At 47.3% G+C, this 523,478-nt stretch overlaps 1 protein-coding gene across 1 annotated transcript; it reads right to left on the reverse strand.

Annotated features, from left to right (window-relative positions):
• Positions 1 to 42,340: 42,340 nt before the first annotated feature.
• On the reverse strand, positions 42,341 to 437,957 carry ZDHHC6 (zinc finger DHHC-type palmitoyltransferase 6). Its single transcript, XM_069611791.1, has 11 exons — positions 437,520 to 437,957; positions 434,213 to 434,694; positions 393,164 to 393,255; positions 390,845 to 391,004; positions 364,101 to 364,262; positions 341,629 to 341,682; positions 184,354 to 184,521; positions 120,278 to 120,319; positions 69,074 to 69,219; positions 68,944 to 68,990; positions 42,341 to 42,983 (listed from the first exon to the last, which is right to left on the reverse strand). Exons 2-11 carry the CDS (start codon positions 434,555 to 434,557, stop codon positions 42,880 to 42,882), a joined length of 1,320 nt encoding a protein of 439 aa, XP_069467892.1. The 5' UTR covers positions 434,558 to 434,694; positions 437,520 to 437,957; the 3' UTR covers positions 42,341 to 42,879.
• Positions 437,958 to 523,478: the final 85,521 nt, after the last annotated feature.

The following is a 523,478-nucleotide window of genomic DNA, read 5'->3' on the forward strand; positions in this document are numbered from 1 at the left end:
TTTTTCATAGCGTGACAGTTTACCGTCTCCCTCTATCCCCAACAATAGTTGTTTCGGGTCTCTATGAAGCACCTTGCCAATTACTCATGACAGTTCCTTGCAGCACTGCTGCCAGTATTGCTGAATAACAGTACATTCCCACAAAATGTGAAAGAAGGAGCCTTCCTCTCTCTTGCATCTTAAGCAGGATGGGTTGGTGATCTTCCCCCATCTGAATAACGCTACCCTTGGATAGTATATTTTGTGTAGTATCTTCAGTTGGATTAGCCTGAGCCTAGATGAAATAGCCGATTCTCTGGGACACATCAGTGCGGTTACCCATTCTCCCGGGAGTATGGCACCCACATCCCTTTCCCATTTAGCCTTCAGGCCTAACAGTTCAGTGGTGGCGAAAGAGGTTATGTCGCTGTATAGCGTTGACGTATCTTTATGTTTGATTATTTCTGGAAAGAGGTTGCGTTCTAGTGGGGTGTAGTCGGGCATGTCAATCATGTCGGGGAGGTGGACCGGTAGTGCGTGTTTAAGTTGAGTGTAGTGAAACTGTTCATTCGGGGGAAAGTTAAAATTGGTGACTAGATCTGTGAACAGTATTATTGTGTTCTCTCTCACCACATCACCGATTTTGGATATGCCAAGTTGTGACCAAGAAGGCCATTTAGGTAGTTTGTTCACTTCCGGGAGGTGTTTATTATTCCATAGTGGTTGCACTGGAGATAGCTTTTTATCCTACCCTAAATGTTTATGTGTATCTGTCCAAATTTGCGTTGTGTGTTAGCATGGATGGGGCATCCAGCCGGTCTTTTTTATTATAGAGGTACTTCATGATGGGTCTTTCATGTATAACTGGGACTTGTGTTCTGTTATGCGGTAATGTAGTATCTCCGTGAAGTTTATCATTCACTATTGCCATTTGGCTGGCCCAATAGTAGGTTTGTATACGTGGGAGTCCAGTTCCGCCTTCCCATATGGATCTTTGTAGGGTAGTAAGTGCTAAGCGTGGGAGACCTTCGTTCCACAGCAGTTTCCTAAGTGTTTGGTCTATTTTATGAAATTCACTAGGCGTTATGGATAACGGAGCGTTTTGCAGTATGTAGATAAAGCGAGGGAGGGCTATCATCTTGAAGAGTGCTGCACGACATAGTAGTGTCAATGGTAGGGACGTCCAGTGACAGATGTCTTCTTTGAGCCTTACCACCAGTGGTTGTAAATTTCTAGTCACGTAGTCCGTTAGTTTACCCGTGATCTGAAGCCTAGGTACCTGAATTGCTCTTTTTCCAGCCTGTAAGGGCAGTTGTCTGGCATTATGTTGTCTGCTTGTCCCAGTGGAAATAATATGGACTTGGACCAGTTGACACGGAGACCGCTAAACATGCCATATTTATTTAATAAATGTGTCACAATAGGGCAGGATTTCTGCAGGTCTTTCAAATATATCAACAGATCATCCGCATACAAGGACACCTTGTCCTCCCACCCATTTGACCAGTCGAAGCCACTCCATGTTTGTGTGGCTCTTAGTAGGATTGCCAGAGGTTCAATTGCCAACGCAAAGATTAAGGCCGATAGGGGACAGCCCTGTCTTGTTCCTTTACCTAACTTAAAGGGGTTTGAAACGTGCCGGTTCACCTTAGTCACTACCTCCGGGGAGTTATATAGCAGTTTAACCCAGCTTATGAAGTACGGTCCTATGCCCATGCATCGCATCATTTCCCAGATTGCTTCCCAATAGACCGAGTCGAAAGCTTTTTCGAAGTCTATAGCGAGTAGGGCCAAGGGGCCTCGAAGCTCAGATAGCTTTTCTAGTGCTGTGTGTAATCTATATATGTTCTGTCTAGTGCACCTCTGAGGCATAAAACCACATTGGTCTGGGTGTACCAATGAGTGTATAACTTGTTGTAGTCGGTTGGCCAGCACTTTTGCTAGTAGTTTGGCCTTACTATTTATAAGAGATAGGGGCCTATAAGAGCTGCATCTATCAGGTGGTTTATCTGCTTTTGGCAGTACTATTATCGTGGCTCTATTTAGGTCTGGGGGTAGACAACCTGGCGAGTGCGAGTACTGAAAGAGGCACAACAAGTGTGGGGAGATCACACTTGTCCCTATCTTCTTCCACATTTCGATTGGGAAACCGTTTGGACCTGGCGTTTTGCCCGATTGGAGGTCCGACATAGCTAGGGTTATTTCCTCTTCTGTAATTTCTCGTTCTGATAAGTCAAACTGTTGTGTGGTTAGGGTGGGAAGGGTAATTTCTTCCAGGATGTCAGCAGTAAACGGTAAGAATGGAATTCTATACAGTTCCGCGTAGTAAACTGCGAAGCCTTCTATCATCTCACGGTCTGCCACTAGTAGCGCCGATTCTGCTATTGTCAGCTTCCCAACTTGAGTATGGCCCATATCTCTGTGCTCCAGCCATGCCAGTAATTATCCTGCCTGGTCTCCCGTTTCGTACAGTGTTAGGGAGAATTCTCTGTTTAGGCTGAATTTCCTAACCTAGTGAGTCCACCAGCAGCTTTGCTGGATTTTTGGGGTTTATTTTCTTTCTCCTGCCAAGAGTGAGACTCTTTTACCCTCACTCTTGGGCATGATTTGAGTGTGTTTCTTTGAATCTAGATGTGTTTAATGGGCTATGGGGTGTTTTACTCCATAGGGCTTCATGTGTTTTTGTGATGTGTGTTACACAGCACCCTCAGTGCAGTGACACAGGGGTGTCATAGTGACCCCCCAGTATAGACTCCATACCCTGGGACTGACTACTGTCTCCCAGGGCATGTAAAGTCACCATTGACTTTACTAGTCTTAAATTCTGAACAGAACCAGTACAAACCATCATATTGTGGACGTACTGGCTGGGGCAATGGTCTGTTAGTCGAGGGGTCACGTCTCCGTCCCCCCGATCGAGTTTTGGCTGGTGGCAGTGGATACTACTTTTTATATTCAACCGCAAATATTTTCCTATGGGATTTCCCATTGTTTTAGGCTACTGTCTTTATTTAATTATTTACGGTAGCCTCGAACATACTGCCGGTTTATTTAATTAATATTAATTCTCCGGTTGGTATTTTTTGCCAAAACTTGATTCTAAAATGGCGTTGTGTTCTCTTCTGTGACGCCAACCCAAGTCGAGCCCTTTGTTCCACTTTTTGGCAGGCTTCTCCACAAAAGCCCTCCAAAGTGGTGCCACTCTGTCTGGGGTACTTAGGAGGGGTGGAGGGAAATTTAGCCACCCTGGACTGAGTTGTCTAGGCAACTCAATTCGCACTCCATCCTGATTGGCCCAAGTGGTGAGCCGGCCGGCTCACCACTTAGCATGTTTGAGTGACAGCTAGGCTGAGTGAATGGGGGTTTGCTGCATAAAAGCAGGGCTTTGGGGACTGGAACTTCAGAAGCCGCCACAGGACCTAAGAATCCGACGAGGGAGAAGCTGAGCTGACCTGCCACAACACCACCACCGGTGGAGCCCTGCTGGACTGCCTCACCCCTTTTCCCAACGACAGAGGAGATCTCCCGCTGGAGAGTCTTCTTCCTTTGACTGGTGCGGATAACCAGTTTCACCGTCTTTTCTCTTTCCTGACGTATCTCGTGGCCGCCTTGCCCGTGCCAAGCACCCCGGCAACCGGGATACCACGTTTTACCACGACCGCAAAACAAAGGTACCACCTTTAACCGGAAGACTCTGCGGCTGGTTTCTTCCCTGGTAGTGCAACGACCTTCATCTTTCCTCCAAGTCGAGATCTTCTCTTCCCCTGGATGACGACGTGACTTGCACCCACTACCAGGAACAACTGCCCCCCGCTGGAGGATCCTTCCCACTTAAGGTACTGTGTCCCGCCTGGCTTCCCTTGCTACCGACTGTACGGGGTAGATTTAGCCCCCGGCTTTCGAACATGGGTTAGTCTGGGACACCCTGGCTAAACTTTCTTAAAGCCTCTCTAAACCCTTTTTTAACCCTCTGCAAGACTTTCTAAGCATAGTGTAACTGTGTGATCTTGGGCGCATTTGTGCTCTGCTGTCTCTAAGAGTGGGCCCAGCCTTTGGACTTTGGCTCACCAGTGACTTTTTGCTCTTTGCCTTGCTAACCGTGTTCCTGAATCTTAGAGGGGTGTACCATTTCATATTCTGTCTTTTTCCCTCCCTTTCTCACAAACTATTGGAGTGCGATCTAGTTAAGCGCTCACCTCTGTATGAAAATAAGTGGTGTTTTACAGTGACTTATCTGATAAGGAAAAAGGGGTGTATATATTACAATAGTAACTGTGTTTAGAATATTTTACAATAAGAGTGCTGGAGTGTTTCAACTGTGTGTTTTTAAATAAATAATTATATACTTTGATACCAAAGCTCTGGTCAGCGTTTGCTTGTATTATTGTACCTGAGTCCCTATTGTGTATACTCTGCATACTGCCTAACTCTTCTTGAGGGAAGTCTGACTGCTCAGCCACAGCTACCAGGTAAATCTGGGTGGTGCGGACTGCTACCAAGTGGGTTTACTGCCAACCTGTAGTCTTAAATCTTTTGCAGTGGTCCCTAAGGGAACTGCACAGGTTTCTGCCTAACATACAGCCTTGCCCGCATCGCTATGTGCACCTGTTTTGCATTATCTAAGGCTATGTGTTGCAATTGTTTTTGTGCCAGTTTTAGTGCCCGGTGTGTTTCTGGTTGGTCAAGAGACCGGTGAGTACTCTCAGCTTTCTGTACTTGTGCTTCGGGTGCGTGTATTGTTTGTGGGTGTTTTTTCTTATGTGCTGTGATCCAGGATATAATTTCGCCTCCGAGCACTGCCTTGAGTGCTTCCCATAGTGTCCCTGGCTGTCTACAGAGCCAGTGTTCATCTCAAAATATGATTCAGTGACCTTTTGGATATGTTTTACCAATTCAGGGAATCCCAAATAGTAGCTGTTAAGTAGCCAGTTGGGTTGGGGGGCTGATCTATTGGTTTTGATTGTTATTATGAGGGGGGAGTGGTCCGATATTCCTCTGGGAAGGAAGTGCGCTTTGCATGCTTTGTGTATGTTTACTGGTGGCATGAAAAAGTAATCGAGTCTTGATAATGAGGCGTGTGCTCCGGAATGGTATGAATATTCCTTCGTGTTGGGATATAATGTCCTCCATACATCTTGCAACCCTAAAGCGTTAGTGAAAGTAGCAAGTTTGGTGCCTATGTCTGGGTTCCTGGATCGCTCATGTGTACGATCAAGGTCTACCCCCATCACTTCATTTAAGTCACCTCCAATTAGTGTGAGATCTGTAGTGTTGTTGGCAATTAAGGGCGTAATGTCATTGGTCAGGGGGGGTCAATAGATTAGGTGGAGCATATACTGCATCCATGGTTATGGTGCATTACCAGAGAGTCCCTGTTGTGTACACATATCTACCACCCGTGTCCCGTGCGACAGTGGTAGGGGTGAAGGGGAGCCTTTTGTGTATTAGAATTAGTACCCCTCGTGATCCCATGGTGAGCCCAGTGTGTAACGCAGCCGGTAATTAGAGCGCCTAAATAGGGTGCAGTTTGTGCCGGCTAGGTATGTTTCTGTAAGGAACACTACATCCGGCGAGAGACGGTTCAATAGTTGTAGGACCAAATGCCTTTTGACGCTGTTACCAAGCCCATTCATGTTCCAGGTCATTACTCGGATAGTTCTATTTCTATTCCCAATGGGAGTCCCTGCCATCTGAAACAGACATAACTGGTGTCAGAGCGTGTTGAAAATCTGGGGGTACGTTGTGTTCTGACATCATGACAAGGGTTTGTCGCGATCATATGTGGGGGTATTTTTGAAGGGACGTGTTTACTCTTTGGTATGACGTATCTTGTTAATGGAGAGAGCTGTATACAATACGTGTATAGGCTGGTGTGGTTTTTAACGCTATAACTTTGAACCCCTCCTCCCCATACTCCACCCAAATTGAAGCATGTCGCCCAATATAACAAAACTAAACTCGCTGACAGAATTAGACGGCCAACTCAATAACCATTAACCACTTCTTTTCGCCTTTCTCACTCTTGTTCCCCTCATGCACAGGTACCGGATATGCATGTCCGGAACAGGTAAGCAGGTGCTTTCCCCCGCTTGGGGGGGGGGGGGGGGGGAGGAAGAGGGAAGCAGGGGGGAGGCAGAGGTGCAACTCTGAGAGGGGGTGGGGGGAACTGGGACACCTCTTCGCCATCCATGGCTGTCCAGTGTTCAGAACTCTTCATTGCACTGGAACGTCGTTCTGGTCATAGTGGTCGTTACATATGAGGAAACTTTTAAATCATGCGATTGTGTCTATGCTGGTCCTGTATGCACTATACTTGCTCCTCTCCTGGGCATTCCGGATCTGGTGGTTGTGGTCATGGTGGGGGCATTCTCCTGTCCAATCGAGCCCGATGTTCTCTGTTGTTGCGCAGAGTTGACCATCGCCATGCTTCTTTGGGGTCGCTGAAGTGGACCGTAGTGCCCTTATGATATATTTGTAACTGAGCCGGGAAGAGTAGCCCATATTTGACATCCATTGCTTGCAGTTGTTTTTTTAATTGGTCAAATGACTGTCTGGCTTTCTGCACTTCTCTTGTGTAGTCAGGGAAGAAGGCTATTCTGGAACCATTGTGCTTTATTGTGCCTTTGGCTCGTGCTCGTTGGGGTAGAGCGTCCCGATCTCTGTAATTCAGGAGCTTAGCTATAATCGTGCAAGGAGGGGCATCTGGCACTGGTCTGCCTGTTGGCACTCAGTGAGCCCTTTCAATAGAAAAGAATTTCAAGAGGGTGTATTGTTCAAATAAGTCTGTAAGCCATTGGTCCAAAAAGAGTTCCATGTTGGGGCCTTCTGCCTTTTCCAGTTAGCCGATTATGCAGACATTGTTTCTTCTCGATCTCCCCTCCCCTTCATCAACCCTCTCCTCCATTAGTTTCAATCTTTCACCAACACCAGATAATTGCTGTTACATATTGAGCATTGTGCCCTCTGCATCAGAGATCTGCTGTTCTGATTCTCCCGTATGTGAGGTTAGTTTTCGCAGGTCCTGTCTAAGCAGGGACACATCTGTGCTTATGCTGTCCTTGTGTTTGTATTGTTGGTGCCGTGTACTGGTCGATCCTGTTTTGCACCGGTTGTTTCTTCAGCTTGTCCTTGCGCATCCTTGTTCTTGGTTGGGGTAGCTGACGTATTGTTGGGTCTCGAGCAGTGTAACTTTATGGTCACCGCGCTGGAGTGGGTCAGGACAGGTGTGACCAATGGCGATTGTTGTCTGACACTGTTGTGGTCGTGCTCTGTTCTGCCTTATTGGATTACCACAGTGCAGTGACCTTTCCTTTGAGTTGTGGTAGGTGGGGCAGTATGTTAAGTCTGTGCACCCTCACTTGCCCGGTCTCTTGTGCCTGTTATTCACATTGACCAGAGTCCAGCGAAGTTGTGGCTCAGTGACATTCCTCTATCGGTCGTAGTGCTCCTTTGTAAGCAGTGGGGGTGGGGGCTCCCGAACGCCCAGCAGGTGTTATGTGCTCACCCACAGCATTCATGGGATGCTGTGCGAGTGGGTGTCCTATTGTTTCTTGGGTTCCGGAGGGGTATTTCGGACACCGGTAACAGGAATTGGCCTCCGGATCACACCTGTCCCCCTGGTATAAGAATCCTGTCCTGCACACAGCACTCGGGGGGATGGGGGCAGTCCGATCTCCCCGCTCCCTAGAGGGGTCGGCCTGGGGCTTGTGTGTCCCTATACGCTGCACACTACCCACTGCTTCACCACCAGGCCACGACACCAATCACTGCAGTATTACTCGAGGCACCTGGGCCTCCAGGGGGCTGTATGTGGGCTTTCCCTGGTGTTCGTTCGATGTAGCAGTTCAGGGGGGGCCCAAGGTGGCAGCTCCACGTCCAGGGCCCGTCCAGAGCAGGGTGGGGGGGGGTCTGTGCTGGTGTTGGTCCTCCTCCTCCCACGTTCCGATTGGCTCCCGCTGCGCAGCTGGAATGGCAGGGGGCCTGCCAGGTGCCTCACCGGGGGTGCGTGTGGTATGACTGCAGCAGTCCCCCCTCCAACACTCGTATCACCTGCTGCACTCCACGGCCCGTCAACGGCGCATGGGGGCGAGCAGTATCCAAACTCCGGGGGGGGGGGTGTGATCCGGTCGGTTGTTCACTGCTCCAGGTGGAGTCTTCCGCCCACGCGCTCCGGTCTGCCCCAGCTGTGTTCACAGGATACTATAAGCCCCGGGCGTGCAGGGCACGGGCACCACAGACGTGCCTTTGCTCTGTTGTGCCAGGGAGCGGAGTTGACAGGCCTTGCCCCCCGTGTGCCCCGGCCCCTCTCACCCCCGCGGACACTACTGTAATGTGCCTCTCTCGCCGTTTCTCGGCCTCACCGTGCTGTGGGCTGGCACGCTGTCTCCGTACCTTAGGGTTCCGTGGGGGTGAGGTTGTATTCCAGCAGGCTGCGATCACAGCACTTTCCCGGCAGCCATTTTGACACTCGCAGCTCGATCTCTCCTGCAAGCTTCGGTGTACGTTTCCTCTCGTTATACGCCAGCCCAGGTTTTATATGGCACGGCTGCTGGTGCTATGGGGTGTACAGTGCCTCCGACGCTCTTTTAAAGCAGATTAGTGACTTTATCCAGGCTAAATTCAGGATGTTTGCTGGCAGCCACGGGAGCAACAAAGGCTCACGTCCACATCGCCTCGCTGCTGGCCACGCCCCCCCCCCGTAGTAGCATTTCTGATGATTGTATCTGCTTAGAATCACATGCTGTGCATATAGTCCGACATCTAGTGGTAAACACAGAGTATTGCATCTTGTCTTTCGAGGATCGAAAGGGGGACGTCGATATGCTTGTAACACTATCCCCAACGTGATGTGCAGTGTACCCACAATCCCTCAAGCATCTAGATCCCACCTAGTTGCGTTTTTTCTCTCATGAGTGAGTACAGAGATAAAGGAGTAAGAGGTCTATGTTCCTTCTACTCCAGCGCGGAGGAAGGGTGGGCGCACGTGAATCTAAGCAAATAGAATCATCAGAAATGCTATTACAGTAAGTAATGCATGTCTTCTGATGCTTGTGAATCTGCTTAGAATATCATGCTGTGCATAGACTAGCGAGCGGTACCCAGGGATGGTGGTGGGATGTGTGAAGGAACAGTAGTAAAGATGTTTTAGTACAGCTTGTCCCACATGAGAATCAGACCTAGAGTGTGTATCCAGGCAGAAGTGTTTTGTAAAGGTGTGTACAGAACTCTAGGTTGTTGCTTTACAAATAGACTCGAGAGGAACATTTGCAATAAATGCTATGGAAGCCCCAGTGCCCCGAGTACAGGCTTGAAGGGCAGATCTCTCTTGACAAGAGAGAAACAGTGTGATGCAGTTTATGATCCACCTTGAAATCGCCGATTTAGACACATGATCCCCTTCTCTAACAGCTGCCACTGAAACGAAATACTGGTTTGTCTTTCTAAGTGGTTTTGTCTTTTCCAGATGGTAGATGACAGCTCTCCTCACATCAAGCATGTGGCGACTTCTTTCCGCCACGTTAAGGGGGGTGGGGTTCTGGAAAAAAGTGGGTAGTTCTATTGATTGGTTGACATGGACCTTTGAAATAAAGTTAGGCGCAAATCGTGGGTGAGTGCGCAGGACCACTTTTTCTTTGTGAATCGTGACAAATGGGTTTAGGACTGAAAGAGCCTGCAGTTCACCAACTCTTATTGAAGTGACTGCCAGCAGGAAGGTGGTTTTGTAAGTGAGAGCCTTAAGGCTCGCCTTATGCATAGGTTCAAATAGAGATCCCGTTAGTCTAGTTAATACCACATTTAGGTCCCATCCGCGAGCTGGGTTGGAGATTGGGGGATGAAGTATTTTAACCCCCTCAATGAAATCGATGACAGGAATGTTCTACCACGAAACCCTTTTATGAGACGTGGTGAAAGCCGAAAATGCAGCTAAGTGGACTCTTAAGGAATTGAAAACCAAACGTGAATCTAGCAAGTGAGTTCGGTACAGGATCATATGTGTTGGTGAGCATTCAATAAGATTGATGCTTTTAGTACTGCACCAGACCACAAATCATTTCCATTTGCTGGAGTAGCAGTGTCTGGTGTTTGGTTTTCGTGCTTCTTTAAGTATGTACATGCATCTTTGAGGAAGGTGGATGTGTCCGAACTCTACGACTTCAGGATCCAGGCTGCTACTTTGAGAGTTTGCGGGCATGGATGTAGAGTCTCCCTGCTGTCTTGTGACAGCATGTTGTACGGGCATGGCAGCTTCCTCGCAGGGGAGACTGACATTGCTGACATTGCCATCAGATGAGAAAACCAGGGCTGGTGGGCCACATCGGGGCCACCAGAATAAGTGACTGGTTCCTGGTGCATCTTGTGCACTATCTCGTTCAGTAGGGTAGTCGGGTGTGCGGGGGGCAGGGTAGACACATTTCCCTGACCATGTTATCCAGAGCGGTTCTGCAGGTAACTGAAGGCGTAATTTGGGCATTGAGCGTTCTCTAGAGTTGCGAACAGGTCGATCTCTGGGAAGCCCCATTCTATGAAGACCGTGGAGACTGTCTCTGTGTAATCGCCATTCGTACTCTGTAGGTAGAGGGAAGTCTCTGCTGAGCACGTCTGCCAGCAGATTGAGTTCCCCTGTAACGTGTTGAGACAGGAGGAACATCTTGTGTCGAGAGCCCACTTCCATATTTTTTTTAGACTGTTTGGATAGCAATGGAGTGTGCGTTATTCAGGTAATACATGTCTGTAGTGCTGTCCGTGAGGACCAGTACTGTCTTTCCCTGTAGTTGTGTCTGAAAAGCCTTCAGGGCTTTGAACACTGCTAACAATTCCTACAGGTTTATGTGGTTGGATGCTACTGCTGGGGACCAAACGCTGTGCGCCGTGTGATGGAGGCGAGCCCCCGCCGACCCCGTAAGAGATGCGTCCATGGTGAGAGTGGCTTCTACTGTGGGTGTGGTGAAGGTCTTGCCCTGCAAGAGGTTTTCCCTCGACCACCACTACAGAGAGAGACCGAGGGCTGCCAAGACAACCACTAGATCGTCCCATTGTCCGCTGGCCTGACACCATTGGATGGAAAGCCACTCTTGCATGGGGCACATGCACAAACGTGAGTGTGGAACTAGATAAATTCAGGTGGCCATCATCCCTAACAGTCGCATGGCTTTACGTATGGTCCGCTCGCGGCCGGCTACATAGTGAGGGATTTGGAACAGCATGTTTTGAACCCTCTCGTTGGAGGGAAATTGATCCGAATTAGAGCCCCCAGAAACTGCTCGACCCGATTGGAGTCTTGTCTGGAATTTTCCTCACTGATCGAGAATCCCAGACTGAAGAGGAGATCTACCGTCTTCTGGGTGTTTGATAGGCATGTTCCGTATGAATCTAGCCAGTCGTTGCAGTAAGGATAGACTGGGAAGGACTGTCTACACAGGTGAGTCGCTACTGCCACCAGTACCTTTGTAAACACCCTTGGGGCTGAGGAAATGCCAAAGGGGAGGACCTTGAACTGATAGTGCTTGTCCTCCATCATGAACCTTAGGTACTTTCTGTGCGCTGGCACCATTGAAGTATGTATCTTTCATGTCCAATGTTGCCATGTAACCCCCATGGGGAGATCCTTTTTGGGTACAAGGAAGTACACTGAATAAATACCCTTGTTTACCTGTTGAAAGGGGACGACTTCTATGGCACCCTTTTCTTGAGGTATCTCCACCTCTTGTAGCAGAATTTTCCGGTGTTCTGGAAATAGGCGTCTGGATGTTAGTGGACGGTATCAAGGTGGCTGCTGGAACTTGATACAATAACCGTGGGCAAAGGTCTTGAGCACCCACTGGTCTGAAGTGACCCCCTCTCATGCGTGAAGGAAAGATGTTAAACATCTAGACTGCCCCTTTCGGGGTAGGACCAAGCCCGATTTGCACGTGGTTTTTCCCCTTCTGTAGTGGCTTGGCAGGCTGAAAAACGATGGTCTGGAGGTTTGCCCAGAGCTTTGCCCGTGGTTATGATTAATTCAAAACTTTCCAGCCATCACCTTTTCTGTTTTGCCAAGATGTTAAACGTCCCCTGATCGGGAAGCATGGGAGGGGAACCCGGACTGGAAAGTCATTTTTGATCATAGGCCAGGGAGCCTCTTGGGGTGGAGTTCCTACACCTGCCATTGCCTCTTCTCTGACCCCTTTGTTGGTATTGACCTGTGGCAGATGCACCCTGTCGGGAGGACCATGGTGCACTCCCTGTCCCATACTTGTTGTGGGGGGAACCTGAGAAGGATTGCCCCCGAAAGGAACGCAGAGAGTTCCCTCCTCGCTGTTGATAGGGTCTTGCTGTGATTTGGTTCAGCGACCTAAGAGTCTCATGCTCCTTCTTTGCTGTTTCTAAGGCATCATCTATCGCCTTCCCAAACAAATGAGTCCCCTCCATTGGTTTGTTTATAAGGGAGGTCTGTGTCTCAGGCATAAAGCCTGAATTCATGAGCCAAGCGTGCCGTTTGAGCAGTGTACACTGTGCCAGGACCCGCCCCAGTATTTCAGCTGCATCCAAGGTGTTCTTCAGGATATTTTGGATTGACCTGTCTCCCTTCCGAGACAACCACCAGCAGGCGTGATCGTACCGGTTCCGGGACTTCTTGTAGGCCCTCTTGAAGTAAGTTCCATTGTACATCACTATACCTTGCCAGCAATGTAGTGTTAATGGCAATTGTAGTGGAATATGCTGCAGTCGTAGTGATGCGCTATTCGAGTGCATACAACTTTTTACAGTCCTTGTTTGGTGGTGCCTCTACCGTAGACAACCGCACTCCTGTCCTCTTTCTGGTAGTAGTGACTACCACAGAGTCTGGAGTAGCATGTCCCTTGATATAAAGCACGTCGGAAGGGGAGGGACGAAAAAGTTTCTACTTGAGGGTTGACCGCTCTTGTAAGAGCTGGGGACAACAATGAGTGTGCAAGGCGCTTCTTGATAAGAGTTAAGCAGTGGGATCGCCTGACTTGTGAGGGGTTTCTCTTTTAGGATGTCTTCCACAAAGTCCTCTACTGTCTCTTGTGTGACAATTTGAAAATGATCTGCAGCCCGCTTTAGGATTGCGTTGAAGGCCATTTGGTCATCAATGGGTGAGGCTTGCATCTGAGGAGGCGAGGAAGGAGAGCCTAGACAAAGGGCATCTAGATCTGGAGTTGTAGCGGGCAAATGCCATGGTGTTTCCTCTACCGGCTGTTCTTGCCCCCAGTCTGGGCACTGATCTGGCGTCTCCTCAAAAGGATTTTATTCCTGATCATACAGGTCCTCAGACTTCTTCAGGGTCTGAGAATTCTAAAACTTCTTCCTGGGGAAAAAAACTGCAGGTTTTTGTACTTTAGGAAGAGTAGGGCAGGAATCCTCCTCCCTAGGTCTTTTTGGGGGTAATACATTTCTCAGAGAAGTCCACAAACCTTGAAAGTTTGTCCATGTAACCTTCAAACCGAACTCTGGTCCATAGGAGGAAAAGAGTCTTTGGGTGGTTGAGATTCATCTACCATAGCCTTTGAGAGGGGCAGTGACCCTTCTGAACACTCCACTCGATGTTTGGACGTGTTTTACAACTTATGGCCGCAAGACTCTTGGGTAGCTCTGGTCGGCCAGGGAGTGTTTGCGACATGCCGATAGGCTTGGTCAGGGTTTGCGGCACCGCCAAAACCCTTGGAGCGGACACGCTTAAAAGAGGCACATCAGCGCTCGTGTTGTTTGGTAGAGGCACCCTTATCGGTATGCCCGGATGCATGCCATGACGACTGTTGCAGAGAGGGCAGCCGATCATGAGGATCGGTGGGCATTGTCGAAACATTCGACTGGCCTGTTGGAGTCTAGCTTCCTTGACATATCCATCGAGGGAGCTTGTGGAGTTGTGTGCTTTACCTTTTGTGGTGCTGGTGTGCCCCGACACCGGGATGATGTCTCCTCATAGCAGCACCGGTGGCCTGCCTGTCGGGCCGGGCACTTCCTTAACCTGATGGTTCCATACAAAGGTCAATGGGCTCCACATCGGAGCCATGGCTGTCACTTGAATCCTCGTCATTCGAGGCACCTGTGCTGACGGGGGAACCACTCTCGGCCTGCATGGCATAGGCCACCCACTGCTTTGTCCGCCAATCTTTTAGCATCTTTGGACAAGAAAGTTGGCAAGACTTGCAGGATCGCTCGTGATCACGAGGAAAACACTTGTTACACTTTCGGTGAGTGCCCTTTCACAAGGTATTTGCTGTTGCAGGACAGGCAAAACTTAAAAGGAGTCCTCTCCATAGCTGAGGTAAAGGGCGACAGCAACACCAAAAGGGAAAAAGAGGGGTTGGGGGGGGGGGGGGGTTGGGGTAAGAAATGCATTCTAAAAAGAATCAAAGCCCAGGGCCCTACTCTCCCTAGTGTATAGGCCTGGCCGGAGGGGCGGGGCCACACAGTCGACAGCAGCGGCTGAAGCACCAATCGCCACAATCCGTAGTCTTCAGCATAGGTCCAGAAGTAGTCGTCGACAATGAAAGGACGAAGACTAAACGACCAACGGTCGTGGATAATGAAGTCATAACTTTGCAATGTACGAGCTCTGCAAAGGGCAACCAACTAGCTGGGCGTAAAAAAAGAGGTACATAGGCGCGTGAGGGATTTTGTGTACACTACACATCACGTTAGGGATGGTGTTACAAGCACGCACATGTCGCCGTCCCCCTTTCGATCCTCGAAAGACAAGATGCAATACTCCGCGATTACCACTAGATGTTGGACTATATGCACAGCATGCGATTCTAAGCACATTCACAAGCATCAGAAATCAAAGATTCTGCGAGGGGGTAGAAGAGAGATACCAAGTCGGGCTGACCACACCTATAGGGTACCTGGGAATGAGAAACGGAGAACCCTGCAAGGGGATAGAAAGCAGATCCTGAATACTCCCACAAAATAAAAATAGGGAGGAAACTGACACATATGACTTTGTGCTCCATGGATATGTTTGGATCAGCAGTGCAACATACTACCACAGGAAGTAATTGGTGGTATTATCTGTTTGGAAGACGTAAACATGTATCTTTTAATGTATATGAATAACTAGGTGGCAAAGAAATCATTAGAAAAATATTTCCGTTTCCCAGTTAGAACCTATTTTACTCACTTATAAAAATACTCCCCATTGGGAATTGGATTTACATTTTGAACCTAAAAAATTATTTTACTCCCAACTTTAAAAAACGGAGTAAAATACTCCCACTTCAAAATCTTATCTGGAGCACTGCCGGAGTCACAAGAATACAACCCTGAAGGATGGATAATTGCCACCCTTTTCGGAGTGCCTGACCAAGACATTGTGTTGTCCGAAGTCAAGAGGCTTGGCTTTCTTTTTTACTGGACGTTTGCTGTGAAACATCTATGAGGACAAGAACTCTAAGAGACCCTAAGAACATTGTGGGTGGAGGGGTCATAAAACTAGCCACCATGCCACCATGAATCTTCCCAAGGGGCAGTAACCCTTAGACTAAACTGAGCCTCGTACATTCTTCCATAGTGGTAGGGCAGATAGGTTAGCATAGCCTTTGACAGAGGAGTTTTATTTTTCCTGATAACCAACCGTTTATCATCTAGAGTAGGTTTTTTTAAAAAAATTTGTGAATAAAGTAACTTGTCCAACAATTTATGCTAGTCGGTCTCCTAATTCTGGCTTACCTCACAGTGTAATAAAATGAGACTTAACTGCGAATGTCAATCTTGACGGAAATATGAAACTGGGGGCATATTGGGAATGTTAATACTATGCCTAATTATACAGCACTTATACCCGATTCCGACCCCTTTGCAGAGCTTCTATAATGACTGTTATTCAATTTAATGCAACTCAATTCATACACATTAGAGGGATGCAGTTCTGTCGTCCCCCTGCCGAGATGCTAACATGCACTGTAGAGGCTGGCCAATTGTCAGAGGCAAGCACTTAATGCATGGGTTATCCACCCAGATTATTCAGAATGTCAAGCTTACTGGGAATGTTCAGTTTGCATGTCAAGCTGCGGGTAAACTGGGAATGTCATCCCATGCCACCAAAGATCACGATATGAGATATATCATACATGGACAAGTCATATCCTGACATTACATGAGATATGACAATTGCATTTTTTAACTAGGGACAAGAGCTTCAACAAGAAGCTCTGTGCATAACAACACATGAAAAATCAAAATGTTGGGTGCCTTACATTAGTGAGAAGCAAGGAATGTAGCCATCATTCCAGCTTTGAGGGGGCGTGCCAGGACGATTAACATCCCGCCAGCCTGAGCCCAGGCAGGCCCAATGGAAGCAAGGGCCTCGACAAGGGATCAGGGATGTTAACCGACACGGCACGCACCCCAGAAGTGGGGGGTGATTAGACCACGATAGACTCCTTCTGGGGCACAAATAAGTTTTCCTTTTTTTTTCTCAGGAGAGAATGGCTGCGTGCATATGGTGAAAGCACGGTCTCCCGTGGAAAAAAAAACAAGCTGGCTGTCGCAACAGTAAATAGCAAAGGGACAGCCTTTTTCCATTTCTTCGGTGGGTACCGAGGACAGCAATGGAGCGCTGTGACCAGAGCAGAAAGCTCTGGTTCAGCAGGTAAGTTGGTAGGGAGGGGTACTGATGTTTTGGGGGCCAGGGGGGAAGGGTGGGAGGAGAAGGCAACAGGGAGGGCTAGGGCGTCATCAAGGAAAACAAGATGGCGGCAACTGGGGAAGGAGGCTCAGATTGCTGCTGGAAGACAGGCGGGACACAGATCTCACCCACATTTCTAGCCACCTGGTGGGCCCCGAGTGCTCTTCCCTAGGTCTGAATGATACATTAAACCTGTCTAGTAGGGGAACGTTGAGACAGCATGAGCGGATGGCACGGACAATGGTTACAGACTAACATATTGCATGATTAATGATTAGGTAAGTTTACACATGCTATAAATCTATTGTTTGGACTATTTAAATCTAGATAAATGATAAGGCAGGAAACGAGGTGAGGGCACTCAGTCACTGTGTTTATAAGGAGGAGGTGATGTGGTTCAAGGACTTCAAACAGAATTGGTCAGTAGAAAAAGAGATAGCTAGTAAGCAGGGCCTATTTTTCCCCCTTCTATAGAGTCGCAGGACTTTATAGGAGCCAGGTAAGGGAAAGGTTGAAGAGAGGGAAGAAGTACATGCAGATAACTAGTGGCAGGTTGTATTGGTCCGCAGTGTAAAGAGGTTGGCGGTAGTGCAAGAGTTATTGGCAGACCAGAAAATGGGTGCCACTTCAGTCATAGTAGCGAGGGGAATAAATGAGAGAAAGGAAGCTCTGATAGCTGGGGGGTAGTGGAGAGAGGAAGAGGGTGGTATTGAGGGTGCCATGAATGTTCAGAAATGTTATTAAATTATAAATCATGACAATCATATATGTCATGTTACCCAACAAGGGATCAGTCTGGTGCAAACTGTCTATACACTGGTTTGCCCTAAGTTTGCATTGGGGACTACTTGTATAGCAGGTGCCAATCTTTGGTTGAACAGCAAGTCTTCTTCATAATGCTTTAGTCGACAGAAATGTCCTTAGCAGACACAAAAGTATGCAACACAATACAATTAAAACACAAGCATTTAAAATCTCACAAGTGATTCAATTTGAGTGCTATATAAAAATAAATCTTGAAGTACAAAAATAACTGTATGAAGATACATTAGAATTAAAAATAAATAGGATGGTGGCGCTGTGGAGCAGCCCAAGATGGCTGCCTAGCCTTCAAGCTCCGTGCGGCCTCGGCACCTATCTGCTCACATCTGCATGGTCATCGCCTGGCTGAGTTGCGTCCACCATTGAACGGCGCACATTGTGCAGATTTGGGCTTGATCCGTCCTCCCGGGACCCTGTTGTGGCACCCTCGGCGGTGTCGGGGTTGGGCCTTGTGCGCTCCTCAGCCCCGCCGATCGCCTGACTTCTGGCTTCCCCCCGCCTGGCTCCCCTGACTCCTCGATCCCGTCTCCGTGGCTGTTGAGGCGGCGGCCTCCGAATCCCACCCTCCAGAGGCATCGCTGCATTTAAAGGGGGGCCATTAGGCGGCCATGGTGTTAACATTTTGTTATCCGTCCCCTGGGTCCACTCTATGCTGTACTTAATTTCTCCCTATGGGGTGGCAGTGTGGTGCATATGTGTTGTAGTGGGGTAGTGAGGGTGTTCCCCCACCCCCCCCGACCCTGTCCCGTATGACATAGTGGTGCTCCACTTGTTACCCTTACCTTCACTAGCAGTTTACAATATGCAACCTTATGTTTTTTACCTGGCCCCGTAAGTGTGGGGACTTACGACAATCCTTTGACAAATTATGCAATTAAAAAAAAAACAAATATATATATGTATGATTTTATATTATATATTCCTTCCCCTACGGCCCCCTGCGGCCGAAGCGCACGCAGCCCCCTGCGGCTGCGTACCCCTTACGACGATCTTATACAGTCGCCCTGTTTCCCCGTTCTCCTCCCCCTTTTACACTTGCCGTGGCCGGCGTTCTCCGTGCGCAGCCACGCCCCTCTCCCCTTCTCCTCTTCCGATCCACTCGTCTATCGTTTATCTCTGTATCCGCTCCCTTATCATGTTTCTCTTCCCCACCACTCTCAAACCCAAAGTTCCTTGTGCTCGCGATATCCTATTAAATCCCTACTGGTGACGTCACCGATCTCTTCGAGCTACTGGTACATTCTTATTATGTTTTTTAAGTTCAAAATACACTTGCAATCTACCCCCGCTAACCCTACAGCTGTCTTCCTGTCTCTCCTGGAACAAGGTAATCAAATCAATAATATAATCGGACTGCGCACGCTGCGTCGCCTCGCGTGTGATACGCCCCTCAACAGGAGGGCTTAACCAGCCAATTATCTTCCGTATTGGGCAACTAGGCAACTAGCTACCGCCTACAGTGAAACGTCATCTACCTATCGAGTTTCTTGCTCGAACAATAGGGAACCTCGTCTACTCATTGATCAATAAATGCCAAATCGTAGGAAACCACACACCCACCCTTACACGTAGTCGCGACTTAGGCCAATCAGTTTCTACGAGCGGCCACACGTGATGTTTTCGTGCTCCGGCCCCCTCCTTCGCGTGACGTAGCCGACTGCTCTCGTACTCGTTTCGCTACCATTCATTCCATTAGCAACACTAAGTTGTTAGACCTTCGCCGCGCATCTGTACAACACCTCCCTCCTCCCTTATTTACTTCCTCCCCCTCCCTCACAATTTCGCATTGCTCGTTGTGCGTGTCATGCTCACCAAGTTCTCTCGATGCAGGGCCGCTCGACTGCGTGCACCCCTCCAAGCGGCTCGCCACCTCCCCTCGTCTGGACCACGTCTGGACACTCGCCAACCGCGGGCGGGATACTTCTCAACCGGCTCCCGAGGGCCAATATCCGGATTGCGCTGTCCGGTCTTCTCGCAGCTCCGCGATGGTCCTGTAGTCCTCAGAAGGGGGCAACGGCAGAGGGGGCCGCGCCGCCGGGCCTCCTCGCAACGGGAGTGCCTGGAAAAAAGTAAAAATAAAAAGGTGGATCTTAAACAGATCTCAGCAGTGCCTCCAACTTGTCGGGGGGAAATTCTGCCGGGGTCGGCCGGGCCGTCCGCAGACCTCCAGGCAGGGAGGCCCCAACTCCTCCCGTGTATATCCCAGATGAGATAGAGTATGAGACACACACAAGGAGCAAGGCGACTCTGCTGTTTATTAGACAAAACGGCAGGGATGGGTCAAGGAGCGTACGCATCCGTCCTGACGCACACACACAATCGTGGGGCTCGCAGGCCCTTTTTACTGTATTATGACACGCTACTTGCGTCACTTCAGAAAGTTAACAAAAAACCTATCGCCACTCTTAATTGGGTGTTCGAGTGGTAGGGTTAGTATAGCACACATATAGAGAACGATGTTAGTGGACAAAGGGTAGTCAGGTGGTATATCTGGGTAGTCCCTACAATTAGATACATGAGAATTGTTACATGAAGACTCCTGAGGATTGGCTAATATTACTGGCGTCAGTGATAAGAGCCCCATGTTCTAATTGGTGCGCCCGTGAGCTTCCCAGCCTGGGACCACCGCTGTTCCCAGCTCTCGGTGTACCTGCAAGGTGCAACAATGTTTCACTATGGGTACGTGCAGACAATGTGAGGACTTATTCATAGCTGGAAGGCAGACCGCTCCCACTGTCGCAGATGTCCATTGAGCCTTTTAAGTGTATCTGCCGGTGTTTCGTAGCGAGGGATCCAGACGCCTCTGTTCTCCTGGGTTTGGCATCTCGTCAGGTTCGGCTTGGTCACGTGGGGAGGGACCGTGAAAGAGGCAGAATTCTGCACAATTAATATTGTTTTTCTACTGCGCGTCTGGTTTAATTTGCCGGTGTGACTTTAACGCTGGTGCGCCGAGTACGAGGTTGCAACATCGTGCCTTTGATGATTTGTTCTTGGACGGTGGGTTTGCAACATTGCGACCTTGGCTGGTTGTTTTGCCGAGCTCATTCTGCAGGATCAGCAACCTGACTCTTGCTTTGTTAATGTCCACGGGAGCTCTTGTTTGAGGCCTACTTGGCCTGGTGCATAAGTGGTCCGTTTGGTGCACAGGTGCTTTAGGTTATAGGAGCATATAGTTTCATGACCAGTATCGTGTCTTCATTATACTTCTCATGGTGGTAACTGGTTTCAAGAGAAGCGTGAGCAAGCTAGTAGATGAGTTCATGACGCGTCTTGCGTTTCTGCATTCTGAAAGCCTATGTAAAAATAATAAAGATGCACGTCCGTGAATATGCCTGTCGCCTACGTCATAGCACTGAGTATATTCTTCATGTAGGTTGGTGTGGGAATGTCCAGCGTGTATATTTGTATAGATGTGCTTCCCGTTGTCTAGGTCGTCATGGCATCTCTATCGACGTGTAGATTTTAGTCTAGTTGGTCCGTGCCGCAGGTGTCGGCATGGCCAGTGCGGGCTGCTGGGCAGGCAGATGGACACATCCGTATGTTCCTGTACCAGGGTATCTGGTCGTCTGGTAAATGGACAAACTCTTCTCGTGGCGGGTGTCTGGGTCGTGACCCTCTAGGCCAAGCGCGAGAGGTGAAGGACGGGAGCCTGGTCTTCCATTCTCCCACTTCAGTGGTATCTATATGTTGTTTTATTTCTCAAATAAACCTTTTAAACTTGCAAAACAGAACTACTTCTTGGCTCAGTCGGGTCAGGGGGATTCTAAGAGAGGGGTGTTATATAGGGTTAGTCATCCAGAACTCATGAACTGGACATAAAGATATATCAATAAGGGTTTCCATTCAGTATCCCAGACTAGGCATTGACTTAGCTGTAGTGTTGAATTGAATCCTCTTACAAGAGAGCTTGTAGCTCGCTCACCCTCCTAGCAGATGTTAGTGCTACCAATAGGACAGTTTTAAGCGTGAGAAATCTCAGCGAACAAGAGTGAAGTGGTTCGAATGGAGTGCCCATTAGGAAGTTTAAGACTAGATTTAAGTCCCATAGGGGAACTTGAAATGGTTTTGAGGATAAACATTAGTTAATCCCTTGAGAAATTGTTTCACTAGAGGTAGTTTGAAATACAATGGTTCCTCCGCAGTGCGCTTGAAGATTGAAAGCGCTGCGAGATAGCCCTTTACAGTGCCAACTTGAAGGCCTGAGTTTCCCAAGTAGAGTAGAAACGATAACACAGTTGGTGTACCACATGAAAAAGGGTCGATATTCCCTTCTCTACACCAGCTGCAAAATTTGTTCCAACGGCAGCGGTATAAAGATTTTGTTGCTGGCCTAATGGCCGAAAGCAACACCTCCATGATGTCATCAGGGAGATCCCAATCCTTGTACCTCACCCTTTCAGAAGCCAAGCGTGAAGGTTGAGGGTTCCGATGTCTGGATGGAGAACCTGACCTCCCTTCTGCGAGAGAAGATTCTCTTTGAGTGGAAGACGGATTGGAGGGCAGATGGACATATCTAGAAGGTCCGGGTACCACGTTCTCCTGGCCCAGTCCTGGGCAATTAGGATCATGGTTTTCCGGAATCTTCTCAACCTCCTGATCATTTGAGGAATAACAGGGACTGGTGGAAACGCGTAAAGGAGTGGAAACTCCCAGTCCACTATGAACGCATCTCCTAGAGCTCCTCTCGGGAGAAATTCCCTTGAACAGAACAGATCGCACTTCCTGTTGGTGCTTGTGGCGAACAGATCCACCTGAGGGGTTCCCCAAAGGGCGAAGATCTCTTGAAGGACTTCCTGAGCTAGCTCCCACTCGTGGGAGACTGCTCTGCTTGCTCAGAGCGTCCGCTGTTAAGTTCTTCTCTGCGGCTGGGTGGACTGCCGATAGAGAGATTCCTTCCTGAATTGCCTAAAACCAGAGCTGCATTGCCTCTCTGCACAGTGGCAGTGACCCTATGCCTCCTCTTTTGTTGAGGTAGTGCATGGCCACCGTGTTGTCCGTCATTATCAGGACATTTCTCCCCTGAACTGATGGCAGGAAAGCTTTCAGCGCTAGTCTGATTGCTCTCAGCTCCAATAGGTTGATGTGTTGTCTGGACTCCGATGGAGACCAACGACCGCTGATGGTCAAGTCGTTGGCATGGGCTCCCCACCCCGTGAGTGAGGCGTCCGACTACTGTTATCTCCGGCCATGGTTGCCAAAACAGTTCTCCTTTCAAGATGTTCTCTGGATAGGCCCACCATAGGTCGCGGGCTACCTTATTCGGAATCCGGAGGAGATCTGTCATTCTCCCTGAGAATTACGACCACTGAGTAGTCAGTGCCCACTGAAGAGATCTCATTCTCAGGCGAGCCTCTGGCACAAGGAAGATGCAGGATGCCATGAGGCCTAGCAACCTCAAAAAGTCGAAGGCTGGGAGACGTTGGGCATTTTGAAACTTGTTGACCATCTGCAGAATATCTTGAGCCCTCACCTTTGGTGGCGAGGCTTTTCCCAGGGAAGTGTCCAGGACCGCTCCAATGAACTGGAGTCTCTGTGATGGTATCATCTGTGACTTCTTTAAATTGAGGGAGAAGCCCAGTTTGTGAAGGAAGTGGCAGACATAATCTAGCTGGATCTGAGCTTGTTCCGAAGATACAGCCCTGATCAGCCAATCGCCCAGGTAGGGGTAGACGTGGATCCCTTCCCTCCTTAGACTCGCAGCCACTACCGACATTAGCTTGGTGAAGACCCTCGGGGCAGAGGTCAGCCCAAATGGCAGAACTCGAAATTGATAATGAGTCGTCAATTGCGAACCTCAGGTACTTCCTGTGTTTGAGATGGATTGGCACATGGAAATAAGCATCCTGAAGGTCCAGAGATACCAGCCAGTCCTGGAGCTGGAGGGCCTGAAGGATCTGAGAGAGAGTTACCATCTTGAACTTGTCCTTCCTGAGGAACTTGTTCAATTCTCGTAAGTACAGGATGGGTCTTAGTCCTCCGTCCTTCTTTGGTATGAGAAAGTAGGGAGAGGGGGGGGGAGAGGCGGGGGGGGGGTACCAGCCCTTGTTCCTGTCCGCTACAGGTACCAGTTCTATAGCACCTTTCTCTAGCAGGTCTATAATTTCCTGCAAGAGGAGCGGATCTGGAACTTTTAGAGAGCTGTGCCCCGGTGGATGACTGAGGGATGTGTAGAAAGGGTAGGCAGTAACCCTGGGCAACTGTCTCCAATGCCCAAGCATCTGACGTAAAAGCCTGCCATTCCGTCAGATGGTGAGTTAACCTGCCCCTTACAGGTGTTTTGTGTGGAAAGATCTCAGAGTGGTTTGGGGGCCGCTGATGCAGATGCCGAGGGTAAAGAGGCACCTGCTGCGGCCTTAGCACTTTTGACCCGTCCACCTCGGGTGGGTCTCCTTTGGCTTCTTTGAGCCGGCTGTCCTCTGCCTTTCCCGAATGCGGAATAATAGCGAAAGGCCTTTCCTCTCCCAGAGGTTCCTGAGGGGCGAAAAAGAGTTTGGCGGATAGCAGCTCCTAAAGATTTTGCTGCTGCTTTAGCTGTCTGCAACTTTTCCAGACTGTCATCAGCCTTTTTTCCGAATAATGAATAGCCGTCAAAGGGCATATTCAAAAGTCTGGCCTGTACATCTGGAGCAAAGCCAGACTTTCGCAACCACGCATGCCTGCGGATTGTTGTACTTGCCGCCATGGCCCTGCTGATACTGTCAGCGGAATCGATGCCATTTTGAAGTGACACGCACATGGCATCTTTGCCATCTTTAATGATGTTAAGGAAGGCTTCCTTTTCCTCTCCTTCGGGTATGCAGTCAGCCGCTGATGAAGCACACTCACACAGTGTGGGACTAAACCTGGCGAGCGTACAGGTGGCGTTGATGGACTTCAACGCCATACTACAGGCAGAGAAGACTTTCTTTGCCATAGAATCGTACCTCTTGTCATCTCTATCCTGTGAGACAGTAGGGTAAGCGGTCCAGCTGCTTGATGAAGTTGCCGCTTGGACCACCAAGCTCTCTGGAGTCGGGTGTTTCGATAAGTATTCAGGGTCAGCTGCAACTACCCTATACTTGGCTGATAATCTTTTATTGACAGCAGGGATAACTTCAGGAGTTTCCCAATTGGATGCAATCTTTCTTTGTAAGGCTGCATGGAAGGGGACCACAGGATCCTCCTGTGGACCTTTGTCTAATATGTCTGTCAGGTCATCCTGTTGAAAAACAGGCGAAGGCGCAGACCAACCCATAAACTCAATCCTTGTCATCAGGGTTCTATAGGGTGTTTCGGCATTTTCCCCTGGGTCTGGTTTAACAAATTCCACTTCTGGGGAAGTGTACAGCCCACTTGCCTCATGTAATGACTCCTGTAGGTCTTTCAACCTTCTTTCCTCAGAGGTGAAATCCTCTGAAACAGGTAGTGTGGTCCTCTGCAACCCGAAGGTTTCCTGGTCAGAATCTTCCCCTTCATAAATTGAAGATCATCCAGGGTACTCTGACCTCTGAAATGGTATAAAACCCATTTCTAAGGCAGAAGGAGCCAAACTCGTCATTATTGGGCGAGAAAACGTCGATGTGACAGGCTTCGAAGGCGCCTAGAACGGCGTCGAGAAAACTGGAAGAGGCCTCGAAGAACTCGAGAGGATCGGGATCCTACTCTAGGATGTCGACGACGGTTTTGGCGTCAAGCCGGAGGCTCTTGGAATCACCGTTGGCTGTGGAGTTGCTGTGGTCTTCTCTTTCATCGGCATCGATGTCGAGTCGATCGACCGATGCGAAGAACCCTTCGACAACGGCGTCGATGGCGCCGATCCATGCGTCGAAGGGATCTTCCACGACGGCGTCGAAGACGGTGCTTTCTTACCCGATGGCCCATGGCGCTCTCGGGTGGAATGTTCCGCTGGGTGCAGCGACTCGCGTTTTGATTTTTGGGGTTTTTCACCTGGGGTATCACCCTCAGCTGTCTTCGAGGGGGTCAAGGCCGCTTTCTCGAAGACGCTTAACATTTTCTTCCTGAATTCCTCCCACTCAACCTGAGAGCTGTGTTTTGTGGGGCAGGAGACCCCTTCTGGGGAAACAGAAGACGAGGAAGGGGATCTTGGACGTCTCTTCTTTCAGTGTCTTGATATCGACGAATGGTGGGAGCTACTTCGAGATCTAGAATGGGAATGTTTTCGACGGCGAGGAGACTAATGCCTCGACTTAGCCAAAGAAACTTTCGAGGAGGTTTTGACTGACTTACCTCTCTCGAGCTTCCCCTTGCGCTCCTTCAAGGATTTCACCGTCATGGACATGCAGTCCTCACACTCCGAACAATGGTGCTCAGCTCCCAAGCACCACAAGCAGATCCTGTGTGGATCCGTTATCGAATTATTTTTACCGCAGTCTCGACATTTTTTTAAGCCGGATCGCGGCGCTGTCAGTTCCAATGAAGATGCCATTGAGAACGAGTTGGTACATTCGAGTAGATGTAGAAGGTTTATCTGACTGAACTGAGCAACGATGTTCCGAGGCCCCACGATGTGCGGAAAAACGGAACTGAGCAACGGACGCCGCGCGTGGCTATTTATGGGCATGGTGACGTCAGCGCCGATACGGTGGCCGTCGAGGGACATCAACTCGGCGGACGTCGACGCGCAGCGCCCTCTACAGAAAAAAATTCCGAGGCCAGCAAGCTGGAAATGTATTATCAAAGATAAGGAATACGTCGGAGGACACAATCCCTTCGAACAACAGTTACAGGTAAGTAACTTGTTCCTTCTCCAGCATGGGGTCTGGCATGGATTCACATGCTCAGGAATATAAGAATACATAGCAGTACACATGCACAACCACGGGAGGTGACAAAGCTCAACATTAAGCATTACATAGACTCAACATTAAGCAACTCTTACCTCCTCACCAGGCCCACCTTCAGGCGAACAGGTTGCGCAGAACTACCTGGCCGACTCTGGACTCCTCCCTGGAATCGCGGTCGACGCAGTAGAATCTCGTGAAGGTGTGCGTCGACCTCCACGTAGCAGCCCTGCAGATGTCCAGACAAGACAAGAACGCTGTGGTAGCAGCGATCGCTCTGGTCGAATGGGCTCTCGGACGGCCGGGCAACGGTCGGTTTGCCAACCTGTGACAGTGCATGATGCAGCCGGAGAGCCATCTGGAAATGGAAGCCTTAGAGAGAGCGTTCCTTTGGTTCCTTTGGTTCACAGGTCCAAAGTTCACAAACAGCTATGATGTCTTCCGAAAACTCTTCGTTCGGTCCACGTAGAAATTCAGCGCTCTAGCTACATCCAGCGAGTGCAAAGTCCTCTTGGCCGGCGACAAAGGCGACGGGAAGAAAACTGGCAACACGTAACACCAAGGGCTCGTTGAAATGGAAGTCCGACGGCAGCTTGGGCATGAAGGAGGGGTGCGTCCTCAGCACCACACTCGTTTCGTGAAAAGTCAAGTATGGAGACTTGCAGGATAGGGCCTGAATCTCTCCCATGTGTCGTGCGGAGGGGATGGCCACAAGGAACGCCGTCTTCCATGACGGGAACTTCAACAGAGCCGAATGCAAAGGCTCGAATGGCGGGCCCATGAGCCTGGTCAGCACCATGTTGCGCCTTCACCGGCGGGAACGACCGGAACAGTCCTTTCATAAACTCTGTCACCAGGCGATGAGACCACAGGGATGACCGTCCTACAGTTCTGGTGTATCTGGAAATCGCTGCCAGATGTATTTTGATGGAAGCATGAGCTAGTCCAACTTTGGCCAGCAACAGTAAGTACGGTAGCACTTGAGGGGCCGTAATCCGTAGAGGGTTAATCTTCTGTGCACGGCACCAGACAGAGAACCTCTTCCACTTGTGTCCGTAGCACTTGAGAGTTGAGGACGCCCTGGCCTTTGCAAGAACCTCTGCAGTCCGCCGCAATATCGTACCCTCCAAACTCTAGTGCTGCAGGAGCCAGGCCAGCAAGCTCAGCGACTCCGTCTCTGCAGAGAAGATCTGCGCCCGTCGACAGTTTGACTGGTGGGGACGCTGACAAGTCCAGAAGGTCCGGGAACCAGATCTGCCTCGGCCATGCTGGTGCAACGAGGATCATCCTGCACCAGGAGCTCTTGAGCTGGTTGACGAGTCGCAATGGCACTAGAGGGAACCATACAGGAACAGGCCATCCCAGGGGAACGAGAAAGCATCGCCCATGCTCCTCAGCTGGGGAAACCTGCTGGCGAACCTCTGGCACTTGGAGTTCGTCGCCGTCGCGAACAGGTCGATCTGGGGTTTGCCCCATCATTCAAAGTCGATCCACTTGATCCTGACGTAGCTCCCACTCGTGGCACGAGTGCAGATCCCTGCTGAGCAAGTCAGCGATTGTGTCGTTTGTCCCTGCCAGGTGAAAGGGTACCAGAAACATCCCCTGGGCCACGGCCCAGTGCCACAGATCTTGGGCTTCCTTGGACAGGGCTGGGGATCTTGTTCCTCCCTGCTTCCGGATGTAGAACATCGTGGAGGTGTTGTCGGTGAAGATCCTCACCACCTTGCCCTTGAGGGACGTGAGAAACGACCTGAGGGCCCAGAACACTGCTCGGAGCTCCAGTATGTTGATGTGGAGCGTCCTCTCCTCCGGGAGCCAGAGGACTCTCGTGTGAAGATCTCCGGTGTGCGCTCCCCACCCCTCCAGGGAGGCATCCGTCGTCAGTCACCTGGTGTGCTGGGTCTGAAAGTCCGTGCCCGGAACTACTGTGCCTTGATGTATCCGTTTAGTCGACGCAGGTCCAGGATGGGACGCCATCCTCCTGTCTTCTTTCTGACGAGGAAGTATCTGGAGTAAACTCCGGAGCCTCTTTGGGACGAGCTTGATGGCTCCTTTCTTGAGCATCGCCCTTACCTCCAACAGCAGTTGAGGGACGTGGTTTTCCTTCCTGGCCACGGGAGGAATTCGGGGGCACTTGAGAAATTCCAGCGTGTGCCCGTGGGCCAGGGCATCCAGCACCTAACAGTCGGTGGAGATGGACTCCCACACGCTGACAAACTGTCAGCCGGCCTCCCACCGGGGTGCTTCGGTGGGGGCCCGACACAATGGCCGGTTCAGTCTTGCTTGGAAGTGGCCTTGCCGCCTTGGCCTCCCTGGCGACGATGGCGAGATCCACCTGACTTGCCTCATCCCCTGTAAGCCTCTTGCGACAAGGAGCGGGCCGCCTGACGGTACGTCGAGGAGCCACCGCCGAATCCTTTGGAGGCACCTTGCTTGCCTCCGGAATTCCAAAAGGGCGGCCGCCGTTGCTGCAGAACTCCCAAGGCCAGAGCCGTCTCTGTGTTGGTCTTGATGGCCTGCAGTGACTCATCCACTGTTTTTCCAAACAGATTGATCCCGTCGAAGGGCATTTCCAAAACCTTGGCCTGTACGTCTTGGCGGAAATCCGTCGCCTTGAGCCACCCCCGCCGTCTAAGTCAAACGCCGTTGCCCAACTGGCGGAAACCGGTGTCAGCAATGTCCGTGGCTACGGTTATGTCGTGGTCCGACGCCACCTCACCTTTCTGTAGGATCGCCAGGGCCTCTGCCCTCTTGTCGTCCGATAGGAAATCCAACAGGGGGGCGATCTTGTACCACAATTCCCAGTCGTAGCGGGCCACAATCGCTAGGGCGTTGGCCGCCTTGATCGTAGTCGCCACTGACAAGATGACTCGTTGTCCCATGGAGTCCAGTGTCTTTCCCTCGCCGTCCGGTGGGGAAGTTGAAGATGAAGCCGATGCCCCCCCACCGCTTTCTTCTTGGCCACTGCCGAGACGACCGAATCCGGGGTCGGCTGTGCCCTAAGGCACAACGGGGCGGCGTCGGGGACCCGGTACTTCTCGTCCCAGATGTCATCCAGCAACGGCACGGCGAGGACCGTCTTCCTCTTTGCCTCGCGCCGTTGGTAGAGGAAGCCTTCTTTCTCTTCGGGGCAGAGCTGAAAAAGCTTAGACGCCCTGGCAATCACAGGACCGGGGAAGGCGACAAAGGCTGAGAAGGCCGTGAGGGCTGTACGGCGCTGGATGAATTCTCCTCCTCTTGTTTGGAGGGCTTCATGATGGATACGGTTCAGCTGGGTTGTCCGTCGGGGGTGGGGGCAGTCTCGTCCTCATCTCCGTGCATAAGGCTTGGATTGCCATCAAAATGGCCGCCGAGTTGTCCTGCGGTTCGGGCTGCGACAGGTGTGGCGGGTGCGACAGTTGCTCCTCCACGGGAACCTTGTCGTCGCCACCTCGCTCTCGTCGTCCCCCTCGTCGGGATTTCTCCCGTGGGACCGGGCCTCTTCCAAATTCTCTGTCAGTTCTTCCTCGGAGGTTGTGTCCGTAACAGCCACCGGCTCCCCCCCTCTTTTTCCACCGGGGTCTTCACGGGGGTCTTCTCGATGGGCTTAAAAGAGGATTCCCTCTGCGGAGGCAGGGAAACTCTGGGCCCCGAGGTCGCCTCCACTGGGGTAGCCTCTACAGGCTTCGCCAGGGCCGCAGCGACTCCCTCAATCGAGGCCTTGGCCGGGATCATGGCCTTCACCGACTTGGGCGTGCTTGAGGCTTTCACCTTAGAGGGAGGGTCATCGCCTCGCTCCCCTTCGGCCGGATTCTTCGAGATCGACCAGGGCCTCTCCAGAAGCTTATCCGGGTTCTCGGATTTTCTCTTCCCCGAGCCAGAGCGTTGGCTCGTGGTTGATGGCGTTGGTGAAGGTGCGCCCTGCCTGGCAGCCGAGGAGCCCGACCGTTTGGCGCTCCCGGTGCCCGCGGACTCGCGTTGCTCTGCCTTCTGTTGGGACCCCGTCACCGGGGCGCTCTCACAGGACTTAGTAGACCGCTCAGACTTCTCACCTGCTGGGCTCTTCCCTTCCAGCCAGTTGGAGAGACCGTTCCGACGATCCCTCATAGTCCGATCCAACATGTTCATGCAAAAAGCACAGTCCTTCTCCACGTGCGTTTTGTCCTCGTGGAGGCAGTATAGGCATTTCGAATGCTCGTCCTCCTTGAACACATTCTGTAGGTTGCATCCAGGGCAGATCCTGAACAGTTTGCTGGGAGTCGAGCTTCCCTTCTCCTGGGCCATGATCCTCTCGTCCGCGAGGTAGGCCTCAAACTTCTGGAATCCTCCAAGAAGCGTAACTCGACGAAAACTTCACCCTTGAGGGGCGTAGAAAAATCCAAAATGCGTCCCCGTTGATCGGTAGTAGAAACGGTGGAGCTTGAGGCTCGATTAAACCGAAAAAATGAGAAATCTCTTTGAAAAAGCGCAAAACGCAGTAAAAGCTCGAGAGCTATAGCATGAGGACTCCCAACACTTGAACGTGCGGTAAAAATCTGAGGATGGCTGCCAGGGGCGGGGCTTAGGCAGAGGGCAGTCATTGGCTGGGGGCAGTATGACCCAGAGAACAGTGATTGGTTACTACCAAGAAAGATCAGAAACCAAACTGATACTGATTTTTTCTTTACCGAGGATTCCCAGCCGGACGACGGGGAATATTCATGAGCATGTGAATCCATGCCAGACCCCATGCTGGGGAACCGCATATTTCTATGCTCAAAATTGAGAATTGGGCTCCAATCCAGGCCAAGATGGAGGGTTGGCTCAACAGTGATCTAATTTGGAATGTTGAGGGCAGGTTAGATGTTCCGACGGTTTCCAATTGCCTTTCATCATTTTCCCTGGGAGAGTCAAGACCTGTATTTGAGAATCTCTCCCTTTGAGGCCTAGTTTTAGGCTGTACTTTGAAACCTGGAAGCAGGAAAAACGTTTGGTAAGAAGAAATGCTGATGAACAGAAAGGATTGGTGGGAGCGCACCGTTTAGATGAGCCCTCTGCTCTTTATATTTTAAGTTTTCATTTGCTATGTGAAGCACGTAGCAGTTCAACAGTTGATCAGGAACTGCGGCATTTAGTTGATGAATTTATGTTGAACTGTTAGAATCTGTAAATATTTAATTTGAAGGCATTCCGAAATGTGCGATCAGAAAACTACATCTCCTTGAGTTGTAACTCTGCCTCTTTCATGCCGTGACTATCAGAGGTTTTAGGGAAGCCCCCGAAATTCAGTTCGATTCCCTGCAGCGTTAGTAAATACTGTCCAAAGGCATAGCTCTCAACCATTTATGTGGCAATGGCGGGTGAAAACACCCGATTTTATTTTTGGCGGGTGAGAGGCCCATTGAAACGAATGGGCGTGCAGGAGGCTTGGCGGGTGAGGCAGCTGTTTACAAGGCGGGTGACACCCGCCAAAAGCGTGTGAGTTGAGAGCTATGCCAAAGGCTGTGGACGGAACTGCAGTCTGTTCGCAGTTCCAAGCAAGTGAAGCAGCGAAAAATAAAAAAGCCTGTCACAACTTTCGCTGCGCAGCGTTTGGGGTTGAAGATATAAGACTTTAAGGTCAGCGAGATACCTGCAGTTGTTTGAAACTCTCCGACAAGGATCGGAAACCTTCCTGCCTTCCACATAGGTTATCTCCATAGGCGTTCATGCGCAGTGAAGCGCGTCAGCCATTTTGTTTTTCTCGGAACGCTGGGAATTGAAGTTCAGTTTGTGCCCATCAGTAGAGTAATAGTTAGGTTTGAGAAAAAACGTTATTGTACAATGTATTACCAAGGACTTCCATCCACAGAAAAGAAAGCATTTTTTCTGCAAATGTTTCTAAAGGCAAAATAAAATAGACATTTTGAACAAGGTGTATGCAAATATGAGAGTCCAGAGCAGAGACATAGCAGTACAGTGTTAGAAAATTAAGACAAGAGCAGCAAACAAACATACTTAGGAGTCAGTTCGAGTAAACTCATTTTTTGCTCCTTGCAAGGGCAGAGCTAGGGAGTGAAATCTCGAAGAGGAACACACAGGTAAAACTCCGAGTGGGCACAGTAATTTTTATTTAAATTGTCTTTGAATCTAATGTAATGGCACACGTTTAATTCCTGTGCTGGGTGCAAGGCAATAAGTCAGAAGAGCTGCTGGTTGGTTAATTATTTTCTCCACTTATCCTTTCCCCTCAGGCTGACCTGTAACACACAATGTTTAGAGTCTGTGGGTGCAGAGCAGTGGGAGAGGGACTATAGGGTTCAGCAACTCCCACGGAAGGCGAGAAATTCAGACCCCGATACCACTTTACAAAGTCAGGTAATTCAGCCCCAATTTTAAACGTGAGCAGGAGTTTATAAGCTGTTCCCTACATAGCCCACTGGGCTGCCGTTTTCACCTAATTTTTACAGTTTTTAGTTAATCTCATCGGGTTCAACCACAAACAGCTCAGGTCCAGAGCAACTGCTGTTGAACATGAACAAAACAAAATTGGGTGTGTAGTTACACCGCGCAAACAGACTTAATGTTCAAGTATTCAATACTCTAGAGTTAGTTCGAGTCCCAAAACTAGTCAAAAGAATCCAAACAAATGCAGCCATCCAACTATGTGTATGGTGGTTTATTCTCGGCACAGCCGATCGTGTTTCGACCAATCGTCATCCTCAAGGCTTTTATGAATATTTGTGATTGTAACAATTGAATAGTCAAACAATATATACAATTGTTGATTGTGATGTTTACAATTTATCACCAAATAGTGTGAAATAACCCAAAGTGCAATTGTGCAAGTAGCAAGAGTATTCGATTCAGAATTCATACAGTGCAAACAACAACAAGAAGGGTATACATACCCATAGTCAATCAGACAGTCAGGGAGGGCGGGAGCAGATATGAGGGAAGATGTGAATCTTTTAGCATCAAAACCGGATTCATTTAACATCAAGATAATAAAGTTGAGGTTTTGGCTACACATTGATCACAAGGAAATAAAACATCTAATTATGACCTCAAGCAATTCATGTGCAGTGGGCCCGGATGGGATATCGAACTCTAATGAAAAAACACCCTGAAGTTTGGAGCTCAATTCTCTACAAAATATTTTCTGCAATAAACAAACATCAAAGATTACCTAAAACATGGACGGAAGCTATTACAGTTCCAATTTACAAAAAGGGTGATCGCCAATCGCCAACGAGCTATCGCCCAATCTCTTTATTGGATGCTCCTGCGAAAATATTTTGTAGAATAATATTAAAGGAGCTCAATGAGTGGGTAGACCAAAAGAGTCTAAGAGACCGATTCCAGTCAGGATTTGTAAAGGGCATGGGCACAATACCAAACATCTTAGCACTATCTTAGCACTATCAATGATACAATCAGATACAATCAGAGCAGGTTGATGGTGGACTCCCCTTATACTTGGGGTTCATTGATTTTAAATCTGCTTTTGATTACATTGATAGACATATGCTGATAACTAAGCTTAGATTACATCAGTGCCCAGTCTCCTTGTAAATCTAGTGACACTGCTACACTCCACTACTACGATGCGTGTAAAACTAAATATGAATGGCAAATTATCACCAGCCATTCACACATAGAGGAGTGAAGCAGGGTTGTGCTCTAGCCTCATTTTTATTTAACTTCTTTATTTTCGATCTGGGCCCTACACTAATGAACTGCGTAGCAGATGCGCCTCGCATAGGATCGCAAAAGGTTGATTATTTATTATACGCAGATGATTTGGTACTATTGTCCCGTACTCCCATAGGTTTACAGAACATGTTAATTCAATTAGGGTCATATGCAACATCAAATAACCTTGTGATCAATACGACCAAATCTCAAATTTTGGTTTGCCACAATAAGTTCACCAAAAAATATCATTTGGAATGGTCGTTGCAAAACTGCATACTAAACATAGTTCCTAGATATAAATATCTTGGAGTTTATATTGAACATAAGAAAACCTTGAGTACTCTGACATCTGAAATTCGGGTGAAACTAAGCTCCCTGATATCTCAATCCAAAATTATGTTAAGAAGGTATGGGAAGTTTACAGTTAAACATATAGTGCTATTCTATAAGATCAAAGTAATCCCAATTTTGCTCTATGGAGTTGAGGCCTTGGCACCACAAAATCGCAAATTCTGGGATAGCATAGAAGCTAGGTTTTGGAAAAAAGTTCTATCACTTTCCCCAGGAACTCCGCTTGCGATGCTGAGATTTGAACTAGGTTTGGTTTCCCTATATGCCCATGTAGTATGGAAGCAGTGTGCCCTTCTACGGAAAATGCTAGATGGCTTAGGGAAACCGACCTTTATAAACGCATTAGCTCAAAACCTATTAACTGCTAAAACGGGTATGTCAAGGTTGTGGAAAAATCATACGTTGAATGCAGCTGCTGATGCTTCTGTGTCAATAGAGCTTCTGTTGAATAACCCTGATCATGCTAAAAATAAAATTCATCAGGCAGATTGGATCTCAAATCTGGAACTTTGTAACAATCTCAAAGACTTCAATCCTGAGGCTTTTGGCCACAAAAGGTATTGGGTAATAGCAGAATATTTACTTAAATTCCCGTCGCATGCATGCAGACAGAAATATTTAAAATTTAGATTTAACCAATATGAAACAAACGAGATCTTGTTTAGAAGAAAGTTAATATCAAAGGAGCAGAATTATTGCCGTTACTGCAAGGTTGATGGACAATGTGAATCACTACAACATCTTATAATTGAATGCCCAATTTTAAATATTAGAGTGAAATGCTTCGGGGATAATTTGTTGGTACAAAATGGTACCAGTACTGCACAAATATGGAATTGCTTGTTTTCTAATCCAAGATTGACTATACAGCTTGCAATTGTGCAATTTCTAAAAATAATCTTCCCCGATCCGAATTCAAGCTCAAACACTGCTCACCCTAATTTAAAGTGAACGGTGAACGTTGACCCAAATGAGAATATGGAGGATCTTATCTGTTGACAATTTAATTACTCTGTGGTATTTTGTTTTGTTTAGTCATAGTGCTCAAAAATGTGTTAATTAACTTCATCTTTCTTTTTTCCTTTTTATGTGTTTCACATTTGTCCCGACTGTGATGGGCTGTAAATACTGTTTTAACTATTTTTCTTTTTTCTTCTTCTTCTTTTCTTCTTAAGATGAGGAATAATGTATGTATAACAGTGTATATAAAACATTTGAAAAGTTGGTTTTCCAGCTATGACAAATAAAAAAAAAAAATAAATAATAAAGTTCTATCATTATTTAGAAGACATTTTCTTTATAGTGATATTCATGTTCAGTGCTCCAATTACACCCAATGGAGTTATTAATGCATCGATGTTTAGATAGGAGTTGGGTAAGAAATACTGGTTTAACTGTGCATTGATAAAATCCATTGCCTATTGTGCATGTTGAAAATCATGCAGTTTGGGATAGCTAAAAAACTCAACAAATAAACCAAGGGATGAATCCTACAAAAGTCGAAATAAAAATGAATACATTTTTTAGAATCATATGGACTAAAGACCAATGTATATTAGAGAATTAGGCTACTAATAAGTAGATGGATCAATATAAATTGAGAACCTTACTCTAGCAAGTTGTCCGCAACATTCGTCTAATAGTGGAAATAGTCGATTTGTTGTATGAGGTATCATTTTCATTTTCTATTATTAGAGAGCATCATAGTTCTTGGCATTTTTTCTAAATAATGATAGAACTTTATTATCTTGATGTTAAATTAATCATGTTTTGATGCTAAAAGATTCACATCTTGTTCACTCATATCTGCTCCTGCCCTCCCTGACTGTCTCTGACTATGGGTATGTATACCCTTCTTGTTATTTGCACAGTATGAATTCTGAAGCGAATACTCTTGCTACTTGCACAATTGCACTTTGAGTTGTTTCACACTACTTATGTGATTTTTGTTTACAATTTATCACCAATCAACAATTGTATATATTGTTTATGACTATTCAATTGTTACAATCAAATATTCATAACAGCCTTGAGGACGACCGATTGGTCGAAACACGTGTCGGCTGTGACAAGAATAAACCACCATACACATATTTGAATGGCTGCATTTGTTTGGGTTTTTTTTTTACTATGTTTTGGGACTCAAATTAACTGTAGAGTATTGAATACTTAAGTCTGTTTGCACGGTATAACTACACACCCTATTATGTTTTGTTAATTTCTCTATGCGGGACCAAGGGGAACCTCGTGTAGTTTCTGCTGCATCTTGACAACCATTAATTTGAGGAAGTTAAAGGCAGCACAATTTGTTACTCCCCTATTCTCATGGTATATGCTGTTGAACATGTTTAACCCACGGGAGGGAACACCCTCCTGCAGTGCCAAGTATACAACTAAAAGTATCTCGATAATTTGAGCTCAGGGGATTACACCCAGAGCTTAATCCAATAAATAGCCTTGAAGCCAGCTATCTGGCCAGGATTGTTTCCAATCCACACAACATATGCAAGGGGCCCGTCGGGGAAGCTCCTTGGGAGCCTAAGGAGCCGTTTCAAAAATGGATTTTCCATAAGTGCCAATATTTGACAATCACTATACTCCCAAAAACCTGCTCCATAAAGGGCAGCTGAGGCAGTCTGTACTTTATACATCTTAATTGATAGAGCCCCTTCACCATGGATCACAAAGAATTTCCTAAGGCCACCGTTGTTTTGTTCCAAGGTGTTCGATGAATTATCGAATTAAGCACACCAGGAACCAGTATTAATAAATCTTACTCCAAGATAGTAAAATTTAACCTGCTCAAGTTTGGGTCCATCCACCACTAGGGAACAGTCACGTAACTTGGATCTCATAGGCCTGAATACCAAATTCTTTGTCTTTGTTTTATTTAAGGTCAGTCCTAATTGATATTTATTGACTAACCAATCCAGACAACGCTTAATCCCCATTGGTGATGTCACTAACACAGCGTCATCTGAGAAGAACAGTGCTGGCAGTATATCGGCACCCAACCTCAGGGAATCAAGACTCTCCACAGAACATTTTGCAACTATATCTAGGATGACTTCATTAATATACATACAAAACAGCTGTGGGGCAAGGACACAACTTTCCTGTATGCCTCGGTCAACCCTGGACAGATCAGAAGTTTATCCTGCAAGTTCCCACCTCACTACAGCTGTATTAACTGTGTAGAGGTGGCGGATGACAGATAGCAGGGCATAGAGTACCCCCTGCTCACCAAAACCCACCAAAGCTGATCGCATGGGCCGCAATCAAACACGGTCTGGAAATCTACAAAGACTGCATACACCCTCATTTTGTTACTTACATTTTTGTAACATGAGTGAAACGAAAATATTGATCTAAAGTACTAGTCCCTTGCTGGAAACCAGTCTGAAGATGGGAGGATGAGTTTATTTGTGATTACCCAGTTCTGTAGTAGTTTGAGGACCACTTTATCAAATACTTTCCCGGAGGCATCAAGTAACGAAGTTGGCCTATAATTACCGGGGTTATCCCTTCCACCCTTTTTGTAAATTGGCACAATTTCGGCTCTTCGCTAGGAGTCTGGCACCTTATTGAGCCTTATTACTGCTGTAAATGGTCTCCATAAAAGTTGTGCCCATATATGGGGCTCATCATTCAACAAATCTGCAGGTACCCTTTCCTGACCTGGAGCTTTCTGTCCCTTCAAGCTGATGGTTGCATTATTTACCTCTTCTGTATTAATTATCATCATTGGTCTATTACTGTCTACGATCCCCGTAGCCCCCACATTGGCTCCCCTTAGCACTGACATATGGTCAATATGCTTGATTACTTCATATAGACCGCTGAAAATATTGAGCCAGTTTTATGAGGAAATAGTACAATGTAACGTGTTCTCAAATACTCCCTGCCAACAACCAGAAGGCCTTTGTTTTTCTGCAGGCTGTCCCCAGCAAATCTTCCCATTTAGTCTTGCGAAAGGCCTCCTTTTTTTACCTTCATTTTTACTTGTAGTTGGCTCTACACAATCATAACTCGCTCTTATCCACCCGTCGTTCAGCAGTTTAGCAGCCAAACACTGCAGTAGATTCCTCTTTGCCAGCCTGCAATCACTATCAAACCAATCTTCCCTTCTTAGCGTCAATTTCTCAATCTCATGTCCCAGTATAGTGAACAAAGGCAAAAGACGAGCGATCAGGCAGTCAACTTCTAACAGCACTTCCTTCTCACCAAGTTCATTGTTACAAATATTCCCCATGTTTACCACTACAGTTGATTAATAATTCGCTTGGCCCCAGCTAACACTATTTTGTGCCACTTAATAGTGCGACGGGCCTTGCCAGTTAAACCGATTAATGATTGGGCTTGGATTTTAAGAGACTTGTCAATCAGTCTTCTTGTTACACTAAGGGGTTTGTGATCATGGTCCCTACTCTGAATTATTGCAAAATCATCCACATGCTCCCAATCACTAACCGAAGCTAGAATGTAATAAATCATCTAAGGGCATTCAAACCCCAAAAAGGTGTTCCCTGCTGGGCGATCGTTGCTGCATCGGCCATTGCAGGTCCTTAAGCTAAACCCTTGCAATATCCGTGCTGAATCTAGGGCATATTTATGAGCAGAGAGAGTTATCTGCCTCCAAAGCTGTGATCTCCCAGACCGAATCCTGCTCATCCCATAGCCCCTATAATTCTCAGGGGGGGCTCAAACTGCAGATTAAACACTCCTAAAACCACAATATGGAGTGTCTCAGGCCCCCAATTATGCTATCTTGAGATTAAATTTTGTAGATGCAGCAAAGTCTGCAATGGGTTTGTCCCATATGGACGATTATATACATTAAATAGAAATAGAATATGCCCATTCTTGTTCTTTTGTTACAAGTTGTAAATGCGGGGAACTCAATTAGCTAAAGTCAGTTTCCCAATGAAACCCTGTCGCAACATGAGTGAGTAGCGCCCCCCCCCCTCCAACCACCCCCATTGTCTTCCTCTGGCGCCTTCAGCTGCTAGGGTATTGAATGCTCTGAACCCTTGTAATTCAATGGGTATCAAGGCTAATGTTTCCTGGATACATAAAACTTCACAATTCTGTATCGATGCTGTCCAATCCAAATCCACCATATGCCACTCAATACTGGCTGCATTCCAAGACGCCACCCTATAGCCCTCGGGTGCTGTACCACCATCTATGGATGGGGGAACAAGTCAATCTATCTCGTCATTTATCTAATCATGAACTGGTGATACAATTTTCTGCCCACCCCCAGTGGACAATTGCCTAGGGGTTCTCTGTATCCATCCATTTGGAGAAAAAGGCCTTAATGAAATCAACATCCCAGCAAGTGGATAAGATCTTACTTCTATCGCCAATAACCCTTCGGCTAATAATTTATCTTACATAGTCATTTTCATATAATCACTGGAACCGTTAGCCCTACTCCCTCAAGCAATTTCGTCCTCTCTAATAACAGATGCATCCTCCAATGTGGCAGACCCAGTGCATGCTCTGGTTAGTCAGCATCTCCTGATTTTCATAGGTCCCTGGGCTCAATTCGGGGACATTGCACACAGACCAAAGCTTGCCTTCTATCCCCAACCCTCTCTCTCCTTAGGTGGAATGATTCCTACTCGCCCTTTGTTAATTGAGGAATCCCCCTGGGGCTACCTTTCCTACTCAAGCAACTCAATGGGTGGGTGATCACATGCTTGTTAATGGTTTCCGAGATTGCTTTAGCCCAATGAGGGTTGTTCTGGTCCCCATTATCCCCGACTGGGACAATGGGCCACACTTTTGTCCCCTATAACAACGGTACAGGTACACATCTAGCCTAGATTCCCAATGGAGGATTGGGAACAGTAACAACACACGCCTTATGTACACCAATACGTTCACTCCAGAATCCTACAACTTTATCAGCTAGATTTGCTACCATTTCTCTCAGTTTCCCAAGCTCATCCAGGATCTCCTTAAGGTTATTGCCCTGTTTGTACTTACAATCACAGCTGTGCAACCCTTGAGGTAGTGCAGCTGAGGTATTGGCAGTGGTTATAGTCCAAATACCTTAGGTTTTTAAAGTTACATTTCTTGGAGCTTCCCGGTCGATAACCTAGTCTGTCCTAGTTAGGTGTTTCTTTATCAGGCCCCAGAAGAGTGACCACTTCTTCGAAAGAAGTATTTATTGGTTCTTTCCTTAGGGTCATTTCCCTTAAATCCCCCCCCCAATGCAGAGCACCTATTATAGAGGGGAATACCAGAGGCCACTTTAATAATTTCATGCGTCTCTGGCTGTGGGGTAATATCAAGTGGCTGCACCATCTAACACCCCCATATGAATGGGGGTGGTTACAGTCAAACCTATCTGAAGGGGTTCAATTAATTGTTCTACCCCTGGTTGTACATTTACCTCCATTACATTACTAGTAGGGGAACCCAATGATGTATAACTAGGCAATGGAATAAAGTAATTATTTCCCCCCTCCTGTCCCCTGCTGTTTACCACTCTTAACTTGCAAAGAGGATCCCCATCAGCGTCCAATTTCCTTACACATCGCGGAACTGTGTTCCTAAAATTTCCCAATGAGACACAATCCTCACCCACTTTCTCTATCATACTTTGCGCATTGATGTCCTCATCAGCAACAGCGCAATTAGTTCAGGTCGCCTTCGGAACCCCTCACCCCCCAATCTATATCGTACAACAAACCCTTGGTTTCTGAAATGAGCACATATACCTCCTTAACAAGCTCAAAAAGCTTGTACACCCTTTTAGGCTTAACCCTGGTGAAATGTAGAGAAAGTGCAAAAAGCACTAGCTCAATGAATGTCTTGTCACAAGCGTTAAGGCTAAAAATGTGCGCTGATCTCCATTGCAATGCGGGGGCAAGGCCATTTCACAAGGGCTATGGGCAGTCGTATTTGGTTATTGTGCTGGGCCTATAATTGTCAATGCCGGGACAATCACCACATTTTGAGCATCTAATAGACATGACATGAATTGTGTTTGTTCTTTCAATGGTGTAAATCAGGACATTGTGCCAGCTAGAAACCTATCCCTAGTCATTAAATCTGGGACTACAACCATCAAACCTGGTAACTGCTCCAGTAAGGGGACCAGTGCATTGTGGATAATTGCCCCCATGATGTGATTGGTAACGGAAGTATGCCATAAAGAAACTTAATGGGCTGAGCTGTCAAAGGCAAATATTCCCGAATGGCATCTTAGTTCAGTTCAACCCAGCCAGCAAGTCAGTAGACACTGTTTGAGAAGTAGTCTGTGTTACTGGTTGAAGAACGTCCTTCAGAGCAGCAGCCTACCCAAAGGAGCAGTGGCCACCTTTCCAGCAGAAATGAGAGAGCAGGTAAAGTTGGGAAATTAATTAACTGACCATAATGGAAAACAACCATGTGAGGCCTAAAAAAAGAAAAAAGAAACAAAATGTATTGCGAGAAGGTTGCATAATGTAAATGAACAGTAATCTGCTTACTGGAAACCTGCCATAATGTGCCAAATGGGCATAATGGAAACTGGCAATGAATTTAATATAAACAGATATTAATATGCAGGGTTGGGTCAAAGACATGGTGTAACCTATGTCCATTAATCAGGATCATGATGTGGTCCGTTTTAGGGTCTGTGAGTCCTTCCATCTGGCTCATGGCCTCCAGCTCGTGTGCAGAAGTCGCTTGGTGGGGGCGTATAACAGCAGTGCTGCAACCTGTGTCTGTGCTGCCATCCCACCCCTTTCCTTGCACCTACCTTTTTCTGTGCCGCACTCTGGGTTCCCTCCTTTTCTTCTCCCCTCTGCACCCCACGATGTGTGCTGCCAGCCTACTCCCCCCTCCATTCCATCTACCTATATCTGTGCCTTGTTCTGGATTATCCCGGTTTCTCCTCCTCCGCCGTCCACATTTCTCCTCTGCAATACTAGCAATGAGCAAGCATTTTTCTGTGGCCAAAATTAGCCCCCTTTACATGTCTCTCCCTCTCTGTGCCCAGTGCTTTTCGCACGGTGTGCAGTATGTACAGGCAGTCATACTGGAGTAATTGTACAATTGTTCAGCTACAAAGAACATGCCTTATTGTGTTCTTTGCCACCTCTGTTAAAACAATCTACATACAACAAAAAGCTCACAAAGAAAAGTGTACAGAAGACTTTTTATTATCTATTGACAAAATGTACAGTTCTTTAAAAGTTCTTCATAAGAAATTCACTCAGGAGACCAAACATTTGCCTCATTACTGACGAAGACCAGCAGCAAAGCCGGTCAGGAAACGCCCTAAAGTAAACCAAAAGCAAAACCTGAAGATTGAGACCGATTTAAATCAGACAGCAGCAAGCACCATTGCAAATGCCATATTGTTACAGAGATTTAAATTCCCTCAATTCAAATAAACCTTAAATAGATACAAAACTAAAACACATTTGAACATTGAAAATGGAGATCAGTAATAAAAGAAATGATAAATCTTGTGATAATAGTCCTGGGCTTTTTGAGGTTTTTCATAAAAATGTGTTTAAAGCATTGGAGATGGCACTGGAAACCGTCCTACCAGTAGAGAAGAAAAATGACAGGGATGGCACTGGTGAGATGGAAAACGCCTACTGATAAATGTCTTCAGTGAAAATATTCTTGGAATGGTTCATGGCCATTGTCCGGAAGAAATACTACCCAAACTAAGGGCTATCTTGTCTTCTTCTCTTCTTTGTGGGGGTTTTCAGAATCTGTGTCGTGCAAGCATTTTTCCACACACCTCCTGGGAAACCAACCTCGAACTCTGGTGCCAACTTTGTGAAGAAAAGAAAAAGAAAAAAAGCTTAAAATCAACTTAGACAAACAGCTGTAGCCCCTTCAAATAAATATTGCATGCAGGTCGATGGATGTAATATTCTCACAATTCACACTACACTTATGTAGGTTTGAAAACCTGATTAGCATAGGTTATATTCTCTTGCATTTGGATAGCGCCTAATGCCACAGGTTATGGCGTCTAACATTTTCAATAAAGTGAACTTTGTGAAACAGGAGCAGTGCAAGGGCTATTCGAGCTCAACTGCAAATTAGGACAGTTCCCGAACAACTATGCCCCTCCCTTTATTTATTTCTTTACACTTGTATAGCGCACAGTAGCCCTTAGGCATCGAGGCACTGTTACTTGAAAGGATCTTAGTTACAGGGTGGGAGCAGCAGAGATGGCTTTACACTTATACAGTGGGATGCCGTAAAAGCATTTCTGATGGTTGTATCTGCTTAGATTCACATGCTGTGCATAGGTCCGACATCCAGTGGTCACTGCGGAGTATTGCATTTTGTTTTTCGTAGTCGAAAAGGGGACGTCGACAAGGCGTGTCTGTAACACTATCCTTATAGTGACGTGCGTTGTACCCACAATCCCTCACGCATCGAGGTCCCTCTGTTTGTATTTTTTCTGCCCTTTGGGAGCCTTCTATACGTGAGTGAGTACAGAAAAGAGAGAGATGTAGAAAGATGTCTATGTTCCTTCCATCCGAGCGGGGAGGAAGGGTGGGCACATGTTAATCTAAGCAGATACAACCATCAGAAATGCTTTTACGGTAAGTAATGCATTGTCTTCTGATGTTTGTTAATCTGCTTAGAATCACATGCTGTGTATAGACTAGCGAGCAGTACCCGGAGTTGGCGGTGGGTTATGAGAAGGAACAGTAGAGAAAAGATGTCTTAATACTGCCTGTCCCACCTGGGAGTCAGATCTAGAGTGTGCATCTAGACCGTGGTGTTTTGTAAAGGTGTGCACAGAACTCCAGGTAGCCGCTTTGCAGATGGACTCAAAGGGAACATTTGCAATGAATGCTATGGATGCCCCAGTGCCTCGAGTAGAATGTGCTCTTGGCTTGAAGGGTAGTTCTCTCTTAGCAAGAGAGAAACAGAGAGTGATGCATTGAACAATCCATCTAGATATAGTGGACTTTGAGACTGCATCTCCTTCTCTTCCTGCTGCCACCGAGACAAAGAACTGATTAGTCTTTCTCAGTGGCCTGGTTATTTCCATGTAGAACATACCAGCTCTGCGTACATCCAGTGTATGCAGACTTTTTTCTCCCAAGTTGGGAGGGTTTTGAAAGAACGTTGGTAGTTCTATTGACTGCTTTACATGGAATTTCGAGATGAATTTCAGTGCAAACCTTGGGTGTGTGCGTAGAACCACCTTATCCTTGTGAACTGTTACGAAGGGGTCTAGAACAGAAAGAGCCTGTAGTTCACTTACTCTCCTAATGGAGGTGATAGCTATTAGAAAAGCAGTCTTAAGAGAGGTCCTTAAGAGTTGCCTTGTGCATGGGTTCAAATGGCGAGCCCATGAGTTTGGTAAGTACCACATTTAGGTCCCAACCGGGAGCTGGGTTAGCTATCGGAGGGTGTATTCTCTTTACCCCCTCCATGAAGGCCTTGATAACTGTGATCTTCCACCACGACACTAAGTTGGGAAGTGGTGTATGCAGAAAGTGCCGCCAGGTGGACTTTAATGGAATTGAACACTAAACCTGAATCCAATAAATGGGTCAGGTACAGAACAATTTGTGTGGGAGAGCAGTCAACCGGGTTGATGCTCTTTCCTCTACACCAGATGACAAACCTTCTCCACTTGCTAGAATAGCAGTGGCGAGTATTAGGTTTTCTGGCTTCCCTGAGGATGTCCATACATCTCTGCGGGAGTTGTAAGTGTCCAAATTCTATAGTCTCAGGAGCCAGGCTGCTAAGTTCATGGTCTGAGGGCATGGATGCAGTGTCCTGCGACAGCATGTTGTACGGGCAGGGAAGTTTCGCTGGGGGAGATAGAGACATCGCCATCAAGTGGGTGAACCATGGCTGCCGGGCCCACATAGGGGCCACTAGTATCATGGTGACTTGTTCCTGGTGCATCTTGTGCACAACTTTGTTGAGAAGGGGAGTCGGGGGGGAAAAGCGTAAACAAATTTCCCTGACCATTGAATCGACAGACCGTTCCCCCTTGGACTGGTTCTGGGGGTACCTGGAGGTGTAACTTTGGCATTGTGAGTTCTCCAGAGTTGCGAACAGGTCTATTTCGGGGAATCCCCATTGCGTGAAGACGTCTAAGACGATGTCCTCGTGCAATCGCCATTTGTACTCTTCGGGCAGGGGGAAGTCTCGGCTGAGTTCGTCTGCTAGCAGATTGAGTTCCCCTGGTACGTGTTGTGACAGTAGGAACATGTTGTGTCTGAGAGCCCACTTCCATATATTCTGGGACAGCTTGGACAGTCCTGGAGAGTGGGTGCCCCCCTGCTTGTTGATGTAGTACATGGCTGTGGTGCTGTCCAAGGACCATCACTGTCTCCCCTTGTAGGTGTTCTTGGAAGTCTTTTAGTGCTTTGAACACCGCCAGTAGCTCCAGTAGGTTTATGTGCTTGGATGCTACGCTCGGAGTCCACACTCCGTGAGCAGTCTGATGGGATGGGTGAGCCCCCCCATCCTGTGAGGGATGCGTCCGTGGTTAGAGTGGCCTCCACCGCGGGTGTGGCAAAAGGTATCCCTATTATCAGGTTTTCCTTTGTCCACCACCGTAGCGAGAGAACCAAGGCTTGCGAGACCACCACTAGATCATCCCATTGTCCGCTGGCCTGACACCACTGGCTGTTGAGCCACTCTTGCATTGGCCGCAGGCGCGCGTGAGGTACCAGATAAATACACAACGCCATCATTCCTACCAAGCGCATCGATTTGCGCACCGTCACCTCTCGACCTGCCACATATTGGGGGATCTGAAACAGCATGTTTTGGACCCTCTCGTTGGCGGGGAAGACGAGGCCGTCCTTTGTTCGAATTAGAGCCCCTAGGAATTGTTCGACTTGGATGGGGTCTAAGCTGGACTTCTTCTCGTTGATGGAGAATCCCAGCTGGAACAAAAGGTCTACAGTCTTTTGGGTGTTTGAGAAGCATGTCTCGTAAGAGTCCCCTGTTATGAGCCAGTCGTCGAGGTAAGGGTATACTGGGATGGATAACCTGCGCAGGTGGGCCACTGCCAGTACCTACGTGAATACCCTTGGAGCAGATGCTATGCCGAAGGATAGCACTCTGAACTGGTAGTGTTTGCCCTCTATCATGAACCTGAGGTATTTTCTGTGCGCTGGCAACATTAAAATATGAAAGTATGCATCTTTCATGTCCAATGTTGTCATGTAATCTCCCTGTGATAGCAGTGGGATCACCTCCTGTAAGGTCACCATACGAAACTTTTGGGGTTTGACAAACTTGTTCACTGGGCGCAGATCTATTACAGGGCGCATGGTTAGATCCTTTTTGGGTACAAGGAGGTACACTGAATAAATACCTTCCGTTACCTGAGATAGAGGCACGACCTCTATGGCTCCTTTTTCCAGCAGTTGGTCCACTTCTTGGAGAAGGACGGCGAGGTGTTCTGGTGTCATGCAGCGTCCCCTCGGGGGTCTGTATGTTGGGGAACTGTTGAACTCTATACAGTAGCCACGGGCTACGGTGGAAAGTACCCAGCGGTCTGATGTTATTCCCTCCCATGCTGGAAGAAAGGATGTTAACCGGCCCCCGACAGGCGTTGCATGGGAGGGGACGCGAATCTTCGCGTCACTTGGTGGTGTTGGTGGCTTGGGAGCCTCTGGGGGTGGACCCCCCGCCTCTCCCTTTGCCACGGCGTTGACCCCTCTGATTGTACTGGCCACTATTTCCTTGGTAGTTGCTGGCAGAATACTGTTGTCGGTTTTGTTGCTGGCGTTGGCCACGAAAAAAGCACTCATTACCAAATCCCCGCCTGTTAGGGGGTTTAGAAATTTGGTCTAAGGTCTTTATTGTGTCAAATTCTTTCTTCGCATTCTCCAGCGCGTCATTAACTGCTTTCCCAAAGAGGTTGGACTCCTCTATGGGCTTATTAATAAGGGACGCTTGTGTTTCTGCCTTAAACCCGGAATTGCGAAGCCAGACGTGACGCTTCAGCAAAATTCCTTGTACCAAAGTGCGGCCAGCCGTCTCTGCTGCATCGAGGGTATTCTTGACGATGCTTTGATTGACCAGAGAGCCCTCGTTCACTGTAGCCAGCAAACGAGTTCTTAGGAGTTCGGGAGCTTCTTCAATGTCCTGTTTAAGCTTTTCCCATTGAGCATCAGCGTAGCTTGCCAATACTGTATTATTGGCAATTCTGGTAGAGAATGCTGCCGAGGTGGTGATTCTCTTGGCTAGGGCATAAAGTTTCTTCCCCTCTTTATCTGGGGGTGCCTCACTGGTAGATAGTGGGACTCTGGCCCTTTTCCTGGTGTTGGTCACGACCAGGGAGTCCGGGATTGAGTGACCCTTAATATACAATGGGTCTGATTGAGATGGAGAGAACAGTTTCTCAATCCTCGGATTGACCCCTCTCACCAGTGCAGGAGTGGACAGAGAAGGGGTAATACGTCTCTTAACTGAGGCGAGGATGGGGATAGTTTGGCTAGTGGGGGGGTTTTCTTTGATAATCCTCTCCACAAAATCGGTGTCTGGGGAGACATCCCCAGTTTCAATTTCAAAATGTGCTGCTGCCTTCTTCAGCAGTGCATTGAAGGTGGGTTGATCATCAACAGGCGAAGGGTTCCTGACTGGTGTAGTTTCAGTAGACCTGATGACTATACTGCTACTGCCTGTGTCTGTAGACCTAGCTGGTGACTGCCGGAGATATGGGTCGCCCTCGCCTGTGTCCTCCTGGAATCCCTCCTCACCTAGGTTAGTGCCCTCGTGAAACCCTCCCTCTTCTTGTTGGTCTTCAACATCGGTGAACTCATCTTCCTCCTGGAAGAGGGTGTCTTCCTCAGTGAGGTCGTAAGAGTATATGTCCTCCTGTATGGGGTTATAAAACTTCTGGTATTTAGCCCTTGGATTCTCCAGGGGTGCCTCCCTTGGTCTCTTGGGTGCCCGGTCTTCTGGGATGGACATGAACCGGTCTAGTTTATCCATACAGGTCTGGAACCTTTCAAAGGTCCACTGAGGTCGGCCAGGATGGTCTGGGAATGAAAAAGGAGTTTCTTCCTTCTGTAGTCGTCTGGTTCTGTCCCATAACGTCGAAGAAAGTGAGCCTTCGCCTTCTGAGTAGCCTTCTCGCTGGCTAGGGCCTTCCGTCAGCGTCGGGAACTGGCCTGATCTGTTTTCCGGCACTTTCGGCGTATCTTTGGCCTTGTGCGCGGTTTTCGGCGTCTCACTCGCCGTACGTCTCTGGCCGTCTTTAGATGCTATGTGCGCGAGGCTTTCGGCGATCATTCTCTCTTCCCAGGTCGCGCTATGTAACGTTGAGTCCTTGCTCGTCGAGTCCTTGCTCGTCGAGTCCTTGCTGGCAACGTGAGCGCTCTCACGATGCACGTCGCCTGAGGTTTTGGTGTTAGCGCCCTTATTTTTAGAATGCCCAGTCGCCTGTCGCGGAGGCGGTGGCGGGGAGTGCTGACGACCCTTACGGTCGGTGGAAGACGCCGGTGGGCCTGGCGCCCCCGTTGGCGCTATGGCTGCCTTAGTCTTCGACCAATGCGTGCCGGGGGGTATGTGCTTTGGTGTTTTTCCGTGTGCGTCCTTGTCGCCGGGGTGTTCATCCCCATAAGCTGGGCGTGAGCTGGGCTTGTCGGGGCCGGGGACGGACGAGGAGCGTGAACGCTTCTTTGAGAGGTCTACAACCTCCGTTACGGGGGCCGTGTAGTCACTGTCCTCGTCACATTCGGCGGCGGCGGGCGAGGAGTCAGGCCTAGACATGGCGTAGGCCGCCCACCTTTTGACCCTCCGGTCTTAGAGTTTTGGGCTTTAGTAATTTACAGGCCGCACAGCCGTCCTCCTGGTGATCGAAGGGTAAGCAACGGTTGCACCGTTTGTGCTTATCCTTCCAGGTATATTTACCCTTGCAAAGCGGGCAAAACCTAAATGGCGTCCTCTCCATAGCTGAGGGCAAGAAGTGTGACTACGACCTCGAAAGAGAGGGAGGGGAAAGAGAAAGGCATTCTTAAAGTGAAAGAAAGACGACACAATCCCACTCTCCCTACTGTGTAGGGCTGGCGAGGCCAGGCCACGTGTTCGGCAGCCCGAAGGATCCCCTCCGCTCGTCCTTCCGTCGAAGATCTTGCTCGGCGGAGAAACAGCTCTGCGTCGAGGGAGGGATCTACGTTATTGATATTAATAACAAACGACCAAAGGTCGAATAAACTATTTAGCTGGTGATCTTGGCATAAGTCGAGTGAAAAGCACTGTTTTCAAGGCTTTCCGGAAAGCATTGAGGGATGTCTCGCCTCGAAGGGTAGGGGGTAGGGCATTCCAGTGCGAGGTAAGGGAAGCTGGTGCCACCTGCCTTGGATCTCCTTACCAAGGGTACACAAAGCATGTTAGCATAGGGTGTTCTGGTTGGTCTTGCAGAAGTATGCATGAATCCTTTGCGCAAGCTAATCCGGTGCGGAGAGGTGGATGCACTTGTGAGTCAGTGTCAGGGCTTTGAATATGATTCTCTCTTTTATTGAGAGCCAGTGGGCTGTTTTCCTGGCGCCTGAAATGTGCTCTCTTTTAGATATGCTTTGGGCTGCGCGGAGCGTGTTGTTCTGGATGACTTGTAGTCTATGCAGGTTTTTTGAGGAGGTCCCAAGGAAGAGTACATTGCAGTAGTCTAGCCTAGAGCCAGTGATGGCTCTGGTTATGTTGGTGCAGTGTTCTTTGGAGAGAAATGGCCTGGCTGCGTTAGTTTGGCGTGGTAAGCTGCAGAAGCAGCGATGGCACAGACTTGTCTATTCATGGACAGATTAGAGTCAAGATAGACTCCGAGGGTTTTGACCGAGTCTGAGACAGGGATTTTTATGGAATCAATGGTGAAGTAGCTAAACTGTATGTCAAGGTTATCGAGTGTGCTGGGGGAGCCTACCAGTAGAAGTTCAGTCTTGTCCGAGTTAAGGCATAGTCCGTTGGCTGCCATCCAAGTCTCGGATGGTGGTGTAAATGTAGTTGAGAGTAGTGGAGTCTTTGTCATAGTTAGCAGTGAGGAGGATTTGTGTATCATCTGCGTAGTTTGTGTAGGAGATACCCATTGCGACAAGGATGAGATAGAGTGGGTGAGTAAAGATGTTGTAGAGGGTAGGTGAGAGGCAGGAGCCTTGGGGAACTCCACAAAGCATGATGGTGGGTGATGCGGAGGCCAGGTCGGAGAACACTTGCGTAGTTCTGTCTTGTAGGAAGGAGGTGATCCAGGTAGTGGCGTCAGGTGACAATCTAGCTGTGGAAGAGAGGTGGTGGCATAGGACCTTATGGTCTATGAGGTCAAATGCCGCAGAGAGATCAAGGAGTAAGAGTAGGGTGGGTTTGCCTGGGTCTCTGGCATCGTCCATCTAATTTTTTAAGTCAAGTAAGGCGGTTTCAGTGTTATGCTTAGGTCGAAAGCCAGATTTGCGTAGTCCTAGTAGCTTGTTTTCCTCGAAGTGTTGCACCTGCAGGTAGGCTGCTTTGTCCAGTATCTTGAGTAAGGGACAGTGGCGATAGGCCTGTAGTTGTTGGGAGATGGTAGAGTCAAGTGTGGGTTTTTTCAGAAAGGGGCAGACCCAGGTTTCCTTGAGGCAGGAGGGGACTTTTCCTGAGGCAAATGAGGCGTTGACAAAGGCAGTCAGGAAAAGTCCCTCAACCCGATGCTAGACTCCCACCAGACTAACAACGAACACCCTGGCAAGCAATCCAGATTTGAATAGTTATTGCAACCTCTGTACAACAAAACCCTTCTACCACATGATCTCTTTGGAGGAAGGAGAAACACAAGATGATTAATGCTTACCAACTCCGCTCTAATCCCACAGGGGGCCCATGTTAACTTTTGGTAGGCTCCACAGGGTTCAGGGCAGTATCCCAGTTGGGGGTGCATCTTCAGGAGAGCCCCCAACTCAGAAAAAAGCAATCCAATGGAAAACCAAATTCATCTAAAACGGAGCAGGAACCCGTTGGGAGACCTCCAGAAAGCAGAATCTCGAACCAATGTTCCAATAACTGGTTGGTAAATCCCACCCAACAAGGCTACCCTTTGCTGAAGGCAAAAAACTAATCTTTGAAATAATATGCCATTGTGGTGCGTAATGGTTAATTTCAGTACGTCTCAACAGATTACAGCTGTTGGGAGTCACCAAGGAGATGGAAAACACCAATGTAGCCCTAGAGTATCCTCACTTGACGTAGATCCCCGGAATCCACCCCCACCTTGTTCATTTGTAGTTGCTCCTCTTGCCCTGCACTCCCCTTCCCACCCTAGCACTTCGCATTTTGCACAAACCAGCACTCCGCCTCCCATGTCTTTGCACTTCTTTTTTCTGCACTTAGACGATCGGAATGTCACAAGGCCTACAAGGACCGTCATTGTTTTCTTTCGCCCTTGTACAACCGTGCCCCCGCTATTTTTGTTTGTGGCGCTTTAAAACTATTAGTTGTATAGGCGCCTTACAAATATCCATTAAATAAATTAAAATGGCCCGGTCGTAACACCCCAACCTAAACCCCAGATGGCCAGGGACACAGCCCTTGAAAACCCTCTAGTGGTACAAACGTGATACCTATTCATCCGAAAGGCTGCAGAAAAAGGTCTCCAGTGTTCCCTCTAAGCTGTGCGCATGTGCGAATGCCCAGCTTCCTTCTGGGTGCTGCTCAGAAGATTTTTAGCAGCGCACACAGACAATTCTCACCTATTCAAAAATATTTAATAAAGCACAAGCCACAGCATTTAATTGAAATTTTCCTTCTCTTAAAATAAGCAACTAGTTTTGATGTTCTGCTAATTTGCACTACACTACTATGCAAGGGTGACCGTAAACACCTAAAATCCCTAACAGCAAAATACACAACATAAGAGGTTTAAAACTAATATGAAGAACTGGTTCCATGAACAGAAGAATCTAACCAAGATATGCCTGCACACATTACCCAAATAATGTACCCTCCCCACCTACGACTCCTAAGCTAGATTCCACCACACTTTGACCGTATGACTAACTTCTGCCCCAGAGCACATTAAGACAGCACCGGACAACCTGGACTACTCCCTCTCTTGGCTCTGCGAAAGGTTAGCAGACGTGTACCAACATCCACTTTTATGTTTGTTGTAATATGAATGATATGAATAACATTCATGTGCTAGAATTTCCATTACTTATTGTGCCTTACTAAAAGCGTCACCCACACGATACAATCAAACTACCAGCTAAAATATCAGATACTGACTAAGTAAGCAGGATACCTGGATTTGTAACCTTATCCCATACTTCCTCCTCTTTGTACATATGTCACACAAGTGCTTTGAAGCGGCCCCCTTGCAAGTTAACACATAAAACTCAAATATTAATTTGCCCTGCAAGAATTTTGAGAAGACAAATGTGATGCTCAGCGTCTCCTACTTCAGCATTACTCTAAGTAGAGAGCAACATTGCAATATCATTTACTTTGCCTACAAGGGATAACGGGTATGGACTATGCATGGCATTACTCGTCCATAGTATCAGGACACCGGATATTCAGACATGAGAATGCTTTTTACATAATCTGCCTCGTTTCCAAGTTTTCAGAGTTCCTTTGGGCACAGACAGTCACATTGTATGGTAACTCGCTGCTATGTAAAAACAGTTTCACCGAGCAATGTGTAATCCTACACAATGATATAAGGGTGGGGTACGTTGCAAATAATCTTATATGCGCTGCAAAAGAATTGCATACATGCAGAGTCATGACATTCTTCAAATACACATAATATGTTGAGGCATTAAGTTTGCCTTGCTTGCAAAGTATTGTGGGTCTGCAAATATTCCAATGCTCTATCAACTAGCATTGGAGGCAAGCACAGGGGCCGGGGAAGGGTATGGGCAGAAGAACACATGTCATCACGCCTTGTGGGTGGTGAACAAAGCAGCACATTTCAAAAACCATGTCAGCAGTTTCGGCAGTACACCAAAGAAAATGTGTTGCTTGTTTGCTAAAGTATAGGGAATTCTAGTACCCGTCTAGACAACAGCACCTTCGTTTTCTTTCCATGCTCAGCTTCTGAGGTCTTTTCAATATAACCATGTGCTCTGTATAGTCTCTAGAATCTCCCTGCATCCTATTTAACTCATAACAAAGAATTACAGAAGAGGGATCCATAGTTACACACAAAGGGACTCATTCTGTTCTATCTCTTGAGATTTAATGCTATTAACTTAAAAGGCATATATATGTGATTTTCTTAAATAGTGATCCATAATAAACCTCAATAAAGCTCTTGTTTAATTTATCTAGGCTCTGGTGCGGAAGGGTGGGCAACACTATAGACTACATTATGTACCCTGTCATATCACTTTCTATGTCAGGGTTACAAGCAAGGCTCTAATCACATTTTGCTCCCTACTTGCAGGCACATGATTTTTCAGGGTGTAAAAAAGCAATTAGCTTTGCCAATAGGGATACTTTCTGCTTATTAAAAGTGTTTCCTCCCCTTAAAATTCCTGTTGAGTTCAGGCATTAATATTATTAGAGTTCCTTCCCATTCCACTGCTCTAATGGACATTAATTCAAAAAAATATCAGTGGAGCTTTGTGGGTTGAAGAAACAAAACGTTAATTGTTTCTTGTTTTTGTTGGGCACATTTCCATATTTAGGGAGTACACATGGATGGTGTTTGTGTCTCCTAGCTGTAAGGCTGGTGTTATCACTACCCAAAGGACAACCTAATGTGGATAGAAAGCAGAGGCACAGGAATATTTGATCATCATATTCTGAGGTGCAGTTATTCTGATGCAATTCTCATCCTTACACACATTATTAGAAGCATGTTCTCCTGGCCCTTGAATTACTTCATTAAAGTAGCACTTCAACTCCTATCAGCATGATTTTGACACATTGCTTTTAATTGACATTAATCCACCGGCAAATGTATCCTGTCTGAATTTCTTGACAGCGACATCAATTTATGACGAGAGATGTGTGTTTTGTATTACGCATGAGGGATTTTCCAGTGGCATAAAACGTTTGCAAGGTACAGTGGCAGATGTTGAAGTCTTGGACTGGTTGATGCGTTTTCTGTTTAATCACATATGACATATTCCATTTTAGCCTATGTGTTTGTAAAAAAGTATTGTAAGATTTGTCAAGAATTGGAATGACAGGGAAGAGGAAATTCCTTTCCAAACTCTCTTCTGCGAAGGTAGTTCACTAAATACGCATGCTCAGAAAGTGGCATACCTCATTCGTCAGTTGCGCACATGGAAAATAATGTGCGCACAACAGCAAACCAGTTCCGCACATAGAGAAAAATAATTAGAGGGAACATTGGTCTCCACCCCTTGACAGGAGTATGTCTGATTGCAAGACTCAGACTAAATGTGGAGTCAACCACCAGAGCAACTGGATCAACATTTCTTCATAACAAACCCGCTACATAGTACAAGGAACGTGCCAATGACACCCAGAATCATGTGAACGAACTACCTTGCGGTTCCCAAACGCTACAGAGCATTACATCATTGCAGATTATAGCATTTGCCAAGTTGGCTACTATCCCTGCTTAACAAACCTTCAGTGCCTTACTGCCACAAGACTACATATGTAATCATCAGGCCATCATTACCACTTGTAAACTACAGAGCAAAATGTGCCCCTTTAGAACATTGGCCTACACAAAAGACACAGTATATACAAATGAGGGGTTACTGGGATAAACTGTTAACCAGGAGACTACAAGGCTTTACTGGGAGGACACCCATGATAATACATGGTCTGTTGTAGTGAACAGCTTGGATGATGCAGGGCCTTCTAGACACAGATCAGGAGGCCCGGATAGAGAGCATCATAGAATTCAGCCTGAATCTATGAATATGTAAGAGAAGGCGCCGGGGTGAAATACAAAAGCCGTCTGATGATACAGAACATCTTCACTGTTTGGAAAAAGGGGGGTGGGTCACATGCAGCAAAACTAAGAATCCAAAATGATGTACGACATGAAGGCCACCACAATCATTTGGCATTCCAGACTGAAGTTTGTCAAACAACTTTGAAATAAGGAATACTGAAGGAAAAAATGTGCACCATTTGTGAGGGGACAAGTCCTCCAAATATGACCCTTCTCTGCTGCCCAGGAGGCTAAGTGGTTGCAGTTTGTGCTCTTCATGGCAAACCGACCCCTCTTTAGTTACTCACACTTACAAAAGTGGAATGCCATTATTTCATTGGGCAATGAACTGCATACATCCATCCAATGCCAACCTCTATAGCCACCCAACATTGGGGTAAGGGTACCTATTGCTTGCTGACCTAAAATAATATTGTAGAATTGTCAGTGTAGATCAAGAGCATTGGCTGGAACAAAATTACTAGCCATAATTTAGGCATGTTGATCGTAACACAATTAGGTCCCCAGCCATCTGCAGAAGGATCTCAATCCACAAGTGAAGTTAAGCAAATGGCGGTTCTGTGACGTGTACCACCATTCTAAATCTACACCCGTATAAGATTGGCACACGCAGCGATTTGAAGTTCAGGACAAAAGCACCCATGTATTCTGTATTCAAAGTAGAGTATGTGAATCTCCTTAAAATAGGAAGCCATCAAGCCAAGTGTAAAGATACCGGTGGGGGGTGCCTGTACTTCTGCTCTCTATATGGTAGAGGAGAGGCACAGAGGACCCCAGCCAAGATTCTCTATTCGGTAGCAATGGACGAGCAATCGAGGCCTAGCTTCGCAGGAGGTGATGCAGACTGGTTCTTAAGTACATTGTAGTCCCCCGAGCCCCCACAAAGGAATGTCCACACACTATTACTGAAAACACAGTCTTTATATAATTTTTAAAGGTATGTACACGATCACAATAACGCACTTTGTATCAAATCTCATTAAAGTGCATCAACTATACGGTTAAAATGTCACACAGATCAATAACGAGGAAACCAGCAATAGAGATAGGAAGGAAAGCAAGATGGTTGACACAATTGGCAGACTACTGGCCCAGCTACCTAGACACAGTTCTGTGTGGAGATCCCCCAACCTGGGCAACCAGTAAAATAAAGATAAAAGCACAAGCCCAGTCCATATATTGATCAATAGTCTTATTTCCTCCTATAATGTTTTCACCCCCCCCAATGTATCGGGTGGAGTAGAGTTCTTCGAAGACGAATCGAGGGATCCTTCTCGAGTGACCCCCTTTCAAGCAGGAGTCACGGATCGTCGAGAGGCGACGAAGGAGAACTTGGCGTCGACGATGTCGATAGTTCGAGGGTGCCGAGACCACGGCGTCGATCCAGGCGGTGCTCGTCGGCGACGTCCTGCGAGGATGAGGTGTGCAGGGCACCTCGCGATTGATTGTTCAGGACCGCAAAGAGTTTCATAAGGACTGTGGCCCAGCAAGGGCGCCGAGTCGTCGAAATCTTTGTGGCCTTCAGGTGGCAGGAAACCCATCGGCGGATTCTCGTCGGCGGCCTTGACTCTCTCCGGCAGGATAAAGCGGTCGTCGGTGCAGATAAGGGAGTCCTTCGATTTAAATGTTCTTAGGCAAAGGAGCGGGCGGCTCCCGTCGGCGGCGGCACGGCGTCAATCGGTCCCCGCGTCTGGGCAACACAACTTCGACGGCCTCCAGCGGTTACACAAACCTGCGAACCCTGGTCGACGGCAATGGACTTCATCAGCGGCGAAGTCCGGGTGCTTCACTTTGTTCTCCTCAGCGGTCTCAGGTCAGCAGCCTTTCGAGGCTCTGACTTTCAGGGAGCTTCGGCGAAGGTTAGCGGTGCTCGATGGTCCCTCGGAGCACAGAAAGAGGGCGCCTTACCAGGTCCTCTCTCGGATCAGTCTTCGACGAATTCGGCAGCTTTCAGATCAGGTCAAAGCAAATGCAACAGCAAGTCGTCTTCTTCCAGCTGGGCATCGAGGATCAGCAGTTCCAGTTACTCTTCAAGTGTAGACACAGCTTCTGAACAATTTCCAGTGGTGAGAGGTCCCCAGATATACTATCCTGTCTCTCATCCACACTGCTGGCTCACACTCCGCAGCCAATCATACAGAAGGGCATTCATGCAGTCAATCAGCCAATCAGGCACACAGTGCATTCAGGCCACCCTCCTCCCTCTCAGACACTCACAACAAGGAATGTGGATTGGGACAAGTACCCAGCCATTCAACAAAACACACTACATTCAGGCCAGTTTCGGGCAGGGCTGCCTCAGTCTTTGTCTCTCATACCAGAAACCAGACAACCACAACAAGAAGTGCATATTGGTCACACACCCCATTCACCCAGGTCCCACCCACAACACACATTCACTGGGAAGGCTCCAGCCAGTCTGGACTGGACTTCACAACACCACCATATTTGGAATTTCCACCCAACAGCCAGTCAGGGGGAAGGGACAGTCGGGGCTTCCCAGGACTTTGGGAAAACAAGGTAACAGGCAATAGAAAGCAAGAGGCCACAGGGGCCATCTTGTTTTCCATCAGGAATCAACTGATTCCAATGGCAGGGCCTGGGTATCCCAAAATGGCGGATACTCCGAGCACCCGTCACATTCAGCATGGAGCTGCCACCAGCCCATACCCTGCTCTGTGGGCCACCCACAGGTGCCCAAAAACACTAGGGGCACAGGGTTGTACCCCCACCCGTGGGTGCCGTAAGAGTATCCCATGGGTCTGTTCACCAAACCAAAAGAGCTGCACCGCCAGGAGTCCCACATGAACTCCTGTGTGGAAAACACGACAGAACACACGATAAAAAGGCAGTAAAGGACAAGGATACGGAGGCCCTGTCCCTCCGATGCATTTCCAGCATCACAGCAAGGGCCCTGCGAGACCACAAGGGAATACCGAGAGAGAACCTACCAAGGGATCCTACTTTCTATTCGGAAAGGTGGATAATAGTGGAAGCCAACCTCCACACCCATAGCCAGCGAGCTCTCAATGCATGATATTCACTGGCAAGAGACCATCCGAAGCAACAGCAAGGCTATCAATTGGTGTATGGGGATGCCAGGCTCTATAAGGGGAAGCACTCACCAAGTGTCACAGAAGACATGAAAGTGCCTTTACCCTTAATTGTTGCACCGCTACTACCAAAGTTGGGAAAGATCAAATAAAAGGGTTTGTATGAACAGGCTACTGCGCCAGTCACAAACCAGAAATACTTTCCATTTGGCTTGCAGGTTAGAATATTGAAACATGCACCTTCCGATTCAGAGAGCATAGGCAGCCCTTATACTAAGGAGAACATTGAATCTCTGCTAGAGTGAGCATTTTGTACAAATCATTTGAGTGTAATAGACAATTGTGAAATGGACAAATACTACAATTGTGTATTACGCATGCCAGAAAGTAAGGCAGTTACATGTCTTTATACCAAAATATTTTATAAAGAATTAACATATCAAATACTTTATAACGAATATTCTTTTGAGAGAATGCACTTTTGTTTTTGGGCAGTTCCCCTCCCAATCCCGTTTCCCACCCCTAAAAACCGCCCCAACCGTTTTACCAAAAATATTTAACCCTTTACCCCATCCCTAAATGGATTCTCTATAAAAAATGTTTGTTATAAAATATTCAATATAAAGACTGCATACCAAATAAAATTTATGCTAGGTTACAACTGTATTACTAGGCATCAGCTAGGCTACCATGACTATTGCTAGCTAGGAAGAATAACTTCTGTGATTTTACGTGATAGTGTCGAAAAAGAAGTGCCTTACTTTTCACTTTAGCAGACATGTTTCTTTATTTCTTAAGCTCTAAAATAGTAGAAGAGGCTTGCGATTCCTGGCGATATGCTGAGTTTAGCAACCTTATATCAGAAAAGAGTAAATGGGTTGTTTTCCATTTCTTTAGATACGGACAGGTGCATAATTACTCTTACTATAAAGGTGGCGGCCCACTTGGAGCAAGTGCAAGACGACATCACTCAAGTAAACATTGCCAATCTTCTTATAGATGCTTTCATTGTTAGAGCATACCATGCAATGGATAAAATGGCCATTTAAAGAAAGTGCATGATACATTCTCTTCCAAGTCCAAGTGGGGATCGTTTTCAGGAATTCTGCACACTAGTAACAGGCCAGTAAGAAAGTTCAGAGTTAAGCACTTGCCTCAGTTACTTCTGCAAACGGTGGTCAAAGGTTTCAATCTCATGGGACCAACCCACCTCTTCACCCTTCAGAGCTTAATATATAGAGTAGTAAATTGGGTCATACTAACCCCCTATTACAGTCCTAGAAGGCTGAAAACAAAAAACGTGATGCATAAAATTGTTAACATATGTAAGGAAAGTGTGTCAATTTGCAACTTTCTTTCGTGAACATCAATGGTATCTCCAGATTATATAATTTAGCAAAGCAGAATTAACCATTCTTAAGAATTTGGGCACCAATAAGAAACTCATTCAACAGGTGGACAAAGGGGGTGTCATAGTGTTCATGAATCGAGAAGACCATTATTGGCTGATGAAAACAGCTACATTAAAATCACAAGATACCAGCAATAGACTGTCTAAAATCATTAGTGCGAAAGTGGAGAAAGCAGTGGCAATGCCGCTTATCAGTAAACAGGAAGGGGAGTATTTAGTTGAGGAAAATTGAAGGGTACCCATCTTCTATACCTTGCCTAAAATACATAAGAGTCTAGAAAACCCGCCTGTTATACCCATCGTCTCTGGGATCAACTCTGTGTTGAAGACTGTCTAAATTGGTGGACTTTTTTTTAGACCATTTTTTTTATTCCCAACATGAAGAGTTTTGTGCAGGACACGAGAATGCCATAAATAAAATAGAAGGATTGGAATTTGAGCCTACCAAGAACCTCCTCATTTGCCTAGACATTCAGGCCATTTACACCAATATTCCACAGCACGCTACGTTGGAAGTAGTGGAGGAAATCCTTTTGAAACGCAGTGAAAACCATTAATTTTGTGGTGTACAGAAATGGCCCTTAATAATTTGTTTCAATTTATGGGCCAGTTCCTTATGCAGATAGTGTTACGTTCACCTGATATCCCCGGAGGCGTCTTGAAGGCTCCGAGATCTGGAACCCTGGATGCGTAGTTGCCCAGTGCTAAATAATGAATATTAGTTATTTGTAGGGTGAGTTATCCGTCCTGCGTTTCTTGTGCAGCGGCTCTTGACGTTTGTTGGCGAACTGCCCGAGTTGCTTCACTGGTGCAATACGCCTTCCTTGGGCCCAGGCCTGCTGTGACCCCAGATCTGCTGGTAGGCAGGTAGGTTTGTTAATTCCAAGTCTTAGTTCTGTTTATGATGGGAATTCGTTAAGGTCTTCATCTCCTTTTCAGGTGCAAAGGTCTTGATGCTGGCGTGCCGGATGGAGAGGCACGTTTCTAGGTATGAGAAAGCGTGAAGCGCAGCACATTTATTGTCTTTTAAAGCTAACCTGTGTTTTCTTCTCCTCAGAGGCCACTGTGGTGCTACGAGTGGATGAGAGCGCGATGAAAAACATGCCCCCAGAATCCGTTAAGGTAAGTACAGCGCTGTGCGGTTGTTTAATATGGAAAGCGAACCTGAATATGTCGCTTTTCCTTTGCGGATGTTGCTGTGGTGCTCCAGATGGAAGCATGGCATAGCGCGATGGAATTCAGGTAAAACTGTTGGAATTCGATGTTTTGGAAGTGCGGGTTCTAATATTGTTTTTCCCTTTATCATTATTGCAGGACGCAATGTTCGAACAGCAGCTGTGGTAGCAGTTCGCTGGAAGTCCTTAAGCTAGTACTCACAGGTGAGTGATGTTTCTTCTTCTCTCGGTTTCCACAGATTGCAGCCCAGTTGAGATGCTGAGTGCTGGCTGGTGTTTTCTCAGGTAAGACAGAATCAGCTTGTTCTTGCAGGATTACAGGAAGATGCTGGAGACCAGGAGCTGGACACGTTGAGCGTCACGCTGCTGGTTGCAGAATAACACGAAGCGTGTTCTGCAGTCAGGGTGTGGTTTATATAGCCCAGGGAAAGTAGTTCCAGGCCTGCCACACTCAAAACACTAGACTGCATGGCTTGGTTCTTAGAACTAGACTGTGTGGGTACTTTCTTGTTGGATTTAAAGGCCCATGTACATAAATGGGACCTAGTTTGAACAGCACTTCCTTCCTACATATGAGCCTGGTGCCAAAGGCGCCCGGACTGGCTCCAGGAGCCCTTTTGCAGTGGTTTTAAGGCCCTCAGGGTTCTGGTGGGAGCCTGCTTGTGGCACAACTTGTGCCCCCTCACAGTGGTCATGACAGCAGAAAGCACTGCCATGGGTTCAGCAATGGCCCCTAATATGGCCAATCTATACATACACTTTTGAACAAATTATATATTCAGATCTTAATCCCTTCAAAGAAAAACTAATCAAGTGGCTACGGTATATAGACGAAATCTTTGTAATATGGACGGGAGACCTGAGGGAGGCCAATGAGTTTGTGACCTGGCTCAATGGCCAGAATAGAGATCTGAAAATCATGGCACAAATGAGCAATTCAGAGGTTAACTACCTAGACATCACAATATATAAGGACAGTGGTTACTTATTAGTGAAGCCTTACCCTAAGAACACGGATAAGAATGCGCTACTGCACTACTCATATGTGCCATTTTAGGAATAACTTGCCATTTGGACAGTTCTTGCTCTTGAAAGAGATAGCAGTACAAGAGATTTGTATGCAGAAGGGGCAAAGATGTTGACAAATTGATAAATCGAGGCTATCCGAGAAAACTGGTCAAGCAAACGGCTAAAAAAGCATTCAACAACAGGGAGGGCTTGTTGGAACAGTTCTTTGACTGGGAAGACCAAGGAAAATATACTCCTTTGGGTGCTTGTCAGTACATTTAGCAATTTATCTTACAAAATTAAAGGGATAATTAATAAGAACTGGACGAAAGTTATGAGCAAAACCATACCGCCACCTTTGATAGCTTTTAAGAAAAGTACTAATTCGCAATATGGTGATGAGAAATGACATCTAGAGGGATATTGCAAACATGGACTCCCTACAGGGCGCACTTTGGGGCACACCACATGTGGTGGGACACCACCCCTGTGATAATTGCATAACGTGAAGACAGAATAAAAAAACAATGTCTGTGAACCTGGAGCTCTCGAGGGACTGGGTGCTCAAGGAACACACTAATTGTAATACATAAAATGTGATCTATATGATTACTTATCCATGTGCACTTATCTATATTGGAAAAACGAACCGAAAATGTAAAACCAGAATGAACATAAGTGTTGTGTGAAGCATAAGATCGAATTGGCCACATTGGTGAAACATTCTATAGAGAAAAGCCATAGTCCGACAGATTGAGTGGGTTATTCTGAAGCAAGTCAAAAGTATTTCCAAAGACCGGGTAAACAAGAAGCTGCTCAATTTAGAGCAATAATTATATTTTTGACTAAAAGTCAACCTAATGGCCTAAATGAGAATATTGAATGGCATAAGGTGGCATAGCGCACAACCCTTGTAGGGAATTTTTCTGGTTATGGTTCTGAGGATGTCCAAGTAAAGAATAGTTGACAATGAGTTTGTACAAACTCTCCATCTGAATAATTTGTATATGTCAAATAGGAACATCAGCTGACACAGGAAAGGTGTTGTGGGAGACATTGGTTGAAAGCAGTTGAAATGACTATAAGATACTGTACAAGCAAAGGGCAGTGTAAGACAGGACAGATGTACAAGGACGACCATTTATGTCCATGAGGTGCAGCAGTTGAGGTTGTAATATTCTGGGCACATTTCCTTGGAATTGTCCTGTAATTTTCTAGGAATCTTGGAGTTTTGAAGTAGAAAATTTCATGTAGAATAAAGGGCTCCTTCTATTGTTAGTTGGTGAGTTCAGAAAATCAGAAAAGGGAAAAAAAAGATTTTTTCAATTAAAGTTTTTCATGACCACTAGGGGTCGCACCAGTATGGACCATTTACAAAATTCAACACACCAGCAAAATACAGTTCATGACATTGCGTGCTATAGCACGATGACTTCATCACGTGCCGTAATCCCGCATTAGCGTCCCGGAAGTTTCATGATTTATGCAGGTTAAGTGTGGGAATGGGGCAGAAAATATTAGGACAGGGGGCTCGCTTAACAGATCTATTGATTTATGGTCTGCTATTGGCAGGAATCCACAAAGGCAACTAGGATCCCTCCTAATGTATCCCTCCTAATGTAAGCCAAGTACAAGGAAGCATAGGAGCCTCACTCAGGGACAGACACCTTGGGAAGAACACTGAATAAAAAGCTTAATTTTCACGTATGCTGTTAAAGCAGGGTGCTCTCACATGTGGTATTAAGCATTGGGATATCCGTTGTGTATTTCAGCATTATCGAGCATTAGCAAGGAAAGAAAGTTCCAGAAAAAGATCCAGAAACAAGGACAGAGATCGAGTCTACAGAGGTAAGGCTCTGATGCAGGACAAGAAGAGTAGGAGGGAATATAAACGCAACTTGAGTAAAGTTCTTTTTGTGTATATTACAAGCTAATTAAGAGGGTAGTGGACTGTTACCTCAGTATCTAAGAGTGAAGTGCAATGTTAAGCACGATTGTATGCAGTACCCTTAGGGTGCACTACAACAACCCTGACCTCCTGGCAGTAGTAACCCCACCTTTGGTATAAGTCTGTACTACACAGGTTGGTAGTGTGGACGAGCAGCCAGGCTCATCTCAAGAGGAGTCAATGTGAGCTGTAGGGGAGTTACAGAGAGGTTCACAGTGACAAGTCAATGGGCAAGAGTCTACATGGGCTGAAGCACTTCCTTGAAGGCAAGTAGAAAAGTCTTTGCACCATGTTTCAGAAGTCTTTGAAGAAAAAGATGAAGAATGTATGGCCACAAGCTGTTAGACTTGTGAGTAGTAGAAGATGCAAGCAACTCCACAGCAAGAGGTAATGTCTCTTAGACTTTGAACAGTACCTTTAAAATGAAGAACAAATGCAGCAGCTGACTCGTGTTCCTGTGCAGCTCTGCAGATCTCACTGATCCTAGGTCTCAGTCGTGGGGACAAGAGGGAGGACATCGGGGGACTCGTGCACTGGGACAGTCAAAACTTGCAACCGGCAAACTTCACTTTCAGTGGCTGTTCAGTGTTTCAGCTACTCACGTCTACCGCAAATAGCAACACCGCGGTTCCTGGCTGTCGAGATGGACTTTCCTTGCTTTTGGGGTCCCGCACTCTGTTGAAGGGGCTCAGGCTCAGTCTGTCATGCTTACTGGGAGCGGAGGATCTTCCTGGAGCTCTTGGACAACTCAAAAGAAACGCACACAAACTGGTGTTCCTCTCCCTGGCTCTACGGTTTCCAACAGCAACTCTGTGGAAATTCAACAAGCTCCAAGATGGATGTCCAGGAGGCTTACTTTGGAGTCGATTGGTCCCACCAGCTCAAGGAGAGAAGTAATCCTTGCAGGGGATTCTCCGTCGATGCGAACTTGGCATTTGGGCACTGCAGCAGGGCTTCACCTGGCAAACCAACGGTCCAGGAGTTGCAGCAGGCGTCCTCCTCAAGTTCTTCTTCAGTTCCTTTGTCCAGTGGTCGACTGCCTTCCAAGCCAAAAGACTTGCCTTTTGTACAGTTCTCTCCCTTTCATTCCAGCCCAGCCGTGCTGATGTTGCTGGACCTCTCTGCAGCCTACGACCTGGTAGACCACTCAGTGTTGGTCTCCAGGTTGGGGGAGGTGGCAGGCGTTTCACATGGGTTGCCTCTTTTCTGAAAGATTGCCAATGAAGAGTGAGCAGCAACTTGGCAGAAAATAACCCCATGGATCTGATACAGGGAGTCCCACAGGGAGCCTGTCTTTCACCAATTATTTACAACATCTTTACGGTGCCCTTCCTTGGCTTTCTGGACAGTAATGACAGTTCACCAACTATGCTGACGACACCCAGTGTATCATTCCCATCACGGGTGTCTTCTCGGATGAGGAAACTAAAATCAATTGGATTTATTCTCTCATCCAAAGCTGGATGTGTGCCAATGGATTCGCCCTCAACACCAACAAGACAGAACTCATGCTTGCGGGCACTGATCCTAAAATTCGCAAACTGGAAGATTTATACTCCCAGTTTGTGATTGATAACTGTTCCATAAAGATCATGAAAAAAGTCAAGACACTGGGGATTTCTCGATTGTAATTTGAACATGAAAGCGCAGGCCAGTAGTCTGGTGGCCTCGTCCTCCTATTATATCAAACTGCTTTCTCACGCACGCCCCTTTCTCTCACAAACTAGTAGAGAAACGCTAGCTTGAGCATGGATTAGCTCTAGGATAGACTACTGTGGAAGTCTCCTGATCGGCTCCTAAACTGAAGTGAATAGAATGCAGGTTTGTGCAGAATAACGCTGTCAGGGTCGTTATGAATAAGAAGAGATCAGACCATATCTCCTTATTGAGAAGGGAGCTTCATTGACTTCCTATCAAGGAACGTATTCTTTTTCACCTCTTGTCTATCTCCTTCAATTGTTTGAAAAACTCTGGTCCTATCTACCTCAATGAGGAATTTAGGCCTAAAATTAGCAACTATAGTCTCAGATCTAATCTCTCCCAGCTAACCGTCCCAACTTGCAGATTATCTAAAACCAAGGTTGGAGCCTTCTATTCTGCAGCCCCCATTGCCTGGAATAACCTCCCTCTGAAATTGAGAACTGAAAACTCCAACAGAGTTCAGAAAAGGACTAAAAACCCATCTGTTTAACTAATGCCATCTCGGTTTGAGCTTATGTCTTCTGGCACTTTCCTCATCTCATGTGATTTTTTTTTGGCTGCTTTGTTTCTGTATTTATCAGCGCCATTAAGCCTTAGGGTCAGTGGATCTGCGTTATATAAATCTTAAGCAAATAAATCACCCAGCAGGGTGGCTGTCCTTGCCGGTCAGCCAGCCAATCATCACAGAGTGCATTGGCGCCTCCCTCACTTCCTGCCCAACCCAGACACCACCCTGGAGCCAGAGGCGGGCTTCACTCGTGAATCCTGCCAAAGGCAAAACAAACAAAGGGACCAAACCCGGTTTGGCACGTAGAGTAAATCTCAAGAAGGACCTTTCCCCAAAGAAATGGCAAAAAAAGACTGGGGCCATTTTGACAAAAATTGGAACCCTTGGGTGCTTTACTGCAGCTGCGAACGCAGCTTGCGGTAAATGCACACCACAGTTGTGAAAACGAAAACACTGCCACCAGCCATTCAGTGAGGAAAGGCTAACATAAAAATGTTACATGAGAAGTTAGACAAAGGGGATACTAGGTAACCCCTCCAGCACCCTATTGTAAGATAGCGTGTGCTGGGTCTAGAAAGTTAAAAGTGTAAGTAAAGTCAATTTCACTTTACTACTCTGGGAAACAGTAGTTTATTCCAGAGAAGTGGAAATCTAAGACTTCCCCGTGTTACTGCACTAAAGGTGCAGTGTGCCACAAAGTAAAAGATGATGCCTATAGCGTTTGTCAGACTCCACAAACACAGAGTACAAAAATTACATTAAAATACACCAGAGAGTGGGAAAAAGGGTCTCGGTCTCTCCAGGTTAAAAAAAATCAAGTCCTCAAAATCCAGCAAAGTTGCTGGGGGTCTGTCATTAAGGTATTGGCACATTTCTGAGAATTCTCCCTAAGACGCAACATTTCTAGTCGTTGGGACATTAACAAGGAAACATTTGAGTCCAACCAAGGTACATTCAGCTTAGATGTAACAAGGAACCCGTGGGGAAAGGGTTCTACACAAGAAGTCCAATTATAAGATGATTTGAAGATAGATATCGAATTACAGATATGCGTGTTCCTTTTCTGTATCCCGGTATAGGGGTTGTCTTCAAGATACCAGGGAATTAAGTCACCAGGGAGAAAGCATATTCCATGTTTTACACCTGTGATGTTTCAATTGCCCCTTATGAATGTCTAGCATTGAGGCTGAAAAGGACAGAAACGTGTACAAGTTGGGCTAGTATTAGAAGCGTATTTGATGAAGTTTAAATGATTACAGCATACGCTGATTTACGATATCCATTGGTGTTGATTTTAGGGATATCATTGTATGCAAACATTTTTGTTTGTATGTTTTATTGAATGTTTTGTGTATGGACATTTGAGGTGTACGATTATTTTTCGATCCCGTTTCATTATGTACTGTTAAGTGCCTCAAGGGTCTTATTTTTTTAGGACTCTAGAGCTCCCCTGAGGTCCCAAAGGGGATGCATTGGGGACACACATTGTGATACCTTCCTTTCCAGTTATAGACATGGTCCCCAAGGCAACCACTGCAAGGAATGCGTCTGCTTTTACTTTTTAACTTTTATTGTTTCACTGTAGAAGAAGCAGTATCAGTGCACTGACAAAAATACTGAATGCCAAAATGCCTCGGTTGTTTTTTTTCTCCAGCTTTTGGGCCAATTATATGCGGGGTGGGTAAGGGTAATTATGTATGCATATAACTGCGTGAATAGAAAAAACTAATTCAGCATTCAGGTTTTTTTTACTTGCAGTGATCCCACGGATACTAAGAAGCAAGCTGCAGTTCAGTGCTGCAACGGCCCTTTTGATTTCTTTTCTCCAAGTAACACCCAAGCTGATATGTTCACTGGATTTAAAGTCCTGGAATTATTAATTTTATTTGTAGAAACAATGTGTTTGTAATTGTCAATGATGTGTAAGGTTTGAACTAACACAATAAAAAAATCCAATAAGAAGAACAGTAAGAGTTTGGTTTTTAGCATAAAGTATACCAAGCTTACAGAAATACAAGACTTAGTAGGTGAAGATTTGCATACCACTAAGTGAAGACAAAAAAGACAGAGTATAGAGGAGGGCAAAACAACTGGGCAGGATACATGATCATATAGCGAACATGACCTTATCTTCATTCAGGTAACAATCCCTGCATTTCTTTTCTGAATGCAAAAAGTGCATCCTAAAATTAGCATTTTTATCACCTGCCAAACACATTTCTGGAGAAAGGCAGTAAGATGAATAGACACCTATGCTTGCATCCCTTCACCGTCTAATACATGCCTTCACCCTCTTTGCATTCGGCTGTGTTAAATAAGAGACAACATAACCCCAGAGAAACTTAGCATTTTGTAAAGTTGCACTAATCTGATTGTTCTGGTTCTCCTAAAACCAAGTCTCTTACAACTTGTTTTACCATGAATGAAAAAATAAACAAATTTTTTCTGCCTGTGTTCCCATTTTGGTGTCAAATTTGTTTTGACTCATCAAATTGGCACAGCAAAAGGTCCATATGAGAATTAGAGGCCCACATATTGGAAGTGAAAAACAAACACGCTAAAAGATTAGTTAGAATTCAGGTCAGAGATTCCGAAAAAACAAACCATAAGGGTATTTACTACTAATATGGTACTCGTGAGGTACCTAGAAATTGACTAGTACAAAGCTTCAAACAATCTTGACCACACATCAGCACATTGGGGCGCTAACAAAGTGCATCTTAAGGTGATAATTGCTGTGTCTTCCAACTCTACAAGCCTATGGTTCTATCCACTGAAACGGGTACAATGGTTCACTATTATGACCCAATGAAATAAGCTTATGGTCAATGGTGACAGAGTATCAAGTGTGTAAAACCTGAGGCAAAAAGAGAAAAGTAGTTTGTATATGAAAAAATTAAAAAAGTGTCACCAATTAGACGAAACAGAGTTCCTTAGGTTCGGGTCGGCAAAGAACAAACTGATCCTAACAAAGGCAATTGCAATGTGCCTGGTTGAAAACTGGGAGTATAGTAGTGAAATCCAGGATTAGTGAAGCATATGCATCAAGGACGGGTATACATTGTAGGTTCAGGATCAATCTTACCCTTGGGACTGCCATCTTCTGAAATCCTGTCACCATACATCCAGTATCTGCAATGGTACAGCAGCAGTTCATTAGATCATGTAAATCATATCCGATATCAATTTACTTTTAAAAACAAATGTCCACGCACCTCAACCCTCTGGTAGCCAGAATAAGCTCTCCTTTCTGCAGATCTATTCTGGGTTCCTCAGTGCATGGCGTGGTGAAGAACGTCTTGATACCTTTGGTCAATGGACAGCAGGCCCCACTGTAATCTTCTGTAGCTCGGTAGCGTACCTGCAATCACACATACATGTTTAACATTTGCAAGAGACTAAAGTCATGTTCCTGCTTCGAGCTAGGAATAACACTGATCCAATGAATGTTTCTCAAAATGAATTCAAGAAACTACACCAATGCTGCTCATACAAAAAGGGAATGGGTAAGAAACCCAATGTGAACTTGTGTGAACAATGAATTAATCTGAGCAACGTGATATTTAATGAATTACAGGTTTCTACTCACCTCAACATGCAAGTGTTACAACAAATGAATGAGGTGCGGGGGGGGGTCTAGAACATTAAAGGGGGAAGAAGAGATGGCAAACTACGTGCTTTAATTTGTTCTGCACTATGTACTTTAAATCAATATAATTATTGGTAGCTGAAATGCCATTACAGTGCACTATAAATAAAAAATACTGAGCAGTTTAGTAAATATCACCTGAGTAGAACAGTTGGATGCCCTCTACTGTACATGTGTCGCATGCCGCATTTAAACCTTCCTGTTTAGACAGGTTACATAAAAGAACCCATGTAAAAAGATAGCATTCTGCCCATTAGCATTCCCATTACAGGGTGCATAATTTCTTTAAACTTCCAACCACTTTGTTACAAAAGGTTTCTTTTTGGGTATAAAAAAATAATTGTTGGTATTTTGTGAGTGCAAAGGATTGAATCATCCCTAGGCACAAGTGTGAATTTTGTTATGAATGCGGGGGTGTGAATCATAAAAGGAAAGCTAAAGCACTGCAGGGTGAATTATATTGAAACCATCACTAGCACTGCCTTTAAGCAGGTATCAAGTTAGTTCAGACAGGTCATCAGGAAATTCAGGCTCAATTCCCAGTCAGTCATCTCTATCCTTCGACTACGTACAAAGTCGATAAATGGACTGCTGTGTTCTCAAGTTCGACGTCAAAACATCAGCTCATCCTATCCTGTTTTACCATTCTGTGAATGCTTTTTTTTTTATTACTACAAATGCAGCAGAAAAAGCAACAAACAGAAAATAAGAAAGGCTGAACAAGCAATTTAGGCCAGACTTGGGAATACTTGTGATGGTCAATCACAAAGCAGCATGATTATGGCTGGGCAATATATCGATATATTTTCAAAATCGATATAGGATGAGAAAATATACATATATGGCATACATTACTTACTGTAATCGTATTTGATACTTGCACTTGGTTAGAGTCACATGCTTTGCATAGGCCAACATCTAGTGGTAGCTGTGGAGTATTGCAGATGAAGTTTTGGAAGTTTGAAAAGGGACGTTGACAGGGCGTGTTTGTAATTGTATCCCTAGTTTGATGTCGACCGTACCCATGATAGCTCACGCATCAGTGTCCTCCGATTATTTGTTTGACATGAGGGAGTGTAAGGTTTAAGCGTGCAGTGTAGGTAGACATCATGAGGTGTAAAAGATCTTGTTTTCCAAAAAACCTTGAACTCCAAGAGGGGAGGAAGAGTGGGTGCATGTGAATCTAAGCAGATACAAGCATCAGAAATCTGATTACGGTAAGTAATGCATGTCATCTGAGGCTTGTGGATCTGCTTAGTATCACATGCATTGCATAGATTAGCAAGCAGTATTTGGAGCAGGAGGTGGGTTGTTTGAAGGTAGCACCGCACTGCAAATTGATGTTTTAACCATTTGTGTTCCACCCGTGTATCCCCCTTGGAATGTGAGTCTAGACAGTAATGTTGGGTGAAAGTGTGAACTGAACTCCAAGTGGCAGCTTTGCAAATGGCATCTAAGAGCATGTTTGCGATGAAAGCTAGAGTTGCCCCTGTGCCTCGAGTTGGATCTGTTCTAGACTTGGATGGCAACATTCTCTTAGCAAGGGAATGAGAAAGTTGCATGCAGTTGACAATCCATTTTGACATTGCTGATTTAGAGATGGGGTCACCACCTCTTCCTGTGGCTATGGATACACAAAGGCAGTCTATTTTCCTAATCGCTTTAGTCTTTTGTAGGTAGTACATGACAGACCTTTGTACATCCAGTTTATGAAGGCTTTTTACTGCTGCGTTTGTGGGATGTTGGAAAAACGAAGAAAGCTCTATGGACTGGATTACATGAAATTTAGATATAACATTTGGTGAAAACTGTGGGCGAGTTTGCAGTACTACCCTGTCTTTGTGGATAACAAAGGGGTCTTGTACTGTTGTTCACTGACCCTTCTGATCGATTAAACCGCTGCAAGAAAAGCTGTCTTAGTGAGATGTTTAAGACTGGCTTTGTGCATAGGCTCGAAAAGGGCAACCATGAGCTTTGAGAGTAAAATGTTTAGATCCCAGTAGGATTAGATACCTTCAGTGAGTCAAAGACTAAGGCCGAGTCTAATAGGTATAGTAAATCGTGAACTATATCCAACGGTGAGAATTCAATTGGATGAAGTGAACGTGTCTAGCACCATAACACGCTTCCATTTGTTAAAATACAATGACGTGTGTTAGGTTTAGGTACCTCTAAGGATTTGCGTCTCCTTATCCATCCCTTAGGCTGAGAGGATAGCTCAGGGGCAATGCATTTGTCTTGGAAGCAAGAGAATGCATAGCAGCAAGTTTTAATCCCAGGCTTGCGCTTAATAAATGGTCCCCAATATTAAGCATGTTATAAAAGAACAATTATAAAATTATGCATCTTTGGTCCAGGTTTAAGTGACCAAATTCTATGACCTCAGGAGGCAGGCTGCTAAGTTCAATGTCTAAGGGCACAGGTGGAGTATAATCCTTTGATTCCGTTTTAATATGTTGTGTGGAGACTCGTTTTATTGGAGGACACAAGGACATCATCTGCAGGTGTGAGAACCATGTTTGTCGTGTCCACATACGAGCTATCAAGATAAGTGTTACTTGTTCCCGGTGTAGCTTGTGGACTATCTTGTTGATAAGAGGTAGACTTCATAAAACTATCCCAATGGTTTGTAGATCCCCAACTCTTAGTATAAGTATTTACTACTCATGGAACCTTGGTAGAGTGGCAGAGCAGTCAAGCTTATCATGAAAGGAAGATGTGAGCTGTAGATAAGTACACTGAACCTAGTTAGTAATGCAATTCAAAGAAGCACTTACTCAAAAAATGGATATTAAAGAACAAGTTACTTCCCCCTGGTAACAGTCTTTCGACTGGATGTTCCTCCGGCGTATTCCTCATCTTTTGATATCTCCAATATCCAGCTTCAGCATTTTTTTTTCAGCAGAGGGCGCTGTGCAACAATAAGGTTGACTCTGTATCCCTCAAGTGCCTGCGTCTTGAGGATGATGTAATCGAAGGTGTATATATAGCACGCGCAGCGCCCGTTGGCTTCAGTTCCGGTTTTTCGTGTCATTCTTATGCAGAACTACCCGCATTAAAGCAGATTTGACCATACTAGACTCGGAAGGAGAGTAAGCTGCAATAACATGGACATTCAACTGTGGGGTAGGCTGGGAAGGCCAATGATGAATACGTGGGAGGAATATCCAGTCGAAAGAACGTTACTAGGGCTAAGTAATTTGTTCTTCGAATGGATTTTGTCCTCCCACGTATTCCTCATCTTTTGATAGACTCCCAAAGCAGTGTTTGTTGTGGAGGCGGGAATAATTATTTTGCAATCAATGGTCGTCATTAATGGAATGAAGAACTGCTTTCCCAAAGCTTCCACCCTGACTTAAGGTGGAATCAAGACAGTAATGCTTTGTAAAAGTGTGAATTGTAAACCAAGCGGCTGCCTCATGATTGTTCTTTATAGGAACACCTCTATGCAGAGCAGAAGAAGTGGCTATGCCCCTAGTGGAATGGGCTCTTAAGCCTTCTGGGGGGGGATCTTTCTCAGCCAGCCTATAGCATTCGTTAATAGCTAAAATAATCCGCCTGGATAAGGTCTGTTTGGATACAGCTTGTCCCAACCTATGAGCAGTGTATCCTATAAAAAGTTAGTCATCCAGACGAAACCTTGACATCCTTGACATGTAGAAACTCAGAGCCCTTCTTGGGTCAAAGCTGTGCAGCCTCTCCTCTTCCTTACCAGGATGAGGTGGAGGGTAGAAAGTAGGTAACACCATCTTTTGACCCAAAAGAAATTCTGATATGACCTTATTTAGGAATGAAAATTTGACCCCAAGGACGACCATGTCCTTATGAAAGACCGTAAAAGGTGGTTTCGAAGATGGTGCCTGCAACTCACTCACCCTACAGGCTGATGTTAGCGTTACCAACAAGATGGTTTTGAATGTTAGTAGTCTAAAGGGACATGAATGGAGCGGTTCAAATGGTGCACACATGAGAAACTTTAGAACAAGATAAAGGTCCCAAACCAGAACATGAAAAGGAGATGGAGTGAACACATTAGGGAGTCCCTTTAGAAATTGCATCACCAATTATATTTTCTAAAAAGATGCATGCTCAGACGAACGCTTGAAGATGGAAAGCACCGCAGAATAACCTTCAATGGTCCCAACCTGGAGCCCCAGATTCGCCAAATACAGCAGAAAAGAGAACACCTCTGGTGTTTTGCATAGCAAAGGGTCCACATTCCTGTCCCTGCACTAGCTGCAGAATTTGTTCCAATGGCAGCGGTACAAAGACTTAGTTGCTTGCCTTCTGGCCAAAAGCAAAATCTCAATTAAGTCATCAGGGAGGTCCCAATCCTTGTACCTCAGCCTCTCAGAAACCATGCGTGAAGGCCGAGTGTCTTGACCTCCGAATGAAGAACCCGACCCTCCTCTTGCGAGAGAAGGTCCTCTCTTTGTGGAAGATGTATTGGAAGGCAGATGGACATGTCCAGAATGCCCGGGTACCATGTCCTCCTGGCCCAATCCAGGGCAATTAGGATAATGGATTTCCCGAACTTTCTCAACCTCCCGATGACTTGAGGAATGACAGGGACTGGAGGAAACTAGTACATGAGTGGAAACTCCCAGTCCACTACGAACGAGCCTCCTAGAGCTCTTCTTGGGTGAACTTCCCTTGAACAGTACAGTTTGCACTTCTGATTGACACTTGTCGCGAACAGATCCACTTGAGGGGTTCCCCAAAGGGTGAAGAGGTCTTGAAGGACTTCCTGAGCTAGTTGCCACTCATGGGAGACTGCTCTGCCTGCTCAGAGCGTCCGCCGCCGTGTTCTCTCCGGCTAGGTGAACTGATGACAGGGAGATTCCTTCTTGAATTGCCCAGTACCAGAGCTTCATTGCCTCTCTGCACAGTGTTAGTGACCCTACATTATCATTATCATCAAATGGCTCATTGGCCTCATAAATGGAAGTGAGTGACAAAGAAATCCTTTCTAGGTAAAGGAGTGGACTTTTGAATTTCTGGCCAAGGTGTCGATGGTTTAGAGCCAGATGCTCATGGAGTCCATGTCTTCGATGAAGACGTCAATGGCGTTGCTGGCACCGACGACTTTGACATGGGCTTGTCCTTGGACTTGGTCAGTGATGGACTTCGATGGCTAAAAAGGATTCCTCAATGAATTCATTGTGTTGAGTCCTCGACAGCTCAATGGGAATCTGGCCTTCGTCCCGGGCTCGAGGGCGTGCAGTATTCGGCTCGAGTGCTTTCCTTACTGGCTTCAGAAGGCGCGGTAGGAGCTTGGCCTACTTGCTTCGAGGGTTTCTGGCACTCGAAAAGGTTGAGCATTTCCTGCCTCCGTGATTCCCATTCAGCCAGAGTAGAGGCCTTAATGGGACAAGATATAGTCCTCTCTGGGAAGAGTCAGACGAGGATGTGGAAGCAGGTGATTTGTGGTGCCTTTTGTTCGATTTCCTCGACTAGGACTGGTGGGAGCCACTCCGTGACCTGGACATTTTAGTCTTCTTCCATCAAGGAGTCTCGCCTCTCGCTTTGTTGGAAAAATCGTTTTTTCGATGGGCTAGTCGAAGGGGATTTTTTTGGAGAGTCTGCCTACCGCCTATTTCCCGTTATGCTCCTTCAGAGCTTTTCTGCTCATCGACTGATACTTGACAGGCCGAGCTCTTGTGCTCCACACAGAGACACCACAAGCATGCTCGATGCGGGTCCATCAGCAACATCTTGGCGTTGCAGTCTTGGCATTTTTTAAACCCGGTCTACGGGGTTGTCGGAGCCAAAGACGAAGATATTTTTAGATAATTTTTCGAAGAAACTTCTGAAGCGCGCCATAGTTCACAAAGCAAAAGCTTACTCAGAAAAATGGAACTGAAGCCAACGGGCGCTGAGTGTGCTATGTAGCCCTTCGATGACATCACCCTCGAGATGGAGGCCCTTGAGGGACATCGAGTCAACTGTATCGATGCACAGCACCCTCTACCGAAAAAAATTATTGCAAAGCAGATGAAGCTGGATATTGGAGATATCAAAAGAGGAGGAATACGTGGGAGGACACAATCCATTTGAAATATAGATTATGCATACACAAGAATCACTTAAATACTTAGCACATTAAACCAAAACACTTTAAAATACTTTTCAAAGGCCACTGATTAGTTTGCAGTTGCTTGCGGTTACAATTGTTACAGCATTTAACACTAATGTATTATCAGTAATAACGCACACTCGCAAATACAGTAATTCTATTTAGTTAGCATAATCACATAAGATAATGGCTTTTAAGAAGGAAAAGAGTTGGTTAGTGTTTAGTGTAACACTAGAAGGGCTTAAGGTTATGGAGGCAGTTTCATTGGACAGCAAGGCTTTTAAAGTCCAGAACGCAATCCTAGCTTAAAAGGCAGTTCGGAGAGGGTCTCAAAGTCTTGACAAGCAGCAGAACAACAAAAACTCCTGTGATTATTTTCTAGTCTCTAAGATGCAAGAAGATAAATAAAACATACATTGGAGACCCGTTTAAAGGACTCGCTAAAGGGGCACAAGCATTAGCTTGGGTCGGAGCTAAGAGGGGGTGGCCCCCAACACCTCTACGTGCACTCCAATGCTCAGGAGTGACTTTTTTCAGATTAAGGTAAGTAATACCTTTCCCCTCACAGTACCTTTGGGTTGAAGAAATGTTTGTGGCTAGATTCTCCTCCTTGCTCCAGCGCTGGACCCAACCACCGGATTCCTTGGTCTGATGACGAAAGGCGGGACAATGGACAGGATCTCTCAGCAGCAGTCTCGAGGGAGGACCTCTGGCATGGATTTCAGCAACTTCTCTGGTCACTACGGTTTTGGCACCTTTTCTGTAGCACCAACAAAGGACACGATTCGCCCAGTCAACCTCCTTCGATTTCTGGAGTCCAGCACTGTGCTGAGGGGACTGAGTCGGATTGCGTCTCTGGAGGTTTACCTGGAGATCAGCAAAGACTTGGACGGATTTAGCCTTTCCACGACGATGCACTTCAATTGGGCCGGCGGTTTCCTGGTATTTGGGTTCTGCAGCTCTGGAAAGTCACAGGACCTCAGGAGATGGCACTGATTAAAGTTAGTCTAGGGATTGGTTGTTCCCACCAGTCGAAGGGAAGGAGATGTACTCTTCTGTGCGGCAGATTAACGCAGAAGACAGGGTCATGCCAGCAGTGGGCACTTCAAGGTGTTGCAAAGGGTCTGAAGGTACCTCTCTGGACATAGTCTTCTTCGATTACTTCAGCTTTCAGTGGTCAACTTCACTTTCACCTCAGGAAACTCACCTTTTATTCAGTTTCAGCACACACTCCTCTGCAATCCCTCTCAGCAGTTTACAGAAATCAGGACAGTCAGAGCTGGTTCCATTCAGGCACTCGGGCAGACAAAGCAGGGGAGGAAAAAAGAAAAAAAAAAAAAAAACCACACACTTCCTGCCTGCCCAAACACACTGGAGACTAGGCAGGGACACCCAAGGGGCCCGCCAGTGCTCCAGATTATATTTTGAGGTGGGAGTATTTTACGCACGATTTTTCAAATTAGAGAGTAAGGGCAATTTCAAGAGAGTAAAAATCAGTTCTCCTCTGCAAGAGAGTAAAACTTATCCAACACATACACCCAATGCATACGTAAAATCAGACCCATAGGCCAAAAGCGTTGTAGATCAAAGTTGTCTGCATGTGGAATGAAGGAATCTGCACAAGCCAAACGGCACATCCCGTCTGGGTACATAGTAACAGCACATCACTCCACTTGATAAAGGCATATATCCTCCCTGAACATGCTAGCTACGCATCTCCTCTTGACACATACTAACGAGTACGCCAAGTACTCTGTGCACATGGTAAAGGCAAATCTACTTTCAGCATTTTCAGAGATGTGCCGTTGGCATTTGAAGAGCAGATGTGTCATTTGCATGTGTAAATTGCACCTTTACACTGTGCGCATGGTAACAGCACATCTCTATGCATATGCTAATGGCAGACATTGTTTTCACGTATTGATAGAACATGTTTTAGCAAGCTTGATATTTGTTCACGTTAACCGGGCATATCTTTACCCATAGTGACCTCCAATCTCTTCTCTGCGCATGCTATTGGCACATCTCTTCTCGTCTGATAATGGTGCATCTTCTCTGCGCACATACTAATGGGACAACTCTGTACATGTGTGATAACTGCGCCCATGTGCACAGAGGAGATGTGCATGGTAACGACATGCCTTCTACGCACATGCTAATGGGACATATCCTCTCTGCACATGCTAACTGCACATCTCATGCCTGCATGTACGAACTGCACATCCTGTGCAGCAACGGGATGTGCAGTTAGCATGTGCAAACTCCACATCCTGTCTATGCAGAGGCTAACAGCACATCTCAGCTCTGCATGCTAATTGCCCTTCTGTTCCATGGCACGTGCAAATGACATCTTTACTAAGTACGTACTATGGGGACATTTCTTCTCTGAGTGCTAACGTAGCATCTCCTCTGCCCATGCTATAACAGCACATCTCCTCTCTGCCAGTCATAACGGCAGGGCTCCCTTCTGCACAGGCTAAAACGTTGCATCCAAAGAAAGGGTGGAAAGCTACTTCTCCCCTTTCCAGCGATACCCATTATGTGGCATTTCTGCTCACGGATCGGGCGCGGGGCGCCCGATCCGTGAGCAGCAATGTCACAGGATCAATAGAGATCCGTTTGTGATGCAGGGGGTAGGGGGGCTGCTTACTAGGTAAGCAACCCCCTTGCCTCCCGTGGCCCCTAAGCATGGGGCCACAGCGCTGGAGACCCCTGGGGGCAGATCACTGCCCCCAGAGGTGAAAAAGAAAAAAAAAAAGTTGTGGGGAGGGAGTTTGGGGCCCTGGGGCCTACTAGACCACCAGGGATATAGGAAAAAGTGGTGTCCTTGGAAAGGGGAGTTTCTCCCCTTTCCAAGGACACCATCTACTTGAGGCATTGCTGGTCACGGATTGGCGCAGAGCACTCGATCCGTAGCCAGCAACATGGTGGGACAGGCCCCCCAGTGGGTGGGGCAGTAAGGTTTGGGCACCCCGGGGCCAGATTGGCACATCAATGTGCCTCTCTGCACCAAGGGGAGTTGGGTTACCAAAGGAAAAAAGTGAAAATGGTGGAACGCTTTTTAGGGGGGGCTGTGGGGCACCCCAAACAGTCTGGGAATTTTCAAATGGGATGGGGTGTTGACCCCCTCACCCCCAGCCGCAATGGAGTGGGTGCCATGTCATGAGGCCCTCCCTGCGACCAGTTATCTGCTCCTAGGAAGGAACGCCTGAGCCCAGGGAGGAGTGCAGGACAGCCCCCCCCTCATCTGCCCCTGGGGAGGGCTACATGAGATGGGCCGCCCCTCCAATTTGGCCATGTGTGGATTCCCACGGGTATCCTCTTTTGGGAAATGCATGGGGTTCCCGGTTTCCCTTGCTGACTTCGACACCCTAGGCCCAAATCTGTAGGTTGTCCACATGAACAAAATGGTCAGTGGCGAAAGGCTTGGGGTTACAAGTGGGTTACCCTTTTCCTTTTGCATTCCCGATAGGTGCACCCACACATGTGATGTACCGTTTTCATCAGGACACGTGTGGGGACGCAGGAAGGTAGGCCATGTGTTGTTGGCGGTGTGTTTCGGTGGGTTGCCAGAGCGAAATGTCTGAGAATTGTCTTCAATTCCAGCCAATTTCAGAGACATTTCCCTGTGTCCACTCACCGAAACACGTCGCCAATAACAGATGTCATACCTTCTCGCGTTCCCACAGGTGTCCAGACGAAAAAGGTACCTCACATGTGTGGGTGCACCCACTGGGGGCGCAAATAGAGAAGGGTAACCCGCTGGTAAACCCAAACCTTTCGCCACAGCACAATTTGCTCATGTGGGCAACCTACAGATTTGGGCATAGGGTGTCAAAGCCAGCAAGGAAAACAGGGAACCCCATGCATTTCCCAAAAGAGGACACCTGTGGGAATGCACAGAGGTCTGACTTGCGCGAAGCAGCCCAGAATCTACTACCCAGAACCCACAGCAAATTACAAATTTGGGGGTAAAAAACACAATTTCTAGACATTTCACTTTGCTCAACCACCGAAACACGCTGCCAACAGATGTCATACCTTCCCGCGTTCCCACAGGTGTCCCAACTAAAACGGTACCTCACATGTGTGGGTTCACCAATCTAGTTGCAAAGGGAAAAGGCTAACCCACTGATAACCACAAAAGGGTTTGGGGAGATAATCTACAGATTTGGGCATAGGGTGTCCAAGCCACCAAGGAAAACTGGGAAGCCAATTCATTTCTGAAAAGACAGCACCAGTAGGAATCCACAGAGGTCCAACTTGCGCAAAGCGGACCAGAATGTTCTACCCAGAACCCCTGACAAAGTGAAAAATGTAGGGTTTTTTCGGCACATTTCAGACTTTGCCGGGGCTTCTTGGTAATAAATTCTGGGCCGATTTGCGCAAATCGTACCTTTGCGGATTCCCACGGTTGTCCTCTTTTCAGAAATGTATGGGGTTCCTGTTTTCCTTGGTGGCTTGGACACCCAAGGCCCATATTTGTATGTTGTGCTTGTCTGGAGAAAATGTCAAATTCGGGTGTCGAAACAGACTTGGGGTTACTTGTGTTTTAGGCTTTCCCCTTGGCGCCCAGGTAGGTGCACCCACACATGTGAGGTACTGTTTTCATCGAGACACCTGTCGGAACGCAGGAAAGTATAACATTTGTTGTGTTTGTGTGGTTTTCATAACGTTTTGACCCCTGTGCTGGTGCCTTTTGTGTCACAACCCTTTCATTTCCGTGCTCTTTCAAAATATGGTTGCTTGCTGTTCCTCACCACATTGGTTTTCCCAATTTACACATGCTAAGTGTGTCTGTTCAGGCAGTGAGCATAAAACTCCTGTGTACCATGGCTCAGTGTTTGGCTTGTGGTATTGCTCGTTTTGTAAAACACTACAAAAAATGTGTGCTTTCCTAACTGCAAGAGTCGGGGGAAGGTAGCAGAGCATTGCTTTTCTCAAAATTCATAGAAGCCATTGCCGTACCAAGCCAACCATGTCCAACACCTTTTTTTTCCAGTCATTTTCCCGCTTTTCACCCAATCTATAGCATTTTCCCCTACCTAGTTGTTGCCTGACCTACACAAATCACCCCTTCCTAAACTTGAAATTTTGTCTACTTTTCAGAAATATATGCCTTTCTGTCCTCCAATCCTGTTTTCCTATCCTTTTCTTCCATTCCGTCCATGCATGTCCAAATAGCAATGGCCAAAATCGCCTACATCTCACAAAACAGTTGATAACCACATCAAAATAATTGTTTTTCGTTTCCACTCAACCGGTTCTTGAAAGCCAGGAAATTGGGGAATTCAGCACAGCAAACCATTTGTACCTAGCTCTCACAAGGAAAAAAACACAGGCTTCTTTGTACATCATTTTATTGGCATTTTTTGAAAAAACCCAACATTTTCGCCCTTTTTGTTTATTCTCTCACCCCCCTACAGCAACCTAGGATTCCTGGGTGGCGTTACGACCGCCTACATGTGGGGGAAAAAAAGCAGCCAAATTTGGCTGATATATATCATGTAACAAAAAAGTTACAAGGATTTGAATGGCCACATACCGAAATCACCAAAAAAGGCCTTGGCAAAAACGCTCCAAAAAATAAGTTTTGCCATTAACTCACTTAGGTTTCGAGATTCGTCACAAACTTCCAGCGTGTTATGTATGGTTATTAAAGAATATTCAACTTCGAACATGAACGCAAACTTTACTTTTTAGCATATCAAGCTATTAGATGTTATGGGTATGAACACATTTTAAAAGGGTGCATGCTTTATTATGTTGCTCTCTTAGCTGTCACAGATTTGGTCTTTCAGTTAGAAATTCACCATCATGTGTAAGAAAGGCTCTGCTGCTGACAAAAGAAATGCTACAGTGCCATCTAGTGGTGGAAATTATTTTTCAATGAATAAATCAAAGCGCACACGGTATGCAGTAGAAAATGAATTAATGTGTATTTGTCATAATTGCATGCGTAAAAAGGCTCAATACGCACGTTATATTCAGGGCTGGTTCCCGCCAAAGGCAAAACGCACACATACAGACCTCCCTGTCCCAGAATGGAAGAAGGTATAACAAAACAACCACGCTTGAAATGGCAAAAAAGAAAGAAGCCCCTAAATTAGTACTTAGGTGCCCCCATTGTGCATAACCAGGGCTGTGAAAAATGTCTGCAGTAGAAAATAGCACTACGGTCGGTAGAAAACGTCCACTGCCACCAGCCATAACTAGAAGGTTGTCCATGAGACTAAAAAGGTCACAGGAGAAGAGATAAGGGGGATTCTAGGTATCCCCTTGGCACTCCACTTAAGGTTGTGTGTCAATCTCTAAGAATATTAAGTTTTAGGAGAGATAAAAAGTATCTCTATCCTTAAGAACTGTCGTTACTGTACGCTAAAGAAAATAATCTCAAAGGATAACACAAAGGGTTCCCAGCAACACTGCCCATAAGGAGCTGTGTGCTGCAATAGTAAAATACAGATGCCTTAAAGATAAGGAGGAAAGTAGACTCCATAGGACAGGTAAAACACAGTGTTCCAAAAGCCAGAGCCCATAATAAATGAGTGGACAAAAGGCTCCACTCATTTAGGATTAAAGAAAAAGGTCCAGAAGTCCAGCAATAAGTGCTCGGGGTCTCACTAGGAGAGGGGGTGAAGCATAAACATGATAAATCTCCCCAGCAGCGTACACAAAGCTCCCTGACCAATTCATAAGTAGTGTGTTCCCTTTGGAACTTTTCTGGGGAAATCCTGACGCGTAATCCAGGCATTGAGAGTTTGTTTGCGTAGCGAAGAGGTCTATTTCTGAGAACCCCCAGATTGAGAAGACGCGAGTAGCATGTCTGTCTTTAGTTGCCACTCGTGTTCTGATGGCAGCACTGCACTTTTGCTTAGTACGTCTGCAAGTGCATTGAGCTCCCCTGGAACATGTGCTAGGAGAAACATGTTGCGACTTAGTGTTCACAGCCAAATGTTCTGGGCTAGTTAGGACAGTCCTGGAGAATGTGTCCTCCCTCACCCCCTTGTTTGTTTGTGTAAAACATGGCTATGGTACTGTCTGCGAGGATGAGGACTGTCTTGTGTACAGAGTCCTTAATGCCTGAAGTGCCTTGAGGACTGCTAGTAATTCTAGAAGGTCGACATGCTTTTTGTTCAACGTTTGTGTCCACATCCCTTGTGCGGTATGATGGAGGAAGTGAGCTCCCGACCCTGTGATGGATGCTTTTGTTGCAAGTGTAAGAGTGGCTTTGATTGCTGGTGTGTTGAAAGGCTTTCCTTTTTACAGGTTGTCCTTGGACCACCACTGCACCGATTGAAATAGCGGTTGGGAAACTACCACTAGATCGTCCCACATCCCGCTTGCTTGCGACCATTGTTTCGCTAACCACTCTTGCATTGGAGGCATTTGCAGTCAGGCATGTGGCATTAGATAAATGCAGGAACCGTGCATTACCTTTCGCACTGTTACTTGACGACCGGCTATATACTGAGGTGTTTGGAACAGCATGCTGCTTTGGACCCACTTGGATGGGAAGACTGGTCCGTCGTTTGTCTTTATTAGTTTCCCTAGGAATTGTTTTACTTGGCTGGGCACTTGACTTTATCTGGTTTATGCAAAAGACTAGTTGGAACAGCAGATTGACTGTTTGTTGGGTGTATGGAAAGCCCTCTGAGGTGTCTCCTGTTATTAGCCAGTTGTCCAAGTAAGGGTACAATGGAATGGACTCACTTCATAAGTGGGCGGCCACTACTGCTACGGCCGTTGTAAACAGCATGGGGCTCAGGCTATGCCGAATGGTAGCACTTTGAATTGATAATGTTTATCAACCACTTATGAAAGTAGGCATCTTTCATGTCCAATGTTGCCATGTAATCCCCTTTTTTAGAAGGAACAAGTTACTTACCTGCAACTGTTGTTCGCCAGCATGGGTCTGGCATGGATTCACATGCTCATGAATATTCCCCGTCGTCAGGCTGGGAATCCTCGGTAAAGAAAAATCAGTATCAGTTTCGTTTCTGATCTGTCTTTCGTAGTAGTAACCAATCACTGATCTCTGTGTCATACTGACCACAGTCAATGACTGCCATCTCCCTAAGCCCCGCCTCTGGCAGCCATCTTCAGATTTGGTAGCACGAGAAGTGGCAGTATGACCAAGTGAAGAGCCGCAGAGGGGAAGGCGGGAGGGTTCGCATGTGAATCCATGCCAGACCCATGCTGGAGAACACCAGTTACAGGTAACTAACTTGTTCCTTCTCCAGCATGGGGTCTGGCATGGATTCACATACTCATGAATATAAGAATACATAGCAGTACACACATGCACAACCACGGGGGGTGGCAAAAGGCTCAACATTAAGCAATATAAAAACTCAATATTAAGCATCTCTTACATCCTCACCAGGCTCACCTTAAGCGAACAGGTTGCGCAGCACTGCTTGGCCGACCCTGGACTCCTCCCTGGAATCCCGATCGACACAGTAGAATCTCGTGAAGGTGTGCGTCGACCTCCACGTAGCAGCCCTGCAGATGTCCAGCAGGGGCACACCAGATAGGAACGCCGTAGTAGCAGCGATCGCTCTGGTCGAATGGGCTCTCGGACGGCCTGGCAGCGGTCGGTTAGCCAACCGGTGGCAGTGCACAATGCAGCCGGAGAGCCATCTGGAAATAGAAGACTTCGAGAGAGCCTTCCCTTGATTCACAGGTCCAAAGTTCACGAATAGCTGTGATGTCCTCCGAAAACTCTTTGTGCGGTCCACATAGAACTTCAGCGCTCTAGCCACATCCAGCGAGTGCAAAGTCCTCTCGGCCGGCGACGAAGGAGACGGGAAAAAAACAGGTAACACCAGGGGCTCGTTAAGATGGAAGTCCGACGGCACCTTTGGCATAAAGGAGGGGTGCGTCCTAAGCACCACCCTCGAGGCATGGAAAGGCAAGTACGGTGCTTTGCAAGATAGGGCATGGATCTCTCCCACTCGTCGTGCGGAGGTAATGGCCACCAGGAATGCAGTCTTCCACGACACAAACTTCATCGGTGCAGAGTGCATCGGCTCGAATGGGGGCCCCCATGAGCCTGGTCAGCACCACGTTAAGTTCCCACGCCGGGGCTTTCACCTGCTGGGACGACCGTAACAGTCCTTTCATAAACTCTTTTACCAGTCGATGGGACCACAGGGACGTCTGTCCTGTGGTTCTGGTATATCTGGAGATCGCCGCCAGATGAATCTTAATGGAGGCATGGGCTAGCCCAGCCTTTGCCAGCGATAGCAGGTACGGCAGCACTTGAGGGGCCGTAATCCGTAGGGGGTTGATCTTCTGTGCTCGGCACCAGATAGAGAACCTCTTCCACTTGTGACCGTAGCATTTGAGAGTCGAGGACGCCCTGGCCTTTGCAAGAACCTCTGCAGTCGGCCGGCATATCGTACCCTCCAAACTCTAGCGCTGCAGGAGCCAAGCCTGCAGGTTCAGCGACGCCGGGTCGTGGAAGATGGCGCCTCCTTCTCTGGAGAGAAGATCCGCGTCTGCCGACAGCTTGATGGGAGGGGACGTTGACAAGTCCAGAAGGTCCGGGAACCAGATCTGCCTCGGCCACGCTGGTGCGACGAGGATCATCCTGCACCGGGACCTCTTGAGCTGGTTGATGAGTCGAAGCAGCAACGGCAACGGAGGGAACGCATACAGGTATAGGCCGTCCCAGGGGAATGAGAACGCATCGCCCATGCTTCTCGGCTGGGGAAACCTGCTGGCGAACCTCTGGCACTTCGAGTTCGTCGCTGTTGCGAACAGGTCGATTTGGGGTTTGCCCCATCGTCGGAAGAGTTGATCCACCTGATTCTGGCGCAGTTCCCACTCGTGACACGCGCGTAGCTCCCTGCTGAGCGAGTCGGCGATGGTGTTTCTTTCTCCTGCCAGGTGGAAGGGAACCAGGAACATCCCCTGGGCGACCGCCCAGTGCCACAGATCCTGTGCCTCCCTGGATAGGGCTGGGGATCTGGTGCCTCCCTGCTTCCGTATGTAAAACATTGTCGTGGTGTTGTCCGTGAAGATCCGCACCACCTTGCCCTTGAGCGACGGGAGGAACGATTTGAGAGCCCAGAACACGGCTCGGAGTTCCAGGATGTTGATGTGCAGCAGCCTCTCCTTCGGGAGCCAGAGGCCTCTTGCGTGGAGATCTCCGGTGTGGGCGCCCCAACCTTCCAGGGAGGCGTCCGTCGTCACCGTCCTCTGGTACGCCGGCATCTGAAAGTCCTTGCCCGCCGTGAGGTACTCTCGAACGCCCCACCACTGAATCGCCCGCCAGAACACCTCGTTGAGGGGGACCCTGTCTTCGAAGGTGCCCGTCGCCTGCATCCAATGGGCGTCGAGAAATTCTTGAAGAGGGCGCATCAGTAGTCTGCCGAGGGCCACCAGGTAGATGCAAGAGGACATCATCCCCAGGAGGGACTTGATGGACCTCACCCTGGTCACGTCCGTGGCTAGCAGGCGCTGCACTTTGCCCAGAATGGTCTTAGTCCGTTCTTCCGACGGTGCCACCAGGCGCCTCACTGCATCGAGCTTCGCTCCCAGAAACAGGGCCACCTGCGAAGGCACCAGGTGGGACTTTGGGTAATTTATGGCGAATCCCAGGTCTGAGTAGCTGGACGGTCCTCGCAGTGTGTTCGACGGCGAGTTCCCTCGTCCTTGAGCGGATGAGCCAGTCTTCCAGGTAGGGGTAGACGTGAATCCCCTGCAGGCGCAGCCGCGCCGCCACAGGTGGTAGGCACTTGGTAAAGACCCTGGGGGCCGACTTCAATCCGAACTCAGTGCTCTGAATTGGTAGTGGCGTCCCTGGACGACGAACCTGAGGAACTTTCGGTGACTTTTGAGGATGGGAACGTGGAAGTATGCATCCTCCAGGTCCAACAACGATAGAAAGTCGCCTTCCTCCAGCTGTCCCAGTACGTGCTGGAGGGTGACCATCCTGAACTTTTGTGATCTGATGCATTTGTTCAAACGACAAAGGTCCAGGATGGGGCGCCAGCCGCCCGTCTTCTTCCTGACGAGGAAGCACCTTGAGTACACCCCGGAGCCTCTTCGGGATGAGCTCGATGGAGCCTTTCCTGAGCATCGCCCGTACTTCCAACAGCAGTTGCGGGACGTGATTTTTCCTTCCTGGCCACAGGTGGAACTTCTTCAGGAATTCGATAGAGTGTCCTCTTGCCAGGGTATCCAGCACCCAACGGTCGGTGGAGATGGATTTCCACACGCCGATGAAATTTGTCAGCCGGCCTCCCACCGGGGTGCTTCGGTGGGGGCCGGAGGCCACGGCCGGTTCAGTCCTGCTTGGAGGTGGTGGCCTTGCCGCCCTGGCCACCTTGCCGACGGCGGCGAGGCGCTCTCTGCTTGCCGCGACCCCTGTAGGCCTCCTGAGACGAGGAGCGTGCCGCCTGGCGGTAGGACGACGAGCCACCGCTGGATCCCTTGGAGGCCCCCGGTCTGCCTCCAGAGCTCCGAAAGGGCCGTCGTTGCTGAAGGGCTCCTAGGGCGCGGGCTGTCTCCGTCTTTATGGCTTGGAGGGATTCGTCCATCGCCTTCCCGAACAAGTTGCTGCCGTCGAACGGCATGTCCAACACCCTGGTCTGGACGTCCTGACGGAAGTCGGTCGCCCGGAGCCAACCCCGTCGTCGTAGGCAAACTCTGTTGCCCAGCTGGCAGAACCCGGTATCGGCAATATCGGTTGCCGCCGTTATGGCGTGATCCGACGCCATATCGGTTGCCACCGTTATGGCGTGGTCCGACACCACCTTGCCTTCTTGAAGTATTTCCAGGGCCTCGGACCTCTTGTTGTCCGGTAGGAAGTCCAATATGGGGGCCAGCTTAAACCAGAGCTCCCTGTCGTAACGGGCCACGATCGCCAGGGCGTTGGTCGCTTTGATAGTCGTCGCCGCCGAAATGACCCGCTGCCCCATGGCGTCCAACTTCTTTCCCTCGCCGTCCGGCGGGGAATTCGACGTCGAGGCTCCTGACCCCGCCGCTTTCTTCTTCGCCACCGCTGAGACGACCGAGTCTGGCGTTGGCTGGGCCCTGAGGCACAGGGGAGCGGTTTCGGGGACCCGGTACTTCTTCTCGTACCGGTCCCGTTTGGCTGGTGCTGTGGAGGGGTTTTTGAGAACCGACAGGCCCTCCTCCCAGAGGTCATCGATTAGAGGCACCGCGATGACTGTCTTCCTCTTGGCCTCCCACCGCTGATAGAGGAAACCTTCCTTTTTCTGCTCCTCCGGGCAGAGCTGGAACAATTCGGACGCCCTTGCGATCATGGCATGGAATGAGCCAATCTCGTCGGGCGGAGAGGCCCATGCGACGGGAGACCCGTTCTGTCGTCGTCGTCGCCCTCAGAACCCGTCGTCGAGCCCACCGCACAGTCATCTCCCGACTCGTGGGAGGATGAGGAGGGAACTGTAGGCCTTACGGGGGCGAGTGGAGGAGAGGGTTGGGTCCTCCGTCATTTGTTCTGAGTGCTTCCCGACGGGCCAGGTTGCGGGTCCTCCGACCTGGGCCGTGGTAATCTCGTCCTTATCTCGGAGCATAAGGACTGGATCGCAGACAAAATGGCCGCCGAGCTATCCTGAGGCCTAGGTTCCGGATGCGCCGGAAGGGGAGGCTGCTCTTCCTCGCCATCGTAGTCTTCCTCGGTTATCTCCCGAGGATCTTCCTTACGGGATCGAACTTTCTCGAATTGGACTTCGAGATTCCTCACGGCCTCGGTCAGTTCCTCCTCCGAGGCTGACTCCGAGCTCGAGGAGGCTACCGTGCCCCCCCTCGCTTCTTCCATCATGGTGGCCATGACGATGGGCTGAAAAGAGGATTCCCTCCTTGGCGGCAGGGAAACTAGTCCCGGAGGCAGTCTCCGCTGGCGGGGTCTCTGCCGGCTTGGCCAGAGTCGCCGCGATCGCCTCAATAGAGGCCTTTGCCTGCTAGGTAGGGGCCTTCACCACCTTAGGTGCGTCCCGGGCCTTCTCCTTAGGGGGAGGGGCGACGCCTCGTTCCCCCCTCTCCCAAGATCGGACGGGGCTTCTCCCGAAGCTTACCCGGGGTCTCGGACTTCCTCTTCCCCGAACCGGAGCGCTGGCTCGTGGTTGACGGTGCCGGGGAAGGTGTGCCCTGCCTGGCGACCGAAGAGCCCGACCTTTCGGCGCTCCCGGAGCCAGCGGACTCGCAGCACTTGGCCTGGTGTTGGGCCCCAGTCGCCGGGGCGCCCGCACAGGACTTAGAAGCCCACTCAGACCCTTTCTTCTTCTTCTCACCCGTTGAGCCCTTCTCCAACCAGCTGGCGAGACGGGATCGACGGTCCCTCATGGTCCGCTCCGACAAGTTCTTGCAGAACTGGCAGCCCTTCTCTACATGAGTCTTGTCCCCATGAAGACAGTAGAGGCATCGCGAATGTTTGTCCTCCTTAAACACATTCTGCAGCCCGCATCCAGGGCAGCTGCGAAACAGCTTGGGTCCGGGTGACGAACTTGCGTCCTGGGCCATCTCGAAGTAGGCCGCAAATCTTCTGGAATCCTCCAAAAGGAGGATTCGATGAAATCTTCACCCTTGAGGGGCGTAGGAAAATCCCGCAACGGGTACCAGAGATCAGTGATTGGTTACTACTACGAAAGACAGATCAGAAACGAAACTGATACTGATACTGATACTGATTTTTCTTTACCGAGGATTCCCAGCCTGACGACGGGGAATATTCATGAGCATGTGAATCCATGCCAGACCCCATGCTGGAGAAGGGGGATTACCTCCTGTAACGTAGTAATCCTGAATTTCTGAGGCTTGACATACGTGTTTGCAGGGCGCAGGTCTAGCACTGGCTGTATTGTTCGATCTTTCATTGGAACAAAGTAGTACATGAAAAAATACCTTCATCTTCCTCTATAGATGGCACCAGCTCTATTGCTCCTTTTTCTAGTAGCGTCTGGATTTCTTCTTGTAGGATTTTAAAACGTTCTGTAGACATCCTTCTTGCACAAGGCGGGTAGTAGCATAGTGATTCGAGGAACTCTGTGGCGTATCCTTTCGCCACTGTTGTGATCACCCTGCGATCTGTGGTTATTCCTTCCCATTGCTGGGTGAAGTGTCTCATGCGACCCATGACTGGGAGGGAAAGTGAACCAGCCCGTCACTTGTTCGCAGATGTTGCTACGATTCTAGAGGTTGCAACCCTGCCTCGCCCTTTCCTTCGGCGAAACACCCCTTTGCTGATAGGCTTGATAGGTGGTAGATTGAGTCTGGACACTGTAAAAATGATGAGACAGATGCTCCAGATCCTGGTTGATTGGACCCATTGAAGGCTTGGGTACAAAACATACACCATCTGCTAAAGAGTGCCCTTTGTACAAATGGATTCAAAGTAATTTGCCCCAGAGATTTAACGGTTTATTTTTTTTGGCGGTTTTGAGTTGCGCATCAATGGCATTCCCGAACAGAAATGCCTCCTCAATAGGCATATTGATTAGTGCTGCCTGAGTCTCAGGCTTAAACACAGTCATAAGAGTCTTGTGAGCAGCATACCGTCTGCGATTTTAAGCAGAACCGACTTTGAAGGTTCTGGCACAGTCTCTAGGGTCTTGAGTACTTCATCCCATTGGGTGTTATTGTAGCTTGTGAGCATAGTTGTGTTGTTCACAATCCTGGTCATGTATGCGCCTGAGGTCGTAATGCTCTTGCCTAAAGTGTATAGGCGTTTTCACTCCTTGTTAGGGGGTGCTTCCGAGGTAGAGGGTGGAACATCAGCTCTGTTTCAGGGGAGGGGCTAGAGAGCCTGACCAAGATGGCTGCAAGCCCATAAGCTCTCCATACCACAAGACACATCAGTTCGAAATCCGGCCGTTAAATTGTCCCAAAGCTGGAATTGGTACATAGATCCTCAGCACATGTTGTAAAACATTGATGCCCTCTGGGGCCCGCACAAGTTAGAAACTAGCGAGCAAGCTGTGGCACACAGACTACAAGAAGCGTAATGTGGAGTGAAGAGGGTGGAGATACCAGACCCGCGCCTGAGAGCGGTACGAACAGCCATCCTTACCAACTCAAGGACCGTTGCTCAAGTGAAAGGAACTGAGTACCAGGGCCCGCAGGAGCCCCCAACTGCATACAAGGAGCCAAGGAGGTAGAGGGCTGCACTACAGACCTGACCCGTATGTAGGGCGGGCGGAGGTGATGCAGCAGTGCCGTCGTGCTGCAAGGAAGGCAGGAACACACTGACCTGATAACCAGAAGGCAAGTCGGGCGGCACACTACTGGGTCGCCACTGCCAATCTCCCGGCGGGCTTTCCGCTCTGCTGAGTGGGAGTGTGCAGAGTCCCCACACACATCAGGGGCAGGTGGGGAGACTCGGCCCAGCGCAACGCGACCAGCCAAATCATCATGTATCAGCACTGGAGCCTCATCATGCAGGCAGCCGAGGAGACTCGTTATATCACTGATCAGCCCATAATAAGGCAGGTGAAGGGACACAGGGATCCCGCTCCACCGCCCAGTTACCTGAAGAGACGGGCACTGTCAGGAGAGACACACACCACATCTACGGAGGTGGAATAACCGGGAAATGGCCCCCAGCACTACAAAATCTGCTTGTACTTGCAGCACACTGTGCCAGACGTCTGGCTAACATCACACGAGGAACGGTGATACTGCAGGGGGAGGAGGTAGATCATTAAAACTCCCCCCCCGCACACGCGCACGCCCGCGACCATCCAGCATCCCAGTCAGGCCCAGGAAGCACTACAGCGGCATACATCACAGACCCCGAGGGGTGGCTGGGGGCACGAGCGGGTCACTTAAACAGGACCAGAACGTTACCAGAGTGCCAGCGTACACCATTGGCCCGGCTTCCCCGTCCAGTATCACCGTAGATTCCCACCAGGGGCTAACCTCTGGGTGCTTGCATCTGGACAAGTGCCAATCTTCCGTTAACTGCCCAAGCATTGGAGTGCCAGACACTGGACGTCACTGGCAACTGAATTACAGAACACAGTCAGCTCCAAAGTGCTCATCACACACACACAGCCCCCTTCCCTGCGCTGCTGCGTCCCGCAAATAACATCCACACTAAGTGCAGAAGAACGCAACTGCTGGTAATAACGAGACGGAGGCCAGGTGGAACTACGGCAATGCTCTCCATGCACCACTAGATGCCCCGGCTGCGCTGCTCCTGGCGGGCGCCGCTCAACCCTGCTAGATGAACACACGCAATTAACCAGACAGTGCAGATACTAAGGGCAAAACAGCCCAGATACATGACTGAGCACAGACTTGAAACGTACACGTGGCTGGTAGTGCGCCCTCCAAGTAAAACGCTAGAGTTCGGTGCGGCATGCATCACGAGTCTAGGCAATACTCTCTTCGGTCCTGAATCACCCGAGGTCCTCACAACCACCAGCAAAACCAGCAGTCAATCCACGTACAACGCTCTCTACCCCGAATAGACTGAACATAATCCCACCTAAAGAGGCGGCGGCGCAGGCTCGGAGCATGACTGTCAGAGCGATATCCGCACTGGGTGCAAAACCTCATACTTGGAAGCCCAGTAAACAGTGCTCAAGCCCACAAGACACGGAATACCACTCACGCTGAGGACTTGCCGGTGGGAAGAGGCCCTGGTGCACAGTGACAACCCAGAAGATGGCAAAACCAAAGAAGGATGGCAAACAACAGGCCAAGCTCCACTTCGAGGCTGCTTCGACACACGTTGAAATAACAGACATGCCTGAGAGCAGCAATCCACAGGTCGCCCACGACACCTCAACCGCATTCCACGATATCAAAGAAATGTTCACCCAGCTGCAAAGCAGTATACAATCCCTGGATGGGAAGATTGACATGCTGACCTGCAAAGTGGACCAGATGCAGGTCCATCTGGTCAAGCAAGGGGAGAAACTGGATGATGCGGATGGCAGTATCTCAGTGGTGGAGGACAGGGGGACCACGACATCTAGAGACCTGCTACAAATAAAGACGACTCTAAAGGAGCAGGCGGACAAGCAGGAAGACCTACAATCAAGATCTAGAAGAAACAACTTGTGCATTATTGGCGTCCCGAAGCAGCCGACCAGTGGAATATGGAAACCATGGTGGAGGAGATCCTGGGATGCTTATCACGGGAAGGCTTCTCAGACATCTTTGTAGTGGGAAGGGCGCACAGGATTCCCAGCAGCAGGAAGCCAGTCCCTGGAACACCACCACGACCAATTATCGCAAGAATGCCCAATTATCAGGTCTCGGCACTGTGGAAAGCTAGGGAGAAGGGTCACCTCACATACAAAGGGGACACAATTAAAAAAAATCTTCCGAAACTTTTTCAATAACGTTCAGGCATTGCAACGCACATATATCGAAATGAAGAAAAGACTGCGGGACAAAGGCATTCGCTTTGCCTTGATGCTTCCAGGCAAGCTCCGTGTGGAGCACGAGGGGTGCACCTTGTTCTTCATCACCCCAACAGAGGACGACTAATTCCTTGAGCAGCTGCCTCAGAATCCAAGACCCAGGGGGAACAATGAGAGACCACACTGAGTCAGTCATAAGCCATGGGACTCTAGAGGGAACAAGACAGACCTTATCGTGAAGTGTGGAGAGATGGTCGGGCCACTAGCTGCCACCCAAGTGGAAGCAAGTTGACTGTCTACATGCTAGCAAGTTGGGGATGCCAGCCAAGGGAGGGGGTGGGAATGTTTGAAACTGACAGATTGGGGTCGTAGGTGGGGGGTGGTAAAGGGGTAGGGACCAGTCAGGAGGAAGCATCACAACACACGAGACCAAGGAGTGAAAGCCGAGGGAGGAGGGGAACATTGGTTTAGGGCACATCAGAGGTCGGATAAAAAGGCTTGGAAAATGGTGGTGTATGGACACTTGAAGTATGGCTGGGTCGATTAGATACCCAACAAGGAATGTACGTGGACTGAACTGCCCATTAAAATGTTGCATGGTCCTCCTATATCTGCAACGTCACCAAGTGGGAGTGGCTTTTCTACAGGAGACGCACCTCACGACCGCCATTGAGGCAATCTTTGGCAAATCCTGGGGGAGCCACAGATACTTCTCTTCCTTTTCCTCTCTTAAGGGGAGTGTGCACGCTCATCCAGAACAGCAGGGTTCAATCAGATCTCCATAGTCAGGGATGGGGAGGGGGCTAATAGTGCGGGGCATGATGCAAGGCCGCTTATGCAGTCTGGTGAATTACTACAGACCTAACCAAGACACAATCTCAATCTTAGAATAGCTTAATCGACAACTGGGAGAGGTCCCACCTGGGGATATAATCTGGGCAGGCGACTTGAACGAGGTCATGAACCCAGTACTACATCGCACAACAGGCCTGACTCGGCTCCAGACGAAAGGCCAGAATGAGACGGGTGGAATGGTTCAAACCTGGGAGTTAGAAGATGTGTGGATATTAAAGAATCAGGGTGAGCAACAGTACACCTTTCACTCCTCGGTCCATGGCACAGCGTCACGCCTGGACCTCTTTTTGATTTCCCATGCTCTAATGGGGTCAATCAGGGAAGTCACCATATTGGCTTGTACCCTTTCAGACCCTGCCCCAGTAGTACAAAAAGGTAGCAGGCGCCCCTCTCTAGAAAGAACACTGCATGATAACCTGTTCAGTGGTTTGTACCCACTTTTAGAGTTCACAGCCATCTGCTTTTTGCTCACTGTACCTTTCACAGATAGGAAATATCTATTTGCATATCAGTCTTTGTCCCCGCCCACATGGCCAGTACACGCCCCAGTACTGTTGGACGCAGAGCTGTCTGGGAGAGGAAACCATGGCGATTCAAGGGAGAAGCCCTGGCGGACGCAGTGTTCCTTAAAGATATTGGGAAAGCTATTGATAAATTAGGCCAGATCTGGACTCTGTCGAGTCTCGCTTGAGCATACTGCAGATGGCCGGGATGCTAGAGACCCCTGGACAACAAGCCGAAACCAAACAACTCATAGAACAGTTCAAGACGCTGGCACAGAGGCGAGGGTATGGGGTTGGGGAGCGGGCGTGAGGCAATACAGAGGGGCAAAAACAAGGGTGGTTCCTGGTGAGGGGTGCGAGGCTGGATGCCCACAAGCAGCGGGTCACTGCGATGATAGATGAGCAGGAAACAGATTTGACGATGCTGGGATAACACAATTATGTTTCTTTACAGATATATATTAATCCCATTCATCTATCATATCATACCCATCCATTGATAGGACTCTCTCAAGGTGTCATACACCACAGCAGACTCGCGATAATGATCACAAGACACTGTTAAGACCACACCTGGAACAGGATACTTCCTATTGTTATTGTACGCATCTCCTCCAACAACCTCGAACACTGTCTTGTTTGTGTGCTGATGCTAAGTTCTTGTTTACGAAATGCTAATAAAAAGGAGTTTAAAAATATCCTCAACAAAGTCAGTACTATGCGGGACTGCCTCTTCCGTGTGGATATTAAAATGATGAGCAGCTTTTATAAGTAGGTAATTGTATAGTAATTGGACATCAATAGGTGATGTACGACCACCATCTGCTACAGTAATATCTGGGGTGTCAATGATGGTGGCATCTGGGTCATCCCGATCATCTAACTAAGTCAGCAGGGTCTTTGACTGGTGTCATCCTGGTCGACATATCAGATGTCTTGATTTGGTCAAGCTCAATGTCTTTATGCTGAGAGCCCTGGTAAGCACTGGCGGACATAAGGAGGTGATTGAAAACCCTTAGTAACCGGACCGTGCCCTGCTGAGACATAAGGGCCAACAGAAGAAAGAGGTCTGGAACAATAATAAATCGCCACCAGGCAAACCACTGTTGAAAACCCCGAGATATACATCCCACACCCTAGAACAACCAAACCAGGAGTCCGACAACATCTACTCCTCAGCCCTATAGTCACTCCAACCAATCTACAAGAGCAACCCTCAAGAGCATCTTCACCACCGAATTATCAACAACCTACAAAGACACAAGCCAACAGAGTACACCCCATCAACACAATAGAGAGCCACGTCCTCATAGCCCGGAACTGCCCATAGACGCTCATATCAACACCCGAGCACTCCTGGGCAAGGCGGCACAAACGGGAAGTTCTGTGGGTCCCCAAGAACAGTGAAATAGTTTTCATAAACCGACCACTAGTACGCCGGGCAGTGAGCTGTCGAGGTGAAAGCCACAACAAAGCTGCAAATTAACACAAGCTGGCGAAACAGAGAAACACAGCAACTTAGACCTAAAGGAATCGGCCCAGTCCTCCCCGTGTAACCCTGCCATCGGCATACCGCCCAAGAAGAGCCCTACCCCAGCAGAGGCTCCAATATAGCACCCAGGAGACAACCAACAGGCACAACTCCAAGGTCGCCCTGCACCAATAACAGTTTGGTGAGTGCAAGCACCTTGCTGATCCAGTTATAACGCGACATTGATCACGGGATAACCACAGCCATCCAGCTGAGGCTCCTCAGCCTGAACCACCCCGTTCCCTACGCTCAGCGGCATCCACACCTACACCGATCATGGGGAAAACCGACAAGGCTCAGAGAAAGTTGAACTTTGAAAGCTGTAACTCTGCCAAAATTCCTCCTAACAGCAGATCACAATCACCCAATCAAGCACCAGCCCAGGAGGATGACGAAACGCACGACTTCGACATCAGGGAAATTCTTCTTGACCTCAAAGCGGGCATAGGGGGCCTGGGGTGCAAACTCGACTCACTCTCCTCTAAAGTAGACCAGCTCCAACACCGGTTGGACAAACACACAGACAGGCTGGATACAGTCGAGCAGAGAGTTTCAGATCTTGACGACGGCACAACAGCCCTGACTTCAAGAATGTCTGCACTAGAAGTACAGATGAAAGTCAGTGCTAAGAACGAGGACTTGGAAGGTCGTTCCCGACGTAACATAAGGAAAGTCAGAGTTAGATAACAACTTGCAACTAAAATGGATGAACATGTGGAGAAGCTATGCATAGAATTGTTCGGGACAGAAATCCTCTCCAAACTGTTTGTCATCCAAAGAGCCCACAGAGTTCCAACACAAGACCGATCCCAGGAGCCAACCCCTGCCCAATCAGCGAAATTGCTAAACTACAAAGATCGAGATGCAATCCTGAGAGCCGCCAGGGATAAAGGTGATCTCCAATACGAAGGTGGCAAAGTCCAATTCTTTCCTGACTTCTCACAAGCAGTCCAGGCACAAAGGAGATCGTTCACAGCCGTAAAAGGTAGACAAGAAAATCAAATTCAGTACTCAATGCTCTTCCCGGCGAAACTGCGCATTCAACATGAAGGCAAAACCCAGTTCTTTAATACTCTAGAAGAAACCAGTGACTTCCTCGACCGCTCCGGCTGTAGACCCGCCACACACAACAGCAGACCACAAAGGGGCGATCGGCCAAGGAGGAACCAACCGTAAAACTTATCGCAAGAGAATCGCAAAACAACGTACCAAAATCATTATGCCATCGCGACCAATGCCACAGACTCAACCAGTATTAGTAGTAGGGAGCTAGCCTCCTCTTGGAGGGCCACTAGCGCCCCAAGAACAGCAAAGTTGTCTGTCATGTTGACATGGGACCTTTTTGTGACCCAGTTGGGGGTTGCCCACCGTAGGGAGGGAAGCCGTACAGGCCAGTTTGGGGTTGCCCGTGATCAGAATTCACCGGGGAACTAGGATGGAATCGCGTCACCCATTCGCTGCCGCCCGCCGACCCACCACGCCTCATCTCACCTTCAACGCTGCTGCTCCACCCAGCAAATGTACTTCCACACAACGACTATAGCACCAGGTCAAATCTAGCCACAATATCACCGAACACTGAGAACGAAATGCGAACCAGCGTATGTTCTAACCCTTCCAATTCAATGACTTAACCTGGAACATAAGAGGAGACAACATCCCATCTAAAACCAGGAAAGTCCAGCAGTATCTGAGAAGACATGCAGTGGACGTAGCCATGCTCCAAGAAACACATTTACTCCCAGGGAAAGATCACTAGTGGGCTAAGAGCTGGGGTTGCCATAGATATTTCTCCTCATACTCATTTTACTCCAGAGGAGTCGCAATCCTTATCCACAAAAGAACCAACTTCCGGCTAGTTCATACAGCAAAGGACACTGAATGGAGGGCCATCCTAGTAAGTGGCATCATAGCGGGCCAAAAAATGACCCTCGTTAACGCCTACGCACCGAACGTCGAAGGCCCTGACAACTTTGGTTGGGTACTAACCCATCTCTCCGGGGGGGTGATATGAATACAGTGCTGGATCCGGCAAAGGACAGATCACAAACCACACCACACCCCTTATCCAAAGCCTGCCTTCAAATAAAAGAAATCTGCAGGGCATTCGACCTGAAAGATGCATGGAGGCATCCAACGGGGAGCTACGAGACTACACCTTCCACTCGGCGGTACACAACACAAGCTCCATGATCGATTATTTACCTCGGCAAACGGCCCGTGCCATATCCAGCCAAGAACTCTCTCCGATCATTCCCCAATAATCCTCAGCCTCAACCCATCCATCCTTAAGTCCCCGTTACAGCGCTGGCGCTTCAAAACAGGCTCCATGCGAGATGAGGTGTTCGCATCCGAACTGAGAGAGGAAATCCCTACGTTCATGGAAGCCAACATAGGCTCACTTCCCTCGGTCAGCACAGTCTGGGAAACGCTAAAGTGCTTTACAAGAGGAGTCTGCCTCACCAAGGAAAACGGCATCCTCAAACTCATCAGGCGGGAACTGGCAACCAGCGAAGAGCGTCTAAAGGACCTTGAACTTCAAAACACAAGCACAGTCGACCCAAGAATAAAAGCCGCTCTGAAAGAGGAGCTGCTGAAGTTCAGCGCCGCCGCAGATCACAAAATTAAATTTCTAAATCGCAACAGTCGGGTACGACAGTATGGTGAGGGCCAAAAAGCCGGCGCCCTCTGGGCTAACTTGATAAGAGCCGACAACAAACTGTCTTCGATAGAAGGTATCCCAACAAACAAGGTGATATAATTCACACCAACGAAGGAATGGCAGAGGAATTTAGGCTCTTCTACCAAGATCTTTGCAGCACTAAACACAACCGGGATTCAAACGCCCCACTGGAGTACCTGGAAGACAGCTGTACTGGATCGAAAGTCATCTGCATGAATCATTGAATGATATGATCACACAAGAAGAGATCATCGAGGCCATTAAGACCCTCCCTAACTCCCGGATGGCCTAACCTGAGAGTTTTATAAGGCATTTGCAGATACCCTAGCCCCCCTCCTGGCGGCAGTATACAAAGAAGCACTGTAAAAAGGTAACCTCCCCCAATCCACCTGTGAGGCCAACATTATCCTCTTACACAAACCCAGCAGGCCACCACAAGAATGCGCATCCTATCGACCCATCTCCCTACTCAACCTTGACAACAAAATACTAGCAAAGGTAGTCACAAACAGGCTGATGCCACTGATGCCCGCCCAGGTGCTCGCAGACCAAGCAGGGTTCATGCCCGGCTGCAACACGACCTTCGGAATCAGAAGACTATTCGGCGTCATCGAAGCACTAGATCCCTCACAACAGGCAATCGCGGTCCTAGATACTGAGAAGGCATTTGATTCGGTGGAATGGCCATTCCTATTCGCTGTACTCACCGGGATGGGAGTAGGTGCCCGATTCATCAAACTAGTATCCCTACTATTTACAAAGCCACAAGCCAATATAGTTGGAACAGCAAAATCGGCCCCCGTGAAGCTGCAACGAGGAACCAGACAAGGATGCCCGCTATCAGCACTGATCTTTTCCCTGATAATGGAGCTGTTCGCTTCCAACATACGAGAACAAAGACAACAAAGGGGACTCATAGGACCACACAAACTCATCATATCCCTGTATGCAGACGATGTTGCATTGTTCATACGCGACCCCGAAGACAACCTGAACCCAGTCATGCGGGAAGTCATCAAATTCGGAGCAGCCTCCGGACTAAAAATCAATCAAAATCCATCATGTTCCCACTAACCCCGACAACCAAGCCATTTGCAGACATTCAGCTCACATGGAATTCATCCAAGGTCTGGTACCTGGGGATACAGATGTCTGAGCTATCAAGGTTTTTCGAGACAACTATGAAGGCGTGGCCAAATCCCTAAAAGAAAAAGTGACACGATGGAAGACCCTGCCACTAACTCTCTGGGGACGATGGAAGACCCTGCCACTAACTCTCTGGGGAAGAGCCTCCTTGGTTAAGATGGTGATCCTACCAAAACTCCTATACCTATTCACCAACATTCCTATTTTACTGCCTCAATCCTTCTTGAACAGATTGAAAAGCATGGTCCTCGAGCTACTGGGGGCAGGCAAACCGGCCAGAGTGGCACACGCAACTCTATCACTCCCAGTAACAAGAGGAGGTCTGGCGCTACCAGATCTGGAGAAATACTTCTGGGCGGCGCAAACTCAGTTCCTCAGTCACTGGTATGCCACTCAAGCAGTCAGACCTCACGTACAAGTGGAGCGGGCCTTGCCAACACCCAATCTGTTAGTTGCCGTCATCTTCAGCCAGACCCCTGTCCCCAACACCACCATGAACGTGGTGCTCTCGACGTACCAATGGGCTGATAAGCTACATATAAATATCCTAGATCTCTTCACCGACGACGACTTCCTAACTCCACAACAAGCAAAATTGAGAGGCGGCAAATCCGCACTTGACATTCATCTACTTCAGGACCCGATACACCCTGCAAGCACTCCTGCCCGACTTCCCACGTCAGCCTCCGACATGGCAACGTCTCCACAGCGTAATTGAGGCACAAGGCGAGGGCAGGCTGGTGTCGCAAATTTACAAGTCTATCATCACCGATACCACCCCCAACAACACCCGGGCAAAAGTCAGATAGGAAGAGTCCCTATGCATAACTATTCCAGAAGGTGACTGGACCTACATCCTAAAACAAACAAAAAATAGCTCTCAACTCGCGCTTCAAGCTAATCCACTTCAATTTCCTTCACCAAACCTATTACACACCAGCAAAAGCAAAAAAAACATCATCCTGAAGCATCTGCAAAATGCGAAAGATGCGGGTCACATTCAGCCGACTTTGCCCATCTTGCATGGGACTGCCCCAAACTATCACCATTCTGGAACCAAGTTCTAGAGATGACAGCTACCATTGTGGGGGAAACGATACAACCCATCCAGACGGCAGCCCTACTCTGAATGACAAAACTGCTATCAGCACCAATAAGGAAACTAGCAGGACTACTGCTGACACTTCGTCGTCGAAGAGTTGCCATGACCTGGAGCCGAGGCCTCCTCCCTACAGTCGCTGCTTGACGCAAGGACATCCTCTACTGCCAAAATGTTGAAACAGACTTTGTTAAACAGCTGCCCCTTCATGCCCGTCCACCAGACATCTGAGGCCCTCTGATTTACCAGATTACTCACCGTAGTGACCACCTTACTCCTAGTCCATAGTCCACTTTCCTCCATACTTGTAGGGGACATCTCTCCGTCCTGTGGGACGGGACCGGAGCACTTTGTAAAAAGCATCAACATTTTTTTCAAAAATGTGTCCCTCCTCTCTTTCCTGCGCGGGCCCGGCACGCGGCCGTAACCCCGTCCACCTTGGCTCCGCCCCGCACATCGCCCATCAGTCCTTTTCCATCGCCAGGTCAAAGACCCATTAGCAATAACAGAGGAACCTTATTAGAGGGGACGACGGGCGGGCGTATGGAGGAAAGGGGACTATGGACTAGGAGTAAGGTGGTCACTACGGTGAGTAACCTGGTAATACTCCTACTTCCTGTCCCCTTTCCTCCATACTTGTGGGAGATTCCCAAGCACTCCTTACAGGAACTACGGGTGGATGGAAATACCCCTTACTGAAACAAGTTCTTCAGCACAGCCTGACCAAACTGGGCGTCAGCTCTTGAGCTCATGTCGAGACAGTAATGCTTACAGAAAGCAGATGGGGAGGCCCAAGTAGCTGCCCTAGCGATGGACTACCAGGGGACATATTTCTGAAAAGCAACCGCGGCAGCCTTGCCCCGCATCAGATGTGCATGGATACCCTTAGGAGGTTTCAGCCCTCGGACGGTGAAAGACTCTGATGCAGGCGGCGATCCACCTAGGAATAGCTGCCTTAGACGCCGGCTTGCACGGAGGGTTACCGAAGGTCACAAAAAGTTAACTAAGCTCGGAGGTCCTGTCCAGGTAGAACTTAAGAGCTCTTTGGACATCAAGACAGTGTAGAACCCTTTCAGCCTCTGAGGCAGGGTTCGGAAAAAAGACCAGAAGGGAGATCGACTGATTCAGATGGAATTTGGTCACCACCTTCGGTAGAAAAGCCGGGTTTGTCCGAAGGACTACCTTGTCCTTGTGAAAGACCAAGAAAGAATGCTCCACCGACAATGCCTGGAGCTCACTCACTCTCCTTGCCGACGTAACGGCGACCAGAAAGGACACTTTCCAAGACAAGTACTTGAGGTCCACCGTAGCCATTGGTTCAAAGGGTTTATGGCACAACGCCATCAAGACTGCATTTATGTCCCATGGCGGGTGCGGATTACGAAACGGAGGGTAGAGGCGTGTCAAGCCAGCAAAATGCCTCTTCACCACTGGGTTAGTTAGAGAATAAGAACACAGGTCTGTAGAAAGGTAAGCGGAAACCGCTGAGAGATAAGTCCTGCATGACCGGACATGAACCCCTGACTCTGCTAGGGAGGACACGAAGAAGAACACCGTGTCAATCGTGGCCATCCTCGGATCCAACTTCTTCTCCAAACACCAATGACAGAACCTGAGCCATTTACTCTTGTATTGAGATCTGGTCGAGGGTTTGCTGGCTGCCTGGATAATGCGCATGTTATCCGCAGACAAACTCAGATGCTCTAAAGAATTGTACTCGGGCACCATGCCGCCAAGCTGAGCGATTATGGGGAAGGGTGCCACATCTGTTCCCCTTGGTGAAGAAGATCGGGAGTTACTGGTAACCTGATCGGCGAATACACCGACAGGTGTTGAAGTTCTGAGAAACAAAACCTGGCCGGCCACCACGGGGCTATGAGTAGAAGGAAACAGTTCGCAGACTTCTTCAACTTCCAAATTGCACTGTGAACTAGAGGCAGAGGCGGAAATGCGTAAGCTCTCATGTTGTGCCATGGAATCTCGAGAGCATCCCCCAGAGAGGAGGCTCCCAGCCCCCCTCTGGAGGCATACTGAGGAAGCTTCTTGTTCACCGCCGTAGCGAAGAGGTCCACCTCTGGTGTGCCCCAACGTGAGAAAATCCATGAGATGACCTCCGCCTTCAATTCCCACTCGTAGCTGACCACTGTCCGCCGGCTGAGGGCATCCGCTGTGACATTCAGCTTGCCCTGGATGTGCACTGCAAGCAGCCAGACACCATGAAGCACGGCCCACTCCCAAATCTGGATGGACAGGTCCACAAGGGGGGGTGACTTTGTTCCCCCTTGCTTGTTTATGTAATACATTGACACCACATTGTCCGTTCTTATGCGGACCACCTTGTTGACAATGAGCGGTCTGAACGCCCTGAGCGTTAGGGAGATCGCCAGAAGCTCCAAATGATTTATGTGCAGGAGCTTGTCCTGAGGCGACCAGAGGTCCGAAACCTGAAGATCTAACGTTGCACCCCACCCAGAAGGGAGGAGTCCGTCGTGATCGTCACCATGGGGACCGGGTCCTGAAACCCCCGTGCCCCCAGACAGATTGCTGAGAGATGACCACCAATCCAGGTCCACTCTCATGGAATCCGGAATCATTATCCGAATGGAATCCGGATCCACTGCCTGACACCATGAACTCCAGAGAGCCATCTGGGTCCGTCTCATTTTGAGTCGAGGAAGAGCCAGTACACACGAGGCCATGAGACCCAGAAGCCTCTGGAACCACCAGGCCGACATGCTCTCCGACTGCGCAAACATCTGACACGTGGCTAATAGATCCGCCATTCTGTCCTCGGTCAGATACACTCTGCAGTCGATCGTGTTCCAACGAAAACCCAGGAAGATCAGGTCCTGTGAGACCGTCAAGTAGGATTTTCGCCAGTTCACTGACAGCCCAAGATAAAACAGGAGCTGAGGGAGAGACTGGAGGTTGCCTGCTGCTGCCAGCGGACAAGGGCTGCGTAAGAGCCAGTCGTCCAAATAAGGATACACATGGATACCCTGGAGACGAAGATAGGCCGTAATCACCGACATCTTTGTGAAGACACGCGGCGCCGAGCTGAGGCCAAAAGGAAGCCCCCGAAACTGGAAGTGCTCCTCTCCCAAAGAGAAGCGGAGATATCGCCTGTGTGGATTCCAAATCAGGATATGCATATACGCATCCTGAAGATCCACAACGCTGAGCCAATCGCCCAACTGTAAGAAGGAGCATATCTGGCTGGGCGTGATCATCTTGAATTTCTCTTGGGGTAGGAAAAGTTTGAAATGGGAAAGGTCTAGGATGGTGCGCACGCCATCCTGGTTGGGTTTGGGCACCGTAAACAGCCTGGAGTAGAAGCCCTCCCCTCGCTCCCCAAGGGGAACGGGTTCCACAGCTCTGAGGTCCAGAAGTTTCTGAACTTCGGCCTTGAGGGAGGGTGAGCCCAACAGCTGAAAAGGAGGGTTGAGGGGTGGGGTAGGGGTAGGGGGTAAAGGTAAGCAGAAGCCCGCTCGAGCGACTGAAAAGACCCATCTGTCTTCTGTGATGGTCTGCCACGCCTCCCAATGAGACGTAATGCTTCCTCCCACCGGGGTCTCGTGCAAGCGCGGAAAACCTTAATTTGGCAGGTTTATCAGTGGCAGTGCCACCTGAACCTGATGAGGCTGAGAAGCGGGAGAAAAACCGCATGCGTTGTTGTCTACGGCGGTTATTCCCCGCAGGAGTATCCACTCTGCGAGATGTGCGGTCAAGGAAGCCCCTAAAACCAGAGGAGGGTCGACTTTGCGACAACGGTCTCTGGGATTTGAAAGGAGCTTTGACCAGAACAGACAATGATTTAGCCGTCTGAGTGCTATCCTTGGTCTTGGTGTGCTCTACATCAGTAGTAGAATGAAAAAGCTCCTTACCATCGAATGGAAGGTCCAACTTCTTGTCTTGCACTTCCTTAGAAAATTTAGTGGCATGCAGCCACGCCTGCTGTGAGGTATCAACCCCAAGCATCAGGCCCCGAGCCAAGGTGTCTACGTGGTGAGCTGCAGCTTCCAGGAGATCCTGGGCCAAGATCCTGGCATCGGAAAGGCCTCCTTTGAAGTCTTCCAACTTCTCGACCGGGATGTGCTCCTCAAACTCACAGACCTTTCCACATCCACATGTTAGCTCCCGCCAATATCAACTCAGCGTTGGCCTGCCTGAGCTGCAAGACTGAGTTGGCAAAGATTGTCCTCCCTAGGGAGTCCAGGAGCTTGTACTCCCTTCCCAAGACCTGAGTAGCCGTCGTGGAAGAGGATGCTGCAGGTCTGGATTGCAACGTAGCCGCAGCCACAACTGTGGAGGAGGGAGGCGGACAAGACGGGGCCACCTCTTCCGAAGAATGCAGACTGTACCTCGCGTCAATCTTCTTATTGATAAAAAGTCCCGAGTGTGGCTTTTCCCCAGACTCTTCGGACCTCGGCCAGAACGTCCTTCTACAGGAACAGGCCGGTACGCTCCAAGGGAGACGAGGTGAACGCCCCAGAAAGCACACCCTTCTACTGCGGAGCGAGTGCCTCGGGCACCGGAACATCTAAGAAACCCATGTCCAGTACCCGGTCATGAAAGGCTCTGATAGAGCGGGGAAGGTCCTTGTCCTGATCGCCTTGAGGGTCATCTGACAGGTCAGGATCCTGCTGAGCCGTGTCAGGCACTGCCTTGTCCACTGGGGACAATGGCGGCACAGGCAGAAGAGCCAGGAGGCACCACGGGCAAGGGAGGTGCCGACGCAACCACCGGAGGAACTGGTGGAGCCGGAGGCGCAGATGGACATATCTACTTGAAAAGCCCTTTGAAATATTCCCTCATGGGGTCGTTGCGCATAAGCGCTTGAAATGTACCGAAAAAAGCGTCCTCAGGAGATTGCTTCGGAACCTGAGGAGGCCTCTCATGAGGTGGACAAATCCAGGGACGTAACGGGGAAGGGTGCCACACCGGCCCCTCCACCAACATATCCACATAAATCAAAGGAGCTGCCCCCGCGGGCAACAAAACATTGTGCGGAAGAGGCATCCGGGCGTTCCAATCAAACCGGCCGGTAAGGATGCGCACAAGGGACCTTAGGTTCACCCAAGTGACCGCGCCCTACACCAGAGGCCGATGGCGTAGTTGTAAGGGTAGCACCTAAAATGGCCACCGTGGTCGTGGCGGGAACAGGCACCATTTTGTCCTCATCTGAGGGGAACTGCGGCATGTGAGGAAGTGAGGCAGGGGTCCCCGTCGATGGATCAGGGGTCTTGATCTTAGCCTTAACATAAGGAACCTCGGCCGACCCGGTACTATGAGGCCTGGAATGTTTTTGTGACATACCAACCGCCAAATTAGCCTTCGAAGGAAGGACCTCGGCACTGCCGGTAAAAAAAGAACTTTGCTTCTTTGCCCCCTCAACAGATCTGGTATCACCACAAGAGCGGGAACGGTGAGCAACCGCTGTCACTGACAAAGCCTTGTCCAGCCTCTCAGAACTGTTGGTAGCTTTAGCGTCTGAACGAGGGACCTCGGACCCAGGCCCGGTAACAGCCTTATTGTTAGGAAAGATTTCGTAATTGTAGGTAATTTTCCTTCCATGTGGCAACCCCTAAACTTTTTGCTGTTTTTCACCTTGTTCTTGACTTTGCCAGAGAAGTGCAGCCTTCTGCCGCACTCCTCTGGGCTTTTGCTCCTTTCTTACGGGGAAACTGACATGCCCTTAAGACAGTCAGTACCGGGGAACGCTGTTTCCCGTAGTTTCTTTTATCATGTTGCGGCTTTTGTGCAACATGACACAAGAGGGCACTGTAAGCTAAGTTACAGCTCTCTTGGGTCTCTAGCCTTCTACAGGCCCTAGATACTCGTTTAGGATTGTATTTGATCGGTGCAAGTCATTCAGAGACTGGAATGGTGGCAGCGATCGTTTTGTGTATTTTGAGCTCCTTTTGGCGTTCTAAGCACGTTTTCGCGCTGAACCCAAAATGGTGGCCTGGCTCCCAAAATGGCCAGACCACGAGGCTCCTTTGTCCTGTCCACTGACCGTCTTGCTCCCTTCACCTTCCCCAGGTCGAGCGACCCGGGGCCTTCCTTATTTGGGCATGTACTTTCCCGCGAAACACGGATGCTTTCGCGGGCTTCTACATGTCTTTTGTGTGCCTCCAGGGTGTGGGCTGGGATGTCTGGTCCCAATACACATCCTGGGTGCCAGAGAGTCTAGGGTGGTGTGAATGCCTGGGACCACCGTGGTCCGTGATTGGTCCACGAATGGTGTGTGTGTTGATGAGCGGATCTCCCATTGGCTCCCCTCCGTTTTGGCGCGAAGGGAACCGTGGATAAGAGGGGGCTGGAAACACCACTACCATGTCGATCTCCTGAGTTCTCACGAACGAAGGAATACAGGAGCCAAGTATCCTGCAAACAAGAGGCTGGACCGAGGAATCGCTGGTGACCCGCTGAAGGACTTCTCCTCTGCACTGCTGTCGCCTTGTGAAACCCTTTTCACCTTTGATCGAACCAGAAGGCCTGTACTGGTACTTCGACCTTTGTAATAGCGGGAACAGCTATTCTCAGCATCTTCATCATTTCCTGCCAGTAAGCCTTCGGAAGCGTCTCTGGGCCATCCAGTTGACTGACCAGCTTACAAGGGAGTCTTGCTCTGTAACCGCCGCCAGGTTGTGTTGTATTTCGAGTCCTTGTCACTCTCACACGCTTAGTACACTTGGCGTTCCCAAGTCTGAAGTGAGTAGTGTACATTTTGCTCAGATACACACGGCCGCTCCGTTGCCCTGCTGTGGTGACAAAACTGCAGGTTTCTTCGATTGGGACGTCTTTTTACTCAACACGACGACGAGGCGTTCCCTGCTCTTCTGAACCTGCCAGCTGCTGAAACTGACGCGGAGAAGCCTGGGTCTGCTTGCATCGGGGACCGGTGAGTAGTTTAGCTAGGATCTGGTCGCCCTCCTGCAGGAGCCCATTGCTTTTCCCCGCTGTGTAAAACAGCACCCGTTTGCCGTACTCGCGCTCTGCTTCTGCCCACTGTGGAGGCTGCGCTTGAGTCGCGGAACTTGTTCTCCTTCATTTGTGCACTGAACTGAACTGCCCGATTTCCTTAGAAGAGACTCTCCTTTTGCCCGTTGGCACCAGCGCATGCAGGTACTTTGAGCACAAGGCTCCACTCTTCGCAGGGCTCGGACTTCCATCTAGTTAGGTGCCTCTGAAGGCGAACTGAGTCTAAAGCATTGTATCGCACTGCCTGTTTTCCTTCCCTTGCAGGTGGACTACACATTTCGTGCATATAACGCTTGCGACTGTCGTATTTGTATATATATTGTATTGGTATAGTATGTGTTGGTTTACTATCGTTATATTGTGATTTTCTCGCTACGGTCATTGTTTTAAAGGCCTTGTAATAAATGTGTATATATTTTTGATATAACAACTGTTTGGAGTAGTTTGTAAGTGATCTTGCTTTGTGTGCTCATTGCAGGCTTTCAGTCACCCTCACCCCTCTTGAGACCTAGTCTTGACCGCCGCGATCGCTACCTTGATTGGTCTGGCTCGTCCAGAGGTGACCCTGTTCCAAGTAATTAGGTTGGCCTTCTGAACTTCTGCGCCACCAGGACAGAGTTCAGAAATCCGTCTTAACACTTATCTGCACGGGCATCGAACATCCGTTCGTTAACAACCAGCCCAACCAAGGCCTCGGGGCGCTCGGGGCGCACCGCGGTCTTGTTTTTGAGGGAAGCCGACAGGCCTCAGAGCGAGCTCCGGTACCCCACAATTCAGTAGAACTGGGTCTACAAACAGTCCCCACAGGAGGGGCCTCAGAGCGTACTCCGGTGTTCACAGGCCCCTTATGGAGACCCTCGGAGAAAACTCCAGTAGAATTATTAGGCCCAACAGGCACCTCAGGGCGAACCCCGGTGACAGAGCGATCAACGCCCCTCCCGGACAGAGAGGAACCCGGAAAGGTACCCCCCGGCTGGGGAGCTCTGAAAAGTAAAGAACTCACCGGGCGTTTCTTCTTCTCGATGAACGCCTGAAAATGCGAAGGAGGAGTTTGTTGGAACACCTCCTTCCACCGCTCCAACTGACGTTGAAGTGCCCGGACCGAAAGGGATTCACAGTAAAAACAGGAGTCCCAACGGTGTTCCGGAGCCAAACACTCTAAACAAAGAGGATGGGGATCCGCCCTCGCAAAGCGACGGTGACACGAACAATCTGGAAAGTCTAATTTGAAAGACAGACTAGTAAACGAACGCTAGCGAGAGCTAGAGAGGAAAAAAGGGAAGAAAATCTTCCGAGGATGCAAGGGCGTCCGGCCCCGATCAAGCGAAGAAAAGGACTGATGGGCGATGCGTGGGGTGGAGCCAAGGTGGGCGGGGTTACGGCCGCGTGCTGGGCCCAGCGCAGGAGAGAGGGACACATTTTTGAATTTTTTTTTTTATGCTTTGTACAAAGTGCTCCGGTCCCGTCCCACAGGACGGAGAGATGTCCCCTACAAGTATGGAGGAAAGGGGACGGGACGTAGGAGTAACTATTTTTGATGAATGAAGCGGAGTATGCCCCTTCCTCCCCAGCAGACATTTAATAAGCAGAGGATACGCTCCGGTAAAGACTCCGCCTCCATCTCCATGATGCACGAGACCTGGAGCAGCGCAATATGTACAATTGAAGATACTGAACTATAAGGTGGGGGAGGGGAAGGGAGGAGAAGGGAGGGCGGTGAATGGGGTTTGGCACAAAGTTCAAGTTCACCCTAATGTGGGTGTGAAGTTGTATTACATTAAAAAAAACAAAAATAAAGGTTTAAAAAAAAAAAAAACGCACAAGTCCTACAGGTGGGCTACAGCCCCTGTAAATCCGAGCCATCGCACCACCAAAGATGCTGAAGATACCCCATCAAAGAACAGGTCGCTGCCAAAGAAAAACAGAAAATAGAACAAACCAACCGAATACATGCTCGACTCCAGCAGAAACTGCTACAAATACTTAACACACCAAAAAACACTGCAGCCAACCAAACAAATATCACAAGAAGAGAAAAATCCCTATATCTGATACTGCATCTCGCATCCACCTCACCGACTAGACAACTGAACAGCACCAATATGTCCAGGCACGACGAGAACCGACCGGATCCCCGCAGGAAGAGATGACCCAGTACATCACAAAAAACACAAGGGCACAGCACGCAACCATAGCAAAACAAAGTATGAAGAAGCAGAAGATGAATTTATCATCAACCCGATAATCAACCTAACAGATCGCTTCTACAAAGAAACAGAATACGTGGAGCACCAACCAAATTGTCTCGTAAACAAAGATTGGCCCACTGTGTGGGGCAATTTCAAGTTTTAGGGGCAGGCTGAAGGCCCTTCTATTCGAATAAACACAGCCTTCCCGCTTATTCACTCCCCCTGGAATGTCTGGCTTTGTTGACTGAAATGTTTTTTATTTGTTGGACTGTGTTGTTCGTCTTGTCTTCGCGCTTCTATGCCTTTGGCCGTTGTCCCAGCGCGTTACAAATAAATTAACGCAAGACGCCCAACAGAACAACCACAAGACCAAGCAAGGACTACAAAACAATTCAAACCGCATCAAAAAGATCCACTTCAACCTCATCAACGCCAGATCAATGGCCAAACATGCCACAGAGATTTTCGACTTCCTATGTGAAGGTGTTATCGACATCCTATTCATAACCGAAACATGGCTAGACGACAACTACAAAACCACCTTGCATAACTGCATCCCTGACAACTTCAAATGCTCACAATTAAACATTAAAAACAAAAAGGAGGAGGACTGGTGCTAGCATACAAGGAACACCTGAAAATTAAAACTGATGAACCACTAAACTTCAAAACCTCAAATTCATCCTGGTATACAGACTACCAACATACGATGCAAGCTTCACCAACGTATACTCTGAAGCCATTCCCAACCTAGCCATCGAGCAGGAACACCTGGTAATCCTTGGAGACTTTAACATCTGGTTTGACAAAGAATCCACTAACTCACAGAAATCCCTAGCCAAACAACTGAAGACAATGAAACTACATCAGCTAAAAAGAGCAACCCACACTGCGAAACATACGCTAGATGCAATATTCACCAACAAAAAGCTCATCACCACAACTCCACCACTACAGATCCTCTGGAGCTACCACCTCATCATTCCATTTGTGATCACACTTCCCCAAGCAAACAAAAAAAAAGACAAACTGCCAACTATCATGAAAAGAAACTGGAGAGCCACCTGAGCTAGCAACCTAGCAGAACAATTATAAATCAACAAACCATCGACAACACTCCTGGACAAGGCAGACATAGAATTAATAACAGAACTACTTCATAAATGGATTGCTGGAACGATCAACGGCATCTCGAAGGAAAAACCTTTCACACCATCACGCAAAAAAGCAACAGCAAAATGGTTAATCCTGCGAGACTGCGCCATGAAAAGGAAAAACAGGAAACTTGAATTAGAATGGAGGAAGAAAAAATGATCAGGTGAAGAAACTACAACTCTAGCGACAAATCCACTCAAACAAGAAGGAAATATTTAAGGCAAAAAAGGGGCGCTGCTTGGCAGCCATGCGATAGAGACGCAATGCTCATGAGCTCCTGCATGATCCGACAAACGGATACGAATAGCTGGTAAAATAAAGATCAGCAGATTGGGAAACTCAAAGGTGAGGTCCCTGAAGGTCTGAGGCACGGCTGGGAAAACGCTGAAGCAGAACCGGAGGACGGGGAGACCCGAGAAGACCCCGAAGCGAGACCCCGCACCGCCACGCAAAATGGCAGACGCAACAACGAACCAGTGACCTCTAGCAGATAAATAATGTCAGGGGTATGTGTGGGTGAAAGCCAAGGCCCCTGATCTGCTGACTGATCCTGCTCCCAGTCCTGGTCAGCTGTGTACTGATCAAAAGGATGGTCCTCGTATGCATCCTCCTGTTCTGAGTAATCGAAGACCTCCTCTTGGTGTACCTTTGTAGGAATGGGAAGCTTTTGCAGCTTTTGTGGAATGGGGCAGGAGTCTTCCTCTCTAGGTCTCTTGGGAGTAATGTATGTATCAGAGAAATCCATAAATTGGGCCATCTTGTCCATATAATTCTCAAATCTCTGCCTGATCCACAGGGAAGAGGCAGAGGGGTCTGGAGGTGGAAAAGGCTGATCAGATGGGGGAGATTTTCCTGACAAAGCCTTTGAGAGAGGCTGGTGGGCTTCTAAACACTCCTCTCGATGAGGGGTTGCCCCTTTTTTCTCCTGCTGCCGAAATAATTGTTGCAAGACTCTTGCATATTTTCGGCGGTTGAATACTAGATTTCGATGAGCTTTGCTGGCCGTCGTGGTTGACGACTATGGAAGCCTTGGGTACTGGCGCATGTTGGACAGAGTGTCTGCGACTTTTTTTGGGGGGGGGGCCCCTTGTGAGAAGAAAGCCCAGTCGCATGTCATACCTTCCTGGAGAGCGCCGAACCGCAAGGCTCGGAAGACACCATCGGGCCTGTTGGCGTTACGCTTCTTTGATGTGTCCGTCACGGAGGCCTTATAGGCTGGGTGTTTGGCTTTAGGTGGTACATGTGTGTGCCCCTGTCACCGGGGTGCAAACTCCCCGTAACAGAGCCGGTGGCCTGTCTGTCGGGGACGGGCATCTGGGAACCGGAGGGTTCAGCCGAAAGGTCTACAGCTTCCAGGTCGGAGCCATGGCTGCCACTGGAGTCCTTGTCATCCAAAGCAACGTGCCAACATTGGCCTGCATTGCATAGGCCACCCACCGTTTTGTCTGCCTGTCCTTTAACTTCTTGGGACGAAAGAGCTTGCAGGACTTCCAAGAATGCTCGTTGTGGTCACAAGGTAAACACCAATTGCAACAACGATGGGCGTCCTTCCAGGGGAATTTGCTGTTACACGACAGACGAAATTTAAAGGGCGTCCTCTCCATAGCAGAGGAAGACGGCAACCAGACCAAATAGGGAAAGAGAAGGTAAAAGCAAATGCATTCTGGAAAAAGAAGAAACTCTCCCTACTGTTAAGGGCCTGGCTGGAAGGCTGCAGCCACGCGGACGACAGATGTCGATCAGTACACCAGTCGCCAAGCAGTAGTGAATGTCTTCTGCGGCAGGAAGGCCACAAAGCAGTTGTCAAAAATGAAGCAGTCGGGAGACAGGACGACGGTAGGTCATGGGACAAAATAACAATATTGAGCAATATAAACTCTTGCGAGCTAGGCATAAGGCAACCAACTAGTTGGGCGGAAAAAAACAATCTGAGGGACCTCGACGCGTGAGGGAATTTGGGTACACTACACGTCACATTAGGGATAGTGTTATAGTCACGTCCATGTCGATGTCCCCCTTTCAATCTTCGAAAGATTGAATACTCTGTTTACCACTCGATGTCGGACTATATGCACAACATGCGATTCTAAACAGATTAACAAGCATCAGAAATATTTTATATCAGCATTCAGTCCAAAAATATCAAGATATGTGTTTTGGTCCATATCGCCCATCCCTAAGCATGATAATACATTTAAATCTCTGCTGACCTGGGTGGGCTTCAACTACGGAACCAGAGGTGAATGATTTCAGAATTTAGTGCCCAACCTTGGAACCTTCTACTCCTCTTCGAGCCAGTCAGTACTAAATTTGGCACTGGATCAATTATTTAACAGATTTGTGAAAGATAAAAAGTGAAATCTTTATGATTCAAGTGTCGGAACTGCATGGAAATGTACAAAGATTTCCACTCCATAAGCCAAGGCAAACAGCCTGCAAACATCACATAAATAACGAAAAACCTGATGCTATACGGTTACATTAAAGACCTGACAGGTGAGGAGGATATGCATTTTTTAAGGACGTAGAAGTGGGAGACTGACACAAAGATGGCATGTTGCTGGTTATAAACTTGTTTTAAGCCAAAAGTAAAGGAAACCCCTAACTATCCCTATTTCTAAGAGATTTCCCTGCCTGAAATAAAATAACGATTCTGTCAGGTCTTCTCAAAAGTAATGGTCCACAGTTGTGTCAGAAACCCATTTCCTTCCCTCACACTCAAATCAACTAAGGACAAAAAAGGATCTTCTTGTCTCTTCCCCTGGGCGATTCTCCTACTTTCAGTTATGGGGAAAATTAAATGTTCTTCATCAAGGGCAGTGCATCAAAACTAAATCTCAAAAGGTTCATTGGACTGACTCTCCACCAAGACACAAAGAAAAAGTCTCTTATCTTCACAATGCTCACAACTGCTGGGGGAATGTTACTTTCCCCAGGTCTTTCTCAGGTTTCTTAGGGTGCCAAGAGAATGACTTCCTTCTCTTGGCTGTCGAAGAATGCTCACAAAAACACCAAAGGAGTACAAGTCCCTTCCCCTGGTTTCAGACTGTTTCACCACCAACCTAGTTCTTCACTTGGCCAGATATTACTATTACAATGCTCCGAAAACTCTGTAAAGGGTAATGCTTCCTCATGTAGGAATGTGAATGCAAAATCCAAAGTGGAAAATACAGCTACCACTGAGAATAAATGCACTTAGTCAGAAAAGAAAGTTAATTGCATGCAAACAGCCAGAAGGATTTCGTCTCGTCAAACTGGAAACTAACAATTCCTTGCAGTGCACCTTTTATACACAAAAAAACAATTTACATAATTACACACATTTTGTTACAAAAGCAGCCCACAAAATCCCATTGGCTAAACATAATACAATGAAATCTAATCGCTTTACATTCTCTAACCCCATTGGACACGAACAAAACATAATACCCTTCAACACGTGGTTTCTTTCCATAGTCGGTCATACCAACCAAAAATATAATTGGTTTATTAACTCAAAACAATTCAACAGTTCACGTGAGCCATTTGTCAGAGAAATTTTAACCCAGTACGTGATGTGCAAGGCTTTTCATAAATACTTCAAAAACAAAAACGGAGAAACAAAAAAAAATCATTCTTTTGAACTAGCAGTAAAATTAGTATGTCAACCCAGATGCGCTGGTGACTCATTTCTTCCTGCATTTCTATACGTCACCTTATTTGCAACTACCAGCTCAAATCATACTGCCCCCAGCACATATCCTGCATATTTTCCTGAGTCCATAAAACACCCGACAAGCTTTGCCCTTCAGCACCCCTAATGTGTTTTATTAACTAACCCCCCAATTCATCCCAACATGTAACCGGACTTCCCTGGTTATCAAAAAACAAACCTACGTGCTCTCAGGAAGATTCCCTCTTGTAGCTACAAACCCCATCTTGCCATAAAACCCAACCATATGGCCTTTCATTCCGTTCTTGCCTTCAGCCCTTTGTGATACTATCACCAGCTGCCCAAATGCAGTTCGCTACCTACCCTCTTCGATGACCTCGGTCACCAAGCCAGGCAAAAAGCCATTCCTGCAAAACCATAAGACTCTCCGGGTAACACAGCCCCCAACTAAGCAAAAATCACACTCTGCGATGTCTCCATTTACCCATATCACATCTTTCCCAGTGTCCTAAAATGTATTTGCAATTTAAACCATTGTCGAATCCCCCCATGTACACTGCTCAAGATTACTGCATCCCCTCAGCGAGCGTCTCTCGTGTGTGCGAAGCTCCCCGTTACATGCTTCCAAGCGCTGCAAGTTGAATATTGCACATAGCATTGTAACCATGCTACTGCCAATTATTTTGCTACCTACTGCAAATCTAAAATGTATCCACAACTATACACTAAGCGACACTTAATCCGATTCATTTAACTATACAAAAACACATTTAGTGGCAGCACTGCATCTAATCCAGCTGTATCATGGCCTAGTACAACTTGAGAAACGTAAATCTCTTGCAGGCATTGGGACATCAAATGTTCACCCCAACACTGCCTTGCTCTTGGACTCCCAGTCAACCAGACTCCCTCCACTGTCAGGTACTGTGACTATTAAGATTTATGAAGATACTTCAATGGGTGCAGGTCCCACAATTGCATGTACAATCCACCTGGTATACTCTCCTGCCAGGTACTATTATGAGGCACAATAAAGATGCTTTTATGAGTGCAGGTCCCAGAGTCACACTTTCTTCTTTACACGTTCAGTTCACCTGGATTATTAGCCTGCCAGGTACTGAGACTATGATGATTAACTTGGATGCATTCACAACAAATCAGGACTGGGGTCCCAGACCTGTGACTCTGGATTCCCTCCAGGTTCCCAGCTTCAACACTTTTGCTTTAAGCCCCCTTCACACTTGCATACCCGTCTCTACGGTCCGCAGTGATCTTAAGGCTTGCGTGATGTTTCTGGCCTGCCGCAGTGCTTTCTTTCCGGTCAGCGTTTCCCAGTTACTTGTGGCAGGTCCACACCGGAAATTTCCATTCAATGATTGTGCTTCCAGCTGCGCAGCGGTTTTTCCACACTGGACCCTCCTTGTGGTGGTGTGCTCTCTTCGTGACATCCCAGTCTACCTTCTCTCTGGTGCTTTCTTCTCTGGACACCTTAAAAATCCCACTAAAATCACCCCAAGAGAAATGCACTTCCCATGGTGACAGGTGACAAAATATTTCCCAGTGCTTTCTGTAAAATGGTGCCCGTCACCATAAGCACACATTTGGTGGAATGCTGCCACCCAAAGCGCAATGTCAAATAACCGTTTCCAAAATCCCCATACTCATCAGCAAGGTTGAGTAACATGCAAATGTAACGAAATGGGAGAAATGTCATGATCCTTCAAATCTGCATACATCAAACCTCTCCTCAAAAACAGGGCAAGAAACGTAGAAGACCTTGCTAACTAAAGACCTATAAACATTCCCTACGCTGAAAAACTGCTAGAACCCTACGTCTACAAACTAAAACCAGAACACACTGAAAAATACCAGCAGCTGGACCAGGCTCAAATCAGATTTAGACCCATGAGAACAGGGACGGCACTTTTATCTATATGCGATGACCTAAAAAACAATGCAGACTGACAAACTCTGCCCTGATACAACTCAACCTCTCAGCAGCGGTCGACACACTCAGCCATGACCTCATCAAGAGACTGGAATAGGAATAACCGATTTAGCCCTGCTCTGGATTAAATCATTCCTAACTGTTGATTGATTGTTTATTTGTAGCTGATAGAATGGAACCAGTCTGGATGAAACCATGCAAATCTACCCCACAAGACACCAACTGTGGAGTACAACAAGGATCGTCCCTATACCCACTGCTCTCCAATATCCGACTCCATTAATCAAGCTCATCAAAAGACACAGCCTTACCAGCTCCAAATATGCTGACACCACACAAATCTATAAAATTAAAGACACAAGAAAAGAACATAACGCTGGAAGACTGTCTAAAAGATCTCTATGAATAGATGAACACAAACAGCCTCAAACTCAACCCAGGCAAGACAAATTATAATTATCTCCAAAATCCAGGCGAATAACCAGGATATCCCCATGGCCCAGAGAAGTAGGAAAAGCCTTGGAGTCCTAATGGAGAACGTGCTTACACTAGAACCACAAGTAAATGCAATAATAAGAAATGCTTCTTCCTCCTACACACGACAGAAAGAATCCTACCATTGCTCGCCTTCACTCATAAAACACTGACCATCATCGCACTTATGTCCAGAATAGACTATGCCAGCAGCCATTTCCTCAGAATGCCAGAACACCTGCTGAAGAAACTGCAACGTATCCAAAATGCAGCAGCTAGACTTCTCCTCAAACTATCACAGCACATGGGAGTCTACGGATCCATAAAGCGCACCCATGCTCAGCGAACGGTGCTAACCGAATTGAAGCTGCCAACAGTACATCATAATCTTCTCTCGCTCTACCTTTGTCCCGCTATGCTCCACTAACACGTCCTACCCCTCAGAGCCACCAGAGCGCCAGAGGACCACTGCGGTGGTGATGGAGCATGGCATAAATATCCTTTAACATTAACAGAACAGTTACTATATTAAGGAAACTCAGCAAAGTGCTTACTCTTACCGACAGGAGTGATCATAGTATAGGAATTTGGTGAATAAACAAATGTGGCTTTACTAATTTTAATCCTTCATTCCCCTGCAGGCAAGCATGGAAACAGATTTTTCGAAACGCTGCTGGGAATATAAGATGTCAGTCCCTGTGCACATATCCTTCCTCTGCATAGCCTGTTTAACAAGTTATTCAGAAATATCAGAGGTTTACATATACCAGTAACAACAGCTAGGCAAGTGTAATGAAGGAGGGGGGAGTATAATCACAAAGGGCACTGCAGTTACCATGTAGATTGCCAGGACAGACGAACGATGAGGTGTGGACACGTCCACTGCTTATTAAATTATAATGCCCATCTTTCCCTACGGAGGGTATTCCCCGGCCTATATAAATAACTAAGGCATTAGTCAGTCCTCAGAACATCTCTAAGCAAATATAGTCTGATGTCCAAAAACGAGTTCTACCTGACCCTACCACTACTCTACTCAACTAAATGAAGTCAGGAGAATGACTATCTTCTCCTGACTGTCTCTTCTCAAGTAGTTTCTTCTTTTCTCCAAAGTTCTTTTAGTAGGCTATTTTTAAATAGTCTCTCGTCACTCTCTGTACCAGTTCTCGTAACTCCTTCGGTAGACTTTTGTGATTACTTTCGTTTCTCTGGACAAGGTTCAATGTAATCCCTTTTGCCCTCCGTCTTATCCTTTGATCCAGGCCGTTATACCTTTTGGATTACTCTGACTTATTTAAGCTGGGATAGGGTTTCTTGGTGATTAACGTTCTCCTTCTTCTGAGATTACTTAGAGTTTCTCCTTTACTGGCTCTACTGGCCTTCACTTTGAACTCCTAGAATTCTTTGATATTCTCTGCACTTATTGCTTCATGGGATTTTTTCCCCACTTCCCAGGGTATTTGTATCCAAGACTTAATGGTCTCATCTAGGTTTATTCGCAATTCTCTTTCTTGCATTGTTACAATTCCAGTTTATCACGTTTCTAGTCCATATGTCGTCAATTTCACTGGGATGAGTTTTTCCAGATATAAAACGATTCCCCGGTGGCCTCCCGGTTCTCAATTCCTCTGGTTTGGCAGAAAAAGCTTTGAGGGTTCTTTGACCAAAAACAGGGTGAAAAACAGATATTCTTGGAAAATCAAACTGCAGCGAGCTAGTCGGGGGTCACATGTAGCCATTGGCTTGAAAATGATGGAAACCAAGCCCAGACTTGGAGGCTCCCTACCAAAGGCATACAGGTGCAGTAGCCCGTCAATCTGGCAAGTGACTCCTTGATTTTCTAAGGGACAGGTCTTCAGATATATTCAGGTAGGCCGCAGTATCAGATTGGTAATGTATGCTGGAATCTACAATTACTCTTTCTAGGTAAAGTCTTAAAAGGGCAGGATGACAACAAGTGGGCAAAATAATTTATTTTCATACCAAGGGCCAGAAGCAGAATTTCATCAACATACTCCTGTACTGCTTGGTTCTGGAATTCTTCCTTACAGCACACTACTTCTAGGTTATTTCAGATATACCACCCCCGCTCCCCCAAAAAAAGAATATATAGTGTAGGATACTAAGCAACAAAGTTTTCCAGATTATGGAAGAACCTGGGAAACTACATCCTTTTGCTGGGAAGAGATTATTGAAAAGATATTTGCAGGATTCTGTTTGGAAGCACCCAAACATACCAAGTTGGTGCATTATAAATCTAAATAGACTTAAGAATAAGGCAGGATAGGACCATGTCACAAACGCTTGGAGGAGTCCGTCTCCCTTTTTAGAACACTATTACTTCTAAGAATCTGGCCATATATTACCAGTGCCTTCTCTGTACTGCTCCTCCTTCCACTAGATGCTAAATGTCATTCCTCAATTGAACCCGAAGGACGTGGGAGACTATTTGTTAACTTTATCCCCAAACTTTGGGATTAACTACTCCTTGTACTTCGGATGGAAACCAAAAATCGACAAATTTGGAAAGTTGTTAAAAATCCATTTATCCAAAAGCTAGTCGGAGGTTGCACTGGTTCTTATCTGCACTCAAACTTCGAATTAGAGACAGTTTACTGTAAGTAATGTACAGACACACACACACACACAGGGAACGTTCTCCTGTTACCAATGTAAATCAGATACTACAGGCATAGAGCGTCAAAAAAACCTTGCATGCACACCTCATCCAACTTTTAAAACGGCAAAAGGTTGGTTGTCGGGAACTCTTATCCAACATGCTGCATTAACCAAAACCTGTCACAGCCATTAATAGCATTCCAGATCATAAAATACCAGAAAGCTTAAAAATCAGAAAAAAGCTTTCCAGATGCTAGTGCACTAGTAAATGGAGCAGAAGTCCACAAAGCTGGGTAATCCAGCCTTCACTCCATTTTCCTGCCGTTCATAACACATTCTATTACCCAGAATATTTTGTTTCCCTGCATCCTTGATTTCGCAAGGGTGCAGGATAACAAGGTTTTTGCTGTACGAATTTGGGATGTTAGTGTGTACATCTGATTTTTGTTACTCCCTTAAGACAAAGTACATTTGCCTTTACAAAAATAAAGTGATTCACCTAAACACTACTTACACTTCGCACTCGCTTATCTGCTTTCTGTTTCAGTTGTTCAATCTGTAAAAAAAATGCACTTGTTTAACCAAAATACCACATTAGAAGCATCCGAAACTTGTACATGAACATTATTCATAAGCATGGAAAGTGAAGTCTTACACAAGAAGCCTGCGTTTTAAATCCACTTTATATACTGGATCAGAACACAATTTCCCAGTGCCTCCCACCCTCCTTTTCAGTTAATTACACAATTTGGAGAACATTTGGGGGAAAAGGCTAAACCCCAGGCCCAAGGTATAGTGCGTTAATGAAGGACATCGGTTTGGGATTGTTGAATTAACCGTGTCCTCTTCATTGTGCCACACCCGACTGGTCCATCTACTTTTTTGTTTCAGTGGTCCCTAGTGGCAGATGATAGTGGCTAATGTTGCATGCGTAACGAGCAAGGGGACCTACATGTTATGTTCCTGGCACTAATGTAGCATAGGTCTCACGGTTTTAATGACATATCTTGAAGATTGTATACATTTCCCAAACCAAGGCATACAATAAGCGGTGTCGCATAGCAATTTACCATGCAATTCTGTAGGTTTGCCAATCAAATTGACACTTGTATCAAAGCTAGCTATGCAGGTTACACTAGTCATCGCCCTGCAATCCTCTCTTGCCCCGGGGCTGTCTTCATCCTCTTTTCTCTGCTCACTGCCAGTTCAAAGGGGCTAAGCGCGAGAGAGCGCGAGAGAGCGCGAGAGAGCGCGAGAGAGCGCGAGAGAGCGCGAGAGAGAAGCAGTAATCATCTCATCCACTCCTAAGTTCTGTGTGGGAGTACTAGGCAAGAATTTTTGGCAAATAATTGCAAACCAGAAGTAATCAGGTGATACTTTCATTAAATTAACTATATCCTGTCAGACCTGTATGAGAGATTATATGGGATACATTACTCACCGTAATCGTATTTCTCATGCTTGTATCTGCTTAGATCACATGCTGTGCATAGGCCGACATCTAGTGGAAGCTGCGGAGTATTACAGTTTGTTTTTCGAAACTCGAAAATGGGCGTCGACACAGTCGTGCCAGTAATACTATCCCTAGTGTGACGTCCACTGTACCCAAGATCCCTCACGCGTCTAGGATCCTCAGATTGTATTTTTTCTGACATGAGGAAGCATGAGGAGTAGCGCGAGTACAGATAATCCAAGCAGATAGACAGAAAGGTAAGACTACCAGCAATCATGCGCCTTCTCTCGGAGGGGAGGAAGGGTGGGTCGCATGTGAATCTAAGCAGATACAAGCATCAGAAATACGATTACGGTGAGTAATGTATCCCTTCTGAGGCTTGTGGAATCTGCTTAGATCACATGCTGTGCATAGATTAGCGAGCAGTACCAGAAGAAGGAGGTGGGATGTGAGAAGAGTCATGAGCAAACAGGTGTCTCAGAACCGCTTGTCCCACTTGTGTATCTGTCTTGGAATGAGTGTCAATGCAGTAATGCTGAGTAAAAGTGTGAATAGAGCTCCAAGTAGCTGCTTTGCAAATGGTGTCGAGGGGAACATTTGCAATGAAAGCCAGAGTGGCCCCAATGCCTCTAGTAGAGTGGGCTCTTGGCGTAAAAGGCAAGTTGATAATCCACTTCGAGATAGCGCCTTTAGAGACGCGATCTCCCTCTCTGCCTGTAGCTACGGAGACAAACAGTTGATCTGTTTTCCTTAGCGGTCTGGTTTTGTTTACATAGTAGAGGACCGCCCTACGCACATCTAGGGTGTGTAGTTTCACCTCAGCCGAGCTTTGCGGGTTCTGGAAGAAAGCCGGAAGCTCGATGGACTGGTTTACATGGAATTTAGATATAAATTTAGGTGAGAACCTAGGGTGTGTGCGTAAAACCAGTTTGTCTTTGTGGATAGTAAAGAAAGGATCCTGCACTGACAGAGCCTGAATTTCACTGACCCTTCTTATAGAGGTAATGGCTACTAAGAAGGCAGTTTTATAAGTCAGGTGTTTGAGACTACTTTTATGCATGGGTTCGAAAGGGGAGCCCATGAGCTTAGCTAGCACCACATTAAGGTCCCATCCTGGCGGTGGGTTAGAAATAGGAGGGTGAAGTCTCTTTACTCCTTCCATGAAGGCTTTAACTACTGGTACTTTCCACCACGACACCTTGTTATGGGATGTGGTGTAAGCCGAGAGGGCAGCCAGGTGTACTTTCAGAGAGTTAAAAACCAATCCTGCATCCAGCAGGTGGAGCATGTATGTCACAATGTTGGACGGAGTGCAATCAACCGGGTTGATTTGTTTATTCTGGCACCAAATAACAAATCTCTTCCACTTGTCAAAGTAACAGTGCCTTGTGTTTGGTTTCCTGGATTCTTTTAGGATGTCCATACACCTCTGTGGTAAATTGAGATGTCCAAACTCTATGACCTCAGGAGCCATGCTGCCAGGTTCATTGAATTGGGTTGCTGGTGCACTGTTTGACCTTGTTGCTGGGACAGTAGGTTGTACCAGGCTGGGAGTTTGATGGGCTCGCACACCGCCATCCTGGGTAGGTGTGGAAACCATGGTTGTCTCGCCCACATGGGAGCAACTAGGATGAGCGTCATCGATTCCTTGTTCATCTTGTACACTACCTTCCTGATGAGGGGAGTTGGTGGAAAAGCGTACGCAAACATCCCTGACCAGTTCATCCACAGGGCGTTCCCTTGGGAGTCTGGCTGGGGGAACCTGGATGCAAATCCTGGGCATTGTTTGTTTTCGCTTGTGGCGAATAAGTCTATAGTGGGGAAACCCCACTGAGAGAAGAGATCTTCTACGATCTCTCTGTGAAGGACCCATTCGTGTTCTTTTGGGAGGGAGTCTCTGCTTAGAGCATCCGCTAGGGAATTGAGCTCCCTTGGAACATGTTGCGATGACAGGAAGATGTTCTGTCTGAGTGCCCATATCCAGATTTTCTGGGCAAGCTTGGACAGATTTGGCGAACGAGTCCCTCCTTGCTTGTTCAGATAGAACATGGCTGTCGTGCTGTCCGTCCGGATCTGCACCGACAAGTTTATTAGATGGGGCTCGAACGCCCGAAGCGCTCTGAATACTGCCAGAAGCTCTAGCAGGTTGATGTGGTTCTTGGCTACTGAGTGAGACCAGAGACCCTGAGCTGTGTGGTGGAGATGGTGAGCTCCCCACCCAGTCAGGCATGCATCTGTAGTCACCACTGCCTGTACTTCGGGATCGTAAAAGGGTTTTCCCCTTGCGAGATTCTCTCTTGCCCACCAGTGTAGGCTCTGTACAAGTGTTGGCGAAACGACCACTAGATCGTCCCACTGACCACTTGCCTGAGACCACTGTTTCGCCAACCATTCCTGCATAGGACGCATGCGCAGTCGCGCGTGGGGGACCAGGTAAATGCATGACGCCATCATGCCCAGTAACCGCATTGCTTTGCGTACCGTTATTTGTTGACCGGACTGATAATGTGGAATTTGCAGTAGTATATTCCGAATTCTCTCTTCCGAAGGGAAGGTCAACCCTTTCTGAGTATCTAGGATTGCTCCTAGGAACTGTTTTGAGGTGCTTGCCACTAAGCTTGACTTCTTCTCGTTGATTGAGAAGCCTAATTCGTGGAGGAGGTCGATAGTCCTTTGAATGTTTGTCCTGCAAATTCCTGGGGTTTCCCCCGTTATGAGCCAGTCGTCCAGATAAGGGTACACTGGGATTGCCTCCCTGCGTAGGTGTGCAGCTGCCACCGCCAGTACCTTGGTGAATACCCTGGGTGCTGAAGCTATCCCGAAGGGCAGTACCTTGAATTGGTAGTGGCGACTGTCCACCTTGAAGCGCAAGTACTTTCTGTGCGCCGGGAGCATGGAAATATGAAAATAAGCATCTTTCATATCCAAGGTTGCCATGTAATCCCCCTTTTTTAGGAGGGGGATTACCTCTTGTAGCGTGGTCATACGGAATTTTTGGGGCTTGACATACTTGTTGGCAGGCCGTAAGTCCAGTACTGGGCGCATTGTCAAATCTTTCTTTGGCACAAGGAAGTAAGTTGAATAGATACCCTTGTTTACCTGGTGTCTTGGGACGAGTTCTATCGCGTCCTTTTCTAGCAGAATGGCAATCTCCTCGAGAAGGATCTTCTGATGTTCTAAGGAGTGTACTCTTTGTCGTGGAGGATGGTTCCGGGGACGCTGCAGTAAATCTATACAATATCCTGTGGACACTGTTGACAGCACCCATCTGTCTGAGGTGATCCCTTCCCAAGCCTGGGTGAAGTTGGAAATGCGTCCCCCTACTGGGGTTGCGTGAGAAGGGACCCTGAACTGAGCGTCACTGCTTTGGTGGAGGCGTGCCACCTCCCTTGTTGGGGCTGCCTCTGCCTCTTCCACGCCCTCTCTTGTTACCCCTGCCGTAACTTTGGGTAGACTGCTGGTTGTTCCACTGTGTACCCTGTACCTGGGCATAGTTGCCTCTTTGTGAATTTTGGCGGCGTGGGCGACGAAAATTACTATTCCCCCTCTGGTTAGGGGGTTTGTTGGTTAGTTGGCCAAGGGATTTCAGTGTCTCGTATTCGTCCTTGGCGTTTTTAAGTGCGTCTTCGACCGCTTTCCCAAACAATAGATCGGGTTCCACCGGCTTGTCTATTAATGAAGCCTGAGTTTCTGTCTTGAACCCCGACTGCCGTAACCACGCATGTCTTTTGATAACAGTACCTTCTGCTATCAGTCTTCCTGCGTTGTGCGCGGCGTCGAAAGTTGCTTTTAATATGCAACCAGACACGGCTCTCCCTTCTGCCGAGATCCGTGCCAATTGGCCCTTTAACGGATCAGGAGAGGAGGCTATGAGCGCCGCGACCTCTTCCCATTGATGGCAGTTGTAGCTGGCCAACAGGGTGGTGGAGTTAGCAATCCTTGCTTGGTAGGCGGACGTTGAGGCTATTTTCCTGCCAAACCCGTAAAGTTTCTTGCTCTCCTTGTCGGGAGGAGCTTCTGATGAAGATAAGGGTGTTCCAGCCCTCTTCAGAGTGTTGGTAACAACTAGGGAGTCTGGTTTAAGATGTCCTCTTATATAGAGAGGGTCAGACTGGGCTGCCCGGAAAAGCTTTTCGACCCTGGGGTTGACTGCTCTGGTGAGGTTTGGGTTCACCAGGGACGGATCTATTCTTCGTTGGATGGATTTAAGGATAGGGATGGTCTGAGCGACCGGCCTCCTCTCTCCCACCAACTCTTCTGCGAAGTCCCTTTCCTCCTGTACACTGTGGGTGTCGATGTGAAAATGTTCTGCCGCGCGAGCGAGAACCTCATTAAGGAGGGGCTGGTTATCGACTGGCGAGTCGGTAACTGGGGCTTCGTTCTCTACCGGCGAATCTACTCTGTAAATTTCCTGCTCATCTTCTCCCTCCTCCTGATCCTCATCATCCGCATAGTATTCCGTCCCGGCTTGTTCCTCCATAATTTCAAACTCCTGGTCCCCCTCAGGGAATGGAGTAGAGTAAGGCTGCACCTCGAAGGGTTCAGGTCTTTCGAACCGGGCCTTTTTACTTAGGGGGATAGGATCAGTGGAACCTGAGGGTGTGGCCCCGTGAGGGTCATACGAGAGGAAATGTTCTGGATTCTTGTCGTAGAAAATCAGCCAAGGAAGACATCCTTGACATGACCCTCTCTATGTCTTCACTGGACCATTCTTTGGAACAGGGTATGACTTTAGTAGGCAATTTAGGGGACTTATCAAGGGTACCCTTGCTGGATGTTGATCTCTCAGTAGACTTGTATTTATCTGTTTGCTTAGGGGGGGGAAGGATGGTCGAACAGGAGTGGAAGAATGTGCTTTCCGCTGTTTCCCCCCCTCCCCGTGCGTGGAAAAATGTTTTCCCTGTCCCTTGGAGGCCCCGGAGACTTTTGACGCCTGGCGTCGAGGATCGGGAGAGGTATCTGTTTTTCGAGCGTGGGGCCTCGCTGGTGTTAACTACGGGCTCCGTCTCTTGGAGCGCGGCCTGGGAGTGGAAGTCGTCTTCGTCCTCCGACGATCGAACTTCCGTTAATCTAGGGAGCGAGGCACTCTTAGCAAGAGTGGATGATTGCCTTGCGTCATGAGGCGATCTCGATCGAGAGCGCCCAGAGGACACCGAGTCGGACCGTTCTATCTGTGCCTCTTTCCGAGAAGTCGACGTCGTCGAGGTTCGGTTGGACTTAGTGTGCTTAGTGTGTGTAGGGTGTGTAGCGCTTGCGTCGCCGGGGTTCTTCCCCATAGCCGCCCTGCCGGACGACCTTCCGAGGTCGGGGACCTGCGCTCGGCTGTCTTTCGACGCCGTAATGCCCTCGCCGTCCGAAAGTACGGCGTCGCTGCCATCGCTGAAGGCGCCCTCCGCTGCCATGGCCGCCTGCCTGGCGTGGTGGGCCCAACGCTTAGTCGAACGGTCCTTAAGTGTCTTAGGTTTAAACCTACTACACGCTCTGCAGTTCGCTTCGGGGTGGTCCCTCGGCAAGCAGAGATTGCACGTGGCGTGCCTGTCGACCCAAGGGTATTTGCGGTTGCACTTGGGGCAGTATTGGAAAGGGGTACCCTCCATACGCACCTAAAGGCAGCGGGCTGGTAAGTGTATGAAATATATAAGATAAGGTGTACTTATATACCAAGAGTGAAGAGTATGTACCACCCCCCACTCTCCCTACTTGCAGGGCCGAGGCCAGCGGCCTACCAGGCCCGGGCCGAGGCCAGCGGCCTTCCGAGGCCCAGATCCGTCGTGCGGCAGCCGACGGTCGATGTCTTCTCCAGCCGTCGTCGAGGGTCGACGTTGGGGTGGGGAAGGATGTCAATAAAGAATTATATTTTTCAATTATTAGCAAAAGTATGGCTAAGGCCAGGGGACTCCGCAAGATGCTTCCGACCAGTATGGCGGAAAAAAACAATCTGAGGATCCTAGACGCGTGAGGGATCTTGGGTACAGTGGACGTCACACTAGGGATAGTATTACTGGCACGCCTGTGTCGACGCCCATTTTCGAGTTTCGAAAAACAAACTGTAATACTCCGTAGCTTCCACTAGATGTCGGCCTATGCACAGCATGTGATCTAAGCAGATTCCACAAGCATCAGAAGAACAAGTTACTTTCTTACCTGGTAACGTTCTTTCGATGGGATGGTCCGACGACGTATTCCATATCTATGACATGTAATCACCACAGCTGTGCTGCTTCGGAAACTTTTTTCGACGTCTGCGTCCTGCGTCGATGACGTCGATGCGCCGTCGTCGAGGGCCTCCTCCGACGTCCGATGTGATAAGTAGGACGCACGACGCCCGTAGCCTCAGTTGTAGTTTTTTCCCCCAGAACGTGTGACACTAGTCAACTGCCAGTCAGACACAAAGCCTTGCGGAACGTAAGCTGCAATCGCAAAAGAAATTCTGCCGCGGGGAAGGCAGGGCGGGAGCGATATGGAATACGTCGTCGGACCATCCCATCGAAAGAACGTTACCAGGTAAGAAAGTAACTTGTTCTTCGAGGGGATTGGGTCCTCCGACGTATTCCATATCTATGACAGACTCCCAAAGCAGTACCAGAGCAAGGAGGAGGGAAAGAATTTAGAATCAAGATTAAGAATAGCCAATCAAATAGCAGAGCAAAGGACCGCCTTGCCAAAGGCCAGATCCTGTGCTTGGATGGCATCGAGGGAATAGTGACGTACAAATGTATGTACCGAAGCCCAGGTGGCTGCATCACAGATGTTGCGAATAGGAACACCCCTCTGCAGGGCAGTAGACGCAGCCATACCCCTGGTAGAATGGGCCCGCAAGCCAGCCGGTGGGTCCTTACCCGCCAAGCGGTAGCACTCCGAGATGGCCAAAATAATCCAGCGAGACAAAGTCTGTTTCGTCACAGCTTGCCCCAAACGCTTACCAGCGTAACCAATAAAGAGTTGATCGTCCACTCTGACCCGGGACATGCGTGAAACATAAAAGCTTAAAGCTCTCCTAGGATCAAGCCTATGGAGCCTCTCCTCTTCCTTACCAGGATGCGGAGGAGGATAGAATGCCGGAAGAACAACCTTCTGGGCCAAATGAAATTCCGTCACTACCTTCGGAAGAAAAGAAGGACGAACTCCAAGGACAACCCTGTCCTTGTGAAATACAGTGAAGGGAGGCTTAACTGAAAGTGCCTGTAACTCACTCACTCTGCGAGCGGAAGTAACCGCAACTGAAAACACAGTTTTCAGAGTTAACAGCCTCAAAGGGCAAGAATGTAAAGGCTCAAACGGAGCACCCATAAGAAACTTAAGAACAAGGTTTAAATCCCAACCGGGCACCAGGAAAGGTGACGGAGGGAACACATTAGTGAGCCCTTTCAGAAACTGTGAAATCAAAGGGATTTTAAAGTAAGAACACTCTTCAGACGAGCGCTTAAAGATGGCAGCGCCGCCAGGTAACCTTTAACGGTACCCACTTGCAAGCCCCTGTGGGCCAAAGAAAGTAAAAAGGACAGAACCATGGGAATGTCACATGCAAAAGGATCCACATTCTGAACACTGCACCAGTCGCAGAACTTACGGCAACGGTACAGAGACTTCGTTGCTGGCCTTCGGGCCGAAAGCAACACCTCCATCCGGTCCTCAGGGAGGTCCCAATCCTTATACCTCAACCTTTCAGAAGCCAAGCGTGAAGGTGGAGGGATCTGACCTCTGGATGGAGAACCTGACCCCCCTCCCGTGAGAGCAGATCGTCTCGGTAGGGAAGACGAAGTGGAGGGCAGATGGATAAGTCGAGAAGGTCCGGGTACCACGTCCTCCGAGCCCACGCCGGGGCAATGAGGATCATCCGGGAACCGAACTTCCGTAACCTCCGCAGCACTTGCGGGATGACGGGGACTGGAGGAAACGCGTACAGCAGCGTGAATGACCACTCCACCACGAACGCGTCTCCTAAGGCTCCTTTTGGAGGAAATTCCCGCGAGCAAAACCTTTTGCACTTCCGGTTGACACTGGAGGCGAAGAGATCCACTTGAGGGGTCCCAAGATCTCCAGGAGAATCTCCTGAGCCACCTCCCACTCGTGAGAGATTGCGCTCTGCCTGCTCAGAGCGTCCGCCGTCACGTTCTCGTCTCCGGCCAGATGAACTGCTGAGATCGAAACTTCCTGCTGGATGGCCCAGAACTCGAGCTGCATCGCCTCCCTGCACAGAGGAAGGGACCCTGCCCCCCCCTTTTTGTTGAGGTAGTGCATGGCCACTGTATTGTCCGTCAGGATCAGGACACTCTTTCCTCGCACAGTCGGCAGAAAAGCCTTCAGGGCTAGCCTGATGGCCCTCAGCTCCAAAAGATTGATATGGAGTCTGGACTCCGACGGAGACCAACGACCGCTGACTGTCAGCCCGTTGGCATGAGCTCCCCATCCCGTGAGGGATGCATCCGTCACGACCGTCACCTCCGGCCAGGGAAGCCAAAATGGAGCCCCCTTCATCAAGTTGCCTTCGACGGCCCACCACAGAAGATCCCGGGCGACCGAGGGCGGCACCTGAACCGGGTCCGACATCCTGCCGGAGGACTGCGACCATTGCGTCTTGAGTGCCCACTGCAAAGATCTCATCCGCAGGCGAGCCTCTGGCACCAGAAGAATGCAGGATGCCACGAGGCCGAGCAACCTCAAGAACTCGAACGCAGGGAGCGTCTGGGCATGCTGAAACTTGTGCACCATCTGCTGAATGTGAAGAGCCCTCACCTGGGGAGGAAAACACTGCCCCAGGGAAGTGTCGAGCACCGCTCCGATGTACTGGAGCCGCTGTGTTGGCGTCAAATGGGACTTCTTTAAATTGAGGGAGAAGCCCAGCCTGTGAAGGGAGCGGTAGGTGACGGACAGATGATCCAGGACTTGCTCGGGAGAGCCCCCCCTGATCAACCAATCGTCCAGGTAGGGGTAGACGTGAATCCCCCCTTGCCTGAGATGCGCTGCCACCACCACCATGAGCTTGGTGAAAACCCTCGGGGCGGAGGTCAATCCGAACGGCAGGACCCGAAACTGAAAGTGCGAGTCGCCAACCGCGAACCTCAGGTACTTACTGTGCTTGGGATGGATCGGCACATGGAAGTAAGCATCCTTGAGGTCGAGTGACACCAACCAGTCCTGAAGCTGAAGGGCCTGGAGGACTTGAGAGAGAGTAACCATCTTGAACTTGTCCTTCCTGAGGAGTTTGTTCAAACCGCGCAAGTCCATGATGGGTCTCAATCCCCCGTCTTTCTTCGAAATCAAAAAATAAGGGGAATACCATCCCTTGTTCCTCTCCGCTACAGGCACCAGTTCTATGGCGCCTTTCTCCAGCAGGGCTTGAATTTCCTGCGCAAGGAGCGGATCCGGACTCTGCAAAGAGAGGTTCCCCGGTGGATTGTCGCGAGGCCTGTGCCGAAAGGGAAGACAGTAGCCGTGGGTTATGATCTCCAGAACCCACACATCTGAAGTAATGGCTTGCCACTCTACAAGATGCTGCGCCAGCCTTCCCCCAACCGGCGAACCATGGGACATGGCCTCACGACTGAGTGGGAGCGGCTGCGGCGTTACCTGAGGGCAAAGAGGCAACTGCCCGAGTGGCCTTGGCACCACGGGTACCCTGTCGTCCACCTCTGGTACCCCTGCGATGGCCTCTTTGACTGCCAGCTCCTCTCGCTTTACTGAAGGATGAGTAATAGCGAAAGGAACCACCCCTCCATTGCTGTCCCCTAGGACGAAAAGGCGGAGGTTGGCGAACTGCAGCGCCCAACGACTTTGCTGCAGCTTTTGAGGTCTGCAACCTCTCAAGGCTCTCGTCAGCCTTGCTGCCAAAAAGGTGTTCACCGTCAAAGGGCATGTTGAGGAGCCGGGACTGCACATCAGGAGCAAACCCCGACTTCCGCAACCACGCAAACCTGCGTATCAAGGTGCTCGCCGCCATGGACCTACTGACGCATTCAGCTGAATCCAAACCCGACTGAACGGACTCACACATGGCATCCTTACCATCCTGGACCATAGCAAGGAAACCATCCCGTTCGTCCCCTTCGGGAATATGTTCAGCCGCCAACGCAACACAGTTCCACAGAGTGTGTGTGAAACGAGACAAGGCACAAATGGAGTTGGCCGCCTGAAGCGCCATACCACCAGAAGAAAACACTTTCTTCGCCCAGCCATCAAAACGTTTGTCGTCCCTATCAGGAGGGATGGTAGGGTACGACGCCTGCTTTGCCGGGGCCGTGGCCGTGGCCGCCTGCACCACCAGACTCTCCGGAGTGGGGTGCCTGGTCAAGTAGCAGGGGTCGCTACTGGCTGGACGGTATTTTCGCGACAAGGATCTGCCCACCGCCGGGAGACTCTCCGGAGCAGTCCAAGCCGCCGCCACCCTTCTCTGTAAAGCCATATGGAACGGCAGTACCGGGTCAGTTGGGGGACCAACATCAAGGATGTCCGTCAGATCATCCTGCACAAACTCCCCTGGGGGAGCAGACCATCCCAAGTACTCAGCAACCCTAGCCATAAGGCGCCGGTACGAAGAGTCGGCATGAGAGCCAGGCTCAGGCCTACAAAACTCCACCTCCGGAGAGGTGTCCAGTCCACTGGCATCATGCAGGGACTGTCTCAAATCGTCAAACTGACTATGGCCCGAGACAATTTCATCTGGAACCAGAATAGGAACCAGGCCATCAGAATCCTCATCCGCCTCTGAAATATAGTCCAGGTGGCGAAAAGAAGGCACCCGAGAGTGCTTGCTCTTAACCAGAGCCTTCCTAGGGGGTTCTCCCGTGCCACGGGGTACCTCCGACACGAAAGGCGTCGATGGCGTCGAGCGAATCGGCGCCGGCGTCGAGAGAACCGGCATCGGCGCCGAGAGGATCGGCGCCGGCGTCGATGGCGTCGAGCGAATCGGCGCCGGCGTCGAGAGAACCGGCATCGGCGCCGAGAGGATCGGCGCCGAGGAAATCGGCGTCGACGTCAGACGCAGCGCCTCCAGCATCGGCGGCGTCGACACAGCCCTCGAGGCCGGAGCCCCGAGCGTGTCCCTCGACGACCCGAGCGTCGACGGCCTCGACGACTTCCTCGAGGCCGGAGCCTCGAGAAAGCCTGTCGACGCCCTCGACGCCTCAGACGTCGATGTCTTCCTCGAAGACTTCACAGGTGCACACGGTCTCGAACGTGTCGAGGACCGGGACCTGGAACGGGTACGGCGAGAACGAGTCTCCTTGTCCGGACGGGACCTCTCCCGTGACTCGTGCCGACCACTCATGGGAGCGGTGTCTCTCGACCTCACACGACCGACCCCACTCGGGGGCGCGGACGGCGTAGTACCCTGCGACTCAAGAATCGCCAGCATTTTCTTCCCGAAGGAAGCCCATTCCTCCGGCGTCGCACGGCTGGTGGGGTAAGCGACGTGCCGGGCAGAGTCCTCCGAGGAGGACCTGGAAGACGACCGGTGTCGGCGCTTCCGAGAACGCCTCGAAGAGGCTGAGGAGTGGCGAGACCTACTCCTAGATGGAGACCCACGAGACTTCCGACGATGACGCGGAGATGCACCCCTCGAATCATCCGTCGAAAGCCCCGCAGACTTCGACTTCCTGGGCTTGGACACCCGACCTACCGACAATTTCTTCTTACGTTCTCGTAAGGCTTTGGACGTGAGCGACTGGCAGTCGATACGGTCATCCGTGTCGTGGGCCTCCCCGAGGCACCAGAGGCAGGCGTCGTGCGAGTCCGTCACCGACATCTTGGACCCACACTCCCCGCACTTCTTGAAACCCGGACGCGGGGTCGAAGACGAAGTAGAAGACATCGTCAAAGGATTTACACAAAACTAACAGGTTCGAAGAACCGAGAAGAACAGAACTCCAAAGAGTCGAGGCGTGAACCGAGAATCACGAAGCAACACGTTCGCGGAAAAAACGGAACTGAGGCTACGGGCGTCGTGCGTCCTACTTATCACATCGGATGACGTCGGACGTCGGAGGAGGCACTCGACGACGGCGCATCGACGCAGGACGCAGAAAAAAGTTTCCGAAGCAGCACAGCTGTGGTGATTACATGTCAGATATGGAATACGTCGGAGGACCCAATCCCCTCGAAATATATTTATTTAAAGACAGTCCTGCAATTCCATTCCTTAAAATTTAAGTTGTTGCATAATTATAGTATTGATACTATAAAACACTGCACCTCCATGCTTTACAGTAAAAGTTTAGGTTCGTGCATCTCAAGCTGAACTATATTTCCTTTTGTAGGGTAAGTTGCATCATATTGACAAGTGAACACTTGAAAACGTACATGATCACACAGCCAAATGCTTTTGATGGCAAATCTAGTTCTGTAACTTTCTGGTTGCATTCATATGTGCAACTGGTGCTCAACCCATGAGCTGATCACATACTCCTTGACATTCTATCTCATCACCCTGTTGCTTTATACCAGCTACCCTGAAAGTGAGCTGGCTGCAAACTACAAAATTCCCCCAAGGTCATCCAGTTCTCTGCCTGCGAAGCCATCCACTCTGCTTAGTGTCTTACTTCGTTTCCTCTTACATAATGAATGCACAAAGCTAATTAGATGTTTAAGTAGTGATAAATATTCCTAGTCTGTACATCGACTTCTACTGCACTACCATACACTGTAGTTAGCGTCCCGAGCTCACTTTGCTTTATGATTTCATTATATCTTAGCACCTGGAGGAGAGAGCAGGCCAAAGTGGTTCGAGAGCCTTTTTATTCTATTTGTGTCCATTCATGCAGCTAACATTTGCAATTTACAGACACTCACTCAGGGCTTGTTTAGTCTTTTCGCCCACTTGCACAGTAGAGTAGATTTTATGATTGGCGAGTACCATTTGCAGGGGTGGTTTGAAACTTTTATTTAACATTTATTTGTTTGCAATAAAAGTCAAATACAAGTTATACTGTGCATGGCTGACTTCTGGGTGGCAGCAGTGTGCCAAACATAGCGGGTTTTTGGTGACATGCACCATTTTACCAAAAATCACATTTAAATTTATTGTCATACGTTGCCATGGGTCGAGTGCATTTCTCTTCGGTCATGTAGGTAAGCTAAGTTACTCGACCTGCAGGTCTACCAGAATTTTCAAGTCCTGACTCCTCTCACTTACATCAGCAGTACACAAGACGGCTGCATTGTTGCTAATTGTGTCTTTGGTAACTTCTAGTGACACTAAAAATATTTGTACAATAGGGTTCGAAATTGAGGGGAGCTATGGAGCTCCTGCTTGAGGCTTAGAAGAGCCTATTAAGCTGGACACCAATGGCTCCCAGGAGCTATTTTGGGCTCCCCAGGGCAACTGATGCCAAACAAACACACCTATGTGAATTTAAATGTGTGCGTTTGGGACAATCTATAAATAAAAATTAAAATACATCTATAAAATATTTAAGGCATAACTGGTCATAAATAATGGACACACTGATATGTTTGCATCTTATGTGGAAGTTAGATTTGCGAAACGCTATGTACTGGCTCCTGGTCACTGGTTAATGCTTGATACCGAGTAGCTGCTTTTAGCTCCTGCTTATCAATTCTTAATTTCGATCCCTGGTACAACAATGCTAATCAAATGGGTTTGTTTGCTAATCAAGACAATTTTAATTAGCAAACTGATACATTTTCTAAAATTAATCTATGCCTTACAAACAGTATTATTCATACACAAATGGCACCTTTGTTAGATGCAATATTTTATAGAGTTTACAATGTTCGTTTGAACAATCTTATATGAATAATTAGATTTAATGGCAGAACATAGTCAGATCTTTAAATAAGGACGGCTAAAATACTGCTAGCAATGTGTCCGCCCAAATTAGACCAGGAATTAAAAATACATCTAGTTAATATACACATGTCAGGATGAGACAGTAACTTAGCAGAGCGAGTTAATCACTCACATGTGTGTGTAACCTGCAATCACAGGTTTGAATTTGAGCAGGCTGTTAATCCTTTCATGGTCAATAAAACATATTACAAACCGACAGATGCATTTATGGAAAAAAAACACTGTAGTTGGGGATGGGGGGGCAATTCAAGGCAGGCTCACAAGCAGTCGTGCCTGCTGTAAGCTCCATCTCTGGACATCAGTTTACCCCTAAAATATGCTTTATCTATCTACTATTATCCCTCCGATTGCGAGGCACTTACTCCTAAACTGAATGAGCTTCTAAATTCCAGCGCTTGGGGATACGGAGGAGCCGATGCCGAGGGAGTGTGCAGCTCTCCCCTGCGACCTCTGGCAATATGGAGTGTCACGCGCCTTTGGCACTGAAGATGGGCAGTGAGGATCGGCTACCCACTGCGTGGGGCCGGGTGTTGGAGAGCGGAGGGGCTGGCTTGGAAGCAGAGAGCCTCCCTGCTGCAGCGGCCCTGGCGAACTGGCATCAGCTCGGAGGCCTTGTGTGTGGAGCGGGATCCGGATGATGGCCCTGGGTGAGTGCTCCCTCTCCTGGCCCCCCAGGTCAACGTATTGCTGAGACCTATGGTCGTGGAGGGAGCGCTTTGCCCACGCTGTACCGCTAGCCCCCTGGAGCGGCTCTCTGGGTGATGGGGGAAAGTTGGCGCTGCGGTTCGGGGGTAGATCCTTCCCCCGGAGGAGGTGCACCCGTCCAGCTTCTGTGAAGGGGCGTGTTCTCATCTTTTGCATTTAAACGGTATTATCTGACAGTGCGCCTTACTATATCTCCTTTGACCCTGCCTGTCTCCTGGAGCCCAACAGGAAGTCTCTTCGACCCACTTCTACCTATGCTGGAACGCTGATTGGCACCCCCTCTATGCAGGGGTGCCTGGGGGGCCATCTGAGGCATAACAGCTCATGTGCTTCTCCAGACCGGGGTCCTGTCAACACAAAAGGCTTTTCCCTGGATTGCATGACCTCTTTGGCATGCTTCCCTGGGGCACATCCCCCTGTGCACATTTCTTCTGGCCCCCTCTGAGGTTGGCTCCTACCACCTTCGCAGGGCTCCCATGCTGACAAGCAGCTGAAGATCTGAGACTACCGTCATTTTGCTGACGGTGCGGCTGAATCTTTCCTGCAATGCCCTAATCTGGTGGAAAGTCAGAATCATCATATATTAAAGCGATGCTAACTTCACAGAAGGCAAAAAGCAAGCAGACGCAATCGATCCGGGCAAAGAATCACTCGCCCCTGCGCCTGCCCACACTGGATCATTCACAAAGACTTCGAGGACATGCTAAAGGCTTTCAAGCAAGACATCACTCAGGAAATCACTCTGGAAATCAAGGTTTCAAAAGGATAGTCTGGCTAAATCAATCTCCCACAAATTCCCACTTCCTGGGTCGTGAATCCTGTGTGAATGATCCAGAGGGGACAGTTTGCGAACAGCCCCACGATCATGCAGAACTAGCAGACCGAGCGGGGGACATTGAGGAACAGCTGGAACTAATCTGCACTAAACAGGTGAATTTAGAAAACCGATTGTGGCAGAATAACATCCGCCCGCGCGGGATCCCGCGTGAGGTTCAAGGCCATGACTTGGCGGACTAGGTTTGTGACCTTAAGGTCACTGCCGGAGTCGGAGGAGCCGATCTTGGACAGGAACCACCAGGTCTTTTCTTCTGTACAACAGCGGTGCAACTGGCTCCCAGATGTCCTCTTGCAGATCCACTTTTTTCATGAAAAGGAAACAAACATGGTAGCGACTCGGAGAAAGGAGCCTCTCTAATTCCATGGCTCCACCATCACCTTCTTCCATGACCTCTCGCAGCACACCTTGGCTAGCCGATGGTGACTACAAAGGGTCTCATCCTGGCTGTAGTCACAGAAAATCCACTATCGCTGGGGATTCCACTGCAAATTTATCTTTGACTATCATAATTATCACTATGTGGTTGCTTCAGAACATGAGGTGAGGGAGCTGATGGTGGAAGACAGTGACACCCCAACTGGCAGCTGAGGGAGCCAACAAGGAGCCCCGAATGGAAAGAGGAGACCTAGAGGAAGGCGTGACTTGGCAAAAGGAACAAGTTACTTACCTGTAACTGTTCTTCAGTATGGGTCTGGCATGGATTCACATGCTCATGAATATTCCCCGTCAGGCTGGGAAGCCCCGGTAAAGAAAAAAATCAATTTCAGTTTTGTTTCTGAACGGTCTTTCTCCTAATAACCAATCACTAGTCTCTGGGTCATACTGCCCCCAGCCAATGACTGCCCTCTACCTAAGCCCCTTCTCTGGCAGCCATCTTCAGATTTGGTAGCACGTAAAGTGGCAGTAGGACGAAGAGAAGAGCCACAGAGGGGTAGGAGGGAGGGTTTGCATGTGAATCCATGCCAGACCCATGCTGGAGAACACTTACAGGTAAGTAACTTGTTCCTTCTCCAGCATGGGGTCTGGCATGGATTCACATGCTCATGAATACAAGAATACATAGCAGTACACACATGCACAACCACAGAATGTGGTAAGCCTCAACATTAAGCAATTATATCAACTTAACATTAAGCATCTCTTACCCCTTCACCAGGCCCACCTTCAGGTGAACAGGTTGCGCAGCACTGCCTGGCCGACTCTTGACTTCTCCCTGGAATCCCGGTTGATGCAGTACAATCTCGTGAAGGTGTGCGTCGACCTCCACGTAGCAGCCCTGCAGATGTCTAGCAGGGGCACACCAGATAGGAACGCTGTGGTAGCAGCGCTCGCTCTGGACGAACGGGCTCTCGGACGGCCGGGCAACAGTCAGTTTGCCAACCGGTGACAGTGCATGATGCAGCCGGAGAGCCATCTGGAAATGGAACCCTTCAAGAGGGGCTTCCCTTGGTTCACATGTCCAAAGTTCACAAACAGCTGTGATGTCTTCCGAAAACTCTTTGTGCGGTCCACGTATAACTTCAGCGCTCTAGCGACATCCAGCGAGTGCAAAGTCCTCTCGGCCAGCCACAGGAAGAAAACGGGTAACACCAAGGGCTCGTTGAGATGGAAGTCTGACAGCACCTTGGGCATGAAAGAGTGGTGTGTCCTCAGCACCACCCTCGTCTTGTGGAAAGTCAGGTATGGAGGCTTGCAGTAGAGGGCCTGGATCTCTCCCACTCGTCGTGCGGAGGTGATGGCCACAAGAAACGCCGTTTTCCACGACAGGAACTTCAGCGGTGCCGAATGCAGAGGCTCAAATGGCGGCCCCGGAGCCTTCACCAGCGGGAACGATCGGAACAGTCCCTTCATGAACTCCTTCACTAGATGTTGGGACCACAGGGATGAGCGCCCCGGAGTTCTGGTGTAGCAGGAGATAGCCGCCAGATGGATCTTGGAGGCATGGGCCAGCCCAGCCTTGGCCAGCGATAGCAAGTACGGCAGCACTTGAGGGGCCGTAATCTGCAGAGGGTTAATCTTCTCTGCCTAGCACCAGACAGAAAACCTCTTCCATTTGTGTCCATAGCACTTGAGAGTTGAGGACGTCCTAGCCTTTAGAAGCACCTCCTTGCAGTCTGCCGGGATATCGTACCCTCCAAACTCTAGTGCTGCAGGAGCCAGTCCTGGAAGTTCAGCGACCCCGGGTCGTGGTGGAGGAAGGCCCTCCTTCTCTGGCAAGGAGATCCGCGTCCGTCGGCAGTTTGACTTGGGGGGGGGGGGGGGTGGGGACGCTGTCCAGAAGGTCCAGGAACCAGATCTGTCTAGGCCCACGCCGGTGCGTCAAGGATCATCCTGCACCGTGACTGTCTGAGTTGGTTGATGAGGAGTCGCAGCAGCAACGGCGGGAACGCATACAGGAACAGGCCGTCCCAGGGGAATGAGAAGGCGTCGCCCATGCTCCCCGGCTGTGGAAACCTGCTGGCGAACCTCCGGCACTTGGTGTTCGTCGCCGTCACAAATATGTCGACCTGGGGGATTGCCCCATCGTTGGAATAGCAGATCCACTTGATTCTGACGCAGTTCCCACTCGTGGCACGGGCACAGCTTCCTGCTGAGTGAATCGGCAATGGTGTTCTTTACTGCTGCCAGATGGAAGGGTACCAGAAACATCCCTTGGGCGACGGCCCAGTGCCACAGATCCTGGGCTTCCTAGGATAGGGCTGGGGATCTGGTGCCTCCCTGCTTCCGGATATAGAACATCGTGGTGGTGTTGTCAGTGAAAATCCTTACCACCTTGCCCTTGAGGGATGGGAGGAAAGAACTGAGGGCTCAGAACACGGCTCAGAGCACCAGGACAATTGATGTGTAGTGACCTCTCCTCCGGGAGCCAACGGCCTCTTGCGTGGAGATCTCCGTGTGCACTCCCCATCCCTCCAGGGAGGCGTCTGTCATCACCGTCTCCTGATGTGCCGGGGTCTGGAAGTACATACCCGCCACCAGATCTGGTGGTGGGGCACCCGCGCGCATCTCTTGGCGTAAGTTTTCATTGAGCGGGATCCTGTCTTCGAAGCTGCCCGCATCCAACGAGCATCGAGGAACTTCTGCAGTGGACGCATCCGCAGCCTGCACAGGCGCACAAGGACATCATGCCGAGAAGGGACTTGATGGACCTTACCCTGGCCACGTCCATGGTCAACAGCCGTTGTACCTTGCCCAGGATGGCTTTCATCCGACGGAGAAGCCAATCGTGCCACTGTCTTGAGCCTGGCTCCCAGGAACAGGGCGACTTGCGATGGTACCAAGTAGGATTTCGTGAAGTTGATCGAAAATCCTAGATCCGTGAGCAGCTGGAAGGTCTTCGCTGTGTGCCCGATGGCGAGTTCTCTTGTCTTTGTTCGGATGAGCCAGTCGTCCAGGTATGGGTAGTCGTGGATCCCCTGCAGGCGCAGCTGCGCCACCACTGGTGCTAGGCACTTGGTGAATACCCTGGGCGCCGACTTCAATCCGAAGGGAAGGGCCTTGAACTGTTAGTGTCGCCCTTGGACTACAAATCTGAGGAACTTTCGATGTCCTTTTAGAATGGGGATGTGAAAGTAGGCATCCTCCAAGTCCAGCGACGATAGGAAGTCACCTTGCTCCAGCTGTCCCAGCACATGCTGGAGGGTGACCATCCGGAACTTCTGAGACTTCATATACTTGTTTAAACGACTAAGGTCCAGGATGGGTCGCCAGCTGCCGGTCTTCTTTCTTACGAGGAAGTATCGCGAGTACACTCCAGAGCCCCGGAGCCTCTTTGGGACAAGCTCGATGGCTCTTTTCTTCAGCATCGCCCTTCCTTCCGGCAGCAGTTGAGGGATGTGGTTTTCCTTCCTGGCCACGGGTGGAATGCGGGGGCACTTCTTTAGAAGTGAGTGTGCCCGCGGGCCAGGGCATCCAGCACCCATCGGTCGGTGGAGATGGACTCCCACAAACTGACGAACTTCGCCAGCCGGCCTCTGACCGGGGTGCTCAGGTGGGGGCCCGACGCTTCGGCCGGTTCAGTCCTGCTTGGCAGCAGCCTTGCCGACGAGATCCTTCTGACTTGCCACGTCCTCTGTAGGCCTCCTGCGACAAGGAGCGGGCCGCCTGGCGGTACGTCGATGAGCCGCCGTCGAATCCTTTCGAGGCACCTTGCTTGCCTCCGGAGTTCCGAAAGGGCAGCCGTCGTTCCTGCAACACTCCCAAGGCCCGAGCCATCTCCATGTCGGCCTTGATGGCCTGCAGTGACTTGTCTACTGCCTTGCCAAACAGGTTGTTCCCGTCGAGAGGCATGTCCAGAACTCTGGTCTGCATGTCTTGGCGAAAATCAGTTGCCTTGAGCCAACCACGCCGGCGAAGGCAAACACTGTTGCCCATCTGGCGAAAACCGGTGTCAGCAATGTCCGTGGCTACCGTTATGGGGTGGTCTGACGCCAACTCGCCTTCCTGTAGGGTCTCCAGGGCCTCAGCCCTCTTGTAATCCGGGAGGTAGTCCAGCAGGGGAGCGATCTTAAACCACAGCTCCCTGTCGTAGCGGGCCACAATCGCGAGGGCGTTGGCCGCTTTAATCGTCGTCGCCGCCGAGATGACCCGCTGACCCAGGGAGGTCCAAGTTGAAGCCGTCGCCCCCGCCGCTTTCTTCTTGGCCGCTGCGGAGATGACCGAATCCGGGGTCGGCTGCGCCCTAAAGGCACATGGGGGCGGAATCCAGGACCCTGTACTACTTGTACCGGTCTCTCTTGGCAGGAGTCGTGGACGGGTTCTTCAGGAGCGACAGCCCCTCGTCCCAGATGTCGAGTAATGGTACCGAGAGGACTGTCTTCCTCTTGGCCTCACGCCGTTGATAGAGGAAGCCTTCCTTCTTCTGTTCCTCGGGGCAGAGCTGGAAGAGCTTGGATGCCCTGGCGATCATGGCGTGGAAGGAGCCAATTTCGTCGGGCGGGGAGGCCTGAGGAGGTGGTGATGGAAGGCCCATCCCATCAACACCGTCGTCATCCATCCCCGTCGTGGCCATCTCTGTTTACTTGTCATCCCTCGGATCAGGGGAAGGAGAGGAGGGCTGCGGAGGCCGTGAAGGCTGGAAGGGCAGGGGGTGAATTCTCCTCCACTTGCTTGGATGGTTTCCCGACAGTCCAGGCTCTGCTGGATCGCCCGTTGGGGTTAAGGGCAACAATGTTCTTATCTCCATATACAAGGCCTGGAACGCCATCAGGATTGCTCCCGAGTTGTCCTGTGGCCCAGATACCCGCTGCGACGGGCGCGACGGTTGGGGAGTGGAATCCTCTGCCTCCATGGGCTATTCGTCAGCACCACCGTCGCTTTCTTTGTCCACTTCATCGGGATCCCTCCCGTGGGACCATACCTCCTCTAACTTCTTTTTCAGGATCTTCGCGACTCCAGCCAGCTCCTCCTCAGAGGCGGTCTCTGTCTGTGATGGCCCCCGCCCCCCCCCCTCTTTTTCCACCGGGGTTTTCACGGGGGTCTTATCAATGGGTTGAAAAGAGGATTCCCTCCACGGTGGCAGGGAAACTCTAGGCCCCGAGGTCGCCTCCACAGGCTTCGCCAAGACTCCCCCGATAGAGGCCTTAGCCGGGTGAATCAGGGCCTTCACGACTTTGGACGTGCTTGAAGCCTTCACCTTGGGGGGGGGGAGGGGTCACCACCTCGCTCCCCCTCGGCTGTCTCCGTCGGGATCGACCGGGACTTCTCCCGAAGTTTACCCGGGTTCTCCGATTTCATCTTCCCCGAGCCAGAGCGTAGTTGATGGCGTCGGCAACCGAGGAGCCCGACCGATCGGCGCGTCTGGTGCCCGCAGACTCGCAGTGCTTTGCCTTTTGTTGGGCCCCCGTCGCTGGAGCGCCCTCAAAGGTCTTAGAAGACCGCTTGGACTACTCACCTACCGCTGGGCTCTTCCCTTCCAGCCAGTTGGTGAGGTGGATACGCTGATCCTTCATAGTCCGTTGCGACATGTTCTTGCACAACGCACAGTCCTTCTCCACGTGCGTTTTGTCTTCGTGAAGGCAGTAGAGGCATCTGGAATGCTCATTCTCCTTGAAGACATTCTGCAATCCACATCCAGGGCAGCTCCTGAACAGCTTGGATCCGGGCGTCATGTTTCCTTTGTCCTGGGCCATGTCCACACAGGGTAGGCCTTCCGGAATCCTCCAAGAAGTGAAACTCAACGAAAACTTCTCCCTTGAGGGGCGTAGAAAATTCCGAAACGGGTCCGCGTTGATCGGAAGTAGTAACTGTGGAGCTTGAGGCTCGATTTACTGAAAATAAGGGGGTTAAACTCTGAAAAATCGCAAAACGCAGTAAAAGCTCGAGAGCTATAGCACAAGGACTCCCAACACTTCAACGTGCAGTAAAAATCTGAAGATGGCTGCCACAGGAGGGGCTTAGGTAGAGGGCAGTCATTGGCTGCGGGCAGTATGACCCAGATACCAGTGATTGTTTTGTTTCTGAACTGTCTTTCTCCTAATAACCAAACTGATTTCTTCTATACGGAGGATTCCCCGCCTGACGGGGAATATTCATGAGCATGTGAATCCATGCCAGACCCCATGCTGGAGAAACAGCCCAACCGCCCAAAATGGAGACATGCACAAGAGCTCCAGATTGACAACTAGGGGCTACTGTCTGATTGGGCCATTGTTTTCTTGTTTACTGGGCCTCCTGGTCTTAATCGTCAGCAGGTCGAATGCGACTTCGTTCTTTTTGTTCACCCATTGAGGTACTGTTAACTTCGTATTGGGGCTTTGCCACAATCTCAGGAAATAAGTGGGGGGTGACAGGTGGCCTGAGCGGGAAGCGCCCAATTACCCTATTTAGATGGTTTTTGATGACAAAAAATGTACTTTGTTCTCGTTTTTTTCTCACTGTTCCGTTTGTTTTGGAGATTATCATTTCAATTACCACACAACTTCTTTCTCCTATTGCACTTGAACTCCTTCCCCCCCACTGACCTCTAATGTAGGTGTAAGGTGCATCTCCAGTGTTTTAGTAGACCCTGAAGGGACTCATGATGGCAGTGTCTGACGTATCCTGGGTGACCCTGAATGTGCAGGTCTAAATGCCCCTTTGAAGCGTAAGGCACTGCTTCATAGACTATCCACTCTGGATGCAGCCCTCCTATTCTCCAAGAGACTCATCTATTACCTGAGGATGAAGTGTGACCCAACAATAAAATGTACCAACGGCCTATTTTACATCTAGTGGGTCCAAAAACACAAAGTTGCCATCATGGCTTGCACGGGCATGAATTTGAATGTACTTAAAGTGTTGCAAGTTGGGGAGGCGAGATACATAATGCTTAGAGCACTTTTATACAGCCGCAAACTAACTCGTATCAATCTATGGCCAAAACGAAAAATAAGAAGTGTTTCTGGCTTCCCTCTCCAAAGCTCTAGCAGACACTTTGCTGAAGAGGAAATCATTGAGGGAGGGGATTTTAATTGTGTAATTGACCCAACAATTGACAAATCACCTCACCCCAACGACGATAAGAATTTCCTTTCCATCACTGCATTATTACGGGATCACTCCTTAACTTATGGCAGAGGTGGTGTGCGTTGCGTCAGCGTAGTGTATGGTAGCGGATGGGTGCGTGTGGGTGGCCGTGCCTGCAGCTCGAATCCATCAACATGGAGTGTGATACGTACCCTTGAGCCCCAGCTTGTTCCTTGTTCTCCGAGCTGTGCAGGCTTATGTCCTGGGTCTGCTGGGGTTTCTTCTCTACCTCACTCTGGAGAAATCCTGAGGAGAAACACTACTGCCTTGGCCTAAATGGGGCCATGGTTCATCAGGTTGTAGGTGGGAAGAGCTAGGTCTTGAGGTCCTTCCGGATGGCAAGGTGATCCTCTAAGTGGCTGATGTTAAGTGGAATGGAGTTCCAGAGTATGGGAGATAGGACGGAGGAGGAGGATCCCCCATTCTAGTGGATTTTAAAGGTGGGATCACAAGGAAAACTGATTTCTATTGGGTTGGTAGTGATTAAGTACGTGTTGAAGGAATACAGGGCCTGTCATGTGGACGGCAGAGCGGTTGATGCACATGGCTTTGTAAGTGGCCAGTCAGCTGATAGGTAACCAGTGGAGCACCTGGAGGGAAGGTGTGATGTGCTCTCTGGGGGCGAGGCCAAAGAGGAGATTCACTGCAGAGTTTTGGACCTGTTGGAGCTTGTTAGGCAGAAACCTGTGCAGTTCCCTCTGGGACCACTGCAAAAGATTTAAGACTACAGATGTTTGGCAGTAAACCCACTTGGTAGCAGTCTGTACCACACAGATTCACTTGGTAGCTGTGGCTGAGCAGTCAGACTTCCCTCAAGAAGAGTTAGGCAGTATACAGAGTATTCACAATAGGTCAAAAAGAACACAGTGGAACAAGTAAACACGGACCAGAGCTTGGTGTAAAAGATATATCATTATTTATTTAAAACCACATCTAGAAAAACACACAGGCACTAATGTTAAGCAGTTAAAAACACGGTCACTAAAAGATATACACTCCCTTAGAAGAATATTAGACAAGTCTTAAGTAAAGCCCCACTTATTTTCAGACAGCAGTGAGCGCTTAACGCAGATGGCACTCTAATAATTCGTTTTAAAAGGGAGAGAAAAGCAGAGTATAATTTGAAACAGATCCCAACACTTTCACAAGAACACAACAAGAGAAGAAGGCAAGTAAAACTGAAGTTAGAGTTCAGAAGGCCGGATCCACTTTAAGAGGATCAGAACGAAATGTGTCCAAGGTCACATGGTTGAAGTGCACAAAAAGTCTTGCAAAGGTTCAGAAAGAGTTGGACCAAAAGAAAGGGACCAGTTAGAGGGTCAAGGCGGCCAGCCCAGTCCAGAAGGTTAAGGGATTATTGTTACCTTGTAGCAATCTTTAGAAAGGGAGGCCTGGCGGACACGGTACCTTAAAGTGGTGAGAATACTCCAGCGGGGGCAGTTCTTCCTGGCAGCGGATGCAAGTTGGTGCTTCGTCCGGGGGAAGAGAGGATCTCGTCGGGGAGGAAGACAGGAGTCTGTTGCACTGCCAGGGAAGAAACCAGCCGCGGAGTTCTCAGGTAAAAGGAGCGGTCCTTTTAACCGCGGTCCAGTGGTAAGTGGCTATCCGGTTGCCGGGGTGCTTGGCACAGGCAATTCGACCACAAGACGTCCTGGGATGCGATTCTCAGGTCCTCTGGCGACTTCTGAAGTTCCAGTCCCCAAAGCCCTGCTTTTATGCAGCACACCCCCATTCACTCAGCCTAGCTGTCAATCAAACATGCTAAGTGGTGAGCCGGCCGGCTCACCACTTGGGCCAATCACACGAGAGTGCGACTTGAGTTACCAAGGTAACTCAGTCCAGGGTGCCTACACCCCCTCCCACACCCTCTGTGGTACCCAGACAGAGTGGCACCACTTTTGGAGGCTTCTGTGGAGAAGCCCGCCAAAACGTGGAACAAAGGGCTCGACTTGGGTTGGAGTCACAGAAGAGAACACAAACGCCATTTTAGAATCGAGTCCTGGCAAAAAATACGGGGAATTAATATTAAATAAACCGGCGGTATGTTCGAGGCTATGAGAATTAAAGTTGGTAGCCTCGAACAATGGGAAAATCCCATAGGGATATATTCGCGGTCGAATATAAAAAGTAGTATCCACTGCCACCAGCCAAAACTCGATCGGGGGGACGGAGACGTGCCCCCTCGACTAACGGATCCCGGGGCAATCGAATTGCCCCGACCAGCCCGTCCACAATATGATGGTTTGTACTGGTTTCTGTTCATAATTTGGGAATAGTAAAGCCAATGGTGACTGTACATGCCCTGGGAGACAGTAGTCAGTCCTAGGGTATGGAGTCTATGGTGGGGTGTCACTATGACGCCCGTGTCACTGCACGGAGGGTGCTGTGTAACACACATAGTAAAAAACACGAGAGACCCTATGGAGTAAAGGACCCCATAGCCCATAAAACACATTAACAGTCAAAGGAACACCATAAATCATGTCCAAGAGTGGGAGAAAGAGAGTATCACTCTTTGGCAGGAGAAAAAAAACAAACTCCAGAAATCCAGCAAAGCTGCTGGGGGACTCACTTGGTTAGGAAATTCAGCCTAAAGAGAGAATTCTCCCTAACAGAGCTTTCAGTTGATATGCAGGTGTACCGAGCCACCAAGCCGTGGCGCAGTCTAGGTGGGAGAGAATGATAGCCATGATTTCTGTGACTCAGAGGGTAGGAGAGGTAGGGGAAGATGCGTCTGAGGATGCATAGGCGTAGATGGCATGACGGCTATGCGGTGGGTTGGGGCAAAGAGGGTCATCTTGCCGCAGATCATGATTTCTGGTTTACCAGGGTTGAGGAAGCTGTTAGCTGTCATCCAGTGGTCAATCTCAGAGGCACGGTCAGGAGTGGGCGGGGACGAGGTCTTGGGGATCTTGATGATCTGGGAGTCATCAGCATAGTTGTAGCAGGTAAAGCCATGTGAGCAAATAAGAGCAAGAAGGCAGTTAGAAAGAAGGGTGGTGCATGTAGTCTACTATCTAGTAACCAGGAGTATAAATACTCCACCCCGGGGCCGCGTGATTAGTCTACAGTAAGAGTGGCTGAAACGGGCCCTGTGGGCTTAGTGGCCTCTTCTCCCTCGCCCATTAGAGACCGTGTTTCAGAGGTCTTGGTTCTCAGTTCTCGTAGGAGAACGAGACTGCAAGGTAACCACTGACTCGGAAATGCATAAAGTAGGCGACTGTCGCTCTACATGTAAAAGCCTAAACCAAGAACTTGACAATTTACCATCAATGCCCGACTCTATAGGACTTGTATCTTTACAGAGTATACCTAGAACCGATAAAAGTGACACCATAGAGCCAGCCGTCATCCCTGTTGTGTCCTCATTCCTTGATGGATTTGAGAAACACAGGTAAGAATATGGATCACTTTACATCACCTACCGTTGATCCACCATGGGGGGCCAGGTCCATCCCTTCTCAATCTGATCTTAAGGCTCTCTCTCAATCGCCATGTCTCATGACCAGTATTGCGAAAGTTAATCCTATGTAGTAATCCCTTCGACCATGGCTTACTGGTGAACGCATTGAATGACTGGATGTTGGATTTTCGTCCACCTAGAGTTAATACTGCTACACAAACAGATGGGCCCGACAGTTTAGCTGGCAGGTCCCAGTCACCTAAATTGGACAACGCCTGCCAAGTCAACATACCAAGTGAGCTGAAAGATCAAGCGTCACAAGCTGATCTCTTCAGTAATCGGCCACTGGCCCCCTTTAGACCAACAATGGCTTTTAATTAAAGGGTAGAATCCTCCAATAAAGACATTATATGCTCTGAACAGGATTTACATCCTCTCCCTCCGGGCACCAGTTTTGAAATTGGGTCAAAAAGTACTTAAACCATCTACAGCGACAAATGCCAAATTTAAGATGGAATCCTCACAGAATCTGCGTTTCAGAAAGCTACAAATGCCTAAAATTGATGATACGAGTATACATGTTTTTATCATGGACCAGAGAAACTTTGGCATCACCAACATATGTAAAGTTGAGGGTCAGGAAGCCTTGCGTAATAAGGTTTTAGCTTGGCTTAGGCAGAGAACTGGGCCGGGCGTGGTCAGATTATCTGACTTGAAGATTTTCGCAGACTGGTGCTTGCAACCAAATACTGACTTGTTTTAGTGGGTTGTGGGGCCAGCTCTTTACCTGCTTTTCCAAGATTGTGTTAGATGACCCTTCTTAGAGGGTCATCTAACTGCAATTTGATTCTCTGATGTATCTTATTTTAAAGGAGTTACTTCATATGTGCTTTTCCTTATTATGCTTTACTGACTCTTAGCTTTTTGTTTTTCTTGCTTATGATGCTGCTTTGTATCCTTTTCTGGTTGCTGATACATCCCTGCCGATTGCTTTTTTTGTGTGTTATTTGTAAAACTGTCTGCATTTATGGTGTTTGTGCTGTATGCGCCCTCACGCCTTTGGGTTCATTGGTGCACAATACAAGTGAAATAAAGTAAATAGTAAAGTGAAAAGGGGTCTTCGATAGAGGTTAAAGAGTAAGGGGGATAGGGATGAACCCTATGGGACCTCGTTGGTGACAGGGTAGGGAGGGGGGGGGGCAGAGATGTAGGGAGGAAGGTGATTTGTGAATTGTTGGAAGGAGGAGATCCATCTTAGTATGGAGTCCCTGATACCGAAAGAGGCTTCCGGTTGTGAGGATGCTGTGATCAAAAGTGCCGAACAGTCAATAAGGGTAAGCGCAACACAGCCTTCGAGTCTGCGGTTCTTTTCCGGTCATCCCAAACGTAGCTAAGGGATGATTCAGTACCTTGGAAGTGTCAGAATCCTGATTGAGCAGGGTCAAACAGGGAGCTGGATTTGGTGAAGAGGCAGAGATTGGAGTATGCCATGCGATCAAAGTTTGGCTGAAGCGTTTGTTGGAGATGGACCAGTAGTTGGCCGGAAGGAGGGGGGCAATGGATGGCTTTTTGAGGAGCAGTTTGACATGTAATGTGTTGAACACTGCTGAGAAAGTGCCTGAAGTCAAGGAATGGTTATGGTGGATCTCGCAATGTGACCTGCATCGGTTGAGGAGTTATGTGCTTATGGAGGGAGTGGGGCATGGATCTCCTGACGATCCAGAAGGGCAGCTGCTCGCGAGTAGCTTAATGAATTCAGGATGGAAGAGGGCAGAGAAGTAAGAGGATAAGTCCGCCTGGGGGAGGGAGTGGAGTTTCAGGCGAGGGAGCAGTCAGGATGTGGTGGAGCGTTGTTAGCATAGTGCTGATAGCGTGGTTTCTTTCTATAGCAATGTTGTAAAGGTGATCGAAGAGGCCATCAGAGTGCTTGGGGGGTTGAGGAGGGAATAATAGAGGGTGGGGGGCATTGATCTCTTATCTGGTGTAGTTCCTTGCGGGTGTTATCAATTTGGTTCCGGTAAAAGGATTTTTTTGGCTTTCCTGATTTCTGCCCTGTAGGCCTTATCTGCTTGGCCTAAGTGGGCAGTTCTGAGAAGGGTTGGCCTGCCATTTACGCTGCAGGGAGTGGTTATGTATTTTGAGTGATTTGAGGGAAGGGATGAACCACATGGGGGTAGGGCCACGTCTGGGGGAAGCAGATCTGGTGGGGGGGTGAGTGGTTTGAGGGCATTGGCGAGCCATAGGTCGAAATGGTTGATATAGGGCAGACCTCTGCAGAGAGGGAGATTGGGATGGGAGGTAAGCAAGGAGTTAGCCAGGTCAGATGTTACTATGACCTTGTTCCACAGTGGGACACAGGACGACCGTCTGGTTCTGGTGAGGTTGGGGGCGGGGGCAAGGGGTATGTCAGTCAAAAGTCAGAAGAGGATGCCTCAGTAGTCGGCCCAGATTAGTGGTCATGGGGAGGGTGGGGGTAAAGGGGAACGGAGGCAATAAGTTTGGAGGAGCTGAATATTATATCTAGGGTGTGTTCAGAGGTGTGTGGCACCCGAGATCAGTTGAGTCATGTTGAGTGCTTCCATGTTGACAATGAGTGGACAAGTCATGGGGTTTAGTGGTGCAGTGAACCAAATATTGAAATCTCCTAGCATTGTGAGAGAAGAGCGGGAGATCATGATGGCCGTTACGGAATCACTAAGTCTATCTGCAAAATTTCTGTTATAGTCTGGAGGTCTGTAAAGGAGTAAGAAGCTGTGGGAGGAAGCAATGAGGAATTTCAATTTCACTAGGGGAGATTTTCAGTCTGCGTTGCATGCTCGTTTCTCGGAGTGAGAGACAGGGAGGTGTAGTTTGTGGAGGAAGGCTAACCCTCCTGGTCTGCTAGTTTTGTTGTGAGCGATCAATGTGTAGCCAGGTGGGAATGACTCGTATGCAACGGGTTGGAGGTCAGAAGAGAACCAGGTTTCTGTGATAAAGAGGATGTCTGGGCTTTCAGAGGAAATAAAGTCAAAAATGTTGTTTCCGTTTCTGGCGACTGATCTGGCGTCAATAAGGATACATGAGATTGGGATGGGCGAGTGTGGATGGGTGAGTGGGAATGGTTGGTGCCCACGGGGAAGGGTGTGGGGAGGAAGCAGCGGCAGACCAGGAGCGGCAGCGAGTGCATGCAGGTTTGGGTAACTCCTGGGTGGAATCCTACGGGGGCAGGGTCAGAGTGGAATTGGGAGGGTGGAGATGGAGGGTGTTGGGAGAGGGTGGTGATGGTTCTCCGTTGAGGGATGGACATTGATGCTGGGAGTGTGAGTAGAGTGCTAGGTTGGAGGAGTACAGTTTCTTTGCAGGGGTCTTGTGTGGGGGAGGGTGTTGGTGGAAGGTGTGCGTGTGTGAAGGAGGAGAGAGGGCAGCCCTTTGTATGTTGCGAGGTGCCTGGGGTGAGAGGTGGGGCTGATGAGGGGGCAAGGTGGTTGCCTAGGTAGCTGGGCGAGAGAGGATGAGATGTGGAGGTGGCAGGCGGGTGGAGCTGGGTGCTGATGTTCAAGGGTGTTGGTAGGCGAAGTAGAGAATGAATGAGTACTGGGTTGGGTGAGATAGGGGAGGTCATAAAGGTGTAGGCGAGGGGTGCAGGGCGGGATCCTGAGGGGCAGATCAGGGGAGAGCATCTGGGAGTTGCATATTATGAGTTTTAATGGGTTTTTGGATGCGGCTGGCGTGTGAGTGAGGGTTTGGTGGGGCCGTCGAGAGAAGGGTATTGGCGAGGGAAGCCCGAGCAGCGCTTAGGGATGGGAAGGATTTAGAGATAAGGTGGTTTGCGTGTGGGGGCGGAGAGGCACAAGGGTGGAAGCGGTAGTGCTGGGAAGGTTAGGGGAGAGGTCAGTGAGAAGCGGGTGCGGACTGAGGAGTCCTAAAGGGTGGAGGGGGAAGGTGCCTGGTGGGGGGGGGGTGGTTCCCCCATGTTCTGGCTGAGTCAGGGGCGCGAGGAAAATGTTGGCGAGGAGTTGGTCAGGTTTCTGGTGCACCCTAGTGCCCCTCTAGGCCTGTAGCTGCTTGGCATGTTGGAGAGGTTGCTGCCTCTGCTCTGGTAAGTAGAATCATGCTTGGGGGTTGAGGTCCCGTTTGCCTACTCATGTCTGCTACAATGCAGAGGGGCAAGGTTTAAGGTAAGGGGAGATTTGAATATAGGCAAGGGATAGCTTCTATGCAGTGTCTAGAATTGGAGTCCAAGTGAGTACAGTAGCTATCCTCGTGCAACTAGTTGCAATACAGAATCTACAAAAGGATGTGTAACTAGGTTCAAAACAGTTGCTAAACTCAAAAAGCAACTAGATTCAAGACGAGTGCTACACTCAGATTGCAACTAGATTTAATAAAGCATCTTGTAAGGGCGCAGAAGGAGGACACTGACATGTGGCATGGGTGTTGGCATAAACTTTCATTCAACTAGAAAATAAAGAGAAAACCTAACTCGAAGAAGGGTTGCCCCACTTAACTTAAAATGGCAAAGGTCCTACCAGAATGTCCATGTAAAATTAATAGCCCACCATCTTGAGTCAAAACCCTGCTTCTGTCCTTCACACTAAATACTAAGCTAAAAAGGTAATGGGTCTTCTTGGTCCAGATGAATGGCTCCCTTCAGGTCGATATCCAATATCCAGCTTCAGAATTTACTTTTCGGCAGAGGGCACTGTGCGTCGATGCAGTCGCCTCAATACACTCTGATGGAGCGTAAACTGCAATAACATGAAAATTCTACTGTGGGGTAGGCTGGGAAGGGCAATATGTGGGAGGAACATCCAGTCGAAAGAACTTTACCAGGGGTAAGTAACTTGTTCTTCAAATGGATTGTGACCTCCCACATATTCCTCATCTTAGACTCCCAAAGCAGTGTTTGTTTTGGAAGAGGGAGTAGAAAAGTTGTCATAAATGGTTGCCTATGACCCGTGTATCCTATGAGTAGTTCATCCAGATGAAGTTTTGACAACCTTGAAATGTAGAAACTAAGAGCCCTTTGCGGGTCGAGCCTATGTAACCTCTGCTCTTCCTTGCCAGGATGAGGTGGAGGGTAGAAAGTGAGAAACTATCTTTTGTCCTAAATGAAAGTCTGATAGGACTTAGGGAGGAATGACAGTTTGACTTTTAAGACAACTTTGTCCTTATGAAATACTGTAAATGATGGTTGAGGACGGTGCCTGCAACGCCCTCCCTATATGAGCCGTTAGTAGTCGTAAGGGCCATGAATGGAGCGGTTCAAATGGTGCACACAAACTTTAAAACAAGAATAAGGTCCCAAAGGAGAAACTGAATAGGAGATGGAGGGAACCCATTAGGGAGTACCTTCACAAACTGTATTACCAAAGGAATCTTAAAATATGAAGTTTCCTCAGACGAGCACTTGAAGATAGAAAGCACTACCAAATAACTTTTAACGTCCCAACCTGGATCCCCAGATTGGCCAAGTACAGCAGAAAAGATAATTTCCCTCTACGCTCCTTGAGAGCTTTTTCCGGTCACCGGCTGACACTTTGAACAGGCAGAGGTATTGTGCTCCACACTGAGACACCACAAGCATACTCGATGTGGATCAGTCAGCGACATCTTGGCATCGCAGTCCTGGCACTTTTTAAACACGGTCTTCGGAGATGTCGGTGCCGAAGACGAAGAAATGTTCTTATATTTCTCAAAGACATTTCTGAAGCACGCTGTAGTTCACGAAGCAAAAGCTGACTCGGAAATACTTAACTGAAGTCAACCGGTGCTGCGCGTGCTCTAGATCCCCCTCGATGACATGATCCTCAAGACAGAGGCCCTCCAGGGATATCGAGTCTACTACATCGACGCAGAGCCCACTCTGCCGAAAATACATTCCGAAGCAGCAGAAGCTGGATATTGGAGAGATCAAAGATGAGGAATACGTGGTAGGACACAATGCATTCCATTGCCTCCTTCTCCAGGTGTCCTGTTCTTACAGATTTCACAATGCCATGGTCTCCATTCCCCTGGGCAAAACACACACAAAAGGCAAAGTTCAAAACAGTTCTCCTCGTCAGATAGGGGGAATGGTTTCCTTTCCTAGGTTACAACACAAAGGTTAACGTTCATACAACCAGGGGAAGGACTCTTCTCCTGGTATCTTTCCATTGTCAGTACAGCTCCAAGATCACCAGGGGGAATGACTCCCTTCCCCTGATCACACTCATTCTAGTTTCAAATACACAGTTCTTAACTTCTCTTCTTTGATTTGACTCGCTGGGTATTTTCCCTTTGCCAAGTACTGTGGCAAGGAAGATGAATCGTGCTGTATGTGGATTTCATGTACCCGACCCTGGCTTCTTTTGCTGTGCAGTCCACTTGTTTCAATCTCCTGGCAAGTGGGACCATTAGGATGAGCCCTCCCTTTGTTTTGGGTCCCAGGCCCTGGCTTCTCTCCCTCCCTCCCTCCCTCGTTCAGTACTGTTGGCTCGCTCTCCCACCAACTACTGATGCAGGGGAGATGCCTTGCTTCTCAGTGTGGGTCCCAGACCCCGGTTTCTCTCCATTTCATGCTCTGGTCCCCTGGCTCACTCTCCCGCAAGGTACTAATGCGAGGGAGATGCCTCACTTTTCGGAGGGGGTCCTGGCTCTCCTCCTTGCGCTCAGCTCTCTTAGCTCGCTCTCCCACAAAGTACTGATACACGGGAGATTGCTTGTTTGTCGCTGTGAGTCCTAGACCCCATCTGGTGGTCAGTGGTTTTTTAGACGCCACTAGGCTTAGGAAGCGCTCCTCTGCTGCAGAGCCTTGTCACTTGCCCCGTATCCCTACCAGGCCTCTTGGTCACCCCCGTTACTGGGGTCAGGTAGCTCTTGCTCCTTCCTGGGATTGTGGCAGCTTCACGGCAGCACCAGCGTTCCGTCTCGTTGGCTGCTTGGGTCTGGGGTTCTCTTCTCCGCTTCCTCTGGCTGTGCCACCACACGATTCCTCAGAACTAGTAAGGAGGTTGCCTCTTGCGTGACCTCCTCCATACCTTGGCGGCTACTCGAGTCCGTCCCCAGTTTCACCTGGTTCTTTCTTGCACGCAATTTGAAATGCCTGGGTTAATCGCAGGCTAAAAGAGAAGACACGTCCCTTCTGTCTTATTACGAAAGCCTAACCCTGGAACAACTTCCACACCTGCAGTGAGAGCAGTCGAGCCAATCCCTACTCCTCCTAGGGGCCACCTCGTTCCAGGACTATGGTCAGGCAAATCCCTACGGCTCTTCTTTGTTCCAGTACCTTCAACTTCGCAGATATTCCAAAAGGACATGCACATATATTGATCATGGGAGTGCGTTACCAGACTGGTCTAATGGCTGGAGGGTGTATAGACTGCATTCTCCCGAGATGTCCTCACTTGTCCCCAGAGGGGAGGTCTCCTTCCATGAGATCCTCCCACTGAGTACCAGCCTCAAGGGGACTATTGGGTAGCAGCCTCACCACCCTGGCCTCATGGGAAGGGGCATCTAGATATTCGTCACAGTCTACAGAATGAAGCGTGACTAGGTTCAAAACATTTGCTACCCTCAGAATGCAACTACCTTCAGGATGATTGATCCCCTCAGAATGCAACTAGATTTCATATAGCGTCTACAAAAATGATATGCAATTACACCTTGCTACACTCAAATTCTAACTAGATGCAAAACATTTGGTAGATGCAAAATGCAACTAGATACAAAACATTTGCTACACCCAAAATGCAACTAGAGGTTAAGAGCGATTGCTATACTCAAGTTTGTAAATAGATTCAGAACATAATCAAAAAGTGCTGAACTTAAAACAGAGGATGTACTGAAGATGTATCTGAATTCTATACAGAGTCTGCAATAAAGATGCGGTAGAGTCATTGCAATGGCCATTTTCAGAATGCACCCAAGTATATAAAATGGCTGTGCTTAAAGTGATGCCAATTTGGTACCATGGCTATACTTGGAGCGCCTAAAGTCAGTGTGGTGGCTATAATCAGTTGAATAAAACAACAGTGGCTGTCCTCAGATATTCAACTAAATTTGATAAAGTTGATATGCTCAAATGTAGCTGAGAACAGTGCAGTGGTTGTATTCTAGGACAACTAAATTTAACAGTGGCAGAGTATAAGCACTGAAAATCTACACAGTGGGATACACAAAAGTGCAGCCGACTACAAATCAGTAGATGAACTCCGAAATGCGGCTCAGTTTAAACAGGAGTCTATACTTACTAGAGTACACAGTTCGAAATTGAGGGGAGCTGGAAGCTATTTAGCTCCAGCTTCTAGCCTAACAGCCTGGCTAGCTTGAGGCCAACAGCTACCAGGAGCTACTTTTGGCTCCCCAAGCAACTGGTGCAGGGACGTCTGGTCTCCCTTGCAACCTTTTTTTTGTAATGCAAGCTCCTGGGCTGTGGCCAGCACCATGTGGCTCTTCACTTCTGGAGTGGCTGGCGTTCTTGTTCAGGCCCCTTACAAAAAACAAGAAAAGTAAGAACAGGAGTGCAACAAGTCTAACACTTTCAGCACTGACCCTAAATAAGAAAGAATAGGAATACCAAATAATGTGTCTTTCTGGAATTCTATACAATAATTGCTAGACTCAAAGGTTTATTTCAGGCACACTTCAGGGGGTGAGTCACTGATTTAGATTGTTCTTAAACACCTCAACTCAGCCTTTCATCCTTCCGAGGTCGATAAATGAGTACCAACACAATTGGGTGATATTTGATGTATATTCTTTTCTATATAAAGCGCTTAAGAGTAAGTGTTATATAATAACACATCATTATCATTTGGTCATGGACTTCTGCTTGCATTCACAGTAATTTGGTAATATGGGCCTATACACACTGATCTTAATGATACATATGGCGATCCATTCTTGAAATGTACATCACAGTGACATCTTAACCATATTTTTCGTAGTGTACAATTCTATGTGATGCCACTTCCTGTTTTGTCAATGGGTGAAAGGTTGTATTCCATTGCTTCCCGCGATATCACTTTGGGGTGGGGTCAAATGACACTTCCTGTGATGTCATCAGGGGGTCAACAGTCATGTGATGTCACTTCCGCTATAGAATAGAATCAAATCAAAGGACTAATGTAACATAGGTTATATCCAATGGTTGGCCCTTACCTTTATGTTGCTGCAGACAGCTTAAAAGGGCCTGGCCAGGGCACACATGGCACACAGGCAAGGGAGGTGTCCTTTGCCTTAAGCCCTTCGCCTGCTGCCTGGGCAGGGGTACCCTGGGAGGACCTCTGAAGAGAAGCTCTCCAAGGCCTTCCAGACACAGTGCCGTGCATTAGGTTTTATCTCCTCATTGCCTCTTGCACCTAAATTGGACTTAGCAGATTGATTTGGTTTTGCTGGCTTGAAGAGTGTGTATGTATGTATTTGGACGCCAGGTTCTGCAAGCAATTTCCCTACCTTGTACAATTGGCCTCCAGACTATCTAAAGCACATAGGATTGAAGCTATATTAATTGTTTCACTGGCAACCACAATAGATTTGAAGGCACTGAGACGTGGTCAGGCATGTCCAAGATTTTCAAGTTTACTCAAAAGCACCATGCTTCCCACTTCTGAACACTCAAACGTTCATGGTTGCTTTTTATGGGACATCCAGTTAGACCATCTCAGTAGACAAACCATGAAAATGTCAGTATCTAGTGAACTGAGCCCGATGGTTAGCATACTAATGAGCAGTAGAATTCGGTTACTTGCCCATAGATGTATGGTTTTCCAGTATGGGTATCCTTATACACTTGCATGCTTAGCAAGTATCCCAATTTCTGGCAAAGGAGCCCACAGTCCCTACACGCTACAGGTAGTGGGAGCAGCGGGAGACCCGGAAGAGGCATGCAGCAGCCTAAGAGTCATGAGATCCGCAGGAGTAATGCCTCTCGTCACAGTAGTGATACCGAAAGCTCCCTCGTCGCAGTAGTAACACCCAGGGAATCAAGAACCTCTGGTTAATTGCCATCGTCACACTAGTGATATTCAAAGATTTAAGAGTCAAAAGTGCATTAGAAGGAATTTTCCACACCACAGTGGTAATCCAACTAAGATTAAAGAAGATACTAGACAACAAGAGCGGTCTGGAGGTAATCTCCATAAAGTCATAAGTCTGAAAAGAATTGCTGGAACTGTAAAGCAAGCTTTCAGAAGCCTTTGGGAAGAAGTGGAGACTTGAGGATTATTGTAAAAAAAAGAAAACATCCTAAAACAGCCTTCAAGGCTGTGCAAGGTGGGTCAGGAGTAGGGAGTCATTGTCCTGACCATACCCACTTTGTTAAATCAGAAACCAGTGCAAAGGATTGTTGGGGAAGAGAAAGATTGAGCCAGTTTACCAGGAGAAGGGAGTCATTCTCCTGGTACTATTTTCATTTGGATGCTGAACCCTTTTGTAGACTAGTGGTAGGGTTAGAGTAGGTTACGGGACAGAGAAAGGATAGTTTTATTTGAACAAACATCCTGATGACGAGCAACCGTGTTGATATTGGTTTCGGTACGGATAACCCTTTAGAGATAGGGAGAGGTAGTTCCTTTTCATTTCTTTAAAAAAAAAACCACCACCCCTTTTTCCGACTCCTTACACCACCCCCCCACAGGCCTCAAATGAAGTCTCTTCACCAAGTTATGTCCAACCCTCATCTATTTCTTGGCACCCCCGTGTAAAGGGATTTCAATCAGGCACACACCCAAGTCTCGCCCAGCATGTAGTGCGCAAATGAAACCCTTATTTGTTTTTGTCTATAAGTTCAATATTCTGAATGATATACCACTCATATCACACCCTTCTCAAAATACCCCCCCTGCCCCCCGGTCACACTGAACCAGGAATCAGGCTAGTTTGGCACGGTAAATATTTATTTATTTAGAATTTAAATCACAATAAATTTTAATAGGTAACAATCACCAAAGGGGTGACAGAACACTGAATAATATCTTTAATGCACTGGGAATCAGGTTCAGAAAAGGATACTTTTGGGTTGGTGTGGAACAGATGGCACTGTGGTTAGAAGTTCCCCCTGCAACACCCCACAACCCACCAATAGGCAATTTAAATAGATGTGAGGAGAGAGCAGGTACTCAGGAATAATACAGAACAGAATATCACTCCCACCTTCCCCCCCCCTTAAACAGAAGAGAAAAACGGTTTTGACCTTTCAACCGTCAGAATGGCTTTGAAACTGGCTGAGCAAAAACACTAAATGTGGTCAAAAATGCTTACATTTTTATACATTTCTATGGGAGCCGCTTTGAACAAATGCAAGCAAATCAAAAGAAAACAATTGGAATCTCAAAGGCAATGTGGAAAATAATTTAAAGACAATTTATACGTGTAAAACTTTTTCAAAATGTAAATTCGCGGTTTTGATAAAATTTTGTTTCTATCTTTAAAACTGAGGGAGATAGAGGTTTTAGTGAGAGGAGTTTTTCGGAAATCAAGACACAAATTTGGACAAAAACCTCAGTTTAAAAATCAGAAAATATAGGTTATGCTTTTACTCAAGACTAGAGCATGCAGGCTAGACAATCAGGTTGGGACGAAGTAAGCTCAGAGACTGATTCATGACTTCAGTAACAGATCCCCAGCACCTTCCCTGGCGGAACCAGTCCAAACACCAAGTGGGATTTTTAGATAAGAGTAACACAAATAAAAAGGACTATGAAAATGACGCTTTAGCAAATAGACAGGGTAGATAGCACTAAAGATTTTGACACCGTTACTGGTTATGAAATTAAGGATAGTTCAGGGATTTGGGTGGAAAGAAAAATAAGTCAAGGTATACAATAGTTCTCTAGCGTCCTGTTAATACTCACATTCCACTGGGATTTAAGATTTTAGGCCAGTCAAGATTCTGGTCAATGGATCGGGTCTATCAAGGAAGGACAGCACATCAGCTAGAATCAGCTATGCCGGTCACCGGAACTGCACGGGATCTGCCCTTCTTGTTTCTGGATATTTCAGATCAGCGGGATTGCGAGTTCTTCAGGCAAGCATTTATGGTAGCAAGCCAGATAGTTTCAGGATGCTACCCTACACCCCAGCGCTTCACTGGGCTGTAAGGATTAGTTATGGATGAGGCCTAGCTGAAAATGGTTCAGCTACTGGCTGGCCTGCTCCTTGGCATCTGGGTCTAGAGGGATGTTGAAGGCTGGATGTTGAATGCTGGAACAAAGTGCTTCGCTGGAATCAGAAGAGAGTGTGTGTGTGTGTGTGTGTATGTGTTGTCAGCTGTGTCTATTTATCCTTTCAAATGACATCACAAAAATGGGTGTATGGGTTGGCTTAACTAAACTAGCCCCTGTGAACTGGGATTGGATCAGAGCCTCATCTCCGCCTTGCATCCGAGTGATTGGATTAAAGCCAGATGTCAAGTTTAGGGTTTAGTTTTTACAATCCTTAGAAACCTCCCCTAGCCACTAGTATCAAAATCGAACTTTGTCCTAAATACATATTTATACATTTGTAACCTCTACGAAAATCACATACAAGGATTACATATTTTATGGAGTATCGGTTAATCAAAATCCCATAGCTGTGAGACCTTGTTTCGCCTTTTTGCAGCATTTTGTCCATTTCGCCATGAACACATTTTCCAAAACATTCTCGAAATTTCCACAAATATGCATGTTTACCATAGGAATGTGTGTGCAAAGTTTAAGAATTCTATTCTAGCATAAATACAGTTCCCATAAAACCACATAGATTGCCATTCTTGTTCAGAATATGCTATACAGTTCCACCACGTTTTGAAATGTAGGGCTGAAAATTTGAACAAATCTGCCCGTTTCATATTTTTTACCACTTCTGATAGCGAGTTATAAGTCTCTAAAAAATGTTCATTACATATTCTTGCCAGCAAATGGTCCGCCGTGTGTGTCTGGAGGCAAGGAGTAGCCCCCACCTTTGAGATTTCCTTCTGCAAGCCTAGTTTACAACCTCACACGTCCATTTCCTGGCCTGGAGAATCTGCCATTGTTCAGTCCTTGGTAGCAGACAAAAGTCTGGCCTACCCCACAATTATGTGTCAGTGAGCATCTGCCGAGAGGAATGCCCTCCCCTTTTGTGGAAACCTGTTTATCAACCTCTTGCAGGCCCAACCAGCCTAAAACAAACTTGTTCCATCAGATGACATGGATACATTACTCTTATATTTAAACCTGTGGGATCAAAAACAACTGAGATCCGTGTTCCTTTGAGTAACAGTCCTTTTATATTTGCTAATCCGGCAGATTTTTAAGTTTTAGACAACTTTACAGTTTAATCAGGAGAGCCCATTTGACAAGGGCTGTCACTCACAGGTGGCCCAGTGTGGCTGCACACAGATGTTTGACAGGGGCTGTCATTCACAGGCAATCCAGTTTTGCTGAGAAAATTGTCTTCACATTTCAGGACCTTGTACATTCACAGTGCTTCATAAGATTAACTGAATTTCAGCGCCAAGCAATATTTCGAGTGTTGGAAAGTGTTATGTAGAGGCATTTTGAAGTTTCAGCAGCAAAGAACAAGTTACTTTCTTACCTGGTAACGTTCTTTCAATAGGATGTTCCGACGACGTATTCCACATCTATGACTGACTCCCAAAGCAGTACCAACGTACGGAGGTGGGAAGAGAATTTTGAATTTTAGAATGCCCAATCAAATTGCAGAAAAGAGGACTGCCTTACCAAAGGCCAAATCTTGCCCATCGACAGTATCCAGGGAGTAGTGTTTGACAAAAGTATGGACAGAGGCCCATGTGGCTGCTTCACAAATGTTACGAATGGGAACACCCCTCTATAGAGCAGTGGAGGCAGCCACACCTAGTAGAATGGGCCCTCAAGCCTATCGGAGGCTCCTTACCCGCCAGACGGTAGCATTCCGAGATGGTCAAGGTAATCCATCTGGAAAAGTTCTGCTTAGTAACAGCTTGACCCAAACGGCTTCCCGCGTATCCTACAAAGAGCTGATCATCCACTCTGACCCGCAACATGCTTGAGATGTAGAAGCTTAACGCTCTCCTAGGATCCAACCTATGGAGCCTCTCCTCTTCCTTACCAGGATGCGGAGGACGATAGAACGCCGGAAGAATGACCTTCTGGCTTAAATGAAATTCCGACACAACCTTCGGAAGAAAAGAAGGATGAACCCGAAGAACAACCCTGTCATTTGAAACACCGTGAAGGGTGGCTTAGTGGACAGCGCACTCACTTACTCTGCGAGCGGAAGTAATCGCAACTAAAAATACAGTTTTAAAGGTCAACAGTCTCAAAGGGCAAGAATGTAAAGGCTCAAGCGGAGCTCCCATGAGGAATTTGAGAACCAGGTTCAAATCCCAACAGGGCACCTGGAAAGGTGACGGTGGGAACATATTAGTGAGCCCTTTGAGAAACTGGGAAATCCAAGTAATCTTAAAATAATAACACTCCTCTGACGAGCGCTTAAATATGGACATCGCCGCCAGGTAACCTTTAATGGTACCCACTTGCCGGCCCTTGTGGGCTAATGAAAGCAAAAAAGATAGAACCACAGGAATGGCACATAAAAAAGGATCCACATTCTTAACTCTGAACCAGTCGCAGAACTTTCTCCAACGGCAATGGTACAGGGACTTTGTTGCAGGCTTTCTGGCCGAAAGCAACACCTCCATCACGTCTTCAGGGAGGTCCCAAACCTTTTACCTCAAACTTTCAGAAGCAAAGCATGAAGGTTGAGGGACTTGACCTCTGAATGGAGAACCTGACGCCCCTCCAGTGAGAGAAGATTGTCTCGGTAGGGAAGACGGCATGGAGGGCAGATGGACATGTGGAGGAGGTCCAGGTACCACGTTCTTCTGGCCCATGCCGGAGTAATGAGGATCATTCAGGAACTGAACCTCCGTAACCTTCGCAGCACTTGCGGAATGACGGGGACTGAGGAAACGCATACAGCAGTGGGAAGGACTACTCCACTACGAACGCGTCCCCTAAGGCTCCTCTTGGAGGAAATTCCCACAAGCAGAATCTTTCACACTTCCGGTTGACACTGGTGGTGAAGAGATCCACTTGTGGGGTCCCCCAAAGGGCAAAGATCTCCAGGAGAATCTCCTGAGCCAGCTCCCACTCGTGAGACCATGCTCTGCCTGCTCAGAGCGTCCGGCGCCACGTTTTTGTCTCCGGTCAGATGAACTGCCGAGATCGAAATTTCCTGCTGCACGGCCCAGAACCAGATCTGCATCGCCTCTCTGCACAGCGAGAGACACCCCTGCCCCCCCCTTTTTTGTTGAGGTAGTGCATGGCCACTGTATTGTCCGTCAGAATCAGGACATTCTTCCCTCGCACAGGCGGCAGAAAAGCCTTTAGGGCTAGCCTGACGGCCCTCAGCTCCAACAGATTGAGATGGAGTCTGGACTCCGGAGACCAACGACCGCCGACGGTCAACTCGTTGGAATGAGCTCCCAATCCCATGAGGGATGCGTCCGTCACGATCGTCACCTCCGGCCAGGGTAGCCAAAACTGAGCCCCCTTCATCAGATTGCCTTCAACAGCCCACCACAGAAGATCCTGGGCGACCGAGGGCGGCACCTGAATGAGGTCGGGCATCCTGCTGGAGGACTGCGACCACTGCAGCTTGAGAGCCCATTGCAGAGATCTCATCCACAACCTGGCCTCTGGCACCAGAAGAATGCAGGATGCCATGAGGCCGAGCAACCTCAAGAACTCGAACGCCGGGACACTCTGGGCAAGTCGAAACTTGTGCACCATCTGCAGAATGTGATGAGCCCTCACCTAGGGAGGCGAACACTGCCCCAAGGATGTGTCGAGCTGGGTAGGTGTCAAGTGGAACTTCTTTAAGTTGAGGGAGGAACCCAGCTTGTGAAGGGAGTGGCAGGTGACTAAAAGATGATCCAGGACTTGCTCGGGAGAGTGCGCCCTGATCAACTAATCGTCCAGGTAGGGGTAGACTTGAATCCCCCCTTTCCTGGGATACGCTGCCACCACCACCATGAGCTTGGTGAAGACCCTCGGGCGGAGGTCAATCCGAACGGCAGGACCCGAAACAGAAAATGTGAGTCGCCAACTGCGAAACTCAGGTACTTCTTGTGCTTGGGATGAATCGGCACATGAAAGTAAGCGTCTTTGAGGTCTAGAGACACTAACCATTCCTGAAGTTGAAGGGCCTGGAGGACTTGAGAGTAACCATCTTGAACTTGTCCTTCCTGAGGAGCTTGTTCAAACCACGCAAGTCCATGATGGGTCTCAATCCCCAGTCATTTTTCAATATCAAAAAATATGGGGAATACCATCCCTTGTTCCTCTCTGCTACAGGCACCAGTTCTATGGCGCCTTTCTCCTGCAGGGATTCGATTTCCTGCGCAAGGAGCGGATCCGGACTCTTCAAAGAGATTCCCTGGTGGATTGTCGTGAGGCCTCTGCCGGAAAGGAAAAACAGTAGCCGTGGTCTATGATCCCCAGAACCCACACATCTGAAGTAATGGCATGCCATTCTACAAGATGCTGCACCAGCCTTCCCCCAACCGGCGAACCATGAGACATGGCCTCATGACTGAGCTGACGCAGCTGCGGCAGTACCGGAGGGCAAAGAGGCAACTGCCCGAGCGGCCTTGGCACCCCGAGTACCCCGTTTTCCACCTCTGGTACTCCTACGGTGGCCCCTGTGACTTGCAGCTCCCCTCGATCTACCAAAAGAAGAGTAGTATCGAAAGGAACCTCCCCCTCCATTGCTGTCTCCTAGGACGAAAAGGTGGAAGTTGGAGAACTGCAGCACTCAACGACTTTGCTGCAGCTTTGGAGTTCTGCAACCTCCCAAGACACTCGTCAGCCTTGCTGCCAAAAAGATGTTCACCATCAAAGGGCATGTTGAGAAGCCGGGCTTGCACGTCAGGAGCACGGATTCACACATGGCATCCTTGCCAACCTGAACGACGAATATGTTCAGCCGCCAAAGAGACAATTCCACAGAGTATGAGTGAAATGTGCTAAGGCACACACGGAGTTGGCTGCCTGTAAAGCCATACCCCCTGAAGAAAACACTTGCTTCGCCCAGCTTCAAAAGATTTGTCGTCCCCATCAGGAGGGATGGTTGGGTACAGCACCTGCTTTCCACGGGCCATAACCGCCTGCACCACCAAACTCTCCGGAGTGGGGTGCGGAGTCAAGTAGCAGGGGTCGCTACTTGTTGGACAGTATTTTTTCAGCAACAACTTGCTCACAGCCGGGAGAGTCTCCGGAGCAGTCCAAGCCGCCGCCGCCACCCTTCTCTGTAAAGCTATATGAAATGGCAGCACCGGTCAGTGGGCGGACCTTGGTCAAGGATATGTCAGGTCATCCTGCAGAAAATCCACTGGTGGCGCAGACCACCCCAAGTGCTCCGTCACCCTCGACATGAGTCACCTGTATGAATATTCAGCATGTGCACCAGGCTCAGGCCTGTCAAACTCAACCTCCGGGGAGGTATCAAGACCACTGGCGTTGTGCAAAGACTAACGCAGGTCTTCCAACTGGCTATGACCAGATAACAGGTCATCAGGAACCAAACCTTCCTCAGACCCTTCATCCACCTCCGATGTAATCCAGAGGCTGGAATAAATCCCTGGATGAGGGCACAGAAAAAGGCTCAAATACAGGCCATACTGACTTCTTCAGGGCCTTCCTCGGATTTTCCACCGATGCACGGGGTACCTCCGGTAAAGCCTCCATAAAAGGCATCAACAAAATCAGCATCGATGTCGAGCGTGGCGTTGATGGCTTCGACAGGCCTCGAGGGTGGTGCCCCGAGCGTGTCCTCCGACAGCCTCGGCGCCGATGACTTCCTTGGAGGCGGAGCCTCGAGAGAGTCCCTCGACGGACATGGCGCCGATGGCGTTGACTTGGAAGACCTCACAGGCTCTACCGGTCTTGAGGGTGTCAAGGACCGGGAGCGGGCATGGCTAGAGCGATCCACCTTGTCCGACCAGGACCTCGAAGGTTCCCAGTGATCGCGCCGACCGCCCGAGCCCAAAGGCGTGCGAACGGTGGCCCTAGCGCATTCCTTGATGGCTTCTCTCGAAGGCGCGACGGAACGGAGCCTTGCGACTCGAACATCGCCATCATTTCCTTACAAAATGCATCCTATGCCGCAGGAGAGGAATGCTTGGGTAGGACAAGCTACCCGCCATCTGGCGGAGTCCTCGGACGAGGAAGGCGACCGGTGACGGCGCTTGCGCGAGTGCCTGGAAGAGGCAGAGGAATGGCGGGAATTACTCCGGGACTGAGACCCCCTGGACTTAAGCTGACGATGCGGAGAGTCGCCCCTCGAATCGTCGGTCGAAAGCCCAGCGGATTTCAACTTTCGGGGCTTGGAAACCCTACCTACCGACAGCTTCTTCTTTCGCTCCCGCAAGGCCTTTGACATCAAAGACTGGCATTCGTCACAGTCATCGTTCGTGAGGTCCTCGCCGAGGCAGACGTCGTGCGGGTCCGTAAGTGACATCTTGGAACCGCAGTCCCGACAATTCTTGAATCCCGACCGCGGGGTAGAAGACATGATAATTTCACAAACCAAGTTCGAAGAACCAATAGATTCAGAAGAACCAAGGCGTGCCGAGAGCTCCGAAGCGAACACGTTCGCGGAAAAACCAGAACTGAGGCTACGGGTGTCGTGCGTCCTACTTATAACATCCGGTGACGTCGGCTCGACGGAGGCCCTCGAGGACGGCGTATCGGCGAAGAAAATTTTCCGAAGCAGCACAGCTGTGGTGATTACCTGTCATAGATGTGGAATACATCGGAGGAACCAATCCCTTCGAAGCAAATGTCATTTACATGCAACCTTTTGGAGTTGCATTTGCAAAGCACTGCTTCTCCCTCTGTACTCCATGTTTACTTGTCATGGAGCCCACTGGCACTTTTTCTGCATTGTGTGCTCTGTTCCACCACACATGCACCATGGGTGGCAGGTTGTCAGCCATCTTTTTGTGTTGAAAAACGCGGTTTTGGCGCGCACAAGGGTTTTGAGGCCATTTTGCTGTTTCTCGCACCATAGATAGAGCGAGGCCGCATAGTATAGCAGAGTGTGTCAATACATTCCACACCCGTCATGGCCGTAGTGATGGGCGAATACACAAACTGATCTCCATGAGGTAGCTCAGCAGATTTCCTGCAGTTGCATATCAACTAATCAAGCCATGGTGGTCACCTTTCCCCTCAGAGGGAGCTTATAATCCTGGAGGGAGGATTCATTTTACTCTGAATGTAGCAACGCCTTGCTTTGAAATGTCTGTTCTCTTTCTTGTACCACGGAAAGCTACAAATTGCTTCCAGGAAAAAACAGAGGGAGCATCAACCTGGGTAAGGCTACATTTAGTTCCCATGAAATTGCAAGTCTTCTCACCAGAAGGAATTTCCTTAACATAGGCCTCATGAAAAGTAGGAAAACGTTTGCCTCAAATTAAGTTTATGGGTATCATCGAACCTATAGCCAAACAGGCCCTAATCAAGGAATGTTGTAGGCCACTATTTGCAAGAGAAAGGCAGTATGGTCAAATATTTTTGCTTTCAGAGTGAAAAGAATCCAAGCCTGTACTCCTGCACCAAAATGAAAATCGTATCGAATTACTCTAATATGCTAGCCTGCTGGAGGAGGTGATCGCAGTGATCAAGAGGTCTCTGTATCCTTCCGAAAGCCTTCAATGCTTGCATTTTAACTTCTCATGAACCAGCCTGACAGGCTGGATGGTAGTAACAAACCTGTCACCGATTCAGCTGGAGCAAGACGTGCTCTTAAATTTCAACAGCAGCCTTTTTTGGAGAGGTGTGAAGAGCCGATTCAAAGAGGCCAACCTGTTCTTGTGAACAGTGAAAGGCACTGTGTAGCAAAACTACCTTGGCAGTGTAACTTAACAGCAAGGCTTAGAGTTAGGAAGTGTGCGAATAGTGTAGGGTTATGTTAAGCACAAGTTAGGTGGAACGTATGCAAAAAATGGTTGTTTAGGCCATAGACATTCATTAGCAATTAAAAACCACAGGTAAATCACACGCAAACATTTACTACTACATACAAATTTAGTTTGGTGTGCTGTGCTAAGAGCACCAGCACTTCAATGTTTACAACAGTTAAAGCAGTATCAGAATACGGTACAGTCATGAAGCAGCGAATAAAAAGAACAAGAACAATCAATTTGATAACGAATAGGTTGAAAATAAAAAAGGTGTTAGAAATACTATACAAAGACATACAAAATAAATAGGGCACTACACCTTAAACATACCTTCCCTAGCTATAAAAGATAGGGCCTAGAGTCTCAGGTCCTAATGCAATTCTCTTCAGAAGGCTAGGAGTCTTTTTAAGAGTCTCAATAAGAGATGACAAAGCCAACAGGCAGTTTGTAAGTGTCTTAAAGTGAGATAACTACTGAAGAGAAATTCTTAACAGACTCTCCCACCAGTGCGAAACCTGAAGGTGTCTCCCTGACTTGTCCCCGGGGGTTTGTCATCCATGCGGCCAGGACACAGCCATCGCTACTGGATCCAGTTCCTGGGTGTGAACCAGTGAGGGAGTATCACCTGGATGGGGGATCCTCGGGGCGTGGAAGTGGGACACACGACGGGTGAGACTATCCCCCTTCTTATAACACCTTTTTCCAAACCTACCACGTAAGATGCTCAAACACTCTACCCCCCACTTTCCGACGCAAACACTTTAGCATATCACAAAAGACTAACACCTGAGCCATTTACCGGACATGTCCCAACACAAGGGTCAGGCAAGGACAGGCAATTGACCAGAAACGCACACACCAGACGGCCCTTTCCCTTCCCCAACGGGATAAAAGGTGAAGCACGAGAGCGCAATATGAGCAAGGCAGACCACACGACAAGGGCTAACTCAGCACAGCAGTTCAAGAAGATGAGAAAGACAGCGCAAACCAAGATTGTGATAAGGAGAAAAGCGACCTTGCCCTTCCCAACCAAGGCCCATAAAACCTCTGCAAAAACTATCATAAGGCAGCAAATAGCCAGCGTGTATTGCAGCAGATGTCAACAGTGCACAGGGCCCTCCTCCGCTGATAACTACGCTGGGGAGAGACGCTGGTCTCCCTGGTACCAACCTTGACTCCAGAGAGAAGAAAATCCAAAGGGCTCATCACAGCCGGTGAGTCTAGGGGAAAGCCAATAAGAAACCGAACTGTGTTCAACGAAAGAAGTAAACGGCTAATTGAACTGTGAAAGTACAAAGAACTGTTGATACCAGACAGGGGAAAACCAGCAACAGAGGAGTCGGGCACCATGTGGGTGCTCACTCAGGAAACTCTGGGCGATTACCCTATTGTTGCAACCATTGTTACCAGAAGGCCTTAGGAAAGGCGAGAAAGGGGGTCAAAGTGGTCATACTCCCCTGCACTTGTGCAATCTCAATGTCACGTGCCCTAGTACGATTGTTCTGTCCTCCATCTGTTCCTGCTTCTTTGCCTCGCAGCGCCTTGAAACACTTCGGTATAGGCGCGATACAAATGTCATCATACAGGGGTCCAGTAAAAACCTCTGTACAGTCGAAAGTCTTTCACTGACAGACGATTGTGAAGCTAGGGGAAATTAATACCACATCGTAAGAACTGATTGAGAAAATGTGCGATTGGCAAAGTTGGCAAGAGTGAACCTGAACGAGGTATGTCGATAAACAAGGGGCAAAGTCTAAAGTCCCGATGTACAGTGTGTTCCTATGAATGAACCCGGCAGAGGGATGTCCACAGTGAACTGTTTAAAAAGACATTAAGATTCGTGAAGATCACAGATGAAATTGAGTTGAAAGCAGTAGTGAACTAGACGCAGGGAAGCGAACATTCAAGAAGGGTCTGACTCCGGAAGAAGGGGACCCAGGCGTGAAAAGGCATCACCCATCGTACAAGCAGAAAGGAACATTTGTTTATTATTTTGTAACACAGAGACAAGAGACTTAACCACCGAAGGCCTCAACTGCTGAGAGCGTAACTGTTGGCTCGTGCTGGGATAGCTCGAGCGTGTGCTGTGCTCCAGAATCTTACCTTGTCCCATGCTGAAAATGTGGGGCAGGGAGATCCTGACCACCGCATCCTGAATTATTTGTTAACACTTCCTTCTTTCTAATGAACATTATCCCACACTTTTTTGAATTTAGCTTAAGTATTGGAAATAGTTTTAGTATAGTCCCTTTTATTTGACAAGACGCCACTCTGACTTAATGTTTGATGGTCGAAGCTTGCTCCCATCTTAGATATAGGTTTAGATTAGGTGTTTTTCCAAACTACCTATACAGTTACACCCTTGAACTGTGCTCACTTGTGTGTCTTTACTGTTGCCACCATGAGTCCCTTGCACACCTTCAGGGTAGCACAGGGGAGTATATCTGACCAGAATACCAATGTTCAGGTAGGGTATGGACTTTACAGTAGTGAACCTGATGGCGAAGGTGTGGGGGCTGAGGAGTGGAGATTGGGGGTTGGTGAAGTTGGGCCAGAATAAGTAGGTTTTACTTCTCCCTCAAAAACTGGTTAAAAAACAAAGGAAAACGATTGGGTGTCCCCAGAAACTATGGAGGGAAAGTTGCCAAAAGAGAAATTGTTCCTAAAAATGACCAGACAAGGGAGAGGTAGGGAGCAGACTTTGTGCCCGTACAACCATATGAGAGGGTACTGCTGACAGGAATTCAACCTTTCCCCCTTTCTCAGATTTCCCTAGAAACCTCACTTAGGGTTTCTAGATTTGCTGGGCCTGCTTACTTCGATTGTTGGTTCCTTTGCAGGAGGTCAGAGCTGCAGGTGCAGTGGTCGTTTTCAGGATTAGGTATGGCTAGGCAGAGGTTATGATCTCTGAAAAGTAAATTCCTAATGGTTTACACCTGGATGACTCAGGCACCCCGAGATGCAGACCCAAAGAGGTCCCACAATGACACGAGACTTGCAGGACACAAGAGGGTGAGCAGTGAAAAAAAACACTGTCGGGCAGTGGCAGGCGACTCATGTGGCGAATACGAACACTGCTCCAAGAAGGCCCCTTTTCATTATGTAGAACAGCGACAAGACTATTCTTGGGCCACAGGCTGGTAACCTGCGGAGTTCCTAGCCAAAACAAAGAATGGGGTACTGATCCACAACAGATGTCGCCGGATGGAGGTCAACCCACAGGATGATTCCAGGACCATTGACCAGGACCATTACACGTATCTCTGCTCTACATTTGGGCATTCTTGGGTCAGTTCCACTGTTCTCATCATGTTTGTCTGTTGTACACTCCATTTTGCCTACGGATCCATCTGGATCTACTTGGTCAGGTTCCTCAGACTTCCTGGTGTCTTCCTCGCAGTTTTCACTCCTGGCTTGTGGGTCACGCTAGTGGGAAAGACGATACTTCTTTTGAGTCACCTGGGTCATCATTGATGTTAAGATGGATTTCTACAACCTGGCCTGGTGGACAGATTTGTAGGAGGCCACTCTAGTTACATGGAACTCTGAGAAGCTTTCCAAAAACCAATCGGGGTACGTGGACGAACAGTCAAGGCTTAATATTAGGAGATTAAGAGTGGGACTAGGGGCGCTCAATGAGTCCGCATAGTATAGACCACAATATACTGCGTTTACTTACCAATCCGGACTCAGATTTTCCTAGATCTGGGGGTTGCTCGGGATCCATCTTTCGTCATTGATACCGGTGAGATGTGCCTAGGAGTTGCAGGATCAAGGATTCTACTTGTCGGGTGCAGCTGCAAGATGCAACCTCCATCAATGAAGAAATGCAAGAACCACCAAACAGGCCTCTTCAGGACACGTCACACATCAGAGAAAGGAGACTTACAGCAATGGTCTCCACACGCAGGCAACGACAGGCGTCCTTCCAGTCGTGATCACAGCAACTGCTCCAGAACAGGTTCCTGTGAAAATGGAAAGCTGTAATTCGTGACAAGTCTTCTAGGGGAACAAGCTGGCAACCACCAACTTTCCGGATGCAAATGCAGAACGGTGATGCTTCTGGTGAGGTAGCCCACGAGAGAGATGGTCAGTCCACCGGGTGGTTCAAGGACACTTTTGAAGGCTCAGAAGGGCAGGATCCTCAAGAAGGCGTTGAGACTAGTTGGTCCCAATAGTCGAAGGGCTGAAGCACTGCTCAAGGTCTCCGGAGATAAGGCATATTGGCAGGGCTTCACCGAGATGGCTATTGGAAGGGATGCTGGGCTACTTCATGAGTCGTCTTCGGATCTTCAGCAGGTAGCTCTTGGCTCCAATGATGTGAAGAAATGGCTGCAGAGGTCCTCCTCTTATGTTAATGTTAAAGGATTATTATACCGTGCACTATCACCACCAGAGTGGTTCCCTGCTGCTCTGGCGGCTCTGAAAAGGGAAGGGGGGGGGCGGAGGGAGAGGTAGTGGGAGTAAGCGGGAAAAGTGCAAGAGAGCAGTGATGTGCCATTGGCCTCAACCCAGTTAGCACTGTTTGCTGGGCTTGGGGTGTTTTCCGCTCGGCAGCCATCGTGTGGTGTTGTGCGAGTCTATGGGTTTGTTATGTTGTTGCAGTGTAGTGAAGTTTGTGTGGATTGTTGTGTTATAGGGTTGTGGTTGTGTTTGTTAGAGTTTGAGAGGTGTATGCAGAGGGGTGAAATTGTTAGTGGATTGGTTATTTGGAATTGCTGCCTGGAAGCGAAGTGCCAAACAACCATAATTCCTCCAGGTGGGGCGCGCACGTTTTTCCGCGCCTGCATCCAGATTCGGCCTCCATCCAGATCTGGCACCGGTCGACACCCCCAATCCCTTCCACATAGGACGCCCACCCTTATTCATAACAGTGTCCGAGTTCGGCCCCTGCCCACCTCCGTCAAATCTGTCTGTATGCGGGGCAAGCAAGAGTTTGTGAGTCCATCTAAATCTGGCCCTGAATAGCATTCTCAATCCAGTTCATACGCGGCATTGGTCAACCAACACTGGTTCATCCAGATGTGGCAGTGGTAGGTACTCACAGTCTTATCCAGCTGCTCACACAGGCTATCGCTCACAGCCCCTTTGAAGTGTGGCGCATGCTAACACTCACAGCTAGCACTGCACCTGTCATTCACAACTCCGTCCGGGCCCGGCGCATGCCTATGTCTACAGTTCAGTTTAAGTGTGGCAACTGCCTCACATTCACACAACTCTATCCAAGTATGGTACCTGATAGCGTTCATGGGGTGGATGAGGTTGTTGGATGGAGTTGGGCATGGATGCTAATTTCTGTCCTTATGGGGTGTGGCTTGTGTCCTATTCGACCTAGCGCCATCTCTTGTTATTGTCGGAGTTTCCCTTAGTCTGTTCTGAGTGTGGTCAGTATCGCTCTGGGTGTTGTCAGTATCATCCTGAGTTCTGACATCCTATTCATTGTGTAATTGTTTCAATTTGAATCTGCGGTGTTGAGGAGCCAGGTTTTTAGTAGTTTTCTGAATTGTAGGTGGTCTTTGGTGTTTCTTATTTCTTTCGGGATGTTGTTCCAGGTTTTTGCCGGTAGGTGGGAGAAGGAGGATCCCCCAGTTTTTTCTTGAGGTATGGTTTTGGTTCCAGGTGGATTTCATTGCTTGATCTGAGGGGTCTGGTTGGCTTGTAGTTTATTTTCTTTTGCAGGGATTCAGCACCCTGTCCACTGATTGCCCTGTGTGTTATGGACATTGTTTTGAAGGTGATGCAATGTTTGACTGGGAGCCAGTGTAGTATTTTTAGCGCTGGAGTGATGTGGTCTCTTCTGGATAGTTTGAGGAGGAGGCTGGCTGCTGCATTTTGGATGCGTTGTAGCTTCTTCAGGATGCATTCTGGCATCCCGAGGTAGAGGCCGTTTGCGTAGTCGATTCTTGACATGATTAGGACGACAATTGAGTGTTTTGTGGGTGAAGGAGAGGAAAGGTAGGATTCTTCTTGTGTGAAGGAGGAAGAAGCATTTCTTGATTATTGCATTTATTTGTGGTTCTAAGGTTAGGGAGTTGTCCATCAGGACTCCCAGATTGTTTACTACCTTAGATGTTGAAACGGCCAGGGAATGTAGGTGCTGTTCTCTTGGTTTGTGGATATCATCATGATTTCGGTCTTTCCTGGGTTGATTTTCAAGTTGTTGCCATTCATCCAATTAAAGACTTTTTAGACACTCAATTAGGGTTGAGTGATCGGTTTCAGAGTCTTCGATTTTGTAGATTTGAGTGTCGTCTGCGTAGTTGTAGCACGTCATTTTATATTTTTGAACATTCTGATTACTGGAGTCTGGTAGATGTTGAAGTATAGTGGTAATCGAGCGGAGCCTTGTGGTACTCCACAGTCGTTCACTCGTGGGGTAGATTTGAAGGGTTTTATCCATACGGTTTCTGTCCTGTCTGCTACGAATGATTTAATCCAGAGTAGTGCCATGTCCGTTATCCCTATGTCTTCCAATCTTTTGGTTAGGGTGTCATGGCTAACTGTGTCGAAGGCTGCGGAGAGATCGAGCAGAATCAGACCTGGGGTTGTGTTGGAGTCTGCGTTTGTTTTTAGTTCGTCCCAGATGGATAGTAGTGCCGATTCTGTTCCTCTTGCGGGTCTGAAACAGACTTGTGCTTGGTCTAGCAGTAGGTGTTTTTCTGCAGGTTTTTGGGTTCATTAGTATACGCACGTTTCTAGGAGTTTTGCCGGTAGGGAATATTTGAAACCGGTCTGTAATTGAAGAAGTTTTCCATGTCACCACTTGTGTTTATTAAAAGTGGTTTGATATATGCCGATTTGAAGGATCTTGGTACAGTTCCTGTTGTGAGTGAGATTTAGGGGGCTTCTGTAGTATTCTAATGGCGTTCCTTGTACGAGGATTGATTTGTAGATGTCAGGGGGGCAGGGATCCATGGGTGATCCTACTTTCTTGCAGTGTTTTACCAGCTTAGCAAATTCCTCTGCTGATATTTCAGGAGTGTTTAAGTTTGTGCTGAGGCTCTTCGTTAGGTCCGGTTGGTTGAGTGTTATGGTTGGTTGGTCTGTTATGTATAATTTGTCAGATGTCATTGACTTTTTTCTTGAAATGGTCTGCCAAGTTGTTGCAAAGTTTCTCTGAGGGGGTTGGAGTGTTGTCGCAACAAGGTGGGTTTCTCATTTCTTTTATGATGTTGAACTTTTCTTTTTGTGTGTTGTTGGCATTGGGGATTCTGTCATCACAATGCCTTCTCTTCGCATTTTTTTATTTCTTCTTGTATGCACAGATTTGTTTCTGGAACAGTATTTTATTGTCTTGGTTGTATTCTTTCCTCCATTCCAATTCCATCTTGTTGTCCTTTTTCATGGTGCTTAGTAGCGGAGTGGAAGCTGAAGCTGGAAGCAAGTCCAATCCCATTAATGGTAAGAATCTGAACCATTCAAACAGCCAGTAGTTGTCCAATCAGGGACAACTACTGGTTTCACATATACCAAACACCTAGACTATCTGGCACCAGGCAGAAAGACAGGCAAAACAGTTGAACCTGTGGTTTAAGTCACTTGGGTGACTGAATCCAGCAACGTGACCTGCATGAGAAGATGTGTACCCTCTGTTTCTGAGCCAGATTCTCAGAAACAGGCACAGTTAGTACTTACCTTTATGGCCCAGGCTGGTGGGTTACTCTTCAGATATACCCTCAGGGGTCTTCTGGGCCTATGGCAGCCGGTTTTTGCAAGTCCTCTCCTACTACGTTTCGCATTTGGTTAATTTTAGCCTGAACCCATGACCTGCTGCCTTTCTTGCTGGAGCTTCGGTGTCTTGAACCTGCAATGGAAATATTCATGAGGATCTCCCCTGGCTTCCCCTGGGATTGGTTGTAGTCTTCTCCGCACCTGTAAGTAAGCACTCCAAACTACCTGAGCGTTCGCAATAACCACAGCTGCACTTACAAGACTCATTTATTCCTATGGGGAATTCTTCCATCTCTATAAACTCCTAAAAAGTGACTATTGAAGGTACTTACCTGAACAGCAACATTTCCTGGGTCCCCTTTGATCCCTGAAGTTTTACATCGAAGTAAACTGACATTTAAGTTTGCATCAGTGATTATAAATGCATTCTAAAAGTTCTGAATTACACTCCCTTCTGTGGAAATGTGTTGGTTCAGTGTCTTAGCTCTTCTGCCATACCCTTTACTTGAAGGGGGAGGTGGAGAGATCACACAGTGTTGTGTCCGCCAATTTCAAACCCCATCACTTTGCTCCCATTATACATCTTTCCTCCTAGCCCCTCCTCACCCAAGACTCATCCAGGAGGCCACACTGCCATCAGCAGCGAGGTCAATACCTGCAGTGCTAATGAATGCATGGTTAGGACAGTAATCGTCTGTAATCGGACTAATGGTTACTTTTGTATCACTTCATTTTTATGAGTGCAAGGCAAGATCATGGGTCTCGTGCCATAAGTCTAATAGTGTCCCAAATTTAGGTAGGCATTACTGCTCAAAATGTTGATCCCTTTTCCTCCCACAAGGTGCGATATGCAACGTGTAGAGTACATGTGTACCTCTAGGTACTAGAGGAGGGGAATTATCGCAAATGTGTGGCATTTTGGGGTTGTAAAAAACAAAAAAGTTCCCAATTTGGGAACTCACGTCCCCTGCACACTTTCAATGTCTGGAAAGCCAGACCAACAGTTAGATTATATTGTTTACAAAATTTCCAATAAATTCTAGAGAAAGGAGTAAACTTTTAGCATGAAGCAATATTTGAGGAGGTCAATTGAAGAAAATCAGATTCAGTCAAATTAGGTCACAAGAACCGAAATTCATGTTTATTCTTGATGTTGAAATTGTAGCAGGCCCAACGCGTTTCGAGTGATAGTGCACTCTTCATCAGGGGCAAATCAAAGAGGTTCTAAGAAAAAATATGTACAGAATTCTACATTAGAAAAGTGTTTTTCATAGACAACAATTTTTCACAAATTTTACCAAACATGTTACAACCACTTATGTCATGTATACAAAGGCTAATGGAATGAGTCATGAATAAAGACTACTCAAAAATCAAAATACAGGGTACATTGCCACTAAAGGGTCAATATCTTCACACTGAACATTTACCATCATGTTTCTGTTTGTAGAACAGGCTTGGATCAATATCATGAGTTTACTTGGTCCACTGTGCTAAAAAAAACAGCTATACCACAGAAGCATTTGAAAATAAAAAATAAAGAATAAACAATAAGTGAATAATTCTAACCTAGTGATTGTAATAGGGTATCTTAAGCGAAGAAGGGGGGATCCAGAAAGGGGACCCCAAATGGTCGATGGGACAGTAGTACAAGGGTAATGTCGTCCCAATCATATCTGTAAAAAAAGAAGTGGAAGGCAAAGACTAGTAAGGACATGTAAGGAGAAGGAGCTCCGGAAACCTATTTTGTAAAAAAATCACTTACAACTGCTAGCGGTCCGTTTAGGATAACGGAGTTTCATTTTATAGCCATGGTGTGGAGCCCAAAGACAACGGTGATCCCACACTCTAGTTTGATAAATCTTGGCTAGTAGTGAGAGGTAAGGCATCCAATACTAGACTAGTGTTCACTGTCACTAAAAAAAGAAGAAAGGGAATAGAAGAGGTTAAAGGTCTTCTCCAGAATGGATAGAGATGAACGGCAAGGTGAGAAATGAATTCTTAACCAGCAAGTACTCATGCTTGTCAGGAGTAATTATAGGGAGAGCTTACCCATGTAATCGCAGAGCTTGCAAATGAAGACCAGAACCCCAACGGAAGGCCGACGCCATTGTCAGAGCCATCTACGTATATATTACGTTTTCATGAGTGACGTCATCACACGGGAGCGTGTGACGTTAACTGTTCAGATTTTAGATAGTCGGCACGTGTACTGTTGAATAGGAAGTGGAAAGCCGGGCAGCACAGTAGTGACCCTGCTGTTGCTCCTGCCAAGGTAGTGCTATTTAATTAAAAGGAGCGAGATCAAGACATTCGGGGCCCGGAGAGCTCAACACATGTCATCACGCAATCGCATGCATGACGATATATGTAAACAAACACAGGCCAGCAACCTTACGATCCTAAGTGTAAATAGGGGCATCATGAATGGAGTATAATTAAAAAGGGGATATATGCTCGTTGCTAAAGCACACCGCGCCCACATGTTGGCCGCTGTTTAAGATTTTATTCAAATACGAGGTGCGTTGTACCATTATTTGAGCAGCCTCAACATGGCTACCAGAACCTTGGAATGGTGATTGTATCTTAGAGTGGGAGATAGCCAAAGCTACCTATTCCAAAAATAACTACAAACTAAGCTGAAGACAAGATCTCGCTAAGGGAGACTGTTTTGGAGGCCACCAGATACCATTTAAGGCGGAGGGTGTGATTTGGAAGGATGATGGGGGACTAAGAGTAAAGGACCGAAGTCAATGGTCAATCGGGGACACTATGTGAGTATTGTGCAGTGATTGGCACTGGAAAGATGAATGTATTGGATTAAAATCAGATATGTATAACATTGAATAAAAACAGCCCCAAAGGCGGAGGAACAAAGGAATTATCTAGTTGGCATGGCAACACCTCAGTGTGATTTGAAATCATGATCTAGATATAATCATTTACATAGTATTAGTATCAAAGACAAACAGCTACACTGCCCATAAATGATTCACAATATAGTTGTAAATGCGGATGTCATTCAACTCATGGTCAAACCGACTGATATACTTATTCAACTCAGTTTTTAGAAGAGCTGCTCTGCCCAACGGTGTGGTGTACAATCTACCGGGGATCATGCAGTCGTTTCATCAGTTACAGGATTTAACCCAAATAGTTCTGATTTCACTAAAGATAATCATCAAGAGAGTTGAAATAGGAAGTATGTTGTTCAGACAGTTTAAATAAATGGACCCAAATAGTATTTTTCGTTGAGCCCCAAGGGGGACATTGCATCAAGTCTGTGAATCCAGTATAGTTCCTTTCGTGCTAATATTTTAGGTAGATCACCTCCCCTTTGCAGGGGGTTCCCATGATGGACTGTATTTTGTACTGTGTCTTTTTTTCTTCCTACTGCATGGCCTTATTTTTATTGATCCTACCACCACGTAGTGGCCATACATTTAGTTCAAGAGTGCCAACCAAGGGCCTTTACTGTTATTATAGATACACAGTTCGGGCATAATTCCAACTGCATGGAACCCCTACTCCTTTTCCGACCCACTTTGTTTTTGAGATATTCCTATTTATTTTGCCAGTAAGAGTCTGCTGCTGAAGCCCCCATGCCACTACATTCCTTTTTCTATCATATGGTTCAACTGTAGCCCTTCTAGTTCCTAGGATGGGGTTGCTTTTTAAGCCCCCATTTTGGCAGCAGGGTGTTTGTGTCACCCTACATTGGTTTTATGGAGTAGGCTGTGGCAGCTAAAATTCAGTTTTGGCTTCACCCGGGGTTGGATTTACCAAATCAGAGGGCCCAAGTACCTTGAAGGTAGCTATTGGGGTACAAATGGCTTTTCTAAGTCCTGCTGTCAGCCATTTTGCTTCTAGGGTCTTTGCTTAGAGCAACCATGTGGCAGGCCTAAAATGGCTGTTGGGCACACATGGTTCTTTGTGACGGCTAGGCTATGCACCCTTTACAGTGGATTGGATTAATCTAGACCAGTCATCGTCCTAAATTAGTCATTACACATCCTGTGGGAGTGTGCCTGAGGTTTTAGCCTTTTTTGGGGCGATCCCGACTGGCTGCCCGCCAAAACCGATGTCTAGGTCCCTGGTGCACGATTGGACAGTCAGAGAGTAAGGGTATGCTTGTAAGGGTATGCTAGGAACTCCCAACTCTGCCACAGTTATGCTGGATTTTTTTCAAAGTCCTGTTGGGCGCTACAGGTTTACTCACCTGCTAGAGGATTCCCACAGATTGAGCCACTGCTACATTTTTAGGACCAGGCCCTGTCCATTCAGGCTGGTCCTGTGTCCTGGGCTAATCTCAGTTTGGGGTTTTTAGCTGCGAAGGACCTTCCTGGGCTCTCCTTGTACTCCCCTGGTCCTCTAAGTCGGATGAGCTGGGAACTCCATGCTGGAACAGTCTTTTGGCCTGGTTTTGGACATTGGGGTAGAAACATGCCACAGTCCAAAAGGGTATTGGGGCGCCCATTCCCTGACTCTACTTTTACTCTAGGCCATCCAAGGTAGCCTCCACTGTGTGTTGTGGGACCGTGTTACATTGGCTGGCTGCTCAGTCTTGCCCTATGAGCCGCCAGAATCTGCTTCAATTAGAGTTTACACCTTCAAGCTATCCTCACTGCTGGATTCACTCCTGTCTGGTGGAACCTACTCCTGGGAAGACAGTTTGCTTTTTTTCGGCACTCTTTGGGTTGTCGTTGCTCAGACATTCAAGTCCCTGTAAACTACACTGGAAGAGAAGGCTTGAACTCACCGGCTTGTATTGGGTCCACTGAACCGGATTTTTGGCAACTTTCCCCGGGAGTACCTACCTATGTGTCCTGGGTTGGTGATTATTTACCACAGATACCCTGAGGGGTCCACATGGTCCATGACAGACCGTTTGGCAGGTAGGGCCTCAACTACATTTGCCCATTACATAATTACACATGGAACTGGGAAACTTGGCAACCCCTTGAGCCATTGCTGATTTTTTTAATTGTAGGTTAAAACTTGTAGTTTAATTTTTCTCATTTTAAATACTGGCCTAAAAATCCCAGCATGCAATGGATAATCAGGACTGGCTCGAGGTATCACGCATGAAACTGGGAAACTTGGCAGCTGTGCTTAGACATCTATATGGTGTGGATCCTGCTGGGCTGCATCTCGTCTTGGGCCTGCTGATTCTCGAACCAGCCTCCGAGGATTTTCTTTAAGGTTTCCACTGTATCTGCACTGGTAAGGGAGAGCTGGGACTTATATTTACAGGTCTGCCTATGGACATTGTACTGTCTATTCCTACAACCGTCACTCTACGGTACTTACCTGAACAGTGAGGTCTCTGGGGTTTTCCACTATCTTTGGGATATTTAGCAACTACCACTAATCTATTAGACATTTTTAAAATCACCATTAACCCCTTAAGTGCCAAGGACGAGTTATCTCGTCCTTGACATTACCTCCGTAGTGCCAAGGACGAGATAGCTCGTCCTTTTTGAGCGATCCCTGCAAAGCAGAGATTGCTCAAAACTGTAATCCAACCCCCGGGCTATGTGAGGGGGAGGTCCCCCCATCACAGCCAGGGGTCTGGATTACCTTCAGTTTCACGTCAGTGCGTAAAGTGAAAGCATTTTCACCACGGCAGCCATTTACGGCTGCCGCGTTGAAAACACAAGGCGAGTCTCCACCTTGCTCAGCCTTGATCTCCAGCTGTATTTCAAGCCGGGGATCAAGGCAGGTGTCGTTGGAAAGGGGAAGATTCTCCCCTTTCCAACGATATCTTGTGTGACAGCATTGCTGCTGACGGAACGGGCGCAGAACGCTCGATCCGTGGGCAGCAATGCCACTAGATACCAGGGATGTCTTTACAGTAAGGGGGGAGGAGGGGCTGGGGGCAGATGGAGTGTGGGGGGGCACCTCATGCAGCCCTCCCTGGGGGCAGATACCTGCCCTTAGGAAGGGGCAAATGAGTTGTCACTGGGGGGTGAGGTTCAGTAGACCACCAGGGATGGCTTGCAAGGGGGGGGACATTCTTGGAAAGTATTGATTTGTTTTTGCTGGTGTAACCGTAGGTAACATGTTTTTTGTTTTGATTACAGCTTTTGCTACGCGAGCAGATGCAACGTTATAGGAGTACTGTTTTTTTATTATTCTATGGTTAGGGCCCACTGTCAGTGGGGTGGGTGAGACTGGGGCTGGATTGTTGGTGCTGTGGGTGGGAATGGGCCGTCTGGGCAGATATTTTGGTCGGCTGGGAAACAATTGCAGGGGCAGGCCACAAATTGCCCCCAATACCAGCAGAACATTGGTGTTTCCCTGGGAGTGAATGCCTCCCATGTGGGTTGTCTGTCTGCAAGCCGAGGCTGCAGCTCTGGCTGTGCTACGCTATAGGTGTCGTTATAGGGAGGAATGGGGATCCTGCTGGGGGTCCCTGGAGCTGCTGCTGTGCTTAGGGGACGGTACACCCACATGGTGCATGGATGTCCAAGGCCTGGGACATCACCTCCAACCGTCCTCGAGTTGCGGCTGGGATGCATTACAGCTTTTCCCTTCAGGGAGGTATTGGCACACTGCCGGGAATCCCTGGTGGGGAGAAGTTGTAACGCAGGCCAGCCAGAGCACCAGCAAAGTCAGCGGTAATATCCCTGGCCTTGGGCACCCTTCTCCCATGTGGGTCTTTGGCAGGGCTTGTGGGTAATGCATTCTGGGGAGATTTGGCAAGTCGGACATCTTTGGATTCCCATGGGTGTCTTTTCAGAAATGCATGGTGTTCCCAGTTTTCCGTGCTGGCTTCGACACCCTAGGCCCAAATCTGTAGGTTGCCCACACAAACGAAATGTGCCATGCCGAAAGGCTTGGGGTTACCCTTTTCCTTTTGTGCCCCAGTAGGTGCACCCACACATGTGACGTACCGTTTTCGTCGGGACACCTGTGGGAACGCGGGAAGGTATGACATCTGTTGTTGGCGACGTGTTTCGATGAGTGGACAGAGGGAAATGTCTCTGAAATTGGCTGGAAATAAAGACAATTCTCAGACATTTCGCTCTGGCCACCCACCGAAACACACCGCCAACACCACGTGCCCCGATGAAAACGGTACCGCACATGTGTGGGTGCACCTACCTGTGACACAAATGGAAAAGGGTAACCCACTGATAACCCCCAAAGGGTTTGGGGAAGACAACCTACAGATTTGGGCCTACGGTGTCCAAGCCACCAAGGGAAAAAAGGTAACTGCATTTCCGAAAAGACATCTGTGGAAATCCGCAGATTTCTGACTTGCGCAAATCGGCCCAGAATGTATTACCCAGAATCCCTGTCAAACCCGAAATGTGGCGAAAAAAACAATTTTCCGCACATTTCACTCGGCTCACCCACCGAAACACTGGCAACACCACACGGCCTACCGTCATGCATTTCCACACGTGTCCCGATGAAAACGGTACCTCACATGTGTGGGTGCACCTACCTGGGTGCCAAGGGGAAAGCCTAAAAGACCCCTAACCCCAAGTCTTTTCCGACAGCTGAATTTCACGATTTTTTCAGATGGGCACACCATACAGATATGGGCTTAGGGGGTCCAAGCCACCAGGGAAAACATGGAACCCCATGCATTTCTGAAAAGGGGATACCCGCGGGAATACACAGAGGTCTGACTTGCACGAAGCGGACCAGAATTTATTACCCAGAACCCCCGACAAAGTGGGGTCTCCTGGACATTCTAAATTATCATCCAGTTGCTTTATACAGGTACCCTGAAATTGAGATGACCACAAACTACAATATTCCCTCTAGTTTTCTCCATTTTCTGCCTGCTACACAATCCACTCTTAGTCCCCTTCTTTCCTCTTACATAATGAATACACAAAGTGAACTAGATGCTTACAAAGTAGTGATCAATAGTTCCATTCAAACTTTACATCTACAGATCTATTGCAATACCAAACACTGTAGTTAGCCTCCAGAGCTCGCTTTGCTTTAGGATTGCATTATACATTACCACCTGCAGCTGGCCAAACCGTTTTCAGAGCCTTCATCATATCTGTTTATTTGTGTCCATTCATGCAACTAACCTTTTACATTTTACAGACTCCGCTGTGGCTCGCAAAGTCTTTTCGCCCCCACTCGCATAGTCGAGTACATTTTAAGAAGGCCAAGTAGCATTTGCAAGAGATGTTTGAAACCTTTATGTAACATTTACTTTTCAGTAAATGTCAAACAAAAGTTTCACTGTGCATGGCTGGCCTCTGGGTGGCAGAAGTGTGCCAAACAAAGCGGGTTTGTAGTGACATGCACCATTGCACACAAATCGCATTTTAAATGTGTTGTCGTCCATTGCTATGGGTCGAGTGCATTTCTCTTAGGTTGAATAGGGAAACTAAGTTACTCGACCTCCAGGTCTAGCTGAATTTGAAAGAATTTGCAAAGCCAGACTCCTTTATTGTCTTATTTCAGTGGTACCCAAAACTGCTGTATTGTTGCTCATTTCATGTCTTGGGTACAAATAAACTTCTGGTGACATTAACACTATTAGTCCAAAATTGCTTATCAAATGAGTCTGTTTGCTAATAAAAAAAAATGTAATTAGCAAACTCTAATCAATTTTTGAAAACTAATTCATGCCTTGGTATAGCATAGCAGTATGGTGTATTCTCTAGGTTTAACTACAGGGAATAAACTATACTTCACTACCAGCCTACCTCCTTGATGAGTTAAGCCAGACTACTCTGCCATAGCTACATACTTTAGAGAGTTAGGTCTTTCTTTTGGTTGTAAACTCCATCTTGCCATGAGATAGATGGTTTTGTATCCCCAACGAGAGAGCTGTGGAAAATTCTTCAGCAGTCTCATGCATGGAAGCAGCACACACCTTTATTCAGAGTATCGGAAAAGAATGAAGATAGTGGAAATTAATTAACTGTACCCAGATTTGTTTCACCTGGTCACATACCTGTGTGCCAAACCCCAACATTCCCCAATGGGTCCAACTCTGGGGGCAGTTCGAGTTCATGTTAGCTTGATGCTGTTCTCACAGTTACTGGCAATTTATAGGGAGGCAGGTTCTCTAGTCCAAACTCTTGGTGAAGCCCATTTAGGTAATTCAAGTATTCCTTGGTGGCAATGAGTAGGTACTTCCAGATAAGAGGTAAGGGGATCAATGATGGAAAGTGCAAGGTAAAGTTTTATACTTTGGTCTTGATTAAATCGGGCTCTTAAAGAGATTTGTACAATGTATTAAATGTGTATTTTTACTTTACTATAAACTGCCTAATCAGGAGTTCAGTAATGAAATAAAAAGAAAGAAAGGGGAAAAAAAAAAGATACTTACTGTTAAAGTGTAAGGGTGACAGCCCTCTCGCACTGGCCAGTCCATCCCATTTCCTTCGGGGCTTCCGGACCACGTGAACACTTGCTTGAAGTTCTTCCATTTACTTCCCACGTCATAAGGAAAAATAAAAGTTTCTGCCGTCTGGTAATACTGAATCCGGTCCTTGGCCTGTAAAGTAAGTACAAATCCACAGATTATTGGATGGGAAAATATGAGACATCACCAAACAATGCTTGGAAACGAGAAAAGATTGTGTAGTGCAATCATGCAAGTATTCTGAATGTCCAGTTAAGAGGGTGATATGGAAATCTCCTCCTCCAAAGAAATCAGATGCACAAACCAAGGATAACCGTAAAAAAAGAAAAATAAAAAAAATACCTGTGGCTCATGCTAGGGCAAAGCATGCTTCACAGAAAGCTCGTCAGCTAGGGTTTGGGCCTGAGCAATACATTGACAAAAAACAAAAACATGCTACTATTAGTTATTCAAGAAAATGGATTGAAAACTAGAGAATGAAAAACAGAAAACTGCTTGAATCGGCAACATATTGGAGTCCTGTTACTCAAGTGTATAGCAAGGAAGAGACAGCGAGGTGGGTTGAACCTGAGAAGCTCCAACGAATATAAAAGATGACAGCCTACAGCCACTAAGGCCACAAATCAGGAGAAAACAGAAACCGGTCTGTTCAATCCCAGAGAAGGTGTCAAGACTGGATGATCAGGTGTTGCAGTATGCATGGGAGAGGGGACACAAAGGGGAGGCAAAATTAAAACAGGGATGCAAATGGGCATGGCTTTACCCATTATTGGACTTTAAAAAAAAAGTGAAGAATGATATAAATAAACAGCAATGTATATTGAATCCCTGAAGATTGCTAAGGCATGAAAGGGCACACTAGGCCAGAGTTGCGCCCCTACCACCCCTCTGGTCTACACATTTAACAGGATCCTGGCGCTCCCGAGGGGCTGTACCCAAGTTACCTATGGCGGTCTCTGGAGTGCCACACTGTTGGTAACACCATCCGCCTAAGCCCCCTCCCTCCCCCCAAACCTCCACTGAGGACAAATACTGAATAATGATGGATAGTTGGTTTCTGACAAGCTCTTCACAGGGACCAGAATTCCTTGCTGCAGCATCCTGGTACTAACCAGTAGGATTCAACCTTGCACACCTGAATCAAATCGGTCTTCCTGCAGATTGTTGAGGCATGAAAGCACGTTCTACAAAGAGAATGCCACTTGACTGAGCTGACTGCAGCTGGTACCCAAGCTGTGCCCTTACAACCCCTCTTGATATATAATAACCCAATTAAACGTATTAGCAACATCATGAAAAGAAGGAAATTTAAGTGTTTGATATTTTGCGTTTGACATTAAAATAAAGAAGCATATTTCCGGGGTCAAAGGTAAATATTGTGACAAATCAAAGTATGTCGTCCCTGCTTCCCTAGGGGGAGCCCCTTCCCATGAGGCCAGTGAGGCGAGGCTGCCACCCAATAGTCCCTGTGGGGATGGTAATCGGCAGATGGCTCTCACGGAAGGGCCCCCACTCCACCAACCCTGTGGGATGGGGGACACCTATTCTGGGAGAAGGTGGTACCCTCAAAATACATTCATTCCTCACTCACACACTACGCTGAACCCTATTGTCCCCATATACTCCTGTAGGGTAGAATACTTGGCCACCACAGACCGCACTGGGATGAGCAAGAGTAGTGACTACCTATGTGAAGGTATAAAAACTGGGACAAAGAAGATCACAAGAAACCTACTTGGAAGTAAAACCACTAAATAGAGAATAAACAAGGAAGAAGGACTTGGTAAGCAGTCAGTCCCTCCCCGGATGTACCACAAGACAGGACGTTCGGCTTGGAGTAGGGAGAGAACACTAGCCGGGGCACAAGAGGCGCTGCTGAGACGTGCCTCGTCGGTCCGCAGTTCGACGAGAGAACCAGAGAAGCAGGAGTGAGATGAGAGCAAGCCACCTGACCTCCCGGGCATGGAGAAAGTCTCCAGATGCTCTGCAACCTTGGCTGCAGAGCCACCGCAGCGTATGCAGATCCTGCGAGGGACGGCAACCGCAGGGGACCAAACAAAACAGCAGAGGTGCCCTGTGCTCATACCCGAGACCCAACGAGAAGTCGGAAGGAACGAGGGGCATTGGGGAAGGCACAGGAAGCATGAGAAACGGTCTGCCACCCATATGAGAACCCAGGAAGAACACATTATTCAGAAAAGGACACCACCACTGACCTTCTCCATCACTGTCTGGTAGGTTAGAGAACCAGACCAGTTACACTAAGGCAGCCAATGGAAGAACCATACCTGTAGCATTTGGAATTGCAAAAGCTTAAGAAGGCCAAGGGAAGACCCATACCCCTTGGCATTGTGAAAGCCTCAGCAGTCCAAGGGAAGAAGCATGTCTTCTGGCATTGTGAAAGCCTAAGGCAGCCAAGGAAAGAGCCATAGCCCCTGGCATTGTGAAATCCTAAGAAGGCCAAGGAAAGAGCCATACTCCCTGGATTGTGACTTCTAAACACCCAAGAAAGGTTAGGGGAAAATGCATACCCCCCGACATTGCGATTTGTACACAGGAAGGAGAAACCATGGGAAGGGAGTCAATCCCCCCCTGGGGCGTGTGAACCCTGTGACAGAAAACCAAGAGGAGAGGCATTCTCTTGTGACCAGAATTAAAGTTGGAACTTTTGCTTTATTTGGAAATAGGGACTATCTTTTCTAATATGGAACTTTGTGTGCTACACTTGAAAAGAACTATAAGCGGGGGAGAGGAGTCTATCCCTCAAGAAATAGTCCTGAGAAACTGATGGCATGGTATCCTGCTACACAGAAGACAGGGACCAATATTAGGAGTTAAGAAGACTCAGCAGACCCTTTTGCTGTTTAGTTTGAAGTGTAAGGGATGGAAATAGTTTTGACACAGGAGATTCAACTTTTGATTTTGGACATATTGTTACTTTAGGTTGAGGCAAGGAAACTCCCCTCTTAGTAATAGGCAAGATAGGGGTTTTCTTTGCTTTAATTGAAAATAAAGTCTATAGCCAAGAATATATCTCTCCTGTGTCCGTTTCCTACCTCCAAACCCTTACAATATGAAAAGTCCAAAGTAGTTAATTGATAATGTGGCATCACTCTAGAACACCAGGCTTCCTATTAAATGTTAGGAGGGGTTTTCAAAGTCATTCAGGGCTCGAAATTGAGGGGAAATGGGGGCTATTTAGCTGCTGCTCCTATCCCACTCCAGAAGAGCCTGGTTAGCTTTACACCAACTACCAGGAACTACTTTCGGCTCCTGGGACAAACTAGTTCCACGCAAACTTAAATATGAGGCATTCACTTTCTGTATCTTGGAATGTGTATACAAACCATTAGAGACATCTATAATACATTTGTAGCATAATTAATTGTATACTATGGACGAAAAGTTAAAGTTTGCATTTCACGTGATATTTAGATTTGTACTAGCTCCTGGTTTTCTAAGAGTTGCTCCTGCTTACTGTAAGGAACTCAAGGTGACAACAGTAAAGACAGACAAGTGATCACAGTTCAAGGCTGTTTACAGTTTAATAAACTGTAAATGCAGGGTGGAAAAACACCCAATCTAAACGTAAATCTAAAATGGGAGCATGCATCCACCATCAAATGACAAAATAAAGCAGTCCTTGGGGCGTCTTGTCAAAGTAAAAAGCTGATCCTAAAAAAAAAAAAAAGAAATGTTGCCAATTCCTTACAACTAATTACAGAAAGTGTGGGATAGGGTATTCAAATAAAGGGAAAAGGGTTCACAAATAATAAGTCAGCATGCGATTGCCTGGAGGTCTCCCCCACGTTTTTAGCAAGGAACAAGGTGCGACGGAGCACAGCACACGCTCAAGCCTTCCCAGCACGAGCTAACAGTTCAGTATTAGCCATCAGGGTCTTCGATGGTTAAGTCTCTTTTCAATTAAAGTCCCTCTCCTTCAAGGCCTGATGCTCTCGACAAACAAACAAAAAGCTTCTGTTCTATGAACACTTTGGGTGATGGCTTTACCTCTGGGCCTCCCTCTTCTGGGTGCAGACCCCTCAGAAGTTGCGTCCAACCATTTTTCAATACAGTTCCTTTCTCAGTGAACTTTGGGTGATAACTTTCCACCCCTGAATCTCCTTCGGGCGGGCTCAGACCCCAGATGCCAAGGAATCCAATTGATTTGCCTGCAGCTGAAACTACCGCGAGCGAAACATTCGCATGAGAAAGGTGCAAACTACCAAAAGTTTGCACCTTTCTCGTGCGAACACACACACACACACACACAACACACCCATAACACACCCCAGCACACCGCAACCACAACATAAACAAACCCCACTTACCTTCATCTTCACGCTGGGTTCCTGCAGCGCCAGTTCCCTTTCACTTCTGTGATCGGGAACCAGAGCCACAAGGTTTTTTTTTCTTTTTTTTTTCTTTTTTAAACAGAAGGCTGCGGGAGTGTCCCCTGCAATCCCCGCTCACGATACCATGTAGTGTAGTGAGCGGGGCAATGCGGAGGAGACCCCCGCAGCCCCCCTTTTTTTTTTACAATGCTACCTCCAAAAGTTCGAACTTTTGGTGTTCGAACCTTTGGTGGTAGCATTTTTAGAACTTTTGGTCGTTGCGACCATTTTTTTTTGGTAACATCGTCCTATACCGATGACAAGGGGGACACTTCGCTTCCCCTTGTCTTGCAATCCTTCTCGCATTCACAAATCTTAATGTCTTTTTAAAATAGATTTATGGCCTTTGCCCCCAGGTTGTCAGCTTCCTTCTGCCGGGCTCACTGCCCTTAGCTTTCACAATTCTCTGCCAGGCAAAGACTTTCGACGGTACAGAGGATTTTACAAGACCCCTGTATGACCACTTAAACTGTTCTTCGCCTCTTCCCAAAGCCTTCTGGTTATGGTAGTCTTTGTTATTGGGTAATAGCCCAGAGTTTCCTGCGTGAGCACTGACATGGTGCCAAACTCCTCTATCTGGTTTTCCAACTTCTTCGTTAATAGTATCCTTTTGCTTTTCAAAGTTCAACTTAGCCTTCGGCTACTTTTCATTCAACACATTTCGGTTTGTTATCGACACTCCCCTCGACTCACCGGCTGTGATTAACTACTTGGCTTTCTTCCACCTCGAAGTCCAGATTGGTGCCACAGAGACAAGCGTCTCTCACAGTTTTAGTAATCATCGGAGAAGGGTCTGACTCTTGTGTATCGTTGACATCTGCTGCAATACACGCTGGCAATTGTTTGCAGACTTATTCCCTCGGCAGAGGATCCACGAACCTTGCTCAGACAGTGCAAGGTAGACTCTCCCATTGTCACGCCCTCAGTCTGCGGCGTCCTCCTCCTTCGCTTGAACTGCTATGCTGAGTTCTTGCGTCGTGCGGTCTGCTTTGTTTGTCCTGTGCTCCACCTTTTATCCCTGTGGGGAAGGCAAAGGGCAGTCAGGTTGGTGCGATTCTGGTCAGTTGCTCGACTTTGCCTGGTATTGGGACACGTCAGGTTCTGTTAGTCTGTTGTCATTCGTGTTGTGCGAAAGTGTTCGTGTGGAAAAGGGGGGGAGCAGCGTTTTGGAATATCCTATGTGATAGGATGGGGAAAAGGTGTTGAAGGAAGGGGGATACCGCATCTCGCCCGTCGGTGTCCCACTCCCCAAGGACTCCCCATCTAGGTGATCCTGCTTCAATGGTCCACCCACAGGAACTGGATCCAACAGCGATGGCCATGTCCTGGCCACCTGGATGACACACATACATCAGCGCATAGGCCTTATACTTACCTCTCGGACACAGAAAACATTCAGCCCTATGTACTGTGACAATTTGCCAGGTCTCATCACGTCTACCCAGGGGGCAGCCCTTTCCTATGAGGTTAGGAAAGTGAGGCCACTACCAGATAGTCCCACTAGGGGGTGGTAATATGCGGGAAGACCTCATAGGGAGGGACTCTCCTCCTGGGGCTAAGGACATTCACTAGGGAAAAGCCGTCCTACAACCCTCATGGTCCATTGATAGTGGAACCATGCATTATCGTAAAGCTATGACTGACAAACTTAGAACACACTGTGTCGAAGAAGAACATGAGAAGACAAATACAAAACCAGCCAAGTACTGGAAAGAGCTGGCTCACTGGAGGCTTGAAGAGTGCCAAAAAGACTTTCCAAGATGGTGTTGACGTTACGAGAGGGCAGAGTCAACAATATAAAGGAGAACGCAAGAACTGATTAGAGCGCTCTCATCGCAGAAGCCAGGAGCACGCAAGTGCTGCCTTAGAGATTCAAATCCGGGAGGACCAGAGGCAGAGAAAGTGTTTCTCCAGGCAGAGGCTTCAAAGCATGGGATGATGCTACAACGTCCCAGGAGCTGGATGGGAGATAACTCGTAAGAAGGAAGAAGCAATTGAAGTGGTGGGGCAACCACAGAATGGTGGACCGTGAGGTCTGGAAACAGTGCTGAGGCCACCAGCTGGAGGCTGCCGCGGAGCTGCACAGGTGTCGGAAATTGCAGACGATGGAACCTGCGAAGCTGGGGAGAACTGGAGCCATGTCCCAACAGAGAACAAGGTAACAGGAACGGGGGAAGCCATGAAGGGGTCCAGGATGCACCAAGAACCCAGAGTGCATCAGGAGTCATCTACCTCGTCACAGTGGTCAGCCAAAACACCACTGCCCAAGCAGTGTATCGGGACTCGTATACAACGTGGCAGTGGTCAACCCAATACCACCGAGCAAGCACACTGTTGGGAGTCATATCCTTCATTGCAGTGGTCTACCAAATACTGTTGCCCAAGTAGAGTGGAACGGGAGCCATCTCCCTCATCAGAGTGGTAAATGGAAACCAAATTAGTTTAGCTCTTAAATTGCCATCCTAACCATTGAGTTTGCATTGTGCGCAAAGTCCTGCTTGCTGTAGAACTATATGGAGACGGCCAGGGTTATTGCTGTCCTGGCTTCTGTGGGTTATCCTTTTGGATCTCGGGGGTAATAGCTGCTACCTTGATCGCTACAAACTGAAGACTTTGCAGTCTACATTTTGCCTATTGCTTCTGCTCTTCACTAACTGCCTGCAGTGTTTAACCTCTGGCCGAGTGGGCTCTCCTAAACTACTCACCTTGACTCTCTGGAACCTTTGTGGGACACGTAAAACCTTGGAGACTGTGTAGACTAGTGCAGGACTTCGGAAGACTAGGTATTGTGACGGTGTACAATGACACTGACTTGTGGGCTACAAACATTTATTAAAATCAATAAGGAAACCTTTCCGTTCCTACCTTTAAGGGACTTGCCCTGCCTCAACCTAGGAAAACGTTAGTGAGTTCTCAGAATGTCAGCCAAAATGAAATGTGTCAGAAACCAACTAAGCTATCCCTATAAAACTAAGTATTTAACTAAAGTGGAGTTTGTGTTACCTTCACCAGAAGAACGACTCCTTCCCCTTGTTTCTTGCTTCAGTCTTATAGTGGCAATAACTCCTTCAGTGTTTCATCACAATGGACCAGGGGAATGACTCCCTTCTCCTGGCCCTTCTATGAAAATTCTCCACAGTGGCCTTTAAGCACTCTTGCAAAAAACCTGGATTAGTCTCAAACTCCTTCCAGGAAGAAGAAATGCGATCTCACGCCTCTAAACCCTTAGAAAGTTAAAAAGTGTCCCAGGTGACAAATCACAGAGGAAGATGTACCTCACTGTTGCGGTCATCATGCAGGGTAGTAGGGTCGTGGGTTCAAGGGAGATCATCGCTGGTTGTCCACTGGAGCCCAAAGATGGTTGGGGGAATTCAGTCCTACAGCAAAGAAAAGACCCTCATGGATAACTTGACATATGCGCAGCTTGCACTGAATACGGGCAGGGTCAGGCAGTATTCAGTAGCAGGACAGGAGGCTTCCAGCATGCTCATCTCCTGGTGGAGGGCAGCACAGCAGATTTCCAGCATCCCAGCAGAGCCTGGAGGATGCCCAGCTGTTCGGCCACAAGGAAGTGGTTGCAAAGAAGCACAGCTGGATCCAGGCCTTGCAGAGAAAATGTAAAGATGCAGTCTGGCAAACAAAAAAACAAATAATAGACCTCAAGCAGGAAAGCGCCTGGTTGGTCCCACCAGTCAAAGGGAGGAAAATCACTTTTATGAGGTCTTCCCAGTCAAACAAAAAAAGTTGTGGTTCGCGATGCAATGGTATTGAATGATCCAATTCTGGTTTCTGTTGCAGTCCAGCGTCCCTCCGTCTTCTTCGGGTCTGCTCATCTCTAGTGGTCAACTGTTATCTGGGTCCAGCTCATGTACAGAATTTGGATTGGTAGCATCCCCAATCAGGACACTTGCAATATTAATACCTGGAGGTGGCTGTCCATTAGTGGACAGCCAGCATCTCAAAATCTGGTCCGCAACAACCAATAAGCCTGTGGAAGAAGGTGGATTGGGGCAGGCAGTCCCCCATCCCACTGCCTGCCAACTCTCACGGGAAAACCTTTGCGGGCTATCTGCAAGAAGCCTGTGAACATGCATGAAGAAGGCAGCGTGTCATAGTGCACTCACAAACAAATAAAACAAATAACATATATTGCCAGCCTTTTCAGAGGATGCCTGGAAAACGAACAAAATACTTAGGATAAAATAAAGGGGACACAAGGTAAAAAAAACAGAGGCCATTAAAAGGAGAGGGCTACTCTAGTACGAGTATTTGGGTCATCCGCGTAGTTGGTGTAGGCGACACCCAAGGTCGTCAAGAAGGTCAAATAAAGGTTTTGTAAAAATATTGAATAGGGTCAGTGATACTCAAGAACCTTGCGGTACGCCACAGGTGACAGGGACTGGCAGCGCTGCTGCTGTTGTTGAGAAGACTCATAGTTCTATTAGAGAGGAAGGACTGTATCCAATGAATGGCATTAGTAGAGAATTGGGCTGGCAAGGCAATAAGATGTTGTGGTTAGCTAAATCAAAGTCAGCTGAGAGGTCGAGCAGGAGGAGGAGGAGTGCTAGTTTGCCACTGACCTTTATCTCGTCCATTTGTATTTTGAGGTCAAGTAGGCTGTCTCGGTACCATGTGTCAGTCGGAGGCCTGATTGACAGAGGCCAAGTAGGTTATTGGTTTCAAGATTAGGATTTTGCAAATAGGCTGCATGGTCAAGTATTTTAAGAAGGAAAGACACTGTTATAGGGCGGTAGCTTGTGGGTATGTTGGGGTCCAGGGTGGGCTTCTTGAGTAGTGGGAGGACCCAGGCGTCTTAGGTTAGTCGGGACAGTGTTTGTTTCAAAGGAAGCGTTGAATAAAGTTGCGATAAAGGAGGTGAAATCAGCCGCACATTTTTTGATGAGGGAGGCAGGGCATGTGTCTTATTGGCAACAAGAAGGCTTGAAGCTAGTAATGATTTTCCATACTTCCTCTGTAGAGACAGGGGAGGAGTCTAATTGGGTGAGAGGGTTCTGCGTGGAGTATATGTGGATCTGCAAGAGTTGATTCAGAGCGAGGTTTAGCCTTTTGTTACATTTTTGACTGAAGTAGGGACATTTTGTCTGGCATAGCTTTTTGAATATCTGTGCACCAGGCGGTATCTTTCGTGTACGAGTCTTGTGAAGGCACTGGTGACTCAAGCTCGCGTAAAATAGTAAATAGTTCTTTGGTGCCAGAATTGGCTTTGGTGATTCTATCATTACAGATAGAGCTTTTGGTTAGTGGGATAGCTTTTTTGTAGTTTCTGGATGCAGAGGTGAAAATATCTTTGGCCAGATCAGTGGAAGATGTGTTGCAATTGGTCTCAGCAGATCTTTTGGTGCTGTGTAGGGTTTTGAGGTTGGGGGTGTACCAAGAGGATGTGTGCATAGGGTTTGGGTTTACACTGGCTTAGAGGTGCTACTTTGTCTATGGCCACTAGGCAGGTTTGATTGTATAGCTCCACCACGGCGGATGGATTGTTGTCAGTGGAATTGAGGTGTTCTGTGATGGGAAGCATCTGAGGTAGTAATTTCTCTGGCGTTATGTTGCAAGAGTTTCTGGATAGGGCAGCTGAGGCGGTAGTGGGTGAGGCATCAATGGTTTTGGTCTTGGGTATTGTGAATAGAATGAGGTGGTGGTCCGACCGAGGGCATTGTGTGTTGGATAGGATGTTAATGTTGCAGTTGTGATTTGCCAGCCAATGGGTGGGGACGTGGGGGGGGGGGGAGAAAAAGAGTGTGTGCGCTTCCATACTGTCAACGAATGTGGAGGGATTGTCATCCTTTGGGTCATAGAGGCTGAGGTTAAGGTCACCCAGTAAGATTATTTCGGACAAAAGCTTGGTGTTCGTAGTAATAAGTTAGGTTGCATCTTCGGAGGAGCCGACCGCACCAGGTGGTCCATATATATATGGTGGATGGTCACGGTGCTGTGAGAAAGCCAGTTTGACGGATAGCAATTCCCCTGAGTGGAGTGATTGGTTAGTGACTTCACTTATCAGGAATAGTTTTTTATTTTGCCATGATTGCTACTCCTCCTTTAGCGCCTAGTCTATCGGTTCTGAAGACGAGTAGCTCTCAGGGATCGCTAGGGATAGTAGGGGCCAGCTGCTGCATGTAGCCAAGTTTGCATAATGGCCAACAGGTCCAAGTTATTAATGGTGATTAGGCCCGCAATATCTAGAGAGCACCTTTAATATGGTGGGTTTCTGTGTTTAAGGTCTCTTGGGCGGAGGTTTTACATTCATTGTTTGGCAATTACTTTGATGTGTGTGAGTGTGGGATGCTCTTTTGGTGTCGCAGTAGCACATGTGGTGGTAGCGTTCTGGGAGTTAGGAATGGAAACTATCTGGTTCCGCTTGGGGGTGCTAGAGAGTGCGCCGGATGGGTGGGTGTGATGGCTAGTGGATTCTCGTGGAGGTGTGGTGAGTGGTTCTAGAGTTGATGTGAATTTTTCTCAATGTTAGTGAGGGGTGGTTCTTCGTGGTGATGGGCAGGCTGTAGCTATTCGTGATAGGAGCCTGTAGTTGCGAGAAGGGAGTGGGCAGGGTAGGCTGTGTCCGTTGATCCGACAGATGGTTGTAAGTGGTGCATGTGATGTCATCAGGCTTGGGAAGCTTGAGCTGGGAATTAAGCTTTTATGCAAGATACTGTGTGTACGGTCTAGAAGATGGTCAGTGGTAGAAAGCGCATAGGTAGGATAAGGTCCGCGCTAGGTGGTGAAGTGGCCATTCTGTAAATGGTGCATCTGAAGTCAGACCTTGGATAAGAGGCTGGATTTTTTGAGCAATTGGTGCTGTGGGTGCTGCCTGGATGTTAGTTGGAGGCAGGAAACGCATGGAGGGGGGAGATAATGTCTGCGTTGGGTAGTATGATGGCCATTCAAAGAGTAATAGTTTTCAAAGGCTTGAGCCCGTCATGCTGGTGCAAGGTGGCTGAATTGGGTGTAGGCTTCAGGTTGCCTTGTTTGGGACTTGGTTTGAATATGCAGTGCAGGTAAGGAGAGATGGCTGGAGTGCCATGTTGAGCGAGGCTATGGCGTGACTAAGCAGTGAGCTAGGTGACTGATGCGGGTCTATGTAGGCGGACTCTTCGTGTAGCACTGAGATGACTGCTGAACTAGGTGGTTAGGGGTGTAAACTGTTGGGCAAGGTTCTGTGTACAATTGAGTTGCAGGCAGGTATGCGGATGGTTAGCAGAGTGTGCGACTATGAATACTAGTCGCGGTTGGCAGGGCGTCATGCACCTGTGCATCGTCAAATATCCTTGGCAGGCAAGGCATAAAAAGGTGGTGAAGATGGAGTACATTCCACAAAGCAGTATACAGTGCAATTAGTTAACATGTATTCAACAGCGGTAGTCCAAGTCCATACGGTCAGCATACAGTCACAGATATAGAGCAAAAGCGGATGACATGCAAAGGCTGGGCATTTGTAAAGACCGCTGCACGTTAGGCAGTGTGGGTACTTCTGGCACACTTATGGATCAGGGTTAATGATGAGATAACATAAGCAAACTATCAGTCGGGGCTACAGGCAATGAAGAATATTGTTGTAGGTATAATGCGGCCAAGTATCGTCAAGTTCCTGTGAGCAGCAGGCAGGTCAGGAGGTAAATGCAATTCGGAGGAACAGTGCCACCAAAAGGGCAAGTTTGTAGAGGCTGGTTGATTACAGGACTGTAGGTTTACAGACCCGAAGCGGACGGGTTAGGTGGTGTGGTCTTTCAGTCATGTAGAAGTTAAACGGCCGAATGTCTGGTAGGGGCGCTTACCGCAAGTGATGGAACTCGTGGCGCTGAGCTTGGATATTCATGTAGTCATGGACAGGCACAGACAGGGGCCTTCGATACAAGGCCTTGGATTGCAGGGGACGGCCGGCAATACTATTGGCTCTAGATAGAGCTTGCAATCAGGTTGCTAGGCAACGAGGAAGCAGCGGTAAGAGACCTGGCGAACCGCAATGAAAATGCCCATTTTGTAGTGATGCAGGCACCAGTGATTGCCCATGGTGAAACAGATAGTTGGAGTCTGGCTGCACGATGTCTGTTTGCAGTAACAGAAGCAGCAGTGAGTTGCTTCAGATGTAATTATTTAGCGATGCTGTGTCGTCGAGATTTCACAGGATTCACTATAGTAAAAATATTCTGCGTTTGTGAGAGTAGGGGGAGTTTGCCCACACGAAGCAGGTGAGGCAAGTGGAATACAAAATTCTTGATGTATTGGCGCCTTACAAATGCACAATAAAACAAAATTCCGAAGGATTAAGTGCTCATAAATTGAGGGCGGAAGAAAACCTGGTTTTATTGCACTCATTGTGGGTTTATAACTCCAAATTAAGCCATTAACTCCACAACGGCAGGCACTTTAAAAACAAAATTTGATGGTAAGGTTGGTTTAAAGCAAGCTCAAAGACTTCCCATGAGTGAGGCTGTGAGTAATGAATAGAGATGGGCGATGGCGGGAGTGCAAGAGAGAGTGAAAGGGAGGTATAGTGAGTGTGAGTGAACAAGGTTATGGAAAGGCAGGGCGTATAGTACTAATAGCAGAGTAAGACCAGCCAGGGGGGGGAGGGGGTTGGGAGCTAGACTCCCCCACCCGCAAAAAGGGATGGTGCTGCACTCATTCAAACTGAACTTGCAAAAATTGCAAGAACCCCTGTGTCACGGCCATAGCCCCTGGCATTGGGACTCAGGGTCTCTGGGCCTCTCCACAGTGTTCCTGCAAGGCCCCAAGGGTCCAATCATTCCCCTCTCGGCTGTCCTGGAGCCAGTCCTGGCGCCTTTGGTGCCAGGCTCATATGGCAGATGGAGCTCCCATTGGAGAATGGACCAACATGGCTGCCCCCACAAGGTTCAGTTCGTAACTGAACCATGCAGTCTAGCATCTAGGGCGTGGTCTGCCCTGGAGGCACCTGGGATACCTGTAGGCTATTTAAGCAATGCCCGAGCTGAAGCACGCGCTTCGCGTTGCTCTGCACTCACAGCGTGACGTTCACCGTGACCTGTTCGCAGCATCCCAGGCCTGCATCTATAGGAGAGAAGAACACCATTAGCCCTCCTTACCTGTTCAGCAATCCAGCTCCTCGATCACTCCGGTGTCTTCTCGGGAGCCCGTCCTCGCCTGCCAGCAACATCCTAGGGAGAAGAGAGAAGAGGACAAATTTATTAAGCGTTAGTCTTCCGATTCCAACGCCTTTCAGACGCGCACTTACCTAGCGAAGCTCTCCTAGTATTCGACGGCGGTCCGGACATCTTCCACTCTACGTCCACTTCCATCTTCCTCCAGGAACTTCTCGGCGACCTGCAATGAAAGACCACCACAGGTTAGCCAAATTACAAAGACGCTCATAGCGCCGCGCTCCGCTCATTCACTTACCTTCTCGAGCACCGCCCTCTCCATCAGCTCGACGTCTTCATCATCACTTCTGCACCTACGAGAGAAGGAGGAGATTAACAGGGCAAATACTATAACGGACATACACTCTTCAAGAACTATATGGAATTACCTAAAGAGCGGAGTCGCAGCAGGACTGGACTCCAGGGCCCATGCCAGTGAAATAACTTGGCAGTAAGGTGCCCATCCCCGACGTGCCCCTGCACAGAATAGCAGGACGGAGAGCGCACCTTATCGAACCACAAGGTGAGGAAGACTCTAAGGGGGTCGCTGGGGAGCACTTGGGAGGTGTGACCCGAGAGAAGGAGATTGTGGCTAAAACAGAACTCCTGTCTTCCAGAATAGATCCACGGCAGAACGATTACCCGGGGGAGGTGAATCCAAGTCAGAAGCAATCCAGCCAAGGCGGGTGGCGTCCCCGTGGATACAAGGTGAGCGTTACAGAACGCGAAGCCCAAACATTATAATCCACCCGGGCACCCAGCAAGGTACATTCAGCGCGACAAGAAACCAATGCCTTGAGGAGAGAACTAATTGTGGCAAAAGAACTAACTGATGATATCGGCAGACAACTCCTTCAATCACAGGCCGGACAAGCCCCTTTGCCTGGAACTAGCCCATCTATGCCAACCCCTATGGGCAATCTGGTGCAGATTACACTTCCTGGGGCAGTTCCACTAGCTCCACCGCAGCGTTTCTCGGGGGCTCCCCAAAGATACACGACCTTTATGAATCAGTGTCGCCTCCACTTTGTGCAGAACTGGGGCGTTCCCCAATGGCCAGTCGCGAGTGGCCTTTGTGTTGTCCTACTTGAGCGGCAGTGCTGCAGACTGGTCGGTACCGTTCATTAGCCGGGATGATCCGCTGTTACACGATTTTGGGGGCTTTCAACAGGAGTTGGAAAAGCTCTTCGCCCGTCGTTCTCATGGACAGGCCTTGGACAACAAACTCTTGTCCCTCCGTCAAGGAAACCAACATCTGTTGACATACATAGCTACCTTTAATAGGCTTGTAGTCAAAGCAGAATGGCCAGAGGACAAAAGAACCACCTTGTTCCACCGGGGATTGCAAAGGGAGTTAAAGGATGTACTTGCCCAAGTAGTGGATCCACCAAAGGACTGTGCCGACTTCATTAATCTGGTAGTTCAACTTGACCATAGGTTGCAAGATCGGATCGAAGTAAACCGGATGGACGCCCCATGTTCGTGCGCCCCAAAGATCATGCCCAGCGGGGAACTGAAAGCTCCGTGGAACCAATGCAACTAGGAGGGGTTAGACCCCCTCTAACCAAAGCAGAAAGGCACAAGAGGGGGGTGGGGGGGGGGGGGGAACAGCAGTTATGCCTGTACTGCGTAAAGGCAGGCCATTTCCTCAAAGAGTGCCCGGTAAAACCACCAAGAAGAACCGTAGGAGCCACAGACAAGGAGAAACCAAGCAAGGAGTCGGAAAACTACCAAGCCCGGCAATTGTAGGGGTCCAATTGTCGAGCGAAGAAATCCTATTACAGACATCCCATTTTGCTTTACCTGTGATCCTGATCACCCATCAGCAGCCATCAAAGATGCATTCGTTAGAAGCTTACATTGATAGCAGAGCCGTGGGGAATTACATGGACCAGGATTTTGCAGCAAATATGGGGCTCCCACTCTGCTCTAAGCAAACCACAGAAACTGTAACCACTGTAGATGGCAACGAAATCGCCTACAGTCCCATGTCCGAATGTACCACTGATCTCACACTCTTATGTCAGGACAGTCAGCGAGAATCAATCACTTGACCTCATCAAAGCACTGCAGTTCCGATTAATCCTGGGGATGGCGTGGCTGGTCGCACATAATCCGCGGATCAACTGGTGTGCCCGAGAGTTGTTTTTTCCCCAGGAATGTACACACCTGCTATCCCAAAGGAAAGAAGAGTAAGAACCGGCTCATCCGTTCAGGAAGGGGCGACAAGTGTCCTTGGTGTGGTTGCCACCCTACCAGTTCAATATCAGGACTTTCAAGACGGGTTTCAAAAAGAACAGGCTAATACTATGCCGCCCCACAGACCCTATGATTGCCAGATTGATCTGATACCTGGTGCCCAAAATCCTTGTGGGCATATCTACGCACTCACTGAACCCGAGAACCAACATTTGAAGTCATATCTGAAACAATATCTGGTCAACAATTTCATCCGCCCCTCAAAGTCACCAGCAGCGTCTCCCTTATTATTCGTGCCGAAGAAGGGAGAATTAAGGACCTGAATCGACTACTGCACATTGAACCAAGTCACCATCAAGAATCGCTACAAGCTACCCCTGATCCCGGAATTGTTAAACCAAGTCAAAGATGCCCAAATCTACACGAATTAACATCTACCATCTTGAACGCATTAAAAAAGGGGACGAATGGAAAAGAGCGTTGCGTATCAAATGTGGCTTATATGAATATCAAGTAATGCCATTTGACCTGTGCAATGCCCCTGCCGCATTCCAATATTTCATGAACGATGTTCTGAGAGAGCTGATTGACGTCTGCGCCTTAGTCTATATAGACTACATCCTAGTATATTCGGCCTCAGCGCAAGATCATGTTAAGCATGTACAGTCCATCCTTACCAAGCTCTGTCAACATCATCTCTACGCCAAACTTGAGAAATGTTCATTCCACGTTACAGAAGTAGAGTTCCTCGGGTTTAGTCTCACTCCAAAAGGAATACGAATGGATATGCACAAGGTCGATGCTGTCCTCAATTGGCCAGCCCCAAGTCCATTCAAAGGAGTCCAGAGCATGCTAGGTTTCATAAACTTTTACCACCGATTCATCACAGGATTCTCGCAAATAGTACACCCGATCACCTCGTTGTTAAAGAAGTGCAACAAGACATTCCAATGGACTGCAAGAGGATGAAAAGGCCTTTCAAGAACTCAAGGCGAAATTCACTACATCTCCAATCTTACGACATCCTCGCCCAGACCTTCCATATGTGGTGGAGACAGCCGCTTCCAGCATGGCTATGGGTGCCGTGCTATCGCAACGGGACCCACACCGGCCAACTACATCCTGTGGCCTTCTGGTCATGTAAATTCTCACTACCTGAGCTCAATTATGCAATCACTGATAAAGAGCTCCTGGCCATAAAAGCGGCCTTCAAGGCCTGGCGACATTATCTGATGGGAGCCAGACACTATCACTGTGATAACCGACCACCGAAATCTGCAATACTTGAAGAGTGCGAAGGCTCAATCCTCTCGACAACTATGCTGGGCCCTTTTCTTCGCGGAGTACGACTATGTGATCACGTTCCGGCCTGGAGTCAGAAATGGCAAAGCCGATGCCCTTTCATGCATGGGCACCGACAAGCTGTTGTATACACCTCCTGATCCCGTGGCCATCATTCCGGGTGACAGGCTCTTAGGCATTACAACCACCATGACTCAAGACGAGTTGCTGCAAGAAATCCGACCAGTAATGACTCAGGAACTACATGAATGGAGGTCAAGAGGAGAACACTATAGGGTTAAGGACCAATTACCTTACTACAGGGATCGGCTATTCATGCCTGAAAAAGAGCTTCAAGAACAAGTAATCTCAGAGTATCATGACTCCCTCACGGAAGGCCACCCGGGAATAGCTAAAACCCTGGCCAACATGAAACGAAGTTACTGGTGGCCAAAGTGGCGCAGAGACATTATTCAGTTCATCACCTCCTGTGGTATTTGTGCTCAAAATAAATCATCAAAACAAAGACCAGCTGGGCTTCTACAACCACTGGATACAAGGTGAGCGTTACACTCTGCTAAAGGGAGCCCATTCCACAGCAGGATGGTTTACACCGTGAACATGTTTTCCTATGTCCATCAGTCGTAGTTAGCCTCTCTTGAGAGCTATGGTTTTGTGGTTCGGCCGAACATCTGCTCCACTCCCCAGGGGACACATTTAAGCATCATTTGAGGAAAATCCACAGTTACAAATGAAATAAAAATAAGCTATTTCCAAGGAGATGTTTCCTTCCTCTTCCTCCATAGGGCGCGTGTGACCAGGACTCGAGGACCCATCCATGTTCCAATTGTGTCTCCACTGAGAAGGCTCCCTGTAGCACTCGTGAGGTAGCTAGCAAGTGGCACTGTAGAGATGCACCCCCATCTCCCGCAGGCCTATTTATTGAAAAACAAAACATCTCCAGTTGGTCGAGCCGCTCTGCAGCACTCAAAACTCCTCTCTAATTAATTTGACTGCCAGACTGAGCCTAATCTAATTCAGTGCTTTCCGATTTTTCAATGATTGAGCCAAAGGTGCATCAGCATGTACTCGATGGAGTGGCCACTGCTTTATCCTGTGGTGAACGAGCCGTCTATCTTTGCTTTCCGCCCCCTCTGCAACAAGACCTGATGGCAAAGGCTTGTTACGGCGCTGTGCAGTGCAGGCTAAGGTGCTCCCTCAGATCCTTCACTTATGCACCAAGCAATCACGCGATTTCACGTGTACATGGACTTGTGCATTGCTATTATGGTAAACAAATGCGGTCACTCTTCTGTCAAGTGAAACAGTGCCCACATTGCTTGCATTAACTATGCACCCAGGTTAGGGCTTTGATAAAAACAATATCCTGGGCATCCAAAAACCTTGGCCAATATTCACAAGTTTGTGACTTTTCATAATAACATTGAGTAGTACTAGTCATATTTTTTTAAGAAAATGTGGGTGGCCGTAATGCATATTAAATCACACATGGCTACAACTAGCATGTGCACAATATAGCAAGTCAGAATAATTGCCCTTATTACTCTGCTGGGACATTTTTTGGGCATTGGCCTATCGCCCTATCGGCCTATCGGCCAGTCCCATCCTACTCATGTTCTCTTTTGTATTTGCATCTCCTCTGAAGGTGCAGGTTTCACTCGCTCACTTTCATCTGGGAGCCTTGAAGGGAGCCTTGAAGGGGGTACTGGCCCTGGACCTCACAGTGCTGCTTTATTTGCTGCCCGGCTTTGGAAAGGGATGTTGCAAGTTTGCAGCGACAAGGAGACTCCTGGGGTCACATGACAGACACTTTGCATGGGTGCAAGGACAAACATTGCCATACTATTGAAAGATTATGCTTTTATAAAGTGGGTCATGCTTTGCCCTAGTTCTATTTACACAGGTGCACAGTTTCTGTAATATCAGCTTGAGCCCAAGTTAGAAAGGGACATTAGCTAAACTGACCAGTTGCACATCTTCTATCCAGCCCTCACTCCACCAAATGTCGCACAAAACACTCACTCTCATCATCACTGTCGACTTTCCACCAGTATCAATCCTGACATGTCACATCTCCAATGCAGCACGCTATCAGTCAAAGAAGACCGCTCACAACAGGAGGCCTTTTATGTTTCAATCTCGTGGCATCCCAGTGCTGAAAGGTGTATTCTAGGCAGCACAATGGCACAGTGCAACACTCAAATAACCCATTAATAAATTAGCCATTCATGAAACAGACGAACAAGTTCCTCTTACCTGGTAACGTTCTTTCGATGGGGTGGTGAGACGACGTATTCCATATCTATGACAGTAATCACCACAGCTGTGCTAATTCGGAAATTCTTTCGGCGTCTGTGTCCTGCGTCGATGTCGATACACCGTCCTCAAGGACCTCCTCCAACGGCCTACGTCACCAGATGTTATAAGTAGGACGCACGACGCCCGTAGCCTCAGTTGTAGATTTTTCCCCAGAACGTGTGGCACCAATCGTCTGCTAGTATGACCACAGAAATCCTTGCGGAAACGTAAGCTGCAATCGCATAAGAAGTTCTGTAGCGGGGAAGGCAGGGAGGGAGCGATATGGAATATGTCATCGGACCATCCCATCGAAAGAACGTTACCAGGTAAGAGAGTAACTTGTTCTTCGAAGGGATTGGGTCCTCCGACGTATTCCATATCTATGACAGACTCCCAAAGCAGTACCAACGTAAGGAGGTGGGAAAAACATTTAGAATATATAAATTTAGAATGCCCAATCAAATTGCAGAGTAAAGGACTGCCTTGCCAAATGCCAGATCCTGCCCCGGGATAGAATCGAGGGAGTAGTGACGTACAAAAGTATGGACCGAAGCCCAGGTAGCTGCATCACAGATGTTACGGATAGGAACACCCCTCTGCAGGGCAGAAGAAGCAGCCATACCCATAGTGGAATGGGCCCGTAAGCCAACCTGAGGGTCCTTACCCCGCCAAGCGGTAACTCAGAAATTGCCAAGATGATCCATCGAGACAAAGTCTGCTTCGTGGCGGCTTCACCCAAACGCCTTCCGGTGTAACCAATAATGAGTTGATCGTCCACTCTGACCCGGGACATGCGTGAAATATAGAAGCTTAAAGCTCTCCTAGGATCCAGCCTATGGAGCCTCTCCTCTTCCTTACCATGATGTGGAGGAGGATAAAATGCTGGAAGAATAACTTTCTAGCTTAAATGGAATTCTGACACCACCTTCGGAAGAAAGGAAGGACGAACCCCAAGGACAACCCTGTCCTTATGAAACACAGTGAAGGGTGGCTTAACAGAAAATGCCTGTAACTCATTCACTCTGCGATTGGAAGTGACCGCAACTAAAAATACAATTTTAAGGGTGAACAGCCTCAAAGGACAAGAATGCAAAGGCTCAAATGGAGCACCCATTAGAAACTTGAGAACAAGGTTCAGATCCCAACTCGGCACCTGGAAAGGTGACGGAGGGAAAACATGAGTGAGCCCCTTCAAAAACTGAGAAATTAAAGGGATTTTAAAATAAGAACACTCCTCAGACGAGTGCTTAAATATAGACAGCGCCGCCAGGTAACCTTTGATGGTACCCACTTGCAGGCCCTTGTGGGCTAATGAAAGCAAAAAAGACAATCACAGGAATGTCACATGAAAAAAGGATCCACATTCTTAACACTGCACCAGTCGCAGAACTTTCTCAACCGGCAACGGGACAGGGACTTTGTTGCCGGCCTTCTGGCCAAAAGCAACACCACCATCACGTCTTCAGGGATGTCTCAATCCTTACACCTCAACCTTTCAGAAGCCAAGCGTGAAGGTAGAGGGATCTGACCTCTGGATGGAGAACCTGCCCCCCCCCCACCTCCGTAAGAGCAGATCGTCTCGGTAAGGAAGACGACGTGGAGGGCAGATGGACAAGTCGAGAAGGTCTGGGTACCACGTCCTCCGGGCCCATGCCGGAGCAATGAGGATCATCCGGGAACCGAACCTCCGTAACCTATGCAGCACTTGCGGGGTGACGGGGACTGGAGGAAACACATACAGCAGTGGGAAGGACCACTCCACCACAAACGCGTCTCCTAAGGCTCCTCTTGGAGGAAATTCCCACGAGCAGAAGCTTTCGCACTTCTGGTTGACACTGGAGGCGAAGAGATCCACTTGAGGGGGGCCCCCCATAGGGCGAAGATCTCCAGGAGAATCTCCTGCGCCAACTCCCACTCGTGAGAGATCGCGCTCTGCCTGCTCACAGCGCTTCCGCCGTCTCATTTTCGTCTCCGGCCAGATGAACTGCCGAGATCGAAATCTCCTGCTAGATGGCCCAGAACCAGAGCTGCATCGCCTCCCTGCACAGAGGAAGTGACCCTGCCCCCCTCTTTTTGTTGAGGTAGTGCATGGCCACTGTGTTGTCCGTCAGATCAGGACATTCTTTCCTCGCACAGTCGTCAGAAAAGCCTTCAGGGCAAGCCTGATGGCCCTCAGCTCCAACAGATTGATATGGAGTCTTGACTCTGACAGACCAACGGCCGCTGACTCAACTCGTTGTCATGAGCTCCCCATCCCGCGAGGGATGCGTCAGACACGATAGTCACCTCCGGCCAGGGTAGCCAAAATGGAGCCCCCATCAGATTGCCTTTGTCGGCCCACCACAGAAGGTCCTGGGCGACCGAGGGCGGCACCTGAATGGGGTCCGACATCCTGCCGGAGGACTGTGACCACTGCATCTTGAAGGCCCACGGCAAAGATCTCATCCGCAGTCGAGCCTCTGGCACCAGAAGAATGCAGGATGCCATGAGACCGAGCAGCCTCAAGAACTCCAACGCTGGGAGACTCTGGGCATGTCGAAACTTGTGCACCATCTGCTGAATGTGTTGAGCCCTCACCTGGGTAGGAAAACACTGCCCCAGGGACATGTCGAGTACTGCTCCGATGTACTGGAGCCGCTGGGTAGGCATCAAGTGTGACTTCTGTAAGTTCAGGGAGAAGCCCAGCCTGTGGAGGGAGTGGCAGGTGATGAGATGATCCAGGACTTGCTGGGGAGAGCTCGCCCTGATCAACCAATCGTCCAGGTAGGGGTAGACGCGAATCCCCCCCCTAGCCTGAGATGCGCTGCCACCACCACCATGAGCTTGGTGAAAACCCTCGGGCGGAGGTCAATCCAAACAGCAGGACCTTGAGGTCGAGAGACACCAACCAGTCCTGAAGTTGAAGGGCCTGGAGGACTTGAGAGAGTAACCATCTTGAACTTGTCCTTCCTGAGGAGTTTGTTCAAACCGTGCAGGTCCATGATGGGTCTCAATCCCCCGTCTTTCTTCGAAATCAAAAAATAAGGGGAATACCATCCCTTGTTCCTCTTCGCTACAGGCACCAGTTCTATGGCGCCTTTCTCCAGCAGGGATTGAATTTCCTGCGCAAAGAGCAGATCCGAACTCTTCAAAGAGAGAATCCCTGGTGGATTGTCGTGAGGCCTCTGCCGAAAAGGAAGACCGTAGCCGTGGGTTATGATCTCCAGAACCCACACATCTGAAGTAATGGCACGCCATTCTACAAGATGCTGCGCCAGCCTTCCCCCCAACCGGTGAAGCATGGGCCTCATGATTGAGCGGTAGTGGCATTGCCTGAGGGCAAAGAGGCAACTGCTCGCGCAGCCTTGGCACCTCGAGTACCTTGTTTACCACCTCTGGCACTCCTACGGTTGCCCCTTTGACTCGCAGCTCCTCTCGCTTTACTAAAGGATGAGTAATAACGAAAAGGAACCTCCCCTCCATTGCTGTCCCCTAGGACGAAAAGGCGGAGGTTGTCGGACTGCAGCGCCCAACGATTTCGCTGCAGCTTTGGAGGTCTGCAACCTCTCAAGGCTCTCGTCAGCCTTGCTGCCAAAAAGATGTTCACCATCAAAGGGCATGTTGAGGAGCCTGGCTTGCACATCAGGAGCAAACCCCGACTTCCTCAACCACGCAAACCTGCGTATCACGGTGCTTGCTGCCATGGACCAGCTGACACAGTCCGCCATGTCCAAACCCAACTGAACCGACTCACATGGCATCCTTGCCATCCTGAATAATAGCAAGAAAACCATCCCGTTCGTCCCCTTCAGGAATATCAGCCGCTAAGGAGATACAGTTCCACAGAGTGTGGGTGAAACGAGACAAGGCACATACAGAGTTGGCTGCCTGAAGCGCCATACTCCCTGAAGAAAACACTTTTTTCGCCCAACCATCAAAACGCTGGTCGTCCCTATCAGGAGGGATGGTAGGATACGACGCCCGCTTTGCTGGGGCGGTAGCCGCCTGCACTACCAAACTCTCCGGAGGGGCGTGAGTAGTTAAGTAGCAGGGGTCGCCACTGGCTGGATGGTATTTTTGCGGCAAAGACTTGCTCACTGCCGGGAGACTCTCCGGGGCAGTCCAAGCCGCAGCCACCCTTCTTTGCAGAGCCATGTGGAAAGGCAGAACCGGGTCAGTGGGCAGACCTTGATCGAGGATATCCATAAGGTCATCTTGCAAAAAATCAACTGTGGGGGCGCCGACAACCCCCCCCCCCCCCCCCAAGTAGTCCGTGACCCTCGACATAAGGCGCCGGTGTAAAGCAATAGACTGGGCACAACAAGTTGAACAAATGGTTTATTGCTTGTAGGGATAAGATGAGTAGTAGAGACCCCCAACCATCTGCACAAGTAGACTGACTCCTCAAAGAATAACATTCTAACACAAAGCTCAGGATTGCTCTGAGGTCATCAATAGCTAGGATTCCATCAGTAGAACAGGGAATGGGAATCAGAAAACACGTTAACATATAATAGAAAAGACATCAACATAACACACCCCCTCCCTTATCTGAACACCAAAATTCTATTTACACAAAACAATTTATAATACATGTAATTCGAACAATGACATTATATAGACAAAAAGGCGTCTGTTTGCTCAGCAATTTTACCTCCTCACCTTCGCAACCCTTGACAGGCTCCAGACCTGTCCACTCTCCAATTTCACAGAACGGTCAAAAACTTGTACAACCTTAACCGGATCCGAATACAACGGATCACCCTTTTTCTTTATAAAAGCTTTCCTTATTCTAACTAGATCGCCCACTTCAACTATAGTCTTCTTTCTTGGAAATTTCTCATTAACTTTCTCAGCACACTTCCTTTCGTTCATCCATATTCCTTTTCACTTCATCCACCACCTCATCCGTTTCTCTGGCCCGACCTAACCAAGCTGGGGATAACATCGTGTTACTCCTCCGTCCTCTCATTAATTCAAATGGACTCACTCGCGTTTCGGCATTAGATGCCATCCGCAACGCATACATTTGTTCCTTTACCGTAACTTTCCTGTCCAACCCACACGCATTGGCATTCCTAATACCTTCCATTATACAGCGGTTGACCCGGTCGATCATACCATTGGCTTGAGGGTAATACAATGCAGTCTTTTTATGCTTGATTCCACATCTGTACATGTACTCTTGAAGGAAACCTCCAGTAAACTGTGGCCCGTTGTCCGTCAACACACTCCTTGGCAAGCCCTCTCTCTCAAATATCTCTTCCAGAAATGCTACAATAGATTGACCCGTGACTTCACTCAATATTTTGAACTCCGTCCACCTTGAAAACATATCTACTATGGCCAACACAAACCTACCACGACCTCTGCCCATATCCACTGGGCCTAAGATATCCATGGCAAGGTCTTGCCACACACCCTTCGGACCTTCAACTCCTTTCACAGGTTGCACTACAGCAGATATGCTCTTCTCTGACTTTATGCAGTCTACACATCCTCCCACTGTTTTCTCAATCTCGCGATCCATACCCGGCCACCAATAATCAGCCTTAATTACTCCCTTGGTTTTATACGTACAAATATGGCCTTGATGCGCAATAGCAATTAGGTTTTTTTCTAATAACACACTGGAACAAGCAGCTTATCCCATCGATATATTAGACCATTCTTCACAGATAATTCCTCTCTCACCTCCCACAAAGCCTGCTCTTCTCCAGATAACAATCTTTTCTCTAGCCAACCATCCTTGATAAAATTGGTTATCCACCTCCAATTTTCATCAGACAATAATGCTTCAACCCATTCTTCTTTGTGAAGTACACCTTGCACCGTAGCAAATACCATACTTTCAACTTCAACAGACTCCTTCTCATCTTCCTCATCACTAATCCTTACTCTAGATGCATGATCGGCCTGCACATTGTCCTTACCGGCTACCACTTCAATGTTAAACTTGTGATATTGCAATCTTGTCACCCAACAGGCAACTCTCCTTGAAACTTTGTCCAACCCTTTGCTTTCAAATATAGCCTTCAGTGGCTTGTGGTCTGTTCTTAACAAATTCCTGACCCCACACAAAGTTTTTCAGTTTTTCTATACCCCAATGGCATGCCAATGCCTCTTTTTCCAAAACCGAGTAGTTCAATTCAGGACCTCTCAACATGCGCGAGGCATGTAACACCACGGATTCTGCACCATCCATTCCCAACAGCAACATAACCACTCCAATACCAGTTTCACTCGCATCAACAGACAAGATTGTCCTTTTTTTAGTATCATACATGGCTAAGGGTTTTGCCATATCAATCTCAGACTTAATCTCAACAAATTCCTTTTCACACTCTGCATTCCAAATAAATTCCACTCCTTTTCTCAACAATGCTCTCAGCAAGGTAACCTTATCCGCATATTTTTCAATGAAACGATGGTAAAACTCTATTGTCCTAAAAAAAGAACGTAACTCTGCCTTATTCTTTGGAGACTCCATTCTTTTAATTCCATCTACCAACACTTTTTTGGACCTTAAACCTTCCTCCGATATTTCATGTCCTAAATACTCTACTACTTGAGTAGAAAAGACACATTTCTCACTTCGTAGGGTAATACCTCGTGTTCTGAACATTTCTAAAACCTCGAGTTTCCTTTTTAAATCTTCTTCAGTACTGCCACAAACCAACACATCATCCTGTAAGCACCAAACATTGTTAATACCTTTGAATAATCCATCCATGACTTTTTAGAAAACTGATGAAGCTGATATTAATCCGAAAGGCATGCACCGAAACTGCTAAATGCCTTCGTATGTGATAAAAGCTGTCAGTTTTCGTGACTCGGCATCAAGGTTAATCTGATGATAGGCGCTCGCCATATCCAATTTGGCAAAGTATTTGGCATTTCCTATCCTAGACAGAAGTTCTCCCATATTTGGAAGGGGATGGCGGTCAGCAACCACACATCGATTCAATTCTCTTAGATCTATGCATACTCTCAAATCCTCACCAGACTTTCACAACAACCACGGGGGAAATCCATTCAACCGCCCTAGCTGGTTCAATAATGCCAGCTTTCTCCAGTTTCTCCAACTCCACTCTCACAGCATCACGCAATGACATCAGTCTAAGTTTTGCCACCACGGGCCTGGAACCCTCCTTCAGCACAATTTTGTGAATCATCCCTTTCAAACACCCAACGCTATTAAACACATCTGGATACTTGGCAATTAAACTTTTAGAACTATCATCCAAACTACAGTCCATGGATAGTTTTTCTACATTTAACACTTGTTCTTTACTATTGCGATCTAATTTAATACATAGTCCCCTTTGTTCTCTCCGTCCCAACAGCGCCTCACCCTTCTTGGTGATATACATTTTTCCGCGCGTAACCCTGTCTTTAAATTTAAATGTTGCAGGACAACATCCTACCACATCGATCATACTGCCACTATAGCCCCCAGGTGTCTTGTCTGACGGGCTTAAATCGCCCATCCTACCTCCCAGCACATTTTCATACACCGCCTTTGACATCAAAGTGATTTTGGAACATGAGTCCGCTAGCATTTTAACTTGGCAACCATTCACTTCCACCCAAGCTGAAGGATGCTCGCATTCATCCATTCCGGAACATTGAACCAGATTCACAGTAACAATTTTTTTTTCTGAACCTTCATATTCATCTAGGATGGCCCATCTGGCTCCTCAACCAACATAACGCTCCTCCCAGCACTGACACTGTAATTGGCACAACAATTTGCAAAATGTCCCCATCTTTTACAGATGTTACATATAGCTCTTCTTCCAGGGCAGATCGGAGAATTAGATAGGTGGCGGGCACTCCCACACCTAAAACACAGGCGCTCTGGTCTCCTTTTTCCCACTTGTACATTTTCTTTTTGCACAGATTTATTTGCTATTTGGTTACCATTACCACCCTTGCTTTGATACATGTCAGTCGATTTGGCCGTTTTGTCCTTTTTTCTTTTGCGGTTTCTTTCCTCTTGTCACCTACTTTCAAGACCTCAACCTGTTGGACAGCTTTGGATTCTTTCACAGCAAGTTTTGCCACACATTTCAAAGCATGCTCAATTCTTTTTGCAATCCCAATTACTTCATCTAAGCAAGGGTCATCTTTCAGCCACACTTCCTCTCTGATCCTGTCATTGGCACAATGTAACATGAACTGATCTCTAATATGTTCATCCAGACTTACACCAAATTTGCAGTTCAGCGATAAATGCCTAAGCACAGTGATGTATTCCTCTACAGTTTCACCCTCATGCTGAGATCTCATACCAAAGTGATAGCGTTCCAACACAGTACTTATCTTTAGTTCAAAAGGTTTATCCAGTTTTGCCAATGCTGCATCAAAGTCATTCATACCTTCCTCAACATCCAGTTCGCTCAATTCAGGTAAAGTTTCAAAAATGTGCTGCCCCTCATACCCCAGAAGATGCATAAGCATAGCCAACTTTCTTTCTACTGACATGCCATTGCCACATGTGGCTTTCACATAATGGAGAAAACCTTTTTTCCAGGGCCCCCCATTTAATTCCCGGGGGGCCCGTGGTCGGTAAAAACATCTGGGGACCCGGGATTCCGGATAAAGCCATGGTGCCAATCCAAGTCTGTAGTGCTCTCCGAAATCAGCTACCAATCCACCAAAAGCGAAAAACAGAACGTCACTCACTTGCCACCTGCAGCCAATGTTTCAAAATATAAGCGCTCACCTCCTGTAGAAACACTGCTCTCCTCTTAACAATTCCACCATGTGATATCAAAACCAAACATGCGCAATATTGCTTGCAGGTCTCCAGAAGGTAAGCTCAGAGAAGGTTCAGCGCACTTTCCCTTCAGTCCAACGTCGTAGGCCAGGTCGGGGGGGGGCGCAGCTCCTCACCCATAGGCCTGGTGGTTGGAGGTCTCAGTCCGGCTCCAGCTCCAGCTCCTCAGCTCCGGATAACTACTCCCACTCCCAGCTGCTGCTGCTTTCCTCTTGCAGCACATACCATCCTCGTTGCCAATGTAAAGCAATAGACTGGGCACAACAAGTTGAACAAATGGTTTATTGCTTGCAGGGATAAGCTGGGTAGTAAAGACCCCCAACCATCTGCACAAGTAGACTGACTCCAAAAAAAATAACATTCTAACACAAAGCTCAAGGTTTTCTCTGATGTCATCAATAGCTAGGATTCCATCAGTAGAACAGGGAATGGGAATCAGATAATACATTAACATATAACAGAAAAGACATCAACATAACAGCCGGTATGACTCGGCATGGGTGCCAGGCTCAGGCCTACAGAACTCCACCTCCGGAGAGGTGTCCAGACCACTAGCGTCATGCAGTGTCTGGCGCAGGTCCTCAAATTGGCTATGACCAGAAAGAATCTCATCTGGTACCGTGCGAGGAACCAACCCATCTTCAGAACCCTCTTCCACCTCTGAAATATAATCCATAGGCTGGAATGTGGGCATTGAATAAGGGGGATGGAACAAGTTACTTACCTGTAACTGTTGTTCTCCAGCATGGGTCTGGCATGGATTCACATGCTCATGAATATTCCCCGTCGTCAGGCTGGGAATCCTCGGTAAAGAAAAATCAGTATCAGTTTCATTTCTGATCTGTCTTTCGTAGTAGTAACCAATCACTGATCTCTGCGTCATACTGACCACAGCCAATGACTGCCATCTCCCTAAGCCCGCCTCTGGCAGCCATCTTCAGATTTGGTAGCACGAGAAGTGGCAGTATGACCAAGTGAAGAGCCGCAGAGGGGTAGGCGGGAGGGTTCGGATGTGAATCCATGCCAGACCCATGCTGGAGAACAACAGTTACAGGTAAGTAACTTGTTCCTTCTCCAGCATGGGGTCTGGCATGGATTCACATGCTCATGAATATAAGAATACATAGCAGTACACACATGCACAACCACGGGGGGTGGCAAAAGGCTCAACATTAAGCATCTCTTACCTCCTCACCAGGCTCACCTTAAGCGAACAGGTTGCGCAGCACTGCTTGACCGACCCTGGAATTCCGATCGACGCAGTAAAATCTCGTGAAGGTGTGCGTCGACCTCCACGTAGCAGCCCTGCAGATGTCCAGCAGGGGCACACCAGATAGGAACACCGTAGTAGCAGCGATCGCTCTGGTCGAATGGGCTCTCGGACGGCCTGGCAGCGGTCGGTTAGCCAACCGGTGGCAGTGCATGATGCAGCCGGAGAGCCATCTGGAAATAGAAGACTTCGAGAGAGCCTTCCCTTGATTCACATGTCCAAAGTTCACGAATAGCTGTGATGTCCTCCTAAAACTCTTCGTGCGGTCCACGTAGAACTTAAGCGCTCTAGCCACATCCAGCGAGTGCAAAGTCCTCTCGGCCGGCGACGAAGGAGACAGGAAAAAAACAGGTAACACCAGGGGCTCGTTAAGATGGAAGTCCGACGGCACCTTGGGCATAAAAGAGGGGTGCGTCCTAAGCACCACCCTCGAGGCATGGAAAGTCAAGTACGGTGCTTTGCAGGATAGGGCCTGGATCTCTCCCACTCGTCGTGCGGAGGTAATGGCCACCAGGAATGCAGTCTTCCACGACACAAACTTCATCGGTGCAGAGTGCATCGGCTCGAATGGGGGCCCCCATGAGCCTGGTCAGCACCACGTTAAGTTCCCACGGGAACGACCGGACCAGTCCTTTCATAAACTCTTTTACCAGTTGATGGGACCACAGGGACGTCCGTCCTGTGGTTCTGGTATATCTGGAGATCGCCGCCAGATGAATCTTAATGGAGGCATGGGCTAGCCCAGCCTTTGCCAGCGATAGCAGGTACGGCAGCACTTGAGGGGCCGTAATCCATAGGGGGTTGATCTTCTGTGCTCTGCACCAGATAGAGAACCTCTTCCACTTGTGACCGTAGCATTTGAGAGTCAAGGACGCCCTGGCCTTTGCAAGAACCGCTCTGCAGTCGGCCGGTATATCGTACCCTCCAAACTCTAGCGCTGCAAGAGCCAAGCCTGCAGGTTCAGCGACGCCGGGTCGTGGTGGAAGATGGCGCCTCCTTCTCTGGAGAGAAGATCCGCGTCTGCCGACAGCTTGATGGGAGGGGACGTTGACAAGTCCAGAAGGTCCGGGAACCAGATCTGCCTCGGCCACACCGGTGCGACGAGGATCATCCTGCACCGGGACCTCTTGAGCTGGTTGATGAGTCGAAGCAGCAACGGCAACGGAGGGAACGCATACAGGTATAGGCCGTCCCAGGGGAACGAGAACACATCGGCCATGCTTCTCAGCTGGGGAAACCTGCTGGCGAACCTCTGGCACTTTGAGTTCGTCGCTGTTGCGAACAGGTCGATTTGGGGTTTGCCCCATCGTCGGAAGAGTTGATCCACCTGATCCTGGCGCAGTTCCCACTCGTGACACGCACGCAGCTCCCTGCTGAGCGAGTCGGCGATGGTGTTTCTTTCTCCTACCAGGTGGAAGGGAACCAGGAACATCCCCTGGGCGACCGCCCAGTGCCACAGATCCTGTGCCTCCCTGGATAGGGCTGGGGATCTGGTGCCTCCCTGCTTCCGTATGTAAAACATTGTTGTGGTGTTGTCCGTGAAGATCCACACCACCTTGTCCTTAAGTGACGGGAGGAACGATTTGAGAGCCCAGAACATGGCTCGGAGTTCCAGGATGTTGATGTGCAGGAGCCTCTCCTCCGGGAGCCAGAGGCCTCTTGCGTGGAGATCTCCAGTGTGGGCGGCCCAACCTTCCAGGGAGGCGTCCGTCGTCACCGTCTCCTGGTACGCCGGCGTCTGAAAGTCCTTGCCCGCCGTGAGGTGCGCGCGAACGCCCCACCACTGAATCACCCGCCGGAACACCTCGTTGAGGGGGACCCTGTCTTCGAAGGTGCCCGTCGCCTGCATCCAACGGGCGTCGAGAAATTCTTGAAGAGGGCGCATCCGTAGTCTGCAGAGGCGCACCAGGTAGATGCAAGAGGACATCCCCAGGAGGGACTTGATAGACCTCACCCTGGCCACGTCCGTGGCTAGCAAGCGCTGCACTTTGCCCAGAATGGTCTTCGTCCGTTCTTCCGACGGTGCCACAAGGCGCCTCACTGCATCGAGCTTCGCTCCCAGAAAAGGGCCACCTGCGACGGCACCAGGTGGGACTTTGGGTAATTTATGGCAAATCCCAGGTCTGTGTAGCTGGACGGTCCTCGCAGTGTGTTTCGACGGCGAGTTCCCTCGTCCTTGAGCGGATGAACCAGTCATCTAGGTAGGGGTAGACGTGAATCCCCTGCAGGCGCAGCCGCGCCGCCACAGGTGCTAGGCACTTGGTAAAGACCCTGGGGGCCGACTTCAATCCGAACGGCAGTGCTCTGAATTGGTAGTGGCGTCCCTGGACGACGAACCTGAGGAACTTTCGGTGACTTTTGAGGATGGGAACGTGGAAGTATGCATCCTCCAGGTCCAACGACGATAGAAAGTCGCATTCCTCCAGCTGTCCCAGTACGTGCTGGGTGACCATCCTGAACTTTTGTGACCTGATGTATTTGTTCAAACGACGAAGGTCCAGGATGGGGCGCCAGCTGCTCATCTTCTTCCTGACGAGGAAGTACCTTGAGTACACCCCGGAGCCCTGGAGCCTCTTCGGGACGAGCTCGATGGCACCTTACCTGAGCATCGCCCGTACTTCCAACAGCAGTTGCGGGACGTGATTTTCCTTCCTGGCCACAGGAAGAACGTGAGGGCACTTCTTCAGGAATTCGATAGAGTGTCCTCTTGCCAGGGTATCCAGCACCCAACGGTCGGTGGAGATGGACTTCCACACGCCGACGAAATTCGTCAGCTGGCCTCCCACTGGGGTGCTTCGGTGTGGGCCCAAGGCCACGGCCGGTTCAGTCCTGCTTGGAGGTGGTGGCGTTGCCGCCCTGACCACCTTGCCGACAGCGGCGAGGCGCTCTCTGCTTGCCGCGACCCCTGTAGGCCTCCTGAGACGAGGAGCGTGCCGCCTGGCAGTAGGACGACGAGCCACCGCTGGATCTCTTGGAGGCCCCCGGTCTGCCTCCGGAGCTCCATAAGGGCCGTCGTTGCTGAAGGGCTCCTAGGGCGCGGGCTGTCTCCGTCTTTATGGCTTGGAGGGATTCGTCCACCGCCTTCCCGAACAAGTTGCTGCCGTCGAACGGCATGTCCAACACCCTGGTCTGGACGTTCTGACGGAAGTCGGTCGCCCGGAGCCAACCCCGTCGTCGTAGGCAAACTCTGTTGCCCAGCTGGCCGAACCCGGTATCGGCAATATCGGTTGCCACCGTTATGGCGTGGTCCGACGCCACCTCGCCTTCTTGAAGTATTTCCAGGGCCTCGGACCTCTTGTCGTCCTGTAGGAAGTCCAATATGGGGGCCAGCTTAAACCAGAGCTCCCTGTCGTAACGGGCCATGATCGCCAGGGCGTTGGCCGCTTTGATCGTCGTTGCCGCCGACGAAATGACCCGTCGCCCCATGGCGTCCAACTTCCTACCCTCTCCGTCCGGAGGGGAATTTGACGTTGAGGCTCCTGACCCCGCCGCTTTCTTCTTCGCCGCCGCCGAGACGACCGAGTCTGGCGTTGGCTGGGCCCTGAGGCACAGGGGAGCGGTCTCAGGGACCCGGTACTTCTTCTTGTACCGGTCCCGTTTGGCTGGTGCCGTGGAGGGGTTCTTGAGTACGACAGGCCCTCCTCCCAGATGTCATTGATTAGAGGCACCGCGATGACAGTCTTCCTCTTGGCCTCCCGGGGCTGATAGAGGAAACCTTCCTTTTTCTGCTCCTCCGGGCAGAGCTGGAACAATTCGGACGCCCTGGCGATCATGGCGTGGAATGAGCCAATCTTGTCGGGAGGAGAGGCCCGTGCGACGGGAGACCCGTTCCGTCGTCGTCGCCCTCAGAACCCGTCGTCGAGCCCAACGCACCGTCATCTCCCGACTCGTGGGAGGATGAGGAGGGAACTGTAGGCCTTACGGGGGCGAGCGGAGGAGAGGGTTGGGTCCTCCCTCGTTTGTTCTGAGGACTTCCCGACGGGCCAGGTTGCGGGTCCTCCGGCCTGGGCCGTGGGAATCTCGTCCTTATCTCAGAGCATAAGGACTGGATGGCAGACAAAATGGCCGCCGAGCCATCCTGAGGCCTAGGATCCGGCTGCGCCGGAAGGGAAGGCCGCTCTTCCTCACCATCGTCGTCTTCCTCGGTTATCTCCCGAGGATCTTCCTGACGGGATCAAACCTTCTCGAATTGGACTTCGAGGTTCCTCACGGCCTCGGTCAGTTCCTCCTCCGAGGCCGACTCCGAGCTCGAGGAGGCTACCGTGCCCCCCCTCGCTTCTTCCATCATGGTGGCCATGACGATGGGCTGAAAAGAGGATTCCCTCCTTGGCGGCAGGGAAACTCTAGTCCCGGAGGCAGTCTCCGCTGGCGGGGTCTCTGCCGGCTTGGCCAGAGTCGCCGCGATCGCCTCAATAGAGGCCTTTGCCTGCTGGGTAGGGGCCTTCACCACCTTAGGTGCGTCCCGGGCCTTCTCCTTAGGGGGAGGGGCGACGCCTCGATCCCCATCTCCCGAGATCGGACGGGGCTTCTCCCGAAGCTTACCCGGGGTCTCGGACTTCCTCTTCCCCGAACCGGAGCGCTGGCTCATCGTTGACTGTGCCGGGGAAGGTGCGCCCTGCCTGGCAACCGAAGAGCCTGACCTTTTGGCGCTCCCGGAGCCAGCAGACTCGCGGCGCTTGGCCTGGTGTTGGGCCCCCGTTGCCGGGGCGCCCGCACAGGACTTCGAAGCCCGCTCGGACCCTTTCTTCTTCTCACCCGTTGAGCCCTTCTCCAACCAGCTGGCGAGACGGGATCGACGGTCCCTCATGGTCCACTCCGACAAGTTCTTGCAGAACTGGCAGTCCTTCTCTACATGAGTCTTGTCCCCATGAAGACAGTAGAGGCATCGCGAATGTTCGTCCTCAAACACATTCTGCAGCCCGCATCCAGGGCAGCTGCGAAACAGCTTGGGTCCGGGTGACGAACCCGCGTCCTGGGCCATCTCGAAGTAGGCCGCAAATCTTCTGGAATCCTCCAAAAGGTTGATTCGACGAAATCTTCACCCTTGAGGGGCGTAGGAAAATCCCGCAACGGGTACCCGTTAACGGGAGTAGAAACGGTGGAGCTCGAGGCTCGATTAACCGAAAAATGTGAAAATACACCTGAAAAAGCGCGAAAACGCAGCAAAAGCTCAAGAGCTAAGCACGAGGGCTCCCAACACTTCAACGTGCGGTAAAAATCTGAAGATGGCTGCCAGAGGCGGGGCTTAGGGAGATGGCAGTCATTGGCTGTGGTCAGTATGATGCAGAGATCAGTGATTGGTTACTACTACGAAAGACAGATCAGAAACGAAACTGATACGGATACTGATTTTTCTTTACCGAGGATTCCCAGCCGGACGACGGGGAATATTCATGAGCATGTGAATCCATGCCAGACCCCATGCTGGAGAAAGACATGTTTTGCCTTGGCCAGAGCCTTCCTCGGGGGATCCACTGTGCCACGGGGAACCTCTGACACAACCGCCTCGAAAGCAACGACGGACTCGGCGTCTAGCGTGGCGCCGATAGAATAGATGGCTTCGACACAGGCCTCGAAGCCAGAGCCCCGGGCTTGTCTCGACAACCTAGGCGTCAATGACGCCGACGACTTCCTTGGAGGCAGGGCCTCGAGAGAGTCTGACGATGACCTCGGCGCCACAGGCGTTGATGTCTTCTTCGAAGACTTCACAGGTGCACGCGGTCGAGGGCGTTGAGGACCGGGACCTGGACCGGTTGCAACTAGAACGATTCCCCTTGTCCGAGCGGGACCTCTCCCGCGAATCGTGCCGACCACCCGAGCCCGAAGGCGTACGAGCAGTGTCTCCAGTGCGTTCACGGCTGACCCCTCTCGGAGGCGCGGACGGACCGGAGCCCTGCGACTCAAGAATCGCCAACATCTTCCCGAAGGAAGCCCATTCCTCCGGAGAGGACCGCTTGGAGGGATAAGAAACCCGCCGACGGGCAGAGTCCTCGGACGAGGACGGGGAAGGCGATCAATGACAGCGCTTCCGGGAATGCCTCAAAGAGGCAGAGGAGTGGCGGGACCCACTCCGGGACCGAGACCCCCTGGACTTACGACTACGAGTCACCCCTCAAATAGTCCGTCGAAAGCCCCGTGGACCTCGCCTTCCGGGGCTTGGACACCTTACCGACCGACAGCTTCTTCTTACGTTCCCGCAAGGCCTGGGACGTAAGCGACTGGCAGTCGACACAATCAACCGTGTCGTGGGCCTCCACAAGGCACCAGAGGCAGGCGCCATGCGAGTCCGGCACCGACATCTTGGACCTGCATTCTCCACACTTCTTGAAGCCGGGACGTGGGGTGGAAGAGGAAGACATCCCGTAGAATAATTCACAAAACAGGTTCGAAGAACCTAAAGAACAGAAACTCCAAAAAGTCGAGGTGTACCGAGATCTCGAAGCAAACACGTTCGTGGAAAAACGGAACTGAGGCTACGGGCGTCGTGCCTCCTACTTATAACATCTGGTGACGTCGGCCGTCGGAGGAGGTCCTCGAGGACGGCGTATCGACGTCATCGACGCAGGACGCAGCCGCCGAAAGATGTTCCGAAGCAGCACAGCTGTGGTGATTACTGTCATAGATATGGAATAAGTCAGAGGACCCCAATCCCCTCGAAACAGTGCTATATACCTATATGACCCACACTTCACACCCTGATGATGTGCACAATGGGGTCAGATCAATACCAATGGGCCATTTCTGGCGAAGGCAGTTTTCACCCAACCCAGGACCATCTGCACAGCCGTCAACCTCACCACTCAGTTCGGTCCAGATTTAGGCCATGGAATGGAGCGAATAGTCTCTCCTGGTTTTACGGGACAATATGCACAACTCCTTAGCTAATCATTCCTGACACCAAATTACAGGGAATTGGCTAAATGATTCATCGCCTAGCACAGAATGGGTCGGAACGTTTACACTGCAGAGCCATTCTCCAGTACTGATGGGCATTCCCTTAGGTCAGAGTTTTCACATCTTGTCGATGCTCTCGACGTGACTGTTACACCGCCACAGGGAGTGTACAGGCACTGCCGCGTCCACGGCCCACAGTCTCCTGCGAGGTGCAGCACCTCCCGGACCGCTAACTCCCTGCTAGGACCAAGCATGAGGAGCTCCCCCCGTGCAGGTCGCAAGATGGTTCTCCGTCCTAGGGGTACGTCTCTGTCAATAGCACAACGCGCTGATGCAAGTCACCCCGTTGCCAGAGACAACCCACTGGTAGTGCTTTCACTGCGAGCGTGTAATGGTAGCAAAGGAGGTTTTTTTAGCGAAAGGACGAGGGAAGCTGTAAGTAAACTGATGAACATGGCAACCTAGAGTAACAGGCGTGCAGGGTGCTTTGTGTTCTCATGTTTTTAAGAAATTGGGTGAATGGATTTCTGCTTCTACATGAAATGCATGAGGCAGCTGGCCAAAATAAAACAGTTAAAAAAAAAAAAAACATTCTTTAACTAGTACATTATGATTGGAAAATGGGTTCCAGAGCACTATACTTCTAAGCTCCCAAAATGCAAATTACCTAAGCTATTTTAAACAATGTATCATTTTATTTGGAAGATGCATTGTATATTTACAGTTCAAAGATGGACAGCTTGTTCCCAGAGAGCCTCCTGGGATTACATTGGTTTAGGGCAAGGAATGAGTGGGAATACAACTGGGTATCCCTCCTCAAATATCTCCATTGGAAAAGCATTACAGACCCTCATTAAAAGCCCATACTTGAAGCTTTTATGTAAATGGAAATAGTTTCGGCTTTTAAGATAGCGCTGATAGCCCAAATTAAAAAGGGAGCTCCCTTCCTAACCAAACTAAACTAAGGTGCTCGTCTATTGTGCAAAATAGACTAGTCCTCAGTCCAAACCTATGGGCACTAACGTAAAAGAAATAGGTTGCGTGCCCTGAACTCTTGGTTCTTCACAAAGGTATCTCCTGATGTCACAGGAATCCCTCATGGATCTGGATCCAATGGTTAGAAATAAGCAAATGTCCTTCTCAAAGAAAATTGTTTTTGTCAGTTTATCAAAAGTTCACCAAAATTCGAAAAAAGTCTACATTTTTGGAAAAACCAAAATGCTCAAACTTCAGATGGAGGGCTTTTTCCCCCCCCTACTCCCTTTCCGCCAGACTTGGTCTTTCTCTACACGCTTCAACCAGCTTTCAAGTGCATCATTGCTCTCAGGATATCTGCTTTCACTCTGCTTGTGTACCTGTGGCTCCATTGGGGTCCCTAACCCAATATCTCACTTCATTCTTTAGGGTTACTATGACCCCTCTCTGCTTCTGGTTGTCTTGGGTCTCTGTGACCCTCCAGGGTTTATGCTGCTTTCTTGGGCTCCCGTAACCCTGTTCCTTGTCTAGTACCCTCTGCTCTCAGGTCCTTGTGACACTTGGATGGGGCTAGGGTAATCCTTCCCTCTTCCCTGCCCTCTGCTTCTCTCTGCAATCTGGGAAATCTGCTTACCTGCTGTGTTGCAGTGCTTGCTCCAGTGAGGGCTCTGGGCTCACCACGTCCTGTACATGGCCACACCATGGTTTGCTCTGTGCAGGCTCTGCTCTGCTCTCCACCCTTGCATGCTGTATCATCTGGCTTATGAGGTCTCCCTCTGGAGTTCGCCTCCTTCTGCGCTGCAGCTGGCTCTGCTGGTCTACGTGCTCCTCCCCTTGCCGACGTTCCCAGGTCTGAAACTCGCCAAGGCATTGGGTTACTCCTCAATTTAACGCGTTCAGAAGGGCAGTATTGTTCACTGCAGGTTGTCAAGCATGTGGAAACTTCAGCATTACCTTGAGCCAAACACACAGTAGCATTGTCAGTATTTCTTAGTCCCACGTAGGTAGATAAAACCTTAGGTCCAGGGAGCTTCCCATGGAAACTTAAGTCCTTGTCCCCTAAAGGAGATTCACTCCCAGTGAGGTCCTGCTTTCCCAAACCCCCAGGGAGGGTTCTGCTGAGCAGGCTCACCTCCCTAGCCTCAAAGGGTGTGGCTCCCCTATGCAAGAAGGCACAGTCTCCAGATTCGCGTCAGTCCCCTAAACCTTTTGATGCCTTCTAAAGTTTTCAACCCTTTCAGCTGTCTGAGAAACTTCTACTGAACTCCTTGGCAGCAGTAACATGTTTTGGTTGGTTGTTTATTTATAATGCGCACCAGACCCAAGGGTATTAGGGCGCAGAAGGAAAATAGGATTGTTCAGTTTAGGTTACATTGCTGTGCGTTTCAGTACAAAATAATAAACAGTGTTGGCCTATATCATACAAAGGAGCAAAAGGTAGCAAAGAGCATCAAGCAACAGTTATATACAATATATACAATTATACAGATAGATATACACACAGTTATACGCAGTAGTGGACAGTGGTGTGGCAGTGTAGTAGGTCAAATGTCATGCTCCTTAATCCATTGGATGAGGTTAGATCTGAAGCGTAGGTAGGGCATGTCTTCTCTTAAAGAGGGTGGGAGTGAGTTCCAGTTTTGGGCAGCTTTGAACGGGAAGCTAGTACCACCAATCTTCATACGTTTGAATCTAGGCACTTGAATTAGGTTAGTATTAGCTGTTCTAGACGGGCGATTTGTGGATTTTCTCCGGAATCTAGAAGTAAAGTACTAGGAGGCGGCCATATGTAAGCATTTATGAGTTAGGGAGCCTGATTTGAGGAGGATTTTATCTTGGGTGGAGAGCCAGTTGTTGGATCTTCTAAAGTCAGATATGTGAACTTTCTTGGGAATGTTGAGGGCTGTTCTAGCATCATTTTGTAAAATCTGGATCTTGTTGGTAATGTATTTGTTGCAGCCTATGTATAGGGTGTTGCAATAATCCAGTTTAGATAATACCAAGGCTCTTGCTAGAGTAATGCAGTTGTTAGGTGTAAGGAATGGCTTAGCTGCTCTAATTAGTGTATACGTGTAGGCGGTGGCACAGGCCATGGAGTTTACTTGTTTTTTGAAGGTGAGAGTGGAGTCAAGGTAAAAGCCAAGAGTTTTCACTTCCTTGGCTACTGGGATATGGTCTATGGTGAAGTTAGAATATAGATGGCCCAATTTATTGAGATTAGCCGTGGTGCCCAGAATGAGGAGTTCCGTTTTATCATCATTCAGGCATAGTCCATGAGAGGCCATCCATGCCTGGATGATAATATACTCTGTTCACAAAGGCCAAATCCTTGTCGTAATCTCCCGTCAACAGGATGAGGATCTGTGTATCACCTGCATAGTTCGTGTAGGTGATACCCAGGCCATCTAGATCAACAAAAGGGGGTTTTGTGAAGAAGTTGTACAGAGTGGGCGAAACACATGAGCCCTGAGCCACACCACAAGTGATAGGAATAGGGTCTGCGGCTGCTGAAGGTGCGAAGACCCGCATGGTTCTATTATCTAATAAGGATTGAATCCAGCCTATGGCTTCTTGTGAGAATTGAGTGGCCGTGCCTAAGTGGTGGCAGAGAGTCTTATGATAAACCAAGTCAAACGCCGCTGAGAGGGCAAGCAGTAGAAGTAGTGCTGTGTTACAATTGTCGCTCAGGGTGTATTTGTGCTTTAAGGTCAATCAGTGCAATTTCCATTCCGTGTTGCGGTCTAAAACCTGACTTACGTACTCCTAGGTGGTGGTTGCATTCCAAATATTGTTGAATTTGGAGGTACGCTACCTTGTCCAGAATTTTAGAAGTGGGAGGACCCACGATTGTTTCAAATTGTTGGGAATGGTGCTGGAAGAGAATGAGGCATTTATGAGTTTGGTTATGAATGTGGAAAGGTCCTTTGCGGCATCCTTTATGATTTGTGCAGGGCAAGGGAGGCCGTGGCAGTTGGAAGGTTTGAGAGTTAAGATAATCATTTCAACTTTTGCTGTCATTCCATATGACTTAAGGCAGGCGTGCGGTTTAAACACTCAATTACGCCCAGGGTGAGTTCTCGTGCCCTGTGGTGGGAGTAGCGCTGAGGCAGCATGAGATTTGTAGCCCTTTTTACAACAGTATCAGCCAAATGTCAAACTGTGTTCACAAGGGCAGTTGGGCATTTTTCTTTCAAGTCCTACTCACCCCTGATGTTTTGATTTGTGAGCTTTGCTTTTGAGGAATGGCCAAAATTACAGTTTTGATGCCAACAAGGTACCCTTGGTTTGTGTTTAATGTGTTTTGAACTGTGTTAGACCTCCCAATCGGCAAAGGTGTGTGGAGTGCCAGAGTGTTTAGAAATTTAGCTGGGCAGCGCAGATTGGCTGGCTGCTAAATATTGAATGCTGTATGCCTGTGGGTTGTCGGGCTGTCTAAGCCAACCCTTGAGGCAACATGCATTTCTGCGGGAATACCTGGGACATTATCATATCTAGTTTGTGGAAGCTCTGCTGGATGACTCCTAAAGTTACTATAAGCTACTAGGTCCAGTCTATGGGGGTCTGTTGCCTCTGCTGTGCTGAAGAAATCCTGTTGGGCTCTTCGGGTGCTTTCCCCAGACCTTCATTGATAGAACCTCAAGCTATCATTGCTGTAATCACGGTACCTGCAGTCCTGATGCTCCCTGCAAATCCTCCTCTTCTTTCATGCTCAAGCACTGAGTAACTTGCTTTTACTCATGGTGATCTCTGCTTGTTGTGAATCACCTCCTAGTGTTGCTCTCCATCATGCGGCCATTTCCTGCTGCCTAGCACATTCTCCTGAGCCACATGTGAGCCTTGCAGTGCCCACTTCACTGCTCTATTGGTACCATTGCAGCAGCAGTGCCCACTTCGTTGTGGAACATCCTGTGAGTGTTGCGACTCCATCTGCAACCGAGACCGCAATCACTTACTACCCAAACCCAATCCACACTCCCATAATGTATCTATGCAGCTTGCCTCCTGCACAGTTTCTGCCAAAACCAACATGGTTGAGTAGGTGTGCCCATGTTTTTGGATCCCGATCCAGTAGTAGAATCCAGCCTCCAAGTTCCCTGCCTGCAGGTGCAGAGAGGTGCCTATGCCCCCCTGAATTACGCTTTTAATACATGTGCGACTAGCCTATCACAAACTGTAGCCATATTTCTCTGGGCCTCTGGTTCTGGAACCTAGGCCAGAAACTCTTCTGCTGGGGTTCCAAGACACATTGAGTCACTGCTTCTACCACACCTAAAGCTGTAAGTAAGCTTCACTAACATTTTTCCTAGAACTGTGTAAGATCTATTGAGATTACCAGGGTTTTTTTCTGGTGGGAGAACTCTTCAGATTTAGGCAACTCCTCAGTGACTGATTAAGTGGTTAACTGGTTAAGTGAACTGGCATTTTTCCCCCTAGGCATTGAGGGTGAACTGGGTCCTTTATTGATCTGTACTTCCTTTAATTACTTACCCGATTTGCGGCTATTTTAGTGTGCCCCATTAGTCTTTAGCCTCTTTCCTCACTCCTGTTGGCAAACTGTAAGGTGCTTAGTTAGCAGCACTGTTGGTGACTGCCCTGCTGGAGGATTCATCAACTGATTTGGGTACCCCATCTATAGTACTTAATTCACAGTGGTTTTAACTTTATGTAATATGCAATAACTAGAACACATTTTACAGTTTAGAATGTGCAGTGTTTTTTGTTTTTCAAGGGTGTGAATGCACTTTGATATTGGGTCACTTGCTTATTATGGGGAAAGCTAGACTGCTCTGCTATGTTATCGTTGGGAGAGCTTTAGACAAACTCAGATGACACACCATTTATTCAGCGAGAATAAGACCTCTTACGTTTCCCACCAGCATCATTTAGACAAAGCTCCCCAACCGTGGCATGCTTTACTTAAATGCCAATAGGGAAATTGCTTTCTTCATCCCTTGAATTAAAATGCAATACAATGTTCTTACTGGAGTGCTCCACTGGCTAAACCATAACATTAGTCTTCCTCACAGTTCTAGCTCAGGCTTTTCTACCGAATTTGTGCATCCACATCTGTCAGGACGGAGCAGTCTTTGTCCTACCCTTTAGCACAAATGCATTTCGTTATGGTACAATTTCACTTTTGGGGGCTCTGCTGTTATATTTTACAGGGACCCCTAAACTTTTGCTCCCGCCGACCCTTTTGGTTTCTAGGATCTGACTGACTTATTTTTTGTGTTGAGAAGGACTCCTCCTGAAGCCCCCTGCCACTGACCCTTTTGTGAGTATATGGTATTATGGTAGCCCCCATGGCTTTAAGCACCCCATTTTGGCCGTGTGGTGAATGTACTGCTTACATTGGATTCACAGGGTAGGTTGGGTGGCATCCTCAATTTAGGTTTGCCTTCACCAGGCGTGCAGCAGATTTAACCACAGTAGGTGTATAGAGTACATTTGTGGGTAGTGTAAGGAAGGAATGGTATCAAGTTAAGACAGACAAGTGATCACAGTTCAAGGGTGTTTATTGAACTTCAAATAGGTTGGTTGAAGGCCTACCTAAACCTAAATCTAGGATGGGAGCAAGCTAGGACCATCAAATAATAAATAACGTATTGCCAATCCTTACTTCTAAACGCAAATGGTGTGGGATAACAATGTATGCAAAAAAAAGGTGTTCAAGAAAGAATACGTCAGTATGGTTGAGAAGTTGGCTTCCCTTCCCCACGTTTGCAGCATGGGCCAAGGCGGCATGTGCGAGCTTCGCACACACACACTGGCTTCTTGGCCACAAGGGAATAGTTAAAAACATAGGCTTCAGGGCCTTCTGCCAAAGTCTCTCTCCCAATGGCAGTCTCTTATTGCAGAAGGCCTGAGGGAACAAAGAAAACACAAAAAGTACCTTTTCTTCTGCAGGTTTTTCTAATTTACAAGCTCACAACTGGTCTTCCTCATTCAGCCTTGGACCCCAGATCCCCTTCGTTTTCTAGAATGTTTCACAATTGGTCTCCCTCGTTCGGGCTCAGACCACGGATCACCCTTGTTCGGGTTCAGATCCTCTTGATATCAGAATCAAAGACTTTCGAATGTGCAATGGGTTTTGCTTAAACCGTCGCAGGACCACTTCAATTCACTTCACACAACTGTTCTCAATCTTCTATTTTCATTTCTCTTGGCGGGATACCTTACAGATACTTTCGATTGAGGACATTCACAGTGCGGGACCACTCAACGGAAGCACATCTTTCCTTCTCAAGGTCAAACATTCATCAGCAGTTTAGCTTTACTCGCGTCTTTCATCATATGTATTTAGCAATGTTCGTTCAAGCGCTCACAATACAATGTTGCTGCTTGCAACCTTGACTTCAAGGGTCTTGTATCGGACTCAACAGCTGTAGTGATCTGTCCGCCGCTTCTTTGTTCGTGGAGCCAAGGACTATAACTCAGTGTCTGCTCTCCTCCCAGCCTTGTATCTCTGACCCACAATGCAGGATTCTTCCATCTGGTTTCCAGGCCTTACGCTTTCTGCCTTGAAGGATTCTTGAGAGTAACACCGTCTTGCCGAAAAGGGTGGTTCCCTTCTTACAAACCCTCCTTGATTTGCAGTCTTTCGCTCTTCATTCAGCTGCCAACTCAAAAATGCTGTACCTTAGTGTGCTTTGCCTCACTCAGAGTGTGCTCTCATGCTCTTTTTATCTGTGTGGAGAAGTTTAATGGCAGTCAGGTGTGAGTGATTGTTAGTAATTGCCTGACCATAGTAGTGGAATATGTCAGATACACAGCTCGGGTGTGAGTGTTTTCTCCCAGAGTGGGCTGTCCGTGTGAAACTGCAGGAAAAAGGGGGGAAGGAATAGAGTTTACATATATCCTACCCCGTAGGATGGGGTACAGATGTTAACGGAAGGAGAGGGATACCGCATCTCACCATCAGGCATCCCACTCCCACAAGAACCCTCATTCAGGTGATCCTCCCACACTGGTCCACCCACAGGAACAGGATCCAAAAGTGATGGCAGTGTCCTGGCAACCTGGATGACAGATCCCTGGGGCTTAGCAGATGAAACACCTTCTGGTTTCTCACAGTAGCCACAGGGATACCAATGCATTATTTCAAGTCCTACCTTTGTTTTGGTTCATTACTCCATTTAGGGAACCTATGAGGCAGGCCTAAAATGGACACTGTAAACATGGAACCACTTGGAGTCCAGCCCTGCAGCCTCTATTGCGTTTTAGGTTAGTTTAGGCTGGTCCGTGGCTATAGACAGTCAATTGCTTTCCTGCCTGCAGGGCTGCACTTTTAGGGCCAGATCCTGTCTCTGTCCTTCCCTTAGCTCCAGATTTCCTTTTTGGTTGCTGGATGTTCTTCCTGGGCTATCCTCGTCCTTCCCTAGATGGGTTAGGAGTCCTGTGTAGGAACAGTTTGTTGGTTGTTTTATCGGTCTTCCAGATTTATCTTCCTGGTGGTGCACCTCAGGATAGGAAGCAGCATCCTAAACCAAGGTGGTGCGACACCACCCCTGTGTTCATCCGTGCTGAGGGTCGCCTCCACTGTGGTTTCCTTCATGGGACCATCTGTTGCTGGCTAGCTGCCCTCTTTGCATGTCAAGCTGTTGGAATTTGCTTAACCAACCTCCTCCATCTCCCTGGATACATCATCGCTATTGTTTTCACTCCTGAGAAGGCAGAGTGTTGTTTTTTTGCATGGTCTTGGTTGTCATTGGACCAGGGTTCAAGTCCAAGGGTGACCGGATCCTGGAACTTTACCTGCAAAGGAAGACCTTTAATCGTCAGGCTATTTGGCTTTTCTTCAGACGTACTCTCAGGAACAAGCACCCTGAGTCTACTTCAGAGTCGTGGATGGTGGGTTATTTTTGATACTTTCCCTGGGGGATGTCTTGGTCCATAGTCATGGTTTTCTACAGCTTCCCTAGTACTATGGTTTGTGCGACGATTTGCCAGGTATCGTCACTTCTCCAAAGGGGGGGAGCCTTCTCCCATTAGGCTATGGAGGTGCAGCCGCTACCCAACACTCCGCCTAAGGGTGGTTTAATGCGGGAAGACCTCATGGGATGGGCACGGTGGGAGGCGGGACACTCCTGGGTATAAGGACGATCACCTAGGGTACTGTGCTCTAGCACTGAAGCATCTCATGCGCTAGGTGGAATTACCGATAATGATCACTGAACCAAATAACTGCACAGACTCAGAATATGGCAAATTCTACTTTATTATTAGCATAACAAAGTAGGGCAATCTGGCGAACAGGTAGTAATCCACACACTCGCAACCAATTGTGATTATACAAAGGTTTTATACCTCCATGTGCAGCATTTATGATGTCAACCTATGTGGCAAACTAAAAACCTATCAAGGGAAAGGATTGGATAGGGGAACATATGTACCTATAGTATACATAGGTGTAAATGACTTAATTGGCTGCCACCTATTTTGTGGCCACGCCTCCAACTACCTCTACATACGTAAATACTGATTATAGCGGAACAAATGGCACCGGGTTGGTCTCTAGAACATTGTATAGCATGTTGCTACATTGACCCACAGATTGGTTGGCATACTTTCCCCAACTTCTGACTTTCTGCCCATTCGCAAAAGCAAAAACGAAACTCTAGTGCCGCAAGCAGACTACTCCCCACTTTCCCAATTAGTCCATCGTCTCTCATCAATCAGGTCCCAAGCCAAGGCTTCTCCAGTTTAGTTGACCTGGAAGCCTGCGCTCTGTTCTGGGACATTCAAGGCAGTGTAGGCACACCATTCTCTTCATTTTGGGCTTAATAGCCATTGTTCTCAGCTTCTGAATCACGTGTGAAGAGACCACAAATTTGTCCATTTCAGTGTTTTTTTTACTGCTATTTGATTCAAGTGTGCTGGCTGTCATTACCCTTCTTGGCCTATGGAGACTTGCTCACTACATCTACCATGGGTTTTCCGCATCTTTGATTGTCTAATGCTTGGCTCTTGGAGAAGTTTTCTCCTTGGCTTAATCGAAGAGAAATAGGTCTTGCGTACATGGCCAATCCGTTTCACCCATCCTTGTGCCTTACAATTATGCCTTAAAATAGCATTCTTGATCTAACACAATAGACTCCTCTTTATTCCTCACACAAAGCTGTTTTTCCAGCATCTTCCAACTCTGCAGGCCTGGTCTGTTCCCGAGATATCTTGAATGGTTTTTATACGAGCCAGACGTCCATCTTTCCATCATGGCCGCTCTAGCCACGTTAGGCTTTTCTCTGCATCAAGCTTCTATAGGTCTCATCTACCTTACATTTCAGCATATATACATTTATCAGCATGTTATTTTTTATTCTTTGCATATACAATTTCTTCATATTCGATTACCGTTTCTCTTGTTACGTCAGTTACATCTGAGTATTTGGATATTGTTTCAGTGAGTCTCAGTATCGTTCCTCTATGACATCACTCTGCTCTCATCAGATTTCACTTATAGCTCTATGATGTCCAATGATGTGTGCGGACATCCTTCCATATTCAGAGCGAGGATACATTCGATACGGTGGTCTAAGTGCATATTGTGTGTCTCATATACTCTATGCGGTATTAGGATGATACTTGGTGTTCTGCATAGAGCTCTTCTCGTACTGTTCCAAAATGATTGAGGTGAGGGGGTGGGAGCAAGGGATAACATGTCCACCTGCTCCTCTACATTTCCCACCTCTGGTCGAGCACTCAACCACCTCCTCTTCTTAAATCTTCTTCATCCTCTTCACATCTAGGTTTCTTAGGTATCCATATTTTCATCACCCCCCTGAGGTCACGTGAGAAACCTGAAGGTGTCTCCCTAACTAGTCCCCAGGTCTCTGCCATTCAGGTGGCCAGTACACGGCCATCGCTATTGGATCCTCGTGGAGTGGGAACACTAATGGGTGAGACACAGTATTCCCCTTCTCCTAACACCTCTTCCCTATCCTACTACATAGGAACTCTCCAATCTCTAATCCCTCTGCCCCCGTTTTCTAACATGAACACTGTAGCACACCACGAGAAACAGACTAACATTAGGGCCCTTTACCTGGCATGTCCCAACACAAGGGTCAGGCAAAGTCAGGCAATTGACCATAATCACTCGCCCCAGACAGCACTTTCTCTACCCCACAGGGATAAAAGGAGGAGCATGAGAGCACAATACAAGCAAGGTGGACAGCAAAGCGAGAGAGCTATCCCATGGAATCAGTTTAAGAAGAGGAAAAAGGCAGAGAGAATCGAAGGGGTGACGAGAGAAGCGACCTTGCCCTTTCCGACCCAGACCAGCGAATCCTAAGTGGAAGAAATCATAAGACCGCGAACAAAAGCAAACGTGTGCTGCAGCAGATGTCAATGGTACACAGAGTGCACCTACGCTGATAAGCAATAGAACAGAAGGTGCTTGCTTCCGTGGTTACATCCTGCACTCCAGATACAAGGAAAGCCAGCGGATCATCACAGCCGGTGAGTCGAGGAGAGAACCAATAAGAAACCAAACTGTGTTGAATGAAAATTACAAGAGAATTCCAAGTTGTGGAAAGTTCAAAGAACTGTGAAGGTCACAGGAGTAAGCAAGCTGAAAGGGTCCAGCACCATGTGGTTGTACGACGAGAGACTTGTTGGTCCCCCATTTTTTGTTGCAACTACCAATACCAGAAGGCCTTATGAGAGCCGCAAGAACAGTGTCAAAGTGGTCATACAGAGGTCTAGCAAAATCCGCTGTACAGTCAAAAGTCTTTGACCAGCCAGTAATGGAAAGCGAAGGAAAACTACTCCTGCATTGTGAGAGAAAAGATTAGCAAGAGTGAACCCTAAAGAGGAAGGCCGATAAAAAGGGGCGAAGCCTGATGCCTCGGTGAATATTCGTGCTGAAGAGCGAACCTGATAAAGGAAGTTTCACTGTGAACTGTTTACAGAGACATTAAGAATCGTGAACGTAACAGATTGTTCTTATCCAAATGCATTAAATCCTTTGCTACATTGATCATTTGCAGCAGCTCCCATCTAGTAATCTGCAGCCATTTGGCATTCACTACAGTTTGAAGTCCTGGCATAAATATAGATGTCATCAATGTCTTGCTGAATAATTTATGCTGATTTGGAATATCGTTATAGGCCTCTATTGACTGATGAAAAATAGTCCTCCCTCGTCAATCAGCAAAGGTTGTCCGACCTCTTCCTTCTCTGGTTTACATTCATTATCAAAAATTCATCATTATAGCGATCACTTTGAGGAATCACTAATGCAGGGACATATACGATCACAAGGGCATACGCCTCCCCAATTTTCAGGCAGCTGCATATAAGCTCTGGATCCACAGGCCCAATATCAATCCATCCCAACGGAGTTCCTCCGTTCATTCCAGGCACTTCGAGCATTGTTGGCCTCCTTTATTTTCTCCAACCAGGACCAGGCCTTTTTCCTTGAAGCATGTTGCTGCATTTGTTAGTGGTATTATAGATAGGGGTCCCGCTTCGTGGTCTACCCAGGTTAGTAGCTTAGAGTACTTGGCCCATGACTAAACACGTTTGTCTTCTTCAACGAGAGTGCAGAGCAAGCAAACATTACTTCTTCCCATTCTCCACTGGTAGCCACTCGTCCATACACGAATAGCTGAGGTCTCTCCCAGCATCCTGGTACTCCTAAGCTTTCCACTATGTCTGAACAGTCCATCCTCATTTCGACAACCTTTATTTGTTCTCCATTCTGGGATGGATACATACATGTTTTGGTTGTCCAAAGCATTCAGTTGTCCATTTTATTTTCACACAAGTATCTTCATATGGAAATGTCCTTGATCGCCAAGGTAGGGTTGCCGAATTTCTTTCGAAATGTCCTCTGGTTGTGCATGCTGCCAGATGACAGGCATGTCGCTTTATGTATAAGCATCTCCTTTGCAATACATGTTCTGGCTGTGATCATGACATAAGGGATGAGGAAATAAACATAGCTTTCATCCGACGTTCTCTCTCCCATTTCCTTCATATGCTGGTACCATAGGTTATTCTTTAAGTGAGCTACATTTTCAAGATATGTATTTGGGCATTTAGGATCTTCTCCAAAATCTCTTAAGTTGAGCAAATAGTTTGAATTAGGAGAAATGCTGCTTGTGCTTTTGTTAGGGATTATAAAATGATGTTTCATTGTCCCCCCCACAGTATCTGTATTTTTGATAATTATATGCCTGAATGCCTTCTTGATTAGAATACTAAATCACACTGTATTTGCATTTTTTCCCTAAGATAGCCACAAACATAAGCACATTAAACATGAATGGAACATAACACTGAACACTTGTAAACTCCTGAATCAGAGAAGCACATACTTAATTAGTAATGCCACTCAAAGGTGTGCTTCAGCGCTCCTCTCAGGATTCCTGAACTCACTGATCACATATTGTCATGTGCATACTTGTCTTCTGATACAAAATGGAATGCAGCCACGAACATAGCGTTACTTCATGATATGACTTGCCCCTTGCTTTCACCCTACAAATTATCTTAGTGCTGAAAACACCCATGTTGTATTCACACTGGTATATGTACTCCTATACCCAATAATCATGTGCATTTCCCAACCGCAAAGCACTGTTGTGAATAATTCATAGCAAAAGTTCACAACACGTTCCCAAACTATCTTCATTGGAAACTCTGATTCACCAACACAAGCACATTCAATTAAACGCTTATCGGAGGCCTGGGGGCAGGGCGGATCGCCGGCACCACCCCAGGCAGAGAAAAATCCCACTTTGAAACAGCATTCTGCCGTGCACAGCTCCGCTGTTCAGAACGAGCTGTAAGTTTCACAGCCGGCCCCGCCCTGCATACCAGCGTGTTAGGCAGAGTCTGTATGCAGTACCCTTTGGGACCACTACACACAAGGACGACTACAGGTGTAAGCAAACTAACCTTCAAATAATCTTACACTCAAGGTTTCTTGGTAAATCAATTTATTTCGCAGGTCAGTTATAAACATTCACTAGAAGGAGGCAATCTATATTACACACAAATATACTTCAGTACTTTACACTGCAAGTTTGAGGCATTTAAACTACTTTGAAGGAGGAGCAAAATGGCAGAGTACTTTGAAGTAGGAGCAAAAAGGCACAGGTTAATAAAAAGATTAGTCACTCTTAGACAGTGCAAATAAATTGAGTTCACCAGAGGAGCTAATTCAATGCAATAGGTCAGGCCAAAGTCAATGGGCTAAAGTATTGTATAGGATAAACCAGTTCTGGTAGTTAAACGGAAAAGTATTTTCCAAAGTTCTCAGAAGTAGTTTGTAAAAGAAAGAATCATATGTTGGGTCACAATCTGATTAGGCCTGCAAGTTGGGAAAGTTTCAAGCACTTTCACTGCGAGAGGCAAGTACTCTCAGACTCGTTTCACAGTACCTTACAAATGAAGAAAAAGGTGCAGCTGAAGACTTCTGTTCCTGGCAGTTCCTGCATATCTCGCTGTTCCTGGGCCTCAGTCGTGGGGACAAGAGGGAGAACATTGGTGGGGGACTCCTGCACTGCACTGGGACTGGTCGCAATGCTGGCAACTGGCAAATCTTCGATTCCGGTAGCTGTAGTAAAGCACACAAACTGGTGTTCCTCTCCCTGGTTATTCGGTTTCCTGCAGCACTCTGAGGAAAATACAACCAGCTCTTACGATGTTATCCAGGTGGCTTAGTGTCGAGCTGATTGTTCTCACCAACTCAAAGGGAGAAGTCGTCCTTGCAGGGCTTCTCGGTCGAGGAGAATTTAGCAATTCGTACCTGCAGCAGGGCTTCACTGGGCAAACCAACAGTCCAGGAGTTGCAGCATCCATCCTCTTCAAGCTCGTCTTTGGTTCTTTTGTTCCAGTGGTCGACTGCCAAGCCAAGAGACTCGCCTTTTATTCATTCTCTCCCATTCATTCCAGACTAGCTGTCACTCACCCAGCAGGGTGGCCGTCCTTGCCGGACAGTCAGCCAATCACGACAGAGTGCATTCGGGTTTCCTAGGATACTAAGCACAGGGAGTTCCAGGCACCTCCCTCACTTCCTGCCCACCCCAGACACTCGGGCGCCAGATGGGGTCTTCAGTCCTAGGCCAAAGGCGAATGAACAAAGGGACCAAACCTAGTTTAGTGTGCAGAGACAAACTCTAGAAGGACCTTTCCAAAAAGAAATGGCTTAAAAAGAAGACCGGGACCCGTTTAAACAAAGGGGGCTCAGACGTCAACTTGAAAAACAAGGCTCCCGCGATTTAACGCTACCGGTGTTCGCAGTCAGGAAAAATCATGGTAGTTTGTTGTAAAATCACTGCCACCAGCAATTGAGAGGAAAGGTTAGCATTTGACTGCTACACGAGCATCTAGACACAGGGGATACCAGGTAACCCCTCCAGCACTCTATTGTAAGATAGGGTGTGCTGGGTCTAAGAATTGGAAAAGACAGTCAATTTCACTTTACTTTCTCTGGGAATCAGTAGTTTATCCCAGAGAAGGTATTTAAACCTTGGGAAAGCCTAAAAAAGGGTTCCCTGTGCCACTGCACTGAGGGTGATGTGTGACACATGGAAAGATGATGCCTATGGAGTCTAAAACTCCATTACCAAAGAAATAAACACAGAAAACAAACAGAATTAAAAAGTTCAAAGTCTCAAAGTTTAACAAAAGAGCTGGAGGGCTCTAAGGTGGGAGAAATAGGGAGAATTCTCATAAATGTGCCAAACACAGCGTCTCCACCTGCTCTGACTGAGCACTCTGTGTCCTCCGGCCCGTATCACGCCATCAATCACCAGCAGGTAGCACGGACCGGGGAAGACCTTAAATAGCAGTTGGCTGCACCTGCTTACCCAGCCAACTACCAATCAAAGAATCATAGGAGCAAGGATCCTGGGAATTTTAGTCTTTCAACCCCCTTAAACACGAAATCCTTAGAAACAATGTTTCTTCACAGGCAACAGCCTTTTTTCCTTACAATGGTAGCAAGTCTCTCATATTCTGGAACCGTACCATTTTATTTAATTCAATATGTAATTGTGTTATCTTCTGTAACTCACACTTATATCAAAAACTGCAAAATGATTGCCACTGCAATTCTGAAAATAAATTGTTTTTAGGATTGCCACAAAATGTCAATGTCCACATGTCGCCTTCATAGAGCTGGGTAAGACTAATAATTAGGTAAAAACAGCATACAATAATTTGTGTAATGTTCTTATGATGGGTGGCAAAAAAGATGCAATGTATTTCTTGTCCTTTGGCTTTGGTGCACTAACGCATTGTTCCTTTAATTTATCTAAAAATGTTCCAGGATAGCTGCAAGTCTATTGATTCCTTATCAGATTTAAGAAATGTCAAATATTTATTTCAAGGGTGTTTTATTATTCCATAAGCTTCTTTTCTTTGAGCTTGGTTGCTGATCTTGTCTGCATGTGCGGAACTTCTCCTCTTGCTTTACTGTCAGTAGATGCAGGAGGGATCGAATGTTCTTCCTTGTACGGTTTGATGTCATGCAGATGCAGCCAGGCTAGTCTTCCTTGTAGATTAACAGCCGTGGGGGTAACTACTTCCACCTCATAGCGTCCCTCAAAGCCGGGCTTATTCCTGGTGCCAACAAATTTATGCACCAGCACCTGGTCCCCTGGATAGAAGATTGGCCATTTCAATAAATGGCCTGGAACAGTTGTCTGGCTTTCTTCTTCAATCCTCTTGGACCCCTCCTTTTACTCCTTTATCTGTTGAGACATGAAAGCAACACGTGCAGTCATTAATGCTAGGTAAACCTGCATCTCATCACCTAATGTCTTTGCTAGACTGTGGGCATCAGTTTCTACCCTAGTTGGAGGACCAAGGGGCGTTCTCATGCGTCACTCAGTCAAAAACTAATGAGGAGTTAAATGGTGATCCGAGATGGGTAGACTCCGCATTGCATATACCGCAGGGGGGCAAACAATGTAACCACCCGTTCTTCAAAGTTATCTTAATCTTCACTATCCTTTCTTTAAAGAGTCCATTTAACCGCTCACAAATCCCATTTGCCTGCAGGCGATAGGCAGAAGAGAACTTATGTTTTATATCTAATAAAAGTTACTTGTTCAAATAATTAATCTACAAAATGCGGTCCATTGTAAAACCGCAGCACTTTGCACACACACCCCCATCTTGGGAACACCTCACGCACAAGGAACTTTGCAGCGCACATGGCATCAGGGTGTGTACATGAACCTGCCTTGATCCATCTAGAAAAATGACCTACCATATTGCATATCTGCGCATATCCATACAATGTATATGTAGATGCCGAATTGGACCACTGAGTCTAGGAATTGCTCCTCTCACTGTTTGCAAAGTGTGCCCTGCAGTAAATTTCTGGCACACAATGAGATTCACAATAAACTGTGCCAAATGTTCTAACAAATTTGGTGAAAACCAATCTTCATAAATGGTAGCAGCAAGACTCTCTTGAGTTGTATGTGCGGGGTAGTGAAGGGGGGTGGGGGAAAAGACACCTTGCTTTATCCAAAAAACTTGCTCCTCCTGCTAATCCCAACCTTGGATTTCAATTAACTGAACAATAGACAGCATGTTAAAGCCAACCTTCACCAACATGCATTGTCCGGTTATTTGCTTAACACTTATTAGTTTGAAATCAAATATTTGGGAAATATGCTGCTTTTTTGGCTTCTATCTCTGCAGCTTCATTTTTGGGAGAAATTATGTCTGCTCTTTCAATATACACTGTGCATTTTACAACTGCTATAGTCAATGGAAGTTTCAATGCCTCAATATGCTTATTCAATAGGGCCGCCTGTTGCACTGGAGTGCCGTCTGCGTGGAGGAAGCCCCTCCTTTTCCATCATGATAAACCTGCATGTACAGTTCACGTCACCTAAGGGGAGCCAGAGTACATTGTCACTTCCTCATCCTCACATCTTTCAAGTGCAGCGATCAGTACCACCAATTCTGCAGCCAGCATGTGCTGAGGAATGCAAAGGCAATTTCGCGTTTTTGGCCACTTTAAATTCACCCTCTTGGTTCAGCTTTACTACTCCCGACCCAGTATGCCTATTGCCAGTAGTTTAATCTGAAGATCAATAAAAAAAAACCTATTAGGGTAGACCCCCCCCTCCCCCCAGGCAGGCTGAGCAGTGCAAGGAGTCGGCGGATGCCGAACTCACAAAAGGTCCAACTTCTTCCTTCACCCAAAAGAACGTAAGGTCCAAACAAGTAGCAAGGTGCAAGTGAGGTTTATTACAGCCAGCAAAACCACAGGGATCACATGCAAGTCCATGCACTTCTCAGCAAACTCTGGCTTACAGGCCAGTTTTGATGACGTGTGACGTTATAATCTGTGTCACTCTCTAGGCCCTTCCCCAAAACCTATCTCCACTTGGGATAGGTTGCTGAGTGGTAGTTCCCATATAGTAGCCTATAGAGATGTGGTGTTGTTGGACAAGGCTGTGTCAGGTATTAGGCTTGGCCATCCCCAAAAACTGTTACTCCGGATTTGTTAGAGTGAGCAGGCCCCGTGATTGGTCAGTGACCCCCACTATGCACCCCTAGGGTCCTGTATTTTGGTTAACTCAGCCGTGAGCCCCCAAGCCTGGGACAAACTCTTGCCAGCCAGCAGGTCACCTGTGAACGGTGCATGTGCAATTATGTTTGTGCAAGGTGCAACTATGGGTCGGCATCATAATCGTGTGTAACCCATAGCTGCCATGAGAGCGCTTGGTTTCCCAATGCAGAACTGTAGCGTGAATGTAACAACTCTGTTGCGACTGTTGTCTGGTCGGTGAAACAGGTTGTTCTTCCCAGCCACCAAATCTTGGCAGCTCCTCAGCTCAGCCAGATCACATGCTTGGAGACCACGTTTGTGAGCACAGGAGCTCCGAATTATTCTGCATTTGTCAGAGCGCACCTCTCCTGCAGCCAGTGTTACTTTGGTTCGAGGGGGAGGAATGTCGTTTGATGTGCAACCAGAACCACTGCCCCGGGAGCGAAGCCATGGGAAGTTGCCAATGTTGCATTTTGTGAGGCTTTGGGTCTCACTAAGCTGATCGTGGCCTACTAGATTTCCTAAGCCATGGTCTGGCTTCTACTATATGAGTCTTCCTTAGTGTTCATAGGTTAGTGCGTCATGGCTGTTAGGCCCCTTGAGTGCTCTTGCCATACCATGGGGTTATTCGCATGCAAGCATTTGCACGAGCCCTTCTTGCTTCTTGCTTTCCAGCGCTGGTGTAGCAGGCCTAATGGCAAAATAATAAACGTGGAGACAGTATGAATATGTTCCTGTCCTCCAACTCAGAACTATGTAGTTGGGTGTGTGAATGTCCAGAGAGTGCGGATGGCACATGTGCTTCATGTCTAATGTAGCTATGTTGTGATGTCTCTAATGACTTGAGGCATGGCTTCTTGGTGCTTTAGTCGATTCTGTCCATTTAACTGTTTCCAGCTCCTTCTTGTGTTCTTGTGCATCTTTGTCCACTCTGGGTAGGGTTCGTACTGCTGCAGGGTTGTAGGGCCTGCTGAGAGGGTACCTTTTGTGATAGTTGTCCATTGTAGGAGCAATGGGAATCAACGTGAGCTCATGTGAATGGCGGCCATATCGTCTCTCGGGACGGAAGGCATATTCTGACCTTCCCTCTTCACCCATTGCCCCCCCACCAGCCTCCTCCGAGAGCATTTTCTCCAACACAGGGAATGTCATCCTAAAATTCAGTATACGTTGTGCAATCATGTACATAATCCTCCCATATTGGTTCTGCTATGAATGTTGCTGGATTTACTATTCTGCATCCAACAATTTTGATCACAGGGTTCGAGATAATTACCTCGCACCCTGACGTTTTTTGGTGTGGTCAATGTACTTTTGGGTTTCTCTAGAACGGCAAACAATGCATGCTCAACGAAAAATGTTACTGAACATCCCATTGTAATACTTTAAGCTTTTTCAAATGCAAAAGCAGCAACAGCTAAAGCTTGTTTGCAAGGGTAATGCCTTGTCATAACTGGATTGAAAATCCCACTGTAATAAACCAATGGTTTATGCCCATGTCCTAATGTCATTTTTTGTGCGAGAACATCTGTCATGACTTCTCCATTTGAAGGAGAAAATAAGTAAAAATCTGCATGATAATCTAGAATTCCTAGCACAGGGGCTGTAATTCTATTTTAATTCCTTACATTCTTCAGCCATTTCACCTGTCCATGTTACCTTACTTTGGTCAACTTGTGCTTTTTGAAGTCCTTTTAAAAGTGGTCGAATATAGGTGCTATAATTGAAAACCCCAGGCCCTACAATAGTTATAGGCCTAGAAACTGTTGCATTTCCTGACTGTCTTAGGTTCTGAAGTCTTCATAATTGCTTCCGCTATTTCATGTATCACTTTCCTCCTCTCGAGAGATCAGCTGTCCTATTGCAGAGGAGCAGCCTCTTCTCTCGGTCTTTGATAGACAGGTAGCTACGCCATTCAGGACTGTGTCCTGTCACCTGGTCCAAAAGTATAAATATGAGAATAATTGTGCATTCAGACAACTGCATTATACATACCCTAAGCAGAAACTGTGAGGATAAATATGGCGTGGATCAAGGATGACAGAAGTGGTGTCATTTCACCAATGACATCATATAGTTACATAATAGTGTACATATGTATTTATTATAGAATAACAGACATTAGGCCACACTATGTTTAGATATGGAGTATGTTACTCTCATTCCATAAGACATTAGGCATAACAAAACTGATAATGCTCCAATACATTCAGGAAAATAGTTCCCTGCCCAAAGAATTTTGACCATAGCAGGTGTCCATCATTTTAAAAAGGATTCCACAGTTGTATTGCAAATAAAGGATTTAAGGCTGATGGAAGTTAAAAAGTATTGAGCAGATAGAGGAAGTTCTGTGCGCAGAGAGCCAAAGTTGACTAAGAGCAGCTGAAAAATGGTTGCAGACAATCCAGTAATAAATAGCATTGTGTTTTTCAATGGTGTGATTCATGAAACAAAAATGGCATATAGTCAGGAAAGAGAAGATAGGGAAGCTGACCTTGGACCAACTGTACTAGAACTCTAAAGCAAATGTGTCCCACTCAGTTGTTTTTCTGGTTTAAAATTGCAACTTATCTATCACATGGTCAGTCAAATTTGGTTAACTACCTAGTGTTTCTAATTGGTAAAAGGAATCTTGTAATCCAGGAAATGTGAAAAATATCAAGTCACCCTGACCAGGAAGTGTTTATAACCAATAGAAAGTGAATGGTGTTTTTATCTTTAGTAAATGACCAATAAGAATGTGTTCAAAAGTAAGATCCAGGTTAACAAAAAACGGTTATACAATATTCTGTTGTCATAAAAGTATGCTCCACATATCAATATTTGGAGTCTCTTGTTTCAGCTGTAACCATGGTTGATTGAATAAATGCTCCCCAGTCGACCGTGTTGGGGAGGAAAATTAATGATGTCTTTTTCCTTGCGCAGTGTGTGTCTTTAGGTTGAGACGGCGGCGTTGGCTGTAATGGACTATGGCTGGAGATTTACTGCATATCTTCACAATGTATAGAACTTCTTCCTGGCAATATTGTAACTTTTCTTTGTCCACTTTGTTATCATTTTTCTGCTAATATGGTGATATGGTGATGAGTTTTACCGAGTCTTCCCTGCACCTTTCCTCTGTCTCACTGCATAGCAATATGTCACCTATGTACTGAATTATTGCGCTCTCAAGCTGTACATTGACAAGTCCATCTGAAGGACCTGTTAAAGATCGATGGGGACTCACAGTACCCTTGGAGCAAACAAGTATGTTTCAGACTCATTTCTATACGAAAGGAAGTCAAATCTTGCGAGTCCTCAGAGGGGAATTGAGATTTGGAACTAAGAGGAAACTCTGCTTCAACAATATTGTTAAGGGGGTGAAGATCTCCATGACCCCCCCTGTTGATTTCTTCACTGGGTACACAGCGTGTTGCATGCGGACTCAGATGGTACCAATTTTCCTTGCTTCAATAAAGCGGAAATGGTCTTGAATATACCTTCATTCGCTTCACTGGACATGAGATTGTTTTGCTCTTGGCAAAATTGCTCCTGGTTTAAGCTTAATTTTAACTGCTCCTTCTCCTTTCAATGGGCCCACGTCATATGGACTACTGGTCCATAAAATATTTGGCAATTTCTCTAACATTTCCTGGAAAAATGACCTACTTTTTATCATTGCCATCCTCTGTGGTATCTCCATATTCTCCACTGTAATCCAATAAATGAGACTTCCAATAAATGCAAATTCATCATCAGAATAATCATCCCATAAAAGCTCTTTGTGAGTCTGTCAAGTCTGTCAATCTATATCCTTCACTGAGAGCGATCACTGCTCTCCATCCTCTACCCTCATCTGTTCCATGGACAACCACTTTTTCCTCTCTGACCACTGCTGCTTCTAACTCTAAAGGGATAAGCTGTCCATCATCCAGGGTATTTATGGTCTAAACAAATCTTTTCACGTATTCACAATATTTTACCAACCAATTTAGGTGACCACGATAATAAAACAGTCACTCCATACAAAAATTCTTCTGGATCTAAAGGGACTCCTCGTAATGCGTTCTGCCCTGTGAAGACCAATATAAATGAATTCACATTTATATAATGTATCCCTGGAGTGGAACACACTATTCCCTCATCAGTAAAGGATAGTCAGATTAAGTGTTGTCATAAGTCACGTCCTAGTATATTAACTGGCGTCTGCCAAAAATATAAGGACACAGAAACATCATGTTCTCTTATAGAGATTGGTAATTCCTCTCATCGCCCCAGACAATCCCTGCACATTCATGGCAATGTCTGACATTGGGTATTTTTGCTCATGTACACAGAAATGAGTTGCTCTGGTGTCAACAAGGAATGAAAATGTCTTGCCCCCTATCGTTACTTTGACTCTTGGTTCCGCTTGTGTGTCTGGTGTCACTGACCGTACTGAAAACATCAGGTCACTCTGTGGGCTGTCCTGTTGTGGATATAAATTCATCCCTATACCTGTGAAAGGATTTCCTCCTACCACGATCACACTGCCTAGTTTAGGTGTGGGTGTTTGCAGTATTCCTACATTTGTGTTCCATTGTGGTACCATGGCCTGTTGTGTCTATACTTTCTGGGTTTCTGTTGGGTTTGCATAGGCACTTGCTGTTGCCCTTGTGGGGATTGCATCTGTAGTGAAGCTTGCTGTAGTTGCAGCGCCCATGCCCGATTCCGTGTGTGATCTTGGGTGTAATATTCCTTTGGTTCTGTATTATATTGTGGAATATAGTCCATATCCCCTCTTTGAGCATGCCAATTGTGTTGCATGCCCGCTCTACTTCTACATGTGCTGGCTATATAAGCCATCCACCCACAATTCCAGTATTGTTGTCACTGTCTACCATTAAATCTTCCTGCTGAGGGTTTGGAAATCCACCTAGTCGTCATCCTCTGGGTCCATTCCCTCTTCCCCTTAGGCAAAGATTGCACCCACTCTAATCCATGGGTAAACTACATTACTATGCTGCAATGGTCGCATCTCTTGTGTCGCCATACCCTCATTACTTCTCAATACCACTCCTATGACTAATTTTGAAAATATTTTCTGAACCAACTTTGCTTCCTCCTGCTTTCTACTTTCGGCATGTTTCTTATTCTTTTCTTGTAACAATCAGCAATGGTGCACGATAGTCAATTGTATTTCTGCCCAGGGCTTCGCTTTCATCCATACTGGTTTCTCCATCTGCCTTTTCACTGGCCTGGGAAGTCCTAGGCAAATAATATGGCTAAATAATGCAACTGTTTTGTCCCATGGTTCTCATCTCGAGACGCCATCTCTTGAATAAAGGCAACGGGATCCTCATTCTCACCCATCTTGCTAGTCATGATCGCACCGGGACATTGTGCTCTGTTCACTCGCTATACATCTATTCTGCTATTATTAAATGGTGCTCCATTCAGTGTCATTTTTGTGCAGTTACACCTATATATCCTGCTCGCTTCCAAATATCAGCCCCTCCCCCCAGGCCTTTATGTCACATATAGCTTATGTCATTCTTTCTAACTCATAAATCCATTTTCCCGTACATGAAGTCAAACTAGGTAATTTACATTTCAAATTATCCTTGTCCATTTGTGGCCATGGAATATATTGTGGTCGTCCTCCCCCTTTCTCTAATAAGGGAATTGCGAAAACCCCGATCCATAATCATACCCACCTATGTTTTGTGTATTCCAGGTGGGGCTAGTCTCGCCCATTTGTCTCCCTCTTGGTAGTGACCTTAATCTGTTTACAAAAGGGCATGGATACATCCCCTGTACTGCAAAACCGTAATTGTGGTTGCTCAATGAATGGTGTTGGTTCTGGTATTTTTTCTTTAGGGTCCTCCAAGTCTGACCATTTTACCCCTTTCTCTACACTCGGTTCTTTCGAGAAACTGCCTGCACCCTCTCTTCGTGCTCTCGTTTTCTTCCCTTTCTTCGTCTGACATTATGCCCCAGCATGTGTGACATTCATCACTTTCCAAATCATCAAGATGTACTCTGCTTAACGACACCGCTCTATGCTCATCTGGCAATGCGTCACCTGACCCCCTCCCGTTTCCCTCGATAAAGATCTGTCAACATCCTCTTGGGTGTTAGTCCCATCTTTATCTCTTATTTGCCTATATAAATACCCAATCGTCTTGCCTAGGTTTTCTGCTTCATGATCAGTCCATCTCCGAACTCTAGATATAAGTGGGGCTGTAACGACCGTCTCCTTCTCAAATCTTTCTCATGCTTCGATCGGCACTATACTTCTATGAAATAGATAAGCTCTCATATCATCCATTAGTCCCCTACTTCTGTCCGTCTCAACTTCCATTCTTCTCATCTCTTCTTCCATGCCTTTTTTTCAAACCTGCATTCTTGCATTCTCTGTATTTCTATCCCTTCTCTTCGTCTCTCCTTTTCTTTCCTCGACTCATACTGTCTTTGTTCTTCCTTCGCTTCCTCTTTTTCCTTCTCTTTGTATGCTCTTGTGTTCTTTCTTTCCCCGTTCTGCTTTCTTCCCTTTCTCGAACCCCATCTATGCCCTTATCTATCTTAATAGCTGTCCTCCCATCCGTTCATTCTGGACTATCTTCACTTGCTTAGCCTTATCTTTCACTTCTCTTTGTTGCCTCGACTCTTCCTCCATCTCCATCTGTCTGTCCTTTCTCTCATCACGCTGTATACTTTCATCACATGTTGACATAGTTGCCTTCTCTGCTTTAGCTTTCTTTCACATTATCCTCACGGTTTTAAACAAGGGGGCTTGTATGTCGGATTAACATAACCGGTATTCCTTTCCATTCCTTTAAAGGATACAAATCCCCGCACCTCAGTATATGCGCTCTTGTTTTCAGAAGGGGAAATGGAAGTTTTTTCAGGAGTGCAAAGGAGGAGCCGAAGGCGTTATATCCTCTTCCTTATGCTAATTAAGCACCCACTCCTTCTCAGGCACATCTTTCTCACTGTAATACATTTTCCACAAATCTAAAACGGCCAATCTTTTCTGTAACTTTGTCCCCTTATACATAGCATGTCATATGTTGCAATACTTGTTTTGACAACAAACTCTCCTGAGGCCAATGCATGAGTGTTTTATTAGTCGTGCCTTTAACCCAATCCGTGTGATATTATCTAATCTTGGGTGTGTATCTCAGCAGTATCCTGCATACGTGTAAAAGAGGAGGGTCCCTATGATGACAAGTCGATCGACTGTCAATACTAACCAGATCTTTTATTCTCTTATTTAATCAAGTATACTACACTGATTAATTTGAGAAGGCACCATCAATTGCCGATTACCCCACAACATTTTTATAACATTTTAAAAATTATTGTTGTTTTAAGAGTCTCCTTTATTATTCTCCTTTGAGGTTTACCCTCCTGATTGACGTCAATCTCTTGATATAAAAATCTATCTCCTGAATTTTTTACTATCGTTTTTATATCTCCTAATCTAGAGACAACATTTTATACCGATTTATTTATAACCCAATAAACGTGCAGTTTTAAATGTTCTGCATACACCTTCCTTTACTATCTTGAGTAAATGTAGCTCATCTCACTTTTTACTCCATCTTGGATTTTGATACGCACTCTTCTTCTTGGCCTTGCCTCAGGAATCCTTAAATAATACCCCTATTTGGAGTTTTAGTGGTACCCTTCTGCCCCTCTTGGAAACTGGAATCGAGGTATCTATTTCTCCTCTTTCTTATCCCCAAAAATCCTGTTACTTTTATAAATATATTTGTAATGTAGTCCCTCCCCAATTTTTTCCACCTTGTTTATTCCTCACACAAAGCTGTTTTTCCAGCGTGTGACTCTACAGCCCTAGTCTGTCTCTGAGGTATCTTGAATGGCTTTAATACGAGTCCGACGTCCATCTTTCTATCATGGCCACTCTAGCCATGTAATGCTTTCCTCTGCATCAATCTTCTAAATCTCTAATCTACCTTGCATTTCTGCGTATGTACATTTATTAAATCAGCAGGTTACTTTATCTTCTTTGCATAAACGATTCCTTCATATTAGATTACATGTTACTTCAGTTACATCTTTACTCTGAGTATTTGTATATCGTTTCAGTCAGTCTCAGTATCTTTCATCTAGGACGTCACTGTTCTCGTCAGATTTCACTCATAGCTCTATGATGTCCAATGGTGTGTGCCAACATCCTTCCACCCTCTCAGTGCAAGGGTACATATGATACGGTTGTCAATGTGCGTATTGTGTCTCTCATACACTCAATGTGGTGTAGGGACGATACCTTGTGTTTCACATAGGGCTCTTCTCCTACTGTTCAAATATGACGGATGTGAGGGGCGGGAGCTAGGGATAACATGTCCACCTGCTCCTCTACAGTACAGACCGTTGAACAGTGCAACACTGCATCTTTCATCTTTCTCTAATCCCTGGCCTCCGTTCCAAGCCACTTCCTGGAGGGTAGACCAATGCATAACTGTAGGACTTGAAATACAACCAAAATAGAAAATACCAGGACGAAGAACACCACAAGACATGAAGAGAATCGACTGCTCGTACTGGTACGAGGTGGGCCAGAGAAGGCATAGAGATCAAGGTGCCAAAAGAAACAAAGGAATTTGACAATCAGTCAGGGCGGGCCTGGCAACAATGTAGAAGAGACGATGGACTAAAGAACTTGTGAAGCCCAGCCGCGAGAAGCAGCAGAGGCGGAGACTGTCCCGCGCAGGAGTTTAGAACATGGACAGCAGACCCAAGGAAGCAAAGAATTGAGGACGCTGGCGAGCAGCTGAGAGACCCCATCTGGGGTCTCGCTGGAACATAACACGGTACAAGACCAAGGAGAAGCAGAGCCAAGCTGAGCAGAGCTGCATGTCGGGACGCTGCAGTGCAATGAGAGCAGAGGAGAGAGACAAACCTCAGTCCCAAAAAACCCCGGTGACGTACCAAAGCAGTAGTGAAGTTAATTGGTGGTACGGGAGAGCCGGAGGGGACAAGAGGGTGCAAAGCAGGGGGGCTCATGTGATTCTCCCTTGGCTCATGTGCAGCGATATGGCTCTTGGGGCCCAAGAAGCGTCAGCTGTATGTCCAGTCTAAACTTAGTTATACCTAAGGAAATCCTCCTTGTCGCAGTGGCAGAGAAGTCCACTGAAAGCCAACAAAAGATTTGGAACTTTGCTAATACCGGGAGAGAGTGGCATAAAAAACACCATGTTTTAAAGATACAGAAAATAACTCTCAAACACCAGGAGAAGCGAGTCATTCACCCTGGCAACCAGAGAACATTTTTGGGACCACCACCCTAATACCAGGAGAACGGAGTCATTCTCCTGGAGAAGGAACTTCGTTGGATTAGATTATTCATTAGTTGTAATGTGAGGGATAAAAGTAGGTTGTGACACAGGATGGTTGAGTTCGATTTTGACAGACATTCAGACAGATCCTTTAGTATTAGTCTGAGGCAGGAAACCCATCTTAAAAGATGGGGATAGTTAGGGTTTCTTTTTACTATAAGTAAATGTTTATAGCAACTATCATGCCACCCTTGTATCTGCTTCGTTCTTCAACACTGTCATGATCTCTGCTTCCAAAAGGTCAGGGGTTTTCCCAACTCCCTTGGAAGCAGATCCATAACCCAGGTTCCGAGTGCCAACCAGTCCCAATTGGGACCTTTTGGACCCAGTCCTGGCGCCAGTGGCACCAGGCTCATAAATATGCCCAGTCCCAGCGCTGGAAGCGCCGGGCTCATAATGCTTGGGTGGACTTACCTTCAGCAGACCATGCTGCTTACTTGCCTGCCAGTTGAGCCTCTGATCCTCTTCTGTTTGGAACTACTTTTCCTGTTGGGTGGGGCTGGAGCCACTCCCTAGATTCAGAACACTGGAACTCTTCTGGAAGGCAGGAACTCTTTCCTTACCAGGAACTCTTTTCTTACTTAGGCGTGGCTGTGGAAGGAGACACCTAAGCACTACAGGAGGCTATTTAAACCACACCCGGTGGATGAATCTTGCTTTGCGTTATTCTGCAACCTCTGCAGCAGAACGCTCATCGTGTCTTCTGCATCCGGTCCTGGGCCTAAGGAAAAAGGCTTACCATCCTGAATCCAGTCTTCAGCAACACCTATAAAGACAAGAAAGAACAGGTTAGCATTCCGGCATCTGAAAGGCAAAGGCTTACCATCCTGAATCCAGTCTTCAGCAACACCTATAAAGACAAGAAAGAACAGGTTAGCATTCCGGCATCTGAAAGGCAAAGGCTTACCTACTCTTCGTGCGCTCCGGAGGTCTTCACACTGCATTCCGGCATCTGAAAGACAAAAGTTTACCAACTCTTCGCACGCTCCGGAGGCCTTCGGCGCTGCATCCCGCATCTGAAAGACAAAACAAGGTGCGTTTAAAGTCATTGGGGAACTTTAATACTCACGTGCCATTACTCCTTTCCACATCTAATCCAGTGGGTATTCTGGCACCCTGCAGCCGCTCCAAACTCGTACCTGCAAAATAAAAAGACAGTTAGAGCGCATCGTGAAGCAGGCAACAAGCGCTTACTTACGTGCTTCCAGGCGCTTCTATTCATCACACGGGCTCCATCTTCAACTCACTTCAGCCCGTCATCCGCCATCGCCGGAACCCTGCAAAACAAGAGACATCATTACTAAAGACTTTAAAGACATTTGAATGACTCGAAACTTACCGTTCGTGCAGTAAACGACGGACAGCAGTCCTCTGAAGTCAAGAGGCCTGCGCTACCTATCCAGTGAAGAAACTGGTTACAGCACCCTGCCCCGAGGCAGATGGAGAGCTCGGCATTCACTTACCTAAGGTGAGAGCGTTAACCTTTGGGGGTCTACAGGAGAGGAGAAGAGGAAATATAGGGACACCCCAATAACCCCAGTTCATTAACCCCATATTTTCTATCTGCAGACATCTTACTCTACACGTCAGGCATACAGTGCACAGAGGTCCAGCCCAAAGAGCCAACCGGGTGCTACACATCACCTTTGAAGATACGGTAGTCGCCCAGTCAAGACCGGCGCCTCTGCGAGAATCAGGTGAGCGTTACAAACACCCTTACATTTGCAATGGACCTACATTGTCCAGAATTCTGCTTTGCTTCTGTTTCTTGAGGCTGCTGGGTCTCAAACCCAGTTCTGGGGTGCATCAAGAGGGTCTTCTCTGCCCTCCCCTGGAATCAGTAGTTGTAGTCGCTGCACGTGTGGAGTAGAACACAGTCTTACCAGGCTTTCTCAACCATTGCTTGTAAACTTTGTCCCATCAAATCCTATGGGCAACTTTTCCTGTCTTGGATTAACTCCATCCAACTGACGTTTAAGGCTTACCTAGACATTGCTGTTTTTCCCAGGTTCCACTACAAGCCCGTCTATGAAAATGTTCTAAGTTACACTGTATAATGGCTGGTTATTACTGTATCTTTTTTCCTAGGAGTGTAATACTTCGTTATGAATCTGGGACTAGAAGCCTATCCCAATAAATGTTGGTTGCCCTCTGGCCTTGGCTGCATTAAATGTATGGACTGCATTTGAATCATATATGGTACTTTGTACTACATGATATTTTTATTTCTAGCGCGCTCATACACACGTTTCAGAGCGCAACGAGGCAAGGGAGGGGGAAACAGGGGAGCAACAGTACAATGATCTTACTAGGCCCAGTGACATTGAGAACGCACAAGTGCATGGGAAAAAGTCAGCAAGTGGCAAGTGCTGGGTTTAGGCTTCAGACGGGGTATGTCATAAGTGCATGAGGAAGAGGGCGGGGCTGTATGGGTACAGATACAGACCCCAGTGTAAGGGGTGGCCACAGGGGCAGTGCAGAAGAGTGGCAGGGTGAGCAGGTACCTGGCCCGGAAGTCACAGGGTAGGCCAGGTGCACAGTTGCAGTGCCGAGAGAAAACAGATCAGCAAGCGGGGGGTAGGGGGAGTTCGAGGGACAGGAATGCATAAGCAAAGAAGAAGGTCTTGAGGAGATGGTTTAATAATTATTGCACTGTCCTCCGAATAGAAATTTAGGTCCCCGATCATGAATATAGGTATGATTTTATTGTCTTGGGTTCCCCTTTTTCCCCACACCTCTGAGATGATGTGCATAACACCTAAAACCAGGTAGTGGGCTTGAATTCTTATACATACTCTATTTTAATAAGCCATAAGCAACCATTCCTCTTCCCCTCCTCCCAGCTTTTCCTCTGGCCACCTCTCCTAACTCCTTCTCTGCCTTTCCCTTGTTCTCCGCAGAGGTTGCTAGACAAGTCTGATCTATGAAAGTCTTGTCAAAACAGGTTCAACCCTGTTCTTCCAAAACCACCAAGGACCACATTGACACCCTGGCTCCTGCCCTGGCTGACTTCTGTAACCACGCCTTCGCCTCTGGAGTGTTCCCCTCCCACCTGAAGCACTCCCTTGTGCACCCTCTTCTTAAGAAGCCCCCTGCCAACCCTTCCTGCCCTGCTAACTATCGTCCATTCCCCATCACTCCTTTTCTTGACAAACTCCAGGAAAAGCTGGCAATCTCCAAGCCCAATCTTCAATCTGAATCTGTTGGCTGTCTCCAGGACCATCTGTCTGGCTTCAGAGATGCCAGAAGCATGGAAACTGCTCTCCTGAACATCTGTGAACACCTGCTCTCCAACCTCGACTCAACCACCCCTTGTGTCCTCATCTTACTTGATCTCTATTCTGCTTTTGACAAGGTCAACCACGCCATCCTGCTCAACCGTCTCCATGATAACCTGGGTATCACCGATCAGGCCTTGGTTTGGCTGACCTTCCTTTCCGATCGACCCGCCCAGGTTCAACTTGGGTCCTTCCTCTCCTCTATCGCCATCTCTACCTGTGGTGTTCCCCAGGGGTCTCACCGCTCTCCCTGGATGTTTAATCAATACCTGGCACTTCTTGCCCACTGCATCGTCACACTGACCCAACTTTCAGTGCTATGCGGATGACAACTCATTTGCAGGCTCCCCTCTGCCACCTCCTCTCATCTCTGACTGTTTTCCATCCAGGAGTAGTGTGCCGCCATTGATCTCTGCCATAATGCCGGTAAGACAGATTCTCCTCATCGGCACACCTACCCCCCACCTTCCTTGTTACTCTCTGGCTGGACTCTCTTGTCCCTCTTCCTGCTCCCAAATGGTAGGCTAAAAACCTTGGGGTACTCTTTGTTTCCAGACTATCCTTCTCTCCTCACATCTCTGACATCTCTAAGAAGGAACAAGTTACTTACCTGTAACTGTTGTTCTCCAGCATGGGTCTGGCATGGATTCACATGCTCATGAATATTCCCCGTCGTCAGGCTGGGAATCCTCGGTAAAGAAAAAACCAGTATCAGTTTCGTTTCTGATCTGTCTTTCGTAGTAATAACCAATCACTGGTCTCTGCGTCATACTGACCACAGCCAATGACTGCCCTCTACCTAAGCACCGCCTCTGGCAGCCATCTTCAGATTTGGAAGCACCTGAAGTGGCAGTATGACCAAGTGAAGAGCCGCAGAGGGGTAGGCGGGAGGGTTTGCATGTGAATCCATGCCAGACCCATGCTGGAGAACAACAGTTACAGGTAAGTAACTTGTTCCTTCTCCAGCATGGGGTCTGGCATGGATTCACATGCTCATGAATAAAGAATACATAGCAGTACACACATGCACAACCACGGGAGGTGGCAAAGGCTCAACATTAAGCATCACATCAACTCAACATTAAGCATCTTACCTCCTCACCAGGCTCACCTCAGGCGAACAGGTTGCGCAGCACTGCTTGGCCGACCCTGGACTCCTCCCTGGAATCCCGGTCGACGCAGTAGAATTTCGTGAAGGTGTGCGTCGACCTCCACGTAGCAGCCCTGCATATGTCCAGCAGGGGCACACCAGATAGGAACGCCGTGGTAGCTGCGATCGCTCTGGTGGAATGGGCTCTCGGACGGCCAGGCAGCGGTCGGTTTGCCAACCGGTGACAGCACATGATACAGCCGGAGAGCCATCTGGAGATGGAAGCCTTCGAGAGAGCCTTCCCCTGATTACAGGTCCAAAGTTCACAAAGAGTTGTGACGTCTTCCGAAAACCCTTCGTGCGGTCCACGTAGAACTTCAGCGCTCTAGCTACATCCAGCGAGTGCAAAGTCCTCTCAGCCGGCGACGAAGGCGACGGGAAAAACACAGGTAACACCAAGGGTTCGTTGAGATGGAAGTCCGACTGTACCTTGGGCATGAAGGAGGGGTGCGTCCTGAGCACTACCCTCGTGTCGTGGAAAGTCAAGTACGGGGCCTTGCAGGAAAGGGCCTGGATCTCTCCCACTCGTCGTGCGGAGGTGATGGCCACAAGAAAAGCTGTTTTCCACGATAGAAACTTCAACGGGGCCGAGTGCAGAGGCTCGAACGGAGGTCCCATGAGCTTGGTCAGCACCACGTTGAGCTCCCACGCCGGGGCCGGAGCCTTCACCGGCGGGAACGATCTGAACAGTCCCTTCATGAACTCTTTCACCAGACGATGAGACCACAAGGACGTCCGGCCCGTGGTTCTGGTGTATCGGGAGATCGCAGCAAGATGAATCTTGATGGACGCGTGTGCCAGACCAGCTTTGGCCAGCGTCAGCAGGTACGGCAGTACTTGGGGAGCCGTAATCCGTAGAGGGTTAATCTTCTGTGCGTGGCACCAGACAGAGAACCTCTTCCATTTGTGTCCGTAGCATTTAAGAGTCGAGGACGCCCTGGCCTTTGCAAGAACCTCTCTGCAATCGGCCGGTATGTCGTATCCTCCAAACTCTAGCGCTGCAGGAGCCAGGCCTGCAAGTTCAGCGACTTCGGGTCGTGGTGGAGGATGGCGCCTCCTTCCCTGGAGAGTAGATCCGCGTCCGCCGGCAGCTTGATCGGCGGGGACGCTGACAAGTCCAGAAGGTCCGGGAACCATATCTGCCTCGGCCACGCAGGTGCGACGAGGATCATCCTGCACCGTGACCTCTTGAGCTGGTTGACGAGCCGGATTAGCAGAGGCAAGGGAGGGAACGCGTAGAGGAACAGGCCCTCCCAGGGGAACGAGAAAGCATCGCCCATGCTCCTCGTCTGGGGAAACCTGCTGGCGAACCTCCGGCACTTGGTGTTCGTCGCCGTCGCGAACAGGTCGATCTGGGGTGTGCCCCACCGTCGGAAGAGGCGATCCACCAGATCCTGCCGTAGTTCCCACTCGTGGCACGAGCGCAGCTCCCTGCTGAGTGAATCGGCGATGGTGTTTTTTATCCCTGCCAGATGAAACGGCACCAGAAAAATCCCTTGGGCGACAGCCCAATGCCACAGGTCCTGCGCCTCCTTGGACAGCGCTGGGGACCTGGTTCCGCCCTGTTTCCTGATGTAAAACATGGTGGTGGTGTTGTCGGTGAAGATCCTCACCACCTTGCCCTTGAGGGACGGAAGGAAGGACCTGAGGGCCCAAAACACTGCACGGAGCTCCAGGACGTTGATATGTAGGGACTTCTCCGTCGGGAGCCAGAGTCCCCTTGCGTGCAGATTTTCGGTGTGCGCTCCCCACCCTTCCAGGGAGGCATCCGTGGTCACAGTCTCCTGGTGGGCTGGGGTCTGGAAGTCCATGCCCGCCGTCAGATGCGCGCGGGTGCCCCACCACCGTATCGCTTGTCGGAAACTCTCGTCGAGCTTGATCCTTTCCTCGAAGCTGCCCGTCGTCTGGATCCAGCGCGCATCCAGGAATTCTTGCAACGGGCGCATCCGGAGCCTGCACATGGGAATGAGGTAGATGCAGGAAGACATCATCCCGAGGAGGGACTTGATGGACCTCACTTTGGCCGCGTCGGCCACCAACATCCGTTGCACCTTGCCCAAGATGGTCCTGGTCCTCTCCTCCGACGGGGAGGCCAGAAGGGACACTGTGTCGAGCCTCGCTCCCAGAAACAGTGCGACTTGCGCGGGCACCAGGTGGGATTTGGCGTAGTTCACGGAGAATCCCAGGTCCGTGAGGAGTTGGACGGTCCTTGCCGTGTGGACCACGGCGAGCTCCCTCGTCTTGGCGCGGATGAGCCAGTCGTCCAGGTAGGGGTAGACGTGAATCCCCTCGCGGCGCAGCTGCGCCGCCACCGGTGCAAGGCACTTGGTGAATACCCTGGGTGCCGACCGTAGTCCGAAGGGAAGGGCTTTGAACTGGTAATGACGCCCTTGGACCACGAATCTGAGGAATTTGCGGTGCCCCTTTAGGATGGGAATGTGGAAGTAGGCATCCTCCAAATCCAACGACGATAGGAAGTCTCCTTCCTCCAGCTGACCCAGGACGTGCTGGAGGGTGACCATCCGGAACTTCTGCGCCTTGATGAACTTGTTCAGACGTCGCAGGTCTAGGATGGGGCGCCATCCTCCCGTCTTCTTCTTCACGAGGAAGTATCTCGAGTAGACTCCGGAGCCCCGAAGCCTCTTTGGGACGAGTTCGATGGCGCCCTTTCTGAGCATCGCCTTTACCTCCAGGAGAAGTTGAGGGACGTGAAGTTCTTTCCTGGCCACGGGGGGGACGCGCGGGCACCTTCTTTGAAACTCGAGCGCGTGGCCCCGGGCCAGGGCGTCCAGCACCCAACGGTCGGTGGAGATGGACTCCCACACGCTGACGAAGCCCGCCAGCCGGCCTCCCACCGGGGTGCTTCGGTGGGGGCCCGACCTCACGGCCGGTTCAATCCTGCTTGGACGCGGCCTTGCCGCCTTGACCTCCTTGGCGACGACGGCGGGGTCCGCTAGACTTGCCTCGTCCTCTGTAGGCCTCTTGCGACGACGAGCGGGCCGCTTGACGGTAGGAAGCGAAACCGCCGCCGGAACCTTTGGAGGTGCCCTTGCCTCCGCCGCTCCGAAAGGGCGTCCGTCGTTGGAGGACTCCAAGGGCCCGGGCCGTCTCAGTATCCGCCTTGATGGCCTGAAGGGAATCGTCCACTGTCTTCCCAAACAGGTTGTTCCCGTCGAAGGGCATGTCCAGGACTCTGGTCTGGACGTCCTGCCGGAAGTCCGTAGCTTTGAGCCATCCACGACGTCGAAGGCAAACGCCGTTGCCCAGCTGGCGGAACCCAGTGTCGGCGATGTCCGTCGCCACGGTGATGGCGTGGTCCGAGGCCACCTCACCTTCCTGCAGGATCTCAAGGGCCTCCGCCCTCTTGTCGTCCGGCAGAAAATCCAGCAGGGGAGCTATCTTGTACCAGAGCTCCCTGTCGTAGCGGGCCACGATAGCCAAGGCGTTGGCCGCTTTAATCGTCGTCGCTGCCGACGAGATGACTCTACGCCCCATAGTATCCAATTTCTTTCCCTCGCCGTCCGGCGGGGAAGTCGATGTGGAGGCCGCACCCCCCCCCCCGCTTTCTTCCTGGCTGCCGCGGAGACGACGGAGTCCGGGGTAGGCTGCGCCCGGAGGCATAGGGGGGCCGTGTCCAGGACCCGGTAATTTTTCTCGTACCGGTCTCTTCTAGCTGGCGTCGTGGAAGGGTTCTTGAGGAGGGAAAGGCCCTCATCCCAAATGTCGTCCAACAGAGGCACTGCGAGGACCGTCTTCCTCTTGGCCTCGCGCCGCTGATAAAGGAAGCCTTCCTTTTTCTTCTCCTCAGGGCAGAGTTGGAAAAGCTCGGAAGCCCTGGAGATCATGGAGTGGAAAGATCCGATCTCGTCGGGCGGAGAGGCCCTGGTGGGAGGCGACGACGGAAAATCCTCGTCGTATGCCTCGTCGTCCGTACCCGTCGCTGCCGTGTCAGTCCCCGTATCATCCCCTCGGGTGGACGGGGAGGAGGGCTGGAAGGGGCGCGACGGTTGAAAAGGAGGTGGTGGATGGATCCTTCTTTTCTTGGTAGGGGAACACCAGAAGGTCCCGGTTCTGGATCCCCCGACGGGAGAGGTTCCTCCGTCGGTAACGGTAGCCTCGTCCTTATCTCGGAGCATAAGGACTGTATGGCCAACAAAATGGCCGCCGAGTTGTCTTGCGGCGCTGGCAGAGGGGAATCCGACGGGCGAGCAGGGGCCCCGTCGGTATCCTCGACGATGTCGTCATCGTCACCTGCGTCGGGGTCCATTCCGACGGGCTGGCCTTCTTCCACGCCTAGGCCATGGCTTAAGACCTCGATCAGCTCCTCTTCTGAGGTTGAGGCCGACTCTACGACGACGCCCTGCCCCCCCTTCTTCCCCACGGAGGGTTTCACGGGGGTCCTATCGATGGGCACAAAGGAAGACTCCCTCCGAGGAGGCAGGGAGATTCTGGGCCCTGAGGTCGCCACCACTGGTGCAGCCACCACAGGCTGAGCCAGGGCCGCCGCGACCGTTTCGATAGAGGGCTTGGTCGGATGGATCAAGGCCTTCACCACCTTAGGTGCGCTCACCGCCTTATCCTTGAGGGAGGGGGCACTGCCACGCTCCTCCTCTGCCTTAGAGCTCGACCGGGGCCTCTCCAGGAGCTTCGCCGGGTGCTCGGCCTTCCTCTTACCCGACCCAGAGCGTTGGCTCGTGGTTGATGGTGCCGGGGAGGGTGCGCCCTGCCTGGCGCCCGTAGAGCCCGACCGTTCGGCGCTCCCGGTGCCAGCGGACTCGCGGTGCTTGGCCTTATGTTGGGCCCCCGTCGCCGGGGCGCCCTCAAAGGTCTTAGAAGACCGCTCGGATTTCTTCTTCTTCTCGCCAGACGGGCTCTTACCCTCCAGCCAGTTGGCGAGACGTTGATGGCGGTCCTTCATGGTCCGTTCCGACATGTTGCCGCAAAACACACAGTCCTTCTCCACGTGCGTCTTGTCCTCATGAAGGCAGTAAAGGCAGAAAGAGTGTTCGTCCTCCTTGAAGACGTTCTGCAGCTGGCATCCAGGGCAGACCCTGAACAGCTTTCCGGGCGTCGAGCTTCCCTTCTCCTGGGCCATCTCCGAGACCGGGCCTGAGAAGCTTCTGGAGTCCTCCGAAGTGTAGCTCGACGAAATCTTCACCCTTGAGGGGCACAGATGAATCCGACACGGGTCCCCGTTGATCGGATGTAGGATCGGTGGAGCTTGAGGCTCTTTTGACCGAAAGAATCGAAGTTTTTTGTAAAAAGCGCAAAAAAATAGCACTAACGCTCGAGAGCAATAGCACGAGGATCCCAACACATGAACGTGCGGTAAAAATCTGAAGATGGCTGCCAGAGGCGGTGCTTAGGTAGAGGGCAGTCATTGGCTGTGGTCAGTATGACGCAGAGACCAGTGATTGGTTATTACTACGAAAGACAGATCAGAAACGAAACTGATACTGGTTTTTTCTTTACCGAGGATTCCCAGCCTGACGACGGGGAATATTCATGAGCATGTGAATCCATGCCAGACCCCATGCTGGAGAAGGCACACTACCAACTGCACTTCTTCAGGAGGCATTCTTCCTTTCCTCTCCTTCCCCTAGAAGCTCACTGTCGCCAAAGCTCTGGTTCTCTCCAGGCTGGACTACTGCAACAGCCTCTTTCTAAATCTGCCTGCTTCTACTCTCCGCAACTTAACCAAAACAGGACTGCGAGACTTGTCCTTGGCCTCAAACCCAGGGATCATATCTCTCCAGGACTGAAATCTCTGCACTGGCTCCCAGTGGCGGTGAGGATTAAGTTCAAAACCCACTGCATTGTACACAAGATCTTCTGGAGCCTGGGACCCCAATACTTCGAACTCCCTCTTGCTAAATATCTTCCCTCGAGCTCTTCGCTCATCCGCCTCACAGTTAGCTGCTTCTCCAACGAGCGAGGTGGTGGTAGATCTCCTTCTGCTAGGGCCTCCCTCTGAAACAGCCTCCCTGCCTCTCTGAAACTTGAGAACCATCTCCGGTTCTGGAAGCACCTCAAGACCTTCCTCTTTGCTTCTGCTTTCTCTCCCCACTCCCCTGCTGATCTCGTAGCTGAATCTGAATCTGCACTGGGTACCTGGCTTCCCTCTGATCTTGGGTCCTGGTCTGTACCCCGGCACTTGCACACCTGCACTACCCTCCTGGCAACCCTTGTACTCTGGGACTTTTTCTGTAGCCCTACAGCCCCTACCAGCACTTGACACCAGACATCCGCACGTACCCTTGCACTGCCACTAGCTGGTTGCACTTTTATTTATCGTCCTTAGTTTTCGTCTATTTGTTTCACTGTTATCCTATGTACTGCCCCCTGCACTTTTCCCCTTCCTCCCCCTTCTCCCTCCCCTGCACTTGCGATCTTAATGTCACCTGGCCCAGTAGGATCGTTGTCTGTCTCCCCTCCATTTCCCCTCCCTTGCCTCGTCACGCCTTGAAACACTTGTGTATAGGCGAGTTATATATGCCATATCATATCAGAGTGGTTTCATCGTTTGGAAACCATATATTGACTTTCTTCCATAAGCTAGGCTTGCGCTCAATAGATTCCCTTATAATAACAACTGCTTTAGTTTAGATGGTTTCACATCCATCACCAGAGGGCTGGAGACAAATCTCCCAAACACAATTGTGCTTGGAATGGTAGCTTGAATTTGATAAACCCATATGTAGAGCTGCCAAAATGAGAATAACAGCACTCTAGCGTTACTGTGGATAGCTCACAGGAATCACTCTAGATTGTACCGCACCTAGAAACACTTGTGCACAGGGGCGTTATAAATGCCACATCATAATGTATCATATGGGATTGACCGTGAAAAGGGTTCCACTGTTCTGTGCAAGTACCTCCCCCCGGCCCCCCATCAGGATAGACACCAAAAAGTTCAGCCGAAAATCCTATATCTGTGTGATATAACTACTAGCAACATGAGGGGTGAGAAACCATGCTCACATTTACTCCCCAAGGATCTTCTGATCAGGTGGTCAGAGAAGGGCCATCACTTTTGGATCCCAATCCAGGGGGCCGACAAGCGAGGGAGGATCACCTGGGTGGAGGGTCCCTGGGGATTGGGGAGAGTGCCCGAGGACAAGACATGGTATCGCCCCTTTCCTAACATTGACCTACACTACGCTACCTCTGCCTTTATGGGTTATATACACTCCCAACTCACAGTTCCCCATTCACCACTACCTAGTACTAACATGAAGAGGGGACTAGGAGTACTGCACACTCCCCATCTGAAACACCACTTTAGTACTACAACCAAGAAGAGCGGTATGCAAGCATCCACCACTAAAGGCCAGGAATGTCCCAGGAATTGGGTCAGTTATGGTCAGGCAATACCAGCTAACAGCACACGCCTGAAGCCCCTCAACAAGGCTCAGGTGTATAAATGGTGGAGCCCAAATCAATATGGGGGAGAGCGCTGCCTTGGTGGAAAGACCAGGAGGTTGGGAGACTGGCAACAATCCCGGAGGACCTGCAAGACCCGGAGCAAGCGAGTCTGGTGGGTGCAGGACCGGGAACCTGTGAAAGTGAAGGCGGCCAGCTGGAGCTGCGACCAAAAATCAGAATGGCTGCACCAATTGCTGGCGTGTGCAGTTAAGTGCCCACCGATTAAGTAGAGTCAAGGCGGTTAGTATCCTGGCTGACAAGGTGGTGAGCGGCAGCAGCACGGACAGCCACAGTGGAGATGCGAAGAGCTGGTGAGGCTCAGAGGAGACAAACACTGGAGCGCTCCCAGAGAACTGCAGGCAAGTAGCGGTTCACAAAACTGAGAAAATTAGAAATACTGAACCGAACTGAAAGTACTGCTTGAATCAAAACAGGCAATATTGAATACCGAACGCAATGGAAAGTACCGTTTTGAATTAAAACAAAGGCATATGAAAAACTGAACGAACAATGGGAAATAAAATGACAAGGAAGGTCAGACTGAGTGAAAGCAGCATTTTGAACAGAACAAAAGCAAATCGGTTAATAACCAATGTGGAGGAGACTTGTACTTTTATGGGAAAAGACTGATGTACAAATGTGTTGCAGAAATAAAGAGAATATAAGTGTAGAAAGGCAGAAGCAGAAGAGGCTGTGAACAAGTTAAATAAGGCCATGGTGGAACCTATGGTTGTGCAGTGTGATCAGTGGACGGTGTGGTCCGACAACTGCGCCTAGATCTGGGAGTTCCTCACTGTGAACATCACAGACATTGCAAATCGAGTCACAGAAGCAAAGGACTCTTTGTGAAAATCAAGGAGGTTGCAGAAGTGAAACAGTAGAAAACAATTTGACTAAAACCTTAATAAACTAGGAGTCTAACGTTAATTTGGAATTACCTTGATTTGTTGATCAGTGAAAGATTAAGAAAAAGTACAAGTTGTCCATCTCAGACATGGGGAAGAGAACCCAGAGACTTTGTGAAAGACCCACAGAGAAGTGGGAATTGAATGCCAAAGCAAGATAGAAGTTAGGTCAAGTGGACCTATTTTCTTACAAGGAACATTAAGCAAATGCAAGTCATATGTAGGACAGAAATTGGTTAAGAACCTGGGTCACAGGAGCTGGGTCGGTATAGATAACCGTATAATGTTATTCGATAATGAAAAGATTTTCAGGAGGAGTCTTGTTGCTTACTATTATGGTGATTTTATTACACAGTTCAGCCGTGTATGGGCTATGGTCGCTATACATTTCACAAAAAGGTCTTGGGGCCCCTCTACCGAGAATGAACACGACCAAATAACCTGTTCTATGGAATGCTGCCCACTCGGGAGGGTCTACAACCATGTTACAGCTGACTGTACCTTTCACAGAGGAGAAATATCTATTTGCATATCAGTTTTTGTCCCACCCACAAGGGCCGTCCAGCATTGAACTGCTAGGCAATTCTCCGCTGAACAAGAGTACCAACAGTAGCCCAAACACGTGTTTCGGCCTAGTCTGCCTCATCAGTGAGGTGAAGCTGTGCCTCTAAGCACAGTTTGTTTATTAGTTATATTGTGCACCCCACCCCAAGGTATCTGGGCGCATTACAAGAACATGCATGTATGTTCAAGGTTACAGATTATATAGTACATAAACTACAGAGGGAAAAGGCAAAGTATATATACGCAAGACACAGTAAATTACAGGTAAAGTGTGTAGTTTATACCTCCACGGCATTGCATCATCGTCACATTGCATACAGGGCGTGAGGTGGGGGTACAATACCACACTTAAGCAAGAGGTAAGGAATGTACATACCGTTGCAATAGGCTCCGGTGAAATAGCTACAAAGGATAGTATATACAAATGGGTGTAAGAGGGGGGTAGTGTCTAGACTGGTGTATTTTTGGAGATCAGCCAGAGTTGGTCTTTTCTGAATTTGTGGAAGGGTTGTTCAGTGCGCAAGGTCGGGGGGGGGGGCAGGGGTTCCAGAGTTGGGCGGCCAACACAGGGAAGCTGCTACCACCCGCTCTTTTTGCTTTATATCGCGGCACGCTTAGGAGTGGTGGTTCCGTTGGCTGGGCTTGGGGTGTTTTTGGCCGATAGTTGTCGTATACTGTTGTACAAGTCTATGTGTGTTTTTGTTTTGTTGTTGCAATGTAGTGAAGTTTGTGCGGTTTTTTTGTGCTGTAGGGTTGTGGTTGCGTTTGGTTTGGAGTTTGAAAGGTGTATGCAGAGGGGGAAATTGATAGTGGAATTGATTAGTTGGCATTTCTATCTTGGATTGAGGTGCTGGGTTTGCGTAATTTCCCCAGATGGGGTGTGGGAGCATTTCTGCGCCTCTGTCCTGATCGGGGCTTGTCAGGTATTCACAGTCCCTTTCACATCAGGCCTCCACTTCCATCAACTTACTTCATAACATTATCTGTTTTCCTTTCCCACTCATATGGCCAGCGTACCTGCCAATATCCACAACTCAGTGTGGTGATTGCTAATATTTGACAATTCTATAACATTGTGGTACCTGGTAGCAGCCAAGGGGCGAGTGAGGAAGTTGGGCGGGATAGGCTGGGGTTGTGGATTTGTCTTTATGGGTGTTACTTGTGTTTTATTTTTCTTGGCGTCACCTATCTAGGTGTAGTGGGAGTTTCTTGGTCCGTTCTGGGAGTTGTGGGGATGGTTATATTGGTTCCTAAGTAGAGGGCGTTACAGTAGTCCGTTTTGGATAAGGCTAGCGCTCTTGCTAGGGTCATACAGCTATCCGAGGATAGGAAAGGTTTGCAGGAGTGGATAAGTTTAGAGATGTAGGCGGTGGATGAGGCGGTGGCACCAACCTGTCTGCCCAAACTCAAAGAAGAAGCTAGGTATAAACCCAGTGTCTTGACCTCGTTGGCCACCATTATAACTTTACCGTCTAGGTTGAAAGAGCGGTATAGGTTGCTCAATTTCTTCATGTTGATTGGGGAGGCTAGTAAAAGTAGCTTGGTCTTCTCATCATTCAGGCAGAGTCCATGAGTGGCCATCCAAGCCTGAATGATGATAGATTTTGTTGACAAGGGCTAGATCAGAATTATAGTCCCCTGTCAAAGGCAGGGGGTCCGGGCGTCATCTGCATCATAAGTGTAGGTGACACCCAGATGGTCCAAATCGTCAAACAGTTTTGGTGGACACATTGTACATGGTCAGTAAACACATGAACCTTGTGGGACACCACAGGTGATGTGGATGGGGTCGGCCGCAAAGGAGGCAGAGAATACTCTCATTGTCCGGTGACTGGGGAATGATTAGATCCAGGCTGTTGCTTCAGCTGAAAAGTGAGCCGCGGTAGGTTAGTGTCTACATAGTACCTTATGATCAACCAGATCAAAGGCGACTGACAGATCCAGTAGAAGCAGAAGAGCGGATTTACCCTTGTCCCTCAGGTCATCGATTTGGGTCCTTAAGTCGATCAGGGCAGTTTCCGTCCCATGTTGGGGCCTGAATGCCGATTTTCTAAGTCCGAGTAGCTTATCGTTCTCAAGGTAGTTTTGTATTTGGTTATAGGCTGCCTTGTCAATGATTTTGAGAAGGAAAGGTACTGTGGTGATATGTCGGAAATTGGTAGGGATGCTGGTGGTGAGTGTTGGTTTTTTAGTAGAGTGAGTACCCCTGAATTCTTCAAGTTAGTAGGGACTATGCCTGTGCGGAATGAGGCATTAATGAGTGTAATAATAAAGCGGGCTAGTTCTTTAGCCGAGTCTTTGAGGACTAAGGCTGTACAGGAGTCAACTTGGCAGTTTGAGGGTTTCAATGAGGCAATGATGTTCATTACTTCCAGGGTTGATACTGGAGAGAATTTAAATCGTTGAGGTAAGTTTGGCAAGATTGGGGAAGGTTTGGTTGAGGTCTGTTGAGGCGTCAGCAACTGTTTTTTAGCTTCTATTTTTTTCTTTAACCAGAGCGATTTTGTTGGTTAGGGCTTCTTGAATTTTGGTGCACCAGATCTTGTTTTTAATGCAGTTATCGGTCGAGGGGATTGGGGATTTGAGCTCTCTTAAGATTGTGAATAGTTCTCTGGAACTTGAGCTAGCATTTTCAATCCTGTTGTAGGTTTCACATTTATCTGACAGAATTTCCTCTTTATATTTGGTGGAAGTCTTAAGCAGGATGTCTGTTGGTTTGAGAGGGGTTATTTCTCCAGGACATTTTGCATTTTCTTTTTTCATTTTAGAGCTTTTAGTTCTGGTGTATACCACGAATTAAGAGGTGCTTTGGGTTTACTTTTGCGCATTTTTAGGGGGGCGATGTTGTCTAGTGCTTTAGTTAAGGTTGCGTTGTAGAGGTCCACTAGTTGAGGGGTTGGAAGAAGTAGGGAGGGGCTCGAGTAGAGGTTGAAGGAGCGGTAGATGTTGGTCTACAGTAATGTTCTTTTTGTTCCTGGTGGGTATTAATGGGGCAATGAGGTGTTCACTGTTGGGAGGGGAGCGATCTTTAAGTTAAAATATGAGGAGGGAGTGGTCTGTCCAAGGTTGAGGCTCGATGGAGGTGATGGTAGCAGTGCAGTTAATGTCTGCTATCCAGTTAAGGATTTGCCCTTTATTGTGGGTATGGAGAAGGACATTTTAGGTAAGACCGAATTCCACTAAGGTATTGGCGATGGAGGTGGCCTGGGTGTCAGAGGAATCATTGAAGCCTAAATTGAGGTCACCTAGCATAAGGATTTGACAGTTGGGCTTCGTGTTGGTGGAAAGGAGTGCACTAATTTCTTCCTCAAAGGAGCCTAGCGGTCCGGGAGGTTTATAAATTAGGTGTATAAGTTATGGTTCTAGAGTTTGTCAGGGGGAGATTTACGGTCATCATTTCACATTACTTGGTAGGGATGTGTGTAGCACTTCTCAGACCAAATGTAGTTTTGGCTATAAATGCCACCCCACCTCCTCTTGATGAGTCTCCGTCTGTTGTAAGGACTGTGTAGTTCTTAGGGGTCGCTAGGAGGAGGGCTGGACCGGCTGCTGCGTGTAACCATGTCTCGGTTATGGCAAGGAAGTCCAGATTCTTATCTAGGATAAGGTCGGCGATATCAACTGCATGGGCGACTAGGGATCTTGCATTGACAGTAAGTACAGAGTGAAGCAGAGCATTAGAATGTATAGATCACAGCGCTGAACATATGTAAACATCAGGGACCTTGCTGCTGGTAAATAGGTTCTTGGGAGACTGTGCCTTTCCGTCTCAGAAATTATGAGTTAACTCACCGTAGTGACTAACGTAGTCCCCTTTCCTCCAATCTGCATGGGCGTCCCTTCCAAGGGACGCCAGACGGAACCTTTTCCACCAGAAAAAGCCTTCTTCCCCTTTAACTTGAGGCATGCAGGGGTGTGGACCTGTGAGCATGCGATATCGTGACTTCACCCACCAGGGCCACTCCGCACTCACCGCATCTACAATATTTAACATTGCCTAATGACACCAGTATAATTAAGGGGGAGGATGGTGGGAGGTATGGCGGATAGGGGACTACGGACTAAGTATATTAGTCACTATGGTGAGTAACTCATAATTACTCTTACGTCCCATTGCCTTTCCTCCATACTGCATGGGCGACGACAACTGAAAGTAGCCCCAGGGTGGAGAGGAGACCCTCCTTAAGCAAATTAGTTCCTTAGAACTGCCTGTCCGAAGGCCGCATCGGATTTAGAGCCAGCGTCCAAACAGTAATGCTTAAATAAAGTCGAAGGGGTGGCCCAGGTAGCTGCACTGCTTAGGACTTGCCACGGAACCAGCCGCTGGAAGGCGATGGACGTGGCCTTGGCTCTGACCGCATGAGCGTGCATGTTGGCTGGCAGCCAAGAGACAATAGGCCTCTTCGATGGAAGCAAACATCCACCGTGCGATAGAAGCCTTGGATGCCTGATAACTGGCTATGTAACCCCCAAAAATGTGAAAGAGTGCGTCTGACTTGCGGAAGCCCTTGTTCCTGTCCAGATAGAATTTCAGAGAGCGTCCGAAATCCAGACAGTGCAAGACACTGAGCCTCGTCCTTGGGGTCAGTGAAGAATGTAGGTAAGACTATTTTCTCGTAGTAGGAACGCCGGGTGAGTCTGCAGAACCACCTTATCCCCATGGAATGTGGTGTATGGTTCTGAGGCCAACAGATCCAGGATCTCGCTTACTCTGCGAGCGGAGGTAAGTCCCACCAGCAAAGCAGTCTTAATGGTGACCACCCTGATGTCCGCCGACGCCAATGGCTCAAATGGTTTGTGCGCCAAGGCGCCCAACACCACATCGAGTTCCCACACGGGGTGTGGCCTCTTAATGGGCGGGTAAAGCCTGGACAAACCCACCAGATGTTTCTGGACAATCAGGTTGGAGGAGAAGACCCCCCCCCACCCCCCTCCACCGAATTTCTGTAGGCCCCTATGGCTGCCAGGTAAGTGCAACATGTGTCCACCTGAACACCTGAGTGCGCGAGGTGCGCCAAAAAGGAGAGCACGTCATCCAGCGTGCACAATCTCCTTAGAGTCCGCCCAGTGACAGAACCTGCTCCATTTGCTTTTATATTGGCTCCTGGTAGCCTTACTCCTGGCGCCCTGAAGGATTTCCAGGTTAGCCTGTGATAGGCTCAGGTGCTTGAGGGTGATCTGTTCCGGAACCACGTTGGGAGGGCTAACTTCTGAGGCGCTGGGTGGAGGACCCTGCCGCCTGCTGAGATAGGAGAGGTGCCGGACCCAGCAGAAGGTGAATGGGTCTGTCCGTGAAGCTGAGCAGTTCGGAGAACCACGGTCTCGCTGGCCACCAATGAGCTATTAAGATGATGCGGAGGTGACAAGCTTCCTTCATCTTGCAGACTACCCTGGAGATCAGGGGTGTGGGAGGAAAGGCATATGCTGTGATGCCTTCCCATTGAATCTGCAAGGAGTTTCCCAGAGAGCCGGGGCCCAGCGTCTGCCAGGACGTGAACTGCTGGCACTTGCTGTTCTTCCAGGAGGCAAATAGATCCACCCGAGTATGGCCCCATGTGTTGAAGACCACCTGGTCGTTCAATTGCCTTTTGTAACGGTCTGCTCCCAGCCTGCTGAGCCTGTCCGCTTCCAAGTTGGCCTTGTGAGGTGGACGGCCGTAGATGTTTTCCAGGGCACATTCCCACATGCTGATCGCTAGATTGTACAGAGTAGGGGACCTGGTACCCCCCTGCTTGTTTACATAGTACATGCAGGTGGAGTTGTCGGTCTGGATAAGGACGGTCCGCCCCCAACGAGCTGAAGAAAGGCTCTGAGGGCTAGCCAAGTAGCCTGAGCTCCAGCCAGTTGATATGGGACTCCTGCTCCTGTCGGGTCCAGACTCCGTGGACGGTGTGGCTGTTCAGAGTGGTTCCCCAGCCCTCTAGTGAGGAGTCCGTAGTGATGATGACCTGCGGGGACAGGTTCCGGAAGGGCTTGCCTGTCCGCAGGTTGCTTTCCCTGGACCACCAGGTGTGGTTCGAGGGGCGAGAAGGCGGTATGCTGACCATCTCCGCTTCGGAGCCCTTCTCCTTATTCCATAAGGCTGCGAAGTGCAGCTGTAATCTCCTCATATGGATCCTTGTGTGTGGCACAGCCAGGAGGCCCGCTACCATGATACCCAGTAGGTGTTGGTACCACCAAGCTGTGGTCACTGCTCTGGTAAGGAAGTGCATAGTGGCCATCTTGATGGCCGTAATCTTGTCCTCTGAGGGAAATACCTTCTCGGACCTCGTATCACATATGAGGCCCAGGAAGGTGAGGCTCTGCCAGAGATTTGGTGAGGTTGATGGTAACCCCCAAGTCGTGGAGTGTGTTCATAAGTGTAGAAGAAGTGTGAGAAACCCCCTATGGGGATCTCGCCCTAACGAGCCAGTCCAGTATGGGTAAACATGGTGGCCCTGCATTCATGAGTCTGGTAAATACCCTTGGGGCTGAGTTAAGGTCCAAGAGTAGCACCTGTACTGGAAATGACAGACCATGATCCCGAAGCGTAGGAAGGAGCAATGAGGTTGCCAAATTGGGACGTGTAGCTAGGCGTCCTTCAGATCCAGGTAGAACATCCAGTCTCCCTTGTCTAGTGTCTACACAATGAGTGCTGGCGTTACCATCTTGAATTTCTGAAGAGAGGGAGAGGTTGATGGTGGATAGGTCCAAAACAACTCTCAGACTAGCCTGTTTCCTTTGTATGGTGAAAATCCTTATAAGAACAAGTTACTTACCCATGGTAACGTTCTTTCGAATAGATGTTCCTCCTACATATTCCTCATCTTTGATATTTCCAATATCGGGCTTGCTGTCTCAGACATTTTTTTTCCAGTATAGGGCGCTGTGCGTCAATGACTGCGCGAGTCGATGTCACGCTGAGGCCTCCATCCTGAAGTCGACGTCATCACAGGTATAAGTAGCTCGCGAAGCGCCTGTTGCTCAGTTCCGTTTTGAAGAGCGAAGCATTGTCTTAAGTGGACGGTTAATAACCTTGAGAGAGCGCAGACAAACCACATGGGAAGTTTTACTGCAGGGTAGGATGGGAGGGCGATAAGGAATACCTGGGAGGAACATCCAGTTGAAAGACCATTACATGGGTAAGTAACTTGTTCTTCAAATGGAGTGCGTCCTCCCAAGTATTGCTCATCTTTGATACACTCCCAAAGCAGTTCTATTATTTGGAGGAGAGCGTAAAATTGAAGTCATCAAGAATGCACTAAGTGCAGAACTACCTTTCCAAAGAGACTCTTGGGTAGTAGATGTAGTATTTTGTAAAGTTGTGTGCAGAGATCCATGTGGTAGCTGCGCAAATATCCTTTATCGGAACTCCCCTCTGCAAAGCAGACGAAGTTGAGATAACACTGGTCAAGTGAGCCCTTAAGTGTACTGGGAGATCCTTGCCGGCTGGTTTGTAACATTCTGAAATTGTTAAAATAATCCATCTAGAGATGGTTTCTTTGGTGATGGCTAAACCCAATTTATGACCTGTGTAGCTCACAAACAACTGATCATCCTCAGTTTTTTTAATCTGGTAATATAGAAGCTCAATGCACACCTAGGGTCGAGCCTGAAGCCTTTCTTCCTCTTTCCTTGGGTGTGGCGGAGGATAAAAGGATGGTAAAGTTAATTTTCTGAGTGATGTGAAATTCAGAAACAACCGTAGGGAGAACGTTAGGCTTCACTTTCAATACAACTCTGTCTTTATGAAAAACAGTATCAGGAGGTTTGCAGGATAAAGCCATCACCATCGGGCAGATGTTATAGCCACTAAGAAAACGGTCTTCAAGAAAAGGACTCTTAACGGGCAAGAATGAAAAGGCTCAAAAGGAGTGCCCATTAGAGAGTTTAAAACCAAATTGAGATCCCACAGTGGGACCTGAAAAGGAGTTGGAGGATAAACAGTGAATCCTTTTAAGAATTTAATAATTAGAGGAATCTTAAAATAGGAGACTTCCTCAGCAGTACGCTTGAAGATGGAAAGTGCTGCTAGATACCCTTTGATCGTACCAATCTGGAGACCCAGATTTGCCAAGGAAACAGAAAAGATAACACCATCGGTGTATTGCATGAGAAAGGGTGAACATTCTCATCTCTACACCAGCTGCAGAGCATATTCTAACAGCAGCGGTATAAAAATTTAGTTGCTGGTCTTCTCTCCGAAAGCAAAACCTCCATTACATCATCCGGGAGGTCCGAATCTTTGTATCGCAGCCGCTCAGAAACCATGCGTGAAGGCGGAGAGTCCCGATATCCAGATGGAGAACCCGACCCTCCTCTCGCGAGAGAATGTCCTCTCTTTGTGGAAGACGAATTGTAGGACAGATGGACATGTCCAGAAGGTCCCGGTATCGTGTCCTCCTGGCCCAGTCCGGAGCAATTAGGATCATGGTTTTTCTGAAACTCCTGATTACATGAGGAATGACGGGACTGGAGGAAATGCGTAAAGAAGTGGAAATTCCCAGTCCACCACGAACGCGTCTCCTAGAGCTTCTCTCGGGAGAAATTCCCTTGAGCAGTACCGTTCGCGCTTCCTGTTGGCACTGGTCGCGTACAGATCCACTTCAGGGGTTCCCCAGAGGCTGAAGATCACTTAAGAATTTCCTGAGCTAGCTTCCACTCGTGGGAGACACTGCTCTGCCTGCTCAGAGCGCCCGCCGGTGTGTTCTTTTCTCCGTCAACTACCTATAGAGAGATTCTTTCTTGTACTGCCAGAACCAGAGCTGCATTGCCTCTCTTTACAGTGGTAGTGACCCTACACCACCTCTTGGTGAGGTAGTACATGGCCACTGTGTTGTCTGTCATTATCAGGGCATTCTTTCCCCGTACAGTGGGCAGAAAGGCCTTCAGTGCTAGTCTGATTGCCCTCAGCTCCAAAAGGTTGATGTGTAGTTTGGACTCTGATGAAGACCAACGACCGCTGATAGTTAAATTGTTGGCATGGGCTCCCCACACAGTGAGGGAGGCGTCTGTCACCACGGTTATCTCCGGCCACGGTTGTCAAAACTGTTCTCCTTTCAAGATGTTCTCCCGACAGGCCAATCACTAAAGATCCAGTGAGACTCGGTTTGGGATTTGTAGGAGATCTGACATGGTCCTGAGAGCCCACTGGTGAGATCTCATTCTCAGGCGAGCCTCTGGCACCAAAAAAAATGCAGGATGCCATGAGGCCGAGCAACCTCAGAAAATCGAAGGCTGGTAGACGCCCACCCTGTGAAGTGTGTGACCAGTAGAGTTAAGATGTTCTAGGGCCCGTTCTGGGGAACTGGCCCTGATCAACCAATCGTCCAGTGTTAGGGAGAATTCTCTGTAAGGCTAATTTCCCAAACCTAGCGAGTCCCCCAGCAGCTTTGCTGGATTTTTGGGGTTTATTTTTTTTCTCTCCTGCTAAGAGAGAGATTCTTTTGCTCCCACTCTTAGACATGATTTGAGGTGTTCCTTTAACTTTCCATGTGTTTTATGGGCTATGGGGTCTTTTACTCCATAGGGTCTCATGTGTTTTTTGATGTGGGTTACACAGCAACCCAGGGGTGTTCGTAGCGACCCCCCAACATAGATTCCATACCCTGGGACTGACTACTGTCTCCCAGGGCATGTAAAGTCACCATTGGCTTTGCTAGTCCTAAATTATGAACAGAAACCAGTACAAACCATCATATTGTGGACGTACTGGTCGGGGCAATTCGATTGCCCCGGGGTCTGTTTGAGGGGGCACGTCTCCGTCCCCCCTGATCCAGTTTTGGCTGGTGGCAGTGGATACTACTTTTTATATTCGACCGCGAATATATCTATGGGATTTTCCTATTGTTCGAGGCTAACAACTTTATTTAATTCTTATAGCCTCGAACATACCGCCGGTTTATTTATTTAATATTAATTCACCGGTTGGTATTTTTTGCCAGGACTCGATTCTAAAATGGCGTTTGTGTTCTCTTCTGTGACTCCAACCCGAGCCCTTTGTTCCACTTTTTGGCGGGCTTCTCCACAGAAGCCTCCAAAAGTGGTGCCACTCTGTCTTGGTACCACAGGGGGTGTGGGAGGGGGTTTAGGCACCCTGGACTGAGTTACCTTGGTAACTCAAGTTGCACTCTAGTGCGATTGGCCCAAGTGGTGAGCCGGCCGGCTCACCACTTAGCATGTTTGATTGACAGCTAGGCCGAGTGAATGGGGGTGTGCTGCATAAAAGCAGGGCTTTGGGGACTGGAACTTCAGAAGTCGCCACAGGACCTAAGAATCCGATGAGAGAGAAGCTGAGCGGGCCTTCAACGACGACACCACCGGTGGAGCCCTGCTGAACTGTCTTACCACTTTTCCCCAACGACAGAGGAGATCTCCAGTCCGGAGAGTCTTCTTCCTTCGACTGGTGGGGGATAACCAGTCTACCTTCTTTTCGCCTCCCTGGAGCATCTTGTGGCCGCCTTGCCTGTGCCAAGCACCCCGGCAACCGGGATACCACATTTTCACCACTACCGCGAAACAAAAGGGTAGTAACTTTGTACCGGAGAACTTTGCGGCTGGTTTCTTCCCTGGCAGTGCAACGACCTTCATCTTTCCTCCACGACGAGATCTTCTCTTCCTCTGGATGACGCTGCGACTTGCACCCGCTGCCAGGAACAACTGCTGCCGGTGGAGGATCCTCTCCATTTAAGGTACCGTGTTCCGCCTGGCTTCCCTTGCAACCGATTGAACGGGGTGTATTAAATCCTCGTCCCTCAAACCTGGGTTAGCCTGGGACACCCTAGCTAACTTTTCTGCACTGAACTAAACCTTTTTTGAACTACCTCCACAAACTTCGAAGACTCCAACTGTCTGATCTTGGGCATCTTCCGCCTGGCTCCCTTGAAAGTGGGCCTGGTGCCTAAACTTCCTTGCTCACTAGTAGACTGTGCCTTCCTAAACTTGCAGTGGTTCTTTAAAAAGTGTTTAATGTGTATGCTTCCATAATTCTGCTTTTCCCTCCCTTTTTATTTAACTTGTTGGAGTGCCATCGAACGTTAAGCGCTCACCGCTGTCTGGAAATAAGTGGTGTTAACTAAGACTTGTCCAACAAGTAATCAGGGATGTACATATGATAATAGTGATTGTGTTTTGAACATATCTTATCAATTTAGTGCTAGTGTGTTTTAGAAGTGTGTGTTGAATAAATAATTATATTACTTTTACACCCAAGCTCTGGTCAGCGTTTGCTTGTGCTACTGCATTTCTGTACCTATTTTGTATGCTCTGTATACTGCCTAACTCTTCTTGAGGGAAGTCTGACTGCTCAGCCACAGCTACCAAGTGAATCTTTGTGGTACAGACTGCTACCAAGTGGGTTTACTGCCAAACACCTGTAGTCTTAAATCTTTTGCAGTGGTCCCTAAGGGAACTGCACAGGTTTCTGCCTAACATCCAGGTAGGGGTAGATGCGAATCCCCCCTCTGAGACTTGCTGCCACTACTGCCATTAGCTTGGTGAAAACCCTCGGACTGAGGTTCGCCCTAATGGCAGAACCCGAAACTGATACTGAGACCAGACAACAGCGACCCTCAGGTACTTTCTGTACTTGTGATGAATCGGCACGTGAAAATAAGCATCCCGAAGGTCCAATGATACCAACCAATCCTGAAGCTGGAGGGGCAGAAGGATCTGAGAAAGAGTTACCATCTTGAACTTATCCTTTCTGACAAAATTGTTAAAGTCTCTTAAGTCCAAGATGGGTCTCAATCCTCTGCCCTTCTTTGGGATTAGAAAATATGGGGAGTACCAACCCTTGTTCCTCTCTGCTACAGGTACTGATTCTAGAACACGTTTTTTCTAGCAGGGTTAAAATCTCCTGCATAAGAAGCAGATCTGGAACTTTCAAAAGGTTTTTCCCCAGTGGATATGACTGAGGTTTTTGCAGGAAAGATAGACAGTAACCTTGGGCAACTGTTTCGCATGCCCAAGCTTCTGAAGTAATAGCCTGCCATTCTTTCAAGATGCTGTGATAACCTGCCTCCTGCTGCAGTCTTGTGTACGAAGACCTCCGAGAGGTTTTGGGGGGGCTGACGCAGTGGCTGAAGGTAAGGCAGCTGCTCCTGTTGCAGTCTTAGTATTTCTACCCCGTCCACCACGGGGAATCGTCTTTGGGCTCTTTGAGCTGGCTGTCCTCTGGCTTTTCTGAATGTGGAATAGCAAAAGGACCTACCCCTCCAGGGAGCACCAGTGGGGCGGATTTGAGTTTCCTGTATTGCAGCTGCAAGGGATTTGGCCGCCGCCTTGGAGGTATGCAGCTTCTCCACACTCTCATCTGCTTTATTCCCAAATAAATGTGTGCCATCAAAGGACATGTTGAGGAGTTGAGGAGTCTAGATTGAAAGTCTGGGGCAAATCCTGACTTCCGCAACCACGCAAATCTGCTGATTACTGTACTGGCCGCCATGGCTCTGCTGATGCTGTCAACAGAGTCGAGACCAGTCTGAAGGGATTCGCACATTGCGTCCTTTCCATCCTTGATAAGGTTCAAGAAACCGTCTTGTTCCTCCCCTTAGGGGATGTGGTCAGCCGCCATTGAAATACAGTCTCAAAGGGTGTGGGTAAACCTCGCCAGCGTGCATGCAGCATTAGTAGATTTTAACGCTGTACTACCGGCCGAGAAAACTCTTTTTTTTTTTGTCATCCCCTCTTGTGGGATTGTAGGATAGGCATTTTGTTTGCCAGAAGCAGTAGCAGCCTGAACTACTAGACTTGCAGGTGTTGGACGTGTCAAAAGGTATAGAGGGTCAGAAGCTGAAGCTCTGTATTTGTCCGTTAGCCTTTTACTCACCGCTGGTATTGATCTAGAAGGTCTGTTAAATCATCCTGTACGAAAACAGGTATGGGTCTGGACGATCCCATGTATTCTGTTATTCTAGACATGAGCTGAGCTGTCTATAGTTGCCTTCAGCATGATCTCCTGGATCTACTTTACTAAATTCAACTTCGGGGGAAGTATCAATGCCACTTGCCTCACGAGAGTCCTGCAGATTCTTTATTCTAGATTGTTCAGAACTGAAGGTGTCCCATATTCCAGACCAAATGGTCACTCCTCGTCAGAGGACTCCTCTGCCTCCTCATAGATGGAAGAAAGAATTTTAAAATAGTCTGAATGAGGTTGTGGTGTGTAAATCCTCTCAAAAGTAGGAGCAGAAGAAGAAGGCACTATAGACATCATGATAGGAGCTGACAGTGTTGAAATAGTCAATGACGTCGACAGCTGCCAAAACTGTCGACAGCTTTGATCTTTACGAAGACGTCAATGTTTTTTCGACACGAATGTCGAGGTCTTCGACAAAAGCATCGGAGGAATTGTCATGTAGGGCATCTAGGAGGTCGATACTCAAGGTGTCGGGGACCCCTCCTTCAATTTTGGCACCGACGATATACACCCTTCGACTGTCATATGGGTTTCTATCGGCGTTGATGACATCAAATTTGTGTCCGTCACGGAGGCGCTTGACTCGAGGGATTCGATCGCTCTCGAGGAGTTTCCACGGCCAAGGTCGAAGACTCATGGCTTCTGTGCTTCCCAGGTGTTTTGTCTGGGGTATCGCCTCTAGGTGCTTTCGACGGGGGCAAGGCTCTAAATATAGGTCAATTTTTGTATTATAATGTTTGCCCAAGCACATACACATTGAACTGTGCCATTGAGGTACCCGAAAACACCATCTTGGTCGTTTTGCTCTCTTTTACGAGTTTTCATTCCGAACGCGGTAGAGATTCACAAAGTCACCGCTTCGAAAGCTCCTCAAAACATGCCCCTGCACAGTAATGCTAAATCTGCTGAGCACATTGTTTTTAACTTAGAGCCTTGAATTACTAGCACAAACTTGGCTAATCTGTAAATTAGGTGCCTTCCTGGGCTCTCTGGCTCTTTCCGCAGCCAATTGTGAATGTGCATCAAAATGATTAAAAGAAGCACAATTCATGGCATATGTTGTTTTGAAAGACCGAGCTACTGAGTAGAAATACAGACTGACCTTTTAGTCTAGAAATAACGTGTAGTGAAAGGAATGTTCACTTGTGTTAGGAACATGATATACTCCTACACCCCACTCTGCTCAGTTTCCAGACAGTAAATCGTCTGAGAGATGACAGTGTGTTCCAGCATGTGTTGGTATGGTAAGAATGCCCAAGTCTGTACATCATGAACCCTCATATGATGGGGTAGGACAAATTCACCATATTGTTCAAAATGTATAAAGTGTGCTCACTGCCTCATGTCTTAGCTCACCTTCCCTATGCCGGTACACATGCATTGACGAACTTGGGTCCGCTTCAGCAATAATAAACTGTTGTTTATGTTCCCCGTGACTGGTGTGCGTTCATTTATTTGCAGTGGCCTCATATTTGGGACTAACAAGGCTGCGTTCTCGAAGACATACTCATTCTGAATTCCTCCCACTGAGCAGGGGTACTATGTTTCGTGGGACAGACAACCCTTTGGGTGAACCAGAAGAATAATAAGTAGTGGACGGCGATCTATGGCGCCTCTTTTTACCATGCCTCGAAGACGAGGAATGATGAGATCCACTTCGTTAACAAAAACCAGAGTGTTTTAGTTTTTAATGACACGGAGACGAAAGCCTCGACTCGTCAGATGACTTACATTTAGACTGGGTAATAGATTTTTGAGGCCTACCTCTCTCCAACTTTCCTCTGCGCTCCCTCAAGGCCTTGGCCGTCATCGACATGCATCCGTCGCACTCCAAACACGGATGCTCTGACTCTAGACACCAGAGGCAGATCCTGTACGGGTCCGTCATGGACATTTTTGCGCCGGAGTCGCAGCATTTTTTAAAACCGAACCTGGGAGTAAACTGAGCTGATGAGGAAGCCATTTCAGCGAAAAATTCAAAGATATTCTCTCAAGACAACTCAGAGAAATTTGAAGATAACACGGAACGAAGCATTACCAAAGCTGTGAAGCGCAGACAAACAGAACTAAGCAACGAGTGCTGCGCAAGCTACTTATACTCGTGATGACGTCGACGTCAGGACGGAGGCCTCCGAGTGACATCGACTCAACCAGTCATCGACGCACCGCGCCCTCTATTGAAAAACACTTCCGAGTCAGCAAGCTGGATATTGTAAATATCAAAGATGAGGAATAAGTGGGAGGACACAATCCATTCAAAGCCTAATCCTCTCTGGGAGGCTGGTACTTCCACCGCTTGGCTCGCAAAGAGTGACCGGATCTCCTCCAACAGAGTTGCTTTCCCAATCTGTGGGAGTGGAAGGCAGGAGGGAGGGATCGGTAGGCTGCACCCCTTGGATACTGCAGAGAGGATCCAGGGGTCCGCAAAGTTCTGGCACCAGAAATGCACGTGAGAGGCAAGCCTGCCACCCACTGGAGACACGTGGACCCGAAGGGACACATCATGCCTTTTTACTGTCTGTCTGAGGCTGCTGCTGAGGAGGGGGACTGGAAGAAACCCTTGCTCCCCTCCCCCTCCTTTTTGTTGCTTGCGCCGGTGTTGACTTGGCGAGCGGGCAGGTTGTCTCAACCTCCGTTCCTGGAATCCCCAGAACCCGCCAAACACCCATTCCTTGTTGGAGCTTTGATGCAAATGGGTGTACGCCTTGGGCGTGGCCTTCATCAGGATAAAGATTTTGCAGTTTGAGAGCTGTTCTTATCCAATTCCTCGTCAGTGGTAGAGTGGAATAGGTCACTACCCTTGAACAGAAGGTCCAATATGCGATCCTGGACGGCAGGGGTAAACTTCGTAGCCCGAAGCCAGGCCGTCCTCATTTCTGTGGCAATGCAGATGGCCCGGCAAGAGTTATCGATGTGGGCAACGGTGGAATCCATGATGTCCTGCGCTACCAGCCTGGATTCTCCTAGACCCGCCTTGAAGCATGCCTGGCTCTGCACCGGAAGTCCCGGAAGGAAGACCACTATTTCCTGCCACAACCTCTGGTTAACGGCTTCCAGCATGGCATCCGCGTTGGCCTGACGCAGGTGCAGGAAGGCGTAGGAGTACAGCTTCTTCCTGTACGCCTCCAAGATTTTCTCCTCCTTGCCTAGCAGCGCTGAGGACGAGGTGGTCGAGGATGACTGAGGCTTAGAGTAGAGTGATGCTGCAGTGATCACCAAAGAGTGTGGCTGGGGGTGCATTGACAACAAGAGTGTATCCCCCGTCCATCTACCTATACTTGCCACTGAGGTGCCAATTGACAGGTTGGGCAGAGTGTGGCTTGAGCTATCCCTTCTTGGCCAGAGCCACAACATCCTTCTGCATCAGGATACCCGTCTTGGTAAGTTGTCTTAGGGTGAGGATTTCTGCCAAGACCCCCTCCTCGGGCTGCTCTACCTCGGGTTGAGGAAGGCCCAGATATTCTTAAAAACTGGCAAGCCTGTCGTGGAAGGCTTTTGACGACGATTGCATGTCAGGGTCCTCCTCCTCGTCTGTGTCCACCAGAGTATCCGGTTGGTCCGGGAGGGGAGGAGGGGTGTTGGGCGCTTAGGGCTGGCCGTGAGGACCGGGGCCGGAGGCTGCTGCAAGACCACCTGAGCTGTGTGAGGCAAAGGAGCCAGAATCGGAGGAGCCGGCAGCAGAGGCTGTGCTGGGGACTGAGGTGCAGGAGCCATATGAGGAATTACTATGGGCATCAGTGGGGTGACCGGGGTGAGCAAGTCCTGACTGCATCCCGTAGGATGGCCCCTATCTGGGGGTTTGCATCACTGCCAGGAACCTTTCAAAGAACCGGTCTTCGGAGGCAGAAGCTGCGGCAGGGGATGATGCAGTGGCTGCGGGCTGCTGGTGCCGGAGCGCACTCTTTCTAGGTAGCGGGGGAAACCTGCCCTGTGCTGCTGATGGATAAACTGTAGGCCATGTACCAGGTTAACACCAGTCCCGCCTGCTCTGTTCCTAGGAGAGGCATTGGACGATCTGCCATGTTTCCTGGCGCACAGCCATTTTGTCGAGCTGCGTGCCAAATAAGTGGCACATGGCTCCCTGGGCCCAGCCTCCTCCAAGACTATTGGTGGTGGAGCATGAGACCTACCATGCAGGCTCAGGTCTAGGCCTGGAAGGCGTATTGCCCTCGGCATTGTCGCCGGTAGTGCTGCGTGCAGGCGCCGCCTCTGACATTGAGCCGGTACTTGGGCGTTGCCCTCTGGATGTGCACCTGATAAAAGAAACCTGCAGTCTCTCAGCTTTGATTCTGGAAAGATCCAACGACCCCTTAGCCATGAGCTGGACTAGCCTCGGTGCATGTGCTGGTACTAGAACCAGAGGGGTTCCTCCCGCTTGGGCGTTTCCTTGCGAAGGAGTCGCCCTTACGGGGTGCGATGGAAAATAGCGGCCCTCACTTGGGCCTCAATCTCTGCTTGACAAAGTTTTTCATATCCTCTGGTGACAATCTTTTGAAGAGCTCCCTTCACCTAGCTACCCTGTTCTTCAGTGTGCGTGGAGTCAGTGCGTCAGCTGTGGTCCGGGCCAAGGCAGCAAAGGCAAATAGCATGGGGGTCAGACATAGGGAAGAGCCCCTCGCAGGCTGGACACCTGCTGAAGCCCGCTGAAGTCGACATGTGGCAGGGAGGAGCACGACGCTGGAGGACCGAGTACCTGAATGACAAAGACGACAAACAGATAGAAGGATTCGGGGAAGAGCGCATGGTATTACACGGCTGAAGCCAAACCCAGGAGTGCTGGTGAAATCGGCCCATTCCTGTCGACATGGAAAAGGGAAATGAAAGTGGCGCCGGTGGGCAGAGTCAAGGTAGCGCATGCTCCCAGGGCCGTACTCCTGCGCGCCTCTAAATTTAAAGGGAGAAGAAGATTTTTTTCAGGCGATAAAGGTTCCGTCTCCCGTCCCTTGGAAGGGACACGCATGCAGTATGGAGGAAAGGGGACGGGATGTAAAAGTATGGTTAGGACAGAAACTGGGAAAGAATCTGGGTAACGCAAGCGATGGGTCAGTATAGACAGTAACTCCCAAGAACCTATTCACTGGTGCCAATGTCCTCGATTTTTACCGATGATCAGCGCGGTGATCTATACATTCTAGTGCTCTGCTTTACTCAGTACTTATCCTTCGAATAAGATCACAATTGCTCATGATCATTTTCACAAGCCAACATGGCTCAATACTTATCAGGGAACAATGACTTTAAATCACTCTTTATACCAAGAGCACCAGAGACTAAGACAAAAATGTGTCAAACGAGAGACTTTGCACCAAGGAAATAAATACATTCTGAGAGAGATTTACCCTCCAAACTTACCTTGAAAAAGATAAAGTACCTAGAGGATTCAGGCTAGTCATCTTTCCACATTTTAACAATCCAGAGGATGTTCACCTCGCAGGAAAAGAGAAGACAACCTTGTCACGGGTTCCAAAGTAATGCTTGAACTTTTGATTGAAAGAGCGGATTGTGAACACAAGAGCATCACCACATCGATAAATCGCATCAAACACTAAATAGAAACGCTCAATGCACCAGCAAGTACGAAAGACAAATTACAAAACTATGTATGAAATCCTTAAAAACACCAGGATGAGGTTAAACTGAGGAAATACAGTTTTCGAAAGATGAGAGCAACTACAGAGACAGGGTGTTTACGTTGCAGCCTAAGTTATAGAATAACTACAAAAGCTCCGAGGGAAAGCACTCCAAACACCTCACAGCCAGCACAGATGTCGACAGCAAACTGGATACCATCATTGAAATACAGACGCCCCCTTTGCTATGTAGTCAGACACAGGAACAGGCCCGAGTCAGGGATACAAGTGCAACGACTACTACAACTTTATTAGACCAGATGAAGTGATACTGGAAAGGAAATCGCAATTACTGAATCAGGTGTTTAACCCAGCAGTGCACCCGATAGTTCACAGTGGGACCTGCATCACGATGCCGTTGTATTGTGCGTAAACAATTGTGCGGCACATATTTACTTACTGTCAGACCTGTTGCATTGTGCAATGCAATTTGCAAGGGCCAGGTCCTGCACTTTGGCACTTTGGCTCGATTACCAAAAATGTTACAGTATTATATGTGGTCTGCCAGTCAGTAATGCTAGTTATGAGCACTTGATTCAAAGGCCTAAGGAAGGCAAGTGTGCAATAGGACGGTAAGTAACATTAAATTGCAACTCTGTACGAAGGCAATTTTGAGTTCCCTCTGCATACATAATCTCATATATGCTACGAGGCCAAATATAAACAGAGACTGCATGCAGAGTTATATTCAACTCCAAGTGTAAGAGGAGCAAAGCCCGTTTGCAGAGATACCTAAAGCCCATATTAAGTTTATGATGCCAAAGAAATTCTTTCCAGTATAAAATGCGCAAGCAGCTTAGTGAAATTGAGGGAAATCAGAAAACCAGTTTGACGCACAATATTTTCCACAGCACCAATTCCAAGTCGCCTCATTTCATTTAAAATTTGATAAATATCAGTGCCTTAGGAAAGTCTGCAATAATATACCACTCACAACCAGGAATGCCAAACGTCTAAGCAGTTACATGCTTAATATCGGAAGAGTCCAAAGTAGGATATGGAGCACAGTCCATGTCTCCATCTGAGATGGGTCCAGTTCAGATCGGAGTCCCGAAGAATGCAACTGTGGGCCAGTGCTGAGGGCCAGTGCTGAGTGAGAGGGTGTCACAGAGGGTGTACATAGTATATGCATTATATGGCAGAACACAAGTCCGGAAGCAGCAGAGTAATTTGGGGTTAATGGAGATTGGTGGAAGAGTAGGCTGCATGTTCTAGTAGCTTAGATCAATTCAACAGGGGTGGTAGTAGTATCAGGTCCCAAGTGACCTCCAGGTGTTCTCTGAATAGCAGTCTCTCGAGTCCCTTCCTGAACAGCAAGGGCACTTAAGCAGCCCTGATTGCAGTAGGCTGGGGCAAATAAAGACCAGGCCCGGACGAGAGGGCATGCATGGTTCAATGATGTTCTTTATTCAAGAAGTAAAAGAAAATCTCTAAATTCCATTTCTGTGCAGGGACCCTATTCTAGAAAACAAACGTTTTGGGTTCGTTAAAAAATGCATTCGTTGTTTTCAATTCGACAAAATCACAGCATACCGTGTAAAGGTTGTCCAGGGTTGTGTTGCATGAGGTGGGTTCAGGAGCACAGGGAGGCAGCAATTTTGGCGCATGCTTTAGTGGCGGGAGCATCAATAGCCTGGGTTTTGGAAACTTTTAGGCCCTGGCACTGGGTGCAAGTAGCCACTCTTGTGATGTAAAGCAGGTGGGATGAGAGGTGCTGTGAGCAGTCACTGCTGTGATTTCTCTCCGAACTCTCAGTGGGGGGTGGAATGAAAGCAGTTTGTGCTGATAGCGTCTCCTGGTTGGTGCTATACGGGTGCGAGGGTGTTACTATTCTCAGAGATTGTTACATGGTTACTTTGGGTATGTGCTAAAAGCTCACCTTCCCTGCAGAGGTGATGGCACTGCCACCATTTGGAGAGGAAAGAGGTAAACGCACCAATTTGTCTCAATGTGTGGCGGTTCCTGTAGTGTTCTCAATTATCTGTATCTTTGGAGCATGTTTCATGCCAGTCTCCTTTTTGCCCTCTCACAAAAACATACATATATTATTTAGGTATTTTCCCTAGTCCCTGTTCCTGGTCCATGTCCCATTTCTAAGTGCTGGAATAGCTTGTAATTCATCAAATGTAAGTGCCTCCTCCCTCACCCACAAACTTAACTCTCACACCCCTCAGCTACTAGCGCCTAGGCCGTTCTGCTCTGCCAGCAAATAAACACGCACAACTCCTCCCTCATTGGCAAGTGTCTATCCCTTAAAAACTCGTTTTACCTTCCAAGACCTGGACAGAAACATTTGCACTCCTTTCACACCTGTACCTCAAATTTAGACTTTTGCTTTAGATGTCCTTTGCCCATAATCCACCTCTAATTTCATTCTTGCGTATACAAACATCCTGGGCTCATAATGCTTCCCTTCTGCCCATCTCTTCCAAGCCCCTGCTTGCTTACCATACCCTCTCATACTTCAGCAGCATATAACCAGGGAAGATTGATCTGGGGAGAAAGCCTCTCTTAAAACCACAAGCCATCCATTCCTTCTTGCATACACACTCTTTCCTTCACTTCATCAGAAAATTGCGTGCAATAGTCTGAGATGTTTCCTTTTTATTCATGCCTGCCCAAACACCTGTGGAGCATAACTCTATTAATGTTAACCAAGCTATTTGTTGGTTCTAATGTTTCCGATTGAGGTCTGCTTCGACCATATTTTTGGTTTTAAAACACCTGCATTTTCATTATGGCTACGTCTCTTTAAATACATGACTGTTCCAACACACATGGACAAGGGATGTCATTTGAGGGTGGTGTTATGAAACCATTGAGTCATCACTGATTCCCCATCTGTGCCCTCTTCACATGTTGCCAAGGGACAGCAGCTGCTACCTAATTCTAACCCTCGGGGTGGGTTTATGAGGGAGGATCATATGGAAGGAAACGACAGGGGAGATGTCATGACATTGGATGAGACTTGGTATCTCCCCCTTTCCCATGAGGAAGACCCTCTAATACACAAGGCCCTAATGGCCTATTGGCACCAGTCTGTTCCCCCTTGCAGAGGAAGTATGGAAACCTCCTCCCAACAGTCTGTAGTTGAAATCTCCATCTATGGCCAACACACAAAGCTCCGACAAAACTCCTTTTGCATCCAAGATACCTTTATGTGGAAATGTTCTTTCTTATAAAACCACTAAGAGCAAATATGGGGGTGGGGGGTTCCTGGAAGTCTCTATGCCAGACATATTAGTCCTGGTTACAAGAGCCTTACCCAGAATCTTTAGCTCACTATATTTCACAGAGGAGAAATATCCAGAACATAGTCTTTGTCCTGCCCTGGGGCAGTCCAGCACGGAAACGCTAGGCAATTCTCCTCTGAACAAGAGTACCAACAGCAACCCCAGACACGTGTTTGGTCTGGTTGGACCTCATCAGTAAGGTGGAGCTGTGCCTCCCTAAGAATAGAGAGCAAGGGGTCCAGGTCTGGATTCCCCTAGTAATTTAGGGTGAGACCCAAAGTTACTTAAATATGCAAACAACTAGGGGGGTCCTAGTCCTGGTTACGAGAGCCTCACCCAGAGTCTTTAGCTCAATATCTTTCACAGGGGAGAAATATCCAGAACATATCAGCCTTTGTCCTGCCCTGGGCCTCACCCTAAGTTACTAGTGGAACCCAGACGAGGACCCCTTGCTCACTATTCTCAGAGAGGCGCAGCTCCACCCTACTGATCAGGTCTAACCAGACCGAAACACGTGTCTGGGGTTGCTGTTGGTACTCTTGCTCAGAGGAAAATTGCTTAGCATGTCGGTGCTGGACTGCCCTAGGGCAAGACATAGACTGATAAGTTTTAGATATTTCTTTTCTGTGAAAGATAGTGAGCTAAACACTCTGGGTAAGTCTCTCGTAACCGAGACTAATGTCTGGCAGAGGGACTCCCAGGACCCCCCCCTTGTTTTTTGTAAACCACCAAAAAGAGCCATCTAAACAACATCTGTCCGATGACATCTACGAACTCCAACTCCCATAATAACCGAGGTACTGAGATGAGGAAGATGAAGGAGTTGGAACAAGGTAACAGGGGCTTGAAGCTCAATGTGCAGAGTAGCTGTTCCACAGAGTTGTGTGCGCAGGACATTTGAAGATGCCAACCGCACTACTGAGGTTGGCAGTGCAGGAGAGGATGGCAGTTCTCATGCTGAGGCTTTCGAGTGTGAGAGAGACACATACCGGTGTGGCGGAGCAGAGGAGTCTGCTGGAGCAGAAGGAGAAATGCTGTGCGAGATCAGGGGGTGCCGCGTAGATACTGGGAGCCGCAAAAGATTTCTTGGCCGATTTGGTCACTCAACGAAGCAGCGTTCTTGATACCCATATCTGAAGGGAAGGAGGCGTGTCACCATGGAGCCGCGAGGAAAGCAGGAAGGATGTCTGCAACATCCAAAGTAGGAAGTGAGCAGAAGAGCCACGCTGCAGAAGTGCGAACAGGGCCAGAGACCCTGGAGAGAACCAGTGAGTCAACCCAAAGCAAGTGGCGACCATGGGGCATTCCGGCGACCGCACCAATGAAAATTTGAATGCAATAAGACTGCTAATGCAGAAAATACAAGAACCTTGTTTCAATGCAGAAAAGTCAAAGTAGAGATTCAAAGCCCAATGAGAGATGGATGCATGAGATGCAAGTGGGGGGCAAAGCCTGAACAAATATTACCACAGAAAGATATACCAACCCAAAAGCGGCATATGTAGTTTTAGCGATTCAGAGGCACTGTGAAATGCATGAGAATTCCTGGCAAGGAAAAGATACCAGGCAACTGAAATGCATAAGAAGTCCTGGCAAAGGAAAGATACCATGCCAGTGAAGCCAAAAGAGAAGTTCTGGAAGGGGAGTATACCAGGCAAGTAAAACCATAAGAGAAATCCTAGCAGCAGAGTACACCAGCCAGTTGGAACTGGAAAAAGAGGCCTGGCAGGAGAGTACACCAGGAGAGTTGCAAAGCTACAATACTAAAAGAAAGTGTTTGCTAGACAAGAGAGACACTTGTGTTAAAGAAATACTGTTTCAGAACTTGTTGCCCAACAGGAACATTGTGAATCCAGGAGAGACAAAAAGGAACTATTGCTAAAAGAGCCATTGCCATCCATCTTAGAGTCCAGGGGAAGGGATCCAAGGTCTTTTTCCTTGGACAACATTTTTGTTTGTCTAGTCTTCAGTTGGGAACCCGTTTTTGCCCATATAAGGTTGAAGACAATTCCTTGCACACTTCATTTTGTATATAGTCGGAGGGTCAGGATAGGACATTTTGGCTACAAGGACAGCTTTTCAGTTATTGACATCCTGTCACAGACAGATCCTTCGTGTTTAATAGGTAGGGAAACTCCTATTTAGCATAGGGTCAGATTAGCATTTTCCCCCACCCATTTTCATTTCAATAAAAAGTCTAACTAAAAACATGCTTTCAGCACTTAATCTGTGGCTCACCCATGAGCTCAGACCCCACAGCACTGACCCCCTGCCTTCTGCACTTGCATGTTCTGAATACTCACAAGGCTTAGTAGGTTTGTCCCTTTTTACTCTTCCCCTCACTGTTCTTATTTTATTGTGTTTTAATGTATTAACATATTTCCCTCCCCTGCTCCCTCCCTTGCCCTGTGGGCTATTTGAAACAGTATTTTCTTATTGTATAAGCACCTAAGAAGTAAACAATAAATAAATCCCTCACAGTGGCCAGGGGTACCAGCTGTTACTCCTACTGACTCCCCTACAACCCCAGGCACTGCCACTTAGACCCCCTGCTTCGGGAATCAGAGGCATTGTAAAGCCACATGCTAAAGAGGGCTCTGATGAGGGCCATCTTTACTTCCAGAACACAAAACCCCTTGATCCCTGCCTTGGCAGTATTCAATTGGTTGCAAGGGACTTAAGGCAGGGCAAAAGGCGAGAGCTCCTACTGCCATCCAAAACACTACGTCATGCTGAAGGGGTACATGGGCAAGCACAGGTAAGAACTGACTGGTTTGGCATGCGTCTGGGAGAGACATTTGAACTGGTGATTGTGCCAAGAATAGAAGGCATATTTGTGTTGAAGAGCATCACTGGGAAATTCAAGGCTGGTTTTGGCATATTTGGTACTATTGTTAAATAATTGCAGCAATAGCGATCTATTTTCTGGCAAGAAGACATGCACTTCATTAATCTGAAACATGTATGAACTAATGAATGGTATTATTTCAATAATGCTAATTTGCCAATTATTTTGCCACATCCGTTTTGACTTTCTCAGCACATGGTTTCACTAAAAGGTTTGTTGTAGTGAGGCATTAGCATACAATGACGTACAGGATATCCATGAGATGGGCTTCCATTTCACTAGTATGTGATTTGGGAAGTAGCTATGAATGTGAGACTGCTCTCAGTTCAGTAAAGACTACACGGTCTGGTCCCTGTTCTATTTAAAATCACCTCTAGTAGGCAATTCCTTCTCAGCGTTTGGCCATGTAAGAAAATTCCCCCCTAACCACATATGGTTACTTAAGTTAACTGTACAGTATCGTCTTGTTCAGGTTTCACGCGGTCAGACATGAGCTTACTTTTAGTTTTTCTGTTATATGTCATTGCTGGGCCCTGAAAGGCAGCCAGCACAAGCAAGAGCTCTAGCCAGATACACAACACACATGCACTTGACATTTTATACACTGGATTCTTAATTGTTGTTGATTAATAATCTCAAAAGATTAACCTTAAATGTCATGAATAACTTATGCTTGTTTGGATGCTAATAACGAGCCATGTGCTGCAACTGGACTAGAGGCTGTATATTACATGTGTAAAAGATTGTCCTCTACTCGCCGCGTACAACAGTGAAGAAGTAATAGCAATACACTGGTTCAAATAGAGTACAAAATACAAGGGACATACCCATATGGGATTTTGCCTATGCTGCTGTATTTATTTTGATGTGTGCAGTCAAGTATCTTGTATGTAGATGTCCTATTAAGGACCAGTTCGTACAGTCCTTCCTGAATTTTTCTTGTTGAAAGACAAGTCTAACTGTACCAAGTTTCCACATTTGCTAACAGCAGAGTTTCTCAAAATGAAAACCAATTTTGTACTGAACACAATTTCCAAACAATCCAATTTCACCATTGGATACCATTTTTTCGCAGAACAAACCTTATTTTTTTGCTAACAGCCACTGACAGCCATTTTCTAGCAATGATGTTTCTCAGAATAAGGACCAATTTTGTACTGAGCAAAATTTCCACATCTACTAACAGCCGACACGTGTTTCAACCAACTAAGGTCGTCATCAGGGCTAAAAATATGGCAAAAATTTGCAATGCCAAAACCTTGTTCACATACACGAATACCCAAGTGATGGCACAATTTGAATGATGAATCTAGAGGGGTTTAGGGGGGAGCTGGATGGAGTAAAGACAGAATTGTAAGTGTTAGATAACATTAGGATTACTATGAATCATCATTGTTTCAGACATTTTTGAGCATATTGATAACCAATTGTTTAATGCATGCTTGATCATTCGTCGACCCTTGGTCGTTAACTGTAATTACTTAATGAATGTTCTGAACCACCTTAGTGCAAAATAGATTAGCATTTGGCTAGTGAACACCATTTAGTTATATCGTACCAAGTGCTGGGCGATATGTGAGGAGCCACTATAACGTGCATGTATAGGCCACATGCTTCAAATACCTGACAACTTGTGAATTACGGTATGGGATGGCGTCCTTCCTAATGGAGTCGTATGGAAGATATCACTTCTTCCTTGTTGGATCTACGTCTCTCTGTGTGTGGTGTTATATTTACCCAACAGGTGAAATGTGAATGTATCGGCACATTTTAGCGCTTTAAAGTTAGGGCTGGCTATGCTGGAATGTCATACTTCAACATGCACCACTTCAAGAAGACTTTGTTCACCATAGATTTTAGCCGAGGTATTTGCATTTGGTCCTGTAACTGCCGTTAGATATTGGTTACTGGGTGCGCGTTAACATTTTTATATACAAAAACTCTGCATTTCAGAGTGTACTGGCTCAACTCTATTTAGACTATGATAACTGCAGTAGAGGGCATCATAAACTTGCTACGAAATACGTTGCATTGTAGAAATGTACTTAAGTGCGCTTACTTTTCTGCGTTTTAATGCTGTGCTCGCTGTTTAATGCTCCTGGAAATGTTCGCAGATGCTCACCAGGACCCATCCGTACTTCGCCGATTCTAAAACAGGGGATTTACGAGTTTATTCCTAGGGATATGTTTAGTTGGTCACAGGTTCAAGTGTTGGACATTGGTCCCTGAATGTATTATAACTATGGATACATTCCTTCTCTTAACCATCTAAATTGTAGTTCTGTTTGATAAGGTATGTTGATTGAATTCCGTCTGGAATACACTTCCAGCTGTGGTGCATCTAATGGGCCATGTTTGCAAGTAAATGGGATTGATATTTACGACTGGGTTTAGGCTAGTGTATTTGCAGTATCAGTAAACAATGTAGTTACTAAGTGCGTTCTCATAGCGCTTACCTGTATCAGCTTAAAATGCTGAGCACGCAAGAGTAAACTGCTTCAATTGCAGACTAGAATGGAATCACAATGCAAAAGGGAGAGCCAGTCTCCAATGCCCTCGTATTTCTGCTTTCGGTTTTGTAGTCACATGATTTCTCACGCGATTACGCTGGTTACCAAGGTAACCGTTGAACATGGTTTAACAGAACCTGAGATTACGTATTTGCAAAGATTCAGCTGTAAATTCTGAAATCCTACTTGAGCATTCAAAAGCGAAGACGTCAAATTCTGTTAGCATTTAGGTGTGTATTGTATCGATCAAAAATACACAATATAATACCCGCTAAGACACGGGACCTTGTTTAGTTGTACTACATGTTATTGCGGTACATTTATTGGCAAAAGGTATGTGGGCTAATCCCAGCTGTGATCAATACCGTATTATTTGGTTGTACTGCATGTCTTTACATAACGTTTGATAAAGCTGTTCTGAAATTGTTTTATACTTGCAAGTGTTTGCTCGAAGAGGTTAATGAACCTTATCGATATCAATTTTGTTTTTTGTTTTATAGCTTGTGCTCCTCACACTGCATTCTAGGTTGCAGATTTGCTATGGGAAATACTGTTTTGGGACAAATTGGGTCTTCTCACTGCATGCTGCAATGTAATATTGTCGAACTGACATTTGTGTTTCTGACCATGATACCTCCTCAGCGCTCACTGGACCTATATATGAAGAAATGATGTTTGGTACATGAGAGCATTTCATAGAAAGACATTTAGCTCATGTTCCTGATTTAAACCCAAGCTGAGACAGTTTGCAGATCATGCGGGCCTCCTGTTGGCGCAGTTGCAATTGTCGGTCTCCTCCTCGGGCATGCATCTTTATGTGTTTCATTCCAACGCACCGTATGTCCTTGCTATGGTCTTGCTGGTGCTTGGTTTGCCAGTGAAGAGCAAAAGGGAGTCTTGGGTCTTGATTGTTGAGATTTGACATATGTTCCTGGATTCTGACACAGTTCTCTAATCGTGCTACCCACAGAAATGTTGGTGCATACACATTGAATTGCATATATCACATATTTGGTACAACAATTAATAAAGTCTGAGATCACCATGACAGGAAAAAACCTTTGTTGGAGACAATGCAAACTGGCAAAAATTGCATGTTCCACATTTATGAAAACCCATTGGTGTAATTTGTGGGGTTAGCCAACTAGTCTGGTGGTGTCAGGTTTTAAGAAAGAGGGACTTAGCGAGTTAGGTAAAGTGGTTTATTTGGTATATATGATCTTAGGTTTTTCAGTGATATATTGTGAGAGGTCTGAGTCGAGTCTTAGTATGTACCAGTGCTTTTGTAATATGTGAAACAGGAAAGTGCAATCATTTGGATATTTAGTAACGAAATTCACTTTGTCTGCAAACTCTCTATTGGCACGTGGAGCTTTAGATAATAGCTGTGTTCGATCCACTTTGTCGGTAAGTTTTGTGGCTTTATCAATGATATCTTGTTGATAACCTCTTTCTTAAAATCTGGCACCAATTGACTTACATTCTTCTTGATATTGAGCATCATTGCTACAATTCCGACTTCATCTCAAGAACTCTCCTCTTGGTATGTTGTTGATGACACGGTCTGTGGCTACTGGATGTATGCAAAATAGAATTTACAGCCGTTTGTTTCCTGCGAGTCTGGGTTTGGATAGAATTATCTATAATACTGATCTTTACGTCCAAAAATACCATGTGTGTCATGGATGTTACCAGTGAATTCAATGTCAAACTTGTTAGTATTCAAGTGTTGCAAGAAAATATTGAATCTTTCGGAAGTACCAGACCAAATCAGAAGTACATCTATGTACCTTTTCCAGATCTTTATGTCATTTAGAAACACATTCTTGAAGATGTGTTGATCTTCAAAAAAAGGCCATGAAAAGATTGGCTAGTACAGGGGCATATTTGGCGCCCATTGCGATACCCTTGGTTTGTGTATAATATGCACTGTTGAAGATAAACGGATTTTGATTTAATGTGAATTGGAGAAAACGTATCATTTCAATGTGCATTGAATGTGAGGCCGAGAAAGTCCTGAAAGAGTAATCAATTGTTTCCATTGTTAGATAATGTTGTATCGAGGTGTACAAAGACTTCACATCTTAAGTCACTAGATGATAATGCGGCTGCCAAGTGAATGAGTTGAGAATTTGAAGTTTATGTGTGGTGTCCTTTAAGAAAGCAGGTATGATCATCACCAAGTGTTTAATTGCCGAGTTAATATTCTCTGCCACACCTTACATTACCCCTCCTTGTCCACTCATGATTGGACGTACTGGTGGCAAATGTAGGTAAATTTTAAGCACTTTGGATAAAAAGTACACTGTTGGCATCAATGGTCTTATTCTGATCAGGAACGACTTTGGCACTCTAAAGGGCTTCTTAAGGACAACAGTGTTGCATCAAGGTTTGTAGTTCCTGGACGGTTTGAGTTGCGAGGTTAGTTTACAGGGGCTTGAGAAGAAAGGTATGATCATCTTGGGCTTTGGGAGTTCCTCACTGGAATGGGGTGTGCATAGTGGACTCTGCTCCCTAGCCTCACAAGGAGAGGCTCCCCCTTGGGGAGAAGTGACAGAATCCCTTGATTCATCACAACACCAACCACTCTTTGTGACTGTAACATCACTTTTCATAACTGTATATAGTTAGTTGGAAGTTCCTTCATGGGATCTGATAAATGCATTTACATTTCAGGCATGTTACACTGTGAGAGGCCACAAAGAGAAAACTAATGTGTACAGGCTTCAAAATTTGCATCGTCAAATGAAAATTGACTCTGGCTTGCAAGAAATAGTGTGCATGTGGATAATTGAGGGCGGTTGGCATTTTGTGCCTGGCTAGTAGCTTACAACTTTGACATTTTGACCGCTGCTTGATTCACACCCCGGCTGCAATTTGGAGTAATTGTGAATCTTTTCTGCATGCTGGATGTGCTTGGACTGCTAGTATTTCTCCTAGAGCAAACATATTTGGCCAACTGTCTTTAAATTGAGGGTGGACGTAAATTATAGTTTTAAACTAATTTCTTCCAAAGCACTCATGAAAATGGTCCTGTACTTCAAAATCAGCAATGTAGAATATAAATGTATGTGACCCCACTTTTGAGAGAAACTCCTCTTTGTTACCTGTGGACCTTATTTTGCCGGCTAAATATAGGTACATGTGCCTATTTAGTAGACTGGTTGTCCATGTATGGGACATCAATTCACCAATATGGCAGAGGTGGCAGAAGTAACCTCACCTGATGCTGTCACAGGAAGTGATGTCATAAGACCTTGGAGGAAGTGACACTATGGCCTCTTTGATCTTGATGACATCACAGTTGTAACGCAAAAACTGATATAAACCTATGATTGTTAAAATAAACATTTGCTGCCTTTAATAACCAATCATAATTTATCTCTGGTTCTGCCTTGGTTTGCCATGGATGGCATATGACATGACACTGGTGTATGCCCTGCTGAAGCAACATGGACCTGGTCACTGCAATCTTATAACCATGATAGACTCAAGTGCCAGTGTAGTTATTACCTGCGACAGCCCTCATTCACAGATATCACCAAATTGTCATGTGATTTTTAAAGTTACAAACTTAATTCAAATTTCAATAAAACATGCAAATGCCTTTTTCTTATTCCCGCTATAGCCTCACAAGCCAGGTCAAGTCCCAATATCCGAGATGCATCCTTACATGTCCTGTTGCTGGAATAAAATTCCAAACCTTATCTCAAATGTCCAGTAACACAGTTCAACCGAGTCAGTGCTTGCACGTTCGTTCTAGAGAACCCCCTTAAAGGTCCATGTTACCAGTTTATTTGCTGCCATCCTATGCCACCTACACCTTTAACATTACATTCCTAGCAATGAACTGCCATCTAATCTCGGGTAATGCCTCATATGCCTGATCTCCCTCTCCCAATATATGCAGTTGCTTCAATCCTTTGCGAAGCGTGGCCACACATACCAAATCATGTATCATATACATGGTATAATAACGATATGTACTCTGCAGCCTCACAAATCCAGTAACTGTTATCGTATTCCGTATGCAGCCTGAAAATGCCCCAGAAATGTCGGTTAGTTCCCCATATTCATGGTATTGTTATACGTGTGGTGTGATGCCCTGCGTCCAGTTGCTGCCATTGTAAGCAATCCTCAAATACCAGTTAATTAATGCTATAGTCACCATATGTAATATACACAAAAAAGAGTAGGGAACCTGAAATGGAGTGTGCATACACTCTGGTAATATAAAGTGAGTAAAAAGACCACCAAGATTTAGCTGCAGATTGGGAAGCAATATTACCAATAGCTCTGAAAGCATGATGAAAATACTCACTGTAGGCGTGGAACGTGAACACACGCGTCACAGCAGAAATAGAAACCATCAAAAAAGAAATCACAGAATTGAAGAATCCCACCTCCTCCAAAGATGACAACTTTGAAAAAATGTACACCATATTAGGCGAATATCGGGATGAGATCAAGATGCGAAAATGTTGCAATTTTTATAGAGATTAGGAGTATCTCAATGACCGTGTCTATACGTTCCAGCCTACATGATGGTGATTTACACTTACTGAAAACCCTGACTAGCACTCATAATACCTCAGACGCAGACTCAGAATCTATCAATATTGCACAAGGACTCAAAAACCTGTCTTGATATAGCTAGACACGACACGATAGAGGGTTCTTCGCGGAAATCAAAAGATTTGAAAAGGGCAACCAGTCTATAACCAAAATATCAAACCAGTGCACTTTCAAAAACAGGCCCCTTTAGGGCCCAATACTCAAACTACCCCAACCACCTCAGAGGAGGAAGAGGAGCAAGACAGAGGAGAGGAGACACAAACAATACCAAAAAAGATTGACCAGATCCAGTCTCAAAAATCGCATGACCAAATCCATTCTCAAAAGCTAGTTATTAACCTATCGGACAAAATTCTCACTTCATTACTAAACCATGGCCTTTCCTTTGCCCCAAGTGCGCCATCTGACATGACTGAGGTGCACGTTGACCTATACAAGTTCTCTAGAAGACTAAAACTCGTAAAATTCTTTCACAGCAAACCACATACATACCAACCGGTAGATGTACCAGTACCTGTCAGCAACCTCAGTATTCAGGAGATTGAAAATATACATACTTTGACCAATTTTTGAAAATATACATACTTTGACCAATTTAGCTGAAGAAAATACCAAATCAATGATTGAAATACAAAGCTAACTAGGTATTCACCAGCGTAATATTGACATGCAGGAACATAAATGGCGGTTGAAATTCATGCCCCCTCCTTCAGGAGATAACGCAATAGAAATCTTCTATAAGGCGATAGCAAATGAAATACATAACCACATTGATGACCAGTCTAAAGGTTTCTCAAGTAAAAAAAGTAACCTCACCAAATATGAAAGAATTGCCTCAAAAGACTTAGCAGAGGACTCACAAATTACCAAAAAAGAGGCAGACAAAGGAGGCAATATTGTGGCTCTTAACAGACGAGATTACATTGAAATGGCACAGGAAAATCTTTACACACCAGGTTGTTATTCCAAATTAGAAAGACCGGAAGAACAAGCTCAAGTGTGTTACCGTCAAACAAGCATCCCTTCGGAATCTACAAAAGGAACTGGGACGATCACTAGTCATAAGAAGTGAAGAGAAAGAGAAGATGGACTTGTGCAGATGCTAGGGGAAGCCTGAACAAAAAAGTTAATAAAAACAATAGGCGAGGCTATGTCAGAGAGTGAGGAGAATCACAAAATTCGAATCGACTGGTGCTGATCAGCTGATGGGGTCCTGGACACACTGCATCCAACACGAACAGGAGAACCCGGAGAGGAGCCCAAAGTGCTGCTTTTGGGAAGACATGCAACGCTGCAGAGTGAAGTGGAGGTTGGGCGTGCAGGGAAGCCAAGAGAACCGAAGCAGGTTACTGAGGCCCTGCATTGGGAAAGTGGTGGTATGGCTGCTAGAGAGGTACAGTGGACCTGCTGTAACACTGACACCACAGAAGCAAAGCAGGACGGGGGAGCAGCCGAGCAACAATCTTGTCAGTTACCAGAGCAAAAAGCCATCCTGACACGAGAAGAAAGAATCCCCTATCCTTGCAGGACACTGGTGGTGTTCTCTTGGCAAATCAGAGTTGAGGGTGCAAACCGTAGACCCGGGACAGGAACAAAAGAATGAGCATTATTGGGACATGCATACTCGTCCAGTAGACCAGAAGTGGTAAAAAGAAGGAAAGGGAGTAATAAACATTACTGGAACACAGACATTTGTCTCTGTGCATCTGAAGTGTTAAAGATAGCAAGGGAGAATAATAATTGGGGTGTGCATGCTTGCCTCAGTGCCTTAGCGGTACTAAAGATAGAGAGAATACTACACAGTACTGGGACTCACACTCATTGTAACCGACAGCAATCCTTGGAATACTAGGAGGAAGGGACAATCATTAAAATATTCCTACAAGTCAGAGCAGATGAAATAAAGGCAGTACAAAAAGAGATGAGTGACTGGAACGTCTGTCCCAGTCTAGGAGGAGGAATGAGAGTGCTGGAACTTTACTGTTTGCATTTGAGAAGAGGAAAAGACAAAAGACTGTAGTAAGAGATATTGAAAAAACTCATGAGGAGAAGGATAACTTGTAACAAAAGCAAGAGATGAAGAACCACCAAATAAAGAATAACCCTGAAAACTGGGAGAGTCCAGTAGATGAACTTAACAGATTAATGATAGTGGTAGCCTGTCGAAATCGGGCGAAGCTGGAAGCTATTTTGCACCTGCATGTAGCCTAGAAGAGTCTGGTTAGCTTGACACCAACAGCTACTTTTGGATCCCCAGGTTAACTGATGCCGAACACACATCTATGTGAATTTAACACTGCATTTCGGACAATCTATAAATAAATAGGACACAACTATACGACATTTAAAAGCACAATAGATTATAAATCATGGACAAAATGATGAGTTTGCATCTCATGTGGAAGATAGGTTTTGCGGAATGCTTTGTTCTAGCTCCTCATTCCCCAGTGGTAGCTCCTGGTCACTGGTTAATGCTAGATACTCTGGAGTAGGGGTGTCACGGTATTAGTTTTATGACGGTACAATAACCTTCTTGCCAAATGACGGTATATCATGGTTATCGCGGTATAGCAGGTGGAGTTAACTAATCTTAACAAATATTTTCTAAAAGGTCATAAATTGTCAGATCATCACAAACAAAACCATGCCAGAATTGGGCTTTTCAACATACTTTCCACTGAAATGCCACCCCTTGCTTGCACCAAACACAAACGCCCGTGTGGAGAGGAGGGGGAGGTGGGGCCCTGCTGCGACTGGCAAAGCAAACTGAATAGCTTTTCTTAAGTGGTCATTTAGGCTTTTAGCTCCCCCATTGGCTACTGGTGAAGATGAACATGTTGCCATATTGATAATCTGCATGCCACAGATCAATGGAGTCTGATGTTAGTATACGCTTGTGCGCATACACACACACGCACTCTCTTTACATTACAGCCTTTAGTTTACTTCTGGGCCAAAAGGTGTTCAGTAATCACGGACATGTTACCCTTTGGTATGGCAGCTGGGAATACCCACAGAGATGATTAAATTTCGCAGTGTGACTTATTATATGTAAATTCAATGATAGAACCAGGGAAATCCGTCATTGTCATATGTTTAGAAAACATCCATTATAAATATATAAACCCCAAAGCCGCCAACCCAAAGTCCTGGGAGGATAGCTCAGCGGCAACATGCGTGCCTTGGAAGCAAGACGACACAAAGCAACACAGGTTCGATCCCTGGGTCCGCGCTTAGAAACCTCTGGGTGTTTAAGCATGTTATAAATAAGCAACTAAGACAAAAACAATTACGCAACAAAATAAACAAAACCAATTTCTTTAACAGCGCCTCGATGCCCTGGGGCTGTGTGAGCGCTTTAAAAAAAAAAATGTTAATAAAAAGTAAACCCCTTTCCTTCTTGGCACTGTATTTATTCTTCCTATTGCTAACATGTTGATTTTGTGTCAGGCACGTGTGGTTTATGGAATGGCATTAAAAACTGCTCAAACTGAAACTACTTGGCAGACGGCACATCCAACAGTGCAAGACCAAGACTGCGCAGAACTTGCTTACTGCAGCCTTTCCAAATCAGATTGAAAAGCACACTTAACGGTATGAACGGTATACCGGTATAAACAATGTGACGGTTATTATTGTTCAATTAAGTGGTTCACGGTATCTTTAACGGTATAGCGTAATACCGTTACAACCCTACTTGGGAGCTGCTTTTAGCTCTTGCTTGTCCAATTTAAATTTCTATCACTGGAAGATATCGCTGTGTACCATATTTACCTGAAATTGGGGAAGACCCAGACTACAGGAGAAGGGAGTCATTCCCCTGTACTTTAGTTATAATAGTGGTAGAGTCAGGTAAGGGTAGTTTTGTCAGTTGCCTACACAACCATCAATCTGGATTCCGAGCATCCAGGGGCACAGAAACTGCTCTCCTGAACACCAGTGAAGAACTACTCGCATCTCTTGATGCTAACTCTCCAGCTGTTCTCATTCTACTTTATCTCTCCTCTACATTTGATACCGTCAACCACTCCATCCTCATAAAACGACTTCATGATACCCTGGTTATCTCGGATCAGGCACTGGACTGGCTAACCTCCTTCCTCAATGACCATCCCTCCCAAGTTACCCTGTGCTCCATCACCACCTGTGGTGTTCCCCAGGGCTCCAACCTGTCTCCCTGGCTCTTTAACATCCATCTTGCTCTGCTTGCACACCTAACTTCCACTTTCTCCCCTTACTTCATGTTATGCAGATCAGACAACTCTCTTCAAACTTCAATCATTCCTGACTGCCCATCTGCCATCCAGTCCTGGTGTGCCTCCAATGATCTCTGCCTCAACGCCAGCAAGACTGAGATCCTGCCCATTGGACTTCTGCTCTCTCTTTCTTCCCCTCACTCTGGGCCACCGCCATGGGCTCTCGCCCTTCATCTGAAGCCAGAAACCTGGGAGGAGTCTTAGTCTCCTCTCTTTCCTTCCTCCCTCCCTCACATCCAGGACCTTGCCAAGGCGGCCCACTTTCAACTCCACTTCCACAAAGAGATCCTTCCTTTCCTCACTTTACCCCCATAAGCTCAAGGTCTCTAGAGCTCTGGTACTCTCTAGGCTGGACTGCTGAAACAGTCTCTTGCTTCTTATTTTCTTTTATTTTCATTTGTATAACGCACCACAAACCCTCAGGCATCAGGGCGCTAGAGAAACCATTTACATGTAGCCCAGAGTCTATCAACATACAAAGTGGTTACACTGTGTACAGAACATCACAGGCAGGAAGCTTGAGTAATAGGTTTGGATATGTGTAGTTCCAGTGGTGCTGCTCTACACAGCAGATGTCTGTGGAAAAAAGGGGGTTTGTGGGGGTGGCCCGGGTTAATTAAACAGCCAGATTAATCTATCCTCTTCCTCTCTACGCCCCCTCCAGCTTATCCCGAATACGGCAGCAAGATTTATCCTTGGCCTCAATCCCAAGGACTGCATCTCTCCTGCCCTAAAAACTCTTCACTGGCTCTCGGTTGCTGCATGGATTAGATTTAAATCCCTCTGCATGATCCACAAGGCTATCTGGGGCCAGGGACCACGCAATTTGCAACTTGCGATCACTAAATATTCTCCCTCTAGACCTCTACATTCCTCTGGTACCAACTCTCTGGGTGTGAAGACTTTTGCTAAACAGAGGTCTCTTGCTTCAGCAGGCTCCCTCCTGTGGAACAGCCTCCCCCTTCCCTTTAGTCTTCGTCTTCAGCCGCACCTCCTCAAATTCCAGAAGCTCCTGAAGACTTTCCTTTTCACTTCCTCCTTCTCTCTGCTAACCACAGTCACTATGATTGGTGAACAGGGCCCTCATCTATCCTCCGATCCTCCTGGCCTCCCACACCCAATAGCCTCAGCTTCTGTCTACATAAAGCACTTGCCTCGCACCCACCGGCCTCTCTCACTGCAGGCCTGCACTTACCAATTTATTGCAGCTCAGCGCTCCCTAGCACTTACTATAATTGGCACTTGCATCTGCTGCTCACCCACGGGCACAGACATTCCATACCCCCACTCCCTCATCCCTGCTTCTCTCTATGCACTTGCACGTTCTGAATACTCAGACGGCCTAGTAAGTTTGGCTTTATCCTCCAGTGTATATATTGTTTCAATCCCATGTTCCCTCCCTGTTGCTATGTGGGAGCATTTGAAACACAGGTCACTTGTAGAATCACAAATAAATAAATGTTGGGCTTTTGCCTTAGATTGTGCACCTCTGTTTCAACTTCCAGGGTCACCAACCCTCTAGTTACCTGCGTTACTCCCGCACACTAACTCCCCCTCATTGTGCACATTTTATCAATGGCGTGGCTGCTTCCCGATTCTTTGCCAGCTGCAGCCCACGTTGCGTTTAGGACCCTGCTTCTCTCAAGAGATTTTACGATGGACTCATGCATGAGTTCCTATCTGGCCATGGGATAATGGCTTTTCATTTCACAATCATCTCAACTCTACCTGGCTATTTCAAAGCAAGCAGAATGTAGCCCAATAGGACTTTGTGTTTGTAGCTAGGCCAATCTTGCCCCATGCCTAAAAATGAATGACCATTCATAGTATGCTTTCTGACCACCTCCCCCCCTGCTCTGGAATGGGGTTTAGACACCCTTTGCTAGAAAATGTAACTTTCAAGAGTCTCTACTAAGTAACCATACCCAGCCGTACTAAGGACTACCACATACTTCTTTTAGTCACAGAAAGGTCCTCCTCACACCAAGATAGTAACTTCCCCCAAAGTATCCCCACAGCTCACATTACTGAACTTGCTCTCACCGAGAGGACATACATATATGGATCTTGGAGGGTTAGTTCACCTCTTCTTCCTGCCCTCCTTTTGCATGCCCCACATTCACATATAAATCAGTTAATTCTGATAGATGGCTTGGTAGTGGGCACCTACAACCTTGGTTTTACAATCCAGCCCCCACAATCCAAGGGCACACTTGAGCAAAGCTCAAACCAACCACAGTGTCACAGATTCAGAAGAATCACCAAGCTAGCCTAAAAATTACGACCCTAATGGAGAGAAAGCAATTTTCTCGTGACACAGTAGCAAATAGTGGCTGGATCACAGCTCAGAAAACATCTTTTCTCGTCAGATTTCAACACTTAAATGGGCTCTGCTACAACAGTAGCAGTCTATTCTATCGAGTTCTTTTATTGTGCCAACTCGCCCGTGGGCCTCAGTGCACTCACAGAAGCATACAACCGAACACAAAGAAGAAAAGGCATCAATGTTGAATCACAGATCATCAGTCAACTCCTTTATCAAAGATACATTTTTTTTTAAACCCTTTTTAAATTGTGCCATTGAGGGACAGATCTAAGCAAACGCAGCAAGGCATTCCAAGTGCTGGGGGCCCATGAGTCAAAACGGGACCCTCCAATTCTCTTTAAGGAGAAGTGAGGTTGAGCCAGCAATGCATCTTTGTTTGAGCACAAAAAGCACCTGTTCGATGCTCTCCTGACTTGAGAACAGTGATATGGGGGAGCATCCCCGTCCAAACATTTTAAAACGAAACAAGCTGCCTTAAAATTAATTCTCCGATTAACAGGGAGCCAGTGCAGGTTCCGGCGGGCTTCGTCGCTCCACTCCACGAACTGCTTGGTTTTGGATGACTTGAAGCCTTTTGACATTTGTCTGAGTATTAACAACCAGAAGGCTATTACAGTAATCCAATTTTATGTTTATGGTTGCAGCTGCAATCATTGCCGGTAGTAGCTCAAATAAGAGACATGCTTCTAGAAAATTAACTGAGAATTTAAAAACACACCAAGTGCATTTACATGCTCTGAGACATGATTATTACCTGCAATCAAAAAGCTGCTATATTGAAATATGATATTTTATTAATATCATGCCCATACACAAGTGTTTCAAGGCACGACAAGGCAAGGGAGGACAAAACAACGATCTTACTAGGCCCAGAGACATTGAGAATGTGCCAGGGCAGAGTGAAGGGGGAAAGTGCTGAACAAGTGATCAAAACAACAACAGGCAGTGCGGCCAGAAGGTGGCAAGTGTAAGAATTAAGCACAGACAACGGGTGTCTAATAAGTGCAGGAAAGGTGACTGTAGGGTTGCACATACAGTACAAGGGTTGCCAGGAGGCAGTGCAGGAATGCAGCTGGTAGAGTAGGGATCTGGGCCCGAAGTCAGAGGGTAGCTAGATGCCCAGAGCAGAAGCAGACAGATCAGCAAGGGAAAGGAAGAGAGCAGGCAGAAGCAAAGAGGAAGGCCTTGAGGTTCTTCTGGAACCGGAGATGATTCTCCTCAAGTTTAAGAGATGCAGGGAGGCTGTTCCAGAGGGAGGACGCAGCCGAGGAGAGAGATCTACCACCAACTCTTTGCTTGGAGAAGCGACTGACCCTGAGGGAGGTGGAAGAGCGAAGATCTCGAGTAGGAAGGTATTTACAGAGGGAGAGTTGAAGGTATTGCGGACTAAGGCCCCAGAAAGCCTTGTGGACAAAGCAAAGGGTCTTCAACTTAATCCTTGCAGCCACTGGGAGCCAATGAAGAGATTTCAAGGCTGGAGAGATCCGATCCCTGGGCTTGAGGTCAAGGACAAGTCAAGCAGTCCTGTTCGGGATGAGTTGCAGAGGGGGGAGAGTAGTAGCAGCCAGATTTAGAAAGCAGCTGTTGCAGTAGTCCAGCCTAGAGAGAGCCAGAGCACTAGAGACCGTGACCTTCTGGGGGAAGGAGAGGAAAGGAAGAATACCTCAGAGGGAGTGCAGTTGGTAGTTTGACTTCTTAGAGATGTCAGAGAAGTGTGGAGAAAACTAAAGCGTTGAGTCGAAGATGAGGTTCTTAGCCTCACAGGTGGGAGCAGGGAGAGGGCCAAGGGAGACAGGCCAGAGAGTGACGGGAAAGGAAGGTGCAGGAGTGGTGATGAGGAGGATCTCTTATCTTACTGGCATTAGGGCAGCGGTTGTTAGCGGCACACCACCTCTGGATTGCAGACAGTGAGATCAGAGAGGGAAAGGAGGTGGCAGAAGGGAGTCTGAAAACGGAGTGGCATCCGCATAGCACTGAAAGTTGGAGCAAAGAACAGCAATGCGGTGGGCGAGGGGTGCCACGTATTTGTTGAAAAGCCAGGGTGCGAGGTTAGACCGCTCGAGAGTGGAGAGTGGAGCTGGATAAGTGTAGAGTGAGATAGAGGAAAGGAAGGACCCAAGTTGGACCTGGGAAGGTCGGTTGGAGAGGAAGGTGGTCAGCAAGCCCAAGGCCTGATCAGCGATGGCCAGGTTATTATGGAGGTGGTTGAGCAGGATGGCATGGTTGACCGTGTCAAAGGCAGACGAGAGGTTGAGTAGGAAGAGGACAGAGGGGAGATTAGAATCAAGGTTGGAGAGTGGGTCTTCACAGATGTTCAGGAGAGCAATATGCGTACTTTTGGCTGCTCTGAAGCCAGACTGGTGGTCGTGGAGACAACCAAGAGAATCAGTGTAAAGATTAAGCTGGGAGATGGCCAGCTTTCCCAGGAATTTGCAGAGGAAAGTAGTGATGGAGATAGGGCGATAGTTAGCCAGGAGGGGTCGGATGTGGGTTTGGTGAGAAGAGGGTGCACAAGAAAATGCTTCTGAGGGCAGGGGAAGGCTCCAGTGGTGAAGGAGTGGTTGCAGAAGTCAGCCAGGGCAGGAGTGAGGGTGTCAATATTGCCCTTAATGGTTTTGGACGAAGAGGGAAGAACCTGATCTGACTAGACTTTCATAGATCGGACTGGTCTAGAAATCTCGTCAGGGGCAAACAGAGGAAAGGAAGAGAAAGAGGGAGGAGAGGCGGCTGCATGGGAGCCGGAGGTAGCAGAGAGAGAAACTGGAAGGAGGAGAGGACGAGAGGAGGGACAGCATATCCTGGGTTTTAGAGATGAAATTAGTAGCCAGGGGCGTGCAGAGGGCCTGGCAAGGGACAGGAGAAGTAGAGACTGCAGCTGGATTGGCCAGCTTCATGCAGATTTTAAAGAGTTCTGCCGAGTTGTTAGATGCCGCAGAGACACAGGCTTGGATGTGGGCTCTCTTCTTAGTGCGGATACACAGCCGGTATTGCCTTTGCAGCAGGCGTCAAGCCAGTTGGTCAGAGGATGCACAAGAGGTCTGCCATTTCCTATCAACCAGCATACACTTGTGTTTAAGTGCGACTAGGTCAGAGTCGTACCAAGAGTTACACTTGGATTTGGGCTTCTAACGGATCCTCATGATGGGGGCAAGAGCATCAGAGATAGGACAGTGGAGCTTGGACAGGGCAGTGTCAGGATGAGAGTCAGTCAGAGGTGGTGGAGGAGGGGGAGAGAAAGTGGCAGCGAAAGCCTCAACTGACAAGTTTCATGGGCGGGATGACCGAGAAGGTAGGTGGCAGTGCTGGAGCTGGCTTGGCCTGCGGGGTAGAGAAGGAGAGGTGGGAGGAAAGGAGAAAGGGATCACTCCAGGAGAGAGGAGTGGTAAGAGGGATAGAGGGGGAGGTCGGGGGAAATGAGATCATCAAGAGTGTGCCCTGCGGAGTGAATCGGGCCAGGTGGAAGAATAGGAAGCGAGAGAGTAGCAGAGGTCTTGAGAGTCCAGAGGAGGGACAGGAAGCATCCAGGTGGATGTTGAGGTCCTCAACGAGGGGTCATCGAGTGGCTGAGGCCATAAGCGAGGAGGAGAGATCAGCCCACTCAGAGGAAAGATGTATTCTGGCTAGGTGGCCGATAGATAGTGGCAATGGTGAGCGAGTGACCAGGAGAGAGAGAAAGCCTACAGACAAGGCATTCAAGGAGGAGTAGGTCTGCACAGGAATCTCAGACAGTAATCCACTCTGGGAAGATCAAGGCAACACAGTTAGATCTGGGTGCAGAGAGGGTCTTGTAGCCATCAGGGAGGAAAGTATTAAAGCTAGTGACAGAGCTAGCTGTGAACCATGCCTCGGTGAGTCGGAGGACATCGAGGTCAAGTTCTTCCAGGAGTCGGCAGATGTCAGATGAGTGTTTGACAGCCGAGCCAGAGTTGAGAGTGGCAATATGGAGAAGCTTGACAATCTGGGGAGAGGGTACAGATCAGAGGTACGCCCTGCAGAGGTGAATCCATTTTTTTCAATTCAACACTAGTACAGAGAATGGGGATCTTAGTCTTTCTCATTTAAGAGAAGTGAATTCCTCACCACCCAGGACTGAATAGCCCCAAAAACCTAATTAACCCTTGCCAAATCTTTGGTATATGACCCAGTGAACTTCAGGATCATCTGGGTGTCATCCACATAATTGGTAAACTGCACACCCAGACCATCCAAAAGATTACAGAGTGGTCTGGAGAAGATATTATACAACAGTGACGAAAGGAACAAGCCCTGTGGGACCCCACAATTAAGTGGGACCTGCTGAGATTGATGGTCGTCCTTCACCACTCTTCCCATCCTAGATCCAAGAAAAGATTGAAACAATTTGACAGCCATACTAGATCATTTCTCAATCCCTACTAATATCTCAGCCAGCAGCTCATGATTGACCAAATGAAACGCAGCCGATAAATCGAGAAGTAGTGCAAGTCTGTCTCAGTCTCGGATTTTAGCCAAATTAGATTTGAAATCTAGGAGAGATGTCTCAGTAACAGGTTTTAACCAAAAACCCGATTGTCCCGGGGCAAGAATATCTTCTTGTTCCACAAACTCTGAATAATGGTTACACGCCACTATCACTAATTTTCAACACATGGGGGACATTCGTTTTGGCCTGTTATTTGCAGGGTCACTGGGATCCAGATTCCCATTCATGAACAAAGGTGATATTCAAGCCTCCTTGAGGCAATCAGTGACAGAACCCTTCAGAAAAGAACCATTAAGGTAGTAACCCATGAAACAAAAGAAGGCAGGAACTCTTCAAAAAAAAGACGCTGGAAAAATGTCTCCCTTGCAAGAGTTAGGGTCCATCAAACGCACTATGTTTAAAACATCTATATCAAAGACCTGTTTAAAAATAAATGGTGTAAAAGAGGCTGTTGTCACCAAAAGACGACGATCTGGTGTCACAGTTTCAGTATTTGTTAAACTTTTTGCACAGTCTGAAATGCAAGACTGATGCAGGCTGATTATTGAGTAAAACCATCATGGATCTTTTGGCACCAGTTATTGTCGATGACAACCTGCATATCTTTTGGAATGCCTTAATTCAAGTAAAATAGTGTGTGGGGGTGTGGGTTAATTTGTTCACCTCATAGAAACTTAAAGCATGTAATCTCCAACCCTCATGCATAAACATCACACATACAACGCTTACACATTGAGTAAACAGTTAGTTCATGTACTCACTCATGTACTCATTGCACCTGCACACATTTTAGAAAGGGATACTGAAGAAAACAGAAGGGCATAATACTTCCAACACGTACACAGATTGAATCAAGAATGAATACTATTGTATAAACAAATACATTTGACAAAATCTCAATTCTCTCTAATAATTCACCAACTAATCTAATCAACCTTCTTACATGGGTATAATGCATACTTCTATCAAACCGCATTTATGAGCAGGGTCTGCAAAAAACATCTGTTCAAAAACCAACTCTAAAAACTGCTCAGTTCATTCCCACATGGGGATGTCACAATTCTCATTAAGAAAAGCTTTAAGAAAAGCTAAGAGCTAAATGCAAAAAACTTCAATACCAACTAAATTCAAAGAAAGCTGCTCAACTCCACTTCTCAAAATACATGCCTGTGTCAGAGAAACCACATGTAATCAAATGCAAAAGAACATTCTCATCTCTACCAGAGAAAGACTAGCATAATTGAAAGAAATGCAACAATGGAAATGGAAACAAATTCTCCTTTGAAGAAGAAATCATTACCCTTCTCTCCACCAATACTAAGCCCTCTTCACAAATCCTTATACTAGGCGACTTTAATCTAGGCTTTAATGACCCTGCTGGCCAACCTGAAATGGCTCTGGCTAATTCCTTGGCTGAACTAGGCCTCATTCAGAGAGCCCTCCTTCCTACACATGAAAAAGGAAGAATCCTAGATTGGGTATCAGACCTCAACGGTTTAACTAACATAACCGCCATCGAACTGCAACCTTGCACTGACCCATTTTCAACTTGCATTTAATCTTCAAGATTGTATACCTCCCAATAGAGAAAACCTTATAGCTCCACCCATTCCGACCAGGAATAAAAAAAGAATATTACAGTGGACAAACTTAAGCCTTTTCTCCAACCTCTACTTAAACCTTCATCTGCCTCCTCCGATCCAGTAGAACTAGTGGATCTCTACAACAAAACTATCACCACAGCGCTAGAATGCATTGCACCTCTAAAAATGCATAAAAAAGTAAACCTAAAGCGCACCCAAACACTTGGTTCACTCCCAAACTTAAAGCCATAAGAAATAACAAAAGGATATGTTAAACAACCTGGAAAAATAACCCTTCATAGCCAACAAAATCGCCCTTCTAAAAATGCCAGCTAACTATAAAGAAGAAATTCTTTTATCGAAAAGTGACACCTACAACGATAGTATTGATAAAGCCAGTTCAAGTCAAATACCAGAGAACTCTTCACCATTCAAAGAAAACTCGAATCTCCCATCCCCGCCAACAGATGACTGCATCAAGGACAAAAACTGGTGCACCAAAATCCCAGATGCCTTATCCAATAAAATCACTCTGCTCCAAAAGAAAATAGCTATCAAAAAACGTAACCTGCTACCTCAAGCTACTTCCCCGAAACATGGCCCCAATCTCCTTAAACCATCTCAGCGCTTCAAATTCATCTCAGTGTCCACCCGAGAAGTGCAAAACAGCCTCGCTCAAACCCTCCAATTGCCTGCCAAGCATCTGTCATAAAGGAAGCAGTTAGTGAACTTGCCCCCTTCATCATCACGTTAATTATCGCCTCTTTCCGCACATGTACTGTCCCCACCAACCTGAAGAACTCATGGGTACTCCCAGATATATTAAAAAATTTAAATAAAAAAAAAAAACACATCTTTGTACCCTAGCATCTCCACTAACTTTAGACCCATCACGAGAATCCATTTTTTACTACAGATCATCGACAAAGCTGCCTACAATCAGATACAATCTTATCTGGAGACCAATAAACTACTTGGACTCCGTCAATCTGGCTTCAGACCTCAACACAGCACAGAAACAGCCCCGATTGACCTGAATATCCAGATTGACGACTTGAAAGATAAAGGAAAATCAGCCCTCTGGATTTGTCACCCGCTTTTGATCTGGTTTATCACAAGGTGCTGTGCAAACATCTCTCTACAGCGGCCCATTTCTCAGTAGAAGCAACGGCATGGATCCAATCCTTCCTAAACAACAGATCCAGGTGAGTCTTAGCTTTCGGCAGCAGCCGACCCCATACCCATACCTTGCGGAGTCCCACAAGGATCTTGTGTATCGCCTACCATGTATAATGTATTCACTAAACCATTGTTTGATGATCTGGACTATATGGGTGTCACCTACACCAACTATGCAGATGACACCCAGACCCTAATATCCCAGACAGGCGATTACGACAAAAACCTAGCTCTTAACAAAATCAGATAATAGGTTCAGGCCTGGATGGCCACACAAGGCCTGTGCCTAAATGATGAGAAGACTGAGCTGCTCCTCCGAGCTACACCCATCAATTTGAAAAAAACTGAGCCATCAATACCTCTCCTTCAACATTGATGGGAATGACATCAAGGTGGCTAAAGAGGTAGCCCCGACTCCAGAGAGCAACATCTACGGACTACACATGCCGTTCTGCCCACCGTGGCCCCCTGCAATCACCCAGCAGGCCTCCAGCAAGGTATGAGCTGCCCTCTGCACTCTTACCTCCACGAGGAGCCGCTGCACTGCAATTTTTTATTATTATTTTTTATTTTATTGTAAAACTTCAGTTCAATATACAATATCAAACTTTTGTTAAATTAAATTAAATCCAATTCACCTCCCAAATCCCAACAAACAGTCCAAGTTCGATAAGCTCATAAGAAACCAAATCATCAATTTCCTTTGGACAAAATTTGTAGCTCAAGTTGAGGCATGTTGCAAAATTGGACCGAGAAAATTAATCAGGCTGCAGGAAAGCTTGATGTTTTGACCTGCTACATTTGAGGTTTAAATTCATTCAGATGCAGTTCGCACTGGTCAGTCCATTGAACACGCAGTTACTAGATGTTTTGAGGACTCAACTTCCAATGATTTGCAGAACCGACAAGTGTTGATTGCGGTTTCTTTGTTTTTACGTAACCATAGCATTTCATTTGTGTTTAAGGCATTCAGACGAAATCTCAAGAACTGCTTCCTTTAATGGCGTGATGGGCAGTTCGTAAGGTATTTTGGTTGGTGATGCAGTTTTACCAAACCTTTAGAAGAGGGCAGGGTGGATTTGAGGGCTAGCCTGTTATTGTATGTTAAAATCCAATCCCACGCGGCTAGCTTCTTTTTGGCATGTTGGGGACGCATAATGAGCTCTTCTTCACATATGTTTGCATCAACCATAATTGCGTTGAGTTTGGTCTTCCATGCTATTAGAAGGGATGAAACTGCATCCTCGTTTTCATTCCTAAAGACGACTGTCATGTAGATTTTAGGGCTAATTCATATCTCAGAGCCGAAATTGAGATTTAGTTTGGTAGGCCCAAAACACGCCTCCAAAACTCCCCTTCCAGTCTACGCCATAGATTGTGGTTTATGTTCCACGCTGATTCACCACCAAATCTAAGGGTTGGGATTAACCTTCTGGAGGTAGAACATGACTACAGGAATGATAGAAAATTTCCCGTAGTCCTTGTTAATTTTGGTTCCTTGTAGACTTCGGTTTTTAGTTCTGTCCATTAGATCGCTAATCCAGGCGGCTTCGCAGATGGAGTCATTTATCATTATGCCCAGGTAGCGAATAGATTTGACGACGTTTAGGCATTTTTTTTTTTCAATAAAACATTTATCTTTTCTTGAAGTGTTTTGTCCTATACACATGATCTTAGTTTTTTCTGTGTTTAGGAACAGATCATTTGCACTTAGGTACTCGTTCAGGCGGATTATGAGATTTTGGAGCCCAATTTGTGTTTGATCCATTAACACAATGTCATCATCGTAAACCAAGCAATTCAGTTGAGTTCCATTAAGTTTTGGTGGAAAGCAGTGGGCAGAGGCCAACCACTTAGGTAGATCTGCAAGAAATAGTTTGAAGAAATCAGCAGCCAGGGGGCAGCCCTGCTTGACCCCTTTGTATGTTCTTATTAGTAGGGTAAGGTCGCCTTGAGAATGTACTCTTATTTGAATAGAGGTGTTAGTATGTAAGGCGATAATGGGGTCTAACAGCTGCTCAGGGCATTTCCAGGATCGCAATTTAGCCCATAGTTTACTGCGATTAATAGCAACAAAAGCTTGCCGCAGATCGACAAATGCAAAAAAGATTTTTTTCTTTGCCTCCATCGCTGACAATTTTAGGATGGTCAGAATTGTAAGATTTACATCGACTCCGAATTGACTCGTGAAGTCAGTTTGACGACAATCATGCTTGCCCACCAAGAAGGCCCATTGCACCAAACTTTGGCGCAGGTAGGAGCCAAATATTTTGCCAATTGTATCAAGAAGGGCAATAGGGCGATAGTTTGCCGGGTCGGCTCTACTGCCCTTCTTGTATATTGGCACCACGATGGCTTTTGACCATGAAGAGGGTAATTGCATACTGTGGGCAATCTGCCAGAATAGCCCGTTTATGAATTTCGCCCAATGAGCTTTATGTTTTTTAAGCATAAGGTTGGAGATTTGGTCGGGGCCAGCAGCTCTTTAGCTTGGAGATCGAAAGTTCAAGCTCTGTGCATGATGGAGTTATCTCCCAAGCAGTGATTGTAGATTTGGTTGGTGAAGATTCGTCAATTGCTGGCTTTTCATATATTAACGTAAAGTACTCGATACCATTTGGCGCTTGTAATTTCGTTAGAAATTGAGGTTGTAGATTTAGAGCAACCATGGTTCAGAATTGACCAAATTTCACAGGTTTTCTTAGTCACAAGATGCTTTAGCATAGTTTCTGCTCGACTTTGGTCAATTGTTATTGACTGAGATCTTAACCAATTCCGATAAATCTGGCGCCGTTCTTTGACTTTCCTTATTTTGTCGCATGAATTACAAGACTCTTTCTTGATCAACAGAAGATCTTTCCTTAGGGTCTTTTTTGCTAAAGCTATTGTAGAATATAAATGTTTCGGAACGGATCCAAGAGTTCTTGAATTTGAGATTTTGATAGTGAAGTCCGCTAATAAGGGCTTATATTCATCAATTTGCAGCGCTTTTAGACTGTGGCTTAAGGATGTAATTAAGCAACCATTTGTGACAAGCCTGTTGCCAGGGGCATTCGTTGACAGTTGAAAGGGATGTTTGTCTGGCGCACTGCAGCTGTCTTCTTTCCATACTAGCCGTAGCAGATTGTGATCACTCTATCATCGGTTTCACGTTGAGAGATGTTACTTTATCAAAGAAATTCAACGAGGCCCAGATGTAATCAAGAGCGTTATTCCTTGCCAGGCCGTGCCAAGTTGGTTTGGATGGTTGGTCACGGTTGATGGCCACATTCAGCATTTGACAATGGTGTAAGGAGAGAGCGTGCAACCAGGTTTGACCTCTTAGAGCGACTTCATTATCTGGAAGCAGAGTGTTTATCTTCGTGATAGGATCGTATTTGAACCAGCTACAATTGAGGTCCCCGCATACAATCACAGAGACGTTGTTATAGGCAAGGTAGGTATCGTCGATTTGAGTTGACACAGTTTGGTCAATATCCGTTAATTATTAACAGGTTAGACATATTGTTAGACAAAGATAGTCGAACGAGAGTGCTTTGGACAAACGGATTTGGATTGACAGAGGCCACTAGTGTCCACCAATTCTGATATCAATCAATAAAGTTATCAATCCGGCATAGGGACGACCCTTGCTATTTTTTCTGGCGGGATTGATAAGTGGTAAAACCATCACAGGTCTGAGAATCCCGAAGCCATGTTTCCTGCAAGCAAATGGCAAAGACGTCATCCAAGGGTTCAGAGAAGGTATTGAAGAGATGGGTAAATCCTCGGGTATTCCATGAGAGTAGTGTTAGCTCTTGTTGAGGGGTATAATCTCATTGTTACTTACGAGGTCCCTTGGGTACTCTTTTCGCACTGGTAGATCGACCTTCAGACGCCTGATGTGTCATGTCTTGATAGTTTGCTTGCAAGAGGGCTAAGGATTGTCGCAGTGTGAGTCGCTGATCGACCCTGCGAAACTCATCTCTTGTCATTTTTTAAATGTTTTTGGGGGATCTTGTTGTAGTTGGTTTGACGGTGAGATCAAAGCCATATAGCAAGAGATGTTCATTCGCCTGTAGCAACAGATTTGTTACTGCAGCAGAAGAGCTGTGCAATAATACTTGATCAGTAGACAGTTTGGTTATGTATTCGACAATTTTAATGTCATCAGAAGAGATGGATCGTAATTGAGGGATGCAAGCAAATAGTTTTAATATATTTGCTCGATTTAAATTGACCTATTTCCATCTGAATTAATATTTTGAAGCCAAAGTTTCCGCAGACAAGGGTTTTTTTCTAGTTTAGAGGTCCCACCTGGACCATAAGCTATGTGCAAGCTAGAATTCCGCTGGTTCATAGTTTAGGATTTAGTCTTGTGCGTAACAATGGCAGTTTGACCCTCTTCATAATGGTTTGAGGTTGTTTTCCATGTGCTCCAGATTGTGGCTTCCGTGCGGCAGCAATTGCAGAGGAACTTCTCTCCTCAGATTGCTCGAACAAAGCAGCCTCATTTGCATCGGTGCAACCATCAGTTGTGCCATCAGTGTCGACCGAATAGGTCGATAAATTGCATAGGTCAATAGATGAATCTGAGGTAGCACTAGAGATAGAGATGTCACTGGAGGCCACTCGCCGACGTTTAGCTGTGTTCTTAGAAAGTTGTGAGGTAATACCTGAGACTCGTGCGGAACAAATTGGAGCAGTGGGAACTTGCCGAGTAGAATGTGATTTCCGATCAAATAAACTTGTTTTCTTTGGAGTTGTGATGTTTATGAATTTTTCACATTTTGCTGAGCTTCTTTCTGACAAACAGTTTGTTTCTTTGGATCTTTTGCAGGTTTAGCAGATGCGCTTTGCAGGTTGATTTGTAAGCTAGTTATAGTTTTGGCAGGACCTTTAAAGATGTTGAAGGTGTTGGCTGGCAAAGGATCATGGGCGACTGCTTTGTTTTGTGCAAGAGGGTCGTTGGGCTGTGAACTGGTGTCTTGCGTCAAAGGAGTCTCGACATTCAATTTGCTTTGAGTATGTTCGGAGTCAGCAGATGCTGTGCTCGCCGTAGGCGGGATTAAGACAACCTCTTTAACGAACAGTTCAGGGGGTGCCAGACCATGTGAGGGAAGGGTTTTGAGTGAGGTTTCTCGCATGTCTGATCGGTCCTTTGAGGAAGATTTGGTGTTTTTACGCAACCATTTCACTGATTCAACGAGACTTTCGATTAGAGTATCATTTTGGCAATGGTTGCGAGCAGCCAAATCGCTCAGCCTTTGCCACCTCAGGGATTTTTCGGCTTCCTTCTCCATCTGGACTTGCAAGAAGCCAGTGAAGTGCTCAATTTTGTCGATTTTTGTAGTCAGGTTTGAGATTGCAGCCCCTTGGTCACTTATTGTCTCCATCAGAGATGGAACAAGTTACTTACCTGTAACTGTTGTTCTCCAGCATGGGTCTAGCATGGATTCACATGCTCATGAATATTCCCCGTCGTCAGGCTGGGAATCCTCGGTAAAGAAAAAATCAGTATCAGTTTCATTTCTGATCTCTCTTTCGTAGTAGTAACCAATCACTGATCTCTGCGTCATACTGACCACAGCCAATGACTGCCCTCTACCTAAGCCCCGCCTCTGGCAGCCATCTTCAGATTTGGTAGCACGTGAAGTGGCAGTATGACCAAGTGAAGAGCCGCAGAGGGGTAGGCGGGAGGGTTCGCATGTGAATCCATGCCAGACCCATGCTGGAGAACAACAGTTACAGGTAAGTAACTTGTTCCTTCTCCAGCATGGGGTCTGGCATGGATTCACATGCTCATGAATATAAGAATAAATAGCAGTACACACATGCACAACCACGGGGGGGGGGGCAAAAGGCTCAACATTAAGCAATACACAAAAACTCAACATTAAGCATCTCTTACCTCCTCACCAGGCTCACCTTAAGCGAACAGGTTGCGCAGCACTGCTTGGCCGACCCTGGACTCCTCCCTGGAATCCCGATCGACGCAGTAGAATCTCGTGAAGGTGTGAGTCGACCTCCACGAGATTCTACTGCAGATGTCCAGCAGGGGCACACCAGATAAGAACGCCGTAGTAGCAGCGATCGCTCTGGTCGAATGGGCTCTCGGACGGCCTGGCAGCGGTCGGTTAGCCAACCGGTGACAGTGCATGATGCAGCCGGAGAGCCATCTGGAAATAGAAGACTTCGAGAGAGCCTTCCCTTGATTCACAGGTCCAAAGTTCACGAACAGCTGTGATGTCCTCCGGAAACTCTTTGTGCGGTCCACATAGAACTTCCCCGCTCTAGCCACATCCAGCGAGTGCAAAGTCCTCTCGGCCGGCGACGAAGGAGACGGGAAGAAAACAGGTAACACCAAGGGCTCGTTAAGATGGAAGTCCGACGGCACCTTGGGCATAAAGGAGGGGTGCCTCCTAAGCACCACCCTCGAGGCATGGAAAGTCAAGTACGGTGCTTTGCAGGAGAGGGCCTGGATCTCTCCCACTCGTCGTGCGGAGGTAATGGCCACGAGGAAGGCAGTCTTCCACGACACAAACTTCATCGGTGCGGAGTGCATCAGCTCGAATGGGGGCCCCATGAGCCTGGTCAGCACCACGTTAAGTTCCCACGCCGGGGCCTTCACCGGCGGGAACGACCGGAACAGTCCTTTCATAAACTTTTACCAGCCGATGGGACCACAGGGACGTAAGTCCTGTGGTTCTGGTATATCTGAAGATCGCCGCCAGATGAATCTTAATGGAGGCATGGGCCAGCCCAGCCTTTGCCAGCGAGAGCAGGTACGGCAGCACTTGATGGGCCGTAATCCGTAGGGGGTTGATCTTCTGTGCTCGGCACCAGATAGAGAACCTCTTCCACTTATGACCGTAGCATTTAAGCGTCGAGGACGCCCTGGTCTTTGCAAGAACCTCTCTGCAATCGGCCGGTATATTGTAGCCTCCAAACTCTAGCGCTGCAGGAGCCAAGCCTGCAGGTTCAGCGACGCCGGGTCGTGATGGAGGATGGCGCCTCCTTCTCTGGAGAGAAGGTCCGCGTCCGCCGAAAGCTTGATGGGGGGGGGGGACGTTGACAAGTCCAGAAGGTCCGGGAACCAGATCTGCCTCGGCCACGCCGGTGCGACGAGGATCATCCTGCACCGGGACCTCTTGAGCTGGTTGATGAGTCGAAGCAGCAACGGCAACGGAGGGAACGCATACAGGTATAGGCCGTCCCAGGGGAACGAGAATGCATCGCCCATGCTTCTCGGCTGGGGAAATCTGCTGGCGAACCTCTTGCACTTCGAGTTCGTCGCTGTTGCGAACAGGTCGATTTGGGGTTTGCCCCATCGTCGGAAGAGTTGATCCACCTGATCCTGGCGCAGTTCCCACTCGTGACACGCGCGCAGCTCCCTGCTGAGCGAGTCGGCGATGGCGTTTCTTTCTCCCGCCAGGTGGAAGGGAACCAGGAACATCCCCTGGGCGACCGCCCAGTGCCACAGATCCTGGGCCTCCTTGGATAGGGCTGGGGATCTGGTGCCTCCCTGCTTCCGTATGTAAAACATTGTCGTGGTGTTGTCCGTGAAGATCCGCACCACCTTGCCCTTGAGCGACGGGAGGAACGATTTGAGAGCCCAGAACACGGCTCGGAGTTCCAGGACGTTGATGTGCAGGAGCCTCTCCTCCGGGAGCCAGAGGACTCTTGCATGGAGATCTCCGGTGTGGGCGCCCCAACCTTCCAGGGAGGCGTCCGTAGTCACAGTCTCCTGGTATCCCGGCGTCTGAAAGTCCTTGCCCGCCGTGAGGTGCGCTCGAACACCCTACCACTGAATCGCCCGCCGGAACACCTCGTTGAGGGGGACCCTGTCTTCGAAGGTGCCCGTCGCCGGCATCCAACGGGCGTCGAGAAATTCTTGAAGAGGGCGCATCCGTAGTCTGCAGAGGCGCACCAGGTAGATGCAAGAGGACATCATCCCCAGGAGGGACTGGATGGACCTCACCCTGGCCACGTCCATGGCAAGCAGGCGCTGGACTTTGCCTAGAATGGTGTTCGTCCGTTCTTCCGACGGGGCCGCCAGGCGCCTCACTGTATCGAGCTTCGCTCCCAGAAACAGGGCCACCTGCGACGGCACCAGGTGGGACTTTGGGTAGTTTATGGCGAATCCCAGGTCCGAGTAGCTGGACGGTCCTCGCAGTGTGTTCGACGGCGAGTTCCCTCGTCCTTGAACGGATGAGCAGTCGTCCAGGTAGCGGTAGACGTGAATCCCCTGCAGGCGCAGCCGCGCCGCTACTGGTGCTAGGCACTTGGTAAAGACCCTGGGGGCCGACTTCAATCCGAACGACAGTGCTCTGAATTGGTAGTGGAGTCCCTGGACGACGAACCTGAGGAACTTTCGGTGACTTTGGAGGATGGGAACGTGGAAGTATGCATCCTCCAGGTCCAACGACGATAGAAAGTCGCCTTCCTCCAGCTGTCCCAGTACGTGCTGGAAGGTGACCATCCTGAACTTTTGTGACCTGATGTATTTGTTCAAACGACGAAGGTCGAGGATAGGGCGCCAGCCGCCCGTCTTCTTCCTGACGAGGAAGTACCTTGAGTATACCCCGGAGCCTCTTTGGGACAAGCTCGATGGTGCCTTTCCTGAGCATCGCCCGTACTTCCAACAGAAGTTGCGGGACGCGATTTTCCTTCCTGGCCACAGGTGGAACGCGAGGGCACTTCTTCAGGAATTCGATAGGGTATCCAGCACCACACGCCGACGAAGTTAGTCAGCCGGCCTCCCACCGGGATGCTTCGGTGGGGGCCCGAGACCACGGCCGGTTCAGTCCTGCTTGGAGGTGGTGGCCTTGCCGCCCTGGCCACCTTGCCGACGGCAGCGAGACGCTCCCTGCTTGCTGCGACCCCTGTAGGCCTCCTGAGACGAGGAGCGTGCCGCCTGGCGGTAGGACGACGAGCCACCGCTGGATCCCTTGGAGGCACCCTGTCTGCCTCTGGAGCTCCGAAAGGGCCGTCGTTGCTGAAGGGCTCCTAGGGCGCGTGCCGTCTCCGTGTCCGTTTTTATGGCTTGGAAAGATTTGTCCACCGCCTTCCCGAACAAGTTGCTGCCGTCGAACGGCATGTCCAACACCCTGGGTCTGGACGTCCTGACGGAAGTCGGGCGCCCGGAGCCAACCCCGTCGTCGTAGGCAAACACCGTTGCCCAGCTGGCGGAACCCGGTATCGGCAATATCGGTTGCCACCGTTATGGCGTGGTCCGAAGCCACCTCGCCCTCTTGCAGTATTTCCAGGGCCTCGGACCTCTTGTCGTCCGGCAGGAAGTCCAATATGGGCGCCAGCTTAAACCAGAGCTCCCTGTCGTAACGGGCCACGATCGCCAGGGCGTTGGCTGCTTTGATCGTCGTCGAAATTACCCGCCGCCCCATGGCGTCCAACTTCTTTCCCTCGCCGTCCGGCGGGGAATTAGACGTCGAGGCTCCAGACCCTGCCGCTTTCTTCTTCGCCGCCGCCGAGACGACCGAGTCTGGCGTTGGCTGGGCCCTGAGGCACAGGGGGGCAGTTTCGGGGACCCGGTACTTCTTCTCGTACCGGTCCCGTTCGGCTGGTGACGTGGAGGGGTTCTTGAGAACCGACAGGCCCTCCTCCCAGATGTCATCGATTAGGGGCACCGCGATGACCGTCTTCCTCTTGGCCTCCCGGCGCTGATAGAGGAAACCTTCCTTTCTCTGCTCCTCCGGGCAGAGCTGGAACAATTCGGACGCCCTGGCGATCATGGCGTGGAATGAGCCAATCTCGTCGGGCGGCGAGGCCCGTGCGACGAGAGACCCGTTCCGTCGTCGTCGTCGCCCTCAGAACCAGTCGTCGAGCCCAACGCACCGTCATCTCCCGACTCGTGGGAGGATGAGGAGGGAACTGTAGGCCTTCCGGGGGCGAGCAGAGGAGAGGGTTGGGTCCTCCGTCGTTTGTTCTGAGGACTTCCCGACGGGCCAGGTTGCGGGTCCTCCGGCCTGGGCCGTGTGAATCTTGTCCTTATCTCAGAGCATAAGGACTGGATGGCAGACAAAATGGCCGCCGAGCCATCCTGAGGCCTAGGATCTGGCTGCGCCGGAAGGGAAGGCCGCTCTTCCTCACTATCGTCGTCTTCCTCGGTTATCTCCCGAGGATCTTCCTGACGGGATCCAACGTTCTCGAATTGGACTTCGAGGTTCCTCACGGCCTCGGTCAGTTCCTCCTCCGAAGCTGACTCAGAGCTCGAGGAGGGCACCGTGCCCCCCCTCGCTTCTTCCATCATGGCGGCCACGACGATGGGCTGAAAAGAGGATTCCCTCCTTGGCGGCTTGGCCAGAGTCGCCGTAATAGCCTCAATAGAGGCCTTCGCCTGCTGGGTAGGGGCCTTCACCACCTTAGGTGCATCCCGGGCCCTCTCCTTCGGGGGAGGGGCAACGCCCCGCTCCCCCTCTTCCGAGATCGGACGGGGCTTCTCCCGAAGCTTACACAGGGTCTCGGACTTTCTCTTCCCCGAACCGGAGCGTTGGCTCGTGGTTGACTGTGCCAGGGAAGGTGCGCCCTGCCTGGCGACCGAAGAGCCTGACCTTTCGGCGCTCCCGGAGCCAGTGGACTCGCGGCGCTTGGCCTGGTGTTGGGCCCCTGTCGCCGGGGCGCCCGCACAGGACTTAGAAGCCCACTCAGACCCTTTCTTCTTCTTCTCACCAGTTGAGCCCTTCTCCAACCAGCTGGTGAGACGGGATCGACTGGCAGTCCTTCTCTACATGAGTCTTGTCCCCATGAAGACAGTAGAGGCATCGCGAATGTTCGTCTTCCTTAAACATTCTGTAGCCCGCATCCAGGGCAGCTGCGAAACAGCTTGGGTCCAGGCGACGAACTCGCATCCTGGGCCATCTCGAAGTAGGCCGCGAATCTTCTGGAATACTCCAAGAAGTTGATTCGACGAAATCTTCACCCTTGAGGGGCGTAGGAAAATCCCGCAACGGGTAGCCGTTAACGGGAGTAGAAACGGTGGAGCTTGAGGCTCGATTAACTGAAAAAAAGTGAAAATTCACCTGAAAAAGCGCAAAACACGCAGTAAAAGCTTGAGAGCTAAGCACGAGGACTCCCAACACTTGAACGTGTGGTAAAAATCTGAAGATGGCTGCCACAGGCGGGTCTAGGGTAGAGGGCAGTCATTGGCTGTGGTCAGTATGACGCAGCGATCAGTGATTGGTTACTACTACGAAAGACAGATCAGAAACGAAACATACTGATTTTTTCTTTACCGAGGATTCCCAGCCTGACGACGGGGAATATTCATGAGCATGTGAATCCATGCCAGACCCCATGCTGGAGAATCAAGTCATTTGATAAATGGAGCAAGTGCAACAGCAGAGGCGGCAAGAACATTCTTGTGGATCCGAGAAAGGGCTTCAACAGAGATACTGAGAGGAGGCAAAGCAAAATCATGGGACACTGAGGAGCATAATGAGCTCTCCAGATTGAATTGTGGATTTGAAGGAGCAAGGTTTCTAGTAAGATTTGAAGAACAAGTATCTTCTTGAGGTTGAGCAGATAGGACCTGCGGAGTGCTTCCATTCAGCATGGACTTAGCACTCGTAGATGGAGTTTGAGGATTGCCTTTGGCTTTTAACTCTGCAATGCGTTGCAGTCGACTAGCCCGGGCAATAGCGCTCCGGTCTAGGTGAGTTTGGAGAGGTGGAGGCGCCTTTGGAATAGTTGAAGCAAGTGAGAGCAAAGAATCGCCAGTGGCCATATCGGTGGAGCCCCACATGGAGTCCAGACGCCTCAGGCGCTTGACATGCCAATGCACCGTCATTGCCAAATTCAGTGGTATCCACAGCCAGTCCAGAGAGGCTAGCCCCCTGTTTTGTCTTCAAGACGGATTTATTTAGTGAGCTAGGGAAAAAAATTGAAGCCAGTGGACTTGAGGCAGCTTCGGAGACCCTTGTGGGATTTTTCACGCTTAATGTTACATTATTGTTTGAAGGAGGATTTGAAAGTAAAGGAAGCGTTTCCGTAAACACTGGAAGTTGTTGTGGAGGTACCCGAGGGTAATGGTACAGTTTGTGAAGGAAGACCAGGTGTGAATTTCATTTGACGAAGAATATTGCTGTCGAAAGCTGGACAGGATGGGACAGCATTTGAAAGAAGAAGCTATGTTGTTGTAGGCTGATGCTTGCATAAATTAGGGGCAAACGACTGATTTGATCCATCGGAAATCGGGATCCTTAAGAGGTCTTCGTCACTGACTAAAAAGGGCAGAGGCCCTTTTTCAGTCGAGGTCACTGAATTGACCAAAGAAGCAGTTGCCAGAGCTGGCCAAGGGAATGAGGAGGTGATTGGGGCTGATTCGAGAGGATTTGCATGGAGGTTACGAACAGGGGACTTTGGGGCTGGCGAAGTACTGGAAGAGATGCATGAGTGGTTAGTGGAGGTAGCCGTATGAGCGCCTGTGTAGATTGGTGGACCTGTAGCACAGTCATCAAGGGGGGCGGCAAAGAGGATGCCAGACTCGCTGCCCATGTCGGCTCCTCCACGAACAAAAGCGTTAGCCGTCGAGACAGGCTCACAAAGAGGTTGTTCGTTGTTGGCAGTTAAAGATGAAGCCTGAATGAAGACCGCTCGAGCCACATGGCGTGCAGCAAGCGGTAAACTAGAGGGGTCCGAGACGAAGCTCGGGCGGCCAGGCAGTGACGAAGTTGCAGTAGTCACTGAAGGCACCGCCTGAGCATGTGAAGGCGATGTAGCAAGGAGTGCACGACCAGCAGCTTTGCTTACCTTGACTCCAGAGGGTGCTTTCATCGTTGACCATGGATTGAGGCGTTGATGTTGCAATGTTTTCTTGCGTGTCTGTGGGCCTTCGGTTAAAAGATTCATTACACGCAGTTGAAGAGGGAAAGCAGGCGGGGCGGCGAGCTAGGAGCGGACAAAGGCACAGCACCTACACTCCCGCAGCGCAGAAATGCAGGTTATGAGCATGCAGCCCAACAGAAACAGAAGCAGGACTGAAGAGTAGTGCAGCTCCTCTCAGATTAATAGATTATTCAGTTACCAGGAAACGAGCTGCAAACAGCGAAAACAGCAGAGTTCAGTCGCCCTTATCTCCTTGTCGGGTTTAACGCCACAAGGGCAGCTGGGAGATGTTTTTTAAGTCACTTCCTGGGGGTGTGGCCTGCAGCCGGCGTGTATCACGTGACTGGCTTCGCTGTGAATCAGCTATGAATGAGGCCCGCGCTCTCTTCAAACTGCTGCAGGGGCTGGGCTGGACTGCAGACTTACGCGAGTTAGAGCGGGGCTGGCAGCATTCAATTTGAAGGTTCAGAAGAGGTAAGAAGGGTAACCAGCTGACAGCGAAAACAGCAGAGTTCAGTCGCCCTTGTCTCCTCGTTGGGCTTAACCGCAATTGTGATCCCCAAGATGGCCGACTTGGTGACGTCCATTATGTTTATTTCGGTTGCCTAGCAACCACCTGTGCAACGTAACAAAGCTCACAAGGAGAGCTTGAGGCAGAAGCCGGCCCACCTCGCCAAAGGCCCACATCGAACAAGGCCCCCCCTCCTGTCTGCACCGGCAGTACGGCGCAGGACACTGCTCTGCGGGCCCCGCGCCATAAACATATCACCCCTTGCCGAGCCTGATCTCTCCACGCCCAGCAGAGACAATAAATGCAGTCGACACCAAGAGCCTTCTGTACTCCGCGGAAACTCAGACATCTACTACCTCGCACTGCACCCGCCGAACACTGCCAATTTCCTGACCTCCAGTAAGAGCCTGACCGTGTGTTCACCCTGCTGCCACCACGCACACCTTGACCCCAAATTACCGAGCGCACACTGTACAACCACACACTGTAGCATCATAGGCATGTGCTGCACTAATCCGGACCATCTACTAGTCAACAATCTTAACTATCGGATATAACCTGTATACCGCATAAGGCAGCTTTCATATTGCCATTGACTTGCTGTGCACGTTTATTGTTATACTCCTTTTTATTGCATTTTCCTTGTATATCCTATTACTACTTGGCATCAAGACTTGTTGTCACGCCTCGTATCCTATCCAACATGTGTTTTCTGTCACTAAATACAAATTGCTGCAGAGATAACATAGCTATGTCACAGCAATGCAATAAGTACTACTGTCTCCTATTTTATTAGCCTACAATAGTGATTGTTTTAGGCATTATAACCATAGCACCTTATCTTGCGCTTTCCGTGTGATTGTGCTAGCGTTTGATAGTATGTTTTCCTACATGCATCTCATCACTGTGCATAACTACCAATAGTGATAGTGAATACGTTTCACTGCAGCACTCTCCAGTCTGCCTATATCTAGCCAGCCCACAGTGCATCTGTGTCTCCCTATGTTGCTGCACCTCCTCGCCTGCCTCCTCTTTGCACACCTGGTGACAGCCGCCACTCCAGCCTGTACACGCAGTGCATCGCGTATCACTAAATCCGAGACCCACTCCCATTATCCCACTACATTGTACTCAACCATGAACCCTGTCATCAAACCTTTGGTTCACCATATTACTACGCCCATCCTGTCCACCTATAGCAACACTCAAAATTCAAACCTTGTCCACACAACCAATCCTTATCTCAACTTGCCTGCCCTTTGGTTACAACACTTAGCAACCAAACCTACTCCCAATCAACCTTGTTTGCTCCACCTGAGAAATCACAGATTGCGATAGATTCCTTCATATACCTCGCTCCTATCATAATACTCATCAACGTCTAACCATCAGCCCGCCTCTGACTGTGCAGGCACAGCCTGAACACCCCATGACCACTCAAAAAAAAAAAAAAAAAGAAGAGGTAAAGGGAGCTCTTATTAATCCTAGGACCCTTCCAGCCCACGCTCTTGACATTGCTGATCTTATCACATCACAAAATCATTGACTTCATCGCCATCACAGAAACATGGCTACATGCAGCCTCAAGTCCTCTATTGGCATTAGCTATCCCAGACGGATATTCCATTATCAGAAGCGACCACCACTCTAACCTCTCTAAAGGAGGCGGCGTTGCATTTATACACAAAGACAGCAACATGAGATTAATCCCTAACACACAACTTAGTTCTGCTGAGTCCTTCTCAGTCAAACTCTCTCTATCCCACACCAACGCAGCCTCATTGCACCTCATCTACAGACCTCCAGGCCCACTCTCCTCATTCTCGAATGACATTATGTCCATCCTTACCGACAACACTAAACCTAACTCCCAAGTCTTACTACTTGGTGACCTCAATCTCGGGCTATTGGACCCCAAGGACCTCCATGCAAGCGAGATTGCCAGCAATATCTCCAACCTATGATTCTCTCATTGCATTCCCGAACCTACACATGACAAGGGAAGAACGCTCAACTGGATTGCTGACCTAAACTGTAACACGCTTATAAGCTCCAACTCCCCGTGCGCTTGGTCCGACCACCACATCATCTTTAACATACCTGCCAATGGACCACGTCCCAAACCTAATATTGCACCTTCCATACCCACAAGAAACAAAAAGGACATCGCCAGGGACAAACTGCTCCCTCTCATCTTGTCTATATTTAATAATGTGTCGGTGCATGATGACCCAACAGTCCTAGTGGACACCTTTAACCAAACCCTACTCAAAGCTATCAATACCGTAGCACCTCTCAAATTAAGGAAATCTAAACAGCGTGCACACCTGAACACATGGTTCACCCCACATCTGAGAATATTACGCAAAGAAAAACGTAATGCAGAAGCTCTTTGGAAAACTTGCCCATTTGAGACCAATAAAGACAACCTCTTCATAGCATCTCTTAATTACAAGGAAACGACTGCACAAGCAACAAAAAAAAAAAACAAACACAAACGTACAACCAACGTATCTCACAAGCAGAATCTAACACAAAGGAGTTATTCAAAATTCTTAAAGAACTAGAATCCCCCTCTTCCATCCCTGATGCTTGCAGAAAAGACAGCACGTGGTGCAATAATATTCAAAAAGCCCTCCTCACCAAAATAACTACCCTACAGTCTAAAATTAATGCAAAGCAAAGTTGTCTACAAACCAATTCCCAAACGAAATCCTTGACCACTTAAGACTACTACCTCCACATTCACTCATACACAGTTTAGCTTTGCTCCTCTTACCATTCTAGAGGTAGAAAGCATCATTAGTAAATTGAAACCCTCCATTTGTCAGGGTGAATACTGTCCTGCCCCCATCATCAAGGAATCTGCGCATGAACTTGCCCCTTTCATCACCACCTTTATCAATTCCTCATTTCAGTCGGGCATTGTCCCCGACAATCTCAAGGATGCTTGGGTCATCCCTTTGCGGAAAAAACCTACCCTTGGCCACAACATACCAACCAACAACAGATTCATCACTATGGTCCTGTTCCTTCTGAAAATCTTGGACAGAGCAGCAGATCTTACAGATCCAGAAGTACTCAGAAACTAACAATCTACTCGGCACAAGACAATCTGGATTTAGACCCAAGCACGGGACAGGAACAGCCACGTTAGACCTCAAAACTCAAATTGAGGACAAAAGACAATGGCAAATTGGCCTTACTATTACTCCTTGACTTATCGGCAGCCTTTGACTTGGTCAATCACCAAATCCTCTGTCGCCATTTGAAATCAGCTGCCCACTTTCTGAAAAAGCCATCAAATGGATCAGTTCCTTCCTGGACAATAGACACATCAGAGTATTCGCACCCACTTCATCCGCGGATCCGACACCAGTGCCGTGTGGGATGCCGCAAAGGCTCCTGTGTCTCACCAACGCTTTATAATTATTAACCAAACCTTTGTTCGATGTACTCGATTATCTGGGTGTCATTTACACCAACTACGCCGACAACACCCAGATACTCATTCCCATCACTGGCGATTACAAGGTTGACTCTAAAGCATTGAACGATATCTACCAAATCATTCAAGCCTGGATGGCCCAACATGAGCCATGTCTTCATGATAACAAGACAGAGCTTCTCATCTTGGGCTCCCAACAGCGACTGAATAGGCTTGACCCATCATTCAAAAACTTTAAGATTGATGGCAACTCCATTAAAGTGTCCACTGACACCAAAACACTAGGAATCTATCTTGATTCCACGTTATCACTCAACAAACTAATGCTGTTGTCTCTGCCTCTGCGTACACATGTAAGCTTATCACAGCATGCCGCCCCTTCCTTTCCACACAGAACTGCATTACTCTGGCCAGGACATTGGTTATGTCCAAACTCTATTATTGCAATGCCTTATATCAAGGGACTAACCAATGTAACCTAAATAAACTCCAGGTTACTCAAAATAATGCCATCAGAGCGGCCCTCAACATCCCCAGATCTGCATACTGGCTTTTAGTAACACAAAAAATGTCTCTGAAATCTCTCGCCCTCACACAAATGTGTGAACAACCAGGCCCCTATCTACCTAGCTTCTCGCTTCTCTCAGTACTTGCCTACCCGGCCACTCAGATCAGCTCAAGCACATTGCTTGACCATCCCCAGATACTAACTTCAGAAAGCAGGTGGTGTAAGCTTCCCAGTTCTTGCTTCCAAACCTTGGAACTCGCTTCGACTAACCATGAGATTTGAATCTTCTCCAACCTTATTCAAACAAAAAGCTAAACTCTGGCTATCCTCCACACAAGACTAACCCCTACTTGCGCATGTAATTAAAATCCATATCTTAACTATTAGATACTGTTGTATATTATACATTGACTACAATGTAATAGTCAATTTAGGGCTCACCCTCAATAACACCAAGTTCCTACCTTGTATATCATGCTTACTATGTATTGTATATATTTTGCCAATTCTGCTCTCACGCATCTTTCTCCTCACTGTAACCCATGTATATTTTTATGAATAATCTTATGAAACCCTCTGTAACTGTCTAACTTGCACCTATGTTGTACCAAGATATGCGCCCGGATGCCGTTGGGCCTGGTGCGCTATACAAATAAAATAAATACAAAATACAAATACAAAAACATTGGGATTTTCCTTAGACTCCTCCTTGTGCCTGCACAAATAGGTCAGTGCAACAGCATACACCTGCAAGCTCATCCACGCCTGCAAATCCTTTCTCTCCACAAAAAGCTGCACCACACTGGCCAGAACTCTAGCATTGTCAAAAATAGACTATTGCAATGCACTGTACCTAGGTGCTAGTAAATACATCATCAAACTCTAGATCCTGCAGAACAATGCACTCAGAACTGCCTTGGGCATTTCCAGAAGGCAACACATCTCAGTGACTAGATGTGACAAGAAATTGACTTTCCATTAAAGAGAGAATACAACTTAAAACAGTTTCCCTGACCTACAAATGTCTCAACAATTCAGCCCCTGAATACCTCACTGAGGAATTCACCAAAAACAACCCCATCCGACCTACTAGGATGACTGACTCCTGTTGCCCAAGAGTTCCCAGGTACAAATTAAAAGAAGCAGGTGGCAGCAGCTTCCCAGTCATGGCTGCTCAACTCTAGAACTCCCTACCCACCACCTTAAGAGCCGACCAGTCCTACAAATTCAGGGGACACCAAACTCTGACTCATCGTCAAATACGCACCACAGTAGACCTTGCTTGCCATCCTAAACTTGAACAGTGCATAGTAGCACCATCCCTATTCAACTGTACGATACCCTCCATTATTGTTTTTCTTTTTTGCCATCTTGTTATCCCATACCCCTTCTCCTTGACACTTTCGATGTACCATGTTTTGTATCTAAGAAATGATATAGTCCTGCAATGTACACTTTTTTAATTAAGAAATTGTATACTCTTGTATTGCCTTTTTGTTTAACTAAGAAAATACATATCCTTGTAATGTGCCCAAATACCCCCAGGTTTGGAGCGCACTATAAATAAACAAACATTCTATCATTGTATTAAGCAACTACCTGAAAAGAAAGAAATTACCAATAGTTCGCACAGTCCCAATTCAGTAATACCAAGCAAACAAGGTGCAAACTTTAAAAAGGAAGAAAACACCCTCTGTCATTTGTCCGACAGCCAACCTCAGCTTGCCCAATTTGATTGCGTCAGCCCTCCGCAATGGACTTTCATAGGGCCCTGATGGAAATTCCACAATAATTAACTTGCATGTCACTTGATGAGCCATGCATCAGTCAATGCCCAACTATGAAACTTGGCATTAAACCTTGCCTCATGTTCTACGATGGATGTAAACCTCCTGCAATGACTGCTCCCCATCAGCACAAAGTTTCAATAACAACGCTTTAGAGTTTAGTGTCATGGTATGCAATCAAGGTGCTGAATTAGTCTGGTTGCTTTGTATAATCTATCCAGGACAAGATGCTCTAAATGACATCTTCACTTTATCAAATCAATCTACAGCTTGGAGCTCTGATGTCTACATGTTCAGTCAATTCACGTCATTAGCTATTATTGCAATGTAAGGCCAGCATTGTGCTGTGCTAGGTGAAATGTGAGGTCCTTGCCTTGTTCAGCAGTTTAAGTTTTATTTATATAAAGAATAAAATTGAATGTGCTTGCGTTTCTTGCTGGTTCACTGTGTAAGTAATAGGATTCTATGTAGAAAATATGTATGCATACATGTATATTTGAATAAGCAAAAGGAATCAAACATCTATGTGTAAGTAACATACAGCTCACTAGAGGCTGCTTTGCAAATTGAAAGCAAATAATAGTTTATACAGGCAACAAGTGCCTTGAGCACTTCCTGTTTTGAAGCACTACATTCTACATAGACCTTGTTTAAGATAGATTACATATATGAGGGGAATTCTTCATCTCATGGCATCTTATGCATCTTTCCTACCTCAAAGGGGGCATAATGTGCCTATACATAACACAACCATGCTCCGACTGATTCTAGTAACACCCCTTCAATGTACTAGAAACTATCAATGGAAAATGCTGGTTACAAAATGGTTGATTTTCTATCTTTCAGATCAGCATTCCTTCTGATCCACTTGCAATTTCTCCTCCTGCATCCCTAAACTCCACAATCCTACACCCTCTTTGTCAACCAACCACCTATATTTCCAATTGTTAGGTGTTCCTAGCCTCCTCTAGCCATTCAGACCTTCCTCCCATTTTTCTCCCCTGCTCCTCAGACAACAATAAGGTTATCATTGGCGGGAGCACAATACATTTATTTTCACACAAGCCCTGATGCTGTAAGACCACTATGTGGTTATGGGCGCAGTATAAAAGCATTGCATTTGCCCAATAAGATAGATCCTTCCTTCCTTCCTTCCTTTATTCCTTCTGATACACCTACCAGCACCTCACTGGCACCCGCCTCATCCTCTATGGCTACTTTGCCATGTCTTTCTACCTCTGCCCACTCTGGTGTCCCTCTACCACCTCTGCAGGGCATACCTCAAGCCTGTACCCCTCCAAGAAGTCTTTCAAATGTGTCAACTTGCTCCACAGCTCTACTCTCAAATCTCACTCGGCTGTCAAACACTCCTCTGACATCTGCCACTTCCTTGAAGAACTTGACCTGGATGTCCTCGCTCTCACAGAGACATGGTTCATGGCCATCTCTGTCACACGTTTTGACACTCCTCCCTGATGACTACAAGATACTCTCTGAACCCAGAACCAACCGTCTCAGAGGTGGAATACCTCTGATCTTTCCAGAGTGGGTCCTTGATTCGGTCATTCCTATGCAGGCCTACTCCTCCTTTGAATGCCTGGTCTGCAGGCTCTCCATCCATCCCAGCCGCTCTCTGACTGTGGCCCCCATTTACAGGCCACCTGGGCTGATTGCACTTTTCCTCTTAAGAGTGGGCTGACCTCTGCTCTTCTCCCCTAGCCTCTACCTCTCAGCTTCTCCTCCTCAGAGACCTCAAAATCAACCTGGATGCTTCCAATCCCTCCTCTGGGCTCTTGCACAACCTCTGTGACGCACTCCATTTTACTCTGGTCCAATGTACTGTGACGGGCACACCTTGGATGCTCTCATCTCCTCAGACATCCCCCACTCACCACTCCTTTCTCGTGGACTAACCACTTTCTGCTCTCCCCTCACCTGAAGCTCTCTGGCCCCCTGGCAAAGCCCACCTCAGCACTGCCACCTACCTTCTCAGTCATTCGGCCCACAATGTGTGCATCAGTGGATGCCTTTGCCACTATTTTCTCTGTTCCTCCTACGCCTGCGGCCCACTCACACTCCAACACAGCCCTCTCTAACCTGCACCTTTCTATCTCCAACACTCTGGATGCCCTTGCCCCAGTTATGAGAATCTGTCTGAAAACTACCTCCAAGTGCAACTCTTGGTACGACTCCAACCATGTCACCCTGAAAAGCAAGTGTAGAGTGACAGAGGAAGTGGAGGGCATTGGACGCATCCTCTGACAAACTGGCCTGTCGTCTGTTCCAAAGGCAATACAGACCCTCATTCCTGTCCAAGAAGAGAGCCCACATCTAAGCGTTGTCTCTGCGGCCTCCAACACGGCCAAACTTTATAACACCTTTAAGGTTCTGGACAATCCTTCTGCAGTCTCCACCTCATGTTCCCTCCCAGGCCCTCTGTACGGCTCTGGCTTCTCACTTCACCACTAAAACTCAAGACATCTGGCATCTCTCTCCTCTTCCTCTCCTTCTCCCTCTCTTGGCCCCCATCCAGCCACATCTCCCTCTCCTCCTCTCTCCTCACTCTCCGATCACACCCGACAAGGTTTCTAGACAAGTACGATCTATAAAAGTCTCATCCAAACAAGTGCTCCCCTGCTTCTCCAGAACCATCAAGAACCACATTGACGCACTCGCTGCAGCCTTGGCCGATTTCTGCAATCACTCTTTGCCATTGGAACTTTCCCTTCTCCCCTCAAGTACTCCCTTGTGCACCCCCTCCTGGAAAAGCCTTTGGCCGATCCAACCTGTCTAGCAAACTACTCTCCGATCTCTATCACTTCTTTCCTGGGCAAACTCATGGAAAAGTTGGTCATCCCCCAGCTTACTCTTCACACTGAATCTGTTGGTTGTCTCCATGACCATTAGTCTGGCTTCAGAGCAGCCAGAGGCATGGAACCTGCTCTCCTGAACACCCGTAAAGATCTGCTCACTAATCTTAATTCTAGCCTTCCTTATGGGCATCATCCTCCTTGACCTTTCCTCTGCTTTTGACAACCTCAATCGCACAATCCTGATCAATCATCTCTGTGAGAACCTGCGTATCATGGATCAGGCCCTGGCGTAGTGGACCTCCTTCCTTCCTTCCTTCCTTCCTTCCTGGACCGACCCAACTTGGGTCCTTTCATTTCCCCACCACCTCTCCCTCCCTCTCTACACATGTGGTGGTCCCCAAGGCTCGAACCTCTCACCCTGGCTCTTCAATGTCTACTTGGCCCGTTTGGCCCACCTTGTCTCTACCTTCTTTAACTTTGTGTTATGCAGATTACACTCGGCTCTCTTTTAGGCTCCCCTCAGCCTCCTTCCTGACTGTATCATGATTCAGGAGTGGTGCGCTTCCAACGATCTCTGCCATAATGCCAGTAAGACCAAGATCCTTCTCATTGGGACCCTTGCTCCCCGCTTTCTCTCTTACTCCGGCTGCCCTCTATGGGCCCTTTTCCCTTGGCGGCAAAAGAACTTGGGTGTTATCTTCGACTCCACTCTCTCCTCACATCACAGACCTTGCCAAGAAGGCCCACTACCAGCTGCACCTCCCCGGAGGTATTCTTCCTTTTCTCACTTTTCCCCAGAAGCTCACAGTCTCCAAAGCCCTGGTTCTCTCTAGGATGGACTACTGCAACAACCTCTTTCTCAATCTGCCTTCCTCTACTCTCTGCAACCAATCCAGAGAACAGGACTGCGAGACTTGTCCTTGGCCTCAAGTACAGGAACCGTATCTCTCCACTGACTCACGGTGGCTGCAAGGATCAAGTTCAATACCCTCTGCATCATCCACAAGGCTTTCTGGGCCAGGGCCTGCACTACATCCGACTCACTTCCCAAACCCCTTCCTTCTAGGGCCCTATGCTCAGCCACCTCCAACATTGAGGGTCAGACGCTTCTCGCGGCAGAGAGTAGGATGCAAGACCTCTACTCTGCAGGTGCTTCCCTCTGGAAGGGCCTCACTGCCCCTCTCAAAATTGAACAGGACCACCTGAAGTTCTGGAAGCAACTTAAGACCTTCCTTTTCGCCTCTGCTTTCTCTCCCTCTAAACTACCAGTCTGCTGTGCTGACTTGTTGCCTGGCTACCCTCCAGAGTCTCGCTGGGTACCAGGCTCCTCCACGACCAGTAGCCCTCTGCAGTTTATCTGGGCCTACAACACACGTAGGGGCTGTACCTGGAACCCTACATTCGCCTGCCTCACTGTACTACCCAGAGCTGCGCTGCCCTGGCTGCACTTACTCAGAGCAATGCTGCTCTAATTGCACCCCCCCCCCACCCTCCCGCCACCTGGCACTTCCCCTCTCCCTCCCTGTGCACTTTACGTTACCGCACTTGCACAATCTGAATAACACAAGGCCTAGTAAGATAGTTTGTTTTGTCCTCCCTCCCTGTCTTGTCGCACCTAGAAACACTTGTGTACAGCCGTGTTATAAATGGCATATCGTATATCAAAAAGGGATGCCATTAGTCTGGATCGTTGCAGGTATAATGTTGCTAGAGTGATGCCTGTATTAAAAGTGCTAATTCCTAATTCAGCACCAGATAGAGGGGCGCATCTATGACCTATGGGAGTAAGCAAGGGGGGGTTGGGAGGGTTACAGGTACACACTGGTACACAAAAACTGCAGTCACACCACGAAAGAAGGGCTTGCGGGGAAATAAAGGAGGGTGGGGGGAATGCACTGTGTATGCCATTGTCCCAGGGAGCTGTATAGTATTACGAGACAGGGGAAAATCCCAGGTAAACATACTTAGCAGGGATGCCCCCAGGTTGGGACTCACCCAGGAAACCTGCTCTGAACACAAGCCAAACCCACAGGCACTCAGGGGTAGAGGGGAAGTGGACCTGAGCCAGAAAACCAATCACATAGCTACGAGTGCCTGTCGGCGAGTGGTTATGGGAACCTGAACGGAGCGGTAAGTTTCTATGTCCCTGGGAGGTGGCCAGCCTTCAAAGCAGCCATTGCAGTGTTTGAAAAAGCAGTTATCCGGCAGGTACCATGTGAAAGTCTCCCTTCCCACCAGAAGCAGGGTATACAGTGTTCCTTTCGCAATGGTGCTGACCAATGACAGAATAATAAAGTCCCAGCGGTCAGCACAAATGTTTAATTGCAAACTGTTCCCGGCAGGGCTGAGAAGCGATGTTGCCGCATATGGGGAGATGAGGAGTTGGGATACGGTTTACCCATTTGCTCCAATGACGTTTCACTAACATACGTTTAACTCTAAGGATAGTACGTAGTTTAGCCAATGATTTTCTTGGGAAATATGAAAATATGAACATCCTGGGCTGCAACTGTTACTAATGCCCAGAACATATCATTTATAGCATAAAACTAATGTTCGATGTATGCCCAGTTTGAGTGCACTGTTAGGTTTGATTTGTGCTTGCCCAGCTGTAATAAACACTGTTTTTTGCTAGGTATGTGCTCCTTTCGATTTCAATTTTTATATGGTGCGATCGGAAGACCCCCGATACACGTGTCTGGAAAGCCTGATCTTGAACATTGTGCAAATGATTCACATGCATTAAATGGTTGGCATGCTAGAAGTTCTAGCTGGAAGCATGATGGCTTAGATAATTACAAGGAACACCACTCCAGCTGAAGGCAAATTTAGACATCTGGGGCTAGAAGTGACCCATAACATGACGATGGCTTTGAAGCAATTATTGGATGAGGGACTATCATTTGAGAAGGATTACATTTAAAATGATTTGCCTAGGAAGGAGAGGACTCATTAAAAGAATGTCAAGTAAAGGGGTGGGATGCCATCAAGCTTCCTCTGGGATAATAAAAAGCTGGTTAATGGTTACACAATTAAAAAAAAAAAAAATTTAAAAAAAAGACTATGGGTAGCTGTATTCAAGAAAACTTATATTATGCTGGACATGAGAGGATAAGCATTTCCTGCGTGATTTACAGACATACGTGCCCAAAATATACATTTTATGTTATGTCCTGAAATGTGCTGATCTGAAAACTGACATGTTAAATTGCATAAGTTGGGTGTTAAGAGGGTTTTCCCATGTGTAGCTAAAATAAAGACGGACACTCACTAGGCTGCATAGCTTCTCCTCCGATGCCGAATTTTCCCAGGGGTAAATGCGGCAGAGCAGTAAAGGTTTCACTCTTTGGAGAGGAGCAGGTAGTAGGTACAATGCAATGCACAATAGAAATTCAATAAGGGACTTTTCGAACGTGATCTTATGCAGTGTTCCATACTCGTCCCTCCCCAACTAACTCTCTGAGCACGCCTTACTTTCCTTCCCGCCATACCCCTCCCTCTTCCTCATTGTCCCCCCTCTCACTCACCTTCCTCCTACCGCCGTGATCTCCGTAAGTTCCACCCTTCTCTCTTCCTCGACACCTGTTCTTCCTCCCCCCCCTCTCCCTGACTTCTCATCCCTCCCGCCTGATGACGCCCTCTCCTCACTCTCTTCCTCCATCTCCTCCAGCCTGGACCTACTCCATCCTCTTGCTCCCTTCTCACCCTCTCACCCTCTCACAAACCTTCCCAACCTTGGCTCTCTCACCTTCTGTCCATGCGTCGCTTCCTCCGTCGCCTCGAACGACGCTGGCTCAAATCCCCCTCTGTCAAACCAATCCTCTTACTTCTCGTATCATTCTCTCTACGACTCCTGCCTCTCATCTGCCAAGCGCTCCTACTACTCTAATCTTCAACACTCACAAGCTTCTCACCCCCGCCATATCTTCCAAACCCTCTCTGGCCTTCTTTCCCCTCCCACTCCTGATCCTTCCACAAACTCTCCCCTCTCTCCCTCTGATTTTGCCAACTTTTTCTCATCCAAAATTCTCTCTTCGCCAAAACATCCTCTCATCTCCTCATGCCCACCTTCTCTCCCATCACCCCCGCCTGTGTCTCCCGTCTCCTGTCCAAAACTCACCCTACCGCTGCTCCCTCTGATCCCATCCCCAAAGTCTACCCCCTCCTCATCCCCTACCGTACCACTTTCTTTAACATGTCTCTCCTCTGCTACCTTTCCTTCAGCTTTCAAACATGCCACCATCATCCCCATCCTGAAGAAACGCTCCGCCAGCCCTCTTCTTACCTCCAACTTCAGACCAATCTCTCTTCTCCCCTTCATCTCTAAACTCCTTGAATGCTTAGCCTACTCTCAACTCTCTGCTTTCATCTCCTCTCAATCCCTCCTCCCCTCCTCTCAATCTGGCTTCGGCTCTAAACACTCTGAGACTGCTCTGACATACGTACTCAACTCTCTCCACACTGCTCGCCATGCCAAGCAATCCTCAATTCTCATCCTCCTTGACCGCTCCGCAGCCTTTGACACTGTAGATCACCCCTTACTTCTCAGCACTCGGTCCTCCCTCGGATTGAAAGGCTCTGTCCTCTCCTGGCTCTCCTCTTACCTCTCCAACCGACCTTTACTGTCTCCTGGGGGCGGCCGCACCGCCTCCAACTTCCCCCTGAACTATGGCGTCCCCCAAGGATCTGAACTAGGACCTTTCCTCTTCTCTCTCTACACATCCCTTCTCGGTCGTGTCATCTCTTCTTTCGGCATCTCCCACCACTTCTAGGCGGACGATACCCAACTCTTTCTCTCCTTCACCTCCAACCTCCACCACACTAACTGCCTCACGGCCATAAAAAAAACTGGATGTCATCCCACTTTCTTTCCCTCAATGCTGACAAGACTGAAGTGCTCTTCTTCCCTCCCAACACTATCACCTTCCCCTCCTCCCTTCATCCACCCCCCCTTCCAATCTCCCCATCTCGACCCATGCCCGTAACCTTGGCCTCCACATTGACTCCTCTCTCTCCTTCTCCTCCCACATCTCTCCAACCTCTCGCACCTGTCGGCACCACCTCTTCAACATCCGCAAGATCCGCCCCTCCCTCACCTTTCATGCTTCTAAACTCATAATTTCCTCCCTCATTTTCTCCCGTCTCTTCTACTGCTCCTCTCTTCTCTTTTGCCTCCCTATCTCCCACCTGTCCGCCCTAAAATCCATCTACCACTCGAGACTCTAGATCTACCTCACTCTCCCAACTCGGCTGGCTCCCTTTCCTCTCAACTGAAATTCCAATTCCTCTACCTTGTCTACAAATCTCTATGACCTCGCCCCCTCCCATCTTTCCTCCCTCCTCTAATTCTACTCACCATCCCACTCTCTCCTCTCAGCTGACATATACCTTCGCACTGTACCCCCTGCACCTTGTGCCTCCTCACGCTTCTGCTCCTTCCAACTCTTGCCCCCCCCCTCTACTGGAACTCCCTACCTCTCCCTATCCGTTCCTCAATCACCCACCCACCCACCCACCCACCCACCCATCCATCCTTTCGCTCCTCCCTGAAAGCCCTTCTCCACTCTCCCCCGACTCTCCTTCCCTACCTCTTCCCCCCAACCCCAAAAGCCCTCCCCCTTCCCGCCCTCTCTCCCCCTCCTCCCTTTGCCCTTTTATTGGCCACTTTAACCACCCGTGTGTGTCAAGACCATCCGGGAACACCTCCTCCCCCCCCTTGAGTAAATTGTTCTATGTACTGTACCACTGGCTTGTTTCAAGTGTGTAAATATGCTTGCTTCTTTTGTATTGTTATACTGTAAAGCGCTATATAACCTGAAACATAAAAACGTGAAAGTGTTACGTTTCAACCCCCTTTAAAGATGGGGTGAGGGTACGGTGCAGGAGGGAAGTTTGTTAGGAGGGAGGATGGATAGGTATTGGGGACCGGCCCACTGAATGAAAAAATAAAACTGCCACAATGAAACTTACCGGGACGAAAGTTACCACTCACATTTTTGGTGGGGGGGGGTAAGATCACATAGAAGCCTACACAAAATCATTGAAAACATACATAAAATGCAAAGAGTAAGAATGCAGTAGGTAAAATGTAAGTAACCTTGGAAGTATGGGTCTGTTAAGACAGTGGCCCTCATTACGACCTTGGCGGAGAACCATGGTGCTATTAGCACCATGGTCCATGGCGCTAAGTTGCCAACTCGGCCATGGTGGTTGGCGGACTTACCGCCCCATTCCGACCTTGGCGGGGCGGTAAGTCCCCAATCCCCATTTACCCTTCCCCCATTCCCATTTTTGCCCCATAGGGCATAATGGGAGTGGGGAAGGCGTTAATTACGCCACCGTAAATTACGGTGGCGTAATTAACAACAAGGTCCCTTAGCGCCATGGATTTTAACACCTGCTAAAAGCAGGTGTTATATCCGCCATGGCGCTAAGGGAACTCGTACTCAGGCGGTAAGGGTCGGCGATGTTTACGCCGGCGTAAACCCCTTACCGCCTGGGTCGTAATGAGGGCCAGTGACTTCCATAGAAGTTCCTCAAATGGTGAAGGGGTGAGTTTCGGGTCACAAAATAAGCCTTTACGTTTTGAGATATCGAACACCAGTGAAACCATTCAAAGTTAAACATTAGCAATAGAAAGTCATTTTCAAACAAGTGACTTCAAGTAGGAGTCCGTTTTGTTAAGCTACAAAATTGACAGTTACATATCTGAGTGGTATAGAATGATTGTTGGTAAAATATATGGCCTGATTCATGGAATTATTTGCGTGAAAAATGCAGATTTGCGTGCCTTTCTGCCCGAAAATCCCCATACTTCAAATAGGGATTTTTGGGCAGCAAGGCGCGCAAATCTGCATTTTTCACGCAAATAATTCCATGAATCAAGCTGTCAATGTCAGTTCTGCTTCTCAAAATACACAATGAAGCAAGAACAGGGGTTTTACTTCGACAATATTTAATGGGTGAAATTTTCACAGTTCAGGACTAACTGATGGTAAAAGTGCTTTTACATACACAATTCACACAATTCTTTGCAATTTGCAGATTATTCACATATATTGACATAATTGGAAAAAATTTGCACATGTCTACAGGCCCAAACCGCTTGGCGGATTTTCACCAAAATTGCGGCAGGAGCGGCAGCTTGGTCCCGAAAGCATGCTTTTGTTAATTTGGTGTAAATCCGTCCAGTATTTTTTTTAAATGGCCAAAACGTAAGGCAAAAAAAAATTAGTGATATCCATGTCCGCTCCGCGGACACACTTTCCTGTTCGCGCCACGGACAGGACACTGATTGGTTAATAGACTTGTGTCATGTCCACGGACAAACGTGTTTGCTGATTGGCTGGTGTGAAGCGTGAGGTGCGCCAGATTTTTGGATACGCCCGCCATCTTGGATTCGCGGACATCGGCCGGTGTCCGTGGACATCGCTGTAAAAACAGATTAAAAAACACAACCTTGCACATGTCAAACTTATCAAATAATCTCTGGGGAGGTGAGGGGTAATGAGGATGAATGGAATATGGCTGAAAGAAGCAAAAAAACAATTGGTTTTTGCCGCGAAAGTCTGCAAACAGTTCGGATGTTCGCGAACAGTCCTGAGAAGTGCGGGGACACTTCAGATGTTTGGGACCAGTTTTTGGAGGTTCTACTTAATGATGATGCAATTATATTCCTGACCTGATCGCGAATGTGTTTGCAAAGTTTGGTGGGATTCTGTTAAAAGGAGGCAAAACTAGAGGGGGGTCCCAAAATGATGTAAAGGCTTATAAATGAGGTGCCATTTGACGAATCTACACTTAATTTGGCAAACTGATAATAGATCTACATATAAATGTTTTTGCAAAGTTTGGTAGGATTTTGTCAAGAGGGAGCAGAATTAGAGGGGGGGATCCCAAAATATTGTAAAGGCTTATAAATGTGGTGCCTTTGACAAATGTAGGTTTGCAAAAAGATTATAGATATAAATGTTTTCGTAAAGTCTGAATGGGTTTTGTCAAGTGGGGGCTAGGTTATATGACGATGGTATGTGCATACATTTGACACTTTTGAAAAAATAAAATATGGGTGGATTTCCAGCAAACTTGTATAAGGAGCTTTGGCAAGGACCTGAAAGCATGGTTTTGCAAATGTGCCCGGGTTTTATTTTTTGACAAGTGTCATAATGTAGGTACAAAAAATAGTGATATCTTTGGTGACTGAGGTCATGATCCGGACAATCTGGCTACTGGCCATGACCACGAGGAACAAGATATGGGGTTAAATTGGCCATGTCCACCTGGGACTGGCTTTGTGTTGAAGTTATTCGAAATTGGGATAAATTTAAAAGGGAAGAAAAATGTGCTTGTGGTAATATAGGGTTCTCTTTTAGCCTTCTACAGGCTTCCATGGAAAGCGAAGAGGGGCCCTGTATGGAACCCCGCCTTCCCTTTCGATGGTGGCCATCTTGGAAAAAGATTTTCCTTCCTACACCGGGACGCATTCGGCGTCCCGGTGTAGGAAAAAAAAATCCTTTTTTTCAGCACCCCGGGTTCCCGCTTTGGGAACCCAAGGTGCTAATGGCCTTCATCCCCCATTACAGGAGCTGGAATGGGGGAATAATGGTCCAGAGACCTCATTATCCACCCTTGCTTTGGCTGATAACTTGGGCTGCCGGGCCGGTATCCACCGTTCCAGCCCTGGAACAGAGGATGACCGCCATAATATTCCCATTGCCTTTAACACAAAATGAAAATGGAAACGTTGGAAAATCTTATTGAGTCCATGTACCTTACTGAGAAATATAAAGTAGACGGAGTCTAGACTTTTCTTTTTTTTTTTAGTTCTATTTTTTAACTGTGAAAGGTGGTTCCGAAAGGAACATTTCTTTTGTTGCTTTTGGATGTATTTAATTTTTTGGCAGGAGAGCTAAGAACGAAATGTGGGGAGGAAATGAGGAAAGAGGCACCAAACACTAATATGGAGGGGTACGTGGACAGGAGAAAATGTGTGTTATTTCTAAGGTAGGTGGCAGTGTTTCTCATGCTCCTTGAGTAAAGCAGTAGTGGTGGCTCTTGGGGAGGAGAGCAGTTTTGCTAAAAGTATGTACTGTGTACTAGATTGTTAATGGATAATGAGTAGCAATAGGTGTTGGAGATGTGCAAGGGAAATTTTGAAGTTGAAAGTTCCTAGATCAGTAGAAAATGCAGATCCGAACTGTCCGCGAAGCACGGATCTTATCGTGTAGTGCGGACGGTTTCTCGGACATGTTATCATGCCGCGCGCCAGCATATGGTCATATGGCACCGTCAGGAAAGTCCGCAATGAAGTCAGATGTTCTTAGACGTCCATGGATGCAAAACTAGTTGAAATAGTTGCAAAAAGTGTATAGAAGTGTTACAAATTATTGAAGGTGGGGAATTGAGTTTTAAGTTGACACTTTGTAAATTGGACACATACTGCTATATTGGATAAGAAGGATATTCATAAGTTGTAGGAAAATTGGTAAAAACCCATGAAATTCAATGAAAAAACATTTTGTTAAAGGGACATTATAGTTAAGCTGTGCTACTAAAAACCTATGAAATTCAGTAAAAAACGTTAAAAGGACGTTATGGTTACAAGTAAAATCGAAAAACCCCTGAAATTCGCCAGTTATGGTAAACTAAGCAACCATAACTCGCGCCACCACCGTGCACTGCTAAGACTAACACCCAGGACAAAGATGACATCACAAATATCATAGATGACATCACTGATGATATCAACTGTGCATTTACTTTTCATACAAGGGTTTGTGAATGTAATATTGGCAAAAAAGTATCGGGGATTATCAGGAGGTGTGTAATAAACTACATACTTCATTACGCAATGTAGTGTTCTAAAGAACATTCCATTGTAGTGTTCTTTCTAGTACAAGAACCTACTCGTACAGAAATGTAGGTATTGGCTGCAGCATACACCATAGAGGTGCAATATTGGTAATTTTCCAAAGCTATATAATAAAACGGTGAATGTTTCTGTATCAGACTTTTCCGTACTGTGAAACATGTACTAAGTAGCTAATAATGCATCACTTATACATATTTCTATTAATGTTATGTTACGTTATGTTATTTTGCATTTATAAAGCGCCTTATATACCATTGGTATGGTCTGAAGGCGCTGGTAGGTTGAACGCCCTTGGGAACCGAAGTTAATACACAGAAAACATACAAAGACTACAATGCATACAAATATGGGGCTTATATATGAGAGCAAAGTAAGCAAAAAAGAGGCAGTATCATTAGCAACTGTGTATAATCTACATGATTGTATTCACGCACAAAATGATTGCTGTGTTTCAGGCCTGCTTCTTCCCCTATATATGTACATCATAAGATGCGATTAAATTCTAAGGAAAGTAGTGTAAGATGTGAGAATAACAATATCTATAAATGTAATACCTTTTGAATGTTAAGTTTCTGACTGTTAGTAAATAAAACCATCTGGCCTACATATGTCAGTGAACAAAAAAGAAGGGGCTAGACATGTGAGGTCATCCGGGATGTCACCAATGATATTTGTGACGTCATCTTTGATGTCCTGGGTGTAAGTCTTAGCAGTGCACAGTAGTTATGGTTTCTTAGCTTACCATAACTGGCGAATATCAGGGGTTTTTCCATTTTACTTGTAACCATAACGTCCTTTTAACAACGTTTTTTTACTGAATTTCATAGGTTTTTAGTAGCGTAACTTAAACATAACGTCTCTTTAACAAAGTTTTTTCATTCAATATATAAACAAAAGTACAGATAGAGCAACTGCAAACACCAAAATAGTGAACATGAATGGAAAAATCTGTGAGCAACCTACTTTTGAAGATTGTTGGAAGTAGCTTAAAACTGTGGAAAATATCTAAAGTAATATCATGGCACAGAATGGTTGCATGGTTAAATACCACAAGGATCCTACACCAAGTACTGCACTTTTATACAGCTTCTGGAAGGGCTAAGATGGACAGAGGAGTTACACAATGTTCAACCATTTCAAAGCATGTGTCAATCCTATAAACATTTATTTTCCATTACTGTCAAATGTCAAAGTGTTTCAAAGGAAAAAAAGAAAATATTGTAAATAAGCAAGGATATTGGCACACGGTAAGCAGTCTGCTACATGCTTGCTTTCCTGACCCATCTGCAACGGAAGAATACATCTCGTCATTCAGTGATTCATAGAAAAAAGCTAAAATGGCATAATCGTGAATGAGTCACTTGCACAGACTGCAATACATCCACCACAATTGTAGTGATCACCCAAATAAAAAGAATAGGCATACTATCCTTTTGGTTGGCTGCTGTAGACAAAGCAATTACATTACCTTAGGAACCTAATGGCACACCCCTATTTACTAATTTATCACTTTAACCAGATTATCAGAGGAGTTTAAAACGTTGACGAACATTCCAACCTGTAGTCAAATTCAGCAGGCTTTTAAAGTGGTATTTTGAACATTTGATGGGGACAGAAGTAATGTGTGTGACTGAGCCAGAAAGGACATTTCAAATAACCAATAAAAGCATATACCAAATTACAATGTTTAAATAAATCATTTCATCCATAAAAGCAATACAAAAAAGGAAAAATATATTAATCACAAGATATTGCTGGTTAACATTTTTTTTAAAAAAATGGATTCCATAACCATTCAGATTGACCTAAGAAACAAAATATTTCCTTTTCTTATAAACACCTTTTAAAATCAGAGGCCTCTAGTTTAACATTTGGTGACAAAATATAATTAATAAGCCTTCTTTAAAATAGCATCTCTCCCCTTCTGTCAGGATACCTTATGGAGGGGGACAAATTTAAACACGCAGTCTTGTCTCCAGTTTATTTATGCATTGACATCAGCCATTTCTAATCTCAACAACATACCATTTGCTAAGCCAGTGTTGTATATGTAGGCAGTCAAATCAGAGTCTAATCACTAGAACTCTGTCCCTCTGTAAGGGTGAGTATAACAAATATGGTTAAATCTCATATTTGAGTGATTGCACCCATGATTTTAGTTGCTGGTAACTTCAGTCCATGATTCAAAGGAACATTTTTTTTTCTTTCACACCTACCTTCTCCATTTTAGAGTATCATCATTAACCAAAGGGTTACTTTGCACCTGCTCTCCAGTTTTGGCATAGTATTTCTGAAGTGGTCTACCCTTTTAATCTAATCGCACCGCCACAATGTACATTTCCCTTTCATTTGGTGTGTATGATTTAAGTCTTGATACATAGATACAGGGACCTAATCATTGAACAGAACAACGTTGCCAAGCAATAGCATGTGTAAACAATTAAAACTTTTGGATGTGTACAAGTTTAAGACATTTTCAGAATTTAAAAAATCTGCAGCATTTTTTAATGTATATTTCCGTACAGACTATTACAAAGCAAATTGCATGAATTACAATACAATTCCCCAAATAAAGCCTACCTTCTCTTCGATCCATGATTCTATGGACGTCTTATTTCTTAAAATGACTTTTAACTAAAAAAAACATTAAGTACATAGGATTAGAAGATTCAATGTATAGACAACATTTACAGTTATGCACAAAAAGAACGCTTCATTTTAGAACAAACATTGATCTTTGCGATTACTACAAATCAGGTTACCATCAACAGTTTTTTCATGGATTTGCATTATTTTAGACCACATTTTTTGGGGGAAGAGGTCGGATAAGTCATCCTCCTATTCCACTCTGGCTGCCATTGCCACTGCCCATCCCCTCCACTTAATCTTACCCCTTGGTAGAACGATTTTCCCACACCCCAAGTTTAAGTCTGTTAGGCATGATTGTATTCAGTACCTTTTGGGTGCACTACAACAACCCTGACCTCCTGGCAATAGGAACCCAACCTTTGGTATATGTCTGTACTACACAGGATGGTAACGTGTTTAGCAGCTACGCGTATTTCAAGAGAGGGTCAATGTGAGCTGTAGGGGAGTTACACAGAGATTCACAGTGACAGGCATTCAAATGAACTCTTACACACAAGTTTTCTGGAGTAAACAATTATTAATTTACCAGTCAGTTATAGTAAGCCTTCTCCAGAAGGGAGCAATATAAAGCCACACACAATATACACTCCAAAAATACACACTCTTCGTTATCTAAATCAGAAAATACCCATTTGGTTGACACAGGCACTACCTACACCCTCGGGTGACTTCAATAGCTAAAGTGCTGTTGGCATTAATATATTACTGTTGCATTTAGAATATTCTTAGTAGTGTTAAAGAGAAGAGAGTTCAGAATAAAACCAGTATTCACAGTTATTCTTAAGCAGTTAAGTACATTCAAAACAACCCCCTAATGCAAAGTTAGTTGACCCTTTCCTGGAAGAAAGGCAAAACACATAAGCAGAAGAGAGAAGAGCCATTCAAGGAGCTAGGCTAACCAATGTTAAGTTAGCAAAAGTCAAGGTGAACTGAAGTTCTTCCGGGTAAGTAGAAAGTCTTTTCCAATGTTTAAAAAGTCTTGGTAGAATAGAAGCAATCAAAGTAGGGCCACAAGCTGATTAGGCTTGTGAGGTAAAGAAGCTACAAGCAACTCCACACATGCAACCAAGCAAGTCTCCAATGAGGACAAGTGGCTACACAACAAGAGGTACATTCTATTAGACTTTACAGTACCTTTAGGTTGAAGAAAAAGTGCAGCAGCTGAATTCTGTTCCTGTGCAGCTCTGCAGATCTCACTGTTCCTGGACCTCAGTCGTGGGGACAAGAGGGAGGACTTCTGGAAAATCCTGCACTGCAATGGGACGTCACTGCCCGCAAGTGGCAAACTTCAAACATGTGGCTATTCGATGTTTCAGCGCCTCGCGTCTACCACAAATAGCAACACAGAAGTTCCTGGCTGTCGAGATTGCCTTTCCTTGCATCTGGGGTCTGGCACTCGGTTGAAGGGGCTCAGGCTTTGTCAGTCCTGCTTCCTGGGAATCCGGAGGATCTTCCTGGAGCTCTTGGCCAGCTTAAAAACAATGCACAAACCGGCGTTCCTCTCCCTGGCTATCCAGTTCCAGCAGCAACTGCAGTGGAAACTCAACAAGCTTTGAGAGGATGTCCAGGTGGCTTACTTTGGAGTTGATTGGTCCCACCAACTCAAAGGGAGAAGTCGTCCTTGCAGGGGTTTCTCGGTCGATACGAATTTGGAGTTCCAGCAAAGCAGCAGGGCTTCACCAGGCAAACCAACGGTCCAGGAGTTGCAGCAAGCGTCCTCTTCAAGTTCTTCTTTGGATTCCTTTGTCCAGTGGTCGACTGTCTTCCAAGCCAAAAAGCTTTGCCTTTTATGCAGCTTGCTCCCATTCATTCCAGCCTAGCTGTCAGTCACCCAGCAGGGTGGCTGTACTTGCCAAACAGCCAACCGACCAATCAGCTAAGAGTGCTTTCCTGTCTCCTAGGAGACTAAGCACATGGAGTTCCGGGCACCTCCCTTGCTTCCTGCCCCCACCAGACACCCTGGAGCCAGAGGCAGGCTTCACTCGTGAATACCGCCAAAGGAAAAATGAACAAAAGGGACCAAGCCTGGTTTGGCGTGCAAAGTAAATCTCAAGAAGGACCTTTCCACAAAACAGTGTTGAAAGACTACGACCAGGGCCATTTTGACAAAAATGGCACCCATGAGTGCATTATCCTGGCTGCGAACGCAGCCCGCGGTAAAATCCCATAATGGTAGTAAAATGTAAACCACTGCCACCAGCCATTCAGTGAGGGAAGGGTGACATAAAAGTGTCACGTGAGAAGCTAGACAGAGGGGAAACTAAGTAACCTCTCCAAGATAGTGTGTGCTGGGTCTAGAAAGTTATAATTTAAGTAAAGTCAATTTCCCTTTTCACTGCTCTGGGAAACAGTAGTTTATCCTAGAGAAGGTATTTAAACCTTGGGGAAACCTGGAATACTTCCCTGTGCCACTGCACTGAAGGTGCTGTGTGACAACGTAAAAGATGATGCCTATGAAGTTTGTCAGACTCCCTAACCAAAAAGAAACAGTGTACCAAACAACATTAAAATACATAAGAGTGGGGGGAAAAAAGGGTCTCACTCTCCAGGTTAAAAAATCCAAGTCCTCAAATCAAGCAAAGTTGTTGGGGGTCGCTAAGGTAGGGTGACTTAGCATATTTCTGAGAATTCTCCCTAACAAAGTCTCAGGAAGATCTATCGACCCTTGGTTCTGTTGCTTCTCTGTAAATGCCAGACTCAATGGGGATTTAGAAGGATATTACAACAGTCGGGGCTATACTATCGAAAGGTGAAGAGCAGAGTTAAACTATTTAGCGCAACATGCATAAATATACAATGTCCACACTGTATACAAGTAAAAATGTAAACTTTATATAAAAGGTGTGGCATTAGCGACTTTATACATTACCGGTACTAACTTCTCAGGAATAAAAGACTTCTACAGTCAATGAATGTTAGAACACAAAATGAGTCGTAAATCCTAAGTTACCCAACAGAATCTGCACTGGTCACAGCTATGTGCAGCTGCACCCAATGGATTCCTATAGGCGTAAAGTGGAGGAGGAAAAAGCAGAAATCTGCAGACGAGGTATAGTGAATGGGATTGCGATCCATGTTCAAGGAATCCTCAAGGAACCCTGGATGTCATCACTGGAGTTGAGATGAACCGGGATAGTAGTTGGGTCAGCCAAAGTGGGATGGTCAGTGGCCTAGCGGTTAAAGGCAGGCAAGAAGTGGTCTTGGGCAGTGAAAGGTTTCAGAACATACTTACAACATGTCCTTTTCAGGAACGTCAGGGTTGCAGGCAGGAGGGGAGCCTGGCTATTCAAATGGTAAAAAAGTTGTGGGGATAAGTAACCCAGCTGTCCACTGATTCAAGGGAAAAGTGCACTGGTGTGGTGTTCTCTTGTCTTGTAAGACATCTGGGTTGTGCAGAGTTCCCTGGAACTTCACGGCAACTACAGGTTCTCAAGTGATTCTTCAGAAGAGCTTTGCTCTTCCTCAGGCGAGTCTTTCACCACTTCAAGACAAGGCCCAGAAATTGGCCAAGATCTGTTGAAGGAACCCGATTCTTAGACCGTAGTTGGGAGCTTGGAGGACATCCATCTTCCAGTCAGAAGCAATGCACCATTCCAACATTTGGTTGTCACAAAACCAGGATGCTCAACTAATTTACACATTGCCAGGCTTCTCTGCGGGTAAACAATAGGGAAGGCCAAATTCTCTTAAATACACAGTCGTGCCATAGCTTACAAGGAAAATTCAAACTTGATGTCAAATTCCCACTGGACCTTTTAAAACCAGCTTGCCATGTTAATGGGGATCTGAAGGGGACAATTCTTTGCTCCCTAAAACAAAGCTGCTGTAGCCTACTCATCTCAGTGAAGCAATTTAACTACCATGAAATATGTGATTAAGTATGTGTTAGGTTTTGATCTGCCCCTGTCCATGGTATGTGTGCCTGTGTCATAGCTGGAGTGTTGATCTAGAATGTTTGAACTGGAACCAGCATGAATGTTCTACTGTGCTGCGAGTGTTCCTAGAGAAACAGTTGGGACCTGGCACTGAATGGAAGAGGGGGCCGGTGGATGTCTCTCCCTGCCCATGTACTTTATCTTATTATCCTCATGTACTTACCTGTAGACCTAACCCAGTAAAGACTTATGAAATCCATGAACGGCTTCACTCGCATATTTGACTCCAAGGCATGAACATAACATTGGCGACGAGGATTTATCTCTGGGGACGGTCACTGGATAAAGAGAGCAGGATAAGGAGGAAAGGCTGCACTTCAGGAGAAGGAGCCCGGTGACAGGTGGCACATGCATCAAGAAAGTAGGCAGAACACCAGAGGAGCAGGAGACATCCACCGGCCACCCCAAGCGGTCTCCTGGCCATGAGGTGAGCGTGCCCCATTTGCCAGAGTTGGTAATAGACTGCGCCAAGCAGTAATTTAATGGGGGTTGGCTTGCACCTTAATGGGGCACTGAACTCTAAAGGACCCATCAGTCGGGGTATTAGCCTTACTGGACACCCACCTGACAAGAGTGTTTCCCCTGAGGGAGCGCTAGATAGTGGGTATGGGCTGGCTAATTTAATGGCCCCTGGACATTGATGAAGGGCTCGTGAGGAGCGTGCAGGTGTGCCTACCACCAACAATGTATAACTGCTGCCGGTCCCAACGCCCAAATTGCATAGTAATGCGGCGCAACTGGTGCCATCTGTATTGGGAGCAAGACTTCAAGGTTATGGCACTTACCTCTTCTTTGCTGGCTGCTCCTCTTGTGGGCCGTGGTGCGTGCGGTGCAGGCGGCTGCGTTGTCATGATGGCCTGTGCGGCGCCGTGTGAGTCTTGGTGAGCGTGTCCACTGCGGCGGCCCAGGACGACGGTTGGAGCGGAGCTCTCCTTCCGTGGCCGACCTCGACATCGCAATGGTGACGTCACCTTGATGCTGGGGGAGTTGGCGATGGCTAATGTGGAATGCTCCCTCCAGCATTCCAGGACCCGGCAGCGCTGTGAGCGCGACGAACAGTGTTAGAAAGCTTAGAAAAAAGAACCTTCCAACGTGGAAAACGTGCCCCAGTTCCGTGTTTCATACGGAAACACGTTAGAAATGGGAAGTTACAACAGCCAGTGAGCTGTATAGACGATGCATTGAAGTACTGCATTCAGATATGGAACTTTGCCTATGTTAGTTTCCAGGCCGTGCGGTTTGAGATGCAGGATGTTGTCTTGAATTTTTCTTTTGTGGATTTTGCCGACAAGTACAACAATAGCAAATATTCATGTCGATGCTGGAATTAATACAATGACATGTTGCAGAGTCATGGGAATTTCTGCGAGAACGTTCATGGGAAGTACAGCGGTGAACTTGGACATGAAGTGATGTGCCACTACTTCTGGAAGGATTGCACTTTAAACTCAAGTACTGGGGAGTTATATATGGGAGTGGCTGACTTTTGGCAATTATTCTGGTCAATCCATAATGGGTTGAGCATTTGACACTGTGGGATTACCATTTGTTTTAAATTGGCAATTTTGGTAAAGTGATGTAATACATTCCAATGTATCGTTATGTAACCTTGCATTTTTTCCTAGGAACCTTACCAAAGGGGCTCTGAGGACTTTAAATGTTGGGTTTGGGAGGCGTTTATTAATACATTGCATTGTTGCCCACTTAAGTTTGATTCGTTCTATTGGTATGTTATGGGAAGGGCAGAGTAATTTATTAATGCATGGCTTAGCATCATTATTATTAGAGGCAGTGTCTGTTTGTGAAGTGGTGCCAGTAGTCTAGGTTAGAAGGTGCCATTGGTTTGGCATTGGTTGTGCCTGTGTTAGCATATCAGATGCTAATGGTTTGACATAAGTTGTGTCTTAGAGCATAAGAGGTGCCATTTGTTCGGCATTAGTGGTGCCATAGTTTGCTTTGGTGATGCCATTGTTTTAGCATAGGAGCTACACATTTTGCAATTTAGATGCTTTTGGTTTAGTGCATTAGGTGCAAATTACGTCACTGTTTAGCGTGAGTAGTACATTTGAATTGTACAATTTAAGTCTTTGACTGGCATAGGATGTGCATTAGCGGTGCATGTGAGATGTCATTGGTTAGTAGCTATTTGGGCATACTAGATGCCATCATGGTTATGTGGTTAGGTATAATGTTTAGTTGCACACAACAATGTTAAAATGTTGGGTGTTGAGCAAAACAACTGCTGTAGTGCTTAAAGTAAAGTAAATGCAATTGCGGTTACAACTGATGCACTATATGTTCAACTAATTTTCTTCCACAGGTACACACAAATGTAATGTATGTTTAAACAAATACTTGGTGCAGCCATCGTGTTTGGCGTGAGTAAAAAAAAAAAGGCTATGCTGATTGTTTTCTGCTTATTGGGGTTTTGTGTTTCTGTCAAAAGGAAAGAGGCGGATTTGTATTGCTGTGATGTTATCCTAAAGGTTATTGTGGTGTTAAGATTGATAAAGGATTAAAATGTCATGTGAGGCCTGTTAGACCGTTTCGTTGCAAAATTGTTGCTAGGACTTTCAGGGTTGTGTGACTGTGAGAGGTTGGATGTGATGGTTGTCGTGGCCTCTGTTTCAGTTTCTCGTGTGTGACATGATGTATTGCATTATGTATGTTATTTTGGCTAACCACATTTTCATTCACAGGTTCATCAAACACAAAGGACTTTGTAGGGTAAAGAATATGGACTCGGTAGTAGTGTTGAACTCTCGCTTACCATTCTTATACCCTCAATTTATCTTTACTTGTATAGTAAGAGACATGTGGTGAGTGAAGTGGTTGTGTTGTGGTGGTAACAATATTTTGGTTATTTGGGTGGGATGCATGGTCCCGGTAAAAGGTTCTGGTTGAACTGGTGTCCTTCGCACTAGGTGCATACTGATATTTGGTGTTTTGGTGGGATGCATGGTCCCGGTAAAAGGTTCTTGTTCTGGGTGAACTGGTATCATTCGCACTAGGTGCATTCTGTCATTATGGTGTTTCAGTGGGATGTATAGTCCCGGTAAAAGGTTCTTGTTCTGGGTGAACTGGTATCCTTCGCACTGGGTGCATTCTGTCATTATGGTGTTTCAGTGGGATGTATGGTCCCGGTAAAAGGTTCTTGTTCTGGGTGAACTGGTATCCTTCGCACTGGGTGCATTCTGTCATTATGGTGTTTCAGTGGGATGTATGGTCCCAGTAAAAGGTTCTTGTTCTGGGTGAACTGGTATCCTTCGCACTAGGTGCATTTGGTGTGATAGTGTATTGGGATGTGTGTCCCACTCACGCTACTTTGGGAGCGTGAAACATTATTTGTAGAAATTCGTATCCTGTGTTGGTGGAAACAGTTGGAAGTGATTAGCTTCTTATGGTGTCCTTGTACACCTTGTTAAGGGTTTATGGATGATGATAGTATGGTATCTGAGTGGTTTGGTTTGGTTTTGAGAATGAGGGCTGGTTCCCTAGTAATAGACGTCTGTGGTGGGGCCCGCTGCAGAGTTGATGAATGTCCATGGTTGGTGCTTAGCGATTTATAGGTATAGTGAAGTTAGCAAATGTTTGCTCTGAGCAGTCGCTTGGCTGGTAGAGTTGTATTGAGGAGGATTTGACCCCTGTGGTCATTATTGAATTTTGTTCGGAGCAATTGTGCATCTTTTCCCTGTGTTTTTATCCTGTTGTCTGCTTATATAGGGGGAAGATGTGTTAGGTTTTGATCTGCCCCTGTCCATGGTATGTGTGCCTGTGTCATAGCTGGAGTGTTGATCTAGAATGTTTGAACTGGAACCAGCATGAATGTTCTACTGTGCTGTGAGTGTTCCTAGAGAAACAGTTGGGACCTGGCACTGAATGGAAGAGGGGGCCGGTGGATGTCTCTCCCTGCCTATGTACTTTATCTTATTATCCTCATGTACTTACCTGTAGACCTAACCCAGTAAAGACTTATGAAACCCATGAACGGCTTCACTCGCATATTTGACTCCAAGGCATGAACATAACAGTATGCAACACCACCTACTCGTCCTAGCAAAGCAGTAACTGTACCGAAGTGTGTGAATAAGCGAAGGATTCTGTTATGTTATTTGGCATTTATATAGCACATAGTGACAGACGGGACACGAGAGGTGCATGGGGCACACAGTGATATCTTAGGGGAGCTGGGGCGCAGTGTCACACTGACATCATGGGGAACCAGAGGGCAAGGGGGTGCAGTGGCGAGACGGGAACCAGAGGGTCTGGGCACAAAGTCCACCATGGGGTCCTGAGGCATTGTGGAAACAAAGCGACATCAAGGGGAAACTAGGGACTGGGGGCAAACAGCGACATTGCAGGGAACCAGAGGGGGCTGGGAGTGTGCAGTGACAACACAGGGGACTGGAGGGTAGGGGCACACAGGGACATCACATGAACTAGAGGGGGCTGGGTACACAGCGACAGCACGGGAGACAAGGGGGGTACTCAGCGACAACACTTGTTGCAGGTTTAGAATGGTGGCGAGGCAACAAGGATACTGGCAAGGATATGTGGATATTAGTAGGGAGAGGGAATTGCTTGACGTTATGATCTATGGATATTATTCTGGATTTTGGGCATGCGGTTGCTTATAGCCAAACTTAATGAGCGTATTCATTGATGACGTTGTTGCGAGTTTCATTGAGAATTAGTCGTCAGGTTGCTAGGGTTTCTAACACTTTCGTGGGCACTTTCACAGCTCGTGGTTGGTATTACGGAAAGAGCCACGTTTTTAGAGCTTTGCGGAATGTCATAGTCTTGGGTGTGTCGTATATGTGATGAAGCGAGTTCCACAGAGTTGAGGCCAAGTATGAGAAGGCGGATCCTCTGACCCTGACAGAGTTAGAGGTTGGAATTGCTAAAAGGAGGGCACTGCTTGATCTTAGGGTACGGGATGGGAGGTATGGTTTTATCTTTTCTTGCAGGTATAATGGGCCAGTCATGTGCACTGCAGGGACGGGGCTTTAGGAGTGGATGAGGTAGAAGGGCAGTGTTGCCGACCACCACGATTTCGGTTTTAATGGGGTTTAAGAGGATGTGGTTTGTCATCTATCGGTCATTATCTTGAAGACAGGCTTCGAGGTTGGGTAGGGGGTTGGTGCCGGAATTGGGAATTCTTAGGATGATATGCGTATCGTCAGCGTGGTTGTAGCACAAGATGTTGTGAATGCGGATGATTCCAGGAAGGGTGGTCATATAGAGGTTGAACGGGAGAGCAGATGGGCATGCGCCTTGTGGTACTCCAGTGTTAACTGAGCGAGCAGCTGAGACAAATGGGGAAAGGAGGGTTATTTGTTTCCTGTTGCTGAGGAAGGAGGAGATGCACTTGAGAGCAGTGCCACGGATTCCAAGGGAGTGGAGGCGGTCAAGGAGGATTGAGTGATTAAGTGTGTCAAAGGCTGCAGAGAGATCGAGGAGAATTAGTGCAGCGCATCCGTCAGAGTCTGCAGTGACCTTAATATCAAGCCGGTCAGAGTGGTTTCAGTTCCATGTTGTAGTATGAAGCCTGATTGTGCGGGGTCAAGGTGGTTGTTGGATTCTACAAAGGCGTTGAGCTGGCAGTATGCTGTTCGTCGATGAGTTTTGCAAGGAATCTGGGGTTCGAGATGGGTCTGTAGTTTTTAGGGTTAAGGGATGGATTTTGAAATAAGAGGCTTGACATGCATAATTTTGAAGGCATCAAGGAAGATGCCAGAGGTGAGGGAGTCATTTAGTACGGTTCTTGCATGTTCTCCTGCCCACGTAGATCAGAATATTTCTTTTAGGACGGAAGCGAGGCAGGGGTCGGTCCAGACGGTTTGCTGGCAGATAATAAGTGAAGAAACTCATCTCTGGAGATGGGTTTGAAGGAGTCGAAAGTGGGCGAATTGGGGGTGGGGGCGGGTTTGTTGGGTTGATTGGTTGTGGGAAGGGGAGAGGGACAGTTTGTTAAGGGAGGTCGTCCTGTCAAGAGCAGTGGTGTAGAAGTGTAGGGAGAGCGATTGAGATGAGGTGGATTGGGTAGAGGTGCAAGTGGGTTTGACGAATTGAGATGGATTTCTTTGCTGCGGTTGCCACAGCTGAGAATTCATTCATTCTGATATCTGAAAGCCAAAAAAGCCTTTCAGATTTCAGCTTTTTAGTTCCGATGGTGCAAGGCGAACATGGATCAGCTGAGATTGGTTTTGGATGCTCACCATTTGCATTGAGTTATTTTGTTTTTTGGCGTTCTTAAGGTGGGATGTGAACCATTTGGGTAATGGTCCATAACGTGAGGAAACGGGGCGCGAGGGGGTGAGAGGAATTAGTGAGTTATTGAGCCAAGAGTCGAAAGAGTCGATGGTTAAGGCTCTGTCTGGAGGTGGGGTTGGGGGGGGGCGTTGTAGGGGATCAAATAAGTAGGGCTTTGGCAAAGTCAGGAAGGATCTTCACTTTGTTTCAGCATTGAGGTCTGGGGGGTGGGAGAGGGGAGGATGGAGAAGGGGATGACAAAGTGGTTTGGGGCGGGATATATGAATCAGGTCATGAGAGCTGAAAATTGCATCAAGGGTGTGCCCCTTTGAGTGGGTTGGACCAGTCATATGAAGGGAGAGGTTGAGCGCATCAAGACTGTCGACCAGCGGATGAGTCATGGGGTTGGTGGGGAATATCCAACCAGATAATGAAATCTCCAAAGGGAGTGAAAGAGGGGTGATTTACTTGAATGCTGGCTACAGAATCAGAGTCAGAGTGAGAAGTTGTGGGTGGAATGTCTTTCGTAACCAGGGGGTCTGTAGATAAGTAGGAAGCAGTGGGAGAAAGTCAGAGTTAGCAAGAGTTTAACTAGAAGGGATTCACATGAGGGAATGCATGCCTGAGATTTGATGAGTGAGACAGAGAAATGAGAATTAAAGAGAACTGCCACTCTGACCTCCTCTGGAGGGTCTAATGTGGGCGATGAGCGAGTAGCCTGGCGGGGGAAGGCTTCATGTGCAACAGCGGCAAAGTCGTCGGAGAAGGGACAAGTTACTTACCTGTAACTGTTGTTCTCCAGCATGGGTCTGGCATGGATTCACATACTCATGAATATTCCCCGTCGTCAGGCCGGGAATCCTCGGTATAGAAAAAAAATCAGTATCAGTTTCGTTTCTGATCTGTCTTTATTAATAGTAACCAATCACTGGTCTCTGGGTCATACTGCCCCCAGCCAATGACTGCCCGCTCCCTAGGCCCCGCCTCTGGCAGCCATCCTCAGATTTGGTAGCACATAAAGTGGCAGTATGACCAAGTGAAGAGCCTCAGAGGGGTAGGCGGGAAGGTTTGCATGTGAATCCATGCCAGACCCATGATGGAGAACAACAGTTACAGGTAAGTAACTTGTTCCTTCTCCAGCGTGGGGTCTGGCATGGATTCACATGCTCATGAATAAAAGAATACATAGCAGTATACACATGCACAACCACGGGAGGTGGCAACAGGCTCAACATTAAGCAATATAAAAACTCAACATTAAGCATCTCTTACCTCCTCACCAGGCTCACCTTAAGCGAACAGGTTGCGCAGCACTGCTTGGCCGACCCTGGACTCATCCCTGGAGTCCCGATCGACGCAGTAGAATCTCGTGAAGGTGTGTGTCGACCTCCATGTCGCAGCCCTGCAGATGTCGAGCAGGGGCACACCAGATAGGAACGCCGTGGTAGCAGTGATCGCTCTGGTCGAGTGGGCTCTCGGACGGCCTGGCAGCGGTCGGTTTGCCAACCGGTGACAGTGCATGATGCAGCCGGAGAGCCATCTGGAAATGTAAGCCTTCGAGAGAGCCTTCCCTCGATTCACAGGTCCAAAGTTTACAAACAGCTGTGATGTCTTCCGAAAACTCTTTGTGCTGTCCACGTAGAACTTCAGCGCTCTAGCTACGTCCAGCGAGTGCAGTCTACTCTCAGCCGGCGACAAAGGCGACGGGAAGAAAACTGGCAACACCAAGGGTTCGTTGAGGTGGAAGCCCGAAAGCACCTTGGGCATGAAGGAGGGGTGCATCCTCAGCACCGCCCTCGTCTCGTGAAAAGTCAAGTATGGTGGCTTGCAAGATAGGGCCTGGATCTCTCCCACTCGTCGTGCGGAGGCGATGGCCATGAGAAAAGCTGTCATCCACGACAGAAACTTTAACGGTGCCGAATGCATAGGCTCAAATGGGCCCCCCACCCCCATGAGCCTGGTCAGCACCACGTTGAGCTCCCACGCCGGGGCAGGGGCCTTCACCAGCGGGAATGATCCGAACAATCCTTTCATAAATTCCTTCACCAGCCGATGAGACCACAAGGACGCCCGTCCCGTAGTTCTGGTGTATCCTGAGATGGCAGCCAGATGCATCTTGATGGAAGCGTGAGCTAGTCCAGCCTTGGCCAATGACAGTAGGTACGGCAATACTTGAGGGGCCGTAATCCGCAGAGGGTTAATCTTCTGTGCACAGCACCAGACAGAGAACCTTTTCCATTTATGTCCGTAGCACTTGAAAGTTGAGGACGCCCTGGCCTTTGCAAGAAGTTCTCTGCAGTCGGCTGGGATGTCGTACCCTCCAAACTCTAGTGCTGCAGGAGCCAGGCCTGCAAGTTCAGCGACTCTGGGTTGTGATGAAGAATGGCGCCTCCTTCTCTAGAGAGAAGATCCGCGTCCGTCGGCAGCTTGACTGGTGTGGAGGCGGACAAGTCCAGAAGGTCCGGGAACCAGATCTGTCTCAGCCACGCCGGTGCAACAAGGATCATCCTGCACCGGGACCTCTTGAGCTGGTCGATGAGCCGGAGCCGCAACAGAGGGAACGCATAAAGAAATAGGCCGTCCCAGGGAAACGAGAAGGCATCGCCCATGCTCCTCGGCTGGGGGAACCTGCTGGCGAACCTCCGGCACTTGGAGTTCGTCGCCGTCGCGAAGAGATCGATCTGGGGTTCGCCCCATCGTCTGAAGAGTCGATCCACTTGATCCTGGCGTAGTTCCCACTCGTGGCACGAGCGCAGCTCTCTGCAATGGTGTTTTTTTATTCCTGCCAGATGAAGGCACCAGAAACATCCCTTGGGCGACGGCCCAATGCCACAGATCCTGGGCTTCCTTGGATAGGGCAGGGGATCTGGTTCCGCCTGCTTCCGGATGTAGAACATTGTCGTGGTGTTGTCGGTGAAGATCCTCACCACCTTGCCCTTGAGGGACGGAAGAAAAGACCTGAGGGCCCAGAACACTCCGCGGAGCTCCAAGATGTTGATGTGGAGTGACTTCTCCTCCGGGAGCCAAAGGCCTCTTGCGTGAAGATCTCCGGAGTGCGCTCCCCCAACCTTCCAGGGAGGCATCCGTCGTCACCGTCACCTGGTGAGCTGGGGTCTGAAAGTCCGTGCCCGCCGACAGATGAGAGCGGGTACCCCACCACCGGATCACCTGACGGAACGTCTCGTTGAGTGGGATCCTGTCCTCGAAGCTGCCCGTCGACTGGACCCAGCAGGCGTCGAGGAACTCTTGTAAGGGGCGCATCCGAAGCCTGCAAAGGCGCAGCAGATAAATGCAGGAGAACATCATCCCAAGGAGGAACTTGATAGATCTTAACCTGGCCATGTACGTGGCCAGCAGACGCTGCACCTTGCCCAGGATGGTCCTGGTCCTTTCCTCCGACGGCGAGGCCAGCCTCGCCACTGTGTCGAGCTTGGCTCCCAGAAAAAGGGAGACTTGCGACGGGACCAGGTGGGATTTTGGAAAGTTGGAGAACCCCAGGTCCGTGAGCAGCTGGACGGTCCTCGCAGTGTGCTCCACGACAAGCTCCCTTGTCCTTGCCCGGATGAGCCAGTCGCCCAGGTAGGGGTAGATGTGGATCCCCTGCAGGCGCAGCCGCGCCGCAACCGGTGCGAGGCACTTGGTGAACACCCTGGGTGCCGACTTCAATCCGAACGGGAGGGCCTTGAACTGGTAGTGCCGCCCTTGGACCACGAACCGGAGGAACTTTCGGTGTCTTTTTAGAATGGGGATGTGGAAGTACGCATCCTCCAAGTCCAACGACGACAGGAAATCGCCCTCATCCAGCTGTCCCAGCACGTGCTGGAGGGTGACCATCCGGAACTTCCGTGCCTTGATGTACTTGTTCAGTCGTCGCAGGTCCAGGATGGGGCGCCATCCTCCTGTCTTCTTGACGAGGAAGTACCTTGAGTAAACTCCGGAGCACCGAAGCCTCTTTGGGACGAGCTCGATGGCACCTTTCTTGAGCATCGCCCTTACTTCCAACAGTAGTTGAGGGACGCGATTTTCCTTCCTGGCCACGGATGGAACGCAAGGGCACTTCTTCTGGAACTCGAGGGCGTGCCCTTGGGCCAGGGCGTCCAGCACCCAACGGTCGGTGGAGATGGACTCCCACACATTGACGAGCCTCGTCAGCCGGCCTCCCACCGGGGTGCTTCGGCGGGGGCCCGACACCACGGTCGGTTCAATCCTGTTTGGAGGCCGCCTTGCCTCCTTGACCTCCCGGTCGACGACAACAGGCACCACCTGACTTGCCGCGTCCTCTGTAGGCCTCCTGAGACGAAGATCTTACCGCTTGGCGGTAAGTCGAGGAGCCACTGCCGGATCTCTTGGAGGCACCTTGTCTGCCTCCAGAGCTCCGAAAGGACGGCCGTCGTCGTTGGAGCACTCCCAGTGCCCGGACAGTCTCTGTGTCTGTCTTGATAGCCTGAAGGGACTCATCAACCGCCTTCCCAAACAGGTTGTTCCCGTCGAAGGGCATGTCCAAAACTTTGGTTTGTACGTCCTGGCAGAAATCCGTCGCCTTGAGCCATCCTCATCGTCTCTGGCAAATGCTGTTGCCCAACTGATGGAAACCAGTGTCGGCGATGTCCGTTGCCACCGTGATGGCGTGGTCCGAAGCAATCTCAACTTCCTGTAAGATTAAGGGCCTCAGCCCTTTTGGCATCCGGAAGGAAGTCGAATAGAGGGGCGATTTTGAACCACAACACCCTGTCGTAGCGGGCTACGATAGCCAGGGCGTTGGCCGCCTTGATAGTCGTCTCTGCGGATGAGATGATCTGTCGTCCCATCGTGTCCAGCTTTCCAAGTTGATGTTGAGGCCGATGCCCCTCCCCCCAGCTTTCTTCTTTGCTGCCGCCGAGACGACCGAATCTGGGGTAGGTTGCGCTCGAAGGCACAAGGGGGCAGCGTCGGGGACCCGGAACTACTTCTCTGCCCGGTCCATCTTTGCAGGCGCCGTGGCAGGGTTCTTGAGGAGGGCGAGCCCCTCATCCCAGATGTCATCAAGAAGTGGTACGGCGAGGACCATCTTCCTTTTAGCCTTGCGCCATTGGTAAAGGAACCCCTCCTTCTCTTTGGAGCAGAGCTGGAAGAGCTCGGATGCCCTAGAAATCATGGCATGGAAGGATCCAATCTCGTCGGGCGGGGACGCCCGAGCAGGGGGCGACACGTCCCGTCGTCGCCTCCGTCGTCATCTGTACCTGTCATAGCCATGTCCGTGCCTGTATCATCCCCGTGGGTAGTAGACCAGGGGGAAGGCAGAGCAGGCCGCAGAGGTGGGAGAGGTGGTGGAGGATGCGTCGTCCTCTTATGCGGTGGACTTTCCGAAGGTCCCGGCTCCGGTTCCCCCATCGCGTCTGGCTCAGGTACCTCCGTCGGGGGGGGGGGGGGGGGGTCAACCTTGTCCTTATCTCCGAGCATAAGGACTGAATCGCTGACAAAATGGCCGCCGAAGTGTCCTGCGGCACCGGAAACGACGAGCGCAAGGGCTCTTGAGGAACCTTGTTGGCAACACCATCGCTCTCGTCGTCGCCCTCGTCGGGATCCCTCCCGATGGGCTGGGCCCCCTCCATGACTTCGATGAGCTCTTCTTCAGAGGTCGTGTCCATATCCATGATGGCCACCTGCCGCTCCCCCTCCTTTTCCAACGGGGACTTCGTGGGGGTCTTCTTGATGGGCCTGAAGACGACTCCCTCTGCAGTGGCAGGGAAGCTCTGGATCCTGAGGTCGCCTCCACTGGCGTAGCCTCCACAGGCTGAGCCAGGGCCACTGCGACATCCTCAATCGAGGTCTTAGCAGGGTGAATTAAGGCCATCGTCACCTTCTGTACGCCGGTCCGAGCCTCGCTCCCCCTCTGCCGGAATCTTAGAGATCGATCGGGGCCTCTCCAGAAGCTTCGCCGGGTTCTCGGACTTCCTCTTAACCAAGCCCGAGCGTTGGCTTGTGGTTGATGGCGCTGGGGATGATGCGCCCTGCCTGGCAGCCAAGGAGCCCGACCGTTCGGCGTTCCCGGTGCCCACGGTGCTTGGCCTTTTGTTGGGCCCCCGTCGCTGGGGTGCCCTCACAGGACTTAGAAGATCGCTGAGACTTCTTTTTCTTCTTCTCGCCTGACGGGCTCTTCCCTTCCAGCCAGTTGGCGAGATGGAGGCGACGATCCTTCACGGTCCGCTCCGACATGTTCCCACAAAACGCACAGTCCTTCTCCACGTGCGTCTTGTCCTCATGGAGACAGAGGCATAACGAATGCTCGTCCTCCTTGAACACATTCTGAAGCTGGCATCCAGGGCAGGTCCTGAACAGCTTCCCGTGCGTCGCGCTTCCTTTCTCCTGGGCCATGTCCAGGGTAGGCCTCAGAACTTCTGGAATCCTCCAAAAGCGTAACTCGACGAAATCTTCACCCTTGAGGGGCGTAGAAAACTCCGAAACGGGTCCCTGTTGATCGGATGTAGAAACGGTGGATCTTGAGGCTCCATTTAACCGAAAAATGAGAAAAATCTCCTGAAAAAGCGCAAAAACGCAGCAAAAGCTCGAGAGCTACAGCACGAGGACACCCAACACTTGAACGTGTTGGTAAAAATCTAAGGATGGCTGCCAGAGGCGGGGCTTGGAGAGAGAGGGCAGTCATTGGCTGGGGGCAGTATGATCCAGAGACCAGTGATTGGTTACTACTAAGAAAGACAGATCAGAAACGAAACTGATACTGATTTTTTTCTATACCGAGGATTCCCGGCCTGACGGGGAATATTCATGAGCATGTGAATCCATGCCAGACCCCATGCTGGAGAACCAGGTTACGGTGATAAAGACAAGGTCGGATTTGTCAGAAGACAGGAGATCGAAAATGCTATGTCTGTTTCTTGCTACGGAGCGGGCATTAAAAGGAGGCAGTTGACTTTGAGGGGATTATGGTTTTAGTGAGGTCATCAGAGTGGAAGCACGAGGAGCTTGGGAGATGCAAGGGGAGGAGGGTGAGGGTGGAACATTCTGGGTCGCTGAGACAGGGTGAGGTGGGATAGGGAGGCGGGGCAGGGTTATAGTTGATTTTGAGCAACGGGAGATGGGGTTACGTCAGTGGAGGCTGGGTAGAGTAAGCGAGTGGCAGAGGATATGTGAGGGATGTGTATAGGGTCGAGGGGGGGCAGGCGAGCGGAAAGATGGTCAGTGGGTGTGGGGGTTTAGGGAGCTCGGAATTGCAGTGAGTCTGGAATGAGTTAGGGGTTCTGGTGCGCAGGGGGAAAGTCGAGAGAGGGGGTGGAAGCAGGGCAAGGTCAAGGTGGGGGAGGGGGAGTGTGAGGGGCTGGGGAGGGAGAGATTGTGAGGACGGGTTGAGGGTAGGAGTGGTGAGGAGTAGAGAGTAGAGGAAGAGGACCAGTCTTGTTTTCTTTTTTGTGAGTTTTGGTGCTATAGGGGTGTGAGAGGGTGGGGAGGGGTCGGAGGGGGAGGGAGATGAAGCTACTGTTCTTGCGAGGGCGGGACATGCCGCTTTCAGCGAGGGGAAGGAGTATGAAGGGGTAGTTTGTTGGTGGGGGGGGTCGAGAAGCGGTTAAGGGGGAAGAGTGAGAAGGAGGTGATTTCTCCGATGGGTTAAGGGGCAGGGACAGGAGGGGGAGGGCAAGGGGAGGGAGAGATTCCTAAGGGTCTGAATATATATGAGGCGAAGCATAATCCTGCCAGTGAAGACCTAATTATTTGTAGGAGGGAGAATCAGAGGGATTCAGCCTACTCGTCCCAGTAAACAAACAAGTATCAAAAGGAAATGAATGGCTATAGATTCAATTGAATAGGAATAGTAGAGTATCGCATCATCTAGGGTACAAGTGAAGGAAGTAATAAAGAGACACTACAAGTTGCCAATAAGGATAAGCATCAAAACCCTAAAGTGATAAACCAAGTGATATTTGTTCAAGGAGAAAAGGGAAAATCACGGAGGTGGAGTCGCCGCTTTGAAGAACTGGTTCAGCAAGTCACCAAGAACTATTTAAAAATGGCTAATTGAAACTGGGAAAGCTAGTCTGGGAGAAGGGAGTCGTTCTCCCGGACCTCTTTTGTGTTTTGCTAAAGTGATAGGGTCAGCGTAGGTTAGTTTTGGGACAGTGGACGGACTATTGCTTACGGTCGACGAGCACCATAGTTCTAGCGTTAATCAGCAAAATCACTTAGAATAGGGATAGACAGGCATTTTCTTATAACTTTAATAAAAGATATACTGTGAAATGTCACCACTTGGACCATCTCCTCCTCTTGACCTACCACACCTGTCCAAAACATTTCACATGCTTCCACTACCTTTTCCTAACAAAATAATGAAGATATTCAACTATTTCATGTTGGGTGAAGCGTCAAGACACCACATTTCAATTAAGATCCTGCAACTTCCGGTCAAGGAAGGAGGATTTGGTTTTCAACTACTAAAAAAAATTACCATGCAGCATACACATTGCAGTACATTGTACTGCTGCCTTAATATACGCTCTAGATCAAACCCACCATGAGTGCCCATTGGAAAAGATACAGCATCTCCCGACCCTGTGGAATGTCTGTTGATAATGGATAAACGTTGGATAAATAGTTTGGTGCCACCAGCAGCATTTCATACTCTAAATATCTGAAAAACTTTGAAAGATTTGGATAAACAAAATCCTGTTGTCACAGGAATCATGTCTTTGGTATAATCTGGCTATTAAATGGGAAAATAAACCATTAGGTTTGTGCTCCTGGCAAAAATATCGGGAATCTGGAAACTCCAGGATGTTCTGACTGGAGATGTATTGGCAGACATTGGCTTTTTACACTTCAAATATAAGATTAGGATGCCTAATATATAGAGATATAAAATATTATCCAGTCTTTACATCTGTCTTTGGCCCATTCAATGCAACAATACATGGCGAACCGGAACTGAGCCATCATTTGAGAATGCATCTACGCCTGCCTCAGTGTTGTATCGTTTGCAGCATTCCCAGCTTCCATCTTACTGATTCAAAGAGTCAATAACGGGAATATGAAATCCATTTTCCCCATTTCAAATAAAGACTGGTCGCACATACGTGGAAATATTTCTCAAATTATGCGGGACTTGGATCTGCGGTACACCCAGTAGAGAAGTATTCATTGCTTGTATTGGTCACTGTTGAGAATGAAAGCTAAGCTTTTACCCTCCGATTTCTGCTGGTCCTGTAAATCTGAAAAGGGAACAAATACTGTGACGAATCCCAGGATGTCATCACTGCTTACATGGGAGAAGCCCCTTCCCATGAGGCCAAAGAGGTGATGCCGCTACCAGATAGTCCCCCTGGGGGTGGTACTCAGTGGATGGATGGAATGGGGAGAGGACACCCCTATGGGACGACACTTAGAGACGTGGCATAACCCTACCACTATTCCCCTTCCACCAGCCTCTAACGTCTTAATCCTACCGCAGCCCCATGACAATCACATTTACTTGTGTAAGGCCGATCCACTCAAGTACTAGGACAAGGAGGAGGGGAAACTCGCATGTGAACTCCACTACAACACTGGGACGAGGAAGATGTGCAGAGTGCTGAGGTGCATCCCGTGGAACAAAGGTTACCAGACCAGACTAAAATAGCATATCCCCACCAGGAAATAATTGGGATTAAGGACTTTCAAAAAAGAGACCATCCTCCCTGGAGATCCATGAGGAAAGCTCCCATACGTGCAGGGAACTGAGAAGCAACCGGGACACCAGGAATGAAACGGGAGGGTCTGGAGCTGGTCGAGAAAATAGAGGTGACGGCACACTGGTAGACAACAGTGACAGGCGATCCTGAAGCTGGGGAAGCAAGACTGCTATCCAGAGGAGGTTTGGTGCCAAAGGGCTGCCGCCAACCAAGCACATCCCGCCAAAGCACCACAAGTTTTGAGGCAGACTGCTGAAACCAGAAAGGACCCAAGAACCTCACAGACAAGACCGTCAGGTACACGATTGGGCAGAGAATTTAGGGACCGGTGGCAAGCACAGAGGTGCGATGACAACCCCAAAAACAGGGTCTGGGATCCTAAAAACTATAGCAAAGGAACTTTCAAACCAATAGTGCTGCATGACAGTACTTTGCAGGGGAGTACACCAAGTCTACAAGGAAGAAAAAAATATTGAAGAAAGAGTCTGGGCTTGCACCCATTAAGAACATTTTGCAGACACTGTTCTTCATAGTCACAGTACTTGGGAAAGAAGTGTACCAGGTTGGCTGTGAGAGAAAGTGGAAAGAAACCAGGGAAAGGGAATTATTCCCTCTGGTGTTGTGAGGGGTACAAACCCCAGTTAAGAGAAGGAGACCATTCTCTTTATACCTTGGAGATAGAAAGAAAACAAGGGGAGGGGAAACAAACCCCAGTTATTTGTGGACAATCTGAGGAAAAGGAGAAAATAAGGGGATACTGGGAAGATGTCTTACATCTTTTGATGAACTGTAATATCCCTAGATCACCACTGATCAGCATCCTGGGTCTGCTGTCAGGGATTCCACGTGTTTCTTACAAGATGAAATACGGGTTTATACAGGGCACTGATAATGTTGAAAAAACAAATCTTAAAGAAATGGAAGAGTTCAGATAAACTGATGCAGGAGGATTGGACACAAGGAATGGTCCTGCTGTCAACTAAGAGGAATGTGTATTTTCTTAGAAAAGATTATTTAGATGAGAACGAGATATGGGGTCCTTTCAATGATTTGTATTTTCATATTTAGTTTGTTATATTTTTTGGAATTTGTATTCAAGTATTGGTCATCTACATACCTGTACGTCCCCCTCCCCCTTTCTTCACCCCCATTCCTCTCCCTGTTGCTTTGTTCTTCTCTCTCTTATTTAAGATTTACAAGTTATTATGTTGTGGCCAATACTCTATTTTAATCGGTTAGGTTTTACTTTCCTTATACAGTATTGGTGTACTAGATATTTTGTTCTCAACATATCTATATAGAGCACATCTGTATGCGTTTGTCTCTAAAATTAGAGAATGATAAAAATGATAAATATTAAAAAAAATATACATAACACTAAAGATGTAGATGGAAATAGATGCTATAGAATCCCATTTCAGCAACTATCTAAAACGTTAATTGCCTCTCCATCAAATGTGCTATCACTGAAGTTTCTAGGAGTAGTCCAAGAGATTCATGCTACTGCACCAACTGTCTAAGGAATGAAATATCTGCTTGAGCCAGCAACATTTCAAATCCATTCTTCTCAACAATTTGTTCTATTAGGTTTTGCATCGCCTTGACAAGGCAACACTCCTTTACTTCAAAAGCTAAGCGAACTAAAAACTAAGCAAGCAACTGTATCACAGGTTGCAGCTTACCCAAAAGACCGATTAAACAACAATAGCCTTTATTTAGTGGTTTTGTACAACAGCTGCATTCAGAGCGAACTGCTTTGTTCGGCTGAAGGAAGAGGTGGTGGTGTGGGAAGGGTAGAGGGAGAATGGGACAGGAACTAGGGGATGCATTCAAACGGAATCAGAGGACTGCAGATTGGTAGGTCCATCTACCAAGCAGTTGATTAAGTGAACAAGGGAAGGGGTCAGAGGGCTTGGAGAGGGTGTGGATAAGGGGCGCAGCATTCAACAAGTGCATGGGCTGTAGTTCTGAGGGTTTGATAGCATGAATAAGTGCAATCAAGTGTGGACTTTGGGGGTGGGGGTGAGTGCTCTAAATCTAGTCCAATCCTGTGGGCAATAAATAGGTGCAAAAGTAGAAGTGAGAGCCAGTAAGGAGGGTGGTTTCAGGGAAGCAGAATGGGCGTCGAGCATCCCCGATCAGACAGTGCAGCCCCATGTGAAAGTTTAAGTAGGTGTCACAGATACTATAGGAGAGGGCGGCATGCCTTGGTTTGATTTGCACTTATGGGGCAAAACTGTACTCTATGAATCACCCAGGAGATAAATCAAACCAAGCTATATATTGCCATGTAAACAGTCTAGGAATCACAAAAAGCTGTTGTGGTCTATACAGGTAAAGAACATACCGATTAAATACCACATCCTTCTGCCTAACAAGCAAGTGAATATTAGCAAGCAGGAGCTTCCTTTACAAAATCACTACACTCAAGTATAGTTTTGAATATAATTAAGAAAATGCAGACTAGAGTACCAAGCAATCAAGAATTTCAAAGGGGAGCCATTGACCAGCGATACCTATACTAAAGTCATAATGAGGAAAAACCTGAGAGACTCACCTGTATAATGAACAACATCCCAACTGCTATGGTCGTTCCTAGTGCCAATCCCAATGCAAACAAAGAGGTAGCAAAAGCTGACAAGCCAAAGGGAATAATAGGACGAGGGTCTCTCTTGGCAAAACTCATATCAATCTTTACCGAACTCCATCCAAATGATACCTGAAAAATAAGCAAGTTACCATGAATGAAATAGATAACATGCTGAGCCATAAACAGCACACCGTTTAACCAGCAGCCATGTGGCCTGCAAAAACATATGGACAGTGGATGAATCGCTATCTGGACCAAAAATAAAAAGAGCATTTTATCTCATGCCCATTATCTGGAGAATTGCATACAACTTTATATGGGTCTCCTAGGAGAGCCATTTTCTTACTGTAGTGTAAAAGCCATTGCTGTCATATTGCCTAAAATTTGAAAACCTTGAGTAATAGATCAGCGCAAAATTAAAGTCTTGTCTAAATTTCAAAATCCTTCCAACATTGAAATAGAGAATCATTGAAGAAATGGTAATTATATTTGAAAAACAGTTTACACATTCTAAAAGGTTAATTAATGTTACAAAAAGTATACCTGAAAGGGGAGACATGTGGTGAAAGCCAGTGATGAGACAGGAAGCTGATAAGGGAGTGGGTGTAAACACAGGACTTAATACGAAGAGTTAAGGATTTCTAAAATCAACCATGGGGATGGATTTTGGGAGGCACCCTATTATGGTGAATAGGAAATACACTGAAGTCTAGCCAAATACAAACAAGGTAGGTAGCAGAGCGGTAAGGCTTGGACTAATGTGGGGGTGGGGGTGAGCGTGTGGCCTAGGGTTACAGTCCATACTGAATACCACCAATTAATCTTGTTAAACAGGAAAGCAAAAACTGTGGTAGGTCAAGAGGAGACGGACCAAATGGTGGCATGTCCAATGTGTTTCTTTATTCAAATGATAAAGAAAAGGCCTTTCTATCCATATTCTACAGTTTTTCCCTACCCAACACACAACTTACTGATCATCATCAAATGTGTAGTGCACAAGCAAGAGTCCATCCTCCGTCAAAAACTAGTCTATCCTGTCAGATCACTAAACAAAACAAATGAAGTCCAGGAGAATGGCACCCTTCTCCTGGACGGAATTGGTCAGCTTCAATAGCTTAATTTCATATAGTTTGTCATCATTTTCTGAACCAGTTCCTTCAATTCTTCTAGGAGACTCCTCCACCCCCGGGGTGTCCCTGAACAAATGTTACTTGGTTTCTCAACTTAGGGTTTTACCCTTATGCTCAATGGCAACTTGCAGGGTCGCTGTAACTCGCAGTTTCTCTCTATGACTTTCTATACTGGGATGCTCTGAACTGTTTTCTTCACTCTTCTTAGTACTGGGGCCAGTATGATTAGCCCAGTCGTTCTCTGCACACTTCTTAGTCCTGGGAAGAGTATGATTAGCCCGGTGAGTATCTGAATTCTTCTCAGTACAGTGACGAGTATGATTGGCCCAGTGTTTATTTTCACCCTTCTTTGTACTGACACAAGTATGATTAACCCTGTGGTTATCTTCACTCCAAGTACTGACAAGTATGATTACTACACTTGTTACATTCGACTTCTTAACTGTGACCTGTCCAATTAATGCAATTACAGTGCACGCCCTTCATCCCCGGGTCTCCTGCTCTCCCAGTTACCTCCTTTTGAATGGAGCTGCGTCACCGGGTCAGCGTTCCCTCTGTTCTCATGTGTGCGGCAGCAGTCTCTGCGTAATTCAAGGGCCGCACAGTCCATCTCGCCTGGGTCATGCCACTGCTTCATTGACTGTGAGCATGCATGGCACGGCTTCCTGCCCTCTGCTTTCTTCTCTTGCTGGTTGGCCGAATCCTCTCGACGGAGGATCCCCAGGTTTCAGCAGCTGCTTCTTACTTGCCGGTTTGAAACTCACAGGCTTCAGGTTCGCTAGACATTAGTCCTCCTTCCCTTAACGTGCACTAGCTGGGTCCTCCCAAGTGTAGGACCATTTTCCTTTCTAACTTTCTCTACAGCACTCTTCATTACTGTTACCAAAGATTTTGTAAAGTCAAAGTGGTGTGGGACTCCACAAGACTTCTTGGTATTAGACACCCAAATCTTAATACAGATCTGTACTACACAAGTCAGTAGGGTGGCTGAGCAGCCAAGCGTCTCTTAAGAGGGGTAATGTGAACTGTAGAGTAGCACAATGAAATCAGTAAACACAAGGCTCCAAGTAAACACATTATTTTTAATTATTTATAAATACACAAGGCAAATTACACTAAAAAGCAGCAACCACTAATATTCATTGGAAGAGGGAATAAAGTTATTTTCAGAAACAATAATGCAAGTGAGTAATTTCTTTCTATGCTATACAGTTCCAGCACACGGAGTGACATCAATAAAAGATCGGTAATAGATCACCCTTACACAATGAGTTTGGGAGGTAAAGTTTCAGAGTAAGATAGAACACACTTTAGCAACTATTTCAATAGATAGTTTCTCCCAGAGGGATGTAGGCAGTCTTATCTCAGCAATAATAGTGTCAACAATTCAAACCAGTAAGGAAACAAGCACTGCCAAAGCCAGTAGTTTTCAGAAGAGGGGCTTTTAGGAAACCAGGACAGCCAAAGTCAATGTGACAGTTCCAGTTCTGATGCAGCTCTGATGCAGCTTTTCTTAGAAAATGTTATTCAAACAGTCAGGAGTAGGTTGAAAAAAAAAAAAAGAAAAAAAAAAAAAAAACAGCAGCTCAAGGGGAGCCCACTTGATGGAGCACAAGCATGAAGGCTTGCACAGGTGAGTTGAGGTCAACTCTAGATGGGTGAACATAATACTTCCCCAAACCCGGAAGCACTACAAAATGGCAAAAAGGTAGTTATACCCCAAGCTCCACTGTACCTTAGAATTGAAGATGTTCCAGCTGGATTCCTTCCTGATGCTGTGATGCAGACTCTTGTTCCTGGCAGGCTCCTGCGGCAGCACTCTGGAGAGGGACACAGCAGCAATGGATTTCACTAGACTCGGCGGCCCTCTGTGGTTTTGGCGCCCTGCTCTCTGTGCCAAGAAGTAACAAATCCCTCTGGTTGGATTTTTCACGGTCCTGAACTCTGGTGATAAAGAATTCCTTCTTCTGGATGTCCACAAGGATGCCCAGGAAGTTTTGGCCGGATTCGTTCTTCAACAGACAATGTACTCAATGATGGCCAGGGTTCCCCGATCGTTGGGATTCTGCTGCCTAGGAAAGTTGCAACAAGTCAGGGGATGAGCCAAAATGAAGCATGTCTCGAGGCTAGTTGGTCCCACCAGCCTAAGGGAGGAACTCGTCCTGGACGGATCTTCCCTGTCAAAACGAAAATAGGGTCAGCACTGCAGCAAGGTTTCACTGGTTCTTCTCCGGTCCTGGAAGGTGCTGCTGGCGTCTCTGCTCGTCTTCGTCGGATGTCTTGTTGCAGTGGTCGACTGTCTATAGACCCAAGATCTTTGCTTTTATACGAAATCCCTTTCATTCACAGCCCTAGGGCAGTCAATCACCAGCCAGCCAGTCAGAACTGGTTGCACTCGGGCACACCTACAGTCAAAGGACAGTGAAGTTTCGGGAACCTCCCTCACTTCCTGCCTTTCCAGACACACTGGAGCCTGGGTGGGATTCAGGGTTGAAGCCAGACAAAGGCAAAAAACACAAAGTACTTGAACCAAGTTTGAACAACAGAGTAAAAGCCCAGAAGGAACTGAGAAACAAGAAAAGGCAAACAAATAAAAAAAGGGGCCATTTGGGGAAAATGGTCACCCATGGGGATGTACTGCAGCTGAGATCAGCCTGCTAGTACCCTGCACAAAAGGTAGTAAAGAAAAAAATAAAAATCAGTAACTACTGGCACCAGCCGTTCAAGTTAGTCGGTGTAACAAAAAGTGAATATGAGAAGTATGATAAGGAGTTACTATGTAAACCCTCCCCACCCCCATACTCCACATAGGGTGGTGTGTGTTGGACCCACAAAAGAGAAAGCTAAAGTTCTCACTATTCTTGGAAATAGTCGTTCACACAAGAAGAACAAGTTGCTTACCAACTGGTAACACTTTCGACTGGAAGGTCCTCCAACGTCCTCATCTATGAGATGTAATGTCCACAGCTGTGCTGCTTTGTTGGCAGAGGGCGAGGTCATTGGATGTTATAAGTAGCACGCACGGCGCCCGTAGCCTCAGTTCGTGTTTTTCCCCCGTCACAACATGTGACACATGTGCCCATTATACAGCCATCGACTGCATTTAGCCATGAGGGAACGAAAGCTAATGGCATGGGCAATTCTTGAGGGGTAGGCTGGGAGGTCGATTAGGAATATGTTGGAGGAACATCCAGTCAAAAGAACGTTGCCAGTTGGCAAGTAATTTGTTCTTCGAATGGATTGCGTCCTCCAACGTATTCCTCATCTATGACAGACTCCCAAAGCAGTATCGATGAGCAGAGGAGGGAGAAGAATTTAAACATAACCAGTTAAATTGCAGAGTAAAGCACTGCCTTACCAAAGGCAACATCCTGAGCATGGGAAGTATCCAGGGAATAATGCTTAACAAACGTGTGTAAGGAATATCACGTTGCAGCATCAGAGATGTTCTTTACCAGTACACCCCTCTGCAGGGCTGTCTATGTAGCTATGCCCCCGGTGGAATGAGCCTGCAAACCCTCAGGAGGGTCCTTGCTCGCCAACCTGTAGCATTCTGAAATAGTGAGGATGATCCACCTAGACAAGGTCTGCTTAGAAACAGCCTTGCCCAATCAATGCCCAGTATACCCCACAAAGAGCTGGTCATCCTCTCTGACCCTGGACATTCTAGAAAGATAAAAGCTCAATGCCCTCCTAGGATCCAACCTATGCAGCCTCCCCTCGTCCTTACCAGGATGCGGAGGAGGATAGAAGGCGGGGAGCACCACCTTAGGTAGGAAGGACGGACGTACTCTCAATACAACCCTGTCCTTGTGGAACAAAGTAAAGGGTGGTTTAGAAGAAAGTGCCTGCAACTCGCTCACTCTTCGAGCATATATAATTGCAACCAAGAAAACGGTCTTAAATGTCAACAATATCAACGGACAAGAGTGCAAAGGTTCAAACAGAGCACCCATCAGAAACTTTAAGACCAAATTAAGGTCCCAGACCAGCACCTGAAAAGGCGACAGCAGGAACACATTTGTGAGCCCTTTCAGAAACTGAGTGATCAGTGGAATCCTAAAAAAGGAGCATTCCTCGGACGAGCGCTGAAAAGTAGAAAGCGCTGCCAGGTAACCTTTAATGGTTCCCACTTGAAGACCCCTGTGGGCCAAAAGAAAGTAAGGAGAGAACCTCCGGAATTGAGCACTGAAATGGATCAACATTCTTTTTTCTGCACCAGTCGCAAAACATACGCCAACGGCACAGGGACTTTGTTGCTGGCCGAAAGCAACACCTCCATCACGTCATCCGGGAGGCCCCAATCCTTAGATCTCAACCGTTCAGAAACCATGCATGAAGGTTGAGACTCTTGACCTATGGATGGAGAACCAGACCTTCCCCCAAAGAAAGGAACTTCTCTTGCGAGAGGTACACTTACTGGAGGACAGATGGACATGTCTAGAAGGACCAGGTACCCCCCCCCTCTCCTGGCCCAATCCGGAGCAATGAGGATAATGCGGGTCCCGAACCATCGTAACCGCCTGCGAACTTGAAGAATGACAGGGATCGGAGGAAAACACGTACAGAATCAGGAATAACCAATCAATGACAAACGTGTCTCCTAGAGCTTCTCAGAGGAAATTCCCTCAAGCAGTACCTTTCGTACTTGCAGTTGGCACCGGTCGCAAACAGGTCTACCTGCGGGGTTCCCCAAAGGGCAAAGATCTCTTGAAGGACTTCCTGAGCTAGATACCACTCGTGGGAGACTGCACCCTGCATGCTCAGAGCGTCTGCCACCATGTTCTCCACTCCAGCCAGATGAACCGCTGCCAGGGAGATTGCTTCCTGAATTGCCCAGAACCAGAGCTGCATTCCCTCCCTGAACAGGAGGGAGTGACCCCACACCACCTCCGAGGTAATGCATGGCCACCGTGTTGTCCGTCATTATTAGGACATTCCTCACCCACACAGATGGCAGGAAAGCCTTCAGTGCTAGCCTGATTGCTCTCAGCTCCAAAAGATTGATATGTAGTTTGGACTCCGATGGAGACCAACGACCGCTGATGGTCAGATCGTTGGCATGAGCTCCTCACCCTGTGAGGGGAAACGTCCGTCACTACCGTTACATCCGGCCATGGTTGCCAAAACGGCTCCCCTTTCATGAGATTGTCCTTGCTAGCCCACCATAGAAGACCCTATGAGACCTTGACCTGAACATGAAGGAGATCTGACATCCGGTCTGAGAACTGGGACCATTGAGTCCAGAGAGCCCACTGAAGAGAGAGCATTCACAGTTGGGCCTCTGGCACCAGAAAAATGCAGGAAGCCATGAGGCCGAGCAACCTTAGAATTCGAAAGCCAGAAGACTCTGGGCTTGTTAAAATTTGGTGACCATCTGTAGAATGTGTTGAGCCCTCACCTTGGGTGGCGAGCACATCCCCAAGGACATATCCAACACAACCCCGATGTACTGGAGCTGTTGTGAAGGTGTCATATGCGACCTCTTGAAATTGAGGGAGAAGCCCAGCTTGTTAAGGAAGTGGCAGGTGACACAGAGATGATCCAAGGCTTGTTCGGGAGAATGCGCCCTGATCCGCCAATCGTCCAGGTAGGGGTAGACATGAATCCCCCCCCCCCCTCTCCTGAGATGCGCTTCTACCACCACCATGAACTTGGGGAAGCTCCTCGGGCGGAGGTTAACCCGAATGGCAGGACTCAAAACCGATAGTGCGAGCCACCAACCGCGAACCTCAGGTATTTTCTGTGCTTGAGATGGATCGGCACATGAAAATAAGCATCCTGCAGGTCCAATGACACCAACCAATTCTGAAGTTGGAGGGTCTGAAGGATATGAGAAAGAGTGACCATCCTGAACTTGTCCTTCCTGAGGAACTTGCTCAAGTACCACAAGTCCAAGATGGGTCTCAGTGCTCCGTCCTCCTTTGGAATCAAAAAAATACAGGAAATACCAACCCTTGTTCCTCTCCACCACAGGCACTGGTTCTATAGCGCTTTTCTCTAGCAGGGTCAAAATCTCCTGCACAAGGAGAGGATCCGGAACCCTCAAAGAGTGCTTCCCTGGTGGATTGTTGGGAGGCCGTCGTAGAAAAGGAGGGCAGTAGCCAAGCCATAGGCAATCGTTTCCATAGCCCACACATCTGAAGAAATGGCTCGCCATTCTGCTAGATGCCGAGACAGCCTGCCCCCTACCAGTGAACAATGAGACAAGGCCTCAGAGCTGTTTTGAAGCGGCAGGGGCAGAGCCTGATGGCAAAGTGGCTGCCGCTTGAGCAGCTTGGCCCCTTGGACTGGCCATCCCCCTTACCCTTCCAAATGAGGACTATTAGCAAAAGGAACCACCCCTCCATTGCGGTCCTCTAGAACAAAAAAAGCAGAGGCTGTCAAAACAGCCTTGCTGCAGACCCAAAGGGCATGTTGAGAAGACGGGCCTGCACATCTGGTGCAAACCCGGACTTCGGCAACCACGCAAACCTGCGCATCATGGTGCTCGTAACCATGGACCTGATGACGCCATCAGCAGTGTCCAACCCAGACTGAAAGGATTCACACATGGCATCCTTGCCATCCTTCACAATAGCTAGAAAGCCATCCCTTTCGGAAATCTGCTCAGCCGCTAAAGAGATGCAATTCCACGGAGTGTGTGGACAGGTAGCCGGGGTTGCTGCTTGATGGGTGGTTTTTCTTCGTTAACGACTTGTTCACCACCGGAATAGTCTCCGGGGGATGTTCCAAGTAGCTGCCACCCACTTTTGCAAGGCAACATTAAATGGCAACACCGGGTCAGTAGACGGACCCTGGTCCAAAATATTTGTAAGATCATCTTGATCAAACTGCACTGGAGGCCAGGCCCAGTCCAAGTATCTCCACAACTCTTAATATTAGTCTCCGATAAGAGGAGTCGGCATGATCCCCCGGATCCGGCTTGCCAAACTCCATCTCAGGAGAAGTGTCAAGGCCACTGGCAATCATGCAAAGACTGACACAGATCCTCCATCCGACTCGCCTCACAGATGAGACACTCGGAATACCAGGAGTACCATACAGAAGACAAAAGGGACCAACATCCTCTGCTGACCTTTCTTGGTACTCAAATGTCCCAGAGAGACTTAAAGAAGTCCTTCCTCAGGAGGGGAGTACACCTCCTCAATCACAGTCTTCACAGACTTGGAAGTAGCCTTCCTCAGAGGGTCCACAGTCACATAGACCTCCACTGGTAAAGTCAGCCCAGATGGCATAGACAACCTCGAATGGCATGAACAATGGCACCAACGGCTTCGAGGGCCTGACCAGGGAAAAAGACCCGACAGGCGCACCCAACCGGCATTACGCCGATGCAGTCGACACCTTGAAGGGCTTTGAGGATTTCGCAGGTTTTGCTGGAGACAAAGACAGCAACCTTGACCTGGCACGTCTTTGGTGAACACCCGATCTGTCCGAACGGGGCCTCGAAGGCTCCCGATGTTTATCACGCCGTCCATCCGGGCCCAAAGGCATGCGCGCGTATCCGGCTGAGACCGTTCCCTGCCGGCTTCGTCGGAAGGCGCGGATGGAACTGTGCCTTGGGACAGAAATAGCTGCAGCATCTGCACCCAGAAAGCATCCCACTCCTTCGGGGTTGAGGATTTGGTGGGGCAGGTCACCTTTTTCGAGGAGGCGCCATCCGAAGAGGATGAGGAAGGCAAACGGTGACGTTGCTTCCTGGACCGCGGCGAAGAGGACGAGTGGCGCAAACCACTGCGGGACCTGGAGTGCTTGGACTTCTCCTGACGAGGAGAGTACCCTCTCGACTCATCAGTCGAAAGACCAGCTGACCTGGGTTTACGGGGCTTGGACACCCTTCCTACCTTCAATTTCCCCTTATGTTCCCGCAAGGCCTTGGCAGTCAACGACTGGCACTTCAGTCATCCGTAGCATGATCCTCGCCCAGGCACCACAGAAATTCTATGCAGATCCTAAATCGACATCTTTGAGCCGCAGTCCTGACATTTCTTGAAGTCAGACTGCGAGCTCGTCGGGGGTAGAAGAAGACATAATATGGTTACTTAAGAGTAACCACGAGGCGCGCCGAGTTTTACAAAGCAAACACGCTTGTGGAAAAACAGAAGATGGAGACCTTCGAGGGACATCGACGCATGGCGCCCTCTGTCGAAAACAATTCCGAAACAGCACAGCTGTGGACATTACATGTCAGATGAGGAATACGTTGAAGGACACAATCCATTCGGAAATGGATTCAAACATTAAGAGACGTCCAAGGAACTGCTCAGTGGCCTTGCAGAGAGGGTGCTGTGTGTCCCTATACAAAAAGCAGATGCCTATGGAGTTTACCATACTCCATTAAACAGTAAGAATTCAAAATCCCAGTCAGTGCAACAGAAAGAGTGAGTGGTAAAAATGGCCACTCATTCGGGAGGTAAAAAAAAAAAAAAAAAAAATCCAAAAAGTCTGGAGTCCAGCAAAAGTGCTGGAGCTCTCCAAGGTGAAAGGGAATTCGCACAGAAGCTACACATTCTCCCTAACAATTACTCGCACATTCTCCTTCCTCTCAGTATGGTTGGCTTCCAACTATTTAGCAATTGTTCTTTTTTTTGTCTGGGGCAAGACTTTAGAAAGCCCACCTTTAGTGGACAGGGTTACACCCCTTTGGTTTAGACTTAACTACCCAAAGGTTTGGTAGCAATGGCTGAGCAACCAGACTTCGTCTAGTAGGGATGAGGGCTGTAGTGAGGCACACAGAACTCCGAGCACACACTTAGTTCAAGGAAAAACAAGTTTCGATAAAAGTACTTATTTTATATACACTAAGGCTACAACATTGAAGTAAGGCAAGTACTATCACACAGTAGTATACATACAGAATATTTGCAATATCCAAAAAGGATAAAAATACTTTAGAACTTTAAGTTAACAAAAGTAGCAGAAACCTCTGAAACAAGTATGCAAACATTAGACCAACTTTTTAACTTTAGTTATCCACTGCTTAGCCAATCTTAGGAAGTCCAACCCTACCCTAGGTGAGTCTCTCAAAATCAAGGGGGAGAGGGGAGGAAAATAGGAGTCCAGTGACAAAGGGCTGAGGAAGAAAAGGCAGGTAAGCAGTGGACCAGGCAGAGTCTATGAAGTTTTCTTCAGGTTTATAGTTCAGTATCCGTGAGGTTTCTTTGGATAAGGAGCACAAAGGATTGTCCACACCAACATAGCTCAATGTATGCCTGGGAGGGGCTGCAAGTAACCGAACTGCAACCCTCTGAAGCACAGAAACAACAAAGCAGTCCCCAGATAAGCACTAGGGGCTGAATCGTACCTGGTGCAGCAGAGCGGTCCCCAAGGAGTGGAGACGGCAGACCCTGGCCTTGATGATTGAAGAAAACTGGCAATAGATCTGGTGGTTGCACTCGAGCAGTTGGGATGCCCAGAAGATGATCTTCGCAGCACTGGCTCCTTGGTGCCTCTTCCAAGGTTCGGTTGAAGGACAGTTGTCGTGCGGTGGCGTTTGTGCCCTTTTGCAGTCCTCTTCTCGGCTGAGGGGACTTTCAGGAGCGGGATCCAGTCACTGGAGGTCCAGAAGGATGCCAAACAAATTTCAGACAAAAAGATGCTGCACTGCAAAAATGGCACAGGACCCCGGCATTGAGGAATTGCAGGCCGCGGAGGTCGCAGCTTGCCTAGGGATGGTGTCAAATGCAGTTCACCTTGGAACTGGTTAGGCCCACCAGTCCAAGGGAGGAATTTGTCCTATTCAGTACTTCCCAGTTGCATATCAGTTGAGGTCTGGACTGCATCGGTTAATCAGGCTCTGGCGGTCGCTGGAAGTGGCAGTGGACGTTGCATTTTGAATCTTCAGTTCCATTGGACGACTGAGTTTCAGCGCCAGGACCCTTGTCTTTTATTCAGGAAAACTGGCTGAGCCCACAAATCACCAGACCTGCATTCATTCAAACTTGGGGGTGGTGTCCAATTGGGACAACCAGCCTTCCAGCACAAACTAGTTCCAGGTAGGCACACTGCAGGACAAAGTCCAGTTGAGTTTTGGTCACCTCCAGTCATTTCAGGCACTCAGAGTCTTGGCAGACTTTCCAAGGGAAGCCTGCCAAAGAAAATAGCCATCAAGTCCTCCCCCAGCCAGGCAGGTGGAATAAGGATCAAGAAAGAACAAGATATCAATAACAGGGCTTAAATAAGTACAGCCACCATTTACGGAAAATGGTCACCCTTGTGTCCCTTACCTCAGCTGCGAAGGCAGCCTGCAATAAAAATCCACGGAAAGTCATGCAAAAAAGTACACTGCCACCAGCCTGTCGGATCAACTTGGAACAGTAACTAAATGTTACTGGAAAAACTAAACAAGGTTTAACCTCAGCACTCCACTTAAAAGTGGGATGTGATCATCTCAGAAAATAAAATACAAGTGAGACAAAAAGTGTCCCCTTGCCATGGTAACGTGTTAACACAGGAGAGGAAGCTCAAGGAGCTCACAGCAACACTGCACAGAATTAAAAGAATAAGGGTCGCCATGGTTACAGTAAAAGAGTTTGGAAAAAGGTTCCCACTCACTCAGGAGAATCAGTAGAAATGCTGTGGGACTCAAAGTGGGGAGTTACACTCAAAAAGGAAAATCTACCCAACAGCAATCTTTATGCGTTCTTTATTCTTCTTCTCAGCATCTTTGGCTTCAAGTTGTGGGATGTGATAAACATTACAATATCAAACAGTGGTTTGTTCAGGCTGATTTGTCTGAGGTAAGAGGGACTCATTAAATGCTGTTAAGGAGTTTCTTGATGGAATGGGAGGCCTGGATCCCAAGAGGGGAATCTCTCCATGTGGGGTACCGCTTGCTGTCACCCCTAGGGGAATACCACTTAGCAGGCTCACCTCCCTATAGCCTCTAAAGGATGGGCTCCCCTTTGGGGAAAGGTGACGAGATCCTGCGATTCGTTACAAAACAAAGATTAGACCTTTCAAACAGACACTAAGCAATTAACGTTCTAGGCAAGTATTGTCACGCTTACTAGAACACCCACACATCCACCCACTCACACCCTTAGGAGATGCATAAAGTTTCAGAAGAAACACTTTAGAGCGACCATAAAACAATTCCCTAGCACAGGCGTCCCCAACCTTTAATGCACAATGAGCAAAATGTGCATATCAAATGAAATGGTGAGCAACATCCATTCTTCAATGGAACATATTGGCATTCAGCTGGCAGAAAAATGATCAGAACACAAATTAGAAATGTAATACATTTTAAGCCTGTTAATAGATCATTTTAATTTGCAGTACTTAAGTTATTTGGACCACATGCAATTCAAGCACAGCAATTTTGCAAGGCCTTTAACTTCATTTGACATTAAGTGGTTGTGTACAGGAAATGGAATTTAAGTGGTCAGACATTTTTGGACAGATAGGGCCAGTCAAGTTGTTCAAAAATATAGTAAGACTAAATAAACCTTACCAGGGATTTCCGGTTCCCGAACAAAATATTTTAAAGACATTTAGTGCAAATGTTTGGACAGTAAATTTGGTCACAAATAGAGCACTTATTATCAGGTGTACGTACGAATCTGCCGGGGATGTTCCGGGAACCTTAGTGGCAAATGGTGCACTCTAATTATACAACACCAGTAATACTGTTTCTCAGTCACTGTTTTTTTATTCAGGAATGTTATGACATTTCGCATTTCTGATTGAACAGAGTGTGATCACTATCCTCTTGAGTTCATTTTCCAATGGCCAGGGTTAGGCAGCACAAAGATGTCCGACAGCCAGATGGGCTGTTTGGCGATGCCTAAGGTTGACAAGGACGCATTGGAAAAAACGACCAATTGACAAAAAATTCAGATATTCTCTTAAAACTGTCAAACAGTTCCGAGACCACAAAGGAAAGTGTCAGTTTGTTTGAGTTTTTGGTTGAAACTATCTGGGACAGAGCTATTGGCAAACAGGTGTTCCCCAGTTCAGAAGATCCAGGTTATAGAAAGGGAGGACCCATTGTTTGATGTAGAATCTCAAAAAGAAAATTAAAAAAACATGATTTAATGAGTGGTGTGTAAACCACTGGCCAGATTAATAGTCTCAAAACGGTATATCAGAACGGCTAAAAGACAAAAAAAAAGAATTAGAGAAATAATGGGATCTTTTATGTATGCCTCCAAATTGTTTTATGTTTAATGCAATTGTCAGGACAGGAATTATGCCATCTCTTTGAACAAGTAGTCCTTGGACCACCGGCCCTCCACGGTTATAGGCCAATTTCCTTACTTGACATTGCAAGTAAGATATACTTTAAATAAGTTGCTCAGACTGGAGGAGTGGGCTCAAAGTAACAATATCTTGAAGCCACCCCAACCAGGTTTCAGGGGAGGGCTTAGTATAGTGGACCACTGCTGCTTCACTCTGAGCACCATCATAGAGAAATATGGTAAAGTTAAAGGTGGGAGATTATTTGTGGCTTTTTTCAGATTTGGAGAAGGCCTTTGATTTAATTGATAGAAACTTCTTGTGGCGTAATTTGCATTTTAATGGGTCCCTAATTGTTTATTACATGTTATCCAACTGTGATACGTAGAGCTCTCAGAGTCTTTCTGATATACAAGAGCAGGGAAGTATCCATTGTTTTTCAACACCAATAAAGGTGAATAGCAGGGATGTCAGTTTGCCCCAATGTATTCCTCTCAGACTTCAAATAGAACTTTTTTGGGGAAAGCTAACCAACCGTCTCCGATACATTTTATAGCATGCTTCTTTATGCCGATGACACGTCCATTTTGGACTTTATGCGGGCAGGTCTCCAAGAGGCCCTACTATAGATACATATTTTGGGAGCCATAGTTTGAAATGAAATGTGATAAAAACTAAAACTATGTTATTCGGGAAAAGGGTGACACCTTGTAGCTGGTTTTTAAATAAAAGCAGAGATGAGGAGGTAGTCTCAAATGTATTTGAGCCTTCACTCCTCAAAGAGTGATGCATGGGTCAATCATTTTAAGAAGACAGCTGAATGGGAATCAGGTGCCTGGAGGTATATAATGCAAAGGTCTGTTCCATTATTTTTAATGGCAGTGAATTCTGGAGAGGTTTGAATGGACATGTCCTGCAGGGGTTGCAAAATAAATTCCTGTGCCAAATAGCAGGTCTCCCTCCGGGTACACCTGGTAGAGCCTTATGAGATGAATTGGGGGTGCTCACTTTGAAGATGTAAACCCAGTTAAGATTTTTAACTTATTTTTTAAAAGCACATCTGAGATTTTCTGCAAATCAAATTGAATTTTAGTGCAATTGCAGCCTCCCCAGGTAAAGAAAAACACTTGTGGTACGGGGGTTGTAAGGCAGGGGTGGGATATAACTACATTTGCTACATTAATTCAATGCAAAATAGCTCCTAAAGCAAGAGCGTGTCTGATGGGGAGAGAGGTAGATGTCCAAAATATACATAAACTGCCCTCTTTAGCTTTATATGAAGACACATATAAGACGCAAGGAGAAATCTTTGAAATAAGAGCCCCAGAATGCAGGAGACTAATGCTAATGATATGTTTCAATTTGCCCAACCCTCAATAAATGAAGGTGTGCAGGCAAAATGGGAGTCGAAGATTTGGGTCATTTTCTGTTAATTTGTTGTTGTTTCAGTGTTTAGCGTAAGCGTGGACATGCATGGAAGCTATGTTTTTGATATAATTGTAATGATCAGGTTTTTATGTACAGCTTGTTTGAATATGTTAAAGCTGATTTTTAATTTTGGGCTTGTTCTATGTGAATGTGTTCAAATATGATAAATGTTTTTAAATGTTGCTAACTTAATGGAGAACAATTATTAAATAAATATTGATTTAGTAATACTGGTAGGCTTTACAGATCACTGGGGGTTTGAAGGTTAACTCCTAAAAAGTATTTTGGCATGTAATGGCAAATAGTGTATTTTAAAGCACCTGTGGCCTGTTACACTGGTGAAAAAGGAGTTAGAAATAACAATATTTTTCTGAAGGACTCAGAGCCTCTTTTCCCAGCCCAAAATGGATTTTACACAAAACTTGGTGGAAACCATTGGTCAAAGCCTTGAGCATTTGACGACTACTTCACAGAGGAGAGTGGCGATCTTAGGTATTTGGATTACTTGTCTTGTTAATTAAAATTTCTTAACAGTAACCTAATTGGATTTGAATATAAGGCAAATTAATTTTGAAAAATGTGGCATGCATTTGCCTTATCTACCCGTTATCCACGTGCCAGATGGGCAGAGTAGCAAGCGATGAAAATGTTTCCACTAGGACACAATGCAATAATAAATATAGGTGATCCTAAAAGTAATATTTCAGATAAATATAATGCATGGTGGCATCAAACACAAACCTCTCATGTACAAAAAGCAGTGCATGCAAATTATTTAATAAAGGAAGGTTGCCACTTATTTGTCAATTATACTCCTATTAGCTGTGCAAAGAAACAGACTATGACCATTTACCGAAAAATAATTTGCATAGTTGCAACAAACTCAAATCTTGCATCTACATAAATAAGCAAACTGGAACCACAGCAGGCTCCTTTGCCAACTTTATTGAACAATTCAGGACTCTGTCCTGGTATACTGCTACTGCGGTCTCATCCATTCAGCACCTCCTTCTGGGCCTCCACATCATGGCCCAGAGCAACTGGCGAGCAACAATTTACAGTGCCGCGAGCAACATGTTGCTCCCAAGCTACACGTTGGGGATCACTGGCCCTAGCACTTGGTAAGTCAAGCCTTAAGATGGTTTGGGGCCTTGTGCCCTAAAGCCTATACCTTTTAGGTAGGTCTACTATGGAAGTGCGACAATGAAAGTGGTTTTGACTCAGTTTTGACTCAGTTAAAAAGAAAATAAGGACAGTTCAGTTAGGTAACTACACTACACTAGGATCCTTCACCAGATCACCACCAATCAGTTAGGAAAGAGATAGGGACAGAATTATGCCTATGAAACCCTCTGGAGGATAGGGGGAAAAGAAACAGTTATGACAAGTTATCTCCCTTACTCTAAATTCTACAGAGAGCACTGTTGAGGTTCCGGATTCCGTTGGAGACAATCTTCTGGGCTTGGTTTGGTCAATCGAGGCACAGGGGTCTCTGCTGCAGTGGTCACTTTTGGATTCAGGATTTAGTTTCGGTCAGCCACGGCACTTGAATCTCTGTTCTGTGCACCTTTCAGCTGAACACACTTAAGAACTGATGAAGGCTTCTGCAGAAAAGGCAACCTCAGGACACCTCCAGGGAGTAAAGGCAGCGGATTGCAACAAGAGTCACCACAATGAGCGACATGCGCTTTTCAATGGACAAAACAAAAAGGAGCAGGCCCTGCACAGTTTGTTGATGCAAGGCAGCTGAAAATGCATGTGCAGGCATCTTTAGTACAAACTGAAGATCCTCCAAGTTCCAAGGATACACTGCTGCATCGAGGTAGCCCAGGAGAGAGCCGGTCAGTCCAGTGAAAGTAGGCACAGATACTGCAGCATGGGGTTGAGACTGGTTGTTCCCACCGCTCCGGGGGGGGGGTAAGGGGTTGGGGGGTGAAGTTTTGTGGGCGGGGGGACAACCATCTTGAGATCAGGCAGAGTAGCAGGGCTTCACTAGAGTAGATGCTGGTCAGCTGCAAAGGGAGTCAGCGGCTGCTGTTCTTTGTGGGGGGAACTTGGCTCCAACGATCTGTGGAATGGCGGCAGGAGTAGTCCTTTTATCCAAGACCTGGACAGGAAGCTCGCCCGGGGCAACAAACGGTAAGGCAAGGTTTAAAACTGCTGGGAGCTATTTAGCCCCTGCTTCTACCTGGGGAAAGCCTGGTTAGCTTGAAGCCATCAGTCACTAGGAGCGACTACCCAGGCCAAATGGCACCCTACAAACATACGGGATACATTGCTCACCGTAATCGTAATTCTGATGCTTGTATCTGCTTAGATTCACATGCTGTGCATAGGCCGACATCTAGTGGAAGCTGCAGAGTATTACAGTGTGTTTTTCAAAACTCGAAAATGGGCGTTGACACAGGGCGTGCCAGTAATACTATCCCTAGTGTGACGTCCACTGTACCCATTATCCCTCACGCATCTAGGACCCTCAGATTGCATTTCTTCGGACATGAGGTAGCATGAGGAGTAGTGCGAGTACACATAATCCAAGCAGATAGATAAGACTACAAGCATCCATGCGCCTTCTCTCAGACTGGAGGAAAGGTGGGTCGCCTGTGAATCTAAGCAGATACAAGCATCAGAAATACGATTACGGTGAGTAATGTATCCCTTATGAGGCTTGTGGAATCTGCTTAGATCACATGCTGTGCATAGATTAGCGAGCAGTGTTAGAAGAAGGAGGTGGGATGCGAGAAGGGTCATGAGCAAATAAATGTCTTAGAACCGCTTGTCCCACTTGAGTATCTGTCTTGGAACGGGTGTCAATGCAGTAGTGCTAAGTAAAGGTGTGAATAGAGCTCCAAGTAGCTGCTTTGCAAATGGTGTCAAGGTGTACATTTGCAATGAAAGCCAGAGTGGCCCCAATGCCTCTTGTACAGTAGGCTCTTGGCGTAAAAGGCAAAGTTTTTCCAGAAAGAGAGGAACACAGCTGGATACAGTTAACAATCCACTTAGAAATGGCACCTTTAGAGACGCGATCTCGCTCTTTGCCTGTAACTACAGAGACAAACAGTTGGTCTGTTTCCCTTAGCGGTCTGGTTTTGTTTACATAGTACAGGGCCGCCCTACGCACATCTAGGGTGTGTAGTTTCACCTCAGCCGAGCTTTGTGGGTCTTGGAAAAAAGCCGGAAGCTCGATGGACTGGTTCACGTGGAATTAGGTGAGAACCTAGGGTGTGTACTTAAAACCAGTTTATCTTTATGAACTGTAAAGAAAGGATCCTGCACTGACAGAGCCTGAATTTCACTGACCCTTCTTATCGATGTAATTGCTACTAAGAAGGCAGTCCTATAAGTCAGGTGTTTGAGACTGCTCTTATGCATGGGCTCGAATGGGGGGCCCTCGAGTTTAGATATGACCATGTTAAGGTCCCATCCTGGTGGTGGGTTTGGAATTGGAGGGCGACGTCTCTACTCCTTCCATGAAGGCTTTAACCACTGGTACTTTCCACCACAACACCTTGTTATGGGATGTGGTGTATGCTGACCGAGCTGCCAGGTGTTAAAAACCAACCCTGTGTCCAGCAGGTGGAGCATGTATGTGACAATAGTGGAAGGGTTGATTTGCTTATTCTGGCACCAGATAACTAATCTTTTCCATTTGTCGAAGTAGCAGTGCCTCGTGTTTGGCTTCCTAGATTCTCTTAGGATGTCCATACATCTCTGCTGTAATTTGAGATGTCCGAACTCTATGACCTCAGGAGCCATGCTGCCAGGTTCCTTGAGTTGGATTGAGGATGCACTTTCTGACCTTGGTGCTGGGACAGAAGGTTGTACCAGCCCGGGAGTTTGATGGGCTCGCACACCGCAAGCCTGCCTAAGTACGGGAACCACAGTTGTCTCGCCCACATGGGAGCAACTAAGACGAGCATCAGCGATTCTCTGTTCATCTTGTTGGCCACCTTCCTGATGAGGTGTTGGTGGAAAAGCATACACAAATATCACTGACAGTTCATCCACAGGACGTTCCCCTGGGAATCTGGTTGGGGGAACCTGGATGCGAATCCTGGGCACTGTGTTTTCGCTTGTGGCGAACAGGTCTATAGTGGGGAAACCCCACTGAGAGAAGATATCTTCTATGATTTCTCTGTGTAGACACCATTCGTGTTCCTCTGGGAGGGGATCTCTGCTCAAAGCGTCCGCCAGAGAATTGAGATCCCCTGGAACATGTTGAGATGACAGGAAGATGTTCTGTCCGAGTACCCATATCCAAATTTTCTGGGCAAGCTTGGACAGATTTGGGGAACGAGTCCCTCCTTGCTTGTTTAGGTAAAACATGGCTGTAGTGCTGTCCATCAGGATCTGCACTGACAGGTTCTGCAGGTAGGGCTCAAACGCTTGAAGCGCTCGGAATACTGCCAGAAGCTCTAGCAGGTTGATATGATTCTTGGCCACTGAGTGAGATCAGAGACCCTGAGCTGTGTGGTGGAGATGGTGTGCTCCCCACCCGGTCAGGCATGCGTCCATTGTGACTACCGCCTGTATCTCGGGATCGTAAAAGGGTTTCCCCTTGGACAGATTCTCCACCACTAGATCGTCCCACTGACCGCTTGCCTGAGACCACTGTTTTGCCAACCATTCTTGCATGGGTCGCATGCGCAGACGCGCGTGGGGGACCAGGTAAATACATGACGCCATCATGCCCAGCAAACGCATCGCTTTGCGTACCGTTATCTGGCGACCGGCCTGATATTGCGGAATTTGCAGCAGTATATTCCGAATTCTTTCCTCTGATGGCAGGCCCAACCCCTCGTGTGTGTTTAGGACAGCTCCTAGGAACTGTTTGGAGGTGCTTGGCACCAGACTTTACTTTTTCTCGTTTATGGAGAAACCCAATTCGAATAGGAGGTCGATCGTTCTTTGAATGTTTGTTCTGCAAATTACTGGGGTGTCCCCCATGATGAGCCAGTTGTCCAGGTAAGGGTACACTGGGATTGCCTCCCTGCATAGGTGTGCTTCCGCCACTGCCAGTACCTTGGTGAATACCCTTGGAGCCGAGGCTATCCCGAAGGGCAGTACCTTGAACTGGTAGTGCTGACTGTCCACCTTGAAGCACAAGTACCTTCTGTGCGCTGGGAACATGGAAATATGAAAATAGGCATCTTTCATGTCCAATGTTGCCATGTAGTCCACCTTTTTTAGGAGGGGGGGATTACCTCTTGGAGAGTAGTCATGTGAAATTTTTGGGGCTTGACATACTTGTTTGCAGGCCTTAAATCCAATACTGGGCGCATTGTCAAATCTTTTTTTGGCACAAGGAAGAAAGTTGAATAAATAACCTTTTTTACCTGGTGTCCCGGGACAAGTTCCATCGCGTCTTTTGCTAGAAGATTGGCGATCTCTTCGAGGAGGATCTTTTGGTGGTCTAATGAGTGTACTTTTTGTCGAGGAGGGTGGTTTTGGGGACGCTCTAACAGTTCTATGCAGTATCCTGCAGACACTGTGGACAGCACCCATCTGTCTGATGTGATCCCTTCCCAAGCTTGGGTGAAGTTGGAAATGCGTCCCCCTACTGGGGATGCGTGAGAAGGGACCCTGAACGGAACATCACTGTTTTGGGGGAGGTGTGCCGCCGCCACTATTGGGGCTGCCTTTACCCTTAACACGACCTCTCTTGTTACCCCTGCCATAACCCTTGGTAGACTGCTGGTTGCTGCTGTTCCATGGTGTACCCTTCCCCTGGGAATAGTTGGAGCTTCTTTGGTAATTTTGTCCGCGTGGGCGATGAAAATTGACATTCCCCTTTGATTCGGGGGTTTGTTGGTTAATTGGGCAAGGGATTTAAGAGTCTCGTACTCGTCCTTGGCGTTTTTTAGCGCGTTCTCTACCGCCTTGCCAAACAGTAGATCAGGCTGCACCGGTTTATCTATTAAAGATGCTTGGGTCTCGGGTTTGAACCCAGATTGCCTTAACCAAGCAGGTCTTTTGATAACAGTGCTCTCTGCTATCAATCTGCCGGCGTTATCCGCGGCATCAAAGGTTGCTTTTAAGATGCAACCGGACACGGCTCTTCCCTCCGATGCAACCCGTGCCAACTGGCTTTTAAAGGGTTCCGGGGCGGAGTCGATGAGGGCCGCGACTGGTTCCCACTGGTGGCAGTTGTAACTCGCCAGTAGGGTGGTGTAGTTGGCAATCCTTGCCTGGTAGGCGGAAGTGGAGGCTACTTTCCTACCCAAACCATAAATCTTTTTCCTCTCCCTGTCGGGAGGAGCTTCAGACGATGATGGGGCGTTCTTGCCCTCTTTCGGGTGTTTGTCACTACCAGGGAGTCTGGTCTCAGATGCCCCCTTATGTACAGCGTGCCCGATTGGGCTGCCCTGAATAGCTTCTCGATCCTGGGGTTTACCGCCCGGCTGAGGTTAGATTTTTACAAGGGAAGGGTCTATTCTCCTTTGTATAGATTTGGAGGATAGGGATGGCCTGGGCCACAAGTCTCCTTTCTCCCACTAATTCCTCTGCAAAATCCCTCTCTTCTTGAGCTCCTTGGGTGTCAATGTGGAAGTGTTCTGCTGCTCTGGACAAAACCTCATTCAAGAGAGGTTGGTTGTCGACAGGGGAGTCGGTAACCGGAGGTTCCCGGTCTACTGGGGAATCTACCCTGTAGGTTTCTGGGGGGTCCTCCTCCTCCTCATCCTCATCCTCATCATCATCATCATCCCCAAAGTAGCCCGTCCCAGCTTGGTCTCCCAATGTGGCCAAATCTGGATCTTTACTATATTGAGAGTAGGGCTGTATACAGAAAGGGTCTGAAGACCGACCTTGTGTTGGTGCTTCAACCCGGGACTTCTTACTTGGGGGTAGCGGGTCCCTAGAGCCTGAGGGTGAAGCTCAGTCAGTGGTACAGGAGAGGAAGTGCTCAGGATTCTTGGCATAGAAGTCTGCCAGAGATGACATCCTAGACATAACTGTCTGTCTTCACTAGACCATTCCTTAGAGCTGGGAATTACTCTTTCCTGGGAGAGATTCCCCATTTTATCCTGACTGGACCTATTGCCTTGTGCAGGGGTCTTGGGTAAATTGACAGAAGACTGAGACTTGTCCGTCTGTTTCAGTGGTGTAGAAGACTGTGACCTGTCTGTTTTTGGGGTGTAGAAGGTGGTTGAGAATGCTTTTTTGTTGTTTTCCCCTCTCCCCGTGGGTGGAAGAGTGTTTCCCCCGGTGTCTTCGCCCCTTTGGAGCTTTTCGACGTCTGGCGTCGAGGCTCGGGGGTAGTGTCCCTATTTCTAGAGTGTGGAGGTTGGGACTCCAGAACAGCCGCCTGGAGGTTGGGACTCCGGAACAGCCGCCACGCGGTCTGCTGACGCAGACTCCTGGGGTGAGGCACTTTTGGCAACAGTGGATGGCTGCCTGGAGTCATGCGGAGATCTAGATCAAGAACACCCAGAGGACACCGATTCAGTGGACCGTTCTCGGTGTACCTCTTTCCGAGAACTCGACGTGCGTGTCGAGTCTCGGTGGGACTTTGCGTGTTTGGTGGAAGTGCTATGGGTAGCGCTCGTGTTGCCGGGGGTTTTCCCCATAGCTGCCCTGCCGGACAACCTTCCGAGGTCGGGGACTTGCGCTTGGCTGTCTCGACGCCACATTGCCCTCGCCGTCCGAAAGCACTGCGTCGCTGCCATCGCTGAAGGCGCCCTCCGCTGCCATGGCCTCTTGTTGCCTGGTGTGGTGGGCCCAACGTTTGGTCGAACGGTCCTTAAGGCTTTTCGGTTTAAAGCGACTACACGCTCTGCAGTTGGCCTTGGGGTGGTCCCTCGGCAAGCAAAGGTTACATGTGGCGTGTCTGTAAACCCAAGGGTACTTGCGGTTGCACTTGGGGCAGAATTGGAAAGCGGTACCCTCCATACGCACCCTGTGGCAGCGGGCTAGTGTGTGTAGGAATATATAAGAAATGTACAGTTATGCAGAATACAAGTCATAGTTTTATACCATGCCCATTATTGACTATGATTTCTTGCTGAGATTCACGGTACAACGGATAGTCTACTGATGGAATTCGATGTTGGCTGGGTTGGCCTGCGCTCACCTGCTGTTTTCAGATTTCGAAAAAAACTGATGGCGCCAAGGGCACACCCTTATGGAATAGTGGGAACCAATTCTTCATCGTCTCAAGCCCCTCCCCGACTTGCTACAGGCTTCCCAAGACCATCGCTATTGCGTGCCTTCGCGCACTACTGCAATGTTGAGCACAAGGCTACAGACTTCTCTGGTCAGCATTAGAAATTCAGGGAATGACTCAAACATTATTTACAGACCTCCTGGCCCGGCCACATCCTATGGGGGAAGACATCACATCCCTATAACTAGAGAACTCAAAAACTAAATCTCAAATCATCCTATTGGGTGACTTCAATTTAGGTTTCCAAGATCCGAACGACCCCCACTGCGGCTGTTCTTGAGAATACCTTAACTGATCTGGGGTTCTCTCACCACATTTTTGAACCTACTCGTCACGCGACTCGTTAGCAGACTCCAATTGCAACATTAGCCTTCAGACCAATGCACCATGCACTTGGTCAGACCATCACATTGTTACCTTCAACATAGAAGCTACTCAATGCCTCAAACAATCTATTGCTCCGGCCATGCCCACTAGAAATAAAAAGGGACATAACAAGAGACAAACTTCTCCCACTCACTCTTGCCTCCCTTAGCAAAGCAGCTGCTTCATGCTCTGATCCTTCAACGCTAGCAGAAACATACAATCATGTCATGCGCACAGCATTGAACTCAATCGCCCCAATCAAACTCCGAAAATCTAAACCTTGTGCACACCTCAACGCATGGTTCACACCACATCTGAGAGTGCTACAAAAAGAAAAATGTAATGCTGAAGCCCGCTGGAAAAGTCATCCTTCTGATGCCCATAAGGATGGTCTCATCATAGCTTCTATTAATTACAAAGAGGCTATCCTCCAGGCAAGAAAAGACATATTTAACAAACGTATAATGCAAGCAGAATCTATCACCAAAGAATTATTTAAGATACTTGAATCGCCTGCTACTCCCCCCAACCCCCCACCCCGATTCCTGCATTAAAGACAGCAAATGGTGCTGGAACATACTACAGAAAGCACTTTTGGACAAAATTGCTACACTCCAAACTAAAATCAAAGCTATGCAAAATTCCCTACAAACAGAAAAGCAACTTAATACTCTTACGTCTGTAATCCCACGGGCCACTCCTAACATCAAAACCTTTCAGCTTCTCCCCACTCACTATCGCTGAAGTTGAATTTATCATTAATAAAATCAAACCTTCCAACTGTCAAGGCGACTTGTGCCCAGCCCCCATTATCAAGGGGGCTTCCCACGAGCTAGCCCCATTCATTACTGCCTTTATAAATTCATCCTTCAAAACAGGTATAGTACCAGACAACCTTAAGGATGCCTGGGTTCTCCTTTTGCTTAAAAAAGCCTTCCCTCGATCCTAGTTTACCTACCAATTACAGGCTTATTACCACTGTCCCATTCATGCTCAAAATATTGGACCATGCAGCTTACCTCCAGATACAGGACTACCTGGAAGCCAACAATTTCCTTGGTTTAACGCAAACAGGCTTCCGGCCTAGGCATGGGACGGAAACCGCCCTTATCGATCTAGAAACACAGATTGCTATTATTAATTCAGCAGCATTTGATTAGGTTAATCACCACATCCTGTCAGCACCTTATATCTGCTGCTCACTTTTCAGACACTGCCACCTCATGGATCAGATCCTTCTCAGGCAACAGATCTATGCGGGTCTTCTCTCCATCAGCATCTGCTGAGCCTGCTCCCATTAACTGTGGTGTTCCTCAAGGGTCCCGTTTACCAAACCTTTGTTTGATGCTCTTGACTATCTGGGTGTCTCGTACACCAACTATGCTGACGACACCCAGCTACTCCTCCCCATCACAGGTGATTATGTAGTGGACACTAAAGCCTTGAATGACGTCTACCTGGTTACTCCGGCTTGGATGGCGCAACATGAGGTTTAGAAACAGAATTACTTATTCTGGGCTCACACCAACGTCTCAATAAACTTGACCCTTCCTTCAAGTCTTTCATCATTGATGATAACGTCATCAAGGTCTCTAAGGACACCAAAATCTTAGGAATCTACCTTGATTCTACACTATCACCATGCAGACAAACCAATGTTGTCAGCTCAGCTTCAGCATATACATGCAAACTTATCGCTGCCTGCAAACCATTCTTGACTACTCCAAACTGCATTACCTTGGTGAGAACACTTGTCATGTCCAAGATTGACCATTGTAGCGCCCTTTACCTAGGGACTAGTCAATCTAACCTCAACAAAGTGCAAGTCATCCAGAATAATGCCATCAGAGCAACGTTAAACATACAGAGAAACCAACATATTTCGAACCACAGGCGCGACCTACATTGGCTCCCTGTTAAGCATAGAATTTCCCTGAAATCACTTGCCTCGACTCACAAGTGCCTTACCCACCAGCCACCTATCTACTTAGCCAACCAACTTACACCACACGTCCAGTCGGCCCATGAGAGCATCCCAAGAATACAGTTTACACATCCCTTGGTTTAAACTACAAAAAGAGGGAGGCGCTAGCTTCCCGGTCCTTGCCTCTAAGCTATGGAATACCCTTCCTAATGCTATTAGAGCTGAGCCTTCCGTCCAAGTCTTCAAGAACAAAACTAAAGGATGGCTCTCCGCACAAAACATATGAGACTTCTGATGTCACCCTATGGCTTTCACCAATCTGTCGCACACCTTAGAACTTTGATTATATATATAATGTGTGTATTCCCCTTAGCATCCATCTCTAGTATGTTGATTTTTTAACTTTTATGTATACTTCCTTGTTGGAACTTCCTGTACTCCTATGTTCCACTGGTTAGAGGAACTGTCTGCATATCCCACATGCCTGTACATGCTATATTGTATGTATTGGCGTCTTATCTGAGTCCTACCTGCATGTTTATTGTAAGCAGGTAGAGTCTTCTATTACATGTATGTAATCGTAACCTTGCCTCCTATGTTATGCGCCCAGATGCCTGAGGGCCCGGCGCGCTATATAAACAAAATACAAATAATTGCGAAATTGCAGATTACTGAGGTTTCCTTTAAAATTATTGATTGCAAATCCGATTTGGGATGCGCTGTGAGGATGTGTGTGTTGATCTTCTGGGTTCTGCGTTAACTTAAGTTATGACATGGGTGATGACTGGGTGCGTTTGGCTTCGCTGCCCCCAAACATCATGAAAATAGGTGGAGCATATAGTTTGGATTAGTGATGTCAGCTTCAGGGGCGGGTGATACATGTACTGCCGTGAAGGCACTCTAACTTAGGGCGATGCATCAATGGATAAGATCAGCACAAGATAGCCACGCCCAACCTGTTTTTGCATGTGTACAAGTGAGGAAGACTAAGGTAAGATGCATAGGAAGGTTTTTTTACGATCGATCACAGTATGCTGAAAAACACATGCTCGAACGATCGGGACAATAACATTTTTGAGCGCACTTTCCCTTTAATGGTGAAAAACTACAGACAGCATCAATGGAGCACACAGAGATAAAACCAGGCTAAATGGAAGCCAAGCAGGACAAGAAATATTAGTGTTACAAGATCACTTAGTAGGTGCACATTTTTGACTGTCTTTAATACGAGACAGAGAAGATCAGCTAGAATATCGGGCAGACAAGGGCATTGATTTTATTGATGGCGCCACAAGCTCAGGCATAATCTTATACAAACATGGCCAGACATCAGATAAAATGGTGTCCCGGCATGAGCAGCATTATTGGCACACAGATCAAATCAGTTTTGAGGACTAAATGTGGAATGACAAGACCAGGCTTTCTTGTGGACCTGCGAGTCTGGAGTAACCAGATTTAGTCCAGGGTTATCAGCAAGATTTCAATAGATCACAATACATTCAGGTGGTTTGCTTACCCTGTTATAAAGCTGAGTGTACATGGTCATGATAAAAATGAAGGCTGCATGCATACAGCCGAGAGGTGCCAAGAGCAGGAATAGAGTGAAAGAGGCATGGTTGTGATGCCCACAGCAGTTATTGATCCATGGGCAGTGATGGTCCATCTTCAGCACACACCTATTGGACAGAGATGAATACGAAATTATCATAGTTCCTCAAATTCTACACCATTAACAGACAGACACTACTGCAAAAGTTCACAACTTAACATTTGTTTTGAAGGTTTTGAAGGTACAAGAATGGGGTATAGTATAGAGCATCAAGACGTATGTTATCTGGATGCTTTCTCCATTTATTCAGCAATGCAGATGAGAAGAAAGGAAAAAATTCATACCATTCAGCATAAAACTATTTGTACTGCCACCCAGCTATTGGATATGCCCCTCAAACACTTTGTTGTTGAAAGGCGTAACATAACATCTACTAGTAGGCCAAAGCTCATTTCCTCTATATCGAAGGACACTTCCAATGCAACAGCTTATGTTTACCTTTTCTAGCATTTTGAAATGATGCATGATACACTTGCCCAAAGGTTTTAGCTTTGACAGCAATTCTCTGTATCGATAATTTCATTCAGTGCATTTCACTTGGTAATTATACTTATTTTACATCAGGTTACTCCAGTAGGTCTACGCGATTTCTTGAATGGTGGGCTAGTAGAGGACAGGTCTTCATCACAGGCCAACTCAAAAGAGATTTACATAAAACACTAAAACACACGCCTGCCTCCCCATCATCCCCCAGTTGGGGAGGGGGGGTCACCGGACCCAGTGGAGGACTCGCAGAAATCACCAGTGCCATGCTTGCTTTACCCCTACATCCCTTCACCCTTGTCTCACTAAATTCCATAACTCCTCTGTTGTACAACTGTCCTAACCTAATGCTTTTGCCACTATAGGCCACACGCAACAGCATCATATGTTGGCAGTTTGCACTCCAAGTAAGAGACGAGGATTTAGCGTGCACAAACTGGAATCTGAGAAAAGCTTCAGAATGATTCCTTTTAATCATATTAATAGACTAACATAATTTACATTTCACGTGTACTCATGAATTCAAATCAGTATCAAAAGGACTTCCTTAACACACCCAAGCACACATTCAAGTATAAATTAACTTTTTATGCCAGAGCATCCACTGTGCTCTCGTAAAAGGCACAATTGAACAGTAAATTAGCATTTATAGAGCAGGGGAAATTTGCAATAAGCCAGCTCCGTTCTGGCTCATGAGGGTAAGCTATTACAAATGTTAGATGCCAGATAAATATAGTCATGCAGCATTTTTTAAAATGTGTACTTGTCAACGGATGATGTCAGGGTACCGTTTTCATCTAATTATCAGCAGCTTCTTTTAAGCGTGGGGATGTTTTCATGTTGCTGCTTGTGCGCCAAGGCTCAATTAGCATCCTTAATTCAATTGAGCCAATCGGCTCCGTGGATCTATTACAGCATACATGTGGTAATCCCCAATTACTCTTGCAGCTGAAGTGTCTGACATTTGTGCAGAGGATTAGACAGACAGGTTACTTTTAAGTGGCACCTCAATCTAGCTCCGTGAAACTACTCCCCATTATTCAGACCAAGCACGGTGTAATAAATGATCCGTCACATAAGAGGACTAACAATGAAGTTAATTTACATTATACCAAAAACATCACAGCTGCCCCTTCTACACCCACAAATGCACAATAGCAGCACTCCATACGTTGCAACATTCCACCTCATTAACACGGCACCAACACATGCGCCCTTTTTCATTTTGGTCAAGCCGTGCTATACTCCCGAAAACAGGCCCATTGAAACTCTCCAGCACGCGCTTTACAGCAGTGTGCAGTACAGTGACGTGGTGGAAGAGGGGAGTCCCAGAACACAGTTAAGAAATTTAACAGCCGGCTTGATATTCTGGAAACAGAGGGCTATAGAATTATATAAAATAAAAGTGTGCGCAAGAGCAACCAATTTCATTGCCCCAGATAGCTAGGAAACCTTTGACAAACACCACGCAGTAACAGCATACGACAGGCAGTCAGAGCTCAAAAATCAATATAGCGAACACAACAGTATCTATATTGCACACGGAACGCTGGTTAAGAAATCAGTCACCCCCTAGTATTAGCGCAGGTCGGTGCACCATCTTCTAATGAGAGTCCTGCAATGTTACATTTGTATACTCTTTTGGCCGGCTGCCAGGGAAAGGTGTTGGCCTTTAAAATATATGTTTATTGCCCTCTTTCTACGCTGTCCTAGAAGGATCACTAAAATTAAGGCCGCTCTTACCTGTTACACTTACGGCAGTGGTGTGAGCGTGGTGCCTTGTATGCCTGGCAGACCTTGCAATACTGAAGGTACATGGCATCCTCAGACGTCGCCTACAATGAAAGAAGCAGATGCAGCATTTGGAATACAAGACATTACTTTTTTTCAGTAACATTTATTAAATAATACAAATACGTTGCATCTGTAATAGCATACCTTTAACTGACACTTGCATTTTCAAAATTAGAATATATATACCAGGGTAAGAGCATTGACTTTGTACATTTTCTTCACACCCACCGGCTCACGAATATTTCATGAATGTGCCACAGGTTAGGCAGAATCCTATGCAGTGCTCTTAGGGATCACTGCACAGAGTTAAGACTACAAGTGGTAATACAAGTTCACCTTTGGTACAAGCCTGTACTACACAGAAAGAGTGGTAGCAGTGACTGAGCAGCCAGACTTATCTCAAGAGCAAATGAGCAGTTACACAAAGGAGTACAATTACTGTGACTCAAGCAAACACTGACTCAAAGTTTCTGATTAAAAAATCTAAGTACATTTATTTTTAAACCATCTGTTCACAAAACACTAGTAAAATAAAACCACACTTCAACTACACTACACACAACCAATTCCCCTTGTGCAGAACAACTCAATGTAAGTACCTTAGGATTTGACAGACCAGTGTTATGAAACAAAGACGTTACCGGGAGTATATATGCAATCACTTTTTGACAGTAATGACAGTTCGGTCTTACTAAAGATAAGCGTACCTGCAGGAAGAAATGTAACCGAAGTCAAAACACACTTAGCACATGAATTAACACAAGAGAGTTGGGGATAAAAATCATAGGCAATTCTTTTGTCAAGGCAGAGAGAATCAGAGGGCACTTTCTAACACGAAGATAAAAGTCAATAGGCCTGCGCCAGTGTCAAGCGGAACAGGGTTCCTGTTGCCGAGGATCAAACAGTTAGAACAGTTCACGATTATAGATTGCCAGGAGTACTTAGATCTTGTCAGAAGAGGAGGCAAAAGTTATAAAAGAGGAAAGGAAGAAGAGGACAAGCCTTTGGTGAGGAAGAAGAGGTTCACCCCAATTCCTAGAAGTCGGACACAGTACCTTATTCGTTGATGAAAGTTGGTGCCACGGCAGTTCCTGGTAATTTCCTGCAGACTCACGGTTCCTAGAGCTTCAGTCATGGGGACAAGAAGGACGTCTGGAGTGATCTGCACTACCCAGGGACGAGGCCAGCATCAGCGACGGTGAATAAAAGGTGCGCACCTTTACAACAGGAGAGGATCTTCAGATGGCTATCCGGATCACTACAACAGTGTGCAGCGATTTCATCACGAAGAGGATCCTCTGGCTGTGGAAGATGAGCTGGTTGATCCCACCAGGCTCAAGGGAAGAAGACTTCGAAACGGATCTTCTCTTGTCGTTGAAGGGGAGATGCTCAGGACTGCAGCAGGGCTTCACCGGGACTTGAGGGTGCAGCACCCGTCTTCTTCTCCGCTTCTCTTCAGTTCCTTGCAGTTCCAGTGGCGACTGACTTCCAGCCCAAGAGTCCTGCCTTTTATGCAAAAATTCCCCATTCACATAGCCTGGCTGTCAATCACTCAGCAGGGGGGTTGTGCGGCCCGGACAACCACCTCAGCCAATCAATACAAAGTGCGACTTGGGTCTTCAAGGAGACCTTATGCTGGGGGTGACTACACCCCTCCCTCACATTCAGCCCCCCTAGACACCCAGATGCCAAAGGAGGGCTTCTTCGTAGAAGCCCGCCAAAAGACGGTGAACAAAGAAGGCAAACCTGGTTTGCCACTCAAAGTAAAACACAAGAAACATCAAGAAAAAAGACAAAAAGACATTTCCAATACTTGATGAAAGATGGGGTGTACTGGGTCTGTAGTTTAAAGTGACTACATAAAGTTAATGGCAACTTTACAGGTTTCTGGGGGACAGTGGTCAGCCCCAGAAAAATGGAGTCAGTGGGAAGTCTCAAAGACAACCCTGTGTTACTGCACTGAAGGTGCTGTGTAACACAAAAACTGGGGCTCATGGAGTGGTGTGGCTCCAGAGCCCAAGATCACACCAAAAGTAGAAATACACAAGGCAAAACATATGTAAGAGTGGGAAACAGGCTCCCACTCTTACCAGGTGGAAAAAATAAACCCCTGAAATCCAGCAAAGTTGCTGAGGGACTCACTAGGTGAGGGAAATTAGCCATAAATGAGAATTCTCCCTAACACCACCCTTGCACTACTATTCGAGTAAGCATTTGCAGAGTTTATAACCAAACGCCTCAAAAGAACTTTGTGCGATTTCAATATATGAGCGAAACAACCTAATCTTTCGTCCGCAGGAATCCAACGTTTACATGCCCCTGGATTCCAACAATTAGTGCTCGGCACTGCTTATGATTAAATGCCATATACCGATTACCTTCTTAAAGTCTGCTCCCCCACGCCCCATGGTCTAGGCTTTGTCAGACCATTGTGTCAGATTTCACATAAATCCCATGAAACCAAGCACCTGATAATTTCTGCCTGCATCATTGTGCAGATGGATTTCTAAAATCTGGCCTGGTGGACAGATTTTCGAAGCCCATCCTAGTTATAGTCAACAGGGGCACTCCGGGTTAGCCAAAACCCAGACAAGGACTAATGTAGAGTAGTCAAGGCTTTTCTCAAGAGAGAATGTGTAGGGTCAGGGGTCCACAATGAGTCCACAGAGTGAAGCACACAATAATTCAACTTGGACAAGAATGTACAAAAATACTATATTTATTCTAGGCCTTAAACACACAAAAATTAAACAAGGAGGTGATACCATCACACATCACTAAATAATAAACATATGTACTGTCACCATAAGTTCTTAAAATGCATTCAATGACTTAATAAAAAAACGTAAGTAAGCGATGCAGTAAGATGGAGCCAAGTCACAAGAAATATTCCCTTGATTCAGAGGTCCAATCAATATGAAGAGTGGGGCCTTGTTCCCAAAAGGCACAATGCGTCTCCCCAGAATGTATCTGATGAAGGTAAAGGGCTTGTGTGTTGGTGAAGGTTCAAGAGCCGAAATGCACCGACGTTACTGGTAAGTAAAAACGCCTTCTACCAAAAGTAGAGGAATGGTCTGCTACTTACATAAAGGCCAGCACCTAGATGCAATTCAGTCTGCCCCACCCCACCCCCCGCATGACCTCAGCACACCCTTCAACCCCGCGCCCTCCCCAGCACACCCCTGCTGTTTTATTGGTAACCAGTGTAGTGTTTTCAGCACTGGTGAGATGGGTTCTTTTTGGGGTAGTTTGAAGAGCAGTCTGGCTGCTGCATTTTGTATGTGTTATAGTTTTTTTTAGAAGTCGTTCAGGCTTACAGGAGAATAATGATTAGAGCATTTACTTGTGGCTCTCGAGTAAGTTTGTTGTCCATCAGGACTCCCAGGTTTTTTTTGTTTTTTTTTTAACAATCCACGATGGGGCTGGGATCATACAGAATTCCATTGGCTAGGGGATGTAGTGGTTGTCTCCTCCGTATTTTGTGATGATCATTATTTTGGTTGTGCCTGGGCATTTCACGAAGGCAGTTCTCTAATGTTGTGTTCTCTTCATGAATGTCTTGTATTTTGTAGACTATTTGTGAAACATCAGCATAGTTGTAACAGGGGAGGCTGTCTTTTGATGATCTTCATTAGCTGAGACAGGTAGATGTTGAATAACAGGGAGAAGGATGATCCTTGTGGTACTCTGTATGTATGATGATTCTCTTGGGTTGGATTTGAAAGGTTTGAGCCATATGGAAAACTTCACAAGACGGGGCAAGGGAAGATGGGGGGCGGGGAGTTCCAGTGGCAGCCACCGCACACAGGTGATAGCAGGCATCCTTCCAGTTGTGGTTGAATAAGTCCAGGGACTATTCCGAAGGCTCAGGATGGCTGGATCGGTCCCACCAGTCCATGGTTGAAGCACTGCTTGGGGTCTTTGCAGATCAGGTACTCCAACAGGGCTTCATCGGCCAAACGCAGGAAGGGAAGCTGGGCCTCTTCAGGAGTCGTCTTCGGATCTTCATTCGGCTGTTCTTCCACAAGGGATTCTTGGCTCCAACCCTGACCTGAATAAATGGCTGCAGGTGTCCTCTTATCCAAAGTCCACCTTGGCAGAAAGTCCACCAATGGTAAGGAAATGCACCATTCAAATAGTCAGCAGTGGTCCAATCTGGGACCACTGTTGGTTTCACTCATGCCCCACCCCTAGACTTTCGGGTACCATGGAGGTGAGTGTGGCCAGACAGTCCCGCCCCTTCCTGAGGCACACACACAAGGGCATCACTAGCTTGCGAAAGCTGGGGTTTTCCCAGGCAGGTGCATGGCCTAATCTGAGATTTCCTGACCTGGCAAGGCAGGAAGAAGGCCAAACAAAAATATAACCTAAGAACAAGTGAAAATCTTGTGGCGTGGCAATTTTAGGTCACAATTAGTAGCAATACGCGTTAGGCGCGAATGTACACACTAGAAATAACAAAAATTGTAAAAATAGAATTGCTGCCATCAGCTGGTCATTAGGCACATATAAAAATAAACTACAAAAGTATCCCCATTGCACTGCATTGTAAGATGCTGTGTGCAATGTAAACCAGTCACAAAAGTGTAAATGTCAAAAAGGGGAAACATTTCCCAGTACAGACAGCCTGAAGGACTATCAGTCTACCCATAACAAAATGAGCAAAGGCCAGGGGAGTGAAGCTGAAAGCTATAAATCAGGACAGCTCCACAAACAAAAGCAAAAAGTTTGGGAGTGGCCAAAAGAGAAGCATTTCTTATCAATCAGAATTCTATATTGCTGCTGGAATAAAATCGATACCAAGGAAACTGTTTCTTGCCTACCTTGCAGCCCTTCCATCAGCACAAATGAGATTCCTAAATATTGCTTGGGTCTGCCTAACAAATATGCATTTCTAGTTCAAACAAAAAAGTGCTCAAAATACAACTAGAACAGAAATGGAGGACACACTTTAATGCAGAGGATAAAATCTCATTTTTCCCCACCTGCTATTTGAGGCCTTGTGCGCCAGGAGAAAAAAAGCCTAATATTTTGAAAGCATTGCGGAAGACTCGTCCTTGAAATTCCTTCTATGTGTCCTAGAAGGCTTTAGAAACAGACGTTCCAGGTACTCAGATGGACTTATTTGACAACTTCGCAATGACTCCCTTACCCCCATGCATGACAATTGCAAGGATTTTAGCCTTTAGAAAGTTCAGCTTCCAACTTTGGATCCATGGCTAGGGTGCAGTATTCTAGTAACTAAATTACATGATGTTGTAAACCCAATAAAAGGATGCAATGAATTATTTCTCGCCGGAGTACACTGTCTCAGTCAATCTAAATAAGGCATCACTAACAATCATTTTCAAGAGGCACAGCCGCAGCCCAGCAAACCGTTTTCATACTTGCTCCATTCTGACTAGGTGGCAACATTCAAGAGGGTGGTTCTAGAGCAGCTTCAGGACTTCATTAACTTGCTACACCCTCTCCAGGCAGTTTTGAAAAGGGACTAAATTAGTCATCAGGCCTTTACTGGATGACCATTCTGTACAGACCAATCGCTGGAAAACTATACAGCAAGAGAACTTCACTTAAATTGCATCAAACATTCCCCTTTACAATCACCATCATAGGACATCTACAGATCCATGTCCCCACAAGCCATCTGCACAATACTTTAGCGCTAGCTATGCACCACCCTGACATTGCATAAAATGAAAATGAAAATTACTGGGGTCTTACCCCAGTAAATCAGGAAGAGCCCGATGGCTCAGGACAACAACTAATAATTTAGAAAAACCCCTTCAAGACGCAAATATTGCTTTCAGTTCATGATATACCAGGGTCTGCAACTTGCGACTAGAGGTTTTGGACTACAACTCCCATGATCCCTCACCATTGACCATGCTGGCTAGGACTAGTGGAATTTGTACTCCAAAATATTTAACAAACATACTAAAGGGGGCATATCCGGGTAACATCTTGATCCCGACTACAACTCGTAGTCTGCAACATGACAGCAATAGAACTGGCAATGAATATTTCCCAGCAGTGCAAGTCAATGCAATTTAAGGTAGTTTATTCCCTTAAGGTATTGAAGATGATCTTTATTAAAAAAAAAAAAAAACACTTCGGGTACTACAATGGTATCGTACCTGAAAATACTCCCCCCAATCTTTTGTCACAACAAATCATCAGGTGAATAATTCAATATTATTTTCCTCTTTAAAGTTACCTACTGTGGAAATATAGCATAACTTGCCCTCCAACAATTCTTTCTATTCCCTACTGAGGTGGCTAGCCCTAGACAGCGCAGATGGGCCGCTTCATCTAGGGTCAGTGGGATAGATCAGACCCTATAACTTTTCTATCACAGTCACTACTGTTTACGGAATAAAAAGCACAACTTTACATTTATGATTTATGAATGCAACTAGAGTGCCAAATGCCTTGCAGGTGAAATCTAATTGCTTTATTCTTTTTCCTTGCTATGCAATTTAAAACGAAACTAAAAATCATATTCATGAAACAACTCTCATTGGTAGTGACCCTCTGTTTTTGTCCCTTCCCCAACATGACATCATATATGGTTATGTATTCAAAATGTCAGATTGGTCTTGGCAAGGATCATGTTATTTAGTTGCATAGACCTTAGGGCCATCCCAGTGGACCTTTGTGAAGGTCTACTTCGGTCTACAGGTGTCAGTGGTGTAAGGGTTAACCCACTTTCTTCAGGGCCGCAGCAATACATACACTGCTGCCAATACAAACAAAAAGGAGTTTTTTCTATGGCTGCTCACCGCACCTGTGGCGAGAAAAAGGGGAAAAAGGAATGTGTGAGAGAAGACAACCATTACTCAATAACTTGTGCTCGCTCTGTCATTTAAACATCTCTCAACTCGGGGTCATGGAAGTTTCCTTACCCCTATTGCGTTTGTAGCCAGATAGTATAAAAAATGTTTTTTTTTTTAAAAAAAATCACTCGAGTCAAGCAACCGTTTTCCTTCTTATCGGGCACGGTTTCTTTTACCGTCCCGGTTCACCCTAAGACAATACACAAATGCATATTCTTTAGGGTTAAATGGATGTTGGCAAGGCTAAAAATAAACTATTTGTTTTATAAATTCTGTCAGTGTATAGTTCGAGTGTTGACTACTTTCTCATGCCACTCGTGTGCCAAGTTTCATTTCTCGAGCCCCTTTCCGTACAGGACTCTAGAATCCTACCACTAGTCCAAATGGGCTGCATGGTTTACCTGGTTTCGTCCGAGGATAGTCAATCCCTGCTCCATTCGGTCAGCGGTAGAGCTCGTGTCTGCGCCAATCGCGGTCCGTTTGTAATTGAGTATTCAAAACATTTCCGCGTTCGTCACAGCGCGCATATGCGACTTGCGGAAAAGAGCCATGGTTTTTAGGGGGCGGGCGTCCACCATCTTTAAGTGTTTGCATATATGCAGTCTAAATTAAACAGTCGCTTTGTGACATTCCTACATGATTGTGTCACATGTATGGTAACCCTCAAAAGATGTGTATTTTGTCTAGGGTCACTATATCATTTGCTGTCATTCCCATGGTCGGATAACAGTTCTTAAATAGTTTGGTAATGTTGATTTATGAATCCACACAGAAAGGTTATTATTGGTGTCACAGCACCCCATTTGGCTTCATTCAATGCATGCAGAGAGTCCTCAACGTGTAATATATTGCAGCTACTAAACCCACATGCTTCTGGTTAAGCGAGTACTAGTAGGCATGTGTTTCTGGGTGCATTAATGTGGTTTAAGCACCAATTCTTATAGCTAGGATGATAACCATCAAACTACGATTGCGCCACTGTTGTTCAGAGTCTATGGGCTTACTGGGTTATCCGCTTCACTTTGTGGCGCATGCTCTTGGGCAGCAATATTTGTACCTCCTCGTGCTAGATAGTCACAACAGATTTTCTAACGAAGTGACGTACTGCACATCAGTGTCAAATGTTGTTACAAGGCTACAAGATAATTACTAAGTGACACATTTTGACTCCCACAAGCTTCTGGTTGTAGACATACTTGTGGGTGGGTGTCGTGTGATATCGTGCTTGTACCACTGAATTACATTAGTTCTTTGAGTACATACTTTGATTAGGCGTTCCATATTTACCAAATGGCTCTACCAGGTGGCTGTGGTGGAGTCTAAACATGGTAAAAGTCTCAGCAGTCTTGCTAAATAACCCTTCTGTACTTGTTACAACATATGGGGTACTTCGTCGCAGGACATGAAGATTAGAGGTGTGATAAAGTCAGCATTTTTATCAGATGGTGGCTAGAGTTTTCCATCTGGTCAGTTCGTTTAGAGCAATTTTGTCCGTCTTCAGACGAAAGATCCATAGTCGTTCTCTTTTGAACAGTAAGGTATGTAGATTACCACCCCTTCTTGGTATAGCAATTTTTTCCAGAATTGTCCATATAAAGTCAGTTGGCCTATGTTTTTCTGTATGAAATGTTCGGCCATCGGGGCCGACAACTTCTTGGTCCTAATGCAGGATCGGTGTTCACCGAATCTGATTTTTATGGGGCGTGATGGCATCCCTTCATATCGGAGTTTACCGGGACACATGATCAAGTATACAACATTACTGCTATTGCAGTTAGTGAAGGTCTTTTGGTTCCAGGGGTATCTCCACACAATTTCAATGGAGGTCGATCTCAGTGTGTGTGGACACACACTACCTTAGCCACAGGGTACATGGCCAACCGGCCTACCGGTGCTGTCTGGTTCCATAGTGTATTCTGTTCCTGTTCTTTATATATGTAAAAGGGAATCCCGAAGGTTGATTCTTTTCATCGTGAATCTCTGCTTCTCCATCTGGGATTGCCCTACACTCAGTATTGGCCAGAGTCTTAGTATTTTACTTAGTGTATTAGGAAAACAGTCGCTTGACTCTAAATTCATTTTTTTATACTATCTGGCTACAAATGCAAAAGGGGTAAGGAAGCTTCCATGACCATTTAAATGACAGAGAGCACAAGTTACTGAGTAATCGCTGTGTCTTTCTCAACCATCCCCTTTTCCCGTTTTTCTCCCCGCAGGTGGGGCGAGCAGCCATAGAAAATAAAAAAACTCAATTTTTTTGTTTGTATTGGCAGCACTGCATGAAGTGCTGCGGCCCTGAAGAAAGTGGTTAACCCCGACAACACTGAAACCGGTAGGCCGAAGTAGACCTTCACAAAGGACCACTGGGATGGCCCTAAGGTCTATGCATGTAGATAAAATAATCCTTGCCAAGAGAAATATGACATTTTGAGTACATCATATATGATGTCATGTTGGGGAAGTGACAAAAACAGAGGGTCACTACCCAATGAGAGTTGTTTCACGAATATGATTTTTAGTTGTTTTTTTAAATTGCCAAGCAAGGAAAAAGAATAAAGCAATTAGGTTTCACCTGCAAGGCATTTGGCACACTAGTTAGGTTCATAAATGTAAAGTTGTGCTTTTCATACCATATGATGTGATAGTTTATTTATATAGCGCCTATACACAATGTGTTTCAAAGTGCTTCAAGGCAAGGAAGAGAACAAGGGAAAATACGATGACATTCTTACAGGCCATGAACAGTAAGGATGTGAAATTAACTATCATAATCGGCCTGACGACATTTCAGATAGTGCAAGTGCTAAGACATAGATAAGGAAGGGAGGGGGAGAGTGGGAAGGAAATGGAAACAGACAGGCGACTATCGTACTGGGCCCGACGACATTTCTGGTAGAGCCGGAGGAAAACAAAAGGTGAGGGAGAGTAGTGCAGAAAGGGAGGGGAGGAACAAAACAAGTGACTATCGTACTAGGCCTGACAACGTTTCAGATAGTGCTGGAGGGAGGGGGGGGGGCAACAGTAAGTGGATAGGGGAGCGACAGACGAGGGTGCTATCATAGTAGGTCCAGGGACAATTCTGATAGAGTAAGTGCATAGAAGAAAGTAAGGGGAGGAGGGGAGGAGAGAACAGAGTAAGCAGTCAAAAAGAGTGGAGAAGCAAGAGAGGAGAACGAATACAATTGCAGAAGTCAGTAACACAATGTTGCAAGCCAGGATACAAGATGAAGATGGAACAGCATGATTCCGGGGCACCATGAGTACAAGATGCAGAGGAAGTCCAGCATGAGTGCAGAGAAAGGGTGATGCACCGTGAATCAATGAAGTCCATAAAAGTAAAATCCAGCATTGGCCACAAGACAGTGAGGGTGAAACTAGAATGTATCAGGTCAGACTCCTGTGTGCAGGAAGGGCGGTTGGGGGGTGCACAAGGGAACAACACGGGGGGGACCAGAGAGGGTGGGGATGGCCCATTGGGACAGAGGGTGTAAACACATGTTGGTGCATGTTTACCTGCTGTTTTAGCAGGGGGGGGTCGGACCCTGGATCCTCCTGGTCCGAACAGGTCCAAACAGCAATAGCCCTTTTCTTTGGACGCCCGGGTAAGAGACGCCCTTCATCTAAGAGTTAAGAGCAGGAAGAAAAAGGCAGGGATAAGAAGGTGGGTGGGGCTTAGGCCAGGTGACCTAGATCCACTTACACCTGCTCCCCAGCTGCAAAGGAAAAGAGGCTGGAGGGCTCCTTAAGTAGGGAAAGTTAGGTTCATAAATGTAAAGTTGTGCTTTTCATACCATAAACAGTGACTGTGATAGAAGAGTTACAGGGCAAGTCTCTGATCGATCCTCTCACCGTAGATAAGTGGCCCATCAGCGCCGTCTAGGGCTAGCTACCTCACTAGGAAATAGAAAGAATTGTTGGAGGGCAAGTTATGCTACAGTTACACAGTAGGTAACTTAGAGGAAAATAATATTGAATTATTCACTTGATTTGTTATGTGACAGAAGATAATTCACCATCTTCTTTTCTACAAGTTCAATGACAGAGCATAACTCATCAACTGGGCCTATTTGGCCATCCCACATCATTTATCCAACTGTCATAAATACATCAACGTTTCCTGCTGTGGTGAATTCAAATAAGACAAGTTCTATGCCGCTTCCAAAAATGTCATGCACAGCGATCTGAAAAATGCCTCACTCAAGGCCCATGTCCCGAGCCTGTCTGAGCCGGGAGCAGCCATAGCCTTAGCCCTTAATACACGTGGAACTCCCTCATGAGAAAGACAACCACCGTTGTGCCTTTGCAGTAAGCTAATACGCTCGGCATCCCACTTCGATGGCAATGCGTGCTTGATTCCATACCCTGTACCATTCGGGCTACTCACGTTTCCTGTCGCATCATATCCTCCTAATGCCTCTGAGACACACACTCCGCCTGCTCAGCACACCGCCACAGTCCCACCTTCTACTTGCACTAAGTAAGCAAGCTCAAGTACCCAGTACGGAGTACGAGCCTGCCCGTACTATGTCACACTTGCAGCCCGCAGATCCCAACACTGATGACCGTCAAGTTGCCTTCTAGCATTCAATATGCGTTGCTGTCAGTAAAGCTCTGGTTACCCACGTTGTCATTTTGAACTGCTGATCTCCCAGTGGCATTTGTGCCGACCACTCTGCCAGTTTAATTTACTTCAGGCGCGTCAGCGCGGCTGATCTCCTGCTGGTCTAGTGCGGTTGGCTGTCCAGTTCACAAACTTTGTTGCTCCACAGATAACTTTGCTCTGACATTTAGCTTTCCTTTTGTTGGGTTTCTTTTTGTTCATCTTATGGCTCAACACTCTGCCGTTTAGTCAGTGCTGTAATCGAGCATAAATAAATAAGTCGACATGCCTCTGTCCTTTGCTCCTAGTTTTAATAATAACAGTGGTACTTTCAGGTCAGTGTCAGATGGGTTGATACCTAAAATGTCCACTATAGCCCTTACTGTAGCTGAGGCTGTTAATGAGGATCCAAACCTAGGGTTTTTAGGAATTTCACAGTCTGAGATCTCCAATACGAAGGTTCCTTTTACTGGCTTGGCTGCATGCGCTCAATCAACCATTGAGGAGGTTTATAATGATCAGGAGACCAGGACATTTCAGCTCATAACCAATATGATCTCCTGCCAGTGCTCCAAAAGCACCCAAAATAAAGCTAATGAGTCCCTAGTTGGCCATCATGTTAAAACTGATAACGGGCTCAGAATTGTGTATATTTGAATACCTGTTCTCTGCCAAAAAACGCTTTAGAGTTATCCAACTTTATTACGGAGGAAGAATTGGATATAATCCTTCTTACAGAAACGTGGCCGACACCTCAGATCAGGATTGATATTTAGCGGTCCGAATGGTTGACACCTCAGGTCATGATTGATCTTTACCGGTCCGGATGGTTATCATATTCAGTGTAAAAACAGGCCTATTTTACCTGGTGGTGAGGTTGCAATTATTTTTCGCTCCTATGAGTTTTCACATAGTTGACATCCATGGTGTGGAGGCTTTGCTGGTTAAAATCAATCATACTACCAAATTGTTAGGCCAAGTTTGAATGCAGTATCCTCTGGGAACACTACAAACAACTATGACTACAGGTATAGGCAACCCAACCTTTTAAGCTTGTACTACACAGTTTTGGTAGCGTGTTGAGCAGCCAGGCTCATCTCAAGAGGGGAAATGTGAGTTGTAGTGGAGTTACACAAAGATTCACAATTACAGGTATTCAAATAAACTCTTACACTCAAGGTTTCTTGCATAAACAATTTTATCAGTCACTAATAAAGCCTTAAGAAGGGAGCAATAGAATAGTAACACAAATATATACTTCAACACTGTACACCGAGTTTCTGAATCAGACAATGCCCTTTGGGATGGCCCACAGACACAACCTATACCCGACGGGTGACTTCAGTAACAAGGGTGCTAGGGACATTAATACCTTACAGTTGGCATTCAGAATACTCTTTAAAGCGTAAGTAAAAGGCAAATATTATAATATTATAGTAAAAGTTATTAGAACACAAGAATTTACAAATATTCATAAGCAGGTCAAACACTTTCAAATAGCACTGAGAAGAGTAATTCAATTCAATAGGCTAAGCCAAAGTCAATACGCCAAAGTCTTTGTATAGGATGCAGCACTTCAGGAAGTAAATGGATAAGTCTTTGCACAAGTTCTTAGGAGTCTTAGATAACAAAAAGAACCAAATGAAGGGCCACATGCTGATTAGACTTGTGAGTTGCAGAGGTTACAAGCACTTCCACAGTAAGAGATAAGTTCTTAGGCTAGTTTTACAGTACCTTAGTCAAGGAGAAAAAGATGCAGCTGAAGACCTCTGCAGATCTCACTGTTCCTGGGCCTCAGTCGTGGGGACAAGAGGGAAGACGTTGGGGGGGTGGGGGGACTCCTGCACTGTACTGGCACCTTCAAAGCTGGAAACCGGCAAACTTTACTTTGTGTCCGTTTCGCGTTTCAGCTCCTTGCAGTACAGCAAATAGCAATAAGCGCGGTTCCTGGCTGTCAAGGTGGACTTCCCTCACATCCGAGATCCCGCACTCGACTGAGGGGGGGTCCAGACTTGGTCAGTCGTGCTTCGTGGGAGTCCAGAGGATCTACCAAAAGCTTTAGGTCAGCTTACAAGCAACGCACACAATCTGGTGACCCTTTCCCTGGCTCTACGGTTTCCTGCAGCAACTCTGAGGAAATTCAACCAGCTCCGAGATGGGTGTCCAGGTGGCTTACTTGGGAGTTGATTGGTCCCACCAACTCAAAGGGAGAAGTCGTCCTTGCAGGGCTTCTCCGTCTATGCGAACTTGGCGATTCGGACCTGCAGCAGGGCTTCACCAGGCAAACCAACGGTCCAGAAGTTGCAGCAGCTGTCCTCTTCAAGCTCTTCTTCGGTTCCTGCGTCCAGTGGTCGACTCTGCCTTCCAAGCCATCGCCTTTTATTCGGCTCCCTCCCATTTATTCCAGCCTAGCTGCCACTCACCCAGCAGGGTGGCTGTCCTTGCCGGACAGTCAGCCAGCCAGCCAATCTCCACAGAGTGCATTTGGGTCTCCTAGGCTCCTAAGCACAGGGAGTTTTGGGCACCTTCCTCACTTCCTGCCTACCCCAGACACTCTGGAGCCAGAGGTGGGTTTCAATCCTGAAGCCCACCAAAGGCGAATGAACAAAGACCAAACCTGGTTTGGCGCGCAGAGAAAAAAAAAAAAACTTGAGAAGGACCTTTCCACAAAGACCTGGCGAAAAAAGAAGACCGGGCACCATTTTAACAAGAATGCCTGGACACCATATTGAAAAAGATTGCTCCCGCGGTTAACGTTACCGGGTCCGCGGACGGTCGCAGTAAATGCGAACCTTGTTAGTTCAAAACAACACTGCCACCAGCCAGTCAATTGAGGAAAGGGCCACACAAAAAATGTTATATGAGCATTTTCACACAGGGGATACTAAGTAACCCCTCCAGCACTCTATTGTAAAATGGGGTGTGCTAGGTCTAGAAATGTACAAGGCTAAGTGAAGTCAATCACTCCACTGTTCTTGGAAACAGTAGTTGATCCCAGAGAAGGTATTTAAATCTTAGGAAATCTAAAAGACTTCCCTGTGTCACTGCACTGAAAGTGCGTTATGACAATTGTAAAAGATGATGTCTATGCAGTGTGTTAGACTCCATAACCAAAAATAAACACTGGTAAAATTCCCACAAAAATACGAGTGAGTGGGAAAAAAGGGTCACAGTCTCTCCAGGTAAAAAAAAAAAAAAAAAAAAAAGAAACCAAGTCCTCAAAGTTGCTGGGGGTCTCTAAGGTGGAGGGAATTAGCACATTTTTGAGAATTCTCCCCAATACAAATAATTTTATTTTGTTATACAAAACCTCCACGTAGCATACCATTGTTTGAAGAATAATTATCCTCTTTGCTTCTTTCACTTCTGAAACGCTCCATTAGAGTTATTATTCTGGGAGATTTCAACCCTTGGTACGACCACCAACGGGACCTTGTTGCCCCATCCGTTCGATCAGCTGCTGACCAACCTGGGGTTCCTTCAATTAGTTACTGGTCCCATACATAAAAGGGGTCATAACCTTGATTGGTGATGGGGTAACCTAACATTGCAGCTTGCCCCTGGTGGTCTCCCGATGCCGAAGCTCCCACCTCGAGTATATCCAGACAAAGCTATAATTACTAACCGTAACCTATGTAAATGTATTCCAAGCTCAATGGCCCCATTTATTAAACCATTAAATGCCCCGTCTCTGCAGCTGGTGTACTTGCTACATGCTGTAGCTCTTGAGGGTATTGCTCCAGCTAAGGTGTGTAAAGTAACGAGGGATCTCTCGAGGCGGCAGTCCTGGTTTACACAAGGACTGAAAGATCTTTGGACTAAAATGAACACCTGTACAGGTGCTGGCAGAAATCTGACAGATACAGTGCACTTACCGCCTGTTACTAGAAAGTTATCTTGGCAGCAAAAAAGGACCACCTTGATGGTCGCATTCGTAACGCACCTTCCGACTCTTTAGAGCACTTCAACATCATGAAAGAACTGGAAAAGTATGCTTGCTCTCCAGTTAATGCTGTAACCAGGGATAAGGATAAGTGTGCCAAGATACGTTTGAGAAGGTTGGCAACTTGAAGTTTGCTACTCAAATACTGTATTAATTGTATCATGTTATTTATGTTGTACAAATCGGTTTATTTTTGTTAAGTATTTGCGTAGTTATTTGTTTTTCATTGTGTTTTCACCATATGTTAAATGTTGGGTCATGTTCATTTCAGAACATTTTTATGAGTATTTTATTCATTCATAATCTTTATTAAACATTTTTTTTTGCATTGTGTACATAGTCTATTTCTTCTGGACTATAAGTATAGGGAGGGTTTCAACCACGTCTATTTGGGTATAGATCAGTGAAATTGAAAAATCCGGAAATATGTTTTTGTGCTCTTTCTCCTTTATATACAAAAATGTTAATCCTGATACCATCGTCCTCATAGTTGCTAGAAAGTCTTAATAGTAGGTGTGTCATCATAGTTGGCGAGTTGAACATCTTAATTGTTCAATAATCAAATAATGGCTTTAAAAAGATATTGCACAAAGTGAGGGAGAAGCAAGACCGCTGGGGCGCACCACGTTGAAGGGGAGCAGGATCAGCTGACACGCCATTATTAAACCCTTGCCTTTCTCTATGATAGGAAAGTTAACCTCTAAGGGGCAGCAGATCCAGAGAGAAAAGACTCAGAGCAAATCCTTGTAAACTACATTAAAATCAACCAGATCAAATGTGGCTGACAAGTCTAACAAAAGCAGCAAAGACACATGTTTCTGGTCCATATTTGACAACAGTGCCTTCCTGCTTGCCGCTCTTTTCCCTACTTAAGGAGCCCTCCAGCCTCTTTTCCTTTGCAGCTGGGGAGCAGGTGCAAGTAGATCTAGGTCACCTGGCCTAAGCACCACCCACCTTAGCCCTGCCTCTTTCTTCCTGCTCTTAACCCTTAGATCAAGGGTGTCTCTCGCGTCCAAAGCGAAGGGCAGACAAAGAAAAGGGCAATTCCCGTTTGTACCAGGAGTACCCAGGGGCCGACCCCCTGCTCAGACAGCAGGTTAGCATGCACCAACATGTGTTTACACCCTCTGTCCCCACAGGCCATCCCCACACTCTCCGGTCCCCCCGTGATGTTCCCTTGCGCCCCACCCGTCTCACACAGGTGTTTCCTGTTTTGCTTGATTTTACCCGGCTCCAGCCCCCCCCCCCCCGCCCTCTTCAAGCCTCTTCTGCTAGAGTCTGTCCTGATACATTCTTGCTTCACCATCAGTCTTGTGGCCAATGCTGGATTTGACTTTATGGACTTCATTGATTCACGGTGCGTCACCCTTTCTCAACTCTCATGCTGGACTTCCTTTGCATCTTGTACTCCTGGTGGCCCTGAATCAGGCTGTTCCCGTCTTCATCTTGTATCCTGGCTTGCAACACGATGTATTACTACTGAATACTGCAATTGTATTCACTCTCCCCTCTTTTGGACTGCTTACTCTGTTCTCCCCTCTTCGTCTCCCTTACTTTCTTCTATGCACTTACTCTATCAGAATTGTACCTGGACCTAGCATGATAGCAACCTCGTCTGTCTCCTCCCACCTACCCTTGATGTCCCCCCTGATCCCCATTCCGGCACTATCTGAAATGTTGTCAGGCCTAGTACGATAGTCGCTTGTTTTGTTCCTCCCCTCCCTTTATGCACACCTCTCCCTCACCTTTTGTTTTTCTCCGGCTCTACCAGAAATGTCGTCAGGCCTAGAACGGAAGTGGCCTGTCTGTTTCCATTTCCTACCCACTCTCACCCTCCCTTCCTTATCTAGGTCTTAGCTCTTGCACTATCTGAAATGTCGTCAGGTCGAGTACAATAGTTAATTTCACATCCCTACTGTTCATGGCCTGCAAGAATGTCATTGTATTTTCCCTTGTTCCCTTCCCTTTAAGCGCTTTGAAACACTGTGTATAGGCGCTATATAAATAAACTAGTGTCCAGTCAACTCGTCGAAAAAAATCTGGTCGACTGCAATTTGGTCGAAAACCAAATGGTCGAATTTTTTTTTTTTATTTATTTTTCGGGTTTTCGTTTAGTTAAAAAAGGGGTTTTTAGAGAAAAAAAGGGGGTTGGGGGGGGGGACCCCCCCAAAATAAAAAATAAAAAAATTTCGACCATTTGGTTTTCGACCAAATTGGTTCGACCATTTGTCTGGTCGACAAATTTTTTTCGACCAAATGTCTGGCAACCAAATAAACTATCATATCATCTCTATCAATGAAGGATCATGTCAATTATGTAGCCTCTTCTGTGTATTATTTGAGACTACTTGGCACAATGTGCCCATTTGTTTCTTTAGAGAATAGTTCTACCCTAGAAAGGGCCAGTATAGGAGCAAGAAGTGAATATTGTGGAAGCCTTCTCGTTGGTATACACAATTGCAACCTGCCTATGCTACAGGTGACACTGAATCATGCAGTCAGGGTTGTAGCTGGCCTTAAGCGCAGGGATCATGTGACGGCAGGCAGGCGGTCCTTGCATTGACTCAAAAGGTAAGTTTCCAAAACCTTAACCCCATTACTGCCAATGGTTCCCACCTGTGCCAAGTCTTTTTTGGTGCGTTGCCATTCAATCCCTTGTAACATTTTTATTACATGTGATATCGCTGACAAATTTGGCCCATTCTCTTCCCACATGTAGGCAGTCATAACGCCACCAAGGTATCCAAGTTTGATGTATTGGGGTGAGAGAAAATGCCAATAAAATGGTGTACAAATAAGCCTGTGGTTTTTTTTCCTTGTAAGAGCTAGGAACAAATGGTTTGTTGTGCTGAATTCCCAATTTTCCAGGCTTTCTAGAACAGGTTGAGTGGAAACCAAGACACACTTTTAATATGGTTACCATCTGTTGTGTGAGATTTTACCCTTTTTCCCCACAATAGGACAAGCGTTCTGAAAAGTAGACAACATTCCAAGTTCAGGAAGGGCTGATTTGAGTAGATCAGGCAACAACTATGTAGGGAAAATTCCCATAGTTTGGGGCAAAAAATGGGAACAATGACAGATAAAAAAAAAAAGGAAAACGAAGTTATGTAGTGGACATGGTTGGCCCTGTAATGCAATGGCTTCTGTGAATTTTGAGAAAAGCAATGCCCAGCTACGTTCCCTGAACTCACTGGAAATCACATTTTTTGTAATGTTTCATAGAACAAGCAAAACCACAAGCCAAAAACCGAGCCATGGTACACATGATTTTTATGCTTACGGCCTAAACAGACGTACTTAGCATGTGTAAATAAAGAAAACAAATGTAGTGAGGAATGGCAAGCATACCTTTTTTGAAAGAGCACAGGCTGACCTTTTGTAGGGTAGGTGACTTGTGCAGGTTACAAAAGCGTACAGTGCCTAAAGCAGCAACTAAATGTAGGTCACATTTGGGAAATGAAAGGGTTGTGTGACAAAGTGTAGCAGCAAATGTATGAATACGCTATGAAAACCAAGAGAACATAACAAATGTCCTACCTTCGCACATGTGTCCTGACGGAAACTGTACCTCACACGTGTGGGTGCACCAACCTGGGCGCAAAGGGAAAAGGCTACACCACTGGTAACCCCAAGTGTTTCGGCAGAACAGATCTTGCAGGAATTTGCCCTTGTGGACAACCTACAGATATGGGCCTGGGGTGTCGCAGCCACCAATGAAAACAGGGAACCCCATGCATTTCCAAAAGACACCCGTGGGAATCCACAGAGGTCTGACTTGCACGAATCGCCCCAGAATTTATTACCCACAAGCCACGTCAGAGTCCAAAATTTGGGGCAGGGGGAGGGCGGTGGTGACAATTTAGACATTTCCCACTGCCAACCAACCGAAACACGCCGCCAACACCACATGTCCTACCTTCCCACAGGTGTCCCAACAAAAACGAAGGGACTAGAGAAACTGCACCTTGCGTATGACCCGATAGCTGGCTCAAAGTTTTTAAATGCATCACATTTATTTGGTCTTCTCTAGTGCATCTTCCACTAGTTTAACCAAACAGACATTCTTCTAGAAGTTTTAATCGAAAAAGGCAGATCGAGTTTTCAGCATGGACTTCGTACCACATAACCCTGCATGATGTTTTATCACTGCAGCGCTTACTGTCTCCCTGCTTTCTTGGTCGCATTCAAACATCTCTTAAATCACAGCACTGGATTCAATTGGGACTTCCCAAACGATTGCTTGGACCTGTGCTTGAATGGCTTGAGGCAGGTCTTTTACTATGGTATTCAACTGGTCGCAACAACCTGGTCATATTAGGCCAGCACACCTGATGAATTTGCAATACATAGGCTGTAGGTCACTGCTGTAGCCATCTTCTGTCCAAACCAGTATGTCGTTTTGCTCTCGTGGAGCTTCCAAGGTTGGAAGACAGGCTTTAGTAATCCCCACTGCAAGGACAGACTACGCTTTTACATGGTTAGGATACTCTGGTGGAGGGCGATATTTTTTTTTCCTCAGTTCTAACAGACTGACCTACTATTTGCTGGTTTTTAAAATGGGAATACAGTGAGGCATGGGTTGAGGCGGCGCCAAAGTATCCTCTGTCTGTTCTTCCCGTACCTCAGAAGCGATACCGAATTTAGCAGTTGATCTCTTTAGCAGCGAGATATATTTTCCCTGGTGATCAGTAGGAAAATTCAAGGCCAATGGTTTCTACTGTAATGGGGAGTCCATAAGGTAATCCAAGGGCTCCCCTCTTCCTCCTCAAGAGGATCTAGTCTGTACTCTTCTCCCACGTCCGGTTAATCATCAGGATGGACAATAATTACTGTATACATCTTTGGTTGAGGCTCCCCCTCAAAGGAAGTGCCCTCTTTCTCTTAAGCGTAGGTGTGGTTCTTGATAATGTAAAAAGGTACCAATGATAGCTCTGCTGGGAATAGACAATGTTCTTTTTCCAAACCTCCTTCATCTTCCTCCTCTTGTTACAACTTCTTCAATGACGAGATTATCGTCAGAAGTTGTAGAATTATTGTCGACCAATGCAGAGCGTTTACTTGCTTTGACGAACAAGTAAGAATGAGCCTATTCATCCTGTCTGGATGTGGAAGTGCCATTAAAAGAAGCCTTAGGGTTTCAAGGACGAACACATCACAGCCGGTCCCCAAAATTGTGTTTGTTGTGCTGTGAGATGCTTAGATTGTGTGCGTACTGTATAAACTGAGGACTTTAAAGATTATGGTTTTTGCTTCGAGTGCCCTGCACCATGTTGACGCTCAGCGCCATGTTGCAAGACAACCTATTTGTTGGTGCCACCTTTGGGTGCTGTTTTTGCAGTAACAGCACCATGGTGTGGACCAGCTTCTCGGCGACACAAGCTGCAGTAGTTGGCTCTGTTGTCTGGGTCTTTCGGTGCTCAGCATACTTTGGCTAGCACTTAATGTTTTTAGGAAGCAAGCTCTTGATCGCCATGGGAAGACTTCTGGGCTGGTTCACATAACCTCTGGGAGCTAGCTGATATATATATACACACACACATTTGATGATATGTATGGATGTAAACAAGCGATTTGCTTTAGACATACACTCTTGCATTGCCTCTTCGGCGGTTGGCAATTACCTTGGAACCCTGGCTGGCATAGACCACCGTTTTGGCACACGCTCTGGTAAATGGGATTCCATAGCATACAAAGCACACCTTTTCTCTCCTTGTACCTTCAGTTATTGGTTTAAATGCGTCATGCTATGCTAGGCATTTGTCCTTAGCATGTTCACAGGGCAGGCATCTATTATTACACACCAGATAGGTGTCCTAATTTGCAAACTGTGGTCTGGACAGAGTTTAAAAAGGTGTTTGTTCCATGGGTAAGATGTAGACCAGGAAGGCAAGGGAAAAAGAGTAATTTGCATGACATTCAAAAGGTATCCTTCTCTGGCACTACGGTGCACACATCGTCACTGTGGCGACTTTGTACTCCTATTCTGTGTTCAGGTCGAAAAATCGCAGCAACAATTGTGAAGGCGGTGTAAGCCAGGTAGACTTCGAATGTAGGCAACAAAGTCGTTTTTGGTCATCAGGCAGAGTTCCCTCTTGGCAACCATACGGATGGCAGAAAAGAAGCTATCCGAAGAGATCGACGAGTACACACGAGATGGGAATAGCATTTCAGAAACATCCATGTGAACGCCCTTTTAACGTTGGACGAAAACAATTGTCTCAGCACCAACGACTAGATGGGATGCCTTTGCAAACCATGTAAAGCTAAAATGATTCACAAGCCTCAGAAATAGGTTTTCAAAAACGTTTGTACAATTTGAAATCCTTCCCTAGACACTCCTGGTTTTTTTGGGGTGGCAGGGGGGATGAACGGGAGGAGGAGGATGCTCCAGTGGAGAACGGAAAACATGCACCATAACAAGCCAAAATAAATATTAAAATAGCTACTTATCCTCCTCACAAGCATAATTCTCAATTGCTGTTTTAATGTTAGATTTTTATTTTAAAAACAAGTTTGTGTTTTGTGAAAGCATTTTACAAGTACTCCCCCCCTTTCCTTCGCTACCACCTCCTGTGTTGCTGCGGCAGATGTCTACAACTATTGGTAAACACAGTTTCTCCTCGTTCACAAAACAAGGCACCTACTCTATCCCAAAGGTGTGAGGTGAAATCCTGTACTGAAGTCTGCATTGCCATAATGTATTATTAGGCCCAAAAGGATTACTTTGCTGCAAATTATTGCGCAAACTAGGAAAAAGGCCTCTTCTCTGTGTAACACAAAACCCTTTTTTTTCTTTTTTAAATAGAGATTCATCCCACCAAGGGGACACCAAAATTAGAGGTTCAGCTACATAAGAACATGTTACATTGCTGTAGTAGCTTTTGTTTCTGTCCTTCTGGACCACAAACTAAACGATAAGGAACAGGGTGCATGGGGAGAAATGTTTACACTACTTGAATCCCTAAATTAGAGATCCAGTAGGGGTCCCGCCCACTTAAAGCCCCATCTTGATTCGAGTTAAGAGGTGAAGACTGAACAAAATGTATGGTAAGACAGAATTACAAAGTGCCCATGCCCTCCCCACCCAATTCCCACTTTCCCATACTTAATATTCTTACTAAGACGTAAGAAGACACCAACATGTTGTTGAAGACCCTCGTTTCCAAACTACACATCTGGTTTCTACTCTCTGCAGACACAGTAAAGTAGATGTCAAGCTCACAGATATTCTCACATGTCAGGGAAGCAGAGGAATGAAGTTGTGTGAAGAGGTGACAGTACGAGGACGTTGAAGACGCTCAGGTCATAGTTCCACATGGTTATTTCTAAATAGGACACCAACCAGGATGTGGAGACTTTGAAAGTCTAAAAGGGATAGAGGAACGTTACAAATCATAGAATGGCTTGGATTCCGCTAGTTACCATGTTGGATACGACCCCTTTGTTTTGGCCTGTCGGCCCAACTGCGCAACAAGGAACGGACGGGATGATATGTATGGATGTAAACAAGTGATTTGATGAAAAGGACTCACCTAAAAAAGTTACTATTTAAAGGCACAAAATCTTTGAAGTATAGCATCCAACAAACTTCTTAAAGGATGGGACGATGCCTGGGTCTTGGAAGCAAGATAAAGCAGAGCAACACAGGTTCAAATCCCTGTACTGCGCTTATAGACTGGTAGTCTATAGCTTATAGACTGGTCTCCAGTATAAAGCGCATTCTAAAAAAGGTTAATTTAATTTACCATCTCAGTCCAAAGGATATAGTCCCCTTAATGCTTCTAAATTGTCTTACACATTTTTAACTCCTTGCGCATACATTGCCATCCGTTCCCGGATTCATTGGTGTGACGTCCGCAGAGATCATCAGCAAGCACGTAATACTCTCCTCTTGCCTTTGGAGATATATTGCCAGCAAGGTGGTCTTCTGCCTTGCCAGGGTGTGTGATGAATCCGAGCTGATCATCCCAAGGACCCTGACCCGAGACCCTTCTCATGTGGCCAGGGAAAGGCAGCCTCTACCTGATCCTGACCCTGGGGGTGGTGTTCTGTGAGAGGACCTCATAGGAGGTGAACCCTCTAAACAACTTCCCTAATGATCCCACAGACTTAATGGCTCATTGTAAAATTGAAGACCCTGATGTTAAAAACAATAAGAACATTATAATGCTCTTAGTACTGAGAGGAGAAAGAGGGGCTCAGAGTAACTGTAGTGTGCAGTCTAGTGGTTATAATGACTGAGAAACCAGAGGGTGTCTCATCCGCTAGTTCTCAGGGATATATATGCATCACTCTCACTCTCATCCAGACCCTGGCGGTGGCCCAGTATCACCTGGGTGAAGGATCTTCGGGTAGAGGGACACCAGATGGAGAGATGCAATATTCCTCCCCCGTAACACCTTCAACCCCATTTTACCAGGTAAGATACGTGGGAGGTTCACCCCACCACTTTTCCCCTTCACAAAAACATCCCCACGGACAGCCCGCTCTGGGAGAAAACAGACTTGCGCCAGAGCAGTTTACCAGACATGTCCCGCTTCTATGGTCAGGCGAAGTTAGGCAATTACTGACAATCACTCAGACCTGACTTCCATTAAACTTGCCCGCATGGATAAAAGGCAGGGTACAAGAGCACACTGGGAGCGAGGCAAAGTACACGAAGGAACAGCAGTTTCGAATCGGCAGCTGAACGAGGGGAGAAAGATTACAAACCCAGAAGGGTTCGTAAGAAGGGAAATACCCATGACCTTTTCGGCAACACACCGTTACTTTAAAGAAACCTTCAAAGCAGAAAGCGCAAGGCCAGGAAACCAGACTGAAGAATCCTGCATTGTGTGTCGAAGATACCCAGGGCCCTACCGCATTACTGACCAAGGCGGGGAGGAGCAGCAATTGCCGTCATATCATCCTTGGCTCCAAGAACAAAGAAGCATTAGAGAAGTCAACTCAGCCGGTGAGTTGGGGAGACCGATGCAACTGAAGTCAAGGTTGCACGCAGCAACATTGTATAACAAGCGTTAGAACAACATTGTTAAAACCCATGTGATAAAAGATGTGAATAAAGCTAAATTGCGGATTAATGTTTGAACTTGAGAAAGCAAGATAGGATACCGTTGACAGGGTGGTCCAGCACTGTGAATGTGCTCAAGCGAAGGTCTCCGTGAGCTATGACGCCAAAAGAAATGAAACTAAAAGATTGATGAAAACCATTGTATGAAGTGAATCGAAGTGGTCCTGCAACGGTTTAAGCCAAGCCCATCGCACATTCAAAAGTCTTTGATTTTGATAAAAAGAGGATCCAAGGCCGAACGAGGGAAATCCATACCAAGAAGATCTGAGCCTAAATGAAAGAGATCCATGGTCCGAGCCCAAACGAGGGAGAGCCATGGTCCGAGCCCAAATGAGGGAGACCAAGTGTGAACATTGTGATAAAAAGGGGGTCTTAGTCTGAAGAATGGAGACCCATAATGAACATTGAAAGCAAGAACCTGTGCATGTGAGAATCCTGATAGGAATGCAACTTTGAGATTTGTTTTGTTACAATGCATCCTCTGCAGTTAGAGACTGTTATAAAAAAAATAATTCAAGAGACTTTTACAGAAGGCCCTGGGGTTGGTGCTTGAACTGTGTCCTTGTAATCGAGAAGCCAGAGTGCATGCAAAGCTCAAACGTGCTGCCTTGCCCCGTGCTGAAAACATGGGGAAGGGAAGCAAACTCCTCAGCTGCCCCGACACATTATTCCTTGGACACTTTTCTTTTGCTTACACGATTGCCCCAAACCCTTTTGTATTTAGAAGAACTGGCAATAGGTTTATTAGTATGGCCATTTTGACAGACACTCGACTAGGACTTTGTTATTATTTGATTGTCGTAGCTTGCTCCCATCTTTAGATTTAGGATTAGATAGGCGTTGAACAAACCCATTTGAAGTTCAAAACACCCTTGAACTGTGATCACGTGTGTCGGTCTTGATTGTTAATACCATGCCTTCCTTACATGACCCACACCTCAGCGAGACTAAATATTTAAAGCCCCTTGAGGTGCAGGCCATTAGAAAGAAGCAGCAGGAGCAGGCGAGGGGGATGGAACTGCTGCTGTGCCGTCAGCGGGACGCAGTGCAGAGAACGTGCAGCAGGAAGCTGTGCTGGGACTAGCTGTCCCGTAAGAGAAGCTCCGAGTTCTGCATCTCACTCCGGTGGGTGGCGTTCACCGGAGTATGCGAGAAGCAAGAAAGGCTCCCTTTCCAGAGGCACAAACATCAGAAATGTGTCTGGAGCTGTCAGGCTTGTTCAACGGAAGCTCAAGGAAAGACCAGTGAGTTGGCCTTTGCTGGGTAACCCCGGGGCACTCCACAATAGACCATCAATTCAAAGCCACCTTTTTGAATACTGAACTGTAGCAATTTTGGTGTAACTCATGTTGGGTGAAACAATGTCATCACCATTGCCAAAGTAAAGAGGGGGCAATATTGGAACAAAGTGAACGTAGATCTACAAAAAGGGGAGATTACCTGGAAGGGAAGATAACAACCAGCACTGCTTAAGCCAAAGAAAGGCAATTATAAATGAAAAGGGGATACAAACGTCCGAATGAGGGATACTGTCATGAATCGTACTTCTTGGAAATATTGGCATTCATGGAAGATCCGCCATTTACACTCCACGTTATTTATCTCTATGTGGTTATCGGTTTAGTTCTTTTCCCAAGATGGCGCCTGCCCGACAGCTTACAGTCGGTCCGGATTCAACCCTTGTCGCGTTGCAACCCTCCTCATTGCTCTCAGGGTAAGAGGCTGGATCACCTCTTGTTTCTGCCTTTTCCTGGTACGTCTCCTCCTTTTCCCTGCTTTTCCTTACTGGCTTTGTGCAACTGCGGTCGCTCTCCTTGTTATTCTGCTCCAGCTCTGTTATTTGCTCAGCTATGATTGCTACAGCGTTGATATTGAATTCTTCCCTTCTACATTCAATCACGTTAGTGGCTTCGACTCTTTCTGCAACCCGATAGTCCAGATTTTACCTACTCTCACCTACTACTCTTCAATCAGTTGAGGTTTTTTTTTGCTTCACACGCTTTTCCCCCTTTCTGGGTTACACCCAAGCTTATGCTGGTTGCTTCAGCTGGGCATATTGGCTTCTTCTCAGGGTAGATCCTATCTCTTTGAAGGCCGGAGATCGGCTCGCCGAAAGGACACTACTGCAGCACCTCAGCAGCACCCGATTGAGTCTATAGTCAGCGACTCAGGTGAGGCGAGGAGTAAGATAAAGAATGAGAGATAGCTAAAAAAAAAAAGAAGAAAAAAAAAAATTAAAACATGAAATATTACCATCAGTTAATTGGTGGTGTAGAAGGAACTCCGAGGTGGCAGGAGAAAATCTCTCCTTGTCGAAATCTTTTTTTTTTTATTGGTCAAGTAAAACACAGTAGAAATCATCAAGGGGGAGAGGAATATCATTCTTGCATGTGGCAAACAAATCAGTGGGGAAAAACAAGATCAATGTAATGTGTATTGTAGCCTTGTGGAAGAAGATGTGAACTCGGTTGTTGAAAGTCGTAAGACTTTCAAGGAGCCATTTCTTTAATTAACTTTCCACAATATGGATCTAAGTGTTGAAAGTGTGAAGCAAGCCTCACCATAGAGTACTTATAGTAGTGGTAGGAGTTTTATCCTGGCAGGTGTGAGACAGGCATGTTATCAAGAGAGATGAGACAGACAAATATATATTTCTAAACAAAGCTTTATTAATAATCAGGATGATGGAACGCCGAACCCACCCTATGTTATGATGGGATTTTCCCTACCTAAAGAAAGCAAAGGAAAGTCTGAGTCCACAAGTCTAAACCAAAAAGTCTGTGGCCCAAGATAAATACTCTCCAGTTCTTTGGTTCCCAGGGTTCCCTTCCCCAAGATTTATACTAAGCAGTTGAATTGTTTCCTCTGTTCACAAGAGAACATAGGGTCCGTATGACCAGTCCTTTGGTTAGCTTCACCAAGGCCAAACACCTCTTCGCTGCTTTTCCAATATTTAGTGATTTCTGGTCTAAGCGCTGTTGTCAGACCACACGGCCCATCCATCACAGGTCACGCAACCATAGGTTTCCCCAAAGCCGTTGTTCAGTAATATTCAAGACAACTCTTCAATTCCCTTATAGGTCTTTCACATTATTCTTTAATTTATTTATTTTATTCAGATTTGTAGCGCGTGCAACAGCCCACGGGCATTGTGGCGCTTGTTACAGACAGTTCTTAGTTACATGAACATTTGCAAATTTGTAGTTGCTATTTTTCGAAACAGTTTATAGTTACAGTTAGATTAAAGCATTTGCAATTTACAATGCAGAAAGTGAGGCTTTAAGTTTTCTTCGGAAGGCAAGAAGCGAGTTTTCTGCTGCAATGTCTGTGGGAAGAGCGTTCCAAGAATTGGCAGCAATGTAGGGGAAGCCTAGGCCGCCAGCTTTGGCCCTATTGATTCGTGGGATGTGAAGTTGGTTGGTGTATTGTGTACTAGTGGGTCGTGTAGAGGAGGATTTGGTAATTGTCTCCGATAGGCATGATGGTGCAGAGAGAGAGAGGCATTTATGTGTGAGGGGGAGGATTTTGAAGGTGCTTTTCTGGCACGGGGTTCTCGATATACTGGTTCTTCGAGAAAGTTCATGCAGTCTTTTAGCACTTCATAGGCTGATCAAGTAACAGCTTTCTTTTCATTCAATATTTATGCAGCATTTACTGGTTTTCCTTCAAACCCGTTCAATATTCAGTGAATGTTAATATTGCATTATAGTCATCAGGATAGAGCTTTTCATTCAGTTCAGTTTTCAGTAACTAACTAAGTTGTGCAGGCTTGAATGGCACTTTTTATGCAGTTCTGGATAGTGGAAGTGTAGTTTTCAATTGTGTAGGCTTAAACAGCACCTTTAATTCAGTACAACATTTAAAAAGTGTAATATTGCACTACTTGCGTGGACCATTATTTCGAAGATCCCTTGGAGCGCTCCGGCGTTCCTAGTGTTTCCCCGACACTTACGGGGTCTCTGCGGCTCAGTTCAGCAGCTTCCCCCCTCCCATCCCCGAGCGGGAAAAAGTTTGCTGGGTGCGCCGCTCAGCACACACCGGCCTACATGCTTGGCTTCGCCTCTGCTCCCTGACAGCGCTTGTTGTACGCCTTCCCTCACCAGGGCTCCCAGTCCTGCACAGTCACCTCGGCAAGTCTCTCTGGATCTTCGTCGGCATGTTGGCGTCTTGGCTTTTCGCTCCTAAGCACAGCAATTCCTCGTCTCTTTTCCTTCTGCGACTGCACCTTCCATGTGCTTCTGCATTCCACCTTTTATACTCTCTTCTACTACTAACAGGCTGCAAGTGAAATCAGGCATCTCAATTGCCAGACCCTGCTTGATCCCATTAGTGAGACATGCATGATCTTCACTGCTACATGCCTCCAGGCCACTCTTCTTCGTCCCAGTACCAAAGTGGTGTTTATAATTCGAAATATGTACTATTTCTAGTTGCTGCCTCTTCTCCTCAGTGGATGAGATTGGCAATAGCCCATAAAGGCTAAGGGATGGGAGGTCAGGATCAGCAAAGGGGCGGGTTGGGCATGCCTCACTTTCGAGTACCCTCTTTGCCACCGAACTGAACTCCTACTGGTAGGATCCCCGGACACACAAAAAACACTCAGTTCAGCCACTTCATCATTGACTCCATCAGAATCCCAGTATTCAACACAGTGAAAACCCTAGGAGTCTATCTGGATTCCAACCTATGACGAGGCAAGTCAATGCATTTGCCTCATCTGCAGCTTACCATGCAAAAGTCCTTAACGCGGCCAGGCCCTTTCTCTCCAAAGAGAACTGTGCCAACATAGCCAGAGCTATCACAGGCTCTAGGTTGGACTACTGTAATGTACTCTTTCAAGGGACTTACTCTAAAAATCTTCAAAAATTGCAAGTCATTCAGAACAGTGCCCTGAGTGCAGCCCAAAGTATCTCTAAGAGAGAACATATCACTGACGCTAGAAAATCAGCCACTGGCTCCCAACAAAGGAGAGGGTTATATTCAAAGCCCTGACTCGCACCCATAAGTGCATCCACCTCTCTGCACCAGCCTACCTGTCACAAAGAATCCACCCCGCCACATCTATAAGGCCTTCCAGAACGCTTACGCAAACATGCTCACCGTGCCCAGGGTAAAAAGAGCCACCTTGCCTCCCTACACTGGAACGCCCTTCCCACGACTCTGCGGGCCGAATCCTCACTCACTGCCTTCTGCAAAGCTATGAAAACCACTTCGCTTGATCAACACTACAGTCCCGTGGGACTACTCACCTCACCCTTTGAGAACCTGCAAATGTACCGCTACTGCAACTAGCTTACTGTACTCATTTTTTTTCAATGCGCAATATGTATAATGTAAAATGTGTAAATGTACCTCGCTGCAACTAAGCTTTCTGCAAGTAACAGCGCCACGATGCACTTGGGATGTTTGTGCGTTATACAAATGTAAAAATAAAAATCCCCAAGGACCCTCCACTCAAGTGATCCTCCCTCGCTTGACCACCCCCAAGGTCGGGATCTAAAAGCGATGGCCCTTCCCTGACCACCTGAACAGAAGATCCCTGGCGAGTAGATGAGAGTACCTTCAGGTTTCTCATTCAGGCAAGTATACCAGGAAAAGTACTATTAGTGGTTAGTCCTGGCAGGTTAGTGAACCAGGAAAAAGATAATAGTACTGCAATGTGGTAGACGGTTGTGATGGAAAGAAAGCGGCAAGTTCGATAACGTTTTGTCAGAATGGTAAAAACCATTCTGACAAAACGTTATGGTTTATAAAAAAGAAGTGTGAAAGCTGTTATTCTTCAAAGAAGATAAATCATTAATTATTTTTTTAAAGGAAAAATTATATTGAATACGGATTGGAAGTGTGAAAACAAAGTCTTTATGGTTTAGCAAGAATGACAATCATTTTGAAGACTAATACATTTGGGTTAGTAATTAGACTATCCTAGTGCCAAGTGAAAGACTTATGAAATTAGAACTTTGGAGTGGAACTTTGCTATTGAAAACTTCAAGATTTCGTTTGAAATATCCCGAATTAATCCTGGGGAAGGGGATCCGACCCTGGTTACAAGGATACTCGTTTGCAGTGTCTATGTTTGGATATAACTTATTTTATTGGGTTTAACAGCCATATGATGTCAGTATGATTTTGTTACATGTGAGGGACAGATAACTTTTGATATAAAGAGTGTTTTCCTTTAGTCTTAGTTTGACAGGTAGAGAAATCCTCATTAGGTTAAGTAAAGCGAGACGTTTATCTCACATTTATTTAATAAAATGGCTACTTGTAAGAAAACTATCAACTTGTCCCCCTCGCATTTCTGACCACTCACAGGTGATACTTTTACTTTCATCATAAGTGTCTCTCCCCTCTTGCTAGGGTTGGGGTGAAAAGCGCTGCTACAATTCCCACAAAAGTTCCTACCCAGGACTGCCTTACGGCGATAGCGGCACTTCCACTGGAGCGGGACAGCAACAGCAGTGACGCAGCTCACGGCACGTAGAGGAACAATGGGGCATCCACCCCTCAGCATGCCTGTGCTGGAACACTGAAAGCTGGGATGGCGTCGTGCTCCACTCAAAAGGAGGAGACACGCTGGCAGAGAGGCGCTGCAGGACCTCTGAGGAAAGGCCCTAGCCTTTTCCTTCAGCAGCACTTGCACAAGTCCCAGATGTTTGGAACACCACAGAGCCTATGGTAGGACCTGGTTTCAAATTCCCATAGAGGAAGTCAAGGGAATTAAAGGGTGCACCTACATTAAAAAAAGAAAAAAAAAAAATAGGAACCTGAGCCCAAGGACAAGACAAATCATATTTTAAAGAGGCCCGGGATCCTAGAAGAATAAAAAGGAAATGAATAAAGTAAAAACATGATTAAAACAACAGACGTCCAACTGGTCAATCAGCAGAGAGAGAGCCCAACACGGCCCACCACAGTAGAGAAACCCTGTCAGCCAATCTGGTAAGCAGGGCTTTCCTTCAAATCAGCAGCCAATAGGATGAGGAGGAGTCTGGCTATAAAAGCTGAGCCAGCTCACTCTGAACTTGTCAGGGACAGGATTCCTCTCTTTTTCGCCAGAAGCTGGTGAAGGGAAGACGAGTGGTATCCTGAAGGAGAAGATGCTGCCTGGGTAAAGGAGCCCGACTACCCCTGAGCAGTGCCCGAGTAGAGGAAGAGGCTGAGGAAACTGACTGACCCAGAGGATGAAGGAGAGTACCCATGCAGCGCACCTAGGCCCAAAAAGATGGGAGAGCTGACCTGCCTTGGAAGAGGCTATGGCAACACCTCAAATGAGTAGAGGGGCAAAAGTCAAGTCTCCTGAAGAGGAGAGGGGCAAAGAGAAAAGGGCCACCGGGTAAGGTGAGAATACCTCACAGAGGGGGTAAGAGAAACTCAGAAGCCCAAGTAGAGGTTGGGGGGCCACATACTAAGCAACCAAGAGAGTGAGAGAGGGATGAATTAACCAAGAGATTAAGATAAAGAACTAAAGCACAGGACCCAGCTGATCCCTCACCCAAGAGGTCCTGCATCTGGAAGGCAACTACAGATCCCAGTTTGCCGTGTTGCTGGTCTACCAAAGGAGGCCAGGAGAAGGACTCCGTGAATTGATGGGTGTTACTTTAGGGAAGGACTTTTAGAGGTGTCCCTTTCCTCCACGCCGACAACACTTTTCCACTTTATATCCTTCCATCAAGTTATTTCCTAATTTCACCATTTGATTCAGCCATTCCGACAACTCACTATTTTAGGAACATTTGATTCAGGAAACCTTTATAATAAGTTGAGGATTAGTTGCAATAGACAAGTTCACTTTATGGTCGTTAGTACTTTGGCATGTTACGTTTGCCTTACTCACACAGAGATGGACTTCATAATGTATGTTGGAACACTTTCCTCAAACTCCACCTTGTCTTATGCTTGCTTAAAGAATTTTCTTAGAAAAGACCCAATGCCCAAGACATTTCTGAACCAGGTCATCACAGGTTTCACCCACCTAGACTTCATCCCTCATTAAGCTCCGACTTTGCACTTCTCTTTGGCTCCATCTAGGGCCTGGGAATAACTCTCAGAAGGCCAAGTGTCAACTGCATGCCTTTGGCTCAGATGTTCCTAAACATCAGACCCTCCTCCATCAAGCTTAGCTGTGTCCGTCTGTGTCCCTCAGCCGTCCCCATCCTCCTGGAATGCCGTACTAGCTTTGCCAATTCTTGCAGACAACTGAGCATTTATGGAGCGGGGGAAGGGGAGGGGGGGGGGTGTTGCCCAAACCCGTTTCCTCTCATTTTCTTCCATTCACTCAATTCCCCAGGTGTGGATCATCCATTGTTTCTCCATCTTGAATAGCTGTCTGGAAATCAATCATAGCCGGGAGAACCCAGGTCCACCCTTTTGAAGTCGTTGGAGATTCCTAAAGCATCAAGTGGCTCCACAAAGTGCTGCTGTGGAATGTAGCCACCGATTCACACTGGTGACCTCCTTCAATGGAACACAATGGTAAAAGGGAGAAAAAAAAGGCATTGTGTGTATTCCTCCACCGGGGAGGAAGCATGGTGTGGGTTCCTCCACTGGAGAGGTAGCAGTCTCTCCCTATACTGCACAGGTGTTAGTATGCAGAGAGAGCCAGACTGATCCAATGCAATGCTTGGTCTCTTGCTATAGAAAGGGTTGCATCCGTGTATGTTTGCTGCACCTTGGCTGGACTAGCACAAAAGGGATAATGGACCTGCTAGCTTCTGTGTATTGTCACCTGCGTAAGAGGTTGGGTTGGGTCTGGGCAGGCAGGAAACTCCAAGTCAGGGGCATGGGGGAGACTCCAGGCTTTCCTGCATATACTTCCACCATCTAGCGCTGTATGTCCACCTAGAGCCCCTCCAGCCTGCTTAGATAATCCTCCCAATGTGACCGTCAATCATTCTTAGATTATTTCTTAAAACACCCAGAGGCCAATTTCTGTAAATTAATTGCTGACAAAAGATCAGACATGAGGGACACTAAACTCCAATTGATTCCTTGGGTGTGATAAATATGAATATATACAGTTTTCTATTGTCCAGGGGTTCAGAAATCAGCCACTACAAAGCACATGGGCCTAAACTGGCACTTTTGCAAGAGGTCATTATAATAAAATACTGGATTTGCTGGACGCATCTCGTATTGTGCCTGTTCACACCCGCTCGTTTTCCTATCCCTATGCTAAGGAGAAACAGGCATTTTGAGAAATTAAGCAAAAAGATAAATGGGGAAGATTGCTGTTACTCTGGAACCTGAAGAGCTAAACGTAGAGTGAATACAAAGAGGTGAAAACACATGTTGAATGGAATGAGCAGCAACCACCTCAAGAATAGGCAAGAGAACCAACTGGAAACGAGAAGCCAGGGAAATCACAAAGGGTTAAGAACGTGGTGATGCTGAAAGAACAGGAGTGAAGAAATGAATGCCTGGAAAGGAGTAGATATTTTTAAAAAGGCATGATTTTTCTAGCTGCCGTCTAGTGTCATAGAAATAACTGTCTCCACAACAAAGGAGAGAGAACATTATTGATAAAAAAAGAAAAAAAAATATTTAAAATAAAATTATACTAGCTGGGGCGTATGTAAAAGATGAATTTCACCGACTTGCATGCAGTGTTCATTTGGGAGGTAGACAAGCACAACCATTTAACCCTAAAGCTAGCCTCGAACTCACCCAACTGCCACACTTGCATACCAGAACCCTTCCATCAGCATATTCTAAAATACAAAATGCTGCAACAACGCCCCATGGCCCCAGCAAAGCATACCCTCGCTAGAAGAGGGCTTCTACATCATTTAATAGCTTATAAATGTACTTTTTTTAATTTTATTTTTTTAAAGAGGCTCAAAATGCACAGCCAACATGATGGCGATATCCAGTTCATTGGGGTGAAAGTGGCCCATTGTTTTGGCAAAGTCGGACACTTCGATGAGTTACTTCACCGAGCAGCCAAGCATGTTGTCCAGTAATTTTTTTATTAATGTGTTATAGTTTATAAAGAAACTTTTCACATAAATATCATAAACAAAGATATATGTATAAACCACATACACATCCGAATGGAAATATTTCATAAGTTAAATCATACCTAATAAAATCATGCACTTTGCATAATTAAAACAAACGATAGAAGTACTAAAATTACAGCCTTGATATTTCACGTTACTTCCTTAATTAATTTCTGGGTTATTCAGGGGGAACACCTTGTAACCGACAGCAAACACCCAGCACAACCATACCATTTAAATACAAATCCCAAGCAGGTTCTCAATCACTAACCACACTTTATACTTGCAATAAAGTTCTTCAAGTTGGAAGCATTGACATTGTGCCATCAAACGATATCCTCCCCAATATATTCGATGTTATGTACATATTTATCATAGTATCTTTTGTACATATTCGACATCTTATGGTCAATAGATGTTTCCCTGTCTCCATTTTTTTTATCCTTGCACAACCGACAATAGCAATCAATGAAAGGTATCTTACTTACTACACCAGTAATTGCCAAGAGTGTGAGACGATTTATCCTAACTAGTAGAATGAATCATCTCAGTCTTGGCGCTGGGCAGAAGTTCAAATATTGCTGTGGTTTTTTGTAAGTATATAGCATACTGTACAAACTGATATTTTTTTGAGACCTTCTAATCTGGCATAATTTTCTATCCAGTCCCCCAAATCAACTTTCCTTGATAAAGCAGATTTTACGGCAGGACAATATTCTCCCGCTCTCTTACTCCAATTTGTCTCTTCTAAGTACTTTTCAATATTTTCCTTAAAAAAGAGACTTCTTAGACTCCTTGCTGAGTTCCTGCCGCATAGATACCAACAACTGGTTACTAGAAGTATTCATAAACACTTGTGTATAGGCGCATTATAAATGCCATATCATATTATAACTTCATGTATAGTTCTGCCCTTCTCTTTAATACCAATGATTTCAATGAAAGGAGTCCTAATTCCAACCTAAGAATAGCCATCCGTATACTGGTAGGAAGTCCCAAGATCTTTTTCCAATACTTGCCCTCAACTACCTGCAACCACTTCAGATCAGTTACCTGCAGGGCTTCAAGACCATAGACCATCATTGGTACAAGTACTTGTTGATACAATAGCCTGTCAGCCCACATTGTGAATCACCCATGTGTCTTGGTAAAACGATAAACGAGGACTGTGATTTGTGCAGCTTTAACCGTTGTGGCTTGTATGCATAATCTGTAATCATTACCCCTTTCAAAATCAATGCCAAGGTACTTATAAATGGGCATGTATAGCATCTCTAATTCTTGTACCTTTACTCTAGTGCAGGCAATACTCTTGCTGCTTAACACCATAACTTGGGTTTTCTCCATATTAAATTACCAAATCGTTACTTTAAGCACACTGCCACAAAGCCTTCGCTGATCTCCGTAGTCCACTAATTGTATGGTCAAGAATGACCAGACCATATGCGTATGCAAGTACATGGCATTGCTCAGTTCCTACCTGTGGGGGGCAATTATGCACAAAGCAGATTGCCTTCGGCAGATCGTACACAAACAACCCTGTTTGACGCCTCGATTCTGCTCAACTTCTGCCGTCATGTTCCCTTGAGAAACTAACTTTAACGAGGCAGTGTTATTTAAGTGGAAGAGCCTCAAGTAGTATAATAGGCCGTATGGACATCCTAAGGATTCTAATTTTGACCATAGCAACACTCTTCGAACTGTCGAAAGCTGCTTTAAAAATCTATAAATAACGCATTTAGGGGAAGATTACCTTTCTTCCTGGCATTGGTACATGGGGTGTCTAATATCAGGTTATGAGAGGCAGAGTAACCCGTCCTAATAATCTATAGTTTCCTGGCTCATACTTATCACTCTTTTTGAATTGGGACAAGAATTGACTCCTGCCAGGAACTTGGGATCCTCCCCTCAGCTAACTTATCAAATAGGATCTTCAAAAACTCCACCCAAAATACTGGATTACTTTTCATCACACTGTTAGCCAAACCATTAGGGCCTGGTGCACGAGATAACTAACTTTTTATTTTTAATGCAAGTTGTTCTACCGTAATGTTAAAAATTGAGGTCTAGGCGGACAACTAATTGGTGGGCTCAAACCAACTTCATCTGGAGGGATGTTCACAGGTGTGCTCCTATGGGGTTAATCATAGGGGTATACCCATTACACCTTGCCTCACCCAGTAAGGCCCATATGTTGCGTGTGTTCTTAGTGAACAGTAATCATACCATATCCTGCCATTGTGTTAATTTCCTCAAATTTTTGTTTGTTTTATCCATGCTCTATTTGTTCTTAAGAGTCTTACTAATAGAGCAATAGGAAATATACGTAGGGCTTGTCTTTTTTGGCCCTTTGAATTGCTGCTCTCAGAATTCTCTTGGCATCTCTGACCTCATAATCATATCTATTTATCTTAACCGGACCGCCAATATCCGTCCTAGTCCCCTCTGTGGCATAAGCCCTAGAGAACAGGGAAGTCCACTTTTCAATGTAATCAACAGACATATCCCGTAAAATGGTTATATCAGGATGCTGTTCAGCTGCTATCGCATTTGCCTCTTTTGTGATATTTTTCTCTGACTAGCAAATACGTGTAGCAGCGTGGTTAGTTCTCATATTTCCCAGCGGTCTCAGGTTAGATTTCAGTTCTTTTATCTTTAGGGTCAGAGAGAGTGACGCATGGTCACTCCAGCATTTAATATTTATTTCAAGATCCTTCACGTAAGCTGCAATTTCAGGGGGGATAAAAAAATATATAGTCCAGGGTGCTTTTAGCTTTGCCACTTTCCCCATGTAGATTTACCAGAATAGTCACTTAGCGTCCGGCCATTATCATTTCCATCCCCCATTGGTTAAAGAAGCTTAGCCATTAGTGCCCCACATACATGAGTAACATTTTGCATACCGATCTTAAATTGGGATTATTAGAAGGCCAGTACCCACCAGTCATATGGCAGTTAAAGTCCCTGATAGTAATCATGCATTTGTTCTCCTGCTTTAATGACCAGTCATTCATGACCCCATGCAGTGTTTCCTGCATAGCTTCATTCTGAACAGCTCCCGGAGGGCAGTAGAGATTAATCAGCAAAACTTTTTCTATCATTCCCTCGATTAACATTTCAAATTCCACAACTACAAGAAAATCATAATTTTGTGAAAATACGGCGGGACTTATCATTATGAGCTATTCCAACAATTAGCCCCCATAAGGTCTGCCAGGCTGACCTTTTTTGGCACAAGACTGATACAAGGTATACCCGCTTAGTACAATTTGAGTGGTGAGCCATGTCTCTTGAAAGCAGACGAATGAGAACTTGGTGATACATGGAAGAGAGCCTCCAGATGAGAATAGGTGGCTGAACCCTCTACAATTCAATGACAAAATCTTGTAATCTCCTTCCTTTTTCAGGACCCCTGGTAGGGATTCAGCCAACCACTTGAGAATATTTTGGATATCTTCAACTTGTGCAGGTTTCCCAGTTGAAATCGGGGTAACAATGGACTTGGTCTTCGGTGCCACCATCATTTCCCTTGGACAAGTCCAATCCTCTTTATCTGGATCAGCATCCACTTCAACGTCTGCCTCCAATAAAGTTGTCTTTATAAATTCGGATCAATTGAGACGTAGATTGAAATTTACAATGTATGGCCGATACATTAGTGTTCCGGCTATTGAAAGGCTCGACAAATTCAAAAACAGCGGAATGCAATACGCTCAGTTGGGGAATTGAATGCAATCTAGTCAAGAAGTCGGATCGAGTGAGCCAGTCGCGATCACTATTTTGATACATGTTCTTGATTGTTACAATGTTCTTCTTGGTCCACTCTGATCCTGCTTCCTTGACTGCATCTGTGGAGTTTGTTTTGTCTCTTGGTGGCTCAGTTTGCCTTATACTGAGTGGGGTCGATGAAATCTTGTCAGGTTCTTCTTCAATAGAAGACCGACAAAGGTCTGCCATTTCTTCCACTGTCACTGGTGCCTCGTCCCCATCGGAGATTAGCCAACTCGTGAGGCAACCTTCGCCCATCTTACTGCGTTTTTTAGCCCTTGCTGCTCTTTTCTTAGTTTTTACCATTCGCTTTTCTACTGGGAGCATGGGCGGTAGTGGGGAAGCTACTGTACAGGGCCATTTTTTTTTTATATTGCGGTCCTTTTAGCTAGTCTTCGCTCTTTACGTGAGAAATAAATCTCTGAATTATTTTCCTCAATTGTGTCAGGTATCGGCATCACATTAGGTTCCACCGCCAATCTCATTGCCTCAGATAAATTGTTCTCTGCCTCTTCAGTCAGGCTTTGGTTAGTATTATTGGTGGGAGCAAAATTAATGGCATTCTCCAATATGCATCCACACATATTCAGTAGATCTTTAGGGCAAATTGGAGCGACAGGAAAAAGAAAAAAAAAACATCAACGCTAACTTCCATTACAGTGTGATCAGCATGTGCCGCCAAGTTTAGTGAAACAGACAACTGCTCTGTGTGACTTGTTGGCAGCAGCAAATCTTTAGTCGGCAGGCCCGGCATATCACCCTCCATGACATTCGGGGGAGCCATTGATCTTTGCATTGACAAACATAATTCTAGCAAAAGAATTGTTGTCAATTTCTCCTTCATTATCTCCTGTAGATCGTTACCGCTCAAACTAGTTTTTTCGCCAGTCGCCGTTATAGTGAGATTCTTTTCCTTTCCAGGGTTTCCCGTGTTAGTTAGAAAGAAGCAATCGTCCCTGTATTTACTGGGGCAGGTTTCTCAATTTTGCTTCCATCATCCTTCCCCCACCCCCCCCCCCGACTTCGCTACACGTTCTTTCACATTCTTTATCTGTAAATTATAATTGGAAGCAGCACCCTTTTTACAGGCAGGCATCTTTCCTATTCTAGTGCTTTTCTTAGAAGTAATGACTGTTATATATAATTATAAACGTAACTGATCTACAATTTAACAGTCAATCGTAATGAAAGCACAACTTCCTCACTATATAGTAGTGATTTACGGGAACTACTCGACCAATAGTGAGCATGGCTGGGTAAAACACTATTGATGTGTTCGCCGTTGCACACGGAGCGACAGACTGCGCTTTCTTCCGATACTCACAAGGGGCCGGCTTCACCCGATGGCACCACGCAGTCACTGCGGTCTCTACTGTTACCTCGACCGCAGCCTAAATCCACAGACTCTTCCCCCACTGTGGTCGCTTTCCAGGGCAGCGTCCTCGGAACCTGCCTCTGGGTCAGTCATTCAAATTAGAGGAAAGGACCTGGTAGCCACATACACTTCCTCGTAGAATGTCAGAGAGTCGTCAAGCCGCACTGAGTCTCTGGCAAGCAAACAGTCAGCCACTTCTGACAACCGTATTGATTGAGCTATATGTGAATATATATTCATTAAAGTGCACAATTTCCATCACCAATATACAAAGACCTCCCTCGTGAGTACTACTTGCACAAAAGTAATCAATTGCCATTTGCAACTGTGGGCCACTTTTTCATTAGTGCCCGAGTCCATCTTAATACCCCAGTCCAACCCTGGCCACAGTTCATACAATGGTCGCACACCGCAAGTAGTGAAATAAGCGCAGGAAACGGAGATTTAACGGTTGATAATGAAAAATGTTGCGACAGCGCACACAGCTGAGCTGCCCCATGGAGGATTAGAAAGACAAAAACTCCATCAATAGTCTTCAGTGACATTAGGAAGGTGCCACCCTAAGCTTTATTTGGAGAGCTATGTTCTTATTTTAGATAGCCTGCACTTTTACCTCCTTCTGCTGAGAACTGTGCCTTTTTTTGTATGTACTTTATTTATTATAGTACCAAGAGAAAACGTTCTGTCCGCCGTCACCGGCAGACATGGTTTTTTTTTTTTCCTTTTCTTTTTTTTTAAATTATAGACTGCACCGACTACTTGTAAAGAAAAATTGCAACGAGCCTACCTTTTTGAGATCAATACCAGCCACAGCAAGTTTGCCCTCAAAACCTCACCTTTTGCCACTCACAGTTGTTTGTTCAAAAGCTAGCTCGCAAAAATAATCTTCTGCTCAATGCTTGGCAGTCCACCAATACACAGCGTTTCAGCTTCAGAAAAGCTGGGGCATTGAAAATGTGGTGTCAAAGAATCAGAAAGATGAGGTGGGGACACCGAACAACAAAAAGTAAATTCACCTAGGGTGCAAAGAAAGGGGTAACCATCAGATTGATTCGAAAAATGTATGTAAATGAGAGAGGTGAAGAGGGTGGAAGATGTTGAGATACCAGGAAAGAAAAAAAGAAAAAAAAAAGTCGGCTGTACCTTTCTGTATTTTAAAATCATACATTACTATAAAGCATACGTGAATTTGATAACAATGTAGCAACAAAACAGGTTCTTATGCCAAGCTATGTGACACAGCCATGGTTAGGAGTAGGAGTCTTCTGTAGTCTGTACAAATGTCTCACAAGGGTGCTGTACACTTAAAGACACCGGTCTCCATAATAGAAAAGGCATCACCCCATCCATTCACAAATACACCCCCTCCACCACATTTTCTGAGAGTTTGGTATCGTCTTACCGGTTTCCATCCCGTGGGAACATAACCTGGACCAATAAACATGGCATTGAAGTAGTTATAGAGGATCATGACGGTCCAGTTGATCAGCATAATGAAATTCAAACTGCCGCCAGCCGTGTCCAGGGGCCAGTACCAGAGGATTGAGTCAATCACTGCCATGATGGAACATATGGTTATTACGCTCAAGGCTATTATAGGGCCCCAGTGGCACAGTCGCTTCAGCTCATGCAGATTTTCAAACTTCACAGCGGAGCGAGGCACGCCCATTTTGAAGTGAGCAATGGGTGCAGGTGAAGGGCTTAATTTAAAGGCATCGAAGTAGGTATTGCGAGAAATGCTTTCCATCGATCATAGGTTTTCATGTTTTCCAAAATAGTCATTCTTCGAAAAACAAGCTCAATGGATGCTGGATAAAACATTACATAGTGTGACTAGGTGGCAGCTGCATGTTCTCCATGCCCAGCATTCTGTGAAGAGACACCCTGAAAAAAGAAAGAAAGAAGGCCGATTCAGAAAAACGGAAACTGAAGGCTCTTTTACAACCACTGGTGTGAAGATGTACTTTAGTGTAGACACAGGCACAAAAGCATTTTAAAATACAGGATCCATGCTATTAGCCAGCCATAAAAAGTCACTCAACGCCTCAAATTCTATACATGCACACCGTAGGTGTCGAAATGAAGATTTCATGAGCAGGAATTAAAAACTAGCTTCTAGGTATTAGGCATCTCCCGAGTAGGCAGGAGCCACCTCTTTAAAAAAAAAAACAGGAGCTAGTACATAGCATGCTACAAACCTAACGTTAATGTGATATCTAAACATGAACATTTTGTCCATTATATATAATAAATTGTGCATTAAATGTCTTCTAGATGTCTTCAATGCTTGTTTATATACTTTCTGAACTATTAAAGTCAGAGATATCGTTTTATGGCACTAGGTGGCCTCGGGAGCAAAGAGTAGCTCCTGGTAGCTGCTGCCGTCAAGCTAACCAGGCTCTCCAGCGCTGGAAGCAGGAGCTAAACAGCTCCCAGCCATTTCAAATCCTGCAAACCATGTCTTACTCAACAAGAGTCAACTAACACTAGTCAAATTATGCACCCTACAGAAACTACAGTTATGGTGACTTATTTTTAAAATTAAGCATGTGCAAGTTAAGCACCCCTCAAGCTCCCATAAATCCTTGTTTTTTCACTCCAGCAGGAACACTTGCACCAGCTGAAACACTGTGCCTCCCTGTGCAAACAATCTAAAGCTGTTGAAGATATTTAGTTAAAATGGCCACAGAACTAAACCAAAAAGTAACTGCATAAACCCAACCTTCGGTTTTAAATCAATCAATCTACTGAAATGGAGCAGTCAGACATTTAAATCATTGCTACAAGAGAATTGCCTAAGGTAGTGAGCCCATTCCAACCTGAAAGCTTGCAAATAGAAATAGGCGTTAGCCTAATGAGGGACCAGCTTTTTCAATATTGCAAAGGTTAGTTTGCGTATTTTGCAAGAACCAAACTGCACTTTGTTTTATGAGAAACATTGATAATTCTCTTACCGAATGCTGCATCTGCTATATCCATTACCTCCACACCAATCTTCCTTGTCACCTTAAATGGTGTAGGAGCAAACAAGCATCAGCAGTCCTTCAGATCCAGTTTCCCAAATATATAAAATAATTCAACAAAAGAAATAGCATCAACCCACTAAAATACCAAGAGCATTATGCCACCCTCTGGCAGGGATCAGCTACAAACCCACTAATGGAGCCAATGTTGATGCCTGCCTTCCTACGTTTTGAAAAAGCCTTTGTTGGACCCATGTATACCAATATATGCCTATTGTTACTCCATTTTATTATACTGAAGTAAACTGCCGGAGCGGGATTAGTCCAAGCAGTGATTGAAAGCAATGTAATTGGACTACACCGTCCATTCAATAGTTTAACATGTTCACTTATGATTGCTGCTATGAGGACGAAGCGGGTATGAAGGTATTCCACCTTTTTAAATGATCTCCAAACTATCTTGCCGTTTAGAGTCTAAATCATCAGGTGCATCAACACTACTAAAACATGTGTCAACAAGAAACTATCATCACGAGGTATAAAAACCAGAGGAAAGAGCACTCAAGTTAAAGCGTCACTGTTTTTCCAAACCATAAGCGCCCAGATGCCTACAGGTTAGGTGCGCAATATGAATAGCAAAATAAATAAATAGTTTTGGCAAACGCTTTACCAAATCAACCATCTTAATGTGATTTTGAGCATGCAAAAATTATTTGTCATTTTTAAATATACCGCAATATTTATGAAATGGGGCTAAAAGCACAAAATGTAGTATTTCGCCTATCTGCCACTTATAATTAGTATGACAAATCCATGTGAAGTTTCTCATAAGCAGCACCCCACACATCAAATACAGAAAGCAGCTCCCTTTCGGAGAGATTTTCAATCTAGATGCACAATAGGAACATAAATAACATTCTTTAAGTATAGAAGCTATTTGCAACTATTTTAATTATGCGTAAAATGTTGGAAATTGTACATATTAGTATTTTATAAAGCGCGGGATGGGGATTGGAACCTATGTTACTCTGCATGCATTGTCTTGCTTCAAAGCCAACGCACTGCCCCTGACCTATCCTTCAAGCCCTCACACGTGCCACAATATTTCCCTTTTCTTGATGCAAAAAGTATAAATCTGTGCGACGAGATGGGGGGGGGGGGGTTTATATATTAATACAGATAAAGTTCATGTTAATGTACACATCAATTCGAAAAGTTCCAAAAGTATATTTGCTTTATTTTTCCACACGGGTGGAAAACACATGGCCGAACCGTAGGGATAATAAAAAAAAAGTCCCGGAACTATCCTTTAAGAACATTGATTATGGACAGTGAGATATGTGAATGATTAATAAAGGATGTAACTTTTTGAATGTATATGCACATTTATATAAACTTTATTTTACTAGTTGCAAATAAAATGACAAGAGTGATAATGTAGTATTGCTTTGTAAGCAATGAAGCGTCAACTGAGTGTTCTTCCGGCGGTGTGAAGTTTAGTTCTTGAGGTCAAGGGCAATCACACTGCTTGTGTAGAGGTGGCAAGCGGCCAGTTAAGAACTCTGTAGGTTCTATCAACAGCCTTTAACCGGCGACTAGTTCCAAGGAGCGTCGCTGCAGAGGAGGGGGGTACCGTGCAGCAACAACTCGCACTTGCCAAAACGTAGACAAGGGGTCTCCGCTGAGCAACCCAAGGCGAAGATTCGGTGGGGGGGACATTACCACTGCTCCGATGGCCTTAAATACCTGCGGTGGAGGGCGCTGATGCTCTCGTGCCTCCGAATCAGCGGCAGAGCCCTGGCTGCCTCGGGGACTACGCCCGACCTCACTCGCTGGGTCAAGAAGAGAGCGGTAATGAAGAACTTCCGGCGTCTCGATAAAGAGCAGCAACGTACACGAGAAGATGCAGTAAAGGTGGAGAGGAAGCGCGCACCGCGGGGTGTAGAAAACACCGGCGAGCACATCAGCCGCAGACACCGCAGACCTGTAGCGGCTAGCTAGTTCCTATTAGAGGAAAGCCCCTAGCAACGCCAGATGCCCACCCACGTGACGTGCACGTTGGGACTCTTTATCTCGTGACCTGTTGATCACTAAATCCGGGATGACAGAAGCCAGAGACTCAATGAAAGTGAATGGGGTCGCACGTGGCCAGTGGTGGAAGTGTAGGAAAAGGAGTAGTGGAAGGGAACTATGTTCCCTACTGTCCTGCACCGCTCCCCATGGACCCCATCGCCTCGCCCCCCCCATGCACAATAAAAGCCCCACAACACATGGGCCCGCTGTTTAGAGCAACGTTCAGTGCAGTGCACTGAATGTGCAAGTTCCACATTTTTATTTTAAAACGAAACGGTTCCGGAACGGTTTCTTTTTAAAATAAAAGTATAGGAACGGTAAAACATAATTAAAAGAAGTAGAGGAGCACATACATGCCAACATTTTGCCACAGCTGGGAGGGAGATTTTGTGTCAGAAATCGGGAGAAGGGAATGTTCCCATTGGATTGAATTGAGGTTACAAATATTTTAGGAGGGAGAAAGTAAAAATGTGCAACATTTTAGATGAAAAAATCGGGAGTCTCCCGCCCAAATCGGGAGGGTTGGCATGTATGGGAGCACCGTCCCGCCCGCTTTGACCACTGCACATGGGCGTTCCCCTCCCGCTCCCAGGAACAGCGGGTGCACAGCCAGTTGGTAGATGTCAACTAAACCAGTCATTGAAGCGCATTACGAGTTTGGTGGTGTGCGGGAAAAATGTGGAGGTAATCTTGTTTACTTCAATTTTTCGCTCACCGCAACTTCAAGCTGGAGGTAACTCCTCCACCTTACCTCCAAAAATGTCCAGTAGAGCCCATTACATGAGGATTTACACCACCAAACCACCACTCAAGTGGTATTACCGCCCAAGAGGTGGTATAGATAATTCTGTTTGCTGGTATTCTAGAGGATATACTGCCGGAATATCAGCAAACTCGTGATTAAAGAGGGGAAGGCAGAAGCCAGACTGGTAAAACGCACTCAATGAAAGTTGATAGTATCTCACATGGGCGTTCCTCAAAGAACGAGGGATGGCAGGTGCATAGCCAGTTCCTTCCTGGAAATATCCTAGGTAGATTTCAACTAAACCCGTTGAAGTGATGGCTTCACATTGTGCACGTTATCCACTCAATAAAGAGGGTGTTTACACCAAGCCTATTTTTCTTTTCAGGGAAGTTTCTAGACAATATTGCGCCCAGGGTGAAACACCCGAATAGCCACCAGGTTGCTCCTCTTCTGCTAACCAGCACTACCACCCTCCAAAATCATTAAGCCGTTAAGATTTTAATAACGTGTAATTGACTTTTATTTAAAACTAACAAAAAGAATGTATACAACAATATTATAAACAGGAATTATTTTTCACTATCCAATGTTCATGATTAATGTCTAAATGAAGGATACTTGCCTAGATCATGCTTCCACAAAAGCATCTATTGCTGCTTCGTAAGCTATTGTTGCAACAATATTTTTTCAACTAAGCGTATAGCAAGACATGCCTCTGAACCTTTTAATTCCCCAAGGTGGATTAAAAAAAGGATTTTGTTTTGGGCGGGTGAGATCCGATTGAAATCAATGGACGGGTAGGATGCTTGGCGAGAGAATTTACTTATTCTAAGGTGGGTGACACCCACCTAAAGCAAAACAAAAGGGGTGATGGCTGGAAGGCTTAGAATACATCTTAACCTCTGGCATTGCTCTGGGCAAACCTCCAGATCATCGTTCTTCGCCGGCTAAGACATTACAAAAGGGGAAAGAACATATGCAAATCAGGCTTAGTCCCAACCCAAAAGGGGCTCTCCTGCCCGAACTGCTTGGTATCATCCCTTCTGCACGAGACCACAAGCATCTCCAAACATGTTACAGCCTTGTTGAGCCTTATCAGTGAGGAGTAGCTGGGGTCTGCAGCGTGTGAGTGGAGCGGTATGTCAAGAGCCAACAACTCTCTTCAGTTGGTCAGAGGCACCGTTTTAAATGCTTCAGGAGAAGAATGGAAGATGGGTGTGAAATAAAGAAATCTGTTGAAAGCCCGAACCCTGACGAACAAAGAGGCGAAATTCTATATAGCTTTTGTTGACCTATCAAAGGCTTTTGATGCAGTTGATAGAGAGAGGATGTGGAGGAAACTAAAAAAATGGATTTGTCCAGAAATCTACTCTACAACATAAAGGAACTACACTCGAACACCTCAATTAAAGTGAAATTAAATAAAGCCGGCCTGTTATCGGATACAATTCCTACGACCATTGGGCTTAAGCAAGGCTGCCCCTTGGCTCCAGAATTATATAAACTATATTCCTCAGATATGGAAAAAGCCTTTGTAGATATAAGATCCTTTCCAGCAAAACTTGCTAATATAGCAATTGGACGATTGATCTATGCAGACGACATAGTTTTAATCAATCAGACTCCGATAGGTCTTCAACATCAACTAAAAGCATTAGAAACATATGTAGTCAAAAACAAAATGACCATCAATCCAGAAAAATCTAGGATTTTGACGTTCACTAATACCAAAAAGAAGAAAAAGATAAACTCACCTCAATGGTATTTAACCAACAAAAAGATAACGGAAGTGACAGCTATCATGTACCTGGAGGTTTGTATCAATACCGACAGATATGAAGCCCCGAGATGTCAGGATTTAAAAAACAAACTTGGAAATCTAATGGGCCAAGCTAAGATTCTAGTGGCGCGATTTTGTCGATTTTCCATGAAACCACGGATAGACTTCAATTGTGCAAAAGTAGTGGCAATCCTAACCTATGTATCACAAACTTCACTCCTATTGGACAACAAAATATGGTCACGTCTAGAAGGCAAGTTCTGGAGATCTATTTTGGGATTGCCTAAATCTTTCCCAATTCAATTAATTAGAAGAGAGCTGGCACTATCCTCTCTGAAAGTCATTGTGTAGTGGAAGATATTGTCTTTCTACAGAAGATGCCTAGAACCGGCAACAAAGGGGGGCTTTGCGGCCAAAAAAAAACAATGGCAGAGAGGTCGGAACCAATATTGACTGAATGGGCCAAAACATGCCAGATGATTCTTCTTAATTTGAATGAGACGGAAGAATCCTTCTTAAACAACCCAGATCAAGTGAAGAAAAAAAATGTACACCAGAGATTGAATTGATACACTGGACGAGCTCACTAAATATCGAGGCTATGAAGAATTCTGGGCAGTCCCGTGAAAACTGAATATACTACCCAAATACCTAACTCTTTTCCCCAATTGGTTCTTGAGGCAAGGCTTCTTAAAGCTGCGTTTGAATCTCTGGCCAAGTAGAACCAATCATTATAGAAAAAGAGAGAGAGAAGACCCAAAGAATTGTAGATTATGTAAAAATGTACTAAAAGTTGAATCATTGAAACATTTGTTGCTGGAATGCCCTACTGTGAGAGGTGAACGACAAACGTATTTAGGTCATATCTGGCAAGAATACAGATTCAAGGACATTAATCTTTGGTGGTCATACCTGCTGGAAGGAGATAAGATCTCAAATAATCTTGCGGTCATAAAATGTATCCAGTTCATTTTTGAAAAAATTGAGGGACAAGACGAACCTATTGGAACAGTGAAAAGGACCTGAAATCAAGCAGACTTTTGCATTGCCAAATACTAAGCAACATAAAAGAAAAGAAAGAGAAAGGAAATAAGAAACAGGCACTTTTAAAAATGTCTATTAACATTTTAGCATATCTGCAGAACATAAGTTTGGGAAAATGATATCCTTGTTTTTTGGGTTATTTTTATTGCATTATTCTTGATTTTTAAAATGTTCTTTAAGTTTTCTTTAACGATTGAATTAACTTTCGTCTTGATTTTGTATAGTTGAACTTGCTTTTTTGCCTCTCTCTTTTATGTCGTTTTCTTCTCTTTTATGTTGTTTTCTGATCCATGTTCGGTAAAAATAGCTAAAGGTTTTCTTTGTGTAAACCAAAGAGCTATAATAATAAAAAAAAAGAAAAAAAATAAAGGAAAAGAAAGACAGTGGCGAAAAGGAGGCAGTTCCCAGCTATATTATGAAAGGTTAGTGTGGAGGGGTGGCCTACTGGAGAGCAATGAGGACGTGAGTCCCGACAAGCTCCCGTGAATGCCGACAAAATCCTGGAATTATATCCTGCATCCTTGGCGTACGAAGATGAAAAACACACAGGCAGAAAGTTGAAGAGTTTCTGAGTTGTTGGACGAGATGTGAAGGGTTAAAATGCAGCATAAACCAATGAAACTGGGGCCGAAGCAGAGCCCCGCGGCCGATCGAAGTAAGCTCTCCAAAATGGCCACTGCCCAGTTATTACAGCGCAGATAAATGACTGGGAACGGTGGAGACCATCGCCTGGGTTGCGCGAAAGCTGGTGCCGAGGAACTATGCCTCACTCAAACAGATTATCTTGAAACCGATAAATATCCTCTATGAGGTGTGTGTGCAGACTGGCAAATGCACCAGTGTGCCAAGCAAGAGGTCCTAGCCTGCCCAGACCTCTGTGTGCAAACAGGTCACCCCGCTGCACTGCAGCAGGCAGGGGCAAGTGTGCGGCCAGGCGAGACTGCCAGAACCAACACGGCTCCTGGTTGACCGGGCTCCTGAAGAGGCAGAGAATCCCCCGACACCACAGGCTGGAGCGCGAAACCCCGCGACACCCCCAACCCCACCTGGCCGCTCTGAGGGAGGATTACTGTGAACATCCCTACCCCCCAAGTGGGCTGAGCAGCGTACTGCTAAAACAGCCGACAAGGCTGAAGCTCTGCGACAACTGCTGCAGCCCCCGAGCTCCCTGGGTGTTCCAGACTCGAGCGGGGCTGGGACGGATTGGGCCAACCTGGATGATATTGCTGCACAGGCCCGTGCGGTGGTGAGAATCGGAGCAGCACCACGCAGATTGCATGAACAGAACTGCAGCAAAACATTAACTCACCGTCCCTCCACTACGGACCACGAAATAAGGGCCAGCCTGGTTGCCAACTGATCTGGCTATCTGCATACGGTGTTATACAGAACGACATGGAAGGAATGCCGAACAGAGACTCCCCTCTGAAATAAACAGGCCTGCTTTCTCCTTCTTCCACCCGACCTGTAGTTCTACCATCTTGCTCACACATATGGGGACCGGATAAGCAGACCAGGGAGTAAGTGAGACACTACATAATCTAAAGATCCAGCCAAGTGACCGCCCCTACACGGCACAGGCACTGCTCCCTCCCACAAGGAACAAGACATAAGGAGGGACGGAGGCAAACAGAGTACTCATGCCTAACTGCTGGACACTGGTGTGCTGGAGGCCGGATGGAGCTACCAAAGCAAGCAGACATGCACCAGTGAAGGGACGGACAGTGCAGCACCGGCAGAGCTCCTGTGAGTGCCAGAGGAGGGCCTCCCCCGCGAGGACCGACACGGAAGGGCGCTGCAGCATTACCTCCTTGGGAAGGTGCGTACAATAGATAGTTACCTCCAGGCCACTGACACCATACTGGCACCATACACTTGGTGAGCCACTGGCGCCTTCAGCATGCCCGCTCCCAGGGGACAGGGATAATGTGAAAAAGACCCCAAGATAACAGGGCAAGCTAACTCTGGCCACTTATCAGAGCTTGCTGCTCCTTGCTGTTCCATTAAACAGTGCCACAGCTGACTCTACTGCCAAAGGGATTGTGGCGCGGTGTGCCACGCAACTACCCCAGAGGCACCACAGGCAGCTACAAACCCCTAGTGAAAGCCCCTGTTAGGCAGAGCTTGTATGCAGTACCCTCTGGGACCACTACACACAACTATGACTACAGGTGTAAGCAAACCAACCTTTGGTATAAGTGTCTACTACACAGTTTTGGTAGCAGAGCTGAGCAGCCAGGCTTATCTCAAGAGGGGAATGTGAGCAGTAATGATGTTACACAGAGGTCTGCAATCACAGGTGTTCAAATAAACTCTTACACTCAAGGTTTCTTTGATAAATACTTATTAATTTATCTCTCAGTTATAAAACGCTCATAAGAAGGAGGCAATTATATAACACACAAATATACTTCAATACTATTTCAGAATACTTTTCAAGAGGAGTAAAAGGCAAAGATTATTAGAACAAGAAAGGTTACAATTATTCTAAGACAGTGCAAATACTTGGAGTTCACCAGAAGAGTCAATTCAATTTGATAGGGTAGGCCAAAGTCAATGGGCTAAAGTCTTGGATAGGATAAAGCGGTTCTGGTAAGTAAACGGTAAAGTGTTACAACCTGCTATAAACGTTGGTCTTTGTGGCATCGCGGCAGGACGTGCCGTTCGGCATTCGTGAATCCCCCCAGCATGGTGACGTATCTTTTTTGCTATCCTTTGAGTGCCGGTCTAGTTGTTTCACGCACTTCTAAGACGTCGCCAGCGGGTCATGTGACCGGATATAAGGAACCGAGCGCTATGCCTCCGCGCGTCGCTTCTCCTTTAGCCCAGACGCTTCGTAAGTGATCGCCTTCTAGGGATCTTTCCTCTCAGACTTGTGTTCTATTGCTAACTCTTTCCCTCTTGTGTGCTTTAGTATTGACTCTTCCAGAATTCAGGGATTCTTTGACTTCAACTGCCAAGACCTCCTGCAGTGTATCTCCGGACCTCTATCCGCACTCAGCCCAGGCACTTTCATTCTATGGTATTTACTTTAAGGTCCTTTCCTCTCCTTTTTTCCTATCCCCGTCATTCTACTAACCTTCCTCCTCTTCCCTACCTTCCAGAAGTGTTCCTTCCATCTCTTCCGTCTTCCGAGTTCCGAGTTCCTGAAGTGCAATTTGTCTGCACTATAACATCCAAGGCAGATAGGTAAGCGCAGCGATTCTGGGGAACTCTCCTCCTCCGACCTTTACCTCTCTCATCAGCTCTTTCTCATTTCTACAGAACCCATCCTTCCGAACTTGTACCTCAGCATCACAGTTCCCGCAAGATTCCAGGACATTGAACCCAGCCCAGAACCAGTGTCTTCAGTGCCGTGCAGGTTTTTTTTCCCATAGAGGGTTTCCCTGGGGGCACAGTCCTTCCTGCTCCTGGTTGTTCAATCCGGGAGAGGAGGATTGGGCTTAAATGGAAGCTTTCACAATCATCAGTACCTTTGCCTTTCCTGGTTACCGCTGGATGTGCAGGTTAGTGCATTCTTCTTTAAATCTCTAATCGCTATACAGATAACAGATCTAAAGGATGATGTGTCCAGAGTTCCCCGTCCTGCCAATTTAGCTGACATGATCACCATCACCATGCAGATGGACTATCGTCTCCATGAGAGATTAGCTGAAAGAAAAAAAGGAAAGGGGTTTCGTCCATGATCCGAGCTCTACCACCCACTTAGTAAGACCCCACAGACAGAAGAGCCAATGCAGATTGGAACAGCCCGAGGTCCATTATCGTTGAATGAAAAGGAACGACGTAAAACATTAGGTCTATGCATGTATTGCGGTTCCTCCACTCATGTGTTACGAGATTGTCCGACTGTACCGCCCCGCAGAACAGGAGCACCAGCCTCGGGAAACTCCAAATCCCAGTCGTAGGAGGAACCACGGCTGGGAAAAAAGAAAGAGGTTCCTCAACCCAGATAGATGTTTCACACACGTCCCAATCACAAGATCTTACTATGGTGGTGGTGTCAATGACTCTGATGTTCCAAGACCAAGTAATTCAGAGGGTCCCAGCTTTAGTGGATTGCGGAGCCGCAGGAAATTTCATTGATGATAAATGGGCCGAAAGCAAAGGAATTGCCCGGATCGCTAAGACTTGCATTACACCCATTCAAGGGGTGGATGGGAGCCCTTTAAGCTCTGGGCCTATTCGGGAGCAAACTAAACCCTTAACTTGTTTAATAGCGTCTCATAAGGAAACCCTTACCTTTGATTTGATCAAGGCAGCACATTTCCCCATCATACTAGGCTTGCCCTGGTTGCGGTTACACAATCCGTTTATTAATTGGTCTGCTGGTACCCTATTTCTGGGTTCAGAATTTTGTGTGACTCACTGTCTCTCTCATGAATCTGTGGGACTTCATATCCCTCAACAGGAGCCCAGTCACACTCCGATCACAACGATTTCTCAGTTAGGAAACGTCCCTGTATGCTATCAGAAATACCTATCGGTATTTTCCACACCGCAATTTCTACCTTACCTCCGCATCGGAGAGATGACTGTCATATAGAGCTGCTTCCCGATCAGCCAGTTCCATTTGGAAGAATGTATGTTTTGTCCCAGCGAGAGAAAGAGGCTCTCAAGGAGTACCTTCATACCAACTTACAAAACGGCCTAATTACTGAATCCACCTCCTCTGCAGGGGCATCCCTGTTCTTTATTCCAAAGAAAGATACTGAGGAGCTCCGGCCTTGTATCAACTATAGAGGCCTCAATAGAATCACAGTACCAGACAAATATCCGATGCCTCTAATTCCAGACACCCTTGAAGCAGTGCAAGGGGCTTCCATTTATACGAAGCTGGATCTCCGAGGGGCTTATCTCATCCGTATCGCTCCCGGAGATGAATGGAAGACAGCCTTCCGAACACCCTTTGGGCATTATGAGTATCAGGTAATGCCTTTTGGGATCTCAAATGCCCCAGCCATATTCCAAAGATTCATGGACCATTTGTTTGCAGACATCTTACTGCACTATGTGATTGTATATTTGGACGACATATTGGTTTTCTCAGCAAATGAAACGGATCACATCCGACATGTGAACGAAGTCCTAGACTGACTTCAAGCTAACCATTTGTATTGCAAAGCGAAGAAATGCGAATTCCACAAGACTCAGGTTAATTATCTGGGGTTCGTGCTATCGGCTCAGGGAGTTTCGATGGACCCCAGAAAGGTATCGGCCGTTTTGGAATGGCCATCTCAATCAAGCATAAAAGAGATACAACGGTTTTTGGGCTTCGCAAATTTCTATCGTAAATTCATCCCATGTTTTTCCGACATCATTCTTCCCATCACAAGATTGTTGAAAAAAGATGTACCTTTTTCTTGGGATTCAAAGACAGAAGAGGCCTTTGATAAACTGAAAGGATTGTTTTCCTCTGCCCCGATATTGTCAACCCCTGACCAGTCCAAGCAATTTATTCTAGAGACTGACGCCTCTCACTACGCTTTGGGAGCAGTCCTCCTGCAGAAGTCCAGCCAAGGGGTGGAGTTATCAGTTGCCTATTTATCCAAGACCTTTAATCCATCAGAAGTAAACTACTCGGTACTGGAAAAAGAACTACTGTCCATCAAGAGATCATTTGAGGAGTGGAGGCATTTTTTATTGGGGTCTCCATTCCCTGTGGAAGTCCGTACTGACCATCAAAACATGAAAGTGCTTCAATAGGCCCAGACTACTAATAGTCGTCAAGCACGATGGGCACATTTCTTCCTCCCCTATCGTATCATATTCACCTTCTTACCGGGAAGCCAAAATCTTAGAGCAGACGCTCTATCTCGGAAGGACCATCCTACGGCTAGGTTTTGCCCAGAAAGTCTGTTTCCCAGGGCTCGATTCATTTCAGTTCTAACTGATTTTCTCCAGACCCTTAAGCAGGACACCATTCTACATCTTCAATCCTGTGAAGAGCTTGAGTGGAGATACCACTTAACAAGGAGCAATGGAAACTTCTTTCATAAGGAGCAAGTACTAGTACCTTCCACCACCCTTCAGAAGGAGGTATTATATATGTGCCATGATTCTAAAGCAGCTGGACATCGTGAATATCAGTCCACATTAGATCTTATCCAACGTCATTTCTGGTGGCCTGACCTTCTCTCAGACGTGCATGACCAGGGGAGTTGCTAGGTCTGGAAAAGACCCGGGGCTAAGTTGATGTCGGAACTGTTGGGACTGGGGGCTAGCTAGTCTTTTGGCTGTAGCTCCTGAGATTCTATCCGGGGCTACAACCAAAAGATCAGGGGCTACAGCCCCCTTAGCCCCCCCCTAGCAACGCCCCTGTGCATGACTATGTCTCTGCGTGCGTGTGTTAACTGTCTGCAGTCCAAATCACCTAGACAGCCTCCGTTGGGATTACTTACCCAATTGACTATCCCTGAAAGACCCTGGCAGCGGATCTCTACAGATTTCATAGTGGATCTTCCCCAATCCTCTCATCACTCTGTGATTATGTTTACGATAGACTATTTCACTAAGCTGGCTCATTTCACCCCATTGTCTAAACTTCCTAATGCAGACCAGATGGCCAGAGTCTTCATTTCTGATATCTTCTCACGTCATGGAGTCCCAGACACAATCGTGTCGGACCAAGGACCCCAGTACATCTCCCTTTTTTGGCAGAGGTTGTGTTCTTTTTTGGGAATCAGAAGGGCCCTGAGCTCAGGGTATCACCTGCAGACTAACGGGCAAACAGAACGCTTGAATCAAACGCTGGAATGCTATTTACGTTGTTTCATATCAGCGGCCCAAGACGACTGGGTTGAACTCTTACCATTGGCGGAATTCGCTTATAATAACATTTAGCGTTGAAAGCCAGCCCTTTCTTTTGCACTTATGGTTTCCATCCAGCCTACATTCCGACCATTTCGCCCACTCCTTCCCGTTGTCCCGGAGTGGACCAGCTTGTTGCAGACATTCAACAGGGTCATCTAGTTGCCCAAAGGGCTCTTCGCTCGGCTCAGGATCGGGCCAAGGAGATTGCGAATCGCCATCGGAGGCCAGCTCCCAAGGTGTCGATTGGCGACAATGTATGGCTATCTTCTAGGTTTCTTCCTCGCCATTTGGTTCCTTCTAAGCTGCCTCCCCGGTTCTTTGGTCCCTTCAGGGTGGTGTCTCTGGTGGGTACAGCAGCACTCAGACTCTCACTGCCTCCGTTTTGGTCTGAGATACATCCTGTGTTTCACCTCTCCCAGATTAAGTTGGGAGTGCCTGATCGTTTTCTACGCTCCCCTGTTTCTCGTCCTCCCCCGGTATCTACTGCTACGGGACCTGAATTCGAGGTGGCTGTTATTTGTGATTCCCGTTATCACAGGGGGCGTCTTCAATTCCTGATCGATTGGAAGGGGTTTTCTCCAGCTGAGAGGTCCTGGGAACCAGCTTTGGGGGTTCATGCCCCCCGTTTGGTTCGCAAGTTCTTCCGACTGCATCCCAGAAAGCCGGGTTCCCCGCCTTTGCGGAGGGGGCATACTGTTACAACCTGCTATAAACGTTGGTCTTTGTGGCATCGCGGCAGGACGTGCCGTTCGGCATTCGTGAAACCCCCCAGCATGGTGACGTATCTTTGTGGCTATCCTTTGAGTGCCGGTCTAGTTGTTTCACGCACTTCTAAGACGTCGCCAGCGGGTCATGTGACCGGATATAAGGAACCGAGCGCTTTGCCTCCGCGCGTCGCTTCTCCTTTAGCCCAGACGCTTCGTAAGTGATCGCCTTCTAGGGATCTTTCCTCTCAGACTTGTGTTCTATTGCTAACTCTTTCCCTCTTGTGTGCTTTAGTATTGACTCTTCCAGAATTCAGGGATTCTTTGACTTCAACTGCCAAGACCTCCTGCAGTGTATCTCCGGACCTCTATCCGCATTCTGCCCAGGCACTTTCATTCTATGGTATTTACTTTAAGGTCCTTTCCTCTCCTCTTTTCCTATCCCCGTCATTCTACTAACCTTCCTCCTCTTCCCTACCTTCCAGAAGTGTTCCTTCCATCTCTTCTGTCTTCTGAGTTCCTGAAGTGCAATTTGTCTGCACTATAACATCCAAGGCAGATAGGTAGGCGCAGCGATTCTGGGGAACTCTCCTCCTCCGACCTTTACCTCTCTCATCAGCTCTTTCTCATTTCTACAGAAGCCATCCTTCCGAACTCGTACCTGTAACGCTCACCTGACTCCCACGGAGGCGCCGGCCTGGTTTGAGCTGCTGTGACCTCTTCTAAAGTGATGCGCAGGACTCGGAAGACAGACTGGACCGGACCCCCAAATCTTGCTTGTCTGGCTCGCAGAAGTATCCTTCTGTAGGTGGAAATAGGGGATTAGCTGTCTGCGGGGTAATGCGTCGGCCTCCCACTTCCCCCTCTCACCCTCCTCAAAACCCTTCTGCAATCCCCCGTGGCGTCTCACCTTAGGGTCTGGAAGGACGAGCTCTCCATCCTGCTTCTGATGCAGGGGCGCGTTGATATCCAGTTACTTCACTGGATCTCGGATTGGTAAGGGTTCAAATTCGCTTGACTTTTCCGGTAAGATGCCATAAGTATACTGTTGTAAAGTTCAAGCCTTAATTGACCATTGTCCGTTTACTCTTTTTCAGGTGCTGAGTGAAGATGCCGAGTTGAGGAATGGAATCGCCGAAGGTAAACTCTGATGAGTCTTTGATGGGTGGTTCCCTAGTGTCCTTGCATTCACCCACTAATGCTTGTGTCTTTTTTCCCCATAGGGGCCGGGGTACGGCAGAGCCGAAGAAGCGGCGCCGACCCGAAGTGAGGAGAGATTGTTCCAACAGTAATCAGGTAAGTATTATGGTGGAAAATCAGGCCTTCCTCAATCTGTTCCCTAGCTCACCTTTGTTCTTCTCTTTTCTCCCTTAGGCGCGGAAATGCGGCGGATGGTCCTGATGGTCGCTGATGGGCACAAAGGCGCCTCGTGAAGGTGAGTGGAACGAGGCGCTGCAGCAAGCAATGCGATGTGCTTTTAAAATGAATGACTTCCCTTTAGGATCGTCGGTGTGATGGATCTGGATTTCGGATAAAAGCAGGTAATGTTCTTATTTCACCTTTTCTCTTCTCTTCTTCTTTTACAGGTGTCCCAGGATGCAGAGGGGCGTGGCTGGAGTCAGGATGCAGGAGCAGACACGGTGAGCGTCCAGCTGCTAGGTGCAGAACAACGCGAAGCACGTGTGGCAGTCCGGGCGTGGTTTAAATAGCATTGGAAGAAGTTCCAGGTAAGTATTCTTCCACGGTCCCCACCCAAGTAAAATAGTTCCTTTAATAAAGTAGTCCCTCCTAAGCCTCATTTGGCTTGAGGCTTTATGCAGCATGGTCTGCGTCAGGTAAGTGCACCAAACACCTTCTTTTATGAGCCTGGCACCTTTGGCGCCAGGACTGATGTCCAATATTAGCCTGGCGCCAAAGGCGCTAGGACAAAGTCCAAAGAGCCCCTATTAGGGGCCGCTGGGTTTTTTCCCAAGGGCATGATGCCTGCTTCCGGGGGTGCTGGGCCTGTCCCGGTGCTCTGGGGGCAGGCATCATGACAGCACTCCCCCCCCAAGGCCCAAAGGCGCTAGGACAAAGTCCAAAGAGCCCCTATTAGGGGCCGCTGGGTTTTTTCCCGAGGGCATGATGCCTGCTTCCGGGGGTGCTGGGCCTGTCCCGGTGCTCTGGGGGCAGGAATCATGACAGCACTCCCCCCCAAGGCCCCTCCCAAGGTCGTTCCTTCTGGAGGTTTCGGTTTGTTTGGGAAATTCCGATGGAACCTTTTTACCAGCCGAGGTGCATGTACGTGATCGCTGGGTTCCCAAGACCTTTCCTGAGGCCCATACCCTTTCCAATCAATTAGATAGAAAAGTTTTGATTTTGAGATTTTAGAATCCAAAATGTCTTTTACCTCGAATTCAGATTCCCCATCTATCTGAATTGGTTCTGGAGGCTTTATTAATCTGGTTCCTGGTTGCACTGGTTTCAAAAGTGACACATGAAAAACGGGATGAATCCGCATGTTGGTTGGCAGCTCGAGCTTGACTGCCACTGGATTAATGATAGCTTTGATCGAATAAGGGCCTAAATACCTTGGATTAAAAGTTCGAGGTCCCTTGAGCGATAAATGTTTTGTAGCCAACCATACTTGATCTCCTATTTGGTATGAAGGCGCCTCCCTCCAATGCTGATCTGCATTTTTCTTGTATTTCTCTTTCGCTTGTTGCAAATGGGCAGTTGCATTCTTGAAGGTTTGAGTTATAGTGGAATGCAAATGGTCCACTGCGGGCATTTCGAGGCTCAGAGGAGAGTCCAGGTCTGAAGTACGAGGGTGATGTCCATATAGGGTGTAAAAGGGGCTTTGTCCAGTTCCAGAGTGCACCGAGTTATTGTATGCATATTCGGCCACCCATAACAAATCCTTCCAATTACCCTCCGATTGGTGCAACATACACCGTAGGTATTGTTCAAGGGTCTGGTTCGTTCTCTCCGTCTGACCATCGGTCTGTGGGTGGTGGCTGGTTGAGAGTCTTACGTCGATTTGTGCCAGTTGACAACACTTTTTCCAAAAGTATGAAATAAACTGGCTTCCCCGGTCGGAGACTAATATGGACGGGAATCCATGCAAACGGATAATATTTTCGAGGAATTCCTTGGCAAGGACAGAAGCTGAAGGTAATCCTCTCAACGGAATAAAATGAGCCATTTTTGAAAATAAATCCACCACAAGCAGAATGGTATTGTATCCATTACAAGGGGGCAGGTCCGTGATAAAATCTAGTGATAAGGTGTGCCAAGGCGCTGGTGGAATGTCTAAAGGCTGAAGAAGACCGGCGGGTCTTGTCTTTTGGCCTTTGTTTTGGGCGCAAACTCCACAGGACATCACGAAAGATTTAATATCCTTTCCAGGAAGGCCACCAGAATTGTCGTTTAATTTTTTCCTCAGTTTTGGCAATGCCAGGATGTCCTTCCATCAGGGCATCATGATGACGGGAAATAACCAGTTCTTGTAATTCCTTTTCTGGCAGAAATAAGCATCCTTGGAAGTAAGGTAGGCCATTGGTGACCGAAAAGTAAGATCCTCTTTGGATCCAATCCTGCAAGGCGGTACAGTCCAGGAGTTGTTTTACTCGTGCTTGAATGTCTTCGAAGGTTTGTAAGGAGGTTAATCCCAAAATTCTTTGTTCGGGAATGATCGGCACAGGTTCTGAATTAGTGTCTATTTCTCCCATTCCTATTCGAGATAGTGCATCCGCTTTGCCATTTTTACAGCCGGGACGGTAAGTGATTACAAAATCGAACTCAGCAAAGAACAAAGCCCATCGGAGCTGACGTGACGATTGAGCCTTGGCCGTCTTTAAGTATTGCAAGTTTCGGTGATCAGTGATCACGGTAATGGTGTGCCTGGCGCCAAGAAGATAATGTCGCCAAGCCTTAAAGGCGGACTTAATGGCTAATAATTCCTTATCGGTAATTGCATAATTTACCTCAGGCGGTGAGAACTTTCTGGACCAGAATGCTACAGGATGCAGTTGGCTGGTTTCAGGGTCTCTCTGAGACAGGACAGCTCCCATGGCTAAACTGGATGCGTCAGTGTCGACTATATATGGGAGATCGGGACGCGGGTGCTTCAAAATAGGTGCAGACGTGAATTTAGCTTTCAATTCCTGAAAGGCCTGTTCAGCTTCCTTGGTCCATTCGAAACGTTTATTTTTCCGCAAGAGTGCAGTGATGGGTTGTACTACACGTGAAAATTCCGGAATAAATCTGCGATAAAAATTGGCAAAACCAAGCATGCTTTGGACCCCTTTCACCGAACTAGGAGATGGCCATTTGAGGATGGCCTCCACTTTCCGTGAGTCCATTCGGACCCCATTAGGTGTCAGGATGAATCCGAGAAACTCAACCTCGGTGGTATGGAAAACACACTTTTCCAGCTCAGCAAACAGTTTGTGCTGACGCAATTTCTCAAGGACGGCCCGGACATGCTTTCTGTGATCAGATTCCGAAGAGGAGTACACAAGAATGTCATCGATATATACGACAACACAAACATCGATGAGTTCCCGATGGACATCGTTCATGAAGAATTGGAAGGCAGCAGGTGCGTTGCACAACCCGAAAGGCATCACTTGGTATTCGAATAATCCGTATTTTGTACGGAAGGCGGTTTTCCATTTGTCGCCTTCCTTTACTCGCACCAGATGATAAGCCCCCCGGAGATCTAACTTGGTGTATACGCAAGCGTCCTTCACCTGGTCAAGGAGTTCAGGGATCAGAGGCAGAGGGTAACGGTTTTTAACCGTTGTCTGGTTCAATGCGCGGTAGTCGATACAAGTTCTAAGGTCGCCTTCTTTTTTGGGCACGAAGAACAAAGCCGAGGATGCCGGGGACTTTGACGGGCGAATAAAACCATTGGCTAGGTATTGATCCAAATATTGTCTCAAATGCAGGTTCTCAGGTTCAGTAAGGGCATAAATCCTGCTACAAGGGGGTTGTGCACCGGGAACCAGATCGATTTGGCAATCGTATGATCTGTGGGGAGGTAACGTGTTGGCCTGTTCCTTTTGGAAGACGTCCTGAAAGTCTTGGTATTCCGGAGGTAGTTGCATGGAGGCAGAGGTTACAGATGCTAGACTAATCTTCAGATTTTCTGGGTAGCAGGTTTGTGCACAATCCGGGAAGGTTATTCTCTTAGCTCGCCAATCAATTTGAGGATTATGTGTCTCTAACCAAGGAATTCCAATAATAACCTGAAATTGTGGAGCCTTGATTACATCAAACACAGCTGCCTCCCGATGGCCGTCCGGACCAATAAGAGTCACCTCAGTAGTGCAATGTGTTACCGGTCCAGAGGCAATTTCAGTTCCATCGACTGTGGTGATGACATCTTTGCTGGTTTTAGGACGCAGAGGGAGGTTAATCCTAGAGACCAATTCACGATCCACATAGTTTCCTATAGCCCCACTATCGATGTATGCCTTTATTGCATGCAACCGCTTAGGCTGTTCCGGATCTACGAGAGCCATTGGCACAATGAAATGCGAGGTCTGAGAGTTCGTTTTCAAGCTCGGCAAGCGGACCCCTACACTTGTCGGGCGGAGTCGTTTCCCGAAACAGAGTCTTCATGGTTTTTATCAGCGGCGCCTACCACCTTCTTGGGCGGTTTTGCTGGGCAATCTCGTAGAAAGTGTCCAGAGTTCCCACAATAAAGACATAATTTTAACTGCCGCCTCCTTTCACGTTCCTTTTGAGTTAAAGGTCCTTTAACCCCTCCAATTTGCATAGGCTCAGAGACATCAGCACCCTTGGGGTTAGCGTGGGTCTTGACCAACACCCGGGTCTCAAACTTGGACCGATCTGCTTTTCTGTTTTGAAGTCTGTGATCCAATTGGACCACTAAGTCTATATATTCTGTGCATTCTTGGGGCAGATTTACAACCTGGGCCAAGACTCTTTAAGTTCTCCGCGTAGACCTCGATAAAATAACGTGATTCTTTTATCCTCTGGCCACCCAGTTTCCACAATTAGTCTATTAAAGGTTGCAATGTAGGATAGGAGGTCCTGATTGCCCTGTCGCAGGGATAGAAGTTCGTCATCCAGAGCCTGCCCCTGAGAGTGTCGAGCAAATAACCTTTCCATGCTTGCTTGAAATCCTTGAAAATCACGGAGAATTGGGTCATCTTGAGTAACCAGTGGAACTGACCAATCGGCAGCACAGCCGCTGAGATATGACAATACAAAGGCTACCTTGGTCTGATCATTAGGGAAGGCCCCAGGTCTGTATAGGAAGTGCAAACGACACTGATTCATGAATACGGCGAATCGTTTGGGGTCCCCAGCAAAGCATTCGGGTGGGGCCAGCGGCATGTTTCCAGGTAGATTAATCTGCACAGGGTTACTGGAAACCACAGGAGCGGGGTTCCCTCCGGAACCGGTTAGAGGAGTTTGTCCAGCTTGACCTTGCAAAAGCTGTCTGGCCAGGTTATCAGTTCTTTCCTTTGATACAATTAATTCCCTCCTGAGGGCATTAGTCTCTTGACGAGCGGCATGTACTTCGGCCCGTAATTCCCCCAGTAACTGGGCCAACTGATCAGTCCAGAAGTTTCCATAGCGCCTGGGTGGGAATTTGTAGGAAGGCTTTGCGTTCTGTAACGCTCACCTGACTCCTACGGAGGCGCCGGCCTGGTTTGAGCTGCTGTGACCTCTTCTAAAGAGATGCGCAGGACTCGGAAGACAGACTGGACCGGACCCTCAAATCTTGCTTGTCTGGCTCGCAGAAGTATCCTTCTGTAGGTGGAAATAGGGGATTAGCTGTCTGCGGGGTAATGCGTCGGCCTCCCACTTCCCCCTCTCACCCTCCTCAAAACCCTTCTGCAATCCCCCGTGGCGTCTCACCTTAGGGTCTGGAAGGACAAGCTCTCCATCCTGCTTCTGATGCAGGGGCGCGTTGATATCCAGTTACTTTACTGGATCTCGGATTGGTAAGGGTTCAAATTCGCTTGACTTTTCCGGTAAGATGCCGTAAGTATACTGTTGTAAAGTTCAAGCCTTAATTGACCATTGTCCGTTTACTCTTTTTCAGGTGCTGAATGAAGATGCCGAGTTGAGGAATGGAATCGCCGAAGGTAAACTCTGATGAGTCTTTGATGGGTGGTTCCCTAGTGTCCTTGCGAATGCCCACTAATGCTTGTGTCTTTTTTCCCCATAGGGGCCGGGGTACGGCAGAGCCGAAGAAGCGGCGCCGACCCGAAGTGAGGAGAGATTGTTCCAACAGTAATCAGGTAAGTATTATGGTGGAAAATCAGGCCTTCCTCAATCTGTTCCCTAGCTCACCTTTGTTCTTCTCTTTTCTCCCTTAGGCATGGAAATGTGGCGGATGGTCCTGATGGTCGCTGATGGGCACGAAGGCGCCTCGTGAAGGTGAGTGGAACGAGGCGCTGCAGCGAGCAATGCGATGTGCTTTTAAAATGAATGACTTCCCTTTAGGATCGTCGGTGTGATGGGTTCCGGATTTCGGATAAAAGCAGGTAATGTTCTTATTTCACCTTTTCTCTTCTCTTCTTCCTTTACAGGTGTCCCAGGATGCAGACGGGCGTGGCTGGAGTCAGGATGCAGGAGCAGACACGGTGAGCGTCCAGCTGCTAGGTGCAGAACAACGCGAAGCACGTGTGGCAGTCCGGGCGTGGTTTAAATAGCCTTGGAAGAAGTTCCAGGTAAGTATTCTTCCACGGTCCCCACCCAAGTAAAATAGTTCCTTTAATAAAGTAGTCCCTCCTAAGCCTCATTTGGCTTGAGGCTTTATGCAGCATGGTCTGAGTCAGGTAAGTGCACCAAACACCTTCTTTTATGAGCCTGGCGCCAGGACAAAGTCCAAAGAGCCCCTATTAGGGGCCGCTGGGTTTTTTCCCGAGGGCATGATGCCTGCTTCCGGGGGTGCTGGGCCTGTCCCGGTGCTCTGGGGGCAGGCATCATGACAGTACCTCAGCATCACAGTTCCCGCAAGATTCCAGGACATTGAACCCAGCCCAGAACCAGTGTCTTCAGTGCCGCGCAGGTTTTTTTTCCCATAGAGGGTTTCCCTGGGGGCGCAGTGCTTCCTGCTCCTGGTTGTTCAATCCGGGAGAGGAGGATTGGGCTCAAAGGGAAGCTTTCACAATCATCAGTACCTTTGCCTTTCCTGGTTACCGCTGGATGTGCAGGTTAGTGCATTCTTCTTTAAATCTCTAATCGCTATACAGATAACATAAAGTCTCTGCACAAGTTCTCGGAAGTAGTTTGTAAAAAGAAGAATCATTTGTTGGGTCACAAGCTGATTAGGCCTGCGAGTTGCAAAGGTTTCAAGCACTTTCGTACTCTCAGTCCTGTTACACAGTAACTTTCAATAAGAAAAAGATCCAGCTGGTGACTTCTGTTCCTGGTAGTTCCTGCAGATCTCGCTGTTCCTGGGCCTCAGTCGTGGGGACAAGAGGGAGGACATCAGGGGACTCCTGCACTGCGCTGGGACTGTTCAAAGAGCTCACAACTGGCAAACTTCAAATCCGGTGGCTGTAAGTAACGCACATAAGCTTGCGTCCCTCTCCCTGGTTACACGGTTTCCTGCAGCACTCTGAGGAAAATGCAACCAGCTCCGAGATAGGTGTCCAGGTGGCTTACTGTTGAGTTGATTGGTCCCACCAACTCAAAGGGAGAAGTCGTCCTTGGAGGGCTTCTCTGTCGAGGTGAACTTGGCGATTCGGACCTGCAGCAGGGCTTCATCAGGCAAACCAATGGTCCAGGAGTTGCAGCAGCCATCCTCTTCAAGCTCGTCATTGGTTCTTTCGTTCCAGTGGTCGACTCTGCCTTCCAGGCCAAGAGACTCACCTTTTATTCAGTACTCTCCCATTCATTCCAGCCTAGCTGTCACTCACCCCCCAGCATGGAGGCTGTCCTTGCTGGACAGTCAGCCAGCCAATCACCACAGAGTGTATTTGGGTCTCCTAGGAGACTAAGCACAGGGAGTTTTGGGCACCTCCCTTACTTCCTGCCCACCCCAGACACTTGGGCGCCTGTTTTCACTCCTGAAGCCCGCCAAAGGGGAATGAACAAAGAGACCAAACCTGGTTTGGCGCGCAGAGACAAACTCTAGAAGGACCTTTCCACAAAGAAATGGTGAAAAAAGAAGACGGGGACCTGTTTTTACAGAGGGGACTCAGACACCATCTTGAAAAACATGGCTCCCGCGATTTAACGTTACCGGAGCTACGAATACTTTGCAGTCGGGAAATATCATGGTAGTTCATTGTAAAACCACTGCCACCAGCCATTCTGAGAGGAAAGGGTAGCATTTCACTGCTACATGAGTATCTAGACAGTGGATACTAAGTAACCCCTCCAGCACTATATTGTAAAATGGGTGTGCTGGGTCTAGGAATTTAAAAGACAAGTAAAGTCAATTTCACTTTACTCACACTGGGAAACAGTAGTTTATCCCAGAGAAGGTAGTTAAACCTTGAGAAAGTCTGAAAGGCTTCCCTGCGCCACTGCACTAAGGGTGCTGTGGGACACAAATGAAAAGGTGATGCCTATGGAGTTGTTTAGACTCCATAACTAAAGAAAACACAAGAGTAAAATACACATCAAAATACATGAGAGAGTAGGAAAAAGGGTCACACTCTCTCCAGGAAAGAAAATCAAGTCTTCAAAATCCAGCAAAGTTGCTGGGGGTCTCTAAGGTGAAGGGAATTGGCACATTTATGGGAATTCTCCCTAACAGCTCCAATCAGGCGTGACTGTGTATCCAAAAGATATAAGATACTGATGGCCTCAAATGCCCATTGGCCAAAACAGGGACCCTTGAACACAGTGCTGACGCAACGCCAACCCACAAGACGCTACAAGTGTCTGAAAGGTGACACAGAACTGAAGGGCAAGTCTGACCGAGACACCTGGAGCCGGAGTGGCAGCCCTCAGCAGGGCCTATCTGCATTTCAAGACTCAAAATAGTGACAGACTCCACAGTTGCTCAGGTACACTGTACCACGGGCTATATAACCCCCGCCAGCTGGTCATTGATAAATGGATGTCCCTAAGAGAGATGCCTGTGTACTAGAGGCGGGGTGCCCTGATCGCTCCAAGCCCTTGAAGACAATCGGACCTACCACTCAGTCATATTAACCATACACTACACGACTATAACAGTATTCAATTGGCCCTGTCACACAACATGGTTAAGGACAAGCCTAAGAAGACATCCATTCAAAGCAAGATGGATCAATACGCAACTGCTACCACGACCGTACCTGTGGACCACACATCACAGTCAGAAACCCAGGCCATGGAAGACACTCTCTCCCTGAAAGACACAATGGCTGCTATTGCTAGCTCTCGCTCCACAATGGAAAAGACAATGGACAGAATTACAGCAGAGATTTCCTTCCTTGGGCAAGACCTACAGAAATTGTCCTCCCACACCGGAGAGGCTGAACAACGTATCTCTGGAACAGAGGATGGACTCAGGCAAGTTAATCAACAGCTCTCGCAGGTGATGAGACTCACCTTAAGACCACGGAGGCCTGGGTCGACGAAGGGAAAGGAAGATTACGTCGCAATAATGTGCGCATTCTGGGACTCCCTGAGAAAACGGAGGGACCAAGCATGGAACTCTTCTACTCAAGGCTACTCAACTATAGAGACAGGGACACGTTGCTGCAGATCACCTGCACAAAGGGATCAATCACGTACAAGGACTCTCAGATCTCCTTGTTCCCAAACTACACCCGCAAGGGACAACGCACCAGACAGTCATTTGAACAACTGAAGAAGCTGTTGTACGCCATTAAAGTGAAGTATGGGCTACTATTTCCAGCCCAATTGAAGATTTATCACAATGGCACCAAAGTGCCCTTTACTGACCTGCAGGAGCACTGGTACTGGGTTGAGAGACACCTGGAGGGCAACTGGGCACCAGAATCGAAAAGGAGGAGCAGGAGGCCCAGCCTTCAACCCAATTGGGCCTCTCCAGACAGACGTCCAAAGCCACCTGCACAGAATGAACCTGAGCAAGCGGGTGACCCCTGAAAACAATCTTCATGATCTAGATGGTATTATAGAAAAGAGGAGGACTGTGGCAGTACACGGCTGGCGGATGTCAAGTTGGGAAGCACGAGAGGGCTGCGTACCTGGTTTCTTGGTCTTTGATCTCGCCGGAGTCGCCAGTCTGTATCCAGTCGAAAGATGAGCTTGTGGCACGAGAGACCAGCCTCTCCGCCACCCAAAAACTGATACTGGGTGGAGGATGGGCCGATTCCCAATGTCACGGGAGGCACTCTCCTGATTAACGTGACGAAGGGACTGTGCAAGCACAGGCAGGAGAGGCTATGGTCTTGTTGCTGATCACGGGCCGGGATGGAGTCCGTAGGAATAAAGTCCAAAGTACGTGAACTGAAGCGGAGGTCTAAGATTCCGGCGTGGCAGGTATTTTCTTGGTCCACAGGAACAGGAACGGATGAAGAAGGTAAGGCCGGACAGGAAAGGAAGGAGCCAAGGCTGAGCAAGAGATCTAACAGAAGGAGCCCGAAAGGTACTCTAGGGCAGCAAACGCTGGGGACCTTGGTCAGTGTAAGATGGCAGACCCAGGGAGGTCCAGGTAAAAGTATGCCGGCAGAACCTGAGTGATACTGGTAAGATGCTGGCAGAGCCTGGGGAACCCAAGTATGGAAAGCTGGCAGGCCCAGGGAGAACCCAGGTAAGGTAAGCTGGCAGGCCCAGGGAGAACCCAGGTAAGGTAAGCTGGCTGGCCCAGGGAGAAATTCAGGTAGGGTATGCTGCAAGCCCAGGGAGGAACTCTGGTAAGGTATGCTGCAGGCCCAGGGAGGAACTCAGGTAAGGTATGCTGCAGGCCCAGGGAGGAACTCAGGTAAGGTATGCTGCAGGCCCAGGGAGGAACTCAGGTAAGGTATGCTACAGGCCCAGGAAGGAACTCAGGTAAGAATGCTGCAGGCCCAGGGAGGAACTCAGGTAAGGAATGCTGCAGGCCCAGGGAGGAACTCAGGTAAGGTAGGCTGCAGGCCCAGGGAGGAATGCAGGTAAAGTATCAAGCAGCCCAGAGCGGGCTCAGTTGAGTGGCAGGCGGCCCAGGTAGGAAGCTCGCAGAACGAAGCAAACCGCGTTGAGACGCGGCTTGCCCCGAACTGCGACTCCTTTTATGGGTCGCCGGCGCCCGTGAGGCTTGGAACGCAAGCCGCTTCACCTCCGTGCGCTGGCGTACCCAAAGCGAGTCCTGGAAGGCAAGCCCTTCCTAGGGCTCGAGCCCAGTCCACGGCGCATGCGCGGAACCGAGACAGAAGTTTACCGCGCATGCGCCGTAGCCCTCCGGCCCCGACACCCAGCGCTCTCCCTCTGGCGAGCCCCCAAGCGCGGAAGCGCGGGTAGACTCGCCAGGAGGTGAAGGGAAGAGCGGGCGCGACGGACCCCGGTCTCCAATGTGACGTGACACTATGCCCCCTCCCAGGAAGGCCTGGGGCCCCGGGTTTCCAAGGAAACTGTCTATAGAACTCACGCACCAAGCGGGGAGCGTGAACATGCCGATGTGGTTCCCAAGTACGATCACAAGCTGGGTACCCCTTCCAATCCACCAAATAGTGGAGCACCCCCCTGCGAAAACGAGCATTGCAGATCTCTTGAACCTCAAATTCCGGGACGCCGTGCACAATGACTGAGGTTGGGCGAGGGTAGGAGCGGCCGTAGGTATCGACTACATAAGGTTTCAACAAGGAGACATGGAAAACTGGGTGTACATGCCAAGTGGGGGGTAACTGGAGACGGAACGCTACTGAGGACAGCCGCTTGGTAATAGTGAATGGACCAAAATAACGGGGAGCCAGCTTGGCAGGCAAATTGCGAAGCGGCAGGTTCCTAGAGGATAACCAAACCTTGTCCCCGACTTGAAAATCTGGTTCCACACTCCTCTTCCTGTCCGCCTGAGCCTTCATCCGATCCTTGGTTTCTCTCAGGATCTTGCGTGCCAACTTCTGTTGCTGTTGGATGCTTGAGACCAGGGCATCAGCAGATGGAACAGTACTGGTGGGTACGGGATGGAAGGGCAGCACTTTGGGATATTGACCAGTTGAGCAGAAGAATGGACTGACCCCAATGGAGGCATGAATAGTATTGTTATAGGATACTTCAGCAAGGTCTAACCCGGCCTTCCAGTTGGACTGAGTAGCGTTAGCAAAACAGCGGAGGTACTCCTCCAATGTCTGATTAGTCCTCTCGGTGAGCCCATTGGTCTGTGGGTGATAGCCCGAGCTTAGAGCTCTATGAATTCCTAGATGGCCACACACCTTACTCCAAAAAGAAGAGATGAACTGGGAGCCACGGTCTGAAATGATCTTTTCCGTAAGGCCATGTAACCGATAGATTTCATGCAGAAATGCTGAAGCCATTTGGGTCGCCGTAGGAATCTTGTTAAATGGAATGAAATGAGCTAATTTGGTGAAACCATCCACAACAACCATTATGCAGGTAAATCCTTCGGAAGGGGGCAGATCCACAATGAAGTCCTTGGCGATGGTATGCCACGGGTAGGGTGCCACTTCAGTAGGTACCAGCAATCCCAACGGCTGTCTTCTTGGAATCTTGCACTGGGCACAAACAGGACAGCTTTCGACATATTTCTGAACTTCGGTAGCCCATCCAGGCCACCAAAACTGTCGGGATATCAATTCTCGAGTAGCTCTCATTCCTCGATGACCTCCGATAGGTGAATCATGGAATCCATGCAATATGCTTTCTCGGATTGTTCCCTTAGGAATGTACAGCCGTTTCCAGAAAAACAAGAGCCCCTCATGTTCGTACACTGACCGACGTCTAAGAAGGGCTGACCTATCAGGATCCGTCCGGGTGGCGTCAGCGATTGACTCAAGGTGAGGAGACAAAGTCAGTAAAAAATGCTGAGGGGAAATCAGTGGTTGATTCGGACAGGCCGTCTCTACCTCTTTCTCCAGGGATCGAGAGAGAGCAACTGCTTTCAGGTTGGAGGTCCCCGGAACGTACGTGACATGAAACACAAACGGAGAGAAAAAGAAGGCCCACCTGGCTTGACGAGGCGTTCGACATTGCAAGGAGCGTAGGTACTGCAAATTGCGATGATCAGTCCGAACCTCCACTGAAAAACGAGCTCCGAGTAAATGATGTCTCCATTCCTCAAAAGCGATCTTAATTGCCAACAGTTCTTTTTCAATAACAGCGTAGTTTCTCTCGCTGGGATTCAATTTGCGAGAGAAATAGGCTACTGGATGTTCTACTGACGTTGCTGGATCTTTCTGTAGGAGAACAGCTCCGACAGCGAAGTTGGAAGCGTCGGCCTCCACAATGTAGGGTAGATCATCCTGTGGATGGCGCAGAATCGGGGCTGCCATAAAAGCTGACTTCAAGGTGTCAAAAGCCTGAGAAGCAGAGGAATCCCACTTGAAAACCACTTTACTACTGGTCAACCTGGTAAGGGGCGCTGAGATCTGAGAAAACTGTGGAATAAAGCGCCTGTAGAAATTGGCAAATCCCAGAAAGCGTTGAAGAGATTTCACGTCGTGGAGTGGTTTCCACTCTTGTATTGCTTGCACCTTCTTAGGATCCATCTCTATCCCATCCTGGTTAATCACAAATCCCAAAAACTCGATACTAGGTTGATGAAAGCAGCATTTTTCCGCCTTTGCGAATAGATGATTACAGGACAACCGGCGAAGGACCTCCCAAATGTGTTCCACATGCTCTTCAAAGGATTTGGAGAAAACTAGGATATCATCCAAGTACACCCAGACTGACAAACCAATTAGATCACCAAAGATGTTATCCATAAACCGTTGGAAGATAGCGGGGGCATTGCATAGGCCGAATGGCATAACTCTATATTCATAATGCCCAAAAGGTGTCTTGAAAGCCGTTTTCCATTCATCTCCACTCTTAATGCGGACCAAGTGGTAGGCCCCGCGTAAGTCTAGTTTGGTGAAGATCCGAGCTGTGTGTAAAGTTTCTAGGATACTGCGAATCAATGGTAATGGATAACGGTCCTTTGCAGTTATGTCATTTAGTTGCTGGTAATCCACAGGGTCTCAAGGTGCCTTCCTTCTTCTTCACAAAAAACAAGGGAAATCCTGCGGGCGACTTGGACGGAACGATGTATCCTTTCTGCAAGCAATCTGACAAGTAATCCTGCAGAACTTGTCTTTCATCCCGGGTTAAAGCATACAACTTCCCATGTGGAATGACACAGTCCGGTAACAACTCCATGGAGCAGTCGAATGAACGGTGTGGCGGAAGAAGCTCCGCTGTCCAACAGTCCAAACACTTCCAGATTCTTATCAGGCAACTTAATTCGGATTTTCAAGGTCTGTAATACTGCAGGTTGCATGGGAAGAAGTATAGAACAAAATGTGGAAAGATCTGAAGATGGAATAGGACCTGTCGCTGCCCTTCCATTACACGACAGGTCTTTTAGTTTCCCGCCTTCTTCTTCTGTGGTCGTAAAGGACACGTACCCAGATAATGCCCAGCAGCTCCACAATAAAGACATAGGCGTAATGTTCTTCTCCGTTTCTTTTCTTCCTCAGACAATGGACCTCTCATGGCTCCCAACTGCATTGGCTCTGATCCTGATTCAGTAGGACCGAATGATCCGGCGGGTAAACTGGTCATTCTGGGATTGTTTCTTTCGAGCCGGCGTCTTTCTGCTTTCCGCTCGGCTAGCCTCTGATCAATGCGGAGCACCTGATCAATCATATGTTGGAGACTCTCTGGTTCAGGGATATGGAGTAACTCGTCCTTGTACTCCTCTCTCAAGCCTCGACGAAACAGGGTCTTCTGCGTGATCTCAGGCCACTGAGAATTGGTTGCTAATAGACGGAAGCGACTGATTTAGGTTATGATGTCGGCGCTTCCCTGTTTGTGATCCATCAGTTGATTCTGTGCAGCAGAGGCCAGATTTGGCGTTTGGAACACCTCCAGGAATGCCTTTTCAAAGGCTGCGAAGTCATTCAAAATAGGACTGTTTGAAACCACAAAAGGAGTTACCCAGGCTAAGGCATTCCCAGTTAGGTTCCCCAAGATGTACCCGATCTTGGCCTTAAAATTGTTGAAATGAGTCGATCTGAAAAGAAAATGAATTCGGCAGTGGTTACAAAACTCCGACACCCGTCTAGGGTCTCCATCAAACTTGATTGGTGTTGTATGAGCCAAGGAACCCAGCGGCTGTGAAGTACTTATTGTTCCTTGGGTTATCATTTGACGTAGCGTCTGATTCTCCTGACGCATGGCGGCCATCTCAGCCCTGAGTGCTTGTAACTCGTTCCGCAGGTCTTGCGAATCCTCCATCTCCATGTCTGAAGGCAGGCGTCTCAATCTGTCAAGTTGGGAAGCACGAGAGGGCTGCGTACCTGGTTTCTTGGTCTTTGATCTCGCCAGGGTCGCCAGTCTGTATCCAGTCGAAAGATGAGCTTGTGGCACGAGAGACCAGCCTCTCCGCCACCCAAAAACTGATACTGGGTGGAGGATGGGCCGATTCCCAATGTCACGGAAGGCACTCTCCTGATTAACGTGACGAAGGGACTGTGCAAGCACAGGCAGGAGAGGCTACGGTCTTGTTGCTGATCACAGGCCGGGATGGAGTCCGTAGGAATAAAGTCCAAAGTACGTGAACTGAAGCGGAGGTCTAAGATTCCGGCGTGGCAGGTATTTTCTTGGTCCACAGGAGCGGATGAAGAAGGTAAGGCCGGACAGGAAAGGAAGGAACCAAGGCTGAGCAGGAGATCTAACAGAAGGAGCCCGAAAGGTACTCTAGGGCAGCAAACGCTGGGGACCTTGGTCAGTGTAAGCTGGCAGACCCAGGGAGGTCCAGGTAAAGTATGCCGGCAGAACCTGAGTGATACTGGTAAGATGCTGGCAGAGCCTGGGGAACCCAAGTATGGAAAGCTGGCAGGCCCAGGGAGAACCCAGGTAAGGTAAGCTGGCTGGCCCAGGGATAACCCAGGTAAGGTAAGCTGGCTGGCCCAGGGAGAAATTCGGGTAGGGTATGCTGCAAGCCCAGGGAGGAACTCTGGTAAGGTATGCTGCAGGCCCAGGGAGGAACTCAGGTAAGGTATGCTGCAGGCCCAGGGAGGAACTCAGGTAAGGTATGCTGCAGGCGCAGGGAGGAACTCAGGTAAGGTATGCTGCAAGCCCAGGGAGGAACTCAGGTAAGGTATGCTACAGGCCCAGGAAGGAACTCAGGTAAGGAATGCTGCAGGCCCAGGGAGGAACTCAGGTAAGGAATGCTGCATGCCCAGGGAGGAAATCAGGTAAGGTAGGCTGCAGGCCCAGGGAGGAATGCAGGTAAAGTATCAAGCAGCCCAGAGCGGGCTCAGGTGAGTGGCAGGCGGCCCAGGTAGGAAGCTCGCAGAACGAAGCAAACCGCGTTGAGACGCGGCTTGCCCCGAACTGCGACTCCTTTTATGGGTCGCCGGCGCCCGTGAGGCTTGGAATGCAAGCCGCTTCACCTCCGGGCACCGGCGTACCCAAAGCGAGTCCTGGAAGGCAAGCCCTTCCTAGGGCTCGAGCCCAGTCCACGGCGCATGCGCGGAACCGAGACAGAGGTCTACCGCGCATGCGCCGTAGCCCTCCGGCCCCGACACCCAGCGCTCTCCCTCTGGCGAGCCCCCAAGCGCGGAAGCGCGGGTAGACTCGCCAGGAGGTGAAGGGAAGAGCGGGCGCGGCGGACCCCGGTCTCCAATGTGACGTGACAGCGGATAAGTGACATACCTTCTCGAGGTCAGCACCGAATGCGCCACGGAACTGTCATGGCTTCAGCTCGTACTTTGAACCCCGGCAGGCCTTCGACCCCCTCCTTTCCCCTTTCTTCATTTCCCTTTTCTTTCCTCTAAGTTTGTTCGTCTCAGGCTGAATCTTTGATCAGTCCCAACTGATGCTTTTTGCCCACAAACTCTATGTTGGTTTTTCTGGGCAACGTATGTTCTTGGTTTGTGCTGACAGGGTAGTTTTCTTAACTGTCAGCAAATGTTAGGGTGACAGATGCTTCAGGTTGGGGCAGAGTATGGCGTGGGATGAGGGAGGACTGTTATGTTCTATTTATTGTTTGAGTTTGCTGTAAGTTTGTGGGAGAAACCCAATGCATTCTTATACCCTATTCATTTCGCACATGCAGATAATACTGCCCATAAGCACTCATGGCAAGCACCCAAGTCCCACTAAGGACCTGCAACGCCTGCAAATCCCTTAAACTCCTCACTTGGAACATAAACGGTATGGGATCTGGAATGAAACAGCGTCTCGTCACCCAATTTCTCAATAGACATTCCCCTGAAATTGCCCTCCTTACTGAGACACACCTAACTGGCAAGACCTGCACCCTTTTCCGTAGGACGAACTACCGCACTGCTGTACATGCAGGCTACACTATGGGTTCCCCTGGGGCCCTGATACTAATACACAAACGTCTCCCACTTACGCTAACCTTAGTGGAGCATGACCTCAGTGGCAGGTTTGTGGTGATACAGGGAAGGTTGCGGGAGGAAACTATTGCCATCTTGAACATATACACCCCGCCTGCACTTGGGGAGGAACTCAGGGAATAAATAGTAGCTATAGTTGCTAAGCACCAACCCGATATATGGATTCTAGGGGGTAATTTTAACAATGTGAACACACTTGACCACATACACATCCCTGGATGGAACCCCGACACCCCCACCAGATTGGCAACATTCGCGTCAGCCCTCAGTTTATGTGATGTGTGGAGAGAACTTCACCCATTGGACTGTTGCTACTCATTCCACTCGGGAGCCCACGCCTCCTTATCCAGACTGGAATACTTTTTTCTTCTGATTCCAGAGGCATATAGGGTAACAGTTGCAGCATTGCTTCCTTGTGGCATCTCTGATCATTCGCCCCTGGTGATAGAGATGCGCACAAATAGACCCACTCCCCCAGAACGTGGAGACTAAATAACTATTATCTCGGTTTTCCCGAATGGGTCGACCACATCACTGAGAAAACCACAGAATACTTTGAGATAAATTCTAATACGGTTGATAGTCCTGTAGTGCTATGAGAGGCCTATAGGGCATTACTTAGAGGAGAAATGATCTTCTGGACATCCACCAAAAAGAAAGAACACTCACGAAAGTTGGCGGACGCAGAAAGGGTGGCTGGCGATTGGGAGGCTAAATAGATATATGAGATACCACCCCAAACACGCACCAATCCCTCCTCAAAGCCAGAGAATGCCGCTGAAACATAGCACTAGACAACGCTAAACATGCTCATCGAGATGCGAGGCATGTTGCTGGCCTGGTTGGAAAAAAGGGACGAGTGGCATGGGCATGTCATGGAAAGCATAAATGCACAGAATGAACGGGTTCAGCAGGATCCCGACACAGCAGAGGCATTCGCCAACTTTTACGCTATGCTCTACCGGGGCCCAGCTACCCCGGTGGACCTTTCCATATTGGACGAAATTGTGCTCCCTCAGTTATCCGAACTGCAATGTACACAACTGGATAGGCATCTCACCGAAATGGAGATAGCTGAAGCTATTGCCCGGATGCACTATGGGAAAACACAGGGCCCTAACGGCCTACCGGGGGAGACCTGGAAGAAATTGGGTGGGAAGAAGATGGCTACTTCCCTCCATAAGTTGTTCCTCCACTCTAAAGAACTGGATGTCCTTCCCCCGGATCTGAGCAAGGCCAGCATTGTGGTCATTCCCAAGTTGGAGAAACCCCCGGAATTATGCAGTTCCTACAGGCCAATATCATTGATTAACGGGGAGGTCAAGATTCTCGCCAAGCTTCTTGCAACCGAGGTTACAGTCAGTCATCTCCTCTTAATTCACCCCAACCAATGTGGCTTTATGCCACATAAATCAACACGCATGAATATATGTCGTCTTTACCTCCTCACGGAGCGCGCTCCCATCCTTGCCACACCCCTTGCCTTGCTCATCATGGATTTTGAAAAGGCGTTTGACTCGGTAGTATGGGGGAGTTTATGGAAAACACTGTGTCGAATGGGGTTTGGTGAGACCCTCTGGGATGGGTGAAACTGCTATATGTAACCCTGCATGCAGAGGTCAGGGTCATTGGGTGGCCCTCCAGGTCCTTCCCACTGGGCAGGAGGACACGACAGGGGTGCCCTCTGTCCCCACTACTTTTTGCGTTAGCCATCAAACCTGTGGCCCTGTGGTTCTGCCAGGTCAATACATGGATGGGTTTCTGCTGGCTGGAGGGTGGAGAAGACAGGCTTTCCCTCTACGCTGATGATCTTCTGATATACCTGAGCGACCCACCCCAACCATGTCCAGTGGTCACGCAGATGTTGGCACGTTTCAGTGAATTTAGTGGATTACAAATCAACTGGGGGAAATCTATTCTCTTTCCGGTGAAAGGTGGTGAACATGCGATTCCGCCAAACTGCCCGTATCGGGTGGAATGCATGGGTTTTTGCTATCTGGGGATCCAGATCTCTAGGGAACTCTCGGACTATACACCCCGTAAACTGCACCCGATCACTGATCGCTTCTCTAACGATGTTCGACATTGGTTGCTTCTCCCCCTGACGCTACTAGGCAGAGCCACCCTTTTAAAAATGTTAGCACTGCCACATTTTTGTACGTTTTACAGAATACCCCGCACTGGATTCCTGAATCCGAGTTTAACTGGATAGATGCTCTTCTCAAGAAACTTATACGGGGAAGCAGACAACCCCCTATCACCCTCAGTACACTACAAAGATCTGTATGTGAGGGGGAACAGGGGTGCCTCACCCCCAATCATATTACTGGGCGAGTCAAATGAAAGTAATCAACAATATGTTTCATGGTAGCCAAGAATTACCACACTTCAAGGCCGAGATGCTGGGAGGCCAGAATATGTCACCATTTGCAACGCTTCACGAGGCCCTCACTAAACAGACGATGAAAGCGCACACTGTCATAATCTGGAAGAAAGCACACACACACATTGGGTGGGTAAATAGGGTGACTCATATCCAACCCCTCTGGAACAACAGCAATCTCACGGAAATGGGGAAACTCACGGCATGGCCAAAGTGGGTGGAGGCCCGTATTACAAAGGTTGGGGACATTCTCATCGAGGGCAATATTTCTCCATTTGAGGCACTGCAGAGGAAGTTTGGGCTCCCAGACACAGAGCATTACCACTACATGCAAATCACCCACGCTTTGCGGGGACACCTACCACCACTCACTAACACGCCTGAATGCATGCCTCTGGAGCGCAACCTTTTAGTAGAACGCATACCCACCAGAGTCACTTCCATCCCATACACTGCTGTAACAGCCTTTGCCACTCCAGAATTGGCCAATCTTAAACTGAGGTGGGAAACAGATGTAGGCGCTATTGACCCAGAGGATTGGATAATAGTTTTAATGTACCCATGAGAAATTGCAATTTCCTCCAGGCTCTGCTTGATAAAATTTAAAATTCTCCACAGTGTACTACCCCAGCGTTGTGCTTCATCGGTGGAACCGGGCTCCTGACTCGAACTGCCTTCGATGCAGGGAGGTGGAGGGAACTTATATAAACATTCTGCGGGAATGCCCCCAGATTAAGAACTTCTGACGACAATGTTGTGCTAAACTGACTGATACTCTGGGAAGAACGGTGCCAATGGACCCTAAACTGCTCTTGCTGGCCATTCCTGATGAAAACACTACCAACCGGTGGGGAAAACTGTTATTATCCACTGCAGTTGAACTGATCAAATGTAGCATAGCCCAATGATGGAGCTCACCCGAGTGTCCAGTACTGGCCCAATGGGTCACTGATGTAGACTTGTGTGCGGCAGTGGAACACCGAATATATACTGCACGGGGTTGTCCAGCAAAAGCCACGAAAATCTGGGGCAAATGGGAGGAGGGAGGAAATTAGGGGAGTTTTGAAATGTCATGATACAGCTATGTGCGATACGATGTGCCTTAACCTAACTTGCTTACACTGATGACTTATGGCTGACGGAGGTCAGGACATACCATTGAAGGGAAGTGAATGTTTGTATGGTTTTGTGTTTATAAAACAATAAAAACACTTTATAAAAAAAAAAAGAAAGGTTAGTGCAACATTCTTAAACTCTGGAACTACAACATGGAACCAGAGTTAAGAATTAGATGGCATGAGGCGAACCAGTGTGGTGAAGCGTTACAGGATGCCGGTGGGGCTTTAATGAAGATCCACTAAAATTAATGAATTTGGCTCACCTGAAGGCTACAGTGTGGTCATTTCGCTGGCAACAAGCTATTTGTGACCAGCAGCTTGTTATGCATGCAGGTTTTCGAAACGGCCGGCGTATGTTTCTTGGAACCAACAAACACAGAAGAATCAACAAAACAAAAGGCAGTGGACGGCGGGGTAGATTATCTCGAAACTTTGCTTTCCGAGGCGACTGGAGGTTGCCATGGAAGTTAGGTAATACGTTGCTAAGGAGACGCAATGTTCATGCCGGATCACGGAGGTGATCATGTGATCTTAGCTACTTAACCCCGCCTCCCTGGTTTCTCGGTGCTTCTGGTTAAGCACTATTCTTTCTCTGGAGCTACTCTTTTCTTGACTCTGGTTTTTTGTGACTATTTGATAACTTCGACCCTGGAATTGGACGCAACCTTGTTTTTGGATCATCCTTGTCTGTTCAGGTAACTTTGTGCTCTTTCTGGCTTTTCTTGAACTCCTGCTTTCGCCCGTGGATTGCTATCTTGCCTGCTGATACTGCCTTGTCTTTGTCCGTGTAAACTCCGACCCGGTTTGTTTTAAGGACTCCCTTGGATATTGTTTAAGTCCAGTAACTTTTGGAAGTTTGTTAGTACTTTCTTTGTACTTGAGAAACAGCCTTATCTGCACCGTGAAACAGCCTCCGCTGCGTCGCGGGACAGCATCTGCTGCATCGTGGGACAGCATCTGCTGCATCGTGGGAAAGCATCCGCCGCGCCGTGCAACAGCCTCCGCTGCACTGTGGGATAGCAGCCGCCGCACCACGAGACAGCCTCCGCTGCGCCGAGGGACAGCATCCGCTGCACCGCGGGAGCTGAAACAACCATTAATGCATCACAGAGATTCCTACTTACCTACGTTTGTTTGCTTTGGAACCAAACAGAGGTTCTGGTTTCCTTGCTTCATCTGTGTTCCCTGCAATTATTCAATTGAACCAACTCCTTCTTTTTTGTATCCCGCTATATTGGAATTCCCCGGGTAAGCTTTACTCTGCATTTACGCATTTTTCTTGACAATATACTTTTGTACATAGCGAATTGTAAAACATAGGGGGTGTTTGTCTTGCAGAATATTTCTACAACATACGGCCCTTATTCAGATCGTGGTAGACCTTCTTAGGATCAGTTCTATCACTGGTCAGGTTAGTTTGGGAGGAGTGCTAGTACATGCTTGAAGCCTGAAAGTATATTTGGATGCTAATTGTGCTTCTTTCTTTCTACAGTCACGTTGGTCTCGGAGGCAAGTCCAATCATCTTCCAATTAATTGATCTCTCTGCATGTGTATTTGCACCATTCGGAGGGATACATTGGTGGGAAGAATTCTTCTTCTATACTACGGGGTCAAACCAGTGAAGAGGAATTCTGACATAATCAGAAGCCTTCTAAACATGGACCCCAACGAGACCCTAGCTAACCTCCTCCAATTAGTGGCAGATTTGAGGACAGATATGGCTAACGCTCACGCCACCACTCAACAGCAGATTCTGGAGTTACAAACAGCCATACAGCCATTGCCTCAAGCAGCTTCTGCAGTACCGAATGCCCCGGTCATGGAACCCGCACAGGCGGAGGCCGGGCCAGTGTATATCACGTCGCAATTTCCTTTGGCTCCACCAGAGAGATTCCAAGGGGACCCAAAGCAATTCAGGACATTTCTAAATCAATGTCGCTTGCACTTTTTATGCCGACCAGGATCTTTTCTTGATTCTGCAACCAAAGCAGCATTCTTGTTGTCCCTTCTTAGGGGTACTGCAGCGGCTTGGGCTAACCCCCTTTTGGAAGAGGGTAGTTAACTATTGTTCGATTGTGACACATTGTTTGAAGCTATGGGCAACGTGTTCGATACCTGATATAAAGCCCAAGTCATGGAGTTGGAGTTGTTAAGTTTACAGCAAGGGGATATGACACTCTTGGCCTATTTAGCGAAGTTCAATCAGTTAGCGGTCGAAACAGCTTGGCCTGATGATAAAAAGGCATCCTTATTTCATAAAGGATTATCTGACGCCTTAAAAGATACCCTCGCTATGGTGCCAGTAGTTCCAGCCACCTTTCCAGAATTGCTGGAACTAGTTCTCCAGATCGAAACCCGTAAAATTGCTAGAAAAGGGGAGAAACGTGGCGTGGCTCCTGACGTCCACATCAACCCTGTACCCGCTATGGTTACACCAAAACCAATGCAGATCGGGGCGGCTACACAGGGTCCTCTTTCACAAGAAGAAAGAGAACATCGTAAGAAAAACAATCTGTGTTTCTATTGCGGGTCTTTGGAACACCTATTGAAAGCCTTCACCAAGAAGCCTTCCAAAAAACAGGGAAACGCGAGAGCTCTGCAATAAGAGGAGTCCAATTGCCGAGCACTACTGTTTCCAAGGACTCACTATTAGTCCAACCTGTTAAAATGGAGGTATATTTCAGCTTATCACACGGCAGGAGTGTTCAAACCACAGCAATCATAGATTCCGGAGCTACAGGAAACTATATTGATACTGGGTACGCCAAAGATCTGGGAATACCTATCATGGATAAGGTGAATCCTATTGTTGTGAACGCTGTGGATGGATCTACCCTGTTATCCGGAATGGTGGTCCAACAGACAGTGGATATAGTGATGGAGACTATAATGGGACATTCAGAAAAAAATGTTTTGATCTTATATCTGCACCCCAGTTCAGGCTCATTTTAGGTATTCCATGGTTACGGTTACATACCCATCCATTGATTGGCACACAGGCAGTATCGAATTCATGTTGGAATATTGTGAGAACCGGTGTTGGAAGAATAAGGTCCCAACCAATAATCCTGGCCATCCCTTATTGGACATCGCTCCTACTATTGGAGCAGTAATAGCTGGTGTTTTGCCAGCAGAATATTCTGAATTTAAGGATGTGTTTGATGAAGGAGGTGGAACAGTTTTGCCCCCTCACAGACCATACGACTGCCCTAATGATTTGATCACTGGGTGTAAACTACCATCAGGTAGGATCTATTCATTAACCCACAAGGAAGATCTCATTCTGAAGAAATATTGATCAGTCTCTGAAATCAGGATTCATACGCCCCTCACGTTCACCTGCTGCTTCTCCCTTATTTTTTGTGCCCAAAAAGGAGGGGGATCTTCGTCCGTGTATAGATTATAGGGCCCTCAATTCCATCACTGTACGGAATCAATATCCCATTCCTCTCATCTCAGTGCTCTTAGATCAATTGGGATCGTCTGCTATCTTTACTAAATTGGACCTACGTGGTGCTTACAATTTAGTAAGAATCCGTAAAGGAGATGAGTGGAAAATCGCCTTTAAGACCAGGTATGGGTTATTTGAATACAGAGTCATGCCATTTGGGCTCTGTAATGCGCCTGCTATGTTTCAATACTTCATCAATGATGTTTTTCATGACATGGTGGACCAGTTTCTTGTGGTATACTTGGACGACATACTGATTTATTCCACATCCTATGAATTACATGTGAGACACGTTTCTCGGGTCTTACAAAGACTGCGTGGAAATAACTTGTTTGCAAAATTAGAAAAATGTATCTTCCATGCTTCGGAAGTGGAATTCCTGGGGTATGAGATAACTTTTAAAGGAATTCCAATGAGCCAATCTAAGGTTAAGGTGGTTTTGGAATGGCCCATACCCACGTCTTTGAAAGCCCTGCAATCATTCTTGGGTTTTGCAAACTTCTATAGGAGGTTTATTAAAGATTTCTCTGCTTTGGTCGCCCCCTTGACAGCTTTGACAAGCAGTAAAACAGCATTTCTTTGGGACAATGTTTGTAATCAAACCTTCCAGAGCCTCAAATCTGCGTTCACCAGCGCACCTGTGCTCCAACATCCTAATTCTAATCTACCATTTGTTGTAAAAGCTGATGCTTCAGACATCGCTCTTGGTGCCATATTGTCTCAAGAATGCCCAGACCAAAGGGTTACATCCGGTGGCATTCCATTCAAGGAAATTGACTTCTTATGAAAGAAACTATACGATCACTGAAAGAGAGCTGTTAGCAGTACGGGATTCTTTCCTGACCTGGCGACATCATTTATTGGGTACGGCATTTCCGGTTCAGGTCTTCACTGACCACAAGAATCTAGTAGCTCTACAGTCAATTAAGTGTTCTACTGCCCGGCATGCTAGGTGGCATGAGTTCTTTTTAATGTTTAACTTCACCATTACGTATCGGCCCGGTTCATTGCACACAAAGGCTGATGCCCTCTCACGTTTGCATGGTGAATCGTCTCCTCCAGGTGCAGATGGTTCTCTTCAATTGCTGCATCAGGTGATCTGTGCTTGTACATTACAACCTACCTTGCGTGACGAATTACAGGAATGGGTGAAAGAAAATCCTACAGAAATGGCCAGACTTAATCTTGAAGTCATACATGGTTTGCCTCATATCAAGGGGTTGCTATTCCTTCCAGATGTTGATACTCGAAAGAAAGCTATCAAGTGGTGCCATGATCGATGTTGGCAGCCTGTCCGGGTACTAAGAAGACCATAGAACTCCTGCAGCGGTGGTGCTGGTGGCCTTCTATGGCAAGGACGTTGCAGAACACATTGCTTGTTATGGATGTGCACAGTGTAAAAGCTCTCATTCCAAACCTGTAGGTTTGCTTCAGTCTATGCCTGTCCCTGACTATCCGTGGTACATGATTTCCATGGACTTTGTGGTAGATCTGCCTCCGGTTTCTGGTTTCAACACCATTTGGGTGATCATTGATTATTTTACCAAACTGGCATTGTTCATACCTTGTCAAGGTCTACCTACCGCCCCAACATTAGCGGATTTGTTTCTAAGAAATGTTTTTCGTTTTTTTGGTCTCCTCTGTATCATCATCACGGATAGGGGCTCACAGTTTACTTCTCAGTTCTGGAGGTCTCTTACCACTTCTTTTGGAATTGACGAGCGGTATTCCAGCTCATATCATCCCCAAACAGACGGACAAACTGAACGTCTCAACTATGGAACAATATCTACGATGTCTTACTCATCAGTATCAGGACACTTGGCTTTCGCTGCTTTCCATGGCAGAATTTGCTTATAATAATTCACTCCATACGTCTACGCGCTCTTCACCGTTTTTTGCTATGTATGGTCGACATCCTAGATCTATGGCACTCTCTCCTGTTCTGCCTGCACGTCATCCCGCGGCTTCCTCTTGCATTCAGCAACTTTGTTCGGTACAGACGCAGGTTAGACTACACCTTGAAGCTTCTCAGAAAAGTGGCAAACGCTTTGCCGACGTCCATCGTTCACCAGCCCCAATGTATGTAGTGGGGGGAAAGGTTTGGCTATCCACAAGGAACCTGCGTATTCCTGGTAGGAGGGTGCTTCTTCCACGCTAAATTGGTCCGTTTGTGATCACGGCAGTAATTAATCCTGTCGTCATACGTTTGTCCCTTCCTGCCAAATGAAAAGTACACCCCGTTTTTCATGTGTCTCTCGTTAAAGCTTTTCATGCCGGTACCACTCTCCCTTCACATCCCCCTCCTCTCTCTGTGCAAGGTGAAGAAGAGTATGAGGTGCACAAGATTCTGGACACCAAGGTATCCCGGGGTGTCAGGTTGTACTATGGGGACTGGAAAGGATACGGTCCGGAAGACAGGACATGGGAACCTGTCCATCATGTACATGCTCCCCGTTTAATATCGGAGTTTTGGGCCTCGAGGAGACGGGACCCGTCTTTAGGGGAGGGTACTGTTATGCATGCAGGTTTTCGAAACGGCCGGCGTATGTTTCTTGGAACCAACAAACACGGAAGAATCAACAAAATAAAAGGCAGTGGACGGCGGGGTAGATTATCTCGAAACTTTGCTTTCCGAGGCGACTGGAGGTTGCCCTGGAAGTTAGGTAAGGAGACGCAACGTTCCTGCCGGATCACAGAGGTGATCATGTGACTTAGCTACTTAACCCCGCCTCCCTGGTTGCTCGGTGCTTCTGATTAAGCACTATTCTTTCTCTGGAGCTACTCTTTTCTTGACTCTGGTTTTTTGTGACTATTTGATAACTTCGACCCTGGAATTGGACCCAACCTTGTTTTTGGATCATCCTTGTCTGTTCAGGTAACTTTGTGCTCTTTCTGGCTTTTCTTGAACTCCTGCTTTCGCCCGTGGATTGCTATCTTGCCTGCTGATACTGCCTTGTCTTTGTCCGTGTAAACTCCGACCCGGTTTGTTTTAAGGACTCCCTTGGATATTGTTGAAGTCAAGTAACTTTTGGAAGTTTGTTAGTACTTTCTTTGTACTTGGGAAACAGCCTCATCTGCACCGTGAAACAGCCTCCGCTGTGTCGCGGGACAGCATCCGCTGCACCGTGGGAAAAACATCCACCGCACCGCGAGACAGCCTCCACTGCACCGTGGGACAGCCTCCGCTGCGCCGCGCAACAGCCTCCGCTGCACCATGAAATAGCAGCCGCCGCACCACGAGACAGCCTCCGCTGTGCCGAGGGACAGCATCCGCTGCACCGCGGGAGCTGAAACAACCATTAATGCATCGCAGAGATTCCTACTTACCTACGTTTGTTTGTTTTGGAACCAAACAGAGGTTCTGCTTTCCTTGCTTCATCTGTGATCCCTGCAATTAGTCAATTGAACAACAGCTCCTTCTTTTTTGTATCCCGCTATATTGGAATTTTCCCGGTTAAGCTTTACTCTGCATTTACGCATTTTTCTTGACAATATATTTTTGTACATAGCGAATTGTAAAACATAGGGATTGTTTGTCTTGCAGAATATTTCTACAACATACGGCCCTTTTTCAGATCGTGGAAGACCTTCTTAGGATCAGTTCTATCACTGGTCAGGTTAGTTTGGGAGGAGTGCTAGTACATGCTTGAAGCCTGAAAGTATATTTGGATGCTAATAGTGCTTCTTTCTTTCTACAGTCACGTTGGTCTCAGAGGGAAGTCCAATCATCTTCCAATTAATTGATCCCTCTGCATGTGTATTTGCACCATTCAGAGGGGTACATTGGTGGGAAGAATTCTTCTTCTACACTACGGGTCAAACCAGTGAAGAGGAATTCTGACACAGCCCCACTGAGTATCTGGTAACTCTCTGCTGAGCACCTGTGCAGCTGTGACCTAGGGGTCAATACGACTGTCGGATCGCAGACAGGTGTCGATCAGACGGCAGTGCATTGAGTGTCTCTTTCTGCCTGCTTGGCCCTGTTAAGAGTGCTCTTTGCTGCTGGGTCTATATTTTATTGGCCGGGACACAGAGCCGTGTGCCCAACGCTCAGTGCTGCTTTTCTTCCCCTCCTCACGTGTGCGTCTCGGGAGTGAGGAAATTGAAGGAAAGGACCTGCGTGTGTCGCACACACGATTAATTATTTACTTCTGTTACCTAGTGACCTGTACTGTGGTAACCACATATGTCGCGGCCAAAAGGCAGGATACACAGAGACAGAATAAGTTAGTCAGCGCAATTGCAAAGACATATAGAATTAGCTACTGGGTAATTACCCGCACTCCTCTTACAATCCTCCTAGGGTGAACTTCACCAACAGGAACACAACCCTTGAGGAAGAGCAGTGCTCGAAACATGTGTCGGCTGGTTCAGAAGTTTCTTCGTCTTGTCAAATCTTTATTAAAACAACATTGGAGGCATATTGGCACAGCGTGGTTGTATCTCTGTAATTCAACTGTACTGTAGCCCGTGGCTCGCACAGTGCTCATTATTTGAGAACCCTTGGGATACATTGTAACAGAAAAGTCCTGCAATTAATCTTCATTTTCATATTTGCATGGTCATATCCTCATTGCATTGAACCTCCTTGCCAGTTTGGGAGAGGGTTACCTGACAGAAGAGTCCTGCAAGTAATCTATGTATTTGGATTCATGCGGTTACATCCTCATTGCAATTACCTTCCCGCCAGTCTGGAAGAGTGTTACCTGAAGGAGTAATGACAAAACCGCACATGTAGATAAAGGTCAAGGATGCAAGGTGTTAACCTCCAAATTACTTTTTGGAAACACAATGTGAACCTGTCATTCCATGGAAGCAATGGAAGAAATGCTGCAACCATTATGTGCAGGCAGTTCATGGCCCAAATTTCTCCAGTGAAAGGAAGACATGTTTGTTGATACTGCCTTGGCACCAACGACCAAGATCAGTTCAAGAATTTGCTGGCATCATCAGAAGAAGAGTCAACCAATTTAACAACAGAGTATGAGAAGTGCATCAGAATAATGGACAAGCATTACAAAAAAAAGTATTGTACTAGAGAGATACCGTTTTGGGAAGAGGAAACAGGAGCAAAACGAGTCAGTGGAACAGTATGTGATGTCACTCTGAGGGTTAGCTTCCACTTGTGAATTTAGGTCTACTCTTCATGATCAAATATAAGATCAGTTCATGCTAGAGTGCAGTGATGGGAAAGTAAGGGAGACACTTTGGGCGAAAACCAATCCATCCTCAGAGGAGTTGATCAGAGTTGCTAACGAAGTGGCGCATACATAAAAGTGTGTACAAGAACTGGAAAGGAGAACCACACCGAGGCTGTGAAAATTGAAAGGGTGCCAGCTGTGGAAATCTTAGCCATTCAGGAGAAGAAGTTGGAGAGGAAGAAACTATCCATCAAAAAGAAACCAGCTAGGTTCAAAGAGATGAAGGAGGAAGCAGAGAGGAAAAAGTGCTTCTGATGCAACAGTATATATCATTTTGTGAACAGCGACAAGTGTCCGGCTCTGAAGATCTGATGTAAGAGATGCAACAGGAGAGGACATTTCACAAACTGTTGTAGGAGTAAAGCATACATGCCAACCCTCCCGATTTAGATGGGAGACTCCTGATTTTTCTGTAAAAATGTTTGCTATTTGTTACTGTCTCCCGTCAAAAATATCCATAACCCTAATGCAGTTTAATAGCGACATTTCCTTCTCCCGGTTCCCGTGATATAATCTCCCTCCCAGGCGATCCAAAATGTTGATATGTATGGTAAAGTGGAATCCAACGATCGTGTAGATGAGCTATGTGAAAAGCCGGATGAATGCACATATGCAGTAGATGATCTGCCAGAATCTATTGGAACAGTAGATGTGGCTGCTGATTCTGAGAAACCCATGGTGGTTATCAAGATAGAATGGAAGGAAATAGACATACTAATAGACTCAGGAGCTAAGTACACACTTATACACAAAAGGATAGTTGAAAAACACATGAATAGCAAAACTGGTTTGAACAGCATTGACATTAAACCCATTGCATATGAAGGAAGGTGTATTGAATTGCTAGGACAATAATGGAATTCAAGTGTGGACAAATAATGGAATTCAAGGTCTGACGAAGCACTAGATGCTATCACTTCTCCCCGAGGGGGAGCCCCTTCTCAAGAGGCCAGGGAGGTGAGGCTGCTACCCAATAGTCCCCCTGGGGGTGGTATAAGGCAGGAGGGATCTCATGGGGATGGACTCCCCCTCCAGGGATGAGTAAAACCATTTAGGGTGCTGCTCTTATAACATCAGCTCACCCCCACACACTCTAACCTCTCTTTCTCCAAAAAACCTCTTTGTAGAGAGTAAGCATATGTATTATTATTGGGTAGAGAACTATAGGGAACATGAAAGTACTATGACAAAGAAGAGTGTAGGAAACATGAAGATCACACAAGTATTGGTACGAGGTGGCCCACACCATTATTGAGAGCAAAACAACAACAGAGATGAAGTACTCATACAACAAACCGATTGGGAACCAGCTACATTGTATAACAAACATTGGCAATGCCAATAGTTTTGGCATTTACTGAGGTTATTTGCATTTATAGGTACGCGGGTGAAAGGAGGAGAGTACTACGTTTTAAAGGAGGATGTGATAAGGGGTGCAGGTGTGCAATGAAATGAGAAAGAGAATAGAGCAATGAAAGAAGCCATTTCTGGAGGTCTCACAGGGAATAGTGTATCACGCTCTGGAAGCCCCGATTACAGTATGATTTGTGCTTCTGAGGAATGCAAGTGTAGAGGAGCAGGTGAAGGCCTCTCCTCTAGTCCCCGCCCCTTTACCACCATCCTATTAGTGTAGCAGATGAAGGGCTACCATTGGGAATCCATGCGTGAGTTTATGTGACATGTCTTTACCAAGTTGAATGTATGAAAGTCAATATGCACTAAGACAGCCATTCAGAATATATCCTCATGTTGAGTCGATGAAGGGAAGTTATCCTAGGATGTAAATTACCTAAATGCAAGGAAGCGGCTCTAAGAATCATGGATCAATGTTAAACAAGAATCGAAGGGCGATGATATGAAATCATAAAGGAGACATATAAGCCTAAGTCGAAACTATATGAAAATACTTAAAACTGATGAAGTAACAGAAGCACTAAGAGAAACATGTACTGAAGACAAAGTTATCGTTAAAAACAAGAAAATAAAGTAACGTTCTGACCAATAACTGTAAATACGCTGTAACGCAAGGTAGAAGAAGCATATAGAAGTTTGCTAAAAACAGGTATATATAACATTTAGGTGGTTTGGTCTCCAATACTGCTGGTCTCCTCCCTTCTTATACACCTGCAACCATTTGACAGGTTGCATGTGGGAATTCCAAATTGTAATTTCCTGGTTGCAGTTAAACAAGAGTCTGTGACGTTCCTGACCCTAACAACACTCTGCAGACTTCTTCCTCATTTCATTACTAGAGTGGTGAAATGTGTTACTAGTGTTCACTACTCCTAGTCGTCTCGTCCTCATCCCAGTACTAGAATGGGTTGAATGAGTGGAATTGTGGGGAGATGTGTTGCCATATGCTATAAAGGCCGGTGAAGGGTTAGATCGGTGTTCATAAGGAAAGGGGGGGATACCATATGTCGCCCGTGGGTACACTTTCCCCAATCCCCAAGGGTCCTCCACCCAGGTGATCCTCCCTTGCCTCTGCACCCTGTGAAGGCATCATGAAACAAGACACACACAATAGATTTAAAGTTTAAAGTAAAATACTTTATTAAACCAAATGTTAAGATGGTAAAGGGCCCAACTTGACCTATGCTAAGGTGGGATTTCCCTACCTGAACAAAACAAAAGAAAGTCTGTGTCCAAGAGTTCAACTCAAAAGTCCGTCTGTGTCCAAAACCTATGCATTCCCTCACAGCTACATTTAACCAATGTGTTGGGATATCAAGATCAAAAGAAATTGTGTTCGACTCAAAGTTCTGAGCTTCTTCCAGCTCACAGCTTTCTTGCAGCTCCTCTTCCCCAAGTATAAGAAGGTTCCACAAAAAAGTCTCAAGATTACCTTTCTCCAGTTCAAAGTGATACAGTTCAAAACAACCCTCGGGGTTCCTTTCTCCAAGTTCAAGGTAATATCGCAGATCGGTCTCTGGGTTCCCTTCCCCAAGTTCAAAGCAATGTCACAAATAGTCTCAGGGTTCCCCTTACCGAGTTTAAATCAACTCAGTTTCACAGCAAAGCAAAGCACATTCCCAAGTGAAGTAAATACTCCTTTTGGGATTCTTCTTTCATAGTTTTATTTTATTTCTTTGTTTTTTGCATTTATTTCATCGCACAGAGCCCTGTGGCATCTAGGCGCTAGTTACAGAAAGTGCATGGTACATTGGTGCAAGAATACACATATGGTTACAGACATAATCTATACTGACTGGTAAAGTATCACTTCATGTTACAGGGGGCTACGTCAAGCAGCATATGAGTCAAATAGGTGCAATTACACAGCCTGGCGAAACCTCACCTCATGTTACAGGGGGCTACATCAGGCAGCATATGAGTCAAATAGAACGATTACACAGACTGACAGAGCCTCACCTCATGTCACGGGGGCTCCAACAGGCAGCATATAAGTCAAATAGGTGCGATTACACAGACTGGCGAAGCTATAACTCATGTTACATGGGCTACATTAGGCAGCATATAAGTCAAATAGGTGCGATTACACAGCCTGGAGAAGCCTCACCTCATGTTACAGGGGGCTGAATCAGGCAGCAAATGAGTCAAATAGGTGCAGTTACACAGACTGGCGAAGCCTTACCTCATATTATGGGGGCTACATCATGAAATTAAACATATATAGGTGCACTCCTATGAAATGAGTAGGATGTACTGAACACTATATTTAAAGATGTTGGAACATGCAAGGGAGAGGTAAACAACCCTGGCACTCAGTCGTGTATTCACTAGGAGACAGAAACCAGTGTCCACAAACTGTGGAGCACTCGCGTCCCCTGCACACCAGGTGTGTTTGTATAAATATACAATGTTTATGTGTAATAAGTCCTATGTTGTTTAAACCCAAGAACTTTTTAAGAAAAATTTCACAAGAAAAATTCAGAAGATAAAATTCAATACTAGAGTTTTGATAGTGGAAAAACAAGAAAACCTTATAATTGTAAACCTAACATAGGTAAGGTTCCATGTATGGTTAAAACATATTAAATTAAATGCATCGAATTTCATCACATTTCATCAAAGTCATATATATTTCCATGTACGAATAGGTGCCCATACAAATTAAATTAAATGCATCAAATGTCATCACTTTTCATCAAGTGCACATACATTTCCATGTGCAAATAGGTGCCTAACGCATTTCGGGACGAGAGTCCCTTCATCAGGAGCAAAGTTTTCAATGTTCGTCTCAAATCAACAATTCACAGCGATCTATGGTGTAACATAGAAGGGATATCTATTAGCCGTTATGGTGATTTAAGGATTCATACAACATGTTATGGCTCTCATGTTACCACTTGGATATTCACACCTGGTAAGAATTCATAGGTGGAGAGGAAAGCTTCATTTCAATTACTGTTTGCAGAGCCTAGAAGGTCAATAAAGGGAGTGTAACTATCTAGCTCGTATTCTACAGTGATAGAAAAAGATCTCTTGATGCAAAGATGTGGAAGATAAGAAGATAATTTGGTCATTTCTCCCTTGAAATAAGTGTTGCATACCACTAGAAGAGGATAATAAATTAACAAAAACACAAGTGTGCGGCTTAATCTGACGGTTAATCTCTAAACGGTAGTACAGTATCCCAGCATTTACCTCAATCATTTTCTGTGCCGCAGCATATAATCTGATTTAAAAATCTCATCAGATATTGAGCTGCACATATTTCAACAGTGCTTTAGTACATTATCTTCTCGTTAGACAAGACTGCATTAGAGGCGGATGACACTTCTGAAAAGCAAGTGTGCAAGCCTACCGATCAAGTGTATACTGAAAGGGGCATATGTAGAAAAGCTTAACATCTGGTGTCCAGATGCCGCGATTGTGTGAGGAGTCTCGCTAGTGAACCGGTGTCTCCCAGAGGGATCCAGTAGCGAATGGTTGATAGGATATACCTGGAGTGCGGCGGTGAGTCACAGCGCAACAACATCACATGTAAACAACTGACGTCATTGCATCGTGACATCCATGAGTGCGGATGCAAATATTAGTTCAGATTGGGGTTAAAGAGATACCGAGATAGCAAGTATATTAAGGTGCGATAATATGATGATCTGAGTCCTGGGGCTGCAGATTGTGCAATGGTTACACTCCAAGTATAGTTGGTGTGCAAAAGAGGTCTAAAAGGGGCAAATCAGCATAATAAGAGGAAGTCATCTCTGTCATCTTTATCGTATCATGAATAATAGGATCCAAAGTGGTGTGGTCCAAATTCTTATCAGGCAAGTCACACGATGCGGTATACATGCTCACAATCTAATGGGGATAACCCTTAGAAGTATATACATAGGTATCAGTCGATCCAGAATAATCAAAACAGAATAATAAACACAAAATTCTGGGATTTATGCAATAACTAAATAAATATGTAAAAATGTAAGAATAGTAGTTGCCCAACATTAACTACCAAGTGTATCAAAAAGATGTATATGTATAGTCCTAGCACTAGACCAGATGCTCCGAAGTGGAGTCGGAGTCTATCACGGGAGTGTTACAGAGAGATGGTCCTATAGGAAGACACCCATATTGAAGTTCTTGTTCATCCCATTTGTACTAGAGAGTCTGTCAAACCCAAAAGGTTCCCTCTGATTCAACCTTCTCATGTGATCTCCTCCCCTAGGGGATTTGTGGACCATTTCAAGAACCATGAATTTAAGTTGGGCCACTGTATGTCTATTTTCCAAGAAATGTCTGGCCACAGGTGAGCTTATGTTGCGCTTATGTTCATTGCATCTGTCCTTCACTTTTCTTGCAGTATGTCCTATGTAGAACATCCCACATGGACAGCTGAGTGCATAAATTACTGACATAGTGTTGCAGGTCACGAAATCCCTAAACTTGAGGTTAGACCCCATTCTCGGGTGTCTAACGTAGCTGCCCTTCATGATGTTATTGCACTGAAGGCAGGCAAACATGCTGCTTTTCTTTCTCTGTAGCGTAGTTTATCAAATAGGTACGATTACATAGACTGTCAAAGTCACACCTCAAGGAGTGAGTGGCAACAACAATCAGGCTGCCTCATAGTAAGGACTATATAGGTGAGTGACTAGTAGGCAGTGAGCGTAACGGGAAGGTCTCACCCACATGAGGGGCACTATAAAGGCACTCTAGAGCACAAAACGACAATGGCTGCTATAGGGGAGGCATGGTATCACAAGTATGACACTGACAAAATAGGTACGATTTGTAAAACCTTTATCGAAGTTTCTGGGGTTGGAAATATTCCTACTTTGCCCTATAACTAGTATCGGAGTAGTCTCAACCATCAAATGATAAAACGGTCCTAGTAGAGTCTGTCCTATCAAAATGGCCTATGCTAACAAAATCTAATGCATGCCCTACCTCTGGTACAAAAAGCGTATAAAGGAGAAATGTATGTAAAGGAATAATCAGTGTTCAAAAGAATAAATGTATCTGAATCAGCTCTCCTCCTCACGTTAGACACACGGAGTAAGGCGGTCCTTGTAGGCAGGATGACACTGACTCTGGCTCTGGGTTTCCATACAATAAACCGTTCCAAAACGTGGATCGAAGCCTGCCTGGCCTTCCATGTTAAATTCTCTCTTTAGGACCTCCAACTAATGTTTCAACACAAAATTCATGTAGGGCTCAGACCACTTCAAACACAGTTCATGTGGGTCCCCCTCTGTAGGGCTCAGACCTTTTCAAAACAAAATTCAACAAAACTTGCACAGGGTTCCATTCCCCAAGCTTATTACACTTCGAGTCTCCCTCAGCTGGGCTCAGACTGCTTTCGGATGTCGAAGACTTTTGAATGTGTGTGGCTTTCATTAAAGACCTCCTTAGGACCGCTTCAACTAAAAATTCAAGGTTCAACTTCAACTTTCCCTTTCTCTAGGAATTATTTTGGCTTACTGTGCTTTTGCAATTCATTTGCTTTATCGTTTACAAACAATGCACCTTTCACAGTACAAACAATGCACCTTTCACAAAGACTTTTGAGTGGGCTACTTCCTTTCGCCGGACCACTCCATTACTCAGTATTGCTGATTTCCCGGCTGTCTTTACTTCAAAGTTCATTTACAGGTATGTCTTTCTTTGCGTCTCATCTACACACGTGCAGTGTTTACTTGCGATATAATGTTGTCACTTCAAACTTTCTTTAACACACACCAGTCTCTCAGGTCGCTTGCCGACTCACCTGCTGTGTGCGTTTCTTTCTTCGTTTTACATTTTCCAATTCACAAATCAAGGTTAGTACCACAGGCTTGGCCTCACCTCCCAAACTCTGCTGTTCACCCGGGAGGGTCACTCGCATCCTTGAATCACAATGTAGCCTTCACTTGTGGGATCTGGCCATGTCCACGTGTCTTTCGTGGCCTGTCAGAGGCAATGACCTCCAGTAGGTAACTCTTGGGCTTTTCAACCTGCTGCTCTCGTCCCATGGTCCGTCGCTCTGCTCCAGTAGGTTTGCCTTTCCCCCCGAAAGTTCTGCTCGTACTCCTGTTCCGCCTTGCTCAGAGCATGTCTTTAGGTTTGGCCTTTTATCCGTGTGAGGAGGGCTAATTAGTGTCAGGTGTATGCACTTAAAGTTAAGTGCCTGACTTTGCCTGACCCAATTAACGGGACATGTCCAGTACGATGTATGAGAGTTAGTGGCGTTACTCTCAGTCGTCCTCTTCCTCAGCCCAGTGTTTGTGTAAAAGGGGGTTGGGGGATTTGGGCCCTCAGAGAATCCTAAAAAATAGGATGGGTTAGGTGAACAAAAAAGGGGGGAATACCGCATCTCACCATCGACTGCCTCACCCGCCGAAGACCCCTCACCCAGGTGATCCTTCGGCATTGGTCCACCCCCAGGAACTGAATCCATAAGCGGTGGCCGTGTCCTGGCCACCTGAATGACAAGTCCCTGAGGACTAGTGGGTGAGACACCCTTTAGTTTCTCACACTGCACAAATGTAAAAACACCTAGAATCCATTTTTTTAAACGCACAGGTGAACAAACACCTAGATTTGATTTTTTTAAACACTGCACTATAGAGCACAAAACAAAATATGGCTGTACAGATGTAAAACACCTAGAATCATTTTTTTAAACAGGGCACTCTAGAGCACAATACACAAATGGCTGCACAAATGGCTGCATAGTGTCTTTGTCTTTTCCAATTTTAGAGTTCCTTGGTCTAGGCGCAGTTGTCAGACCACACGGTCCACCCATCACAAGTCGCGCAACCCAGAACCCTAAATTCACAATGTCTTTGTTTTTCACAATTCCGGGTTCCCAGGTCTAGGCGTAGTTGTCAGACCGCACGGTCAACCCATCACAGGTCACGCAACTAGGAACCCTAAATACAGATTCACTCTTCTTTGCTTTCACCAGGTTAGCCTGTTTTTTTCACAGTATGTCACTTCCCCTCTGCTAGTCTCGTGATAAGCTCTTGGCTTTGATAATGCAGGTTTTTCAGTTCATTTGGGGGAGCATTGCTTTTGACACCACGCATGTAAATAATATATACACTTGTTGTTCTGTAATTTGTTTAAGAAGGTTTTCCATCCCCTTTTTAATTTATACAATAGCTTTAGGTCAAACATTAATTGTTTGTGTTTTCTTTATCTTTGGGTGATGTTAGATACAAAGATCCCAGCTCATTATTAAAGAACAGTTCATTCGCACAAGGGTTTCCATTAGCTGGGTCTTTTAACTGTTCCGATAATGGATTACAACTTAACCATTCATGGTTACTGTTCATGCATGCAAACACTTTCAGAAATTGGCTTTCATTCAGCGCCATACACGTATGAGAAACACTGGTGTCTTTGAGTGCAGGGAAAGTCACCAGTGCTTGCACTTGTCTCTCCTGGCTACGCAGGATGCTCTGTGCTCCACTCCTGCCTTCAAGGCCCTCCAGTCTGCCCCTACGATACTCTTGGGTTCCTGTCATGCTCCGAGAGAACAAGCTTTCTTCGGAGGGCTTTTTGGGACAGAGTTCACCAGCTCTGCTCCCCGATGCACTGACCATACAGAAAGGAGCTACTCCTCCAAAGCCAGACACGAGACCCTATTCGCACACCTGCATTTTCGGCATCTCAGCACGCTCTGCTTAACAAATCAGATTCTCGCAGCTTCCATCAGTGGTTTGCTTTCCAACCTCTTCCACGGGTGTCTTTGCAGCTCCTCTCGGTTGAGGCTTCCATTTCGGCCTCTCCTCCGACCTCCAGTCTGACTTCCACTCTGACTCCCCGGTTGACTCTCTGTCTGACTCAGAGGAGGGCTCTATATACTTCTTAATCGCTTTCACATGTTGCTCATTAAACCTAATTGCCTGACCCTCTGGAAAGTGTTTAGCTAGACATGCCTGGTTCTCATACCCCTCTACAGGCATCTTCTTTGTCGCAGTACCAGAGTGGTAAACTAGGTTACTAGTGTTTACTACTCCTGAGTGCTTCATCCTCGTCTCAGTAGTATTAGGAAGGAATTGTGGGGAAAATAAGGTGAGAGGTATTGCAATAGCCCATAAAGGCTAGGAGTGGAGGGGGGGGTGTTAGGTTGTTCCTGAATAGGAAGAGAGGAATACCATGTCTCCCCTAAGGGCATCCCACTCCCAGTCCCCACAGACCCTCCACCCAGGTGATCGTCCCTCGCTTGTTCACCCCAGGGTCGGGATCCAAGAGCGATGACCTTTCCCTGACCACCTGCGCAGAGGATCCACGGGGAATTGAAAGGGAGAATACCCTCAGGTTTCTCACAGCCCCAAGGTCACGACCGAGGTGCTTCAAAAGGAAACTAAGAGGAGAGAGTTATCTTGTCTTGCTCTCGTTCCTCTCAAGATTTCATTGTGTAGCCACCGGATTGACGGCCCAAGAAATCCTGCATTTCTCAATGGTTAAGTCCTCTTGGTTGGCTTATTAATTCTGTTTCTGCTAACATAATTGTGTCCTCTTTGCCAGTTTTTAGATTCAATTGGGGGGGTTAGTTCCCGATTTAACTTATTCTTGATCATATTCCAGTCCCGGATAGTATTATCTGGTTCCCCTGTATCTTTTCCCCACGTATTAAACTGAGAAAAAGGGGTTTGAGAAGGATTGATTTCATGTAATAATGATGAGAAGTTATGGAAGTCAGTTCTGATAATAGTTTCTTCTAGTAATCCAGGTATAATGGCAGAAGGAATATTGGTAGTTATTCCTTTTACTTGAATGGGGATATTTGCATTAGGGTAGATTTCCTGATCCCCATGTATGCATATTATCTCCACTAGTGAAGCTCCCTTCAATCTTTCAGGGGGGACTAGGTCGGCCCTAACTGCATTTTGTTTGCTACCTGAATCTACTAGGGCCTGTACTGGGATTCCCTCAACCATTGCTGGTTCATAGGTGGATTAAGTAGATATACCTCAAAAGAAATTACTTTGGACTTCTATCCCCTCATTTGGTGTAGTCCCATTGTTTCCACAGCATAGACCCGATCTCCATGGGTTCCTCCTTTCTGTTGGGGGGACAATTTCTCGCTGAATGTCCTGGTTCTCTAAATGAAAAGCATGTTAAAATGTGAGGTTTTGTTGTTTTAATCTCCTCTCTCTTTAACTCTTCCCTTAGTTTGAGTTCTGGTCTCTTCTCTATTCTGGATTTCTGCCCACTAGGTGAGTCTTAGAACCGGTATGCGAGCTCAGCCCTTTCTTTAGGAGGAAAGGGGGATTTAGGAGGTCTGTTACTTTCTATTCTCTCCTCAGGTCTATCTAAGGAGTGATGATATTTGTTGACATCAGAGACATTTTGGGCAGTCTCAATGGCTAGTGAGAGTGTAGGTTTATTGACTTGAAAAAACAGTCCGTCCGATTGATGGAGTTAAAGAACTAATAAACTGTTCCAAGCTTAAAGCTACTAATACCATGGGCAGCGTTTTCCCTCCTAACCCTAGTGACACAGTGTTTTTGACCTGCTCTCCTAGCTGAACTGGTGTTTCGTCTGGACCTAATTTTAAGTTTATACATTTCTGGTGCTAGAAATTGCCAGTTTGACCCACCCTTTGTAGTAGCCCCTCTTTAATATCAGCGAAAGACACAGGTCCCAGGAGATTCAAGAGCTGGCATGATGTCTGTAATTGTCCTTTCTCGTATGGAGAGTGTGTAAAAACAGACTGGTCCTCTTGTGCTGGGAATTTGCTTGTAGAGCTCGGGTTGGAGCCTCTACCCGAGCCTCCTCTCTGTGAGGGAATGAACTCTTTAAACTGATATGACCACCTGCTGAACTATACAGACAAAGGGACCGATCAATCAAAAGAGCGGGGAGAACACACCGCCACGGACCCAGTTGTAAAGAAAAGACAAGAGATGAATATTCTATCGGATTCAACCCTGGATTTCCCCAAGACTATTACCCTTAATAGAGTACCTGAGTGAGTTCCCCTTAAGCCACAAAAAAGGACCTGGAGCAACCTATAAAGCAGAAGAGACTTTAGATACTAGCTAAATGTGAAAACTGCCCAATGATGGTAATCAAGGAATTATACTTTACCACAGGTGGAGGTAAGAGTAGTGCAAAGAATCCTGGGCAACAACGAAATTATAAAACAAAAAAAAGGAAGGTTAGTAGGGTAGCTATCCCCGGATGGAACGAGGGTCACACTGGTTTCGGGATGGTGCACCACAGCAAAACATTCCAAAATGCACTTTAGAAATGAAGCAATGTTATCCAACGATGAAGTAACAGTTCGCTGAAGACAGGATTCCAAAATGAAGAATTGTTCTTACCAGTGTTATTCCCCAGAAGAACGCAAGCACTATGAGGAATGGATTCAAGAGTCCGTGGCCAAGTGAGAGGTGGTATTCATACAGGAAGTAGCAGTAGAAAAGTCTTAAACCCGGGGTCCAGGGGCAGGCAAAAGGTCTGGTACAGGGTCGGTCAGCAAACACAACAAAATCACAATCCAGAAGTCCAAGAGCAGGCAAGAGGTCTGATACACGGATGGTCAGCAAACAAAACCAAATCAGGATCAGGAATTAGAGGTCCGTGTGCAGGCAAAGTCGGCACACAGAGAAAACAGGAGACTTCCGGAATCAAGGTACAGAAGTAGCACTTCAGAAAATGCCGGTTGTAACTATAAACAGAAGCGGCGTTCTGAAAACCACTGTGGTTTAAATACAACAAGGAGGCGGGACATAATCGAAAACAAGGCTCCCGTATTAATGCCGGGAACTACACCCCATGGCAGGTTTTCTGGGAAATGTAGTTTGTTGCAGCTATTCTCCATGGCAGCTGCCACTGTGAGAAAAAAGGTGCATGACGGCGCCGTAGCCCCTTATGAAGAGCAAGCACTTTCTTGTCCCTCTTTCTGGCCTTACATAGAGCTCCCCAACTGTCCTTGTTAACGCGAGAGACTGAAGAGGCACGGGGCAGACTCCGGGGAGTGTGATGCGGCGAAGGTCGGGTGTAACAGCATCCACCCTCAAAGGCGGCGCAGACCCCCTCCGAGCATGGAAGCGGCGTAAGAGAGCTGGAGAATGAATGTTGCATAATGGCTCCCAGGAACTGTCTTCGGGACTGTACCATTTCCAATCGACCAGATAAAAGGGGCGCCCCATGCGGAGACGAAAGTCCAGAATCTCTGCCACTTCATACTCATCACCCCCGTCCACCTGAACCGGAGGGGGGCGATCGGGCAGCCGAATAGAGGGCGGACAAGGTTTCAAAAGACAGACATGAAACACAGGATGCTGTTTCCAAGAGGTAGGTAAGGAAAGGCGCACAGCAACCGGATTTACAATCTCTGTGATGGAAAAAGGACCCACAAATTTAGGTAGCAACAAGCGTTTGCCAGGCATTCGCAAATTGCGGGTGGACAACCGAACTTTGATGCCCACTTTATAGTCAGGTGCCGGTTTTCTGTGACGATCAGCATTCTTTTTAGCCCTTGCTTGGGCTTGAAGCAGATGTGAACGGACCGTTCTACGGATCGTCACCAGTTCCCTCACACAGTCCTGAGCCGCTGGGTTGTCGATGGGAAGAGTCGGGTCTAGTGGCAATGACCGTGGATGACAGCCATATAGAGCAAAAAACGGTGAGACCCCTGAGGCGGAATGCATAGAATTATTATAAGCGAATTCTGCAGAGGGAAGCATCTTCAACCATGAGGCTTGAAAGCAGAGGCAGAGGCACCAAAGGAATTGCTCAAGGGTGGCATTAACCCTCTCAGTTTGTCTGTCAGTCCGAGGAAGATAAGCAGAACTGAACCGGTCGTCAATACCCAAGGAAGCAATCAAGCGCCTCCAGAAACGTGATGTAAACTGAGAACCATGGACCAAAATCATGATAGCAGACAGCCCAAAGAATCTGAAAACGTTCCTAAGAAAAAGGGAAGCCAAGACAGGAGCAGAGGGCAGACCTGAACAGGGAATGAACAATGCCATCTTGGTGAAGTAGTCAATGACCACCCATATGGTATCAAAGCCTTTAACAGGAGGTAAGTCCACAACAAAGTCCATAGAAACCATGCACCATGGTTTGTGGGGCACAGGAAGAGGCCGTAACAGACCCACAGGTTTAGAACGCGAAACTTTGCATTGAGAACATAATGAACAGCATGCCAAATAGTCAATCACATCCCTGGACATAGTGGGCCACCAAAACCATCGGCGTAAAGCCTCCAGCGTCTTTTGTTGACCCGGATGAGCCGCGAATAGAGAGTCATGTGACCAAGCCAGGGCACGTAAGCGTGCCTGTCCTGGAGGCACAAACAAGCGTCCCTGAATGTAGGGCAGGCCTTGAACCACATCAAGATTAAGAGTGTCACATTCTTCTTTATGTGTGGAAACCCAATCTGAAATCAAAGTCCGCAGAGTAGGTTGAGGGGTGCAGGCACAGACAACGTTACAAGGTAACAAAAGAGGTTTGTCAGAGACATCGCTGCTAGAATGAAGGGTAATGCGTGACAAAGCATCTGCGCAAGAATTCAATCGGGCCGGCTTATATGTGATTGTGAAATAGAACTGGGAAAAAAAAAAGATGTCAACGAGCCTGTCGGGCAGTAAGGCATTTCATTGATTTAAATGCCAAAAGACTCCGATGATCTTAAAAGACCGTGACCTGATGACGAGTCCCCAAAAGATGATGCTGCCATTCAGAGAAAGCATCTTTTATGGCTAGGAATTCCCGTTCCGTGATCGGATATTTGCGCTCATAAGGGGTCAATTTCCTTGAAAAGAACGCGACTGGATGAACCTCTCGCCTCTAAGCTCATCCTAGTCAATGTACCATTTGCAATAGTTTCCATTGTTTGTAATGTAGTTATCTAGTACACAACTAAACATCAATTTAACAAAGTTTGGATATTTTGTAAGTGGCAAGGTTACACACTGATTCTTAAAACCATTAGCATCCCACCGCTGCCACTAGTGTAAAGACTGGAGGGGGGTTCTCTGTACTCCTGCCCTCTATATGGCAGAGTAGAAGCACAAAGCACCACAGCCAAGATTCTGTATTTTTGGTACCAATGGATGAGCAATCAAGGCTTAGCTCTCAGGAGGTGATGCGGGCTGGTTCTTAAGTACGGTGTAGTCCCCAAGCCTCCACAAAGGAATATCCGCACACTATGTTAGTGATAACACAGTTCTTACATAAATAAGGTTCAGAGTATGTGCATACACAATATCACACTTTGTGCTTTGGCAATACTAATATGATAACTATGTACATTGTCTGTGTGGTACCACAGTTAACTCTTGACTCCTTTAAAATGCACCAACTGCTGACAGTCTCAATAGCATATAAATCAAATAGTAAAGTGAATCAACAATAGACATGGGAAGGAAGACAAGTTGGGTTAAACAAATGGCAGACCACGTTGTCCCTATCCAAGACGAAGTTATGTGTGAGGATTCCCCCACCTGGGCAACTTGTAAATAAAGTGTATCAACAAGCCCAGTCCATATATCATTTAAGAGTCTTGGTTCCTTCTAAAAGGATTCTACTACCCCAATGTACCTAGTTTAGCAGAGTTCTTCAATGGGTCGTCGACGATTCCCTCTTGAGTGAACTCCCTTTAAGGCAGGAGCCATGGGTCGTCGAGATTCCTCAAAGAAAAGGTGAACAATGTCGTTGGGACAGCAACTTCTGCCTTGGGGGTGCTCGTCAACCATCGATCATGGACGTCCTGCGAAGACGAGGCGTGTGGTGCATCTTGATGATGAGAGTTAGTCGCCGAAAGGGGTACTGAATGAAGAGCCTAGGCCCAGCAAGGGTGTCGGGTCGTCGGCGTCGACGAGCGGGACTTGACCACGGATGACTTTTGGATCTTTGTCAACGTCTTTGTGGACTTCGGGTGGCGGGAAACCCACCAGCAGATTCTCATCGGTTCATCGGCGACCTCGACTTCCTCTGGCAGGACAAAGCAGTCGAAGGTGATGAGCACGGGAGTCCTTGATTTCAAATGTCTTCGGCAATGGAGCGGTGGGGCTCTGGTCGACGAGGTTACAGTGGTCCTCCGAACCTTGGTCGACTGTGATGGTCGTCGATGGCCTTGACATCCTGGCACTTCACTTCAGATTCCTCAGCGGTCCCGGTCTCCGTTCGGCAGTCGTTTCAATTACTGACTTCCAGGGAGCCTTGGTGAAAGTTAGCTGGTGCACGATGTTCCCTCGTAGCTCAGGAAGAGGTCTCCTAGCCAGATTGCGGTGAAGGAAAGCAGCAGCAATTCTTCTTCCTCCGGCTCAGCTTCGAGAGTAAGCATCAAGTTTCGCCTTCAGCTTCTGAACAATTACAGTAAGTGAGAGGTCCCCAGATATACTGTTCTATCTCTCATTCACACTGCTGAGCCAGGCTCAGGCAGCCAGTCATTCAGCAGGCAGGCAGCCAATCAGGCTCACAGTGCATTCAGGCCATTCTTCTCCATCCAGACACTCACAACAAAGAATGTGGATTGGGGCAAGCACCCAGCCTTTCAGCACACCACACTGCATTCATACCAGTTTCGGGCAGGGCTGTCTCATTCATTGTGTCATCCACCAGAAATCAGATACCCATAACATGAAATGTATATTGGTCACACAATCCATTCACCCAGGTCCCACCCCACGGGGGTGTACTCACAACATACAGTCACTGGGAAGGCTCCAGCCAGTCTGGCCTCGACTTCCCCACAATACCATATATGAAACTTCCACCCAACAGCCAGTCAGGGGAAGGGACAGAGTCAGGGCTTTCCAAGACTTTGGGAAAACAAGGGAACAGTCAATAGAAAGCAAGCGTCCACAGGGGCCATCTTTTCTCCTATCGGGAATCAACTGATTCCCATGGCAGGGCCTGGGTATCCCAAAATGGAGGAAACTCTGAGCACCTGTCAAATTCAGCATGGATCTGCCACCAGCCCATACTGTCCTCTGTGGGTCACACATAGGTGCCCAAAACCATACAAAAGGGGTACACGGTTGTACCCCCACCCATGGGTGCTGTAAGGGTATCCCAAGAGTCTGTTCACCACAACCAAAAAGAGGAAGGGCTGCACTGCCAGGAGTCCCACATGGACTCCTTTGCAGAAAACAAAACAGAACACACATGAAAAAAGAATACAGGACAAGGATATGGAGTCCCTGTCCCTCCAATGCATTTCCAGCATCACAGATACCGCGTCTCGCCCACTCCCCAAGGACCCCCCAAGCCAGTTGATCCTCCTTTACTGGTCCAACCTCAGGAACTGGATCCAATAGCGATGGCCCTGTCCTGGCCACCTGGATGACAGATCCCCAGGGACTAACTAGGGAGACACTGATAGGTTTCTCACAAATGCAGCAGGTTTGAAATCTTGTTAGCGCCAACTAGGCCCTTCATCATTCTGAGGATGATGAATCAAGTAATAATAACACTTATTAGCACAGAGCAAAGGTCCATTAGCATGAAGATCTATAAAAATCACAAAATTATAATTATATGATCCAGGTACAATGCCAACATATTGAAATTGTGCTAGTTGCTGTTGTCTGATAGCAAAAGCTGGCAATTTGTCCGAGTACATGGCAACAAGGTGAGTTCTTTACTGTGTGAGGACAACACCTGCAACAGGCAGCAGCATAGCCAGGGCTGTCTAGCTAGTGGGGCCTGAAGCTAATGTAGTTAGGCCACTGCAGTAGCATAAACATCTGTAACTGCCCACAAAGTGCTGCTGAGTGGGTTTTTACAGATTTTGAGTGGGCCTTGCTCGCTCTGGCCCTACCCTGCCTACGCCTCTGGCAACCGGTTGTATGTTAACATATCCTGACAAAATCAATTTTTGAAACACTAAGCAAATCGTGAAGGTACATAGGCCTGTGATCTCAATATGTAGAGTAGCAACAAGGAAAACCTTTTCATTACACACATCAACACTTTTGGCTTTGTTAGTGCTTGCTTTCTACCTTTGCACACACAATCTGTTCTCAGTCAATAACACACACACATCGCCAGACAATGGAAGTAATCCCCTTAAGCACAATTCCCTCAGCCTTCCAACCCTCTTTCTTTCCAACTCTTTGCCCCTGTGATGAATCGTGAGATGTCGTCACTTCTTCCCAGGGGGAGCCCCTTCGCATGAGACCCGGGTGGTGAGTTTGCTACCCGATAGTCCTCGGGCAAGATCTCATGGGAAGAGATCTCCCCTCTGGTGACAGAGGAGAACATCGCAGGAGAGCGTGGTATACCCACCCTCCATCCATGCCCTGTATACCCCTTGCCTCCTTAAGCCCTACTTCCATCACAAACTCTTATTTTGAGAGTATGCCCATGTACTTCTGTAACGTATGTGAGATTGATATAACCAAATGTACTCGGATGAAGAAGATCTTTGAGAACCCTGAGGGTCTGCCAGACCCAAGTACTGGGGCAAGGTGACCTGTAAGAGGAATAAGGACTGACATGATGTAGTATTATCATTTAGTATGATCATCTGTTATGATAAAGTGTTATATGTATTTATCCCGGCTCCCCGCCTGCGCGTGAGTGGAACGTTTGTAAGAATGCAGGGAGTGGATGTGAGGTTCGAAGAAATACCGTTGGTTCGAGATGTTGAATGTATGAGAGGAGACGTAGTGTGGGGCGCCGGTACATAAATAAATGTAAATAAAGAAAGTTACTTACCTTTGAGTCCTCGATACTACAAATGGCGACGAGGATGCCGGCGCCCTGAGGACCCACGAAGAGAAGTGGGATTGAGAGAAGTTACTCCGAGCCGATATGCAGCGTTGCGTAGGTTCGTGCTGACCGTGGCCCAGCGAAAAGGTGGAGAAAGGGAGAGCGGAAGCTCCGAGCCATGGCGTGTGTTTTCCTGTGGCTTGTGCAGGTGTCCGGTACCTTGACTGAACTGCAGGGGAGAGCAGATGCTCCGAACCGGCGCGTAACATCGCGTTGGTTCGTGCAGAAGTCCGTGTCATTACTCATTAATGCTCCGGGAAATATGATCCGAGCATCGTAATACTGGGGGTTAGAGAAAAGGACCCGCCAGGAAGCTTACAAGTCACGTGACATGCCTACCTGGCCCAGACGAAATGAGGAGGAGACAGTGATCCCTTCATCTTCATCACAGTACTTTCATATGGAGTTTTGACACTGTGAATTTGGGGATATCCAGCAAGAGATTTATTTGTTGATCTAGCACAGAAAGTGTTTTGCACAAGTACTTATTGCACAGTTGCTGACTACAGATCATTAAACCCACAGGGCCATGCAAAACATTAACATTCAACCACCAGCTAGTTTCCTTCCAGCGCCAGGCCAGCCTGTGGTGTTATGGTCAGAATGGAAAGAGTTCTGGATGAACTATATTCAAGCAGTTGAACATGAAGAACTCACATCTCGGAAGAAGAAATTATTATTGTTACAGGCTTTGGGATTGGAAGGGCAAAGAAAATTCAGGGAACTGCCAGAATTGACTGTAGACGAAGCTGGTGGCGCTGATGAGCATGATAAGGCCATAAGACAATTGGATAAGTATTATGCTCCAGAAACTAAGGTAGCCATTAATAGATATAAATTATATACGCGTGTGCAAAAGGAACATGAAAGCATTGAGGAATATGTTTCTGCATTAAGAGTGTTATCACGAACTTGCCAATTTGGCAATGGCATCACCCTTGATGAGTTGATCAGAGATCAAATCATTATTCATTCGAAAGATAATTTAGTACAAGACAGATTGTGGATGGTTGGCAATCCATCCCTCCCGGAAACAATAGCAATCGCTAAACGTGTAGAACACAGTCAATTATGCCCGAAGGAAATGAAGAACAAGAAAGAAGAGGTTGTACAAAATATGCAGAAACATAGTAGTAAGGCGATACAGGAGAAAGAAACAGAAGAACAAGGTCAGGTTAATGTACTACGACCTAAAGACAGAGGTGGAACAAATGTTAGGAACAAAGACAAGAGTGAAGTCAATGCTGGAAGAGGTAACACAATGAAGAGTTTTGAACAAAGAGGGGGTTCATACAGAGGAAAGAATTGGGTGAAGAATGAACCAAGAATTCAATATGATCACAGATTTCAGAATACCCAGCAGAGAGAAAGAGACAGATGCTATAATTGTGGCAGAGTTGGTCATTATGCCTATGCAAAACAGTGCCCAGCATTGGGGGAAAAATGCGGAAATTGTGGCATAAGAGGTCACTTCGCTGTCACGTGTAGAAGAAGGAAGAAAGTCTCTGCCACTATAGAAGAAGAGGAAGACTCGGAGGAAGAAAGGGTATTTCTGATACGTGAGCCACCAGATGGAGAATTTAAATGCCCGAGCTGCAAAGTATTCCTGGATAATTGGAAATTGAAGGTGAAGGTGGACAGTTGTTCACCGTGGACAATTATCACTAAGAGAACAATTAAAGAATTTAGTAGCATGTGGTCTCAAGAGCAAGATGGAAGCGTTAGATATACCAAACCCTGGTGGATTTGAAGGATCTAGGATCAAGATGCTTGGATGGTTTTCGTGTATTGTTCAATTTAAAGACAGATGGTCTCAGGTGAAGGTGTACGTAGCAGAAAAAGGTGTGAACGTACTGGGTTGGAGAGATCAAGCTGGTCTGAGAATCAGATTGGACCCAGGTGATGAAGAACAAATTCTGGTTGTAAACAGGAGTAGTCAAGAGCATGAAAGCAAGAATGCTAAAGAAGAGGAAGAAGGCAAATAGAAATTGGGCTTGCTTAAATATTTTGTGCACAGGATTTGTCTCAAGAAGGGAGCAATACCTGTTAAACACACGAAATCCAGACCAATTCCCTTTGCCATTGCTGACAAAGTTGAGCAAGAACTTGCAAATTTGGAGTCGGAAGGGGTTATAGAGGAAATTGAATCATCTGGATGGGTGAGCCCCATCGTGGTTGCATTGAAGAAAAATGGCAAACTCAGAATTTGCATGGATCTAAGAGACGTCAACAAAAACATCATAACTGACATTTTCCCGCTTCCTATTATATCTGAGATGTTGAATCGTATTGATAATGCTGATGTATTTTCTACTTTAGATCTTTCAAGTACTTATCATCAGATTTCTTTGACAGAGTATTGTAGAGATATTACAGCGTTTATTACACCGCATGGGTTGTATAGATATAAACGCATGCCGTTTGGACTAGCATCTGCGGCAGCAGTATTTCAGAGGGTTATGATGCATGTGTTGAAGGGTTTAAGTGGAACACTGGTATATCAAGATGATATAATTGTATTTGGCAAAGGATCTGAAGAACATGATGGGAGATTGAAAGAAGTGTTGAGGAGATTGGAAGAGGTTGGGTTGAAAATTGAAAAAAGCAAATGTAAATTTGGAGTAGAGGAAGTGGAGTATTTAGGGCACACCGTGAATGGTAAAGGTTATAAGCCTAAGAGGGACGCCATGACAGCAATCAAGGAGTCACCTAATCCAAACAACAAAGATGAACTGAGATCATTTTTGGGATTATGCGAATATTACAATAGGTTTGTAAAAAATCTTGCGAGTGTAACAGAACCATTGAGGAAATTGCTAAAAAAGGATGCAAAATTTACATGGAATGATGAATGTAGTGAGGCTGTTGAATGCATAAAAAGACGAATTTGTAAATCTTTAGAATTGGGAGGATTTGAGTTTGGGAGGTTGACTAAGATCACAGTGGATGCTAGTGGGAATGGTTTAGGAGCAGTTTTAACACAGATAAATGAGGATGCTAATGAGAAGATAATCAGTCGTGCCTCTAGAGCTATTTCAGAAACAGAGAGCAGATATTCTGTGATTGAAAAAGAATTGTTGGCTTGTGCATGGGGGGGTGAATTACTTCAGGAAATATGTGTGGGGAAACAAATTCATAATTCAAACAGACCACAAACCTTTAATTGAAGTTCTTACGGTGAAAGGAATATGTAAAGCTTTGCCGAGATTAGCCAGACTTAGTCTAAAAGTACAGGACTACAATTTTCCGGTAAAATATGTACCAGGGAAAAGAAATGTAGTCGCTGATTATTTATCTAGATTACCCTTAGAAAGTGGTGAAACAAGTGTGGATTTAGATGAAGAAATGGTGGCCGCCATATTTGAGGTTACGTCCAAGGATGTGTGGATTGAAGAATTGAGTAAAGATGATGAGTTACAAGAGATAAGAAGGTACACTGAATCAGGTTGGCCTGAGAAAAGGACAATCAGTGAAGTTTGTAGGAAATATTGGGAAGTCAAAGATGAATTGTCCATGGAGGATGGATTTTTGGTGAGGGGAGATAAATTGATTCCCCCACACAAGTTTTGGAGTGAGTTAATTGAGAAAGCGCACCAGGGTCATCCTGGTATCACTGGCACGAAGAACAATGTGCGTTTGAAATACTGGTGGCCAGGTATGGATCTTATGATTGAGAGGTTTATTAGGAATTGTTGGCCGTGTCAGAACAGTGACAAGAGTTGCAGGATTGTCAAGTCGAAGCCTATTAACATAGACAAAGGTAATGCACAATGGGAAATGGTAGGAATTGATATCATTGGACCATATGAGAGGTTGGTTGGGGAGAAGAAGTTCCTGATAGTTCTAGTTGATTACTACTCAGGGTGGGTGGAAGTCAAGGCAGTGAGTAGGATTGATACTAATGAGGTAATAAAGTTCATAATGCAAATCTGCAGAAGGGAAGGATTTCCTAAAATAATAATGAGTGATAATGGAGTTCAATTCAGAAGTAGAGAAATGAGAGAATTTGCTAAAAGAACAGGAATTGAGTGGATATTTTTGTCGTTATATCACCCACAAACCAATGGGCTAGTGGAGAGATATAACCGTGTAATTGTTGAGGCAGTAGTGTTGGCGTTCAGTAACAATATGCCACTAGATGAAGTTCTTAAGGAGAGAGTATGGAGCAATAGGATGTCCGTTAAAAGAGGAATGGAGGTTTCTCCTTTTGAATTAATGAGGGAAGAGCTCCTAATACTTTGTTAAATCCTGAATGGGTTAATTGTAGGAGAAGTGTTAGTACTGGGTTACAAAATGTGGATGAAAATCTAGATACAGTATGTATAAAGAAAAGTTCAGGTCTCCAGAAAAGAGTAAGTTGAGAATATTACCATGAGATTTAGTGCGAATCAAATTTGGACGCTATGTTAAGAAGGGTGATTCTAAATATAGCAGTCCCGTCAAGGTCATACAAGTGTTCAGGAGAGCTGTAAGAGTTGCGGGAGGATCAGTATGGAATATGGACAGGGTTAGTAAATGGATGTGGAGAGGTAGTAATGAAAGAGACAAACAAATCAAAATTGAGAGAAGAAGAGCGATTGATTTATTTGGAGATGATCATATTCAATATGGATTTGAAAATGCGAATAAGTAATAATTAGACAAATACGAGGAATTTGAATACACCGAAAGGTTACCTTAGAGAAACACCAGTCGTTCTCCCTCCTATGCTTCCTTCTTCAGAAATGGTTCCAACAGGGGTAGAGAATGAGTGCCTCCCTGAGACCCTTCCTCCGCCTTCAATACAAGGATTAAGGAGGGGAAGGACCCCAGGGAAACCCTCTGGGGAAGAAAACCCTGTGTCGACGGCCACTGGATAGATGTCGTCTGTCTGGAGAGGTCTTTGGTACCGGACTATCCGCTGGAGGGGAGCCTTCTGGATAAAGACAGTGGAAAGCGGTAAGTTTAAGAAGGGTAAGTAGAAGGCAGAATATGGGTAGAGAAGACGAGGAGTATCTGATTGGAAGGGGGAAACGACTTATCGGGCTATATTGTAGATCTTCCGATGAGACGCAGATAGGAGTAACCTCGAGGACGTCCCAGGAATAGAATGATTCTCAAATCTCAATGCTGCGGATCGGACTCCGCATATCCCTGCTTCTGAATAGGTGAAATAATATCAGGTGTCAATTCTGGTTCTTCTTCTAACCCCCGATATACTAGGGACTGACTATCAATTCTCACGTACCGCACGCCAGGGAGAAATTCTCACTAGCGAACCGATCAGTGAGGTTCAGCTCGTAACGAGTGTGGCTGAGAGAGTACACTCGAGTCTCCGCTGTCGTGCAAGAGTTGGGAGAAGGAGTCAAGTGAAGCGCTGTTGTGGAAGAGTAGCAACGCATCCGCGCGTTGTCCGCAGGAACAGATGAACCGGCTCCGGAGCAGGGGGGCGGTCCTTCCACCGCGCGGCCTTGGTGGTAGTCTAGACCCACACCATCCGTAGCGGCGGCCCTCTTGGGAGTAAAGATGGCTGCAATCCGTCTAAGAGACCATCTATGCCACAGTGACCATGGTCTTCGCAGGGGCGTGACAGTATGCCCCCTCCGAAGGGCAGGGGCCCCCGGCTTCCCCGGATGGTTACGGAAGAACCGGCGAATAAGAGCCGGTGCATGCACGGCAGAGGCAGGTTCCCAGAAACGATCAGCAGGAAAATAACCTTGCCAGTCAATCAAAAACTGAAGGCGACCTCGAAAGATACGAGAGTCACAAATATCCGCCACTTCATATTCAGGACCTGACGGGGTAGATACCGGAGGAGGGTGCGTATTCCTTAATCTTGAAAACCGATCATACACATCTTTCTTCAGTTGGGACACATGAAACACAGGATGAATCCGGGACCAAGAAGGGGGAAGCCTGAGCTTGAAAGCAGAGGAACCCAACTTCCTTAGTATAGGAAAGGGTCCGAAATATTTAGGAGACAGCTTGGACGGGACTAGATGCCGTGGTAAGAAACGAGAGGCCAGCCATACCAAATCACCCGTCTTCAGGGAGGGCGCTGGAGAACGGTGTTTGTCCGCAAACCGTTTGACTCTATCCTGAGTCTCAAGGAGCGAAGATTTGGCCACCAAATGACCTGTCTGGATAACTTGAAGTAGGTTACCCACATCTGGAAATCGTGATGAAGAGGGAAGGCCAGTAGGAAAACAGGAACGGTGAAATCCATATGAGCAAAAAAAAGGACTCGAACCCAGAGCGGAATGATGGGAGTTGTTGTAGGCAAACTCCGCCAATGGTAATAGAGAAACCCAGTTGTCCTGTGAAGCTGAGATGTAGCAGCGCAAATAGCCCTCCAATGTCTGGTTCAGTCATTCCGTCTGGCCGTTAGTTTGAGGATGGAAGCCAGAACTCAATGCTCGGGAGATATTAAGGCTCTTACATATCTGTTGCCAATAACGTGAAGTATATTGGGAACCACGATCGGAGATGATAGTTTCTGGAAGCCCATGGAGCGTGAAGATCTGTGAAAGGAAAGTTTTCGCCATCTGAGCTGCAGTGGGAATGCATGGTAGAGGAATAAAGTGTGCCATCTTCGTAAAGTAGTCGATTGTAACCATGATTACTGTACAACCGTCTGAGATAGGGAGTTTGACTATGAAATCTGTTGAAATTATCTGCCAGGGTCGATCAGGAATCGGCATCACCGATAGGAGACCCACTGGGGCCGACCGAGGGGTCTTTGTAAACATATGGCACATGCCGAAACATAGTCTCTGATATCTCGGCCCATCCTTGGCTACCAGAAATGGCGTTGAATCAATTCCTTGGTATTAGCCATACCTCGATGCCCTGCCATCTGAGAATCATGACAGAGTTGAAGTACCACTCTTCTTAATTCTTCGGAGGGAATGAATAACTGTTTGTTTCTATAGAAGCATCCTTGAGATGAGTTAAGCATCCAGAGAGCAGCAAATCGAGGATTGGTCTGTATAAATCGAGAGGTATCAATAGCCACCAGTTGAAGAAAGGTGGTGATTTCCTGCAAAAATCTGGCTTTGGGAAACAAGGGTTCGGAACGGAAAGGAGTGGTAGAGTTGTAATTCTTTCTGGATAATGCATCTGCCTTGAGGTTGACTCTTCCTGGTATGAAGGAGAAGACGATATCATAGGGTGAAAAAAAATGAGCCCAACGAGCTTGGCGACTATTTCATGTTTGAGAGTATTGTAAGGCTCAGAGATTGCTGTGATCGGTCTGTACTTCGATGGCATGTTTGGCCCCTAGTAGCAGATGTCGCCACTCCTCAAAGGCTCTCTTAATAGCTAATAATTCCTTTTCAAGGACCGAGTAATTGATCTCCGAAGGTGAGAGTGTCTTAGATAGATAGGCCACAGGACATTCGTCTCCTTGTTCATTTTCTTGAAGTAGAACGGCACCTACCGCATGGTGCGAGGCGTCCGATTCTACAATGAACTTCTTGTTTTGGTCAGGGGTGAGGAGTATAGGTTCCTTGGTGAAATTTTCCTTGAGACTCTCAAAGGCTATTTGAGCCCTGTCCGACCAAAAGAACTTTGCATTCTTCTTAAGGAGAGCCGTCATAGGGAGGATCTTCTCCGAATAGTGGGGAATGAAGCGCCTATAAAAGTTGGCGAATCCCAAGAATCTCTGCAGATCCTTAACACACAGTGGAACTGGCCATTCCGTTATAGCAGAGATCTTCCTGGGATCCATGGCAACTCCCTCGGCGGATAGTATATAACCCAAATAGGCCACTCTATCCTTGTGGAATTCACACTTGTCTAACTTGCAAAAAAGATGATTCTCCTCTAGTCTCTGCAAGATTTCCTTCACATGTCGGATATGGTCAGACATGGAAACTGAGAAGACCAGTATGTCGTCTAAATAGACAATGACGGTATGTAGAAGAATATCCGAGAATATGTGATCCATAAAACGTTGGAAAACAGCTGGGGCATTGGAAAGTCCGAATGGCATCACTTTGTATTCGTAGTGGCCCAAGGGAGTGCGAAAGGCGGTTTTCCATTCATCCCCCGCGCGGATTCGGATAAGATGGTAAGCTCCGCGTAGGTCTAGCTTGGTAAATATCTTGGCACCCTTTACTGCCTCAAGAATATCCGGGATTAAGGGCATCGGGTAGCGATCCGGAGTGGTGATCTTGTTCAAACCCCGATAGTCTACACATGGTCTGAGTTCTGTCGAATCCTTCTTAGGGATAAAGAACAGTGAGGCGCCGGCTGGAGAAGTGAATTCCTGAATGAGGCCGTTATGTAAATTCTTCTGGAGATACTCCTTTAGGACTTCACGTTCGCGCGCTGATAGTATATACATGCGCCCAAAAGGGATTGGAACATCAGGATCAAGTTCTAGGGTGCAATCATCTCTATGATGGGGAGGTAATTCAGCGAATTCTGAATCGGAAAATACTACTTGAAATTCTTGGTAGTCAGGAGGAATCTCCTGGATGTTATGTAACACTGAAGTAGTGCAATTGCTTTCTTGGACTAAGTGTGTGGCACGGAATCCCAACGCTCCACCAGAAAGGCAATGAGCAAGGCAATGTTCCGATCCTAGAAAAATTGTGCTGGCCTTCCAATTGATGTATGGATTATGGGCTCTAAGCCACGGTAACCCCAATATCAAGGGATAATGTGCTGTGCGAATGACATCGAATACTATAGTCTCTTGATGAGATACAATCTTCATTTGAATAGGTCTCGTTTGTTCCCTGATAGGACCGGATATCAGTGGACTTCTGTCCACAGATTCTACTGGGACAGCAATGGTCTTAAGGGAGCATGGTATATTCTGGTCGTTCTTCCAATGGGTGTCTACAAAATTTCCCGCAGCTCCGCAATCAATCAATGCGGGAACCAAAATCGGCTCGGAGGTTCCCCATTCCATTGAAACCTGTATGACAATCATGGGAAGATCGGGTGTGTCTGTGACTTGAGAAGTTAAAGACATGGTTGAGGAACCTGTTATTGGCTCCCTAGCCGCGGTTCCCCGTGCGGTTGGGAGGAAGCGTTTCCCTGCCGTTTGGTAGGGGTGATAGGGCAATCCTTTACTGGGTGGTCTTTGGACCCACAATACATGCACAAGCCTTTAGTTCTCCGTCGATTACGTTCTTCCAAGGTGAGTCTACTTCTTGTGATTCCTATCTGCATAGGTTCATCTATTGGGCTCTTCATAGGACTAGGAGGATGCGTAGTCAATGGTCTCATAGAACGATTTCGCCGTCGTTCTCTGAGCCTTTCCTGTAGACGGTAATCCTTCTGCATCACTAATGTAATCATTTCCGCTTGGTTGGGAGGTCGGGGCACTCTAGACACCTCGTCCTTAAGTTCCTCATTCAAACCCCTACGAAATAGTGTTATCAGAGCATCATCAGCCCAAGAGGTTCCAGCAGCAAGCTGTTTAAAAGAGGTGATATAAGACAGTAGATCCTGTGATCCCTGTTTGAAGTCTAATAATTGCTCTTGGGAAGAAACTGTGATCTCTTGTCTACTAAACATGGCCTAAGACTGTTCAGGAAGGCGGGATAGGAGTCTAGCAGAGCGTTGTTTGTCACGACCAGTAGTGTAGCCCATGCCAATGCCGGTCCAGTCAAGTTAGCTATCATATGTCCCACCTTGTCACGATCATTCTGAAAGAAGGCCGTTTTGAATGAAAACTGGACAGTACATGCTTCGATAAACGCTTTAAGTTTGTGGGGATTCCCATCATATAAACCCCCTGGAATGGGACCTCTAGGTAATTCAGAACAACTAGGTACCCTTCCAACCTGTTGTCTCAAGAAGGCATTTTCCTGCTTTAATGCCTGTACTTCCGCAGTCAAAGACTGGACTGCAGCAACCAATTGCTGCTGCTGGGCTGCGTCCATGGTATCTCCTAGAACTATGGAGTTCTTTAAGGCAACCGTTCAGCACCTGGGAAGCCCCAGTATAGTCTTTCTTCTAATATTATTGGGCGTTGCTAACTGTAATAATTAGACAAATACGAGGAATTTGAATACACGGAAAGGTTACCTTAGAGAAACACCAGTCGTTCTCCCTCCTATGCTTCCTTCTTCAGAAATGGCTCCGACAGGGGTAGAGAATGAGTTCCTCCCTGACACCCTTCCTCCGCCTTCAATACAAGGATTAAGGAGGGGAAGGACCCCAGGGAAACCCTCTGGGGAAGAAAACCCTGTGTCGACGGCCACTGGATAGATGTCGTCTGTCTGGAGAGGTCTTTGGTACCCGGACTATCCGCTGGAGGGGAGCCGTCTGGATAAAGACATAGCAAAGCGGTAAGTTTAAGAAGGGTAAGTAGAAGGCAGAATATGGGTAGAGAAGACGAGGTGTACCTGATTGGAAGGGGGAAACGACTTATCGGGCTATATTGTAGATCTTCCGATGAGACGCGGATAGGAGTAACCTCGAGGACGTCCCAGGAATAGAATGATTCTCAAATCTCAATGCTGCGGATCGGACTCTGCATATCCCTGCTTCTGAATAGGTGAAATAATATCAGGTGTCAATTCTGGTTCTTCTTCTAACCCCCGATATTCTAGGGACTGACTATCAATTCTCACGTACCGCACGCCAGGGTTAAATTCTCACTAGTGAAACGATCAGTGAGGTTCAGCTCGTAACGAGTGTGGCTGAGAGAGTACACTCGAGTCTCTGCTGTCGTGCAAGAGTTGGGAGAAGGAGTCAAGTGAAGCGCTGTTGTGGAAGAGTAGAAACGCATCCGCGCGTTGTCCGCAGGAATAGATGAACTGGCTCCGGAGCAGGGGGGCAGTCCTTCCACCGGGCGGCCTTGGTGTAAGTCTAGACCCACACCATCCGTAGCGGCGGCCATCTTGGGAGTAAAGATGGCCGCAATCCGTCTAAGAGACCATCTATGCCACAGTGACCATGGTCTCCGCAGGGGCGTGACAGAATATGAATGGTGATGTGATGAGACAAGTTGAGAATGTAAGAACTCAGCAAGGTGAGGTAGTTTTTGAAAATAGGAGTGTGCGTAGTTCTAGAGAAAGGAGGTTACCGTTTTGGTCCAGAGATTATGTCATGCAGAGTTAAATAATTTTCCTTGCTTAGAGGAGGTATGTGTATAGAACTTAAAGTGTTAAAGTGTTATATGTATTTATCCCGCCTCCCCACCTGCGCGTGAGTGGAACGTTTGTAAGAATGCAGGGAGTGGATGTGAGGTTCGAAGAAATACCGTTGGTTCGAGATGTTGAATGTATGAGAGGAGACGTAGTGCGGGGCGCCGGTACATAAATAAATGTAAATAAAGAAAGTTACTTACCTTTGAGTCCTCGATACTTCACATGACAACTACAGTCACATATGTGCATGTTGCGCTAGGGTGGAGCCAGCACCATTAAAAAAAACAAAGAAGGACTACTTGTCTTCTGCCTGTGACAAACCCGGGTGTTGAAAACCGCATCGAGAAGAACCAGGCAGAACGGCTCATACAGGTGAGCAGCCGTGGAAGTCCAGAGGAGGTCGAGCTAAAAGTGATCTCCTCGCCAGTCCTGACAAACATTGCAGTGGCAGGACCGTGAAAGGTGGACCGGATGGTCTGTTGACAGCATTGAGATTGTGCAGCTAGAAGCTGAGCACAGACCCAAGCACCAGACGGACCGAGGGAGAAGGAACGCTGGTGCTGCCATTGAGACGCCCGATCTCAGGAAGAACCGGAGTTGTACCCGATCCCAGTGACAGGGAAGATCAGGAGGCCCGCTAGGCACGCAAGGCAAGGGGCAAGAGAGTCTTGCATCCAAGGAATGCTTCCTCAACCCAGTGGCATAATGAAAACCACTGCTATAAAAGAAGGGTCCAGTACCCGAATGTGAAGATTGAGAGAGTCGGTGGAGAAGGGAAAACCCTTGACTACCTGAGAGGGGCCATATCAGAATCATCCTACGAGTCATCTTCCTCATAGCAGTACTTGGTGAGAGAGTAAGTCAAGTGGCCTGAACTGTAGAGTGAGAGAAACCGGGATCTGGGACCCAAATCAAGAAGCGAGGCATCTTCCTCATGGCAGTACTTGGCGAGAGAGCAAGCCAAGTGGGCCAAACCGAAGGGCAAAAAAAAAACAGGGTCTAGGACCCAATGTCAGAAATGAACACAATTTATCTTCCTCGTTGCAGTACTTGATAGAGAGGTCCAATCAAAGAAGAGGAGAAGCAGGGGTTGTGGACCCTTCTAACATTTGAGAACTGTGTGATTGAAGCTATGTAATACGTAGACCAGTGGAAGGGTGTCATTCCACCTGGTGGCCCCAACCTGAAGCCAAGCACAAGAAGCCTGGGGAAGGGAGTCGTCCCCCCACCCCCACCCCCCAGATCAAGTGAAATCCCAGGCCAGGAGAAGGGAAGCATTCTCTTGGTCAATTCCAAAGGACACAAGACTCCTTGCTCACCAGGCAAAGTGAGTCATTACCCTTGGTTGAATCAGACTCTGAAGCCAAGATACAAGGAGAAGGGAGTCATTCTCCAGGTAACCAAAACCAGGGCAAGGGAGTCATTCCCCCTGGTTGTGTTGAAATATTAAATCAAGATACCACGAGAAGGGACGCATTCTCCTTGTAACCAAAGTTATAAAGGCTTTCCGATACAAAGTGTTAAACGATAGGCAGTATGTCTACCACAGAAAGGTGCTTTAACTTTACCTTTTATGTTGGAGGAGAATTTTGACCCGGGGAAGTGAGTCATTCCCCTAAGAAGAAGCCAAGAATTGGAAGTGAACTTTTATCGCCTGTCTAGAAGAAGGGAGTCATTCTTCTGGACGAAGAAGGTCTACTTTATCTCTAGTTTAGTTTTCAGTGTAAGGGAGAGAAGCAGGATGTTTGACACAGGGCAATGGACTATTGATTTACGCTGTCATGAGCACTGTTTCCAAGGAGTCAGGACAAGCCCAACATCCCCGGAAGCAGGCTCACAACCCCCGCCCCTGGTCCCAACCGACCCCTATCGGGGCCCTCTGGACCATGTCCTGGCACCGTTGGCGCCAGGTTCATAAGAATCACTGGTCCCAGCACCAGAGGTGCCGGGCTCATACTTTGGGTAAAGGTGCTTGGGTGGACTTACCTGTAGCAGACCATGCTGCATACTCACCTTCACAAGTCCTGGCAAAATGAAGCTCCAGCCTTCTGCTGGGTGGGACTATTTTTCCAATCTGGAACTACTCTCTTACCTGGGTGGGGCTGGCATCACTCCTTGACTCTGGAACACAGGAACTCTTTTTCTCTTGGGCGAGGCTGAGGAGGAAGACACCTAATCACCTCAACACTATTTAAACCACACCCAATTGGAAGAATGTGCTTCGCGTTATTCTGCATCTGCAGCAGGACGCTCACTGAGTCAGCTCCAGTCTTCTAGTGATATCTTCTGCTCCAGCCTGTGAAAACAAGTCAGATCTTCACTTACCATCCAGGGATCCAGTCTCCGGCCGCACCTGTCAGCAAAAGAACATCAGGTTAGCAAAAGGCAACGTTTTAGCAGCCGCGCTTACTTACCTGAATCCACAGCATCTCCCGAATCCCGCGGCCTCTACCTGCAAGACAAAGAACTCCGGTTAGTTCAAGAAAAAGGGGAAATTGGACACAATTATATTTTCACTTACCGGAGCTGTGCGCTCCTCGCCATCTCCTCTTCTGCTGCATCTCCGCACCTGCAAATCAAGAAAAAGACATTAAGAGGTGCGAATAAACCTGTCAGCAAGTATATTACTTACGTGCTCCTCCACGTGCATGGACCTTCATACTTACGTGCATCCGTATGCTCAGCATATAGCATTTCGGCACCTAAGAAACAAAGGCAAAGACTTCATTAAAAGGTGCTCTCGAACTTTACAAACCGCCCAGCATCCGCTCGTGCAGAAAACGATGGCATCGCTTCTTCAGCAGCTTTAAACCCTCTGAGGCTACAAGAGACTTAAAGCAATCCCAGTGAAGTAACTGGAACCCAGCGCCCCTGCATCAGTCGCAGGATGGAGAGCCCAGCATTTACATATCTAAGGTGAGAGCTCATTCAGACTTTGGGCGGCCTCAGGGAAAAAACGAATAAGGAGGAGAAGCCCAACCAACAACCAGCCATTAATCCCTTTTTCTTCCGCCTGCAGACACCTTACTCTTCAAGTCAGACATTCCATAAGAGGAGGTCCGGTCCAGAGAACCATCCGAGTCCTGCGCTTCTCAATTGAAGACACGGTAACTGTCCAGACAGGATCTGCGCCTCCGTGGGAACCAGGTGAGCGTTACAGAACGCGAAGCCGTCCAATAACTTCCTACCCAGGCGCAATGGAAACCTCAGACACTGACCAACTAGCCCAGCTATTAGGGGAATTAAGAGCAGAGGTACATGCAGCCCGCCAGGAAACGAATGCCCTGAGGAGAGAATTGATTGTATCAAAAGAACGAACTGATGATCTTGCCAGACAGTTGTTACAATCACAAGCGGGACAAACCCCTTTGCCTACAGGAGGGAGCTACATTCCTGCAGCCTCGGCCAGTCCGGTACAAATCAAACTACCCGGAAACGTGCCTTTGGCTCCGCCAGAACGCTTATCCGGTGATCCTAAAAGGTTTGCGGTTTTCATCAACCAGTGCCGATTGCACTTTCTGTGTAGACCAGCTGCTTTTCTGACGGACCAGACTAAGGTAGCCTTTGTGCTTTCGTATCTTAGCGGCAGTGCTGCTGATTGGTCGGTCCCACCTAGTAGCACAGGATGATCCGATTCTTCACGATTTCCAAGCCTTCCAGACCAGCATGGAAAGACTGTTTGCAAGACATTCCCAGGGCCAGGCCTTGGATAACGAACTCCTTTCCCTACGGCAAGGCAATCAGGATCTCCTGGCTTATATTGCGTCATTTAATAGGCTAGTAGTTGGAACCAGATGGCCCGAGGACAAGAGGATCACGCTGTTCCACAGAGGTCTGCGGGGAGAACTCAAAGATGTTCTAGCCCAGGTAGTGAATCCTCCTCAGGATTGCTCTGAGTACATCGATCTAGTGGTCCAATTGGATCACAGATTGCAAAACAGGAAGGCAGACCGCTCCAGGTTCAAAACTCGAGTGTTCTCCAAACCACAGATTTCCACCAAGGGAGCTGAGGCCGTAGAACCTATGCAAATAGGGGTCATGAAGGGCCCTTTAACCCAGAAAGAACGCGACAGGAGAAGACAGTTGCAGTTATGCCTCTATTGTGGAAATTCAGGACATTTCCTTCGAGAATGCCCAGTGAAACCTACAAAGAAGACAGTGGGAGCTTCTGATAAAAATACCGAAAGGCCCGAGCCGGGAAACGACCTCGCCCGACAAGTGTAGAGGTCCGCTTGCCGAGCGTTAAAACCAGTTCTTTGACCTCGCATTTCATAGTCTCAATGGTCCTCATGAATCCAGAGCAACCGGATCGTTTGCATGCTATTAAAGCATACATTGAAAGCGGAGCAATCGGTAATTATGTAGACCACGAAATGGCTTCCAGGATGAACCTACCCCTCTGTCCTAAGGCAATTAAAGACGTTATTACCACAGTGGATGGTACGGAAATAGCTTCTGGACCAGTGAGCCATACCACCACGGAAGTGACGTTATTAAGTCAAGATGGACATTGTGAGGTGATCATGTTTGATGTGATCAAGGCTCCTTAATTCCAAGTAGTATTGGGGATTCCCTGGTTGGAAAAACACAATCCTCAAATTGATTGGTGAGCAAAGACAATACGGTTTACAGAGTGTGCCCCCACTTGTTATCTTCGACCCAGTATTGGACTAGCAGCGACAACGCCCGGAAGTCCGCAACTGCCTATGGAGTATCAGGAATTCCAAGACGTCTTTCAGAAGGAGCAGGCCAATACTCTACCTCCCCACAGGTCGTACGACTGTCAGATAGACCTGATACCCGGATCCGCTCCCCCCTGTAGTAAAATGTATGCCCTCACCGAGCCTGTCAGAGAGCACCAAAGTATTAACTGAAAAGGATACGGTACTCAAAAGGATACAGGTGGTAGGGTCTTCCGGATCCCTGTTCACGCGTTTTGATAGTTGTGAAGTCAAGTTAAGACTTTCCAAAGGATACAACTCTCTGACTGGTAAAACAGGCAGAGTGATGGATCACTGGAAAGGGCGTGGGTAAGGTATAGGAAGTCAGCCTAGAACAAAATAAAGTATCATGAATAACTGCCCCAACCTGGGTATGATGGAATAGAAAATGTCATGAATGCACACACTGACCTTGAGTCTAGGGCAGATGAATCCAGCAGAGTCTCTTGAGGAATCCAAGGTAGAACAAACGACAAGGAAGGGAAGATTAGTAAGGGAGACTTATCCCGAACGGAATGAGGCTCACGCTAGATACCGGGTTGATGCACCACAGGATAGCGTCCAAAGTACTGTTCACTGTCACCTTCCAATTGTCCTTGAAAAGCTTCCTTCCCACGTAGAGTAAAGTATAGAAATGAATCAATCCCCCTGTTAATATCACAGGTGCAGGAGTTGGAGATAGCGCTCCTTTTAAGGTATAAACAAAGTACACGCGGTTCTGTACAGCCGCGAAGAAAAGAGCGTGTGCGTGTGGATTTACACGCGATTAGGATTCACGCAGTCCAGGCCAGCCGTACTTGAAGATAGCGTGCGCGTGTGGATTTACACGCGAGCAGGATTCACGCAGTCCAGGCCAGCAGCGCTTGAAGATAGTGTGCGCGTGTGGATTTACACGCGAGCAGGATTCACGCAGTCCAGGCCAGCAGCGCTTGAAGATAGCGTGTGCGTGTGGATTTACACGCGAACAGGATTCACACAGCCCAGACCAGCAGCGCTTGAAGATAGCGTGCGCGTGTGGATTTACACGCGAGCAGGTTTCACGCAGTCCAGGCCAGCAGCGCTTGAAGATAGCGTGCGCGTGTGGATTTACACGCGAATAGGATTCACGCAGCCCAGGCCAGCCGCGTTTGAAGACAACGTGCGCGTGTGGATTTTCACGCGAACAGGATTCACGCAGCCCAGGCTAGCAGCGCTTGAAGATAGCGTGCGCGTGTGGATTTACACGCGAGCAGGATTCACGCAGCCCAGGCCAGCCGCGTTTGAAGACAACGTGCGCGTGTGGATTTACACGCGAATAGGATTCACGCAGCCCAGGCCAGCCGCGTTTGAAGACAACGTGCGCGTGTGGATTTTCACGCGAACAGGATTCACGCAGCCCAGGCCAGCAGCGCTTGAAGATAGCGTGCGCGTGTGGATTTACACGCGAACAGGATTCACGCAGCCCAGGCCAGCCGCGTTTGAAGACAACGTGCGCGTGTGGATTTACACGCAACCAAACAGCTCCAGGAATCAGCATGTGGCGGAAAACACGCTATAGAAGGCCCAAAAAGTAGCTGTAGTAACCTGCAAGGATGCAGACCGGAGGTTCAGCTACACAACGCCAAATGATTCGATCAGAAGCAGCGAGTGAAGTTTCCACGCTGCTTAAATACGTAATGCCGTAGTTCACATGACGAAGCAGAATACACGTGAAGCTAGCGACGTGAAAAGTGCAAACGTCGTTTTCCCGGCAACGTATCGAACAACCGCCATTTGGAATAGAACGGTCTAGCTGTTCTACGAGCGTAGGAGGTAGGACCACGTCCAGCATGCATGACAGAGCCTGAGAATCTTCATTTGCGACAGTATCTGGACCAGTACCTAGCCAACGGATTCATCCGTCCTTCAAAGTCTCCAGTATCCTCAGCTCTGTTCTTCGTGCCGAAAAAAGAAGGTGACCTTAGGACCTGTATAGATTATCGTGCCCTGAACCAAATCACGGTAAAGAATAGGTATCCCTTACCTCTAATTCCGGAACTCCTTGACCAAGTTAAAAGCGCCTGTATATACACAAAGCTAGATCTTCGGGGAGCGTACCACTTGGTACGGATCAAAGAAGGCGACGAATGGAATACGGCCTTTCGCACCAAGTATGGACTATTTGAATACCAAGTGATGCCCTTTGGTCTTTGCAATGCTCCGGCCGCATTCCACTACTTCATGAATGACGTTCTTAGAGAACTTATAGACGTTTGTGTAGTCGTCTACATTGATGACATCCTTGTGTACTCATCTTCTGAAGCAGATCATCAGAAACACGTCAGAGCTGTTCTTGAAAGGCTTCGCCAACATAAACTTTTTGCCAAGCTTGAAAAGTGTGTTTTTCATGTCACCGAGGTCGAATTTTTAGGTTTCATTTTGACACCCAACGGGGTCCACATGGACTCGAGGAAAGTTGACGCTATCATCAAGTGGCCATCACCAACTTCCGTGAAGGGAGTCCAAAGCATGTTAGGTTTCGCCAACTTTTACCGCAGGTTTATCCCGGAATTTTCACGAATAGTTCAGCCCATTACGGCTCTCTTAAAAAAGAATAAACGTTTCGAGTGGACAGCAGAGGCAGAACAGGCCTTTCAGGAGTTAAAAGCCAAATTTATCTCAGCTCCTATATTAAAACACCCGCGCCCGGACCTTCCTTATATCGTTGAGACCGATGCCTCCAGCTTGGCAATGGGGGCAGTTTTATCACAGAGGGATCCAGAAACTAACCAATTACACCCTGTGGCATTCTGGTCCCGCAAGTTATCGGCGCCCGAAATCAACTACACCATCACTGATAAAGAACTTCTAGCTATTAAGTCCGCCTTCAAGGCCTGGCGGCACTACCTCCTTGGAGCCAAACACACAGTCACAGTAATCACCGATCATCGCAACTTACAGTATTTGAAGACCGCTAAAGCTCAATCCTCCAGACAACTTCGCTGGGCTCTGTTTTTTGCCGAATTTGACTCTGTAATCACTTATCGTCCAGGCAACAAGAATGGCAAAGCAGATGCCCTTTCCCGGATTGGAATGGAGGAACACATGGTCAATCCTGAACCCGTACCTATAATTCCCGAACAAAGAATCCTGGGCCTGGTCTCCTCGCAATCCATCGAAGATATCGAAGCAAAGGCCAAACAACTTGTGACTCCTTCAGATCTACAGAATTGGCAACAGAAAGGAAAGGACTTCACCGTGACTAGGGATTTGCTTTATTTTCAAGGACGACTATACTTACCTGGTACTGATTTACCAAGACAGGTAATCTCTTGCTACCATGATTCTTTAATGGAGGGACATCCTGGCATTGCCAAAACCTCAGAGAAGATCAAGAGACACTTCTGGTGGCCATCATGGAGAAAGGACAACAAGGACTTTGTAATGTCTTGTGGGGTGTGTGCCCAAAACAAAAGTCAGAAAGAAAAACCAGCAGGCCTCTTACACCCACTAGACATCCCGCCACACCCCTGGCATACCCTTTCCATGGACTTCATTACTGATTTACCCTCATGCTCTGGATACAACACCATTTTAGTAATCGTGGATTTGTTTTCTAAAATGGCCCACTTAATCCCATTGAAGGGCTTACCCTCGGCTTCAGTCCTGGCCCGAGAATTCCTCGAAAACATTGTTTGGTTACATGGTTTCCCTTCGATTTTGATCTCAGATAGGGGAAGCCAGTTTATCTCGCACTTGTGGCGAAATTGCTGTCGTCTAGCTCAAATTGATGTGAAACTTTCAACCAGCCATCACCCCCAGACCGACGGGCAAACCGAGAGGACAAATCAAACTCTGGAACAATATTTACGGTGCATGCTGCAACAGTCGGAAAGTAATTGGAAAGACATCCTTTGGATCGCCGAATATACCTACAACAATTCGATTCATTCAGGAACCGGAAAAAGTCCATTTTACCTCTTATACGGGATTCACCCTCGAACCTCCAATCTTGATCCACCTCAGGATCTCGGAACACCTGCCGTAGATCTACACACTGCTATCACTCAAGCTTTCAAGGAAGCCACGACCCATCTTCAACTACCCAAAGAACAGTATAAAAAGGGAGCAGACCGACATCGAAGGGAGGCCCCCCAATACCGGGTTGGAGACCTAGTTTGGTTATCCACTAAACATTTAACTCTTAAAGGGCCTCGCACCTTCAATCCAAAATATCTGGGACCATATCCTGTCACCGCCATAATAAATCCAGTGGCTGTCAAGTTGGGCTTGCCGTCCCACATGAAAATACATCCAGTTTTCCACGTATCTCTACTAAAACCAATGCAGCCTGGAACCCGATTGACTAAAGCTCCAGAACCTATTCAAGTCAATGGAGAACTCGAATTTGAGGTCAAAAACATCCTGGACTCCAAGATCATCAAGTCCAAGCTATTCTATCTGATTGACTGGAAGGGCTACGGGCCCCAAGAACGATCATGGGAACCCTCGGAATACGTCCACGCACCTCGCCTAATCAAAAGATTCCACCGAACTTTTCCCGACAAACCAAAACCCCCGGGGGAGACAATTTTGGGAGGGGCCTTGAGGGGGGGTGCTGTCATGAGCACTGTTTCCAAGGAGTCAGGACAAGCCCAACATCCCCGGAAGCAGGCTCACAACCCCCGCCCCTGGTCCCAACCGACCCCTATCGGGGCCCTCTGGACCATGTCCTGGCGCCGTTGGCGCCAGGCTCATAAGAATCACTGGTCCCGGCACCAGAGGTGCCGGGCTCATACTTTGGGTAAAGGTGCTTGGGTGGACTTACCTGTAGCAGACCATGCTGCATACTCACCTTCACAAGTCCTGGCAAATTGAAGCTCCAGCCTTCTGCTGGGTGGGACTATTTTTCCAATCTGGGACTACTTTCTTACCTGGGTGGGGCTGGCATCACTCCTTGACTCTGGAACACAGGAACTCTTTTTCTCTTGGGCGAGGCTGATGAGGAAGACACGTAATCACCTCAACACTATTTAAACCACAAACGATTGGAAAAATGTGCTTCGCGTTATTCTGCATCTGCAGCAGGACGCTCACCGAGTCAGCTCCAGTCTTCTAGTGATATCTTCTGCTCCAGCCTGTGAAAACAAGTCAGATCTTCACTTACCATCCAGGGATCCAGTCTCCGGCCGCACCTGTCAGCAAAAGAACATCAGGTTAGCAAAAGGCAAAGTTATAGCAGCCGCGCTTACTTACCTGAATCCACGGCATCTCCCGAATCCCGCGGCCTCTACCTGCAAGACAAAGAACTCTGGTTAGTTCAAAAAAAAGGGGAAATTGGACACAATTATATTTTCACTTACCGGAGCTGTGCGCTCCTCGCCATCTCCTCTTCTGCTGCATCTCCGCACCTGCAAATCAAGAAAAAGACATTAAGAGGTGCGAATAAACCTGTCAGCAAGTATAATACTTACGTGCTCCTCCACGTGCACGGACCTTCATACTTACGAGCATCCGTATACTCAGCATATAGCATTTCGGCACCTAAGAAACAAAGGCAAAGACTTCATTAAGAGGTGCTCTCGAACTTTACAAACCGACCAGCATCCGCTCGTGCAGAAAACGACGGCATCGCTTCTTCAGCAGCTTTAAACCCTCTGAGGCTACAAGAGACTTAAAGCAATCCCAGTGAAGTAACTGGAACCCAGCGCCCCTGCATCAGTCGCAGGATGGAGAGCCCAGCATTTACATATCTAAGGTGAGAGCTCATTCAGACTTTGGGCGGCCTCAGGGAAAAAACGAATAAGGAGGAGAAGCCCAACCAACAACCAGCCATTAATCCCTTTTTCTTCCGCCTGCAGACACCTTACTCTTCAAGTCAGACATTCCATAAGAGGAGGTCCGGACCAGAGAACCATCCGAGTCCTGCGCTTCTCAATTGAAGACACGGTAACTGTCCAGCCAGGATCTGCGCCTCCGTGGGAACCAGGTGAGCGTTACATACACAGACATTTTGACAGAACCCTTAGTGTTTTTTTTTTTTTTTTAAGCTTCTCTTTATTGGTTGTAATAATACAGAAAACGATCCAACACAACCCCCTCTCCCCCATTCCCCACCCCCGGGAGCCCATATCTCTACAACCCCCCCCCCCCACCGTACCCTTCCAACAATTAAACAGACAGGTCTAGGAGTCTCAGTCTGTGAGGGCGCCATTGCTCCTGGAACTCGCCCTTCAGGAAGTCCAAAGTTTCTCCCGATTCCGCGGCAAAGCGGCTCAATTGTCAGCGGCCGCGAACGAGGCCCATTCCAGAGATACCACCTCCCACAACTTTCTCAACCAGTCTTGCTCTGTTGGGACCACTGAACTTTTCCACCTTTGGGCAAGGAGAGACATAGCCGTCAGAATGAAGATTACCGCCGCCTTGCGCTGTCCCCTCCCTGCGACCCTCCCCGACTCCCTCCATCTCCCCGCCAGAATCCCCGGGGGTCTTGACCCGCACCTCTTCCGAATGCCTGGTCCAGCGCATAAGAAATACTCTTCCAAAAGGAGCTAACGCTGGGACAATCCCACCAGATATGGTCTTCCGTACCCTCCTCCCCGCAACCCCTCCAACAAGCCCCAGAAGCTGTTGGGAAAAATGCCAAAGGCGCGCTGGGGTATAGTGCCAACCCATTAGATATTTATACCAGGCCTCCTGTAACTGGGGCGCCTTAGCCACCTTCGGGATCAGTCTCCAGAGCTTCTCCCATTCCTCCCGTTCCATCTCCCTCCCCAGGAGCTCCTCCCATCTAGACATGTACGGCCACTTTATGATGGGGCCGGCACTTCCTAGAAGCTTATATATATTTGATATCAGCCCTCTGGATCCCTCATTTGTCAAGAGGAACCGTTCGAACTGAGTCCAATCTCGCGTTGCCGCCCTTCTGATCTCCCCCGACAACACCCAATGCCTGATCTGGTAATATCGAAGCCGCTCTCCCTCGCCCACTCCAAACTCCCGCTTGCAATCCTCAAACGATTTCACTTCATGCCCCCGAAATAGGTCTCTGATGACCCTACACCCTCCGCTTTCCCATTTCCGAAAAGCCCCCTTCTCCAGCCCAGGGGTGAAGTCACCATTATTAAAAATGGGAGTGAAGGGCGATGGGAAAGAACTGATCCCCAACTTTTCCACCGCCCAGTCCCAGATATTTACCAGCCGGTTGGTATTGACACTCAAGTACAGGTGAGCCAGCCTCAGCCTGCGGGGGAGCCAAAGAGCCTCGCCTAAGTGGTGATGCGCCACCGCTCTATCCATCTTGACCCAATGCTTGTTGTATTCCTCTGAGAACCACTCACTGATCACCCTGAGTTGCGCTGCTCTATAATAGTGCCTAAAGTCCGGCAATGCTAAACCTCCTACCCCTTTGGAAGCTGTCATTAGCCCTTTCGCCAAGCGCGGCGTCCTGCCCTCCCAGATGAATTCCTTTGCCGCCTTGTCTAGCTCTTTGAAAAAGGATGCGGGAACGGGCAACGGGATCGCCTGAAAAAGATAGAGTAAACGCGGGAGAGTCACTATCTTAAGGGCCGCCCCCCTTCCGAACCACAATATCTTTAGGGTGCTCCACTTCCTAAGGTCTCTTTTAATAGATGTGAGAGCAGGGGTATAATTCGCTCCATATCATCCTGATAGCCGAGGGGTAACCCAGATCCCCAGATAGCGAATTCCTCCCGGGCTCCACTTGAACTGGGAAGAGGCTCTATAGGCCCTCAAATCTTCACCCTGTAGCGACAGATTCATGATTTCGGATTTGTGCACATTCACCCTCAGACTGGAGAACAACAAGGATGTGCATCCCACCAGCGACACCGATGGGTTTGTCAGGGTGAGGAGCATATTGTCGGCAAAAGCCGCCACCTTATGCTGCGTCGCTCAAAAGGGGATTCCCTGAATATCTTTTGCTTCCCGAATTGCCACAAGCAGGGGCTTTCAATATATATAGCGAACAAAAGCAGAGACAGGGGGCACCCCTGCCTCGTGCCACGTCCAAGCTTAAAGGGGCGAGACATTGCGCCGTTAATAAGCAGGCGCGCGGAGGGGGCTCTATAATTCGCGCAAATCATATCTATAAACCTACGCCCAAGATTCATTCGCTCCATCACCCGGAACAGGATGAACCACTCCTCCTGGTCGAAAGCGTTCTCTGTATCCAGGGGTAAAAGATTCGCCGGAATTGGGGCCTTCTGTGCCTTTTCAACCAATTGGGCTACTCTCCTAATATTATCGGCTTTTTTTCACCCCTGCACGAACCCAGACTGATCTTGCTGGATCAGTGCTGGTAGGCGAGTTTCTAAACGCTTAGCCAACATTTTTGTGTAGATTTTCACGTCGGAATTTATAAGGGCGATAGATCTATACGAGGTACATTCCTCTGGATCTTTTCCCGCCTTATGTATAAGCGTGATTTTGGCTTCTTCCATGGAGGGGGTGATACCGCTCAAAGGGTCGAATGAGTTAAAGAGTTGGGTTAGGTGTGGGACCAGGATGGTGGAAAAGGACTTGTAAAAGGAGACCGGGAAGCCGTCGGGACCCAGAGCTTTGCCGGCAGGGAGAGCAGCGATGACAGCCTGCACCTCATCCTCCGTGATTGGCTTTCCCAGGTCCTCATCCCCAGAGAGACGCAGAAAAGGCAGGCCCTCCAAGAACTTCTCCTGCAACTCGGCAGCAGGGTCCTGGGATATGTACAGGGTCTCATAGAACTCGGTTAGACGGTCCCTGATTTCCTCCGAACTAGTGAGCCTTTCCCCACCTTCCCCCTTCAGAGCAGCTATCGCATTTCGTTCCCTGATGCCCCTCAGTAAACGCGCCAGCAGGGAGTCTGCCTTGATGGCCTTGGCGTATAGCTTCTGTCTGACGCTCAATAACGCACCCTCTGCCTTCTTAGTCCTGAGGAGTCTCAACTGCCCCTCAGCTAACCTGTACTCCCTATATATTTTCCTTGAGGGGTCTCCTTTAAGCTTGACCCTCGCGGCCTCTACCTCGTCCTCCAACTGAGCCTCTAATAGCCGCAGCTGTCTATTCCTCTCCGCCTTAAGGGCGATGAGGTCCCCCCTCAGCGTGGCTTAGAATGCGTCCCATCTCGTGCTAAGACTTGTATAGATCTCATTGTTTCTGATAAAGAAGGCTTTGATGGCATTCTCAATCTCTTCACTATTCACCCCATCTCTCAGGAGGTCCCTGGGAAAATGCCAGCTCCATACCCCCGGCCCATGCCTGCCCAAGCGCATATTCATTTGCACCGCCTTGTGGTCGGCGATTCCCATAGGGCCGGTCTCTATCCCCTCTACCCCCCCCAGTAAACTAGCCGACACCCAGATATAATCGATCCCGGATTGAGTTTGGTGAACATCTGAGAGATAAGTAAATCCCTCTTCCTCTCCCCTAAGTACCCTTCACACATCTTTCAAGCCTGCCTCCTGGAATCGCTCCTTCAGTTGCGGGGAACCCACCGCCCACCCTCCCCCTGCGTGCTGTGTCCGATCTACCTCTTATCCCAGGCTAAATTGAAATCCCCCATTAAAATGACCTGCCCTCTTGCAAACTCTCCCAGCGTAGTCAGTGTCTCCCTCATAAAGTGATCTTGCCCCACGTTGGGACCATACACCGAGGCAATCGTGTAGGTGGCGCCTAGGCATTCCCCCCGCACCATGAAAAACCTCCTGTTTTTATCCCTCCTAATATCCTGGATTCTAAAATCCATGCCATTTCTAAATGCCACCGCCACGCCCCCCTTCTTTGAAGGACCTGACGCAAAGAGAACTTGAGAGTAGCCCCTCAGGCGCAGACGTCATTGATCTACGCACAAGTGGGTCTCCTGTAGCGCTAGGACATCCGGAGCATGCGTACGGGCGAAGTGTTCTAATTTGCCCTTTTGAGAGGAGAGTTTAGTCCTCTCACATTAAGAGTGAGCTCCTTGAAACCAAGAGAAGGAGATATCCAACCTCCGCAAACCCACGTCTCAGCGACCCTCCCGACTCCCCGTTGTTCCCCC

This window comes from Ambystoma mexicanum, chromosome 8, assembly GCF_040938575.1.
Source record: "Ambystoma mexicanum isolate Mex_15411 chromosome 8, UKY_AmexF1_1, whole genome shotgun sequence".
In the NCBI taxonomy this organism is placed as follows: Eukaryota; Metazoa; Chordata; class Amphibia; order Caudata; family Ambystomatidae; genus Ambystoma; species Ambystoma mexicanum.

Excerpts from the sequence above, each read along its gene's own strand:
- ZDHHC6 (XM_069611791.1), bottom strand. The coding sequence starts at position 434,557 with ATGGAAAGCATTTCTCGCAATACCTACTTCGATGCCTTTAAATTAAGC. Across the intron at positions 341,683-364,100 it reads GGATGTTGTTCATTATACAG|TTAAAAGTCATTTTAAGAAA; the intron begins GTGAGTCTCTCA and ends TGTTTTTTTTAG. Across the intron at positions 68,991-69,073 it reads CTGGCTACCAGAGGGTTGAG|ATACTGGATGTATGGTGACA; the intron begins GTGCGTGGACAT and ends GTACCATTGCAG.